The sequence below is a fragment of the Phocoena sinus genome, chromosome 15 (genome assembly GCF_008692025.1).
Source record: "Phocoena sinus isolate mPhoSin1 chromosome 15, mPhoSin1.pri, whole genome shotgun sequence".
Lineage (NCBI taxonomy): Eukaryota > Metazoa > Chordata > Mammalia > Artiodactyla > Phocoenidae > Phocoena > Phocoena sinus.
In genome coordinates, this window is record NC_045777.1 from 80,022,475 (window position 1) to 80,597,418 (window position 574,944).

The following is a 574,944-nucleotide window of genomic DNA, read 5'->3' on the forward strand; positions in this document are numbered from 1 at the left end:
CAGTGGCAGGAGGGCACGGGGACAAGGGCTCCTGTTCTGTTGCTTCACAATGGGAGGCACCGGGCTGCTTGCTGCCAGGAAGGGGCCAGGAGACCCGGGATGAAGTGCTTCTGTGAAACAGTTACCGCAGGGGGCGGGGAAAGGGAGACGCCTGGGGAGGGAGGACACGAAAAAATGCCTTTTAGAAAGTGGGAAAGTGACCCTACGAGGGTAGTACAAGATCTCAGGAGAGGAGGGGAGTGCTGGGTTCCTGTGCGACCCCCCGTGATCCCACATTCACCTGGGACTGGTCAGTCCAGCTGCCTGGTTGGGTGAGATAAAGGATTGCTAGCCCCAGGGACTGTAGCTCTAAAGTACAATTCCTTGCTTTAGGGAACATCTGTCCCTGTCACTGCAAGGCTGCACACCCACGTCCACTCATTCTCCAAACACACACACAATCAACTCTCATTCATGGTGGTTAGATTCCATAAAGTGGCCGCAGACACTGAACCAACCATTCCTGCCTGGGGAAACACAGGGTGAGGTTTCTGTGAGCCTCGGGCCACATCGACCAATCAACATACAGCCTTGTTTTGTGTGTGTTTTTTGTTTCAAGACACTTTCATTAGTATACATTACTGATTCACTAGTGTTGAACTCAGAGCGTAATGACTCAGGCCTGAGCGAAGATGCTTTAAGACACACCCCACCCTCCTTGTGCTGAGAAACACTAGCGGACGCTTCGGCATGGCACGGTGCCTGGGGGCCATTTTGTTTAAATGGCAAAATCTACAAGAAAAAGCAGAAAAATGCAAAAAAAGGCCTGCGATTAAGTAGGTTTGAGCTAAAACAAGAAGGCCGCGTGTTGCCTTGTTTGGCTTCAGCCGGGAACACGTGCATCGGGCAACTCAAAATGTCGCTACTTTGCGCGTGCAAACGGCAGCAAAAGCACCAGGAGTATTGATTTTGGGGTTACGAATAACACTGAGTGAGTAGGCCAATTCACAGACTAGAACCGGTGGGCCATGAGGAGCGACTATTAGATATTATGACACACATTATGCGAACACACACACACACACACACACACATACACGGGGCTCACTAAAGGCAGAGCCTTACGCCTGACGCCCTCCCTGCCAGGTTTGGGATCCGCCTGCCTCTCCCTGAAGCGGCACAGCCCTGTGGGGCTGGGACCGGGAGGATGGACCCTGCAGTCATACTGCCTGGGTTCATGTGGCAGCTCTAACACTTCCTTGCTGGGTGATCACTGGTCAAACCCATTTCACCTGCCGACAGTAATCAAGGTCATTTAAGACTTGCAGTCCTCCAAGCAGCACGGAGCCTACGCAATGTTTCCCCGAGTTGTCTTCCAGGAGCTTGGAGTCAGCTGTGTCTAGTTTGAGCTGAGCTGGTTAAGACTGGATAGGACCACTGACCCTCCACATGGGTGGCCTTTTGACGTCAGAGAGCCACCCTCAGCTTGTGCTAAGCGCCTCTTTTTTTTTTTCTGTGGCCACGCCACGCCGCTTGCAGGATCTTAGTTCTCCGACCAGGGATGGAACCCGTGCCCCCTGCAGTGGAAGCGCAGAGTCCTAACCGCTGGTCCGCCAGGGAATTCCCACCCCTCCAGTTTTGAAGGTGCAGAGGCCTGTAGCTGAGCCACACCTGCTCAGGATGACGATGACCACGCCTTTTCCCAATCACCTATCCCCACTCTCCCCACGCCTCGGACCACCCTGCTGCTTTATCGGTCATCCCATAATATACCCCGAGCATCTTGCCTTCCGGGAGGCAGGTCTGAGCCTTTCTCTTCCGTCTCCCCGCGTGGCTGCCTTGTGAGCGGAACCCTCTCTGCTGCAAACCTCGGCGTCTCAGCGATTTGGCCTGCTGCACGTCACGCAAAAGGTTCGGGGACAAATACGGTGAGCCGGCCGGGGGTGAGTCCAGACGGACCTTTCGCCCGTGGCTGGTCGGCCCCTTGCTGGTATTTTGAGTCCAAGCAGCTGCCTCGTCCTTTTGTTCCGGGGACTGGGCCCCGGGTTTCCTCAGTGAGACGCCGTGGGCCTTCGGCGCCTAGTTTTGTTTTGCAGCAAAGAAACGGTTTTGGGTTTGGAAGATGTCTTTTGGGCGAGTACCACACCTGTGCCTAGGTTGCTTGGCATTCCCGTCCGGATTGGGGGGTGGGGAGGGGGCGGAGGGTGGAGGCCCACCTGGCAGGATTTCGGTAGAAAATAGAAAAGGTTCCAGCTGCTCCATACCTGGGTTGGAGGCCCGAGGCGCCGGGTTCGGTCTTGTTTTTGGTCTGGTTTGTTTGTTCCACGATATCCTTTAGACTCTGGCGCATAATGGCCTAAAAATGGATCCTTAGGTTACAGTACAAGTTTACAACTAGATTTATTTTGTAAATGGGAAGAAAAATGGGGTGAAATACCTTATGTACAGGCTTTTATGTTATTGTATCAGAATAAACCATGTGCAGAGAAGATGAAGGCCCGACAGGAAGGGAAGGCAAAGAAACCTGTTTTGCTTGATTCAGGAGGAGGGGGACTTGCTGTGGGTTTAGTGGGACACCCCGACTGCTTTTCCCCCGCCCCCATATGATGGCGCCGCTGCTCCTTCGTTGCTGGTGCCTGAGCCCCAGTCTCTGGCTTGGGGTGGAGGGCGCCCTCGCAGTCTCTGAGGATGGAGAAATAGGCATGGTCTCCCCGCTCATACCTTCCAGGGCACTGGATTTGGCCAGGGAGCTACCCATTCTCAGGCAGGGCAGTATCCATTCAGGTAAGTCCCCGATGGGGTGTGGACACTGAGACTGGGCAGCTGAGGGGGTGGATCTGGGTCCATCCCCCCTTGGCAACTTCGGATTTATTTCCTTGGAAGAACAGTATGCCCCCTTCCGGAGATGACCCAAAGATAATGGAAAATATTTTTTCATCGGTATTATTATTTTTTTTTTTTGCGGTACGCGGGCCTCTCACTGTTGTGGCCTCTCCCGTTGCGGAGCACAGGCTCCAGACGCGCAGGCCCAGCGGCCATGGCTCACGGGCCCAGCCGCTCCACGGCATGTGGGGTCTTCCCGGACCGGGGCACAAACCCGTGTCCCCTGCATCGGCAGGCGGACTGTCAACCACTGCGCCACCAGGGAAGCCCTCATCGCCACCCACAGCCCAACGTGGGCAGGTGTTCAACACTGAATAAATACCCTCCTCACTTCAGAAGAATGTTGAGTGGTGCTGAGGAGGCAGACCGGCTTCATACAGAAAGCCCTGGCCGCCCCCTGTGGGCTGCTGCAAGCGGAGCTGGACCAACAGTGGATCCTAACTGGACTGTGAATGCTGGAGATGGGCTGAAACTTAAGCATCATGGAGACTGCGTTCCTGCAGGCTCACGTAGAAGGGCGCCGAGACAGTGACGCCTCGGTGAAGTACAGGAGGTAAGACAGAAACTGAGTGAGGATCCTTCAGAATTTCTAGAAAGGGTCTTTAAAGCTTATAGGCAATATACAGATAGAGACCCTGAGGCTGCAAAGAATCTAAGGATGGTTAACGTGACTTACCGGTCCGAGTGCTCCCAGCATACAGAAGAACCTGCAAAGGTGGGAGGGCCTTTAGGGATGTCTTTGTCTCAACTTGTTGAAATTGCCTTTGAAGTTTCTAACGGCAGGGAGCAGGCTCAGGAGAAAAGGGAACACTGGAGAATGAAACAGCGGACCGCTCGGCTGGCGGCTGCCTTAGCAGAGGGAAGAGCTGGACCAGATGGAGGACCCCCGCGAGGGACCCGGCCAGAGGTAGCAGGGCATCTGCTAGTGGGATCCCGCCAATGTGCATATTGCAAGCAGCAGGGACATCCTAAGTAAGACTCTTGAAGGAGGTAAACAGGTGGCACATTAGATGTCAGAGTGACCTGAGAAAGACAGTGACCAGGAAAGACAGGGCCCAGAGGCTCCTTTAAATCCCGACTGTCTCAGTAGCTCCCATATGGAGCCCTGGGTGATTACGGCAGGGGGCCACTTACTCGGTTTAAAATACAAGACTTACTAAGTTTTCTTCTGAGTCTTATGTTAGCAACTGGGGTGTCCGGAGAAACCTTGCAAAAGGCTTTTTTCTAGCTGCTAGACTCTCAGGTGGAGGAGGGCCCATCTGAAGCATAGCTTTCTGGACAAGCCTGAATGCCCCAGTCCCCTTCCGGGATGAGATTTACTAACCAAAGTAAATGCCAAGGTTACCTTTGCACCTGGAGGAGTGGACACCAAAGTTCCCCCAGAGCAGGCTTGTACATCGCAGGCTCTATTGCTCCGACGTCAAAGAGAACAGCCGGCAGCCATTCTGGAAGAGGTACTGCAGAAGGTGAGTCCAGAGGTATGGGCAGATGGGAGGCTGGGAAAAGCAAAGACAGCTACAACCGTCCAGCTGAGGCTGTGCCCTGGGGCAAAAATTCCAAACCTTATGGGGTACCCAGTAAAGGAGCAGGGAAAGCATGGAATTCATCCCCTCCTAACAGCCTTCCTCGAATGTGATTTAATGCGTCCCTGCGAGTCACCTTATACTCCAGTTTTACCAGTCTAGAACCAGGTAGAGATGAATATTGGTTTGTGCATTACTTAAAAGCAATTAATCGAATTGTGGAAGATACTCATCCAGTAGTCCCTAATCCATACACTCTCATCCCTACTGCTCACCAGAGATTTTTGTTGGTTTACTGAACTGGATTTGAAGGTGGTTTGGGGGTTGGTTTGTTTGTTTTGCATACCCTTGAGATTTGAACCGCAAGAATGGTTTGCTTTTAATGGGAAGATCTAGATACATGGGGAAAACAACAGTATTGCTGGACAGGAAGTCCTCGGGGCCTTAAAAATTCCCCCATGGGGCTTCCCTGGTGGCGCAGTGGTTGAGAGTCCGCCTGCCAATGCAGGGGACGCGGGTTCGTGCCCCGGTCCGGGAAGATCCCACATGCTGCGGAGCGGCTGGGCCCGTGAGTCATGGCCACTGAGCCCTCTTGTCCGGAGCCTGTGCTCCGCAACGGGAGAGGCCACAACAGTGAGAGGCCCGCGTACAGCAAAAAAAAAAAAAAAAAAATTCTCCCATGATGTTTGTAGAAATCCTGGCGAAATATTATGAGGCCGTTCAACTAAACGAGGGAGCCCTGTTCCAGTATGTGGATGGTATCGTTCTGATTGCCAGTAAAACAAAGGACACCTGAGGCCAGAATACAGTTTTGATTCTGAACTTTATGACTGAATGAAGCTATAAGGTGTCCAAGAAAAAGGCATCGTTCTCTGCCCTCTGTTAAATACTTGGGTTTTGAACTCTCATAAGGACAGAGACTTGCTCCCTGACAGAAGGGAAGCTCTAGCCGGGGTTGCAGTTTTCACTCTCAGGAGGCAATTGTGGGGATTCCGGGGAATAGCTGGGTTCTGCTGCATTTCGATACCCAACTTTGGATTCGTGGCAAAACCATGTTCGGAAGCTCTTAGAGGAGGAGGAGATGACCCTCTAGACTGAAATCTTGGAAGAGTAAACATCCGGAAGACCAGCTTCATTCTCCCTAGACTGGACCTCGTGTGGAACGTGATGGGAAATGGAAACCACACTGCAGAGGAGAACTGTCGACCGAGATCGTCCAAGCCCTGGCTGGCTCCAGACCCCGTACACCGACTTCTCCCGGTGGGCAAGTGAACCGCTAACAGATCTTGAGCGGCTTTTCAGAAAGAAGCCACAAGAAAGAAAGAAAGGCTTGCAAGGACAATTCAATGATTAGGACTTCTCATACTTGGACAAAAGCAGGTACTCTCTCTAGCTGTTGGGTATTTCATCCAAAATCTTTTTCCGTATTTGATCATGCTGACCCCTTGATCCTGCCTGTCATTTTTTTTTTTTTTTAATTTTTTGTTTTGGCCGCACCACGAGGCATGTGGGATCTTAGTTTCCCAACCAGGGATTGAAACTGAGCCCCCTGCATGGGAAGCATGAAGTCTTAACCACTGGAGCACCAGGGAAGTACCCGTCATTAATTTTTTGACTGTCCCTAACTTCACTGTAACATATCAGATTAGGCTAATCAACAGAATTTCCTGTCGTGTTTTTCCTTGTCTAGGGTGAAATTTGGTCCTTGGGACCTCAGATTTAAAAAAAAAGACTGTAGTCTACCCCTGTCGAGGTTATATTAGGTGAGGATAGAAAACATACTTATTTTTCCCCAGCCTGTGTTCCTTCCATATTTAAGTGTTTCAGCCACACTGATAATGATTGGGACTCTCCAATATGTAAAAAGGTAAGACACTGATCCCTGGCTTTGACCGTGACCTAGATAAAATCCCTAAAAGAAGCCTGAATTTTAACAGTGTGTGCCCCCTCAGGGTACGTATTTGTCCGCCGTTTCAGTGATCAATCTTGGGCCTATGACAGCTGGCACGTAGGTGATATGTTTCTTGGGATCAACTTGAAACTGGGAACAAGAGAATGTTTTCAAGTGAGCGCTAAACAGTAGCATTCCTGAAGCTTTTGTTAGCCCTGTGCTTTTGTTGTTTTTAATCGGAGTATAGTTGATTCACTGAATACACTGCTGTGTTAGCCCTATGCCTCTTATCCGCAGGAATTACAGTCCTCGCCCCCTCTTCCCTCGAGATTGAGGAATGATCTACACATGGGGGCGTGGGGGTAAAACTGGGTAATTATCAGTCAGACCCATTTCACCTGCCGTCACTAATCAAGGTAATTCATTTTGAGACTTGCATGTCCTCCAAGCAGCAGGTAGCCTAAACAGTGTTTGTCTCAGTTGTTTTCTAGGAGCTTGGAGTCAGCTGTGTCTAGTTTGAGCTGATCTTGTTAAGATTGGATAGGACCACTGACCCTCCAACTGGGCCTGCCCACGTGTCCACGTGGTGACCTTTTGACAGATCATGCTAAGCACGTCCGTTTTTGCATGTGCAGAGGCCTGTAGCTTAGTTACACCTGTGCAGAATGACAGTCACCGCAACTTTTTCCAGTTACCCATCCTCACTGCCCCCACACCTCAGACTGCCTTGCTTCTTTATTCCGTAAACACCTGGCGTCCCTTGCCTTCCAGGAGGTGAATCTGAGACTTGTGTCTCCTTGCTTGGCTGCCTTGTGAATAAACCCTCTCTTTGCTGCAAACCCTGACACCTCAGCGTTTTGGCTTGCTGCACGTTGGGCAAAATGATCCTGGTTTGGTAACAGTCACAGGGGCATTACTTAGGTTCTCCCGCAATCATTTTTTTTCCTTTTTTTTTTTAAGGGGTGAGTGTCTCTCCCTTCTCACTGACATTTAATTTTTCTCTTTTCCTAAACAAACAATACCCTGAAGAAATGAAACTGAGCAGGACCCTGGGGGGGGGGGTCTTCCTGGGGACAGCTCTAGTAGTTTTCTGGCATTTTAAGGATTCTCTATTTATAGTATCATGTCATCTGCAAACAATAACAGTTATACTTCTTCTTTTCCAATTTGTATTTCTTTTACTTCTCTGATTGCCATGGCTAGGACTTCCAAAACTATGTTGAATAATAGTGGTGAGAGTGGGCATCCTTGTCTCGTTCCTGATCTTAGAGGAAATGCTTTCAGTTTTTCACCATTGAGAATGATGTTTGCTGTGGGTTTGTCATATATGGCCTTTATTATGTTGAGGTAGTTTCCCTCTGTGCCCACTTTCTGGAGGGTTTTTATCATAAATGGGTGTTGAATTTTGTCAAAAGCTTTTTCTGCATCTATTGAGATGATCATATGGTTTTTTTTTTTTTTTTTTTTTCTCAGTACGCGGGCCTCTCCCGTTGCGGAGCACAGGCTCTGGACACGCAGGCTCAGCGGCCATGGCTCACGGGCCCAGCTGCTCCGTGGCATGTGGGATCCTCCCGGACCGGGTCATGAACCCGTGTCCCCTGCATCGGCAGGCGGACTCTCAACCACTGCGCCACCAGGGAAGCCCCAGATCATATGGTTTTTATTCTTCCATTTGTTTATATGGTGTATCACATTGATTGATTTACATATATTGAAGAATCCTTGCATCCCTGGGATAAATCCCACTTGATCATGGTGTGTGATCCTTTTAATGTGTTGTTGGATTCTGTTTGCTAGTATTTTGTTGAGGATTTTTGCATCTATATTTATCCGTGATATTGGTCTGTGATTTTCTTTTTCTGTAGTATCTCTGTTGGGTTTTGGTACCAGGGTGATGGTGGCCTCGTAGAATGAGTTTGGGAGTGTTCCTTCCTCTGCAATTCTTTGGAAGAGTTTGAGAAGGATGGGCGTTAGCTCGTCTCTAAATGTTTGATAGAATTCACCTGTGAAGCCATCTGGTCCTGGACTTTTGTTTGTTGGAAGATTTTTAATCACAGTTTCAATTTCATTACCTGTGATTGGTCTGTTCATATTTTCTATTTCTTCCTGGTTCACTCTTGGAAGGTTATACCTTTCTAAGAATTTGTCCATTTCTTCTAGGTTGTCCATTTTATTGGCACAGAGTTGCTTGTAGTAGTCTCTTAGGATGCTTTGTATTTCTGTGGTGTCTGTTGTAACTTCTCCGTTTTCTTTTCTAATTATATTGATTTGAGTCCTCTCCCTCTTTTTCTTGATGAGTCTGGCTAATGGTTAATCAATTTTGTTTATCTTCTCAAAGAACCAGCTTTTAGTTTTATTGATCTTTGTTATTGTTCTCTTTGTTTCTATTTCATTTATTTCTGCTCTGATCTTTATGATTTCTTTCCGTCTGCTAACTTTGGGTTATGTTTGTTCTTTTTTCTCTAGTTCCTTTAGGTGTAAGGTTAGTTTGTTTACTTGAGATTTTTCTTGTTTCTTGAGGTAGGCTTGTATAGCTATAAACTTCCCTCTTAGAACTGCTTTTGCTGCATCCCATAGGTTTTGGATCGTCGTGTTTTCATTGTCATTTGTCTCTAGGTGTTTTTTGATTTCCTCTTTGATTTCTTCAGTGATCTCTTGGTTATTTAGTAACATATTGTTTAGCCTCCATGTGTTTGTGTTTTTTACCTTTCTTCCCCCTGTAGTTCATTTCTAATCTCATAGCGTTGTGGTCAGAAAAGATGCTTGATATGATTTCAATTTTCTTAAATTTACTGAGGCTTGATTTGTGACCCAAGATGTGATCTATCCTGGAGAATGTTCCATGTGCACTTGAGAAGAAAGTGTAATCTGCTGTTTTTGGATGGAATGTCCTGTAAATGTCAATTAAATCTATCTGGTCTGTTGTGTCATTTAAAGCTTCTGTTTCCTTATTTATTTTCATTTTGAATGATCTGTCCATTGCTGTAAGTGAGGTGTTAAAGTCCCCTACTATTATTGTGTTACTGTCGATTTCCTGTTTTATAGCTGTTAGCAGTTTCCTTATGTATGGAGGTGCTCCTATGTTGGCTGCGTAAATATTTACAATTGTTATATTTTCTTCTTGGATTGATCCCTTGATCATTATGTAATGTCCTTCCTTGTCTCTTGTAACATTCTTTATTTTAAAGTCTATTTTATCTGATATGAGTATTGCTACTCCAGCTTTCTTTTGATTTCCATTTGCATGGAATATCTTTTTCCATCCCCTCACTTTCAGTCTGTATGTGTCCCAGGTCTGAAGTGGGTCTCTTGTAGACAGCATATATATGGGTCTTGTTTTTGTATCCATTCATGAAGCCTGTGTCTTTTGGTTGGAGCATTTAATCCATTCACGTTTAAGGTCATTATCTATATGTATGTTCCTATGACCATTTTCTTAATTGTTTTGGGTTTGTTTTTGTAGATCCTTTTCTTTTCTTGTGTTTCCCACTTAGAGAAGGTCCTTTAGCATTTGTTGTAGAGCTGGTTTGGTGGTGCTGAATTCTCTTTGCCTTTGCTTGTCTGTAAAGCTTTTGATTTCTCCATCGAATCTGAATGAGATCCTTGCCGGGTAGAGTAATCTTGGTTGTAGGTTCTTCCCTTTCATCACTTTAAGTATATCACGCCACTCCCTTCTGGCTTGTAGAGTTTCTGCTGAGAAATCAGCTGTTACCCTTATGGGAGTTCCCTTGTATGTTATTTGTCATTTTTTCCTTGCTGCTTTCAATAATTTTTCTTTTTCTTTAATTTTTGCCAGTTTGATTTACTATGTGTCTCAGTGTGTTTCTCCTTGGGTTTATCCTGTATGGGACTCGCTGTGCTTCCTGGACTTGGGTGGTGGCTATTTCCTTTCCCATGCTAGGGAAGTTTTCAACTGTAATCTCTTTATATATTTTCTCTGGTCCTTTCTCTCTCTTCGCCTTCGGGGACCCCCATGATGCGAATGTTGGTTGCGTTTAATGTTGTCCCAGAGGTCTCTTAGGCTGTTTTCATTTCATTCTTTTGTCTTTATTCTGTTCCATGGCAGTGAATTCCACCATTCTGTCTTCCAGGTCACTTGTCTGTTCTTCTGCCTCAGTTACTCTGCTATTGATTCCTTCTAGTGTATTTTTCATTTCAGTTATTTTATTGTTCATCTCTGTTTGTTCTTTAATTCTTCTAGGTGTTTGTTCTTTAATTCTTCTAGGTCTTTGTTAAACATTTCTTGCATCTCCTCGATGTTTGCCTCCATTCTTTTTCCGAGGTCCTGAATCATCTTTACTATCATTATTCTGAATTCTTTTTCTGGAAGGCTGCCTATCTCCACTTCATTTAGTTGTTTTTCTGGGGTTTTATCTTGTTCCTTCATCTGGTACATAGCCCCTCTGCCTTTTCATCTTGTCTGTCTTTCTGTGAATGTGGTTTTTGTTCCACAGGCTGCAGGATTGTAGTTCTTGCTTCTGCTGTCTGCCCTCTGGTGGATGAGGCTATCTAAGAGGCTTGTGTAAGGTTCCTGATGGGAGGAACTGGTGGTGGGTAGAGCTGGGTGTTGCTCTGGTGGGCAGAGCTCAGTAAAACTTTAATCTGCTTGTCTGCTGATGGGTGGGGCTGGGTTCCCTCCCTGTTGGTTGTTTGGCCTGAGGTGACCCAACACTGGAGCCTACCTGGGCTCTTTGGTAGGGCTAACGGCAGCCTCTGGGAGGGCTCACGCCATGGAGTACTTCCCAGAACTTCCGCTGCCAGTGTCCTTGTCCTCACGGTGAGCCACAGCCACCCCCAGCCTCTGCAGGAGACCCTCCAACACTAGCAGGTAGGTCTGGTTCAGTCTCCTATGGGGTCACTGCTCCTTCCCCTGGGTCCCAGTGCGCACACTACTTTGTGTGTGCCCTCCGAGAGTGGAGTCTCTGTTTCCCCCAGTCCTGTTGAAGTCCTGCAGTCAAATCCCACTAGCCTTCAAAGTCTGACTCTCTAGGAATTCCTCCTCCTGTTGCCGGACCCCCAGGTTGGGAAGCCTGACGTGGGGCTCAGAACCTTCACTCCAGTGGGTGGACTTCTGTGGTATAAGTGTTATCCAGTTTGTGAGTCACCAACCCAGCAGTTATGGGATTTGATTTTACTGTGATTTCGCCCCTCCTACCGTCTCATTGTGGCTTCTCCTTTGTCTTTGGATGTGGGTATCTTTTCTGGTGAGTTCCAGTGTCTTCCTGTTGATGACTGTCCAGCAGTTAGTTGTGATTCTGGTGTTCTCGCAAGAGGGAGTGAGAGCACGTCCTTCTACTCCACCATCTTGGTTCCTCCTCTCCATTATGGTTTGTCATAGGATATTGAATATAGTTCCTTGTGCTACACAGTAGGACCTTGGTGTTTATCCATCCTGTATATAATACATCCGCTAACCCCAACCTCCCACTCCATTCCTCCCCCAACACCCCACCTAGCCCAACCACCAATCTGTTTTCTATGTCCGTGATTCTGTTTCATAGATAGGTTCCTTTGTGTCATAGTTTAGATTCCAGATATAAGTGGTATCATATTGTATTTGGCTTTCTGACTTACTTCACTTAGTATGATAATCTCTAGGTCCATCCATGTTGCTGCAAATGGCATTATTTCATTCTTTTTCATGGCTGAATAGTATTCCATCGTCGTGTGTGTGTGTGTGTGTGTGTGTGTGTGTATATAACATCTTTATGCATTCATCTGTTGATGGACATTTAGGTTGTTTCATTGTCTTGGCTATTGTGAATAGTGCTGCTATGAACATAGGGGTGAATATATCTTTTAAAATTATAGTTTTGTGTGGATATATTTCCAGGATTAGGATTGCTGGATCATATGTAATTCCTTTTTTTTTTTTGGCTGCACCACATGGCATTTGGGATCTTAGTTCCCTGACCAGGGATTGAACCTGTGCCCCCTGCAGTGGAAGTGCAGAGTCTGAACCACTGGACTGCCAGGGAAGTCCCTCATATATATGGTAATTCTATTATTAGTTTTCTGAGGAACCTCCATACTGTTTTCCAAAGTGGCTGCACCAACTTACCTTCCCACCAACAGTGTAGGAGTGTTCGCTTTTCCAAAGAGCAAATTTAATGAGATTGAGAAAATGCAGAAACAAAGGAAACCAGTCAAGCAAGACAAAATAATAGTTTAGCCATAGAACAAAGTCGAGAACCTTGAGTTCCTCCTCCAGGGATACAGACAATATCCTGAGCCATACCCTTGAGTTCTTTTGCAGAAACTAAACCCCCACCAGGTGGAGGAAGTTAACTGCATGCTGACCACCAGCACAGAGACCCCAGACCAGTTGGAACCAGAAGGTTGATAACTGAGATTCTCGAAGCATCATGCTGTTATCTCATCATCAACCTGAGAATTGTACAGGAGCTGATTACCCACCTGTGACCCTTTCCCTCACACCGTTTTTTTTTTTTTGTGGTACGTGGGCCTCTCACCACTGTGGCATCTCCCGTTGTGGAGCACAGGCTCCGGACACGCAGGCTCAGCAGCTATGGCTCACGGGCCCAGCCGCTCCGTGGTACGTGGGATCCTCCCAGACCAGGGCACGAACCCGCGTCCTCCACATTGGCAGGCAGGCTCCCAACAACTGTGCCACCAGGAAAGCCCCATCACACTTTTTTTTGCAGTACGTGGGCCTCTCATGTGACCACACCAGGATATTCTTCCCTACTGGGTTGCCTTGAATGGAACTTTTCCTTTGGAGGGTGGGGTGGGAGAAAGCATAGGACTTGGTGGTCTGGTTTTGAGCAAAATGCTTTTTTAAAAAACTATATTTATTTTGGCTGCACCAGGTCTTTGTTGTGGCACGTGGGATCTTTTAGTTGTGGCACACGGACTCTTAGTTGCAGCATGCTTGTGGGACCCAGTTCCCTGACCAGGGATCGAACCCAGGGCCCCAGCACTGGGAGCACTGGAACCCAGGGCCCCAGCACTGGGAGCACTGAGTCTTACCCACTGGGCCACCAGAGGAGTCCCCAAAATGCTGCTTTAATTGGAGTGTTCTCTTCTGAGTTGAGGAGTGCTTCAGCCATCCCACACTGCCCTTGCGGTGACTGGGAAACTCCCTGTTAAACCAAGGTTCGTTGGTACCCCTATCTGGAACAACAGGTAGGAAATCTTCCATTCTTGTGCTAGGGAACTGTGATCCTGAGAGGCCTCTCAGCACTGGGTTGCCTGGTTCTGATCTGTTTCTGGTAATACCAGCTGTATGAAAAAAAGGGAAATCGGAGCTTTATCGCATCTTGTAGTCCTCTGGGGTGTATTTTACAAAATTGGGAAATCTTCAGCTATGTTTCTATGAAAAGAAAGATGACTTTTTTTTTTCTTCTTTAGAAAGATGACTTTGTTCTAATACCACATGGCCAGAATGTTTAAACTGGAGAAAAATGGCTTTGCATTGTGGTGGACTCTCTTGTTGGGAGCATGGGCTCTAGGCGCGTGGGCTTCAGTAGTTGTGGCACACGGGCTCAGTAGCTGTGGCTCGCGGGCTCCAGAACGCAGGCTCAGTAGTTGTGGCACACAGGCTTAGTTGTTCTGCGGTATGTGGGATCTTCCCAGACCAGGGCTCGAACCCGTATCTCCTGCGTTGGCAGGCGGATTCTTAAATCACTGCGCCACCAGGGAAGCTCTAAAAAAATTTTTTTTTTTTTTTGCATATGCAGTTAGAGACGTCTGGCTTGATTAAAAAAAATTCTTTTTTGGGGGGGGGATGGTGTTGGGATAAATTGGGAGATTGGGATTGACATATATACACTAATATATATACAATAGATAACTAATAACCTGCTGTATAAAGAAAGTAAAATTTTTTTTAAAATTCTTTTCAAAATTCTGGCCCTGAGAGAGCAAAAGTACTCCTAGGTAAAAGGTTAAGTTATAACTTATTTCCTTGAAATGCAAACACAGCTCACATTGTCTGAGACTGTGGTCTCAGCTTACCTGGTAGAACCTGAAACTGAGAGGAAATGGGAAAAGAAGCATTTTAAAACTCAAGTAAACTTATTCCAACTGTTATAAATTAATGTTTTAGATGTCTAATTTATGATTGTTTAAAAATGAAACTATGGGATCTCTAGTTCTGTCTTTAAAAATTAATTTGTAAATGAGCTCTAATTGATTGGCTCAAAGGGAATTAAGTGCTTATATAAATTCTCAGGAATACAACAAATTAACCCAAATGAATTTCAAGTTCATGTGATCTGGGGGAGTGGTCAGTATTAAACTAAGTTTAATACCAGATATTAAGTTTGGTTTAATACAGACCTGTCTTTAGAGTCATCAGTATTAAGTATGATACTTTTATTGTACTTAGGTTTACTGAAAATCAATAAATTCTCATTATCCCTGTTGTAAATTTTGTCAGCAAGAAAAGATTAACTTGGTATGATATTGTCATAAGTAATAGAGATAAATGGGATAAAAGCTTTTAGGTGAACTCTTTAGGAACAGTTGTTTTTCCAGATTTTTGGTAACTTGAGTTTTCCTAAATGAAGGTAAAATGATGAAAATTGAATGTCTAAGTCATTTTTAAATAAGATGAAATAGTGGAACACTTGCTAAACAAGTCTGTTTACAGCAAGTCTGTTTACCTAATTTAGTTTTTCTCTAACAAGAGGACAAAAGATATGTCTAATAAACCCAAACATGTCGTGTACCACATTTTCTATGAGAAAATGTTTTTAGGTTAGAGAAGATGTTCCTAAGTTTGCTAATCAGAAAATGCTGGTATGATAAACATTTCAGTTGCTTGCCTCTTGGTTTTTGCTAGAGATTAAAGTTTTTAAGGGTTAAAAATTGTGATAATTAAAAACTACTAAAAATAAGGGAAACATTTCAGTATGTAAAGGAAGTAGGATATATGTTGTTGGCAAGAAGGTATGAAAAATGGAGATATTTTTGTTAAAGAATAGATTTGTCCTAGAGCTGGTTGTTTCTGGATGGGAAAAGAATAAGGGACAAACTCCTATGGATGTAGGAAGTTGTGGAAGAGGAAACTTGAGAAAAGAGTTTTGTTCGTGGTCAGAACTGGGTAAGATTAGACTGAATTCAATCTAAGTAAATTAATTTTGTTATTAAAAGTAAGCTGATAGAGCTTCCCTGTTGGCGTGGTGGTTAACAATCTGCCTGCCAATGCAGGGGACACGGGTTCGAGCCCTGTTCCAGGAAGATCCCACATGCCGTGGAGCAACTAAGCCTGTGTGCCACAACTACTGAGCCTGTGCTCTAGAGCCTGTGCGCCACAACTACCGAAGCCCATGTGCCTAGAGCCTGGGCTCTGCAACGAGAAGCCACTGCAATGAGAAGCCCATGCACTGCATCGAAGAGTAGCCCCCCATCGCCGCAACTAGAGAAAGCCTGCACGCAGCAACGAAGACCCAATGCAGCCAAAAATAAATTTATTTTAAAAAGTATTTTATTTATTTAAGCTGATACAAGACTGGAGTTTTTGTTTTCTCCCGTTGCGGAGCACAGGCTCCAGATGTGCAGGCTCAGTGGCCATGGCTCACGGGCCTAGGCATTCCGCGGCATGTGGGATCTTCTGGGACCAGGGCGCAAACCCGTGTCCCCTGCATTGGCAGGTGGTCTCTGAACCAGTGTGCCAACAGGGAAGCCCTGGAGTTTGGTTTTTTGTTAAGAGACAGTTTTTTTGGAATATTGAGCTACTTTAAGTAATACTTTTATGATTTTTTAATATTTTGACCTCACCACGTGGCTTACGGGATCTCAGTTCCCTGACCCGGGATTGAGCCTGGACCACAGCACAGTGACAGTGCTGAATCCTAACCACTAGAACACCATGGCACTCCCAATAAGACTCTTTCTTACGTGATCTGTTGTAACCTTCTGTATCTGCCTTTGAAATCTTCACTGTCATTTAGTTAAGTGAATACTTTCACAATACTTACGATTCTACTTGACCAAGTGTTTTAAAACTTTATTTAAAAAAACTTTGAAATATAGTTGATTTACAGTGCTGTTAGTTTCAGGTGTACGGCAAAGTGATTCAGTTATATATGTGTGTGTATATATACAAATATATGTATGAATACGTGTATTTTTTAGATTCGTTTCCATTATAGTTATTACAAGGTATTTTTATGGTACGCGGGCCTCTCACTGTTGTGGCCTCTCTCGTTGTGGAGCACAGGCTCCGGACGCGCAGGCTCAGCGGCCATGGCTCATGGGCTCAGCTGCTCCGCGGCATGTGGGATCCTTCCAGACCGGGTTACGAACCCGCGTCCCCTGCATCGGCAGGCGGACTCCCAACCACTGCGCCACCAGGGAAGCCCTACAAGGTTTTTTTTTTTTTTTTTCCTACAAGGTATTTTTAAAAAATTAAATATTTTTGGCTGCATTGGTTCTTCTTTGTGGTGAGCGGGGGCTACTCTTCATTGTGGTGCACAGGCTTCTCATTGCAGTGGCTTCTCTTGTTGTGGAGCATTGGCTCTAGGTGCACGGATTTCAGTAGTTGTGGCTTGTGGGCTCTAGAGTGCAGGCTCAGTAGTTGTGGCGCATGGTCTTAGTTGCTCTGTGGCATGTGGGATCGTCCCGGACCAGGGCTTGAATCCCCGTCCCCTGCATTGGCAGGTGGATTCTTAACGACTGCACCACCAGAGAAGCCCCATTACAAGATATTGAGTATAGTTCCCTGTACTATACAGTAGGTCCTTGTTGGTTATCTATTTTATATTATAGATAGTAGTATATATATTTTAATCCCAAATTCCTAATGTATCCCCCCACTCCATTTCCCCTTTGGCAACCATAAGTTTGTTTTCTGTTTGTGAGTCTGTCTGTAAAATAAGTTCATTTGTAGGATTTTTTTTAGATTCCACATATAAGCAGTATCATATATTTGTCTTTCTCTGATTTCATTTAGTATAATCTCTAGGTCCATTCATGTTGCTGCAAATGGCATTGTCTCATTCTTTTTTATGGCTAATAGTCCACTGTGTATATATATATAGCATATCGTCTTTATCCATTCGTTTGTCCGTGGACACTTAGGTTATTTCCATGTCTTGGCTATTGTGAATAGCGCTCCTATGAACATGAGAGTGTGTGTATCTTTTTGAATTGATTTCTCCAGGTCACCAGATCATACAGTAACTCTATTTAGTCTCTTTTAAGGAATCTCCATACTGTTCTCCATAGTGGCTGCACGCATTTACATTCCTACCAACAGTGTAAGGGGGTTCCTTTTTCTCCACACCCCCTCCAGCATTTATTTGTAGACTTTTAAAAATTAATTATGGCTCTGCAGGCTCTTCATTGCGGTGCACTGGCTTCTCCAGTTGTGGCACGCAGGCTTTAGAGGGCATGGGCTCTAGAGCGTGTGGGCTCAGTAGTTGCAGCACAAGGGCTTAGTTGTGGTATGTGGGATTTTAGTGACCAGGGATGGAATCTGGGCCCCCTGCATTGGGCACATGGAGTCTTAACCCTGGACCACCAAGGAAATCCCTGTAGACTTCTTAATGATAGCCAATCTTGACTGGTGTGAGGTGATACCTCATTATAGTTTTGATTTGCATTTCTCTAATAATTAGTGATATTGAACATCTTTTTATGTACCTGTCGGCCACCTGTATGTCTTCTTTGGAGAAATGTCTATTTAAATCTTCTGCCCGTTTTTTGATTGGGTTTTTTTGGATATTGGGCTGTATGTATATTTTGGAAATTAAGCCCTTGACAGTCTCATCATTTGCAAATATTTTTTCCCATTCTGTAGGTTGTCTTTTCGTAAAGCTTTATTTTTTAAATATTTCCCTTATTTTTTGGCTGCATTGGGTCTTAGTTGTGGCACATGGGATCACTGTCGAGGAATATGGGATCTTTTTCGTTATGGCCCATGGTCTGCTTGGGTTTCTCTCTAGTTGTGGCACGTGGGCTCCAGAGTGCGTGGGCTCTGTAGTATGTGGCACGCGGGTTCTCTCATTGAGGCGCGCGAGCTCAATAGTTGCAGCATGTGGATCTTAGTTACCCAACCAGGGATGGAACCTGCATCCCTTGCATTGGAAGGCAGATTCTTTACCACTGGACCACCAGGGGAGTCCCAGTAAAACTTTATTTTTGACAAACTTCCTCAAATCAAATTCTAAATTGAAGTTCTTTTGCCCTCTAATTTGGGACCTTTCAAAGGCCCCTGAGGCATCTCAGAGAGAAAAATATTACACTAATTCAGATTATTTCGTATGTTAAATTACATGAGAAGCACCATCAAATGAGTGGTGATAAAACCTTCTTAGGTGGGCTTCCCCGGTGGCACAGTGGTTGAGAGTCCGCCTGCCGATGCGGGGGACTTGGGTTCGTGCCCGGGTCCGGGAAGATCCCACATGCCGCCGAGCGGCTGGGCCCGTGAGCCATGGCCGCTGAGCCTGTGCTCCGCAACGGGAGAGGCCACAACAGTGAGAGGCCCGCATAACGCAAAAAAACTAAACAAAACAAAAAACCTTCTTAGGTAATACTGTATGGGTAAACATCCATCAAGTGTTCTAAAAATTATATGAAGTTCCTAAAATTTGGAGATGTCCTGGTATTGTTATCAGTCTTAATTCTAGTTATCTTTAAAATATTATTTGTCACAGCAACTTGGTTAAGCTTCTTTGTCAATTGCATTGTAATCAGATCCTTAACTGTGCCTTTTCAAGTCTTGTCATTCACAGATATTTCACTCATGCTTTTGCAAAATCTTAAGATTCATAGAAAGGATTTTGGCAAGTGTAAGATTGATAGCTTCCAGATCATACTGCTGACCTAGTTAAATTCTGATGGAAACCCTGATTGTTTCATAAAACTGTTAACAAGATTTAGATCAAGGTTAGTTACATAGTACTGAGTGAACTAATGAATATGGTTGTTTTTGTCTGAAACACTGCTGGCGTTTAGTCTGTGTTTTCTAGACATAAGGAAACCTTTCCCTTTATAACAACTTGGTAAGTTTTACCTTTGTAAGTGGAATTGCTTTGTAAGTGGAATTGAAACATTTATCTTTTCTCTTGACCTGATCCCTCCAGGAGTTGGAAACTCAGAGTCCCAACAGCTTTATCAGCTGAATAAGGAAGGTCACCTCCTGGCAGGAGCAGGAATATTGAGATATTTTAGGAACCTTGAGAAGGGAGGAATTCTCTCATATCTACAGATACTGCAGGCAAAATCCGATGGCAAGTTGTTATGATTTTCCTGGCCTCAAGGTTTTTAAAAAGTTCTAGCACAGCTAATTGAAAAGAGCCTATACGACCAGTTACACTTAGGTAAATCAGGCTGTTTACTGAAACTAGACTTAATTTGGCCCAATTTGGTAGAAATGAGGATAAATTAGAGATTATGTTTTGATAATATACCTTTTGGATACTGAGGTTTTGTATATACTGAGGGTTTTTGTATTATCTACATCCAAGATGACCTTGTTGCTATAAAGTATTTTAATTAAGTTACTAAAGGAATAATTCTAAGCTTGTTTCTGAAACTGATCATGGAAATCTATTTTTGGATGAAGATCAGATGCCCCATGATCCACAACCAGGAGATTATACATACTGGAAAAGACATCACTTTTAAGACTCTCTCCAACCTAAATGAAAGACCCCTTCTCAGGTATTAAGTAGCTCATGCACAGTGAAACTGAAGGAAACTGACTCTTGAATTAATACTTTACACTCAAGGGCTTCTGTACTGGAAGACAGCTGACCCAAGAATCTGGACCAGGTCTGTTAAGATCCATCCTAATTCAATGGAACTGTTCACCAAATGTGTCTCCCTATCAAAATGGAAAGTTTTTGTTTTATTTCTAATATACTTCTGACTCCAATGTTCAGGATAGAAAGGAAATTCTCCAGTGAAGCTGAATAACTACTCACGATGTGTATCACTGCTTGCTACTGAAAGATCTGCAAACAAAAAAGGGAAAGTGATGGAGGAAACTTTCACGTATTGAGGTATGGAGAAGTCATTCTGGCTTATAAGGTAAGGCTGTTCTAGTTTATCAAACATACATTGTACATCTGCTTTAACCATTAAAGAATGCATTTAAAAAATCAAAATGAAGTAACTGGTTCAGGCATCCCAAATGGATCTGGGTGCCTATTATGGACGTGGTTTCAGACACATTCCTACATTACTGAGAACTTGAACGTTCTTAACTGTATCAGACTCAAGGACACTATCAGCTGCTATGAAACCTTTCTCTTTAGGAATGGTAACAAGCAAGACAGCTCAAGCTATAGCCTCCCAGCAGAAGGCACCAGATTCTTTAGGCAGAATAGTACTAGATACGAAAATTGCTTTAAATTATATTTTGACAACAAAAAAGACGTGTAGTGGCCAATAACTCCTGTTATGTATATGTTAATACCCTTACAGAGTTAATTGGTAATCCTACTTACAGAATTTACATAAAAAGGACCTGCTCTGAAACCTATTTTCCTGGCTGCCATCTGTAACAGGAAGACTTCTGAGGTATATACTACACGGGTGCATTTTGATCATTATGATACGTCTACTAATTTTCAAATGTTTGTTTGTCCAGGTGCTGTGACAAAGCAGTCAGAGAGAGAGGTAATGTTTTATCATACAAAACAACTTGAGAATTCTTTAAAAATGAGAAGTCAGGGACTCGGGACGTCCCTCGTGGTCCAGTGGCTAAGACTCCGTGCTCCCAAGGCAGGGAACTAGATCACACATGCTGTGACTAAGACCCGGTGCAGACAAATAAACATATTAAAAAAGTCAGGGACTCTCTCCTCTAATCCTGAAAAAGGTTGTTGCCTCTCTTCCCCTCAGGCTGGAGGTGTATCAAAGAAAAAGGCTGACTAAAACCAAGCAGGACCCTGTGGGCCTTCCTAGAGAAAGACCCCCATACACACAATGTCCCCTGTTTTAGCCTCCCAGGCCTTCCCTGGGTTCCAAAGAGCAAATTTAATTAGAAGAAAATGCAGAAACAAAGGAAAGCCGTCAACTAAGGCAAAATAATAATTTAGCCATAAAACAAAGTCAAGGACCTTTAGTGCCTCAAGGGCTAGAACTAGTATCCTGAGCCGGCCCCTGAGTTGTTTTGCAGAGATCAAGACCCCCACCAGGTGAGAGAAGTTACCTGCATGCTGACTACCAGCATGGAGACCCCAGACTGGTGGGAGCCAAAAGGCTGAGATTCCCAAAATGTCACCCAATTATTCACCATTAACCAATCAGAATTGTATGAGCTGACTGCTCATCCTGTGACCTCTCCCTCCGTCTTCAAAAGCCCTTCTCTGAAAGCCGCTGGGGAGTTTGGGTCTTTTGAGCACGAGCTGCCCATTCTCCTTGCTTGGCACCTGCAATAAACTGGGTTGTGATAACAGAAAGTACAATGTTAGTTGCTGAGTGTTGGGTGACCTGATCCAAGTTTCTGGTTGGTAACAGAAATACTAAGTCACTCAACCTAAGGTACCAATAACCCTCTAAATATCATCAGAAACCACTGGAGGACATTTTCTTCCTGAACATCATCTTCTGACATCTAGTAAAGGTAAAGACAACTACCCAGTCTGGCACCCTCCCATTTGTCTAGTCATTTGCCCACCTGTCCAGCACATATGTGCTTTGGTATCTCATTGAGCTCTTGGCCAGGGGCACTGGGCAGATGCAGGGAGTGCCTCCAGTGTGAGAGACTCACTGAAGTGTGTGTCATAACTCTTACTTTGAATCTGGGGAGAGATAAAGAAACCAAGAGTTCAAAGATAGATAGATAGGAGGGCTTCCCTGGTGGCGCAGTGGTTGGGAGTCCGCCTACTGATGCAGGGGACATGTGTTTGTGCCCCGGTCCGGGAGGATCCCACATGCCACAGAGCAGCTGGGCCCGTGAGCCATGGCTGCTGGGCCTGCGCGTCTGGAGCCTGTGCTCTGCAACGGGAGAGGCCACAACAGTGAGAGGCCTGCGTACTGCAAAAAAAAAAAAAACATAGATTGGAGGACACAAAACTAACCAGCCAGTCCCTGATGAAAGAGAAACACGGCTTTCAAGATGTACAGTTAGGGTGTGTGCTAATTTATTATGGCTGACTTGCCATTTCAGCTTCCTGGGAAAGAAAAATTCCTGTGACTTGAACTGCGGAAAGACAGAAGTTATCACAGATGTCACATGGCTCAGGGTGGAGCCAGAGAAATTGAGAAAAGTAAGATGTTTCTTAGTTTCCCTTCACTCAAAACCACTATTTCCCACTATTTCCCTACTTCTATCAAACTCCATAAAAGGCACAAAATAGAGCTAGAAGCTTGGAAATATCCAAAAAGTGAGCTAAGGCTCTAAAATTAGAGACCATCCCTGTTCCTCCTGTTGGCCTGAAAAGACACCCTCAGTCACCTCCCATTTTCTGTTTAGATCCCCTCTTAACTCCAGATGAAAATGCAGCTTTTGGCCAATGCATCTGCTTCCCCTGCAGTGCAGCTAGGATCCCCCAGGCCATCTCCTCTGCTCCAGCCCAGGCTGGATTCTCTACCTGCTTATTTTCTACTCACCAGTTGTTTTTCCAAAGCTCCTCTCACACGTTAAGGTCCTCTTTTCTGGCTCAGCCTCAGTTAAGTCCCACATCTCCCTCTGCACATGTGTGCTGGGAGGGAGCACGTGTTCTGGGGTGCAGTCTGCACTCTCCGTTGAAGGAAATGGAGGTCACGTGCCCTGCAGTGAGTTGGCTCCACGGCCAAGGCCATTTCCTTCAACGAGTCTGGGAACAGGCCCCATCTCTCTCATGTCGTTTCACAGCCTTCTCTACAGTTTCTGTAATTAACATTCACAGGTCAGAATAAAACCTGGAGTTTTTCTGTTCTTTACTAAATAAACATTCGCTTCACAGAAACCAGCCCCAAACTCATCAGTGTCCAATTATGTGAGAGCAGGCACCAGGGGGACCAGGTCATACATTTCCCCCCTTGCAGCGAGAACATTAACGAACCCTGCCTGGCAGTGCCCTCGAGTGTCCAGGAGACAGTCCTCTCTCCCACAGGCCCAGTCCTGCCAACACGGGGGCTCTGAGCCCTTAGGGTGGACTTCTACTTGCTTCTATCCAGTGAGGCGCTGGGAGGGAAACTGAGCTGAAACAGAGATTGCTCCCTTCCCCTTGAGGCCTGTGGAGGATTTTCTGGGGTCCCGGTCACAGAGCGGGCCAGGCTCCAGACAGCTGCCGTGGCCAACCTCGTCATCGCCCCATGATGAAACTGGGCTCGTCCTCCTCCTCTGTTCCAGATGCCGCCTCAGAACCACTGGATGACTGCTCCTGGGACTGACTGGATCCTGGAATCATACGACATTTGGATTAGAGAGGTACAAATCTTTGAGTATCCCCTGATTAGCAAATCAAGGGGTACTCCAAGGAAGGACTGCTGAGGAAAACCCAGGAACTAGCTGTTCCTGGACTGTACAGGGAGGAGTCAGAGAGGTCTTCATGTCCATCAGGCCCCATTGCCACTCCCGGGTATAAAGGGCCAGTCATAGAACTGACCTACCACTGCTGGAGGGTGGGCCTCATCCTTATGAAAAGGTCCAGCACACATGAGATCCTGATGCCCCGTAAATCAGGCCTCACTGCTTTTTATATGATCCCCCCTAAAGTCTGTCACCTTGGCAGGGCGACGTCCACAGCAGCCCTTTAACATTTAGTGCTAGGCTGACAAACTCCTGATGTCTCCAGCTCTCACCCCAGTCTGCAAAAGGAGTCTCAAAAACCTTGTAGCAGAGGGCTCTGCCTACAACAGATATGTCAGCTCCCTGGCTCTTCCCACAGACACAGAAAGCCTATCTGACACTCCCCGTGCAGCTCTGAATCCCAGTGCCTTCCCTGGCGGTCTGCCAGTCTACCCTCAGTGCAGCTGAGCTGGCTAAGAGCTGAGCACAAAGACTACTTGTTCCCAACTCCTCCTCCCCTCTTCTCGGGAGCAGGGCAGCAGGCGAGAGCTGGGACGAGCCAGAGCCCACACCAGTCCTCCAGCTCCCCATCCACGCCAGGAGGCCACTTGCAGGCACCGTGGGCCTCCTCCTGCAGACATGCAGAAACTCACTCCAGCACCCCAGGGCCCACAGGCACCCAGAGCTTTACTACTGCTGTTGTCACAGGGCCGAAGAGCTTCAAGGCCTGGGGGTGCCCAGGGCACCGCAGTCACCTGCGTACCCTAGAATGGGGCACTAAAGAGCACTCATGGCAAGGGGTTGACATCATCTCTATGATTTAATTATTTAGGGCTTTCCTCCATCTTAACCTCATGCCAAAAAGAATGAGAAATTTTGAAAGTACAAATGAGGAGCACATTTTAGTAGCTAAGATTTGTTGAACACCTATTATGTGCCAGGCACTGTGCTTATTGTCTTTGCATATACGTACCGTCTTAACTCTAAACAACAGTCTATGAGATAAGTAACACTCCTCTATAGCCATTTTACAGATGAGGAATAAAGCTCAGAGAGGTTAAGTAATTTGTTAACCAAGGTCTCATAATCAGTAAAACCAGGACCGAGGATTCAAACGTGGACTGACTTTCAAGCCTCTGGTACCTTGCCCGCAGAAATGCATGAGGAAACGGAGGCAAAAGAAAAATGGCATGACAGCCATAGAAAAAGAATGAAATAATGCCATCTACAGCAACATGGATGGACCTAGAGATTATCATACTAAGTGAAGTCAGACAGACAAATACTATATGATATTACTTATACGTGGAATCTAAAAAATATGATACAAATGAACTTATTTACAAAACAGAAACAGACTTCAAAAACAAACTTACGGTTACCAAAAGGGAAGGGGGGAGGGATAAATTAGGAGACTGGGATTAACGTATACACACTACTATATATAAAACAGATAACCAACAAGAACCTACTATATAGCACAGGGAACCTTACTCAATCCTCTGTAATAACCAATATGGGAAAAGAATCTGAAAAAGAATAGATACATGTATAACTGAATCACTTTGCTGTACACCTGAAAGTAACACACCGTTGTAAATCAACTATACTCCAATATAAAATAAAAAAGAAAAATGAGGTGAAAACAGGGATGAGGTGAGCCTACTGAGTGGATAAGGAAAATGTGGTCTATTCATACACTGCAATGATTCAGCCTTTAAAAGGAAAAAAATTCTGACACAGGCTACAACGTGGATGAACCCTGAGAACATTATGCTGAGTGAGACAGGCCAGTCACAGAATGACAAATACTATATGAGCTCTCTTATAGGAGGTACTTAGAGTACCCAAATTCAGAGACAAAGGAGAAGGGGTGGTTGCTGGTGCTGGGAGGAGCAGGAGATGGGGAGTTGTTGTTTAAAAGATATTGTTTTTGTTTTACAAGATGGAAGGAGCTACGGGAATAGATGACGATGATAACGGTGATGATGATGACGGCTGCACAATTTGTATTTAGTGCCACTGAACTGCACACTTAAAATGGTTAAGACGGTGAATTCCGTGTCATGTGTATTTTACCAAAATTAAAATAAAAGGAGGGGAAGAAAGAAAAGAGAAAAAGGAAGGGAGGGAGGAAATGCTATGCAGAGACTGAGTGAAAAACTATAGATGGATCAAAAACATAGGGCAGAACTCCCTAAGCGCTCTCACGTCATGGCACTCATGGAAAAGGACAGTATTTCTGTGGCATGTGGGGCAACGGTCCAAGGCCATGGGCACTCAGTCTCCACCCTGAAGGCAAGGGGAGCAGGGTCTCTGCCATGTTGTAGTCCATTCCCCATATACCAGCGGGGGAGCTCTGCTCTAGAACCTGGGCTCCAAGGCTGAAACTGCTGAGTACTTGTTTTGTTCCACAACTTAGTCATACTTGGTCAGCCTGAAGCCTCTCTAAGAACCACCCGCCATATCCATAGAGATCTGAACACAGCAGGACAAGAGCATGGGCTTTGATCTTTCATTCTGATCTTAAAGAGACAGTACAACAGGAGACATCTTTGAGCTCACCGAGTAGACATCAAGAGCAAGGCTCCCCCTCCTGAGTGGAAGAAATTTGTGGAGAAGTTATCACTAAAATTAAGTGGTGGCAGACACGTCCAAGGAATATTGTGGGGCTCTGATCCCTTTATGAATCTTGTGATAGACGAATGTGTGGAGATGGCAACTAGTGGGCAACAGAATACTGGAGTGGTGGTAATACGAGGAAACAGTATCATCGTGGAACCAGTATGAACAATGGCTGTGTTCACCAGAGAAATCAACTGCTTCCACATGGCCCCTCCACATTGTACTATGATAAAAACTGGCTTGCGTACATTTTATTATTAAATAAACTTTTGTAATAGTGGAAAAAAAAAACCCAGTAAAATACTCATTAACCTGGATGTTTATGGAATGGGGTGTTCCCGATGCCTGAAGTGCTGACTGACAGAGGACGACTCAAAGCACTCCTTGTGACTGAAAAGCTCCTGAAAATGTAATACCTCAATTAACAGTAAACACAATTGTTTCCCGTGTGTCGGAGACAGGGTGTTGGGGCCTGGAAGTATCTCTCTCAAAGAGGAGAAACCTAGGAATCTGCTTCACATTCAAGTCATTTGGTAATTCAACAAAATCATTTCATTCTCCAGTGAAAAGAAATAGGACTCAGAGAAAAGCTGATTCTAGGTTAGGGACAGGAAATACACAAGACAAGTCTGGACTATCTTGTAGTACCAGAAACTAAGGAAGTGCTGTTAAAAACAAAACAAAACCCCTCAAAACTCCACCAATAATGGGAGTATGTAAAAGGGACACGGGCCAGAAAGAGCTCCCAATGGCCAAAGCTGCAAGAGTTTGGGCAAGAAAATGAAGTAGTACTGGATTAAACCTAAAATATAAAATAAATAGCCCAGAGTCCATACTGATACAAAGAAATGAGGGAGAAGACAAATCCATGCAAAACAATAGCTTATGTAGCTACTCCGCCCTCATGGAGGGGCTGTATAACCTGCCACTCCTTAAGTATGGGCTACGCATAGTGAATTCTTTCTAGAGTACAGCGTGGTGAGGGGAAGAAAAGAGTCACTTTACACAGAGAACCCTGAAGAGCACTGCCTGAGCAGGTGATCAAGGGCAACATCAACTGTGACAAGCCATCCTGACAAGCACCCAGCTCTGACATAAGAATGGTACTTTATCTCTGTGGTCTTCCTCCCAAAAATAAATAACTCATGAGAAAAACGTCAGACAAATCCCAACTGAGGGACATTCTACAGAACATCTGACCCTCAAAACTCTCAAGGTCATCAAAACAAAGTCTGAGAAACTGTCAGAGCTAACAGGAGCCTAAGGCTACATGATGACTAAATGTAATGTGATATCCTACATGGGATTCTGCGGCAAGAAAAAGGCATTACTTAAAAATTAAGGAAATATAAATAAAGTATGGACTTTAGCTGCTCCATGTATCAACATTGGTTCATTAGTTGTGACAAATGAACCACATTAACTTAAAATGTTAACAACAGAGGAAACTGGGTATATGGGAATTCTTTGTACTATACTATCTTCGTAATATTTCTGTAAATCTAAAATCATTCTATAACACAGTTTATTTAAAAAAAAAAAGACACTGCCTACCCTCATGGAACTGAATAGATAAGCACGTTATGTGATCCAGCAGATTCTGTAACCAAATATGTGCAAAACCCTGTGGCGCAAGGTGGAGGCTGGGTGGGGAGGGAGGTTAGAAAAGGCTTTACAAAGAGAGGAGGGTGCAAGATGAGAAGTTTTCCAAGCAGATGGGGAGTCGGGTAGCATGAAAATGAAAAGAGCTCAGAGGCCTGAGCAGGAGGAGAGGTGGGAGAACAGAGGCGTTAAGCTTGGGGAGAGTAGAGGACACGTGGAAGGGAGTGGCCAGAACAAAATGGTGGAGAGACCAGAAGGGGCAGGAATGCAGGAGCTACTGGCTAGGTTTCAAGAAGGATCACCTCGCAGGTAAGCACAAGGCCCGTGGAGACACATTATCTGGGATCAAATCCCGGCCTGTCACTCACTCCCGCTAGCTCTACGGGTGCCATTACCACTTGGTCCCTAAGGTCAACTGTAAAATGGGGATAATGTCACTGCCTATCTCACAGGGCCGCTGTGAGGATTATGTTAGTTAATACGTGCAAAGCACCTTAGAACTGGGGCTACACAATACATGTTCAATAAATGCTAAGTATTGTTATTGTACAAGCAGAAGAACGAATGACAATCCAACCTCTGTTTTAAAAAGAGCTTTGGAGGCTGTTCAAGGTGGGCGGCGTCAGAGGTGGGGTGGGAAGAGAGTGGAGGCTGCTACCATAGTCCTGACACATCTGGAGATATAGACATATACTGACTGACTGGCTGTGCCGGGTCTTAGTTGCAACATGCGGACTTCTTAGCTGTGGCATGCATGTGGGATCTAGTTCCCCGACCAGGGATCGAACCTGGGTCCCCGCATTGGGAGCACGGAGTCTTACCCACTGGACCACCAGGAAGTCCCCTGGATCTATATTTTTGTAAGGTTTTTACTAAATCCTCAATGCGACCTTGACTTCCTCCTAAGTCATTCTTACCCATGTGGAGGAATACGGCAAGGATATGGTAAAAGTGTACACCATCGCACACTACTGATGGCAGTAAAAACTGCTACTACTCCTTTGGCAAGAATCTGCCACTACTCCTTTGGAAAGAAACTGGCAATACATTTCAAGGGCCATGAACTCTTTTTATACTCTGTGATCTAATTATTCCCACTGCTGGACATTTATCTCAAAGGAAATGACCCAGAAAGGGGGAAGGGAGACAGGTGCATAAATTCACTAAAATATCTTCTAAAGAGAAAAACTGGAATCAATCTAATGTCTAACAAAAGGGAAAATGTTAGGTGTATCATGGCATGTCAATTGCTGGATATTATCAGTCACTGAAAAAATTATGAAGGACCAGAAATGCTTATAATGTTAAATAAAAACAAGCAAAGGGGAAACTGTTCATACACAATTGTCATTACATACAAATCACATGTGCATATGGAGAGATTAAAAGACAATGGACAGAAAGAAAGGTGATCTATGAGGATGATAATATTTGAGCTTTTTCCATTACTCTTATGCTATTGTTTACATAAAATTGTAAAATCTAAGAATCTGAGATTTTATTTAGACTATAGGAATACTAGGTAAAATGCCACTGAGTGTAATTGAAACTGATGTTAACTTTAAAAAAAAAAAAAAACCAGATGAATGGGGACTTCCCTGGTGGTCCAGTGGTAAAGAAGCTGCCCTCCAATGCAGGGGATGTGGGTTCGATCCCTGGTCAGGAAACTAGGTTCCTATATGCCGTGGGGCAGTTAAGCCTGCACATCGCAACTATTGAGTTCACGTGTCTCAACTAGAGAGCCTGCGTGCCACAAACTACAGAGCCCATATGCTCTCGTGCCCACGCGCCACAACTGCAGAGTCCGTGCATCCTGGAGCCTGTGCACTACAACTACAGAAGAGAAGACCTACATGCCACAACTAGAGAAGCCTTCGCGCCACAATGAAGAGCCCACACCACAATGAAAGATCCCGCATGCTGCAAATGAGACTTAACTCAGACAAAAAAATAAAAAACAAACAAAGCAAAAACAAATAAACAAACAGATGAATGAATACACTAGGGAAAATAAATCCTTTTGTACTATGGAATTGCAAGGACATGGGAAAATATTTGTGATACAGTGTTATATGAAAAAGGACAACTGTAAATATGATAATTATATAAATAGGTTTATATAATAAATATTAAAATTGAAATAAAAACATGAAAATGTTAAAGTGATTAATTTTAGTAATAGTTATGGATAATTTTTATTTTTGACTTTATTTTCTGCATATTCTAAAAATTTCTAAAATGATCATATATTACCTTTATTCTCAAAAGACACAAAGGCTATGGATAGTTTTCCAACATAATATGTATAAGAGTTTTGGCACTGAAACAAATAGTTCAATCCAAAACATAAATTGAGGGGCTTCCCTGGTGGCACAGTGGTTAAGAATCCGCCTGCCAGTGCAGGGGACACGGGTTCGAGCCCTGGTCTGGGAAGATCCCATATGCCGCAGAGCAGCGGGGCACGTGCACCACAACTACTGAGCCTGTGCTCTAGAGCCCGCGAGCCACAGATACTGAGCCTGCATGCCACAACTACTGAAGCCCGCGTGCCTAGAGCCCGTGCTCCACAAGAGAAGCCACCACAAAAAGAAGCCTGTGCACCGCAATGAACAGTAGCCCCCACTCGCCGCAACTAGAGAAATCCTGAGTGCAGCAACAAAGACCCAGTGCAGCCATAAATAAATAAATAAATTAATTAATTAAAAAAACCCCACATAAATTGAGTGCCTTTCAAACACCAGATACCAGCTGAGATATGAATTTTATTAGCTAGGGACAATTTTGCCCCCCTCCCCCACGAGGGAACACTTGGCAATGTCTGGAGACATTTTTGATTGTCAATAACTGAGGGGAGGGTGGGTGCTGCTGGCATCTAGTGGGTAGAAGCCATGATGCCCTTAAACATCCTACAATGAACAGGACATAGTCCCTTACAATAAAGAATTATCTGGCCCAAAGTGTCAACAGTGCTGAGGCTGAGAAACTGCTTCCCCCCACCCACAGTTCTGAAATAATTGCAACAGGTTTAGTGAACATTCATCATCTCATATACATACAGCATTAAAGAAACAGAAAAAAAATTCTTGCTTTTGATGAGAAGCCTCTTAACTTTCATTCATGATGTACAGCAGTATTAATTATCTTTATCATGTTGTACATTACATCTCCGGTACTTATTTATCTTGTAACCAGAAGTTTGTACCTTTTGACTACCTTCATCTAATTCCCCTTCCTCCATTCACCCACCTCTGTAGCCACAAATCTGATCTCTTTTCCTATGAGTGTTTGTTTGCTTGTTTTTGAAGTATAATCGACCTACAACACTATATTAGTTCCTGGTACACAACACAGTGATTCAATATTTCTGTACATTTCAAAACGATCACCACGATAAATCTAGTTGTCATATGACACCATACAAAGATATTACACAGTTACTGACAATATTCCCCACACTTACACATTTCATAGCTGTGACTCATTTTTTATTTATTTTTTTATTTTTTGCGGTACGCGGGCCTCTCACCGTTGTGGCGTCTCCCGTTGCGGAGCACAGGCTCCGGACGCGCAAGCTCAGCGGCCATGGCTCACGGGCCCAGCCGCTCCGCGGTATGTGGGATCTTCCCGGACCGGGGCGCGAACCCACGTCCCCTGCATCGGCAGGCGGACTCTCAACCACTGCGCCACCAGGGAAGCCCTGACTCATTTATTTTGTAACTGAAAGTCTGTACCTCAATCTCCCTCACCTATTTCTCTCCTCCCCGCCACTGTCAAGAAACTGCCCTTGACGTACTTAGTAACAAATCACCTTAAGGTCACCCTGGGTTTCTCTGGAGGTGAGCCTGTGTCAGGATAAGTAACACTGGTATCAGAATACATCATTTTAGGAGTTCGAGGTGTCACAATAATCCAAACTGGCTTAACACCATCCTGTGGTATCATTCAGACAAGTCCCACACTGCAGGGCGTCTTCACTGAACTGCTGGACCAGCACGGACAGTAAGTGGGGCTATTTCCTCTCCAACAACAGAACGGAACTCCTAGCCAGCTGCCCCTTACCACCTTATAGGAGAAGAGCCAAAAAGCTCGAGTAATTTATCTCCAAGTCCCTCAAGAACCCAGAAGTGCACAGAAGCCACCTTGTGGCACAACTGATTATCACCACATTAAATTTCTGTTCACTTCAACCACCTAGAAAACCTACTTTCCCTTTCACCAAATGAAAAATAAGGAAGGAAACTGACAGGGTGAGGTAAAAGGCACACAAAGCATCCTTATGAAGTTATTCCTACAGCACTCTCTATCCAGCTCATTTGGTGCGAAGCATATACAACCATGTATTATTACTAATCATTTTTTTAATAGGTACAGGTGCTAACTTCACAAGTAGAAGAGCAGGGCTCATGAATCATAACAATGATTTTCAAATCTGTTTGACTGCAGCCCACAGCCCACATAGAAACTGAAAGAAAATTTCACAAAACAGTTATTCAGGGTGTGATGCATTCTGATATTTTCTAGTCTATTTTATTTTTGTTTGAAAAAACCATGAAAAAACCAACATCTGTAACCTCTAAGCTGATCTCATGACCCAGTGAATAAAGGATCACATCCCTCAGTTTGAAAAAACGCTGTGCCACTATGATGCAACATGGGCACAAACACCTATCTTTCTGATAGAACTGAAGCTCAGGATGGGGGAGACCCAGTGAGAGGACACAAGGCCGTTTTAAACAGGTTAGAGGTTCTGGATGAAATCTACCATCTCATATACTCTTCATAGCTTTGGGCAAATTAAAGAAAAGTGACCGAAAACTGCACGATCACATGCATCTAATGTGTAAAAGGGGCTAGAAAAGGGGGATTTAAGAAACCTCAGCTCTGGGGACTTCCCTGGTGGCGCAGTGGTTAAGACTCTGTGCTCCCAGTTGCAGGGGGCCTGGGTTTGATCCCTGGTCAGGGAACTAGATCCCACATGCATGCCGCAACTAAGGAGCCTGCCTGCCGCAACCAAAAGACCCAGCGCAACCAAAAGACCCAGCTCAACCAAATAAATAAATAAATATTAAAAGAAAAAAAAAAGAAACCTCAGCTCTGGGATGTTGCCTCCTGTCTCCTTCAATTCTAGAACTGATTACTAAAAAGTTATTAAGTGATTCCAAAGACCCACTACAGGTTCATTTAAGTACAAACTCAGAGCAAACTAACCTGTTTCTTGTTCTGAAAGGGTTCTTAGATTTACTGGTGAGGGAACCGCCCCTCTTGCTGCTCAAATATGCTATATCTTCATTACAGCAAGGCGTTTGGAAAAGTTATCAAGCTGTGGAATTTTAGATCTAGAAAGAGTTTATCATTTTACAGACTAAAATTTAAAAAAAAACATCTGCTCAAGCAGGAGGTGCTAAGGTCAGGGTGAGCCAGAGTGAGAGCTGAGCCCAGAATCTATGCCTACTGTACTTACTCCCTGACCTAAAATTATCTTAGTTTAGAATGACACCTCTGTGAAAGAGGAAAGAAGAGTGAGTCTAGCTGATTCTTAGCTGGAGAGTAACTCCACCCAGAGTTTTAGTGAACAGGTCCATGTTGGCCTAGATGGAGCTCGCTAGTGGATGCTGGAAGGCTCTGGCCCTGGCCCTGTCTGGCTCAGCATTTTTACCAATGACAAAAGGAGGTATGTTTATCAAACCTGCCCCTGACATGGTAACATGCTTAATTCGAGAATCAGAATTCAAAAGGATTTTGGAAACCTGAATCAACGGAGCCAATAACACCAAGCTGAAATGCACAAGAGCTAAATATCAAGTCCTGTAATTGGATTCAAAAAACCAAATAGAGGGTGGGTTCCAGGTAAGACAGAGCAAGCACGTTTGACCCCGTTTCTCCACTGAACACAGCTACAGAACCTGGACAGAATGCACGGACTCTGAAAAGCACACAGACTGGGGAAAAAGACCAGAATACAAAGTACCACTGGAACAATATTGTGTCTCCTGTTTTTTTCTTTCCTCCAGTATCCCCCAGCCTGGACTCAAGGCGATCCCATACGCAGAAGTGGAAAATGGGCACAGACACAGTTCCAAGAGAAACCTTCTACTTCTGATTCAAGGAGTAAGAAAGCGGACTCCTAATGCTCAGAGGAAGGGAAATTCTTGTGTTTCTTCTTTTCTCTCCATTCTCTCACACCGTAGCTCCAGGCAATCCTGCCAGTGTCAGGATGGCCACAGCGACTGCGGTGCAACAGGGGCTTGCATGTGCAAAAACTTTGAAGGAGGGGAACCTTCCTCTCTGATCAGAGGAGCTGTGGTCCTAAGATGGCTGGGCAAACTCTGTTGCTTTTCTTCTCTGTCCTCCCACCACTCAGCCCTGGATGCAGGGGCAGCTGTACAAAGTATGTGGCAGAGTAGGTAACTAAAGCCCCAACTTTCTTTTCTTTCTTAAATATTTATTTATTTATTTGGCTGCGCCAGGTCTTAGTTGTGGCATGTGGGATCTAGTTTCCTGACCAGGGATCAAACCCGGGCCCCCTGCATTGGGAGCTTGGAGTCTTAGCCACTGGACCACCAGGGAAGTCCCCATACAGGATCTTTTTTTTAAGTTGCGGCATGTGGGATCCAGTTTCCTGACGAGGGATTGAACCCAGGCCCCCTGCATTGGGAGCTTGGAGTCTTAACCACTGGACCGCCAGGAAAGTCCCAAGCCCCAGCTTTCTGGCTGGAGGTCTGAAAAGGGGAGCCCCAAGAAACCAGAACCTACAGGGGAGATCATGGAGAGAGGATTAGAAGAGACATCATAAAGTTGTTTGTAAACTCCTGGGCCCGCCCTGACAGCACATGCATGGATCTGGCCCTAATCGTCATGCTAAATACTTTGAGAACCGAACTCAAAGAACTAAACCCTGACTGGCCACTGGGTGGCACACACAGGACACAGCTGAGAGCACAGCAAAAGCGTTAAAAGCCAAACTGACACAGGAACCACAATCTACAGAAGGCTGGTCAGAACCTGTGCTCCGAACACAACCAGGCTGACTGTCTGCTAAAACAAATATCAGCAAGACCAGAGCCTCACGATATAATATTCAAAATGTCCCGGATCCACAGACAGTTACTCGGCATGCGACGAATCAGGGAAATCGCAGCTTGCGTGGGGAGAGACAATCAACAAATGCCAGTGTCAAGATGCCCCAGATCTGGAAGTACCAAATACTTGAAAGTAGCTATTTAAATATTTTTCCAGGAAGTAAGAGTGAAGACTCTTGAAACAAATGGAAAGATAGAAGACTGCAGCAAAGAAATAGAAGGTATAAAGAAGAATCGAATGGAAATTGAAAAACTTTTCTGAAAAACATAATTCACTGGATAGAATCGATAAGCAGAATGGAGATGACACAGGGAAGACACAGCTCAAAGTCAGATCAATAGGACTTATCCAATATGAACAACAGAGACAAAAAAAGATTGAAATAAATAAATAAATCCCCGGGGCTTCCCTGGTGGCGCCGTGGTTGAGAATCTGCCTGCCAATGCAGGGGACACGGGTTCGAGCCCTGGTCTGGGAAGATCCCACATGCCGCGGAGCAACTAGGCCCGTGAGCCACAACTGCTGAGCCTGCGCGTCTGGAGCCTGTGCTCCGCAACAAGAGAGGCCGTGATAGTGAGAGGCCCGTGCACCGTGATGAAGAGCGGCCTCCGCTTGCCACAACTAGAGAAAGCCTGCGCACAGCAACGAAGACCCAATACAGCAAAAATAAATAAATAAAATAAATTTGTTTAAAAAAACAATTTTGCCCTATTTCCTACTCCCTCTCCGCAGATCCAAGGTAGCCTCCCAATCAATAGCCTCCTACTCCCAGTAGCTGTGAAAACCAGCAGCCTAGCAGCCACTGGAGGAAGTAAACTGCCCTGGGAGTTCCTCAGAAGTCCCACACCCAGAGCACTGTCCCTATTTGACCTGTCTGGCAGCTCTCTGGAAACTTCCACTGGCAAGGCTTGTCTTGTCTTTATTCAACCTGACTCAGTGAGAACAGACTTTTCCTCAAGGTATTTGTCAAAAACAATCAGTGGCAACTGTTTAACATCACAGCTGCCTGAGGCAGTGATAACGGTGGAAGCAGACAAGAAACTGACCAACAGTTTAAGAGGAAAAGCTGGTAATCTAGAAGGCCACAGGCATGTGAAGAGCTGTGCACATGTCTAAGACAGACAAGTGATGGCCCTAATCTCACCTCTGGCTAACCTTGAGGCTCTGTGCAAGAAGGAAGTGAAGGCTAAGGCAAAACTGTAAACCGCCTGCCAGAATGGTGAAGGCATGCTCCACCACACACAGAAAGCCCCCTGGCAAAGATCAGGAGACTTACTGGTTCAAAGCATTTCAGGAAATCTCTGATCTTCGGCTGGCCACTAAGCTAACCAAGCAAAGACTTCAGCTGCCACACACAACAAAGAATATAAGCTGTACAGAGTTAGTTCAGGAAAGTCACCAAACACATAAACAGCAACAAAGACAACAAGCAGCAAAAACAACAAACCCTGGGCAGGGAGGGTCAAATTACCAACAGCCAAGGAGCCCTTTCTATTTCCCAATATAATGGGGTCCAAGCCACAGTACCTCCTTCAACAGAACATGAGACTGGTGGGGTGCCCAATCCTCCTGCCCTTGGACCAAGTACTTCCACATTCCTGTGCGGGGGCGGGGGGGGGGAAGGGCAGGGAATGTGATGAGGTGGCTTATTTGACGGATGATGTCCTAGCAATCACATTTTGGTACTGTAAAATAATTTCTTCTCGGAAATGGTAGGGAACAGGCTAAAACCATACCATATATAGTGTGTCACACAGTACATTTACAACTCATAAGCAAACTGGTCCTGGAAGGGGCCAATCATATTTCCGTATGTCAGTGCAGGTCTGATTTTATCTTAAGACCAAAAATCACAATTAGGAACCATGTCTAGTCAATCAGGGAACAGCCACCAATTCAGAGATGTGGTGACCAGTTGTCATTGTTCCAGGGGTTCCCAAAGGAGTGGCTGGCACCACTGGCCTTGTGATGGGTTCGGAAGTAGGCAGGACTGGCAGCACTGTGGGATGCTGACACATTACTCACCCCCTATTCCTCCTTCTAACAAATCTCAATTCTGTCTAGGGTGACAATGTACCCAGCATCCAGTGATGGATCACGATACGTTAAAGATAGTCATGACAATTCTGTCTTCTTTTCATCTAGCCTGATGACAGCAAGGGATGGCAAAGTGACCCAGTACTGACCAATGAGATACAAGGTAATACGTGATGGGGGATATTTTGCTCTTCAGTTTAAAAAAAAAAAAACCACAACAGACAAGTACCACTTCTTTCCCCTCTTCTTCCTGCTTTAAACGTAAGTATGATGCCAGGAGCTGCAGCAGCCATCTCATGCCCACAGGATAAAGGCCAAAAGAACCGCAGGGGTACTGGGCCTGACACTGCTGAGCTACTCAACCACACTGGGCTGCCACCTACCACCAGATTTCTTGTTATGTGAGAAAAATAATTCCTCTTTGCTTAACTACTGCTAGTTTTCTATTTCTTGTAGCCAAAAGCATTCTTAACTGATTTGCCAAGTGACTCAATAAGAGCCAAAGAGACACAAAAACTCTTTTGCTAGGGACACCCCCTCAGTCTTTCCTACTAGGCAAGAATGAGCCAGGGTGTGGCCCGGAGCAGCTACTGGTACCTCACCACCACAAGGAGGAAACAAGCCTCCCTGAGGACAGGGAGCCAGGGGACAGAAGGAGACAGTGAATGCCAACATCAGAGCTCCTTTACCTGCCAGGCCCAAGAGGAGGTCTGTCCTGGACTAAACGTGAGGCAGTATCTTTCTTTTTTGCTTAAACCAGCTTGGCTTCCTGACACTTGCAATTAAATGAGTCAAAACTAATAGAAACAAGCCTTCATTTCTTCAGAGGCCAGCCAACCTACTCCAAACTCTAAATCTCATTCTTGACAGGTCAACCACTATGATCAGCACTAAGAAAGGTCACGAAAGAAAACTGGGTACCACTCACCTTCTTTCTGTTTCTTCTGTTCAAGTTTCATCTTCTTTGCCAATAATTTCTTCTCTTTTAACTTCTGGCTGCAAATGCAAAATAATTAATTCCTTAACTACCTATTTTATATTTTAGAAAATAAACATCTACTTACAGAACATTTAGCAACTTAGTAATTACACGAATACTACGATAAAATGAAAGAAATACTTCCTCATGACTCTGCTACTCCAACACCATCAACATTATCAACCTGTTTCCTTCACGAATCAAGATCAGATTCTATGGAGTCCTGAGGTGATTAGCGTAATCCAGAAATACTGGAGATACTTTCTCATTCAGAGATATTTAGGGACTGTTTTTTTTTTCTTTCTTTTTTGCGGTACGCGGGCCTCTCACTGTTGCGGCCTCTCCCGTTGCGGAGCACAGGTTCCAGATGCGCAGGCTCAGCGGCCATGGCTCACGGGCTTAGTTGCTCTGCGGCATGTGGGATCTTCCCAGACCGGGGCACGAACCCGTGTCCCCTGCATCGGCAGGTGGACTCTCAACCACTGTGCCACCAGGAAAGCCCTAGGGACTGTTTTTAGAATCCTGCTCAGCTCTCTAAAAGTTGAAGGAGCATTTATTAAAACAACACACACACAAGCACGGGTGCAGTCTGTATACTCATGTAGTCACTTAGGGAGGTTACAGACCCTCCTTTAAGGGAGAAGCTAATCGGGAAGTTTGCTCATAGCAACTTATTAAACCTGATGTTAAAATACCGACATGGGGCTTCCCTGGTAGCTCAAGTGGTTGGGAGTCCGCCTGCCGATGCAGGGGGCACGGGTTCGTGCCCCGGTCCAGGAGGATCCCGCATGCCGCGGAGTGGCTGGGCCCGTGAGCCATGGCCACTGAGCCTGCGCGTCCGGAGCCTGTGCTCCACAATGGGAGAGGCCATTGCAGTGAGAGGCCTGCGTACCGCAAAAAAAAAAAAAAAAATATGGACATGAAGGAGACACAGAAATCCATGTGCTCACCACCAAAGTGCTGACCAGCAAGCTTTGGAGAATCTGTAGCAAGCTGGGGGCAGGGGCAGGGGGCAGTAAGTGAGTTGATCTCTCCCCAGGTACTGGAAGAAAAGCCATTCCTCTACGGGGGTGCTCCACTGTGGGATTTTTTTTTTTTAGCTGCGCTGCACAGCATATGGGATCTTAGCTCCCCGACCAGGGATCAAACCCGCGCCCCCTGCATTGGAAGCATGGAGTCTTAACCACTGGACCGCCAGGGAAGTCCCCACTGTGGATCTTTACACCCAAGACCTATACAGGCCATACAGGTAAACTTGACTACAAGAAGGACTCGTTCACCAACTATTTACTTTTGCATTTCCCGCCCTAAGTCTCAGTAGTTATGGGATGCCACAAAGCCCTCACCGCTTTTTCCGACGCTTTGCAGTCTGCTCCTCCGCAGCCATTTTATTCTTTTCCAGTCTTTTCTGAAATTCTGCATCCAATTTTTGCTGCAAAAAACCACATCAGTTAGACAAACTCTGGCCTGCCTGGGTATGAAAACTCTAGAAGTCTCACCACTGGGGGTGCTACAGGTACATCCAGGTCTCCAGGGCCACTTAAAGGAGTTGCCTCACAGGTGAGGCATCTCTGATGGTGATATGGATATGGATCTCTGATGGTGAAATAACTCAGTTCATTAAGATACCGTTCGTGCACAAGTAAATGTAAGAGAGAGAAAGTATGGGAGGAAGAACGCTGAGGATTCCCTGAAGGCAGAGGCAGCACTACTGGCTCTGTTTCGCCAGGGCCTTGGAAAACGTGATACTGTGACTTGTAATATATATACATATTTGGTCTTCATCTACTGTTTTTGGCACATTAAAACTCTTACAAATTTCCTATATGAGAGCCACAGGGGGATCTTTTATTATAATATTTAGTTTTGTTCCCGGTTCCTGAAATAACTCCAGAAATAAAGATGAAATGGGTATCTTTTGTTATTCATAACCAGCCCCTTTCAAGCACAGGAGTTTATGAGTGACTTTGGGAAAGCACCTAAGGAACGGGGCTGGTTGCCAAGGGAACTTTCTGCTCCACCTCCTTGACCTCCAGGGAGGGGAGAGGGGCTGAGGGTTGAACTAATCACCAACAGTCAGCGATTTAATCATGTCCACATAACGAAGCCTTCAAAAACCCCAAAAGTCTGCGTTTGGATAGCTCCTGGGTTGGTGAACACTGGAGATGCTGGGAGAAGGAACGGAAACTCTGCATCCCTTCTTCCATGCAGCTGTTCTGAGTTATATCCTTTTATACGACACCGGAAAACTAGTAAGCTGTTTTCCTGACTTCTGTGAGCCCCTCTAAGCCAATTACTTGAAACTGAGGAGGGGATCATGGGAAACCGCTGATTTATAGCCAGTGGGTCAGAAGCACAGGTGACAACGGGGACTTGTGGCTGGCCTCTGAAGTTGGGGGTGGGGCTCAGTCTTGCAGGACTGAGTCTTAACCTTCGAGATATGGCGCTATCTCCACGTAGACAGGGTCACAATTGAGTTGAATTGTAGGATACTCACCTGGTGTCACAGAACTGCTTGGCTTGGGGAAAATCCCCACACATCCTGTGCCCAGAAGTGTCAGAAATGCAGTAGAGTACTGACAGTAAGGAGACACACAGGAGTGTTGCTTCTTCAGAGACAGTGATGGGGGCTCACTGGGTGGAGTGGCCAGAGGGCTGCGGCCATGGAATTTTCAAGTCCTAACTCGCTACGGTTATCAAATGACCGATTCTAAGGCGGAATAACATGCATTGCCATCACCTGCTACTAAACACACCTACACGTGTACATCCGTATATGTGAGTACGCACTTACATACAAATAAATATATATATCCATCCCTTGTGTTATTTCTTCCTAGCAGCTCCCTGTTTCTAAGCCTCAGCTTCCTCATCTATAAAATGGGGGAAACAATAATTTCTCTTTCCCTGAGCCTTTAGGAAGACTAATGAACTGCAATAACCTACAGGAAAGATCTTGTAAACTAAAGACATCTACTGATGAAAAACAAGTGCCGTCCCTATTTCTTCTAGTTACAGCCATAAAGGCTGATGGAGCAAAAAAGGAGCCAGCAGAGGAGAAAGAGGTGGCTTCAACACCTCCGCTAGTCTGCACTGCCAGGCTCTGTGGATCTGCTCAGACGGATGCAGAAACTCTCTCTGAGAGCAGAATTATGAAATTAAAAAGAAGGGTCTCCTTCCAAGAAAGGAATCAGCTTTAATTAGAGTTCAGCTAGAAAGCAATGACTTCAAACTAAAAGCCCCTGATCTGTTTAGAAGCTGAGCTGGAAATGTCTGAAGCGCGACCAAGACGGAGCCCCCTGCTGGCTGCTGACCCCGGCAAGGGCTCAAGCAGGAGTCAGATGTGCTCTGTCAGTGGTGACAACCTATCAGTCGCTGTGGAAGGTAAGGATTCTCTTGCATTTTTTTTCTTCTAACCTCAGAGCCTCTCTTTCACCACGTGAAATAAAACCTTTGCATTTATGTGGTTTCAAGGTTTGTGAAACATTTTTCTGTATTTTCTCTGGGTCGTTAATCAATACATAAAAGCTTCAGACTAACTGATGGCATTTGAGACAACTGTCTGCTCTATTTCCTCCCCTCTAAAGTAGTTTAAGAATAAAAAAGTGCTTCTGTTAGTTTCTACATACAGAGTTCTGTTTATTCCTAACAGCGCAAATCCTTCAGTGATCTGGTATAGCTGTGTGACAAGTCACCTGAAACTCCTCACTGGAATTGAGAAGTAGCTGGAGAAGAACCACCGACACCTGGGGGCCGAGTAAGGGCTGCAGGACAAGCAAATACCAGGTGAAAACCACCATGGCAATGATCCCTTATGTTCAAAAATCATACAGGTATTTTTCAAACTCAATTTTGGCCATTCAAATAAATTTTTAAGGGACCACTCACCACCACTGCAAACAAAACACTTAAAATATCTTTGAAAAAACGTGGTGAGACATATGTAAAATCTCTATATATGATCACTGATACAAAAAGATTAGACAAATAAAGAAGACAAAGTTTTAGAGGGGATGACTAAACCCTATGACATCCATTCTCATTCAAGTTAAGTTATAGATTCAATTTAAATCTAGTAAAAAAATCAATCAAAACTTTTGGAGTGGATAAAATAACTCCAAAACTCAATTCCAGAAAGAAGACAAGTGAAATGTCCAAAAGACTATTTCTTAAGAGCAATAGGAGAGAGGTTTCTGGCCTTTCCCATCAAGCAATGGAGAGCTTAACAGTTCTTACAGTACAATTTCAAAATCAATTCTCAATTCTTTAAAAAATTTTTTTAAATTTTAATTTTTATCTTTATTTATTTATTTTTGCCACACCGCATGGCTTGCAAGACCTCAGTTCCCTGACCAGGGACTGAACCCAGGCCAAGCAGTGAAAGCACCGCTTCCTAACCACTAGACCAGAAGGAAGCTGCCAGCAATTCTCCATTCTTAATCAATAATTATTTGACACCTGTCATGAAGAAATGCCAGTCTCAAAGCTAGAAAACTCAAAGAGGCAAAAACACCGGAAAACACACCACTGCTAGCACCAAACACACAGCTAACTGGAATTACAGGCATTCAGCCAAAAACAGAAACTATAAAGAAATAATAACTCAAGTGGTGTGAGATCCTGCTTCTATTCCATGGCAAATGGCCTGGAGGAGAAGGGGGACTCTGCTGGGCTCTCCACCACCTGGAAGACTCCCTCCCCTCATTCATTTCCTAGTGTGAGCATCCTGCCATGCTGGATCTGACCTAGAAGTACCCTGGACTCTACCTGACATCTGTTTCTCCTGCTGACTTTACAAGGCAGCCCTCACACAAGCCACAACCAGGTGTATCTACTCTTCCACAAGTGTTTTCTTCTAAGGTTTAAGTGCACACTGCCTAAACCCAAGGGTTCAGACAGCGTCCTGGCTCACTAACCTTCTCAGCCATGGCATCCATGTAGTCCTGTCGCTGGTACTCTCTCCGGCGCAGATGCCTGTATACATGGAACTCTCCACTGCCAGCCCCAGCGCTTGAACCTAAAGCCAGGACAGTCCAGAGCTTTTGATGATATCCAATTACCAACACAGTCTACTCTTAATCACAGGGGACCAAAGAAAGGTACTAGAAGTGATGGAAGGGACCAAGCCTGCCCTATTCCCCACTGTACCCCAGAAGCTACCACACTGGCTGGTATATTGTAAATATCTGTTGTGTGAATGTTGAATGTGAAGTCACCAAAAATTCCACTCTAGCGCAGTATTAGGAAGACAAGCAGACTATCGTTCAGAGACCAGAAACCTAAAAGACAGCCTGTGACCTTTCCCTCCCCCACCAGATGATTTCACATTTGACGTGCTTTTCTACTTAGTTGAAAAGATGTCCATGATATATGAAGTGAAAAAAAGTAGGTTATCAAATAGTATGTGTAGAACAACCATATTTTTGTAAACATTTTTTCTTAAGCATGAGTGGTTTTGACTATTAAGAGGTTTGGAGGACTACATCAAAATGTTACAAATAGAACGACAGATAACAGGTGGTTCTAATTTTTTTACACCTGTTATTTATTCTCTTTATAGTTAGTTAACTTACAACCCAACAAAATAAAAACTGTTTCCATTTTGAAAAAACAAGGTATTAAAAACAATGCAGAAGAAAGTTCTCTAATGCCAAACCACAAGCAATACCCCTTCACTGTAAGAGCAAAATACTGGATAAGTGAACTTCTTTTTCTTCCTATCAGGGGTGTAATTAACAAATGCTAACTGCAGAGTTTTTAATACCTACACTTTAAAAACTGTATTTAAACACACACCCACATCCAAAAGACATTACCCATTACATCGCGGACAAATTCTGGGGGAGGTCGAGGTGCCCATTCACTCATTTTTTCTGGAATTGGAACTGCTTTGTCCTGCAACATTTAAACACGAAAGCATTTGTATGTATAAACCGGCTGACAAAGTGACATCTTTTTCAACCAAAAAACTTTAACTGAAGTAGTGAAGTAAGGCTGCTTTGTTTCCTGGACCCAAAGCTGAGTTTGTTTTCTTCCCTCTGCCTTTACTTCATCCTGTATACTCTGGGTCCTATCAGAGCCCACAGCCTTGCCAGGGCTACTCAACTTTTCAGGGCAGAACTCAGAAACGCGACTCATCGTTTATGGCTGGAAACCTCCAACCCCAGGTGTCTTGGCCAATGCCTCTCTAACAATTAGTGCTGTTTAGAAGAAGAAAAACCCTTGTGCTAACCCACGGATTATATCTTTCCAGTCTAAGGCTTCTGTTCACAAAGTTAAAGGGTTTTAGAGCACGAGAAGCCGCTTCGCAGCGCCCTCATCCAGGCTTGGCTCTAACATGAGAGCAGAAAATAGCTCACTATCTCCGGGGCCGCCTACTCCTTCCTAAGGTCTGACCCTGGGGTTCGGGTACTGAGTTCCAGAGTTCGGAAGCGCGGAAAGAGGGCCCGCTAGCGCCCACAGACGCCAGAAAGGAAGGGGGTAGGACTCGGAAGGGCCGTCAGCCCGCGCCTCGTCTCACCGGGTTCTTCATTAGCCGTTCCAGCTTGAGCTTCTGCTCCTCCGCCGCATTCTTGGGGATGACGAGCGCCTGCGGCTCTTTCTTGGGCCTCGGCGGTCGCACGGAGGAGGCGGCCGGGCTCGCCATGAGAGCTCCGCAGCTGTCCTGGCGAGTGGCTGCGCGCGTGCGTATGACGACAGAGCCGCGCGCCAGCGACGCAAGCGCAGTCTCCTAGCTGGGCGGGGCTGGAGCGGAGTTGCCAGCCGGAAGCAGGATGCTGTATATTCATGAGCTTGAAGCCCCGGTGGGTTATTTTGATTAAAGCTGCTTGATTTCTTTTCATGTTTCTGAGCAAATCAGCGCAGCGAATGCCCACGTCCCTGGGGGAGAGGTTGGCCCTGCGTGCCGGAGGGTCCGGCCCCAGGCGACCTCTCCGACCCCAGGCGACCTCTCCAGCTCTCGACCCCGACCTCTTAGCATCCCCCACCCCCGCCCCCGGGCCTTTGTCCTGGTGGTTCCTTGGATCTGGTCCACTCCCCTTGCCATTTCTGACAACGTGTTTAAGACGGCACAGACGTCACTGCGAGCTCCCTTAGGACTGGGGCCGAATCTCTTTTGTCCACCTCGAATGACTATGCACCTGGCTCCCAGCAAATATACCTCGGTCGAGTGAATGGGCCTTTCTTATGAGAAAGAGAACAGTTGCTCCTCGCATCTGGGAACTAGCCTGGCACTCACAGCTAGGCCTTGGTATTCTCCTGTTGGACACAAAACAATTTCCCAGAACACCACGGTAGTGCAAGGCCATTCCGAGACCATGATGGAGCAAGGCATAAACAAGACTGCTCTGTAATCATGTTCAAAGCCAGATGAAAACAAGAATATTGTTGGAACCAGAAAAAGACCAACCGTTTCCCCATTCTAAGTAACTGCTGCTTCCTTACAGCATTAGCCTTTCACTTTAAAGATTTAAGACTTCCAGTCGTAGAATTGTCCCCTCTTCCTGACATCTATTCCAGAGTAAAAGCCCACTTACTTGAACCCTCCCCCAAATCACCTAACGCGGGCCCAAATTCTATAAAAAGCCTTCCCCCCCCCGCCCCGATTTATTTATTTACTTATTTATTTTTGGCTGTGTTGGGTATTCGTTGATGCACACGGGCTTTCTCTAGTTGTGGCGAGCGGGCGCTACTCTTTGTTGCGGTGCGCAGGCTTCTTATTGCAGTGGCTTCTCGTTGCGGAGCATGGGCTCTAGGCACGTGGGCTCAGTAGTTGCGGCTCTCGGGCCCTAGAGTGTAGGGTCAGTAGTTGTGGCACACGGGCTTAGGTGCTCCGTGGCATGTGGGATCTTCCTGCACCAGGGCTCAAACCCGTGTCCTCTGCATTGGCAAGTCCCTATAATAAGCCTTTTAAAACACTTTTTGTTTTTTGGCCACGCAGTGGGACTTGCAGGATCTTCGTTCCCTGACCAGGGATCGAACCTGGACCCTAGGCAGTGAAAGCTCTGAGACCCAACCACTGGACTGCCAGGGAATCCCCTAAACACCCTCTTACTGAGGTACATGCTGTTTTCCTTCTCAAAAGAGGCAATAAACCCAATTCGTTCAACTACAGGTGTGTTCCTGGTGGTTTTCATAATTGCTTTTCTTGTTTATCATTTGTCAGCCCCTAGAGAGTGGGAGTTCTGTCCTGTTCATTGCTGCATTTCCAGTTATCTGGGGCAAGGCCTGGCCCACAGCAAGACACTCATGTTGCTGGATGAACATGGGATCTTGGGAGCCAGGCACCTCAGATACTACTGCTGCTGTTGCCTGCTCAGCCCGCCCAGCCTAGGACATCTCTCCCACTGAGTCCCCCGAGGATGGACAGGTGGACAAGTGGTGCTTGCTTGGAGGGTGCTCTATTAATGCCCTAAGGCCATTCCTGGCCACTTGATAGTGGATGGTTTTCCAGGGGCCAAGGTTGCTGAATTAGGGGAAGTCCTTGAGTGACCCACGTCTGTCACTGGAACCCAGGGAGGGCTTGGTCTGGGTTGGATCACGCACACATGACCCTACATCACAAACCCCAGGCACCTCACTTTTCCCCAAACACACCACGAGACAAAAACTAGGAGTGCCTTTTCCTCCCTGGAGAACTCCCATACACCCTCCTTTGCCTGGCTTAAATGCTACTTCCTCCATGAAGCCTTCTCTGATTGCCCCCACCCAGCCTCCTCCTCCAGGCAGTCAGTTGCTCCCGTCTTGGTGCTCCCCCTGCTCTGAGTCCCAGTGGCTGGCATGTGGTAGTCACAGGGTGTCTTCACCATCTGCCTACCCACACGTCTGGGAGAGGGTTGTGCCAGAATCCCAGCGTCTAATTCTGGCTTAAAGTGGTGCTTCCAGAATGTTTGCAGAACAGAGGATTGAGGGAGGGAGGAAGGAAGAGTCTGAAAAAATAAAGAATGAGTGAATGTGCAAATGAGATAACCTAGTGATGGATGCATGAGTGAATGAGGAAGTCAGTGCCTATGAGAAAGAATGAATGAACACTCAACAAAGAAATGGATACTCCATGAATGAAAGAGCACACAATACAGTGGATGAGCAGACAGTTACAGAGCTAGCAGGGCAACCATCTCGATGATACCCCCAGCTCAGGGTCTGGCCCAGAGCTGGTACTTGGCAGACAGCTGCTGGATGGAAGTTAAATGAATGAATGAAATGAATGTGTGCACCAAGATGGGGGAGAGTTAAGGCATGTAGTTGTGAAGGAGCTGATAATAGCAACCTCAATGTCTAAGCCTAGTATAAGAGTGTTGACATGCTTGTCGTCCTGTTAAGGAACTGAGAGCCCCAGAGGGGTGAGTGACTGGCTCAGGGTCACCCAGACTCCAACCCAGCAGGCTGGGGCTGTGAGGGCCTGAGTGATCACATGACTCACGGATAGATGGACCAAAGCCCTCAAGCAGACCATGGTGGGGCCATCCAGGTGGCACCCTCCTAGGGCTGAAGCCAGATTTGCGGTCCTGCTCCCTGGGAGGAAAGGGTGCCTACCCACCCCCACTCCTCACTAACTGTCCCACAAGAGTGGACTCAGACTCTGAGTGACATCCTGTCCGCCACCAGAGGGCAGCAAAGCTCCACCCAGGCCCACGTGCCAGCAGCTGGCGCCCCTGAGGCACCAGAACTGGGCACTTAGGGAATGACGTCTACTGACCTGAAAGACACCAATGCTGTGGAGTCTGGCAGATCTGATGGCAAAGTTTGGCTCCACCTGCTCTGAAGCGTGGGCTGGGCAAGCAACCTAACCTCTCAAAGTTTGTTTCCTTATGTGCAGGCTGGGGACAAGCAAACCTACCCTTGACACTGGCCAGCGGATAAGATGATGTGCCAGATGTGCAGTGCCCAGCACAGCGCCTGACACTCAGTAACAGGGTGATCACCTGTTCCAGTTTGGTTCCAAGACTGAGAGATTTCCCAGGATGCTGGACTTCCAGTGCTAAAATGGGGAGAGTCTCGGGCAAAGCAGCACAGTCGGTCACCCAGGGGTGGGAACTCCCACCTCAATCCTTTGAGTTGCGATTGATACTTAAAGAACTAAAACAGCAAAAATGTTCACAACTATTCCGTAGTTTCAGCTTCTCACTGAATTAGTGAGTCAACGGTCTTTCCACAATGGTCTCTGTCAGTGACTAGAGAACAGTTCCACCAATGGAGATAAAAACAAAGAATACACCCACTTCAGAAAAGAGTTTGTCAGTTTCCTATAAAGATAAGTACCACACAACCCAGCAATCTCATTCCTAGAGAAATAAAGATGTACGTCCACCAAGACCTGTATGTGAATACATACAGCAGCTTGATTCATAACTGCCCCAAAATTGGAGACAACCCAAGTGTCCATCAAACTGTGACGTATCCATTCAGTGACACACACCTCAGCAATAAAAAGGAAGGAACCGTTGGTACTTGCAGCAGCATGGATGGATTTCAAAAGCATTATGCTTAAGGACTTCCCTGGCAGTCCAGTGGTTAAAGACTTCGCCTTCCAGGGCAGGGGGTGCGGGTTCGATCCCTCGTTGGGGAGCTGAGATCCCACGTGCTTTGCGGCCAAAAAAACCAAAACATAAAACAGAAGCAATATTGTAACAAATTCAATAGAGACTTTAAAAATGGCCCACATTAAAAAAAAAATCTTAAAAAAAAAAAAAGCATTATGCTCAGTGAATAAAGCCTGATCCAAAAGGCTACAACCTGAATGATTCCGTTACTTGATATTCTGGAAAGGCCAAAATGATAGAACACAGATCAGCAGTCACCACAGACCAAGGATACGGGAAGGGGATAGACTGTAAAGGGCCCGAAGGAACTTTCTGGGGTGATGAACATGTTGTGTATCTGGATTGTGGTGGTAGGTACACAAACACACACATCTGTCCAACTCATTGAACTCTATACTTAAAAAGGGTGAATTTAATTGTATGAAAATGATACCTCAATAAACTAGATTTAGTTTATGTGCAATGATGACACTTGAAAGGCACGGGGGCAATGGAAAGTGTAAGTATTGTGCCGCTGGCTGCTTTTTGTTAACTGCTTTACAAGACTTGAAAGGGGAACACGCATGTTCAGGTTAACCAACCATCAACTCAAGGCATGAAGGTCAGAAGGCATCCAGATTGGCAATCCGCACAGAGGCGGCGCTCATCACCGGGTAGACGAGATGGCTTGTTTAGTGGAGGTCATCGAGCCCTGTCCTAAGCCACTCCAGTGATTGTGCAATTAGTCCATGAACAGAGTAGCCATATGAAGGGTATGCACGGGCACAACAGATGGGCTCCCTCTCACCACAGCTGATATATTGCCGCTGCTGCTGAAGGCCTGAGTTGAATGATCCTTCCTGTAGCATTATCCTTCAAGGAGCCCAGTCAGCCTCCTGATGGCAAGTCTGTTACACTGACCACCTTTCGCCCTAGAGGCATTTGTCTTACTGTAATTTATTCTGTGCCATAAGGGTTTGCCTCCCCTACCTGCAGGACCTCTGCCAGCACCATCGTTCAAGGGCTTGCAGAATGCATTGGATTTGCCAGCAAGGGATCCGGCACAATACCTCTTTAGACCAGGGGATCATTTTATGGTAAAGGAGATGCAACATGGTGACGGGATTGTACACACAACAATACCCGAAAGCAGCTGACCTAATAGAACATAGAGTGGACTGTTATATTCTTAGATGAGGTGTGAGAGGTTGGAGGGATATCCACCAGGACATGAAGTGTGCATGGAACCTACAGCTGATACATGGCCCGGCATGCCCTATAGTTAGAATTCATGGATTAGGGAACCAAAAGGTGGAAGAAGTAAGTGGTTCCTTTCACTACCACCCCTGAAATCTGCTTGCGAACCTGTACTTCTCATTTTTTCAAACTTAGTCTCGGCTGGATGAGAAATTCCGATTCCTACTAAATATTTGGTGGTGAGAACACTGTAGGGTACATAGAAGTAGAAACAGAATGTTGGGACTTCCCTGGTGGCACAGTGGTTGCGAATTGCCTGCCAATGCAGGGGATACGGGTTCGAGCCCTGGTCCAGGAAGATCCCACGTGCCACAGAGCAACTAAGCCTGTGCGACACAGCTACTGAGCCTGTGCTCTACAGCCCACAAGCCACAACTACTGAGCCTGTGTGCCACAACTACTGAAGCCCACATACCTAGAGCCTGTGCTCCGCAACAAAGAGAAGCCACCACAATGAGAAGCCTGTGCACTGCAATGAAGAGTAGCCCCTGCTCGCTGCAACTAGGGAAAGCCCACGTGCAGCAACGAAGACCCAATGCAGCCAAAAAGAAATAAATAAATAAACTAATTAAAAAAAAAGAAATAGAATGTTGTACACATGAAACATATAATGCTATAAACCAATGTTACCTCAATACAAAAGTAAATCTAAAAGAAAAAAGAAAAGAAATTCTGATTCCTGGGGGTCATGGAACACTGTGGGACACAGTAAGGGTTCCAGTGGATTTGAAGCTCTGATTACCACCTGTTCATTTGGGGCTTCTTGGGCCGGGGAAATAGCAGCAAAGGAAGGGGTGGGAATAAATGACCTTAATTATGAGGAGCTAGGCGGCTCCTGCATGATGGGGCTGTGGAGGAGTATGTCTAGAACTTGAGGGATTTATTAGGGACCATTTCTTTCTTTTTTTTGCACCCATGTTTCTTGAAGCTGCAGCAGAGTGGGAAGGGGCCACGACAGGGACCTGATAATTCTCCCTGCTGAATTTCCTTGTGGGGATACCTCTGTCTCACTGGTGGGCCCAGATCGTCCTGGAACCGGAATGTGACTCACTCCTCTTCAGCTCCTTGGCAGCCCCAGAATGATGAGTAGGGCCTGCACCCTTGTCCTTAAGTGCCTCCCACCCAGCTTCAAGGAGCAGAGGCCACCAGCCATCAGCCATAAGGCTGAATCTGCTTCTCCCTCTTTCCCCTCCAATGGCTGAAATGTCACCCCCCCCACCTTTCAGCTGTCTCACAGCTATAAAGACCAGAAGATCTGGAGTATAGAAACTTTGTTTTAAATCTTGGATCTGCTATTTACTGATTATTTGACCCTGAGTGAGTCATCAATCTTTATAAGCCTTAATTCCTCATCTCTAAAGTGGGAATAATTACACTCATTTCATGGCATAGTTGTAAGGGCCAATGAAGATGAAATTTGTGAACAGGACACAAGCTGGAATTCAGCTGATGGAGCCTGGAATATAATGTTACCCTTGACAAGGAAAAGCCTGCCACCTGGGTCCAGCATCCTATTTCCAAGGACCTTCCAGAACTGGCTCCATCAGTGATTTCATCTTTTCCCAGTGTTCTCACTCTCTCCTTCAGCATATAAACATGCTCCATCTCCCCAGACTCTACGTCCTTCTCTACATACTCTCCTTCCCTCTACCATCAAACCGCTTTTCAAAAATTTTAATTATGAAGATAAAATATAGCCCTAAGAAGAGCAAATACAAAGTAATTCCCATGCACCCATCACCTAACTTCAACAATTATCAACATTTTCCATTCTGCCCTTTCTCCCTTCCTGCTGGTAAAGCAAATTCCAGAGATCATATTATTTCATCTGTAAATGATTCTGGATGCATCCGTAACAAATAAAAACCTTAAAAAATCCAGTATATTACTATCACACCTAAAAATATTAACAATAATTCCTTAGTATCAACTAATAGCCAATTTAAAAAACTTCCCAATTGTCTCAAAAAGTTTTCTTTTACAGTCGGATTATCATCTTTAGTTCCCTTGTCTTATCTTACCCATATCATTTCCCCTCCTTCTTTCTTTTTCATGACAATTATTTGTTGAAGAAACAGAATATTTTTTCCTATAGAATTTCTCACTTTGGGATTTGGACAAATGCTTTTTTTGGCATCCTTTCATATGTCCTTCTATCCCCTATTATTTATTTATTTGCGGTACGTGGGCCTCTCACTGCTGTGGCCTCTCCTGTTGCAGAGCACAGGCTCCGGACGCGCAGGCTCAGCGGCCATGGCTTATGGGCCCAGACGCTCCGCGGCATGTGGGATCCTCCTGGACCAGGCACGAACCCATGTCCCCTGCATCGGCAGGTAGACTCTCAACCACTGCGCCACCAGGGAAGCCCCTATTATTATTTATTTTGGGGGTAAACTCATAATTAGATCTAGAGACTTGATTAAATTCAGGTTCAATTTTTGTTTGTTTGTGTGCTTCATAAGAGGTGCTGTGTTCTTTCCATCATCTGACCTCAGGATCCCCATTGTGACTGTTTGTCCTGCTTTTAGTCATGTTAGGATTGATTGGGGGTTAGACATTGGCAGTCTAATCTATCCATTAGAAAGCTCCAAAAATCTTACCTAATGGTTTTTGCAGCCTTTAATGGTTGTTCCTGGATCCATTATTTCATTGCGTGCTACAAAATGTTGAACTTCTAATTTCAGTATTCCTTATGCATTTTTAAGCTGGTATTTTTCTCTAAAGAACTTTCCTCATTGCCCATTATCCTGTATAGAAGATGCTATTTTTTTCTTTTTTTTGGCTGCATTGGGTCTTCATTGCTGCGCGCGGGCTTTCTCTAGTTGCTGTGAGCAGGGGCTACTCTTCCTTGCGGTGTGTGGTCTTCTCATTGCAGTGGTTTCTCTTGTTGCGGAGCATGGGCTCTAGGTGTGCGGGCTTCAGTAGTTGTGGCACGTGGGCTCAGTAGTTGTGGCTCTAGGGCTCTAGAGTGCAGGCTCAGTAGTTGTGGCACATAGGCTTAGTTGCTCCGCGGCATGTAGGATCTTCCTGGACTAGGGCTCAACCTGTGTCCCCAGCATTGGCAGGCGGATTCTTAACCATTGCGCCACCAGGGAAGTCCCTAGAAGATGCTATTGATGCCACAACCCACGTCTCTTTGGCTTCCCTTTGAGTTTACTATATACACGGACAGCTGCCCACCTCAAGTGCCCAAGTCTTTTTCTTCTCTGGATAGAGCATCACAGTTGCTAAGAATCTCATCTGAGGTGGATCACTTATGTTGTAGCCTTAGATCTTGAAGGATATGAAGGAAATGGCAATTATATGAGTTGTGGAGTTGCCTGGTTTTTCTTTACTGCCCTATAATATTTGAAAAAAGAGAATAACAGACTCAGGGCAGCCAACGAAACCCAGCACCAAAAGGCTGCCTACATAGCAACACCTAGAGAGACTCTCATCTCCAGTATCTGGAGGAAAGTCTATGCTGAAAATCAGACCCTGCAGGAGAGGACAGAAAGAAGGCAACAAAGTAATATTTGAAGAGATAATGGGACTTCCCTGGTGGCGCAGTGGTTAAGAATCCACTTGCCAATGCAGGGGACACAGGTTTGAGCCCTGGTCCCGGAAGATCCCACATTGCATGGAGCAGCTAAGCCCATGAGCCACAACTACTGAGCCTGTGCTCTAGAGCCTGTGAGCCACAACTACTGAGCCCATGTGCTGCAACTACTGAAGCCTGCTCACCTAGAGCCCGTGCTCCACAACAAGAGAAGCCACTGCAATGAGAAGCCTGCGCACTGCAATGAAGAGTAGCCCCCACTGGCTGCAACTAGAGAAAGCCCACATGCAGCAACAAAGACCCAACACAGCCAAAGATAAAAATAAATAAATAAATTTAAAAAAAGAGATAATGGCTGAGAAATTTCTAAAATTAATGAAAGACATGAATCCACATATTCAAGAAGCTCAGTAAACCCTAAGCAGGATAAATACCAAAAAACCATACTTAGGCATCCCAGAGTCAAACTTCTGAAAGCCAAAGACATAAAGAGAAAATTCTAAAATAGCCAGAGGGACTTCCCTAGTGGTCCACTGGCTAAGACTCTGTGCTCCCAATGCAGGGGGCCCAGATTCGATCCCTGGTCAAGGAACTAGATCCCACATGCTGCAACTAAGACCCGGAGCAGCCTAATAAATAAATACTTAAAAATAAATAAATAAATAAAATAAAATAGCCAGAGAAAAAAAGACACATTAAATTCAGGTGAACAATGACAACAATGGCTTACTCCTTAAGAGTCATTATAGAAATCAGAAGGAATGGAATGACATCTTTAAAGTGCTGAAAGGAGAAAACCCTGCTAACCTAGCCATCTATGCCCAGTGAAAACATTCTTCAAAAACTAAGGCAAAATTTTTTAGACAAACAAAAGCTGAGAGTCTTTGTTTCTAGCAGACCCACACTATGAGACCCCCAGCTAGCTTGGATCTTCAGGAAGGAAAGAAGAAACCTGGAATGGGTAAGTAAATGGAAAAAATTTTCAAGATATGGAAAATAGCATGACAGTTCCTCAAAAAATTAAACACAGAATTCCCATATGATCCAGCAATTCAACTTCTGGGTATATACTTAAAAGAACTGAAAGCAGGGACTTGGACAGATAACTTGAACCCCAATATTCATAGCAGGTATTATTCACAATAGCCAAAAGTTGGAAAGCATCTAAATGTCCAGCGACAGATGAATGGACAAACAAAGGTGGTATAAAAGCAGAAACTAACACACCATTGTAAAGCAATTATACCCCAATAAAGATGTTAAAAAAAAAAGAAGGTGGTATATACATACAGTGGAATATTATTCAGCCTTATAAAGGAAGGAAAGTCTGACACATACTACAACATGGATAAACCTCAAAGCCACTATGTAAATGAAATAAGGCAGACACAGAAGACAAATATTGCATGTTCCTCTTATCTGAGGTACTTAGAGTAGTCAAATTCCTAGAGACAGAAAGTAGAATGGTGGCTGCTAGGAGCTGGGGGAGTGGGGAATGGGGAGTTAGTGTTTAATGGGTACAGAGTTTTAGTTTGGGAAGATAGAAAGTTTTGGAAATTGATGGTCGTGTTGATTAAACAACAATGTCAATGTACTTAATGCCACTAAACTGTACACTTTAAAATGGTTAAAATACCTTATGTTTTGTATATTTTCCCACAGTAAAAAAAAGTAAAAAGACTGCCAGGTGTTTAGGGCAACAATGATTAGTGTATACTGAGGTTTCTAACACATGTAGAAGTAAACTATATGACAACACAGAAAGCTGGGGAAAGGAAGTGTAAATGGAATTGTACTATCAAGTTCTTACATCTTTCCTGAAGTTGCAAAATACGATTTTAAGGTAGATTGTAATAAGGTAAAAGGCATATTATAATCTCCAGATTAACCATTTGAAAAAATTATAAGAAGGTATAACTAAAATGCCATAGAAGAGATAAAATAGAAGAAGAAAAATAACGCTTGATTCATCCAAAAGATTAAATAAAGGAAAGGAAGAACAAAAAACCAGATGGAACAAATGGAAAACAAGTAGTAAGATGACAGACATTAAATTTAGTGCTGTAAATAATGCAGTCTCCAAAAGACAGAGATTGCCCGACTGGATTAAAAAAAATCAACAACAAACCAATTGTATGCTTTTTACAAGTGACATGCTTCAAGTATAAGGACACAGAGAGATTGAAAATATAAAGATACAAAAAGATATACTCGGGCTTCCCTGGTGGCGCAGTGGTTGAGAGTCCGCCTGCCGATGCAGGGGACACGGGTTTGTGCCCCGGTCCGGGAGGATCCCACATGCCGTGGAGCGGCTGGGCCCGTGGGCCATGGCCGCTGAGCCTGCGCGTCCGGAGCCTGTGCTCCGCAACGGGAGAGGCCACAACAGCGAGAGGCCCGCATACTGCAAAAAAAAAAAAAAGAAAAAAAGAAAAAAGATATACTCTACGAAAAGCAACTATAAGAAAGCTGGGGTGATTCTATTAATAACAAAGTAGACTGTAAGACAGAATACTATCAGAGATAAAGAGGGACATTTCTTAATGATAAAAGGGTCAATTCAACAGAATGACATAACAAACCTAAATGTGTATAGTCTAATAACAGAGCGTCAAAGTACGGGGAGAAAAAAAACTGGCAGAACTAAAAGGAGAAACAGGCAAACCCACAATCATATTTGGACATTTTAACGCTGCTCCCTTGGCAATTAGTTCAAAAAAAAGTAGACAAAAACATCAATGAGTATACAGAAGATTTGAACCGTACTCTCAATTAACTTGACCTAATTGACATTTATAGAACATTTCACCCACGAACAGCAGAATGCACATTCTTTTCAAGTGTACATGGAACAGCCACCAAGATAGACCAGGTACTTGGGTCATAAAACAAGTCTCACTATATTTCAAAAGAGTGAAATCATACCAAGCATATCTTCTGACCACAATGGAATTAAAGTAGAAATCAATAACAGAAGGATAACTGGAAAAATCCCTAAATGTTTGGAAATTAAGTAAAGCACCTTCTGGTAGGCTACTAAGTCTCTGGAAGAAATTGAGTCTGTCTGTGGGAATCATGGTCAATGCAACCAGAGTGGCTGTCATGAGCTGGATACTATTAGACCCACTACGTCATAAAGTTAGGTGGGCACAGTACAATCGTTGTATGATGGAAATGGTACCTTTGGGATCTGATTCAAGCAGGTCCGAAGGACACAAGTAAACAAAATGAATAGGCAGCTCACTTCTCTTCTGGTGCACTAAGCACCTCTGAGTGTTCACCTATGTAGGAAGGGGTGGGTAATACCAAGACCAGCTGATGGAGGACGAAAAGTCTGGGCCTAGTTCAAAGTAGGTTGTCTTGATACGCTGGTGTGAGCCAAAAATGGACTGCTGCTACACTACCTGCCCCACTCAGGGGCATCCCAAGTGGAGAATGGAATAGAGATTCTCCCAGTGGGCAGAACTTTGAGCACTACAGCTGCCATCAACTCTGTGTTCAGGGAGAAGAGGTCAGAGGCCAGGCTATACACAGACTCTTGGGTAGTGATGGATAGCTTGGCTGGGAAAAAGATTTGTAGACGATGTAGGGGAGTGGATACAAAAATGTATGGTTTCGGGCTTCCCTCGTGGCGCAGTGGTTAAGAATCCGCCTGCCAATGCAGGAGACACGGGTTTGAGCCCTGGTCCAGAAAGATCCCACATGCTGCAGAAAGCCCGTGTGCCACAACTACTGAGCCTGCGCTCTAGAGCCCGTGAGCCACAACTACTGAGCCCATGTGCCACAACTACTGAAGCCCACGCGCCCTAGAGCCCGTGCTCCGCAACAAGAGAAGCCACCGCAATGAGAAGCCTGTGCACTGCAACGAAGAGTAGCCCCCGCTCACTGCAACTAGAGAAGGCCTGCGTGCAGCAACGAAGACCCAATGCAGCCAAAAAAAAAAAGAAAAAAGTATGGTTTCTTGGGACTTCCCTGGTGGTCCAGTGGCTAAGACTCCATGCTCCCAATGCAGGGGGCCCGGGTTTGATCCCCAGTCAGGGAACTAGATCCCACATGCTGCAACTAAGAGTTCGCATGCCGCAACTAAAGGATCTCGCAGGCCGCAACAAAGATCGAAGATCCCAAGTGCTGCAACTAAGACCCGGTGCAGCCAAATAAATAAATAAATCTTTTCTAAAAGTATGGTTTCTTATGTCTCATGCCAATGCCCATCAGAATACATCTAGCACAGACAGCGCACCTAACAAGCAGAACAGGATGACTTGTCTGGTCGACATCAGCCAGCTTCTGTCCTTGGCCACCCCAGTGCTTGCACAGCAGAATAGCCGTGGTAGCAGAGATGTAGGCTATGCACGGACCCGATGGTGCAGGTTCCCTCTCACCAAGGCTGATCTAGATTCTGCAGCTACCGAGTGTTAAAACTATCAGTAGCAGAAACCAACACTGAGCCTTTGATATGGTACCTTATCTTGAGGAGACCAGGCCACTATTTTTAAAAAATTTTTTTTTGGCTGCGTTGGGTCTTTGTTGCTGCGCGCAGGCTCTCTCTAGTTGCGGCGAGCGGGGGCTACTCTTCGTTGCGGTGCGCGGGCTTCTCACTGCGGTGGCTTCTCTTGTTGTGGAGCACGGGCTCTAGGCCTGCAGGCTTCAGTAGTTATGGCTCGCGGGCTCTAGAGTGCAGGCTCGGTAGTTGTGGCGCACGGGCTTAGTTGCTCCGCAGCATGTGGGATCTTCCTGGACCAGGGCTCGAACCCGTGTCCCCTGCACTGGCAGGGGGATTCTTAACCCCTGCGCCACCAGGGAAGCCCCCAGGCCACTATTTGATGGCACCTGAGTTTGTCTACCTTAGAAGAGGTAGAAATTCATCTTTACTAGGACTGAAAATTATTCAGGATATTGGCTTGCCTTCCCTACCTACAGTACCTCTCCCAGCTTACAGGGTACCTCATTTAGGGAATTCACATAATATTGCCTTGGAAAAGGGGGAACGTTTTATTTTACTTTATCTTCTTTTTTGTCTTCTTTGGATTCACTGAATTTTTTTCAAGTTTAATGGAGATGTAATTGACATACATCACTGTTTAAGTTTAAGGTGTACAGCATAATGGTTTGAACTTACATATATTGTGAAATAATTACAGCAAAATTTAATTAGCATCCATCACCCCTTATGGATACAATAAAAAAAAAAGTCCTCTTGTTCCTCTAAGTCCAGGACACAGCCCAATTCAGTGTGAGTTATGACTCAACCTCAAACTCACTAAGGGGTATGGAGCAAGGCTGGCAGATTTGGCTGGTAAAGAAACAAACCTTTTCAGATTCAGACAGTTTATCATTTCCATCAGGAGCAAAAGCAAGGTCAGCCAAGGTGGCAGCTCCCTGGGACCCTTCTTCAACAGCATGACACCAAAACAAGAGAGGACAATGCAACACGAGGGGTGGGGCACCCCGATACTGAGGAGTCTGTTCTGTGTAGTTTGATAGCTAGCGGCTGGCTGTACCCTAAGACGGGGAACCTCATACCTCATTAGAACCCAGGAGGTCATGAGAAAATGTCTTCCTGGAAGATGGGGAGGCAGCTTCCTAAGTTCTCATGTTCTGGGAGGGCCACAGGGCGTCCTGCCAAGCTTCAGGTCAGCTGTGGTTAAGTCTTGCCTACATGGCCCATGTAGAGACGCGCATGGTCGCCAGGGCAACAGGGAGGAACCTTTTCCTTTTCAGAGTTAAGACTTCTCTTCCTTCCCCAGCTAAGGCTGGTGGCAGGAGAAAGCCTTCAGTACAGGAAGGTGACTGTGGGTGGATTCCGCCCCCTCTCCCTGCTTACATCCTCACTGACTAGTTACTGTTTTGATCCTGGTAGGGGCAAAAAGAGAGGAGGTAAGGGGATGAGATGGTTCCCCCCTGGCTGGATGCTTCCGCATTTCCTTAGCCTGGCCAAGGCCTAGAGCGGACTCCGCTTGCGGGCACCTTCTTGTATCCTTCAGAGGACTAAATATTGGGTCTTTCTGAGGCACTTCCTGTGATGTGATCTAAATGCTTTCCCGGAGAAACTCCAGATGTGCAGACTCCTCTATCCTGAAGCCGCAGGCTCCTTTAGCTTTTTCAGACATGAGATGGAGAACAGGTCAGGTTTTCTCAACCTCAAGGGAGCAAGTGGAAAGCACCTCTCTCCTTGGGAGGAACTCAGCACAGCTGTAGCTCCCATCCTCCTTTTTCCTTCTCTCAACTCTTCCATGTGCTTGAAATAGGGGAGCGGATTCGGAAGACCCAGGGTCAGCCCATGACCATTTCCTTTGTCAATTCTGCATTTGATGATTTGCCTCTGGAGTTTCACATCTATTGAAATGTTGAGCCTCAGTGGACATTTTTAACATCACGTTACTGACCTCCAAAAATATTTGTCTCTTTTGAGTATCACGGACTCATGGTCTGTCACAAACTCAGCTTACTCCCATTGACCATAATTTTATTTTTGCTTTTGGCCAGTGGATATCCCTTGAAGCTGGCTCTTTGTTCTTTGTAGTGATGGATCCCCAGTTAGCCTTGAAAGCCTTCTTGCTTTCTGACAGCACGACAAATTTAGGCCCAGTTCGAGGTTTTCTGCCTCAAACACGGAATCAGCTACTCTTTCCAAGGAGCCTTGGTCTTGTATATTCAAACATGGTATTAGAGACCAAAACTTGGGCCTTAGGAATGCAGACTTTATGGTGTCACAGGAGTACTGGGGGCGATGCAGGATGACAGAACAGAAAAATTATCTTTTATTTAAAAACAAAAATGATCATCAATTTATGTAAATATTTTAAACTTAATTACAATTTTACTAAGCCCTTTCTTATACTGATGTCAAAGTCTTTTAATTTTCTCCTCTTTTCTGAGATAGAATATTTTCTCCTCTGACATATAACATCTTTTTACCAAATTTTATGTACTTTGCTTTAATATATTATACCAAATCATGTGTTTAAATAATAATGCTATCTAAGACTTCAGAAGGTTTTACTTTTCTAAAACAAAATTGGATCTTATCCAAGAGAATTATAAAAGAATACCCGTCATCTCTTAGCTGTTTTGCTATTTCATTTTTTAACAGCTTTATTGAGGTAAAATTGATACACAATAAACTGCATGTTTATAGTGTATAATTTGATAAGTTGTGACATATGTATACACTGTGAAACCATTAGCACATTCCAGATAATGAACATGGGCATTACCCGCAATAGTTTGTTTATACCCTCTTGTAATCTCTCCTTTTTGTTCCCCTCCCTGCCCACCCCCCATCTCCAGGCAACCACTGGTCGGCTTTCTGTCATTATAGATGGCCTTTTCTAGAATTTTATAGAAATGAAGCCATACAGTATGTACTCTCCTTTTGTCTGGCTACTTTTTTTTTAATTAATTAATTTTATTTTTGGCTGCGTTGGGTCTTCGTTGCTGTACACGGGCTTTCTTTAGTTGCAGAGAGCGGGGGTTACGCTTCCTTTCGGTGTGCGGGCTTCTCACTGTGGTGGCTTCTCTTGTTGCCGAGCACGGGCTCTAGGTGCGTGGGCTCCAGTAGTTGTGGTGTGCGGGCTCAGGAGTTGTGGCTCGTGGGCTCTAGAGTGAAGGCTCAGTAGTTGTGGTGCATGGGTTAGTTGCTCCGTGGCATGTGGGATCTTCCCAGACCAGGGCTTGAAGCCGTGTCTCCTGCTTTGGCGGGAGGCTTCTTAACCACTGCGCCACCAGGGAAGTCCCTGGCTACTTCCATTTAGAATAATTATTATGAGATTCATCCAAGTTATCATGTATATTAATTGTTCATTCCCTTTCATTGATGAATAGCATTCCACTGTATAGTCACAGCATAATTTATTCATTTACTCAACTATTGATATACCTTTGAGCTGTTTCCAGTTTTTGGTCATGACAAATAAAGCTGCTATGGACATTCGTGTGCAAGTCTTTCTATGGACAAACGCTTTCATTTGTTTTGGTTGACTACTTTGGAGTGGAATGGCTGGGTCGTATGGTACTTGTATTTTTAACTTTTTGAGAAGCTACTGAACTGTTTTCCAACGCATTTTAAACATTTTACATTCCCACCAGCAGATGGTGAGAATTCCAGTTGTTCCAGTCCTCACCAACACTTAGTATGTCAGACTTTTTAATTTTAGACATTGCAATAGGTACTTCAATTTGCATTTCGCTAATGACTAATGATGTTGAGCATCCTTTCATGTGCTGATTTGCCATCCATACATCTTGGATGAAGTGTCATTAAATGTTTGGTAGAATTCAGGAGTAAAACCATCTGGGTCTGGAGTCTTCTCTGTGCGGAGGTTTTAAACCACATTTTCAAACTCTTTAATAGACATGAGGACTACTGGTCTCTGTTATCTAATTTTTCTCGAATGAGCTTTGGTAGTTTGCATCTTTCAAGGAATTTGTCCATTTCATTTAAGCTGTCGAATTTATTGGCATAAAGCTGTTCATAATATTCCTTTATTATCCTTTAGTTATCTGTAGAGCCTATAATAATGTCACCTCTCTCATTCCTGATGATGTTAATCTACTGTCTCTTTGCTTGCATTATTTCCAGTGAGAAAACTGTTGTCATCCTAATACGTAGTGTGTCTTTTTTCTCTGACTGCTTTTAAGATTTTCTCTTTATCACTGACTTTAAGCAATTTGAGTATGATATGTCTTGATATAATTTCTTCATGTTTCTCGCACTTAGGATTTGTTGAGTTTCTTGGATCTGTAGGTTTCCAGTTTGCATCACTTTTTGAAAAATTTTAGCCATTATTTCTTCATTTTGGGGGGTCCTCTTATCTCTTTCCTCTTCCCTCCTTTGGGGACTCCAATTACATGCACCAATATATTTAGCTGCTTGAAGTTGTCCCGCATTTCACTGATGCTCTGGTCATTTTAAAACAGCTTATCTTACTTAATTTTATTTATTTTTATTGTGAATACATATTTCTCATAAAAGTTGCCACTTTAAGCCATTTAAAAAATTGTATATGATACCATTCTTTATAGATTGGAAAAAGTAACCCTTTTTGTGAGTACATGATGAAAATTAATAAACTGTTCTCCTTATTAGGGCAAAATGAAAGCAATACATTGTTGCTATTGTGAGGTTAAAACATTTCAACTTTTTAAACAGTGGAGCAGCATCCCCTTCTAGATATAAGATCAATGTCTGATTATTGCTTTCTCTTTTTTTTTTTTTTTTGCGGTACGCGGGCCTCTCACTGTTGTGGCCTCTCCCGTTGCGGAGCACAGACTCCGGACGCGCAGGCTCAGTGGCCATGGCTCACGGGCCTAGCCGCTCCACGGCATGTGGGATCTTCCCGGACCGGGGCACGAACTTGTGTCCCCTGCATTGGCAGGCGGACTCTCAACCACTGCGCCACCAGGGAAGCCCTGCTTTCTCTTTTTTTGATGTTAGCAGTTGTTGAAGCTTAATGCCTAGGTTCATTTATTTACTGGGAGTTGCAAAATAATATTCAAGTTATATCCCTTTTTCTTATTTATTAGCTGGAATAGATTTATAAAGAGATGCTTCCTCTCACCCACTAAAAAATACGGAACACTTCACAAATTTGCATGTCATCCTTGCCCAGGGGCCACGCTACTCTTCTCTATATCGTTAAAATTTTAGTATATGTGCTGCCGAAGCGAGCACCATTTTAGCCTTTTTTAAATGTACAATTCAGTGGCATTAATTACATTCACAGTGTTGTGTAACCATCACCATAGCTATTTTCAGAACTTTTTCAACACCCCACACAGAAATTCTGTACCCATTAAGCAATAACTCTCTGCTTCCCTTTCCCCCAGACCCTGGTAACCTCTAATCTACTTTCTGTCTCTACGGATTGGATGGTGTTCTTTAAAGCTCCTGAGCACCAAGTATTAGTCTCAATTAGTTTCCAAAACATTTGTCCAACTTAAAAAGCTCCAAGTTGAAAATTATAATACATAAACTACATGGGCATAAAACCTTTAATTTGGGGACTTCCCTGGTGGTTCAGTGGGTAAGACTCCGTGCTCCCAAGGCAGGGGGACTGGGGTTCGATCGCTGGTCGGAGAACTAGATCCCACATGCATGCCGCAACTAAGAAGTCTGCATGTCACAACTAAAAGATCCCGCATGCCGCAACTAAAGAAAAAAAAAAGATCCCACATGCCATAACAAAGATCCTGCGTGCCACAACTAAGACCCGGCACAACCAAAATAAATAAATACATTTAAAAATAAAACCTTTACTTTTTTCCCCCTTTAATTAGCTTTCTCCATTCAGTCCCAAACAGGGAGAACAAGGTCAGTGCGAGATCACACACAAGCCTCCTCTCCCTTCTAAGACCGGCTCCTTGTCCAATTTGTTTTGTAAGATCAGGATTCTTGATCATGTTAAAGTAGGAACCAGGAGGTTAATTTATGCTACAAGCCAACTGTTAGATCAGGGACCAGCTGAGGGCTTTTTTGATTCCTCATCACACCGTTTTTTTCTCTGCTATTTCTGAACATTCTATTTCCAATACAGGCAATATATCTTCATTCTTTAGAGCAGGGCTGTTAACCTGTGGTCCTGGGATGGTCTGTGGATAAACCATTCAGTAAGTCCGTTTACTTCAAGGGGAATAAAATGACATCTTTATTTTAATTAACCTCTAGCTAAAAACTACGTTTCCTTCATTTAAGGAGAAACCACAGCAGTAGTAACAGCACCTGTCACTTTAGAAGCACTCATAGAAATCCGTGATATTTTCATCGTACATCTTGGTTGTTGCAGAAACTTTGAAGCATCATTTACACTAATCCTACTTTGAAATTACCTTAATCCATAGAGATGCTACTAGAACTTGCTATTTAAAGTGTTAATAAACAAACACATATATTATCACATCACAAGTTAAAAAATATGTATTTTGATTATGTTTAGTATTTTGACTGAATTTCAGGATAATTGGTTTTCTCTGCAAGCCTACTTCATGAGTTTTAAAAAATGCTTTAAAACTGTGCGGGGGTCTCTATGCTTCACCAGACTGCCAAGGGGTCTGAGGCACAAAAGAGGTTAAGAACCCCTGGCCTTTTGAGGGGGTCACTGTTGAAAACTTCCTACTTGTAGGATGGCAGTTTGGGCCAGATGCATCTTTTTTTTTTTTTTTTTTTTTTTTTTTTTGGCCGTATGCGGGCCACTCACTGTTGCGGCCTCTCCCATTGCGGAGCACAGGCTCCGGACGCGCAGGCTCAGCGGCCATGGCTCACGGGCCCAGCCCCTCCGCGGACCGGGGCACGAACCCGTGTCTCCTGCGTCGGCAGGCGGACTCTCAACCACTGCGCCACCAGGGAAGCCCCAGATGCGTCTTCTTAAAGGATTTTGGGGGAATGATTGAGATTCACTACTCAACATTTACATTAGTGTACTACTTTGCTGTCTCTTAACACGAGGCATATAAGAACACTTCTTGGTGCCAGGAATTTTACTTCTTCTACCCCAAAAGGGCTCACACTTGGCTGAGTTAGAAGCGCCCGCCAGAAAAAAATGATTTGAATCATCACTGGTACACCAGTTCCATTTCTGAAGGAAACTGACACCTTCAGGGCCATAAAATACCCAGCTTTCCATTTTGATGGGGCAGGCGCAAGTGTGGACCCTCGTCCTCCCCCAGCATACATACCTCAATTCTATGGCAGTGACCTCCTTGGAGCAAGGTCAGCCTTATGTCTGGAGGCAGGACACAGCATTTGCCACTTCTTGGTCTGGCTGGTGGGTGGCTGCAGAAGGGAAAACCCACCCCATGTGGTCAGGCCTGGGCGCCCTCCCAGGGAGACCCTGCACCCTTGGTTTACCCTGGAACCCTGTTTCCAGGTCACCCTTGGTCAAGTGCAAGGGCCCAGATCTAGCCTCAGTGTGGATCTGCCTCTGGGTCGAGGGCCCCGCTCCCAGAAGAGTGCATTGATGGTAGTGGCTTGCCTCTCCACGGCTCTGAGTGCTTTATCTTGGAGATTTTGGGGTAGCCGAAAGCATCCTTCTGTGGCTTATGTAGGGGGACATCTAACCCCACCTCTTACCGGAAGGAGAGCTGGGAGATGGACAGAAAAGGTTTCGATGGTGTAGTCCCGGGCTGGAGAGAGACCGACAGTCCTTTGGAGCTTCTTGGTGAAGACAGCAGACGTCTCTTCCTTCTCTTTAGGCATGGGGTTGGAGCTCGTGTTCTCCACAGCCCCCTTCAGGTGGAGCAATCCAAGTGGGTCCAGTAAGGGCTGTACTGTCCTCCAAAGCCTCAAGCCGGAGATTCCCTTGCACCTCCCCCATCCTCCCCCTTCCCCGCCTCCATCAGTCCGTGGATGATCTGCCCTCCGTCACTGGTCTCCTCCTCACTCTCTTCTATCCTGGTCCAGCTCATCACCCCTCACCCCTCACTGCAGACTCCCTGGCCTCATTTTTGCCCCTTCCAATCCATCCTCTCCTCATCCTTGGGTCCCAGGGTGATCTGTCTCAAACAGAAAACTGACCATCTCAGCCCCCATTTCAAACTGGCTCTGGTCCCCAAAAACCCTCCATTTCTGGCCTGGCACTCAAGGCCCTCTCAACCCAGCTGGTCTCATCTCCCACTCCCTGCCCCAGCCTCTGAAGCCTGCCATGTCCTCCCAGTCACCAGGGCACGTCCTCTGTGTGGTCCCAGCGCACGGCTCATCTCTCTGGCCACCCACCCACCTACCCCACGGGCCTGGCCACGCACCAAGCAGGCATCTGAAATGCTTGCTGAGGAGCAGAATCTTGAGAATGTCGCCACCATCTGTGCAATTGCTATGGCTTCCCCAGAGTCCCACCAAGTCTGGGCTTTCTGGAAGCACCACTTTGAGTGACAGGCCTGAGGGTCTCACCCTGGGGGCCACGCTGTGGAGACAGTGCCTCTTTTCCCTTGACCCCTTGCGGCCGGGCCTCCGTGCCACAGCCCTTGGAGAGCCCTCGGAGACGGCCATCATCTCTTCCACCATTCTCCCCTGAATCCACTTTACCCTGGAAACACCTTAGGGACAGTGCCTGACTGCCATCCTCGGAGTGGGTACAGCCCCTTTCCCACTTTCTCACGCTCTGGGTCCCTGGTTCAGCCTTCAGTGCCTTTTGCTTTTACTCCTGGGCCGATTCCTGCCTTGAGCTCTCAGCAGGTAAAGTGGCCTCCAAGGTGGCTGATGTCAGGAGGGAGAAGCAGGAGGGCTGAAGAATGGCAGACCCCGTGTTCGAGTCTCAACTCCACCCCTGAGGCCACTGAACCCTTCCACTGAGGGAGCAAGGATGAAGCCTCACGCTTGGGGGTGATGTCTGGGGCTCGGCCGTCTTGCCACTGGGGAGACTCCCGCTGCCGGAGAGGCAGAAGGCAGCCAAGCAGAGCTCTCACCAGCCCGCTGTCCTCTGCCCAGCCCGAGCCTCACCCCCACAACCCCCGAGGGGGATGGGGGCTTGCACTTGGCCTGGCATAGACCCCAAACCACCACGGCACACGGGCAACAGCACGGAGCAGCTCCAGCCGCAAGGATGGAGATACCGGAAGCTGAGGTACGGCCTGTTCTGAGCACCAGCCTTGTACTCCCTCACCGTGATGGCAACAGGAGTACTGCTCGGTCACTTCCTGGTCATTTGGTGAGTCGGGACTGGGTAACTCAAGCCGAAAGGCTCTGGGAGCCCCCCAGGGGCGCTGGCGCTCCTCATACAGGGAAGGGCTTGCAGGTGCTGCAGTAGCGGTCCCAGGAGGATTAACTGTCTGGGGCTCTGAAATGCACATCATGGATGCAAGCCCTACAAGGGCGCTCCTGGGCAGAGGGACCGTGGGTCCATGGCCCCAGGCGGCGAGACAGAGTTTGGACTTGGGGAGGGGAGGGCGCTTTGGTGCAGCAGGCACAAGATCCTTCTCAGATCGCCTGAGGGCTGGGGTGCTGGGACCTCGAGCAGGCTGTCTCCAGGCAGGAGCCACAGCTGGACCTCCACCTGCAGGGAGGCAAGGGGTTGGGGTGGAGGGTGGGAGGACCCTCTAGGCCACTTGCAAGTTTGAATCTAGGTCAAAGGTGAGAAGCCCAGCCTTTTCCACTGCCCAATCCCCAAGTGGGCTCATGTGGGAAAATCCTGTCCACACTGCCAGGACCTCAGTGACGAGCCCAAGGACACAGTTATTCTCTCCTCACCAGAGTCCAGCTCCTCACGCTGGCATTCAAGGCCCCCATACCTGGCCTCGCTCCCATCCTTAACTGTGTCCCAGGATGAGCCCTCCTTTCTCAGCTTTCTTCTACCCTCCCCCACCCCTCATTCTTGCCCCCAAAGCCTCTGCTCAGTTATCCCTCCCCCCCTCCCTCTCTCACAGCTCCGCCAAAGCCCCCTCCCCAATCCCTGTGGGCCTCTTGGGCCCAGCGCTTTAGCTCTGCACCTCCTTCAGGACTGCCGGTTGTCTCCCGGTTTCACTCGTCCAACGGGGTGCCGGGTCCCCTAAGACAGACCTGGGTGGGGGCTGGGCAGGCGCCAGGCCACGGTGGGCTCTACAGGGGTCTCGTGTGTGGCTCTCCCTCCTCCCTGGCAGGCCCAGGAGGAGCCGTGCCTGAGGCCAAGTCAGGAGAAAGGACGACGGAGAGCCAGGTGCAGTCCCTAAAACAGGCTCTTTAATAACATTATGTCTTCACTGAAGAGCTTCGCTTTTCCCACCCAGCGCCGGGCGGGGGCCGGCAGGGTCCGTGGGACGCACGGCCACGTGGGCCATCGCCCCGCGGCCGGGCGGGTCCGGGTGGCCACAGGGCCTTGGTGCCGCCCGCGCCGGCCTAGTAGAAGGAGTACTGGTTCTCGACGGCGCGCGTGCGGCCCCGGGCGCCCTCTCCCGGCCCGGTCTCTGGGGGCTCGTCGGCGCCCCCGCCCGCCGCCTCCAGCCGGCGCTCGGCGCTGTTGCTGCGGCTGCGCGCGCTCAGCGGGCCCTCGACCGGGCGCGAGGCGCCGGGCACAGACGCTGCCGAGGACGACGAGGCGGATGAGGACGAGGCGCCGCCGGCCTCCGAGGGCGAGGCGGGCGGGCAGGCGGCCGCGGCGAGGCTGGAGAAGTAGTGCTGGCCGGCCGGCTCGCTCCAGCAGGTCGGGGGCGCGGGCGCAGCGCTGGGCGAGGGCCCCGGCTCTGCAACGGGAGACCGCGGGCCGTCAGCGCCAAGCCTGGGCCCTGGCCACCCCCCGACCCCCAGTCCCGGCGTGCAGACAGGGGCCAGAGCCCCGGAGGAACGGGGTGGCCTGGCATCACACAGGGAGCCGGGAACCCGAATTCAGCGCGCCGGGTTCCAGCCCACCTCCCCGATAACTAAAGTCATGGGTATAGGCGGCACCCGCGTGCCAGGCACCCTCACTCACCCCTCCAAGGCTTCCTTCCTTCAACAGCTCAGCACTGAGCCCCACCTGTGCAGGGATCTAAGGGACTCCACCCCCTTCCACCTGCCGGGAATTACTCAGGACACGGATCCCTCAGGGCTGCCGCTCTCCCGCCAATCCTGATGCCCGGGTTGCTTACAACTTGCCCAAGACCGGGAGCTCATCCCACGGGTCTAGCAGGGTGGCAGCCTGAGGGTGATGCCCTCCCCCACTGCCCACCTGTCTGTTTGCACGGGCCAGGTAGGGGCATCTTACCAGGTGGGGGGCCCTGGGCCCGCACATAGCTGCGAAGGGTGATGTCTGCAGAGCCCCCGGACTCCAGCGGGATGGGGTGGGTGTGGAAGTGGCGGAGCATGTCGAGCACAGACTGGAACCACAGGTGCTGCACGTGGCACTGCCCGTGGCCGTTCAAGGACAGGCGCAGGTGCTGTGGGCATAGATGGGTGTGGTCAGTGTGGGGTGCGGGGGTCTTGGATTGGCCCCACGCTTGGCAAGTGCCTTGGAAGGTCACAGGGAGGACCAGGTCTCACAGAGGCCACAGGGGTGGTGTCAGAGTGGGGGCGCCTCACACATGAGCCCATCTTAGGGGGGCGGGGGTCATGCCTGTGGTGGGGATGGGGAATGAGGGCCACAGAGCCAGGCTGGGACTGGAGGGAGCATGCATCTGTCCCTATGCTGGGAACACCCACATCAGGCCCCTCGCACACCCCCTCCGTCCCTAGTCTCCAAAAGCCCTAGAAGGTAGAGATTACAGCCTCCATATTAGAGATAGGGAAACCCAGGCACAGGGAGGGGGAGACTCGCCAGCAGCCGCAGAGCACAGAGCTAGGAAGAGAACTCGTGTTTGGGTGACCCTCCCAGCCCAGCAGCTAGGGGTCTGCCCACTGTCCCCGTACAGGCAAAGCCCAGCAGGCTGCAAACAACCCCCAGGGAGGCTGGGGACGAATGGCTGCAGACACTGCTCAACTGTGCTGCAGCGGGAGAGAGAGCAGCATGGAGGAACAGCGCCCACGTGGGCCAGGCGCCTCAGGGAGAGAGGAGCCACAGGCCTGCGGTCTCTAGTGGTGAGCCACAGGTCTCTGGCTTCGGCCCTTGTTTGCTCCATGTGTATCTCGCAAGGGGAAGAGTGGCCGTCTCTGGGGTGTGTGTGGCAACAGGGGTGATGATAGGAGGGTACATGGGATGGGGGAGCTGGCCTCCTAGTACAGGAGAGAGAAACCCTGGGGAGGAGGGGAGTGTTCCCACGAGTGAGTTCTGCCATTCGGCAGGGCCAGAAGTTGCCAGAACAGTGTGGGCAAAGCCGGGGAGACATTCCTTTGGGCTCAGCCCAAAAGGAACAGCATAGTGGAGTCACATGACAGCTGCAAGTTGGGGTGGGGCCTTTGGGGACAGAGACCCAGGGCAGAGCTGGGCCCCAGGGAGCGTGTGCCTCTCAGTCTTTGGAAAAACATTCCAGACATTTCTTATCTGAAGGTGAAAAGTGAGGCCTCGGAAGGCAGAGGTCTTCCTTCCCTGGAGGTGTATGAGTGGGAAGCTGCTCTATCCCGCCACTAACGTCTCCAGCTCTGCACAGGACTCTGGACAGACACCGTGCTCTGAGAGGCACCAGCTGTGGTGAGTACAAAGTTCAGGGCTGGGCTTTGCCCTGGAAAGAGTGGAGCCTCCGGCTCTGTCTCCCCTCCAAACATCCTGACCCCACCCCCCGACCCCACCCGCCTGCCCCATGCCCCACGGTGGGCTGGGCACCATCCGAGCCTCAGGCTTGGGCATGCATCAGATCTGGGCCCTCCGAGGAGGCTGCCTTGGGGCCGTGCTGGCTGAGAAGTGAACTCCGGGTCAGCCTGCCGGGGACAGCGTAAAGCGCCTGGTTGTCAGAGGAGCTGGTGAGGGCAGCTGCTTTCCAAGGAGGAGTCCCCAGGGAAGCGCTGCCCATGGGGCCAGGGGAGGGCCTGAGCCGGGCCAGCCGGGGGCTGGGACACTGGCTGCCAGTGCAGGCCTGGAGCAGGAGTCCTAGGGTGCCCCCTCCTCCAGCAAGGACTGACGGGAACTGTGTCCTGGGTGGAGCCAGGGCTGGGTCTGTTTCCTTAGCGGAAACTCAGGATGGGGGGAGGGGAGTTTGAGGTTCCTGCCCACTCTGTCACACTGAAACCCCCCACGGTCACTGGACTTTCTGTCATGTTTTCCTTTGTGCCTTATGTCATTATTAGCACGCATGCCCCTCCTTGAGAGCCCGCCTTCTGGGTTCACAGCCGTGCCTTTGCCCTGCCCCGTCTGGACCACTCTTCCACTTGTCTTCACCTCAAGGATTCTCTGTCCATTGCACGTCTCAGGTCAAGGTCCTCTCCTACTCTGGCTGGTGGGGTCAAAAGCCTCTTCTGGCGCCCCCTGCTCTGTGGCCCTCCTGCCGGGCCCAGCTCCTCCCCTTCTGCCTGGTTCTCTAGGGCCCACCGTGTGTGGTTCCCTTCCACAACCCCTGGCCTGGTCTGAGCACAGGCCTGGCCCGCAGCGGGGGACCACGAGGGGCTGGTGAGCTGTGCCGAGCAGGGGACAAGAGGGGCTCTTGGGTGCTTGGAGCATTGGTGGACCCCAGCCCTGTACTGAGGTGGCTCTCAGTGGAGACCCTCAGGAGCCCTGGTGCTACGTGATCCCCAACGCACAGGGTCAAAGTCAAACCCTCAGAAGGGCCCCGCCTCCTGGGGGCTCGGCCACCAGCAGGTGATTTCCCCACCGGATAATGGCGAAGCCATGTCTGGGGCAGACTGCAGCCCCACGGAGAGGTGCAGGAGGGATGCGAGTGATTCGGAGCATGGCCGGGGGTAGGGCCACCTCAGCCCGCCTCCCCCTGGGCTGGATACTTCCCCCCTGTGCCCCCCGCCTTCCCTGACTTACCTTGGCCTTGCCCTGGAAGTTGAAGGTCAGCACGTACTCCCCAGGCCGAGTCTCACTCTGGCGGATCACGAAGAGGCCGTGGCTCCGGGGCCCGCCTGCCAGAACCAGCTGAGCTGCCTTGACCCGTGACAGTGTCCCGTGGAACCAGGGGTAGTCAGAGAGCTCCAGCTCGGGCTCAGCCTCGGGCTCCGGCTCTGCTCCGTCCTCCACTGCAGAGGGATGACAGTGTGAGAGGCGTGGGGGAGAGAGGGGGCACGTAAACGAGAAAAGGGGTGCATCACCTTGTTGCATGTAAGATGCTGCTCAATAATTCAGAACGAGGCAGGGAGCTGACCCGCCCACTAAACATATGAGGTAAACTGAGGCACGGAGAGGAGAAAATGATAGAATAAGAGAATGTAGATTTAAACTACAGACTGGTTTAGCCAATAGCTTCATGATAAGAATGTATCAAATGATGGGATGGGTGCCTTTTGTCTCAAGGAAAGACCATTAATAGCAATTGGTGGCACTTCCCTGGTGGCGCAGTGGTTAAGAATCCGCCTGCCAATGCAGGAGACACAGGTTCGAGCCCCGGTCCGGGAAGACCCCGTGTGCCGCGGAGCAACTAAGCCCGTGCGCCACAACTACTGAGGCTGCACTCTAGAGCCCGCAAACCACAACTACTGAGCCCACGTGCCACAACTACGGAAGCCCGCCTGTCTAGAGCCCATGCTCGGCAGCAAGAGAAGCCACCGCAACGAAGAGTAGCCCCCGCTCGCCGCAACTAGAGAAAGCCCGCGCGCAGCAACAAGGACCCAACGCAGCCAAAAATAAATAAATAATTAAAAAAAAAAAAAAACAATTGGCAAATGGTTTCTGTTCTCATGTAACACACATTAAATGTTCTTGCACCTCCTGAACCAGTAACAGAACTCCTCAATACCCCAGCTGTATCTGCTGGTATGTATAACATCAGAATATGCTTATTTCATAGTCATCGTCCAGTTTTCTCTGGTTTGGTGGGATCACTTAGTTTCCTGGGGTCACTCTCTAAGTCGGCAACAAACCTGGGAACAAATCAAGTGTCTGTGTCCCCGAACCCTCGTTACAACCCTTTGCACCCCTTTCTGTGAGCATTTTCTACTGAAACCAGGGCCCGTGGGAGGGGTCACATTCCCGGACTAGCCTGCAAAAGCCAGAACAACCGAGTAGCTGTGCAAAGGACCCAGTGGGATGAAATGTCTGAGGCTCAGGAAGGGCTTGGGAGAGGCCTGGGGGTGCCTGTGGCCTCGGGCGGGGGTGCAGGGAGGGGCAGCAGGAAGAGTGCAGCCCCACTGCACCTGTGTTATTGCTGTCACTGCCGCTGCCACCTGGGGACTCCAGGGTCTCCAGGAAGGTCTCCAGCGGGACATGGACCAGGGACTCCCCGACGGCATCTCGAGCTCGGCTGTGTGGGGCTGTCACCACGGCTGCCGTTGTCTCTAGGGGCCGGGGCAGGTCCGCTGCTGGAGAAATGGCAGGTGAGAAGCACGTCTGTCTGTCTGACCATCTTTGAGCGACCGTCCCCTCCGACCCTGCCTCCACTCCTCCAGCCAGCTCTGTCCCCACCTACCATCCGTCAGGAGCTCACAGCTGCAAGAGGCCACACGGCTGGCCAGACAGCTTCCCCGGGCACAGGGGAGATCGGCATCTTCCTCGCTGTCCCTGCGAAGGCAAGAAAGCGCAACCATGTCCTGCCATGGGACTCGGACCACAGGCTCATGGAGCCAGGCGGTGGCAGACAGTCCCAAGGCCGGCATCAGCCCTGTCCCTCTGCCACATCCTCAGCTTGCTCTGTGGCCACCATGTGAGTGACCGGGCCATATGGAGATGTCTCCTGGTGCGTGCAGCTCTCCTGGAGGTCACATGACCCCTGCCCCCTAACCCATGACAGGCTGCCCTCCTCCTAGGATCCCACGGAGGCCCTCATACAGGGGCAGGGCATGGTGGTAGGCGGGGCCGGGGCCAGCTCCCTTCCCTGCCCTGGGCCTTTGTCTCCCCATCTGTGCCACAAAGTGAGCTTCACCTTCACGAGGGCTGGGGAACGAGTGCGCGGAGCCGATGGCGGGGAGGGCGGCAGGGGAGGGATAACGACCACTTTGGGGATGGGGGTGGCGGGGTGGGGGGGCCCTGGGAGGCACTCAGGACTTTAATTGTGCTTCCTTAAATGAACCTGGTAATTCGGAGGCAGCAGCCCCTCCCCCGGGGCTTCGCTCACCCCAGTAGCCAGAGCTGCTGCCAAGCGCTCAGCCTGCTGGCCCGCCTGCCCCACCTCCTCCCGGCCTCGGGCCTCTCCCGCGTGGTGCCGCCAGCCTCCCTGCTGTTCCTCCCGCACACGGCTGACCACAGCTGCCCTTATTACCAGCCGTGGCTCCCCACTGCCCCGACCTACCAGCTTCCGGCGCTCTCACGGAAGTCTCCTCCTCATGGGCTCTAATTCCAGTCACCCGAGGGCCCCGACATTCCCCGCGAGTCCCGGGTCCTCGCACACCTCCACAGCCTTCGCTGGGCTGTTCTCTCTGCCCTCCTCCTTGCCGCCCCCAGCACCCTCTGCCAGGCTCAGGCCCACCCTTTGTTTAAGCCGCAGAGAAGGGGGGCACCTCTACCACTATAGCTTCTCGGAGCCCCAGGACTGGATTAGGGGCCTCCCGGCTGGTCCCCCACCCCTGGCACTTTGGGCTCACCCCATCACTACCCCTCTCCTAGTGGTTTCAGCCTCCCCTGGCGTGAGAACAAGACTTGATTTAACTTCCCTCCAAGTCCCCAGACCCTAAACCTACAGAGCCTGCTGGGAATGGGGGTGTGGGTGATCTGGCCAGCACCCACCTGGATTGGACTGCAATGAGAAAAGCCCATGTGTCAAGCTCAGCTCCTGCCCTCCCCGTGAAGGCTGGACCAAGGGCACAGCCGAGCTAGGCCCCCCCACCCCATCTTCCCATCCTAGGAGCACTTGGGCACTCACCCAGGGTCCACACAGCCCTGGATGTCAGCTACCCACGAGTGCTTCTGCAGGGAGTCGATGGTCTCCAGGATGTACTCTGCTCCGTTCTCCACCTGGGGAGGGGGTGGCGAGAGTCCAGATCACGGTCAGCAGCCTCAGCGGGGGCTCCCGAGCCCAGGACAAACGGCTCATCCCAGCCCTCCGCCTTGGGGGCTCACTGGTGAGGGCAGCAGGAAAGACAGTGGGGTCCCGGGGCGGAGCCCACACGCTCAGCAGCCCCTTCCTCCTGGGCCCACCGCTGGGGATCGTGGAGATGATGTCCAGCCCTGCTGAGCCCAGGTCCTCAGGCCCTGGAGATGGCCATGCTGGCTGGGTAAGGGATGGGGAGGTGGGGTGGAAGGGCATCACAACCCTCAAGTCTGTGAGGGGCCGGCTGGCCCAGCACTGAGTTGAGGGCCCACACGCCTTTGCGCCTGGAACTCCGCCTCTGTGGCCACACCCCTGGGATAAGAAGCCTCCAGAAGGGAAACAAGGAGGAGAAAGCCGGGCCCAGAGTGTGATCCTGCATATACATTGTCTGAAGAACTCTTCCCAACAGCCCCGTGAGGGAGGTGATGCTTTCCCCATTGTACAGATGAGAAGACTGAGGTTCAGAGAGCTCAGGTAACTCTCTCAAAGTCACACTAGCGCTCGGCGGAGGTGCTGGGACCCGAACCTAGGTCTCTAAGGCCAAGGCCTGGGCTCTGATCTTCTTGTCGCGTGTCTCAGTAGAAAGCAGTTGGACTCCCAGCATCTCAGAGCTGGGACGGTCCTCGGAACTTCCTTCATCCCCTCTCTGAATGGATGGGGAACCTGAGGCCCACAGCGGGCCGGCAGGTGAGCCCGTTGGCCTCAGGGCTTCTGAGCGTAATCAGAGACACAGAGGCCACCCAGCTGTCGGGGGCGAGGCTCTGACCTGTCTCATCCAGCAGATGAGAGCGCCAGGCAGGGAGGGGCCGTGTCCTCAGCCCCCGCCTGGGGTGACTCAGGGTATGGGGTTGGCAGATGTTTGCTAAATGAATAAGACAGTTCATGACTAAACAACCAGGGACAGTAGAAACATAAACCCAACCGGGAGCCTGGAGAGGAAGTGCGGGCGCCCTCCATGCAGCTTCGGGTGGGTAGAACCGGGCCTCCTTGGGGACTTGGCCCCACAAACACGCTCTAATGCTCCAAGGAGGCACAGGGCCACAGCCCTGGCAGCCCGGAGCCGTGTCCTCAGCAACCCAAGCAGGCCACCCCGGCGATGTGGAGCCTGGGAAAAAGAGGAGCTGCCCCCAGACTCACTGGGGTGCCTCCCTGCCCACCCTCAGGGCCTTTGTGCCCTCTGTGGGACCAGGCAGGTTCCCACACTCCAGTGCTGGTGACAGGAGCATTTGCATAACTGCTGCAGGCTGGCTACCAGTTCCTGTCTGTGGGGTGGGTGCTTGCTGACTCCAGTGGGGGAAGGGAGGGGAGGAAGTGAAACTCAGGACCTTCACCCAGGCGCGGGAGGAAATGGGAACGGGCCCGCACACGGTGGACTTGGACGACACCTGGGGCATTTGGCTTTGGAGCCCAGGCCAGGATTCACATCCTAGCCATGTGCTTGACATCTGCGTAGGATCCTGGGACCCCCAACCAGGGCTCCCTCCCCCTGCCCTGCTGCTGGTCCTTTACCCTCACCTCCCCCGACACTGCCCTCAAGCTCTGCCACCCATGAGGGATCTGTGGGGCCCGGGGTGGGGCTCACCTTGAGCACGAACGTGTTGTCCTTCTCCGGCATCTCCAGGGGCATGGTGGTGCGGACCTCAATGATGGCCGACAGAGGGATGCTGACTTTGGGCCTGGAGGCCTGGGAGGCCAGAGGAAAGGACAGTGAGACAGTGGCCCCAGGGCCTCCTGAAGCCCTCTCCCCCCTCCCCACTCCCAGAGGTCAGGGCAGCCCTCAGCTTAGGATGTCAGGCAGCCTTGGCACAGAGGTGTCCCAATCCCCATTTCACAGATGGGTAAGTTGAGGGAGTTCCTGGGAAACAGAGGGACCTCCCCATACAGTCACACAGCGAGTCAGGGACAGAGCTGGGACTGACATGAGTCTCCCACCTCTGAGCCCTGAGGGGGGGAACTCTGCCCCAGCTGCCCTTCCGCCCAGCGCACCTACCGGATCTGTGGTTTTCACATTTTTCACCTTGACCCATAGTAAGAAATACATTTGACGTTGTGACCCAGTACACACACACAGGTAAAAATATCTCTGAAACACATGTTTCACCAGACAATATTTACCCTGACTGTGTGATGGAGTGTGAGATTTTCTATTCTATTCTAGTTCATTTAAAAAAAAATGCTCATCTCCCCCTTCAGACTAGATTTTCCACAGCACAGGTCTGGAGCCTCAACTCAGAACAGGACTCCTGGAGCCAGGCAGGCCGTGTCTCTAGGTGGAGGCAAAGGGACCAGTGTGGGATTTAACCAAGGTGAGCCGGCAGGACTCCTGGGGACGGCCACTCCGTACCTGGACCCCCCACTCTGCCCCAAAGCTCCTGGCTCTGGCCTGAAGGCCCCCGGGGCTGCCTTGAGACTGAGATTCCTGGCAGGGCTTGGGCTTTGGGACAGGGGCTTTCTTAGGAGGAAAGGGAAGGGCCACACGTTGGGTGGGCAGGCAGATGGGAATTCCTGGCAGCACTGGCTGCCATCCAGCAGAGCAGGGCTGTGCTTGGGGCGGTGACTGCGAGGCTCAGCTGACCGTGGCAGGCCATCAAGCCAGCCAGCGGGGCAGGGGCTGCGGTCCTGGAGTGGGTGGAGCGGACAGGTCTGCAGTGAAGGCTAGTCTGGGAACTATCGCTGGGCTCCCGCTGGCCACAGGCGGTGATTCCTCTGCCTTGCACTTGAGGCCCGCCTGTCTTGGCCTAGCTGCCTCTCAGCCGGCTCCAGCTCACTGTTACCACTTCCCTGGACGGAGCCATCAGGGTGTTTCACGACCCCAGATCTTGGCTCACTCAGCCTGAGTCTCCAGAAATGCCTGTCCTGGGGCCCTGCCACCTGGTGAACACTTATGAAGCTTCTCCTCCTTGTGGCCCCCAGAGCACCCTGTGCTCACCCCACTGAGGTTTGTTTTACCATCCAGTCCAGCAAATATCACTTGGCTGGTGGTTCCCTAATGGCAGGGGGCCAGCATCATTGCTCCCTGGGTCCCAGGGCTGGCCGGCCTAGGGCTATGAGGGCACCTGGGGTCCAGGAGACTTTTCCTGCAGGGTGAGTGAGAGGGCAGGATGCTGGAAGCCTGACACACGGGGCTGTATGAAAGAGCAGGCTGAGGGTCCCCAAAACAGCCCCTAAGCCTGCAGACCCCAAGCCCCAGTCTGCTCCAAGGGTGCAGCTAGGCCTTCAGGGGCAAGAGGAGGAAGAAATCTGGACTGCGGGTGGGTGAACAGGACTCAAAGGCAGGAGGAGTGTCAGCAGGGGCTCCCCGTGGGGCTCATACACCCTGGAACCAAACATATTTGGGAAACCGGACCTGAGCCCTCACCAGGCATGCTTCCCACCTGGCTCACTCCTGAATTCACAAACATTTGCATGAGAAAAGGAGGGTCTGAGGCCAGATCTTGGATAGGAACCCACCTGCCTTTCGCAGAGGTTGGGAAAGTGACCCCTCAGGAAGCCTGCCCTCTGCCAGCGGTGAATGGTGGGCTGCAGAGGGCACCGGCTGCTGTGTCCCCTCCCTCGAGGGCAGCAAACGTGCTATCTACAGCTGAGCAGCTGTGGTTACCACTCAGGGCCCAGAGGCATTGAAGCCCTGCCCTGTGGGTGACCCTGGGCAAGCCCCACCCCACTTCCCACCCCTCACTGGGCCTCGCTCTCCCTGTCTGACAAACGGTGGAGTTGGGCTTAGTGGCCTATGACTCTCTCAGGGACCTAAAGGTGGGGGCCTGGGCAGCCAAAAAGTCCTTGGTGAGTCTGGGCATCCTGGGACTTGGGGAGAAAGCTCTTCAGAGAGTCAGTGTGTCCCTGGGAGATCACCTCTCATGCGGCTCATGGGCACCCCGCCTTGGGGAGCCCACACCCTGCACCTCCAGGGGAGAAAGGCAAGGGGGAGCATCCAGCGTCCCGACAGACAGGGAGATGGAGAAGGAGGCAAGACGCAGGGTGGCTAAAGACAGCGGGGAAAGAATGGGCCCAGAGGTGGGTGAGGGCCCTGGGCGGACAACCCTCCACCCTTCCAAACCTCCCAGTGTACCAGGAGCTCCCAGCTCCATGCTCCTTTCATTCCCGAGACCATCAGGGTGATGGGTATAATTAGCTCAGCTCTGCCTCCCGCGAGCTGCGTGACTTTGGGCAGCCCACACCCCCTCCCTTCGTTCTCTTCTCTTCTTCTGTGACCTGGGGACCATGCTGCCCGCCTTGCCGGGGCAACTGGGAGGATGAGGGCTCTCAGAAAGCGGGCTCTATTGTTAGAGTTATTCCCTCTTCCCAAACAAGGCAGATTTGCTCCCCTGGAGGAGACCCAAAGCTGCCCTCAGGGCTCTGACGTTGAGCCCCCAAGAGACGGGAGGGCACAGTGCACTCAGGTGAGCAGCCATGCTGCTGACAGCCAGGAGAAGCTTAGCTTTTGAAATCTGGGCCGGAAAGGGGCCACCTGGGCAGGGGCTGGGCTGGAGCGTGGCAGCTAAGCTGGGGGACAAGCAGATTTCCCCTGAGCCAGATGCAGACCTCCGGCAGGCCCTCTGTGAGTGTGCCAATGTCATTGCCTCCTTTCCTCTCTGGGGAGGCTCCAGCCACCCAGGGGCCCCAGGTGAGGAAGAGGAGTCCAGGCAGCCAGGCTCTCCAATACCTCCAAGAACAGTACCCAGAACCCCTTCTGTAGCCAGAGGGCCCTTCTGACACCTCACAGGCAGAAAGAGAGGGCCTGAGGGGTGACTCGTCCCAGAGGCAGAGGGGGGCCCCTGGCATCCCACGCTCCTGACCCTGAATACTCCATCCTGCCGATCAGCTCAGGCAGTGCGGTCCCCGAAGCCAGCCCCTCCATGGTCCCCCCAGGTGGGGGTGGGCACTCACCTTGGGCGGCACGAAGAACTCTAGGCGGAAGCGCTCGCCTGCCACGGCCCTGCGCAGGAGCAGGCGACACTTCTGCCACTGGGCGGCGCCCCCGGGGCCCGCGGCCGCGTCGTCGGCCACCATGAAGCGCAGCGCGCCCTCGCGCTGGATGTCCACCAGCTCCACCTTGGCCGCTAGCGTCCGCGACAGCCGCAGGCGCCGCGTCCACTTGTCGCGCGGCTCGGCTGGGGGCTCGGCGGCCCGCGGGGCGGCGTCGGGCTCGGGCGAGGAGCGCCGGTGCCACATGTCGCGCACGCCGTCCACCACGCACAGGCTCATATTGCGCAACGAGAAGCCCTTGCGGACGCGGGCCTTGGCCGCCGCGTGCGCCGACACGTCCTCGGAGCTCCGCGAGTAGCCGTAGGGCGCGGCTTTGAGCGCCGGGGGCCCCGAGGGCTCGGGCTCCATGGCGTCTGGGGGCTCGGGCGCTCCCCGGGGCGCCGGCCCGGCCACCAGCACGCGGCGCACCTCCTCGCTGAACACGTCCAGGAAGTTGGCGGCGAAGTGGCGGGAGAAGGAGGCCCCGGCGTCGGGCGTGTCGTAGGCCGGGTTGTCCCGCAGGAAACGGCAGAACTTGTGCGCGAAATCCACGGCAGCCGCCTGCGCGTGCAGTTCACAGAACTGCCGCCAGTCCGGGACCGGAACCGGGACCGGGGCGGCGGCGGCGGCGGCGGCGGAGCCGGGGGCGGCACCATTCATGGCTCCCGTCCCATCGCAGCCCCCGGAGGCTGCAGGTGAGAGGAGCGAGTGAGTGAATTCCTGACCCATGTCCAGAGGGCCCACCTGCCCCACTCCCCCAGGGCTGTGTGCAAGCTTCAATGTGTGAGGACAACCAGGCAGGGGGGACACGTGTCTGCAAGAGGGGCACTCTCCTTCAAGCGGCAGTCTCAGGGAACCCCAAGGTCATTCCTGGGCTTGGCGAGGGAGGCTGGGATGACAGACGCCTTCAAGTGGGGTCCCCAATGACCCTCCAAGTGACCTCGCTTCCCTGAGTACCCTCTTCTGAGGGTCCCCAAAGTTTGGTGGACAGGAAGCAGTCATGTGCAATCCTCTTGGCTCTACCTTTGAAATATACCAAGAACCCCACCCCTCCTTTGCTCTCCGCCATCCGTGCTGCTGGCCTGGGACCCACGCAACCCTTTCTCCTGTCTGCAGTATTTTAGCAGCCTCTTCATTGGTCCCCCGGAACCTGACCTCACTCCCTATAGCCTGTTCTCCACCCAGGAACCCAGTCATTTCTGAAACATAAGACAGATCAGGCCCTCCGCTGCTCAGAATCCTGCAATGGTTTCCCACCCCACTCAGAGTAGAAGCCAAAGTCCTACCCACGGCCCCCAAGGCCTCACGTGACCTGCCTCCATTTGACTGAGCTTACCTCCCGCCACTCTTCTTGCCCACTCTGCTCTGGTCACACCCGAGTCCCATCCCAGGGCCTTTGCACTTGCGATTTTCTCTTGTACTTGCCTGGAATGTCCTCTCCCCACAACCCCTCACGTTTTTCAGGTTTCTGTTCAAATACCATCTTGTCCGATAGCTCTCCTTGCCCACCGCTCTATTTAGAATAAGAAATTCTCCACCCAGCGCTGGTGTCTCCGTGCCCTCTGCCTGCTTACTTTTCTCCACAGTGCTTATCCTCATCTGACAGTCTGTTTATCCACTTGCTTGGTCTCGTTCCACCGCCACCCCCCACCAGCACCACATCCTCCCCGGAGAATACCAGCTCCACAAGGCAGCGGTTTTGACAGCCTCGTATGTGGCTGTGTCCCCAGTGCTGGGTACATGGCAGGCACTCAGTAAAGGCCGAATGAATGAATGAACAAATGAATGTGCTCAGCACACCAGGCATGCCACAGCTGTCCCTGCCCAAGCCGTCACATGGGGCCTGAGAACACACAGCTTGTTAGTGACAGAACAGGGATTCTCACGCTGACTCTGAGACTTTGGGGGTCACCTCCCAGTGTGGATCCAGTATGACCAGTTTTTCATACTGGCATTGAAGGTGCCGCTTCTTCAGACTTCTTTCCCTCACCGTGGACTGGCTGCCTGCTCTACTTGTGTTCCCACCTCCTGGAATCCTGTTCTCTCCAGAGCTCCCATCCAAACTGGACCTTCCTGAAGAGGCCCTGACCGGGGAATCCCACCTTTCTCCTCCTGTCCCCAGGTGCCCCCACGCTTCCTCACTCCGGATCGCCGAACTGCGTGGTGTGTGTCTAGTCATCTGGGGGCCTTGCCCCCTCATCCCCCATCACTCCTGGGGGCACAGGCCCAGCCATTCTGTTTATGCATCTCGTCCCCAACAGGCCAGGGTAAAAATTACTGGTGGAGAAGAAGCGGGGTGCTGCGGTCCTGCCCTGCCTTAGGGAGCCCCTGTCTGAGGGGGCCGGCCAGTGTTAGGGGAACTGAGACAGGGGGTCATGCCCTCGCCTGCTTTGCAGGATCCCCACAATTCCCAGCATGGCCCTTCCCTCACAGCTCCTGGGAGCACCATCTCCTCTCTCCTCTGGGATCCAAACTCTGTAACTAATCACCAGGTAAAAATAGCTGCCCCACTTCTGTGAGATCATCTGTGGGGCCTCTGGGCCATAGGGTACCGTGGGAATTCCCTCTCACCTTGGGGCAACCTGGGCCATCTATCTGCAGTCAATAACCACAGGACAGCCCCAGGGAGGAAACAGGCCACTTGATGAGGCCACTTAGCACTGAGGACAGTTTTCCTTCCAAACCAGAAGGTCTCCTCAGAGGCTCTCACCCCAGCACTGGGGGGAGAGTAGCAGGGAGTTCAGAGGGCTTCCTGGAGGAGGTGGGGCTTGCACTGGGCTTCATGCTGGCAAAGAGGATGAAGGGTGACTTCACTGCAGCCATGAGCAGTAACTCGGAGGCAGACTTTTCAGGACATGGGAGAGGGGCTGGGGGAGAACAGGGGCTGAGGCACCCATGAATATGGCTCATTCTGGGCCTTTCTCCTGCCCTGCACTTCCTTCTCATCTAGCTAACTCCTACTCATCCTTCAAGAATGAATCCAGGGGCCACTTCCTCCAGGAAGCCTTCCCTGACCTCCCCTGCCTCCCCAGCCCAGGAGACAGGTGTTTCCTCTGAGCTCCCACAGTCCCTGCCTGTGCATCCCTCTAACGAGGCGCCCACCGCAGGGTGCCCCAGGTATCTGTTTCCATGTCTGTCTCCCACCTGGCACAGGCACTCCTTGGGGGCAGAAGGCAGGCCTGAGTCATATGCCCGGAATGGGGGTGGAGGCAGGAATGCACCTGCCACCGTCACCAAGGCCTTGGCCTGACCTGTGGAGAGCGGGCGTTTCTGAGGGTGGGGCGGGGACGAGGCCCTGCAGCTGAGTTTGTGAAGCCCCGTCCCTGGGCTCCAAGCCCATCCATTTACCCAGCAGGGCAGTGCTCCCCACAGGGGCCATCTCTCTCCCTCCTGAGACCACCAGGAGGGTCAGACTAGGTGACAGGGCAGCCTGGGAAGGGCTAGCACTGGAGCCAGCAGCAACGTGTGGATGCCCCACTTGCCATAATTTTGCCCTCCATGGGGCAGGTGGGGGCAGGGAGGAAGTCGGTCCCAGTGCCACATCCTCAAGCATCAATCCCCGCCCCTCCCACTCTTCCTGCTGGTTGAGAATATTCTTGGCAAGAAGGGGTAGAGTGGAGGGACAGGACCCAGGGGAGAGGCTTTCACTGGGTGAGGGGGCAGGGGGAGGGTCCCATCTAGGCCTCACTGGAGGCATGGGTGGAACTCGGAGAGGAATCTGCCAAGGGTAGGGGGCACATGTCCTAGGCAGGCACTGGCCTGGGATGCACAGAGGTTGGGGCTGCCTTGACCTCCCCCCTCCCCTGCCCTGACCTCTTGCTGACTGGCCAGGAGCCTATGGGCCTGATGCCCAGCACAGCAGCCCTCACTGTCCCCTGGGTCCAGCTGGGGCTACACAGAAGTGGCAGGGGCTGTACAGACAGGGGTAGAAGTCACAAGCAGCCGGGCCAGCCCGGGAGCCCCAGCCCTAGTTACAGACCCAGGCCCAGGCATGGCTCTCTGAGAAGGGGAGGCCGCAAGCCAAGAGGAAGACGGCTCAGCCCCAGCAGGGCACGGGTGTGCTGTCCCCAACTGCCCGTGGGCCAGAACTGGGGAGGAGACCGAGTGCAGGGACTCTGCTGACCTGGGCTCCAGGCCTGACCCCACTGCTCTCTGGGTGAAGGATGCTGACCTCAACTCCAGCCTCTGGGCCTCAGTTTCCTCACTTTAAAAATGAGGATGAGGGAATTCCCTGGTGGTCCAGTGGTTAGGAGTCCGCGCTTCCACTGCAGGGAGCACAGGTTTGATCCCTGGTCAGGGAACTAAGATCCCGCAAGCTGCGTGGCATGGTGAAGAAAAAACAAAAAATGAGGATGAGGGGCCGCCCCTCCCTGGAAGGACAGTACAGGAAGTGGTCTCTGCTGTGTTATAATCCATGCGTACCTGTGGGTAGGACTAGGGCTCTCCAAACCTTTGGGTGGAGCCAGGAGGTCTTCAGGGACCAGTCAGTGTTACACCCAATCAATCATTCTGCAGGTGACCACAGACCCAGATGTGGGAAAAGCAGAGCCTCAGGGGGAGGGGAACCCAGAGGTACCAGAAGCAGGGTGGATGAACTCACCGGGCTCCTACTGTCTGGCCTGTCCGGGAAGGCTTATGGATTGACTCCAGCTGGCCCTGGGCTCTCCCTCCTCCAGTGGCTCCTTGGGAATTTCCGCCTGAGTCTCTGCCTGTGTTACTCTCCAGCCGGCTGGAACTTTCTTCCTCACTCCGCTGACTAGTCAAATTCTGCCCCACCTTTAGGCTATGTAAAACACTCTCCTCTTCCAGGAAGCCTTCCCCCTACACTGGCCCTTCCATCCTGAGCTCCCAAGGCCCCTGTGGTCCTTGGCCCTCTTGCTTCCATGGGCCGGGTCCCAGCTCCCCCTCCTCTGGACCCAGGGAGCCAGGAGAAACCTGCCGAGTCAGTGCGGGACAGCAATGGACTGGCCAGTGGGAGATGTGGGCTCTGTCTCGGGCCAGGCCCTATGTCTCCCGAGGCCTCGGCTCCCCATGGGGGGCTGGAGCAGTGGCCTCCAACGGCCCCTGTCATGGCCCTTGGACACTGAAGACTGGGGCCCTACAGTCCCTCCAGGAGTGGGACCAGAGGCAGGCAGGAGGTTGCCTCTCACCTTCACGGGCTTCTTCTATGAGGACTCCGGTGGAGACAAAGGGAGCCCCACCCCCATTCCGCCTGGCCTGGGGATCAGGTGGTGGCCCCCCAGTGGCCCTGGGTGGGCAGACTACCCTCCCCAATCCATCACCCTGGGGTTCTTCCAGGCTCAGCTGGGCTGTCTGGCTTCTCCTCCTGGAGCAATGTTTTTTGTTCCCATCTTGCCAGGGCCAGAGGGTGATGGGATGGGGCTTCAGGGAGGCAGGGCAGGGGGTGGGATGGGGAGGGAAAGCATAATCCAGTCCCTGCCTGTTGCCTTTCCAAGCCATGGACTCTCCTAACCCCTCTGCCAAGAACCAGACGGGAGAATCCCCCAACCCCCACCCGGTTAGGCTGGCCTTCCGGTGGTAAAAATAGCACTGACAATTGGAAAAGAGGAAAGAAAGCCAGCCATCAGCCCCCAGTGGCACGCAGTTCCGGACCCCATGGCCAGGTCATTCCTTAAAATATTAATGAGGCGGCCTAGCCACCCTGCTAATGGGCCGGTGACCAATCAATCCAGCGCACAGTGGGCAGCGGCCTGGAGGGGCGGGGAGGCACCGGCGCGGTCCAGGCCCACACCTGCGGGGGAGGGGGGAGTGTTCCAGGGAGCCCCAGCTGGAGCTGGCCTCCCCACCACAGGAGACAACCAGCCCGCAGGGAGGGAAGGAGGCCCTGCAGAGCACACCAGCCGCCCAGCAAGCTGAAAGGCTGCCCTCCGGGTGGGGGGCAAGGCCTGAGCGGCACCCGCCTCTGTGCTGTGTTCCGGGGTGGGCTGGACAGTGCTACCCGCCCTACCGCGAACCACTCCCGATGGGGAAACCGAGGCCTCTCCTTGGGGCCTCCCCAACACAAGGAGAGGAGAGAAGGCCTCCCCCGGCTGCCCCCTGCCCTCTGGGAAGCTGGCCCCTACCACGCTCACCGATGTCCTGTCCTCCAGGCTTCTCAGGACCACCGGCCTGGCCCGGCCCAGCCCAGCCGACCGCGCACTTTACCACCAAGCCTCCTCCCAGCTGCCCTCCCGGCCTCTGTGGGACCGTATCCCCCGGTCGCCCCTCTGCACCCCGCCCCCTGCAGCACACAGACAACCTTCAGGCCCGCGACGGAGGCAGAGTACCCAGGGCTCATTCTGTTTCACTGTTGGTGCTTGGACGTTGGTTCTTAAATCTACTCCCTCCCCCTTCCCCCCCCAGAAAGTGTCCTCACAGGGCAGGCCCTGAACCAAGGCCTCCTGCAAGAAGGACGTGCGGCTGGAATTCCCTGACCTTCCCCACCCAGAATATCTGTGCTCGACCCATGACCCTGGCTGGAGGCGGGAGTGGGCGTGGTTTCTGGAACTGGCCGGGTCTTCGCTGCAGAGTGGGTCTGGGGAGGAGCTGATTAGCGACAGGGACAGGTGTGGATTAAGAACGCTTGGGACTCTGCCCCTGCCTGTGGGGGTCGGGGTTGGGGGAGGGAGGGGCGGCGCGGGACTCAGCTGGCTCTGGCTTTTCTGAGTATCAGTTTCCGCAGCTGTAAAGTGGGACCATCCTGCCCGCCCACGCAGACCTGCCTGCTTCGTGGTCCAAGGCCTGTGCTGAGGAGCGTCGCCGGGAGGTGGCTGCTAAAAGCTGGCGGAGCAGCTCTGTGCCCTCACGCCTTCCACGCAACTGCTAGCCTTTGCCACCGTGGGAGCGGGGAAGCCCTTCTGCTGAGCCCCCGAGCTTGACAAGCCCCTCTGGCTCTGGGACCTGCAGACCCCTGGTCCAAGGGGGCCCCACAGCTGCATCCGACAGCTGCTTCCATCACGGGGGCCCCGTGGCCGGGGCGTCTCCCCTCCTCCACATCTGACCATCTGACACATGGGACAGTGGAGTGGTTAAAAGCCCGAGATCTGGAGCCAGACCGGCTGGCTTTGAATCCCAGCTCCTCTGCTTCCTAGCCGTGTGACTCAGCCTCCTGGGGCCTCAGTTTCCTCATCTGTTAAAACAGAGGGTAAAAGAGCAATGACCTCAAAGGGCTGCCATGAGGATTAAATAAGTGATTTGTTTAACAAGCAAAGCTCCTCTGCTTCTACTTCCTAAATGTCTTGTATTCATTCCCTCTTTTCCTCCCACTCCTCTGGGCAGAGGACTCCTCCCAAACCTCCTTGTTTCTCACGATCCCCCCGAACCCCTGACAAATCCAGGCTCCACAGTGTGGCCAAGGTCATCTTTCTAGGACTCACATCCAATTGGGCTATGCCCCTGTTTAAAACCCTTCTCCTCTCACATCTTCCCTGCCAGGAAGTGAGGATTCTCCTGTCATACCAATGAGGAAATGAGGTTCTGGTGAAGGAGGTGACTAGCCCATCATTCACTGGATTTGTACTGAACTCCCACCATGTGTCAGGAGCCATGCTGGTGGGTCCAGGGCCACAGACTGGTGAGGGGGGAGTGTGAGGCCAAGTTCACGTCTGTCCCTTTCTGTAGCACATGCTACTCCCAGCAGGGCTTTGTCACTGGGGAGCCCTCACTCTGAGGGCACAGTAGGGGGACCCAGGCCCTGCCTGGGGAAAGGAGATGGCCATTCTCAGAGGAGAGGGCTCTCTGACAGGCTGGAGGGCAGGGGAATCCAGGGCTGGGCCCTGCAGGAAGTCGACATCAGATGAGCAGGGAGCGGGGGCCCCAGGACAATAAGCTATGCTGGGGCCTGGGGGCTCAGGAGGGAAGCCTATCCTCCTTCAGGAGCACCTGGTGCTGGACAGCTCCTGGACAGGCTCTGTAGGTGGAGAGCAGGCTGGGATGGCTCTAGCCGCACTGGCCCTGCCATCCTGGCATTGCAGAGCAGACGCACCAACCCCTCTCCATCCTTGGCCTGAGCCTCGCAGTCCCTTCCTCTCTCCCGGTGTAATGGATCTCACCTAGGCCCTGATTCATAACCCTCCCAGACCTCTCTGGGCCATGGCCCAGCCCCGCAAATCTGCCGGACATCCCCGTCAACCCCTTAGCCCACCAGTCTGCCTTCCGGCTTTTTTCACGATACACGTACCAGCGACTCCTAACTGACACCTCCAGTGCCTCCCCTCGGTTCTGAGTATCCCAGAACTCGGTACTGTAGTAAAGCATCCCCAGGCCTTTTCCCAAACAACTGAACTCCCAGCCTGGCTGAGCTCAGCCACCTCAAACGCCCCACATCCAAGTTTTAATACATCCTCTTCCTCCAACCCCTGCTTGTCCACTGCTCGGGGTCTCAACGTGCAGCCCGGCACTGCCCCACCTGCTTCTCTGCCCCAGTAGCTGGCAGGCCCCTGAGCCCAAGGGGGCCCCGGGAACGCCCCCCCCCTTTGTCCTGTCCCGGCCTCCACTCTGCCCACCCTGCCCCTGGTCCCTCTACAACACCACATGGCTTGTGGCCTGTCTTCTCTACCAAACCGTGAGTCCCCAGCTGGGTGTTATACCCGCCCCCAGCTGGGCCCTAGACACAGAGGGTCGGAAGTATCTGGCGAATGGAGCCCAAACCCTGCTTCACCCAGAGGAGCCAAAAGATGCCGTACTCCCACATACTGCTCTGCCCAAACAGGCATGGGCCGTGACCTCCTCTAGACGTTGAAGAGTCACCCCTGCTCTCCCCGGGACAGAGCACAGCCATAAAAACAGACGCACCCGGGCTTCCCTGGTGGCGCAGTCGTTGAGAGTCCGCCTGCCGATGCAGGGCACGCGGGTTCGTGCCCCGGTCCGGGAAGATCCCACCTGCCGCGAAGCGGCTGGGCCCGTGGGCCATGGCCGCTGAGCCTGCGCGTCCGGAGCCTGTGCTCCGCAACGGGAGAGGCCACAGCAGTGAGAGCCCCGCGTACCGCAAAACAAAACAAAACAAAAAAACCCAAAAAACAGACCCACCCAGGTGAGTGGGGAAGAGAAACCTCCCCAGTTTCCAAAGCTGCCGCCGCCCCTCCAGCCCCACGTGGACAGTGAAAGAGCAGGAAGCGAGGCAGGCTCTAAGACTGGACCCGAATGGCATGGGGACAGCTGCCAGGAGGCCCAATATACCTAAACTCCCAATTCCCTACAACCCAGAATAGACAGGCAGTGCAGGAGGTAGAAGCCAGTTTCTTGTCAGACAGAAGCGGTTTGGAAGCCTGGCTTGTTGGTTGAGTGACTTTGGGCAAGTCATTTCACTTCCTTGAATCTGTTTCCTTCTCTGCAAAATGGGGATAATAATAGAACCAAACCCCCAGGGTTGTTGTGAAGTTTACATGAGAAACGCCACAGAGGCCCTCAGCCTGGCACGAGTCAGCTCGAAACCAAATGCTCAGCCCTGGGGGTCCAGGCTCCACCTGAGTGGGGGTCCCACCTCCTAGGGAAGCTCACCCTTGGGTGTGTGAGGGGGTTCTCCTTGGGAGACCCACAAAGTAGGGAGGAGGGGTCTAGAGATTTTAGACAGAGTTTTCACAGTAAGGGTAAGAAAAAAAGCATATGCATTTACTCTTGACTCCTCAGAACCATTCAATTATCCCGCATCAGGATCTCCTGCCCATCATCATTCACGCCTTCTAGAGGGGGAGAGGAGGCAGTCTGTGGGAAACTGTCTCTGAGAACCCCATAAACGCCCTGAACCTTGCCACTGCCCCCACGGCCAGACCTCCAAAGTTCTTAGAGCTGAAGGGTTCTAGGTCACTCCCAGCCGATGACCTTCTGGATGGGGCAGGGAGGCCAGGATGGAAGAGATTTGTTCAAAGTGGGGGGCAGGGTTGGGGGGTGGTTCAGCTCACACCCCCAACAGAGGCAGCCAAAGTCTCTTAGGGTAAGCATCCCCTGGCTCCTCCGTTCTCTTAGGGGTGCCCATTCACCCCATGCTCAGCGACCTGTGTTGGAGGGGGCAACTCTTGCCGGTCACCCAGCTAGGAGGTAGGCAGCACCATCCCCATTTTACAGGGTATTTAATGGAGGCTCAAAGGGCAAAGGTAGGGTTCAATCCAGGTTTGACTCCCAGCCCTGAGGCTCTCCCCTGCACCAGCTGGCCTATCCTTGTCCACGGTCACTCCTGGGGCTGTCCAGTCTGCCCCGCGCGGCTCCTGAGGGGTCCCAGTCATTGCAGACTCCTCCCCCTGAAGACCTCACTTCGTGGGCTGCTGGGGTCCCTGCCTCTGCCCGGTCCTGGCCCGCTGGTTTGGCGCGGTGCCGGGCCCCGCGCTGCCCGCAGGTTTATCAATGGCCGAGGCCGAAAGGACTGAATGGAGGGCATGAACCCGCCCCTTCTTAAAGGCGCCGGCCTCTCCGGCACCCTCAGCGATCCTCCCCCCTATCGAGGGCTGCAGGAGAGTTCCCAGGGTGGGCGGGTCGAGAATGGAGACCGTGAGAAAGAAGGCCTGGGCCAAATGGAGGGCGTGCCGGCCCAGCGACGGTGGTCTGGGTAGGGTCCCTCCCGTGGCCGGCACCCTCCTTCCAGGTTGGCCCTCCCCCAGCCCCCGCAGCCTAGGGAAGAGACCCCAGCGCTCCAGCCCCCCCAGCCCCCAGCCAGAGACCCCTCCTCCAGGGGGCCCGCTGCGCTCGCCCCACCAAGGGGCCTGGGCCCTGGGAAGGGGCCTGGGCGCAGCTGCTCCGGAGGCGGCTCGGCCCCTCCCGCCACTCCCGCCCGGCCCGGGATGGGGGTCGGAGAGCCGATCCCCGCCGGGGGGCGCGTCTCCTCCGTCGCGCTCCCTCCCACCCGCGCACACAAAGACAACACGCGCGGACCGGGGAGCGTGCGGCCGCGCTCCCCAGAGCAGCAGTGCGCACACACACGCGCGCCCTCAGGGACGGATGGAGTCCGGGGTGATGGACGGGGGGACGAGGGAACTGAGGACAAGCAGGCCATACCTACAGGCGCGCAGCTGTGGCCGGGAGGGCCGGGGCGCCGGAGGAGCGCTGCCCGGACCGCGGCCGGCCTCCCGGGGCCCGGCGGCTCATGGCCAGCGAGGGGTTCGGGGTCCCTCCGGGAGGGAGCTGGCGTTGGCGGCGGCTCCTCCCTCCGTCGTCCACAACCTCGAAGGCTCGTGCGCTCCTCACTGGCCCAGCGCGGCCCCGGTTCGGCTCTCTAGGCGGCCGAGCCCCGCGCGCTCCGAGCCCAGCCCCGCGCAGCGCGCGCCCCGCCCGCTCCCCCTCCTACCCTCTGCCCGTGCGGCGCGCGCCTTCCCGGCCCCGCCCCCGCCTCGGGCTCGGCCCCCTCGCCCCTCGCAGGTCCCGCCCCCGCCGCGCCCCCCGCCCTCAGCACGAGCCTGTTCGGCGCCCGCCGCTGCTGCTCGCGGCCTCCGGGTGGCGGCGGTGGCGGCGGCTGGACTGCCGAGCCTTGGGGCCCAGAGGGGTTAGGAGCTGGCTTGCAGCCGCTGCATTTGGGGCGAGAGTCCGCGGCTGCCGGGTCTCGCGGAGCAGGCTCCAAGCCAGGCTCCGGAATCCCCGCCGTGCAGAGGCGTCCCCCGGAGCCGGGGGTGGTGGCCCCGGGAGCGTGGCGGGTGGAGGCCGGGTGGGTGGCCTGAGTAGTAGGGTAGTGGGGTGTATGGGGCGTGGGCGCCCGGCGGGGGCCCCGGACCCTCCGGCGTGGGGACAGTGGGCGTCTCGAGAAAACCCAGATGTCCCAACGGGAGAAGTCAACGTCTGGTTCTCATAAATCCCAAGGTCGAGCACCACGCCCCCTCCCCCCAGCGCTCCGGTGCAGGAAATAGCCCCGGGGCTACAGGGCAGGGAAGACCCGAGCACAGGTCCCACCTCCCCACCTTCACAGTGATGGGGACACTGACGCCACCCGGGTAGGTCTTCAGAGGTCACACAGGGCTGATGGGGGGGAGGGGAACACAGCCCTGTCTTCCTCACTCCTGCTTGGTTCTGCAACCCCAAAACCCGGGGCATGGGTTAGGGCAGATCCCAGTCTGGCTGAAAGAACAAAGACTGCCGCTGGCCTTTGCGAAAGCTTGAGGACTAACCCCTGGGGAGCTGGGGGCCTCCAGGAGGCTTCCCAGAAGAGATGGAGGGGCTCCAGCAGGCCTGGAAGGCGCCCGAGAGGAGCAGAAGGGCATCAGTGTGAGCGGAAGTGTGGAAGGGCTGCTCAGAGATGAGACCTATTGCTTGCTCCTTGGGGGGTGCCGGACTCCTCCCCTCCTCTCCATTCTTGGAGGCCGGGTGGGTGGCCTGAGTAGTAGGGTAGTGGGGTAACTGCCCCAGGCCCTCAGTTCCCACAGGCAGTTAGATCTGCGGCTCCCTGCCTTTGCTAAACCCTCTGCAGCCCCACCTCTGGCCGTTCTGTGATCTACCATGGTCTTCCTGCTAGCTGGGAGTGCCTCCACATGTTGCCCTCCCCCACCCATAGTGACCTCTGACCTTTGTGACCTCTGACCTGTAGAGAGCTCTTTAACTTTTCCCAAAGCCATTTCGCATCTCTAATTTCCCAGGAAGCAGGACAGGCAAAGAAGGTTTTTTTCCCAGTCTTGTGGATGGAAAGGGTGGGGCCTAGAGAGAAGCGGTGGGCTGGTGAAGGTGGAGACTGCCCCGGAGTCCTCACCTCCGGCCTGCCAGCCCTGGGCTGCCCTCCACAGGGGCTCTAAAGCAAGGCAGGCCTGGTCTGAGGCCCTGGTACCCGGCCCCTACCCTTCCACACAGACCGGCTGCTCTCTCGCCAGGACCTGGCTAGCAAACACTTAGTGAAAGCTTAGGTGCGGACCAAACACCGTTTGGAGCTGCACAGAAGGCCTGGACATCTGGCTGGGAACCTGACCTATGAAGGGGGCTGGGAGGCGTGTGGGAGTGTAGGGGTGGGTGCGTGACCGCCTGCAGAGTGGGAGAGAGGGAGGCTCCACACTGCGCGGTCTGGCTGTGGACCCCACCCTCCTGGGAGATGGGAGAGCCTGGTCCCCCAGAGGACTAACCTGGTTCCGAGTAGTGGGCTGAGCTCCACTGGTGGGCTGTCATTGGCCAGGGAGGGTCGTGGGGTGTGGAGCCCCGGGCAGGACAAGAACGCTGATCGCCAGGGAGGAGGAAGTGAGGGGTACTCTGACCTACAAGGAGGAACTGGTGGGAGAAGTGGAAGTGGCTGGGGTGGGGAAAGGGCCGGGGGGAGTGATTAGCCAAGAGTAGCTCTGTCATGGGGACAGGAGTGAGGGTCAGGGAGGAGAGGTCTATCTGGTGTCCCCAAGGGCAGGAGGCTCTGTGGCCTTAGAGGACGTTCTGATGGGATAGATGATGAGGGACGCTGGGGTGGGACCCCAAAGGGGACCCCTGGAATCACAAACTCTAGAGCATTCAGGGCTAAAACTCAGACAGGGATAGCGTGGGGGACTCTGGCCTGGTGGACTGCAGGGTGGGAGCTGGGTGTGGAGCCAGTCTCATGGGCCACCTGGCCAGTGGGATAACGCCAACCACCACAGACCAAGAGGAAGCCCTGTGTCTGGGTGGGAGGGGACCCACACCAGTGGGGCTGGGCTGGAGGCCAGGTGGCCTAGAACCTGTGACTCAGGGGTGTCCCCATGCAAGCCTGGCACAGGGGGCTTGGTGGGCATGGGCTCTGCAGTGCGTGGCAGGCAGGGCCCGAGGGAAAGGGAGAGTACACGGCTCCAGGGTACACAGAAAGGGAAGCAGGTGTTCCCTAGGAGTTGATATCACACATCCAACCATAGCCTGACAGGCAGTTCTTAAAAAAGGAATGGATTTCTCTTTTTGATTGGGTTGTCTGCTCAAGAGAACTCAGACAAGGAATTCCCTGGCGGTCCCGCGGTTGCAGCTCCGCGCTTCCACTGCAGGGGGCACGGGTTTGATCCCTGGTTGGGGAACTAGGATCCCACATGCCGCGCAGTGTGGCCAAAAAAAAAGAGAACTCAGACACTGTGAGTATGGGTTTCTGCAAAGCTCTGGACCCACTCAGGGAATTCTTGGGGATGAGAAAAGGGGGAGAGGCCTCCCACGTGTGGGGGACCGTGCCCCATGTCAGCAGAGCAGCCGTGAGGTCTAGCCATAGCTCCTGGGGGTGTCGCTGCGGGAACCCGCCCACCAGCCTCCTGTACCCTCAGAGTCACAGAGGGCAGGACACCGGTGTGGCTGCAACAATGGGTTTATTCAAAATTTGCAAAGCTGAACACGCAAGTGCAAATCTAAATTAGGAAGATCTGCCAGTGGCCCCGGGGTGGCCAGGCTAGGATGGCCCACAGCCAGTTCTGCTTGGCCAAGAAGCACTTGGGCCCCTCAGGCCAGTCCTTGGGTCTGAAGAGCCTGGGGCGTGGGTGCTCTTCCTCACCTAAAAGCCAGAAGAATACCTTGCTAAAGAAGAAAGCAAAAATCATAGTGGGTCTAAGGGGCTGGGAGCGGGTAAGAGAAACTATCCTGCCCTCTGGGGCTCCCTCTCTTCTTGGGGTGGGGTGGGGCCGTGATAAAGGCAGGTGGCGGGGCTGGACTCAAAGCCTGCCGGCCTGCAAGGAAGGGCTTCCATGCCTTGGTGGGATGGTGATGGATCCTAGGGGAGCCCAAGGGGATCCCGGGGCCTGGCACAGAGAGGCCCAGGGGATCCCAACTGGATCAACCACAGCCAGAATCAGTGGGAAAGCAGTATCATGGCTGGGAGGTCTCTGCCACCAGGGCTAGTGGTCAGGCTGCGGGTGAGACCCAGGCTGGGTCACCAGCCTGAGATGGGCCTGAAGGGGTCCCTTTGGCTCAATCTGGCTTGGCCTTGGGAGCCTTCTGGATTTAGGGAGCCGGATGTGGCTGAGACCATCTTCTAAGGGAGTCCAAGGAGACCTGGGGACCTCTGGCACTGGTGGCTGGAGGGCAAGGGCAGTCTACGTTGGGGATTCTCCAGGGAAGCCTAAGTCATTAGAAGCAGCTGAACAAGCAGGGGTGGGGAGTGCAGCCATCACTGTCGTGTCGGGGAAGCCCCGGGACATCACTGCCACAGGTCACCGGCTGCCGCCCCGTTGTCATTCTCGTGAAACTTGTGCAGGTGATCGGCGAACCTGTGGGTCACAGAAACCTTTTGCTGAGGCCGAGTGTGAAAAAGAGAGAAATGTAGGGGGCGGTGGGGGCCATGGAGATCTCCAAGGGGCGTGCACCTTGTGCTGGTGTGGGGGCCGGGGACAGTGGGCTTGGCAGGGGCCGTGGGGTGGACCAGATGGGGGCAGTGATAGAAGGCTGGGGCAAGGCAGGGAACATAAGAACGCGGTGGTGCTGGGGGCCGAGGGTGGGTCCTCACTTCTTGGCACAGAAGGTGGCACAGTCCCGCTCCACGCTCTCGCTCCATGCCAGCTTGTAGAGCACCTGCCCAAGGAGAGACATGGTGAGCTGCCTGGGCTGCTCACGGCCACTCCTGCAGTCCACCTACGGCCCCTGGGCTTGGCTTCCTGACACGTGAAGCTTCTCGTGGCCCAGGCTCCAGGATGGGTGGGCCTTAGAGATGCTCTCGGGCCCACCGGTTTCACAGATGGTCAGACAGGCCTGGGGATGCAGCTGCCATCCCTAATGTTGCTGGGTGTACCACTGGCAGGGCCAGGACCTCCTGGGCCCTGGGGTCAGAGTTGAAGCCCAGGCTAGCCATGTAGGGGCCATCTTGACTACCCTCGCTGGGGGTGGGGATCCCTGAGGCTGGAGCCTTCCATAGGCATGCCCTACCCCCACCTCTGCCCACACGTGGTGGACGCGCAGGCATCGCTAGGCCCCTGTATGTGCTGTGTTCACTAACTGGAATGCCCCTCTGTACCCGAGGAGATTCAGCTGAAGATGTCCCTTCTCTGTGCAGCCCACCTGGCTGTCCCTCAGTAGAGTCAACTAGACCTGTTTTCCCACCTGTCAGCCTCCCACAGCGGCCCTTCCCTCTACCAAGCCCCTCCGGGACTGGGCCCTGGGTGGAGTCAGCCGGGCTGCTGCCCCAGCCAAAGAGCCTGATGGGTGGGCTTGTGGTCCCCAGGGTGGGATGAGGCCCCTGATGGGGAGAGAAGTAGCCAAGAGCAGACGCTGTGCCTGGGGGTAGATGGGGGGAGCGTGGTGAATGCATCCTTGGCCACGCCTGGACACTCACCAGGAAGACCAAGCAGTGCAGGAAGAGTGTGTAGAAGAAGCCGATGGTGCGGGCCATCTTGTTGGAGAGAACCAGCCTCCCCTGGGGAACAAGCGAGGCGTGAGTAGGGCTGGGGCAGGCCTCACCCACCCCTGCAGGGCTCACCCATCCCAGGGCAGCAAGGGGAGGGAAGGGCAGGCAGCTGGCCTTTCACTCCAGTGTTTAGGCTGGGAACTTGGGCCACAGGAATTCTAGGGAAGGGCGTCCCCTGCGGCACAGTTCCAGAACCTACCATGAGTTATGCTGCTTTCCCTGTTTCGGGTCGCATAGCTACTCCTTTTTTTTTTTTTTTCTTTTTGCGGTAGGTGGCCCTCTCACTATTGTGACCTCTCCCGCTGCGGAGCGCAGGCTCCGGACGCGCAGGCACAGCGACCATGGCTCACAGGCCCAGCCGCTCCGCGGCACGTGGGATCTTCCCGGACCAGGCACGAACCTGTGTCCCCTGCATCGGCAGGCGGACTCTCAACCACTGCGCCACCAGGGAAGCTCTCGCATAGCTACTCTTGATGGAGACTGTAAGGGGCAGCGGGGCCCCTGGGGCTTTCCAGACTGGGCTGGAGGGCAGGTGACAAGGTGCCCAGAGTCAGAGGCCCAGGCCTGACACGGCGGGGGCACGGGGGCGGGGGGGGGGGAACTCACCATGCTGAGTGTGGCCTTGTCCCAGGGGCTTAGGCTCAGGTATTTCCGCTGCCGCTCCTGAAGGAGGAGGAGGGATGAGGAGAGGACCCCAAAGGCTCCCCAATGCTCCAGCTCACTGCAGAGAGGGACCCTGCCCTGCTGTCCCTGCAGAATCCCAGGGGCCTGCCAGGGGCTACCTGGTGCCCAGCCCCACTCAGGGTGACATCCTAGGCTCCCCCAACCTCTGTGTGAGCAGGGCCAGTGATGGGAGCTGCTGCCCCCTCTGCAGTGGCCAATTCTGCCTACAGCAGGAAGGTCTTCAGGGCAGGGGGAGGGGGAGTTACAAGCTCCCCGCCCCCCCACCGTTAAGTCACCTGACACTGGGAGCTCTTTGCTTGTCTGCCTACCCCCAGAGTGTGCACCCAGGGCTAACCCGGTCGCTGTCACACACCCTCCCATAGCCCTCAGCACGTGTTCCTGGCGCTCTGGCCCCACCCGCGGTGGACCCCGGGCCTTCACGGTACCATCGCGAGCCTGGGGGCTGCCCTGATGGTCTGGTGTGTCAGGGTGCAGTGTGGGGGGCTGCAGGGTGAGACTGGGGCTGGCGGGGGGTGGTTCTGGAGGGAGGCTGGGGTCAGGTGAGCTGGTGGCGGCCGGGTCCACGCACCCGCTTGCTGAAGGACGAGAAGGGGTCCAGGCGCTCCTCGTATTGGGTTGAGTACCGCAGCTCTGTGTCGTCACTGCCGCCGCCCTGCGAACAAAGGAGGAGGAGACACCCCTGTCACAGTCAAGGGACCCAACAGGAAGGCCAGGGCTGAGGAGTGCAGGCCGACAGCATCATAGGGAACCCCAGTTTCCTCCTTAGCACGGTGGGGGCGGGGAGAAGGCCCCGGGTGACAGTGTGACATGGATGGTGCCACGTGTCCAGGGGCACTGCCCAGGGTCAGAGGTCTCCGCCTGGGGTCAGGGCCGCGGTGCCTCAGGGCAGGTAGGGGAACTAAGGCCCAGAGAGGGGCTGGAATGTATAAGGTGGACAGGGCGGGGTGCCGTACAGGGAGGTGGGTTTGGATGGGGCTTCGCTGGGAGTGTGCAGGGTGGCTGTGGAGCCCAGGCCAGCACCTGGGAGACGAGGGAGCCCCAGACCCCCAGCGGGCCACCCACGGTGTAGTTTGCACGGAGTCTGGGCGCCCTCTGGTGGCCTGAGAATGGCTCCAACCGGTGGTTTGGGGGCTGGTGGCTGAGAGTCTTGTCCCAGGGAGGCCCCCAGCCAGCGTGTCACCGCTCCCCATCCTTCTACTGCCCATTCTGCCTCCCCACAGTCTCAGAGGGGTTTTCTTGCACAAGGTGGTCCCCTGTGAGGCCCGGGGGCTGAGAGAAGCCAGGGAGGGCCCTCCGGCTCAGAACAGAGTGGGTAGCTTTCTGTTGCATTCTCTTGATAGGTTTTTGGAATGTTGGCCCAAATTCTGTTCTTTTGTTTTTTAATATAAGTTTAAAAGATAAGAATTCCCCCGTCCCAGGGACTTCCCTGGTGGCGCAGTGGTTAAGAATCCGCCTGCCAATGCAGGGGACACGGGTTCGAGCCCTGGTCCGGGCAGATCCCACATGCCACAGAGCAACTAAACCCATGTGCCACAACTACTGAGCCCGCGCTCTAGATCCCGTGAGCCACAACTACTGAGCCCGCGTGCCACAACTACTGAGCCTACGCTCTAGAGCCCATAAGTCACAACTACTGAAGCCCGCACGCCTAGAGCCCGTGCTCCGCAACAAGAGAAGCCACTGCAATGAGAAGCCCGCGCACCGCAACGAAGAGTAGCCCCTCCTCGCCGCAACTAGAGAAAGTCCGTGCGCAGCAACGAAGACCCAATGCAGCCAAAAATAAATAAATTAATTTATTTAAAAAAAAAAAAAGAATTCCCCAGGCCTGTCCTGTATGTTCAACATCCCTGGGGTTAAATTCCCACATCCTGGGGTCAACTAGTGGGTCACCCCCATTTCACAGAGGAGTCACCGTGACTCCTGTGGGCCTGAGTCCTGTGAACCCCTGCCTCTTGCTGGACCTCACCACCTCCTGGCTGGTTCTGAGGAACGAACCTCCATAAGGTCTCCACTGTGGGAGGCTCTCCCCAGCCTAGGGAGGACAGCTGGCAGGCACGGGGGGTGGGGGTGTCGGATGCCCTCTGAGGGCCCCAGGGCCAGTGCTGCCTAGCAGGTCACTGCCCCGAACCCTCCCGCCTGGATATGCCCGGACCACCTCTCTCCCTTGCCTGGTACACCTGGGGCTGAACTTGTGGAGGGCACTTACCCGGCCAGGGTAGCTCTGCAGGAACTTGATCTTCTCGAAGAGCTTGATGTTGTCGGCGCGCAGGCTGTCCAACTCGCTCTGCAGGGCTTGGATGGTGTGCTGCGCCAGGCGGCTCTCCTGGGGGCAGGCGGGTGGGCGGGTGGGCGGGTGGGCAGGTGGGCAGGGCCAGCAGTGGAAGGCGTGTGGGGAGAGGCCTCTGTGCTGGCACAGGTCCTGCTCTGTCTACCTGGAACCCCTGCTTGGCCTGGGGCCATGTCCTTGACCTGCCAGCCTCTGCTCAGAGCTCCCTGCTTCGGGGAGACCCCGCACCAGGCAGAAGTCGCAGTTCTTGGATCACTTTCTTCACGTTGTTTGTTTACGGTATTATCAGCTTAAAAATTATTATCGAGATATAATTCATATAACATAAACATCACCATTTTAATGTGTACAACTCAGTTGTTTTTCTTTTTTTTTGGTATATTCACAGTGTTATGTAACCATCCCCACTATTTAATTCCCGAATATCTCTATCACCCCAATAAGAAACCCCACACCCGTCATCAATCACTCCCCATCCCCTCCTGCCCCAGCCCCCGGCAGCCACTAATCTACTTCCTGCCTCTATGGATTTGCCACTTCTGGACATTTAGTATAAACGGAACCATACAATACGTGATTTTAATGTTTGCCAATCTAGGGGCCAAGTGAAATGTGAACTCATTTTCCAACTTATTAAAATGCTTAAATAGGTGTTTTCTTCACACTGCGAAAAATTCAAAAGGACAAGAGAAGTCCGTGGTAGTGTGGCAGTTCCTCAAAAAATTAAAAATAAAATTACCATATGATCCAGCAATTCCACTCTGGGCATATGCCCCAAAGAACTGAAAGCAGGGACTTTGAGATAATTTGCCTGCCCATGTTCATAGCAGCATTATTCACAATAGTGAAAAAGGTGGAAGCAGCCCAAGTGTCCATGGAAAGATGAAAGGATAAACAAAATGTGGTCCATCAATACAATGGAATATTATTCAGCCTGAAAAAGGAAGGAAGTTCTGACACACGCTCTGACATGGATGACCCTGGAGGACATTACGCTGGGTGAAATAAGCTAGTCACAAAAAGACAAATGTTCTATGATTCCACCTATATGAGATGCCTAGAATAGTCAAATTCATAGAGTCAGGGTAGAATGGTGGTTACAGGCGGACGGGTGGACGGCAATGGGGAGTGAGTGTTGAATTGGTACAGAGTTCCAGTTTGGAATGATGAAGAAGTTCTGGGAATGGATGGTGGTAATTGTTGCCTAACAATGTGAATGTACTTAATGCCACTGAGCTGTGCACTTAAAAAGGGTTAAGGTGGGGGCTTCCCTGGTGGCGCAGTGGTTGAGAGTCCGCCTGCCGATGCGGGGGACGTGGGTTTGTGCCCCGGTCTGGGAAGATCCCACATGCCGCGGAGCGGCTGGGCCCGTGAGCCATGGCCGCTGAGCCTGCGTGTCCGGAGCCAGTGCTCTGCAACGGGAGAGGCCACAGCAGTGAGAGGCCCGCGTACCGCAAAAAAAAAAAAAAGGTTAAGGTGGTAATTTTTTTTTTTTTTTGCGGTACGCGGGCCTCTCACTGCTGTGGCCTCTCCCGTTGCGGAGCACAGGCTCCGGACGCGCAGGCTCAGCTGCACGTGGGATCTTCCCAGACCGGGGCACGATCCCGCGTCCCCCGCATCGGCAGGCGGACTCTTAACCACTGCGCCACCAGGGAAGCCCTAAGATGGTAAATTTTAAGTGATGTGTCCTTTACCATGACTTAATACAAGTACATGGTAAAAAGTCTAGATTTTTAAAGCAAAAGGTAGACTATTATAAATACTCTTTCCTCCCTATTTGATCTAATTTGAAGACCTTCTTTGAAGGGCCGTCTAGCCTTCCACAGTGACTGTCCCCTGTCCCCCAGGTGCGTGTGGGTATTCCCTGTCCACCGTCCATGCAGGCAGCGGTGAGGGGAGCAGTCCTGACGGTCCTTCATTGAGGCCTCTTGCTCCAGAGCCCACATCACAGAGGGTCCCACTGGATCTGGTCCACCCTTGTCACCGGACCAGCACTGGGCCTGGCCCGCCGTGGGCGTTCAGTGAATGTCTCCCTCCCCAGAACCGCAGCCTGGAAACCCCGTGGGGGAAGCTGTGGGTGTGGAGAGCAAGGGTCTAGACATTCCGCCAACCGCTCAAGCCGTGACTCTTTGAGAAGACAGAAACCTTCTTGACTCCCCTTTCTACTGGGAGAGTGATCGGGGGACCTGGGCTGGCTCTGTGGGATGCAGGGGGTGTGGGGGGGTCTGCAGAGTCCCTAAGGAGGCACTGTGTGTGAAAGACTCACGTGCAGTCGGACGGTCACCCTTGCAGACTAGACTGCCCGTTTCCCTATGGGGCTCCTCCAGGAGGGCCACCAGCTGGGTGCTTGGCAGCCAGCAAGCTCTCTCAGACCCCACAGAGCTCCCGGCATCTGTACGCCGTTCCTCTTCATAGGGTTCAAAGACTCTCTTCCCGGGGGCCTGCCCCTGCTAACTCCCACCTGACTGAGATGTTTCTTCCTGGACGATGGTGACCACCCCCAACTCGTCTTCCTGGGCCAGGCTTCTGTCCTGAACTGGCTGCCTGAGTGACCTTCTTACCATCCATCCTGGCAGTGTTGGTCCCCTGCTTAAACCCTTCGGTGGCGCCCCAGCCTGGCACTAGGGACCTTGCCTGGTGACTCTCTGTTTTGTCCCTGCACTCCCTTCTGGCTCCTTGGCCCCATGTTTCCACTCACTCCTTTACCTTGAATGTCTGAATCTTCTTTCAAAGCCCAGCATGGCATCAGCTCCTCTAGGAAGCCCTCCCTGATTGCACAGAACAAATCTAATCCCACTGAGGTTTATGGTCTGTGACACATCTTTCTCCCCCAAGCTTGTGTGTCCTCTACGGTGTCCTCAGGTCCAAGGAGTGTAGGGGAGAGAAGGATGTGACTCACAGACTCCAGCTCCTGGTTCCGGGTCCGGAAGCGCTCCCTCTGGCTGGAGATGATGGAGAGCAGCGAGTCCACCTGGCCCTCGGGGAGGGTGCTGCTGGCTGGTGCTGAGGGTCCTAGGAGGGAGGGGACAGTGGCTTGGAGTAGCGGGAGGCACAGCTCAGCAGTGGGCCCTCAGGTCACCAGCCCCGAGGGAGCTCAGGCCAAGTGCCATGGGGTGGAAGCCACTAGATGCTGAGAGGTCGGGGAAGGGGGGGAGGGGCCAGGGGAGCAGCAAGGGGTGGGGCATGAGAATAGGGGCCTCGGGAGGGGGCTGTCCCTGAGGTGGGCCCCTCCTGCCTGCACTGTCCGAGGGCCAGGCGCCAGTGACCCTCCCTTTGTTCTATACTTGGATCTGAGACCCTTGTATCTGTCAGACTGGGCCCCCACTTCCTGGGGAAAGCAAAGGGACACGGAGGGGACTGGGTACCCCCTACCACTGCCACCGTGTCCTGGCCCAGCAGCCCCGGGTTCTGGCCTCGACACCCAAGGAGGCACCTCCCCTCCAGCCCTCTGGCTGCATCTCAGGGCTGAGGCCTCCCCAGGAAGCCAATGCCCACCAGCCTTCTATGGCCTCTGGCAGGGCCGAGGGCGTCAGGGTTTTTGGTTTTTTTTTAGGTTTCTACTGCATTGCTGGCGTCGAGGCCTGACCTTTGAGGGAGGAGAGCGCTCTTTAGGGCCCAGGGCCCAGGCCGTACCACCTCTTTTCCCTTCCCGCCCTGCCCATCACTGCCTAGGCCCCTCCTCACCATAGAACAGGGCGGTGGCCTCCTTGATGGGCTCAGGGATCTTCTCCAGGCCAAGCTCGGCTGCGCCCTGCAGGTGAGAGGAAGAGGTCAGAGGCGCCTCCACACTGGGCATTGAGCACAGCCTCCCAGGGGGCCAAGCAAATAGGGGTCAAGGAGCAGGAGGGGTGGTCTGGAGGCAGGGGTTGGGCAGAGCGGTGGCAGGACCTAAGAGGATGCCTCATGTGGGCCACTGAAGATAAGGCTGGGCCCCAGGTTCACCCCAAGGCCAGAGCTCAGCGGTGGGGTTCACACCGGGTCTTTTGGTCCTGACGGGCGTCAGAGGCCAGGCGAACCGGGCCCTGCCAGCCAGCCTGCTGTGTGGCCCTGGGCCAGCCCAGCTTCTCTCCCTGAGCCCCATTTCTTCATCTGTAAAATGAGGTGGGTGATTTGATGACCTCTAGGGGTCCTTAGGGCTCCAGCCTTCCCTGATCTCGGGGCCTCAGGTCCTCTAGCTGTGAGATGGGTGGATAATCCCGGCCTTGCTTCTGCCCAGAGCTCCCAGGGCAGAGGTCCAAGCCAGTGCCCGGACGCAGGGGGCTTTGGGCCCTGTGCCCTGTGGCTGGGCATCCCGAATTGGGCCTTTGTGGTGAAGTGAGCAGACAAAACCCAGAGGCTGTATGTAGGTGACAGTCCCTGTGGGGCGTGGGGCGGGGCAGGTGGACACCAGCTGCCTGAGGAACGGGCTGGCTTACTTGGAGAGCCCGTATTCCGTGAGGCTGAGAGAGCCCTGGGCAGGTGGTGAGGGGGCAGGGTGGGGGTTGGGCTCACCTCGGCGTCCGGCCGCTGGATGGACTGGATGGTGCTGAGGTCCTGCTCCAAGCGGGCGATCAGGTCCCTCTGCTCGGCTGCTGTGGCCATGACCTCAGTGACGTGGACCTGCAGCTCTGCACAGCGCCCTGTGCCAAAGGAAGACGTGGCCGTCAGAGGCAGCCTGGTGGGACCCGCGGTGCTCTCCCGGCTCTGTGCCTCCCAGCCCACAGCCTGTGCCCCTGCCCGAGGGACCAGCATTAGCCCAGCCGGCAGGGGTGGGGCACTCCTGGCATGAGCTGCTCATGGAGTTCTCTGAGTAGGGGAAGGGGCCCATGTCAAAGATTTAGGAGCAATGGGCAGCCCCCTCCCCGGCTCCGCTGTGACCAGCCCCTCTCCCTCTCCAGGCCTCACTGCTTCTGTCAAGCAGGGCAAGGAAGCTGAACCCAATGAGCCCCAAGTTTCTTCCAGGGCTCATGCCCTGGGATAGTGACCAGAGAGAGGCCGCGAGGGGGTAGGAGTGGGGAGAAAGGTAAGGGAGGTGCAGAGGGGCGCAGGCCGGCCTCCCTCAGACCGAGCAGGGGCCGGGGGAGTGAGGGCTCCCACTGACACCAGACTTGCACAGCCCCTTCAGCGCAGCGTTAGGGATGGAGCAGCTCCCCCAGGACTCCCCTGGCCCACAGCCCTGTCCCTCTCTCCCAGCCCGGTGCCAGGTGTCTTTACAACAAAGCGAATCCAAAATAATTCTGTGTGGGGACTTTCCTGCCTTTCTGGAGGGTGGGAGATGTCGCCGAGTCTCCCAGCACAGTCCCCGTGGGCGCCTTCAGCTGCTGTCGGCAGGGCGGACGGCAGTGGCCTGGCAGCTGGGCAGACCCGAGTTTGAGGTCTGGCCCTACTTCTGGTTGGCTGTGTGACGCTGGGCAGCGACTTGCCCTTTCTGGGCCTCATTTATAAAATGGCGACAGTAAAGCCTGCTCAGAGCCGCGGAGAGGGTAGCAGAGGCCTGAGGCCTGGAGTGCTGTGCTCTGGGGTAGACTGGGTGGCCACCAGGGGGCACTGTTGCCTCAGAAATGCCCCAAGGCCTCAGGCTGTGGGCAGCGCCAGGAGACTGGCCCTGAGCCCTCCTGGGCAGACTCACCCCTCACGGTGTGGCCTGCTCACTGGACAGCCTCACCCCCACCTGCTCCATCTCCTGGGTGCCTGCTGCACACCCAGCCCTTTACACACCTCACGACAGTCCCGTCAGTCAGATCAGATGATTTCCATTTTACAGATGGAGGAACCGAGGCTTCCCGGCCTGGGACCGTCCAGACCCCAGGGTGTGCACCGCCGACTATGTCTAAGCCCTCCCCACATCAGGGTCTCCATTGCTTCAGGCTCTGAGTGGATTTCTTCCATCAGACACCATTGAGCTCCTTCTGTACCTGGCGGGTAGGTGGTGTCGGCGAAGTGAGGGGTCCAGTGGGGCTGGGGAAAGAGGCTGGAGCCGAGGGCAGGGCTGGGGTATGGAGGAGGAGAGTGGCTGGCAGGGCCGGGGCCTGCAGGCCCTGGGTGGCCTCCAGGAGCTTTTAGCAGAGCCCAGAGGGGAGAGGCCCAGAGAGGCCCCCCAAGTGTCATCACCCGCCAGCCTGGGCGGTGGGGCCTTGGTGACCATCACACACGCACAGGAGGAAGGTGGATGGGCGTCATGGTGAGGTGTATGTAGGGAGAGGGCATCATGGTTAATTTTTAAAAATTAAAAAAAAATTTTTTTTTTTTTTCCACCGTGCCACACAGCATGTGGGATCTTGGTTCCCTGACTGGGGATCGAACCCACGCCCCCTGCAGTGGAAGCCTGGAGTCCTAACCACTGGACCGCTGGGGATGTCTGAGGGCATCATTATTAGAGGTGAAGGACCTGGACTGAGGGAGGCGACAGGTTCAGTTCTGGGCACCGGGCGTCCATAGGGACAGCCACAAACAGGACCACGTCCAAAAATGGCTCTGGGTGGACAGACCACCACCCCCTGCCCGGGGATGAGTAGCAGGTGTGGAGCCCAGAGAGGGCTCAGGTGGGCAGCCTCCCACCTTGAGGGATGAGGGCCCCGGGGACACAAGGGACGGGGTGGAGGTCGGGGAGCCCGTGGAGAGGTGGCCTGCTGGTCAGTCCCGGGAGGTGTGCACGCAGCGTGGTTCCGAGGGGACCCAAGCACGGCACAAACGTTGGCTAAAATGTCAGTGAGACCATTCCTCGGCAGGCCCCTGGGTAAGGAGCGGCTTGAAGCTCCAGGAGCCGTCCGTGGGCGGAGGGGAGATGAGGGGACGTCCAGGCCGGGTTCCCTGCATGTCTGTGCCTGTGTCTGGTGCTGGGGGTGGGTGGGTATCCAGGTCCCTGCCCGTGCACACGTGACACCCTGTGCACGTGTGGGGGCCCTGCCAGCAAGCCCTCTGTGCTAGGCTGCCCCAGCCAGTGGGTGCCAGGCCACTCGGTTAGGCTGGTCTAGAGGGCCGGCCTCAGCCACTGCTGTAGACGCTCCCAGGCAGCGGGTGAGCCGCTGAGGAGACCTCCGGGGGTGCACGGCTGGGTGATGGCGGTGGCTGCTCCCCAAGAGGCGGCTCTGGGTGAACCTGAGGGCTGGCTGGCGTGCCCTCACGGCGCGTGCGGGGGTAGCTGCCCGTGGGGCACCGGGAAGAAGCCGGGCAAAGGCGGGGCAGCGGAGGTGATGGGGCAAGGCTGCGGGAAGGCCCTGGGTGGGCCCTGCCACCCCTCACTTCCTTCCGTCTCCTCTGCTGGGGGCGGGAACGCGCAGACCGAGATTTGGGATCACGTCTCTGGGTGGCCACTTGGTGTCAAGGGAGGGTCCTGAGCTGGAGTCTGGCCGACCTGGGCTTGAATTCTGGCCCTGGGGCAAGGCAGTAGAAGGCCCTGGAAAGAGTCGTGACCCCCATTGTTGCGGAGAACCCAGGAGGGTAGGCCCGTGCTTGGAAGTGGCCGCCCAGATGGGGAAGGGGCGAGCCGCTGGGTGGTTGGGCTATGGCAAGTCTGAAGCGCTAGTGGAATGGCTAAGGGGACGTGTATGGCGGAGAGCGGGACCCACAGATGCAGGCTGCGGAGACCTCCGGGTCCTGGGGTGACTGAGCGCCCAGCAGCGGACGTAGATGCCCAGAGCGTGCTGGGTGAGAACGGCCAGAACTTCTGGCGATGCTGACCTTTTCAGGAATGTCCCGGAAAAGACCCGGAGAAGAGGTAGCAGGAAGCAGCGGGGAGATCAGGAGGAAGCGTGTTAAGACACCAAGTTGAATAGGGACCGTCAGTGAGTAAGGAGGGGTCACCGGGGTCTCAAGAAAGGCTGGAGCGTTCGGGCAGGGTCGTGGCGGAGCGGGGGAGCAGCAGGGGTGCAGAGGTGGGGACAAGCCCGCTCTGGACGGACGCCAGATGGGGGGGCGGCATGCTCAAGAGATGCTGCAGGATGGAGTGTCTGCAACCCGGGGAAAAGCCTGTGCAGAGAGACAGGCTGCGTCTTGGAGGGGGAGGGGCAACAGAGGGATGAGCGCGGGGCTTGGGGCTGGGGTGGTGGAGAGAGACCCCTCGCCTCTGAAAGGTGGCCCACGTCAGGTGGGTCTGAAGCTTTATGGGACCTCGTCCTTCTGGGAGAATCCGGGAAGGGCTTTCTAGGGGGTGCATTTCAATTTCACAGAGGGGAGAAAGAAAGCAAAGCGACGTCAAGGTCAAGACTTAAGAAGACAGGACTACGACTGCGGGTCAAGCCCTGATTTCTGAGTGCAGGGCGATCAAATGCACAAACGTACCCCAATCGCGATCGGGTGGTGTCATACCCAGGGCTCTCCCGAACGCGGGGGACCCCTTTATTAAATCAGCCACCTGTGAGCCAGGCGGGAGACGCGCACTGTCTCTCTGCCTGGAGGGATCTGAGGGGAGGTGAGCCGCTAGCACACCCGCCCCCTCCCCACCTCTGCGCCCGGGTATCCTCACGGGCGGCCAGAGATGCCTCCCTGTGCCCGCAGATGCCAGCGCCTCGCTCTGTGCGTCCTCAGCAAGTCTCCTCCGTGTCCTGCGGCCCTTGCTTCTTCCCACAAGCACACAAGCACATTATCCTCCCATGTGAAATGCACACCCTTCCATTCTCTTGACCCCACTGACCCCTCCAGCCAAACTCCCTGAAGAAGGTGCCTCGTCTCGAGTGTCCACTTCCGTAAACCCTCCCCGTCAGACTTGGACGCCCACTCCACCGACTGTCCTCGCCAAGGTCCCTGATGACCTCACACCTCACTCCGTCCTCATTTCTCAGCCCTCATCTTACTGACCCATCAGCACCTGTTTCCAGGGCACTATCCCGGGCCTCCTGCCCTGCTGGCCGCTCCTTCTCGGGTTCCTGTGCTGGCCCTTCTCCCCTCTCAGCTCTGAACGCTGCTGCACCCAGTGTGCCGCCCCTGCACGCTTTTCTCTCTCCTATCATTCACTCTGGCCACCTTGGGTGCCATTTATAAGCCGATGACCCTCCAATGCATGTACATCCCCAGTCTACTCCTTTTCCTGGGCTTATCCTCCACTTGGCTGTCTAAGTGACGTCTCAGACTTAACAGGTCTGAACTGAAGACTGATTCCGCCCCCCCACACCGCCCCACAGTCTGCTTCGCCCCAGTCCCATGGCCCCAAGAGGCGGCATCCTCTGGGCTGAGAGGAGCAGAAGCAAGGCCATTCTTCAATGGCTCAGACCAAACCCCTGCGGCCATCCTTGCCCTTCTCCAACACTCCTTACATCTCATCTGTCACATGTCCTGCTTTTGGCTTTCTCTTCCAGATAGATCCAGAATCCAATCAGTTTCACCACTGCCACCACCTGGTCTGGGTCGCAACCTCCCATCTGGATTGCGGCAACAGCCCCCGCACTGGCCTCCCTTCCTCCACCCTCACCCCTTCAATCTAGTCACGAAGCAACAGCCAGAGAGCCTTTTAAACAGTAAGATCAGACCACCCTCTGTTCAAATCCTACAGGCCCCCGCATCCCTCGGGGTAACAACAGCCAGAGCCCTACCAGGCCCCACCTGCCGCGCCTCCCCCTTGCCTCTCCGACCTCGTCGCCTCCCGCCCCTCCCCTTGGTCACTGTGCTCCAGCTGTACTGGTTTCCAGGCACGTTTGTACCACAGGACCTTTGCACTTGCTGTTCCCTCTGCCTGAAATGTTCTTCCCTTGGGCATCTGTATGGTTCATTCCCTCACCTCTGTCAAGACTCTGTCCACATGTTACCTTCTTAGTGAGGCCTACCCTGACCGCCTGTTTAAAACTTTAACCCCTCCACTTGCTCTTCCTGTCCCCTCGCCTTGTTTTTCTCCCATAACACTTAGCACCGTCTAAGTGGCCATGTGATTCACTTATTCATTTATTATGTCTATCATCTTCCTCCCCGCACTAGAAGGTCAGCTCCTTGTTTTTCTCCTGCTACAACCCCAGCGCCCAGAGCAGTGGTCCACGGTGAACCCTCAGTGTGCGATTCGCTGGTGGATTCCGCCCAGCGGGGAAGCACCATTTCTTCTAGGTGGGAGGTTGCACAGGGATCCCCAGGGCTGCAGGGTCTCCCAGGTTGGGGCAGAGGTGGCTGGGCACAGGCGGCAGGAGCCTGGCAGGGCCAGCTGGCCTCTGCTGGGCCCACCACCTGATAACTGCTCAGGCCTCACCTGGATCCCTCCAGGCTGTGCCCTGGCACTGGGCCTGCAGATCTGCCAGCGCAGAGCCCCAGGGTGACCCTGCACCCCAATCAGTGAGTGCATACTTGCTGGGGGGCTACAGGGGGTGGAGGGCACGTCCTCCCTGGCTGGGGCCCCCTCACTCCAAGTATGGTTGCAGACTCTCTCGGCCGCACCTGAATCTTTCCTGATATCAGAGAACAAGCATCACCTAGGGAAGCATCCCTCCAGACCTGGCTTTGTTCTTACGAACAGCGTGGTCATCCGCCTCCCACCTCGCACGCCCTACCCCAGCACCGCGGCTTCCTGCTCCACTGACCCGACAGGTGTCGCCCTTCTTCTGTGCACATGCTGCCCCTCGATTCGGGTGTCCTCCCTGCCTGTCCATCACAAATGCCACCTCCCACGTCAAGGCCACTCTGGTGAAATCTGCTAGCCTTTTCCCAAGTGCCCACCAACGTCACAACAGTTCTCCACAGCCCTCTGGCTTCTCACCCTGGCTCCCCGTACGTGGGCCTGCAAATTGCGTGCCCCCCAAATCCAGCATCTAGGGCCATGGAGGAGATAGCAACACACCCCAAGGCAGCCACTTGAAAGCCCTTTGAAACACCAGCAGACCGGATTGCCGTGGACGACTCACGCACTTTAACAATTACATCATCGTGTCGCCTTACCCTGTATAAACCTGCAGTTCCCCAGTGCATCAAAGAAGGCACATCATTTTGCTCAGATCCACTTAACCAGAGAGAAAGGAGAAAGGCCGTGCACAGGGAGGCTGAACGCTCTGCCTCCGTGGGGACAGCACCCGACGGCAGTCAGAGTGTGAAATCTTGCTTGTTTTTCTGCCTCTGGAGCTGCCCGTTTACAAAAACAAGAGTCAGCCCCGCAAAACCATGTGCAAGTGCAGTTCTGCTTAATTAAATCTCACGGCAAAAGCGCTTGCGGAGATCTTCTGGGTAAAAGGAGTTCGTGCTAAGTGCTTTTTTTTTTTTTTTTTACATTATATCTTTTAATTTAGTTAAAGGGTCTTTAAAAAGTGGGGGTGTACCTAAACTAGAAACAGAAAAGGTTCCCAGTGAGGTTTAAGTTTCTCAGCGCCAAACTGGAAGAGCCTTACTGGTTTATGCCAACTTCTCCCATGGAGGGTGGGTGGGCAGACATTCGGGGACAGCTCTACGCTTCCACACCCGAGTGACAGGTTGAGACAGGGGCTGCTGGGAGCCCCTAGCGCGGGTGGGAGACTCTCCCTGCTCTGGGGTCTCCTATGGAGGGGAAATTGAGTCTCGTTTAGCTCGCGGTTCCGTATCACGTGTGGGAGCTTCACATGCTGAAACCTACACATCAAGGCGCAACGGACTAACATACCCCCGCCACCCCCCGCACCAGTCATACATTGGTAAGGATGGCAATGCTTTTCCAATCCCGTAAATCTCGAGACGAGAAGCCTCCTCGGTCACAAGCACGTGGACCACATAGCAGCCAACTCTGCAGGGCTCTCCCACCTCCAGCCCCGAGCGCTGGCTGGAGAGGCCCTTTCTCGGGAGCCGATCATGCCGGAAGCCCACAAGACACGGTTCCCGCCTTCGTCTTCCCACCCATTCGCCTGTATTCACAGGTGCCCTGAGTTTGTCCAGAGACCCCACAGAGCAGGCTGAGGCCAGGCCGCCGGCGCCACACCCTACACGGTCGCCCGCCATTCCTGGTCCTGTGAGACTCGCGATGGTGCCCCCATTTCACAGACAAGGAGGCGGCTGCCAGGAGGGCCAGCACTTCAAAGGTACCCGAACGGTAAGGGCGACACAACAGCAAGCAGCGATGCAGGCCGTGACGGGGCACGTTACCGTGTGCCCAGACGGAGACCTGAGGACAGCAGGGCCTGCCGGCCCCCAGATCCCCACACATCCATCCCCCGGCCCAGGTTCCGGCCGACACCTGCCCCGACGCCACACGCCCCACGAAGCACAGGAAGGCGATTCTCGAGGTGCCCTCTGGACCCAAAATCAAAGTGTTTGCTGCTCCTCCTCGGGCCAGAGCCCTTTAAATAAAAACGACCCACACGTTCTTGTGTTTGTATAAAAGATATTTACTTCAATGATCACACCTACGGTGCTAGTGAATAATAACGATACAGGGTGTGAGTTTCATACAGCGATATTGCTTCTCCATATCGTATAGGGACCGTTGTACAGTGCCGGGAACGAACATCGTATGGCTAACCAACGACAGAGGGGACAACGCCCAGGGGCCGACGGGGGCCTCCCCCCACCCCCACGCCGGGCGGATCAACTTTTGACTTACCGTGTCGAAAACAAATAGAAATAAAATGTTACTAGAGATGGCTCACAGCAACACAACAGAGACCTTTCTCAAAGCTATTTGTACAAAAATGATGGTTTTTTTTGTTTGTTTGTTTTTTTGGTCAATTGGGTCATTGTGAGGATTAAAAAAAAAGTCTGTGATTGTGAGTATGAACAAATGAGCTCTAAAAACGTCTAAGACTTAGTGCATTACAGAAAATATAAAATACTGCTAAAATGTAAGACACCACGAGACACGGGGTGCGGGGGGGGAAGCTGAGCTTATTACGAGTCATCTGGGAGAGGCCCGCCGTGCGGCCGGCCGTCCTGTGCTGTTAGTAGTCTGGGCAGGAGCGTGGCCACCCGCTCTCATGGCAAGTAGTTCACTGCACAATCGCAAAGAGCTAGGTCTTACTCAGTGGAAAGGGACGTGGGGGACACCGCTCTTCCTTTTGCTTTTTCCCACTTTTATTTTATAACAAGCTATCCGCGAATGCTTTTGGAAGTTTGAACGAATCCTCATGCCTCCAAACGGCACAGCATTTTCTGAGGGGGTCTCAGAGAGTGGGACATGAGATGCCCGTTTTTCCAAGGAGGCAGAAAACGGTTTGAGAGTGAGTGAGAGAGAGAGAGAGAGAGAGAGAGAGAGAGAGAGAGAGAGAGAGAGAGAAATGCATAGACTACTTGGAGGGAAATGAAAACCCTTTGGCGGGGGAGGGATGGGGGCCGTTATTTCATCAGAGGGCTTTCTTTCAAAGAGACAAGGACAGAAGCAGGACCCCAAATGACGTCAGAGGAGGGAAATTCACGGCACGGAGAGTGAGTCGGCGGTCGGTGGGCCCTTTGGGAGCCCCACCTTGGCCTCCACCATCAGTCCCACTGCACCCCAACACCCGATGAGCAAGCAACTGGGTGTCTTGCTGGCTGTGCCTCTAGCCACAGAAAGCTGTGCCCCTGGTCCAAACTTCCTCCACACTTGACCACGTGAAAGGGGATAAGGGACTCCACCCCCCCCCCACCCCCCCCCGCCCCGGGGTGGGTCCTTAAGCCGCAGCCGGGCTAAGAAACACGGTTGCTCCTCAAGAAGGTTCTGACCAACTTTGCAGGCAAGGAAAACAACAACAACAGAAACAAAAGCCAACCGAAACCTGTCAGCCCACGTGAGCCTTGCCGGAAACCTCTCTCACCCGAAGTCAGGCTCGACCAGGCCGCCGCACCCGCTCTGCCGGGGGCTCCTGAAACGTCATGAACCCAGAAGTCTGACCAGAGGCTCTAGGAGGCTTTGGGGAACTGAGCTTTGCTTTTTCTAAGTCTCCTCTATAGCTCCTCACGCGAGCGTCCTTCAACCCGGCGTTTCCTTACATCGGTACATTTTGTTTTTTTGTTCATCAACTCTCTCATTTTGAAAAGTTAGACGTGTGGAGACCACCAGTGTTTGGGTGGCTGCCCTGGAGACAGACGTCTGATTCTGCTGGAGAAGCCCCCGCTGGCCCCCCCCCCTCCCCCCCCTCCGCATCTCCAGACCCTTGGGTTATTTGGGGCGGGGGAGGGCAGGGGGCAGAAGACGGTACCCACTCGTGCGATAGCAAAAAGCATTTATGACAACAACGACACAAAATAACAATATACTCCTGATAAGTACTTAAAGGACTAACCTAATAATAAATAGAAGAGGCTAGAAATAATTTTTTTTTTCCCTCAAGGAAACATCCTTTTATAATTATCCTCACGCACGCTGGCGGGTCAGTAGCAATCCATCTCAACAAGAAAAGGTTAAGTGCTGGAAGGGACAGCTGTGGTCTCACACCGGGGAAGGTTCTCAGCCGCTGAGCCACAGAGCCCCTCCGCCCGCCCTGCCCCCCAGCCAGTTCTGGTGGGTGCCCGTGGGCCCTACACGCCTAGCTTGGCGGTCAGCAAGAGGCAAGCTGAGATGGGGGTGGGGGGGATGCTGGGGAGGCCTGTTTTCCCTTCCGTTCACGAACACACGGAACCACAGTGGACAAACTCGTCCTACTCCTCCACAACCTGAATCGTCCTGGTCTAAAGCTCACTTTGAGTTCATTTGGTGCAATACGTTACCTCTTAAAAATGAAGAAAAATGATTTCTACTGCACAGAGCTTTTACACAGTCATCTATTTAAGTGCTTTCTGTTTAAAGCAAAGTAGGCAAAAAAAAAAAAAAAAAAAGAGAGAGAGAGAGAGAGAGAGAAGAGAACAAAAAAAGGAAAATGAAAAGGAGAAAAAAGGGAACCAGAAAACAAAAGCAGCCCCGTGCCACTTCAATGCATCTCGCTGACTGGTGTCTGGTTTCACCAACGGAAGTCCCAATGCTTCCGTACACACTGTGCTTCTGATTATTCTCCATAGGAATGTAGCCATGACATTGGGATATAAGGCACCTTTCCTTTCTGATCACAGAAAGCTTGATACATAGCATATAGCATATTTTGTGGTAGAGATGAAAGCCTAAACACTACAGAAATTACAGTAACACAGACTCTATACTATTGGATAAGCTAAAATGATCCATGAAAAGCAACTCAGAGCTATTTTAAATGTTGAATGGCGGGGATGGGAAGTGCACATTTATGCCTAGCCTAATGTCTTTCTCTCACTAGCCTTTTTTTTTTTTAAGGTCCTTCACCTACAATGCCCAACTTTTAAAATTAGCATTTTGGAGGAGACTAGGCGCTTTGGAAATGTCTTGTCAAAGCTAAATGTCACTTCATCCAAAAATGAAAACGGGGAGGATGCCACTGACAGCGTGGACACAGTCTCTTTGGAGGGAAGGTGGTGATGGAAGGGGTGGTAGCAGGGCCTGGGCTGGTGGGGGCAGTTCCTGCGATGGGACAGACGGTGGTGGTGGTGGTGGTGGTGGTGGTGAATTGCATGTCCTTCTTCCCAGGGATGAGGCTCCCAGGCTGCTAGGGCAGGGCAGACTCCAGGGCAGGGCTCATTTTATGCTCAGCTCGGCACTGCCCACGCCCCTTCCTTTGCCACCTCGATCAGCCCCGAGTGCTCTGGCCTCGGTTTTCTGCACATCTCTAAGGGTCTCAAAGCCTTGATCTTTTTGGAACTTTAACTGGCAACTCGCTTTCCCTTCGTTTCCCGGTAGTTTTCATCTACCAAAAGGCAGCGACGGATGGGAATGGGAATGAACATTGCCAAACTGGACCATCCTCTTAGCAAGCAGGTGTGCTGGCCGGACCGACATTCAGTGCACCGGGGAAACAGACGTACAGCATGTTGGGGTCCCAGGCCACCACCTTGACACTTAGGGCAGGAGCTCTGCCTCGGGGGTCACAAAGGCTACCCTAACGCCATCAAGGCCCAAACGAGACCGCAGCAGCAGCAGCAGCGGGGGGATTTCTAAACGTAAGCTCCTCCTGGTGAGCGCTTCCAAGTTCTTTCCATCAGAACACTCTGGCCACCACACCTAACCAGCAGCCCTGGGAGCTGGTTTTCTTCAGCACGGGGCGGAAACTGGCCTATTCTCTGGGGAAGAAAGGGTCACGTGACTGAAGACTGGGCATGAGGGCTGGAGAAGGCCGTATTCTCTCCTGTCCTTCAGAAGATTCCCACGGAGGTGCTGAAACGATAACCTCCCAGTGCCAGAGACAACAGAGCTCCCCGAGGCCAAGTGGGAATCCTGGGGAAGTGACCTCACGTGGCCATGGAGGGGCAGCCCAGGGCAAGGGAAATGGCCGTGACGGATCTTAACAGCTGACCGGGAATGGACAGAGTGCAGAGGCGGCCAAAGGCAAGGCCCTCTGAGGCCCGAGACGGCCCCTGCCTGCAGAGGAAACAGCTGTGAGAGCTTCAGGAACAGGTGGAAGCCACGAGGAGCGTCCCGGTGCCTCACAGAGAACAGCTGTCTGTCCGTGTTGTGCTCACAAGAGGGAAGCCGCCTGGACTCATGGACGCCACGCCTCTAGGTTTTCTCGTCCCGGATCCCACTTGCTACACGTTTCTGAGGGGTGAGGGGTGAGATCGAGTGGGAGCATGGTTAGTGAGGTAGAAGGGGACAAATGAGTGTGACAACAAAGGACATCCAGGGAGGGAGCCACACCTCCAGGCTGAAGGGGCGTGGCCACCAGCCCACCACGCTGGCCAGGACCTCGCCCTGCTCTACCCACTCCCTCCACGCAGCTGGCTTACTGGCCTCAGAGAGGAGCAGCTTGGGACGGCTAAGGACAGACTCTTGTTTTCACAGGCTCGTCGGGAGGTGCCTGCCACAGTGCATTTAAGGCAAAGGCTACTGTCCCCAAGTTCAAGACCCAGTAAATCACCGTCGCTCTTTCACTCTGTGCTCACCCCTGAAGGACGGGCCTTTATGCTCCCCCTGGCTCCTCTGCTGTTTTCAGGGAGGTTTGTTTTCCTACAATCAGAGGAATGAAAAACATTGCATAGAAAGTCAATAGAGTTCATTGATCACCCCTGCATGTAAGGACACGAATTCAGGGAGAACAAAGAAACCCAGGCCAACTTTAGCCGGAAAGGCACCTGCCTGCGGACAGAGCTGTCCGGTGACTCTCGTCCCAACCTCTTAGGGCACGACTGCTGGGTGATCTGAGGGTAGTTAGCTGATGCCAGAGCTTGCGTACAACCTGCCCTCTGCTTGGTCTGCTCAGGGCTGTGGGCTGACGTGGCCCCAGGCATGGAGGCGCTCGGGTGTTTCCTTCCTCCTGGAGCTGGCGGCTGGGCCTGGGGCTGGCTGGGGAGGGTCTCTCACAGCCAGAGGGAGCACAGACGCACACTTAACCCAAAGCTCTGTCGTACTGTGGGTCGGGACCACCAACCAGCATATCTGGCTTTTAAACCGGGGGGTGGGGGGGAACAAAGATGCCTACAGGAGGGAGGTGAGCAGGGAGGCATTTGTGCTTTGGAAGTTCAGGGAAACTGTCCCAGGGAGGCCATGAACTCATCTTTTCGCCTCGGTCACTTTCCCAGACGTAGTGGCCATGGCTTGAGAGTAGTCGTACAAGATCCTGGCATTTCCTGGAGACTTCTCCCCAGCCTGCTGACTGCAAGCCACCTTGTGTTGTGATGTTCTTTGGGAAGGTAGGCTCTGAGGAAAACCGAGTTAGAGCTAGATGGCTGTGGTAATCCTTCCTAAAGAAGGGCGGTCTGGTAGACAGAGATCACAGACAACCACAGGGCGGGGACAGAACCCACACCCCTTCCACCTCAGACACCACAGGAGAACGTGGGCAGGAGCCAAGGGTCGAGAGGCTGAACGTGAACACTGATTGTATGCGGAGCCTCCACTTAGCCAGCTAAGTAATGGCAAAAACCTTAACTTACGAACACTGCCTTCAATTAACAAAAAGAAGCCATTTAAAATGGTATAATGGAGCTTGTAATTAAGTGTTAGTGTTTTATATGAAACCGTTTTCCCCAGGGGAGAGGTACAAATCAGCTTTTTAAACTGATGGAGCGGAAAGAGGAAGAGGTCGGCTGCCTGTGGGAGCTACCGTTTGGAACGCCAGCCAGCTGAAGGTAAAGCCCGCGGAGAGGATGCTGTTCAAGGCACTTGAATATTGCTTCTCAAGATGAAAGATCAACCCTTGGACTCAGAATGAGGGGCGCAAAGAGGAGGAGGACACCCGCCCCCGCCAGGTTTCTGTTATTTAGTGGCAGCTCTTAAAAGTATTATAGTGACAGCTTAACACAAGAGATCATAGTGTTGGGATCGCAATCAAAAAAAATAAGAACAAAATAAATAGAGGAAAAAATACAAACATGGAACTGCAAGCAAAATTTAACCAACTGATTGTATCGAGCACCCAGATGTAAGCCTGGCAAAGAGGACAGAATGGAAATCAACAATAACCTAGTTTAAAAACAAAAAAACGACAACAAAAATGACTAAATTGCCCGAAAGAGCCAAAGCGGCTGTTCTAGACGGTACTATTTGGCCACTAGGATGGACAGATTTATACTTTTTCAATTTCCTCAGATTTCATACCTTAGTAAGTAACAGTCATGCCTTTAAAACGAAAATACTACCCTAGTATTCCCTGTTAACGCCCTGCTTTTCGTTCTAATGAAAATCAGGTATTTGGAGATTGAGCACACGTGATGACCAAATCCCTCCTCGAGGTTTTCGCGGAGAGGGCACCACAGTGCTGTCAGGGGCTCTGCTGCTTGCTGTCCTGAGGGTCACGAATGCAAACTCGCTCTTCTCACCGCACCTGGATTCAGCCAGATGTGAATCCGTTTTCCCCTTAAGCTCCTCCATGTTGAATTCTCTGCTCACCGAACCAGATTTCAAGTTCAGAGATGATATGCAACCATCAAAAGACAAACGGCCTGCCTCCCAGCCTCCTAGAGCCTTCTGCAAACTTCTTATTCATGAAAAGGCATTGTCTTTAGTGTAGTGACTCTTAAACTTGTGAAAACTTGAACTAAGTGCTGCAGTTGCAGGTTAAAAGACTGTAAATGAAATACATAATTTCTAAAACATCATGCAAGAAATGTGGTTTCACATCTTACAGTCGAAGTCCTACAAGTTAATTAATACAAGCACACTGAGGTGTAATAGCGGGAGCATACCTTTAAAATTAGAACTCCCTCCCACCCCCCCAAATCAAAAAAAGGTAATATTAATTAAACTTAAGAAATAATGAATGCACCATTAAAATGTCATCCAAAGATGTTGACCTAAGACAAAGGTTTCAATGATACACAATACGGTCAAAAAGGTTTCAATCAGTAATATACAGTATGACAACTACATCTTGTAAATTATACCCAATACTGCCGGCAGTCTATCCCTCTAAAGAATATTTGCCCCTCTCATCCCTTCCTAACAATCAGATAATAAAATACAGCACCTATAAATAAGCAAAAAAAAATATATATATATACCGAAATCATCTATTGTTAGTTTAAAGATATGGCAATAAAGGAGTCTAAATTAGCAAACTTGTAGAAGCCATAACTGATAAAACAGCTTATTGAAAAAAGGTGGCAGTAATGCACTCTATGTGTGCACAGGTACTTAAGAAAACACACAGACGTATAAAATCGCACACACGCACACACGCACACGCTCATCCACCTCTGTTCTCACGCATATACACATAGACGACAGGAGGAATCAGAGACAAGTTAGACTTCTGATTTGTACTTAGACTGCCCTAAACTGTGCATAAAAGAACGTTCCAAGAGGCAAAATGAATGGAGGGCCAACGGTCTGGTCTGGAAGTGAAGAGCATCAGCGTTTTGGTGTGAGTTTGGGCCATCTCTACGGGGGTGGGAGCCGAGCCCAGACTGCCACGTTCTCTCTTCTGCAGGGAAGGAAGGAGGCTTCCCACGACGTCAACAGTCATCAGTGCTTGTGGTGGGAAGAAAGGGAAGGAGGGAGGGAGGGAGGGAGGGGGAGAGAGAGAGAGAGAGAGAGAGAGAGAGAGAGAGAGAGAGAGAGAGAAAGGGAGGGAGAGGGAGAGAGAGAGCGAGAGAGCGCGTGTGCGCATGCGCCAGCCCTGCCCAGGCCCAGGGAGCGGCGTCCCCTGGTGGGGCTCAGTCCATCAGGTGCCCGGGAGAGTGGTGTGAGGTGCGGTGCCTTCTGTGTCGTGGAAAGACTGCTGCCTACGAGGGGCCCTGTGTGGCCCCAGATCTGCCTGCGGCGACCTTCGCGGCCTACTCTTTCCTCCTTTCTTTCAACGCTCGTATGTGTGCAAGACGCACTAACACAGACGTAAGACACCATAAATTAAACAAAATGAACGGGTACATGCTACAGTTCTAACTTGTCTCCTACACCTCCGAGATATGAGGTCTGGTCAGCGTGCTCTGCGGTTAGAGGTTAAAAAGCAGATTATAAAATACCTAGATTCGGATCTTTTCTTTTTGTCCTGATTTGGCCTAGAATGGAGTGTATTAAACAAACCCTGGTCAGCAAAAGCCCAGAGTCAGTTAAAGCTATGGATCAATGTGCACTACATGTCAGGATTCTATTCACGTACAAGAAAACACTACGTCAGCTACCACAAAATCAGATAGTTTCCTGATGTGACTTTTCTTTTTGTTAAAAAATATGTGAAGTAAATGTGTTTTACTTTAATTCAAAGTTTCAAAGGAGAAGATTCTTTGCTTGAAAATATTTAGGAATCCAAACTAGTGTGTTTAGAGTCGGTTTGACTGTGCAATCTCTTAGTGGCAACTGAACAGCTACAAAAACTTTCTTTTTAAATTTTTCTGAAAAATCCCCCCCCCCGTTTTTTTTCCTGGTTTAAGAAGATAATAGTGTATTATCGCTCTGAAGCCATTAGATGGCAGATAAAAAGCCCCCTTTTAATATGTGGGTTTGATTTTTTTTTTTTTTTTTTTAAAGCCCACACGAAAGAGGAGGGCGCAAGGCAAAGCTGTAAGAGTTATTCCAGAACCTGTGGAAATCACTTAGGGCAATTAAAAAAACACTTCAGGGTACAAAAAAGCTCGACTACACATTTCCGTTTTCTTCCTTGAAAACACGACATAGATTGGGCTTAATGCTCCTTTGTTTTCTATATGCACCTTGGCCTATGGCGATTTTGCCCTGTGGCCCGCAGGGCGGTAAGTGCGCAACAAGGTCCAGGCCGCGGAGTTGGCGCCCCCCCTCCTGCCCGGCCCGGTTCGGCCCGGCTTGGCCAGACTTGGCTCGACTAGGCCCAGCTCGGCCCGACTCTACCCTGCCCGGTCAGGCGCGGCCCGGCTCGGCCAGACTCGGCCCGGCTCGGCGGGACGGGCGGGCGGCGCCCTCTCAGAACTCCCATTCGATGGGCTCCTCCCGGCTGGCGGCCTTCTCCAGGCGGTGGATTATGCTGTTCAAGTTCGCGGCCTTCTTCTTCCTCAAGGGGTTGTCTCGCGAGTCCCTGGCGCCCGCCGCCTCCGGGAGGCCGAAGAGGCTCTGCAGCGAGCTGGGCCTGCGGGCGGCCGCGGGCGCGCTGGTGCTTGGCAAAGCGGAACTCCTGTCGGCGCCGTCCCGGGCCCTGCACGGGCCCTCCCCCGGCGGGGCGGCTGAGGTAGCGGCGTCCTCCCCGGCCGCGGGCGCGGCGGCGGCGGCGGCGGGGTTTGGCACGGGCCCCGGGCCTTCCGCGGGGCCCTCGGGCGGCGGCGGCGGCGGCGCCTGGGGCCGGCTCTCGTCGGTGGCGGCGTCCGGGGCCGGGGTCCCCGAGGGCGGCGGCTCCGCCTTCTCCGCCGGCCGCGGCGCCTCCTCCCGCTCCTCCGGGGCCGCGGCTGCGGCCGCCTCGGCCGGCCCTCCTCCCTGAGACTTGGCGGCGGCCGCGGGGCCGCCCGACTCTTCGGCATCCGCGGCGCCCGGGCCCTCGGCGGCCTCCACGCCGTCGCAGCTGTCGCCCTCCGAGCTGGGCGCTGCCCGGCCGCTCCGGGCCGACGGCGAGTCGCTGGCCCCGGCCTGGCCCTGGCTCCCGGCCTGAATCTCCTCAATAAACAGTTCTCTGCGGATCCGAGACCTATGAGACACAAGCAGGGGGGCGCCATGAGGGGGCCGCCGCGCACGGGCGCTCTGCGCCCCTTCCCTTGCGGCCTGAGCCTCCTGCCATCTCCGCCCCGACGCCCTCTCTCCATCCACCGCACCGCATCTCACACTCCCACCCGCCGAACAGCCATTGAGGCCCCTGTGGGCCCCAGAGCAGAGCAGGGCCCGCTCCTGGGCGGCCCCTCCTTGAAGCCGCCCCACCCTTCCCAGCCAGGAGCCAGCAAAGACCCCGCAGTTTCCTAGACTCGGTGCCTCTGCGTAACCTGGCCCTTGGCTGGCATGCCAGTCCCCTCTTCACAAGGATGGAGCGCCAGCGTTACTTATTTAATGGCCCGGTTCCTCCACCTCCATGCCAATCGACCTCCAACCAGGCTGTGAATGGCGAGGTCCCATTCTTAGCACACCCCAGGCCTAGCATGGTGCTTGGTGTACAGTGATCAAGGCCGACTGAATTCATACGTGGAAGGAGAGCATGAATGACCACTGCTTCCTCATCTGGACTTCGTGACGGAACCAATTACTAGACGGTGCCCAAAGTGAAAATCTTCAGTGTCCCACTCTGAGCCACGGGCCAGGCAGGGCCTCTGGTCAAGGCTGAGGCGGGATTCTGACAAATTATGTATTTCAACTAACTCCCTCCTCTAAAAGAAAACCAGGAAAGGTTCACTTCTGATCAAGCAGGAAGGAGACCAAGTAACGTGCTCCAACGCACCAAGCATGTTTTAATCAAGCTGAGTTCAGCCTACGGTGGAAAGTGTGTTTCACTGTTTTGTGGGGTCTGGAGGACAAAGCTACAGAAGGGCCCTGGCCTTCCCTGTTTTTTTTTCGTTTGTTTTTTGCGGTACGCGGGCCTCTCACTGTGTAGCCTCTCCGGCTGCGGAGCACAGGCTCCGGACGCGCAGGCTCAGAGGCCACGGCTCACGGGCCCAGCCGCTCCACGGCACGCGGGATCCTCCCGGACCAGGGCACGAACCCGCGTCCCCTGCATCGGCAGGCGGACTCTCAACCGCTGCGCCACCAGGGAAGCCCTGGCCTTCCCTGTTTTGGAGCCCTTTGTGATGTGATGAAAGGGCTGTCGTTAAGTCTGTTTTGTCTTGTGTTGGAATTCCTCTTCCCTTCACGCTCACAGTACCGGGCTCAATCAGAAGTCTCCCTAGGTGTTTCTTCCAAAGAGCTGAAAGAGCCTCTGATCATGAGCCAGCTGTCAGTGGAAAAGCATCTTCAGGGAAATGAGCACCAAGCCCAGTGTCCTGCAGAAACTGGGCCTGCAGAAAGCCCTGGGGTTAGGCACACACGGAGATATTTTATACGGTGCATATAACTCAGTAAAGGTAACATTTTTTGGGAACCCACGAGATGCCAGCTCCTGTGCTGGACGTAGGGAGGCTGGGGCCAGGGAGAATCCGGCTGTAGTTGAGTCCAGTATATCAGAACTCTGGTCATGGTTATCTGCTACATAGTTTTTTGCTCCACGCATAGGGTGAGCTCTGACCCTTGTCCTTAAGATGATTCCTGAGCCAGAGCCACCCGGGTGAGATCCTGAAGCCCCCCAGAAGTTCCCAGGGATAACGGAAGACTTTTCTCCTTCCCTTGGGCGACCTTGGGAACCCGTGAAATGGCAGCTCCCATAAACAGGTTCCTGGGCACTTTGCTGGGAGGGCGAACCTGCTCTTTACTGGCTTTTAAGCCCTTTGGCAGCCAGAAATGCCCGTTGGCATGAACACCCAATCCCATTTCACCCTGGTTACGGAGGTGGGAGGCTAGACGGGCAGCTGAGGGTTTGGTCCCATCCAGGCCACAGGCCCACCCTGGACTAACTCTGAGTCTCAGGGGCAGCCTGGCCCGGCTTGGAGAACAGGCTTTTCGGAACCAGGCAAAACCCGGGTTTGAAATCTGGCTTGTCACTCACTAGCTGGGCAACTTGGGCAAGTTCCTTAACCTTTATGAGCTTCAGTTTCCTTAGCAGAAATATATGGAGAAGAGTGTCTTCCTTGCAGAGATGTTACAATTAAATATTGATGTATACTACAGGACACAAAGGAGACCAAAAAAAAAAAAAAAAGTAGAAGAAAAAAAAAAAAAGGAACTCTTCTTCTGTTCTTACCATCTAGCTGCCTTTTCAACGACAAAGTCCCCGTTGTAAGCACTGAGGCTGAGACAGAAGGGCTGAGGGAGGAAAGGGACAACTTCATGCCCAGGGCCTGGGATCCAGGCTGCCACCCTCACTGGCTCGGCTAACGTGTATAATAGCCTTTCTCTGTAAAACGGGGCTGGCAGCAAGCACTGAATTCGACTGCTGATCAGAGGCGGTGATGAGATAACATCTACAAAGCTCTTGGCTCGGTGCCTGGTACATGTTATGTGCTCAGCAGATACGAGACGTCATCCTTCTCAGCCTAGATTTGTCTCCGTGTCCCTGAGGAGGATTATCTTCTGGTCTAGAAAGATCAGGTCCCAGAAACAAATCTGCTTTTCAGACACAAGGCATGCAAGGCTGACAGGACGCCATGGCTTTTAGGACTTGGAAGAGTTTCTTCTAATGGACCTGTTCTTCTGCAGGAGACCAGGTGTCCTGTGCTGTGTTGCTCTGAAATTCCTGGGTAAATGGTCACCCTGGAGTACTTCTAATTTCCTTAGGGTGAAAGGATAAGAGGAAGTAAAGTTTTATTTTATTTTTTTGATGGGGGCAAAAATCGACCCCGAACATTACGAAGGGTTCCAGTGGCGCAGTAAAAAATAAGTCAACTTCTGTTTAACTCCTGTGGAAAGAACCTAAGAAACTGCCCTCTCGCTTAGGAGTTAAAACGCGTTCAGCGCACGTGTGCTGAGCGCTACTGTGTGCTCGTCCTTGTGTGAAGCTCTGAGGGAGGTACCAGGTAAGCTGGTCTGGTCTAAGCATTTAAGCGGAAAAGCTAAAGCCACGGAGACAGTGCTCGCTCAGCTGGAATCTCTGCTCTGCACTCTTCCTTTGGGTGACCTTAGGCAAGGGACTGCAATTCTTTGGGCTTTATGCCAGTTCTGAATGACCTGGTGTCGCTTCTCATCCAGCCTATTTTGTGGCTTATAAAATTCTTCTCTAGTTGAGTTCTTCTTTCAAGACTCTGCCGTATCATACCTCTTCCAGGATATTCCATCCGGATCTCTGCAGGTGAGACTCACCTCTGCCCTCGGTTATGCCACTTGACTTACCAGCCTGCTTTGTCGTGGAGTATGCTTGACAGAAAGCATTCATTGCGCATCCATCTGCTCTAGGTCCGGACCTGAGCTCATGGCTAGCTTTTGAGGTTCTACTGCTATTCTTCCCATCTCCCCCTTCTCTCTTTATAGTTGAATTTGCTTAAATGCTCAAGTGGGGCATCTCCACAATGACCGGCTGGCATTACTGTGGTGGCCAGGAGGCCAGCTGGGAAACGTGGAGAGCGCGTGCCCTGGCCAGGAGGAGGCAGTGACTGCCACTCAACTGAGGCCTGTAGGGGGATCTGGAAAAAAAAAAAAAGGTGGCCCCAGCAGGGCCAGGGGAAATGGCTTTGGAGATGTTTTGTGCGACTGGTAGCACCTTTACCCAGATACTCGGCAATCTACAGCTCCCGGCACCCCTGTCCAGGGTTATGACTCTTGCATTAAAATGGACATAACTCGCAGAAGACTCAGAAGTACACATTCAAACGCACCTTTGTGTCTAGAAAGTGAAAGGACACCTGGCAAGGAGAGGCTCGGGTGAACTTCTGCCCACGTTTCCATTCACTAGCTGTCACTGCACTTTAGTTTACTTCTTTGGAGGTTTCCTTCCGTGCAGAGGGAGCTCTCCGTTATTATAACTGCTGACCTTACTCTGCCTCTGTTTTCATCTGATTGGTAAATTTAGGATGAATAAGCTAGCCGTGCTCAGCTCATGTACTTTGTCTTCTTGGGAGCCAGCCTACACATGGGGAGGCCTGCCGGGGCCAGTGGCGCCATGATGGATAAACTGGCCTGGTTTTCAGGGTCAGGGAGCAAGGCTGTTTGGCTCTCACGCTAAGCTACATCTGCTAACGTAGCCTTCATCAGCAATAAAGGTATTGTTTTGGCTCCCATCTAATAGTTAAAAATTTTCCAATTTGTTCAGAACCTGGGAACAATTGTGCCCTGTCAGAAGCTCCAGCAGAGCCTATCCGATGAGGCAGGCCCCAGTTTGAGACACAACTCCTCCCTCTAGCCCCTGACTGTCTGTGATCTTATGTTGCCTGCCACTTACTTCCGGTGAGGAACCGTGAGGGCTCCACCTGCACTGGTTATACACGTGTACTTGTCACCTTGGTATAACCAGGAGCACCTACCCCAGTTCTGCTGAGCCCTAGAGAAAATGATGTTTTGATGGGAACTAGCGATCGAGATGGCCGCATACAAGGCATTAAACAGGCAGGAATTTCCATCAGGCCACTGAGAATTCTTGGTTTCTAGCAGTAGGGAGTCTTGGTTTTAGCGGTGATCAACAATTCATTACCTGTCAGTGGATCTCCATTATCTAATCCAAACATTTTACCCCAGTCCTTTGTTCTAGAGGAGAGCACCGGGCCCTTCCCTCCTCGGGTAAGTTATTTAACCCCTCTGCGCTTTATGTTTTCATCTGTAAAACGTGGAGAAAACTGTATCTCTTACACAGTTGTGAGGATCAAGTGATACAGTGCTGGGTACAACACACAGCTCAGTGTCTGTAGACCTAGTAGATGCTCAATAAATCTTCATTAACTCATGACTTTCCCAGAAGAAAGGGACTTACACTATCTAATTGATTTAATTACAAAACTAACCAAACTAATTTGGAAAACAATACTGTAAAAGACCCTGAGAAAGCGTTAAAAAAATCACCAAATACACGGTCACTACTGTGGAACCATGAATGACTACACTCTCCCTTTTTAAATGACAGCCCTGAGAGATTTTTTTTCTGGTCTCTAACCATATGACCCTACGTCTTTGGGGTTTAAAACGCCAATACGAATAAGAAGGCAACTAACTGACCAAACACCAAGTTATCAGTCCCCAGCACGTCGTCCCTGTGCATGGTGATCGGCCAGTGTCTGCAGTACCCGTCGGCCTCTTCCCGAGGGCTGAACGCGCGTTCTCTAAGCTGTAGCTGACTTACTGGGCGAGAGCAGGGCCGTACCTGTAATTGTGGAACCAGTTGATGACAGTGCTGGTTTTCAAGTTGAGCTGGGTGGCGAGTTCTTCGATGGTTTTTGGTGACGGGTATGGCTTTTGCTGATATGCTCGTTTCAGAGCTTCCTTCTCTTCGGGAGCCAGCACCACTCGGGGTTTCTTCAGCTGGTGCTGGGGCTGGGGGCTGGCGCCTTGGCTGTAGTCGATGCCAGCGGAGGGGGGCTCGCAGGGCTGGCTGTCGCTGACCGAGCTGTGCCGCCGCTTCATGTAGGCTGAGGGAGGGAGAGGAGGCAGACTGAGGGGCACGCCCAGCGGGGAGACCCGCCCCGGCCCCGGCCCGCCGCTACGCGGTACGCCCTCCGCCCTCTGCCCTCCACTCCCAGACATTGCCGTGTGGACTGTGGCAGCTCCCTGCTCTTCTGAGAGCATCTCAAAACACCTGGGCTAGAACCATTCTGAAACCCAACACACACTCATCGAGGACCTGCTCTGTCGTGACGTGAGGTCCCCGTCTGTCCCTGCATGACCCACGGTTTAGTGGGGACACAGAGAAGTATACAGATAGGTGACCCCGGTAAGGTGTGATAAGGGAGGCAAGCGTGGGGCGCCACGGAGGTGGGCGCTGAGGGAGAGTACTCAGCTCAGCCTGGGGATGGGGCCGGGGGGGCTTCCTGGGAGACATGGTGATTATAAACTGAATCTTGAAGGACAAAGGGATTAACTAGAAAAACTAGGCAGCGAAGTAAAGAGGGTAGGAGGCTGCTCCAGGAAGCGGGAATAGTGTGTGCAAAGACACACACAGAGGCACGAAACAGCACGGTCAAAGCGTGTTGTGTGTGTGTGTGCGCGCACATGGGGTGTGGGGTGTGGTGGAGTTGTCAGACCTAAAGGTGGAGAGATGGGCGGCCAGGGTAGGCCACAAGTTTGGACATTACCTAGAAAGCAGTGGGAAGGGACGAAAAGATTTTAATGAGGGGAATGATGTGATCAGCTCTCTGTTTCTGAAAGGCTGCCTTGGCGACAGCTCAGAGGGTGGAGTGGGAAAGACTGGAAGGAAGAAGCCCAGTCGGGAGGAAAGAAGAATAAAGATTTGCACCGAGGCAGTGGTGATGGGGCCGGAGAAAAGCAGACGGATGGTGGAGCTGTGAGGGGTGGTGGCTGACTCGGCGAGGGACCAGAGTGAGCGGCGCTGAGGACGGCCCCCTGGTCTCAGGTGTGGGAGGTGAGGTGGGTGCTGGTGTCACTGGGCTGGGTATCACAGAAGGAGCAGATTAAAGGGAGAAGATGATGGTTAGTCTTGGAAATGTGGAGTTTGAGGGGTCTCTGGGTCACCCACGTCGAGATGTTCTGTAGGCAGTTGGAAAGACAGGTGTTAAGCTCAGAAGAATGGTCCGGGCTAGAGAGAGGAACTTGGAACCACTAGAACAGAACTTGTAGTTACGTCAGCGACCTTGATGAAAAAGGGCAAGGCCGAGAATGGAATCCTGGAAAAGCCCCCCATGCAGAGGGTACCCCAGGAAGCAGGAGCCGTGAAGGATACAGAGACGGGAGGCAAACCAGGAGACAGCGGTGTGAGGAAGGGATGAGTGAGCGGTGAGGGTCCCTGTGTCAGTGCTGCAGAAAGGAAGGTCCAACAAGCACCCAGGATGTCCTGGGTGCTGAGACATTAGGAGGTAACTGGAAGCCTCGGTGAGCAGATACAGCGGAGCTGTGGGAGCAGAAGCCAGACTGCAGTGGACTTAATAGTGAACAGGAGGTGAGAAAGTGGAGGTGGTGGGCAGGAGTTACTATTCTAAGAAGCCTATCTGTAAAAGAAAAGTGAGAGACAGGATGGCTTCTAGAAGGGAAGTCCCAGGTCGACGGTGGCCCTTTAACGACGAGAGAGAGCTGATGTTTCCAAAGCTGATGGGGGAGAAGACAGAGGGAGCTGGGGCTACAGGTGAGGGAGGAGACGGCCACCGGAGGTGCATGAGGTGGGTCCTGAATACAGGAGTAGGAGGGGGGGACATACAGACACATTTATAGGGACTGAGGTGGGGAGAGTCGACGGCCTTGGTTTTCTTTATGAAGTAGGAAGGCAGGAGGAGAGGTGATCTGAAGAGATGGAAATGGAGTCTTGAGACAGGTCGGTGAGAAATGGTGGTGGGGATGGAGGGGGTGATGGCGGGGGTGGGGAGAAGCACAGAGGACCCTACTGAAACCGGAGATACAAATCTGAGGCGGCACCGACCCGTGTAGGTCCCAGACGCCAAGGAGGTTGGATGAAGAAGACGGGCAGGGCGCTAACTCAAGGCTGGGATTTGCAGGGGGATGAGGAATGAAAAGGTGTGTGATAGAGTATCATGGCCAGAGAGTACCAAAGTGGGGATCAGGGCGGGGGGGGGGGGGCGGGCTGTGTTCTGGGGAAGGAGAGAAGGGCAGCAGAGGGCAAGCTGCTGGGGGAAAGCCTGGGAGGGGATATCCAGGCTCTGGAGGCCATCTGGGGTCAGGTGGGATGAACGGAGAAACGTGGAAAGGTGGACGGACAGTGGAATGTGGTCAGTGACGGGGCACCTGAACTCAGGCTTCGAGAGGTAGAGTAGTTGTGGGCGAGGATGCAGTTTGGGGAATCAGGGGTTGAGGAGGTCAAAGAACTTGAGGCCTGGGTGCTGCACAGGTCAGATGGGTCTTAAAATTCCCCTGGATGAGGCGGGACATGGGCGTGGAGGAAGGCGCTGATCCAGGGGCCACAGTCTTGAGAAAACGTAGACAGCGAGCAGGAGGTCGGCGGATGGAGGTGAGAAGGGCCTTCGAGAAAACCTGCTGGACCGAGCTTGGAGGAGGCTCCTAACCCAGGAGTGGAGGAGCGGCCAGAGCAGGGCTCAGGGGTCAGGAAATGAGTGGCCTGGAGGGCAGAGCAGCTGGCGCGAGGGGAGGACGTGTGCTGTTCACGTGTCTTTTTACTGCAGAATAAGGGTTAGGAGTGGTGGGCAGCGGGCTGAGACGAGGCTCAGGGACTCAGGGGCGACTGTCACCGGGGGATGTGCTGAGTGGGCTGCGAGGGGAATGGGGGGCGATTCCCGGGAGATATTTGCTCTACCAGTGCTACGTGTGCTTCGTCTGCTCCCTTCTGTTGTTACGTGTCATTAATCACCAGCTACGCTTCAACTTAAAAACCATTTGGACTTCTTGAGCAAACCAAGAATCCACAGAGGTCATTCTAGTGAGCTAATTGGGAACACGGTCTGAAAATTCCTTAAAACTCCCTACAACTGATGAAAGTTGAGAAACAGTGTTATTTAACTGCAACGGCACGGAGTAATCAGAGCAGTATGTGTCAGCAGCAGCAGACATCGGTCATCTAGTTCTCGCCGTTACCCTACGGGAGACAGACTGGTATCATTCCCACTCACAGGCGGAAACACTGAAGCCTAAGAGGCTCAGTGATTCACCTGAGGTCACACAGCTAGTGAGTGACAGAACTGAGGTCGACCTAAGTCTGCTCTGGGAAGCACTGCCTGCCCCGTGCAGCCAGATGGTGGCCAGCCCCGCTCCCCGCCTCCGCCCTGCCCCGCCACGGCACGGGAGCGGGGCCCGGGGCTGTGTCCATGGGAGCCGAGGGAAGTCAGGGAGACACACTTCAGCAGCACTGACATGTGGGTCTCAAATGTCACAGAAGACTATCAGGGTCCACCTGGAGCCTCCGGGGAGGCGAGCCCAGCCCCCGAGCTAGCTGAGGCTGCGTGTGTGTGTGTGTGTGTGTGTGTCTCCACGTGCTTGGAACTGTGTGAACACGTAGGCTCAGGGCTATCTCGTGAAGGGAACAGAAAGCAGAGGGCGGACTAGGGTAGAGAAAGAGATTTACAAGAACGAAAGAAAGGAGAACAATAAAAGATTTGCGCTAAAGGGAGAAGCAGCAAAAGCTTTACGGAAGAGGAGGAAGCGCAGCGTACGTGGGAATCCTACAGTCTGCATTGCCTGCTGCAGAATTTTTAACCTAGGCTAGACTGGGGGGCAAAGCTTATTTTCATCTATTTTAAAGGGATACAAATTATTTTAATAACTCTCATTTAGTGAGCGCTTATATGTGCTGGTGGTTATACTAGGTACATTCTAATCCTTACAACCAGAAAAAGCATTACGTCCATTTTACAGATGCAACAACTTAGGCTAGGGAGTTACTTAACATGCCATTTTATGATTAGAACTCAGACAGAATTGAGAAGATGATCTTCTCCCCCTAAAATGAATGTGGTGAAGAGTCAAGAGGCTACAAAGAAATGAGCCTGGTCCGTCCAGCCAGCCCCCTCGCGTTGGGCGGGTGACCGATCGTCTATGGAAATCACAGGAAGTGCTGTGCCCTGGGTCACCCGCTGTTGCGTCAGAGGGGTCAGATGCCTCGGCCTCCCGCTGGGGCTGGTTATGAGCATCCCTATCAGTGAGAGTTGACAGGGGGCCTGCAGCTGCTCAGGGACTTTGGGATGTGAGGAGGGGCCTGGGCCCCAGTGAGACAGTAACTCTTCTGTGACACAAGATGGCGCCCAGAGCCTGTGCAGGAGGGAGTGGAGGCCTAGGAAGCCCCCAGAGATCTATTTGTGGAGGCTGAGGTCCTTTCCTACTGGCCCAGGAGAAGCACACCAGGGAGTGGTCTGGCCAGGGCCCGTGCACAGGTGGCCTTCGGGAGGGACGCCTTCTGACAGAGTGTGCGCAGCTTTAGAGCTGCTTGGGGTGGGCTCTTGTTGAAAGTCTGTGATGGACGTACTGGGTTCACGATACCATTCTCTCTGCTTTTATGTCTGAAATTTCCCATGATAAAAAGTCAAAAAGTTTTGCGGGTGTGTGTGTGTGTGTGTGTGACGTGGCACCCCTCTGGAGCCTGCAGCACTGCCGGCAGCTGCCTGGAGCTGCCCACGGCTGCGGCCTGTGTCAGAGCCTTGGTCTGCAGCCTGAGGGCGGGCAGGGCAGGAGCCCCCCTGAGGGCCCCGGCTGGCGTGGCAGCCGCTGCCTGGGCACGCGGTCCCGGCGTGGCAGGCGCTCGGCCCAGGGCAGCAGAACACATGCCTATCCGAGAGCACTGGCTGTGAAGCCTAACAGCCCACGTTTGGATTCCTGCTTAGGCCAGCTTGAAGTCAGGTAAGTCTCGTGATGCCAGAGCCTCGTTTTCCCTGGATAATAGCATGTCTACCGGATGGCGTTATGTGGGCTGAGTGAAGTCTCAGCACGGTGTCTGCAGATAGGAGGCACTCTGAAACTAGAAGTCTCTAGAGCAGAGACTCTCCCTCCCCCTCAGAGCCCAGCCCGCTCCCCGGTTGGGTGAGGACAGTGGTGCCCGGCTGGAGGTGAGCAGCACATGCCCCTGGTGAGCTCAGAGGGTACGAGCCTGGGCTCCACCCGCCCCCGGCTCAGGCGCGCTGGCCGTGGGGCCGGGCGCAGTCACGCGGGTGGTTGTGATGCCCGCTCTTTGGTGAGGTCCCCTGCGGAAGCTGAGGAAGGGGGGCGGTCACAGCTTCCTACGGCCAGACCGGCAGCTGGTGCCCACTCTTCCACATCTAAGGGATTCAGCAGCCACCAGGTGAGCTCGCAGCGTTAAAGGTGACCCAGGACTGTCCCCTCCAAGGGGAGGACTCGCTGACGAGGGGCGGCACGTGCAGTGCAAACCAGGACACGGAGCAGGTGTCACCTCCTGCCACCAAGGAAATCCCTCAGGTTTCTCCTGTGCCGTAACCTGCTGCGGAAGGCTGCTCAGCATTTGGGAGGGCTCGGGATGTGTCTGGAGGGGAGAGCTGCTCTTAGCTCTCTAGGGGGTCGTATCCTCTACAGCCCCAGAGACTATAACGTAACAGCAAGAGAGAGGTCTGTCCCGGCAGGAATCTGCTCTGCTGTTCTCCGGGCTGGGTGGCCTCCAAGGAGGTGGCTAACTTCTCTGAACCAGAGACTTCTTATTTACAAATGCATTTTTTTAACCACCTCTTTGTGGAAGCCCTGCCATGTGGTACTCGTGCGATGAACTGTTTCAATACCCCACGCATCCGACAAAACAAAAGACAACAAAGGAGCCACCACCAAGTGGCCTTATTCCCCTGAAGAAGAAGAAGGTACACCGGTCGCCGGGGTGACTGAGCAATGATCACAGCGCCCCCCAGGGCTAAATGCCTTTGGGCTCAGGCTGCTGGGCAGAAAAGGCCACAAATCGTCCCAGTCCTCTTCGGTACTCATCGGTGGATGACCGTCAAAAGATCCTTCACCCTGCCTTACAGTCCCCTGGGCATGGATCAGTGTGCCTCCTCAGCTCGGTGTGAAGGCTTTAAAAGCAACAGCGAGTTTATAAATGAGAGAGCGATTGGCTGGGGCAGGCGGCAGGGAGTTACCTTTCTTTTCCATCCGTTTCATGTCCATCAGCTTCTCCACGTTGTTGGGGTCGTTCAGCCACAGCTGCATCCGGACAAAGGGCTCCCGCCCCTTCAGACTGAGCTTGTGCCAGGGCTTTGGGCGAGCCAGGAGGTCGGAGACGGAGCCTTGGGTGAGCCCTAGGATGGTCTCCCCAAACAAGCGCTGACCTAGAGAGAGAACACAACCGAGAGTGATGTCACTGCTGAGACCCAGGGATCTGGCGGAAGAAGCACGTGTCAGGTTAAAATCAGAAATGGGGGTTCAAGACCCACAGTCTGATCAGCTGGGTCCTGGCTTAGAGTGAGCGCTTTGTAGAAACACTTCCTCAACCAGACTGGTACCAGACTCCACTGGGGATGGAGTCAGTATTACTCTTGCGTTCTAGCTACACACAAGGTTTCTCTCAAAAAAGCCTCTGGGCTTCGGATGAACCGAGGCCTGGAGGACACCTGCGGCTTTTATCAGAGGTGGTTAATCCCAAATCCGAGCTCAGGAAGTTGAGCAGCTCATGGGGAGACCTTCCTTTTACAGCCTCAAACCACAGGGCCGTCTGCACTGGCTCCCTTCACGATTAGTGAGGTTACCAGGTCCTGCTGAGAAAACAGGCCACTTGACCCAAGGTCACAGCAGGAAAGAGAAGAAGAAAGAGCTCCTCAGCTTTATTTTCCTGAAAAGCAGGCCATTTCCAGCTCTAAAGTCTGTCCCCGCAGTTCAAGCGGCCCACTCCCCTGGCTGATCAGAGGCTATCGCGCTCTGGAGAGCACAGTGGCGTTAGGTCTACAATGTTCGTCGGAGGCTTAGAAAGAAAATTTCTCTTCTCTGAGAGCCATTCAGCTGCCAGTGAAGAGGGGCCACCACTTTTTTTTTTTTTTTTTTTTTGCGGTACGCGGGCCTCTCACTGTCGTGGCCTCTCCCGTTGCGGAGCACAGGCTCCGGACGCGCAGGCTCAGCGGCCATGGCTCACGGGCCCAGCCGCTCCGCGGCATGTGGGATCTTCATGGACCAGGTCACGAACCCGTGTCCCCCGCATCGGCAGGTGGACTCTCAACCACTGCGCCACCAGGGAAGCCCCCACCACTTTTAAAGGTACGCACGAGAACCAGGCACAACCTGAAGGCCTGGACGGGAGGACTTGAATGAACAGGACTGCTAGTGGAAGTGGAGACCGGGATCAGAGGCCAGTGTCTGGTACCGTAAAGCCTATGGATCACGACACCGGCTCTGCCTCTTAGTGCAGGGGGACCGTGGACGACCGGCTTGTTCCCCCTGCGGCTCACGTCCTCCATCTGTGAGAGGGAAACACCCCCAGCTGCGCTCACAGCAGTTACAAGAGCACTGCCTCATAAGAAGCGGGACTCTAAGCAAAAGTTTACTGTATGGAAAGCTTGGGATTTGAGAAATTGAGTTTTTCTGATATCAGTCATTTAAGCTGAGATATACATTTACTGATTTTGGTGAAACTGTGGTTTCTCTGCTTTTTAAACTCTCAGTTTAACCTATAAACACATCCTAGGTCCTTACCATTTTTTCGTTGTGGTAGTTTCCAACAAATTTTACCTAATTCTAATCTGGCAAGTGAATCTCATTTCATTCCAAGGAGCTTGTTATGTTCAGGAAAGCGATATATATGAACAGCTAGTTACTATTTGCTTGACCCACCCAGTTGCATGGGGCGGGGGGCGGAAATCAAGAGGTTATTCTTAGAAAATTATCTGTATTACTTTTAGAGGTTTCACAGCAGTGGCTCTCGATCATTTTTGAGTCCCAGACATATTTGAGAGCCTGAAGAAAGCTACTGGCCCTCACCCTTTAAAATGTGCCCACACACATCCTGCTATGATTTTAAGAGACTAACCCATGAACACCCCAAGATCCCAGGTCAAAGGTTAAGAGGATGACTGAGTCTTGACCAGGCTGCCTAATTCATCTGTAACTTGGCCCCCTTTGTGTCTATTACTCCTCTCACACACCCTGGGAGTGGAGGCAGCTTCTTTCCCGGAGAAGCCAAGACCAGCTGAAGCAACCATGAAGAGGCCTCTCATCTCTAAATCCAGGGTGATGCTGCGATGGAGCCTCTTCTGCTCAAAGAGGAGGAAGTCATCTCCCCGGTGTGAAAAGTTTCACCCCTCAGATCACAGATTTGCCTTCACAGCACATCTGAACCCTGCCTGCCGGGCTCTCCCGTGGCGCCACCCAGATGCTACTGGGCCCAGCCAATTCTGCCCTGCTCTGCACAATCCCCACCCCCTCCCCCAGGATTCAGAGCTCCACTGGGCATGCCCCCATCGGTGGCTGGAGTGTATGGCCTGAGTCGGCTCCGGCCGGCATGCTTGTCTTCCAAGAGGTCCTGGTTGGGGCGCAGGGGTGGGGCGGGGCTGGGCTGGGACTGACCTTAGACCTCCAACACCCTCATGAACCCTTATTGCTCACAACTGTAGGACGTTTCAGGTTCTTACAGGCAGCCTGTGAATGTTTAAACCCTCTGGCTGGCTCAGCCTGAGGCCCCCCTTCCACTCGCTCCTCCTGAGAACTCCCGGCAGGGGACGACCTGCCGCCTCCTGACCCAGCAGCTGGGGAGGGAACCTACCCAGGTTGTTGTCGGTCAGCACCTCCTTGACCCGCTTGGTTATGCCGTAGGTGTCCAGCTCTGGAGACATGGCCACCAGCTCTTGAATACTGAGAGCCGAGTGTCCGGAGAGAGGCAGTGGGGTGGTGGGCTGGGAGTCTGAAGCGGGCGGGTCGCTGGGTTCTGCCGGCTTGCCATCCTTACTTGTTTCAATGGGGGGACAGGGCTGCTGGACCAGTTCAGTCAAACTCTTCACTGATTCGCTAGAGCTCATCGGTGATTCGGGTGCAGGGCTGCAGCTGGCAGAGGTCTTTGGAGTGCTTTCTGTAATCAAAGCACACAGAAAACTGAGGCTGAAAACAGCTGTCTTCCGCCATGTGCATCTACGTTCCTTATCTAGGAATTCCTAATTAAATGTCTGTTTAAGAAGGAGACAGTATGGCAGTCTATGGATTTAAATGAATTGTTTCATAGTTTTTTGGCTGAGAATTAACCTTTCATTTTCTGTATTAAAAAATAAAAAACAGCAACAGAAGAAGAACTAGGGGTTTAAAGAGAAGGTCTGAAGGCTCAATAAAGGGCATTCTGTTAAAAAATACGTCCTATCAGTCACGTGCTCTCACTGTCATGATTTCTTCCGATGGAACCCCTTAATTCTATAATTCAGAAGTACCTTGGCTAGATTATAATTTGCATACTTATTTTGTCCATAATTTCCAGCACAGAACGAACAGACATAGTATTTTAAATGATAGCTGCCTACGATGCATGGTCACCCCAGCCATGAAGACCCTTGAAGATGAGACGTAAGTCCTCGGCCGCCTAGTGCTGAGCTGGGACCCCAGGTCGGTTCTCACTGTGATCCCGGAGGGCTCCATGGCGCCCTACCTGGAGGGAACCGATGGAAGAGGAGTGCCCACCCTGCTCTCTGCCAGAGCCCAGGATGTGCTTCTGAAAGCCTAGCTCTCTGTCTATGCCATGCTGTCACCAACACTGGAAGAGACGGGGCCAGCGTGGGCAGTCAGGTCTCTACGCTCTCCTTTCGTAAGAAGGAGCTGTCTTGTTGCAGGTGCCCGGCAGGGGGTGCCACCGTGCTCTGCTGCTGAGTGGTCCCTTCGGGCCTCTCTGTCAGCATTACCCGTAACACCTGACATCCGTTCTAGTTTTGGGATGCCCGGAATAAGGGCTTTTGCCATTTCCTAATTTCCAAATATAGAGAAAATGCAAAGTGACCTAGCACTGCGGTCCTACCTGCCTTTGGCCCAGAGTCTGGGTTCAGTCTCTGCCCCCACTCCCCGCTCCCACCAGGCACGGCACACGGGGAGATCCTACAGCACCCTGTGTGAGGGGCCAGGCCAGGCGCTGTCACAGGGCTCTACAGCCCCAGAGAGATGACAGCTCATGAGGCCGGGCCACGCAGTAAGTGTGAGCACACATGGGCGACCACCCCCACCCCCAATACCCGCGACCTGACTAAAGAAAATGTAAAACTATGGAGCAACTGAATTTTAACCGATCGTATAACTGGAGTGTCCTTCGATGGACATATGATATCCAGGAGGATGGAACATGTATTCCAGATACAAGGGATATTTTGTATAAATACCTAGAAAGAGAAAATCCCCAATAAAACAACTGCAATTCAACCGATAAACCCATCTGTCGTCCTAAACCAGGACAGAGTTCCACCATCACATAACGCTGTGTCCTCAACCTGGAAAATCAGGTTAAAAATAAAAAAACCCCAAAAAACACTGGTTTGTGAAGCTGTGAAAGAGACAGACGTGGACAGCAGAAATGGTCCATATAAATCCTTAAGGCAAGCTGAATCCTACAAATCGGATTTCTCCTCTCGGCTCGCCTCCAGGTCATCGTACAACTGGATATAAAACCCAGCAAACGTTATTTTTGAATCTGAAGCAGCAATGGAATTGCACTGTGAACTTGCCCTGAGTCACCCAGGCGAGGGACCCGTTTGGCAGATCATTCATCTTGCTCACTGCGTACTGTCAAGGATGGCGTGAATTCCCCACATGATAAACAGATTTCTTCTCAGGTTTGTGTCCTTTAACCCACAGCAAGGTCAGAATCCTGGCTGCCTGGAGAACAGACCGGCCGGCACTGCTGCCCGAGCACCACCCCTGTTTTGTTCTGGGCACCGGCGCAGGCGGGTGCCCTGAATAGCTCGAGTGGAGGCATGTTTCTTTCTTCCAGGCATCCTCAGCGAGACACTCGCACGCATTTTTGCCAGGAAAACCCTCTGAGAGAATCCACCAGGGGTGCTCGCCACACGTTACTCGTGTCCCTCTGTGCTCCCAGCCATGACTGCAGACAAAGGTAACCCCGCCCCCCCGCCGAGATCAACACCCCACTGGGCCTGGGAAGTACTGGGTGGCTGGTATCTGCACCTCCACCCTGAGTCTGTGTCTAAAGTGTACTGGCTGAGTGACAATTGTTCACCAACAGACACAGGTGCACACAGGTGCCACCGTGGTCTCAGGTCACCGAGAGCAGAACTGGGCCCACGTTTTTGGAGCGGCCTCGCTGGACACACCACGAATCCACAGGCTCAGAACATCATATTGGAAAGTAATTCAATTCTCTAGAAAGCTACTTCCAGTAAGCACCACAAAACCAGACCCATCAACCAGCTCCCATCGACCCCTGGTGAGGGGACCGGGCCCCTCGATGCCAGGAGGACAGGTGCCTGTATGATTCACCATCTTGACAGAGCAAGAAACACGGTCAACAGAGAAGAAGAAATATTTTCTTTTCCAAAAATTAGCAAATGGAGCCCTCTGATTAAAACAAGACTTTTTGAAACAACAAGGCTTTGTGCTCTTCTGTGTAACTAAAAATAATTTAAACAAGAAAAAAAGGAGGAGCCCTGGGCTTGGCACTAAGGCACTGAGCCTGGGGATGGGGGCTGCCTCTACCAGCTGGCAGTGCTAACTTGAATAGGATTCCTAACTTCCTGCAACAGCCCGGTTTCCTCATCTGAAAAATGCAGACAGGGTTGTAATGAGGAACAAACCTGCCACATGGTCAGCGCTAAGGAAACCTGATTTCGATGTTAAAAAAAAAAAAGAGTAGTTACTAAATTGAACATATTTGTCTATATAAGGGCCCCCTGGGACTTCCCTGGTGGCACAGTGGTTAAGAATCTGCCTGCCAATGCAGGGGACACGGGTTCAAGCCCTGGTTCCGGAAGACCCCACGTGCCGCGGAGCAACTAAGCCTGTGCGCCAAAACTACTGAGCCTGCGCTCTAGAGCCCGCGTACCACAACTACTGAAGCCCACGTGCCTAGAGCCCGTGCTCTGCGACAAAGAGAAGCCACGGCAATGAGAAGCCCACGCACCACAATGAAGAGTAGCCCCCACTCGCCACAAGTAGAGAAAGCCCGCGCGCAGCAACGAAGACCCAACGCGGCCAAAAAAAAAAAAAAAAAAAAAAGTCTCCCCTGCACGTAGTGTAAATCTCATGATTTATTGCTGTTTCTTCCATGGTTCCTGGCGCACGACTGAGATGCTGGTGATAGACTCAACAGCTACATCTTGTGTGATACCATTTAGATGACATTCTGGAAAAGGTAAAACTACAGGGACAGAAAACAGATCAGTGTTGCCAGGGATGAAGGGAAGGAGCTGCCTACAAAGGGGCACGAGGGAATTTTGGGAGGCTGGTGGAATTATTCTGTATCTTGATTACTGAGACGCACAGAACGCTTCTATGCGGGCAGAGTGAATTTTACCATATGTGAATGATACGTCGTTATCAACTTACTTAGGACAAAAGTACCAGCAGGAAGAATGAGTGAAGATGCTTACTCCATACTCCTTTCACCCACTCCCTAAGTGTGGAGTCAGGCCAGTGGGAATACGGCAGTGAACGCAGCACACAGCAGGGGGGCGGGGACGCTGCTGTGGCCTGGGGATCAGAGACCTCCTGGGAGGGTGACATTTCAGGGGGACTTCAGGCATGAACAGGAATTAGCCAGCTAAGTTGGGAGGAGTAGCAGTGACAAGGAGGGGAGATAGATTGTTCCAGACACCTGGTGGGTTTCAGTCATCAATAAAATTGAGTGTAGCAAGAATATGAGGCAAAGAGAGGTGGTCCCCAGGGGCTGGGTTGTGCAGGGCCTTTGAATTGGTTAAGGTGTCTGTTTTAATTTTGGGGCAGTCGGGAGCCAGGGCACGTTCATACGATATACCACGTGCTATAAACAGCGGCAAGAGGGTCAGGACTACAGCCACGTGGACCAGCATGAAAGCGTAATGGTGAGCCCACAAAGCAAGGCGCAGAACGAAACAGATGACAACACTGGTGCACAGGCCGAAAGCCTGCACGCGCTATGTGCTGTGTGTGGCAGTTAGACCCATAGTGCGGGTATAGAATCACGTCCAGGAAAGAAAAAGTGCACATTCAGGACGGACGGTAGCTGACTTCTAGGAGGAATGAGACTAGGGAGAGGCTGATGTTTTATTTCTTAAAAATACAGGATTGGGCTTCCCTGGTGGCGCAGTGGTTGAGAGTCCGCCTGCCGATGCAGGGGACGCGGGTTCATGCCCTGGTCCGGGAAGATCCCACATGCCGCAGAGGGGCTGGGCCCGTGAGCCGTGGCCGCTGAGCCTGTGCGTCCGGAGCCTGTGCTCCGCAACGGGAGAGGCCACGACAGTGAGAGGCCCGCGTACCGCAAAAAAAAAAAAAAAAACAGGATTGAATAATGACCAATTCAGTTTAGCCCTTTAGTTAGGGCTAAAGTTGGGTGATCAGCATTCGCTGGGTTATTCTGTAATTTCATGTGTGAAATATTATAGGTCTAACGTCAAAGAGTAAGAAAGTAAACAAGTTCACTGTTGCTTCAGTACAGAGAATGGACTTGCAGACAGCACGGCTGGGGCCAGGAGGTCGTCGGGGACAGCGGACGGTGGCTGAGGAGGGCAGGCAGTGGGGTGGGGAGAAGTATGTAGGTTCAGGAGGGATTTAGGAGATCGCGTCAACACGACTGGGGGCTGGGTGGATGTAGGGAGAGGGCTGAGCAAGAGGGGGTGTGTCCCACGTTGCGGCCTGGGCTATGGGGTGTGTGGGGTGCCGTTCTGAGAGGGGATGCCCTGCAGCAGGAGCATCCTGGGGTGAGGGGAAGACAATGTTCAGAAACCTTACTCTGGGGGCTTCCCTGGTGGCGCAGTGGTTAAGAATCCGCCTGCCAATGCAGGGGACACGGGTTCGATCCCTGGTCCAGGAAGATCCCACGTGCGAGAAGCAACTAAGCCCGTGCGCCACAACTACTGAGCCCGTGCACCTAGAGCCCATGCTCCGCAACAAGAGAAGCCACCGCAGTGAATGAGAGGCCCGCGCACCGCAATGAAGGGTAACACCCGCTCGCCACAACTAGAGAAAGCCCGCACTCAGCAATGAAGACCCAACACAGACAATAATAAATAAATAAGAGAAATAAATAAAAGAAACCCTATCCTATGACCTGTTGTAACAGCAGCTAGCGCTCAAGCAAAGGTTTCTTGCGCGCTCACTGTGCGCCAGGCACTGCTGAGGCACGTATCCACGTGCCCGGACCTCAAAAATGCGACGGTGAGGCCCTCGAAGCCAACCCACCTCTAGGATGAGGGAAGGGAACTGAAACACCTTTACAACCTCGCCTGAATGCAGCCGTGGGCTAAGGGCATTTACACACTGGTTCATTCGATCCTCATGATGGTCCTGTGGTGGAAATATAAACCCCGCGCTCCAGGCAAGGAAACCGAGGCTCTGACGGGCATTGTGACTTGGCCCAGGCCACTTGGGTGGAGCGAGGATCTGACCAGCTCAGGAGTGGAAAGCCCCCACCGGCCAGTCACTGCGGTATCACAACAGCCCGCCTCTGCCTTCATTCATTCATTCACTCGCCCAAGCAAACTTTTTCAGAGCGCCTGCTCTGTGTCGCACACCCTGCTCAGCAGTGGGGATAAGACAAAACTTTTTGTTTTGCTTTATTTTATCTTTGGCTGTGCCTTGTGGTTTGTGGGATCTTAGTTCCCCGACCAGGAACTGAACCAGGGGCCGCGTCCTAACCACTGGACCACCAGGGAAATCCCCAAGGATAAGAGAAATCAGAGACCTTGCTCTCAAAGAGTCTGCAGCCTGCGGGACTGGGGCAACTGAAAATGCACGATTCGCTTTAAGAGCCCAGCTACACAGACCATCTATCCAATTCTGATGGCAATAGTAAGGTGTTACAGTTAAAAAGTGATCTGTGTGGATGAATTTTGGGGGGGAAGGCTTCGAATCTTGCAGAAGAGTTGCCCGGTTAGTAAGACACAGATAGTGACTCAAGGCCCTCTGAAATACACAGAGCTTTCAGGAACTATAAAAGGATTATGAAAAATATTATATTCCAAAAACAGCAGGCAAACAACAGCTGCCTTAGGTCTTCATAGAAGCCAACTGAAAATCCACGCCCGCCGTAATTTCCAACTGAAAATCCACGCCCGCCATGATTTTCAGAGACAAATCTCTCTGCAGATTACCCAATCCTCTGTTTAAATCTCCATACCCAGCCCTCTGTCTGCAGTAATAATAACCCAAACTCCATTTAGTGTTCATTTGAGCAGTCAGGATAAAGTCATTTCTTATTATCTCCCCACTGTGTAAAAAACAGCTTGAAGGTAGGAAGTCAGTAAGCATTTTCACCAAAAAGTAATTATTGTAAGTGACATTTTTACTGCTGGCATGCCATAAGGCGCACCGCGCGTTCAGAAGGACAAGTTGCTGAAACAAAATGACAGGGTACTCTGTGACATTCTGACAAGAACCCAAACATTATTTAACTGGCGGCTGGTCTGATGCACCGCTTTTCATTATGTCCATAGTTCAGGCTTTGAGCCCGCGCCAAGCCAGGAAATTCCAAGCGACTCTACAGACTGTCAAGTATGGAAGATGGGAGAGAGAAGGAGAAGTCTGGGGGAGCAGTGGGGTCACGGCCTGGCGCATGGAAACATGACCGAGGGAGGGAGGAAGAGGGGTCCCGGGGAGGCAGAGGGCGGAGACGGAGCCCGAGGGGAGACGGGAGCCTCGGCGCTGTGAGCGGCACGGCCGTGCAAGGACCTACAGAAGGTTCTGGAGTGCCCGGTGCTGGCGTCCTCGGTCCAGCGGGAGCCCTGGTGGCCTGGAAGGACCCTGCCCAGCTTGAGGGGCCTCGGCAGTGAGGACGGCTTCAGAGGCCACCGCAGGATGACCGCCAGCCCGGGACGCTTCCCAGCCGAGTTCAGATGTGGAGATCATGGAGGGGACACAGAACCCGAGCCGAAACACAGGGACGTGCTCACGGCTCACGCGGTTCCTGTCTGAAGAGGCCCCCCCCCCACCCCCCCCACCTGAGGGTTCATGGCCGCCGGGCCTCTTTAGAAACAACGAGCTTCTCTGCGTCGAAAGTGAACGGCTGCCTAATTTGCCCGCCTGGGTTTTAGTGCCACACGGTGACGTCAGACCCTCTCTAACATCCCCGAGCACCAAACCTTTCCTGGGGGGCCGGGGGGGGCCCCCTGCCTCCGAGTCCCCGAGCAGATGCTCGTCGCCCATCGGGACCCCCATCCTACTGCTCCAGCCACATATCTCCATTAGGCACGGCCAACATAAAAACGTGGAGTTTTTGATTGGCATTGACATATACACACTGCTATATATAAAGTAGGTAACTAGTAAGGACTAGTGCTGTAGAGCACAGAGAACTCTACTCAATACTCTGTAACCGCCTATACGGGAAAAGAATCTAAAACAGAGTGGCTATATGTATACGTATAACTGCTTCAGTGTGCTGTACACCTGAAACTATCACAACGTTGTAATTCAACTACACTCCAATAAAAATCCAAAAAACCCCATAAAACACGGAGCATTTTTGCTTCTGCGCATGTGTGGTCTTTGGACTCATCGGCAGAGGCTTGAAAGAAAATACGTGGAGATGTTCACAGACGCCTCGGAGACACGCAGGACCTTTCACACCCCTCCCGCCATGCCACTGCATGCTTGCTATGGAGAAAGGAACAGAAGTAACCTAACAACACACTAAGGCACGTCGGAGCGCGTGATGTGGCCCCACTATAGGACAGCCTGCTTTCTAAGGGCCTGCGCCTGACGCCGGTGCGGGGGTAACGGGGGGCCTCGGGCCCCATCCCCAAGGGCCTGGGCGGGTCTCCCCCTAGCCTGGGGAAAGCCCGATCCCAAAGAGGTGGCATCACACACTGGGACCCACCCCTCCCGCGGCCAGGCCCTGCCTGCCCTCCTTGCTGGCCCCGGGCTGGCAATACTCTTTGGCCCTCAGTCAGCCTGGGCATCGCCTTAAGTCGCTGAAAATCCCAGCAAACCTACCAGATCACTCACTCTTTGTTTCAATAGTAAAAAGGAGACAGTAGGTGCTGGTGTATGTGTGTGAACATTTAAAAAGTCTGCCTAAGGAACTCTTATAGTGACTTAAAAGCCACAACAGTTTACTTAGCAACAACGAAAACCCGTTTAATAAAAGCAAGGTTTGCATTTAACTTGTGGCAGCTTACATCCCCGAGCTTGACTTCCAAGCCACTTGAAGAGACGGCCTGTGCCCTTCATTCACTAAGGGAAACTTCTAAGTGCCAGGCGGGGTGCTAGGAGGTGGGGCACAGTGGTGACCCAGGCGGACATCACTAAGCAGCTGGCTGTCCCAAAGACCTAGGAGGGGGATGTCCAGGGGGTGATGGCAGCTCACAGCACTGTAACACTGAAGCTGAGGCTGGGGAGGAGGGAACAAGAAAGAGACAGAGGTGGCGGCGGTGGGGGGGGGGGGGGCCCGCGGCGGGCAGGGTCACACACTGAGAAGGCGGGACTTTAACCCCAGGGAAGGGGCTGAAGGAGGGGAGGGCCCCAGCCCGATATGCGATCTGGAGGGATGGTTCTGGAGGTTTAGGAAACAGAAAGTGTGTGAGTGTGAGCGTGTGAGTGTGTGTGTGTGTGTGTGAGAGAGAGAGAGGGGGCAGGTGTAAGAGGGAGAGGGGGATCGAGGTGAGCTGCCTGGGCCCTGGCTCAGGTGACCACGGGGATGGCGGTGCTTTCACAGTTCTGGGGAGAAAAGGCTGAGCTCCATTTTGGTTGCGTTTCACCGGAGGGGACGACGAACCCGTGAGGGGAAGTCGGTGCTCGAGGTGGCAGGGGGTGAGGCTGTGATTCTCGAGTCTACAGGGCCCCTTCCATCAGGCACTGCCTAGTGCCACCTGCGCTTCCCTCACTCTTGGGATGCTTTCTCACCCTCCTCTTTTCTCCCTGAACCGAACCAGGAAAGCACATGGCGGGGAAGGATCTTAGCACCTGGGGAAGCTGCCCAGGTGACGTGGTCCTGAGGCCAGGAGCGCTCACCCGAGGGGTGGGCGCTGCCGGGCATTCGGGATTGTAAATTTGCTGCCCCTCAGGCTTCCATGATTTTTCTTGTGTATCTTTTACAGGCTCTCAAGGAAATACGCATGTCCAAAGCAGAGTTTGGGAATGTTAAAAATTAAAAACCTTCCTTAAGTTACAATTCAACTTTGGTAGTGAACTCCCAGGCTGGCGAGGCTGCGGGACCACCCTGGTGACACCGCTGGGCCGGCCTCTGGAGCACAGCGCTCCCCCTGTTCCTAGCTTTTCTACAGATCCATACTGCTTTAGAAATAACGCTTTCAAATTACCTTCAATAACCTTATTGCCGAACCAGCTGTGTGTATGAACACTTATCAATGCGTCCCTGTGCATTAAGAGAAAATGTATGTCATACAAACAGTCTAAATATATATTACTGAGATGAGTAAAAACAAACTCTCTAGTTAAATTGCTCTGCTGTAATCAAAGACTAAGCACTGTGTGTGCGTGCGCGCGCACCCGTGTGCGTGTTTTCTTCCTCCAGGGTTCCTTTCTGGCTTTGGGCAGGCCGGCCCATCCTTCACCGGCAGCGATTCTCTCTGGCAGGCAGCTCATACTGCCATTCTGACGGTGGCGTTCATTTCCCCAGATTTCTAAGGCTTGGAGGAGCTAAGAGGCGGTTTTCAATAGTGTTTTACTTCTGAGCCTTTGAGGCCTGCAGCTCAGCAACTTTCCTTCCCTCCAGGCACCTGGTGGACAGCAGGCTTGCAAGTGCCCATCTGCGCAGAGGCTCCAGCATTGGCCCCAAGAGCAGCCCGTCCCCTCTCGATAACCCTGCCAGGCAGCCCGGCACGTAGGTGACGTCGTGTTCCTTAGAGAATCCTTCGCTGATTGAATAGCTGGTGTGGTGGCTGCTGCTTTCCGGCTTCCCAACGACACGCAGGTTGAGTGCACTGATCTGGCCCTACACGGGCCCCAGGCCGTGCCGAGCAGAACCAAGTGACATTTTCGCTGTATGTGATGGTATTAGAAAAACCTATTAAGGGGACTTCCCCAGTGGCGCAGTGGTTAAGAATCCACCTGCCAATGCAGGGGACACGGGTTTGAGCCCTGGTCCGGGAAGACCCCACATGCCGCGGAGCAACTAAGCCCGTGCGCCGTGACTACCGAGCCTGCGCTTTAGAGCCCGCGAGCCACAACCACTGAGCCCGCGAGCCACAACTACTGAAGCCTGCGCACCTAGAGCCCGTGCTCTGCACCAAGAGAAGCCACCACAACGAGAAACCTGTGCACCGCGATGAAGAGTAGCCCCCGCTCGCCGCAACTAGAGAAAGCCCGCGCACAGCAACGAAGACCCAACGCAGCCAAAACAAAATAAATAAAATAAATTTATAAAAAAAAAAAAAAGAAAGAAAAGCTGTTAAGGTACATTATTTTACACATCCTCCTAATCTCTCCATACTGCTTTACTTAATTTGTGATGAAATTGTTGAGAAAGGGTACTTAATGTACGACAGTCAGTAAAAGTAATTTATCATCTTCCCGCTCCAGTGCTCACGTTATCAGCGAACTCATTTTCTGCATTCATCATGCAATCAGCCTATTATTTGCATATTAATCAGGCAGTGGACCATGAAAGAACTGCATCCCAGCCAAATGCTGCGCTATCTCAGGAGAAACACTCAGTAATTATCATACATCAGTGTTATGATGTGGTAATTGATTATAACATCTTTCTGCTGCCCCTGGGGAGCCCCTCTGCTCACCCAGCTCCAGGCACTCTGGACAGATTGCTCTTTTCCTCCCCAAATCAAAGTCACCACTGCTGTTCTCTCCAAGTGCTATTTCTGTGGGGTATTGATCCTCCTCTTCCAATCTCATGAGGTATTTAAACTACGTGGAACACACTGACTGTAACTCAGAGACGAGAGGGTCTAGCCGGGAGGAAGGCGCATCCCTCTGGACTCAGCCTCTTGGCTTCAGAGGTGCCGCTCCAGCTTCCGAGAAAGTTTCCTTGTCGAGAGAAATGCGGCAACTTCAGTCCCTCCTCATCGCAAAGTTGGTACAAAGGCAGTTTGGCTGCTTTATTTAGGTGCCAAATGACAGACTAATTTTGGCCCTCTTGTAAAGGACAAACCCAACATCTGCCAATTCAGACTCGGGCTATATTTAGGAATCCAGTTCCAAAGGGAAGAACAAAACACAAAATCAGGATGAAGCCGGTGACGGAAGCCGCCTGGCTTGCTTCGTTCTCTCTGGGACCCCCTTTCTCACTCCTGAGCATGACCCTGGCCCAGGGATCAGTCAGCAGGGGGCTGGGCCCCAGGTCCTGGGCTGGCTGAGGGCCACTAGCAGGGAGAGGGCATGAAGCTGAAGGGCGGGGCTGTCCTTGCACGGGAAAGAACCCTGGGCCCCTGCGCATACCTTCCTTGGATCTAGCCTGGAAGGGGTTTCAAAGCAGCATGGACCCCGCATCACGGGCCAGATGGGTCATACACTTTCTGTTGCAAAACTTCATAAACAGGGCTCTGACTATGCCACTGTTTTGTTGCTGGGTTCCCTTCCCTTCTGCCCAGCTCCCAGCCTGAACACAAGGGCATGCCTCTTGGGGTAACTGAGGCATCTGATTTCCTGTTAAGTGTTCATCTTGGATCTGATTTTATTTTATTATTATTTAATAAATTTATTTATAAATCATTTCCACTTTGATCCACTTAGGGATCAAAGGTATTAGTGCTGCACTTGGCACATAAAAGGTGCAAGTATATGAGTTTCTTCATTGTACTCTTACCGCCTTTTAAAAATTACCTGAGGATTTTTAAGCATTTAAGCTTCTTCATCCTTCCCCGGAAGCAAACCATTGAAAACTGAAGTCCTCATTTGCACCTGTGAGCTACTTTTGCCTCTTGGACTGAATGCCCAGTGTACTGCAAATTCCCTTCTTCGAAGGAAGTCTACGGGGAAGAGAAAGGACACGTGTCCAGAGGCCCGTGACAAAGGCCTGCCGGGGCCTTCTCCTAACGGGCAGTTAGGGCGCGCCAGCACCGAGGGTCCAGGCCACGCAACCAAGAGCAGCTGAGCGGGATGGCGCTGCCGCTCACCTGTGCCCACAGTCACCCCTGTATCCAGACGAGATGGCCTGGCTCTGCACTAGTTTGCCCCATATGGCCTGAGCGATGACCTGTAGTCTTACTCTTTTTTTTTTTTTTTTTATGGTACGCGGGCCTCTCACTGTTGTGGCCTCTCCCGCTGCGGAGCACAGGCTCCGGACGCGCAGGCTCAGCGGCCATGGCTCACGGGCCCAGCCGCTCCGCGGCATGTGGGATCTTCCCGGACCGGGGCACGAACCCGTGTCCCCTGCATCGGCAGGCGGACTCTCAACCACTGCGCCACCAGGGAAGCCCTGTAGTCTTACTCTTGAAGCTCAAGATTTTGGGTGAACTTCACGGAATGGCAGGTGGACAGACAATGTTCAAAGATGGACGGCATTTCAGGGAAGCCAGGAACCTGGAGAGCTGCATGCAGGTCACCTGCAGCTGACCCTTTGCGCCGGCTGCCACCCAGCCAGGCTCTCCCTTGACAGTCTCCGCCCAAGGAGTGAGTGCTGGACCCGCTTTCTGCTTTAAAGACAGGAGCCTGACCTTTCATGTGTGCACGTACGTTGTTCTATAGCTATCTGCGTGCGCACGAAATGACATAATGGCAGTGGTCTCAAGGGCAGCAGTAGGAAAGCAAACACTCAACTGGCACTTCCTCTGTGCGAGCCACTGCCCTGGAGGCTTTTATACATGAACTCATTTAAAACTCCTGAAGGTCTAGGAGATAGGTACTTTATTTTTCCTATTTTAAAGAAGAAACTGAGACACAGAGAGGTCGAGTCACTTGCCCAAGGCCACACAGGTGCTCAGTGGCTGAGATGAGACGAGCCCTCTGCAGTTGGCTCTGAGCCACCGTCCTGCTGCTGCTCACACGTGCTCGAGGCTGCTCGCCGCAGGATCGTTTCTTAGGTTCTGCCGTTAAAAATCAATCTAGGGGGCCTCCCTGGTGGCGCAGTGGTTGAGAGTCCGCCTGCCGATGCAGGGGACGCGGGTTCGTGCCCCGGTCCGGGAAGATCCCACATGCCGCGGAGCGGCTGGGCCCGTGAGCCATGGCCGCTGGGCCTGCGCGTCCGGAGCCTGTGCTCCGCGGCGGGAGAGGCCGCAGCATTGAGAGGCCCGCGTAACGCAAAAAAAAAAAAAAAAAAAAATCAATCTAGGGGGCTTCCCTGGTGGCGCAGTGGTTGAGAGTCCGCCTGCCGATGCAGGGGACGCGGGTTCGGGCCCCGGTCCGGGAGGATCCCACATGCCGCGGAGCAGCTGGGCCCGTGAGCCATGGCCGCTGAAGCTTTGCGTCCGGAGCCTGTGCTCCGCAATGGGAGAGGGCGCAACAGTGAGAGGCCCGCGTACCGCAAAAAAAAAAAAAAAAAAAAAAAAAAAAAAAAAAAATCAGTCTAAGTATCTCTCACTAGTGATTGGCTAAATAAAGTATGGCATGTCCAGATACAGGAATTCCCTACAGCAGTGAAAAGAGGAGGAAATTCTTTATGTCCCAGCCTAGGGCAGTCTCTACAGACAATCGCCAGGTAAGAAAAGCAAAGCACACCTTGAGCACTGCGTGCTCCCTTCTGTGTGCAACGAACATCTAGATGCAGAGACTCTCTGAAGGAAACGAACAGGAGGGCCTTGGGGGAGAGCACCTGGGGGCCTGGGGATGAGGGAGGAGGGCGACTTATTTTTGAAAAAGGGTGTAAGCTCTTTTAAATCCTGCATTTTGTAGCCATGATGCATTTTACTTATTCAAAGAAAAAAAAAAAAAACCCCAAACCCACAAACCGTAATTAAAAATAAAAGTTTCTTACTCTGGGTTACTCTGATTCTCTCGCCTTTTTTTGGAGAGACCCAGTGACAAATCAAGAAACAGAGACCCCTGGGGGCTGATTTGTGCAGAAGCAGCCTTTCCCAGGGAGCGTGGTGACAGCATTTGCTGCTTTGAGACGAAAACATCGAGTGGGCTGGCTGGCTCAGTGGCTGCTGCTCCAGGGATGCCTGCGCGGGGCCTGCGGGTGCAGTGTGCTCTAGGGGAGGGCAGGCTGTGCCGGCTCGGCTCCACCACCACCCTCACCGCCCCCCACCCCACCCCACGGCGTCCCAGGAGTGAAAGGGCCTCTCCGTGCTCCCTCTGCCTTCCTGGTTAATGCAGCAGCAAGGCAGTTTCAGGGTCGTGCTCAGGCGCCACAAGGAATCCCACAAATGCCCGGAACCGCTAGGAGAGCTGAAAAGGCAGCGCAGGCACGGAGGTAACGCAGGGAGGCGCAGCTTCCGGGGAGCTCATGAGAAGCCGTCCTACCTCCCCCTACGGCCTTGCCCCCCCGCCCTGCCCTCCGAGGCCGCTCTTGGGGGCGCTGAGCCCCAGCCTGCCTCTCCATGCTCTGGAAGCCCACCTCCTCTCAATAAAGAGCCGCCCACGGGGCAGCAGGCTGGGCATCCTGGGGCCCAGTGCCGCCACGGCGGCAGGTGACGGAGGTCACCTCAAAGGAGCAAGGAGCCCCCCTTCTGTCCTGATCTCCATACTTTGTTTCTTATCATAACGGGCCTTAAGGCGGCAACAGGAACCCTATTCTACATAAAGAAAAGACAAAATTCCTCCGTAATCCACTTTCCTCCTGTTAGTTTAAAAGAAAACCAGAAGGCCTCTAAAGTCGGGGCTTCTACTATTTTCGCTTTTTTTCAAAGGTTCCGCACATATCCTGTCCTCAGCCATCGATGAACGTTTGCACCCGCAGAGCTCTCCACCTGCAATGTTTTCCGCCCTGACCCCTTCGCCCTTCACGGCCCAGCCACCTCCTGGGGCACCCTCAGCACCACGGGCCTCCCCACTGGCCTGCGCCCACATGTACCAGATGACAGACAAACGTTAAGGTAGGTTGTGTCTGATTCCAGAAACCTGACCTTTCTGATCTTAGGACAGACAATTCCTTTATCGTGGCACTCTTGGTAACACTGAAATGGCGTCATGCAGGGCACAACCCAGAAAGAGAGAAATGAATGCGCACTCAGTTCTTCTGGCTGCCAAGTTCATGGCCGCTGAGTGGGGGGGCAGAGGCTGAGCCCCAGGACTAATGATGAGCACAGCGGTCACCTGCTCAGGAGGGGTCACTTCCTAGCTCACACGTGGCTTTCCAGAATTCTCTTTTGTTTTCGATCTGTTGCCTACGGCCATGTATAAATCAGTTATGTATATACAAATCTTTTCAGGTATTCAAAATAAACGACAGTTAGAAGAGTTCTTTTCAGAGAGCACCAACAGTTACTTTCACTGACGTATTTCCATGAAAGAGAAGAAAAAAAAAGAAAGGAAAAAAAAATCAACTCAGTTCTAGTCTAGGGCACGGAACAAAGCATTCTGCCTCCTTAGATGGTGCCACGGAATTCTCTGGGGGTTCGACCAGCCCTTCCTCTTCTTATTAATGTGCCATGCAAATGCCCCACCCTGACTTAGTCACCAAAACCGAGGAACTGATTGCTTATTCAAGGAAGCTGAGTTTAAAGCACTAAAACCGTGGACGTGTTCTCCTGGTCATTTCATGGGTACCAAGCAAGAGCCGCACATTAAAAAGGAAGGTCGGCCTGCCCCTAACTGGGAGCTGTGGCCCTGGGACTCTCCGGCTGCGTAAGGCCACGTGCAGCATACAGCCCTGCGGTGCTCATGTCAGGGAGGGGACACACGTGGGACCACCCACGTTAGAGAGGGACGCAGCTGCTATCTTCTCAAGAGGGAACTGGTGGTCGGCTGAGTGAGAACAGTGACGAGGAGCCATGGAATTCTCCACAGCTGGAGAAGATTCCGGAACCCGCAGTTCCTGCCTGACACGCTGGGAAAAAGCTGGGTATTTTATAATTAATCCGAGGAGACTGGGCCATCCTTTCGTCGGTATGGCTTGCAATAATCCATCTGGGCGTGGAAGCTTGTGAGCTACAGTAACGAAGTGCTCCCAGAGTAAAAAGTTACAAAGCTGAGCGCATGGGCGACTCCTGTCAATTCTCCATAAGGTGATGAGTGACTGAGTCACATTTAGAGAAATCTGTTCCTTCTCCTTCCTTTCTCCCCGTTTTGGAGTTGTCTCTTGTCTCCTTCTTTCCCTTGGGGCAAAAAGATTAATCACACCAAGGAACCATGAATATGAAATGAGCTTTAAGGAACGAAAAGGAAAAAAACAATCCAACTGTAGATCACATCTAACTAGGTACCTACGTACTACCTACACGGATACACACACGTATACCTTCATTAACATCTCAAGGCTTTCTTCTTTAAAAAAAAAAAACACCCTCCTAACTGATAAGCAATGACCACAGGCCACACTCAGAGAAAACAAGCCTTACTTGGTCCCTCCTTTCTCCTTCTCTGAGCGCTTCCTCTGCTTCTCCTGAGCACTGCTACTGCTACGCAGGGTGCATGATAGCTGGGATGGGAGACAAACAAACGGGAGACTCGGAGAACCAATCCCAAAGGACCACCTGCACCTCTGTCTTGCCATATTAGATTAACGACAACCCAAGACACTGGGGACTTTGAAAGAAGCCAACAGAAACATGTGTATAGAGGGACTTCCCTGGTGGTGCAGTGGTTAAGAATCTGCCTGCCAATGCAGGGGACACGGGTTTGAGCCCTGGTCCGGGAAGATCGCACATGCTGCGGAGCAAGTAAGCCCGCGAGCCTAGAGCCCGCGCCCCTCAACAAGAGAAGCCACCGCAATGAGAAGCCCGCGCTCCGCAACAAGAGAAGCCACCGCAATGAGAAGCCCTCGCACCGCAACAAAGAGCTCGCCGCAAGTAGAGAAAGCCCGCGCGCAGCAACGAAGAGCCAACGCAGCCAAAAAGAAATAAATTTATATTAAAAGAAATGTGAAACTAGACTACGAGGAAATATAGGAACAGGTAACTGATCTGAAGTTCTGTCCTTTAAAAACCGTTTTTGTTTTTTTTTAAGTTACTCATATGACTGGTATGGAACCCTCCGTTCTCCTCATCAAGGCCTCAACAGCGCAGGTCACTCACTGAAAGTGGCATCAATTCTCCTCAGTGTCCAAGGCCATCACCCCACGTCTCGAATCATCAAAGGAATGTTCAGAAATGGTTACAACCACCAGGAGGAAAAAGTGATGAGGCACTGGGAACTCCAGTTTCTCTCTCCTTTATCATGAACCTGATCGGCAAGTTTGACACAGAAATCATTAAGGAAAATGGAGATGCTGAGGGCAACAGGGCTGGGCAGAAAGGCAGACAGGAATTCTTAGCGAGGAAAACGGAGTCCCGTGTCAGCAGTTTGCTGTTTAGTTGAGTGAGGCCCTCCACCCCCGGGGCACCTCATCGCCATGGAAACTAAGCACAGAGCCCTGCATTAGACCCACACGATCTCTGCTCAGACCGTGGCTGTGGACAGAAGGTGGGTCTTCCAAAGTCCTTCCACACCTGGGAGGCTGAACCGATGGCCGGGCCAGTTCGGCAGCCTAGATTCTCAGACACTGAGTGTTTCTCACCAATATTCAGGAACAGACCAACCCAGGGTCAGAATTACCTTCCTGCGGCCATCTGCTGCCACCATGCTGAGCTGCCTTGGGCAGAGGCCTCATGGAGCCACCGCCAAGGACAGAGCATCTTTCTGAGTCTGGGGGCCTCTTGGAAGGATTCCGTGGTAGCCACGGCGAGAGCAGGGAATCAGAATCCTGGAGAAATCCTAGGCCAGAGGCGTTGCTCCCCTGCCTTTTGGGGGGCAATGCTGAATGCTTCCTCCGAGACACTGTTTTTTTTTTTTTTTGGGGGGGCCACACTGCGCGGCATGCGGGATCCTAGCTCCCCGCCTGCGTCCACTGCGTTGGAAGCGCGGAGTCTTAACCACTGAACCGCAGGGAAGTCCAGACACTGATTTTTTAGGCTGTCAAAGAGCCCGGCGTCTCCAGTAGTCATTCATCCCACTGATTTACCAACACTCATCATTATAAGAGAATTCTGTGTTTCAAATCTGAATTCCACATACCGAAAGGCACGGCTACTTTAATTTTTAGAAACACTCCTGAAAGGATAACGCTGATAGTAAAGAAATTTCAAACAAGGAAAACTGCCACCCACAGTCTTGCCGCTATGTGATCATCTGTCTTTTCATTCTGACAAGCACTTTCTAGTCTCTCCTGATCCAGAGAAACATTTTCGCTTAGCTACCATCGTGACTTAAAATAAAAAAATTTCTATTTTCCTAGAATGTAAGAAGTAAGTTTTCCACCTTTCTCCACAATCACCATAATTATTATTTCTACGGATGGCTTCCCAACTGCTGACTCACAACAGGCGCGTCGAGTGAGAGGTCGGCCATCCACCTTCCCTCTTGCGGAGATGACGCAGAGAGGCCTGCCCGGGCCTCTTCACAGAAAGCAGGGGAAAGTTCTACAGCACTCACTTGTACCCAGGGGTTCACTGCCTCCTGCCTCCCTCCCTCCTTCAATCTGCAGGCTCCCCAAGAGTTTAAATCTCCTTATTTTATGAAGTAATTTGATCTCTTACAAATATCACTTACAGCCCTCTGAGGAGCTGTGTGAGTTGTTCCCAGGTTGGAAACGTGGCGGTCATAGGAATGTTGCAGCACAGCAGGGAGCGCTCGTTACACAATAGAAAGTAAAGAGCCATTCTTTAAGGATTTGTTCCGACACGGGGAAGGCTTTGGCATCCATCACAGCCGACCTGGGACTGCAGGTGATTCTTATTTTATTTAGAAACAAGGGGTTTTGATCTAAAAACCGTTAGTCACATTCTGCCAAGTCGGGTCCTGACTCTGAAGGGGCAGCAGATACTCGGAGAGTTTAACAGGGGGCCAGCTCTCCATTAGAGCAAGAGGCAAGGAGAATCTGCCATGCAAACGTCCGCAAAACTCTAGCACAAACAACCGCGTCCATTATTTTCTCTAATGTGTTTTGAGTGGGTGCCAGTGCTGGGTAAGTTCTCCAGTACCTGCTAATGAAATTGGCCAATGCAGAAAGGCAGGGAGAAGGAAGTACACCTGATCCTTCTCAGAGGGCCAACCACTCCATTTAGAGGTCCAGCCAAGAAAACCAAGAGCTTGGGCTAGATACAGCCTTCCACCCCTCAAGGTGGAACACCCAAAACACAAGAGAACGTCAGCCGGGAGCTTAGCTGCCCCCAGCGCTGGCTGCATCTGTGTGCGGGTTTGGAGTTTCGAAGCGGTGGAGGCCGCTGCCGCCCAGCTGTTCCCCTCACGGCACGTGTTTTCCCTCGTCAAACTTCCAGCAGGCTGGCGGGCTCCACGCTCCTCACTTAGCTTTGTTTGTGTTTTCAATGCATCAATGGGATATGGAGACTAATCAACATGTTTAGAAAAATAAAGAAAGAAAAAAAGAGGAACAGCTCACGATACTGGCTGTTCCTGGGAGCTGGGTGGGAAAAGCCTGGCACAGGCAGGCACACAGGAAGGACAAGGAGGGGGTCCAGGAATCAGCGGTGTGGGCCAGCCCGGGCTGCCGTGTCCAGGAGTCCACGTGGCGGAGATGTGACCTCAAAGACCAGGCCTCGGGGCTCTCAGATGCCGCCCGGAAGCAGCCCCAGCTCCTGGGCCCGGGCTCTAGGCCCTCCACCACCTGATCCCAGGCTGGACCCCAACCTCAGTCCCACTCTCCTGAGTGTCACGCCCTGAACTGCAATGCCCGTTCCTTGTCCCCTGTCCCCTGCTATGAGACTGGAAGCCCCCTGAGCACAGAATCCGTCTCTGACTTGGACCCCAGTCCCCAGCCCCCAGCCCCGAACACAGGGCCTCACACCTAGGAGCCGACGGACTGATGAAAGCGCACGGTGAGGCACGAGAAAACGCTGGAGGGACCTGCACTCGGCCGCCGACTCTCTCCTTCTCCATTAGAAACTACGACCTCGACGAATCCAGTCTGACTGGAGGGTACCATGTTTTCAGCTCACCGGATCCAGAACGAGGGATCCTTCAAGTCTCCCCAGTACAGACCAGAGGAAAACACAAAAGGCAGGGAAATGTTTCATTCAAAACACCGGACATGGCTAGTTACCTGAGCTCACGCAGCCCTGCTGCAGGGGGTCCTGGAGTGACGTCATGGAGTGCAGGACTGAACGAGAGAAATGGGTACAGTTAAACGAGGAAACAAACTTGGGGGGCGGTTACAGCTTCCTAATACCCGGAGCACAGCAATAAGGGCCCCAAAGGCCCAAGGGAGGGCACCCACTCCTTACGGGGAGGGCCAGAACGGGGCGGGGGTTGGGCGTCCATGCCAGCAGGCAAAGCACTGCCGGTAGAAAGCTGGGCCACTGGCTGGCGAGCAAGCGGAAGCCGTCACCATGAGACCCTTCGTTCTGCTCCTCTGGCTGATTTCCTTTCCTGCTTCCCTGATTTAGCTACTTGACTCTTACCTATATTTATGTATAAACAGCATTTTCCTAATTGGTAACGCGTTTTCTGCTGCTTATAAAATTAGCTAGGCACAATCTTCTCTCTCCCCAAAACGGAGTCAGTCCCATGGCAACAGGTGGTGGAGGAAGGGGGCTGGTTCTCGGGCAGCAGCTGATGGCGTGGCTGGTGGTCTCCCCGCACAGGCTCCCCTCCCCCACCGCCTGCAGCAGCCCAGGGCGGGGCTGCCCTTACCTGGCCCTTGCTGCTGTCCTTGGACAGGCAGGACGCCCTGGCCCAGCTCGCCGTTCAGCCAGAGCTGCATCCGGATGAAGGGTTCGCGGCCTTTTTGTGTCAGCTTGCTCCATGGCTTCGGCCGGGACAGCATGTCACTGACGCTGCCCTGGGACAGGCCCAGCACCTGGAATGGCGACCAAAGACACACAGCATCAGCACCCCGGGTCTGGTGTGAGGCCGCAGAATGTGTCAGTGATTCGCGCGTGGCCATGCGGAGGCGTGGTCGGGATGGGTGGCACATGGGGAGCGCTCCTGGGGCCGAGCACGGAACCGACCCCTGGGGGCGGGTGCCAACAGCCTGGGGTGGGGGATAAGCTTTTCAAGGTCACCAGTGGGCTGATGCCCTGACACGGGGAGCCACGGTCACAGTCCCAGCTTTCAGCTCCCAGGGAGAGGAGGGTGGGTAAACGGAGGGGAGGGGCTCCCTCCAGGGTCTCGATCCTGCCAAGCCTGCAGGCTTGTCGTCCTGACAGCCCGAGGAGGAAGCACTGAAACTCTGTTGCTCTTTGCCTGGCGGCGCCAGCAAAGGCCGAGGTGCTGGGGGCCAAGGACCCCTTTAGAGCAGGAGCGACGGATGCTGGCGGGACGCGGGCGCCCGTCGCCTTTGCTGGCGCCGGGCCAGCCTGGCATTTAGAAAGGTCTGCTCTCTCTGATCACATCCTGCTCGATGGTAGGGGCCCAGAGGTGAGCTGGTGGCAACCAAGGAGCCAGCCTGGGAGTGAAGCTCACTGCAGACGATCGACAAGTTGCACGTACATACCCGACTTTGTTACGCTCACATATGGCCATACATATGTATGGGCACAAACACCCCCCACAGGACACAGATGCAGCCCAGAGATATTTAGGGGCCGCATCCGATCACTCTTTGAAAAGTTCTCAAGTTCCAGAATAAACTGCACTCATGGGCCAAACAAGTTCAATGCTATTAAGTCTCTGCTAAATTTAAGGCATGAGCACAAATGTCTATTTAAATGTTCTCAAATGATATTTTTACAACGCTGAACTAGAAATTTCAAGGGACTTTCAATTCTCATCCTCATTTCTATTCACCCCGTCACCTTTTGCAAAGTTGGGACAAAGAGCTCACAACCGTGTTTCGAGGATTCATAGCACAGCACATGGCAAACACTGAACTCAAGGCAGGACCTGGGAAGGCGGGTAGGAAGTTGCGGGGCAGGCCACTGCTGACCCAGCCACGTGGCCCTTGGGGAGGCTGTCTTTTGCTTCTTTTGCTGCATTGGGTCTTCGTTGCTGCACGAGGGCTTTCTCTAGTTGCGGCGAGCGGGGGCTACTCTTCGTGGCGGTGCGCTGGCTTCTCATTGCAGCGGCTTCTCTTGTTGTGGAGCGCGGGCTCTAGGCGCGGAGGCTTCAGTAGTTGTGTCTCGCGGGCTCTAGAGCGCAGGTTCAGCTGTTGTGGCGCACGGGCTTAGCTGCCCCGCGGCATGTGGGATCTTCCCGGACCAGGGCTCGAACCCGTGTCCCCTGCACTGGCAGGCGGACTCTCAACCACTGCGCCACCAGGGAAGTCCCGGGGAGGCTGTCTTTTAGGGGACTGACTTTTAGGAGCGCTTCTCATTATGCTCAGCAATTCATTGCTTAATCTAAGACTATCCCGGGGTATGATGTTTATCTTATATTTTGCAGGCCTGGTAAATTCCCATTATTCCAGAATCTCAGTGACCAGGAAGTGCCGAGAACAGAAAGGGTCTGGTAGCCCATCCACAAACCATGGCCTTTCATGAGCCAGGGAAGGCCGATGTGGAAACAAGGGTCCTCGAGGCCAGCCTGGGCTCTGTGCAGCTCTGCCCGTGCCACCTCTAGCTGCGCATCCCTGGGCAGGTTGCCTCACCCCTCTGGTGCCCCAAGCACGTTCTGAATTATGAGAGAGGTACAACTACGCTTTACGTTGCTGTTTCTATCGAGTGCCTTCTGGTTCTCTGCACGCTGGTCGTCTCTCTCTGTGATCAGATCAGATCCTTTTGGCCGAGACAGCCTGCAGAGGCGCCTCTGGGCTCCACTTGGCTGGGGGGACAGAACTCGATTCAGTCACCTGCTAGCTTGGGGCACATAGTTAACTTCCCTGAGCCTCGGTTTCCTCATCTGTCAAATGGCGACTCTGCCACCCCCTCACAGTGTGAGACAAGAGGTCTAAAGGACCGCGGAGGGTGAGAGGGCCTCACCCAGAACCTGGCCCCCAACGGGGATGCCGCAAATGGAGCGTTCACCGGCCAGCCTCCCCGGAAGTTTGGGAGTGGGCGGGCCATGATGCTCCTTGGTTAACTAAGTGGGTGATGGCCACACCCTCCAGACAGATACGCAGTCCTAAGCAGTGAAGGGAGATGGGAAGACCCAGGCTCCCACATCGAGTCCCTTACCTTCTCCCCGAAGATCCTCTGACAGATGCCGTTCTTGGCCAGCTTCTCCTTCACCTGCCGGGTGAGCTCGATGGTGTCCACCTCCTGGTACATGTAGATCTCGTACTGCTCAGGGGTCAGCGGAGGGACCGAGGGCTTGGTGGGCTTCGACAGGGGCACGATGGGGGAGGAGGGCAGAGGGCTGTTCTGGGGTGTCTCGCTGCGGCTGGCTCCGGTGAGGCTCAGCTCTGAGCTCTGGGAGTACGGCGACTCGGCGCTGGGCCAGTCCTTCCAGTACTCTGACGAGGAGGGGCCCTGGAGCTGGCCGCGCTCGGCCCGCGCCTGCCCGCCACTGCCGCCGCCGCCTTTTTCTTTCCCGCCACTGGCTTCTTCAGCCTTGGGGTCTTCGGGGGGAGCGCTGCTCTTCCTCTCGGGCTGGACGGCGCTCCACCAGTGGTCTTTCCACACGCCGCTGCGGCCCAGCTCGCTCTTCACGTGTCTGAGGACCCCCTGTGCGGAGTCGGCCGCCCCCGGGAGGTCTGGCCCGGGCACGTCCTGGGACTCCTTCTTCAGGACCGGGGGGTTGGGCAGAGCGGGGGCACTGGAGTCGGGAGCCGAGGGGGGCTTCTTCAGGGAGACGGCTAATGGAGAGTAACCGGACACCGACGACATGGGCGAGGGGGGCATTAGCTTGGGGGTCAGGATGGCGATGTCCGTCTGGGACAGCGGCGCTGGCTTTAAGGCGGGGTCGAGGGCGGCCTGCTGGGCCTCCATCTCACGGCGGGCCTGCTGCAGGATGGAGCGGATGGCGTCGTCGGAGTTCCCGCTGCTGGACGCCGAGGAAGGCTGGGCCGGCTCTGCTGCGGAGCAAACACAGAGGTGAGACGGTGGCGGCACCGCCCCGTGCTTTTTCACTCCACTTCATCCCGACCCGACCTGCCACCGCATGCAGGTTACTGGGAAGAACCTCACGGCTCTGTTTTTCCAACGTTTCCCCCGTCGTGAAACGTTCACGCACCCTGTCCGAGCAGTGATAGAGGGGCCAACGCGCCTGCTGTGCGACCACATGGCCTCCGCGACACACCAGCCGAAGGGGTAAGCTATGATCACGAGTGTGATGGGGGGCGGGGCGGGGGGCGTTACGTGTGCAAACGCTCTGTGACTCTCTTTCCGGGATCACTTTAAACTTAACGTGCTCATGTGCTATATCCCAAAATTCCAGTGGTTTTGTTAGCTCAGATCCCCTTCTGGGTGGGTGACTACGGTGTGGCCACCAAGGGGGAGGGGGAGGGGGAGGGGGAGGGGGAGGGCCAGTGTGTGTGTGGGGCAGTGGGCAGGCCCTAGGTCAGGAACCCAGGGCAGTGACCAGGTAGTGGCAGGTGCCAAGTGGTCACAGCTGCCTGCAGCCAGGCCTGGTGGGGCCTCGCGGCCACGTCTGTGGTGGAAGGACTCCACAGAGCAGGGGCTTCGTGGGCACAGGGCAGGGGTGTGTCTGTGTTGAACCCCGGGTAGAGCACTCAGGTTTCCTCTCCAGAGGAAGGTCTGAGCTGAATCTACAGCCTGGTGCGCCTCTCAAGCAAAGTTCAGCCGCAGAAAAGCTGAAATGTGGGTGTTCTCTTACACAAGGCAGCTCTCAGGGAGCTATGAGGGCCAATTCCTGAAGCTGACTGACTGCAGAGGTGGGGCCATCCACCCTTTAACACTTCCTGCTCCTCTCTGGCAACGTCTGTTCCATAAAGCAGCTGTGGTCAAGTATATACCCAAGTAGCAAAAGCCTGTGTTGCGTTTAAAGAAGGGAATCTGGGGGCTTCCCTGGTGGCGCAGTGGTTGAGAGTCCGCCTGCCGATGCAGGGGACGCAGGTTCGTGCCCGGGTCCGGGAAGATCCCACGTGCCGCGGAGCGGCTGGGCCCGTGAGCCATGGCCGCTGAGGCTGCGCGTCCGGAGCCTGTGCTCCGCCGCCAACGGGAGAGGCCACAACAGTGAGAGGCCCGCGTACCGCAAAAAAAAAAAAAAAAAAAAAAAAAGGGGAATCTGATACAAAGTACTTGCTCATTTAAGTCACGGAGATTCTAGGCCAGGGGTACATTCCTGAGTCAATGCTAGGCAATGACCTAGAATGGTAACCGTTAGCAAAATAGACATCACACAGACCTGCTCCCCTCTGTGCTTGCCTCAAGGCTTGAAAACATTCACTCTATTTTTTTTTTTTAACAAAGTTAATTACTGCCGACCAGCACGCTCATGACAATTCTTTCAACTAAGTGTGGAAGACAGCGGTCGAAGAAGACTTGGACTCCGTACCGGTTTTCTGTACTTGCAGCTCCCTTTTGGCTTGTTCCAGGATGGACTTGATTGCGTCATCGGACCCGGTCTCTGAGGCTCGGATCCGGGTGGTGATGTTACCTGCAGGGAGAAGCCACACCAATGACATCAAACCCACACCTGGAACAAAACTTAGGGCTGCACAAAGACGTCATTCTGCTAAATAGCTGCTGAGTCGAGGCCAGTGATGACACGGAGGCAGGCGCGGCCTCCCGTTTACCTGTACCTGCTGTGCGGGCAACTCCACAGCAGGTACCGCGGCCCCGGGGCAGGAAGGGCTTCCTACTGACTCCACCTGGCGTCAGACAGTATTCGGCCAGTGGGACAAGCTCTCACATTATCCAAGCTGGACGTCACCCGTGGGGTGGGGCCAGGGAGAGCGAGTCATTTAATCCGGTATAAGAAAAAAGATGAAGGATTAAAAGGCAACGCTTTTTCTGTGAGTCATTTAAAAACAACTCCAACAGCTGCTTTAGCTTGGGACTACGTTCAAGGCTTTGTACGTGTCCTTGAGGCCAGTATCCCAGAGCGGAAAAATGGGCAGAGAGGGCAAGGGGTGGAGGCTGATTCTCTCGCTATCGTTTGCTCGTTTGCTCGTACAAGGTGAAGAGGCTGAAGGCTTAAGTTAAAACTTTCGGGTCTCTTATCACATACTATCTTTTTAAAATTTATGAACAAGGAGAGAAGCCTGCGGACATGCCTAAAGGACAGGAATTCCGTCTTTCGGTCACATGGTGATGCTCTGCCAAGCAGCCACGTGCACAGGTGCACTGAAGCTACTACGGCCCGGGGGCTGGCCCCGGTTCTTCCCGGAAGCCGTCCACGTGTTTGAATTGGTCACTACCTCACTAAGTGTGAACCGCCACATTAAACCATTTAAAAACAAGCAGACCGCCGGGACAAAACCCCATCGAAGCTGCGACTCCGAGGAGTGCCACGGGGGCTGGCGAGCAGGTTCCATTTGGGATCTGTCCCCTCTGTCATGCCCTCGACACATTTCAGAGTTCAGGGAAGGTACGAGGAAGCAGCAGTATCTCATCTGACTCAGTCACCTGATTCTTCTCAGAGCAACAAATGTTACTCTTTCACCTGCTTCTGAGAAAATGGGGAAAGGCGTAATTTGAATCTAAAGGGGGGTGGGTGTGGGATTCGCATTTTGGGGCTCATCTTAGTGGTGCCGCCCCCTCCTGCGCTCGGTAGAGCGCGGGCAGCTCAGGGGGAAGGGGCCGTGCGTACTTGAACCCGTGCTTTGTTTTATACTTACTAGCTCTGTTTTTCCATCAGGTTCCAGGCCAGAATCACACTGTACAGTTTTAACCCGAATACACAGCTAAGGACATGCTGCTTCCTAGGTTACTAACTGCAAAGAAAAACACCTGCCTGCGACATACCTTCAGACCCATTTCTTCGTTTCGGTACTTCCTGAAATAGTCTGTTCAGGCTCTGGCCTGGATTCTCTGTTGAAAAACAAGTGTGGTAAGAACAAAACAATCAGGGGGATGGTGGTGTTGACGTTATGGGCTGCGTGATATGAAATCTGAGCCGCCTGTCACTACAGAGAGGGCGCAGGGCTGCCTGTGCCACTTGGGAGTCACTAGAAACTTTGGAGAGGCCCTTCCCTGGCTGACCGGCTCACAGAGGCCACGGCTCTGCCACCAAAGGGGATCAGATGGACCTAGGTGGCGGCCTGCGGCACCAGCGCCACGGGGGTCAAACGGAGGGAGCAGGGCCGCCAAGCGGATCGCCCACCAGCCCCGGAACAAAGCTTGCATAAATCATCCAGAGACAGTCAATTTCGGTTAACAACGCCGTGAAAGCCTCGGTGCCCTTTGTGCGAATGGACGCTGTTTGAAGCGTCTCCCTTCTCCGAGTCTAAATCTCAATGCGTCTGAGAAGAGTCCCTTTCTCTATCACTGCTCACTTAGCAGAAGGATCCCCTGTCGTTAAAGAGGGAAGGAGTTCTTGCAGTTGGGGACTGGACGGACTTTTTATCTTTTTATGGGCGGGGGGTAGGAAGCGTGTTTTAATACAACTTTCATGTATTTTACTCAAGGCAGGCATGTTTCGCCGGTAATGCTAAACAGATCGCTAGCGGGACGTAAACACGGGGAGTGTGACCGTGGGCCTCGCTCCCACTGGTGCGGAGGGAGGAGGGGGGCGCACGTGGTCGGCCTGTCCTCCGCGTGGACCCAGCGTTGCGTGAGGACCGCCCCCGGCCAATGCCGCTGCTCTAGGGCCGGGTGGTACCCACGGGCCGCCTCCCCATGTGAGGCCAGCACCTAAGGCCGGAAGGATCGCTGGACACGAAACGCATCAGAACGTCGAGCGTGAGGTAATTCCCTCCGACTCAGTACGTGGTATTGAAACAGCGAGTCTACTACGCGTGAGGTGCTGAAGGATTTTCAGAGGCCGGACCACCCCCCAGGTCTAACAGCCTTAGCTCCTGCCCCTCGGCCCTGAGCTCCGGCAGTGGCAGGACTGAGAGCTGTACCTGATGTGATGCACAACAGATGTCTCATCTCACAGACACACAGACACACACACACACACCTCTCCATGACGGGCTCACACATGGGCACCAACCCATGAGTCTCTCACCTCTTTGTCTGCCTTGGATGCTGCGAAGAGCCAGGATGTTCTGCTCGTCCGAGAGGAACTGCTTCATCTTGTGAAACGGCTCCTTGCCACGCACCGTCAGCTTATTCCACGGCTTGGGCCGGGCCAGAATCTCGCTCACGGACCCTTGGGACAGTCCCAGGACGTAGTGTCCGAAAATGCGCTGCCCGATGTTGTGCTTGATGAGCTGCTCTTTCACCTGCCGGGCGATTTCTGCAGTGTCCATCTCCTCGCCCTCGGAGACGCTCCCAGCACTTTCTGACTGGCTGGGAGACGGGGCCATGCCATTTACATCTGGGCTTTGTTGTAATGGACTTTGGGAAGATATGGAGTTTGTGCTGTATGGACCTGTTGAAAAAATCATGCTTGTGCTTCCTGCTTCCTGCATGGCCTTGGAGTAGAAGGACTGCATTAGCTGTCGTTGGAGGAGAGAGTTTAGTGCAAATTTTCCCGTAGAAGCCAGGGGCAGGCTGGGGCTTGCCAGGGATGAGCTGAAAAAGTCTTGCGTTAACCCCGCTGGTGAGAACTGGTGTGTACCATTAGTATTGGAAGCCTGCTCCCCCGTGTTGCGGGGCAACTGAGAAGGAGGGGAGGCCGGCAAAGGTCCAGGACGCCGACTCTCAGGCTGGTCTTTCCCTTTTCTCCTGGCTGACCCTACAAGGAAGGGCAAACATAATGCATTATGGGGGATTCAAAAGGGAAAAAAAACCAAGACCAGGATGCAAAGTTTGCCCCGCAAAAGGGAAAAAAAAAAAGTGCAGTTTTTTTTTTTTTTTTTTTTTTAAACAAGGGCCAATGAGGTGTGTTGGTTTGTTTTTCAATTGAATTTTTAAATTAGCCAAACGAGGCCCCCCGGAAACAAGCAACATGCATTTCATGTTTGCACCTTTCTTGTACGTTGCAGCCTGGAGAGTTCCCCTTGACATAGACTCAAACTCCTAACGTGACAAGGAGCCGGTACCACACACAGTAAAGAGTCGGCAGGTCGCGGGCCTCTCATCAGGCCTCTAGCATTTGAGCTATAACCAGAAGGGCCCCACCTGAGGAGCAGCAAACACTGACATTTTGGGACCAACGGATTCTCACACCACTTGCTCTGAGGCGAACGCACCGCACCGAGTCCACTCGATCGAAGGCACGCACATTTTAAGAATGAAATACCATCGGAGCCCGAGACACTCTTAAACGCTTTACCAGCTGCCAAACCCGAAGCAGTCAGTGACGCCACCACTTCGGGACGAGCAAGAAAGGCTAAGGATGGGGGAGGCGTTCCCAAGGAAAACCTGACAAAGGAAGAAAAGCTCCACTGAGCCGGGAAGGGCAGGGCCTGGCCCTGGAAGCAGCCCCGGAAACACCACGGGAGAGGCCGCACAACCGAGAAGAGACCAGAAAAGCCACCGTCCGCGAGCGAGCGCCCTCGTGGGCTCTCCCGCAGCACGGCCCTGCCTGCGCTCCGCAGACGCCCTGCGGCCTCGTGCCTCGCCTGGACCGTCTCGTCTCGGAGCGGGTGGGGGCGGGTGGGGGGGTGAGGAGGAGACGGACACTCGTTAGTCAAGGTTCTCATCGCCCGGTGACGCCCGCCATGCATCGGCCCAGACTCACGGTTCGTCTTCTTCTTCCTCGACCCCGGGAGGGGCCAAGCGGACGCGAGACCCTGTCAACCTACCACTCAGGTCGCTGTTGGAGATGCGCAGCGCGGCGTTCTCGGACTGCAGCGAGCGGTTCTTCTCCAGCAGCAGTACCTCCAGCGGCCTGGATGAGTCCTAGACGGGGCAGAGCGGGGCTCACCGCGGGGCCGCCGGAACCCCAGGATCCCCGCTCTGACCTGACCACCCCCCGCCCTCCCCCCGAGGACGCTCCACGCACGTGGAGAACACTCGAGTTCCTTTCTGAGGTAACTCATTCCGGCTGAAGTAATTTCTCTCTTTCTAGGCTCACACAGCTTCCAGACAGCTCATTTCTCCCTCTTCTGTACCCAAATCCGAGCATCTAGACCTACGCTTTGTTAGGCAAAGGGAGCCACAGACCTGTCAGAAAGGCCTGCAAAGGTGATCTCTTTTGGGTGCCAGCCACCAAGAGTCAGAGGCTGCCTTTTGGGCATCGGGAGCGGGCTTCCACGTGATGACTTAAAATTTTAATGGGCCACTGGGTTACGGTGCGCCATTGTCATCTTGCCCGTTTCTTGTCCACGTGAGGCAGTAGATAATAAAAATTCCTAAGTCAGTCAGTCCACTCGGGGCTGCTCTTTTAACACAACCTATAATCGTTTGTACCCACGTTCTCAGGACCTGCCCAAGTTAAATTGCAATTCCACGTGAACGCGGTTACCAGTTTCAAAGACACTAACTTTTCTCTTCTTGCCCCTTTTAAGTTAATTTGCTCTAAGTTGGCGGAATACCCTTGAGGAGAAACACCGCGACGGTGAAGCAGTGACGCGGATGCTCACGCACACGGAAAGCAAAGGGAGACCATGTACCTGCGTCCCAGCTCCCTCGGCCGGAGCAAACTCCATGGACTTCAGGATGCTGCGGAGAGCAAGACAGAGCCGTTAGCCCTGCTCGGACCTTTGGGGGCAGCCGCGCTAACGAGCGGCCACGTCACCGCTTCCTGCTCTCCAGGAACCGAGGAGCTGACAACTTTAACAACTTCCCTGGCAGCTTTATCATCTGATAGCGTCTCTGGAATAACTATTCGACTAGCAGTTGGCCAGCGAAAGTTTCTTGCCCAGCATGTAAATCATTCCATATGGAATCACACCAGGTCTGTTCAGAGTATAATTTTAAAGTTAAGTTGAACGCAGACGTAACACTGCCGCAAGTGGAATGTATTTGTAAAGCTGAGAAGGGCTGAAAAAGCTGTAATGAGGAAGCCGGGGAGAGGAACCGATGCCCCTGGCCGCTGCCCCTCAGGTACACTTGGCAGCTGCCGCCCGGGGATGGGCCAGGAGCGAGGTCCCACCGCTGGATGGCTCAAAGGCGGCAGCGGACTGTCTGCAGCCCAGGCTGGGGAAGGAGCCACTGCCAAGGTGTGGGCGCGAGGGCTTACGTCTCCTTTGTTCTCCTTACCACGGAAACTGCTCCGGTCTCGGCCTGTGTCAACAAGTCCGAGAGCTGAGTGAGCGCGGGTGCCCAGGACTGCTGTTCACAGCGTTCCGCACACGTGGACACTCCTTTCTTCCTGTGGGTCCCTGTGGCCCCAAGGAGCCCAGGCGCTCCCCTCACGCTCAAGGCGGGAAGGTGAGAAAGCGGGCAGCTTCCATCCCGGGCACCGGGCCTCCTGCACTCTCCCAGCTGGGACTCTAGCCTCGGCCCTTCTATAAGATCAATGGCAGTGCCATCCGGAGAGCACAGCGTACCCAGGGCCCAGGGGGCTCTCTGTGCCACGGCCCCCGGGAGGCTCAGTGAGGAGCCGACCGCTCTTAGCTCCCCCGTGGTTGTATCTTTGTGGTGGCCCCTGTCGTGTAAACTAACAAAACGGGAACGAGGAGCTCATAATTCTGTTTTATGATGAGCTGCTACCGAGAATCCTAAAAGCCTCGGGCCGCACTGCATCAGCCAGGAGAGAAGAGGCGAGCAGTCTGGACAAGCCTGTCTTTTCTTTGTGGCTGTCACACTGTTTGCAGCTATATTCTTGTCTGAGGGCCTCTTTAGGATCATGTAAGAAAAGACTAAGTGCGTCTGAATTTATACTGAAAACATCAGTGTCTCTTCATTTATTTATTTTTATTTATTTTTTTGCGGTAAGCTGGCCTCTCATTGCTGCGGCCCCTCCCGCTGTGGAGCACAGGCTCCGGACGCGCAGGCTCAGCGGCCATGGCTCACGGGCCCAGCCGCCCCGCGGCACGTGGGATCTTCCCGGACCAGGGCACGAACCCGTGTCCCCTGCATCGGCAGGCGGACTCTCAACCACTGCACCACCAGGGAAGCCCTCTCTTCATTTATTCACCAAGTTTACCGACAGCCTACTACGTGCCTGGCGCTGTGCAGACTCAGAACCACTTCTCATCCTCAGGGACCCTACGGTGATTCTGGGTGGAAGACAAAATCCAAACAGCACCAGCGGGAGAAAACCCGGGCAGGAGACGGGTGTGTCTCATGAGATGTCAGTGTCTGTGAAGGGCCTTGAAGGAGCAAAAGGCTTTACAGACTCCTGGGGTGGGGCACGGTGGGGACCTCAGGGGAAGAGATGGGACGGAACGGGCGCTGGTGCGCATCCAGAGGGCGTGTGGATCACCAGGAACTGGGAAGCCAGAGACACCTTCTAGCAGAAGAGCCACCTGAATGGGGCTGTGCTGGGGCCGTGTTGGGCAGATGTAGCAGAAGCGCTGGCAGGAATGTGGGAGGCTGTCCTGGGAGAGGGTGAGGGCCGGCGAGTGGCCGGGCAGGCGGACCTGGGAGGGAGCAGCCTGGGGCCAAGAAGCCTTGGTTCTCGGGGAGAGAGGTGAGCTCAGAGGAGTGGGTGTGGGCCTGGCCTCAGCCTGGGAAGGGCGGGGGCTCGGGAGAAGGCCTTCAAGTCAGTTTTTTTGCTTCAACGCTAGGGAGGGCACACATTGTTTTTGTTTTCGTTTTTTTTTTTGCGGTACGCGGGCCTCTCACTGTTGTGGCCTCTCCCGTTGCGGAGCAACAGGCTCCGGATGCGCAGGCCCAGCGGCCATGGCTCACGGGCCCAGCCGCTCCACGGCGTGTGGGATCTTCCCGGACCGGGGCACGAACCCGTGTCCCCTGCAGCGGCAGGCAGACTCTCAGCCACTGCGCCACCAGGGAAGCCCTTTTTTTTTTTTTTCTTTTGAGGCGGGAAGAGGGAAAGGGATGGGGAGGCGGGTAGAGAAGTAAAAAATATACCCCCCGGAAATGCGGTGAGGGAGAGGACAGAGCTCAAAGAAGCTGGACCTGCAGAGAGTTGAGGGGGTGTCCAAGGAGGCGTGCAGAGGCCCGCTGTGTCACGGGGGTGAGGATGCTCAGGGAGAGAAGTGAGTGGAGCCCCCGGGAGTCACCCCGCCAGGGAGGAGGCTGCTGACGCAGGGGGCGAGAAGGTCGAAGAGGCCTTCACGTGGGCTTTTTTAGCAAACCCGAGGAAATGGAATTAAGAATCTGAAGAACAGCATGGGGAGTGGGTGTAGGCTTATTTTAAAAGGAGAAATTAAAAATGTCAGCAAGAGCGAAACGAGCTGATGGGAAGAGTAGGAAGGAAGGGACCAGCGTGGCGGGGTCAGCCTGGAGAGACAGGAGGGAGAAGCCGAGACCAGAGGAGTCGTTTCGAGGCAGAGGCTCCGGGAGCCACGGGCGTCTGTCCCCTCCGTCAGGCAGAGCACTGGGGGGTCTGCTGAGGGGTCGGGGTGCAGCTGGGGGCAGAAGGGTATGCCGAGGGCGTGGCAAGGCCCCCGGGAAGCAGAGGCGGCCAGCAGCAGGGGAGAGGCCCGGAGGCTGCAGGGACCCAGGCCCAGGGACCCCTCTGCAGTGTTTGCCAACCTGGCTGGGGAGGAGGGGGCAGCTCGGGTGAGACTCTTCAAGGCGAGGGAGGGCAAGGGGCGGCCGGGTGCACTGCCGGGGCACTGCCCGTGAGCTCTAGGCAGGCCAAGGGCAGCTCAGGGGAAGGAGTTTGAGGCGGGAGGGTCAGACTGGGCGCCGGGGCCCGAGGAGGGAGCTTCTAAGCGTGGGAAAGTGAGCATCAGCTCCAAAGGGTGACAAGCTTTCAGCTGCTGCCTCTCGGGTGGAGGCCGGGGGATCAAAGTCCCATAGTTTAAGCCAGGGAGGCGTGAGGCCTCAACTGGAAAATGTTTCCTTGCTCTGTTCTCCTTCTGTGTGGGGGACTTACAGCTAAAAAGTAAGCTCGTATTTTATATTTCTACAAAGGGCAGTATCTCCCGATTCCGTGCAGATTGGTACCTTTTATGCACAGAGTTCCATAAAAAGTCCAAAGAATTCAGGCACAGGCCCGAGTGCAAACACCCGCCACGGTGAGTAGCCCCGGATGTGGCCCAGTGGTGGACCTCAGCCAGGGGCCCCGCAGCTGCCCCCTCGCTGACATGGTGTTTCCTTGAGCACATGTCCCCAACGAGCCCTGCTCGTGAATGGCCGAGCTGCATCTCCAAACTTACTTTAGCTCTTTCTTCACCTCTTCATAGTCAGCCTGTCCTTTGAGTTTTTCTTCCAGTTGCTGAAAACAGAGAGGGATTTTATTAGTGGTCGTGTCTGAAAAAGGCTTGCTGGGCTTTGCCATGGACTGAATGTGGTGTCCCCACAAATTCAAATGCTGAGATCCTAACCCCCAACATGGTGATGGCACCAGGAGGTGGCGCTATTGGGAGGTGTCGAGGTCATGACTGGAATTAGTGACTTAAAAGACACCCCCGAGAGGCCCCTCTCGGGGCCATGTGAGGACACAGCGGGAAGACGGCAGTCTGTGAACCAAGAAGGGAGCCCTCAACAGACACAGAAAATGCTGGAGCCTCATCTTGGACTTCCAGCTTCAGAACTGTGAGAAACAGAAGTGTCTGCTGTTTACATCACCTGGTCTCTGGTATCCCATCATGGCAGCCCCAACGGGCTAAGACCGTTCACTGACTACGTCCCCTGCAAAGCATCCAGCAGCCCCGAGGGAGCCCAGGCATGCACAGTGAAAGGTGACAACTGTGGAGTCGTCCCTTGTCCTTTGCTTGTTGCCTGATGTTGAGTGGGCACAGGCGTGCGCGCACACCACACACACACACACACGGCAACCATAAGGTTGTAACATAAACCCCAATGAAAGTAGAAGGAAAAAGCTTTACAGAAGTGGAAAACCGAACAACGAAAAGGCCATTTTCTATGAAATCCCACAAAATGGCCAACAGGATGAAGAGACGCTCTCCTGGTGTTTTAAAAGCAGCGTGTGGCTTTTCACAAACTACGTGAGGCCAGCTGACATGTACGGTTAGTTGTCAACACCTCTGGTGGGACCCTGCTGATAAGAGACACGGCCCTTTTGTCACTGAGGTCAGCATCAGATAGGCACCAGGGAAAATGCGTTTGTATTTCTGGAGGGGTCCCCCCAGACGCGGGGGATTTTAGCAGCGGAGGCCGGTCCGCTGGGGGGGGTCACTGCTTTCTCCGACAGAAGGTCCTGCAGGGAGGGCCCTGGCAGGGCACCCTGGCCAGCAGGGCCACGGCTGGGCATGGCTGACTCCCTGGCCCTAGAATGCCCTTCAGAGGGAAGGTCAGGGGCCCTTTGGCAAGCTTCCCAGATGCGGTGATGCTCTGCCGTGCTCCATTCACCTCTGTGAGCTTACTTGGTACCCACGTGGCTGTCTGCGCCCGGAGCCCCGCGGGGCCTTCTTGCTAGGAAGAGCCTTTGCTGTAGAGTGGTCAGCAGAGGGTGCTTCCTTCTCTGAAGGTGACTTTGGCCTAGTTTGTTTTTGCCCTTCCCCCCTCAACCAAAGGAGTTCTTTGGGGGAAGGAAGACAGCTTGACATAAAACGCAAAGACTCAGCCAGCAGGGGGTCCCGACCCTTTAGCATCTTTCCAAGCCTGGGGCGAACAAATTCCAATTCTTGAATCAACAGGCCCTTCCCATCCCCAGGGCTTCTAGTTACCTTTTTAGGCTCTACTTGACCAGCCACGTCTATGATCACAGTTTAAAGCCGGCTGAGAACATTCTAGAATGTGGGGAGAAGATTCCCACCTGGCCCACTAGCCTTGATGCTCACCTGAATCCCACGTGGCCCCATTTAGCCCGTCTTTTCCTTTTGCCTTTGCTGGCGGTTCCTTGTGTGTGTATTTTCCATGGTGTAGAATTGCTCTGCCCTAGTTCCTTTCTAAGACCTCTTGCCTGTATTACAATGGTTTCTCCTCATAATCAAACAGGGTAGCATGCACTCATTTTCCGACAAAAGATGCTGAGAAGGTGCTCATGAAGACACGATTCTTTCATTCTCCTCCCTGTGGTCGGAGAGTGGGAAGCCTGTCCTAACACAAGATTGCCCAGCGCTGCCGGGATGCAAAGCACCTTCGGAGGGTGGGACTCACTGACGCTGCACGCGGAGCACGCATAAAAAGTGGTCACGTTCAGAGAACAGGAGACGGGCAGGAAGAACGGCAGACATGAAGCTTCTGGACCTGGCACGGCCCAGAACCTGGAGTCAGCTCTGTCACTCACGAGCTGGGCCCTTTGGGCACGTCAATCAGCGGCTCATCTGTGAGACGGAAGACCGGTGACCTCCAAGTACTGAAGCGAAGGGGCACGAGACAAGGAGCCGGTGCAGATGCTGGCACGAGGGGCCTCGATGCGGGGACCACTGTCGCTGCCAGGTCCTGCTGCGGGTTTCCTGAGAGCACGGCTGCAGGCCTTCGATCAGCCCAGATCAGAAGGTTTTCGGGCTGGAATCTGTCTGGTTAAATATGAGTTTTCACTGAGAACCAAACAGCTTCCACTGAAATTTCTTGCCAACCTGCCTGGGGGGCAGCATAGTCAGGAAAGAACCCAAGATGGCGGCTGCAAACCTCTGTGGAGCAGACACCTGGACGGGGGCCTGGTGGGGGGACGCCTCACAAAGCCCGTCCCCCACCGAGCTCCCAGTGGAGCGCTCGTTCTCAGGGACCCTGCGTGTGGCGGCAGGCTGGGGGGTGGGCCGGGGCAGGAGGCAGGTGGCGTGGGCCCACACAGGCAAGAGCCCAAGTGCCCTCAGCTCTGTTCTTTGGCCAGAAACTCCTTGCTGGGCGCCCGTAACGTCTGGTTTCAGGGGGGTCCTGCCCAGAAAGGGCAGCAGGTGCTCCTAGGATTTTGCCGAGGCTCGTCAAGCAAGCGGGCCAGAGCCCAGGCCCGGCTCCGCACCTCACATGTCATCTTATCCAGTTATCGCGACACGTCTGCAGAGCATCTGTCTGTCCGTCCAGAGAAACAAAGAAAAAAAAAAAAACCCCACAGGGCGTCTGCACCAAAGGCCGTGGCAGAGCCCGAGGCTGCCCAGAGCAAGTGCAGGAAGCAGTGAGGCACCGGCGGGCTGGGGCCTGACAGCCCCGGGCCAAGTCCTGGCTCCACCACTTAGCTGCAGAGGGACCTTGGAAAAGACACTGAACTTCTCTAAGCCTCGGTTTCTCATCTATAAAATGGGGATAACGGTACACACGGGACAGTGCTTTCCTGAGGACTACATGAAACTGTCGTCCCCTTGGTACCCACGGCGGATTTGGCTCCAAGAAGCCCTGTGGTACCAAATCTGCAGATGCTCTAGTCCTTACCACAGAATGGCGTAGGCACTTGGCCCTCCGAATCCGTGGATGTGGAACGTGCAGAGACAAGAGCCCCAGCTGCAATACTGAGTGCTTAGCCTGTGGTAACGCACTCAGTAACGATGGTGACTGTTATTACTGTAGTTATGACTACTTTATCCCTGGTGGCTGGTACTGAATACGACTAAAGGGTTCTGAAGACACTCTGTGGTCCTCAATACAGGTGCTCCATTTACGAAGTTCTCCACAGCCCAGTCTGCCACCTCCGAGCGTCCCTGCGGCTCTTTGGCAGATCCACGGAGGAGGACGGAGGCCCAGAGCGGCTCTGGCTGTCTGATGCCGATGGCAGGAAAGGCAGCCCCACATCCTGCGCCCTGAATGCAGAATCCGGCAGGCGGGTCGCCTTCCTGAAAAGGGGCTCTTGTAAAGGAACCCACTCTGACCTTGTATAGAGAAGGGAGGAAAGGTCTAGGGCGGAGCTGGGCTTCGAGCTCAGTCCCACTTGGCTGTGACCCTGGGTGACGGGCTTAGGCTGTCGGGCCCCACGCTCCTCATGTGGGAAGGGGGGAAGAGTAAGAAGGAGGGTTTCCAGGGGACAGTGGTGAGGAAATGTCGGATGCACAAGTGCAGGCTGCAAGCACCCCTCAAACGCGGTGGTTTTATGAGACATTAATCGCACACGTTTAATACCATAGAGCACGTATGTGGTTCCAGAACTTAGGAGGAGCTCATCAAATGTTTCTTGAATTGCTAGAAGCATTATCTATCTGAAGTTCTTAAAATCCTGGCTAAGACTCAAATAACGAGGTAATTTAATTTAAAATGCAAAGCATTTTGGTGTGCGGCAAATTAGGTACTGAATTTATAAAGATATCTGTCTTAGTCAAGTTATCACATGGGGCCTAGGGCTACCAACTTAAGGGACCTCCGGCACAGAGACTAATGCAAAGACCCTCGAAAGACCTCGTCCTCCGGGTCGCACAGCAAGGGGTCAAGGTAGCAACACGCCTTTGTCGCACAACGGACGGGGCCGGAGAGGCGACTGTTGCGGTTACAGGCAGCTCTGTCTTCTTCCTCTGGGATAATCGGAGCCAGGCTTTCGGCAGTGCTGTCTGAAGACCCACAGCTCAGGTTAGGGGCGTCGGTGTGTGACCCCTCAACCCTGACGTGGACCCCGGGGCTGAGGGGCCACCAGTCAGAACCCAGCGGGGTGTGACTGGGCTCCCTGGTCCGGGCAGGGGTCTGAGGTTGACTCTGCCTCTCTGGGGTCTGGAACTAGGCAGCGTGCCCCTCCTTTTCACCTGAACGGGGACCCCCTCAGGTCTCCACTGTTCCTTGGTGAGAGGTGGCAGTTACGTAAATTTAGGATCTGCTGAGGCTAGCCTGGGGGAGAAGCCCAGGGACGCCCAAGGTGGGTGCTGTGCGTGCACTACAGGGAGGCTGAGAACGCAAGACAAAAAGGGGAGACCCCCCCCCGCCCCCAGGCCAGGGGGTGGGGAGAGTGACCATGACGTTGGAGGCCTTGCTGCCAGCTGGAGAAGTGCGGCTCTGGAGACAAAAGGGGGACCCCTGTGTGGCAACCCCATCACAAGTCACCTCCAACCTCCATGAACTGTGACCCAGGCACAGGGCGGACGGGAGCAACTCCTTCTCACGGAATGGTGCCACCATCGTCCAGGAGGGTCCTGGCTCAATATTTCAGCTACTTGGACATTGTATGGTTGGCTAAGTGGGCCACAAGCTGGGGATCATCTGCAGGTGAGTATCTAGATTTACTCACCCAGTGAGCAGGGGCTCGTGTGTCTAAGAGGATTCACCGTAGATCCCCACAATTAGCTCCCTGAAGCATTTCCAGTAATGCCCACCGGTTTGCAGTGATTTACTTACGACCTCAATGCAGATAACTGGTCTTGAGGCCTCTAGCACGATGCCCCAGAGGGAAGAGGCCCTCGGTTTCTTCCCTCTGGGGCGTCTCCGCTGCTGCCTCCCTTCCCGGGGCCCCCTTCACCCCCCTCCTCCCCGTGGAAGGCTCACTGCTTCCTTCAATCTGTGCTCACGGTGCCTTCAAGATGCAGCCAGGACGAGGCTCAGGGAGGCTCGGCTCCCGGGCTCTCTGATACTGGGATGTGTGACGTTAAAACTCACTCGTGCCGTCCAGGGAGGGCAGGGGCCACGGAGGGACACACACAGGCCTCCCCGCTACAGCCACGGGCTGGCTGGCACCTCCTCCCCGAGACAGCGATTATCATCACGCCCACCCGCGGCAAGCGACCAACGGAACGTGGATGTCGGAGCTTCACACACTGAGACGATGATGAGATGCTCGTTAAAACGCGGTCAAGGGCAGCCCCGGTGCAGAGGAAACACACGGCCGGTGAGGGAACTTATGTAACCAAAGAGGCAGCGTCCAGAATTAAAGGCACTGAACGAGTGCAGAGGAGTGGCTGTCGGTCTTTGGTCCTGTCCCCACCCCGCGAGGGACACACTGTGCCCCACAGTGGCTCAAAAGGACCCATCGGAACCTCGGGAGGTGGCGTGAGGGGTGCGGAGGGTTGGGGAGGCTTGTGCAGTTTGGAAAAAGGCCCCCAGGTGAATGGAGCACACCTGCCCACCCGCCCACCCGCCCAGTGAGAAGTACTGATCTTTAAAGCAACTGCAGAAAATATCATTTCTCCCTAGGGGAGATGGGCCCCAGTCAGTCTTTCTCACAAACGCCCATCTTAAACCTGAGCTATTGGTAGCATTGCCTCCTGTGCCCTAGCGAGTAGCATGCAGGTGACTGCCGCGTTACACTGCCTCTGTACTGAAGTGTTCCAACAGAAGACCCCAGAATAGTGTTATCAAAAACAGCAGGCTTGCAATGGCAGTCGGCTTATTTCACTAATTGTGAATGCGGAATTATCCTTGACAAGCGGCACAGTACTGCAGTACTTGTCAGATCAGGCAGGAGGAAACAGCTCCCACTTCTGAGTTGGTTTCGATGTCTCTTTGAAGGTTACTGTATGCGGCTAGTGATGGTGACCTTGGCTTGAAAAAGTAGAGTGCAGGGAGAGAGACTGGTAAACATCCAACTGGCAATTTATCCTCATAATTCTCAATCGGTTACGAAGGTGAAGGGAAGAAAGCATGAGTTGCAAAGAGGGGGAGTGTTTCAAGGTGCTCGGAAAAGCAAACCACTTAGTCCCCAAACGTGTTCCATTACAGAGTGCACCCCCAGGGGGTCCTGGTGGAGGAGACCCCCAGTCAGCTCAAGACTCCATAATCTCAAGACTTGTCCGTGGGACTTCCCTGGTGGTCCAGCGGTTGAGACGCCACTCTTCCACTGTGAGCGGGCGCGGGTTCGATCCCTGGCCGGGATCCTGCATGCCACACGGCATGGCCAAAAAAAAAGACTTGTCCGTTACGCCTCCTGCCCTTGTGAGACCAGTGCCCCTCATCCCTTCAGTGACCGTCATCAAGCACATTCGCATTTCTCTCCGAGGTCATGGTCAGCGTCCATGGTGAAACCACCCACCACGCCAGGATGCTGAGAGACAGCTGGAGGCTGGAGCATCTTCAGACGTAGATCCCAACCCGAGCCCACAAAGCTGGACAGCACTGTCCAAGATGGAAAAGACGGGGTGTCGGGGGGTTGGGGATGGTGGAAGCGGGAGGAGGAGGAAATGGGAAGCTCAGGGGCAGCTCCCGGCTGCTTCCAGCGGCCACCCCAGCTGGGCCCCAGACCCCCGCCACAAAAGCATCAGGTGGTCGATTTGACAGGTCTCATTCATAAAATATTTTTCTAGTAATTGTTTCGCTGCTTAGTTTAGATTTGAGACTATAAATTATACACGTTAGGAGAAAAAAAAAGCCCAGGGTAGTATCTCATTCAATTAACCTTATTCCCTTGGGCGAGGGAGGCTGACGGGCCCACTTGGGGAAGGCTGATACCTACTGCGTGTGGGTTCGATATCAGGGAGAGCTTCACTCCTGGCGACAAGGGGTTAAGATAATTAAAATCAGAAAAGTCTTGTTACTGGAGGACATGTTTTGATTATTAGATCAGATGAAGATAAGGGAGTAATAATTTTGGAAGAAGTATTGCCGAATTGTCTCATTAACTGCACAGTATTAAAGAATTCCCCCAAGATACAGATAAAGAACATTAATTTGTGAAACTGCGTTTCATTTTTGGTGAAGGCAAACATTAAAACCTTAACTGATTTAGAAGAAACTGCTCTATAATAAAAAACGTAAGGTCTACAGCCTCCCTCTCACGTAGTCAAACGCATCACGTACTTGAGTCGAAGCCTTTAACTGTTACAAAGGAGGGGAAGGCCAATTATCCAATAGCAGGGCCACTGCTGGGGTCAGAAACGGCTATAACACGAGGAAATGACACTGAATCTGGAAATAAAAAGTGAGCACTGGCACTCAGTGGGCAGGCCGATGAGAGCCTCAGCGTGACTGGGCCTCAACCATCTCCCCATCCCGGCAGGACCGTCTCCTCTGCGGGGCCCGGGCACCCGGCAGTTTCTCAGACAGTGGATGAAATCCACCCAAAGGGGCAGAGAAAGGATCTAGTGAGGATGAGCTGTGGGTGCCCCGGCGCCAGCGAGGTCAGGCCAGGGGGCTGCCGGGAGGACAAGACTTGCTGGAGACTGAGTTCTGCCTCAGAAACATGGTCATGCGTGGAGGAAAAAAAAAAAATCTCAATTAAAAAAAAAAATCAAAATGGGCCTAACCACATTCTGGAATTACTTTACATAAGAACAAGTTTTCCTGACATTTTTACAACCAACTCTGATCCACTTTCTTCAGAGCACAGAGACTATAATTGGCAGTCGGTCACTTATCCATTCACACCCGCCTCGAATGGGCGCTGAGCGGGGGCGGGGGGGGGGGGGGGTGCCCGGTGGAGCGGGGACGGCAGAGCGGATGCCGCGCCCTCGCCGGTCCTGTCTCTTCCCTGTCAAATAAGATACCACCGAGGAGTCCCTGCTGGCTCTGATGTGTGAATCTGGGGTGCCACGACTATCTCCACATTATGCTAACTTCAACAGATTGGGAATACCTTAAATAAAGTGTAATTAAAAAAACAGAACGTAAAAGGTTCTGGGTTGTGAATGTGGGACACCAATTTACGAGGAGCCCCAAGAGGATCTAGCTCTCGGCTAGACTGCTAAAGACGCCGGAGGGAGACCAGCGGCTGATGGTGGGAGCTCCCCGTGCTAAAGCAGCACCACGCTCCGGGCCCCGGCGCCTGGCACAGGCCTGAGCGTCAAAACCATCCCTGCGGGTGGGGAGCGGGGCCCACGGGGCTCGGTGCAGATGTGCCCTCCACGAACCCCTGGCTTTCACGTTGTTTGGGCACAGGGCGGGCTGGGGTCTCGGTGTGCTGGGTCCTCCTGCCGGCACCTTCTCCAGGAGCCAGGGAAGGCCGGCAGAGCTGCACTAACGTGTCTGCGGATGGCCTGCGCCCCGACGGCACTCCGGCCCATGCGGCGTGCTGTGGGCAGGTGGGCACCAAGGATCGGGGTTTCTGCAACGGGCTGCGTGCGAGGACAGCTGACCAGGAGGGACGTGACACCTGGGCAGGGGCTGATGGGAGGGGTCAAGGCCCATCCCACCTCGCTGCCTTGGGCTTCAGGGCTCTGCTTCCAGCTGCCTCACAGAGGTCAAGGCTGCCATGCCTGCTGTCAGGACAAGGTGTTCTCCAGACAAGAGCCCTGACGGAGCTTCTGAGTGACGTGTTCAGGGGAACCTCACGCCTCCTTATACTGGTCTCACTGGAGGGAAAGACTTGGCTGATGGCTGGAGCTCACCTGAGATAAAACCCCAACAGTCACTTCTGCTTTCAAAAGAGAAGGAATTTTAACCATGACCTTTGCAGACAACAAAAACGAGATACATGTGTGCAACGGCTACGGCGGGGGCAAATGAGTTAGTTGGCTTTGAGCGAGAACCCCCCCCCCGCCCCGGCCGTGGTCACTATACTGGGGGCCGAAGTGCCCCGCTGAAGAGCTCGGGGTGTCGGCGGGGAGCCGGACCCCCCGTGCCGAGCCCGGGCTCCTTCCGGGGCCACATGGGAGGGAGGTGGGGTGTGCGCGTACGGCCCTCCCCCGGCCCCTGGGGCCCCCGGCGCCCTTACTTTGAGGGTGCTGTTCTTGGCACTCAGCTGCTGCTCGAGCTGGGAGATCTGGCTGGCCGAGTTCTCGCGCAGCTTCGTGAGGCTGGCCTGGAGTCTCTGCACGTCCTCCACCAGCTGCGCGATCTCCCGCTCTTTGGCGGCCAACTCAACTTCCAGGCTGGAGCGGGTGAGGACCTCTATGGCCTGCTCCTGCGGAGGAGAAAGGAGATGACAAAACCGCGCTGGCCTCGGACGGGCGCTTGGGGTTACCGGTGCTGGCAACCGAGGCGAGAAGCAGGCAGTGGGAAGGATGTGGTTGGTGGTGTGGATGATACAGCATCACGTCCTGCCTCTGCTTGGACCGCACCTGCCCGTCGCCCTCCCCCCGACCTTCTCGTCTGCACGGGGAGCTGCCACCTGGATTCATCTGTTCGACAAGCATTTACCGAGTACCCACCATGTAGCAGGCACACAGCAGGGGACACAAGGACAGAAGTCCCTGTCCTCACAGGGCTTCTGGTCCAGTGGGATGGGGCAGGGATGAGACGCTTTAAATATGCTTATCAGAGAGTGTGCCAGGTGATGATAAATGCCACGGAAAAACTGAAGCAGGGAAGGGGCAGCTGGGGCTTTTAATAATGTGGTCGGGAAAAACCGCATTGAGATGGTGACATTTGAGCAGAGACCTGATGGAGGCGGTGGAAAGGGCCTTGCTGATGGCTGGGGACACCAGAGGGGAAGGCTCTGAGGACAGCTCCTGGAATGTTCCAAAGCATTCGGATTTTTTGCCACAAGATGAGATGCAATGTCCTTTTGATTCATTACTCTGTTATCTAGAAGCTGAGATACTGTTTGACAAACTGATTCTCAGAGTTAGCATTTTACAAAAAAGAGTTAAAAGACATGGAAGGTGCATATTTGGAGTTCCTTTGCGCAGGAATTCTTTTGATAATTGCTGTTTTAAAAAACTTACTCCCCACCCCTCAGATGTGCTCATTTTGGAAAATGCAAAACAGGGAAAAGGTATTTTTTTTTAAAGTCAAATTCATATTTCCACTTCCCAAGGATGAAAGCAGTACTTTTCTCAAGTTTTAGAAGTAATCATAGCTCCTGAATGGTTCTGGAAGCTTGTCTGGAAGTGTTCTGGAAGTGCCGGGCGGAGCACTTCTGGGCATGACTGAGGGGGACAGGAAGGGCAGGACTGCAAGGTCCCTGTGACGGCAGCGACCTGGGGACGCGGCTCACACTGCAGTGTAGAACGCCACCATCCTGGCTGTTATCCCCTTGCCCCCAGAAGTGCACCGCTGCACACCTTGATTTGGCCTATACTGGGGCAGAAACAGTGGCAGCTACAGCCCCAGTTGGCAGGGGCAGCCCCGCCATTCCATGCATGATGTGCCTGTCACAGGGTTTTCACCATCTGGGGACAGCCAGTCACCATGGAAATAATTTTTCGTATCTCCCTCCCAAGAAATTAAGGCCTTTACCATGTAAGAATGTGAAGTTTTGTGGGCGAAGAAGTGAGCCCCTTCTGTCTCTGGTTTGTATAATGTTATAAAGTAAGTCCTTCACTTCCCCTAACTTCTGGCAGATCTGCCCGTGGCCCTGGGGCCCCAGTGAGCATCTTCCCGCCAACTTATTAAAGAGGCACATGCTGTCCAGACCAGTTCTGTTCAGCGTGGGCTCCACGGACTGGTGCCAACTCACACACCGTGGCTGGTACACAGTGAGACAAGCACAGAAATTGAGAGTAAGTGTTTAGAAACTTTTATAGCAATCTGACTTTGCTGTGACATTTTTATTGTCTTTTGTAAAACTATCAGTCTGCAACAGATTGGAAATTCAAAACAAAACAAATAAAACCATCCTTCACCACAGAGAATTTAGGAAGCGCCGCCCTAGACAACTCTGGTCAGAACCCAGGTCAGGAGCCAAGGGACCGCAGGCAAGTCCTGCCAGCAGTGAGGACAGGGGAGGAGCGCGTGGGGGGGGGGGGGGGTCCTGAGGAGGGACGGGGGGGTGTAGGCGGGCTGGTGGATCTTGCTCCGTCTCAGGGCGGGGACCCCACAGGCGGGCACAGGGGTGGGAGGGGCAGGGAGCAGGACACGAGCAAGGGGTGATCAATACTGAGAGGCCGGCTCGAAGAGGACTGAGCATGTTGCCACCTGAAAGGGACTGCTCGGGAGGGTGGCAGGAGGGGCCTGGACTTAGCAGGGGAACACGATGAAAGTGATACCCAGGGAGGTTGGCCTCACGGTGCATTTAGGCTGTGGCATGATATCTAATTTAACTTATTTATCAATCGTCCAACCTGAGGGATGGGGCAGCCATAGCAACTGTTTACAGCGCTCTTAGGGAAAGAGCCTGTAAAACAAGCCCAAAGGTGATCTGGGGTTTTCAATGGGCGAGTGCAAATCACAGCAGGGATGAGGGTTCAGAGAACCTGTGTAAAAACAGGAGCTCTCAGTGTGGCCCTAGATCCAGGATGGGTACCGGGGGACGGGCAGTCCCAGGGTACAGTTGGCTGCTCAACTCTTGGGGCCCAGCCTGGTCTGGCCACAAGCTGACCTTGTGACCTCAGGCACATCAATTAACTCACGAACCCGGGCCACAGATTCCTCATTCATAACAGAGCAGACACCATTTGTGTCTCACATAAACTAAGTGGAGGTGAGACAACGTACCCCAAAGCAGCAAGACCTTGGAGTTAAGACAGAAAACACCATCCTACTCCGAGCGCAAACGCGCTCGCTCCCACCCGCAACACGAGGGCTCCTGTTGTCCCACCGCGAAGACGCAGCAGAAAATGGAGGAAGAAACAGACAAGGGCCCGGGAGTTGACCAGGGGCTGCGGGTGGAGGGAGAGGCCCGCACCTGGGTGATGGAGCTGGGCCTGTCGGTCCGTGGGCACCAGCTAAAAGGAGATGGTAGGACAGGGCGCACAAGGTGCTGGGTAAGGTGGGGCGGGGGGGTGAGGTGGGGCGTGGAAAACTGCAGGGGGGTCGGCGTCTGGCAGTTCAGGTGCCCTTGAGATCATTACTGAGAAGGGAAGCAAAGGTGGATTCCGGGACTCAGGACCACTGGCTCCCCTTGTGTCTGTCCAGGCCTCGACTCAGCCGCACCCAAACCCCTTGGGAGCTGGGCCCTGCCCTGGCAGCTGTGGTTCAGGGGGCTGGGGTAGGGCCCAAGGACTCCCTCGTCATTCTGATGGGGTCCAGGGTCAGGACCCTGGCTCGGACAAGCCTTGGAAGGAAGGAAGAGAAACTGACTTCCCTCAGTCTGACAACAGGTCCTGGTGGGCACCAGAATGGGGTCCCGAGAGTCTGTCCCAGGGGGACCTGCCCAGGCTCCAGGCTTCAGAGGTAAGGGCCTGCGTTCCTCACGGTGCCTGTGTTCCTCATGTTTCCCAAGGGGAGAATGAACCCAGAGACCGCAGTCGCTGAGGGAGTACCCCATTAAACTCTGTCCCTCGGAACCGTCCGCCCCCTTCTGCCAAACCGCTTGTGTGAACTATCACAGGTCACGTAAATCCTCCTGCAGAGACCAGAACACCGAGGCCGGAAGAAGCCAGATAACGATCTCTGTTACCCTGCAGCCATTTTCACACGAGATGTGAATGAGACGCAGGACACGAGGGAAACCTGATGTGCGGTGACGGTGGGCCGGGACCCCAGCCTACGAGGCAAACACTCGGAGTCTAGGCTAATCTCCCCGGGGAGGGTTGAGGGAACGAGAGGCTCAGTTTTCCTTCCTTCTCATCACCCCGCTGTTCCTGCCGACACTAAGTGGCCGACGTGTGCCGACTATGTCCAGTATATTCACCTGACGGACAGACAGGCATTTAGGTTTAAGGCGGCCTGGTGTGGTGCACCAGAGCCCCAAGCTAACATTTGCCTATAAATACTTGACAAAGGGCCTGCGTGCCTCCTGTCTCCTTGAATGCGCACGAAGCAGGGGTGGCTCGATGGAGGGGTAAAGAGTGGACTTGGGAGCAGGACAAACTTGGGATCACATTCCAGCTCGGTCATTTCCTAGCTGTGTGACCTCGGGCAGATTACTTAACTCCTCCGAGCCTGTTTGCTTACCTACAAAATGAAGGTAATAAAACCGTCCTCTAACGACTGTGGCATCACGACGCAGCAATGACATAACGGCACAGAATCCCGCCCGGCCCCTAACGCGGAGCAGGGGCTGGCTGAGTGGCGGCTCGCCTTCCAGAATTGGTGATTCCCATGGCCCAATGGCCCGGTTTTGGCTTTTGCTGGATCTACAGACTCCACCGTTTCTCTACCCAGTTCTGCCAGCCAAGCCCAACAGACATCGTGCCGCTGGCCTGGTTTCCTACGCTTGCTCGTTTGCTCCCCAACGGGCTGCGGCTGGGGCTGGGGCTGGAGCTGCCGGGCTACACGGGCAACGTGTCCCTGAGGGGAGCCCTGGCAGGGCCGGCTCGCGGGAGGCTGAAGCGGTGCCACGTAAACACTGCACTTAGCCGATGCTGAAGTGTTTAAGCACCCCGAGGATCCACAACTTGCTCTACCTGCGAAAACATTCATTTCCTTCTGAAATGTTTTGGTTGCTACAGTCCAGGATGGTGCCAGAAATCCTTTCAATCAAAACATTTAGCCCAGGAGCCCCGGGTAGACACAGGATGCACGGCTTTCTCTAGAGGACCCTGAGCGACCACAGAGGCCAGGAGAAGCCGCACCGATTCCATCCTCGAGGGCTTCCTCCCGCCTCGGCTCCGGTGCTGGGTCCAGTCCAGGTAAACTTGGACAAGGGGACCGTGACACAGCCAAGGGGACATTTCAGGCAAAATTAATACCAGAGTCCATGAAGTACAAAGGTTGTGATGGTTCCTTAAATGGAAAACTTTTCTCTGTAGCCTAAAACACTTAAGTCATGTTTTAGTTAAGGTGAACTTAAAGACAGAAAACAAAAATCCAGTCTTAAAAGGGGTCCTCACACTAAAACTTTGCTTTGGACCCATTCCTGGGGAATAATTTAAAAGCTCCGGTCTGGGGCGGCAGAGGCCCCTGCCGAGTCCTGGCTTGGCCGCTGGGGCCAAGCGTTCTGGGGCAAGGGGTTTACATCCAGGGAGCTTCCGTTTCCTCATCTATATAAAGAAATAACAATGCCCTGCTTCATGGGTCGGGTGGGGGTAGTGGTAGTCAAACTGATGTGTGACCTTATTACAGCAGCACATCTCCCACTGGACTGTCCTCTCTCCAGGAAGGGCCTGGCTCGTCCCTCCTGGCTCTCCCAGGATCCACTGCGGGTCCCGGCACACAGCAAGGGCTCTCCAACCCTTTATTAAATAAAAGGACAGATACAAGTGCAATTCACCCATCACAGGCCATCAGAGCTGCAGGGACCTCAGGATCACTTACTTCCTCCTTATTCTGCCTCGTAAGTGCCACCACCTGAGTTAATCACTGTACGTGAACTAGTGACGGAGTTGGCTCTGAAACCGGGGCTCCTGGACCAGAGTTTTGATGCCAACCACAGCCAGACTAACTGCTAAGGTTGGCCGAGGACGGATTATGTGGCAGGACGTGCTCTAAAGGCTTCGCTCAGAGTAATTTCCAGAACCCTCGTAAAAACCCATTTTATGGATGATGCAACTGAGACTCAGGGAGGTTAAGCCACTTGCCCCAAGTCACACAGCTGATAAGCTGCAGAGCTGGGTTCGGAACCCAGGGCTTTGGCTCCAGTGGCCACGGTCTTAATTACGCCGCCGCTCTGTACTGCCGGCACAGCATTGAAGGAAAGAGTCTGGAGTCCGATAGTTCAAAGCCGCCTTGATCGAGCTGGGAAAGTTCCAGCTAAGAGCAATTTTCATTAGTCTTAGAAAAATCAGAGGCAAAGGTCTGAGATGTGTGCCTGGCTCCTCTTGAATGCCCGCACGTCAGGCGAGATCCTGACTATCACGCGGACTCAGAGCGGGTTGTGTTATTACCTCCCCCGCTCCTCCCACGTCATGAACTGTTTTCCACTCCCGAAGGACACATCCAGAAGACCAAACCTCCAATTTTCCTGTGCAGTCCTGCAAGCCTCCAGCCTCGGATCGCCACCCATCTGCCAGCGGTCCACCCACCAGTCTAACTGGGAAGATGCTCTCTTGGTGATGGGCTCTCCACCGGGTGGGCGTCACGCTGACCACCGGGCACCGAGGCACCACCAGTAAAGCTCTTCCCTCTGACACTACTGGGTTCCATCCCCAGACTGTTACACGCACTCCCCACCGGGACAGCAGGACTGTTTCAAACGTTACCCCCGAAAAGGGACGCTCTAAAGCCAAAGAAGAAAGCGGCTGTTAACACACAGAGGTACAGATGCGAGGCGACGGGGTCCCCGCGGGGCTGGGCTACCCACCACGTCCGGCGCCTTCTGGATCTGGGAGGCCAGCTGGAGAGAGTGGTTGGCCGACAAGAGCTGCTCCCTCAAGGTCTCCGCCTCTCTCTGAGCCACCTCTGCCCTCTGAAGGAAGTGAAAAGGGTGGAAAGAGAAAGTACATTCAGTTTAACAACTGACAATTATTACAAGAAACATTCATCAATTCATGCCTGACTGACTATAATTGATTTTCCTAAACACTCAACCTAATAAATGCTAGAAGAAAACAGAGAATGTGATGGATTTTTATTTTAAACAGTACAAGGAAGAAATAATTGAGCGATTATGACAGTAATTTAACGCTAGGAGCAAGGAATCCCCCGCTGATACTAGCGCTCCGGCCCACTGAATTTCCCAGACTGAATAAATACAAGTGGAAATGGAGTCTTTTGATTCAATTTCTTTCTATTCTCATAGCCCAAGAAGATTTTATTGCAGGATTACTCCTGGGAGTAATTCTCACGGGTAAACAGTGAATTAAAGACACTCTGGCCATTCTCCTCCTAAAAACACGCACAATGTCGTGGCTGTTTTCCTCCAGCGAGTATTTCCATAAACGGACAGGGTGTAAATACCACTTCTTTTGTGAGGACCAGGCTTATTTCAACGTATTTAACCCTTCACCCGACCAAGTTTTCTAATGCTGAGGCTGGCATTTCCAGCTAGCCAGGCCAACGAGGGGCTGCTCAGGGGGTGAGGCCGAACAGAGCCGCCACAGGGAGGAGGCTGCAAGAGGAACGAGGGGACGCTTCTGTCATTTGCTGTCATTCCCGGACAAGGACACCAGCGCTCCGGAGAGCAAACCAGTATTTCCCACTGGTCAGCGAGAACAGTCACTCCAGTGCCCACCTCCCAAGAGGACACCGTGGTGCAGTGGGCAGGAGCCGGGCATTTGGGACCAGAGGGATGAGAGCAGGTCACCTAACTCAGCTCACCAAGCCTCCACCTTCCCATCTGTAAAGTGGGAACACCGTCTCCCTCCCAGGGACCTCGCGAGGATTAACACCCAGAAGCGCCCTCATTCATAAGTGCTTTGTTAATGGGCTCGTCCTGATTTTACAATGACTGAGACGAAATGCAAGGATGGGTGGGAAGCTGTAGCTAACTGACACTGGGCACGTGGACTGAGGAGTGATCGCTGCTTCTTTCTACCAGACGTACATTCTGCTCATAGAAAAGATGAACGAGAAAAGCCTGGCTGACTAAGGCTATTTCGTGTGTTTTCTTATTTTGTGGTGTGACAGTGCGTGCCTACTAATTGCTAAGAAAGAACTGCAAAGAGAAGCAAGAAGCTAGCCTGCCCGGTACTCGCCAATCCGCCTAGTTGTACGAGGACTGGGTTTGGCAGCCTTAAGTGGTTCTACGACGGCGGCGCGGCCCTATCTGCTCTGCATCCAGACATATTAGGGTATTTCTAACAGTAGCTACTCCTGCCCAGGGTGGTGCTGGTGGCCGCCCGCCCCGCCGCTCCAGGAGCTCCTGGAATTGCACTCAGTCTAATTCCCATGGCGCCTGGGCGGGCCTGTCTGTGCTCGAGCAACCACTTCCCACCCTCCGCTGCAAACCGTCTAGAGGCGCCCGTGTCAGGAAAGGCGGTGATGTGACCGGTATGGCCAAGGTGCCAGGGGTGACTTCTGGTTCACGATAACTGCAGGAAGCTCTCCCCTTCAGTGAAAAAGATTTCCCCTAGTTTGTTTCCAGATGAGCCACTCCACGTTTTTCTGATAATCGAGTCATATTACTGAAAAGTTTACTCTCGTCTTTCTCGTCAGTTACACTCTTGGGCATAAAACCTCCATGGCTCTGCCAGGAAGAAGGTGTATTTTGACATATTTCTAGCCTTTCTGACTAAGGAAAACAGTGCTTAGCCTAGTGGAGAAGCAGTTCTGGTGGCAGCCAACGAGGCAGCATCCCCCCGCCCCCGCCCGCTAACACTGGCTGTGAAATGTTCCAGAAGCACCAGAGCTGGGGCAGCCCGGGCAGGGGCTTCGCGGCCAGGATCTCACGTGGGCATTTCGCTGTTGGGAGCAGAGTGCTGTCCCATCAAAGGCTGGGGGCTCACAGAATAAGGGATCTTAGCTGTGGATGATTTCACCCTCGGTTTTCATAATTTCCCCAGAGCTTCTGCACTTTGTTCGGTTTCCAAGTTCACGTACAGTCATGAACCTGGGGCCTGTCCTCGGTGGTCACAGCCTCTTACCACGTTTACGCTGACTTGGCTGCTTCACTGTAACTCTTAAAAAAAAATCAATTAACTAATTAGTTAATTAGGTTGTGGCGGGTCTTAGTCGCGGCAGGCAGGCTCCTCAGTTGCGGCGTGCAAACTCTTCGTCGCGGCAGGTGGGATCTAGTTCCCTGGCCAGGGATCGAACCCCGGCCCCCTGCATTGGGAGCGCGGAGTCTTAACCACTGTGCCACCAGGGAAGTCCCACCCTGTAACTTTTTGATTGTTTAGGATTTTTATTATTTATTCAGGATTTATAGCCTGAGTACATCAAAAACAAAACAAAACGAGTTGAGGTGTTTGTGCCGCTAAACGTGCGCAAAGCAGAACAGCTGAAAGTCAAAGTGGGCCTAAGAGCTGCTGAAGGAGGGAGCGGGCACTGGACGCCGGGAGCTGCTGCGGTGAGTCTCTGGAGCTGTAAATGCAGCCCAGCCGCTGGCGGCTGAGGCGGAAGGAAAAGGGTGCTGTGCTGGGTTGGCTCCGCAGTCTCCCTTGTTGCCAGGGTTTCCTATCTTCCCCATGACCACAGTCCGGCCAGATGAAGTTGTGTTTCTAGAACTGGAATCAACGTGGGGAGGGGGCAAGCTCTGGTGCTGGTTTCTGATCTGGACACCCAGACACGGGGCCGTAGCTGCCACGGGACATCCAGCTCCCCGTTTCCACTGACGGGACTCCTCCTCCCCTGTCCCTGCAGAGGCAGAGCCTGGGGACCGCGGCCAGGGCCCCGGTGGGCAGCTGGCGGCATCGTGGGTGTGACTCAGTGGCCACCCCACGGTGAGAACAGAGCCTGGCCAAGCCTGAGCTGCCCTCCTGAGAGATTTGCTGGCTGTTTCTTACTTTCTGTCCTTTGCTGAGAAGTGAGGGTAAATGCTGGAAGCGTAAGGGAAAGGAGAGCGCACGTGAATGAATGAGGGCGCTGCTTTGCATTTTGGTGGTAAGTCCAAAGATAGAAAGGGCAGCCCTACAGGACAACTGGGGACCAGCGAGATAACACAAGCCCGGTGCCCAGCAGTGCCACCAAGCGGTGACAGGCGTCCAGTGAAGAATTATTATTATTATTTTGGACCCTGGTGTGTGCTGCCTCTGGTGGCCACGATTCTTCCCTTATCTTAAAATGAGGAAAACCTTTTTTTTTAGTTAATTTATTTTTGGCTGCATTGGGTCTTTGTTGCTGCGCGCGGGCTTTCTCTAGTTGCGGCGATCGGGGGCTACTCTTCGTTGTGGTGCACGGGCTTCTCGTTGCAGTGGCTTCTCTTGTTGCGGAGCACAGGCTTTACGTGCGTGGGCTTCAGTAGTTGCGGCACACGGGCTTAGCTGCTCCGTGGCATGTGCGATCTTCCCGGACCAGGGCTCGAACCCGTGTCTCCTGCATTGGCAGGCGGATTCTTAACCACTGTGCCACCAGGGGAGTCCCGAGGAAAAATTTTAAAATTTAAAATCTTAAAATTTTTAGGGGAAAATTACTAAAGACTGTAGCTGGTCTTCAGGTTAAACTCCAGCTTCCTTCAGCTGTCACCAGGAAGTCATAAAATGTGGAGAAGCACGGCCGGTGGGGCAGACAGAGGAGGCAAAGGCAGAGGCTCAGGCGGCTGCAGCCTGCAGGGGACGGCTGGTGAGGCCGGTCACAGCCCTGGGCCCAGGGCCCAGGGAAAGGGGGCTGTGCTCAGGGGTTCCCTTGCGGGGGGTGTTTCCTTCTCCCCCAGCACCAAGGCTGGGATGTGAGGGAATCCTCACCACCTTCCCTGTCGGGCAGGCTTTCCCCAGTTTACCCATTTAAGGTGTGGCTTTGAGTCCCCTGGTTTTATATGGTGGTGGTGGAGGCAGGCGGCGGGGGGGTGTCTCTGATCCAGCCTTCTGCCCAACCTGGCCCTAGGCTTTGTCTCTTGTCCCTTTTATATGTGTGGCCATGAAAGCCCACCTCTGGGGACACCAGAGGTGAGCAAGTCCCTTTAGTGACACAGCAGCCATGTGAGCTGGCCAAGGGCAGTGAGTGCCCCCAGGGAGACAGGCCGCGGCTGGGCACACAGGTCTGCTGGCAGGCTGTCCCTCCTGCAGTAACTTCCCAAGGCTGCTGGAGCAAACTACCACAGACTCAGTGGATTCAAACAAGACCAGCTTATTACGTCATAGTTCTGAGGTCCGGCGTCCGCTGTGGGTCTCACTGGGGTAAGATCAAGGCGCTGCAGGGCTGGTCCCTTCCTGAGGCTCCGGGGCAGGATCTGTTTTCAGCTCCTAGAGGCTGCCCGCATTCCTCGGCTTGTGACCCCTTCCTCAACCTTCAGAGCCCGCAGTGGCCACAGTCAAATCCTTCTCACACCCCACGGCTCTGACTCTTCCGTCTCCCTCTCTGCACCTACGGACCCTGGTGATTATGGAGGGCCCACCTGCACAACCCCAGGGACCCTCCCGTCTCAAGGCCAGCAGATTAACAGCCTCAACTGTGCTCTGCAGGGAAGTGGACCTATTCACAGGTTGTGGAGATTGGGCTGTGGACATCTCTGGGGGCCGTTCTTCTGGCCACCGCAGTCCTCAAGGACAAATAACACATTTGGACCATTTCCAGGAGAAGGCAAGCTCTCCTCGGGGATGACTCCACAACCTGCTCCTCTCAAGGCCCCGGACTCTGGAGGGAGAGAAAAGGGGAGCATGACTACGGAGACCAGCAAGCGACCTTCCCAGGGAACAGATGCCATCGCTGTGGAAAGTGCACAGCTAACTTCCGGTCACCCTTCCAGATCAACACCCACACTCCCCTGCGGAGGACAGCTAGGGCCCAGAGGTGGACCCGCTTCAGTGATGCTGCAGGAGAGAGGTCAGAAAGGTCCACCGAGAGAGTTACCGCCACACATCCCAAGCTGGCCCCGTGCTGGTGGCTGGAGTCCCATTTGGACCCCCTGCCTGTGTTTCTGGGGGACTCGATGGATACTGATTTGGATTTCTTTTCTTGGGTCGGCCAGGCTGAAAGCTGGACCTATCCCAGCGTCACACCACCTGCATAAACGCAGATTGTTACAGCCCACAGACTGCTGAGTCACGATTTCAGAAAAGCCGTAAGAGCAAATTTCCCTACCCGCTCCTCCCCCAAAAGCTCCGAACCTTTACTGTCACCAATTAAGACAGTATTGATACAAGCACCTCCAAGTCGGACAAAGAGGTGTTAAGTGAGACCCAGCCCTAACTGCCCGTCACCAGTCGGACTCTCTTCCACTTCTCCTCACTAGAAACACAAGTACTTCAGCGATAAGATAGAGCTTCAGGTCTCAGTAGAACATTCTGACTAAAAACCAGTGCAAAAATAATGTTATATGCCAATGAAGTAGTAAATTGCTCCTCCCGGGGCTCTCCCCTGATGGGCAAGGCACGGAACCAGACGTCTGGCTGCGCCCGGCCCCGGTACCCCTCCTCCGGCCCGGCCCGCCTCCGCCTCGTCGCCACGGGCCCCGCATCATCCCTGCCCTGACACATCACAACAGCTGCTTACTGCTCTCCCGGCTTCCAGTCTTTTCACTCCCCTCCGTTCTCTGGATGCTTAGCCAGAGCGATCCTTCTAGAACTCATATCTGTGTCTCACTCCCGCCCGTGATTCTCCACTCTTCTCAGGATGAGGCCCTCCCCACACCTGGCTAGACCCCCTCCTCTGGGCCCACCTCTCTGCAGGGGCTTTACGGAACAGTCTGGAGCCCCCAGAGCTCAAGGAGCCCTTCCGTACAGGCCCTTCCTTGCCTGCCTGGGCGCTGCCCTCCTCCTTGTCCCCCCGGGGAGTTTTTCTCCTCATTGAGTCATCCCTGTTGAGCCGCTGAGCCACCGAGTCAGCCCCTTTCTGTTTGCTCTGTGTCTGACCCTCCACCTCATACTCTCAGCGAGGGCTGGCCCACATCTGCCCGCACAGCTCTGGTGACGGGGAGCTCACTCCCTTCGGAGGCAGCTCCGGGCACCTCTGCATCGGGAGGGAGTTCCCTCCCATCAGCCTCTGCACTTGGTCGTGAAAAAGCCCGACCCCTTCCCTGGCCAGCTGCAAGGCCAGAATCCACAACCGCTGCCCTAGGCCTTCCCCTTTCTAATCTCTTAACATCCCAAGTTCCTGACGTGTCAAGTCTTTCTGTCTTCTTTCCCTGCTCCCCAAAGAACAGGGATGTCCCCAGACCTCCCTGTTTCTTTCGTGTGAGGGCCCCTTCCCCGTCCTGGCCATGGAGTGGAGCCTGGATGCACTGCATGTGCCTGGTTTCCTTCTAGTGTGTGTGGTTTTCCAGGACAAACGATAAGTCCCCGGGCATGAACTAGCTGCTACAGCCGGCTGCAGAATCACCATCCCCTCCACTCCAGAGACTATTTCTACTCATGTAGCCTGAGTGGCTGGTGAGACTCTCCTATACCTCTCCCCACCCCCACTGTGCTGGTATCTTCCTGGGCAGGACTTCAGAATTCTCCCTGCGAACCCAGGCTCCCTTAGCAACTACAGAGCACGAATTTAAGCACGCACTTACAGGTGTTCTACCTCTAACCCGCAAAACAATCTCGTGAAGGAAGTACGGGCAGATCTCGTTTTACTGCGCATCACTTTATCGTGCTTTTTACTAACTGAAGGTTTGTGGCAACCCTGTGTTGAGCAAGTCCACTGGCGCTATTTTTCCAACAGCATTATTTTAAAGTTAAGGTATGTGCATTGCCTGTTTAGACATAATGCTATCGCACACTTAAAGAGACTACAGTGTAGCATAAACTTAACTTTTATATGCACGGGGAAGCCAAAAAATCTGTGTGACTCCCATCCTGATACCCGCTCTGTTGTGGTGGTCTGGAACCTGAAATCTCTCCGAGGTCTGCCTGTACTAGTTACCACTCCCTCCCTCCCTTTCTCTCGTACATAAACAATTTTTTTAAATTAAAAAAAAAAAATGGAATTGTAAAATACAGTCACATAAAACATACCATCTTAACCATTTTTAAGTATACATTTTAGTGTTAAGTATGTTCGCATTGTCGGGCAACCATCTCTAGAAATTTTCATCTTGCAAAACTGAAACTCTGTCCCCATTAAACACTGTAATTCCCCATTCCCCGTTCCCCCAGCCGCTGACACCCACCTACCCTTCTTTTTTAAAAAAATTAATTAATTTTTGGCTGCGTTGGGTCTTTGTTGCTGTGCGCGGGCTTTCTCCAGCTGTGGCGAATGGGGGCCACCCACCACAGCTGTGGTGTGCGGGCCTCTCCCTGCAGTGGCCTCTCCCTGGGCTCCAGGCACGCAGGCTTCAGTAGTTGCGGTGTGTGGGCTCAGCAGTTGTGGCGCACGGGCTTAGTTGCTCCGCGGCATGTGGCATCCGCCCGGACCAGGGCTTGAACCCGCGTCCCCTGCATTGGCAGGCGGCCTCCCAACAACTGCGCCACCAGGGAAGGGAAGTCCCCCCCCCCCCACTACTCTCTGTCTCTATGAATTCGACGACCCTAGAGATTTCATGTAGGTGGAATCACAGTCTGTTTTTTTGTGACTGGCTTAATTTTCCTTAGCATAATGTCTGCAAAGTTCATCTCTTTGTTTTCCCTTTTTTTAAAAGAAATGTAAGCAGTGGAGAGACTTGTCCAAGGCCATCTATGGCCAGGAAGTACTGAGTGCGGACCTGAACCAACCGTCACCGTGGAGGCGGCACCTTTCTTCAGGGTCCTGTCTGGTGTCTCCGAGGACCCGGATCCACCCAGTGGCCTTCAGCACTTTGAGAAGCACATCAACTGTGCCAAACGTCCTAGTACCTGGGGCCTGACTGGATGGAGCCTGACCACTTGATATGCACAGAGTCAGCTCATCTGTCTAACAAGCCAGAGCTTACCCCAAAGCGCCGCCAAAAGGGGAAGCAGGCCTGCGATGGGCCTGGAGGGAGGGAGAGAGTGGGGGAGTGGAAACTGAGAAATGCAAGTGATAATCCCGTGACAGGGAAGGTTCACCAATAAGGTTTCTGCAAAGTTGAGCAGTGCTACTTGAGTAAGAACAAAGGGGCCAAACTAAATTAGTTTAGCAAATTAAGGTAAAGAAATGCTTCGGCACCTCTGTGAGGTGAAGCGGAAGTAGTGCTTTAGGGCAAGGAGCTGAATGGGTGTATTTGGGACATAAAGAAAGGCCAAGTGAGCCCCCAGGCTCTATCCTTGTTTCCGAGTGTGGTGAATGGCACAGGCGCCAGGCCTGGCTCTGCAACTGACCGGCCACTGGCCTCAGTTTCCTCATCTGTAAGATGGGAGTCATAACTACACTGACCTTGGTGGAAAACAGTGAGGTTTAAGTGACTTGGTTCGTGTGAAGTTCGGTACAATCGGTACAAAATAAGTTACTCGACAACGGTCAGCTCTTCTCACCGTGACCAGCACGGCTACTACACAAAGATGCTACCTCGGGTGATGCAGTCCACGCATCTCTACTGAGCAACCCCTATGGACCAAGCCCAGGATCCTCAGGGGTGAGTCTGAGTGTGCAACAACGGACACACAAAATCTTCCTTGAAGAAGAAAGGAATCCACACGCTCCATGAACATTCTCATGCATACACTGACTTTCATATTTTAATCGGATTTCAGGATATTTTCATGGGCCAAAGAATGGACAGGGCCGCTCTTTGCTGAGTGTCTGCCAAGGTCCGGGTTAGCAATGCCAGTCAGGGGGACAGGCACCCTGTGGGACCCTCACAAGGTGGAGAGCTGAGACCATGGATCCGAGAAAGATTTTCATCCCGTGGGGCCACTCGAGGCAAACCGCTAAGCTTCCAAGTGCCTGGAGCGACCCAGCTGTAAAACTGAGTGGGGAGAGGCCACCACTGCCCCTGGCCTTCTGCGGCTGAGACACATAACCCAGCTCTGGCTGCTTCTCCCTGCAAATAAATAAACTAAAACGAGAGACCCCTCCCTTTTCAAAGCAGTAGCGCCATATGCTGAAGCGAAATGTTCTCTCGCTCCGCAGTCCTCGGGGAAGGGCGGGGCTCTGCAGGGCGGCCAAATTTCCCAGGCAGCTGACTGTTGAGAGCCACTGGACACCGTGTGCCTACTTCATGCTGGACACAGTGCTGGGGGTACTTTGCGCAAAGCATCGTGACAACTAAGTATCAACCAGGAGGGGCTGTCAGCTGGCAGCCCTCTCCAGAGCAAGCGGCTTCATCCCGTCAGGAGGTGGAGAGGCAGACTTTGCTACGGGGTAACGCACTGGTATAAACTCTAAGGCATAACGGCTGTCACGGGAACAGAGCGGAGATTTAAGAGACGGATTAAGGAAAAGAAAAAGCATCACCACGGGATGCCGGGGATGCTGGGACCACGTCAGAGACTTTCCCAAGGAAATCACGCCTGGGACTTTTCACGTATTTCTCATGACATCAGAAAAAGCGTCAACGTCGACAGCGGTATGTGAAAGGTACAAGACTAACTGGCCTCCTAGCTTAGAGAAGCCTCTTGTGAGAGAACAGAAAGGGCTACGCTCTTGTGATTGCACGCCTGAAGCCATCAAACGTCCTACCTGGTTTGCTCTTTCAAGGTCCGTCATGATCATTTCAATTTCGTCGGCCCTGGGGAGGTGAGAGGGAGACAGCACATTAGTCAGCGGCGAGGGAGGCTCGGGGGCCACCGCGGTTCCAACTCGGCAGCGGGACCCACAGGCACGCAGGTCGGTGTCGGGGGAGAGGGGCCACGCAGAAGGGGACTCTGCCACCCATTGGGAGGAGGTGGGCTTGCATCGGCGGGAGAGCCCGCCTGCCCTTGAGGGGCGCCAGTCTCTTTGGGGAGACGGTGCCTCCTGCCAAGAGAGCAAAAAGAACTCTGAACAGAATGCTCTGGAAAAACAGAGGCGGCAGAGATGAATTCTCCTTGGGGGAGGGAATCAGGAAGGTTTCAGAGGAGGTGATGTGTGAACTGGGTTTTGAAGGATGCGTAGAAGTTTGCTAGGACCAAGAGAACCACAAGCAGGTGGGGGAGGCGGGAGGAGGCTGGGGACGCAGGCTGGGGGGCTCTGCAGTCTGTCTGTGCGATAAAACCACCTGGGTCTCCGTCATCCTCCCTCAGCCTGCTCACACACAGGGGGTTTCCAAGTGTTGTTTGTTCTTTCTCTTTTTTTCTGCTCTGAAAGTACTTTCTTGAGTAATCTGAAGGCACATACATGCTTCCAACACACAACAGCACGAGAGAGAGCGGAATGCTCAGAGTTCTACCGAGAAGGTCAGTTCCAAAAGTCTGTGGCAGGTTTGAACAGAACGCCCAGGGAAGTCACTGCCCCAGACGAGTCTCGATGACGGCCCCTGTGACGAGGAGGCCACGGCCGAGACTGCTGCCCGAGGAAGGTTCAGCCCACCCATGGAAGAGGGGGTGTGAATGTTACAGCTGCAGACCAGCAGTGGGCGTGTGCGCCCCCTCATTCCCCACCCCACGGGGACCTGAGCTGGCTCTGCCGCCTGCGGGACTGAGCTCCACCCCTCCCCGCCGGCCTCTCTGCCTGCTGAATCCCAATGGCTGCCCTTCTGGGCCGAGGCTCCTGCCCCCCTCCCACCCCCGCGGCCCTGTGCTCAGGCAGCTCCCACCACGTGGCGGGCCCTACATAGCCTGGACGTGTGCCGTCTGCCCCGTCACCCTCCACTCCTGGGAACCTCATCCCCTACTTCCACCCCCACCCCCCAGCCCTCCTCCAACCCTGCCAGGGGCTCCATCTCAGGAGGTAGCACAGCTCTCCCTCCCTGCCAGGGTGCGTCTCTTTCACCCTCACCCCTGCCGGCACAGGGCCTGGCATCAAGCTGGAGGCCAGGGTCCTGAATGTGGCCTGTCCTGCGACCAACGGGCCAGTGGGCCAGTCTACTCCCTGGGACAGGTTGGGGCACTCGGACGGGCCAACTCCAGGGTTCTTCTGCCCCCCCAAACCTACTTCTCTGGTCTTGGCCATCCACCCTTAATATAGAGAGTGGGACAAACTACCCAGGCCCTGGCCGGTCCGGTTTTGCCATTTGCTGCATCGTGTGTTCTCTCCTCTGGCCCCGAGGCTTTTCCAGCCTTCACGGCGCCCTGGGATTCAAGGCCATCGCATCAACTCCCAGCAGCCCACACGGGGTAACAGATGCCTTGTGATCAGGTTCACCGATCGTCGTATCTGTTTGAAATAGTATCCTGCTCGCAGACTCGTCCGGGAAAAGTCCGAAACAACTCATCCAATGGCCTAGTTAAACGAAGCTCTTTTTAGGACAACTTCGTGAAGCAGTGTCTCTAAGACAAACACCCAAACTGGGCCCCCGCAGAGAAATGCTGGGGGCCGGGGGCGGCTTCAATGACAAAACGTCTTAATGCACCATGGCAAACAGAAACCTCCAAGATCTCAGAGAGAAACTGCCTTGACTCCAGAGGGTAAAACCATCACTGAAAGTGTTTGGTCCTCAAGTGACAGAAAAGTGGACCTGACGGCGGCCGGGACAGAAAGCTTTCTTGACAACCTGCTGATGGAGTGCAAATCTCATTGCGTGTGAGAGGCAATCAAGTTAACAAACTTCTCTTTTAAGGCAAGTCACAACTTTTAAGTGAAGTTTTGAACTTTAATCAAACAGTTATGCACTATGTATTTACAAAGTCCAGATCTACACGGCCACCCGCCCAGCCCGCCGGCTGCTGGCGTCATCCGAGCACTCTCTCCCTCGGTCCGTGAATGTTTTCCGACACCTACAAGCTCCCTGGCCCCGGCAGGGGCCATGGGAAAGGCGCAGGCAGACGTGGCTCCTGCACAGCCCACCGGTGCCGCGTTTACAGAGGGGGACAGAAGCCCCCCCTCTTGGCTGCTGAACACCTGAAACGAGACCTCCAGGTGCCCCATCTTCCTTCTCTCTGGCGCACGTCAGGGAGCTGGTGGCCAGGGGAACGGCCTGGGCTGGGGGAGCGGAGATCCCAAGCATGGGGTCTCAGGGAGGGTTTTCCGAATCTCTCCTGTTGGGTCCTTCATGAGCCCTTTCGTCTTTAATTCTGGCTAATTTATCTTCGTCATTCAGATGTTTCTTCTGCTTGGTTTGGGTCTCCTACTATCTGGCTACTGTTGGCCCGTCTACTTCCGTCCTCCACGTCGTCCAACTTTTCCTTACATTTGCTATGTCCTGATCCTTTCCTGCTCCTTCTGGGCGGTTCTTCAACTTGACCCCCCTGTAGCTGTGCTCAACCTGTGATCTAGCTCTTCTCTCTGCTTCCTTAGTTTAGTTATTCTGTTCTTGATACCTGTCATTCCCACTCCGTTCGTTATTACAATTATTCCTTGGTTTTGCTTTATGTTTCCTCGAGTGATGCTTATTTTGTACGTGGGGCCCATCTGTCTGTCTTCAGATCACATACACTGATGGGTTTGGGGGTCTGTCTTCCAGAGAGGGGTGTTCTCCTCTGGGGCCTTGCTGTTTTCCCCGGGGGGTACCAGCTACTCTTCTTGGCAGTGTATATGGGGGGAGGAGGGAGGACAGAGAGGCAGCCCCACTGTGTGTCTCTCAGGATGAATTGAAGGCACACAGCAGTGTTCAATGTCTTCTGCTGAGTGAAGAACGAGAGGCAGGGGATGACCCCAGGCCCCCGGAGTAAACACTGACAGCTCCCCTCCACCAGAAAAATCCTATGGCCAGAGCTTCACCTTCAGTTCTCAGCATTAGGAGCAGGGGATCCCCCCGGTACAACTCCCCAACCTCTGCTCTGGAGATAAGGGGTAGAGATGTGGCTGCCTGGGGGCCCACCCTCCCCTGTTTTTATCCACTCCTCACTCCTTGCCTGGCCACTGCCATTGGCCATGGGGCCAGGACAAGGTCAGACACAGGCCTGGGCTAAAAAAGAGAGGGATTATTCCCAGGGGTCTGGCTTCACCTAGAGGCTAGATTGGCAAAGCTGGGACCTGCCGGGTCTGCGAAGTGGCATCCAGATCTGGCCAGGTTTAGGGGGCCTGGGTGGGCTTGAGCGCCTCCTCAGGTGAATGGTTTTGGATGGTCATAACGATGCTTAACATCCAGAAAACAATGTATCATCTCCAAAAGATGTCACGTCACTTATTAAAAATTAGTCACATTTAAACAGGAAGGTGTCTTCTTGGCAGTCTGAGGCAATCCCTGGAAATGAGTTTCAAGTTTTTCCATCTTCTCATCAGTTTAACTTTGGTTACTAAGCAACTGCTAAGCTGACCAAAATACTGAATGTGATAACGAGTGCGGCCCTTACCTTTCATCACGAGAGCAAGTCTCGTATTTCCAGAGCTTTCAGCCGATGATGCCCACACTGAGCCCTGCTGTTACAGAGTCGGGCAGTTCAAAACCAGGTACCCTGGCGACGGCGGGGCCCAGAGGGGCTGCAGCTCCCCTTCACGGATGGGACCAGAAGCCCCGGAAGGAGGCAGTGGAAGGAAGCAGGGATGCAGTGGGTGAGGAAAAGTTCAGATGATCCTTTTAGAAGTCTGTAGGTTCGTGATTCACTCTCCCAAGGGGCACGCTTTTTAAAAGGTGAGAGAAAAATACAACTGGCTGGGTACTGAAATGTGATCAGGGCTTCTGGAGACGGGCCGACCCGCCGGTGCTGGCTGCATTTTAGAACCCGTCTGCCACCGGGCCTGTACGACCCACGTCTCGCCAAACTGCTGCTCGCACCCGCCCCTCAGCAGCACGACTCCTACCAGACGGCTGCCCCCAATAAGTAACATGAAAGCGCGCAGAGGTTAATACGGCCGACTCTAAACGTTATCTGAAAAGTACAGCGATGAGTTAAACGGCGCGTGCTTTCACAGCAGGATCGTCAACAAGACTCCGAGGGGTTTTTCATTCTTTTCATTTCGCAGGCTCAACTACCACGTCAGGATCCGGAGCCTGACATTAGTCTAAATCATTTATTTTCCAAAGTCCGTAATAAGCACAGGTATTGTTTGCTCAGCAGAACTATTTATCATAAAGACTTAGTTCTCTCACCCCTTTATGAGCTGACAGAACAGTTTTCACTGATCTATTAACCTGTGCCGCAGTACGCAGTACGCTCTGCTCTGGCTTCAAACCGCGGATCATTTTGGCCTGGGCTGGAATATGCAGTTCATTCGGTCGGTTCCCCACAGATCATTCCAGGGTATTCTCTGGGCTGGCATGTGATTTTTATGAGGAACTTTTTTAAAAGGACACGGCCAAGGCCAGCGGCCGGGAAATCGTATCCGCGATGGAAACCCTGTATTTCCTTTCACACTAGCCTCCCGAGTGCTGAGGGATGGCACCAGGGCAAGGGTGGGGCATATTTCAACCCCAAACAATCTTACGACATCGGGAGCTGTTAAAACAAAGTACGTCTACAAGGCAGTTGAAAAAGCGTCCAGGGCGACCTTCAAAGGTCAGTGTACCTTCTTGGACCCAGGTCAAGAGCCAGTAGTCTCAGTACTAGATTGTAAAGTTCTTAGGTATCAAAAGAAGAAATATGTGGAATTCCCTGGTGGTCCAGTGGTTAGGACTCCACGCTTCCACTGCAGGGGGCACCGGGTTCGATCCCGGGTCGGGGAACTAAGATCCCGCAAGCTGCGAGGCACGGCCAAAAAAGGAAGAATATCTAAAGATTAATTCTCCCTGCTTTAAAAACAAACAAACAATTTCAGTATGTTTGGTAAAGCAAATGCTCCCCCCCCCCCCCCCACCACCGGATGCTGCGTCTGACGCCTGGGCCGTCAGGAAGGCGGGTCACTTTCCAGGTGGGACTCTGAGCCCCAGAAGCAGGGCTCACTGGACGGCGTGCAGAAAGAGCAGGTGGGAAAACGAAGAGAAGGAGGCAGAGGACCAGGGGTGAGGAAGGTCTCTTGGCTATGGGACTGGAATCCCCTTGATGGGGGGCGGGGTCCGAGCTCCCAGGTGCCAGGTTGGCAGTGCACTGGGCAATGGCATTCGCCCTATCGAGAGCACACGGGACAGAGGATGCACATCCCAGGAGCTCAAAGACACGAGACCCTGTAACTGCCTGCTCAGGGTGGGCGCAGGGAGGTGAAGGCGCCCAAGGAACTTTGGTCCAGTGACAGCCCAGACGAAGGGACAGCGGGCTTTGCAAACAGGAGGAGAGAGCCTCTTGGAGAAGTGGACATCTGGTCTGCATCCTGGAGGACGAGTTTGCTGGGTAGAGAACACCAGACCACAACGCTGTGGGGGCCCTTCAATCTTGTGTTTCCATGGCGTCGAGCCCCCCGCCCCCTCCCCGCCCATCATGACAGGGCAGCCTCTTTCTGCCCCTTCTATGCCTCCTATTTCTTTCTCTCGTGATGGCAGAAGCCATGCAGAGCCCTGTCACACAGCGAGGGTGACAGCGGAAACCCTGCCCGTTGTCCGACGTCACGGGCAATGCCTCCAATGGTTCACCGTCAAGCATCTTGCTCATTTTGGACTTTAGATACGTATGTTTGTATTTTGTTAATGTGACAGCCAACTGTTCCTATGTTATTGAGGCTTTTTAATAGAAGGCGGACATTGATTTGATTAAGTACCTTTTAAGCATTTATGGAGCTAATTAGCTGGTTTTCCTCCTCTGACTCGCTGAAAAGGCAAATTATACTGACAGTCACCTGCTTCCGTTTGGTCGTGGGTATTATGCATTTAACGTGCTCCTGAGTTCTATCTGCTAGTATTTTGTTGAGCACTTTTTCCCCATAAGTATTGATAGATGAGACCGGCCTCTCGTTTCTTTGGTCTCCTCTCTGTCAGCTAGTCACACGAAAAACTTGGAAGGCATTTCCTTCTTTCCATAGACAGAGTGACGCTGTCACAGACTGGATGCCGTTACTCTATAAAACCTGAACCCACATCCCACCTGTATGGTCTCAACACGTCGCCTGGCAGGCGAGGCGAGCCCCACGGAGTCTGCACCCAGGCCTGGCTCCCCTCGGCCACCTCCCGCCGTCGTCCCCAGGCCCGCGGTGCCTGGGCCCCCACCTCCCCTCCCGGTCTGCGGCCTCCTCTGCCTGCACTTGACTGTCCTGCTCTCTCCTGGGGCAGGGCTCACAGCCAGTCTGCCCTCGATGGCGCGGTGGGCTCCGTGAGCTGTTCCTTGGCCCCCTCCCTGCTGGTTAGACCCAAAGTGTCTTCTGGGCCAGGATCCCTGCAGGGAGTAGAACCCACTAGAGAACTACCTCCCATCAACACCTCACTCCTCTTCCAGCTTCGTTTCCCACTTTTCCAACCCTCCAGTCTTTCAGACAAAGAGGCCTAAGTGCAGAATTGCTTCTTCAGAGCTGCTGAGCTGGGGTTGAGCCTTCACCCTCTGTTAGTGACACACATTCTGTGCATATCTCCTCTGGTGGCTCAATCAGCACACACCCTTATGCGTTCTTCAGTCTTATTCTGTTCCTTGAAGCCACCACACTTGCCCGCACGTCTATCCCCTCTGCTGAGATCCCCATGGCGGGCTGCTGTCTACATCCGGTCCTCAGCTCCAGGGGCCGTCGTCCTCTGAGGGTCTCCCGGCAGCCCTGCCCCGCGTGGTCCGCTCATTTATTTATTTATATATTTTTTGTGGTACGCAGGCCTCTCACTGTTGTGGCCTCTCCCGTTGCGGAGCACAGGCTCCGGACGCGCAGGCTCAGCGGCCGTGGCTCACGGGCCCAGCCGCTCCGCGGCACGTGGGATCTTCCCGGACCGGGGCAAGAACCCGTGTCCCCTGCATCGGCAGGCAGACTCTCAACCACTGCGCCACCAGGGAAGCCCTGCTCATTTATTTTTACTGCCCTTATTCCTGCCTCTGAGTATCTTGTTCAGGTATTGATGACGTGTTTATTCACGGCTATGATCCCAGAGAACACAGCAGGCGCTCCCTAAATCCTGGCTGATGAACGATGCAGACCTGCGACGCCTTTGCTTCCTCAAGTCCACCCGGCATGTGACAGGCAACAACTCACTGGCTGGTATTTTATAAATTTATTTTATTTATTTTTGGCTGCGTTGGATCTTTGTTGCTGCGCATGGGTTTTCTCTAGTTGCGGCGAGCGGGGGCTACTCTTTGTTGTGGTGCGGGAGCCTCTCATTGCGGTGGCTTCTCTTGTTGTGGAGCACGGGCCCTAGGCATGCGGGCTTTAGTAGTTGTGGCTCGCAGGCTCTAGAGCACAGGCTCAATAGTTGAGGCTCTAGAGTGCAGGATCAGTAGTTGTGACGCAGGGGCTTAGTTGCTCCGTGGTATGTGGAATCTTCCCGGACCAGGGCTCGAACCTGTGTCCCCTGCATTGGCAGGCAGATTCTTAACCACTGCGTCACCAGGGAAGTCCCTGGCTGGTATCTTAAAGAGCAGAAAGTATAGGGCTCTTTTGCCAAATTGTAAATATGACTTTCAAGAAAAGAGTCTGTAAGCTGTTTTGGCAGAAGAAAAATAATTCGCTTTTCTTACCACTTTTTGTAGCCCTTGAAAAAGAGGCAACACTCTCCCTGGAAGAAAAAGTATATATAGACCCAGGTCCATGGGACTGTGAGCTCCTGGAGGGCAGGGCCATCGGCCTAGCTCCCCGATCCTCCCCGTGCCCACGGAGCTGGGTGCAAATCGGACTCAACACAGGTTGGCCGGGGAGGCAGGAGGAGAAAGCATCATTTGTGGAAGGGTTTTCTTGACAACCTCCAGCTGTATGATTCGTCCTCTCATTTTCCACCCACGTGAAGCCACCTCTGCTTGGGGGGGTGAAGCTAACCTGGCATCCTTCCAAGCCCCTGATCCAATGTGTCACCCAAGAGCCGACCTTCCCTCTCTGATCAAATCGAGGTCTAGGCAGAGACGGTTGTAGAGCTTGACTGCTACGTCAAACCCTCTGAAAACAGTGGTTTCTACTCTTCTTGGAAGTGAAACTGTATCGAGAGACAGTTAAATGGCCGGAAGGTCACCTCTGCCTGCTCAGAAATTAACCACAATTTATTCCTTTTTATGACCATCATATTTAAATGTAAATGATACAAGTAACAGTTAAAATCAATGTTTGTTAAGCCTCATCAACCCCGAATGGGAAGAAAATTTCCCTTCTCGCCCCACTATCTAACTGACTTGTTTACATGAAATAATTTAAATAAAATCCTACTTTGGTTTAATCTGAGTCTCTAGCTGACCAACGAAGTGGTCTGCTACTGCCCACATGGGGCAAATTTCCCACCTGTGCCAAACCAACAGGGCAGCTCCAGCAGGCTGGCCACTCCCTGAAGTACGACCCTGGTGTGATCAGAAACAGCCCGTGACCATCACTCAGGCTTCAGTCCTCTCCGGGCAGGGACCCAGGACGGCTGTGGCCGGAGAGTTAGTTTACAAGCTGCTGCTTCCGAGATCATGCAAGCCTCTTGGGATAAGCGTCTGGATTCCTCTTCGATGCTTTTCGCCATTTCTCTAACATTCTCTAAAACCGTCGCTCTAAAAGCAATGGGGAGCAGGCTGGATGTGAAAATCCTTCTCTTCCCTTAAATCAAGTGCCATGAGGTCCTAAGTAGGATGGAGTGACTGGAGGTAAAATCAGGGAAACCAAGGGCTAGAGCCACCAGAGTGTGGCTGGCACCGCAAACGGGCCGGACTCTCCCCCACTGCCTTCTGGTCCTTTGACCTTGGGCAGATCGGAGCGCGCGACAGCTATCTGTACGGGAGGAATAATGTGGCCTTTCTCAAAGAAACTGGCACGAGGCTAAAATAAGAGTACTGATGGAGAGTAAAAAAAAGAGCAAACTTCGTAAACCCACACACATATTCATTATTATTGTCGTGCATGAAAATCAGGATCTTTCTCTTCTGGTCAGAGCTAATTTTCAACACCCAAGACCATTAGGTGATAATCAAAACCACCTAGGAAGTCGCTTCTGCCCCCAATCTCCAGCCTCAATCTGATCAGACCTCTAGGTTCAACCACAAACTCGCAGGAATGAGAAGACAGAGGAATAAGCTAAACTACATCTGGGGATGCCAAGGGCAAGATCTAGACTGTGGGAAACTCTCCAGGACAAGTGAGCTGGTTTCTTTTACAAACAGATTGAAAGGAAAAGAAAAAGAGACGGAGGGAGATCTGTAAGATGAATGAGACTTAAAGATATACCAACCAATCGCAATGTGTGGGGCTTATTTGGATCCTGACTCCAAACAATGAAAAAAGTCCCATTTATGATGCTTAGGGGTAATGTGAAATTTCTGTATTGATGACATTAAGAAATCATTTTTTTAATGTGATAATAGTATGGTGGCTATATTAAAGAGTCCTTAATGTGAGGCTCTACACGCTAAACCATTTAGAGGTGAAAGGAAAGGATTCTTGAAGAAGCCTCAAGATAAAATGGGGGTAGGGGTGGGGACAGGCAGGCCAGGAATGGGATGACTGGGATCGCCCAGTAGGCACCTAGGGGCTCCGTCCTCTACTGTCTGTTGGAAATTTAACATAATGAAAAGTAAACAAACAAACAAAAGTATAAGGTGATAAAAAAGCATAGACCATCACAGTTTTGTGTCTCTCCATCAGCGCTTGTCAACTGTAAAGTCGGTATGTATGACGTGGACCACCGTTTGCACAGAAATGAGGTGACAGGCAGGCCTGTGCCTGGGAGGAGGCTGCAGAGGGCCCCCTTGGAAAGAACAGCGATTAGGAGTACTTTGCTAATCTTAGTCAAGTCAGCTAACCTCTCAGAATCTCAGTGTATTCATTAAAGGGGAGGAAAAACAACAGGCACGAAAAGCCCATCTCTGCAAAGAGAACGTGATTGAAAAATCATCCACGGATACTCTTCTTTGATACAGAAAATGTGGATCCTGGAGGGGACAGCCGAGTCCACCCTTCATCCCACTGCGAAAGGGGCTCTCAGGAGGAGCTGCTTCCATGAGGGCTCTGGAGGGAACCGAGGCTGCCACCCTGAGCGCCCGGACCCCAGGAGCTGGCTGATGGTTTTGGGAGTCTTGGGCACAGGACGTGGCCAGCAGGGCTGTGGACCCAGGTTGCTGCTTCTTTCCTCCAGATTTTGACGAAATGTTTCGGAAGGGCTGCTGGTGCGCCACCTACACGTACTTTTCAAGCTCTCCTTCACATATTTAGTGTAAAGTTTGTCAGCATGTCTTTCTGGCAGCTGGAGAACTGCCTGCCCCATTTGAGCTTCTGCTCTTTCAAAACTGCCTTTCAGATTCCGTTTCCCTTTCCCTGTCGACTTAACCTGTAAGCGCCCTGCCTCTGGCCGACAGGTGCCTCTGATCCTGGGCATCGAACCTGCTGCTCTTAACGCCTCCCGTGGGACAGGGGACGTGCCACCACCACAGGTGGACACTGCTCGGATTTCATAGGTGGGGAAACTGAGGCCGGGGCCGAGTGGTGACCAAGGAGCTCAAGGTTGCAGCGAGTAGCGGTCTAGGTTAAGAACGCTGCTTTTACGCCCGAATGTGAGGGATTCTAATTACCCCCTTTCTCCCCTAAGTACTACTTGATAGGGACTGTTAAGGTTGGGTGGCAGAGAAGCTAAAACTAAGAATAAGAAAAGCTCTCCAACTGCATTCTAGTTATTACAGTCTGGTCCCTTCCCCTCCAAGCCTAAGGCCGAGATGACTTCCTGGGCCTTCCTGGGCCCATCTAGAGGCTCGGGCTGTTCTCTGATCACACCTGCACCCCGGGGCCTTCTGACTACACATCTCCTGCTGGCCCTTCAAAGCTGCTTCCAGAGCCTCCCCTCCACCTGGTCTTTCCCCGGTCAATTCAGTGCTCAGCTCACCTGAGCTGAGCTTCGGAGGCCCTCGCAGCATCTGTCCACAGCCCCTGCCCCTTAACCGCCCTGCCCTTAAGGCAGCTGGTGGTTTGTCTCCTTCCCCCCGCAGGGCTGGGAAGTGAAACTGGAGAACCAGGCGGCCAAAGGCAGCAGCGCATCCCGAGGAAAGACGGCATCCTTCCTCTTCCTCTCATTGGCACCGAAAGTCTGCATTTCGGCAGCATAAGTGCCTTTTTTAGGGCAACTTGAGAATGAATAATTCAGCGGTTCCTCTTCTACTTGTGAAGTGTTAGACAAACAATTCAGACGGGGCCAGACTTGCTGGCCCCACAAAGACCGTCCCTTCCCTTTGGTCTGACATCATCGGATTTGGCCATGAATCTCTAAGAACACCCTCCATCCTGTCTAATCACTAAAATACCACAAAGGAAGTTCACAATACTTAGACATAGGGAAAAAAATAGCAAGGTTAACTGCAACATAAAGTTTTCCCTCGTTGCCAAGCAAACAGTACATCAGGGCGTCACAGGAACACTGAACTCTGAAAATCCTATGCGGGGAATGTCTTAGTCACATCAGGTTATTGAGTCGTTGAGCTTCTAATTCAAATCCAAGCCTTAAAGAAATATCTTCCCTGTGGAACTCTAAGCCCGAACTCCCAGGTTTTGCTCTGACAGCCTCATTGATTCTGTGTCTTGTATTAAAGGTACCTGGAATACTTTTTGGACGTAGGTGTGATGAAAATTTCAAGTTAAACAAACAAACAACCTTCCTGGTTTTATTAGAGAACTCATTTTGGAAGGATTCTTACTGGACCAGTCAAACCCTCTTCCATACATTCATGGTTGGTTGGAAACTTCAGTGGATAGAACCCCGAGGACCCTCGGTCGGGAAGACACAGTCCGCAAATAACTGTCTTACAGCTCAGCTAGCTGTGCTCGTGACCACTGAGGTACAATGCCGCTGGGATTCTGGGCAGGAAATCGGATCCAGTCACTTTCCAAATGACGAGGTAGGCCGCTCCCTGGCTTTAATCCTTATGGAAGGACCCAGGTGGTATATTTCTGAGTTTAGGAAAAGTCAAACAATGCGATGATAAGAACGAATCTCTGTTTGTGCTTTGGGGTCTGCCTGGCAAGCCTCAAGTTTGTGCAAAGTATTTACTGTATGCCAGGGGATAAACGATGCTTATCAGAATAGTTGACAATCCTGCTAAGCAGTAGCTGCTCTGTGAAGGCAACAGAAGATTCTTGGAAAATCCAAATAACTTTAAGGAATTCACCAGCAGGAATGTGTAGGTTCAGAGTATTCTATAAAGGATTGTGTCTCACTGCAGAGGGAGGTGGTGAGGTTAATGTAGTGAAATGTAACTCGCTGCTGTGCTTGACATATAATGCAATAAGGGTACAGTACGGTAAGAGACTTTAAAATAAATGTATGGATTTTAGAAGGTTTCAGAAGGGCTCAATCGTCCTGCATCTGACACTCAATTTCAGTAAAAAGAGGGGACCTGGAGCAGGGCTGGACTGGAAGGTTCCGGACATTCAGAGAGTCAGTTAAGCTCTGTGGTCCATCTTCCTTAAATAGATCAGAAAGTTTATGACAGAGATGCTGTGAATTAGAAAAAAAAAAAAAGAGGATTAAGAATAAAGAAAAATGTTAAGAGAAGAGTGATACTGGTAAATGTAACTAGGCCAAACTCACCTATAAAAATAAAATACGTATTTGAAGAAAATCCTAAACCTAACAAAATGTTGGAGAAACACACTTCAAGTAAAGAGGAAATGATTAACTAGATTTTTCCAAAAGGCTACGGTAAGGTTTTAAAGCCACACTAACCAAGGTTATATGTAGCAAAAAAACATTACAGAGAAAGAAGTCATACTAAGAGGCACAGTAGACAATAAAACACCACAAGCTGGAACTTGTCTTAAGTCACAAGGCGAGAAAATCTATAAAATACATAATATAAAAATGGAAAGAAATGCAATATATAGAAGTATCATCCTACTGGAAAACGAACTACACCATAGGATGTAGGTAAGGGGTTCCAGTCACATGGAACCCGAAACCCAGGTCACATCTGAATTTAAACGGGGATCACAAGAGTGCTGGGTCTCACATAGGACAGACACTTAAACCAAGAGCCTCCACTGCTCTCCACAGACAAATAAGAGAGATGCCCAGGAATGAAAGATGAAGATCAGATATCCTGGCTGTCACAAAAGCACAAAAATTCACGACTTGTAGGTACTATGGTCACATGCTCACCAAATCCAAGGGATTCACTTGAGCAAATGGGCACAGATGACCCAAGAATTCAGCAGAGTCCCACGTTTTTTGGTAAAGACAAAACACTAAGCTCCTATGTACCAGTAATAAATATCTAGAAAATGAAATGAAAGACTATCTCATCTACAACAGGGATACAAATATTAAACATGTGGGAATTAAGACAACATGGTATAAATTCCATCTATATAAAATCAAATTACAAAATGCTAGTGGCAAAGAAAGCTAACGATGACATTTACTATTTGCGGCTGCGTTAAAGATAAATAAATGTAAGTTTAGCTCCCAAGTTGATTTATAAAACTTGGTAAAATGACAAGATGCATATAGAAGAATTAGGCGACCCCAATAACAGTAAACTAATTGTAGGTATTAAGCTAGAAAACAAAGAAACATTATTAAAACAGTTTGGTACTTAACGAGAATGAAAAGTCAGATCAATGGAATGAAATTTCAGACAGAAATCCAGAGACACATGTAATTACTTACATCTGATTTGTCCAAAGTTAAATACTGAAGGAAGGAATCATCAACATTATTGGGCAAACTGAGAATTAGTATGAAGAATAATAGACAGACACATACCTTAACCTCACATACTATAAAAAATTCCAGGTTAAAGATACAATAAATCATAAAAAAAGCATAAGAAAATGGATTGGGAAGGAAAGACCATTTATTATTATTATTTTTTTTAATTTTTTTTTTTTTGGCGGTACGCGGGCCTCTCACTGCTGTGGCCTCTCCCGTTGCGGAGCATAGGCCCCGGACGCGCAGGCTCAGCGGCCATGGCTCACGGGCCCAGCCGCTCCGCGGCATGTGGGATCTTCCCGGACCAGGGCACGGACCCGTGTCCCCTGCATCGGCAGGCGGACTCTCAACCACTGCGCCACCAGGGAAGCCCCGATTTTCTATTATTGAAACCATATTAATAATGATTAACAACAAGGTCGATGGGACTTATCTCATATATTTATACTACTGAACAATGAAATCACTGAAACTCAAAAGAAAATCAATTGCTAGGTAAAAGTAATGATAAATGCGAGTGAGTAGTTAAAATACAGAATACATGTAGAATTACTACCCTGTTCCCACTGTACCCACGTTCATGGGTGATAAGGAAACACATGGAGAGTAAATACGCAGATGGGAGAATGTTGAGTCTTGTGCTAACGAGTATCAAGTTAAGCACCGACGAGCATCCACGTGGCACAGCAGAGGGACGGTGGGAATCACTGCAGCCCACTGCAGTCCATCTCCTGGACCTGGCGCAGAAGGTCTGAGACAAGCAGTGTAAGCGCCCCAGGCCAGGCCGAGCTCTGGGTACACCTTGGAAATTGGGGCTGTGGGAGGGGAGAGAGCCTGTAGCACCTGCTGCAGCTGTTCCAAATGGGTTCTTCCCCCTGCAAAGGACACGCTAAGGAGCCTTGAAACAGCACCCCTTTTGCCCCAATGATCTCTCTTCTTGAAAAATATATAAATATAGTTTTTGGCTGTGCCACACAGCATGCAGGATCTTAGCTCCCTGACTGGGGACTGAACCCGCGTCTCCTGCAGTGGTAAGCGTGGAGTCTTAAGCACTGGACCGCCAGGGAAGTCCCCTGAAAAGTATCTTAAAAAATTATTTTTCTAAACAAAAAATTCATTATGAAAAACCGAAAAAACCAAAATGCTGGCAAATCAAGAATGGTTACGTGAAGTCCAATTCATCAAGAGAGGAAAACAAAATCCTGCCGTCAAAGCGACAGATCAGCAGATCAGCAGGTGTGCTATGGTTACGTGAAGCCTAATTCATCGAGAGAGGAGAACAAAATCCTGCTGTCAAAGCGACAAATCAGCAGATCAGCCGGGGTGCTAAAAACTGTAGGAAAGGGACTTCTCTGGTGGTGCAGTGGTTAAGAATCTGCCTGCCGATGCAGGGAACACGAGTTTGAGCCCCCGTCTGGGAAGATCCCACATGCCCCGGAGCAGCTAAGCCCGTGCGCCACAACTACTGGGCCCACGTGCCACAACTACTGAAGCCCACGTGCCTAGATCCCGTGCTCCACAATGAGAGAAGCCACCGCAATGAGAAGCCTGCACACCGCAACGAGGAGTAGCCCCCGCTCGCCGCAACTAGAGAAAGCCCGCGTGCAGCAACGAAGACCCAACGCAGCCAAAAATTGAAAAACAAACAAATAAACAAACAAAAAACTGTAGGAAATAATATCAGGCTGAAAGGACAAAGGGGAGTGAGCAGAGTGGGACGTAGCCGCAGTGGCAAAGTGGGCACAGCCACGTGACACACGCGTGCAGAGCCATGCGCATCCGAGATGTGTACAAACGTGTGTGTTTCTGCTCACAGAACTGGTTAGGTAGTGACAGAGCACATCTCAGATTTTCTTTTCTGCTACAAGGATGGCTAATTATTTAACTGCAAACGACAGAGACAGGTCCAGTGGACGCGCACTTGGCATTCGTGGTCACTGCCAGCTTTCCAACAGGAGCCAGCCTGGAGGGTATCAGATATTAATAATGATAGTGGCAGCTAATATGGCCTGAACCCTGGCGAGGGGACCACAGAGCACTTTATTCACTCCTAGGAACTCATGGGGTGGCAGATGCCATTACAGGACGGAAACCCAGGCCAGGAGAGGTTAAGAGACCTGCCCGAGGGGCCGCTGTCGGAAGGGAGGTGGAAGCAGGTGCACCCCCAGATGTGGTTCCTGCACATTGTACCTCCTCTCTTGGGGTCTGGAGGCACGTTTAACTAAAAGTCCAGCACAAATTGCTTTAAAGATACGCGCGTTCACAAAGATGGTTCAAAAGTGCTTTCTTGTTTAATCCTGGTGATTCTGAGCTACAGAGAGGAGGGGCTCCTTATGGCTCCAGGGCTGGAGGGACTAAATAGGTTCTAATTTACTTATTTACTTATTTTTGGCCACGGGATCTTAGTTCACCAACCAGGGATGGAACCCGTGCCCCCTGCAGTGGAAGCGAGGAGTCCTAACCACTGGACCACCAGGGAAGTCCAATAGGTTCTAATTTAATCTGATATTCAAAATTCAGAAAAGGTTACAGTGAAAGAGCGTCTCTCTCCCTGTCCCCCAGATCTCCTTCTAGACATTCAAATTTTTTTTGTGTGTGTGTGAATGCACAAGCAGATGTAGCATACTAGACACACAGTTCTGAACCTGGCTTTTTTCACTGCATCACATATGTAAAAGATCTTTCCATAGCACTATATAAGAGCTTCTGCATTCATTTTTTAAAGAGTAATAAAAGACAGACTAACCTAGCAATTAAAACTCAGATGGATTCTAGAAGACCAGAGCAGAGGGCTTTAGTGGTCTTTACCCAGCCCTGCCCCAGCGAGCCCTTCACATCACTCTGGAGCTTCTCAGACCCTGGGGCTCCCGCAGGCCACCGAGTGAACTCTGCCAGCCTTGAACCAGCAACCTGGCTGCCTCCTGAGAATTATGAATCAGAAAACCCCATATCTGGTATTTTCACACTTGGCCCTGGGACTCCTCAAAGGTGTGTTGGAGACCACACAGCAGAGCCTCACAGAGCTGCCTGGGATGGGCAGGCGGTGGGGACAGGCGTGGTGGCCGCGCCGGCTGTAGCCGTCACCCACACCATGAGCGTGTACCTTCCATCTGTACCCTCACCTTTGCTGGCTCTTGAGACATGTTCTGGGTGGGAGGGAGGGAGACGCAAGAGGGAGGAGATATGGGAACATATGTATATGTATAACTGATTCACTTTGTTATAAAGCAGAAACTAACACACCATTGTACAGCAATCATACCCCAATAAAGATGTTAAAAAAAAAAAAAAAGCCACGTTCTAACAAATAATGTTCCAAGAACCTCGCTCTTTAGATTCTTGGGTAAGGGGTGGGACGCAGCGGCTGTGTGAGAGCCCTAAAGGCAATGACCGGAGACGATGTGGGGAAGGTGTCCGCACATCCCGGCACATCAACTCAAGGATGATTGAGATGCTTGCTGTGTGCCAGGCACAGCCCCAGACCCTTGGATCCCAGAGATGAGCCCCCGAGGAGCTCCCATTCTGGTGCGTCAGACGGGAAGATCAGACGCTGGGACTGACACACCTGATGGCCCGTAGAGGTAAGCACCTGAGCACTGGGACAGAGAGAAGGGGTCCCAGGGGGGCCATCAGAGCGCTGTCCTTTTGTCCGTATTTGGACAACTCTTTCCTTAAACCAAAAATCAACGATCAAACAAGAGCAACTGGATCGGAGTTTCCCACAGTGTGGTCAGCAGACCCCACGTGCGTGGAGGGCCGAAGAGTCCTGGGTTCCCTCCCAGACCTACTGAGTCAGACACCCTGGGGTGCGGCCCAGGGATCAGCATTCTAGACCAATGCTCTGAGGAATCCACTCAAGTCCAGGAGTCACTGATCTGTGTGACGCGGGGCGATTTACCGAATTCCAGTGCTTCCAAAGTAGGGGCTGGAGCTGCAGTGTCACAGGTCACAGATGTGCGGAACTTCCCCGGCGATACCCCGCCCTTCTAGAAGACGTCTGGAACTACCATCTATTTTCTCGTCTGACCGGACTGGGGGAGTTCTATGTTTCAGCACGAGCCTTCTCATGTCGGGGCCGGGCCCAAGGTTCCCGCTCATTTAAAATAATCTGAGTAGATGCCCATAATAAAGACAAATAGCAGAGCAAGCACACGTGGGTTCCATTTAAACACCGTACAGAGCAGAGCCCCTGCTACAGGCTGTGACATTTAATTCTCAACCAAGTGACTCTCCCTGACCACCCATCTCAGCCAGCCGCTCCCGTCCCCTTCATGCCACACCCCCTTCCTTTTACTTGCTTTAATTTTCTTGGCAGGACTGGACACTAACTCAACTTTTATTATTATGTGGCAGCCTGCTTTTTGCTCAGAGACTGCTTCCAGGAGAGCAGGCCCTTTGTTTTCATTCATCCAGGGAACATCTTTCAAGCGCCCGGCAGGCCCTATGCTAGGCACTGGGGACACAGTGGTGAACACGGTAACACGATTCATGGAACTTGGAGCCTGGTGAGCAGAGAGAGCTCAGCACACCGGGAAACACAGGGTGTGTCATAAGGAGAAAAATAAAGTGGGAAAGAGGACAGAGCCCGCCAGGAGGAGGCCATCAGGGATCCGAGAGCAGTGACGGGACCAGCTTACAATGTGGGAGGACCACTCTGGCCGCTCCTTTGCCAGGTGTTATGGGAAAGCTCAGGAGTTGGTCTTCGTCCGGGTGAAGCTGAGATGACGCCTAAGGGCAGCTGCTGAGCCTGGAGGTGAAGGGGGGAGGTTTGGGCTGGAAACGTGAACACAGGAGTCAGAGCCAGGGAGATGGAATTTAGTTACGGCGGTGAGTGAGCCTCCCAGGGAGAGGGTTAAGCAAGTGCAAAGACTGAGCCCTGACGCACTGCGGCCCCACCAGTGCCCGAACAGTGCCCTGTGCAAAGGAGGCCCTCAGGAGAGACTTACTGAATCGATGACATAGGTGGCACTGCCTCCATTTTTATGAAAGGAGAAATGTTCCTTAGCTTGGACTGAAAATACACTTAACGCCTCCTGTTCATTACCACTGCCGGCCGCAGGCTCTCTGATGCTTGCCCTTTTCCCGTGGCTGACTTAAAGTCACAGCCCATGTCATGCTAATGGCGTATGCCCTCCAGTGACCTAAATACCCACGTTGCCTCACACGGGTGTCGAGGTGTGTGAGGTGCAGACCCCGGGGGGCCAGCGGGCATCCTCGGTCCCTCAAGGAAGCATTCACCCCGCACAGCCAGCAGGGACCACCTGCTTCCGTGCATGTGCGGATCTGACCCAGGCCCATCTCAGCCCCAACCATTTCATACCCGGAAAAGGTAGGTTTTATGAAAACCACATGAACAAACTATTACTAGGAGCCTGTGTAATGTAGGAAGCACTGTGCAAAGTGCCAGGGCAAACAATTAGGAAGGTCCAGTTGCCACCCTCAAGATGCTGCCAATCTGACGTGGATGCTTAACCTTTCTGGTGCCGTGGTCCCTCTGGTGAAGAGAATGGACCTCCTTCCTGGAATAATGTTTTAAATACATCAGTTTACTAGGGAAAGTAAATATTTGGAAGTGCATTTACTACAATACTAGAAAACCCCCAAGTCTGTGATCTAGTAACAGATGTTTTTTTTTTTTTGCGGTACGTGGGCCTCTCACTGTCGTGGCCTCTCTCGTTGCGGAGCACAGGCTCCAGACGTGCAGGCTCAGCGGCCATGGCTCATAGGCCTAGCCGCTCCGCAGCATGTGGGATCTTCCCGGACCGGGGCACGAACCTGTGTCCCCTGCATCGGCAGGCGGACTCTCGACTGCTGTGCCACCAGGGAAGCCCACAGATGTTCTTTTTAAAAAAAAAAAAAAAAATTTATTTATTTATTTGGTTGCACCAGGTCTTAGTTGTGACAGGCAGGCTCCTTTTGCAGCTCCAGGGCTCCTTAGTTGTGGCATGCGAACTCTTAGTTGCGGCACGCATGTGGGATCTGGTTCCCTGACCAGGGATCGAACCCAGGCCCCCTGCATTGGGAGCGTGGAGTCTTACAGACACTGGACCACCAGGGAAGTCCCCGTAACAAACGTTCTTCTTTACTGATGCACCATATAACGAATCTCGTGGCAGGTCTAAGAACTACTGACATTTTGAAGCAGCGGTGGAGATAACCAGTCTTTGAGGTATCTGCAAGGACTGTGATGTGATGTGAAAATACTAGGATTTCCGCTTGCAGCAAAGTCACAGGTCTGTTCTTGTTCTGGTCTGTTGACTTGATTCGCAATGGAAAGAAATGCTACATTGCAGTCAGATTTAGTGAAAATCGAGACCCCTGAATTCTCCCCATGGAACGGGAGAGACCAGAGCCCCCCTCTCACAGGCACACAGAGGCTGTTAAGTGTGGGCGCAGGAACGGGGCGTGGAGGGAGAGGGATGTAGGAACAGGGGGTGGAGGGGCAGGGATGTGCTTGTGAAGAAAGGCTGGTAGCTATATATTGGGATGTGGGAGCATGGTGAGCTGGGGAAAGGCCCACGATTCTACAGAGGGGGTCAGAATCGGTAGGAAATGAGGTTACGAAGGCAGAGCTGTGTCATGAAGCATCTCGGGCGCTATGGCATCATTTTTTCAGTGGTGGCAAGAAAGAACCGTGGAGATTTTAAGGACTCATTTCAACAGAATCAAATTTATATTTTGGAAAGATACTTTTAGCAGATACTTGGAGGATGGCTTAGTCCAGGGAGAAATTGGCAGCAGGGAGATCCGATGTTAAGATATTGAAGGAGCGAAGCCAAGAGATGAAAAAAGCCCAGTTATTGCAGTGACAGTGGAGACAAAGACTTGAGGAATGAGAAGGTCTCAAGGAAGTGTAATTAATATGGATTAGACAGCAGGGACAAGGAGGACCTTCCGCCTCTGGAATAAAGGAAGACCACGTATGCTCGAGGGAGGGAAAAAAAACGGAAGGGAAGCTGCCTGCAGGTTAGAGGGAAGTCAGAAGGGATCATGAGTTTGCTTGAGTTTGAGATGCCTATGTCTAGCAAGGAGTTGGATTTGAAAATACAAAGCTTTCTTTGCTGTACAGTAGAAACTAACACAACATTTTAAAGCAACTATACTCTAAGAAAACTAAAAAAAAAAAAAGAAAATGGAGAGCTTTCTCTTTGAGTATTAAATTTTTTCTTATTGCTTTGTGAGGGCTCTTTATATATACAGGCATACCTCGGAGATACTGAGGGCTTGGTTTCAGACCACCGCCATAAAGTAAATACTGCAATAAAGTGAATCACACGAAGTTTTAGGCTTCCCAGTGCAAATAAAAATTATGTTTACACTAGACTGTGCTCTGTTACATGCACAACAACATTATGTCTAAAACACGTACATATTTTCATTAAAAAAATACTTGAACGCTAAAAAAATGCTAACCATCATCTGACCCTTCAGCGAGTCGTAATATTTTTGCAATGGTAACATCAAAGATCGCTGGCCACAGATCACCGTAAGAAATAAAATAACAATGAAAAAGTCTGAAATTTTGAGGTCTGAATTACCAACGTGTGACAAAGAGACACAAAGTAAAGCAAATACTTTTGGAAAATGGCACCAATAGATTTGCTCAATGCAGGGTTGCCACAAACCTTCAATTTGTGAAAATGCATTATCTCTGAAGCACAATAAAGCAAAGTGCAATAAGACGAGGTGTGCCTGCACACACACACGCGCACACACGCACATACACTCTCTGTCATACACAAGGCAAATATTTTTGCCAGTTTATCTACCAGTCGGTCATCAATCACCAGCAGGCTGTGAGTTTCCTGTGTGAGCTCTACCTTTGCCATGGTGCTTAGAAAGGGTTTCCCCACCCCCACATTATAAAAATATCCATCGACAATTTCTCCTCATGTTTTTATGGCTTTGTTTTTCATATGTAAATATTGAAAACACCTAGGCTTGACTTTGCACGGGGCTCTGCCCTGACTCTCGTCTTCTGGATGTTATCGAGCTATTCTGGCACCACCGCTGATCGAAGGCTTCATCCTTCCCTAACGCATTTAAACTCAAGCCATTTTTATAGACAACTTTTTCTAAAAATTTTCCCCCTTAATTTGGAAACTTTCAAAAATACAGAAAGCTACCAGAAGAAAGGGCCAATCAACCATATGCCTACACACAGAATTAACCACTTACATAACTGGTCCTTTTTCCATTATCGACGACAAATTCTAAATTTCTAATTACATTGGGGCTTTCCATGGAAAACGGAAGTATCTAATAATCTTTATGTTCTGTAAATCCTACAAACTGGCTTTTTTTCCAGGGTTGGAAAGATCACAGAAATGCATCAAAGTGAAAACAGTCCAACTTAAAAAAGATAAATGAAAAGCTAAAAATATACGCTATCCCATGAAATTTCAAGATTATGCTCTGTTTCTATGCCTAGGCTATGTTGATAACATTCCAAACACTACATCGTTTTAATTTTTTTCTCGCAACTCCTTTAGGTTTACCTTGAGGGACATCAGAGGGTACACGTGTGGTCACTTGGGGGTTAATGCCCCCAGTCTTTGCTCCGTTCAGCAGAGCATGAAATCTCAAAGCTCAGGAGAGCAATGCGGCCGGGCTGCCAGAGTGATGCCATAAAGCTCTGCATTAAAAATTCATACTGCAGGCTCGCCTCAGAGCTCGGCTCTAGCTGAAAGGAGAGCTGGTGGGGAAATATGAGACACCCCACTGTCTTTCTGGCAATTGGAGACATTCCTCAACAAACAGCGCCTCAGGAAGAGAATGAAAGGGCAAACAAGCCGTGAAGGAAATCAGTGAGTTCAATTATCTAGCTCCCTCGCGCTTTCCTATAGGAAACTTCTCATTCTGAAGGCTGGTTCCCAAAAGTTTTTTTTTTTTTTTTTAATACGATATCCCAGGACAAAAGCCCTAGACATCCTTGCCTGTGCCCAGATGTTGGGCACCCCTCTTAATTTGTTTTACACCAGCCCAGGGACCCCCAAATTCTCCAGGACGCGTGGAGTCAGGTCTCTGCTACGTAAGAGTTGCCCCGATGTGTGGCTGGAGGGGACCACGCTGTTCTCGCTTTAGAAAGTGGGTCCCACACACACATGGCACGTCGATTTCTGAAGGTGGTTATTTCGTGGTTAAGGCACTCACGGTCCTGCAATCATTTGAACTCAGAACGTTTTACGCCCAGTGTTAGCAGCACCCGGATGGTAACTGGTTAAGATTTTAAAATTCAGAGTCTCAGGATGATGATGTGACACGAAACAGTGCACTTCAGTCCACAGCTGCCGCATGCAAATACAGACAGAGGTCTTGTGATGCAGACAGACTGATCCTCCCAGGTCAAACATGGAAAATGACGGGGTTCTTTAGGGTCGGAAGAGACCTGATGGTGGGGGAAGTGAATGAGCGTTTTTCCAGTGGGCCAGGCAGGGGTCCTTGCAGCCGACAGCAGTGCCGCAGCCCTGTTTCCCGAGGGCATGCATTCAGATGCCGCGCCCAGCTGCTCGGGAGGAAACTAAGGCCAGAGTAAGGCAAGGGAGCGCCCTGCACGAGGTTTCTGCACTCACAGCACCAGGAATCGAACCCTGTAGTGACCCTGAGACCTGGGCTCTTCCCCTGAGGCTCACACCACCCCCACATGCTGGACAGCCCCTTCCCCGAAGGCCCCTCCGCGGGTGGCTGTGCAGGCCCTGCTGGGAGAGGATCGGAGATCCCAGCTTCTGGCAAGAACCTGGGTGATAAAGTTCAAGAGGCCGAGAAACGGTCAGGCTCTTCAAACCTGCCTGTGGGTTAGTCCAATCTTCCCGTTTTGCTAATGAGGACACTGCCGCTGCCCAGGCAGGGAGCTGTGCTGGCCACACGCGGAGACAGAGCTGGGATCCGACCCAGGGTCTCCCGACTCTAGGCCCAGCACCTTCCACCGCCCACCAACCAGGGGAGGCTGGGACATCTATTAGCATCACCGAACAGCAGTCTGCGAACGGGACCCTCAGTGAATTCTGGCGCCCCAAACTCCCTCGTCCGATGATACCATAGGGAAGCCACCGGAAGATGCCACGGCCACTGGCAGAATATAAAGGCACAAAAAGACAGGGCAAGTGTGAAGCTTCCTAGTTTAAACCTGTGCGGCAATGACGGCAGTGTGACAAAGCAGGCTCCCAAACGAGAGGGAACTCAAGGGGTAACCGTCTCATGGTACACCTACTGATGGAATATTGTGTAGCTCGCATCCCATTTCTGAAGAATAGGTAATGACAAGAAAGACGTATTTACACGGCAAGTAAAAAAAGGAAAAAAACAAACTAGAAGTGAAAACCGAGTATCAGTCTGATGCCATTGGTAAAAAGTTAAAAAAAAAAAAGAGAGCACCATATAGAAAAAAGACTGGAAGGAAATACGCCAAAATGTTAAGTTATCTGTGTGTTGTGGGATAATAAGTGATGATCTATTTTTAAAAATCTTCTAGAATTTTCTAAATTTCATATAATAAACACGTGTGGCTTTCGTAATTAAAAATAATACATGTCACATAAAAGGAATTAGTCTTCACTGATGTGGGGCGATTCCAAGCGAAAGATAGTTTCTCACTTCCGCCAGCTTTCCTGCCTCCCTTCAAAGGGCGCTTGACTGGTCAGGGTGCGTCAAATCCCCTTCTTCCCGACACTTTGGAAGCAAAATGTGCAGTGTCACAGTGACCAGTGAGGCCACGGCCCCCACTGCAGCCAGGGACTCCCGGGGGTTAGGGGTCAGAAATGCACGGCTTTGGGAGGAATCTCACCGAGGGCAGAAGGCAGCGTGAACATTCCAGCCTGGCCTCCATTACAATTCTGTCTTCATGAAGCACTTCAAAGGTTCAGGTGGCTCCTGCCTTCTTCCTAGATTCCAACAGCTTCCTTAGTTTGCCCTTCCAGAGAGCAAACAGACTTGCTGGTCGGGCTCTCGGCACTGCCGAGACTGGTCCCTCGGCTGCACCCCTGATCCACCGGTCTCCACAGCGGAGGCACCCGCAGAGTGATTCATTCAACAAAAGCCCCATGTGTCGATGATGCCAGTGGGCCCGTGGTGTGCAGGGACCGAGGTGACGGCCCTCCTCTGAGGCAGGTCAGGCGACGTTGCCAACTCTGGGCAGTCTGCAGGGACACGCCCATCCTGTTCCTCGAGCCCCACAAGCAGGAAAGCGCCCGTGACGATGCCCATTTTGCAGCTCATTTGCTGTGCTTTGATCTTCTACAAATTGACGTTTTCTCCAACAGTCCCTTACCCGTTTCCTTTAGCCTCAAACTGTGAGTTCTCCAAGACTCCTTCACAGTGGATCAGAAGAACTTCAAGGATCATTAAAAACCCAAAATTTGGGGTCTTCCCTGGTGGTGCAGTGGTTGAGACTCCGCCTGCTGATGCAGGGGACACGGGTTCGTGCCCCGGTCCGGGAAGATCCCACATGCCGTGGAGCGGCTGGGCCCGTGAGCCATGGCCACTGAGCCTGCGTGTCTGGAGCCTGTGCTCCGCAACGGGAGAGGCCACAACAGTGAGAGGCCCGCGTACCGCAAAAAAAAACCCCAAAAAACAACCCCCCCCCCCCAAATTCGTATAAAAGCACGCCAAACCCAGGTGACAGCCTGTGAATACTTTTCTCTACACTATCCCCTCCAAGGACGCTGGATGAATGTGATTGCTATCTCCATATTCATAAACACGTTTACACACACACGCATATAAGACAGCTGTATGTACACGTGTGTGGCACATGTTTTTGTGTGCAGAGCGTGTGAGCCATGTCTGTGTGCATATCACACCTGTTAACTCTCCCTGCCCTCTTTACTCTGTAGTTCTAGCACCTGACACAATGCCTGCATTTTTAACACAGAGTTTTAATATTAGCCGAAGGGGGACTTCCCTGGTGGCGCAGTGGTTAAGAATCCGCCTGCCAGTGCAGGGGACACGGGTTCGAGTCCTGGTCCGGGAAGATCCCATATGCTGCGGAGCAGCTAAGCCCGTGCGCCACAGCTACTGAGCCTGCGCTCTAGAGCCCGCGAGCCACAACTACTGAAGCCCACGCACCTACAGCCCGTGCTCCACAAGAGAAGCCACTGCAGTGAGAAGCCCGTGCACCGCAACAAAGAGTAGCCCCCGCTTGCCCCAACTAAAGAAAGCCCGTGCGCAGCAACGAAGACCCAATGCAGCCAAAAATAAATATATATATATGTGTATATATATATATATATATATATATATATAAAAAGATTAGCTGAAGGGAGGAAAGGTAAAGATTGCCAATTCTCACTGATGCCTTATAATTTCTAGACCACGGAGTCCATGGAACAGGTGAAGAATCCTTGGCACTCAGAGGTCTTTCTACTGGATTTGAAAATATGAAGCCACGCCCTTCTTTCTACGCAGTTCCCAGACTGGGGAAAACTCCAGATCAGGGCTGTACTGCTTGGAAAAGGCAAAACAGATTCAGTCAGTGCAAAAGCCAAGGAAAGCCCTTTAGGGCTCATGCAGGCACTGAATTTTAGGTGTGAAGAAAAATGCCTGGACAGAGAGGGAAAATCCCAGGAATTCTACAAAATGCACACACCCTTTTGCAGATAAGGTATGGGGAAAAAAAGGCATCATTTGTTCCCAGCAAGTTTGATTTCTCTCTCAGGTTTAAGGGACAGGGGTTTCTTTATTCAAGTCCATCCCCTCGAAACCATCAAAGTAGCTGCTTCTCTATTTTTAGGGAAATTAATCTAACCAGGATAATTACAGCAACCCATACTGGAAATTGATGACTCATCAAAAAGCCAGGAAACAGAAAATGTTACATTCTTAAAGGTACAGCAGGGAGACTCCATTTCCGGACACTGAGGTTGGTCTTTGCAAATTCAGCCGGGGGAAGCACAGTCTGTCTAACGTGCGTATTCCGCTTACTGAGCTCTACCTGGCCCAGTTTCCTGAGTCTTGCATGTGCAACTGTAATAAAAATAAATAAAAGAGAAATCGGCCCGCGAGGTACATACCGCGGGGCTCGTGGGGAGGGAGAGAAGACGCGAAGCCCTTCAAGAAGGCCGGTCACCCAGTGAGCCGGCACTCCCTAACTCAGCCCTTTGAAGATAGCACAGGAAGAGACTTTCTAGGCCACGGTGGGAGTGCAGAGAGCACTGGATTCTGAGTCCAAAGGACTGGATGTGAGGCCTGCCTCTGTGTTCCCAGCACTGTTTCCTTGTCTGTGCAATGAACACCACAAACACTTCCTCCACGACTGCTGGAAAGAGTAGACAAGGTATCATGCAAAAAGGTGCCATGACACAGTGCGGTGACCCGGATGCATGCACCGTCTTGGTCCCCGTCGAATCTTCAACTGTGGGCATCCTCACATTTTCAAATCTCGTTTGAGGTCCTCCACGCCCATTTCTGGGACACAGGCATCCCCTACCTCCAAAACACGGGGTGCAGGGTACAGGCTCCCTTAAACAATTTCAATAAAGCCCTAAGCCAAGCTCGCCTGGGAGTTTTCTGCCTTCTCAGAGCATAATGCATTTTGTGATTATACACTGGTTTATATACATGCTAGAGAGTAAATACTCTAAAATGCACCCAAGTGAAGTTCCTCATAAACGTCGCTTTTGTAACGTACTACGTAAGTATGCGTGCATACGATGTGGTTCTTTTTAAAAAGCATACAGGCAAGGAATACAACATGAGTAACCTGAAGAAACATGAATTTTACCGGCAGGAAAGGTTTGGGAGGTGCAAATTCTTCTAAGACTAACATTAGCTATAAAAAATGCAGCATTTCAGTGCAATTCAATATTTTCTTTCATCAGAGGCTCAGAGCCTCCGCCCACAAGTCAAGAGGAATGTAATAAGCTGACTGTGTGTGTTACAACTGAAGCTCCTTCTGCAACCAGGACTCCGGGGGACAGAGCAAAGAGGTGGTCGTGGACTTGAGCGAAAATGGGACTTCCTGCACCTTCCCCCAGAATGCTGGTATCTCGGCTGGGAGGGCAACATTGCTCCCACCGTGGGCAGCGGCCACCTAAGCGCAACCACAAGCGAACAGCTGCAGGAGACAGGCGTGGAGTCGGGGGGCAGGGGGAGCTTCCAGGCCTCTCTCCCGGGGCCCAAAAAGCTGTCTGCCCTCCTTCTCCAAGGCCATCCCGGGGAACCACTGAAATCTTAAAATCCAACCTGCTCGACGTTGCTAGAATCTCCAAGTTAATGTCAAGTGGGGTGCTAAATCTCTAATTGCTAAGAGAAGGCAGAAGATCTGTACACAGCCTGACCAGCTGAGGAGGACGTACGTTTTTAACTTAAAAAAAAAAAAAAAAAAGCTGAGAAATAATTCATTTATTTAACCCAGAAATGGCTATAATCTGAAACCCTGCAATCCTCTTCCACAGCAACTGTTTTGGCAAGCCCCCCAATGTTCCAACAAATAGTAAACTGTGCTTGCCATTTGTCTAAGGGACCTTGCATTAATAAACATGAAGAAGAGCACTTTACCTCCCACTCTCAATGACAGGACAAAACAAAGACCAGCTGTATTCATCAATGAGGCCTTGTTCTGCACATAAAGGCTAATTACATTTCGCTTCAAGCCTACACATGGAAAACTTTCCTGCTGCTGTACCCGCCACAGCCAGCCGGGCCGGTCCAGCTGACGCAGGCTGAGGGCTGCACCCAGTCAACGGGGGCTCCCGACGGCCTCGCTGCCTTTGACCTGCAGGCTTCGGTCCCAAGTGGGGGCGGGGATGGTCACCCCAGTGACATCTCCCAGGGACGGACAGGCGACGTGGGCTCTTCCAACCTCCTGTGGAGACGATGCCGTTCAGGCCCGTCTAATTTCAGAAAAGCACGCACCCGAGCCCAGGGCAAGCTTGTCGGGAACAGCTTCTACTCGTTGACAATAGAATAGCTTACAGCCATTAGTGACAGTGACCACAGCTGTCACCGTGCTGGGCGCTGCACACACACCTCCTCATTACTCTCCACAGCCACCCGGCGTCCTGACTACTATTATGCCCATTGTACAGGCGAGAAAAGAGAGTCACGGAGGTCAATTAGCTTATCCAGGGACACACAGAGGGTGAGCAGCGGACCCCGGCAATCCACTCAAAGCCCACCTTCCACAGTGCCTCCCCCATCCCCTTCCTGCATTTTCTGTCAACACATTTTTTTAAAAGCCCTCCTTTCGAAGGGAGAAGATAACACTGTTTTGAAATGTTTTAAGACCATTTGTGAGATTTGCCCCTGGGGGGCTTATATTCGTAGGTATTAATGAAAAGCTGTCTAGTCTAAGACAGTATACGTCAGTCGGGCCGGAAGCAGATGGTAAAGTGACAGACCTTTCCCAGAAAGTGAAAGGGGGGAGGAATGCGGAGGGGGCAGCTCCGTGTGGGATGTCCAAGATCGAAGCGATTGTCTCCGACGTTAAAAGAAAGTAGCGATTATTATCTCAGGCCATTCTCTACATTTTTTGTGGCTTACTTATTCTGGGAACCATTTACAGTAAGGGTTTGGCCCTAGGCTGCCCTGTGGTAGCCGTCCATCTATTTGGGAAATGCCGATCCCCATCCGAGCCTCAGTCCAGCCCCTGCGCCCACCATGCCCACCTGCCCTGGCAGATCCACCCGCCGGAACTTGGGGCTGGTCCTCCAGGAGATCGGCCTCACCGCCTGGTGTTTTCACAGATGGCTCTCCTCCTTTGCCTCTAGCAACGCCTCACCACGGCTCTTCCTTCGGCCTCAAACCCCTGGTCATCCCTTTCAGGAAGGCTTCCTCCAGTCCTTTCCTTTGGCTCCAGCGGGGTGGGGTCGTGTGCACTGGAGACCCGCCATCCCCGGCGCCAGCTCCCTCTCCCCCTGCCCCTCCCCTGGCCGGGGAGGGGAGGAGGGTAAGGTCAGGGGTTGCTGGCGCTGCCGGGATCCCCATCGCCTCCCAGAGGTCACAGCTCCTCTCCAGGTGGCCCCTCCAAACGGAGGTGGGGTGAGGCCCGGCCAGGGCTCGCTCAGGGTGCCCGGACCCCGCTGGTCTCCCTCGTCCCCGCTGTGTCCACGTTAAACTCTCTTCTGACCGACCTAGCTAGAGTGGGCTGTCTTCTGTGGACACCCTGACGGCACAGGTGCTGCGCTAACTAACGTCCCCTCCATCACAGCAGGGGTCACGCTGGCTCGCAACAGCTTTTCTCCCCCCCCACCCCGCCACCGAGCCTCCCCGAGGAGGCCTCCAGGAATGCTAGCGCCGCTGAGTGGCTCTGAGGTGTGCCCATGAGGCTCGCTCTCTCTCTGCGCCCACACGCACGCCACACCTCTGCCTCCCCGCCTGTCCGTGGGGACAAGGACCTCCTGCTATGATCACAGGAGGGGACACACCCCGAGAGCACCCGTGGCCCCGTCAGCAGTTGGCAACAAGAGCCACAGCCCAGAGGCAAAGCATTTTACGTGACAGAAAAACTGACCCCCATGCTTTTTTATTCCATTCTCCGTTTACTCCAGTTCAGTGAAAATGAGCAAGTAACGTGTGGGTTTTCACTCATCTGGATTTGGAGGAAAAAGAAGCTTTCTGGACTCAAGACACACTGATGTGACGGGAAGCAGTCTAGAGACATTTCTCCCCGAGCCCCGTCCACCACTACCGCTTCTCGTCAAAGGCCGGCGGGCTCAGAGTTCAAGGAGAGGTCTTGGGGCAGGAGGCCCGGCCTCTGGTGCTCCCCTGGGTAGCCCTGCTGACGCAGGTGACCCGAGATTTAATGATCTTACCTGTCAGATGACAGAGCCGGCGGCTTAGGAACAGCCCAGGGTCCCTGCGTCTATAGATGGTAACTTAGGACAAGACTGAAGACTGAAAATCAGCCCGACATCTCAAGGCACCTCTGACCCCTCCCAGGAAGCAGGATGACCTGGGAGCAGGTGACTGAGCTCTTTGCTGGCTGAGGGACGGGAATCATCCCCAAGCATCACCCTGGCCCCGAGCACAGTGAGGCAGGGAGAGGGTGGGCACAGGGACAAGATGTCCCCTCCTCCCTCCCTCTGTCTCCCAGGCACTCCTGGCCGCCACGTGCCCTCCCTAGAGAAGACCTACAGCCGTGAGCTGGGGAAGGTTAAGTCCTTCCTAGACGGCTGTTCTCGGTGCCGTTGCTGCCTCAACCCCCAAGGCAAACCAGTTACGTGGACACAAATTTTCTGTGTGGCTTTTTAGAAGGCCAAGAAGGAAGTAAGAAGTTGTGACTCTCAGCCAGGGCCCAGTACTTAGCCATCATGTGACAGGCGGCATTCCTGGCTGTCAACTCCCAATAGTCTCTGCAAATGCTTGGTGTCACCAGGCAGTAGGTACACCTCACCCCCCCACCCACCCCGTGCACGCAGGGAACACGGCGGGAGACACTGGCTTCTGGAAGTTGAGCTTTGGTGACAGTCTCTGAGCAGCGGCTTTTGAAATGGTTTTTGCCTGAGATCCACAGGAAGAACTACATTTTATGCTGTGGCTCAATAACTCTGTACTTTCAGATTTACACACGAGTTAAAAGTGTCACAAAACAATGCCTAACTTTACCGTGTGCCACGAGCCATGACATTTTCTATTCTATTCCATTATTTTGTTTTATATTCTATTTATTACCCAACTAGCCAGTCGCCACTCGCTAAAGTGACTTCGCGATTGTGACCCAGTTTGAAAACCATGGGCTTAGACGGGCTTAGAGGTTGGGTTCACAAAAGTTTTTTTTAAGTGTATAATAAAGCCAACTTTGGTCGACTGTAGATATGCAAGATGTATCTATGCCTTTTAGAAAGAGGTGTGGTTTAACAAAAAAAAATTAACAGAAACTAATGAAATAATCCAATTTACCACCCCCAAAGTCATCATGAATTTTGTCAGCAAGTAAGATGAGGTGGATAAGAGTGAATGAATCAGGGAACTAGCACAGCAACTTCAGATCAAAGTCTTTTAGAAAAGAAATGCTATAAACTTCAGGCTAGAGCTATGTATCAGACTAAAACATTATAATTTAAAAAAATCGAATTTACTGAGAAAAACAACCTACATAGTAGAATAAAGTCCAGGCGGAAATAGTAGAAAAACAAGGATGACACGCGGGCAGAAGAGGGAACCCGCACACGGACACCGAGGAACCCCAGGGTGACAGCAGCTGGCGTGGTGCCTCGGAGGGTACGTCTTGGGAGGTGATGAACTCTCAGGCTGTGGGCTCAGAGGGGAGGGCGGAGACGCGCGCCTGCCGGCCCACTGACAGTGATGCCCGGGCTCGGAAGCGTTAATACCAGAACCGCCAGTTTTCAAAGCGCGATGTTAACGGTCACGGGACCTTAGAACCGGCTCTTTCTGTACTACCTGAAGTCTCATTTCAGCACGCCGAGATGGGACAGTGATCTGGCGGGGTCCCCCGGGATTAGACATGCCAACAAGTCAGCTGGAGTCGCCAAGACGGACCAGGATGTTTTAGTCTTTGCGCAGAAGATCTCTGCTCGTGATCAAAACTGGTTCTGACCACCAGACCCGGGTAGCTGGGCTCTCAAGATCTCGAGCTGCTAAACAACCCAGAGCAAAGGTCAAGGGCCGCCCTACTGCCCCTCAACGTGCCCTGAGAGCAGCTGGCCCAGCAGCGACCTCGAAGGCCAAGGGCAAAGGTGATGGGACTGAGGGATGCCGAGTACCAGGGCCCCACCACATGGAGCAGGTGCCGGGGAGGAGGGCGACGCTGCTCAGAGCCGCCTCCCCACTCGCCAGCGCCCACTGAGGCCCGGTGTGAGCACAGCAGGAGGTGCTTCTCACTGGAGACACAGCTGTCAGGGCTGGGGTGGGGTGGGCGTTGGGGACGCATGGGTTTCTGGGGGAGGTGGGACAGGAAAAAGTTGCTTGGACTCTAGCCTGGTGTTGTCAGGGGATGATCTGTTGCTCCTTCATCTTTCTTGATTTAAGTCAACGTTATTTCGTGCTTCCTGGTGTTCCGCATGGAGGGTAGGCTAGCCACAGCGTACCCGCAGTGCATCACTGATTTCCTCCCCACAAGACCCTTGTGTGATACACCTGCCCAAAGATACACGCCCCCTCTGGGTGTGTCCGCACTCGGACGCCCAGCACCATAAGGTGGGATTTGAACAAATACACCTGTGTGGGAGTGAAGGCACAGGTAAAAGGTGATGCTACTGGCACAGACCAAGCTCCACAAAATGTCCCAAGTATCACATCTTCTCTACACTGACTCTCTTTCAAACTTTCTTAGACAAAGGCACAGTGGTGGCCAGGCTTCACAATAATTAAGGAAAAAAGTTTCCGTTGGAAGGCTTGTTCTGAGAGCACCAGATAGAGCTTACTGTCACGTCTTGGGTTTTAAACTGATGCAAGCAAGTCATGGGAACGACACCCTGCTCCTTACAGCAGCTCAGAGGCCGAACATCTTCGAAATCCCGTACCGCTTTGCAAAGTCAATAAACAGGAGGGTGAAGCAGGGGAATCTTTCATGGATTAGCCAAATCGGGTGACACCTGACCAAATGCATGCCAATGGAGGGAGCTGGGCAGAGACTTACTTGGCGGTAATTTCTTCATCATATTTGGTTTTCAGGTCAAATAATTCTGCTCGAGTTTTTTCCAGCGCTGAAAGGCAGAGGACATAAAACCATAACATACTAATTATTCACATTAAGTCAGAAAGAAAAAGTATACATGTAATACATTCTCATTTCAAAGGAGGCAAAGATTACAAAAGTATACACAGCATGGAACAGAAAAATCCCCTTCCACTGCCACCTCACCTCATCCCATGCGCCTCTTCTGAGATAACCACTGTTACTAGTTTATTGTGTAAGTTTCTTGCTTTTAAATAAACTTCACTATTTAAAAAATATTTCCACACCTAACTGCATATATATTTAAGTGTATGTGTGTGTGTATATATATATTTCACACCCCTCCCCCTTCATAAATAGGATGATACAAAAATCTTCTGAGATTTGCCCTTTGCCCTTAGCAGACATATGGAAATCTCTCCATGCTGGGACACTGGCAATGACAGTAACAACTTAGCTGTTGTACAGGGCTTGCCACATGCCCGGGGAGTCAGGACACCTAGAAAGGAAGGTGCTGGGTAAAGAGCATGGATGTTTCACCTTCAGATAAATCTCACTCAGCTGGCCTCCCAAGAGTCGATTTACATTCACGTCAATACTAAGAGTGTGACTATTTTCCTATACTTTCACCAACATTGTAAATTATCAATTAAAAAAAAATTCGGCAGTCTGACAGGCAAAACAATCTCTTACTGATTTCATTAGCATTTCCCTGCCTGTTCAAAATTAACACTTTTTCTTATGTGTATTGGCCGCGTGTATGTCTTCCGCAAACTGCCTGTTTTCATCCTCAGCCCATTGCTCTCCTGGACGGTTGATCTATTTTTTTTGATTTGTAGGTGAGCTTTATATTCTTTGGATATTATGTGACTGTGAATTTGTTATGATTAGTTTCTCCCACTCTGTCACTTGTGTTTTTTTAAAACTTGGACTCTGATGTCTTCTGATTTTTTCCCCACATTTAAATTAAATATATAGTGCCATTTCTCTTTCAGAACAAAAAGAAGAAAGGCAGGAAGAAGTTCAAAGAAGCGATAAAAACTTAAGCACAACCTTTTTTGGCATCTAAAGTTTTAAAGGTCTGCTATTACTGTTCTCCTTAACTTCACAGGGTAGAAATAAGGGTTTTTTTTGCCCTCATTATTGTTCCAAATGAGATGTCAGCCCTTGACAGTTTGGTGATTTAGACTTGTTTGTTGGAAAAAGAGCAGGAAGAAAGGATGGCTTGTGGCAGTGATGCAAATGGGATTCAGAGCCTCCCACCTCAACGACTCAGTGTGGGTGACTCATGCAGTCGAGGTGGGGAGCTGTGGAGGAGGGGGGTCTGAGGCACGCTGGGGCGAAGGCTCCCTCCCTCCTCCAGGCTCACCACGGCGGCGGCGGTGACAGGTGTCAGAGGGGACCTGGAGGGACTGGGAGGTGGCGCAAACCTGCCCTAGGTCAGCCCGGCCTGTAGCAGCTTGACCGGCAGGCAGAATAGCACACCTGTTTGCAGAGTCTGGACTTTATGTTCGGCTTCTTCCAGCTTTGAGGTGGTGGACATCTGGGTCTCCTGCAGTTTTCTGAAAAGGAAGAGGAAGAAGCCAGATTGGTCATCTTGTTTAGCAACTCACACATCTTGTGTGTTCTGGAGCCACGCCGATGAGCCATCTTCGCACGGCTGGTGAGAGGCTCACGGCCGGTTACAACTTGTAATGCCAGGAGCCCTGATGCCTTGCTCTTTAACACCCAGACTTTGTACCCGCACATCACACGAGGGGAGGTGTATTTCCTGTGGGACTTGACGTGAGGCAACTGATCTAGAAGGTTATCCTAAATGTAGCTTGTTCTTGAAATGCCAGATATTTTTAAAAAAAAAAAGGAAGAAAAATCATCACCATGCACTCATTGTTTCCTGAAGTTAGCCCAAGAAGAATGATACATTTACATTTTGCTGACACGATGAAGGAATTTGTTGGAATAAAGGATGTACTGAAGAGATTCGACAGCTGTTCCGTTTCTGTTGGAATGGAATGCAAATGCAACTCTAATACCTAATGGGGACATGCGGAATGTCTGCAGCCACATTCCACGTATTTATATTTCCCATGATCTCCAAATGAATTCCCTGGTCAATAAATAGCATTCCTTCCTCCTCGTCGGCAGAAAAATCTCTAAAAATAAGTTTATTATTTTTACATCATATGAATATAACACATGCTCTCATAAAGAAGAAACCTGGGAATACGGAAAAGTAGAAATGGCACAGTTAAAAAAGGCACCCAAATTTATGGAAATCTATGGAAAAGCACTGCTTGCGCTTGCACATATTTCAATTATAAAACTAATAAATGCTCTGCATTAAAAAAAAAAACCACCACCACAAATACTATAAGAGCACGGAAGGTAAAATGTCCTTTCCCTTGGGCTCCACCGGCACTCCTCAAAGTTCTTTTGTAGCTCTCTAGAATTTTTCTTTACTTTTTTTTTTAATACAATAAAGGGCTTCCTCGTTTTTTTTTTCTTTTTTTTAAATAAATTTATTTATTTATTTTATTTTTGGCTGCGTTGGGTCTTTGTTGGGGCGTGCGGGCTTTTTCTAGTTGTGGAGAGCTCTTTGTTGCGGTGTGCGGGCTTCTCACTGCAGTGGCTTCTTTTGTTGCGGAGCACAGGCTCCAGGTGCGTGGGCTTCAGTAGCTGTGGCTCGTGGGCTCAGTGGCTGTGGCTCGCGGGCTCTAGAGCGCAGGCTCAGTAGTTGTGGCGCACGGGCTTAGTTGCTCCGCGGCATGTGGGATCTTCCTGGATCAGGGCTCGAACCCGTGTCCCCTGCATTGGCAGGTGGATTCTTAACCACTGCGCCACCAGGGAAGTCCTAGAATTTTTCTATACGTATAGAAATACAATGTAATATGTAACATACTGTAGCATAATATAAACTCAGATGTGATGTATTATAGTGTAATAAACACTCCCCGCCCCTTTCTTTTAGTACTAAAGGGATCAGAGCACACATGGTATCCTGCAGCTAGCTTTTTCACTTATCTCCGTACTGTGGAAATGTTCTACCCCAGCATATATAGTTCGTCCTCATTCTTATTAAACAACTGACTTAACCAAGCCTCTATGGACATTTAGATGGTTTATCACCCCTTTCTACTAAACAATTCCACAATGATCATCACAGGTACTGGTGCATAATTCTGACAATGAATCTGCTGGATAAAATTCTAGCAGAGGAACTACAGTGGTGAAAGGGTATGTGCAACTGTTTTTGTTGTTTTGATAGATATTGAGAAACTTTCCAACAAAAAGCCTCACCAGTTTAAACTCTTGCCAACAGCATTCGAGAGTGTTCTGCTGTGCCAACACTGGATAAAATTAAACTTAGTTTCACTCTGGAGTAAAGCTGAGAATTTCTCTTTGTATGAACTGTCTGCTCAACTCCTTTACCCATTTTTTGCAGCGCTGGGTTTTTTTCTTATTAATTTGTAAGAGTTCTTTGTTTATAAAGAAAATTAGCCCTTTTTCTTATGTGGTGCAAGTATTTCTTCCCAGATTTTTGATGGTTTAAAAACGTTGTCCACTGTTACTTGTTTTCAAAAGTCTGCGTGAAATTTTAGGCAGCTGTATTTATATAACTTTTCTTTTATGTTTAGAAAGATCTCTCGATTCCAAAATTATTAAAAACAAAGTAAACGCGCACGTTTTCTTCCAATATGTACATGATTTAATTATTAATACTTAAATCCAAATCTGTTTCAATTTTTTGGTGTAAAGAATGAGATAAAGATCTAGCTTCATCCCCCACCCCCAGTGGTCAGTTATTTGCATCTTTTAATATAATCAATCCTTTTACCTAGTTTGAAAAATCAACTTAATAATATTAAATTCCTATAGAAATTTATTTCCCTACTTTTGTAACGCATGAGTTTGCTCTCTGCAGATGTAATCACGCTGCCTATAATTCAGTATCACGCGTTTTTCACTTCGCATTATGCTGGACACATTTCTGGTATAATTGCAAATTCAACAAAACTATTATTTTATAATGGCTGTATAACGTTCCCGTTAGGGGTGGACACTTCTATGCACCCATTTCCTGTTGGCAAGGCATTTCAATGGCTTGCATTCCCCCCTCCCCTCCGTTATCAGTGATGTGGTGAGAAATCTCTTTGGGCACAGAGTGCTTTCCTAGGAGACATAGTTAGTGCCAGTTCCACATCTGCTGGGTCAAGAACCCACATCTGCTGGGTCACAGAACCCCGACTCTGTGGGGCTCACTTTCTTCCCAGGGGCTGTACCCAGCCCCGCTCTCCCAGCAGCGTAGATGCGACATCCCCTGTAGATCTGGGCTTGGCCCCGAGGGACTGGCTTTGGTCCTGCAGTGAGGGCTTTGGGAGGCCAAGTCTGAGCGCAAAGGGAGGCCAGGGCCATAGCGGTGGGTCAGGCTCTGCCCCCACCTCGGGGTACCTCGCTGGGAGAGTGTGGGCAGGTTCCTCATCTGTAAAATGAGATGGTCTGCTCCGCAGGTCTATCCTGGGCACTTGCTGAGACAACATCTCGAGAGGGCCTGGCAGTGAGTGTAGCGGGCATTCTTCTTCTTTTCTAAATGAAGCCAGTTTAACGGTGGCCCAGAGAGGCCTTGGTGATGCCTGAGATCTCCACGGAGCCTGCCTCATGGAAGTCCGAGCAGCTGCATTCCAAGTCCACGGGAAACACCCACAAAACCCCACCGCGGGGCCTGCCTCTTAACTTGTAACCAGACTTTTAGCGCCTCTCATTAATGGACTCACGTTTCTTCATGACAGGCTTAGATTTTTAAACCTTAGCTTCACCAGAGTTCTGAGAGACCTGACTTAACGCAGTTTGAATTGGTAAGTTCGACACTCCTATGGTTTTTATAAGAAATCTAACTTTCATTAAGTCATCACACTAGTGAAAAAGCAACTCATTATTTGTGGCAAAGTTTTGGGGGAAGCAGGCCCGTGGAAACCTAACACTCACAGCCCTTGGATGGTGCATTAAGATATTTTACTGATACTAACTCCTTGGTGTATGAAGCACTGTGAGGTAATGAAACGAGGCAAGAGACAAAAAAAATTAAAAAAAAAAAAGATATTGTGTGTGTGTGTGTGTGTGTGTGTGTGTGTGTGTGTGTGTGAGAGAGAGAGAGAGAGAGAGAGAGAGAGAGAGAGAGAGAGAGAGAGAGAGCGATGTTAAATATCAAAATTCACTTAAGAAGGTATCAGGAGCTCAGCATTGCCCTGGGTTCCCAGAGAAGACACACAGCAGGGGACGGTCCCACCCCTCTCATCTTACCTCGGGTACCACCCCTATGTGCCAACCACACACATTTTGTGCTCAAGCCCCGGCACCATGTGGCCCCGACAGACACGCCCTTTGACATGCCTGACACCACCCACCAAAGGGAAAGACTGGTACATTTCACTCAAGGTCATCTCACAATCTCACAAATTACAGAACAAGGGACACCTTTGTTTTTCAAACAAAATTGTGCCTTAGAGCCCCTAGGATTTTGGTTTCCAGCCTGGGCTTATTTCACAGATCCATCTAAAAAAAACTGTCTTGTGATGTGAAGTGTACAAGTAAAACGTTACGTCAGCACGTCACTGCGTGCAGATCCCAACACGTGCTCACCTCTCCTTTTCTGCAAAATCATTTTGTAACTTTTGTTCCTTTTCGAGAGCTATGGTCTCGGCTTGGTTCTTCAGAGTCTGTTCATATTCTCGGATTTTCTCTTTAAGTGCTTTTATCGTTACCTCTGCAGAAGGGGGAAAAAACATACTCCAGTAAGAGAAGCATGGTTCCATGTGGCTATATATACTAGGCTTTCATAACCTAGGAGGATTGGTGTGTTTTAAACTTTAGCTCTTCAACCCTGACACAAAATCAATGGTTACGAGTCCCTTCGGAGACCTTTTTTTTACTCCCTAAATGTTAAATTGAACTTTAAACATTTAGGTTGAGGAGGATCAATGGATTTTGCTGGGAAGAAGAGCTATGTCTCTCTAATACAACGTAAGAAAAAGAGGGGGGAAAATCAACGGTAAAATACAGTATCATCTTATTGATGAGTCTTCAATTAGTCCTCTACTGAGGGAAGGTTAATAACGCTTTAGTGTGGGTTTAAGTACTTTCTTGCAAAGAAAACGGTTCATAATTGTGCGTACATTTTGGAAGAAGCCTATTGACCTCCCTGGCCACGGGCTGCAGCTTTGCTGTTTCACAAGTGATGAGACACACGGTGCGCTAAGTGGATGGGGTACCTGTCTCCTCGGCTGGAAGGGACCAGCCCCAGAGCTTGGGTGCTGAGAGCACCCTCCACCGAGGCCAGAGTCTGGCAGACCCAGGCTGCGTGTGCAGAACCGATGATGGGGCCCAGGGGAGCCGCAGCTGAGGGAGGGTGAGTGCCAGAGGCGTGGGAAGCAGTGCTGTGTGATGAAGCCCTGCAGTGCCCGGTGCTCAGGACGCAGGGTCCCTTGGGGGTCAGGGCCGCCCCTGGAAAGCCCAGGTTCCCCCACCACCAAGTGCGTGTTTACAGCAGTTGCTTCAATGACCCAAAATAGGAACACGAGAGCAGATGCAACGAACAGGGCAGGGTCCTAACTCAGACTCGTAAGTGGATCTAGGGTGGGACCACTCCACCTGCTCCTGCCCCATTCACCCCCACCCCCCTGGGCGGGCCAGCCAGCCCCAGGCAGAGCACTGAGGCCCCGGCTCCAAGGCTGGTGGAGCTCTTGGGGGACCGCACCTGCCTGGGCGTGGGTCCATCTCGTGGGAGGCAAGGCTGAGTTTCTTGGTCGTCCCAGCACCTGACACAGTGGGTGCTCGGAAAGTGGGTGAGGCATGAGGCTGGGCTGAGCAGGGTGAGGCCTCGACGGGGCTGTGACAACGGGGCTCCCGGCCCACGTGGCAATGTCGCCTGCCAGGTCTCTGCCCATGTAAGTGCTTGGACTGGTGGCCCTTGTTCCTTCGGGCTGTAACTCACGTCAGCTTCTGCTCCCTGAGCTGCACCGACACGCCGGGCCAAGCGGGAGCCAGGCAGCCAGGCATTTGGACCCACGTGGCTTGGTGCATAAAAGCTAGAGGCTCTTTCGTTAAGATAAGAAACTGGCCCTTTTTCATCCAATGGAACCAGAGGGTTCTCCTCAGAGGAGGAGAGAGGGAATTAAGACCAATGACCTTGGCAGGGCATTTGAGAGACGAACAGGGGGCTTCCCGCCTCTCGGGCTGGGTGTTTGGGGCCTGGAAGAAACGCTCTGTGAGCACAATGGTTAACATGGAGTGACGGGGCCCAGGCTGGGAGGGAGCGGAACACGTCCAAAGCGGACACGACAGGTCACCTCTGGAAACATCTGCACATTCTTTTGGTCGATGGTCAGTGCGGCTGTAAACACGCAGCATTTCTGCCTTGAGCAATGGGTTGGAAACATCTGGGCAGCCCCTGGGCCCTGGTGCTCAACCCAATGGGTTTCTCAGTGTGACCCATCTATGCTCCTTCCAGGGCAGTCTGGGGCACTAGCTTGGGGCTCCCACTCTGTCTGGTGGGGATCTGCCTTCAACGACAGATGCGCTGCCTGCGGGTGACACCTGTCAGAGAGCCAGCTCATGATCAGAGTAGGGTCACATCCAGCCCAGGTGGGCTGCTCAGTGAGCCAGGGGCGGATTTGTCCTGGAGCCTCGGTCCCTCCTCTGGCACCTGGGCCCGGGTCCAGGACCTTGCCCTGGGCGTGTCCCAGCTGGGTCCCCTCCGTGTGAGCAGGGGAGAAGGGAGAGCGGCGTGGAGGAGAGGACGCCAAAGAGCTCTGCTCCCACGGGCTGTGCCTGGGCCCCGTTCACTCACCTTTCCATGGAGTGGCGGAGAATTACAGCGTGTGATAAAGAAACTCCTGTCCTGCTCTAACATTTGATCCATCCACACTACAGCTGTGATGACTAAAACAAGTGATGTGCACCTCAACCTCTTCCAAATTCAAATCATTTTTATACTGGGGAGAAAAGAGAGGAAAGCAGCATTTTCCTGGCAGCGGGGAAAATCGGTAAAGATACCAATAAACAAAGAGAAGGACGGGGGGCGATTTCTGGAAAAAGCCACAGCGCTGAGTTAAGAGCAGCTGATATTAGCTGAGTGTTGGGAACAGCGCATCTCATTTGATCCTACAACAGCCCTTCAGGGTTAGTACGAGAATTCTGTACGAGAATTCCACCCAAGAAAACGAGGCTTCAACAATGTGAGACCACTTGCTCCAGGTTACACAGCGAAGTGGTGGCAACCAAGGGACCCCGGCCCAGTCTGCTGGCCTTTGGAGCCTTTGTTCTTGAGTCTTGGACTCTGCATTTCTTTCTCTCTCTCTCCCTTTTTTTTTTTTGCCACGCCACGTGGCTTGTGGGATCTTAGTTACCCAACCAGGGATTGAACCCGTGCCCCCTTACAGTGAAAGCGCCAAGTCCAGTCCTAACCACTGGACCGCCAGGGAAGTCCCTTAGCCTCTGCATTTCATTTAGAAATGTCCATCAGGTGAGGCATTTGGGGAGGCAATGACCCTGCACTGGGCAACTGGCCCTGGGGCGCTGACAAAACAGAGCGGGGAGGGCGACCGCGCCCTACAACAAAACCAAATCAAACTGAAGGAGACCCAAACGGTGGATCTGTCAACATAAGATGCCAGAGGTCACTGGAAGGAAATGTGCAGAACCAGAATTCACGGGTTCTCTCTCCCCTGGGTGCTGGGTGATTCTGACCAGAGCCAAGTCCTGCAGGGGGAAGGGAGCATTTCTCTCACTGGACCCCAAGCTCCTAAGTCCTCACCTCGCTCCCCAGCAGGACCAAACTGTCCCTTGTGTCCCACAGGCTCACAGCTCCCTGTGGGCCAGAACGAGGTGGCATCCCCGAGGAAGGGGCCCTTGGGCCTGCTGTCCTCACTGCCCAGGCCTGGACCTTCCTGCCTCTTCCCGGGTCCTTTCCGCGCACGACCCCTCCTTGCCAGCCGGTGTCCGAAGGTCTCAAAACCCAAGGATGCTTTTTTTTTTCTTTTTTTTTTTTTTTGCGGTACGCGGGCCTCTCACTGTTGTGGCCTCTCCCGTTGCAGAGCACAGTCTCCAGAGGTGCACGGCTTAGCGGCCATGGCTCACGGGCCCAGCCGCTCCGCGGCATGTGGGATCTTCCCGGACCGGGGCATGAACCCGTGCCCCCTGCATCGGCAGGCGGACTCTCAACGACTGCGCCACCAGGGAAGCCCCAAGGATGCTTTTAACAATCGTCATCAGGGACTTCCCCGGTGGCACAGTAGTTAAGAATCCACCTGCCAACGCAGGCGACACGGGTTCGATCCCTGGTCTTGGAAGATCCCACATACCTCGGGGCAACTAAGCCTGGGCGCCACAACTACTGAAGCCCATGTGCCATAGAGCCCGTGCACAACAACGAAGACCCAGCACAGCAAAAAAAAAAAAAAAAAAAAAAAAAATCGTCATCAGGTAATTCTTTCTCCAGCCCTCAGAAGTCGCCCAAGCCATTTGCTCTCTTTTCTGTCACCTTCCTCACCCACACCCCCAACAAAACCAAACAGGCCCACTTCTACTTGGACTTGGCTGAGAAACCTACAGCGGCTGTCAGATGGGGCAGTGATTTTCCTCAAGACGAGGAAGCCACGAGGTTCCCGATTGGGACACGTCTGGATTTTAGGTGTGGGAGAGATTTCTTTGTTCTTCCCTGACAGGAAAAGCCAGGCGACCTTTGCCCTCTTTCCTTGTTGCCAAAAAGCTGTTTTGTGTTCCTTCGTTAACTTCGTCATGAATAGGTGACAGTGACCAGGACACCACGGGGCTTACGCGTGGGGATGTGGAGGCTGCGTCTAAAGCCTTAATGTATCGGCCTCAATCATTAAATGACTTCCTGGATGTGACCCTCTGATCATAAGCTGGCTCTCTGACAGGTGTCACCCGCAGGCAACGCATCCATCTTTGAAAAGGCAGATCCTATCACATGATGATTCAGGAAGAACTTTAAAAGAATCCTGATCCGTCCGGAGGGAGGGCAATGAAATCATACGCAGTCGTTTCGCAGAGGTCAAGTTTTCCTTCTCAGTTGCTAAGCATTATTATTATCTCTTTAATGACTCTGATTCTTGCCCCACCCGGACTTTATGATGAAGGTGACAATCAGAGCTAGTTCCAACAGCATGGGGAAGGCAATTAAAAAAGAAAGAAAGAAAAGAAAAAAAAAAAAAAGAGAAGAAAAGAAAAAGAAAGAAAAAGGAAGGAATGAATACATTTTCCACCAACCTTGATTTTTCACTTCAGCAAATTCCTTGTTGTATTCTTCGAGAGTTTCCCTAAGTTTCTGGTTCTCTGTTTCAATGTCGTGTAGGCGCTGCACTTTGAGCTGGAGCTGCTGCCCGAGGTCCAGAGCCGGAACAGGATCTGCACGAGAGGGAAACACACGTCACCCCCCTCTGGACACATTCGAGCCACCTCCCTGGCCTCGAGGAGGCTTGGAGTAGGTCACCCAGCTCCCAGGGAGTCAGCTCCCCAAGGCCCCCCGCGGCTGGATGGACTGGGCGCTTCTCTGCGGCTGCTAAGGGATGTGCACGCAGACCGACCCAGTACATGAAAACGGGGTGGGAAAGGCCACGGGCTCCCTGGGATTTGCCCACTTCCCTGGCCTAATGTGACACTTCAAGGATTTTCCATTCCCTGATCTGATAGGAAGAAAGATACACGCGGCGGCAAGGGGAGGAGCCCGGGAAAATCACCTATCACCTAGCGCCCATGTGGAGGAAGCAGCGAGTGGGAAGGTGCCGAAGGCCTCAAGTTTCCAATAATTCTTATGAAGTTGGAAATAACACCTGATACCCGGAGAGCGTCTGGCCATCACAGAACACTTTTAAGGACATTTTCTCATTTGAGCCCCAGGACACTCCTGGGAGAGAGATGTGACACACAGATCATGTTCCTTTCACAGAAGAGGGAACTAAAGCTCATTGAGGCGGGGTGATGGGCCCAGGTTACCAGCTGGTTAGCTGGGCAGAGAGATCTCAAACCCAAGTCTGTGAGATCCAGGGACTGTCCTTCCAAAGAGGAAGGTCCCCTGAGGGGGCGGGCTCCCCTTTCTGTCACGGTCCTCCTTTACTGATGAAGGATGCTCAGGAAAGAGTCAGGGCTTACCAGCTAGTGATCTAAAGATGGGAGAACCCCGGGTTTCTGCTCTCGGTGGTTCTGTCTTTCCTCAGAGGCACAGCTGGTGACCCAGCTGCTGTGACCCGTCCTGCGCCAGCAGGCTAGCCAGCCAGGAGACCACCACACTCCTGGTTATAGTACAAACAGCAGGAGAAGGGCATCTGGGCCAGTTATGAGAGGTCCTGCAGCCAATTCAATGTGCTCTCCACCATCAGATCCACTTACAGAAAAACTGGATTTGTGAGGGGAACCACTGGCCGAAACCGCCCGCCCTGGCCGGGCACAGCAGTAGCCACTCGCACGAGTTCTCTTACAACGGGAGGTCCTGGTAAGGAATGCGGAAGTAACAAGCTACCACCAACCGGAAGAGTGTTCGGGCAAGGTCAAAAGGAGAGAGGAGACGCCAGTCCTTAAGTCCTACGAGCCTCCGAGAATCCTTGCTGGAATCCATCTTGGCTGAGCGACGGATGTGCCAGCAGGAAGGACCCTGAGTCAGAGTGATTGGCCAGGGACAACCCGGAAACTCACCCCATCACCATAAAACCCGAGACTGGGAGCCATGTGGCAGAGCACTTCTCCGGGGTTCCCTGACCTTGCTGCTCTCCGCCCGGGCACCCCTTCCCAATAAAGTCTCTTGCTTTGTCAGCACCTGTGTCTCCTCGGACAATTCATTTCCGAGTGTTAGACAAGAGCCCACTCTCGGGCCATGGAAGGGGTCCCCTTTCCTGCAACAGATTTGGACCTAAAATCGGACACTGCAGATGTGGAATTCGGGGTACAGGCGCGGACTTTGCCTTTACCATTCATTCAGCACAAAATGGAGAGACATTCAATATTCTTCTGGCATCATCTGGGTCTTTATTTTTATTTCTGCTGCACCTATAATCCACCTGCCGGGCCCCAGTGGGGCACTTCCTCTGGGACTCTGGGGCCCCGTCAGAGTAGAAGCATACCCGAGTCTGCTGGGCTTAGAAAAGATTACGGAAGATATTTCTGGTATGGACGCCAGCATCACTTGTGAGACGGCTGCAAAGATTTAGTCTCCGGTTGAGGAATGCTAAACACAGAGCCCAGTGGATCAACAAGGGTATATATCCAAGCGCTCACTGAATTTTCAAATACCAGAGCAGTTAATTTTTCAGACCACCCTTGGTTCCTGGAAACGAGGGCTCCGTCTACCACGCCTCCTCAGTCGGCGGGGCCACCAGGAGCCAGGAGCCAGGAGCGCTTTGAGGAGCCAGCGTCTTGGTGGGGTTTACAAAAGGCAGGCCCCGCGGCTCGTCCAGCACAGCATTTAGCACCGCCCATCACGCGAAACCCCGGCAGCCGGGCACTGATTCTGTGCGTATATACAGTTTATGACTACCTCATCGCCTTCTCATTTGTGGCCTCTCATTATTATTTTTATCAGCATTGAAATATTTATATTAAATTAGATTTCAAAAGCTATTTCGGGGAGATGGTTCCCTGTAAGTAGGAGCGGTAATAGCGCTACAGAATGAACATCCTCAGAACATTCCAGGTGCAGCTTTTTAAAAAAAATTTCAGTATCTTCCCCTGGACACCTTCCCACCCCCACTCCTCTTCCCACTCCCCACATGGCCTTATGCTGGGCAAATGACGTGAAGGAGATAAAAGAGAGTATTGCCTGTGGCCCCGTCCATGCAGAATGACAGCTTTAACTTGAAACAGGGGTCAGGGAAGAACTGAGGAGAAGGAGAGCCACTGTGCTTCTATAGAATTCTATGAATGTTCATTGCTGTAGGTTTCCCAGCACAACTGCCAGTACAAATTATATTTTAAAGAGCTAAGCTAGTATGCTGCCCTCCATCCCCCAAATTTCTCCTGACAACTTTTCCAGTCCATTCCTTTTAAGAGGCCAGGACCCACTGTGTCTGCTTCGAATAAAAAATAGTTTCCCTCGTTAGATTCAGCAAGGAATTCAGTAACATGTAAAAATAATACGCACATTATCAAGTGAATGGTAACTAGGACCTTTAGACAAATTTTCAAAGCATTATATTGTAAATGAAAATTCTGGCAATCTTGTAATTATTCATTACGGCATATATATTTAATTGAACATGATTAAAGGTTAATGCCTAAGTAGCAGAACTGGTCATAGAATAAAGAATGAACTGAATGTTCAAAAATCTCTATGTATTAAACTTCAAACTTTACTACAGTACAGTTGAATGACTCAACGCCTACAGCATTTGAATATCGTTTTGGATTATGTAAAAGGCATTGCTAAAGTACCTCTCAGGCTTAATATTTATTACTTGTATTAAAGGAACAGTTAATTACCACATGACAATATAATGACTCTAGCATGTTTGGGCTAGAGACCAAAACAGTGAATTTCGGCATGCCAAAACCCCAGCCTGCATGTTAATCTAGGGGAAATCATAGCTTTTTGTCTCATTAATGATTTCCAATGCCATTGAATCCCCACACAAGTATTGTTAGGTCTTATTCTGAACGTCACAAGCCTCTGATCTCAGCAGCTCAATTAGGGAATTGTCTGGGGGAGGCAAGAGCACACACCCGTACGGGGAACAGCATCACACGGAAACCTGCAGCCCATCTTCCCTGCCGCCTCCAATTCAACATGCCTTACTGCCAGTGCCATGCACCCGATGTGACAAACTTGCCAAGTGTTCTACAGTCACTTCATAGTTCATTCCTAAAACACTCTTTGAGGCATTCTACAGCTCACTGTGCAACACAGGACTCAAAGAACATAATTATAACAAACAACAAGTCACCTGCATTTATTCAGCACTTTCCCCTAAGTACATGGAACGTTATCTCGTTGATTCCAGCCATCACAGCCAGAGGCTGGGGGTGGGAGTGGGGGGAGGGGGCTCTGCCGTGAGTCAGGCGCTGGCATCTCACCCAGGGACAGGGGGAGGAGAGAAGTCGGCCAGGCAAACAGGTATGCAAAAGTCTAATTAAGATTTCTGCCTTCTGAGCTGGCAGCCGACGAAATTATACTGTCTCTTCGAGTACCAATGTAACAAGTAGGTCCTAAGCATCTGTCTGCCCTGCGCAAGGCACTGATTCACTGGGACGGACATTCAGCAGAGTCAGCTGGGCCCAACTTCACAGAGATAAACCATGTTCACAAATAACTAAGATAAAGCAAGAAGGGCCACATGGAAGACCATTCCCACATAGAGAAACTGGGAAAAGGAGATTTTTTTTTTTTTTCTAAAAAGAAGAGTCAGTGTTTAGACCCGTAGAGACTGTGGGGCAGTCGATCCCTGTGGAAGAAACAGCATGCAGGGGAGCAAGAAGCAGGGAAGGGTCAGGCACAGCCACAAAAATACTTCAGTCCAACTGCCGCTGCCCACGTACACATTCTATGACGTCAGGACTGTTCTAGGTGCTGGGGGGACACGGTGGCGAACAAGAGAAAATCCTTGTTCTCAGACACTTGACATTCCACTGAAGTGAGGGAGACAGACGAACAGTAAAACCAAACAAATCAGAATGCTCTCAGTACTGCCAAGCATGAAGAAGAGGGGAGACAGGGTGTGGAGAATGGGGAATGGGTCCTGGAGACAGAAGGACAGGGAGGGCCTCTGAGGAGGTGACCCTGGGATTGAGATCTGGATGTCGAAGAGGAGAGAACATAAAGACTCTTGGCAGAGGGAATGGCAGCGCAAACAAAGGTCCACAGCTGGGTGCCAGGATGGGCATATACAAGGCATAGAGAGAAGCCAGTGAAGTATGATGAAGGGAAGGGAAAGCGGCCAAGGACAAGTGGTCAGAGTGGGAGGCCTGTGCTCAAGGATTTAAAGAAAAATATGAACACAGTTAAGGAGAGAAAGAGATGATATAAAAAAGAATTGAACTGAATTCTAGAGCTGAAAATACAATGTCGGAGGTGTCCTGTTGCACAGTAGGTAGCAGGTCAGTCTCATGAAAATACAGTGTCTACAGTGAGCTAAGGGATCGAGTTTGGATTCAATTCTACTCCTGATGGGAAAAGCCACCAGAGAATAGGACTCTTGCAAAATGAGCCACTGTGGCGTGAGAAGAAAACTGCAGTACTCTGAACCACGAAAATGTTTGTTGGTTTTCTAGTTGCAAAGTATTTAAGAGTTTTAAGCTTAAAGATGAGTTATACAATTTTTCTTTTAAAAAGCTAAGTGTTCTAAATTAGCTGCCCTGTTCTGTGATGACAGATGGCTATCAGTAATATGCTGCCTGGCAGACATTTAAAAAATATAAACACATAATCTATGTCTTTGAAGTAAATGTGATGTTTTAATACTTAGTGGGAAAAAAAAACTACTTGAATGAAACTCATCTACAGTGACAGCACTCTAAAAGTGGATATTTGGAAATGTTCCCATCATCATATAAACTTATGGGCAAAGATAACATTGTGTACAAAAATGTCTCAATGCCTCATATCAGGCAAGAGGGAGTAGAGGGTAATTGTTTAGAGTGTGGGCCAGACTATATGCGATTGAATCCCAGCTCTGCCACTTACTGGTTGTGCAACCTTTGACAAGCTACTTAATATCTCTGTATCTTACTTTCTTCATCTATAAATTGGGCATAATAATTGTGCCAATATCATTAGGTTGTTGTAAGGATTAACTATGATAATATGTGATATACCACCAGGCACGGAGTTAACACTCGATAGATGTTACCTATTATCAACCGACTCAAACCTGATGAAATATTTGCCAAAAGGAGTTTTAAAACCATTTGTTAATATATAAAAAATACAGTATCTTCTGACTAGTTAGCAAGAAAAATTGATATACCATGATAAATAAAAATTTACTAGCTGAATTTCAACTAATACTTTCTTATAACTGGTATACAGGTTTCAAAAATATGAATCATATTTTTGTAAAGTTAGCTAATAATGCACGGCTTTGGTTTGGATCTATGTATCTTTGTGAGTTATCTTTTCCAGCCATTTATGACAGCCATTAAAATCAAGAACAACATTAACAAAACTTGGGAGATCTCTACTCCTGGCCATGACAGATTAACTGGCACTGGAGCTGCCCTCTGGCCATAAACAACTAGAATACTAGGCAATCTAAACGAAACAAAGAACCATTTACAGATGTTGTACAACCAGCAGAGCAGGAATGGTGATCCCCGAAAGAGGGAAACAAGTAAGGTGAGCTCTATGATCACCCTGACTTTCTGCCAGAAAACACTTTCTGGACTGCAGCACAGGGAAGGGGGAACCCAAGCAGAGGATGATGGTCTTCTTGGATTGAGAAGATAGAGATCAAAAGATCAGGAGATTTAGTTACCTGGAATTTATAGGGCAGAGCCCTGGAAAGGAGGGAGATATGCAGAGAAAGAACTAGAGAAATCTGCAGAGGAGTCATATAAAATCTGTTGCTAAAAGATAAGGTACATACATACACACAGGGTGAAAACTCCACAAGGCTGCGCAAAGAACTACAAGGAAGGTCTAAGTAAACAACTCCTAGAGTTCGCAGTGTTGGGAGGCTTTCAAATTGCAACCAGCCAGAGAAGAGAGGCTTGTTGAACAGGCAGGACATTCAGTAGAAGACATTAGAGGGCCACACCAGAGTGGAGGGCTAAGCTAATCCTAAAGTAAAGGCTAGTCTGGACCTGTCCCCAAAAGCTTAAAAACATGTCTCAGAATAATTGAGTTGATCTGCAAGTAATTTAACTGCCTGCCCCAAATACTTCAACGTTCTTAAGAAAGACAACAAAATCCAGTTAACTACAATGTCCAACATCCAATCAAAAATTACTAGACATGCAAAGAATCAGGAGAATAAGGGAAAAAAGCATCAGTTAATAAACACAGAACCAGAAATTACAAGACATAATGGGAGTAGCTGACAAAGACTAAAACAATTATAAGCATGCTCAAGCATTTAAAGAAAAACATGAACACAATAAGGAGAGAAACAGAAGCATTGCCAGACCCACATGGAATTGTAGAGCTTAAAATACAGTATCTGAAATGAAAAAACTTCCCTAGGTTGGCTTAAAAGCACATTAGACACTGCAAAATCAAGAAGATCAGAGAACTAACTCAAAGACATAGTCACAGAAACTGCCTAAATAGCAGCACAGAGAAGAGACTGAAAAAAAAAAAAGTTACTTAAACCTCAGCAGCCTGTAAAACACTATCAAGCAATCTAACATACATGTCCCAGAAAGGGGCAAGGGATGCATTTGAAAGAAGTGGCAAAATTTCCAAATTTGGTGAAAGCTATAAACCCCCAAATCCAAGAAACTCAACAAAATCCAAGCAGAATAAATGCAAAGAACACCAATAAACACAATCAAATTGCTGAAAAGAGGGATAAAAAGAAAATCTTAAAAGCCAGAAAAAAGGGACTTCACTGGTGGTGCAATGGTTAAGAATCCGTCTGCCAATGCAGGGGACACAGGTTTGAGCCCTGGTCCAGGAAGATCCCACACGTCGCGGAGCAACTAAGCCCGTGTGCCACAACTACCGAGCCTGCGCTCTAGAGGCTGCGAACCACAACTACTGAGCCCGTGCGCCACAACTACTGAAGCCCGCGTGCCCTAGAGCCCACACGCCTCAACTACTGAGCCTGCGTGCTTCTAGGGACCGTGCACCACAACTACTCAGCCCACATGCTCTAGGGCCCGTGTGCCACAACTACTGAGCCCGCATGCTGCAACTACTGAAGCCTGCACTCCTAGAGCCCATCCATGCTCTGCAACAAGAGAAGCCACCACAATGAGAAGCCCACACACCGCAACAAAGACTAGCCTCTGCTCGCCACAACTAGAGAAAGCCTGCACGCAGCAGTGAAGACCCAATGCAGCCAAAAAAAAAAAAAAAAAAAGCCAGAGAAAAGAAGACTCTTAGGGGAAGAAAGATAAGGGTGATGAAGATCTCCTGTCAGAAATGATGTCAGTCAGTCCAGAGCGAGAAAAACTGAAACAAAAACTGCCAATATATAGTTTTATACCCAACAAAAAATATCTTTCAAAAATGAGGGTGAGGGCTTCCCTGGTGGTGCAGTGGTTAAGAATCCGCCTGCCAATGCAGGGGACACGGGTTTGAGCCCTGGTCCTGAAAGATCCCACATGCTGTGGAGCAACTAAGCCCGTGCGTCACAACTACTGAGCCTGCGCTCTAGAGCCCATGAGCCACAACTACTGAAAGCCGCGTGCCTAGGGCCCATGCTCCGCAACAAGAGAAGCCACTGCAATGAGAAGCCCACACACTGCAACGAAGAGTAGCCCCCGCTCACCACAACTAGAGAAAGCCCACTTGCAGCAACGAAGACCTAACGCAGCCAAAAACTAAATAAATAAATAAAATTTTAAAAAATTAATTAAAAAAAACGAAGGTGAGATAGATATTTTGTTTGTGTGTTTCAAATGAAAAAGAGCTGGCAGAATTCATTGCCAGTGAACCTACACTATAAGATATGTTAAAGGAAATGCTACATACCAAAAGAAACTGATTGCAGACAGAAACCTGCATCTACACAAAGGAATAAACAACACTGGAAATGGTAAATATATGGGTAAAAATAAAGTACTACTTTTCTCATTTTTAATTTCTTTAAAAGATAATTGACCATTTAAAAGCAAAAATAGTACAATGTATTGTAGGGTTATAACATACGGAGAAGTAAAATAAATAACAATACACATTACATTGTATGTGAAGTAGTATAATATTATTTGAAAGTATAGTGTGATAAATTAAAGACACTTAATGTAAACCTTAAAGTAACCACTAAGAAAATAAAACGAAGAGCTATAGCTAATAAGACAATTGAGGAGATAAAATAAGATCACAAAAAATAATCAAAATAAAGCAAGAAAGACACAACAAAAAAATAGGAAAGACAAGAAGAAAGCGAATAGTAAGATGGTAGACTTATGCCTCTCTTTATCCATAATTACATGAAACATAAAATAGCTAACATTCCACTTAAAAGGCAGATTGTCAGACTGGATTAAAAAAAAACATGACAGAGCTGTTTACAAGAAATACAACTTAAATAAAACAAAAAGATAGGTTAATAGTAAAAGGATAGAAAATGATATAACATGAAAACACTAATCAAAAGAAAGCTGGAGTGCCTATATATATCAAAATGAAACAAAGCAAACTTTAGTACAAGGAATATTAACAAAAATAAAATCACTGTATAAACCTGAAAGTATCAAATCATTGAGAAGATATAACCATCCTAAAAGTAAATGTACTACAAAACAAAGCTTCAAAACCATGAATTAAAAACTAATATAAGTGAAACAAGAAAAAGAAAAATCCACAATAATAAAGATTTCAAAACGCTGTGCTTGCTAATTAATAGTACAACTAAATATAAAATCAGTAATGGATACAAAAGACTTGAACAACACTGTTGACCAACTTGACCTAATTGACATTTATAGAACACTCCACTCAGCAAACTACAGAAAAACACATTCCCTTCAAGTGCACATGGGACACTCACCAAGACAGAAATATACTGGACCATAAAACAAGTCTCAATAGACTTAAAAGAACAGAAATCATACCAAGCACATTCCCTGGCCACAGTGAAATAAATCAGTGACCTAAGCCTCCACTTTAAGAAACTCCAGAAAGCTCTAGCCAGACTGATGAAGAAAAGAAAAAAAGGAAGAAAGAAAGAAAGAAAAAAAGAAGTCACAAATTCCAAGATCAAGAATGAAAACAGGGACATGACTACCCATCCTACAGATATTTAATTAATTTATTTATTTTTTGTCTGTGTTGGGTCTTTGTTTCTGTGCTAGGGCATCCTCTAGTTGCGGCAAGCGGGGGCCACTCTTCATCGAGGTGCGTGGGCCTCTCACTGTTGCAGCCTCTCTTGTTGCGGAGCACAGGCTCCAGACGCGCAGGCTCAGTAGTTGTGGCTCACGGGCCTAGTTGTTCCATGGCATGTGGGATCTTCCCAGACCAGAGGTCTAACCCGTGTCCCCTGCATCGGCAGGCAGATTCTCAACCACTGCGCCACCAGGGAAGCCCAGATATTTAAAAGGTAATGAAATATCATCAACAACATTATGCTAATAAATTTACATGAAGTGGATCATTCCTTGAAAAATTACCAAAACTGACTCAAGAAGAAATAAAACATCTTAATAGACCTCTATCTGTTAAAGAAGTAAAATTTAAAATCCTTGCTATAAGTCAAAAAGATACACGTACCCCTATGTTCACAGCAGCACTATTCACAATAGCCAAGACACGGTAACAACCTAAATGTCCATCAACAGAGGAATAGATAAAGAAGATGTGGTACATATAGACAATGGAATACTACTTAGCCATACAAAAGAATGAAATAATGCCATTTGCAGCAACATGAATGGACCTAGAGATTATCACACTAAATGAAGTCAGAAAGAGAGAGACAAATACCATAGGATATCACTTATGTGTGGAATCTAAAACATAACACAAATGAAGTTATTACAAAACAGAAAGAGACTCAGAGACATAGAGAACAGAGTTGTGGTTCACAATGGGGAGAGGGGGTGTGGAAGCGATGGAAGAACAAACAAACCAACACCCTGCAACAAAGAAAATCCCAGGCCTGGATGGCTGCACTGGTGAACTAGAGATGTTTCAGGAAGAAGTAATGGCAATCCTACATAAACTCTTTCAGCACTTGACTCATTTGATAAGACCAGCACTACTACCTTGATACCAAAACTCATAAAAACATTAAAAGGAAAAAAAAAAACAGGCAAAAAACTACAGTGCTATATTCCTAATGAACTTCAGAAATCCTTAGTAAAATATCAGGAAATTAAATCCAGCAAATTCTAAAAATACATCATAACCAAGTAAGCCTTATCCTAGGAAGGCAAAGTTGGTTTAACACTAGAAAAGTATACTAGTTCACCATATTAAGAGAATAAAAGAGAAAAATCATATGATTAGCTCAATTGAGGCAGAAAAAAATCTGACAAAATTCAATACCCATTTGTGACAAAAACTCTCAGCAAACTAGGACTAAAAGGGACTTTTCTCAAACTTTTAAGGGTATCTACAAAAACCCACTACAGCTAACATCTTATTCAATGTTGAAAGAGCGAATGATTTCCCTAAGGTTGGGACCAACACAAGGATGTTTGCTTTTTCTACTTCTATTCAACATTGTACTGGAGGTCCTGGCCAGTGTGGGAAAAAAAGAAAAAGAAAAGGAAAAAGAAATACATGATATTACAGATTGGAAATCAATATGGACATAAAAAACTTGAGTAACACTATCAACCAAGTTGACCTGAAATTCACAGAACATTCCATCCAACAATTGTAAAGTGCATAATCTCTTCAAGGGCACAAGGGATATTCAAGATAGAATGGTCTAGGGAATCTCCAAAAAAACTTCCAGAACTAAGAAGTAAGTTTTAAAAGGTCACAAATATAATATTACTATATAAAAATTCATCACATTTCTATATAAAAGCATCAAAGAATTGGAAAAAATTACCCAAAAAAATACCACTTACTACAGCATCCAAAAACATGACCTATTTAGGGATTAAAATGAATACTATGGGCCAGGCCTGTATATTGAAAACCACAAAATACTGCTGAGGGAGATTAAAGACATAAAGAAATATACAACGCTTGGACTGGAAGACTCAATAGTGTTGTCAATTTTCCTCAAATTGATCTATAGATAAAGTGGAATCCAGATCAAAATCCTGGCAGGCTTGTTCGTAAAAACTGACGAGACGAGTCTAAGATTTACATAGAAACTCAATTAGCCAAAATGATTTTGAAAAAGAAGACCAAAGAAAAAGGACTTGTATTACCTGATTTCAAGACTGATTATAAAGCTACAAGAATCAAGACAGTACGATATTAACATAAGGATACACATACAGATCAGTGAAATAAATAGAGGGTCCAGAAAAAAAGACTCAAACATATACCATCCATTAATTTTCAAGGAAACTCAACCCTTATCTCGTATCATACATAAAAATTAACCCAAAATGTATCCTAGGCCTAAAGGTAAAAGCTAAAAGACTGTAACTTCACACACACACACACACACACACACACACACACACACACACACACACCACACACAAAGGAGAAAAGAATTTATGACTTTGGACTAGGCAATGATTTCTTAGAACATAAAAAGCAAGAACCAATAGAAGAAAAAATTAATAAACTGGACTTTATTAAAATGAAAACTTCTGCTCTTCAAAAGACAAGAAAATGGGAGAAAATATTTGCAGTGCATATATTTGACAAAGGACTTGTATCTAGACTATAGCAAAGCTACAGTTCAATAGTAAGCCAAACAACCCATAAAAAAAACGGGCAGAAGATTTAAACAGACACCTTATGAGTGAAGATCTATGAAGGTCCAAAAGCACATGAATAAAAATTTACCATCATTAGTCATCAAGAAAAATGCAAATTAAAGTCACAGTGAAATACGTTCTACACTCACTAGAATGTCTAATATCTAAAACACTGACAATACCAAATGGTGGAGAGGACACAGAGCAACTGGAACTCCCGCACATATTTGGGGTGGGGTGGGGGTAAAATGACACAACTGCTTGGAAAAACCGTTTGCGGTTTCTTATCAAGCTAAACATGCACCCACCCCATGCCTCAGGAAATCGAGTCCTAAGTATTTACCTAAAAGAAATGAAAACAAATGTCTATATACAAATGTCTATGAATGCTTATAGCAGGTTTATTCACGACAGCCACAAACTGGAAACAATCCAAACGTCCATGAACAGGTGGATGGGTAGGCAAATCGTTATACATCTACACAGTGGAATACCACTCCCCAGTGAACGTGGGTGAATAATCCCCAACACGCCACGCTGAGTGAAGGATGCCAGACGCATCAGAGAACCTCCCCAAGGACCCCATTTATGTGAAACTCCAGAAACAACGAACCTAAGCTAGATCAACAGAAAGCAGATAAGAGGTTGCCGGCGTCTGGGATCATAAGGGAACTTTCGAGAGGTTATGAATGTTCTATATCTTGATTGTGTGGTTGGCCACTGTATCAAATGGTACACAAAACAGGTGTATTTTATTGTATATACATTATGCCTCAATGAGGTGGATTTAAAAAATTTTTTTCTAGTGAGAGCAAAATGTTTTCTGCACTGCTAATAAAATGTAAATTTTAAGTCCTTTTTTACTCTTCATCACGTCCTTTTAATTCTGTTTTTAGTATATGATTTGCAATGTATTACACACTACTATAGTTACACATGTACATCATTTAAATAAATAAGTAGTATATATGGGGGGGGTACAAATTTGAAATTTTTTACAGTTGGGGGACACGAACAAAAGTAGCTCAAAGACCACTCAGACCCGTGGGCTGTGTGCAAAGGATAGGCAGAGGAAGTGGAATCAAGTGGTGAGAGGTAACGGAGGCTTGCACTAGGGGCGGCTGACAGGGTGAGTGGTCAAATTCGGGGTGCCTTCTGGAGAGAGGTCAGCAGGCCTTACTGACAGATCAGCTCTGAAGTGTGAGGGAGGGAAAGGAATGCAGGCTGACTCGCCTTTGTGGCCGAAGCAACTGCGTGAATGGTGATGCCATTTACCTTCTGGGGTAGGGGGTAGGGGAGGCTGGGGGGGATCAGCTGCTCTCCTGTGCTCATGTGGAGTTTGAGAGTCTAACAGACATCAGGAGAAGCAAGAAGAACTACAATCCTGCAGCCTGTGGAACAAAAACCACATGCACAGAAAGACAGACAACATGAAAAGGCAGAGGGCTATGTACCAGATGAAGGAACAAGATAAAACCCCAGAAAAACAACTAAATGAAGTGGAGATAGACAACGTTCCAGAAAAAGAACTCAGAATAATGATAGTGAAGATGATCCAGGACCTCGGAAAAAGAATGGAGGCAAAGATGGAGAAGATGCACGAAATGGTTAACAAAGACCTAGAAGAATTAAAGAACAAACAAACAGACATGAACAATACAATAACTGGAACGAAAAATACACTAGAAGGAATCAATAGCAGAATAATTGAGGCAGAAGAACGGATAAGTGACCTGGAAGACAGAATGGTGGAATTCACTGCTGCGGAACAGAATAAAGAAAAAAGAATGAAAAGAAATGAAGACAGACTAAGAGACCTCTGGGACAACATTAAGCGCAACAACATTCGCATTATAGGGGGTCCCCGAAGGCGAAGAGAGAGAGAAAGGACCCGAGAAAATATCTGAAGAGATTATAGTCGAAAACTTCCCTAACATGGGAAAGGAAATAGCCGCCCAAGTCCAGGAAGTGCAGAGAGTCCCATACAGGATAAACCCAAGGAGAAACAGGCAGAGACACATAGTAATCAAATTGGCAAAAATTAAAGACAAAGAAAAATAACTGAAAGCAGCAAGGGAAAAACAACAAATAACATACAAGGGAACTCCCATAAGGGTAACAGCTGATTTCTCAGCAGAAACTCTACAAGCCAGAAGGGAGTGGCATGATATACTTAAAGTGATGAAAGGGAAGAACCTACAACCAAGGCTACTCTACCCGGCAAGGATCTCATTCAGATTCGATGGAGAAATCAAAAGCTTTACAGACAAGCAAAAGCTAAGAGAATTCAGCACCACTAAACCAGCTCTACAACAAATGCTAAAGGGACTTCTCTAAGTGGGAAAGCAAGAGAAGAAAAGGACCTACAAAAACAAAGCCAAAACAATTAAGAAAATGGTCATAGGAACATACACATCGATAATTACCTTAAACGTGAATGGATTAAATGCTCCAACCAAAAGACACAGGCTTGCTGAATGGATACAAAAACAAGACCCACATATATCTGTCTACAAGAGACCCACTTCAGACCTAGGGACACATACAGACTGAAAGTGAGGGGAGGGAAAAAGATATTCCATGCAAATGGAAATCAAAAGAAAGCTGGAGTAGCAATACTCATATCAGATAAAATAGACTTTAAAATAATGTTACAAGAGACAAGGAAGGACACTACATAATGATCAAGGGATCAATCCAAGAAGAAGAGATAACAATTATAAATATATATGCACCCAACATAGGAGCACCTCCATATATAAGGCAACTGCTAACAGCTCTAAAAGAGGAAATCGACAGTAACACAATAATAGTGGGGGACTTTTAACACCTCACTAACACCAACGGACAGATCATCACAAATGAAAATAAATAAGGAAACAGAAGCTTTAAATGACACAACAGACCAGATAGATTTAATTGACATTTATAGGACATTCCATCCAAAAACAGCACATTACATTTTCTTCTCAAATGTGCATGGAACATTCTCCAGGATAGATCACATCTTGGGTCACACATCAAGCCTCGGTAAATTTAAGAAAATTGCAATCATATCAGGCATCTTTTCTGACCACAACGCTATGAGATTAGAAATGAACTACAGGGGGAAGAAAGGTAAAAAACACAAACACATGGAGGCTAAACAATATGTTACTAAATAACCAAGAGATCACTGAAGAAATCAAAGAGGAAATCAAAAAATACCTAGAGACAAATGACAATGAAAACATGACGATCCAAAACCTATGGGATGCAGCAAAAGCAGTTCTAAGAGGGAAGTTTATGGCTATACAAGCCTATCCCAAGAAACAAGAAAAATCTCAAATAAACAATCTAACCTTACACCTAAAGGAACTAGAGAAAGAAGAACAAACACAACCCAAAGTTAGCAGAAGGAAAGAAATCATAAAGATCGGAGCAGAAATAAGTGAAATAGAAACAAAGAAAACAATAGCAAAGATCAATAAAACTAAAAGTTGGTTCTTTGAGAAGATAAACAAAATTGATAAACCATTAGCCAGACTCATCAAGAAAAAGAGGGAGAGGACTCAAATCAATAAAATTAGAAATGAAAAAGGAGAAGTTACAACAGACACTGCAGAAAATACAAAGCATCCTAAGAGACTACTACAAGCAACTCTATCTATGCCAATAAAATGGACAACCTGGAAGAAATGGACAAATTCTTAGAAAGGTATAACCTTCCAAGACTGAACCAGGAAGAAATAGAAAATAGGAACAGACCAATCACAAGTAATGAAATTGAAACTGTGATTAAAAATCTTCCAACAAGATGTGGCACATATACACAATGGAATATTACTCAGCCTTAAAAAGAAATGAAATTGAGTTATTTGTAATGAGATGGATAGACCTAGAGTCTGTCATACAGAGTGAAGTAAGTCAGAAAGAAAAAGACAAATACCGTATGCTAACACATATATATGGAATTTAAGGAAAAAAAATGTGATGAAGAACCTAGGGATAAGACAGGAATAGAGGCGCAGACCTACTGGAGAACGGACTTGAGGATATGGGGAGGGAGAAGGGTGAGTTTTGACAGGGCGAGAGAGAGTCATGGACATATACACACTAACAAACGTAGTAAGGTAGATAGCTAGGGGGAAGCAGCCGCAAGGCACAGCGATATTAGCTCGGGGCTTTGGGACAGCCTGGAGGGGTGGGATGGGGAGAGTGGGAGGGAGGGAGATGCAAGAGGGAAGACACATGGGAGCATATGTATATGTATAGCTGATTCACTTTGTTATAAAGCAGAAACTAACACACCATTGTAAAGCAATTATACCCCAATAAAGATATTAAAAAAAAAAAAATCTTCCAACAAACAAAAGCCCAGGACCAGATGGCTTCACAGGTGAATTCTATCAAACATTTAGAGAAGAGCTAACACCCATCCTTCTCAAACTCTTCCAAAAAATTGCAGAGGAAGGAACACTCCCAAACTCATTCTATGAGGCCACCATCACCCTGATACCAAAACCAGACAAGGATACTACAAAACAAGAAAATTACAGACCAATATCACGGATGAATATAGATGCAAAAATCCTCAACAAAATACTAGCAAACAGAATCCAACAACACATTAAAAGAATCACACACCATGATGAAGTGGGATTATCCCGGGGATGCAAGGATTCTTCAATATACGCTAATCAATCAATGTGATACACCATATTAACAAATGGAGGGTTAAAAAGAAAAAACATATGATCATCTCAATAGATGCAGAAAACGCTTTTGCAAAATTCAACACCCATTTATGATAAAAACTCTCCAGAGAGTGGGCACAGAGGGAACCTACCTCAACATAATAAAGGCCATATAGGACAAACCCACAGCAAACATCATTCTCCATGGTGAAAAACTGAAAGGATTTCCTCTAAGATCAGGAACGAGACAAGGATGCCCACTCTCACCACTATTATTCAACATAGTTTTGGAAGTCCTAGCCAGGGCAATCAGAGAAGAAGAAGAAATAAAAGGAATACAAATTGGAAAAGAAGAAGTAAAACCGTCACTGTTTGCAGGTGACAGGATACTATACGTAGAGAATCCTAAAGATGCCACCAGAAAACTACTAGAGCTAATCAATGAATTTGGAAAAGTTGCAGGATACAAAATTAATGCACAGAAATCTCTTGCATTCCTATACACTAATGATGAAAAATCTGAAAGAGAAATTAAGGAAACACTCCCATTTACCATTGCAATAAAAAGAATAAAATACCTAGGAATAAACCTACCTAGGGAGACAAAAGACCTGTATGCAGAAAACTATAAGACACTGATGAAAGAAATTAAAGATGATACCAACAGATGGAGAGATATACCATGTTCTTGGATTGGAAGAATCAATATTGTGAAAATGACTATACTACCCAAAGCAATCTACAGATTCAATGCAATCCCTATCAAATTACCAATGGCATTTTTTACGGAACTAGAACAAAAAAATCTTAAAATTTGTATGGAGACACAAAAGACCCCAAATAGCCAAAGAGTCTTGAGGGAAAAAAATGGAGCTGGAGGAATCAGCCTCCCTGACTTCAGACTATACTACAAAGCTACAGCAATCAAGACAATATGGTACGGCCACAAAAACAGAAACACAGATCAAGGGGACAAGATAGGAAGCCCAGAGATAAACCCACGCACCTGTGGTCAACTAATCTATGACAAAGGAGGCAAGGATATACAATGGAGAAAAGACAGTCTCTTCAATAAGTGGTGCTGGGAAAACTGGACAGCTACATGTAAAAGAAGGAAATTAGAATACTCCCTAACACCACACACAAAAACAAACTCAAAATGGATTAGAGACCTAAATGTAAGACCGGATACTATAAAACTCTTAGAGGAAAACATAGGAAGAACACTCTTTTGACATAAATCACAGCACGATCTTTTTTGATCCACCTCCTAGAGTAATGGAAATGAAAACAAAAATAAACACATGGGACCTAATGAAACTTCAAAGCTTTTGCACAGCAAAGGAGACCGTAAACAAGTCGAAAAGACAACCCTCAGAGTGGGAGAAAATATTTGCAAACGAATCAACGGACAAAGGATTAATCTCCAAAATAAATAAACAGCTCGTGCAGCTCAATATCATAAAAACAAACAACCCATTCGAAAAATGGGCAGAAGACCTAAACAGACATTTCTCCAAAGAAGACATACAGATGGCCAAGAAGCACATGAAAAGCCGCTCAACATCACTAATTATTAGAGAAATGCAAATCAAAACTACAATGAGGTATCACCTCACACCAGTTAGAAGGGGCATGATGAGAAAATCTACAAACAAAAACAAATATCGTATATTAACGCATATATGTGGAACCTAGAAAAATGGCACAGATGAACGGTTCTGCAGGGCAGAAACTGAGACACAGATGTAGACAACAAACGTATGGACACCAAGGGGGGGAAGCGGCGGGGTGGTGGGGGTGGTGGTGTGATGAATTGGGCGATTGGGATTGACATGTATACACTGATGTGTATAGAATTGATGACTAATAAGAAACTGGTGTATAAAAAAATAAATAAAATTCAAAAAAAAAAAAAGAGACATCAGAGTCACCCGGGGGAGTCTAGGATACCCCACACTCAGAGACCTACAGAGGAAGAGAGGGTCTGAGGAGGAGCATAACCAGGGGGGAGGTGGGTTCTGCAGGCCCAGTGGACTCTCAGAGGAGACAGCTGGCCAGCGGAGAGAGACGTCATCCTCCGAGCACATGTATTTTCTCAGTGAAATACGAGGTGTGCAGAGATCAGGGAGGCAAGAAGGTGTGAAATACTGAGGGGGGTGGTGGCAATAAGGGTGGGGCCAGTCTGGGCTGTTCTGACTTTATGTAAACGAATGCAGTGTGGTCCTGCAGGGACTTTGGGACACTGGTGAGGATGCCCTGGATCACCGTCACGCCAACAGTCGCGGGGCAGGACATCCCGGGAGGAGGAAGAGGCGCTGCTGCACCGCACGGAAGGCAGCGGGGCTGAGGAGTGGGGCTCCGATTCCATCGGGCCGTGGGGTGCCTGGGCGTGTGTGTGCAGGGCGGGCAGGCGGTGGTGGCTGCTTCTGTCATGAGGACCGCAAGGACTGACCTCCCTGGACCCCTGCCCACGTGTGCACAGAGCCCCTGCCACCGGCCAGAGTTTGGACGGCACCGTGAGCGCCATCCCCGCAATGACATCAGAGCGTGGCAGACGCTCCCCTCCGCCAGGGCACTCTAGGCTAATGTAATCATACGATTACATAATTAACCCAGCTGTCTCATTAAGAAAATCAACTGGAATTCAGGGCATAATTAGTCCTACAGCAATTAGCATGCTGATGAGCAACTGACGAGAAGCTGTCTAGATAGCGCGTGTGCCAGGACCACCACAGTCACAGCAGAGGGGGGAAGACGCCACCCCCACACCCCACACCCCCCGCCGGGCCACACCGAAAGCCAAGTCACCGAGTCACCTCCAGTGAGTTCTCCAGATGGGTCGGGGGACCGGGACAGGAGGCCGGGGGAGAGCGCTGAAGGTGGGGCAGCAGGCAACTCAGACACCCATCTTGTCAGGTTGGCCTTCCTTTAACACGCGTGGAGCTGCTTCCTCAGCCTGCGAACGATCAGCTCCTTGGGCCCCAGGTTTTTTTCCAAGCTGATCAAGGAGGGTGGAGAGGCTGCCGGCTCATCTGGGTTGCAGTTACCCCAGCACGGGTCAGAGTGTGACTGTCCCTTGTCCCCTTCTCCCCCGAGGCTGCTCTGGACCAGCTCTGGTCCTGCAGCCCAGCAGAGGGGACGGGGGTGGGGGTGGGGGGCACCTGCAGCCCACAGCTTCATCCCATGGCCACGGCCCTGGTCCCTCTCTTGTCCGTTTTGGTGCTGGTGGTTGATTCTCACGGGTGAATGAAGATGTCTCAGGAAGGTCAACTGAAAACGTGCAAAGGGGGGCTCCAAGGTAAGAATTCTCTCTGGAGGGGCCTGGTCACCGGCAGCTGCCAACACCGGGCGACTAGAAGACACGGACTGGAGCAGCCTCACAGGAGCAGGCTGGGGCGGCCACATGGCACAGCCTTCAAAAACGCCACCAGGATGCATGTCCGTGAAAAGCTTGGTATGAGAAGCAAGGGCTATTTCTAACTAATCACAAGATTTTGTGCCTTTTTGTCAGGAGTGCTTACTACACAGCCTTGATCGGGGGACAGACGGGGAAGAAAGAAAAGGAATGGAGAGAACAGTGTTTTCTGGTTTTAACTGAGAGCGTGTCCTCACTTAAAACAGCTTGACAGGCACAAAGGACCGGCTCACTATTTCAGTCTTAGGCAGAAACGTTAAAAAGCAGCCCTCGGGACTTCCCTGGTGGTCCAGTGGTTAAGACTCCGTGCTTCCAGTGCAGGGGGCGCAGGTTCGATCCCTGGTCGGGGAACTGACACCCCACATGCCACGCGGTGCGGCCAAAAGGAAGAGCAGCTCTCAGAACTGATGATGTCCCTCTTCACTTCTGGATCCTCAGATGCAGGGCTGATGGCGATATTCTCCAGCAGAGAAGGTTTTCCTAAATCCCGACTGAAACTTCCGACCGCCCCTCAGCAGCACCCGGGAGCGGGGGCATCTTGGCGTGGGTGCTGAAAACGGAGCAGCCTACAAAACGGGCTCCCTTCTGCTGGTTCTCTTTCAAGGCTTCTGAAAACTAACACCTTCTACTTCTGATCGCAGGCCAGTTATCCGAGGGAAATGAAGTGAGCGGAGCCAGTCAGGGAACGCTGAGCACCAGCGGAGTTTCACGAGTCCATGAATATTTTATATCACTGGTCACGTGCTCCCTTAGATTTAAATCTTAAAATCAATCCTTCTGGGCACTGCCTTTGTGTTTGAAGGGTTTGTGTCTGTAGGACCTAAACTACACCTTAGCGAGGAGTGAAAGATGACTCTCTGTTGGGGGTGGGGGTGCCCAGAGAGAGGCCAGGAGGTGACGAGAACAAGCAGGGCCTCTTCCAACGGACTCGGCAGCCAGAGAACAGAAGTTCTGCAGCACCAACGCCCAGCTCACCAACCTTGTCTCCTTTCTAGGAACTTCCCCCAAAAATACCTTTGCCAAGATGCTTCTGGGACTGAAGAGGCACAGTTGTGTTTTATACCAATTATTAAGTGTGGACAAATACCCCACCGACTACGGCTTACGGTCCTATCTGGAATCCATCACTAAAGGCTCTTCAGAAACTGAGACTGCAAGTTGAATATTTTACAAATTTCTGCTTCCCCGCACCCCCCGATTGTAGAGATAAAGACATGCTCATTGTAAAACATCGGAAAAGTATCAAGAAGGAAGAGCAGGTCACCCACGCGAGGTGAATTCCTGGCGGATTACGCATACCGTGGTAATTCTGCTCAGAACACAGTGAAATTCCAGTTATGCAAGGGCCTTTAAGAGGAGGTCGTTCCAGAATTTTCCCAGCTATCCGAGAGGGTCACACTTTAAGACCCGAGACACCTATTTCTCCTTCCATTACAGTAAGGGAAGAAGGCTGCCTATTCCACCTGTTTAATTATGGGATATTCTCTCAAAGGTGCTGTACAGTCTCCCACCCACCCCCAAGCAGGAGCCACGTGAGGGAGGGCAGGGGCCACGCCTCAGCCGCATTTGCATCTTGGGTGCACGGTGCCGGGCCTGGCACTGGAAGTGCTGGCCGAGGGAATGTGTGAGTATGATTCCTGAACAGCACACCTTGAACTGTCTCTTGCACAGCCGGGGGTCACTGTGGCTAACAGCCACTGACCTCTGCTCTCACCCACAGATACAGATTCCAATGCAGAAGGACGCTGGTCTCCCGGTTAGGGAGTCCGTCGCAGAGGGCTCCCCAGGTGTCCCAGGGGGCCTCGCCCAGGGGGCCTCGCCCAGGTGTCCTCAACCAAGTCACGCTGTTAGCAGATGCCTATGATGCTTTTCCTCATGTGAGTAGCCATTAGCAAATTAATTCATATAAACCTTTATCAGAGGTTATTAAAATTTTAAAAATGTAAATATTTGCAAGCGTAAGGTATCGCTATGTTGATCATATAAATTACAATATAAAATCTGTGATAAGAATCACAGATGAAGCCATCTGGGTTAATGATGTAGAACTTTATGAATCGAACTGTAGAACTACTTTCCTACTGCCATGATGTCGACAATAAAGGCAAAGAACACTTTCAACTAGAACAACGAGGGATGATAATCGAATTAGGGACAGGAGGCTAATTTGGTAAACGTTTTATTGGCCTTCCTTTTAATTTTGTAAACCAGATGCAACCATGTAAACAATACTGCTACCAAAGATGGAGGAAGTACTGTTGTGTTAACTGGGTCCTGGGTTAGAGTCATCCAAGTCGCCTTCCTCAAGCGTCTGTTCCTCTCCAACTTCACCCCCACCAGCTGAAACCAGGCGACCTCATCTCTCCCGCCCCGCATCACCTTGGACCCCTTTCCGATCTGTTTCCAAACTGCAGTCAGGATGACTTTTTTTAAAAAAATTAATTAACTTATGATTTATTTTTAGTTGCACTGGGTCTTTGTTGCTGCGCGCGGGGCCTTCTCTAGTTGCGGCGAGTGGGGGGTGCTGTTCGTTGAGGTGTGCGGGCTTATTGCAGTGGCTTCGCTTGTTGCAGAGCACGGGCTCTAGGTGCGCGGGCTTCAGTAGTTGTGACACACGGGCTCAGTAGTTGTGGCTCACAGGCTCTAGAGCGCAGGCTCAGTAGTTGTGGCGCACGGGCTCAGTAGTTGTGGCGCACAGGCTTAGTTGCTTCGCAGCATGTGGAATCTTCCTGGACTAGGGCTCGAACCCGTGTCCCCTGCACTGGCAGGCGGATTCTTAACCACTGCGTCACCAGGGGAGTCCCTGGCTGGTATTTTAAAGAGCAGAAAGTATAGGGCTGTTTTTTGCCAAATTGTGCTGCGCGCGGCCTGCGGGAATCTTAGTTCCCCGACCAGGGATGGAACCCGTGCCCCCTGCATTGGAAGCACAAAGTCTTAACCACTGGACCGCCAGGGAAGTCCCTGTGTGAAGACTTTTGGATGCCCACATTCCCACCAGACTCTTGAGCCCACGAGAACAGGAAGCTCTCAGTGGATCTGCTCCCGGCTCCATCCCCAGCACTCAGCAGGTTTCCTGAGACACAGCGGCGGGGGCGGGGGGGGACACACAACAGTGTTTCTAGTGCTGGCCGGCAGGCCCGCAGAGCCGAGGGTCACAGCAGCGGGGAAGGAGCGGCAGGATATTTCTGATAAAAAGCATCTTAAAATACCCTCAAAACTGACGAGGGAATGAGGAGCATCTGCTGACAAGTGAGAAAGAGGTAAACGTGGGGTCTTAACTATGGCAACTGTTCAGAGGATGCATCAGGACAACTAGGTCTTTCAATGGCTACTCAGTGTCTTTAATCTGAAGGAGATTTTGGAAGGAGAAATAACACTACTTGGGATTTTTAGACGTGGAAGATGAGAAGAGGAAGGAGCCGGGTGACCCCACTGCTTCTTTTGCCTTGAACAATGGAGTCGCACCACCGGGGGAAGGAAAGGGCTGGGGTGGAGGGGGGCCCCCTGCTCCATGCTCAGGGCTGGGTGTGTAAAGCCTGGGATGCCAGCCGGACAGCTACTCAACCCAACACAGATTCTGGACGTCAGTACTGACCACCAAAACCCAAGGCCTCTGAAGCGCACATGCTGGTCTGATGAACCCCGAGTGCTAAGCGTCATATAAATGTCCCTGCAGGCAGGCAAATCTTTACAGAGTGACAGCAAGGCGAAGGGAGAGTTCCGAGAGCTAGTAAACTGCTCCACCTCCAGGAAAGATACACTTGGTTCTCTCGTAACTTAGGTGGTTAGGTGCGCCGGAGGGCTCTTCCCCAACGGCAAGTTGTCAATCTCAGGATAGGGTTCAATGCGAATAATTAACGGTACGATACCGATAAATCTCAGGAAGATCCTGAAGAAATAATTGGATCCATTAGTTTAGTCATTCATTCGACAAATATTTTTCGAGTTTCTGCTACGTGACAGGCGCCGGGGTAGAGACCAGGCACATAACCAGGGACGAGACCACGCTGCACCAGTGTCCGCCCAGCCAGGAAGGAAAAGGGCTGAGGAGCAAGTACGGTGAGTCCCCTACCTACGAGCCTTCGAGTTGCGAACGTTCAAAGATGCGAACGTGCCCCCGTGTGCCAGCTGTTGCACTATACTTGTGTACTTTTCAAGGTGCTGTAAGATTAAAAATGGTTGCTTTTATTTTTTGTGTTTGTTTTTTATGTATTATTTGTGGGAACAGTATTATAAACCGATTACAGTACAGTACTATATAGCCGATCGTGTTAGTTGGGTACCTAGGCCAACTTCGCTGGACTTGTGAACAAACTGGACTTATGAATGTGCTCTCAGAACAGAACTCGTTCGTATGTAGGGGACTTACTGTAGTTATAACAGAGGTAAACAGACACAGGGTGTGGGGAGCGGGGTGTGTGTGTGTGTGTGTGTGTGTGTGTGTGTGTGCGAAGGGCACACCTAGGCCAGACCTGGGAGGTCAAGAAGCAGCGTCTCAACAAGTCAATCTGGAGGAGCTGGAAGAGATCAGCTCAGAATGGGCTGAGCCTGCCCACGGCGAGGAGAAGGACCCATTCCCGTTGGCGGGAAGCCTGGCATCGCCACACTGTGGACACGGGAGAGGTGGCCTGAACCGCAGAGTGGAGGGCGGAGGTTGGGATGGAGAGAAGTGGATGGAATCGAGGACCTTCTGGGGGTAGGACGGCCAGGGCTTGTTGACCCAGTGCTCTGGCGTGAGCAGCTGGGTGGCAGGTGGTGTCGCTCGCCAAGAGAAGGAGACTGTTTCCTCTGGACACACTGGGCTGTTTCAGGTGCCCCTCAGTCAGCCCAGCGGGGATGTCCAGGAGGATATACAGGCTGACACTCAGGGGCGAGAACCGAACTGAAACAAAGCTCCAAGAGCCACCAGCGTGACCCCTGGTGCATTCCGCTGCCAAGGACCCTGGGTGGCTCTGGGTCAACAGCCTCATGTCACGTGTCAACAGCTGTGCTGTGCCAGGCCCTACCCCAGGTGCTACAGGCACAGAGCAATCAAGCAAAGCTGTCCTCAGACAGCTTTCATTCTGGTAGGACCAGCAGATAAGGAACAAGAAAACACACAGGTAAATAAAATGTCCGAAACTGTGGCAGGGGTGGTGGTGATGTGCTAGGGCTGACTGGTCACCTCCTCCCGGGCTCCTGGAGCTGGGCCACATGGCCAAAATACCCTTCCCATTATTTCCAAGAGCTTCCTCTATTTTCCTGAGATAGCATAAGTTGCTATTTCTTGAAACCAGAACTTGACACACCCCACCTACATTTCTGGATTCAGCTGGATTGGAGCCTGGAGCACACACACAGTTAAGGCCCCCCGAGTCTCCCCAGCTGTGTGGCTGACCGTCAGTAAACGCACTGCTATTGACCAGGCCCTTCCTGTAAGCCTCAGCCACAAGATTACTTCATCTGAGCGATAAGCGGACTCCAAAACACAGGTTGAGGGCTCCAAGCTCCATTCCTGCTTTTCAAGTAGCTGTTAGATGTGTCAGACCACAGTGTTTGTAAGAGAAATACCCGGGAGGCGGGTAAAAGTGATCTACGTGGTGTGCAAATGTACTCTGATTAACTCGTCATTACAGACAACGTCAAACATTATTCGCCCCCACCACCTGAAATTAAAACTGCCAGCCAAAAATGATAATTACAAAGAATATCACCAATATAAGGAAAACGCTGATGGGATAACATTAAGTGAAAAAAGCAGACTATAACGATATAGTCATGTTATGATCAGAGTTCCATAAAAATTATGTATGTATATGAATAAGGACTGCTCAGGCAAAGACGAGTGTTGATGAGAAAAGTGGTCTCGTTTTTGTCTGCAAGAAGTCAAGATGGAAAATAACTGCAGAAGAAGAAACCCAACGAGTCGTTCAAGTGGCTTCCCAGTGGAGAAACCTCACTAAGGGAAAACCCAGAGACAAATCAGACTTTTAAAAATAAGAGTGTAGGTTATTTAGAAAACAGTAGCTGCAGGCTCTCTGGGTCTCGGGCAAAGGCAAAATAAACCAGGCACCTTTCAACTAAGTCAGCAACACAAAACTAGCACTTGCACAAGAAAATGCAAGTGGGTCCACCAAACTGCCAATGCCTGAGAAAGAGAGCCCTGAATGGTCCATTCATTGTGAAGGAGGCGCCACATGAGCCTCAGCCAGAGTATTCAGGAAACCCCTAGGTGGATACAAAGTCCTGCAGAAAATCAAAGGGCTAGAATTTGGAACTAAGAGCAGGGTAAGCTCATAAGACAGCAAAAGGTTAGAACAAAGACAAACCCTCTCCATCACTGGGCTGTTCCCCTACCTTATTCCGTCTTACAGATGAGAAAACTGAGGTTCAGAGAGGGAAAAGGGATGTGACCAAGACCTCACAACAAGGCCCTGGCGGGAGAATCTGGATCTCCCTACCCCCTTGTCCGAAGTGCCTAAGGTACTTTCTGCTGTCCGTAGCTTCGTGTGGCCTCTGTTAACCCCGGCTCCCAGAGGGGACAGCAAAGCCCTCAGTGGACCTGAATTAGAATACAATACAGAAACAAAGGAGACTTGTTTCTGCTTTGCTTTGTTAAAGCAGTTCTAGTAATATCAGTGACGCACAGAGGATTCCTAATGAGGGCAAATGCGCAGCTCTGATGGGTGGGGAGGGGAGGGTGGTGGTAACTGGGTTTCCTTGGTCAGCAGAGGATGACATTCAAGTGGCTAATTTTCAGATCTGAGTCTTTTCAGGACTGAGCTGGGACCCATGTGATCGTGTCCATCACCTCCCCACGGATTAGGTGAGTGGACCACCGAGAACAGAGGATCGATGGGACCAGTGGGTGCTCTAAATTCCACCTCACTTTTCTAGAATAAGGAATGGGGAGCCATTATCTCTCTGAATGCGTAGCAAGCATTATTAAAATTTTAACTCTTTAGTTCCTTCAAAAGAAAAAACAACCCACATATACCGTAGTTAGATGGGCTACCGCTTGCCCTTGGATATTAAGTGAAAGACTTGGCCAGAGGCCACTGATTCCCTGGATGACCTGGGAGGGGAGCCAGGCATTCCAGGTGCCCTATCAGGGCCGTTCCTGAACGTGGGATTGGGAAGCCCAGAATCGTGACTATCCAGGCCGTCTGCATAGCGCACACACGGGTTCTCCTTCTCTGTGAAACGTGCAGCATTTTAAACCAAAGCTAAAGGTAGCCCCACAGGTCTGAGTTGCTGCAGTTCCAAAGGCATCCACTGGAGGCAACTCTATTACTTCAGCAAATACGCATCTGATTTCCATACTCATCCCAAGTCTGGGTTTTGGAGAATTCATATTCCCAGAACTCCCCAGTTTCCTGGGGAAGTTGCCTTAGGGAGGCTGAGAAGAATCAGCCAGAAGCCCACTGACTCACCAGACACAATGCCCACAGGTGGGCTACAAGCGCTGGGCTCACCTGGAACATCAATCAATCTCTTGTAGACATTCAAGAAGGCTGCCTCAGCTTCTTTGCTTCTTTTACTCAGTGCATCAATCTGAAAAGGAATGGGAGAAAGAAAAGAAAAACAAAGAGCTCAAAATTTGTCAAGAGGTAATTTCAAAATCATCACACATCAAATGCAAGTCTGACTGCTCCATGTAAATACCGGACGGCTGGGCCTTCAACCTCTTAAACGTCTGCAAACACGCGAGAGGGAGGCAACCCACGTGGGCCCGCCCGTGAGGGGGAGCGAGGCAGGAGCGGTCCCATGGCTTGACAGAGTGGAGACTCTCCACGGAGAATGTGGTCTCTTTCCTTCTTCCACCAGTGTAGACTACGAGCTGACCACATGCCAGACGCTGTGCCGGAGGCGGGACACAGAGGGACAGCCCTCAGCCCCAGGGGCTCGGCGTCTAGTAGGGGAACAGGTTATGTGAATGACTGGTGGAATCCCAGCTGGGAAAGTGCTCGGCAAGCAGAGCCGTGGGGACACCGAGAAGGGGACGTCAAGCAAGAAAGCAGGTGACATTTGAGCAGAGTCCTCAAGAGCAGCTCACCTGGTAAAGAGGTGACACGAAAGGGGAGGAACACATTCAAACACCAAAGTTCTGAAACTGGGGGCCCTTAGGTCCTCTTTAAGAATTTTATGAAAGCCGGGGCTTCCCTCGTGGCGCAGTGGTTAAGAATCCGCCTGCCAATGCAGGGGACACGGGTTCGAGCCCTGGTTCGGGAAGATCCCACATGCCGCGGAGGAACTAAGCCCGTGTGCCGCAACTACTGAGCCCACGTGGCACAACTACTGAAGCCCGCGTGCCTAGAGCCCGTGCTCCACAACAAGAGAAGCCACCGCAAGGAGAAGCCCTCGCACCGCAGCAAACATTGGTCCCCACAAACCGCAACTAGAGAAAGCCCGCGTGCAGCAACGGAGACCCAAAGCAGCCAAAAATTAAAGTAAAATAAATTAAAAAAAAAAAAAGAATTTTATGAAAGCTGAGGACCCTCTCCTAGAAACACACACACACAGGGTTACACACTCTACTTTAGGACACTCACGTGTCCACATGTGTTCTGTTCATAGAATCCAGATTAAGAACTGTGGATCGGGCTGTAACCCCAGGGAATGTGGGGCTGCTCGGGGGAGGGGGGGTGGACATGGATACATGGGTGTGAGACTGGACAGGTGAGGGGGTCGGTGCAGGTGGGGGAGGATGACCTTCACCGTCTGGGCCTGAGTCAGAGTGGAAGGAGGACAGGAGGGGCCAGGAAGGAGGTGACCATTCCTAGGTTGTTGCCGCTGCCCTGGTGAGAATGTGCAGGGCAGTGGCGCTGGGGACTGAGGGAAGGAGGCCAGGCAGAGAGATTAGGTCCAGCTGAGCTGATGTGAGACATGGAGGGTCCAGGTGAGTTAAGGACGGTGCCCAGGTTTCTACCTTCGGCAACGGCGAGTTCCTGTGACAGTGGCCAGGATCAGTGTGTCTCATAAACAAACCCAGCTGAGCTGGTTTCCCTCCAGTGAAAAGTCTCTTCGTCAAAGAAAGGTGACGCGTCCCAAGCAAGCTGGACACACATCCAAAGAGGCTTCTGTGGTTGGATGGACTCTACGTATTTTGCTCCCATAACATGCGTGCTGAGACAATGGATCACTTTTTACCCCTGAAGCATGCAAGATGCTACATGCACGGAGTTCACATTGGCTCAGGAAAAGGACACTAAATTATATATTCCTCTGTCCCCTCACAGAATTATACTCTGTCTCCAACGTTATTAAAGAGGCAAAAGGAAGTGGCGTAATTACAGGGCCTCTCACCTGAGCCAACCAACAATTTGTTAAGGGCTGAGACAGGTCACCTGATTAAGGATGGGAAGACCCTGTGGAGGGGGACACAAAGGCTGTGGGAAGGGGAGCAGGGCAGGTCTCAGGAAACCCAATACAGAGCAAAAAAGGGCAACGCATGCATTTCCAACTTCTACCAAGTTGTGCTGGAAAATTCCTACTTGAAGTCAGTCGCCGAGAACTCTGCCACGTTCCCCCCACCCCCCGATAAAATAAGCTTATGATTTAGGCATGTTTTCTGAATAATCCACGAGGACTACTTAAAAACGATAAGATGGCTCTCTATTTTTAAAATGTTTTTTTCTTTTCCCCTCTGATTCTTAGCAGTTCATTGTACAATTAGAAATATATCAAAAAATAAAGAGAAAATGAATACCATAATCCTGCCATTCACCAGTGGAAGTCATGCTTCTGTCTGTAGTTCCCTTTAATTCTGAATGAAATGTAGGCGGGTAGGCAAACTATAGAGACAGGAGATTAGTGGTTGTCTAGAGTTGGGGACTGGGAGGATGACGGCTAAGGGGTGTGGGTTTCTTTCTGGGGTGATGAAAAGCTCTACAATTGATCGGGACTGTAGTAAAAGTCAATGAACTGCTGAGTTCAAATGGGTGAATTACATGGTATGTGAGTTACATCTCAATAAAGCTGTCACAAATGTCTGCGTGTATATTTGAAATCAAACCATATGGAAAATTTTGTACTGTGCTTTCATGAACATATAAAGTCTTTCCAAATGTCTATTACAAAATTTGGAAAATGTCTTAATAGCATTATTTCAGCTGTACCTAACCACCACCTACATAGATGTTGTGAGTAAAACTGGATATTTGGAGTTGCCTTTCCAGACGTCCGGAGCTTTCCCTGCGCTCCGGGCCTTTCTGCCACCTCCTAAGAGAGGTGCCACGGGCAGCAGTCTGCCCAGGAAGCAGGACAGAGGCCCTGGTGGCTCTCTGCGCCTCTCAACACCCAGAGGGTTCTCTGCTCGGCTCCGGATCTGCCTAGGGAGGGCCTCCACTTCCTAGGGGTTCTGAGCCCACAAAGGCGGCCGCCTCTAGAGTGGGCAGAGGAGGGGATCTGGAAGGATCCTGAACACTGTCTTCTCTCTCCCTTATGGGTTGTCGAGGGGGGACGTGGGATCGGCAATCTACACAACACACTTGAGACCATTACAGATTGCACTGTGCCCCTGCCCTGAAAGTCCTAACCCTCAGTACTTGTGAATGTGGCTTTATTTGGAAATGGGGTCTTGGCAGATGACCAAGTTAAGATGAGGTCCTTAAGGGGAGCCCTAATCCAACAGGACCTGTCCTTCTATAAAGGGGAAATTTGGACACAGAGACAGTCACGCACACAGGAGAACCCCATGTGAACGTGAAGGCGGGGATTGGGGTGATGCACCCACAAACCAAGGAACGCCAGAGATGGCCAGCAAACCTTCAGAAGCCAGGGGAGGGGCCTGGAGGGGCCTCTAAGCCCCTCACACTCCTCAGAAGGAACCAGCCCTGCCGACGCCTTGACCCTGGCCTTCTGGTCTCCAGACTGTGAGAAGTAAACATCTGCCCTTTGAGCTGTTCAGTGTGTGGTACTTGGTTACGGCAGCTCTAGCAAATTAGCACGGAAACCATGAATCTGCGTCGTCTTCCCGTCCCCTTTCCACAGATGCAAGAACATTCAACCCAGTCCTGAGAGAACAAGGCCAGGTTGCTGAGATTAACTCATTAGGCAACTGGACTGAGGTTTCTTAAGAGAGCTGACGAGAACTCCACGCGTGGGTGAGCTGCTCCTTGGTGAAGTCTCCCGAGCCTCCTTCTAAGGTTTCCAAACCCGGAAGAATTTGTTGATTCTGAGGCTCTCTGCTCGCTCACTCTTTGACTCCCCCCACGGCCTCTGCCCTTGCCCAAGAACAGGCCTCGGGCTCTGAGTTTTGGTCTGTCCTCTCCCCTTCCCAGCCCCACCTTTGCTGGGGTGGGCCTTCCCTAGAAGGCCGAGCCATGTTTCCAGAGCCAGTGCAGGTCTCACTGGCCCCAGGATGCGTGTGCCGGGTTCCCCTGGGGCCAGGCTGGCCGGCCTCGCACGGTCCGGGGCTGGGCAGGTGAAGCACTGAGTGCCTGGCGCAGGGAAGTAGAGCCCTGTCTGTCCTCCTTATCCTTCAGTGAGGGAGGAGAGAGACGGGGTCATCTTCATCCTCACGCCCTCTGCACCCGCCTTGGAGCCAGAACTCGGCACGGCACCCCCTCACACGGGGGGAGAGGTTTGTGAATGAGAAGAGGTTTGGGGTGAGGTCTCAGGCACAGATGGTTGAAAGTCGGATCCTAGGTTAGAACATTCTGGCTGCTTAATGTGCAAAGATAACCCGAGGGAGAGATCCTTTCTACCATCCCCAGACCCGCAAGGCCACTGTGAGGGGCGGCAAAGGACAGAGGGGCTGCTGGCGGCGGAGATGGGACAGATCTGGAGAAGCTCTGACGGCGCTCAGGCCCTGGGTAAAACCTGTTCTGCTCCGGGGATCGGGAATCGACCTCACCTCCTGCCACACCTCACACTTCAGCCACGCCCGGCTACTCCCTGTTCCCTGAATACACGAGAGCGATTTCCCCGCAGCCTGGAAGGCGCCTCCTTGGAATGTTCTCTGATCCTCCAGGCTCAGTTGATCCATCTCTGGGCTGCCGGCCACTCCCGTCACCATATGGGATTGCCCGGAAGGTCCAGGACTGCAGACAAGGCTCCGTTGGGAGATCTTAGATTCCTTGAGAGCCCACCCTAGGCTTTCCTCCCGACAACCAGTACGACCAGTACGTAGTAGGTGTTTAATACATCTTTGTTGTGTGAATGAAAATTTACCTAAATTGGTCAACTGTTTTACCTGCAGAAGTGATCGAATGGTTAAGGGATGCAGTTTTAAGTCTTTATGAAAATGCTCAACACGTAGAGTTCTTTGATTTTCGGCGTGTGTTTCACGTGCTCCTATGATGATGGCGGCTTGGCTGAAGCCAGCGCACGGGAGGCCTCCTTCCCCACCATGCATGCCTGGCGAGCCCTGGCCAGCCTCCTGCGGGGAGCTCCGTGTCCCCACTCTACAGAGAGGCCCAGTGCTTCTGTCGTGAGTTTCCTGGATCCAACAGTAACCCTTTCAACAGCATCACTTTTATAATGCGGAGTTTGGTTCTTCTGTAATAAGGATGAAAATTCAAGAGAAAGGTCTACCGAAAGGTTATCTTATTCCAAATCTCAATCAATATTTGCTTCCAACAGGATGAAAAGTCAGAGACCAGGGTTAGAGGCCAAGTTCATGGAAATCGACTGCAAGACCCCCGAGATTTAGAAGGGGTGAGGGAGCACCCGACCACCTGAGCCAGCAGAACTGTGCTGTGGGGCTTGGGGCGTTGTGTGCAGTGCGAGTCACCGCCCTCCTCACTGTCCACCCTCCCTGTGGGGGCATCGCACGTCTCTGCCCACTGCCACGTGACCTGTGGGGGGCTTCCCGGCCCACGGGTGGCAGACTTGACCACGGGGAATGTAAGTGGTGGTGCCACACACTTTGAGCGTAGATTTGAGTGTGTGTGTGTGGTTCAGCTCCGGTGCGCTCTCCTTCTCTGCCGTGAGAACAGCGTGACCTTAGAGGAGCCGCTTCTTCCCCTGGGATCTCTGAGTAAAGACAACACATGGTTCCAGAGCCATCCCGCCAACCCACAGCCCACATGTAGCATGAATGAGAAATCGTCTCTTGTTGCCATTAGCCGCTGAGATCTAGGGTTGCTTGTTACTGCAGAGCGATCCAGCAAAGCGGCCTATTCCAAGTCCTAACAGGTGATCACGTCTCTAAGATGACAGCACAAAGTAAAAATAAGGAATAAACGACCAATATCGTGAGGGCCAAAGGATTTCTCTTTGTCTGCTGTGAAGCTTGACTGTTTATCTTTGCCAGGGGCAGGGCAGGGGTGAAGATGGTATGTGATCAAGGGAGAAAGAGCACAGGATTTAAAATCAGGACAATGGATTTAAGACATGGCTCTATCATGCAGTTTGGAATAAATACTGGGCCAGCTACATACCCTATGCCTCTATGAATTTCATTTTCTATGTGTCTAGGAAAAGGTACTGATGAGAATACCTGCCTTGTAGGAACCCTAAGAGAATCGAATGAGACAGAAGATGTGACAACAGTGCAGAGCTAGTCACAAGCTGGTTTGCAGTGTTGGTGATAATTACTGACCCATGCTGTATATAGGAGGAGAAACAGCATACAAATATCAACTAAATTAAGCATCAAAATTTCAGGGGGTTAAAGGAGAATTCACAAAGCATTCGTTTTGGTATGAAAGAAATCACCACTTTTAAAAGAATTAGCCTGTTAACACCGCCTCTTACACAGCATTTCCAGAGGGTTGCTGCAACGTTTCAGGGGCTTACCTATGTCTTAAAGGACATTCCCTGCAGAAACTCCCCCACCCACCTATAATTCAGAACATGAATGGGTTTGAGGCTCTGGGGTTTGTTACTTGAATATTCAGTAGGAGTCTCCAGTTCTCTGCAGAGGAAGGAAATGTGGGGAGATCAAAGACAAGCCTGAATTTTTTTTTTTTTCTTTGCGGTACGCAGGCCTCTCACTGTTGTGGCCTCTCCCGCTGCGGAGCACAGGCTCCGGACGCGCAGGCTCAGCGGCCATGGCTCACGGGCCCAGCCGCTCCGCGGCATGTGGGATCTTCCCGGACCGGGGCACGAACCTGAGTCCCCTGCATCGGCAGGCGGACTCTCAACCACTGCGCCACCAGGGAAGCCCTACAAGCCTGAATTTTAACTGGAAGATGTTTTGTTTAGAACTGAGAAAAGGATCAAATAGTGTAATACTGACAGACGTGTAGATCTTCCTCTTCCAGCCTCGACCACTGATCGGTCAAGAAGTCCTGCTCACCTGGCCTCAGAAATCAATTTCAGAATTAAAGTCTCTTTCCCTCCTTTGATGGAGGGAAAGCCTTAACTGAAGTCCCCACTCCGTGACTTCCAGTTTGGACACTGCAGACCAGTACTCAGAGGATCTCCCCGACGGCGGCCTCTCCTTGCCATGGAGCGTGAGGCGTCCTCCGCGGCGGCCTCGGGTCATCGTCCCAGAGCCCAGAAGGAACACGCAGCCACCCTGCCCTAACGGCTTCTCCTGGCTCCCCGACTACAATCCGCACTCCTTGGGCTGAGCTTCCAGAACCCTTCCCAACACGGCCCTTGTTTACGTTGCCAACTTCACCTCCCACCAAATCCCACCACTGCCCATGCTTCTCCACACCAGGCCTCGCCCGCCCGCCAATGCCCTGCTCCTTAACCCTCCAGTCTTCATACACTAGGTCCTCCACCTGGAACGGTCTTCACCCCAGGCACGGGGGACCCAGTTCTCCCTTCATGGGTTGGCCTACGTGACACCTCCTCTGGGGGGTCCTCCCGACTTCCCCAGACACTGCTGGTCGCCTGGCTCTTGTGCCACCCGAGCTTGTCGTGAATCCCCCTCTGCCCACTTCCCGCACCGAGCGACGATGCCTCCCATCTGGAAGCTTCCTTTCCACCACCCTGTGGTCTGTCCCAGGCCAGGCCAGCGTCACCTTCGTCTCTTGACTCCTTGCACCCAGGTCCTGACTAACACAGGAGACCGCCTGGGGGCGTGTCTGTGAATGAACGAGGGTAGATTCCAGGCTGCCCAGGCCAGGGGATTCCTCGAAACTCACTGGTGACTCCTGCAGCATCGATGACTGTGGAAGCTCAGGGTGGAGAAGGTAGTTTCCTACCATCGAGAGCTTCAAGAAGGCTGTTATTATCCACCGCACTTTAGTCCAAGAAGAGGGGAGTCATGAGAGTCCAGCTCTGATCTGGTTTAGGGGAGCCAACTGCCCTTGTCAGAACTAGAGGACCCTAGGCAGGCAGCGTCAGTGGAGGGGAGGGCAGGTAGGGGCTTTGCGGGTGGAGAGGAATCAGCCAGGGGATGTCGTCTCTAAAACGGAGAAAATTAGACCTCCTCATGGGCTTTTTGTAAGTGTTAAAGAAACGCGTGCAGAGTGCCTGCAAGTGGGCCCAGCTCTTGGGAGGGACGGAGCCCTGCGGCGGCGGCTGTTAACGCAGAGGCTCTGCTTGCGGGCCGGTGACTCTAGCATCTCCCCGGGGGTGGCCTGAGTCTGGGGGTCACGCCTGTTGCTCACCCAGCTCGTGGTGAAAGGGACGCTATTCACCGGGTACCCTGAGCGGAGCGCTGTGGACGCCGGGCACAGCCCAGCTGGTCCACACACCCACCCCCCACCGCCCCGGCCACACACAGAGAGCCCTGTCATACCAGCTGTGCAGCACAGACGGACAACGGCGTGGACTTGGTGCAAGGGCCCAGGGATCACCAAAAGGATACCAAACAGAATGACGGGTCTTGATGTCTGCCCAGTGCAGCGTATTTTGAAATGGAAATGGCTCATTCTTTCAGGGCGTCGTCTGGCCTTGCCATGCAGGTGGCAGGCAGGGCAGAGGCACCTGGGCCAGGACCTGGATACGGCGCCGGAAGGGCAAGGCCGAGCCCCAGCTCCAGCGCTAACAGAGGTATGCTACCTCAACCCAAGTCAACCTCTTGGTGCCTCCGTTTGTCTGCAAGATAGGGAGAACCCTTGTGCTGTGCAATGGTGATGGGGCCGCTGTGCTGGCAGCACCACTTCTCAGATGCAGAAACCGACCAAGTCACTCAGAACCAGGTCCCCAAGCAACCCCTCCTCCCCATATGATGACACCCCAGCACAGCGCTGAGGCTGGGGGCTACACAGCCGGGGGAAAGAATGCGTGCTTTGAAGGAACGCAGACTTGGGTTTGAATCCAGCCCTGGTGCTGGTTACTGGAGGATCTGGAGGCAGGTTACTTAAACTATTTATGCCTCTGTCTCTTCATCTGTTTAGTGAATTGCTGAGTTATGAAATAAAATGTGAGTGTCTGGTATGGTCGGGAGCTTGCAGCAGGTGAGTAAACATCTTTGCCTTCCTGAATAAATCCAAATCAGCACTCTTCCCACTACACCACAGCCCATCCCCCGCTCAAACCGAGCAGGAAGCCAAAATGCTTAAGGTCTTGGAGGACAGAGACACTTAAACAACATTTAAGATGCCACGGTAGCAATGGCACACTCAGGAACAATCCGTAAGCCTACACCCTGGGAACTTACGAGCTCATGATTTAGAAATAAACACAGACCATTAACGGAATTTTCAAATCGATGTGCAATGCTGGACGATGGGCCAGTGAGGAGCAGCGAGAGCTGCAAGGAAAAGAGAAGACAGTTTTGTCTCTACGTCTGGCTGCAGAATTCCTTCCAGAGCAAGACATGATGTGAAGAGCCACGTGGAATTCCAGAAGGCATGAGGCTGACCAAGGTCCTGTCCAAAGCAGAAGCGGACGCAGCCACAGCTTCCGAGTTCTAATTTTAACTGAACCCGGCCACCTAAGAGAGGAACATATTTTCTGAAAGAAGATCGCAGTAGCCGAGAGCCCAGTAATTCTTCTCTAAGTGCACATCTACTTAATGCTTGGCAAGTACCGGTCGTGCTACTGCCGTGAGAGCTCTATGGGGAGACGAGAGAGGACGCCAGAGGGGAGGGGACCCTCTTCCGGCCCCCTGGCCACCTCTGGAGTGATGTGTAGAGAAGAGAGATTGGAAACGGGAGAGGGAGCCCGGCTGCCACCACCAGCTTTGGTTCGCAAGGTCACGTTCCCTCATGACTTCCAACCCGCACACAGAGTGCAGGGAGGAAGAATCACGCTGGAGATACTCCCTATCGCAGAGAACTGAACTTGTTGCAAATCCCTACACTGCTCAGAGCAGGGGGCACAAAGCCCAGAGGACAGTTTTGGTTGTAAAGGCAGTGCAGTGTAGACCTGGGTAATGACACAAAATCACGTCTTATATAAACTGACGACATATTCCTTAACTATGCCCCCGACCCCAAAGCTCCTAAGAGAATAAGCCTGGAGAATTCCAGAAGAGAGTGCCACGAAGAGTGAGTGGGGAGAGTGTGGCCAGGCGGCTCGGACCGAGCAGGGTTTTCCTTGCTAGTGGATTGTGTAGAATACACCGCCAGTCTCTTGTCTTCTGTTCACCATGGCTTCTTCTGATATCCAGGTGAAGGAACTGGAGAAGCGTGCCTCAGGCCAGGCTTTTGAGCTGATTCTCAGCCCTCGATCAAAAGAATCTGTCCCAGAATTCCCCCTTTCCCCTCCAAAGAAGAAGGATCTTTCCCTGGAGGAAATTCAGAAGAAACTAGAAGCTGCAGAAGAAAGACGCAAGTCCCATGAAGCTGAGGTCTTGAAGCAACTTGCTGAGAAACGAGAGCATGAGAAGGAAGTGCTTCAAAAAGCAATAGAGGAGAACAACAACTTCAGTAAAATGGCAGAAGAGAAGCTGACCCACAAAATGGAAGCCAACAAAGAGAACCGAGAGGCGCAAATGGCTGCCAAACTGGAGCGTTTGCGAGAGAAGGACAAGCACATTGAAGAAGTGCAGAAGAACAAAGAATCCAAAGATCCTGCTGATGAGACTGAAGCTGACTAATTTGTTCTGAGAACTGACTTTCTCCCCCTCCCCTTCCTAAATATCCAAAGACTGTACTGGCCAGTGTCATTTTATTTTTGCCCTCCTGACAAATATTCTAGAAGCTGATGTAGGACTGTATAGGTAGATCCAGACTGTATGATGTTGTTTTAGGGGCTAAAGGGGAGAAACTAAAAGTGTTTTACTCTTTTTCTAAAGTGTTGAAGTCTTTCTAATGTAGCTATTTTTCTTGTTGCATCTTTTCTACTTCAGTACACTTGGTGTGCTGGGTTAATGGCTAGTACTGTATTGGCTCTGTGAAAACATGTTTGTGAAAAGAGTATGTAGTGGCTTCTTTCAAACTGTTAGATGCTGAATATCTGTTCACTTTTAAATCCCAATTCTGTCCCGATCTTAACAGATGCTACTGTACTTGAATGGTTAATAAAACTGCACAGTGCTGTTAAAAAAAAAAAAAAAGAGTGAGTGGGGACGCGGGACCACAGAGAAGACCTGTGGCAGAGGCGACAGCAAGGGAGTAGTAAAGACAATAAAACAGCTGCAAGCATGTCATTCTTCCTTCACAGTTTACCACGTCCTTTCACGTACGTCTGACATCCTGGCTGTCGACATATACCTGAAGGGCTGTTGTGGGGAAGAAGGATTAGCCGGCTCCTCTCCACCTGGAGCACAAACCAGAATCAACAGGTAGAAGTTACAGGAAGGCAGATCACAGCTTAACACAGCAGGAAAACCTCTGCAAACAGCACAGCGCTTCAGAGGAGGACTGTGGCCCACTAGTCTGTGCATCCCTTCACTCTGTCGACACAATCGTTCAAGGAGTGGCTAAACCGTGCCAGGAGGTGTGCCAGCCTAGCCCCCGGGGCCACAGCCTCCACTTCTGCCCCCAGAGGACACAGGGTGGAGGGTGCTGCCCCCCCCCACCCCCCATAGGCAAATCGCAGCAGGGCTGTGGAGAGGCTTCCCAGAGGACGAGTGCCTACCCGAGATTTTAAAAACACTATTTTGTGAACAGATGATATGTATATAGTAAAAAAAAAAAGTTTAGGTATAAAAACATATATAGTGTTCAGCAAGGCTGCACAAGACAAAATCAATATACGAAAGCCAACTGTCTTTCTATCTACACTAGCCAAAGACAAGCTGGGAGTGAGATTAAGAAGCGTTCGTGGATTGGAAGGCTTAATATCGTTAAGATGGCAAAAGCCCCAAATCGGTCCACAGGTACAATGCAATGCCTATCAAAACCCCAGCTGGCTTCACTGAAGAAGAAGACAAGCCAATCCTAAGGTTCATATGGAAAAGCCAAAACAATCTTGAAAAAGAGAAACAAAGTTGGAAGACTTACACCAATCTCAAAACATACTACAAAGCTACATTAACCAAGACTGTGTGGCACTGGCTTAAGGACAGACGCACAGAACAATGGAATAGAGTAGAGAGTCAAGAAGTAAACCCTGACGTTATGGCCAACTGATTTTTGACAAGGGAGAAAGAACAGTGGGGAAAGAAGAGTCTTTGAACAGACGAACAAAAGAACAAAGTTGGACCCCAATCTCACACTGTAGACAAAAATGAACTCAAGATGAATCAAAGACCAAAATGTAAAAGCTAAAACTACAAAACTCTAAAAGGGAAACACAGGTGTAAATCTTCATGACCTTAGCTATGACACCAAAAGCACAAACGACAAGTGAAAAATGGATAAATTGGGTTTTACCAAATTTAAAACTATTGTGCTTCAAAGGACACTATCAAGAAAATGAAAAGACAACCCACAGAATGGGAGAAACTTTTTGCAAATCATATACCCGATAAGGGATTAGTATCCAAATACAAAAAGACTTCTTACAACTCAACAATAAAAAGACAAGCTGAATTTAAAAATGGACAAAGGTTCTGAATACATATTTCTCCAAAGATACACAAATGTCCAATAAGCACATGAAAAGATAGTCAATATCACTAGTCATTAGGGACACGTAAATTAAAACCACCGTGAGATACCACTGCACACCCACTAGGATGGCTATAATAAAAAAGACAGTTAATAAGCATTAGAGAGGATGTAGAGAAACTGGCACCCTCACACACTGCTGATGGAAATGTAAAATGACCCACACTGGAAAACAGTCTGGCAGTTCCTCAAAACGTTAAACCTATTCCATTCCTAGGTACATACCCCCCCCAGAATGAAAATGTGTACCTATGAAAAAGCTCGTATATGAATTTCTTAGCAGCATTATTCAAAAGAGCCAAAGGGCAGAAAAAGCCCAACTGGCCGTCAACTGGTAATGGATAAATAAAATGTGTTATAGCCACACAATGGAATATTACTCAGCCATAAAAAGGAATAAAAGTACTGAAACATGCTACAGCATGGATGAATCTTGACAACATGCTAAGTGAAAGAAGCCAGTCACAAAAGACCACATGTTGAATGATCTCATTTCCGTGCAATGTCGAGAACGGTAATCAGTGGTTGCCAGGGGCTGGGGGTGGAGTGAATGGGGAGTGACAGCTAATGGGCATGGGCTTTCTTTTTGAGGTGATGAAAATGTTCTGGAATTGGATTGTGGTGACGGCTGCACAATTGTGTGAATATAATAAAACCCATTTAACTGCAAAAAAGAAGAGAGACAAAAACAAAAGTATAAATATACAGTGAAAAGTAGGTCTCCTTCACATCCACGTCCACCTGTCACTCAGCTGCCTGGTCGGGAGGCAAAGACTCACTTGAGTATCTTTCCAGAAATATTTTATGCGTTTACAAGCATCTTTATACACACATTGTCTCCCTTAAAACACACACACACACACACGCACACAGTAGGATATTATAGATACTGTTCTGCATCTCGTGTTTTTGCACACTTTAGGTCAGCTTCCTTCGTGGTGGGAGGGGCAGGGCTTTGGGGCAAGGGGAGCCTGTGCAAACACAGAGTGGCCTGTTTGAAGTGCAGGATCTGCTGTGCCTGGTGCCTAGCTGGGGGTTGGGGTGGAGTGGGAGGGCCTGGGGGCTAAGCAGGGGGTGGGGGTGGGGGTGGGAACTTTATCCAGAAAGGTACCGGAGTCCCAGAGGCTGTCAACTGGGAAGTGATGAGCTTGCTCTGGACTGGAAGGCCACGCCCCAGGAGGCAAGGAGAACTTGGCAGGTGGCAGCACACCCCAGGAAAGAGGGTAACCTCACCAGGGACGGGGCAGGCGTGCGGTGAGAGGCCCCGAGAGCTGGGGCTGATTCCCGGGGGAATTTAAGAGGGCAAAGGAACTGGAAGATTCTGTGATCAATAGCTAGAATTTCCACTTTTCCAGCCCTGCTTTATGCCATGATCTTTAAATACATACACATATACACACCGTCTCTGCTGTGCAGGGTGGATTTTCCGTTCTAAGGATGAGACACGGAGAAGCTAAAATGACTCATTCAAGGTCACCCTGGTAAAAGGTGATGTCAGAACTCACATCCAGATCTGTCTAATTTCAAAATCTGGGACGTGTCTGTTTGGTTTTCTCTGCTACTCCAAGCTGTCTCCCTGGAGAGGAGGTGCCAGAGGGGCGGGTGGTCACACAGGAGAGAAGCCAGGGGGAGCAGGAAGGAGCAGTGCGTGTGTCCAGTACCCCGAGTAGGCTGCCACACCCCTAGAGGTGTCAGCCCACAGTGCAGCCCTGGATGGGGACGCCAGGAGGTGCTCCCAGCTGGGCCTCTGAGCCCTGCGTGTCCCGCGGGGCACGACTGCTCCCAGAGCAGTGATGCTCGTCTGCTGCTTCTCAAGAGAACACTCACTCAGAGGTCTGCCCTGGGACAATGCCTGGCCCTGCGTCCCACACTTGCCCTCCCAAGTCCCCAGACAGCCCCGGTCTCAGGCCTGAGGATGAATGGGGCTTGAGGGCCCCAGGGTAGTAGGGGGCAGGGTGGGATCTGAACCAGTAGCTGCAGGGGCTCCCTGAGGATCACAGGCACGAGGGAGCCACAGATCCCAGGATGGGACCAGGAGGCGGCAAGAGGCGAGGAGAGCCGAGAGCCTGGAGCTGGGAGCGCAGACCTCCCCCCAGGAACCCACTCCACTCCTCGCACTACTGCCCTCCCACCCACTCACTCTGGGTGGCGATAATGTCCCCTGAACAGGGTGGGGTGGGGGGAAGGCTTCGTGAGATCATGGAGATGGTGATTTGTAGAAGCAAAATGCTACGCAAATAATTACTGGCAAAGAGAGCGGGGGCACAGTCTGAAGATTTGGGAGAAGTGGAACGTGGAATGACCCACGTTCAAGCAACAGAACTTCCCTGGGCTATTATCGGTGTCCCCGTGCTCCCCCGCCCCAAGTCACGCACATAGGTTCACAGTCCTTCTTTCGACCATCTGGTCCTTGGTGTCATTTAAGGAATTACTGCATTAAATTGATGGAGCATTAGTAAAACCTAATTAACATCCAGACTGAGTTTTTCCAAGGGGAGGGAGATCTGCAGAAAATAAAATACCCTAATAATTTAAATTCCACGGTATTCAAATAAATATTATATGACCAAATGTTACAAGCTGGATAATTTTAGTCCAGGAAAAAAACTATTAGAGTCAGTCTACTCTCACAGACAAATACTACTTCTAATCCTCACTCGAATCTATTGCCCCCAATTCTTCACATTTATTATATGAGGAAACAGGCACTGAGAGAGATCAGCTGACTTGGTGAAGGTCAAGGTCACTGGCAAGTCAGGCCTCAAACCTAGGCCTTCTAACTCTAGGTCCAGTGCTTTTAACCTTCATATCACAACTGCCTCCTGGTGTCACATGATTTCCTGAATGGGGCTGGGAATGTAAACACACAGAATTGAGCCATTTTTTAATCAATAGAGGTTGCTTTTGATTTATACACCAGGGGTGTTAACTCTCCATCTATCCATCCATTCAACCAGCCATTCATCCATCCTCATCCATCCACCAATCCACCTCCCTGCCCATCCATCTACTTGTCCAGTCGTCCATCCATCCATCCATCCATCCATCCATCCATCTATGCATCCAACCAGCCATTCACCCCGATCCATCCACCTACCCCTACCCAACCATCTACATGCCCATCCATTCATCCATCCATCCATCTACCCACACACCCATCTACATGCCTGCCCATCCCTCCATCCAGCCATTCATCCATCCATCCCCATCCATCCATTGTTTCCGGAGGGCCTACTATGTGCCAAGCACTGTGCCATGTGGGGATACAGATCCTGCTCAACTGTTAAGCTCCATGAAAGCCGCATCTGAGTTAATTACCTAAAACCACATACTAGGGTCTAGTTCGGGTCTAGTCTGGCACACAGTAGATGTTCAGTAAACACTCACTGAATGAAAGAATGAATGAGTAGACCCTGTCCTCCAGAAGCTCATGGTCTGGGAGAATGACATAATTCAGCATGAACAGTGTCACAGCTTGGCCACAAACAGAGCAGTGGAGCGGTCCAGGAGCGTGTGGTGGCCCTTGCCGAAGTGACCCCCACCCAGCTGGCTACAAGATCACTTTGGTGGCTCCATCAGTGTGGGTTCTCTGATACAGACCTTCTTTCCCGAGCTGTCAGGGAATGTAAGTACAATTGGGCAAGTCCTGGGGCTCCTCTGGGCACTGGCACCAGTTCTTCTGTCACGTGGGACCTCGAATTAATTACCTGTGACCCTCTGATCTCTAGAGCCTCAGGTTCTGAGTCAGCGTTGCCAGCGTATCTGCTTACTAATTTATTCTAGAGCTCTTTGAGCTCCCTTTTCTGCATTTCAACTCAGTTCATTTCAACAAACATTTCCCAGGCAACTACTGGGCGCCAGGCCCTGGGAGAGCAGCCCGGAGCCCTCCATGGCCTTGTTCCGGAGCAGGGTCTGCTGTTGGACCCTCAGGGAGCACCGCGTCCAAGGGCACTTGACGCGGGTCCTCCGGCAGAGAAGCCAAGGAAGGCCGGGGAGGGCCTGCCGCGCGCAGCTGTGCACTGTAAACATCCACGAACTCTGCCGACGGTTACCGAGAAGATGTTAAAAATAATTATCTGCTGAAAATATTAGATTTGCTCTGGATTGTTCATTACATACAATGGCTTAATAGGACTTTTATTGAAGAGCTGCAGAGCTCTGGGCCGAAATCAATTTGCCGTACCCTCGGAATCTTCATGTATGCTGTTGGCTTCCCCGGCGCGGAGCAATTTGTAATAGCTTTGGCGGGCTGTTGTTTTCAAAGCTCCGGCTCCATCACAAGCATTTATTTCTGACCACAAAATTACATTTATTCAACAGAAAGCAGCTCCAGGTCTTTAAGAGGTTAACTTCTGGAGTGCTTGGCTGCGGTCCAGCCACGGCCCAGGCGCGGCGGGCGCGGTGGCGCAGGCGGAGGCGGCGGCGGAGGCAGCACCGGGCGGGCGGCCGTGATGAATGGGCTGCCGAGCGCACCCCCTCCACGTGCGCCCGGCTCGCTCACCGGCTTCCATAGATCACGGGCTTAGCCTCAACGTATCTGACTGAAATTGAATTTGGCTTCTCTCTCAACCGTTCATTTCCTATGTTATGCAAGGTTATATCCTTTTCTGCATGAGCAGAACCAAACCAGCTGCAGCTTTGCAGGAGAAAATGTGTTTTCAATTAGGAAGCTGGCCTGAATATTGAACCACAGTCCTACTGCTCCCCTAATTGAGCCATCATGGAGAGGGCCTACAGGAAGACGCTGCAGCCACCAGGCCGCTGGGTTTCGGAGGAAGAGAATTAAAACACACGGTCGTCGTCACTGCCACGACCGTCACCACTGCCACCACAGTCACCCTGACTACCAGGCGCGTAAAAAGGCCCAAGAGTCTGAAGATGGTCGTGTTGGCTGAGAAGGAAGTTCCCCTGGAAATGGGTCAGGACGGCAGCCTCCCCTGACCTCCAGCCAGAGCCTGCCGTGTCCTCAGGGTGCCTGGCCCGCCCTGTGCTCACCTGTCAAATGAACTTATTTACAAAACAGGAACAGACTCACCGACTCGGAGAACAAACTTACAGTTACCAGGGGGGAAGGACAGATTGGGAGTTTGGGATTGACATGTACACACTGCTATATTTAAAATAGATAACCAACAAGGACCTACTGTAGAGCACGGAGAACTCTGCTCAATATTCTGTAGTAGCTTAAATGGGAAAAGAATTTGAAAAAGAATAGATACATGTATATGTATAACTGAATCACTTTGCTGTACATCTGAAACTAAGACAACATTGTTTTGTTTTGTGAATAAATTTTATCTATTTTATTTTTGGCTGCATTGGGTCTTCGTTGGTACGCGCAGGTTTTCTCTAGTTGTGGTGAGCAGGGGCTACTCTTCGTTGTGGTGCATGGGCTTCTCATTCTGGTGGCTTCTCTTGTCACGGAGCACGGGCTCTAGGTGTGCAGGCTTCAGTAGTTGTGGCGCACGGGCTTAGCTGCTCCGTGGCACGTGGGATCTTCCCAGACCAGGGCTCGGACCCATGTCCCCTGCATTGGCAGGTGGATTCCTAGCCACTGCACCACCAGGGAAGTCCTAAGACAACACTGCTAATCAACTATACTCCAATATAAAATAAAAATTTTTTAAAAAAGGGGAGGGACACTGGGCTCAAAGTGGCAGATGCCTTTGAGGCCCCAGGGAGGGGAGGCCACCTTATTTTTCTTGTGGGTCACTAGGAACCTGGTGCAAAGCCTCAAACACAGGACTCGGTGAGTCTTTGCTAACGAGGAGAAGGTAAGAGGGAGGAAACTTCAGCTGAGAATACCTCCCTCAACCAGCTCGGTCAGGCAAAGAGGGAGATACACAGTCGGGGAGAAGATGCAGGCCCTTGAAAGGAAAAAGTTAGCAGCAGGCTGAGATGGTCTGCAAAAGGAACGAAGGAGGCAGACTTGTAGCTCGGTCTTAAAGGATGGAAGTGATTTTTATAGGTGAGGAAGAGCAAAAGGTTATAATAACGGAGGCCGTGACTTTAGGAAAAGGGCAGAGGCAGGAAACCACAAGGCATGTTCGGTGACGGTAAATAGACCAGCCTGGCCGGAGCAGAAGCCAAGGACATGACGCCTGGAAATACATTTTAAAGCGAAATCACAGAGCTCCTGACACACAGATCAAGGGTGCTTGAGCGGGCGCTCAGAACCAGAACTTGACCTAGAGGAACTGCCCTTGGGGGGAGCCTAGCCCATGGGTCCTACAATCAGCCACGCGTGAGAACCAGTGGGGACTTTGTAAAAGGATAGATTCTTAGGTCCCCTCCCCAGTCTGCTGAATCAGAACCTTGGAGGGAGGAGCCCAGGGAGCTGTATTTCTGGAAACGTGTGGGTGATTCTCAGGCAGCCGGTTGGGCTATCCGGGGACCAGTTTTGGGACCCACCTGTCTGGCCCAATTTTCTCGACTACCAGCCTGCCCACAACGCTTAATGTGGTACTTGCTGAGTACAGGTATGATGGGACATAAGTACGCGTGTGTGTGCGTGTGTAACACACACAGTCCCTATCATCTAGATTTCAGAAGCGTAAGGCTTAGCATAGCGCTCGTTAAACTGTGTTCCGGTAACTAGAAAATAAAGACAATGTCTCCAGGCTCAAAAATCACAAGACAGATACAAACGAAGCCCCACCAGAGATGAGGAGGGAAGGGTTTGTTTCTGGCGAGGGTATCCTGAGATGACTCGGAGGCTCCAAAGTTTGGGATGGGCCTTGAAGACTGGGTAGGAGCTGAAAATCCCTGACAGGGGGTCCCCCGGCCTTTGTCTGAACACTCCCAGTGACGGGAAACTCGCTACCTTGAATGACCGTTCCTTCAAGGAACAGATGTAATTGCTGGAAAATGTCCTCTCTTCTGTTCCGCTGATAGTCAACCCACGTACCCGGCCACTGAGTCACACGGGACTTCAGAGCCACGGGGCCCCCTGCCGACTCCCTCGCTCACCCACTCGCTTTACAGATGCGCGGAGTCAGACAGAAAGAGGCCCAGGAGCCGCCCGAGTTCACAGCAGACGAGCCGCAGCGCCTGGGCCGGCGCGCAGCACCTCTAACCCCCTGCGAACTGTCCTTGGGAGTAAAGCACTCGGACTTCCTGGCTTTATTTAGCCATGGCCTTTAGATCTGAACGCATAAATGTGTGACAGGACAACAGACCCAGGCCACAGGGCACCCTGGAAACTCAGTCACTTTTTACTAATTCATGGACTATTTACCCAACTCAATCCATTTCGTCTATTTTTTTTATTAAATCTATCAGACGGACCTGCAAGTGTGCACGGTCCTTTGCTTTACACCGCACTCAGACGTCTTTGGACGAGAGCCTTTCAAGGCAGTTTCCCATCTCGTGGCCCGTGAGACCCCTGCCCACCCACCGCCTGCTGGCTGCTCTGGCCTGGCTTCCTCGCTCCCTCGGCCCAGCCCCCCCACCCCCGCACACGGGCCTCCTTTCCGGTCCCCACTCATCCCTAGCACTGTCCCTCCTCGGGGCCTTGGCACCTCCCCGCTCTGCCCAACACTCCCAGCTCCGTGCTTGGCTGGCCCTTCTCATCATGCAGGTCTTCCCCCAACGTCACCTCCCATGAGGACCGTCTCTGGAGGAGTCTGCGCTTCTCCGTTCCTATCACTTCCCCCACAGCACTGTCACCATCTGACATCACTCTTGGGTCCCTTCACTAGGACACAGGCGCCTGTCAACTGTATCCACGGCTGCGTCCTCAGCTCCTACTTGGCCCAGAGCTGCACACAGTCGGCTCTCGGGGGTTTTACTGAATGAAGAAATGAACAGAGAGAGTAAAACCCAGCATCAGAGCCATGTGGGGTCTCACACGGCCAGACTGAGGCTCTGAGTACCATTGGTGCTATGTATACGGTGGACCTTCAGTATAAAGGAAAGTTCCAAATGATGGCTCGGTCCCTCCCATGGGCCATGTCAGCAGGTGACACTGCGACATCAGTTAACACGCACCCCACTCCTCCAAGGGGCACAGGTTGGGTTGCACCGAAGGATCTGCACACAGCTATGGATATTTATGTCTACGGGGACCAGGCATGCAGCACCAGATCTGATACAGGAGCGGCTGGTTGGAAGGGGAGGGAGCCTGAAGTTGTGTTTGCCAAGCGCTTTACACTAAATGAACATCAACCGTCCTTATCAAAGACCAGGGAGTTGACTGAGAGGATGGAGGGGCAGAGGGCGCCACCTCCCCACTCCCCAAGCACCGTCACTGGAGAACACGGTCTGGGAGGCCAGACAGCCCAGGCCCGCCGTTATCAGCCACGCGACGATGGGTGCCTTACTTACCTGCTCTGCGCTTAGTCTCCTCATCTGTGAAGTGAGGGTGCTGCTTCTACCCACCCATCCAACGGGCACCTACTGCATGCTCAACGGGGCCAGGTCTAGGTATAGAGAGGAGGCCAACACAGATGGAAAATCGAGAGAGTGGCGGACGTGAAAACTCACACGCACAGAGGAAGGCACTCTGAACGGAACAACTTGCTACAAGAGAAATAAAGGGGCCTCAGTTTGGACTGACCATCAGAGGACACCTCTGTGAGGGGTGACACCTGAGGCGAGCCCTACAGGATGAGTAGGAGAGGGCCAGTTGGGGGGTTGGGGGAACAGCTCAGGCTGGGAGGCAGGCAGCGGCCAGGCCAGGGCGCCCCGAAGGCCCAGGGCACTGGGGAGGCCCTGGAAGCAAGGAAGGACCCAATCCTTGCTGATGCACAGAGGAGAGGAGGGGGTAGGGTGGGTAAGAGGGGGAACAGAGACCAGTTAGGGAACCTCTGGTCTCGGTGACACACGACGCGGCACTGGACAAGCATGTGGGAGACGGCGACGGTGCGCTCTGGAGATGGGATGGAGGAGGTGGGGGCATGGGAGAGAGGACGCCTGGATTTCCACCTGAGGCGGCCAGGCCCCCTGGGGCGTTATGCCCAAGAAGGTGAAGGTCGGAGGAGGAGGGAATTTCAGCAGGCACGGAAGCCAGAGAAGGGGAGGTGGGTTGTGGGTTAAGAAGTCTTTCCTGCGGAAAACGGCGAGGTCGTGTCACACAGGCATTCTCGAAGGAGCTGGGACTCCAAAGAGAAGACCAAGTTAGAGAGAGGAACCTGAGTTTTCCGCAGGCAGATCCTGAGAGATGATACAGCAAAGAAGGCTGTGCTTCAGAGGTCTGAAGGGAAAAGGAGGAACAGCCCAAGGAGACTAAAAATCAATAGGCAGAGAAGTGAACAGAAAACTCAGCGGGCACAGCATCACGGGATATCAAAAGAAGAGGTTATCACGAGAGGGTCAGGTGGGCTGAATGTCACTGGAGTAAGAGAGCTGAGGACTTAAAGGGTCAAGGAAGAGCAGTGTGGACGCCAGACAGTGGTGGGTATACGCACAGGATGGACGGACGGCTCTCTGGAGAAGCTTGGCCGAGCGCCTGGGGGAGAAAGGAGTCTGTCTCCCTCCCTACCTCCACCTGTAGGAATGCTGCCGAGAACACTCCAGGAACTAGCAGAGACTGAAGACACAGGAGGGGGGTCCCTGCGGGACTGTGGTTCCTGAGAAAGCAGGAGCTGGGCTCCAAGCCCCGGGGTGGTGGGGGAACCAGTGTCTGAGGAAGGGGCACGTCCCCCCACAGTGGGAGCCAACAGGAGAGACGGATACAGCTTTGGAGATCCGCTGGCAGGAAGGTCAAAGCAACGGCTCCTTTCCGGGATGGCGAAGACCGGGCAGCACATGCCTGAGAAGCACTGAGCACAGCGCTTGCTAACTGTCCCACAAATGCCATTTTGAACAGCTTCACAAACGTGCTTTATCACAGAAGAAAAATGCAAAGAGATGGGAGAAAATAATACTCAGCTTCTGACATGCAAAAATAGAATTATGTAGCTACTGCCTTGTAAGCACGATTCTCTCTTTTGGAAAGAAGTAGTTCATACTTACAAAAGAGTACGTAAATTACAAATCACAAAATGGACACCTGTGAGTGACAACATTCCCATCACCTCTGAAACCACCTTTGTGCCTGTATGCGGCAACCTCTGTTCTGGATTTCCTGTTTAACCTGTTCGTTACGGTTCTATTATGTAACAATACAAATGTATCTTAAACAGTGTCAGCTCAGTATTGCACCATTTTGCATTTCATTCACTTTCCCCTGCTGTGTTGTATTCCACCGTATGACTACATCATTCTTTACTTATTCTTCCAACTGCTGATGGAAGGCGGGTTGTTTCCACTTGTTTATCATTTGCAAACATCCCTGACCTTGTTTCCTGGGGTCCATGTTTAAGTTCATTTAGGGTGTATGTCTGGGAGTGGAAATGCTCTGTCAAAGTATACGTACTTCTTCAGCTGGAGAATCTGATGCCAGATAGGTTTCCGAAAAGGTTGCACCCGTTTATGCACTTATCTTGACTTTTGAATTTTGGCCAGCCTGGTAGATATGCATAAGGTGCATTTAGATTATTTTAATTTGCGTTTCCTTGATTATATGGTTGAGCATCTCTTCATATGTGTACTGACCATTCTGATTTTCTCTTCTGAGAACGCTGTTCATGGTTTTGCCCATTTTCCTATTGGGATGTATGTTTTTTTTCTTATTAATAGGTAAAAGTTAAAAAAAAAAATTCCTGAATACTAATCCTTTGTCGGCTATGTGTATGGCAACTACCCCATGTATGATGGGTTCACAGTATGGTCCAAGGGGGCAACATTCACATCAGGGGCATTTGATCTTTATTATGAAAAAACGTTCAGATAGGTTTGAATCTTTATTATGATAAGTTTCCAACAGATAAGGAAAATGTCTTGAGGGAGGTGGCGCCCTTTCCTAGTTCATAAAGGTGAAACTGAGCTAGCAGCACTGGGCTGGCCTTTCACTTCATTTAGGCTGTCTTTCCATGAGAAAAAGAAAGCTATTACTTTAAAATTTTAATGTAGTTGAATGCAACAATGTCTTCCTTTATGGTTTCCTGTTTAAGAAATCCTACCCAACCCAAAGTCATCATATTCTATATTTTCTTCTGAAAGGTTGAAAGTTTTACCTTAAGTCTTTACTGTAATTTGTGTTTGCATATGGTGTGAGGTAGGGATCTAATTTCATTTAATTCCATAAGGATAACCAATGGTCAGGAGACCATTTATTGAAAAGTCCACGCTTTCCTCACTGATCTGCAATGCCATGTTTGCAATATATCTGGCTTCTGTATATGCACAGGTCAGTTCCTGATTTCTTTACTACGTCCCACTGGTGTATTTATCTGTCCCTGTGCCAATTACTGTAGCTTTGATAATCTGGTTGGGCAAATTCTCTGTCTTATTTACTATTACCTTTGTCATTATTGACCATTTGCTCTTGCATATAAATTCTGGAATCAGCTTTTCAAGTTTCATGAAAAATACTGTTAGAATTTTGATTGAAACTACAATGACTCACTCTATCATCAATTTGGGGAAAATTGATGTCTTTAATAATACAGTAGTGGGAATTTCTTTCCTTGAACACCTTGAGTTTCTCCATTTAACTCTTCTTTAATATTGTTCAATAAGAATGTTATACTTTTCTCCAGAATGAGTTCCTGTGTGTTGTCATATTTACTTCTAGGTATCCTTTATTTTTTGTTGCTATCTGCAGTGGTATCCTTTTTTCAGTTTGCTACTGACGTAGAGATATGCAATTACTTTTTTATATTGATTTTGTATCTAGTAACCTTGTTAAATAATCGAGGCTCACTTGAAAAAATGACAGTTTTATTTCTTCTGCTCTAATACTTGTACTTCTATTTCTTTTTCTAGTCTTCCATGAAGACTAGTCTTCCAAGACTTCCAGTACAATGTTAAATAAAAGTTGGCAACAGTAGCATTTTTGTCTTGTTCCTGATTTCATAGGGAATGTGTTTTTTTTTGTTTTTTTTAATTTATTATTTATTTATGGCTGTGCTGGGTCCTCGTTTCTGTGCGAGGGCTCCCTCCAGTTGCGGCAAGCGGGGCCACTCTTCATCGTGGTGCGCGGGCCTCTCACTGTCGCCTCTCTTGTTGCGGAGCACAGGCTCCAGACGTGCAGGCCCAGCAATTGTGGCCCACGGGGCTAGCTGCTCCGCTGGCATGTGGGATCCTCCCAGACCAGAGCTCGAACCCGTGTCCCCTGCACCGGCAGGCAGACTCTCAACCACTGCGCCACGAGGGAAGCCCGGGAATGTTTTTAAACATCACTGAATATGACGACTGATGTAGGTTTTTGATAAATGCCTTTTCCCCAGGTTAACAAATTTCCCCTCTATTCCTGGTTTGCTGGTAGTTTTTTTTTTAAATCGTGAATGAATGTTGAAATTTACAAATTCTTTTTCCTGTAACTTTTGAGATTTTTCCTTTTTAATCTGAGAATGATTATTACTAACTGCATTAACTAATTCTTTCTGTTAAACCACACAACATTCTTGGGATACATGGAGCTTGATGGAGTCAAATTTATTGATACCTTTTTAAGACTTTTGCATATCTATTCATAAACAAGACAGATTTTAATTTTCTTTTCTTATACTGTTCTTGTCTGGTTTTGGTATGAAGGTTACATAGCTTCATAAAATGAGTTAGGAAGTGTTCTCTTTTTCTGTTTTCTGAAAGAAAAGAAATTTCCCCAATTTGCAAAAGAAGAGAACTATCTGTTTCATGAATGACTGATTGGACTCTCCCATAAAACCGTCTAGACCTTGTGGAAATATTTCTGCAACAGTTATAAGGCTATTCAGGTTTTTCTACTTCTTTAATCAGCTTTGGTACATCACAGCATACCAGAAATTTGTCCATTTTGCCTAGGTGTTAACATTTATTGGCATAAAATTGTTTATAATATTCCCCTTACTATCTTTTAATCTCTACTGCAGCTGCAAAGTTATCATGTTTTCCTTCCTAACCTTTTTTTCCCCCTTGATTTAGGAAGGTGGTTGTCTACTGTAGTAGTTGTTTCCAAGAACCAGCTTTTGGGCTATTTCTTTCTTGGGTCTTCCTTTTCTTTTTCATTCAGTTTAACTTATATACTATTAACTGCACTTTTTATTTACTTCCTCCTCTTTTCTTTGAAACTTATTCTATCACACTTTTATAACTTTTTAAGCTGGATGCTAAGCCTCACGGTATTTTTAGTCTTTTATTTCCCCTCTAATATAAGCAACCAAGTTATTTCTTAAGAGGATTTTCCTCCCCGAGGACACTTGGGTTAAATATGCAGCTCCCCTACAGCCAAGAGAAGTAGGGCCTAAGCCAACTCCTCACCCCCTCAAACCTCTGTACGAGGACCCTTCTCAGGGAGAGGAGCTAGGAGCGGGGGAGGCAATGTTGGAAGACTTAGCGTTTTCCTAGACTGTCACTTCACTGAAGGGACTGCCTGATTACTGGACTAAAATAAACCTTAAATTGGACGGACCCTCCCCACCTCTGCCCTCGCCAATCAGCTGGCTGGGTGTAGGAGTTAAACTTGATGACTTTGCAATAACCATTATGATTAACCATTATGACTGTATGATCCCAAACCTTTCAATCAAGGACAACAAATCGTTATTTACTAGTTTCTTCTAAAGGTATTTCCCGAGCATACCTTCCAGGGTCCCTCTCACCTTATGAACAGCAACAGATCCTGAAGAAAGGGAGAGAGGCAAAGTGTTTTTAAAACTGCCCCCGGGGGAACCTGGCTGTTCCATCATTTATAATAACCACTTTGAGAGCCCAAATACTTTTTGCTTCTCACTTGCTGCGTCGGGTGCTGGGAACACAAGGGCCAACAGAACAACATACAGTGGCTGCCTTCACACATTTTACAGACAAAAGGAGAACCGAGAAAAAGGTGACAGGTGGCTCTCGGGTATGATGACAAATGTATCACAAATAGCTCGGAGCACATGATGGGGGGGGGGGTACCTGGCCCATCCTTTGGGGCTCAGGAAGACCTTCCTTGAGGAAGTGAGCCGGTTTAAAGGAGGAAGGAAGAGGAATGTTTCAGGAAGCAGGTCAGCCGCGCAAAGGCCTGGGGGCCAGTGAGGACGCCCAGTGCACAAGGACCTGGCAGAGACTCAGGATGGCCATGTATGCTGGCACAGGAGGAAGGAAGTGAGCGGACCCTAGAGAGGTGAGCAGTTAGTGAACCACGTGGGCCCCACAAACCACAGGCAGGAGGGCGTCTGGATTTACACCGAGGACCATGAGAAAACACCTAAGGGCGTAAACGGCACCCTGGCCCGGCTAGCGTTTCCCTGTGACGTTATGACACACAACAAAGAAGTCTTCACGCAGGAACTCTAAAGGCCTCTGCCTGTGAATTTCTCGCTGTCCGAAAACTTTCTTTTTATTTTGTTTTGTTTTTTTCTTTTGGGGATCTCAAGTAAGGAAGAAATCTGCACAAATTCTGAGGCGAAGATTACCTTTTCACTAACACGGTACTTTCTACTCGGGGAACTCAAGCACATTGGGATGAACTCAACGAATATATCTGATAAATAAAACTGCAGCAGCACACACTCGAGTGATGGGTACGAGAATGAGCCTCTGGTTACTAGAGAAGGTGGCTTTTTAGAAAAACAATGGGTCCCGCCCCACCTAAGCATCAGGACACGCTGCCCCTGGTCATCCCTGCACTCATGGTCCCTACGTGCAGTTACCCGCTGCTATGCAAGCTCAGTCTTCAGAAACGAGCAGGATTAGCCCCCTCTGCTCAAATCAGCTTATGGAAAGCACACATTATTTAACATAAATATAGCAATTAGCAGCAGCTTGGTAGATATTAACGGTGCTATAAAAATATTTACTTTTCAAATAGCCTTAAAAAAAAAATCAGGCAAATAGGAAGCCTAGATGTCTCACAGGCATTTTAAATTTAATATATATTGCCAGAAGTAAACCCATCGCCCCAACAGAATGTGGGATGATCTACACAACTGGCTTAGATTCTTTAAAAAAAAAAAAAATCAGTAACAATAACAAGGTGAGGGGGTGGAGAGAGTGTCTATATTAAAAGAGAATATATATATATCCCTCAAATGCAATGTAGAGCAGTTATAAAAGACATTTTAGGGTAACAGGAAATTTGATTTTGGATAGAATATCAGATATTATGAAATTTGTGTTATCTTCCCAGGTGTGCTACTCGGGGTTACTGTGGAAATGCCCTTAATTTTAGGAGACGCCCATGCCGCTGAGGGTGTGGGGTGGCCGGCTGGCTGCAACTCACTTCCAAATGTTGAGCAAAGGGGTGGGAGGAGGGGAGCAAACGTGGCACAACACTGACAGGTGAGGAGTCCGGGGTAAAGGGCACTCGGCCCTTCGTTACACAAGTCTTTCTACTTTTAGGTAGGTTGGAAAATTTTCAGAAAGAATGAAAAACAAGCAACCAACAGAAAGAGCACCCTGAGCTATTTCAACCAGAGAACACGAAGCTGATGGGTCTCACAAAAGCGGCTGAACAGGTAGTAGAAGAGCTTAGATCACACGTGGGCAGGTGTAAGGTGACGGCTTTACTCAGAAAATGAGGGTTTGGACATGTAATTCTGAGGAAAGGGCAATTCAAGTCCTTCCGAGACCTGGGCTACTGATGTCCTTCTGTGCCTTAGGGAGCCAGGCACGGGGGACGACTTCCTGCGGCAGGAAATTATAAACGGAGAGAGGAGCCCCACCTGCACTGCTCTCAAATCTGCAGCCATCACCAGCCTCACTGCGGCTGCTGCCCTCACATGCAACCCTCGCCGTCTGGGGATCGCCTCTCCGCCCTCCACCGCCTCCTTGGATCCCGCACCTTCTGCTGTCACCCGCGCGCTGAAGAGTTGGCCAAATGGCAGCCCCTCACTTCCCCGCATCCAGCCCCTCCTCCCGGGCTCTCTGTGAGTTGGGAAGCTGCAGGAACACGGAATGTCTAAGGCCCCACCGGCGTGGGTTCCTTAGAGGGCTTGAAAACAGCCTTGCTCCCCCTCGCTGCTGTTACTAGGTCATCGTTCCTACAGGAGAAGCGGGAGAGCGAATAATCCCCCGACACTAGCATCATTTCTGGTTTTCTGAAGTTCACCGAGTGTCTACACAAACGGCAGAGAAGGAGCAGGCGTGTCACCCACCCAGACTGCCCGCATAACCTGTGACGAACAGCATTCAGGGCACACAGGTCTCAGATGACTGGCCGCCTGCCTGCCACCTTGCCTGGCCCTTCTCTGGAAGGATCCACGAGAAAACGTTCCTTATACTGAGCCCAAACCTACTCCCCGTGGCTTCTGCCTGTGAAGTTCCTCTTTCCCCCACGGCTGTGCAGGAAGGCACCAGACTGACGGAGCACATCCTTTCTGCGTGGGAGACTTCGTGGCTGCAGCCCCTATCCAGCTCAGGGGACCAGTGAGCTCGGGGAGGTCTGTGGGCTCCGAGGCTGGGGTCTGAGCAAGCCCAATCCACCGTGGGAAGTGCGATACGCCGGCCACTGCTCCCCGGATTCCTCTGCTGCTTCTGACATCCCGAATCCCCGCCTCCCCTCCCACGTGGGCTTTAATCGAGGAATCGGTGGAAACCTCACTTTGAGGAGCCCGTCACCTGCACGTGGATGGGTCGGTGCAGCTGGGGAGGCTCCCTCCGAGCAAGCACCTTCCGCCAGTGGCACTTACTTTATGAGAACAGAAAGCAAGCGTGATGAACAGGAAGGCGGCTCAGGATGCAAGAGAAACATAAACGCTTACCTCCCCCTGGAAGCTCTTCAGCAGCGGCGCTACCTGCTTGCGCAAATCCTGGGGTGAGAAGGTGGGTCAGGAAGCAGCCATGGGAGAAGAAAAGAGAAGGAAACATTCGTTAAGGTCTCCTAAAAACAGCTTTGAATGCGGTGCTGGTTACCATTACATAAAGCAATCCCGGTGCCTCTCCTGTCCCATTCCCTCCCTCATACATGTAAATAATGCCAACTGTGCCCCGTTGTTTAAGTGAACTCACTTAAGAACACCACTAAGCTTTATTTTCCCTGAGTCCTGGTTACATACACCTCATCTTGAATGTGCTGTGGACTAAAGTTTTTGCTGGTGTTAGTCTAAGACAATTTGCTTAGAATACCATCAAATATTATAAGGTAGGTTTGATCTGCTTGTATCTGAAGTGGATTTCGGTCACCATCCTGCATTTTAGCTGCTACTTTTGGGCACGATTCATGGGAGATACATGGATTTTGAATCCATGTCTGATACAGTCACTGGAAATTTTATCCTAAGCCACCAGTACCCGTTTCAGAACCTGCGAACATTTTATCTTATTTAAAATGAAGTAATTGACTAACGCACAACATAGTGATTATAGTCAACAATACTGTAGTATAACTTCAAAGCTGCTAAGAGATTAGACCTTAACTGTTCTCAGCATAAAAGGAACACTAACGATGTGACGTGATAAAGGTGTGAGCTAATGCTACTATGGCCATTATTCTGTAATACGTAAATGGTTGTACAAACCACCATGTTGTACACCTCAAAACTTGCACAATCTTACATGTCAACTCTATCTCAACTTTTAAAAAGTAGGAAAAAAATGAAGTAACGGAGAAAATACTTCAAACGCTTTGAAAGGACTCGTATAAGGCAACATCTCCCTTACTGAGAGCTGGGGCATGTAAGGTATTTACTGAGCCCGATCTACTGAACCGGGTCTGGCACAAGGCCTAAGCATCTACGTTTTTTGAAGCTCCGAGGCTGATGCAGACGCCCAAGTAAAACCGACTAGTATTGGTAAAGGTGTACCAATCCAACCATCACATGGGGAGAAAGTAAAACATTGTTTCAGAGAAGAACCCCCGTGCTGTGGGAGAACAAAAGAGGAAGAATAAATTCAGGTTAAAGAGATGAAGAGCAGTGTCGCAGAGGAGGCAGCATCTGAGCTGGGAAGACAGGTAGGATTTTTGTAGGGGCCAAGGAGAGGGCTCGGGGACACGAATCCTTGGCCTCTCTGCCTCTGGAACGCTGCAGCTCTCTACGTAGCTCCGGCCCTGGGCCTACTCAGGCCCTGAGCTGAGCTGTGCGTACACACGGGCTCGCTGGCGTCTGCTCTTTTGGTAACTGCCTTTTGTGTTCCTCTGGCCAAGCACCCAAACGAAAGGGGCCTCCAGCCCACGCTCTGGATCCTGCTTGAGACCACAGCGCATAGCTCTGCAGCGTTAGGAAGAACGACGGCTCCACTGTTCTTCGTGGTTTCCCTCTGGACAGGGGCCCTTCTGAGAATCTGAGGACAGCTACTGACCTTCGCCTCTGGGAGAAAAACTCTGCAAATTACTTCACTGAGGGCTTCCTAGCGCCTACCTACACACCCAGGTGAGGCTCCCTTGTTCCAGCCCATGCGGTTGTATACAGTTGTCACCAGCTCTTTATGTTCAAATGTAACTTGATTAAAATATTCAGCTTCTCAGTTGCAGGAGCCACATTTCAAGTACTCAGTAGACATGTGAGGCTGGTGGCCACGGCACTGGACCGCAAAGACACAGGACGTCTCCACCGCTGCAGAGTGACCTAACAGACAGGGCTGTACCATAAGCTCTTTGCCAAACATAATTAACCCACATTGATTTGTATTGTAACCTGTGAAAGTATTTGCTCAAGAGGAATTATAGTTTCCCCTTTGATTATACATTTTCCTATAGGTTGCGTCCTTAAAGGTGACTTCCTTGGAGAAGTCCTTTTGTTCCTCCATTGGGTCATTTTCTCTATTTTTACACCAAACTCCATGGCAAAAAAATAATCAAACTCTTTGCCAGCCTCTTCTTAAATAAATATGGCTATGTGCGGTGAGCACGGTAACGGCCCCCAAAGATGTCCATGTTCTCATCCCCAGACCCTGTGACTCTGTTAGGTTACGTGGTAAAAGGAACTTGACAGATGTGATTAGGTTAGGGACCCTGAGTTGGGGAGATGACCCTGGAGTATCCAGGTGGGCCTGATGTAATCACAACGGTCCTGATGAGAGGGAGGAGGGGGGTGAGAGTCAGAGGGGATGTGAGATGGAAGCGGAGGTCAGAACAACGGGGGGCACAAGCCAAGGCTTGCGGGCGGCCTGAGAAGCTGGAGCCTCCCCTGGAGCCTCTACAGGAACGCAGCTCTGCCCAGTAAAACCCATCCTGGACTCTGACCTCTGGCGCTGTCAGATGACAAGCTTCTATTGTTCTCGGCCACCCAAGTCTGGTAGCTTGTTACAGCGGCAATAGGAAACGAATACACTATCTCATTTAGCCCACTGTGCTTTTCGGCAACATAAAGGATAAGATAGAACACCGAAAGGGAGAGTGAGGGGCGAGAGGCCTGCCAAGGGTGAAGAGTGACGGAGGAAGATTACGGGCTGGCCCCAGGCAGGGTCAGTAAAGCCTACTTTCCATCACGAGGAATAAGCCTGGCTTCTTTGGGAGAAACTCGGCCACTGCAGGTAACTACTCGGGAGGTCTACGCACAGGGAGCTCACTGTGTCCCCGGGAGGGGGTCACGTGGCCTGTGTGTGGGGCGGGGGGGACGTGAAGGTGGAAACAGCCCTCAGGACTCTGAGGGGGGTGGACCAGTCTCCTTGCCTCCCTCAGGAGGGGACAGGCAGGCAGCATGACTGCACTGAGGTACTTTGGTCACAAACTGCAAACACAAGACGATGGATGGAGTTTGCTGTTTGATTTCCCAAAAGGCTGACTGTGAGGAAGGCGACTCGTGAATGAGGTGTCAGGTATCCCCGGGGTCCACACTGACCACAGGTGGGGGGTACAGAGCGTTAACGGTGCGCGCCCTCGCTCGCACGGGGCTGTGGCGAATCTTCCCCTCAAAAGGCCACAGACTGGGCTTCCCTGGTGGCGCAGTGGTTGAGAGTCCGCCTGCCGATGCAGGGGACACGGGTTCGTGCCCCGGTGTGGGAGGATCCCACATGCCGCGGAGCGGCTGGGTCCGTGAGCCATGGCCACTGAGCCTGCGCGTCCGGAGCCTGTTGCTCCGCAACGGGAGAGGCCACAACAGTGAGAGGCCCGCGTACCGCAAAAAAAAAAAAAAAAAAAAAAGGCCACAGACTAATATTAATCGAATTTAAAAATAAGACATGGACAGGTCAAGGATGAGAACCTCTACGCACTGCTTGCCTCCCAACTGCTGGTGGGAAGCCATGGGCTTCGGGTGGTCTTTGACTTACCAGGGAGGCCTCAGATGGTCTGGGAGCCCTGGGCGTGGGCTGAGGGCCTGTCTTGCTCCACCTGACAGCTGGTGGCACCTGATGGCCCTCGGGCTCTTGGAAGGGGGACCCCTAAGGCCTCCGACACACCTGAAGTGGCTACTGCAGAACCGGAAGCAGCCAGGCTCCGATGTCAGGCATGGGATACGCTTCCCGCCCCCTCTCGCCCCGCCCGAGTCTGTGAAGGGGGCTGTGATCAGAGTGAGGAACGTGCCCTCCTCCTTCCAGACTGGGGCTCGCGTGAGGGCAGGAGATGGGTCTTGGTCACGCCCCCCCTCAAACTCCAGCATCCAACGCGGGGCCGGGGGATACTTTGCTGAGGAAACCTAGGCCCGAGGGGCCTGAAATCCAGAAGGGTGGGGACTGCGGAAGCTGGCTGTAGTCACGCCAGGGCCCTTGTCCCGGAGAGGCCCCCCACACAGTCTGCTCCCCACAGCGCACAGCAGGGAGGGCTGCAGGGCGGCCCTGGGCTTGGTGCACAAGGCACCCTCTGAGGCCATGGGCCGGTCAGCAGAAAGACCTCTGTTGCCTCTGCCTAGAACGGGCTGGTCACACCGAGGGGGAAGTCCCAGGGCATGGAATGGGTGCGTGAGCAAATAAATTAAAGAGCAAACAATCTCTCAAAGTGTGTTAAGAACCGGGCAAATGAGAGACTGCCCCGCCTGGATGTGAGCCCTCAAGGCTGGGGTCCATCTCCCAGGCCAGCGCTGCCAGCACAGAGTGCGAGCCACCTGCGTGACTGACAACGTTCCACAGCTCCGTCCGAAATGCAGAAAGAAACAGAGGAAATCAATTTTAGTTTCACTTCACCCAATATACCCAAAATATTGTCACCTCCTACGTAACCAGTATAAAAATTATTAACGAGATAGCGTACGTTCTTTGTTGGCGTTAAGTCTTGAAACCGGGGGCGCATCCCCCCACCTCTCCGTTTGCACTGGCTGCATGTCAAGTGGCCCCTCGTAGCTGCACATGGCCGGTGGCCGCCACGTCGGGCAGCTCGGGGCCAAGCCGTGTGCTCACGGATCAGGGGTCTCCTGGGGGAGACGGTTAAGGCCGGCGAGCCCCCACCCCCCGACGGCCAGAGGCAGCGAGCGGTGAAAGAGCCGGAATCCGGAGAAGGAGAGTCGGGGGAACACAAGGGCAAAGAGGCAGTTTCAGGAGGGAAAAGGTACTGGTGTCAAATGTCGCCACAGACACCTGGCCTGGGAACACCGTCGGGTCGAACATCCAGACAGCGCTGGAAACCAACGTGTGAGGGGCTGGGGAAGAGGCTGCAGTGAGTGTGAGGTGGAGGAAGAAGCGAGACAGGGTTGGGGAGCCCCAAGGGGAAGGGGGTCACGGGCGGAAGTTAATGACAGCTCCCATTTGGAGAGTGTCTGAGTGAGGGGCTTCAGATATAGGACGTTCATTTGCTTTTCACTATAACTCTGCCAACCAAAGGGACTGGTACCCACACATCACAGACAGGGATGCCTGAGGCTCTGAAAGGGAAGGAGATTTGTCCGAGGTCGCACAGCGGGAAGAGTCAGGCTGTGAACCCAGAGCTCTCCCCAAGGCCCACGCCACACGGACATTTTGTAAAGGAATCCATCAGCTTGGATACCAGCACTGTGGGGGGCACACACGGACCACTCAAAAGGCTTGTAATGGGCCCAAACTCGGAGGAGAAACGGCGAAGCTGGATGGGGTCATGGAATGTGAGAGCTGGTAGGGGGCCAAGGCATTTGAGACCCTGCGAAGACAAGAGGAGGGAGAGCCGGAGTGGAGGTGCAGCCTTGGGGGCAAGCACCCGGGAGCCCTGGCGCTCAGCCCACAGAAGAGTGCCTCTTACTCGGCTCGCTCCGGGTCCACCCCAAGCCCCGCCAGACTGCACAGGGCCAGCCTCATGAGAGCACCAGCTTTGAGAAGTTCAGCAGATGGCAAAAGTATTTCTAGACCACTCCAGGATGGTGGAAGAGCCACGCCTCTCATAATGGTAGTAAATAAAGTAAACTGGTCTCCAATGCCCCGGTCTTAACCAGCCCAGTATAAAAAATCGTGTCTTTGGGCATAATCGCGTCTCACGGCAGACCTGCTAAAATAACCTCTTAAGATGTTAAAGCTGGATGTGTGTGTTTGTACTCAAGCACACACATCTATCTGAAGACAGCTGGAGAGAAAAAAGGCCCTAAATATTCACACCCATACACACACCAAGTGATGTACTTGGAGTCACCAGCTAAAAAAAAATCACTCATTCCCATTTTATTTTGGGCACTCTGAGAAATTCCTTATCTTATGCTGCTACCTCCAAATATTACCTGGTTTAGTACCAAACTAAGAACCCAGAACCAAGGATGCTGACTTCTGACCCGTGGACCGCTCCGTCATTGGTTAGTGAGGACATGACAGGCTGCACCGTCCTTTTTTATTAATTAACTAATTAATTAATTAATTAATTAATTAATGGCTGCACTGGGTCTTTGTTGCTGCGCGCGGGCTTTCTCTAGTTGCGGCAAGCGGGGGCTACTCTTCGTGGCGGTGCGCGGGCTTCTCATTGTGGTGGCTTCTCTTGTTGCAGAGCACAGGCTCTAGGCGTGCAGGCTTCGGTAGTTGTGGCTCACGGGCTCAGGAGTTGTGGGGCATGGGCTTAGTTGCTCCGCAGCATGTGGGATCTTCCCGGACCAGGGCTCGAACCCATGGTCCCCTGCATTGGCAGGTGGATTCTTAACCACTGTGCCTCCAGAGACGTCCCTGCACTGTCCTTTTAGAACAGGGTGCTCTTTTGCTCTCTGAACAGCACCAAAAGCTACGGCTGTTACCACTCCCAGTCATTGCAGGGGACCACGTTCCCTCCTGTGCAACAGCAAACTGAAGAAAACGGGGTCCACGCCAATCAAAACCTCACTGGCGGGACTTCCCTGGTGGCGCAGTGGTTAAGAATCCGCCAGCCATTGCAGGGGACATGGGTTCGAGCCCTGGTCTGGGAAGATCCCACACGCCGCAGAGCAACTAAGCCCCTGAGCCACAACTACGCAGCCTGTGCTCTAGAGCCCGCGAGCCACAACTACTGAAGCCCGCGTGCCTAGAGCCCATGCTTCCACAGTAAGAGAAGCCATCGCAATGGAAGCCCGCGTACCACAACAAAGAGAAGCCCCCAGTTGCCGCAACTAGAGAAAGCCCGTGCACAGCAACAAAGACCCAACGCAGCCAAAAATAAATAAATTTAAACAAACAAAAAACCCACTGGCGTGAATGAGAATTAGGAAATTAACACAAGGCCAAGAAACTTAAATATAGGATTACCGCACTTAATTCAGCAACAGGTTTTTCAGTGCTGTTTCAAATTTTCTTCAATTCTGTATCATTTACTGAGCAGAAAGCAGCAAACATCTTAACACGTAGACAGCGATGCCCTTGAGATTATTAATATCGGATGTCTGTTGGCAAAACCAGAGTACTGCACTGCTCCCTTCTCTCCCTGGAGCACGTGGCAAATAAGCGATGTTTATCGAGAGGTGCTTCTAGTGAAAAGCATTTTCATTAGTCTCCAAACCACTGATTCACAACTCATTTTTTAGGTCAGAAAACTGAACAGTAAAATGCTATTGAGGAATTTTCTGTCTAATGACTACTGCTGGAGAAACCATTCTGATTTAAAAGCAAAACAGAAATGAAATTATGAAATCACCACGCAGTATTCAGTCACACCTGTGAGGTGCCAGCGAGTAACACAAGACACACAGTCTCTGAACCCAGATGGTCTGAATCTTTGACTCTCTGCCCATTTTGAGCACTTGGGTGGTCTCTGGAAGGCTCTGTTCCCTCTTCGGGACCTGGCACTCCCAATACCCATGACACTTCTCCCATCCACACTGACACGTGATGCCAGGGCCGGCATCACAGAATCTCATACCGTGGATTCAAATCTGGTGGCCACCCGGGCCCACCTCTGAGTCTTGGAAAGAACGGTGCCCAGGACATGGCTGTTTAGGTTTGGAAGGACAAGCAGATGAAGGGGAATAGCCAGGCCTCACGTGTAAACAAAAAGAGGCTATGAATTACAAATGCATCTTCCAGGAACTCCCTGGCGGTCCCCAGTGGTTAGGACTTGGCACTCTCACTGCCGGGGCCCAGGTTCAATTCCTGGTGGGGGACAAGCCACATGGCTCGCGGGGTGTGGGGGGGATGCGTCTTCCAAGCCATAAAATGATCTCTATTTCCAGAAGATTCTAAAGTCCAGATTTCCCGACATGTTCTACTTAGTTTTACAATGCCCTTTTCCCTTTCCCTTCTGCTTCTCCGTAACTCAGGTGTGTTTCTCTGGAACGACTCTGCCTACATTGAAGACTCCGACCGTCTGACTGCATCTCGGTGGCACCTTGTCCTCTGTGGCAGACCAGGAGTGGGGCCCTGTTTTCTTCGGTGACAACAGGGTTTCCCCGAGAGCACTGGGGGCAGCGTGGAGGGTACCTGTTAAAGGCTCTCCTTTGTGGCTCCCGCAGGGCTGCCAGCATCCATCCCTGCCCCGGTGCGGGTACAGCCGTCGTTAGGGACCCAGCCCTGCGGCATCCGCAGAAGTGGCTTCATTCCTCCGCTCCGGCTTCTGTTTCAGAACCACCTTGGCCCAGGGTAACTCTTAGCCTCCCCCCTCTCCTGGTCTTAGCTCACATTTCCTTCACTGTGTTCAGGTGGGCAAGGAGTTTAACCGTGGACAGGGGCCAGGCAAAAACATAAGCCTGTCCAGCATTTAAAACCCTAGGAAATGCTTATGCATGAGGAGGTCCCATGCTACAAACCCGCCCAGAGCTGAAAATATCTCCAAATGAATTCACTAATCCCTCCTCGTTACTCAGGCCTCAAAACAAGGACATTCTGACTGGAAAATGTTTTAGGTGTTTATTCAAAGAAAATCATTCCATAACATAGCCTATTTCACTGAGTTTGATGCCGTCGAGTGTAAGAGGTACTGTTATTTCACGCCACCCCAAGGGGAAAAAATGCTGCTGATTCAACTATGATGTCATTGATTTTCATCCTCGCTCTAATGTTGAAGACGGTGAAATGTGTCAAAGTGTATGTATTATAATTGATAAAATATGGCCACACAATGAACTACAGTTAAAACAGATCCCAAGTTGTTTTCGTTTCTAAATGACGTGGCCTGTACTTTAGGTAGCGCAGCCGCGTTTTTTAAAAAGGGCTCGTCTTTTAGAGACGCCTACTAAAATATTTATGGATGAAATATGGTCTCCGTTTCAGAATAATTTAATGGGGAGGGGTAATGGGTGAGAATAAGGACGACACAAGTGTGTGCTGATCGGCGGATGATTATTATAGATGGAGGATGGGACATGCGGTTCATTGTATTCTTCACCTTGGCCTGTGTATGTCTGAAATACAAAAGGTTTCCAGAACACTATATTTCACTCTGAGACCCGCGAAGCCTTCCGCTGACCGATCACATAGGACAGGCCCGGAGAGAATTACGAGACTGGGGTGAGGGACTGCTGCTCTTAAATTACAGCCAAGCAACTAGTTAACTGTCTCCTTCATCAGGTTAACCTGGAAATCTAGGGTCGTCTGGTCCAATCTCCTGCCCGAGGTAGGGGACCCGTGGTGTCCTGGCCACACGGCTCACCCTCCCAAGGCCACTCTGTCCCTCCTGGGACAGTCCTGGTGCGAGACTGTGCCTCACTGTGGAATCGGGAGTTTTCAGATACCGGCTCCAGGCACCACCTACCAAAGGCTGACGCTCAGAGGGAAGCTCTCCTGAGCACAAACGATGTTATTGCTAGTAGCAATTTGTTGGTAAATAAATCACTTCAAAAAAAAGAAAAGAAAAGAAAAAAGATCAGATTCGAAGTGATTGCACTGTCACTGACTTGCTTACTAATGCATTTTCTTAGGGAGATCAGAGAAGCGGTTCCCCACACCCCCGGGTTGAGCAGGGGACCGAGAATGGCTGAGCCTTCCTCTTCTGCGCCTGGTGACGGAGCCCTGCAGGTATCTGAGGGCCCAGCTCACGTCTTTCCAACACCTTCCTCTGCGCCCCGAATCTTCTCTCTGGACCAAGTGCCACTCTCCCCGCTCCTGTGTGACAAATCTCGGCACAGCCCGCGCTGGGGTCCTCGCTCCAGGGTCTCATGCTCCCCATTCTGGACACATTGTACGAGCAGCACCTAAAAAGCCCTCAGTCGTGTTGGAACAAAGTTCTAGAGAAGAAGAAAGCAATGGGGTCCTCAAAATGGCCACGGACAATACCCACTGCATCTCCCAGAGACCTTGGCTACCCCAGAATAAAGGTTCTAGGCGCTAGATATAGAGATTATACAGATGCCAGATAGGAGCATCTGAATGGAATAATTTCTTTTTAAATCAAGAAATTTCCATAGAGAGTGTTTTCATAAAGAGAAGTGCAAAAGAGTTTAATTTCAGAAACGGCGTCCATCATTTATAAATACGTTAAAACACAGTAAATACAACAGTGGATGTAAGTACTGCAGTTTAACAGCTGCAGCTCTGCTAAAAAGTAAGAATAGCAAATTGGTGACTTTGTTTTCAACCAAGATATTTAATCAAACTGAAACCAGAAAACGACCCCCTTTCTACAACTTAGAGCCCAAACGCTGAAAGACATATTGTTCAAAAGCATCTAGCTACTGATTCTTCCTTCTGATGTCCTTGGGATTCTAAAATATCCTGCTGATGGCCGAATCAGCCTTGTGAATAAAGAAAAACCTACCAGTGTGTCATGTCTAGGGCCAGTCTTATTGACTGTAGTATACCAATCTGCTTTCTTATTGATAAGCCATCTCTTCCAAAAATAACCTCTCTGCATATCTGTCAAGAGTATTTTTGTAAGGTCCTAGTGGCATCAATGAGAGAATCATAATTATCCAGAAAAGAAAGATAGTTCTTGGTACTTATGTCACTGAAGATGGCTGGAATTCTCCCTTTATCGTGTCTACAAGAGCACAGACCGGGTATGAAGTTTTTCAGGCAAGACAATATATGTTGTATAATGCACATATCGTAGAACTCAACTTAAAATGCAGTTCAGTGAAAAGTGAAGTTTCTCTTTGTTCCAGGATCCTGAAACCTTCGCTTCCCACCCTCATCATCTGGAGATGAGTCATGCAGCTATCAATGGAGCACCCTACTTCTGGTTACTTTTAGAGATGAACACATACTCCTTCCAGTCTTTGTGATAGAAAAGAGTAATTTTAAATGGCATTTAAGCTGAAGTGTTAAATAAAAAATATCTTTCTATACAACAGCAGACAGTATGTCCTGGCAATTTCTCAAAGACTGTAGTTCACAGATTTGAGAAAATTCCATTAGCTTTAATTATTTATCAGCAGTCAATTTAGATTATGGTTCTTGACCTATTTTTACAGTGTATGGGCCACCCGGCAATGAAATAAATGAATAGTCCTTTTTCTACAATGGTTGATTTTTCTGAGATAATAGAAATCGAGTTGAAAGAAGGAATGAAACCCCAAACATGTAATTACCACAATATATAACCTGCCACGCCGCCTTTGCAGCTGGATAAAATGCACATCTTTGTGAGTTTTTTGGTTATTAAATAAGATTACCTTGAAAGGGATAAACTCACTCATGCTATAATTTCTTCCCATTTAAATTTCTTTGCTCCATTTAAAACATGTTCTGTATCTCGGCAGAAAGGCTCTAATACTGATGGATGTGTCTTCAGCCCTGTGCCTAGTAAAACTGTGTAATGGGAAGGCCTGGCTCTGTGGAGCTGAGCGGAGGGGAGCTCGTGCAGGGCTTGGACGGAGGGTTCCTGGGGCTGAGTGGCAAGGACCCGATAAGGGCATCCGCGGGCAGAGGATGGACACCCAAGGAGCCAGGCAGCGCAGAGGACCGCTGAGCTCCTGGGTGACAGCCAGTGGCGGTCTTCTTTAGTGAGACTCGTTTGACGATGAAAAGTGGCAGGTTTATCAGATGGGTGATGCCCAAACCTGGCCCTAAGGTGATGAAGGCTGAGGGTGGTGCCTGGGACACAGGTTCCAGACGCACAGAGGCTCTGGTTTGAAGGTAGCACGTGACGGCAGCTCAGTGGTACGGGAGAGCCCGAACGCCCCTAACGGTGGGGTCTGGGACCACTGGATGCCTCAGACCCTTCCAGGGGTCCATGAGGTCAGAACTATTTTTGCTGTTTTCCTTTTCCACTCTCATTCTCATAGACATGCCCAGTGGAGTTTTCCAGACACTGTGTCACGTGTGATGATGTCATCACCCTGAAGTGCTGGCACGTGTGCTTGTGATTTCTTGTGCTTTAAACACATCTCTAACATGGTCACCACTGATAGATATCCACACGGACACAAACGCTCTCTGGAACCCTCAATATTAAGAGATCAAAATGTCTGAGAAATAGCAGCTTTAAGGTTTTAGTCTCGGAGCGGAGAACTGGTGGCTGTCCAGAGGTCAGGCCTGTGGGTCCACTGATGACTTGCGGGCCTCCCTTGAAGCAGCTGGGCCAGCCAGCCACCTCTGGGCCCTGGAACCCTCCCCTGCGTCTCGTGGCACCTGGCTCTCCTGGCCTGAGATGGCATCACGCCTGCCTGTGGCGCAGAGACTTCCTGCAGGACTCTTTTTGGCCAGGAGTTCAGTGGTGGGGCCGGGAAGGAGGCCACCTCAGGTTCCTCTAATTCTCTAATTATGTCTGATTTGCCTTTAGGTCTGATTTCAAAATATTCTTCCAGGTCCCTTTCTGAAAAAAATGCTCGTGTCTAAACCTTGAGTTTTATTTCAGAACTATGAAAATACTGCTGTGATTAGTTTATGTATCTACACATCAATAGGTTTTGAGTTTGTCAAAGAGAAGAAGCACGTATTATACACGTAATCTATTATAAAACCATTTGAGCATTCACTCCGTGCAGTGAATGAGCTCACTGCAGTCCCTGCCCTCCTGGGGCTTACCTCCTAGTGCGAATGATGAACCAAGTCTAGACAGATGCCCAGCAGACTGCTGAGGGGCCTACACACCCCGACTCCAGTCCTGGGACCATTGATGGTGCCAGGCCCAGAGGAGATACTCGTGAATACTTGTGGATCGAATGAGTGAACAAAAGATGCTCTTCCCAGAATCACAGCCAAGCTGACCCTTCACGGGACCTGCTGCAAAGGGGATCCACGTGCTAGACGGGACGTGCCTGAAGTGCCTTTTTACCCTGGGACCCTCCGGAAGGAACCAGGAAGCGTGACTCTCACTTCCCCGCGCACCCGCACCGTGTCGTTTACTCTGGACCTTCGGCCCTGCTGACATTTAGACAAACGAGCTATTTTGGATTAGAACGCAGATTAAGCCTTCGGTTTAGTGCTTCTACTTCTAGGAATTTATCCATCAGGAAGATCAGAGATGTAGGCAGAGATCTATGTATAAGAATGCTTAGCATGTGTTTGGAAGAGAGAAAAACCAGAAATAATGTAGATGCCAACAGTAGGGGGTTACTTATTAAATAAACGTTCGTAAAGCAATACAGTGGCACATTAGGTAGTCAGTACAATTATTTTTCAAAGGACGGCTGATACCACAGACTAAGGCACACGACTGCCACCTGTTCAACAAATATTTGTCAAGTAGATGTTATAGGCCCCCAGGCACCGCTACAGGTGCTCCTTCAGTCATGAGCGAAACCAATCGGTCCCTGCACCTCGTGGGGCGCCTGTTTAGCACAGGAGTGCACTCCACGCGGTCAGCCCTGTAAAGAGGAGGGTCGTGGCGCTGGGGGTACGTTTATGAAGCCGACCTGGCTGGGGCAGCAGGCACTTCCTGCAGGACGGAGGAAGGGGCGCCTGAGCCCAGATCTGGAGGATGATCAGGGGTTAAATGGGGAGAAAGAGGGGAAAAGAAGCCATAAACTGCAAGATGGGTTTACAGTATGACCCCCACGTTGTAAAAATGGATAAACACACATCTGTACGTGTTTGGAAAAGGACGGTGAGAACTACGAGAGGGTTAAACAGTAGATGAATGGGATTATGGCTTATTTTCCACTTCTTCGGCTTAAAATAAATTATATCCTTTTAACCTCAAAAGCATTCTTTTAAAAATTAAGGATGAGGGTTGAGTGATAGTTCAAAAAAGTAAGATGACTTTAAGGTTTACAGAGCAACGGGGTTACCCCCCGCTGTGGCTCCCCAGCGGCAGAATCCCCAGACACGGTGCTGTCCACAGGGCCAAGCAAACAGCCAGGCATTATTTCAGCCTGTGCTCAGCCCACAAAGAAAATAAATACGGTACCTGCTAATGCATAGCTCAACTAGACATAGTTCTCCAAAGGAGAATTATTTTATAAGTACAATAAATATTAGCAGGAAACCGACTGGTCCACCACATGCTTTACATTTTTTTCATTATATAGATACTATGGTTGCGGGAAAACCATGCTACCAACGATATGCACAGCATAATCTCTATTGTTTTAACGTATGTAATATTTATGAACCAAAAAAGATGAGAAAGATCTAAAGCATCAGCGCTAACATCTATGTCTTGGATTACGGGTGATTGATTACTATCTTCTTTAAATGCGAATCTCTGTAATGAACATTCATACTTTTTGTAAATCAGAAGATTAAAGTCTCAGATCTCAGACAATAATGGGGACACTTTAAAACATCACGCACCAATAAAGATGTTAAAAATATATATATATATGTTACCAAACTTACTCAAAAAGGAATAAAAGTCAGAACCGTGAAAAACAAACAAAACAAAACATCATCTCAAACCAGCACCAAAGGGGCAGAGATAGACCCCACACAAGATCCTGGGACCCAGCAGGCAAATCATAAAACAAGGACAGATTTCACCAGGGAGACAGAGAAAGAAAAGGTTTTAAAGTCAGATCTCATACAGAATGGATAAACCAATAAGGTCCTACTGTAAGCACAAGGGATTATATTCAATATTCTGTGATAAACCATAATGGAAAAGGATTTTAAAAAAAGAATGTGTATATACACACACACACACACACACACACCCCTGAATCACTTTGCTGTACAACAGAAATTAACAACAACATTGTAAATCAACTATATTTCAATTAAAAAAAAATCAGATCTCAGTTGCGGCGTGCGGGACCTTCGTTTCCGCCTGAGGGATCTTTAGTAGCGGCATGTGGGATCTAGTTCCCTGACCAGCGGTCGAACCTGGGCCCCCTGCATTGGGAACACAGAGTCTTAGCCACTGGAACCCCAGGAGAGTCCCTCTTTCCCGGATCTGATCTCAGTTTTCTTTGTTTTCCCACCCGAAGGCCTTACTTCAAGTTTATTCATCACCTGTGTGCAACTAGCTTACCTAAAATTAAGCAGCATGGAAAGACATACCTTTGTCTTGGCTTATATACCAGTACATATTGTTTACTAATATTTACTCGCTTCATAGAGCTGCTCAGAGGAGTAATTAATAATGCACGATGGGAAAATCTCCTAGCAGATGCAGAGCACACTGTAAATGCTTTTTCAGACACCCACTCAAACGTACACATGGAAACAAAGGCAGGATCCTTCAGCCACAGGGGTCCTGAGCTTTCGCAGCAGAACGAGGGTCCTAGCGACCCACAGGCAACCAGAAAGCCCCACAGACAAGGGATCCAAACAGGGATAGTATAATTTTTTCATGTATTTTCTTTTTTGGAAAATACTACTGCATATGGAATGCAGGCCGTAATTCTTAATTTCTAATGGAATTATTTATATCATATGGCTGAAAACCAAGCCTAAGAAAACGTGTGACTCAGTGGCAACTAGGGAATTTAAACCTTTGGAATCAGACTTTGTTTAAAGATGCCCAGAGGCTTCCCAAGGGATTACCCCAACCTAGCAATTGAGGAGAAACAAAAGTTTCCAGAGCAAAGAGACTCCCTGGGGGCTTCCCGGCCTGGGTACACTTCGGCATCCCGGATGGCCGGCTAGCACGCTCCGGGGAGGGGACCCGACTTCACTCCAGCAAAGGAAGTCCATTCGAGGGCACCAAGGAAGCACCTCCTTAGTTTCACCCAGGCTTCTCTAGCAGGCCCTCAGAGACCCCAGAGGTCAGGGATGAGGGCTATGACGCCTGGCAAGAGCAGGGAGGAAAGGTGAGTTACCCATCCCGCTGATCGAGCTGTGGCCTCGAGGCCCGAAGACGATTCCATCCAGTGACTCTCCCGTCTGGTTAGTCTGCCCGGCTCAAGGACCTTGTTTAAAACGACATCTTCTTGGTACTGATTTGTTCCGAAGCACGTGTGTCATTCAAAATTAGCACATTTCACAGGAAATCCTGGGGGGATGCGGCTGCCGTGTCGTGGGGGATACCCAAGTGTCCCTCACGCTTGCTCTCTGGGATGCTGTAATGTAGCTTCTACAGGTGCGGGGAGCAGCAACCCACTGAGAAGTGCAGCGAGGTCGGGCTCGTGCAGGTCTGCTGCTCGGAGCAGTGCTGCAGGCCTGGATGGCAGGAACCAGGCACAGCTCGGAAGCCGCTGGGCTCGAAGGAGGTACACGCCTAGGTGCTCATCTGTAACCCTGTCCCTGGAAATGGAGCCCTGAATTACACCTACCTACCTACACACCTCAGCAAGAAGGGTGTGTCCGTGAGCAGTCCAGCCGAAAAAGCTCAGACCCCTCTGTTTCTGGCATGAGAGGAAGAGTTGCTGCTGCGGGAACCTACAGAGAACCTACAGAAAGTTGCTAACGCTTAGAGGGTGATTCTGCTTTGGTAAACAAATGGCTTCCAATACCTTTGGAATTCCTCTTTCTCAGGCCTGTTACCCAAATACTTTTACACAGTCGTGGAATTTTCTTCTGAATTCGCAGCATGGCCTCGTTGTAGTGAGACCATTCAGGAGAGAGATACAGTTTAACAAATTCTATGTCTCTTGGCTGAAGCCTTTAGTCCTGCAGATGAATCACTGAGAAGTCCATAAATGCCAAGAGCATCTGCTTGGACTTCTTTTATTACCATATATGGCAAATATACATCTATTTATCTCCCAGCATCTCCAATTGAGCTTTGGTGTTTTTCCTACCTTATTATTGTTCTTAAAACTTTCTCTGATCTACAGCTTGGCCACACAAGACAGTACTGCCGCTGGCAGTCCTGACGTAACCCGGGGCTGGGGTGGTTGTGCTTTTTTCTGGTTTTTTCTGGTACGAGGACAGGAGTCTCACAGCGGCGAATACTTGAGGTAGGTCAAAGTACCTGGCTGTTTATAGTCTTGCTACATCTTAGCTGAACCAATACGAGGCTGTAAGAATTTAACCTGAACCGGTTTTTCTCCCCCAAGGAATCGTGCTTCTTATCACACGTTCAGGAATCAGTTTGAGAAACAGTGGTTGGCGCTTTTTTTTTTTTTTAACATATTCGTTTAAAGAGATAAATATCAAAAATATTTTCAGGCTTCTAAAAGCTGGCTGTGGGGAAATTCCACGACGGGCTAAGAGTTTAAGAATTCTCTGGTGGAACGCTTCCTGCATGCATTCGTTCATTCATTCACTCACCCAATAAGCGTGTACTGAGAATCAAGCTTACAGAGATGTGAAGATGAGCGGCCCCAGGCCTACCCACCCCGAGGACAGAGTGGGAGCAGGACACATGGGCGGTGGGGGACGACAGAGTGCATCAGGTTTCAGAGAGAGATAGCTTTGCAAGTGCCAAGTCTTTTTTTTTTTTTTTTTGCGGTACGCGGGCCTCTCACTGTTGTGGCCTCTCCCGTTGCGGAGCACAGGCTCAGCGGCCATGGCTCACGGGCCCAGCCGCTCCGCGGCATGTGGGATCTTCCCGGACCGGAGCACAAACCCGTGTCCCCTGCATCGGCAGGCGGACTCTCAACCACTGCGCCACCAGGGAAGCCCAAGTCTTTTTTTTTTTTTTTTTTTTTTAATTAATTTTATTTATTTATTTTTGGCTGCGCTGGGTCTTCGTTGCTGCGCGCGGGCTTTCTCTAGTTGCAGTGAGCAGGGGCTGCTCTTCGTTGCGGTGCACGGGCTTCTTGTTGCGGTGCACGGGCTCTAGGCATGCAGGCTTCAGCAGTTGTGGCACGTGGGCTCAGTAGTTGTGGCTCGTGGGCTCCAGAGCACAGGCTCCGTAGTTGTGGCTCAAGGGCTCTAGAACGCAGGCTCAGTAGTTGTGGCACGCGGGCTCAGTAGTTGTGGCTCGAGGGCTCTAGAGCACAGGCTCAGTAGTTGCGGCGTGCGGGCTTAGTTGCTCTGTGGCATGTGGGATCTTCTCGGACCAGGACTCAAACTCGAGTCCCCTGCCTTGGCAGGTGGATTCTTAACCACTGCACCACCAGGGAAGCTCCAAAGCGCAAAGTCTTCAGACATAACCTTTAAAAGATGCTGAAGGCCCACAAAAGAGAAGTGAAGAAAACTGGCTGTAGAGCACGGTGTTCAAACATTTAGGTGCCCAACCTGAGGCTGGAAAGATTCGCCTGCAGATGTGCACGGGAGCCTAAGACATGTGACTCCATTTCATCAGGTGGCTCCTTGAGATGCTACATAAACAAAAGGTGTCTGATGGGAATGTTCATATACCTGGAGGACCACTGGAAGGTCCATTTATAAAAACAAATCATACAAAACCAACAAGATGGTAACCTAAGCTTAAAACTTAATGTGGTGAAATTATTTTGAAAGACCCCTTAGAGGAGTCTTTTCTGGAGTCGTCCAAAATTACCTATAACAAAGTATGTATTTCAAATTCAAGTGTCTGGGCAAAATCATAAAAACTCTCCCCTCGAGTGAGGGGGCGTAACTCAGTCTCCTGCCCTGATCGCGTACCAGCTCCACACGACAGTTCCCTCCCAGACGGGGTTAACAGAAGAGGTCGCCTCTGACTCCCAAATACCAGTGCCATCCTCAGGAAGCGTCAGGTCAGACCTTTCGAGAAAGGCATTTCTTTCTGGTGGTCCTAGAGGAATGAATGGTTTCTGCAGGACAGGGGATCATGGGATCACACATGCCCTCGTCCGAATGTCCTCCCACGTCACGCCTGGGCTCGCAGCGCTCTGATGCACCTGCTCTGATGGATATCTTAGGATTCTTTCTTTGTAACACGAGGCTCTTACCCAGCTCCCCCGACGTGGTAGCAATGCCATGAGAATAGGTGGCACTGTGGATCTACTATAAGATGATATATTCAGAGAGGGCTTCTAGACAAAACATCCTTCTGAAGAGTTATAGAAATAAATTTCAATAAATTGAAATGTAATACATGCCTTGGGCCAAGCAATGTAACTGACAGTGTCCGAACGGTACCTTCTGGAAGAGTCCTCAGGTTAGCAAGTCACTGGGGTCCACACACACGATCCCCCCCTCCCCCCCCCCCAGAGCTCCATCAGTGCTTAACCGGGGCCTCTTTCGGACACTCTTTTCATGTAGCGATGCACACACACACAGACACACAGGGACACGTGCCAACAAACCAACTACCCCATCACTACATGTCTCCTTCCTCTTCCCTCCAGACTACACACTCCCCTGGGTGTGGCCTTGTAAACAACAGACGCCCAACACCCTACTGCCTGAACGCAGATCTGATTCCCGAAATGCTGTGCACGGTTCAGTCACTCCGTGAAATCTCCCTTTCTTATGTAAGTACATCTGCAAAGTCATCCTCACAGAAAAATTCAACTTGACCTGGGCTGGAATCTCAGCTCTGCCCTTGAATAGCTGAGTGAGTTAGGCTGCTTACCTAAACTTCCACCTCTCTCTGCACCTCAGTCTTCCCTCCTGTTAGGTAGGAAGGATGTCGCGAGCCTTATGAGAAAACTGTCTGGCACACAGTAGGCAGCCTGGAAACATTTCTGAATGAATGAACACAGTAGGTCCCGAATGTGGCTGTTACCATGACGATGGCAACAAAGATCGTGACCTTGTCCCCGTCCACAGACGCCAACGCTCAGAGCCCCTGAACCTCTACATGGTCTGCAAAGTGTACCTTGTTCCAGGTGGGCACTCAGGTAGTCTCGCCTGATTGACAACAAGGCTGTCATTTCTTCCCCAGCACTTAGTCGAGGGACTGGCATTTACGGGGCGTTTCCCTCCAGGCTGCTGACGTTCGGGGTGGCCGGCGCGCTCTCTCAAACCCCCGGGCTCTCAAGTTTCTACCCTAGCCGCTCCCTCAGCCGCCAAGTGCGGCTCACGGCATCTTCCGCAGGGCTTGGCACACAGGGCTTTCCCCAGACAGAGATTTCCAAAGGTGATGCCTGCCTGCTAACCTGTGGCCAGGGAAGGCCAGTTTCCTCCACTGTTACCCCAAACTCGGTGCCTTGCCCTCTTCCCCCAGAGGAAATGGAATGACTTCCCATGCCCGTCCCGAGGGCACCCGGCATTTCTATGTCAGGGAAGCCGGCGCTGACCATGGCTGGGAGGCCATTCACCATGTTTTTTTTTTCTTTTTTTAAGAGGCCCACCATTCTGAAAGTTTGGATCAGAGGGATCTTTCGTTTTCAAGCTCCCCATGTGTGCTGGAGACACTCTCTTTATATGTTGTAACATGTACCGAAGAGAAATTAAGCTAAGTGAGGCACGCCATTCACGAAGGCGCACTGAAATCGCGCCTGCTAATCTTTTAAATGGCAAGAACGTTATGCAAGGCAAAAGGAATCTTAGTCATCCTAAAGCCTTTACCCAACGCACACACTAGAGATACAGAGGTTGGGAAAGGCTGGGCGAGCCGTGCTCCCCACCCCGGTGTGGGGAAGCATAACGGCCCTGTGGTAAGAGAGAAGGGGCAGAGGGCAGAGGGTAGAGGGCAGAGGCCAAGGCCTAGCCTGGGTCCTAGCTCGCCTGAATCATTTCACTTATGGAAAGAGCCTCGGCTCCCTGGTCTGGACTGAGTGGCCCTGCTGCCCCCGCACCGCCTTTCTGTCGCAGGTCCTTTAGAGTGATGGGGACACCTGGCCACATTCCCCGAGGCGTGCTCGGGGCACCGCTCCTGTGGCCAGCCTGGTGGCAGGCACTGTACGGTACCATCTCCTGTCTGCGTCGGGACAGCCCTGCAGGTGCCTGCGATTATGCTCACCGTGTAAAGAGGAAAGCTGGGGCTTGGAGAGGCTGTGTTTCACCCGAGGCCATTTGGCTATAATGCAGACTCGGGACCCGGCTGGCGCCAAAGCCGCTGCGCCGTGCTGTCTCCAAAGCTATATTTCACCCAAAGCTGCCACCCGCAGCAGGCCCCGCCTGGCTGCTACGACTCGGGACATCCCTGGACCTGCTGGAGCACGCAGCCCAGGGGTTCCCGAGCTGCGTCCGCTGCCGGCTCTCTGGAACCCTGACCTCTGCCCTGGGGAACAGGAAGTCTGCTCCTCTGGAAGGTCAGTAGCAGAGGTGCAGAGCGTGGCTCCGAGGTGGCTCCCTGGGGGCCACTGCCACGAGGAGGATGACAACAAAATGGAAAAGAGATATACTTCCCGGTGGAAAAGCTGGAAAAGCGAAGGTTCCCCTGCGGCCTCGTCTCCCTGCTGCTCGGTGCCTCGTGCCCCCAGCGCACAGCGGCCCCTTGCTGTGGTCGAGGCAGTGATGCTGAATCTGATGCATCGAATGGCTGCCGCTTTCTTTCTGAAAGGCGGCAGCTCCTCCCGGGAACGTTACTGCTTCCCTAGATCTGAGACTTTGACTCCGGGGCCTTATCTTCCGGAGCTAGTCTTCCATCATCTCTCCACTCTTCATGAAAAAGATTGCTCTGGTAACACCCATCCACACGTCCACCCCCATTTCCGCCCGTCCTCACTCCCTTTCTCTCCGGGGCCTCTGGAGATGATCTTTCTTCTGGGAAAGGGCCTAACAGGAGCAGGTTCCAGAAGCAGCATGATCTTTCCAGAAGGCAAAATGATCCATGTGCTTCCCACAGCCTGTGCTATCTCCTCAAGAGCCCCCAGGCTCAGTCAGGAGGTGGCCCGGCGTCCACAGTGGAGGGAGCGGAGACGGACCCTGAATGGGTGGGGCAGGGCTTTGGGAACCACATGGGCAGGAAAACTGCACACAAGGAAAGAGGCCAGCAGTCCAGACCTGGGACTTAAATGAGCCCCGGCTGGATGCAAAGGTGGCTCCACCCAGGGGTCGAAAGCTGCCAAATCCAGCTGACTGCCCTGCCAGTATTTTTATGGCCCTTGAGCTAGGAATGGTTTGTTTTTTTTTGTTTTTTTTTTTGTTTTTTTTTTTTTTTTGCCGTATGCGGGCCTCTCACTGTTGTGGCCTCTCCCGTTGCGGAGCACAGGCTCCGGACGCGCAGGCTCAACGGCCATGGCTCACGGGCCCAACCGCTCCGCGGCATGTGGGATCTTCCCACACCGGGGCACGAACCCGTGTCCCCTGCATCGGCAGGCGGACTCTCAACCACTGCGCCACCAGGGAAGCCCTAGGAATGGTTTTTTACACTTTTAAATCGTTGCGTTTAAAATGAACAGATAAGTACGTACATAATATCCTGATTTTGCCTCTTGGATGGCCAGGCCTAAAATATTTAGTAACCGGCCCTTTAAGAGAAAGTCTGGGGCCTCCATCCATTCTGTCATTCTCTTCCTTTCCTCTGGCCTCACCATGCCCCCCATCACAGGTGGGTGCACCTGTGACAAGGATGAGCGCTGCTTCACATCCGGGAACTCAGGCCACGTGGACAGAGCCAGGAGACCAGAGCCCATGCCAGCCTCATCACTCTCTCCCTGTGGAACCCGGGTAGGCCTTGTGCCCGGCCCCAGCCTCAGTCCCACCCCCGACCCAATGACTCCAGCTAAAAGGGCGCTGTGAACATCATATGAGCTGTGGGATATGAATGCATTTTTTTTAAAAAGCTCAGAAGACTCTGGGGATAAAAGCCTATTGTCATCTGAGGTTATACATGAGCTGGTTTATTAGCCAAATTTCTTTTCCTTTCTCGTAAACGTGGAAGCCTGACGTCCTCTCCCAGTCCACACAAATACAGAGCGCGCGGGGGCCTCGCTCAGCTGACCCGAGCTGTCTATCCTGCGGCTCCCTGATCCAATTTCACCAGCAGGTCAGGCTGACCTCCCCGCTCCACCCTGGCTGAGCCCACCTCCCCGGGGACAGCCTGCTGGCCCGCACCCTGCCGTTTGGAAAATCTTTCTGACTCTGCATCCAGACGTGTGCGAAGGGAGACACAGGACTGAGCCGTATTTTTTAGGAAACGCAGACTATCTAGACGTCGTATCCATAAAGCACTGGATAGCAACTCAGGGAGCAATTCAGGGAGAAGGGTGATTTTTACATCCGAGATCATTCTGAAATCGGGGGTCGCGATTTAGGTTTAATTTAAGTGACACCGTGGTGACCTTACTACCTCATGAATCGCGGTCACTTAATGGAATGGCCTATGATGGACAAGCATGCCACCCTGAGAGTGAGAAATCTGCGGCTTAAAAAGCCTCGGGCGGCCTGGCAGAGAGTGGGGCTGGCACGGAGCCCAAGCCCCTGACCCCGGGGACGCCCAGCCCTGACCATGAGCTCCCCCTCCCTCCCATCCCAGGCCCCTTTTGATACGGAGGATGGACTCTACTATTCGCAAATACAAGGCAGGCGGTCAGCCCCTCCAGGTCCCTTTCTGGGCAGCTGAGAAGTAACCTCCTTTATTAGGACAGCTCCCCCCAGACCCAGTCACGGAGTGTGACGGGAGGTGGGGCAGAGACACACACACACACACCCCTGGGATCTGGAGAGTCGCTCATAGGTGGCAGCATGGAAGACCTCCCCATCCAGGAGGGAAGAACTGCAGCCCGAGGTGGGTGGGGGCCGGGGGGGCCGGGCAGGCTGTTAACAACTCAGATGCTGCGGGTGGGAGAGGCTGGGTGGCCCACAGCTGTGCTCAGATCCACAGTGCACCCCCCTTTCCCTGGAGGCCCGCAAAGACGCTGTGATTCTTAGACAACGGGGAGCCCCATCCCAAACAACCAAGTAGACCTTGCGTCAGCCTCAAACGAGGAAGGAGCTGAGCTCACGGAGGACTGTGACCCAACCTCCAGGCGTCCTTGGGCTGGGACAGCGGGGGAGGCCACCACCTGGAATTCTACCCGATCTGCTAAGAGCCAGATGACACCCCACGGGGCAAGATCTGCGAGGAAACGTGAGCGGGGGTGAGCCACGGAGCAACAGAATCAACCCAAACCCCAGGGCTGTGGGAGCCGGAGGGAAGCCAGCAACCCAAACTCTACCCACGCCCCCGCCCCGAGCTCAAGGCCGCGTGCAGAGGTCAACACCACATGCCGTCTTACCTCATTTTATACGATGGTTCTCAAACCACCTTTTTTAGTCAAATTTTTGTAAAGTAATCCCACTTTTCCTTTGACACAACGAAAGAATGAACAGTGATGTCTCAAACTGGAGGAGATTCAGTAAAAGCAGTTAAGCCCCTTCTGAGCAGGGGCGAGGTAGCCGGCGACAACTCTCTCCAAAAGGAAGGGGTGGATTTTACTCAGCACACACTCACTGTCTGCTGTGTGCCCTGCGTGCGCACGGCCAGGAAGGTAGCCTACCTCTACAGCCGGAGCTCCACAAGGAGGATAAATGTGCAAATCACAGCAACATAGTGTGAAAAAGGCAAAACAAGAGCAGGTCTAACACAGTTAGGGGGAGGGCGGGCCTTACCACACAGCCGGGCTGCCCTAGAGCTCCACCAGCTGGGTAACCTCCTGTACGAAAGGCTGCCCAACCGCCCCCCACGGAGGACTGAGGGCTGGTCCTGGGCCCCAAACACCCAAGGCACCCTGTTTCCAGGCCCGAGGCCCCCCTGAGAGGCCCCTGCGGGCTGGGCCACGCCTTGCTGATGTTTCTACTCTCAGCGCAGGGCCTGGCAAATAGGACGCATTTAATACAGATGTTTATTAAAGACCGTAACGGTGGAGAAAGGGGATTTCCACTCCCCGTGCTTCCTCCTCCCACCATCACAGCTTAATAAACAAGGGCTTTTCAGTTAAAAGACAAGGAACCCAAAACTTAAACATCATTTTGTTCAAGAGGGAGAGGTCAGCTGGAGCTATAGGGAGTATCTGAGATAAATGCTCACGGAGGCCCTTCCAGCCTGAGGCTGGCAGGTGGGTGGGCTCTGTCATTTTTTTTTTGGTGGGGGGGGGGCTCTGTCATTTTTAAAAGACCTCGAGCTATCCTGTGAATTTTGCAACTGAAGGTTGCAGGACATTGGCCGAAAGTAAATCATGTTTAAAAACACCTTTCACGGGCTTCCCTGGTGGCACAGTGGTTGAGAGTCCGCCTGCCGATGTAGGGGACACGGGTTCGTACCCCGGTCCGGGAAGATCCCACATGCCGCGGAGCGGCTGGGCCCGTGGGCCATGGCCGCTGAGCCTGCGCGTCCGGAGCCTGTGCTCCGCAACGGGAGAGGCCACAACAGTGAGAGGCCCGCGTTCTGCAAAAAAACAAAAAAAAAACAAAAAAAAAACAAAAAAAAAAAACCAACACCTTTCCCTGAACACTGGCAAACCCTCACCCAGCCCGTCAGCGTTCCGGGGAACTGCACGGACCCAATCCAATAAACAGTCTGCTAAAGTGCAAACGAACGTTTGCAGGAGGAAGCCAGGTGCACACAGAGCAACGGTGCACGCGCTGCCGTGACCTCGAGGGGCCCACAACCCGGTGGTTTCTGGAGGATTCTAATGCAGGATGGGGGTGACTGATTCTACCAGGAATTTTTCTAAGTTCACTGTATATGGAATAGATGTTGCTCTCCAGAGAAGAAAGTGTTGAAAACTCTTTAGAACCAAAAATGTTACCTTCCACACAAGGCGGATGAGACAGAAGCCGGTGGAACCAACATGCTTAGGGAAAACATTTGGAAGCGGTTTCATTGATGAGTTGCCTGCGAGAGAGGCTGCAGACAGAGACCGATTTCTATTTTAGTGCTAACGTCGGGAAGCGAGCTGGAGACACATGTGTCTCGAATCAGGGCAGCTGCTTTTCCAAACAGCTCAAAATAGAGACGCTTGAAAACACGCTGCACGCACGTGACGCTGACAAGACCAACGGGCCCCGGTTTGGGCCAAAGGGTTTCATTTCCTTACCAAACCTAAAAACTTCAAAACCTAGACGGTTTTAAACCAGATCCGACTCCATACGTTCATCAGTAATCCCACAGCCCAACGGCTCACGGGGCAGCGCAGACCCCACGGGATGGTTAACCTTGGAAGCGTTCGGGCCGCAGTGGCCCCACCGCAATGAACACGACACTGTCAGGAGGTCCTCTCGGGCGATCTGTCGCAGGCCTCAGGGGAGCAGAAACCACACTCAAACGCTCTAACTGTGGGGTTTGCCCTGGGAAGGGTGGCAATCCCGCCGTCTGGATGCGGCCGACGTAAATCAGAGGAGAGCCGGCCCCCGAGTTGGTGTCTTTGCTGGAGAATTGAGATTTCAAAGTAATCTTCTAACACACTTGTCATCAGTAAAGTTCAAAGGGGTGTGTGGAGGCGCAGCCAATGGGGGTGGGCGGGGGGGGGGGGCCCCAGGGGCGGGGAGGAGTCACCTCTCAGGCGAACACAGCCAGGGGGCACCCTAGGAACTGGCCCTTCCCTCCCCGGCAATCAGCTCTCCCCACCTCCAGCTGGCATGGGACAGCAGATGCTCCAAGGTGCAGGATTTGGTGGCGCAGCGGAGCCATCAGCCATCGCGTCCTTCCTGCCTGTCTGCAGGGCCTGGAGGAAGCTGGCCGGGGGCGTGCCAGGCTCTCAGGAGGGAAGCACCACAGGAGGCCATGCAGAGGTGTGGCCCAAGGGCCAAGAGGAAACACACTTCAAAGCCCTGCCATAAACCTGGGAGGGTCAGGGGCCTTTATCTGTCTTCCCTCGACATAACAGCTTCCCTGGACTTCAGAAAAGGAGGAAGAAAGAGCTGGACACAGGCATTCAGACCAGGAAGCAGCTCCCTGCCCACCGGGGCTACGGAGCCCCGTGAAGCTCCTGGGCTTGCTTGGGGACCAGATGCCGAGGCCGCCTCGTGGCTCCAAAAGGACAATTTTTTTCACCAGGGATGGGTTCACCTTCAGGAAGACCGAAGTGGGGAAAGCCAACCCCTCCCTTTCTCTCCTTCCTGAAACCCCACAGACCTCCTTCTCCCACGACAGGGACAGGGATGGACGGGGCTGGCGGCAGATGAAACGACGATGCCTTTCAGGTAGTCCTGGGTGACCCTCGGCCAGGGGTACGTCCTAGGCTGGGACACCACCCCCCAGCCCCCCCGGGGCAGGAGCAGCTGCCTCGTCTCTACAGGCCAGGCTCGGCTCTGCAGTGGGCACCGTGGGTGCCCAGGAAACGGGATGAAGCGGAGGGGAACACACAGCCCCAAGCCTGAGCCCGGCGATTTAAGACAACGGTGACTGGGCAGCATGTGCTCCCGTGGCCTGGAATCCCTGAGCTGGGGGCGGAGGCCTGGCCGGTGAGAACTGCTGCGTGGGTGCCAGCAGCGCCAGCAGAGCTGGGTGTGGGAGGGCGAGGGGGAGGGGTGGGACTTAAGACCAGGCATTCTGACCCGGAGTGAGCCTCCCTGACATCCTCGTCCTGGGAAGGGAGAAGCCTGGCCCCCAAGCTGGGCTCTGAGCTACGCTCATCAGCCTCCTCCACTCATGGGCTGGTGCTTCCAGCAGCTTCCTCATCACAAGTCTGTTCTCTCGCCTGTAAGAGGGGGAGGAAATAAGACAAGTGCCCAGATAGGGACAACCCAGGGCAGGGCTGAAGCACACTCAGTGCTGAGGAGAGGTCCCAGGAAGAGCGGCCCCATCTAGATGAGTGAGTCGGGGAAGTTTCTACAGGAGGCTGCTTTGGGCAGGCACACGAAGGGGGTGCACGGTGTTTCTGGGTGGACGGCGGAGGGCAAGGTCAGGACAGGGCCACAGTAAAGGAGAAAGAGAAGACAGCAAGGAGGCTGTGTCGACAAGAGGGAGGGACGGAGGGAGTCATAATGAAAGCTGTGCATTTGGGGATCGTCATTTCATTTTCTCTCTTGCTGTGTTCGCTGTGGTACTGCCACCTCCAGACCAGCTCGGGGCCCCCAGGCTTGGTCACACCCGGTGAGGCAGAGACAAACCAGAAAGAATGACTCATCACAAAATGCCTGAGCAGCTGGGCCCGGCTGCCGAGAGGCGGGGGCCACTGTCCACTCAAAAGGCCTGCAGGAGGATTCCGGGGGTCAGCTGGGACCCGATTCGGGATCCGATTCAGAGCAGCCTTCCTCCCGGCCCCCTGCCCGCAGTCACCGTCCAGCCACCCTCACGTGCACGATCTCCCTGGGAACTCTCCTCCACGAGAAGGTCAGACATCTCCACCAAAATGTAAACGAGGCAGATGGCCCCGCAGCTCTTGGATAAATACGAATGAGCACTGCCAAGCTTACTGCAAACTACCCACCAATCTGCTAAGTCCCCGTAAACACAACTCGCTCTGTGTTCACCAGGATGTCGGCCTGCCTGTGGGACCAGGGCCAGACCCATGTGCTTTTCAACATCAACCAGAGTTCTGTACATGTAAACTGAGCCTCTTACAAGTACCATCTAAGACATTTTATAATAGTCTGTGGGGTTCTTTCTTGCACTTTTGAATCCTGTGACCAAAATTACTTCCCAAGTAAACCATGATCTGACATTCTGACAGCATTGATCTTAAATGACCCTTACCTCAGAGATATTTAAGGTCATTTAATCAAAAGGCATAAGGCCACAATTTAACACAAGCAGGTTCAGCTGGTTGTCTTATAAGAAGAAGGGACCCAAGGGCTTCGCTGGTGGCACAGTGGTTGAGAGTCCGCCTGCCGACGCAGGGGACACGGGTTCGTGCCCCGGTCCGGGAGGATCCCACATGCCGCGGAGCGGCTGGGCCCGTGAGCCATGGCCGCTGAGCCTGCGCGTCCGGAGCCTGTGCTCCGCAACGAGAGAGGCCACGACAGTGAGAGGCCCGCGTACCGCAAAAAAAAAAAAAAAAAAAAAAAAAAAGAAGGGACCCAGACTCATTCATTTTTAAAAGAACGACAGAAAGACCAGGAAGAGCCTGACGCAGTGGGCAACATGTTCATCACTGTGCAGGGGGTCTGCCTTCTAGAGTCTACAGGGCGGGAATAAGCAAGTCGGGGTGGCTCTAAGGGGTCTTGAGGCGGGGTCCCACGAAATCCAAGCAAAACGGCAGGAGCTGGTGGGGGCAGTGTGCCTGGAGACCCCAAACCGCAACAGCTCCCAACAACGGCCCTCAGCCAGGTGCTAAAAGCACCACGTTTCTCTTCTGCACAAACCAGACAGCACCCTGAGGTCTTGAATGCCCTCCAGAAACCAAACCAAGGTCTTCTGCAACAGCCCTGGAAGGCAGGTAACAAGTGTCCTCAAGGCAACGACAGAGAAAGCCGAAGCCTTCAGCGCACGTCCAAGGGCAAGTCTCTGGGCAGAAAAAGCTGATTCAAGGTGTGCAGGCGGCCAGGCTGTCCCAGGGAGATTACTGCCAAGGTCAGACTAGCAGATCTAGGAGTTCTACATAAAATAATAATAAAAAATAAAACGTTGGTGACTCCTAAGGTACGATGGAGAGAAAATGAAACGAACCGAGGCCCTTAGGAGCTAGAATCGGCAAGTCCTGGTACCACGCTGATAAGGGAGGAGCTGTCCCGAGGCCACTCCCAGGCTTCAGGCGGGCACAGCTCTGTGGGCCACGGGGCTGCCAGCAGGGCGGCGGAAAGCTCGAGCAAGCAGAGAGGACTCCACCAGCCGCGGCCACGCTGGCTGTGATGCACACGAGGCAGCTGGGTAGGTGGACCCAGAGCTGGGCGGGTTAGGAGCTGAGAGGACAGAGATAACTAGAGGTCTGCGAAGGGCCCGGCCTCCTGCAGGGAAGGAAGGTGCCAAGGGCTGCGTGATGCTCCCAGGAGCATCAGGGAGACGGAGACTGGGGACCCCAGGAAGCCGGGGAGGGTGTGATGAGGTGGGGGAGAAGCCAGGCAGGGGCGGTCCCAGAGGGAGGAGCGCATCTTCCAGGTGAAGGGGCCGGAGACGAGGCCTGAGAGTGTCCTCTGGGCTTGGAGACAGGGTTTGAGGACAGTGGCCGAGGCCGGAGGGAAGGGGTTGGGGAAAGAGTGGGCGGCGAGGAGGGGATGACAGCCAGGAGGACCAACCCCACCCAAACTGCTCAGAGAGGTTCAGAAGCCTGTGCAGGCCACACAGCAAGGAAGTGTGCAGCTGCTCCTACTCCGCCCTGGGTGTGCGGAGGGATGGAGGGATGGATGGATGGATGAATGAATGAATGAATGAGTGAACAAACCAGCGGCCCAGTCTCGCTGAGTGGCAATTTGCTTCTTTCCTGCGTCAGCAGTTCTCGGACAAACTGTGAAATGGAAAAGTATGTGCTCCCTGGGGAGGCCTCTCTCCCCTCATCAGAGCAGCTGCAGCTCTCAGCCCCCACCTCCCATTTCCGAGCTGGGCCCCTGTCTTCCGAGTTCCCTGAAACCTGCCCTGGACCGGCCAGGTGTATTCTCCACATCTGATGGCCTTCGTGTGACCTACCACCACGCACAGAAGCTGGCGAACGTCAGAAAGGGTGAGGACTTGAGGCCAAGCCCTTCTGTCGTACAGGGAAAAGCTGAGGCCCGGGGAGACGGATCCTGAACTGGATGTGGCTGGCATGGAGCCCGGGCCTCCTCGGGGTGCTCAGAGGACCCCCAGACCCGAAGACTGGAGGGATGACATACCTGTGCATTTTTTATCATTCTCTATTGAAACTGGAACTTTTCTCTTCTAACAGTATGTAGCTGCCGTAAACAAAAAACCCCTCGACGCAAGAAAAGACCGAAGACTGAAGCCTGGGCAGCCCACGCCCCAGCCCGGTGCTCCTCCTGCAGAGCAAGCACCGAGGTCAGACTTCTGCTCTTTTGTATCTGAGTTTCCTTCTCTGAAGACAGAAGACCTAAATCGCTGTCACCCTGTGGTCCACACGGCCCCCCAGGAGACACCTATTTACTTCATTTACCAACATGGACGGACCCCTTGCTGGGCACTGGGCACACAGGACGCTGCCCTGCCCTCGGGGACCCAGCAGCCACGGGCGGCATCTGAGATGAGGTGACAGCCTAGACCCAGCTCACGAGCTGGTCGCCTCCCTTCTGTGGGCTCAAGTTTCCCAAATCAAAAAACAAAGAGGCTGGAGCCTAAGTTAGCGATTTTCAAACTGTTTTGTGTCTTCGGTTGTAGAAGACCGTTTTCAAGCAAAACTTTACAGGGCTGCACAAAACTGCAGAACAGGTGAGAACAGAGCGGCTCTGCTGGGAGACAGATAGGGGTGGGCTTTAGGCCGGCCCCCTCCCCACTCGCCCTTGAGGGTCAAGGAACTTAGCGTGAAATCCCCAGGCCCTTTTCCGCCCTGAGCGCCAGTGACCCTGGCCACGAGGCCCACGTGCCTGGCATCTCTCGGGTACAACATTTAGCTGGCATTTCGATATTCTGCTTGCGGTGCTGGTGGGGAGCCCAGTGTTTCAGCCTTTTTCTTTGTAATGACGTGAGACTAGAGGTGCTGGGTCTCAGGAGACCCCCCACTGCCCCGCCCCGGGAAAGTGCTTCCCCTCTGACCCCAGGGTGGGGATGGAGATGGCCTGCCGCACCACCTGTGTCTCCGTGCACTAGTTCACATCCGGCGGGGGGTGTAAAAAACGTTGAATGGGCTCAGTCGCGAGGAAAAAACTACATACTGAAGGGAAAAGGGAATTTTGGAAATCCTCCTGTGGCCTTTATCCTGAGGCTGCAACTGGCCCCCCGCCCCCGCGAGTCCCGGGTGCAAAGGCTAAGAGCTGGGGATGATGGCAGAGGAGAGGCAGCCAAGAGGTTCCCCCCCAGCGCCCTGACCGCACGCGGGGAAATCCCCGTTCCTGTGACTCCCGTGCAGCAGCTCTTGTACTTACCTGGTCTTGTTTCGAGTTCATTTCCTCCATTTACCGCCCCCATCCCCCGAGTCTTATTTGCATGCGGGTGCTATTCTAACACACAACCGTGTTTTGCATTTATCTACAGCAGACGCACCCAGAAACACGCACGAAAAGGGAAGAACAAGGGGCCAAAGAGGCTGCCTCTCCAACCAACTATCGGGCCCTGGGCCCGACGAAGCCTCAGGGTTCCTCATCTGTCAAAGGGGGACATGAGGATCCGTGCTCGGACAAGTTACGGGGCAGATGAGCGCGGACATATGCAGACTGGAGCTTACATAACTGCCACGTGTACTGCTCTTCCTGGCAGGGCCGAGGCTGTAGGAACCCATGGTGTGGAGAGACACGTTCCGCCTCACCAGCCTCCCTCATCACGTCCCGTCTCCACTGTGGTGAGGCTGTCATTTCACTGAGAGTTGATCCCAGAGCATAAGACCCCACACGCAAATGACAGCCACAGAAAGTGCGTGCAAACAGACGTTACATTCCAGTGTCTACCCCGGTCTACTCATGTAGCTGCCCTCCTGCTCTCCACGCCCCTGGAACCAGCGTAGCAGGGATGACAGAGGACCGGGGCAGGAGCTGAGAATGTGGAGGAAACTGTGCTGGGGGTCAGGACATGGCACCTGCCCTCTGGGTGCGCCCCATCTCTTCGGGAACCCAGGGAATCACCGCGCCAGCCTCAGCCTCCATCAAACCACAGTGCTGCGGCCATCACCTCCAAAGTGCCTGTAACTCTTAAAACACCCAGGGCCTTCAGCTGAAATCAACACTGAGCATGGGCCAGTGGTGGAAAGCTCGGGTTTGGGTTTGCGCTCTGCCCCTTAGCAGTTCTGTGACCTTCTGTAGAAGCCTGGAAACTTTCCTAGGGCTTCTGAGCCTGGCGGGTTATCGTGTCTTGATTCCCACCTGAAATCAAGAGACGATGACCCACCCCACCGGGAGCTGCCGAGGGTTTCATGAAATAATGGCTGTAGAGGGCTGAGCACCGCACCTGAGCGTAACGCTTAGCCATGCTGGCTATTAACATCACCGTTACCGTGCTCAGTGCACGCAAAGTCCTAGGCAAAGGGGCCACTCGGGACAACGCTGGGATCAAACACCATTTGGGGTCTCTGGTTCCACGTCTGGGGAAAAGAGCGGGGGCCCACAACTGCAGGGAGGCAGGACGGAGCGAGGAAGGAGCTACAGGAGGAGAGAGGGTCTGGGAAGGCTCACAGAGGGGCCTTGGAGGATGAATGAGCAGTATTCTGACGGGCAGGAACAGAAGGAGGAGGAAAGCCCAAAGGCCTCGGCCAATACGGGAGCCCTTGCTTCCAGAGGGGATCCCAGCGTCCTGAGCCCGGGATGCCTGAGCTCTCGGCCAGAGGCTGTGTCTGTCTGGTCCGGCGTGCGGGATGCATCTCAGAGAGGCTCGGAGTGTCAGGCAGAGTGTGGAGGTCCTCATTCCAAAGGCCCTGGTAAGCGGGAGGATCCTGGGGACAGTGGTGATGGAGAGGGTTGGCCAGGCCACATCCAGAGACCGGGAGGCTGTTTTGCAAGCTGCAGGGTAGACTGAGCAGCGCTGGTGGACTTGGGAATGGAAAGGAAACAGCAGCCGAGAGCCCCGGGACTTTGGGGAGATGTGGGGCGGGAGGGGTGGGGGAGAGAGGCGCTGACTCATCTGAGAGGAGCGCCCGGGGCTTGGACACCACAAATAGAGCTTCGAGCTTTCACAGCCAGGAGAGGCTGACCCTTTTTTTCGCGGCTCACCGAGAACTTCAGGGTTCAGCCTCCCACCCCAGCCCCCTAACGGGATGATGCGAGCTGTGAGGAATGAGCTGGGGACACTTAGCAGACACCCGGGGTGACTCACGCGGAGCAGCTTCTGCCACTAAGACCTTCCCCGTTCCTGACCTTGGCTTTTCCCTGTCAACAGCTAAGACTTCTTTCCAAGGCAAAGTACACTGTATGTTTGTTTTTAATCTGCGTAAGGAATGACACCAGGGCCAGAGCGATTCTGTTAACTTGCCCTTTCCTGTCTGACAAGTGCTCCCAAGTCCCTCCAATCACCAGGACAACGCAGTGACCCAGAGACGGCTGTCCCTGCCCTTGCTTCTTGCAGGGGAGCCCGAGGGTCTCCACCGTCATATGGAGCGACCAGGATAACGGCCCCTAATGCTCGACCCATAAAACAAAATTCTCTTTAATTCAAAAAAAATGCAGATCTACAACGGACTTCAAAACAAGCAGTGGTCCTGGATGCATCATTTCGTCCATGAAAATCTATTAGGAACTATCACCGGTAAACTACTGTGCTCTCAAAGTATCTGAGGCTGTAACTGATCGGCAGGCCCTACGCACCCCCTCCCCACGAAGAAAATCTCATGGTTGGGATAAAAGCAGCACCGCTCAGGCCACGAGGGCCTCACGCACCACATCCGCAGGCCGCCTCCACTCCCCGCGTGCGGTGCCTGCTGGGCGCTGGGTGCTGTCGCAGGAGGAGAGGAGTTGACCTGAAGGTAAATAGGATCACAGCCCCCTGTGTTCCACAGGCTCCTGGGTGGCAGCGTCTCAGCTGAGCTGTTGGCGAAGCAAAGTGGGGTGCAGGGGCGGAGGGCGGGTGGACCGGGGCGCAGGAAGTGCCCAGAGAAATGGACTTGGGATTCCACGGAGGCCAGCAAGGCTGGAGACACGCTGGGGCCAAGTCACCATGGCTCCCAGGGAAGGAGTCGGACTTGGCCTCAGGCTGCAGGGAGATGCCGAAAGATCTGGAGCAGGGCCCTGAGGGGATGAGCTTAGTGCTGGAGAAAGAACATTCTAGCTCACTAAACGGGGAAGAGATCTAGAAAGATACCTGCTCTGGAGCAGTATGGTCCAGCGTCTGGCCCTGGTCTCCATATGCCAACCCAGTACTACTTCTTATCTCCAAACCACCACGGGTTGACAAGAACTTGTAGCGTAACGACCACTCAACCAGTTCTGTGCTAGAGCCTGAACCCAAGCTGCAGGCAATGGTGCCCACGGGGCCGGCCTCCAGAGCTCATCCCTGGGATCCTCCACGGAGGCAGATAAGCAGAGACCGCGCCTGATCCAGGCTCCGTCACTCAACGGCACAGTGACGGGGCCTCGGGAAGGGCCCCGCCTCTCACCCTCCATGGGACGACGGAGTAAAAGGATAAAGTGCAGCACATAATAGGTGTTTGGGAAACACTGCTGGTTCTCTCTTAAATGAGTCACGAGATGCAGTTTTTTTTATCCAATCAATCGAGAGCTCAAACACTTGTATATTTTCTTTCCTTGTGGAAGGAGCTTCGTATTCTGAGTAATAAATAAATGCCTTGAAAACAAGCTCTTGGATCACAACCTAAACAAGGAAATACACGAAATTCAACATTTTTCTTGGAGAACATAGAACCACCGCTCTCAACTGATGAAATTTTACAAAAAGCTTACGATCAGACCCTAAGTACATCATTACCAATTCCAATTACCAAGCGTTATTATCGCTTGTGCAAAATTACACATAAAACCAGCCACCATTTCCTAACTGTAAGGGTTCCCGAATTGTCTAGCTGGGGCTCTGGTTCACACGTCAACAGTTTAACAAGCTCCAGGCTTCTGTCGGAGATGCACTGGCCTCAGTGGCCATCGGGCCAGAGACAGCCGTGGTCCTCCTCCCGGGTGGGCGCCTCTGAGGCCAACACCACAGAGACACTTGGCAGTGTTACTGCGTCAGGTGCCTAGCTCCACGGAAGCCACGTTCCTTTAAAAGGTTCTGGAAAGTAAATTTCTGCAGCCCTAACGCGCAGCCCGTTTAAAGAACCCCTGTGGGAACCTGCCCTAAAGAACAAAAAAGCTTTTGTAACACTAAGAATCACCCCACGTCGATCTGCTTTGTAATCTCTGCTGCTTACGCTCAGCGGCACCACCATTGCTGGGCACTGTGCTTTGTGCCCTGCGCTGCGCTAAGTGCTGTTGTACGGGATCGTTTCATTCAATCCCCATAACGGGGGTGTGTGTGTGTCGGGGAGTGTGGGTGGGCGGTTTCTGCTGTCATTCACACTCTACAGATGAGGAAATTGAGATCAGGGATCTCAGGGTCTCTCCCAAGGTCACCCAGCCGGTCAAGGGCAGTCAGGCCAGGGCCTCGAGCCACCTGGCTCCAGAACCCCAGCTCTTGATCTCTCTCCTGCAGGGCGCACACAACTTGTCTCCACTGCATCTCTCTGCCTGTTCTAGAGGGACCGTGAGGTCCGCAGTGCGCGTGGTCTCGGGCTGTCACGCTCAGCAAGGCTGCGGGTGCTGCCTCGGAGCCGCCACCGTGACCTTGGATGAGCTGCTTCCAAAGGCAGCTGGCTCCCAACGCCCCGCCTGAACTGCAGGTACCGGCCGAGTCTGGGGCACAGCACTTCCCTGTGATCTGATTCTGAACCACAGCCGAAACCCTGGGGGGCCTGGCTGGGTCTCCCCCGGAGCAGGAAGCCCCTTCCCAGAGACGCTGTGTCTCCCCCCAACTCCCCCGCACCGGCTGCCAGTGGCAGGGCAGCTCGGAACCAAAGGTGAAAGTGTCTGAAAGCCAAGACTGCAGACTGTATACACATAGCAATTTGTTTCTGTGAAAAACCATCTGTTTCTCGGTATTACAATCCTCAGAGGGCAAATTATAGCTAGCGTTCAACATAAAACATCAATTTAAACCATCAACTATTCATAATTTCAATTCTTTATTGGAAACCAAGGACATAAATGTCAGGGAATAAAGCAATATTTCTTTTATTAACTGTTCCATTCATCTGGCTATTAAATAAAACCAGGGCCCCAATAAATGACATGAGTCCTTGCCTGACAGCCACACCAAATAGCTCTATAATTCTCAGCCATTTTGAAACGACGAAAACGGCATTATTTGAAAAGTTGCAAACTTTAATATGTAATAAAATTAATGTGCTCTTAATACCTTGCGAAACTGCAGTGCCCTTGTATTCAAATATACTGCTTCTTGTACATTTTATTTTTAATAGTGCTCATTCTGTACTGAGAACGCACTGGGTTTATGACCAGGTGTGGTGGATGCCAACCACCTCTGGCATTTTTCACTGACATCTACTTTTCTCAGACTGCAGCCGCCTCCCCCTGCTGGGTCTGGGCTGCGCAGGGCACCGAGTTGAAAGTGCAGCTCAGGGAGTGCGTGGTCTGTGGGACACTCACAAAACAGTTAAGTAAAAGCCTGATTGGGCTTCCCTGGTGGCGCAGTGGTTGAGAGTCCGCCTGCCGATGCAGGGGACACGGGTTCGTGCCCCGGTCCAGGAGGATCCCACATGCCACGGAGCAGCTGGGTCCATGAGCCATGGCCGCTGAACCTGCGCGTCCGGAGCCTGTGCTCCGCAACGGGAGAGGCCACAGCAGTGAGAGGCAAGCGTACCACAAAAAAAAAAAAAAAAAAAAAAGCCTGATTGAGTACAGGGTAGGTTCTGGTTACAGGCCTTTTTTTTTTTTAAGAGAATAATCTGAGCACTCGAAAATGAAAGCCACAGAAGATGGAAGAGGATATTTACTGATGGATTGATTTCTTTTTTGGCCACACTGTACTGCATGTGGGATCTTAGTTCCCCAACCAGGGATCGAACCCATGCCCCCTGCAGTGAAAGCTCGGAGTCTTAACCACTGGACCTCCAGGGAAGCCCCAAAGAGGCTATTTCTTGAGTGTCCTTTGTGGACTAGGACCTACACTGAGATTTTCATATGTGTTGTCTTGCAACCATCCTGCAGGGTGGGTACACTTTACAGATTAGGAAACAGGTTTAGAAGGGTGGCTCACGCACTTATCTTATCCCTGGGAGGTACACCTACATGTTAACCAACGAGGAAATAAAGAGAAATAAGACACAGGGTCCATACCCAGCATCTTACAGTCTCCTGGCTGTGATCCACACAGAAGTTAACTGTTGAGTGCGGTCAGCAGCAGCAGGGGCAGGAGGACAAGGGCTCAAGCCCACACCCCTTGGAGGGAGGAGCACCAGGTGATGCGGGGGAGGCGGGGCGCGTAGGGGGAGCTCCCGGGGGAGAGACTGCACTCGGGCTGAGTCTTCTGCAAATCCTTGCTTTTCCCTTTCTTTTCAAGATTTAATTTCTACAAGAGATGTTGCCACCCTAAGAATAATTATTTTAAGGAAAACACAAACGACAGCATTAATGAAAAATTTTGTATTTGAAACACCCACAACGCATCCCGCGTGAACATATTCACGACTCTAGGTTTTCGTGGCTGTGTGATACTCCTTCCTGTTCAGGTCCATAACTACTGGTTGGTCCATAACTACTGGTTGAATGAATGACTTGGGTAAACGACAGGGGCTTCGCTTGGGCACGGCACACCGCCACCCACAGCATCCTCTGTGGCTGCCCTGTCACCGCGCAGGGAGGGGATTAACCATCCTTGTTTTGCAGATGAGGAAACTCAAGAGGCCCTGTGACCTTTCCTTCCTTCTCCTGACACCAGTCCCTCCTGCACTGTCTATGGAGCATGTTCGGGGATTTTGGTGGTGGTGGTGGTGGTGGTGGTGGTGGTGGAGGAGGGCAAGGCCCACAGCTCCGGGCTCCCGCACCCACGAGCGCGCGCAGAGCAGGCCAAGGGGGGGGTGTGACCACCGCCCGGCACCAGCTCTGGGCCTCCCCCTCCAGCCCACAAGACCTCGGCGAGGAAGAGGCCCTCAGAGCCAACCAGGGCTCCCAACTACAGGAGGGAAAGTTCGAAGGGTAAACGACTTTTTATCGGTGTGTTATTGGCCATAGCCGAGTCATAGCTTTTAGCCTGAAATGCAGGTAAAGAGAAGATCCAGCAGTCAACAAGGCAAGAAGATACCTGCAAATATATACTAGCACGACCTCCCAGGGCTTGGTTTTCTTCCTTGCGTTTGCTACTTTCTTACTTCAGGTCATCTTGGTGAATACAGAAAACAACAGTTGACTTTCCCTCCTGCTTATGTGACTAAGAGAAACCTCCCTGGATTCACTAGAGTCAAGACTTGAAACTTCAGAGTTCCCGACTTTGCCTTCACAATTTAAACACCATTCGGAACCCTTTAGACGCAAGAAACACGTATCTGTCAAAGAGAATAACTGAGAGCCCCTCGTGGGAATGGCTTACCAGCCACTTATCAACGGGTGGTTCCAGGAAGCCCAGGCCAGACCACCTTCTATGCTCTGACCTGAGAGTCATCATTCATGAAATGGAGGTTTCAGTGCCAGCCACTCTGGTGGCTGCAGAAATGCAACCAGTTTTGGTATTCATGGAACTTACATCCTAACGGGGAGAGACAGGTGACAAAAAGATAGATAATGGATCAGGAGATGGTAAGGGCAGTGAAGAAAAGACAGCAAAGTAAAGAGAATGGGGGTGTGTATGGGGGGGTGGGGGGAGTAAGAGATAGTGCTGGGTCAGGATTCACGAAAGGGAGGGGAGGAGTGTCCATGCCACACACCTACCCCTGCTCAGCTCTGTGGCAAGGGAGGGGCATCTGTAGCGCTCCGGGGACAAGCCTGATGGGCACACGTTAATTTTCCGTTTATTTTCAAAATTCCGAAAGACACAGCATGTAACTTGGTGGCTTTGAAACAACACCAACAAAATCAGCAAGACTTCCCTGGCAGTCCAGTGTTTTTAGACTCTGCGCTGCCAAGGCAGGGTGCGTGGGTTCGATCCCTGGTCAGGGAACGAAGACCCCACATGACGCGACGCGCGGCCAAAAAAAAATTAAAAAGAAAAAAATTAACAACAACAACTCTGGAGTCAAGAACCTAGGAGACCGATGCATAGGCTGGATTCAGACAGAGGAGAGGAAGGGCATGTGGGCTCCTCTTGGGGAGAGAGAGAGCCCTGCATGGTGCAGGGAGCCACGGCTTCTGGGACCACAAGGACCAGGGCGTTGCCCATCTGGCTGGGGAAGCAAACAGTAAAGGGCTGAGTAAGAGCAGGAGGGGGCTGCCAACATCACAGCAGCTGTCCCTTGGGTGAGAGGAGAGGAAAAGCCGAAGTCTCAGGGCCCCTGGGAAGCAACCCGCCGCTTCCTTTGTACTGGCATTTGCTGCTCCAGCACCAGATAGGGAACGGTCGGATATGTTCACATGAAAGTTCTTAGGCTGTAAGATCTTGTTCTCGAGAGGCAGCAACACCGCCCTGGGCGGTCCTCTTTTTATCACAATATTAATCACGACTCCGCGGCCCAGTTACCCCACTGGTCTCTGCTTCGTTAGCATGGCGCTGTCTGGAAGACCCTTGTTCACCAGCTCACTAAAGAGACCCTGCTCACCGTGCTCCGGCACCTGCCCCTGGGCCTGGCATCCACAGGTGCTCAAATCACAGTTCCTGATTGAACAAATGCATGAAGACGAAAGAAACCCGAACCCAGTGAGGGGGCGCTGCCTCGCCCAAACTCACAGGCTTATTAAGGCCCACCAGGTCTCTTTTACTTCCAGCTGTTTCTGAGTTACTGTTACGTGCGTAAGACTGTAGAAGTGATCCTTTTAACCCAGTATTTGATTTACCATAGTACACTGATAATTAATTACATGGTTTCTCTAACTGCAATTCAAGATCTAATAACATCAATTTTCTGTGCTTGGGCTTTTCATTAACTTGGGCTTTTGCCAAAGACTCAAACTTTCGAGCCTTACCAAATTTTAACTTGGTTCCACTTCTGTGTGTGATGACCCGCTCCGGGGTGACAGCCCCAAAGGCCTCTCCTTCGAAGCCTATCTTCTGCCAGGGAGCCCGTGTACCAGCCTGCTTCATGGGGAGCCCAGAACCCACTTCCAGCCTGGAACCCATTCCCCAGCCTTGCAGGCTGGGGCATGTTAGTGTCTCTCTAGTCGCCTGCTGGAACATTTTCTGAGCAGTAAAAATGTTCCTCTGAGAGCTTACATCCCTACGTACAGCTTGCCCAGGAGTTAAGTTCCTCGCAGATTAAACGGACCCTCCCGGCTTTGTGGGAAAGGGTGGGTAGCCCCCCTGTAACTTGTGATCCCTGGTCATTATCCCCCCCACAAGAATATCCAGCCAGTCAGCCAATGGATATTTAGTGAGCACCTACTATTATGTCCCAGGTTCTGTGCCAGGGGCTGGAGGTACAGCGTGAAATGACCACGGAGGGTTCCTGCTTTTGTGGGACTAACGTTCAAGCTGGGGTAGACGGGAGAGACAGCTTGTGGCCAGCACAAGACAACGACCTTAGATTGGGGTGTCAGTGGTGGGATTCCCGGGAGTACCGGGGAGAAGGAACCGCAGGGCGCAGACAGGCAAGGTCAGGTGATGCCAACGGGGCTGGAGCGGCTGTGATGGTGCAGGCGCTCCACAGCCCAGGGAAGGGAGGGCAGGAAGGCATCAGAGGGTCCAAGCCGGGCGGCTGTACGAGCTGAACTCCATTATTAATGGGAAGTGAAAAGGAGAAAAGGAAAAGGATATTCAAATTCTAGTTTCAGTGCCGACTAAATGGAACAAAGCCTAATTTCAATAATTCTCGGTAACGTGAGTTCTAGTTACTTTTGTTTCCCCTGAACCGTGATACAACCAGACGGTTGTACAAAAGAGGCCCATGAAATTTTTACGCCTGCAGTATAATGAGACACAGTAGACCAAGCGATGTAAATTTAGAGTTTTTCGATATGTGTGATTACGCCACCATCCTGAATGCCAAAATGCTGTCATGTTCACCGCCGTCATCAGATCTTTAATGGCTGCTCGAAAAAGGGAAAGAGGAGGGAAGACCGATGGTAGAAACCTTTCAGTTACAGCTTTCTGGAAAGCCCTCGGGCAACCACTTCTACGAGCTTCGGCTTTTAGGGAATATTCATTAAAATGAACTCAACGACCAGCTCCTGCTGCCGGCCTGGATTTCTAAGTAAAAACTGCTATGCATGTTTTTGGGTTCACAATCCCCATCTCTCAAAGACAAACTTTTATTCTTTTATTTAGGCTATTTAAAAGAATACTGCATGGGGAGAATCACCTATCCACTTGGGGGGGGAAAAGTCGTTAGATCCTACACCTCAAACCACATACACAAAACTGCTGTCAGATGAAAAAAAAAAAATCAAATGAAAAACCAGAATTCCTTAATTACTATAAGAGGATGTAGAAAAACATGTTTATATTTACAAGACAGATGACAGGCTTGGGGAAAATATCTGCAATATGTAAGATATGAGAAGATATTAATACCACGCTCTCTAAACACCTAAGTGGACCAAGAAGATGGGGCAAACAGCCCACTAAAAAAATTAGCAAAGTACGTTGAGACAGTTTACACAAGAGATACTACTGGCCTCACTGTTGATTGAGGAAGTATGAGCTTAAAGGAATATACATACATTTTTTACCAGTGGAAGATGCAGTAACTGACTTAGCCAGTGCTAGTGAGGTCATGAGGAAAAGGACAGTCCCACTGTCCTGTCTGTCACCTGGTGAAGAGTGAGTGACAACTGAGGACACCGTTTTGGATGCCAAATCGGCAGAACCAGAAAAGGAAAACACATACATACCCTTTGGCCCAGCAATGTCACACCCAAGAATCTGTCCTGCAGGAATACTTGCACAAATGTTCGAGGACTCATGTACAAAGACATCTGCTGCAGTGTCCACGCACCCCGCAGACACTGACACACCACCTACTTCGCATACACTTCTCTACGCCTGAGACACATCACTGAACAAGACATAGGGAAAAAAAATGTTCTCATGGGGAGGAAACAATAATCAAAACAAATAATTACATACTATGTAACTGACAGTGGTGACCTCTGAAACTGGGGGGTGGGGGTAGGGGGAAGGGGGGACGACTTTAAATTTGTTATGTCTTGCACGTCTGGAATGGTTTAACTTTTATAAGCATGTTAATTTTGTAATCAAACATGTTTAAAATAAAAGAGCCCTTGCCACGCAAAGGCCAATGAGCTAGTCAACTCCAGGGGGGGCTCTGTGTCCCTGGGACAGGCGACAGCAGCTGACACCTTCACCCTCCATCGTCACTAATGTGGGAAAGGCAAACGCTACCCGCAAACCTCCTGTCCACACTGAAAACACTCTGCTGAGAGTCTTCCCTCTGGCCCTCTAAATTCGTGTATTACACATGTAACGCACAAATACATTCTTACTATGAAATTTAAGAAAATAAAGACTAAGGTATAAAAAAGTCAAAGCCCCTCCTTGCCTTTCTGGGCTGTCACCCTGGCCAGCCGCTCTTCTCTATGACACAAAGGGCACTTTTTAGAGTGAACGATCCTCTCCCAAGCTGAAAAGGCCAACCTGTAATATATCTACATCTATATTTAGATTATAGAATTAGATCCCAATTTAGCTGACTTTCATCTCAGAGCGGTGTGATGTTTCCCAGGACTGCCTGAATTAGATTTCCTACTAGTTAGAATTTCCTGTAAGCTGGGATTAAAAGCTCTCATTTCCTAGTTCCTAGTTGCCATCTTAATCATTACACAACACTTCAAAATTTCATAAGAAGTTTTGGAAATATCAGTATGCTATCTCACTTCCCAACAATCTATAAAAGACAGGGAGAGAATGAAAGTCAGGAGCAGGGTTTAGATGAAATGCATTGTGTTGGGATTTGAGGAGACCTGGTTCTGCGGCCGTGGCTTTGGTCAGGTCACCCGTCCCTTCCTGGGTCTGATTCCTCATCTTTCAAATGAGGATTTGGGGCAATGTGGAGAGTATGCACAGAGCCTGTTCCATAAAAGCTAATTAGTAAATGTTGTTTTCCTTTCCCTCTTTCTTTAAAACTTTTTCCGATCCTGGGGCCCCAAAGAGGGGCTTCTGCGGGTGCTGGTAACGCTCTTGATCCGGCTGAGATCATGGACGAGCTCGGTTTGGGGAGGGTGACTGGGGTGTGTACCTAATGAAGCATGCATCTTTCTGTAGGTATATCAACCCTAATTGAAATGGCCAAAGCAAAAAAGGACTTAGTCCCTTCAGTCCCCAACTCTCCCATCAGCGGGCTGCATCCTGGCGTTGGCTTGATGGGGAGGGGCTGAGAGAGACTCTGGTGGAAAACGCGTGCCTCCTAGGGGCTGTGACCTGAGTGCGAGCCGAGTCCCGCTGAGGTCACAGAGCCACCGGGAGGGGGTCGTGTCATCTAGAGGCCTTGTGTGTCCAGTGGGGAAGGACACACAAGGCCCCTGGTGAGTTCAGACTCACCTCCCAGGGGAGTTCAGACTACAGGGAAAATCCAAAGGTGCCCAGCCTCTGCCTGAGGAAGCCAGCCCGGCTTTCCACTCTGCCTGGACCAGGACAAAAGGAAGCCACCTGATTCTTCCCTCCTGAAATGTACCAGAATGTGGGAGCAGTGATTTCAGCTGCCTGAGAAGCAATCCTCTAAAACCCAGGTATCATTTTTAGAGTCAAACAAAGGAAGGCAGAAGCTGGCTAGACTTGTCGGTAATCAGAGCTTCTCACCTTAAGGTCACTGGTTGGAAGCCTGCTGGGGTCAGAGGTGACGGGAAGGTGTGGCTCCTTGCAGGCATCAGACATCTGAGTGTGGAAAAGGGGCAGCATCTGTTGGTCACCACGCAACGGGGCTCCTGGGCCCCTCCTGACACCCCCTCTGACACCCACCGATGCCTCTACAGACAGTGCCTGGGAGGGGTCCTGGGTCACCGGGGGCCGCCTCATCTGGGACACGCCCCTTCTCCCTCCCATCATGTCAGCACGCGACCTGCCTGCTGCCCACCGCACACCGGTCTAAATGAGACATGGGCCCTGCACTGGGCCAGGGTTCCTCCCAGGAGTTTTGGAAATGGAACTAAGGGTTGTGAGGAGGGAGGAAGCTCTCTCTCTCGTTCAGTGGCTGAACCCAAACCCCTACAAAGAATGTGCTGAGAGTAAGTTCCACCACGAATGAGGCAGAACAGGCCACTGGTGAGCTAACGTCAGGGGAGAGTCAGAGAGAGCAGATGTGCCCCCGGGTCGGAGCCTCCCTGGGCCCCCTTGCACTCTGGGCCCCTCCCAGTCTGTCAGTAGTGTGGGCTCCGGAAGACCACCCAAGCCCCACTCAGAACCAAGCCGATTCAAGCGAGGTAGGTTGGGGGTTCTTTTCTACTTCTGATGATCAGTATTTTTACACACCACATTTGCCCTGTATCTGAAATCAAAGCATCACCCACACCTCATAAATCCAGACAGAAATGTCTCTACCTCTAGAAATGTGTCCACTCCAAATAATGGGCCTGCAATTTTCTTTCCTTCATCTTTCAGATAAATGCAACGCTACCTCTATTAATCCAGAAGATACATGCCAATGGCACTTGGTTGCCAGAAATATGTAAGCAATAAAACCGAGCAAAGGGCTTCCCTGGTGGCGCAGTGGTTGAGAGTCCGCCTGCCGATGCAGGGGACACGGGTTCGTGCCCTGCTCCGGGAAGATCCCACATGCCGCGGAGCGGCTGGGCCCGTGAGCCATGGCCGCTGAGCCTGCGCGTCCGGAGCCTGTGCTCCGCAATGGGAGAGGCCACAACAGTGAGAGGCCCGCGTACCACAAAAAAAAAAAAAAACCGAGCAAAAAATACTCCTTATGAGGATCCTGGGAAGACAGTTTACCAACACTAGAGGCTCTGTGCTTTTCCTAAAGGAACGCTTTGTTTTTCTGTGAGTCATGTGACTCATCTGGTTGCCCTCTTTACACTGGATGCTAGGAAGCTCACAATCAAGTCTGTGTCTCATCACTATGAAGCATACAGTGTCTGGGGAACATAACTTTGGATGGTCACCCCACTTTTTTTCCTCCCTTTATTTCTTTTCCTTCCCCCCTTTCTTTCTTTTCCTTCCCACTAGCTCCCAGCCTCACTGCCTTGCTTGTTACACCTTTGCAAGCCACCTGAAATCTTTTTGGAAGTAGGCAGAACACAACCAGCCAACAGGGCAGGGATGGCACAGTGGCAAGAACATGGTTTTAGGGTCAGACGAACCTGGACGCAGTATCAGCTCCACCACTTACCGGCCGCACCACCCTGGGCAGGCCTGGAACCTCTCTGAGCCTCACAGTCTCCTCAGATGCAAAATGGGGAAAGTGTATTTTCAGGGATGTTGTGACGATTTAATTAGCTGATGCGCGTGAATATGCTCAGCCTGGTGCCTGGCACAAAGTAGGTGCTTAAGAAAAGTCACTTCCCCTTCTTTGCCCTGTACTGTTCCCTTGTCCCCTCTCCTCTTAACAAGGCAAAACTGGCAGAGATCCCACCCAAAGTCCCTGGACAGCCCTGGGCACCTCGGCACTCCCAGGAAAGGCCTGGGGGACCGTGGCCCACTCCTGGAGGTTAGGGTCTGCAATCCTGGGTGTGTGGCCCACTGTCCATTCCCCTGTACCCCATCTGGCCTGTCTACATGAAGCCTGTATCAGAGATGGTGTTTCCCTCAACGACCACAGTGGGAGAGCCGCCTCCCCCGTGCGCCCCGCGGCCAGCTAGGTATGGCAAGGAGCTCTGTCTCTGAAACATCTGTAATGGAAGCACTGAAAGTCAAGGCTAGCTACTCCGAATGGTCTGTCCTACCCCAGGCCGGCCCGGCCCCCCATTCACCAGGATTCTGGGCCATTTTCTGTGACTGTCAGTCAACATTTGTTAGGAAAGCTAAAACTAATTTAAATTTTAACAAGCACGGCAATTAGAAAGGCCAATCTGCTACAGAGAGCATCATATAACACATTTGCAACCCAAATACAAATATTTCAGATTACGCCCTAAGTAGGAGTATCCATTTTAATTTCTGACATGGAAACTGAAGGCTCAATCCCGTGTCTGTTCATCTTGGTTTTCAAGAATATAACTTGGACCACAGCAAACTCCCTGCAAGACAGGGCTGAACTCAAGAAAGGGAAAGGGAGGAGGTCTTGGTCTACCCTGTGGAATCCTGACACCGGGGGAGGGGAAAGTCAACGTCAGAGAAAGTGACTTTATTGGCGCAGGTCAAACGCCTCATTTTTCAGGGTAAATGCTAATATCAATGGATACATTTAAGGAGGCTCCAGGAGCCCACACTGCACACATTTTTCAACTAAAGATAGAAACTATGCTTAAAAAGCTAATTTGGTATTTTTAGAAGTTTGGGTTTCTTTGATCCCGCCAAAAGAGGCTTAAAAATTCAGCTTCAGACTATTTTAGTCTCTGCTTCACAACTTTGAAATAACTGGTACATCTTAAGTTCCTTTCAACCACTGAAAAGCAAATGATTCTACGAACCTGCATGCTGGAAAAGCTGAAAATTTAGGACTTAAAAAAAAGTAAGTGAAATTTACAAAAGTATGATTTGGTCACTTTGGTTTGTAACAGAATTGGGCCTTCCCAATCTAGTCTCAAGCTTTCTTTAAGGCTGGGGGAAATCTGGGGGTCTATTCATTTAAGTTGGCTTCAGTAGCCTGACTTTCTTAGGGTGATGAGAGCCGTCAGCTGCTGGGTCCTCCCCATAACACCCCAGGCTCCAGCTCCAGGAGTTGTCAGGCCCACGAGGGGGCCTGGCCAGCCCTCTCTCCCCATGAGGGAGGGGGCGGGGAAAGGACACACAGGGAGGCCCAAGGCCACACAGCTGACGGGCTGCAGAGCCCGACCAGCCTCCGGGTTCCTCCTCCACAGCCTTGCCTCCCATCCGGCAGCAGGGACATCCCGGAAAGGCCTGAAGGATTCTCAAGACTTTTCTGGTGCCCTCGCCACCCACATATCCAGGGTTCTGAGCCACTTTAAAAGCAAAGGCCAAGCCTGGACAGGGTTGACCAGGAGAACCACTTGGGCCATCATCTTGGTCCCTTAATTCTCATATTTTGAACCTGCATTCGATAAGGGAATCTCCTACTGTTTTATTTTCAAGGGAAGATAGAGGGGGAGAAATGGATAAAACCCTAAGGCATTACAATTATTCCAAGTAACAGCGAATCTTCACACTGCATCACCCCAAGGATTCTGTGGGTGTCCCAGGCCTGCGACCTCATTTTACAGATGAGGAAACAGGTCCAGAGAGAGGAAATGACTTGTCTAGGATAAATTCTGATTATTTGTTTCTGGGGACCCTTGACATATCTTTTCAGAAAGTGTGGTACCCATACTGTCCCTTCACGTGGCTCGGATCATTTCAAGGATGTGGCTTAATTAAACAATTCATCTAACAGAACGTGTGTTTGTGGTTCTACCACTGACAGATACACGCCCCGGCCAAGCAAGCGGAGTTTATTTCTTTAAAGCACTTGCAGGCCATTGTTTGCAAAAGAATCTGTGTCCAATGAACATTACACAAACAAGAAGCTTTTCAAAGCTCCTAAAACCTGCAGTGTCGAATCTTTCCCACTGGAGACGGAATCCAAATTGTCAGCCTATCTCAGGTCTAGTGCGGTGTCTTAGAAGCTGTTAAGGCTTTATTAGCGTTCGAAAAAGACACTTAGCTAAGTTGCAAATGTGTTAAATGGGAAAAGATTCCAAACAGGCCCTTTCAAAGGCAGCTGCGACCCAAGTCCTGGGACTGGGTGCAGGCACTGGGACAGATGTGTCAAGTCCCTCTCTCATGGTGGGGACGGCCTGGCATGAGGCCAGCTCAGGGTAGATGCTCAGGAAAAGCTCCACGTCACGGCCTTCTGTAAAGGTCCCTCTACTCATCCATCCAGCCCGCCCTTAGGCATTATCCCAGCAGATCTCAGCCAGAATCATGCTGATGGCGTGCTGTTACCTGTTCAGAGGGAAGCCCTGTAGGATCACGGATTAAAACAGGTAGAGAGCAGCGGTGGGTAATGAGCCCTGGGAGACACAGGGGGCAGCCACCAAGGCCACCCGTGCCCTCCCTTCTCAACTGTGTCTCAGAGGGGACTTTGGAATATCGAAGCCGGGCACATGGCAGCACCGAGGGGCCCCAAGCGCGACTGGGGAGTCGGCCAGCCAGGCCCTGCCAGTTACCAGCTGTGTGACAAAAGGCAAGCCCCTCGCTGCTCATTGCCACCTGCCCCAGAGTGGCCTTTCCGGGGCACAGATCGGATCAGGTCACCACCGCGCGTGAGAGAGAAACCGGGTCCTGACCACCTCGCACAGTCTCCGGTCACCGTGAATGCTCGGGACATTGGGGCACAAAAAGGCTCGCCTGAGGAAAGACACTCACAGACACAGGACAGTCACCTCAAAAACCGTGAGGACAGCTGTTGGGGGAAAAGCATCTATAAACCCAGGCACGGCAGCCCCCCCCTCGCATTACTTCTCCCTCTCACTCCAGCTCCTGCCAAGGACACAGACTGCCTGCTGGCAAGTGCCGTCTGAGGGGAGCCCTGGTACCCACTGGGGGAGGGCACAGCCGTCCCACCAACATCCTTCCCTCCCTCGACAGCCCTCCACGGGGACACCCCCCACGCACCGGCCTTCTCTCTCTCCTCCTCCCTCTCTTGCTCCATAAGCAATAAAGAGCTTTTCGATCACATCACACACATTACCCCATGTCTTCCCCGTGCCCGAGAGTCCAGCGATACAGGACGGCTCACCACTCCCTGCAGACTATACTTCCCTTCCTCTAGAATGTTCCCCACTTTAAATGCTAGTAGCCAGTGAAAAACACAGGGTCAAGGGTCAAGACAGCCCCAAACTACGGAAGGTAAGCTTTTACCCTCTGGGAATAAAACCGTGGAAAAAATAAGAGTGAGATGAGCCACCCATTAAAGGGACTCACGCTAGACCAGGATCTAAAAATGGGTGGCTGAGAAGTCTCCGTCAGTCCAGCTGCGGCGAACTGGGCGTGGCCTCTGGGGCCCGATGGGAAGTGAGGTGACCACGCCGGGCTCCGGGAGCAGGTGGCAGCAGGTGGGAGGCGCAGTGGGGCTCTGGTACTGGCGTGGGCACTGGTGGGAGACGCTCTTGCTGCTAGTGGTCTAGCCCAGGCCCCCAGCCACAAAGGTCCTCGGGCCCCCACGAAGCCTGCTGACCTGGATGGATTTCCATCAGGGACCCGCCTGAAAGGTGGGAGAGCCAGCCTGGAGGAGGTGAGGGAAGGAACCCGCTGACAATGGCACTGGGTCACTGGGCTGCCAGCGAGGCTCCTGTCTGAGTCTGGATGCCTGAATCTACCCTCCAGGGACCTGCTGGCTCGAGATCAACTGGGGGTGGGGTGGGGGGATGGACACGCTTCCTGGTCAATATCTCCAGATAACACCCCCTGACGCCCTCTAACTGGAGCAACGCCCACTGGGGCAGCTCACCCTGACGGGTGGAACTCAAATATTATCTTCTCAGACCCCTTAGTTGAAATTAACCTCTCATTTGGGGGTTTCAAAACCATTCTGCCCCTCACTGCCTTTTATCGGCTTACACTGGTACTATACCATATCGTATCTTTAAAAACCACATGTCTGTTCTCAGGTCTGCCCCCTGCCTGGCACTGGGAGGTGCCAAGAGCGGGGACCGATTTGGGACCCGGAGTGCTGGTGTCCAGCGCAGACAACCACCAGTGTCCACGAGAGAGACGCACCCAGAGATGCTTCCTGGGCTCCGGGATTCTCCCTAAATCTCAGCAGCAAGTGGTGCATCTTCTCTGCACATCGTCACCTCCTCTGATCACTGGGAGTTGCGTGGATGTCAAGCCTCTGCCACATCAGTAACCGATGCTTACGTGCCCTTACTCCGGGCCACACTCTGCTCTAAACGCTCATCTGCACGGACTCATTAAAAGTGCGCGACATGGGCTTCCCTGGTGGTGCAGTGGTTGGGAGTCCGCCTGCCGATGCAGGGGACGCGGGTTCGTGCCCCGGTCCAGGAGGATCCCACGTGCCGCGGAGCAGCCGGGCCCGTGAGCCATGGCCGCTGAGCCTGCGCGTCCGGAGCCTGTGCTCCGCAACGGGAGAGGCCACAACAGTGAGAGGCCCGCGTACCGCAAAAAAAAAAAAAGCGCGTGACAATGTCTTGGTCACCCCCGTTTTTTCAGTTCAGGACACGGAGGCATGGCGTCCTCAAGCCACTGTGCAGTGAAAGTGCTGGAGCCGGGTGCAAACCAGGGAGCTGGCCCCTCATTCCACACCGGACGGCACCAAGCGCCCTCTTCAATGCTCAGAATGTCCCAATAAAACCAGGTGCCGCAAATTCTTCCTCTCTCAACTCTCACAGTGAAGGTCATGGCCAGGGCACCATTCACGGCCTGACGAGGACGCTTTTGAAAAGGATGATCCCGATTTTGTAAGCACATTAAAAACTGGAAGAACTACCTTGTATCTTCACTGCATAAAGACGGCAGAGGCCTTCTCTTCCCAGGGATTTGAGACTGCTAAGACCTCAAAACTCGAAGACAGCCCCCAACATGATTAAATATCTAATTTTTATTATGTCCCAACAGACCTGTTTTAGATAGGTCACATTTGTGATGCATTAAAGCTGTATTCTTTGTGGATTCCACTTATAATTGATAGCTCATCAGGGCCCTCCATGGAATCACTGTGGACACAACACTGATGCCCATTCCCATGAACCTGAACATGAGCTGATTACCTCAGGCGGCTGTGGGGGGCTGGCGGACGTCGCAGCTCTTGTGGGATCCACAAAGCTGAGGCAGGAAGGCAACCCTAGCTACACGCTGCTGCGTGAGGAGGACACGATTCCTCACACACAGACCTGCCGTCCCCCAGGACGTGCAGAGGCAAAGCGTGGGAACGACTCTCCTCCTCGGCTGGAAATAGGTTCATCGTCGTGCTCTCTGGGGTGGGCCTGACATAGAACAAAAGGTGTGACAGTGGGCTACCCTGGTGGCACAGTGGTTGAGAGTCCACCTGCCGATGCAGGGGACACGGGTTCGTGCCCCGGTCCGGGAAGATCCCACATGCCGCGGAGCGGCTGGGCCCGTGAGCCATGGCGGCTGAGCCTGCGCGTCCGGAGCCCGTGCTCCACAACGGGAGAGGCCGCAGCAGTGAGAGGCCCACGTACCGCAAACAAACAAACAAACAAAAAAAAGGTGTGAGGGCCCTGACAAAGGGCAAAGGTGGGGAGGGCCCTGACGAAATCCACCGTCACCGTGAAACCTTACACACGCCCACACTCACACCCACACACCGTGAAACCACAACATGACAGCACCATTAAAGTTCACATACACAAAAACACACACACGCACACTCAAATACCATGAAACCACACACACCCCACCACCGTTAAACTCTACATACACCCACACGTACACCTAATTACCATCAAACCACACACACACACCCCATCACCATTAAACCACACACACACACCCCATCACCATTAAACCACACACACACACCCCATCACCATTAAACCCTACACACACACACACACCTAAATACATGAAACCACAGACACACACGCACCCCATAATCACTAAACCCTACACACACACACCATCACCATTAAACCCTACACACACCCACACATACACCTAAATACCATGAAACCACACACGCACGCACCCCATAACCATCAAACCACACGCACCCCATCATCACTAAACCCTACACACGCACGCACACACACACACACACACACCATTAAACCCTACACACCCACATGTACACCTAAATACCATTAAAGCACACACACACCCCACATCACCATCAAACTTATACACACACCCAAATACCACTAACCCCCCCCCCCCACACACACACACGTGTTGGGAAGGGAAAGGACCCCTCTCCTCCTGTTTCACAAGCCCTTCTATTTCTTTAGTAGGCTGTAGGAAAGAGATCGCTCTTCTGCTGTGGTCCAAATAAAACTGTCCTCCATGGGAGGCCTGCAACCAAACAGGTGGGCTGGTAGACGGCTGTGGCCCTTCCAACTCTGACACAACGACAGTCCACTGCCTGGGGACGGTGTGAAGGCACTGAGGTCGGCTTGCTGGATCCGGAGCCTGTGCAAAGTCGTCACAACCACCTGTGCCAGCACTTAAACAGCGTGTCCCGTGGAGCTGAGGCTTCTACGTGCAGGTGGGTGTTTTTGTGATCAAACGAGTATGATGGCAAAAGAGAAGGCGAAACTTTGGAGAAAACAAAGCCAGCGTTCTCTGCTTTGACTTCTCAGAAGCCGGGTGCGTTTTGAGCCATTCTATGCCCTGAGCCAATACCAGCCATGACAATGACAGCAATAATAATAGCCAACAGGCACCAGGCACCTACCAGGTGCCAGCTACTATGCTGAGTACTTTATTTGTATCAACCCATCTAATTCTCATAACAACCCAAAGAGGGAAATTATTCACAGCCGAGATGGCTGAGACACAGAGGGGGTTAAGGGCTTGCCCAGGGTCACACAGTAACTGGCAGGACCAGAATCCCCACTTTGCAGCCTTTAACCACAACTATGCGCTGCTTCCTGGGCATCTGGGGAGCCTGTGTTAAATCCACGGACAAAGCCCCATCGTGGACCGGGCCCTGGTCCTCGGCGCCCAGTGCTTCCTAAAGTCACCTGGTCACTAAGCCTTTCTCCCAGGAACGCCTTTTGCAACTCGGCCTCTTTGGAACACGCTTTGGGAAACGATCATTCGAGCCAGTCTGCTGTTGAAGAGTGCAGGCCTTGGTCACCAAGACTGGATCCAAATTCCTGCTCTACCATTTTGTGATTTATCTTTGAGCTTTGGGTTCTCTGAAGGTGATATAGGGACAAAATAAGCCAACCTATATCGCAGGGCTGCAGAGAAGGTAAAGGGAAATTACATGAGTGGAGGGCCGGTTAAGATACTGGCCTGTGCTGACGGGCAATAAGCAACTGGTAGCCTTACCATGGTTACTGTTCCATTTCAGACAGGGAAACTGACAAGTCAGTGGACCAAATCAGGACTGGACCCGGTCTGCCACTCCAGCCCTGACCCTCAGCTTTTCCTTTCTTCCACATAATGTCCACCTGCCTCTGCTCTCCACCCCATAAGCAGCAGCAATGACCTCTGAAGAGTGAGAAGAGGCGAGAGGAATGCCAGGCCCTGGACCCAGGGGTGAAGTACCAGGCCCCAAAATGGGGGGCAGGATCTGCATCCGCCTTGTTGGCCATTCCCACCGCACACTGCCCCCGCCCCAGCACCCAGTATGAAGAGATGAAGAAATGAGTGCAGGGATGAGCAATTAACCAACGTGATTTCCCCCCCACCCGATCAGCAGCCAGTACCACCTGAAAGGAGAGGACTGGCTGTCCAAGTACAGTGAGGCCAGCACACTTCCTGGCACTAAAATTGGTGGCAGGGGTAACGGCTACAGGGAGAATTTTCCTGCGGGGTGAGACAAGGGGGTGGTTTTGGAGAAAGTGACAGGTGACAGCACAGCAGGCACTGGGGAGAACCGCAGGATGTAGAGGGCAACAGTCAAGGTAGGAGCAAGAGCCCTAGAGGGGGGTGAAGAGGGAGACCCCAAAGGCAGAAAAGAGGCACACGTTACAGCCACACCTAAACAGGAAGTGCCTCAGGCCAAATATGAAATCTGAAATTGATGACTAATCCTTGTAATGAAAGGGAGGGGTCAAGAATTATGAAAGAGCTGGAGAAACCCACTTCTCCTAGCAAAGAATACTCAGCACACTTCTCCCATCCTCTTATGCGTGCCAGGGGGACACATAAACGTATCCACTTCCACATGCCTGCAAACCGGATTCCATGGCTCACAAGGGCAAAACAGAAGATACGTAACAATTCGTTATCTCTGGTCTCTACAGGCTGCCGAATACATTCTACACTAAATAGACACTCTAGACATCTTACGCTACATAGAAACGCGAGATTAATACACAATAGCTTCAGCTGAAGTCAGGATCAAATTTCATTACCAAAAAATGTAGGCAGGAGGTCCCAAGAGGGCAGAGCAATTCGAGACTCTGCTCGGGGATATTTCGCTTTGGTCGCTACCGTTTCTGTGCAGAGTCCCGTTCTCTCTGCCAGATGAAAACAGTGTTGAAGGGAAGACGAACCAGGAAAATATTAAAAAGATGAAATCAATACGTTTGTCCTTTTAGTTCTTCAAGCATCTAATTCTCACCTGTACCGGGTGGGGAAGCGGGGGTGGTGAGGGGCTGTTGTTTTGTTCATGAATTTATCTTTTCGATTACAGAAGCAATGTAAGGGCATGGCAATGTATGCTTAAAGCACAGAAAAGTATAACAAAGACGAAAAATTACTCCAAGTCCCACGCCCTGAGGTACCCAATTACTATTTTGGCATAGATCCTTCAAGTATTTTTTTCTGTGCGTTTCTTTTATAATTGTAATAATATACCCTATATACTCCCTAAGCTGCTTGCTTTGTTGAAGCCTGCCCAGACACTTCACTCTCTCTGCAAACATAATTTTTAATGCTTGTATAACACTTCCGAGAATGGCTACTCCTGGCTGCTTTCTGAAATATACTGCTTTAGTTCTGATATTAATCAGTATGGTGAGCAAGCCACTGAACAGACAGACAATAATACGCATCCTACAAGTCTCCAAGTGGGGCTAGTGTGCAATGCTTCCCAAATGGTCTGGGCAGATTACATTTTAATGTAAGAATGATAATAACAATATAACTAATACTTCTAGCTGGCTTAGAGTTTCTAAAGCACTTTCACCTGCATTTAGCTCATTCGAGCCTCACAGCAACCCTGTACAGGAGCTCTTTTTCTGTCTACTTCACGGACAGAGAAAACCAAAGATTAGGGGTTAAACGATGTTCCCATGCTCACACTGCCAGAAGTGACACGGGACACAGAGGTGGGACCTGTCACCACTCTCCCGATCTCTCTCTCTCTCTCTCTCTCCCTCCAGGTCTCTATGTATATGTCTCTATCTACTATCCCACTGGTATTTCAAACTCTCTAAATTCCAAGCTCATTCTACATCTATGCCTCCAAATAATCCCTTTTGGATTCTCATTAATGGTGCCACCTACAACAGCCCCAGCCAGGAAGCTCCCTCCTCCCTCACCCCTACGTCCAACCACCCCCAAAGCCTAGGCCCCACTACACAGAAAGGCCTTCGCTGAGCTCATCTTCCGTCACAGGGCACGGTGACGGGCAAGTAAGGGGCCTTTAATACATCAGGAGGGAGGGATGGATCTTCATACACTACACACTCTGTCACCACGACACACTGCCTTACAATGGAAGTAAAGTTGTAGTAAATGCACAGGGAGAAAAAAAATCTTCTGTCGCACTGAATTCTCTTTACGTGACCAGGCGCTTTAAAAATAACAAATTAAAAAAAAAAAAGTATTAAGGGCTCATTACGAATTTTATCTGAAGCCACGAGTTCCATAGCTTTCCTTGATAAGAATAAGAATCTCGCAATTAATCATCCAATTAATTTCCAACTCTCCTTTACAAAATGAATCTCATTAGTGAAAACTGGAGTGGGGCAAGACAAACACAGTGAACCTCACTCTAAGCTGAAAAGATAGTGAGCGATGCGATTGACAAGCACATTAGGGTAAACACAGTCAGTGACCACGGTCCAGAGCGGAACTGGCGTCTAGCCGAGGCCGGCTTCAACAACCGGGCAGCCATAAAGTGCTCTCTCAAGTTCATTTCAAGGGGCCAAGCTATTACACAGCCACTGTGCCAATTTAAGGCGTCTCGATGGCATTCGAGTCTTATTAAAACAGCAAACCTATTCTTTTGAAAAGAAAAATGGTATTCAAAAAGCACTACTAAATTAATCTAGTTATTGCCCTATAAAGAGTCAAGGATGTAACTATGTGTTAAAGGGGTGGGCTTCCCTGATGGCGCAGTGGTTGAGAGTCCGCCTGCCGATTCAGGGGACGCAGGTTCGTGTCCCGGCCCGGGAGGATCCCACATGCCGCGGAGTGGCTGGGCCCGTGAGCCATGGCTGCTGAGCCTGCGCGTCTGGAGCCTGTGCTCCGCAACGGGAGAGGCCACGACAGTGAGAGGCCCGCGTACCGCAAAAAAAAAATAATAATAATAAATAAAGGAGCCACAGGTTGTACCATGTTCAAACAGAGAATCCCTCCACAACGAAATCCTCCACAGAGAGTCTCCCCATTAATTAGGCAATGAAAACAGCAGCCTCCCCGAATGAAGCAGGAACAAACAGGAAAGAAAAGAATATACCTCTTGTGAGGGGGAAAAAAAAAATACGTGCACACAAAGAAATGAAAGGCAATGCGCTCCACCCTCAGTATCACCAGTTTCAACAGAAATAATTAGAGATCTTACTTGGGCTTCCATGGTTTCTGCTCCCTGCTCTAAGGGACGCCGTGGGGGGGGAAGGGCAGGGCACCCGGCCTCCTCTGCGCCCGTCCCGGGGCAGGAGCGCCCTCTGCTCTGGAAAAGCCAGGTGCTCGGGGGAACACGAAGCTTCTCCTTCGATGGGGTGGGGTGACAAGGAATAGCAAACAGCACTGGGGGGTGGGTTAAAGAAAGCGGGGGGGGTGGCAGAAAAAGGGGGCGACTCAGAAATGGTGACGCCAGGCGAATGGCCCTGTCACAACAACACTCCCTCTCCTGTTACACACACACACACGTACACACACACGTACACACACACTCAGGAGCAGTGAACATTCTGAAAGAGAGTCTGGTTTTCCTTAAAATAAAGGTATCATCTCCTTCTGATATAAAAAGAACGCTCTCTAGCATAGATGCCCCAGCGAAAGCCTCAGTGTCACCACAGGCTCCCTTTTGGTCGCCCCTCCCACCGAGTCAAGTTTGTCTCCTCAATGCTCTGGACTCTCGCTGCGGCCTCGGCCGGCCCTGAGCTGGCTGGCAGGGGCGACCTTCACCCCTCTCAGTTCCTCCTGGGTTCCCATGACACCCCGTTTCCACCCTCCCGGAGACGCCCGCATTGGCAGGCACGCCCTCCCTGACTCCAGCGCTGCGTTTCTCGGCCCCGTGTGCCCCCTCCCACCGCCAGGTCCCAGGCTCCCGGGAGCAGGACTGTTTTTACCCACTTTCACGTCGGTCGCACTTCACACGGAGTCTGGCACACGGCTGGGGCTTCAACCACAACGACAAGAGTAGGAGCGATAACCGCAGATGGTCTGGACACGTGTTCCCGCCAGGGGCTGGAGGAGTACCTTGTCTCATTTCATCACCCCAACAACTCTAAGAGGTGGACACCCCCATTTTACAGATGGGGACACTGAGACTTAGAGGCTGGTATTCTCGCCCAGGGACCACAGTGAGTAAATGGCAGGCTGAGATTCCAGTCTTAACCTCTGCTTCCCACTTAAGGATGCCTGGTGAATGGATCACCACATACCAGAGCCTTCCAAAAAGATTCTTTTCTCTTTTGCAAAAAGTTGAACATTTTTTAGTTATTGCGTTCAAATTAAAGAGTAATAACATTCTCACTACAGAAAATCTGGAGAATATAGAAAGGCATGACAAAGAATTTTTTTTTAAAAAAATCAGTCTCACACCGTCCAGAAATAATCCCTGCTAAGACTCTGAATTGTCTTCTTCCAGTCTTCCTTCTACGTACCTATGTACACGAGGCCTTCTGTATACATAATAGGTATGTTTATATACTATGCTGAATGTGTATGTATTCATGTCGTTTATTATTTTTGTTTATTTCTCTTTCATAAAACTAGGGTGATAGAGGATCTTAGTTTATACCATGATCATTTTCCATGTTATTAAATATTCTTGGAGAAGAATATCAGTTACATAATCATTTCATTGAACGAATTTAACATAAATTAACGATTCCCATCTATTGGACATTAGGCTGCTCCCATGTTTTGTACTATAAACAACTCTATAGTGAGCATTCTTGCTCCCAAAGCTTTGAGCACGTTTCTAATTTTTTTCCCTGAGGGGGGAAAAGAAAACCGGATTGTTGAGTCAATGGAGTATGTTTAAGGTCACTGTTTCCAGAAAGGTCTGAACTAACATTCCTATTAGACCATTTCACAAAGTTTTCTGGGGGAAAAGCTGGATTCCACAATCCATTTGATTTCTTAAAGCTGATCTACTTTACCATCAAGTCATGAACTATCTATTCTTTGATGAGTCAGGTTACAATTTTGTGTATCTGGTGTTGTAAGCTGATAAGTTAGCTGGTGATAAATATAACCGGTATCTGCAAAAGGCCATTCCCAACCCAGAAATGGAAATGACCTAAGCCTGGCACGGTCGAGGGTGCGGCGTAACGGGGGCCCTGCGATGCTCCTGTCGGACGTGGCTGTGTGCGCAGCATCCCTCCTGTGAGGTGTCGGGAGACGCCCTCGCTTTCCTTTCTGACTTTTAGAAACAAGGCTTGCTTGGCAAGTCCCGGCTGCTTTAGGGTGGAGGGTAGGTCGTGACTCTCAGCTCTGCCACACGTTGGCCCCCCGTGGGCAGCTTCAAATCCCAGGTCCCAGCCTGGGCCCCCAACCTCTGCTGCTCCCTCACGTGACTGCCCTTAGCGGGTCCGGCTCCTCGGCCCCTTCCCAGGCCAACCCAGCTCTGAGCCCTGGGGCCGGGGTGCCTGGTGATGGGGCCAGCAGTTGGCTGCAGCCTGGGACTCCTAAGCTGGAGTCCTGGGCCGAGCCGGCTGTTGGGGACGGCGGAGGGAGGCCCAGCTCTGCCGATCACCAGCTCAGGGGCCTGGGTGAGTCTCTCGGTTTCCTCACCTGTGAAATAGTCAGGAAACTATGCCCGCCTTACAGGGAGTTGTCGAGACTAAGTAAGAGAAGGAATGTAAAGGGCTCAGCACGGGTTTACTGCCTTCATTACTGACAAGCGAGAGGCTCCTCCTCCTTTACCCCTTCCGGGTGGCAGCAGAGCCGGGAGCAGGGGACCCAGCAGGGAGAAGGGACAAAGTGGGTCCCACGTTGTCTTCTCCCTTCCAGGATTCTGCACTTAAACAGCTCCCCGGTTAAAATACTCACGTGTGATCCAGTTTTTACTTGGTGAGACTCCTGGCATCAGCACCAGGGAAGCCAGAGCGCCGTGGAGCCGGGTCCTGCCCAGCAGAGAGCGCGGCACACAGGCCCAGGTGTGCATCCTGGCTTCACCTGCGGATGCCGTGCAACCAGAAGCAAGTCCCTGTCCGTCTAAGCCTCAGCCTCCTCTCCCTACGGGGAGAGCACGGCACCTGCCTTGCAAGTCCATTTTGCACGTGAAATTAAATAAGACAGCAAGGTACCTGCCTAGACGCCAGGCATTATGCCTGGCAGATAAGAAGGATTGCAGTAATAAAATAATTACAACTAACATTTGTTGAGCCCTTACTTAGAGTCACATTCTGAAAAGATGCTCATTTCACCGGTTAAGTTTTCCAGAACCAAGAGCCTAACGCATTTAGGACGTGCTGATCGTGAAGAGAATAAAAGGTCAACGAGAGATGCCAAGCTTTAATTCCAATACTACAGTGATAAGTGAACTAACGCCTTTTTTTTTTTTTTTTTTTTTGTATTTTCCAGGAGGAGACTCTTAAAAGTCAAGGCCATGCGTCCACTTCAATCGTCAGTGTCATGAGACAAAACAGGCATCATCAGGTTCAACTGTGTTCTGGCGCTGGCCTGAGCCGGGGCCTCGAGTCCAGCTGATCCAGGCTTTATCTATATTTGGTACATGATGTCAACCCAGAACATCTTATTCCTTCACGTTTAATAAACCAGCTTAAGACATCATTACTCACCACCCCGGTGGATTCATTTTGAAACTCTGAAGGCGGAGAGGGTACACCTCACATTTCTTACTAAAAGAGAAGTAGCTTAACCATCCACTGCTAAAACGTGAACTGCCACAAATATCTTTTTAAGGGGGGGGGGGGGCGGTTGTGCAATTCCCACACTAGCTCACTTTATGATTTTTACAGACAAGAAGGTTGAAAACAGATACACAAGAAAAGTTTTTTTTCTTCTAATAAGCACCTTTCTACAAGAAGCTACCAATTATGAAAACCAGAAATGCATTTAAACGCTTCTTATTGCACCAAGCAGAATGTCAGCCGCTTTTATTTATTGCTTTTATGAAAGGGAGGGAGGGAGAGCAGAGTAAAATTTCCTTTTTCTTCTGTAACGAGGTGAGTCACAATTTCCAAACATCAATCAATCAGTGAGTCAGAGGCGGGGAGAGGAGGAAATGACCCAGAGGCTCCCACCGTGAGCCTCTCCAGAACCCGGCCGAGCCAGGAACTCCCGGTGGGGACTCGACTTCCCTGTCCTCGCACCTGGGGACCAGGCGCCTCCATCAGACTCCAAGAGCCACGCCCCAAGCCTAGGGTTCCTTTGCTCATTGAGCAAACTCAACAAATATTTCAGGGTGCCCACTGTGTGCTGGGAATACAGAGAAGAATAAAATGGCGCCATCTGAGGAGTCCCCATCCAAGCCATTAACTGCATCATGACACACACGAGAAGCACGGGCAGGTACAGAAGCGCAGAGGAGGAAAACCCTGCAGGTGGGGCAGTGGTGGGGCTGGGACCAAACATGCTTCCGAGACAGGGAACACCTGGCTTGAGTCACGAATGATTAGAAGTTTGGGACGAGGCCGGCGGCAGCAAGAGAAGGGAGCTGCTCCAAACGGAAAGGCTCCTGCGCAGACACATGGGTTGGGGAAAGGATGCCACGTTCCAGAACCTACAGGTAGTTCACCTGGAGCACAGAATGTGCTAGCGAGGGAGGGACATTGGACAGAGACCAGCTCTCGAAGGGCCTTCCATCCCTGCTAATGTTGGCTTTGTTCCTGGGGTGTTCCTGAAGTGTGTTCTGTGCTTCTGCATCAGGGGTGTCTCACACCTTAGCTGGCAGGTAGGGCTGGTTAAGATGCAGACTGTGGGGCCACCCCCAGAGCTCCCAATTCATCAGGTCTGGAGCGGGCACAGGTGATGTGATGCTGCGGGTCTGGGACCACACTGAGGACCACTGTTGTGTAAGGGCAGGGCTCAGCATACCCAATCTAGCCCACGGTCTGTTTTACTTTTTTCTACATGAAATATTGCTGGACCATGGCCATCAATTCACGTATTATCTATGGCGACTTCCCAGCAGAGTTGAGTAGTTGCAGAGAGACCGGATTGCCCACAAAGCCTATGGTATTTTACCACCTGGCCCTTCACAGTGCAAGTCTGCCAACCAACCCCTGCTGTTGGTTGTTCTAGGTGATTAGGAAAAAACCATGATAATTTTGCGCCGGTTCATTTTGGATGATACTGGATTAATCAACGCTCGGCACGCTTCTTTTCTGCAGGACTTTTCAGAGCCTTTAATAACTTACTTTTCTGGGTGTACCCAGCAACACAACATTAGTCTGTGAGATGCCACTACAGGATTTTAACGGAGGTTCATCGATAGACTTGTCTCTTAGGAAAACCGCCCAAGGGCAGACAGACTGGAAAGGAATGAAAGTGGAAGTCAGGAGACCAGTTAGATGGTTGCTACGGTAACTACACAGGACGTGACAAGAATATGCACTAGGGCAGGGGTCAGCAAACTTCTTCTGGAAAGGGCCGGAGAGTAAATATTTCTGGCTTTGCAGGCCATGATGTCTCTGTTGCAACCAGTCAACTCTGCCCTGGCAGCACAAAAGCAGGCAGACACAACAGGCAAACAAGCGCGTGTGGCCGCGTTCCAATAAAACTTTATTTACAGAGTCTCAGTCTGGGATGATGGATGGTGGCGATGGTTGCACAACCACCTGAATGTTCTTAACACCCCCGGACTGTACGCTCAAAATGGTTAAAATGGTAAATTTTACGTTAGGTATCTTTTATCACAATTAACAAAAACAAAAAACTTTATGGACACAGAAATTTCAATTTCTTTTTTTAATTAATTGATTGATGGATTATTTATTTATTTTTGGCTGCATTGGGTCTTCGTTGCTGCGCACGGGCTTTCTCTAGTTGCGGCGAGCGGGGGCTACTCTTTGTTGCAGTGTGCTGGCTTATCACTGCAGTGGCTTCTCTTGTTGCAGAGCACGGGCTCTAGGCGCATGGGCTTCAGCAGTCGTGGCACTCGGGCTCAGCAGTTGTGGCTCGCAGGCTCTAGAGCGCAGGCTCAGTAGCTGTGGTGCACAGGCTTAGTTGCTCCACGGCACATGGGATCTTCCCGGACCAGGGCTCTAACCCGTGTCCCCTGCATTGGCAGGCGGATTCTTAAGCACTGCACCACCAGGGTAGTCCCGAGAAATGTAAATTTCTTAGTTTCCATATATCATAACATACTCTTGTTTTCTTTTAACCATTAAAAAACGTAGACACCATTCTTGGCTCGTGGGGCACGCAAACGCAGGCGGTGGGCTGGACGTGGTTTGCCGGCCCCGGTACGGGGCAGTGGGCACAGAGGAGGCAGCAGATGTGAGAGCCGGTCAGGAACTCCCATCAGGAACTGGTGACTGACTAGCTGAGGGGGAGGGAGGAATCCGGGGCCCCCGTCTCTGGGCTGCTGCGCCCCATCCTCCCCATTAGGGTCTGGGAATTGTGAAAGCAGGCAGGTGGGGTCCAGATGCCCAGCCAGCACGTGAAAGGAAAGGTCTGGGGGCTCAAGAGAGAAGCCGGGTCCTGATGGACACGCACGGGGGACACCAGCACGCCCGGACAGGCCCGCACCTCGGCTGCCAGCCCCTGAGGTCATCCGTCTCCTCCAAGGGTCCCTGTCTGCACCTGGGGACGCCTGCCTTCTCCTTTCAGAAGCCCCTCCCCTCAGTGACTGTGCCCTGCGGTCCCCGGCCTAGCAGAAAAAGAAAATAGTCTGTCTTATCCAAAATAAACCATTACCACGCAACCCAGTCAGGGGTTGGGGGTTGAATAATGATCAATGCCTCTCAAACCATCTGTAGGGAAGGACGCGCCACAGATTTCTAAATTTCCAATCTGCTGTGGACTGGTATTTTTATAAAATACAATAAACACGCCACATGGATGTCACTGCAATATCGAGAGGCTGCGAACGTTTCTCAACGCCTGCTCTGAACCCCTGTGCTTATCTAGTTGCAGGCCAATAACGGCTGTTCCCTGGTCCTCGGGCCGCACTCTGACACACTTTGAGTGGCACACTGGCCTAGATCATGCCTCCTGAAGTTTCTCTGCTGAAAAGAGCAAAATGTACAACCCAACCAGGCCAGCCGGCCCAATCCCCCGGGGACAAGCCTCTCTGGAACGCTGGGGACCTCGCTGTGTGCCAGCAGGAAAACCAACTGCCACCGCCACCTCACAGACTGGAGGCCGGAGGAGAAGCTGTGGCCGCCCGTCTGGGGCACAGACCAGACCCTCGGCGGTTGCGCTGGCCGGCAAAGCCACCAGAGCGCCCGCCCCAGGGGGCCTCAGGGAGACAGAAGGCTGGGGCCACTCCCTGCTCTCATTAGGAGATCGGACAACGCACGCGCACGGGCGTGCCGAAAATCTACAGAACGGGCAACCTTCGCAGGCTGCTCCTTATCTTAAACCCTCACCTTTATTACACAGTCCCAGGGCATTTCGGTCTCCTACGAGACGCTGATCCCTGCAGTGAATCTAGGGCACAGAGGGAATCCACTGCTCACTCCATCGGGGCGGACATGAGTGTTGCATTTAAGAGACGTAATTGCAAATCATCTCAGAAACTGCTCGGCAACTAATTGTCGTTATAATACCAAGTTTACATTGCCAAAATAATGGACAAATATCGCCATGTAATAGAACAGCACAAAAATGGTAATTTTACTATGGAAAGTTGGAAGTTGCCATTTCAAATTAGCAGAAGCTGTGAAGTGGGCATTACTGACAATGTGAATATAGTAATTGGGGCTGATTTCTTGGCACCTGGCCGAATCCGGCTGCCTGGTCCTGTGAGTTAATTATAGCTCTGCTAACGGAGCGGGAACACTTAGCAAAGAGACGCAGAGATAAAACTCTGCTCAGGTCTCTCTACAGATGAGGCAAAATGTGAATGTTTTGGCTAGCGATCTGGTGCAACAGACGTTATTCCCAATTAATATCTTGAGCAGCGGCCCTAAGAAAATACAGACATTTTCCTGCTAGGGGTCAAAAATCTGCAGAGGCCAAACTTTGTGAGGGTGTCCTCGCTCACCCCAAACCCGTCTTCACACTTTCCGTGCTGTTGATGGAATGGCTGAGTCGGTCATCTTAGCCTACGTCCAAAAATATTTAATTTACGGCTTGAAAAGCTGCCTTTAAAACAAATTCCAGAAATCAAAATACGGGAGTCTTCCCAAATTAGCTCTATCCGCAGACTGAGTTATTTCACTGTAGACTTAAAAAAATAATAATACATCGTTCTTTCAATGTCAGAGATTTTACGGTGTCCTTTCAAATTCAGGACTGGATTCTTTCCTTCCCTCTGCCCGAGGCACTGCCTATCGGGTCCATCAGCACATCCCACACCGATCAGCTCCTTTCTTCAGGAAACGGGTGGACTCAGGCACAGCACTAACTAATGGATTTGCAGGGAAAATGTTCAAGCCCGGGGTCATTCCTGGGAGAGTGAGATCATTTGGAGTGAAGTTAGTCACGTTTAGGTCTGTCACCAAAGCATCTGAAATAAAGGCTGGTCACCGAGTGCTTGGTCTTCAGACCTGCTTCCATCCTCCTCACCCACCGGCACCGTCCCCCCCCAACCCGCCCCGCTGCAAACAGGGCCTATGAGCTGACGCTTTCGCGCTTGCCTTCGCTCTGCGCCTTCTGCTTACCGCCGAGCCCGCAGGGAGACTGGTCCAGGAGCGCTGCCTCTTCGGGCTGACTTGACACGCGCCCCAGCCGTCCCTGGCCGCAGCCTAGGGTTAGGGGAACCGGTCTGGACTCCAGCTGAAGGCCCGGGGCAAGCTCTCTCTGTACAGCTAAGACTCCAAGGCCCGCCTCGTATGACCACAGGGGATGCATGCGACGGCCCAGCACCGCCCTTGGCTTTGGGGCTCAGCAAACGAGACCCTTCCTTTCTCCTGCCCCTTTGCATTACCGTCTGGCCCACTCCCCACCCGCCTCAAAACTCCAAATCTAACATTCGCTCTGCAGCGTTGGCCACCACCGCAAACCCTCCTGAAACCCTCCTCCTTCCTAAGCAGCCCCGACTCGGTCCTCAAGAGCTTCTGCCCGACTCGCCGGCCACTTCACCACTGCTCTCGGGTCTGTGTCTCATGCTAGAAAAGGCCAGCACCTCCCCGGTCCCCAACCACTGGCTTCATCTGGGGCCTCCCTTGCCATCCCCTTCCAAACCCACAACTCTACTTTGCCTCCCTCCAAGTCCCAGCCCTCTGGCCCAGTGGGGAAAGATCTAGAACTCACTCTTTGTGAAAGCAAATGTGTCAGCTTGACTCCCAGGCCACTCCTTTCACCTCTGGTGTTCCCAGCCTCAGGAGACACAGCCAACACTGTCACCCAGACCCAAGGGAAGGAAGCAAAGAAGACACACGCCCCAGACGTGACCTCCGGTGTCAGAACGGTGCCCCTGTGCGCAGCGGGTCAGGACCACAGACACGCCGACCTACCTGAGCCTGGCCCAGGCCAGCCCCTGCAGCCCCTCCTTCAGGCCCGCAGCCCAGGGGTTCAGAATCATGTGGATTCTACCCATTTCTTCCACTGTCCAGTTCCTCCCCTCGGTACCCGCAACCCCAGCCAGAATCAGGCTCTCAGGATGCTCCCAGGAGACCCCACTCCCAGGCAGAAGAACATCAGCCCCTGGTACCCCAGCCCCGAGCACAGCGCCTGGCACAGAGAGGGCACTCATTAGAGACACGGTTCCCATGAGTTCTCGTGCAATTTTAAATAGCAATAAATTAACTCTTGGATATAATTTACAAAATGCAACAAACAGAGAGGGAATTTACTCACAATTTAAAGCGAATTATTAATGACTGTTTTGATGTATTCTATTTTCCTGGCATGAACTCTAAATTCCATTGAGTAGCTTCAGCCGTGTTATGCTTTGTATCTCAATGATAGTGGATGTGTCGAAAGCAAACAGATCCTGGAGCTAAACCCTCAGAACTGGGGCCCGGCTCGGGTTGGAGCGGGCTGTGGTCCAAGTCCTTGGGTGGCTCCGCCCCGCGTGCTCGGGAGGGCCCATGCCGACCCCCTTCCTGGCACGCACCCAGCACCTGCCCCAGGGCTCGGTAGTTTCTGGGCGGGCGGCTGTGAGCTGAATGGGAAGTTCCAAAGCTGGCTCGGGGGTGGGGACGGCACCCAGGAGTGACAGCACTTTGCAAAAGCGCGCTGCTTTTTGCAGCCACGCGGCATTCGGCTTTAACCCTGGGTAATGGAAGGAGCGGGGCTGACCTTGACCCACATGCTCTTCGCCAGGCCAGCCTGCAGTGCCTCGCTCCAGAAAAGAGGCCCCCCCATCTTGCAGCTGGCAGGCACAAGCGTGGGGGGCTCCGGCTCTCCCAGGAGCAACCCGGCCACAGCTGCCTGCTCTCTGGGGAGACCGGGGTGTCCGCTGGAGGCCGCTGGGACCCTGGAAGAGTCAGAGCACCAACCAACAGGCACAGGGTTTTATTAAAAACAGAAGCAGAATCACCAACAGACAGACACACCGAGGCAGACGACGATGAGGCGGGGATGTGCACACAGCACGCTCGCTCAGTGGGAAGATTCTGGCCCAGCTGCAGGGCTCGATTTAATAACTCACTGAAGTCCACCCATGAGCAGCTCCCCCATTTCCCTCACCTGTGGAGGAAGAGGGGCGGACCAGGTCACTGGGCTCAAGTGGGGGTTCAGTGGGCACCACTGGAAAGCAGAGGTGAGGCTGGGCAGAACAGAGAGCTCCTAACAGTGACGGGTCACTCTCCTTGGCTGCCGTGGGTCCGTCTGCCCGGAGCACCCATCTCCCTGGGGCCCTAGGCCAGTGAGCTGGACTGTGACACCAAGTGTTTTCCAGCCTCGTTCCCCAGCTCCCAGCGGGGGGGTTTAGGTAACTGCTACCACTAAGACGGCTGGGGGGCATCACTTACGGCTAATGCCATCCTATCACTGATCAACACCCTCCTCGGGAAAAGCAGGAGTTTCCCACCATTCTGGGGCCGCGGGAGCTGCAGACCAGCAGGCTCCGAGGGCCCCTCCCGCTCTAACACGGAGGCCCCTCTCACTCAGCCAGCCCCGCTGCCTACCGCCCCCTTTCTGGAAAGAGCCACCGGGAGGGGCTGGCGCCATCCCTCCCTGCGGGGACAGGGCCCCCTCCCATGCCTCTGGCAGTCAATTACTTGCTCTCGGGGCCTGGGTCACTCACACCTGGGAATGGCCGAGCCCAGTAACCGAAGGAAAAAGCAAGCATTCTTTCCTGAGTCAGGGCACTAATGGAGGTTTTGGCAAGAACCCGCGGGTGGCTCACGCTGTCATGTTGTGTGATTAGACACGGTTTACTTAAAATAACAAGCAACCTGAACTTCCACCCAGAGGAGACTGGCTAAATGCACGTGGGGGGAGCCAAGCACTGGCGCACTACACAGCCGTGAAAAGTGCAGGCCGGCCAGGCCAGGGCAGACCCACCGGACAGACGTCCCCAACACACGAGCTCGCAGAAGAGCACGTAAGCGGCAGGACCCCGGGGTCCCTGGCACACAGTCGGCGCCTTTTAATATCACTGAGCAGAACTGAGCCTGGATGTGCATGTAAGCACAGAGACGTCTGAAACGCTGTTTGCAAAATGCTAACAGTGGCTAGCTCGGGATGGCAGAATTTAGGGTGACTCCGTTTCTTCATTAATTGAATGTTTTACAACTGGCCCCTAATGATGAGGAAAAAACGAAACTCCCTCCCCCCGCTGCCCCACCCCCCCGCATTCTGAAAAGGCAAAGGTGTGCTCTATAGGTGGTGCTCTATACAGATTTTCACGCACCACTGCAGGACAGCACAAAGATACAATCAACAAAAAGGTGCAATCAGGTGTCTGTGTAAAAGGCAAGAGCATTAGCCATATTTTCACAAGTTACTTATTCATTTCTTTTAATGGTATTTATTGAATGCCTATGTGGCAGGCACTGCGCTGTGTTTACGGCAGTGACCAAAATTACATTCTGAACCTCCAAAGGCCAACAGGTGCCCACAAACCTATCACTGCCTGTTTTTAAAAAACGAAAATTCAAACTGTTAGAGGACATTGCTCCCACCGACATCTGGCCCCGCTACTCCTTTCACCCCCAATATCTCTGAGCCTGGCTCTCAATTAGCATCCTGCCTATGACGCGTAATACTGAAAAGAGCCCACCAGAGAGAAAGCACCAAAACTGGGCCAGAAGATGCCCCAAGAATGGCTGAGCTCAGCCACATGCGTGCCGGGAAGCATCACTTAACTTGCCCAGAGTTAGATGAATTGTTCATTTTCCTGCAGCTCAGTATATAAGTAAGCATTTACCAGGTTGGGAAGGAAAGCAAATGTTCCCCAGACACCTGCGCACAGGGTGCTAAGCGACATTGAGCAGGGAAGCGACCTTGATTATTAAATCACAGCCACCGTAAGGAGGACAGATTCCCATCCAGGTTGAACTGAGTTGCAGAGACGTTAAGTGATAGACCAGCAGCTGGTGGAGGCAACATTTGGACCCAGGACTGTGTTGCTCCAAAGCCACACACACACACACACACACACACACACACACACACACACACAATACACAATGTCCACCGCACGCTGGCTCTCAGAGGGCCAGGGGTGCATCGCCAGCCGCCAGCTGCTAACCAGAAGAGGAGAACGACAGCAGGGGAGGGAAAGAGCAGGGTCCTGGGGTGGCCGGTGGAGGGGGGCAAAGATGCTGCTCACTTTCTGCCCTAAGACAGGTGGTTGGCAGAGCGATCGGGCAACACTCCCCTTTTCAGCCAGCCAGCTGTTTGGTTTGGAGCAGACACGGCATGAAGTGTAAATTGTTTGATATAATACCGGATACAAAAGTTGGGACCGAAAGACACACCTGCAGAAACTGGGCCTTTGGGAATGAGAACTCAGAAAACTTTGTTCCATTTCACTTATTCTGTGAAAGCAAATCTATGACCCAGCGTGTCTGCATTACAGACAAGACGGTTTCCCTGCTGGGAAATTTTCCTATCCCGGCTGCAACGCTCCACCCTGTTAGCTCTGGGAGTAGCCCTTTTCTCCCTTAGTCATACTTTTTTGGAAGCCCTCCAGCCCTCAAGCTAAACCTGCAATACCCTAAAAAGGTAGGTGAGTGGTGCTTCTAGGATTGAAGCATCTTTCTCCACCTACTGGAACAGAGGTTGGGTACGTTTAATGCAAAAACAGACCTGGGAAACAATGTGTGCTGGCACGTCTGATAAAAGTGCACTTAACACCACCGACCGAAAGGCATGAAAAACAGGATTAGGGGAGGGGCAGGAAGGGGGAGGAAGCGGGGAACCTCTCCCGGGTCTGTGACTTTACAAGTTGCTCCTAGCATTTTCTAGTCTTTTAAGGTTTGCAATCAACTCTGGAATTTAGCAATGCAAAAATGCCCCTTAGAACCCGTGTGTCCAAAGGCTTAAGCGGGGTAATTAAAAACTCAGGATTCTTCAAAGAATGTTATCTGTTGACGAGTGAATATAATAAAGGCTTCATTACTGAGCCGTGATCCCAGCATGAGACGAAGCAGACCCGGCTCAGGAATGCCAAAACATTAAAACTGCCGGACAGGAGAGAAGGCAAATCTGCTCTCACGATCGGGTTATCACACCACAACCGCTGAACGGCAATCTCAGCGAGAAAGAAAAGCCAGTAGCTTGATGAAATTAACTTCAAGAACTAGATTCCACTGTGAGTTCGCTTGCAGCACAAAATAAACGTACTGGATAGTTCTTTTTCCGTCTTGGAGATTCTCCAGGAATGATGGGAGGGCCATATAGTCTACAGAGGGAGCCCACCTCTAAGCAGGGCTCCCAAAGGAGGTCTCCCCAGAGCAGTGACAAAGTCTACCCCGTGCGAGTCCTGGGGAAAGCGCAGGCTGGGGCTAGCGATGCACTAACTTTCCCTTCACGCCGCCGAGCTCCTGCAGCAAAAAGCAAGGTGGAAAGAGCCTCTGGCGGGGCTCCTGGGTCCCCTCCTCCAAGGGAGCAAGCCGGCGAGCCGTCAGGCGCTGAGGCTCCACCAGACCTCAGGGGGACAGGAACAAGCTGCCCCCGCTGGCTGCTTCCATGGAAACGAGGTCAGATTGGCAACAAGCCCCAGCTTTAAAAGAGCCACCTGCCTCAAGGAAGCCCAGCACGCTGCCCTTTTCCTTCAGACTTTTCGAATTCACAGCGTGGAGATGAGCTGTGTGGGGCAGTGGACTGCGGGTCGGGGAAGCGGGGAAGCAGACCCTTCCGCCATGTCCCGGCCCCTCTGCTGACCTGGCGTGTGACTCTGGGCAAGTTGGTGTCCCTCTCTGGCCTCAGTTTTCTCCAGAAGAACAGGACAAGGTGGGCTAGTGATTGCTAAGCCCCTCTCCCTCCGCCACCCCGTCCGCAGCTGTGACGACAGCATTCTTGGTGGGGGGGCGCGGGCTGGATCACTCTGCACATCTGCATTACGGCATGTAATCAATCAACCGACCCCAGATCCAACCAAGGCTGGAGGAGGATCTGAGGTATTGTTCTTACCTTCCCAGAGCGTACAAGTAGGAGAAAGCACATCACAGAGGGATGAAATAACAACATAAGGAGATACTAGAAGAGCAACTACAATTCAGAGCACAAAGGGGGCGAGATGCCTGGTTTACTGAAGTGCTACACCTGTCCCTCAGCGCAGGTGCAGCCTCCGTCAACAGGGGGCTGGCATCCTCTGTGTGAGCTTGTTTCCAGCAACTCTCAAATCCTTTTCCCCTTTGGGGCACAGGACCAGAAAACGGTCAGCTTTGCCAACTTAGTACTAACCCCGCCTCCTTCGAGGAAGACCCCTCGCACTCAGAAGGAGGGCGGGTTTGCAAGCAGAAACGGCAGAGCGCTGACGTGACCATTCTTGGCAGGGATCAAAGTGCACTTGCCCAGCCTCCCTATCAAACCAATCAGGGTATCAGGCAGCACTGGGTGTGAGGCCGTGTGCAGCTTTAAACACCCCGGGGGGGCCCGGATGTTGGGGATCCTGAGATAAAGTGCAGCACAAACCGCACCCCACTGTGGTACATCCATACAAAGAAACTCTACTCAGCACTAAAGAGGGAGGAGCTACAGGTACTTTCAACCACGGCTGGGTTTCAAACGCATTACAGTGAAGGAAAGAAGCCAGACTCAGGGGCTGACTATCAAGAGGCACAGAAGAATGTGGGGGACGAGGGTGCTGTCCTACGCAATAATTGTGGCGGTGGTTCGTAAAGGTACACATCTGCCAAAATTCACAGAAGCGGACCCCTAAAAAGGGGTGAATGAGTATAAACCTGACTTAAAAAGCCCTCTCCCCAAGCGGAGGACTGACTTCCCACTAACCTCTCCACGCCAGTACTACAAAAGGAATTAGAGCGCAGCCAGAAAGATGGAAACCATTCTCACTGACCGGTATCTTTAAAGCCTCGTGAGTGGCTAGACCAGGATACTCACTATGATAATTATTATGCGTCCTTCTCCCAGCTTCTGTGGGAGGTGGGGATGGGTAGGTGGTAAAAGTGTGGGTAGAAGAGAGAAAGAATTTTCTCAAGACGGTCTCCCATGATTTATAAAAATCTATGGTGCCCGGGGCTTCCCTGGTGGCGCAGTGGTTGAGAGTCCGCCTGCCGATGCAGGGGACACGGGTTCATGTCCCGGTCCGGGAAGATCCCACATGCCGCGGAGCGGCTGGGCCCGTGAGCCATGGCCACTGAGCCTGCGCGTCCGGAGCCTGTGCCCCGCAACAGGAGAGCCCACAACAGCGAGAGGCCCGTGTACCGCAAAAAAAAAACAACAAAAAAAACTATGGTGCCCGTTAAACTCAAATCCGCTAGAAAGTGTCGTGAGGATAAAATAAATAAGCAGAAAGCCACTAACATCATTAATGGAAAAGACAGGAGACTTGCTCGGCCTGAGCGCTTAGCGGCGTAGGGTCCCGTACTCCAGGGGTGGAGAGCAGAGCGCACAGAGTGGGGGGGCTCTGGGGCCGGGCTGGCCGGCTCCGACGTCCTGATTCTGCCACGTCCTGGCCGGGCGACCCCAGGCAACTTCAACCTCGGGCTCCTCCTCTGCAGGACGGGGGTGAGACAGCTGGCCTCCGGGGCCTGTTGTGAGGAATGCGTGGAAGACACGTGCAGAGCATGTGAGCACAGTGTCTGGTGGGCCGTGAGCTCTGAGCACTAGCGCCCACGATCAGTATTAAAACCGTACTTTCTGCTTGTGAAACTGCTTTAAGTCACCCAAAGAATACACACACGCACGTGCACCCACAAGCACGCTCGTACTTGGAGGTGTTGTCAAGGGAGCACTACAGAGACCATCACCACCGAGTCCTCTTCTGGGCGGGGCCTTGCAGACCTGGTTTCTACCCTTCACCATACTCCAAAGCAGAGTCATCTCTACAGGATGCCCGCCCACTCTCCCGCTGAGGCCGGGGGACTTCCCTCCGGGGCACCGCCTACCAGGGGCTCGGACACGTGAACAACCCTGGCCTAAGCCAAAGCTTGGTGATCTCTGGTCAAAAACAATCCTACAGACGCCCGGCACCGCCCCTGCACGGAGCGGAACGTCGGCCGGCCACAGACCTCAGCTTCCTCATGTGTGTGATAAGGAAACTGGAGCAGACAACCCGGAGAACACTTCCAGGTCTGCCCGTTCGTGACGATGCTCATTTCCAGAGGCCTTCCGGAACCCTGAGATCATTCCCAGCCTCCCCCAGGAGTGACAGCACTAGCATCGTCCACAGGCTGCTTTTCCACGCTCACGACTGAGGCTGACCCTGTCCGCACGCCCTGACCACCCAAGGTCTCAGGCGGTCACTGGACACACGCTCCCCGAGCATCACTGTGGGGAGATGGAGAAATGCCAACCACAGCCTTGGCTTTCTACATCCTACATCCTCATGGAGGAAGAAATCATCCAAGTTGTGGGCAGATCAAGGGAGGCTGGGTGCCCCAACAGGCTCCTGAGTAAGAATTCGAGGCGCTGATTCTAAGTGCAGGTCCCCAGGCCCTTACTGGGAGATTATGTCTCGCTCCGTGTAGGGTGAGGCCCAGGGATGGTAGTTTTATTTAACAAGCACACACCCAGGAGACTTTTATAATTAGCTAACTTAGGAAAATACTGACATAGGGTGGCTCCTGCGTGGCTAGAAGTGAAGCTGATTTCTTAACCTTTAAAATCTGGAGACACGAGAACCTTGGCTTTGCGACCTGTAAGTAACTGGTCTGGCGTGATTTCAAAAGCATCCAGACTGAAGCAAGTCAATGAAGAGACAGGAAGCCCGAATGCAACCAGCAGGGTTGGCCACCTGTCCTTCACCATCCTCAGCAGGACACCCACGGTCTCCTTCTGCACACCTGGTGGCCAGGTGCCATCACACATCCGAGACCTCCCACTGCCCCATCCTCCTGGCTGCGCTTTGCCAAATCCCTACCCCACCGTCTTCACGACCACAGTAAGCCTGTCCACTCTCCCCTAGCACGCAGCCCCCTGCTCACCCTTCAAGGACAACTTCTCCTACTTCTCTGGGAGAGCGGATGCCGCTCCCTGGAACGTAGAGTCCCTCTCCTCCCACCTCTGTGACCTTGACCTTGCTCTGGAATTATACCCCACCACACATGAATTCTCCTTTTCCCTCACCCTACCTCCACCTAGAACAAGCTCCGGCCCCCTCGGGGTGGGGAAAACCACCCCCTTAAAACTTGTCCTTCCCTAGTTACCCGCCCCGCGCCTCGTTCCTGCCCTTCTCAGCCAAGCATTTTCAAAATCCACCGTCTCTCCTCCCCCGATCCCACGATAAGCATCCCCGGAACTCAGTCCTATCTACTCCCTGGTGGCCTGTCTCCTCCCTTTGAAGGCGGCACTGCGAGGGCAGGGGCCTGGCACTCTGTTCACTGCTGCAACCTCAGCGCCCGGCCCGGAGAAGGTGCACGACAGGTATTTGTTGAATGGATATGACATCGCCTGCTTGTGGAGAGAGCAGCCGTTTCCCACTGAGCCCCCCAGAGCAGGGGCCTGGCGGTTCCGGTCCCACCTCTGCTCCCGGGGCATCCATGCTCCACACCACAGCGTGGGCACCAACTCTGAGACGTGCAGGCCAGGCCGGGTCACTCCTGGGCACGCACCCTGTGGTCCACTGGCAGGGCCTTAGGCAGAGCAAGGTCCTTGTTCCTCAGCCTCGCTCTGGAACCTCTCCAGCAGCGGCCAGAGCCCCACCATGTGCCACCCCCTCCCACCCCCATGGACTGATCACTCCTGGTGACCGCCCCACGCTGGCCCCAGCCCGGGTCAGGACTCCTGCATCTCCCCCGGAGCCCCTTCTCTTTGCTCCAAGTGTCCTCTGGGCACTGCCCTCACCATTTGGTCACTTATTACTCTCTACCCAAACAGTCTAACTCCACACCGATCTCTGGCCGGGCCAGGGGTGCCCGCGGGGAGCTCCGGATACCCCAGTGCCTTTCAGGGGCCCAGCCCGCAGCCGACTCTCGATCTCAACTGTCCCCACCCCCGCCCCCAGCTGTCACTCGGATCCCCTCCCTTCCCTAAGCGAACAGGCCGCCACCTCGTCCTCGCCCAGGGTGATGCTGTTTTCACCTCTCCCCCTAGAGGACACAGCAAACCCAACTGTACTTTGGCCAGGAGTGACTTGAAACAAACCCGAAAGTTTACTTTGGAAAGGAGTTAATAATAAAAGTTGGAAGGCGTCTTCGGGACGATAAACACCTCCTTTTTCCTTTCTCCCGACTTCTGGCTCAGCACCCTTGCCTGGTGGAAACGCTTTCTGGGACACGACCACAGGGTTCAGGACGACGGGGCCACCAACTCCAGGGAGGATGGGGCGGGGGAGGAAAACCTCACAAAAAGCCAGAAAGTGTGTTTCTTGTCTCCTGAAAGCTGCAATACCATTTCTGTAATCTACGTTCATTGTTCTTGTAAGGAAAGGCTCTGGTCTGAGAGCTGGGTTTTTAGAAGTCGGACAGATTCTCGAAACCCTGCACCTTGCCAGGAGGAGCGAATAAGAGCCCAAAGTTTCCAGAAATAAATGCAGAAATGGAAGAGGCACCTCTGGAACCCGAAAGAAATTATTCCGTAAGTGTAGAAGGTTGTCAGAGCAATACCACCAGAATAAACGTCTCTGATAAGGAGCTAAAACTGTAATGAAAATAAGGCACTTTAAAAATGTCACATTAGCTATGTTTAACATAAACAAAAACAAAAGAAAGCTGTCATTTCTTTTAGTGCCTAACTTAAGTAGGAGGAAGACAGAGAGACTTTCAAACTTCTACAGCACGAGTGGACTTTTAGAAGAGAGTTTGAACAGGTTAAACTCTGAATTTTTAAACATATCCTTTGAACAATAACCTGTATTCTGTTTCACAAAGAGACTGAGGGGGCTACAGACTTCCTGGTAAATATATTAAGGCTCCCCGGCAGGAGAAACAATTCCTCTTCTGAGTGGCCACAGAGATTTCAATGCACTGAAATACATATTTTATACTGAAAACGTTTTATTAACCAGTTGATGGGAGTTGGGGAAAGAGAAGGGAAGAATGATCGAATAAAACAAACTTTTTCCAAAAACCGTAAGTGGCCCTTCCGGCTTTCTAACTACCATAAAGATCACGTAAAAAAAAAAAAAAAAAAATTATTATTATTTTTTTTTTTACAATACAAAACAGAAATAACTTGTTTTCATCGTTTCAGAGTAAGGCCCTAAAAGTTTCCCTAACCTAGGGCTAGAAGACATAATGATTATTTTTAAATGTCTGCTTAAAAATCAGAAAGTCTCAACGGTAAGCCACAAGTATGAGAACTAACCCTGAACGTTGCTATTTCTGTTCAAGCACCAAACAGTGTAAATGAATGAATACATTCATCTTCACTTTATAGCTAAGATAGTCAATGGCATTTAAGAAACGTAAAAATTAGGGAAACAAATTTTTATTTTCTGTGCAACATGAAACCTATGGAAAATTGTCTAGAAATTAGTATGATCTTAACATCACTTTCTTCTGTCGATTTTAACTTTAAGAAGAAAGAGGGCTTCCCTGGTGGCGCAGTGGTTGAGAATCCGCCTGCCAATGCAGGGGACACGGGTTCGAGCCCTGGTCTGGGAAGATCCCACATGCCACGGAGCAACTGGGCCCGTGAGCCACAACTACTGAGCCTGCGCGTCTGGAGCCTGTGCTCCGCAACAAGAGAGGCCGCGACAGTGAGAGGCCGCGACAGTGAGAGGCCCGCGCACCGCGATGAAGAATGGCCCCCACTCACCGCAACTACAGAAAGCCCTTGCACAGAAACAAAGACCCAACAAAGCCAAAAAATAAAAATAAATTTTAAAATAAAAATGAAAAAAAATAGTGCGGTTCCATAACATTTAAAAAAAAAGAAAGAAAGAAAAACAATAAGGTCTGTTAAGAAATCCACGACTATCGATAACGCGGCTTAAGAAAAAGGTAAATAACCAGCTCCAGGTTCTTTTTTTTTTTTAATCCAATTCTTTCCCCGCCCCCCCCAAGTGTCCACTTACATATAAATACTAACAAAGGCTCTGTAGTTTTTGTTTTGTTTTTTTTAAGATCCTCAGAATCCCTGGAATAATGCCTGCCAACTAAAACACCTACTATGAATTTAGTAATGGGTTATGCAAACATAAATTACAAGGCCAGACATTTTAAAAGGAAAAAAAAAGGGTGATTTATTGATGTACTGGAGACACAGCAGGATAGAAGCACTATTTCAATTTTCCATATATTCCTCAACATTGCAGATGTGTTAATGCAAAAAGAATTTTAAAATAAAAATTACTCTCAACTCTTTTGGTTCTAACATGAGTTCATTTACTTAAGAAGGGTTACCATGGAACTCCTTTCCCACACTTATAATCCAGAAAATTAACACAGTCCAACATTTTATCTAGTTTCAACTACAAATGGATCTGAAAGGAAAAGACAAAGAGAGAAAGAAAGATAAACATTTCCCTTATACCAGCAAAAAGAATTAAACCCCAAGTTCTACTCTTCACTTTATTAGCCCAACCTGCCCTGGTCGTATTTTTCACTTTAATTTCTTCATCCCTATTCACAGGTCATTTTTTCCTTTTCTGGTCTCCTGTCACTGTTGGAACCAGCATTTTCTTTTTTCCTTTACTGTGTTAAAGTAATCATCTGAATATACATGGAATACTTTTCATGGGTTGTTTATATGTAAACAAAATAAATAAAAATATTCTCATCATCAACTTTTAATGAAAGGAAACAGAAGCTTTCACCCTTCCCCGAACAGGTCATGGGAACTGCATTGGACTAATGAAAACCCCTGAACACACATCAACAGAAAAGCCATCTTCATTTTTCTTCAGTTTGCATGTGGTTGACAGCATCACAAACGGTCATTTTCCAAAGCACATGTGACTGTCGCTGAACAAGCCTGTCTCAAAAGTAAGCTCGAAAACACTCTACGAATACAGAACGCACATTTTAAAATGCAAAGGCACAAAAGGGCATCTCTGTGTCCTGGCGCTGTGCATTCCTCCCCAGAGAAGGCTACTTTGTGTACGTACACACACACACGCATACGATATGGGGTCCTGGCACTTTGATTATGTGAACACACCTGACCCCAGGGAAATAGGCTGAGACCAGCCCCATATTTCAGACAAACCAAACAGCCAATAGACAGTAATGGCTTTAAGCTACTGATGACCTGGGCCAAAAATGAAGAACCACTTAATCTTCTGAAGGAAACTGTCAATGTGAGGAGGCCCACAGCTGACCTTTGGCCTGATCTTAATCACAGCCACCTATGATAACAGAGTGGGGTTTATTTTTATGCCTGGCTCCAGACTACATGATCAATCCTTCAATGTTGACTGTTTTGTATCCACACAACGAACCAGAGTGAGTTAAGCGTGTGTCATTTTCATGGATCCCTGGAGTCAGGCATGGAATGAAATCCACCTAAGAATAAGGTCTAGAGTAGTTCCACCCAGACTCTAAACACCTTATGAAGTCTCCCCGGATTCATCTACAAATTCAACACTTTTCCAATAAAAATCCCGAGAGAATTTTTCAAATGGCACCGAATAAATGATTCTCAAAGTCATACGGAAGCACAGTCTAGATGGTTTTGAAGAACCATGAGGATGGGCCTTCCTCTACTAGATATCAAGACTTAGTAATAGTATGGAAATAATTATGGCAATAATATAGTAATAATCATCCAGACAGTGTCGGGTTGGACAGACTGGGGGCCTAGGGGCGGGCGTGGTGCCTGGCAGAGGTGCAGAAGTTAACCCTCGGGAAAGGGGAACTCCACGGTAAATGGTTCTGCGTCAAGGGGCCCTCAATGGACAAAGATAAAATTATAGCCTCACCCAGTCGCCATCCACACAATACTTCACAGGCCTGATGTAAAAAGCAAAACCAAAAAACTGTTGAAGGAAAACACCAGAGACTGTTTTTATGACATCAGCATAGGGAGAATTTCTGAAGTAAGATTAAAAAACCCACACTTTACATCAAAAATTGGAAAAATAAAAGCCACCTGCATTAAAATTAAAATCTTCCATGTGACCAAGGACAACATAAACACAGTGAAAAGACAGGCCACGGCCTAGCAGGAGAGAGCAGCCGTGTACACACGCAACAAAGGATCCAGATTCTGGGTATTAAAATTTCCTACAAGTCGGTAAGAAAACAGCCAACAGCCCGATAGGAAAATGGGCAAAAGATACAAGCAGTTACGACACAAAAGAGGAAACTGTATAGGCCAGTCATTGTACAAAAGGATGTCCTCCCACGTTAGAAATAAGGAAATATAGCAAAACCCAATGAGGATGTGGCCGGAACAGGTACTGGGAGACGGGGGGGGCATGACAGCATGTAGCCACTGAGGGCAGCTAACTGGCAACACCCACCTGGCCAAGCTGTGACCGGGGACCACACTTCTGGGGGGTTCACCTCGGTAAATTCCTGAACCCACTCCCCAGGACGGGTATAATAATAAAGAAAGAGTGTCAACAACAACCAAAAATCCACGTGCCATCTCAGGAGGGCAACGGATACATCATCCGTGGTCCATGCACACAGTGGAATGAATTTTTAAAAGACCAGGTGGCAGAGGATATATACAGATATCACAAGATACCATTTGCCTACCATGTGTGTAAATAGTAAAATAGATAGATATATATATAAAACAATATCTATTGTTTATGAGTGCATAAACATTGCTATGAATGCAAAAAGCATACAGCGATGAAACACCAGTTTCAGGATGGATTTTTATCTAAGGAAGAAAGGAGGGGAAGGCAGGGAGGTGGAATTTTAGCTGCAAATATAACAGTTTATTTCTGTTTGAAAAAGAGGCATCAGAAGCAAATGGACGAAACGTTAACATCTTTCCAGTCGTCATGAAGGGCACAGAAACCTGTGTTTTGTTTTCATACTTTTCGGTATGCTAGAAATACTTCATATGAAAAATAATAATAATAAACCCGGTCACACGGCTTTGCATATAAAAGAACTATGTCATGCAGGTAAGATCCTGTGTGAGGCCTGTGAGTGGGACCCAGGGGAGGCAAAGGCAGCCGTACCTTCTGGGTCTTTCTACCCAAGGGCCACTCCCTCGCACAAGAAGTTCTTGGAAGATGTGTGTGCCGGGGTCTGTTTGACTCAAAACGTTTGCAGGTTAAAATTTACCCAGTACCTTACAAATGCAAGAGCTTCTTGTGACACAACGTTGAAGGCGGAGTAGGAGGTGTTAGGAGCTGAGGTTGCCCCGCCTCCCCAAGGCTGGGGGGCGGGGGGGTCCCCCAGGAAGACAACTGTCACTAACTGTCCAATCTCAGGATACCTGACGGCAGACGCTCTTGGCAACGGTGCGGAGACAGTGAACGGATGAATAAATACGGGGTGAAATTGGGGCCCCAACTGGACTTCGGAACTACAACAGTGACCTTTTAAATGTGAAGTAGGGAACCGCCAAGGGGGGGCCCTGCAGCTGAAGTGGCCCAGGATGCAAGTTACCCATGTGAGAAGTAATCCAGCCTCCGTGCCCTCCCCGGACTGTGCTGGGGAGTCTGGCTGCCAGGGAGGCAGTTGCCGGGGGCTGCGGGGGGCTGCGGGGGGCAGGGAAGGCGGCTCCGGGGACCCATCCCACCCCAGGGGCCTCAGACCTGCCGCCAGCGGGCCTGCATTCCCAACCTCCAGGCAGCTTCTCCGCTTCTGAGCTGTGACGCCCTAGTGGACCTCCGCCCTCCTCTAAGGGGCTCAGTTTTCCTCTCGTTGAAATGGAGAGAAATATCGTACCTATTTCACAGGGATCCTGTGTGTTAAATCAGCCAATACAGTTAAAGTCTTTAGAACAGTGTTTGGTACACAGTAAGCGCTCAGTAAGTGTCAGCTGTTGTTATGAGCTCTTCCCGCTGCGTCCCTGCAGTGACCAGAACCCTCAAAACAGAGCTGCCCGGGTACACCCCAACCCACATACAATGGGATCGCCATAACGTTTTGCTGTGCGCAGAATGAATTCTGAATAGAAAAACCCCAAGTGGTAAAGTAGGTGAGGCCTGTTGAGAAGAAAGGGCGGCCCAGAAGTCTTGGGCCCACGGAGGGTGAACAGGAGTGAGCCGGACGGGGAGGGAGTGGGCCCAGCTCCGCGCCTTCGGATCTCGGCCACGCTGCACGGCCATCAAACAACAGAGGGGACCTGGCCTGCTCAGCCTTCAAATCCAGTCAGTGGCAGAACCAGAATCAGGATCCAAGTGTCCTGGTTCCCGATACAACTGTCCTTTTAACTGTATCAACAATACCATAATGTCTTCCTGCTAAAATACTGGACCACAAAGAAAATTATTACACTCTGCACGGTGTGTAGGCGCGTAATGCAAGTTTTCTGCAACTTACATTTTCAAGTTAAAACCAAGACCCGACAATAGTTAATAATCAGTGTTCAGGACTTCCCTGGCGATCCAGTGGTTGAGACTCCACGCTGCCACTGCCGTGGCCCCAGGTTCAATCCCTGGTCGGGGAACTGGGATCCCGCATGCCGTACAACGTGGCAAAAAAACAAAAAACAAAAACCAGTGTTCAATGATTAGCCCCAACTATTCCCACCCGTAGCCCCCTTGGGCAAAGAAAGAAAAACTTAAGACAACAGATCTCAGGGTCAGCAGGACCTGTCATCTGTCTCGTCCTTGACTGACAAAAATCTCAAAACAGAAGGGGAGATTTTCCTGTGCTTTGGGTTATGAAAATTCCCGTAAGGTAACCAGTGTTTTCAAGTAAACGTCAGATTTTAGCCTAACCGCTCTTCCCTGGGTATAATCCCGCAAAACGCACACCCGGCACGTACAACACCCTTTAAGTGGGTGTGTCACTTCAGAGCGATACTCAAAATATATATATATATTTTTTTTTTGGTTGTTTTTTTAACCAGCAGAAGAGAAACCGCTTACAATTAACTGACTAAAAATCGACTTTTGGAAGCTAAAAGGGGGCAGTCTGACACAATGGTTACGGCCTCGTTCTTGGGAGTCTGTCTGCCTGGGAGGCAGCTGGCTTGCACTCTGTAAAGTGGCACTAAGGACACCCACCTCCTTGGGTGACCGTGATGCACTTACATAATGCTTGGCTCTTGGTAAGTACTCGATAAATATGAATAAATAACACTTCACCACAATTTCAACCAAATGTTACGGCTTTCCCATTTAACCATCATACCTGACAAATTGCACACAACAAGGATGTTTACTGAGAGGAGCTGTGAGCTCCAGTCTATACCCGGGTTATTACTACATCCTATGTAGAATGACATTCTCTACCCAAAATGTACTTCGGTTGAGGTTACTGACCAAAAAGACAAGCTACGGGCTGCTCCCAAAGAACAGCTTCCAAAGAGAGAGTTTAGGCAAATATTTCCACTCCACGAACAGCAGCACCAATGCAAAGGGAGAGAAAATGACCATCTAGACACATATGGAAGGAATGTATTTTAATTTAACTGAATCTATTCAAGTCTGCCCTAGAAACTAGGTCTATAGCTTATAGACCTATACATCTACTTAACGCTTTAAGAGTATCTTTGTGTGGGGGACTTCCCTGGCGGTCCAGTGGTTAGGACCCCGTGTTTTCCACTGCAGGGGGCACAGGTTTGAGCCCTGGTCGGAACTAAGATCCCACGTGCCGAGCGGCGAGGCCCCCCTGCCCCCCCCAAAAAGTTTTGTTTTGTTTTTTTAAATTTTAGTGCTCATTTATAGCTTTCAAATTCACTCGTGAACACAATTTCCCCTTTTAAAAGATTCGATTCCTGTAACATACACTCAACAGACCATTTATTGAGCTCCCGCCATTTGCCAAGGTTACTCTGGTCCGTCTACAGCGTTCTGTCTGACTCATAATTACCCTGCAAGAGTTGTCATCACTCCCATTTTCTGGATAAGAAAATGGAGGCTTGGAGGTTATACAACTCAGAGTGGTCTCGACTAAACTTCCACGCCACACGCATCTAATTACAGCCTTTTCCTTCTGACAGTTATTAAACTCTCAGAGAATCTGTCTGTTATACTTAAAATGGCCCTTTGAAAACTGCTAGATGCATAGAGGAAGTGGCACACGGGCTCAGGAAGGAAAGGGAACGGCAGCCCTGCGACATTTCAGTGAGTGAGTCGGGACAGGCCGCTCCCGGGAAGCAAGCGGGTCCTAAGGGCTCTGCAGATGCCACGCGCGGCCCCCAGGTCAGGGCTCCTGGAGCAGTTCTGCCTGCTTCCTGTATAACCAACACAGAACAAGAGATTAACTCTTCATTGATTACCTTCGAATTCACTTTTCTGGGCCAAAGGCAGTCAAACAAAACAAGGCCTCCCTCCAACGCAAATGTTTACCGACCGAACTTTCTGACATCCGAATGGAAAAGCTCCCGGTCTTAGGAAGCAGAGGGACCGAATCTGGTGGCTCAAAGTCACTAAGTGATAAGAGCAAACACAGGCCATCAGGCTTTTAGCTGAAAGAAATTACAGGGACCCCGCAGCTAAGCAATCTGCCGGAATTCAGCAAGGGTAGCAGCAGGGAGCTGTGCAAAAGGTCATTTTCCGATTCAAGAAACTGTCCTAACTTCCTGAAGATCCTTCCACCTGTCCATACTCACTGCCGTACTGTCCTGTTTTCATTCTCATCACCACCTGAAATTATCCTGTGTGTCACTTGTTTACGTGGTCACTGTCTGCCTACTCCCACATGAGCCAGAACCTTCTCTCGGTGTCTTGCTGTATCTCAGAACCTCAGACGGCCCCTGGCCCAGGAAAGGGCTCAGAAGGAAGGAAGGAAGGAAGGAAGGAAGGGAGGGAGGGAGGGAGGGAGGAAAGAATGCAGGAAGAAAAGTGTTTATTGAGCACCTACTATATGTTCCTTACAACTGAATTCATTTCACCTGCCCAGCAGCTGGGATATTGTCAGTTCCATTTATACACATGGGGTCTGCGTCCCAGAATGCCTGGTGATCTTGGTCAAGGTAACTTAGCCCAAAGATCCTGGTCACCACTTACTGGCTTGTCCACTCCACTCCAGCCCAGGACTGGCCATTTACTTCCCAGGAATCTCACATGTTCCTCAACATGGTCTCTTGAAGTAAGCAGAATATACTTTTGCAGATGGAGGAACTGAGGTTAAGTTTCTGTCCCAATGCCACTGAGCCATGGAGCTAGACTCACTCCCTGCGTCCAAGCCTGAGCTAAGTCCTCTTCTGCTCTAGAGGCCTCCTTGGTGCCTTGGGAGCGTACTGCAGGGTCTCTCTGGAACGAGGGGGAATAACGTGGCCACCAGCCATTACCGACCGGGGGCTGAATGACATTTGTGTTGCATTCATTACTCTCTCTATCTACCACCCTCAAGGCAGGTTTTCTCTCCTAGGGACCCAGAAGAAACCAGAAAATAACCTCTTGGGTTGATAAACTGGCTTAAAGAGTTTAATTGGTAACAGTTAAAAGTTCACTTTTAATTTTTAAACTTTTTCTAGTTAAAGTCTTCTTATAACTTAACAGTGAGTGATTCTGGAATGATTAAACACCCAAGTTGATTATTTGGGCTTTATAATCTGGCCAAATATTGGAGCAGCCTTTTCCAAACCGAGCTGGCCACTGCCCAAATGAAATCCACAAGACCCTTTTATGTAGGGAATCTCTTCAGAGGATAAGAGAGAACAAGTGTGGGCTTCCCTGGTGGCACAGTGGTTGAGAGTCCGCCTGCCGATGCAGGGGACACGGGTTCGTGCCCCGGTCCGGGAAGATCCCACATGCCGCGGAGCCGCTGGGCCCGTGAGCCATGGCTGCTGGGCCTGCGCGTCCGGAGCCTGTGCTCCCCAACGGGAGAGGCCACAACAGTGAGAGGCAAGCGTACCGCAAAAGGAAAAAAAAAAAAAGAGAGAGAGAGAGAGAGAACAAGTGAACAGACCACCTGTGCAGGGATCTCCCACACCCCACAAAGAAAGGCATTATAAAAAAAAAAACCTTAATTGAGATATAATTCACATACCATAAAGTTTATCTTGTTAAAGTGTACAGTTGAGGGCTTCCTTGGTGGTGCAGTGGTTGAAGAGTCTGCCTGCCGATGCAGGGGACACGGGTTCGTGCCCCGGTCAAGGAAGGTCCCACATGCCGCAGAGTGGCTAGGCCCGTGAGCCATGGCCGCTGAGCCTGCGCGTCCGGAGCCTGTGCTCCGCAACGGGAGAGGCCACAACAGTGAGAGGCCCGCGTATCGCAAGAAAAGAAAAGAATCTGCCTGCCAATGCAGGGGACACGGGTTCGAGCCCTGGTCCGGGAAGATCCGACATGCCATGCAGCAACTAAGCCCGTGCACCGCGACTACTGAGCCTGCGCCCTAGAGCCCGCGAGCCACAACTACTGAAGCCCGTGTGCCTAGAGCCCATGCTCCGTAACAAGAGGAGTCACTGCAATGAGAAGCCCACGCACTGCAACAAAGAGTAGCCCCCGCTCACCACAACTAGAGAAAGCCCGTGTGCAGCAATGAAGGCCCAACACAGCCAAAATAAAAATAAAAACAAAGAAAGTGTACAGTTCAGTGGTGTCTGGCATATACACAAAGTTGTGCAAGCATCACTACTATCTAATTCCAAAACGTTTCCATCATCCCCCCAAAAAACCCCATAAGCATTAGCAGTCACTCCCCATCCCCCTGGCCACTCCTAATCTACTTCTATGGATTTGCCTATTATGGACATTTCATATAAATGCAGTCATGTGGCATTTTGTGTCTAGCTTCCTTTACTGAGCAAAATGACTCAAAGTTCATCTATATTATAACATGTTATTCCTTTTTATAGCTGAATAATATTCCATTGTATGGCTATATCACATTTTGTTTGTTGATTCATCTCTTGATGGACGCTTGGGTTGTTTCTACTTTTTGACTATTTCGAATAGCACTGCTATAAACATTCACATACAAGTCTTTGCGTGGACATGTCTTCAATTCTTTTGGATATATACCTAGGAGTGGAAGTGCTGGGTCATAGGGTAATTCTGTGTTTAACATTTTGAGGAACTGCCAAAGAAAGGCAGTTCTTGAAATTTTTTAAAAATTCTGTACAGAAAATAAAATTAAAGTGTTAAGTAAAATTTTATCTGCCTGTTTGAGAAATGAATCTTGTAGAGCAGTAGAGTTAACATTTTTTGAAACTGGAGTATAGTTGCTTTACAATGTCGTGTCAGTTTCTGCTGTACAACGAAGCGAATCAGCTATACCTATACATATATCCCCTCCCTCTTGGACCTCCCTCCCATCCCGCCCCACATCCCACCCCTCTAGGTCATCACAGAGTACTGAGCTGAGCTCCCTGTGCTATACAGCAGGTTCCCACTAACTATCTACTTTACATATGGTAGTGCGTTTATGTCAGTCCTAATCTCCCAGTTCATCCCACCCTCTCCTTCCCTCACTGTGTCTACATGTCCGTTCTCTACGTCTGTGTCTCTATTCCTGCCCTGCAAATACGTCCATCTGAACCATTTTTCTAGATTCCACACATATGCGTTCATATATATTTTAAAGATTCTATTTTGTAAAGAAAAGAGTCCTAAACGAATGCTATAAGTATGATCACCCGGCGTCCATGGTGCTCAAGGTGCACAGCTAAGTACGCATGATGGATGGAGCCGCAGCTCCGGCCTACAGGCCTTTCCCCTTCCGAAGTGGGAGGAAGTAATTGTACCAGAGCTGCAGACTCAGCAGAGGGGCTGCGTCTAGATTCCTGGGTCCCCGATGTGAGTGGTCTGCGGGGCACTGGGGGTGTCCGTGTTCCTGGATGGTGTCCGCCTTCATCCCCCGGTCTTCAAGCTTACAGGCCTCCTCCCCACCACTACCCTTCCTGAAAGGCCAGTGTCCCTAGGGGCACGTCTGGTCTGCCCTTCTCTTTAAAAGTCACAATTTGTTAGGACTTCCCTGGTGGTCCGACAGTTAAGACTCCGCACTCCCAACGCAGGGGGCCTGGGTTTGATCCCTGGTCTGGGAACTAAGATCCTACGTACTGCAATTAAGCCCGCGCACCGCAACGAAGACCCAGCACAGCCTAAATAAATACATAAAACTTAAAAAACAAGAAACCATGACTGTATTCCAATAAAACTTAAAAAAAAAAAGTCCTAGTTATGGTTTAAAAAAAAAGTCACAATTTGTTGACAGTATAGAAGAACAGAAAGAAGACAATGAATGTCACCTGTACCCCTCCCCTACTCCCTACAGAAATGATATACGGTTAGCATTTTGGTGATTAACCCTCCAGGCTTTGGGCTCTGTATGATTATGTGTATTTAATAAAGTGGGATTAAACTAGTAAAAAAAAAGGTCGCAATTGTCAAATCAGTGCAGTGGGTCGTCAATGAACGTATTCCCATGTCCAGTGAGGCACCAGGAAAACCAAGCTCGCATTTCTAGTCTCCCATGTGCCTGAAGCCACACAGGCCTCCATAGTCTATCAATTTCTTGAAAACAAGAGAAGAGCGAAGAATTCAGTCACTGCTCAACACGCAAGCATGTCCAGTTGTAGCGAAGAACGTCTGAACATTGTTTGATAGTTTAAAAAGCTTGGGGAGTCATTCGTGAGCTCGTTTAATCCTCATGCCAATTCCACGATGCAGCTGTAAAGACCATCCTCACCTTGGCCACCTGACCGGCCTGGGACCCCTGCAGGGCCATGTGGGGCAAAGACACCCACCCCCACCCCAGGTTTCTCACCAATCCCCCAGCCACGCCGTCTGGAGGCAGCCTGTGCAGGACGTGTCCATCTGAGTTGCAACTTTATTTTTAAGTGACGCTCTTTTTCCAGGCTGAGTCACTCCCTGCAGTGTCTATATAAAGGCCGTAGAGGCAGTGACTAAATGCATTTGGGCCCGGGCCACAACTATATTACTGCCCCCTCCTTCCCTCCCCCAGCCTGCTGACTCCTTTCTCACAGGCAGCGCAAAAGGAGCCACAAGGTTTGCAGCATCTTTCCGTCCTTCTGTCCCCCTCACCTCCGCAGAAGGGGAGCAGCTGGCTCACGCGTGCTGGAGACGGGCTGGTGGCACGTGACTTTTTATCTCACTCAGAAGGAGTCCATCCTGATCAATAAGAAAGTGACTGGGGACTTAAAGAAGGCGCCCTCGCTCTGCCCCCACCTGCCAGAGTTGGGAAGAAATCTACAAATCTAGTTCATTTCAGCCGTGGTGCTAGATTGCTTCCCGAGTTGTATGTCAAGACGACTCCTGACTATTCTATAACGGTTTCCTAAGAATGTAAAAATCAGAAAAGCACTCCAGCCAGAGACAGAGAGGGCAAATTAAGATTCTGGCGCTCAGGAAATGAACGCCCGTGAACAGGCGCTTATGTCAGCAGGAAAGAGAACGTTCCCTTCACGGAGCCAGGCCTGCTGACCCGGGAGGCGCCAGGCCCAGGGCCACCTTCCCCATCGGGGATCGAGGGTGGTCAGGGAGCCGAGCCCCGGTCAGGGCGGGCACTGAGCTCTGTCTGTCACGACGGGAGCGAGAGCTGGTGACGGGAGAAAGAGGCCACGTGCGTTTGCACAGGAGAAATGTGGGAAACAGACCCAGGATGTGAGCCTGGTGGACCAGGTGTCACGAGGATTAACACTCCAGAGAGCAAGAAATGCTGAGGCAAAAATACATCAGGGGAAAAAAATGACCAAGGAGAGCTCCCGAATTGCAGCTGCGTTTTAAACCTCACGGAAGAGATGTGACCCCTTTCCTAAGAAGCATAGATTAATCCAGCAAAGTCTGACAGTCAGGTGCCTAAGACACATTCTGGGTTAGGAGGTGGACACTCTGCCAGCACAAAAATGAGGCCCAAAGATGGTTCTATGATAAAACTGCAGCATCTCCAGTCGGAGGTTTTCCTTTCCTCCTCCCCATAAAGGATGGTTCTTCTGTTGTTGAAAAGAAAGGCAACAAAACAAAAACCATCCCTTGTGCTCCATCTGGAAGCAAGTCTAATCTAACACTGAAGACCCTTCTTCTGAGAGTTGAGCATCACATTCAAATAGCTGGAGCCGCCGAGCTGGGACGGCACCCCCTGCAAACCTCCCGTGACCTGACTGTGGGCCTGCACCACTCCAGATGCTCAGCCCATCGAGGAGGCAGCTAAAAGCACCAACTCAGGAGCCAGGCCGGCTGGTTTCAAGTCCCAGCCTGGCGAGTAGCAGCTGTGAGATGGTGGTCAAGACAAACGTTGGTCCCAGGAGCAAACTTCAAAGTTAATCAAACAGAAAACCAAGAAACAAAACAACTCCTAGGTAGAATCATGAAACCCTAGCGTTGCTGTCCCTATCTCCGTCCCCACCCGCCATGGGAAGTAACTCAGTTTCCAGGAGTAAGGAGCCGCGTGTGCCCTAGGAGGGTTCTGGGCAGGGCCCTCCACATCCCTGGTCCTCTAATCTGCCATTAGGTTTATCAACACTGAGGCATCAAAGGTAATCCCGCCCACACCCTGGCTCTCTGATCAAAGCAACAAGAAAAGCGAAAGGCACAGGGTTTTGGCCTGCACTGAATCCACAGTTCTGGCTTCAAGAGCTTCAAGAAAGCTGCCGCCAGCCGAGCCACGCTCTTCACCAGCCTCGGGCAGGAAGAATGTACCACCCAGCACGGAGGCACCTGCCCCTGCCGCCAGCCTGCAGGGCCCCTCGTCCGCGGGGGTGGCCCAGTTCCTCTACCCACCTCCCGGTCCCCAAAATCCAGCCCGGAGGCCGAAGTGCAGTGGCCTCTGCCCAGAGGTCAAGGCCTCAGCATTCATCTGTCACGCAGCCCCTTTCCCCCATCTTTCATCCCCCCACCCCCCAGTCTGGGCAGAACTAGGAGGGAGGTGAAGGGGGAGACACATACAGAGCTCCCAGGGTGGTGCGCCGAGACCACTGAGACCACCAAAGTGTGCCTTGCAGCTGTGCATTAAGCCAGGGGCTCCTGGATGAGTTTCAGGGGGTCCAGGAGAAACTAAACTATGTGCAAACGTGTGCATTTCTCAGGGGGCAGGTCCTTCCCCCATGCTTCAAAGGTTGAGAACCAAGGCTCAAAAAGCAGCCCTGCTCACCTACAGTAAGAATCACTGTGACACACGTGGCTTGGAATTTATCAGCACTGATCTAAGAGTGCTTCTGGGGGAAAGTCTGCATTCAGAAGATTCCAGAGACACTGTCCTATACTTAACATGCCTTATCAGGATGGCGTACTTGCTTGGTAAGAATATAAGGAAATTTTTAAGAACGGGGATAGGATTTTATCCCCAGGGCCAAACCATCCGGCACGTGGAAGGTGCTCAAAAATACTTGTAAAATGATTAACTGTTATTACACACCAACTTTTGGAACACTTTGGGTGAAAACAACCTATATTTGTTGTGGTTTGTTTTTTTTTTTTAAGTTCCTTGAACTGGCTTTGAGGAGCAGAAGACAACTGTATCTCATGTGTTTTGTAGTATGTTTTCCAAGTTAATGCTCGTGAACAAACACGTACTAGACTCTCAGTGCTGGGCCTGTGTGGAGCTCTCCCCCCACCCCACCCCCACATACTACTTACTACACACACATTACATACTACACACACTACATACCACACACACACACACACACACAAACACTACACACACATAGCAACCCTGTGAGCTGGGCCCTGCCAATTACACTTTTTACAGATGATGAAACTGAGACTTTGGGAGGTTAAGTCATTTGCCCAACGACACCAGCCAGTAAGTCACCTGCAGCAATAAATACAAAAAGTGAAACAACCTAGAAATACCGCCCCCCAGTCTTTTACGTTCAATTATCAATCATAAACTCAATAGGGAATGGATGTTTAGTCACAAAATTCAAATTTAGAACGTTTTCCTTCGAAAGGGACTCTTTTCTGAGTCAAAGAAAGGCATGAAACTTCATATGCAGAGTAACTGCATCTCCTTCAGATTAACTACAATTTTGAGTTGAAAAGGACAGAAGCAAGACTATCAATTGACTAGGAATGTATTCATTAATGACACAAAACTGAAACTGAAAGAACTGCATTCTAAACAAAAAGTCTTCAAGGCTCCGGCCTCCGCGGTGCCTCTTGTGCTCCTCCTGGCTGGTGGGGTGGGCACTGACCCGCCCATGTCCACACACACACACACTCCCACCCCTGGACCCGGGCTTTCCCAGCTGCCCTTGGGCAGCACCAGTCCAGGAAAACACAAACTCCCTGTCGGCAGACGGCTTCACTCACCTCTGACTGCCCCCTGAAGCCTGAACCTGCCTAACAGACTTAGTAGACACTCAACAGACTCCTTTCCCAGAACAAAGAGGGACATCAGGGTTTTCATCCAGAATCAACGCACTTGGTGTGACGCCAGCAAGACCAATGGCACTGGCTCTGCCCTGCCAGCCCGGTCCTCACTCGGTTGACTGTGTGAGGCGTGAGGACGCTAGTCTGTGTCCACACCCAGAGATGCACCCCCGTCAACAAGCCAACTTTTTTTTTTTTTTTTACCCCTGAGAACAAAGTTCTAAGCAACCTTCATCTTCACACGTCCAATTTCCAGAAGTGTTCCCTCGACAGTAAGTGTTAATCTGTCCTCAGTTGTTTAATAATCAGAAGAAGTGACTGATGTCACAGACGGGTCAGGCTCCTCTGGACTGAAGCTCCAAACAAGGTGATGACCCGATACCTAACCTGGGTCCCAGGCCCCACACTCGTCAGAGCCCCCCAGACACCCCCATACCATAGGACCCCTAAGTACCGCCATCATGCACCCCGGAGGACCTCGCTGAAGCTACCCACCCCCACCTCCACTGCAGCCTTAAGAGGTTTCCAAATCTACAGAAGACCAGATCTGGATGGCTGGCAGCATAGGTGAACCTGTCTTCTCTACAGGGTCTTGCCTCAAGTTCCCATGGGAACCCCATACCAAATTCAAGGATGGGTCCGGGACTGGGAAACGCAGGGGAGCCATCAGGGCAACAGCCGGTGAGCGGCTTCCCCCTTCCACGCGTCTTGGAAATGTGTGCCGCAGCGAGGCCTCCTGACTGTGACAAGAGGAGCCCGAGACGGCACCAGCCCCGACCAGCTGGCAGAGCCAGGGACAAACAGGATGGCAACGTCCATTCCTTCCAGGCGGGGTTCTGCGTCCCCTTCTCTGTGGAAGACGGTGTCTAAAAACGTGCTCTGGCAAAACCTGCAGAGATATTTCCCAACCCACATCCTATAGCCCCGCCCCTCCAAAAAAATCAAGAACACCATATCCTACACCCCCCCGCAAAAAAAAGAAAAATCAAGAACAAACAAACAAACAAAACGCGCCCCGGAAAGCAATGCCCCAAATGGCTCTTCCTCACCAGGCTGCTCCTCCCCAAGCCTCTTCCACTTACTGGGATTAGGAGATAAAATGCAAAGTTTGAGGCTAGGTTTCATCAAGTAACTGGCTTGGGATTCAACATAGGCCATGGATGGGGGCCAGCGGCCAGTTCCTGCCCGACGAGCCCTGTTTAGATGTCAGTGGAGGGACGGGGCCCGGTCGCTGAGCCCGAGGGGGCTGGAGGGGACACGCCCTTCCTCGGCACCACCTTTAGCTGACAGGACCTTGGGACCCAAGAGGAACACCCAGGAATCCAGTTCTCTTCACTGCACTTCCTCACAGGACGAATTATATCTACCTACTGTTGTCTGACGCCTCAGAAGCATGACCTTGCCCTTCTCTTTTAGATTTTTCTACGGCCACCCCTGGACATATGGTCACCAAGGGAAGGACAGTGAGAACAGAGGACAGCGGTGACAGCTAGCTGCTAGATCAGTGCTGAAGGTGGCTCGAGAGACACACCTGACCCGGGCTGGTCTAGTGAAACAAAGTCAAAGACAAGAGTGCAAGAAACCCCGCAGCGAGACCCTCTGGGAAGGTCTGCTCTGAGCAGCCCAAGAGGAGGAAGGTGGCCTGTCGCTCGACTGCCTTCTCTGATCCCGCCTTTGCTCATGACATGACGAGGTGGAATGTGGAGACCAGCAGTCCACCCCCCAACCCCCAGCGGCATGGAGGACAGCAACCCCCAAGCCTGAATCACTCTGACCTGCGTGTCTGGTCCTGATACAACAAGGAAGATCCACGTTTCAGGGCAGGGTCGGGTGGAGAGGGTAAGCAGTGAATCTAAAATTTAAAACTCAGGTGGGTCTGCCCCTAGAGCCTTATTTCTTTCCACTGGACTACCACGATTTTTTCTCCTAGAATACTTATTCTGAAAATAGAGGCTTAATTACTTGTTTCCCCCAACGATTCACAATAACACTCCCTTAAGCAGCAAGATCTTCTGGAGCACTTCAAATGGGTCCACTTTTAAGCAAATTCAATTCACACATCATTTTCCGGGACTATTATAAAAGTTCGAAGCATCCCTCCCAGAAAGCAGCTTTTCTTCCAGGACCTGTTCCTTTGTTCTCCATGGAAGAATCTGGAGGCCTGGCAGCCAGGGCTGAAGCTCTGAACACCCGCCACGCACTCACACCTGAGCGGAGGGTGCAGGAGGCTGGGTGCAAGCCCTTGGCACAAGCACCACTGTGGGTCCAACTGGCAGAAGCTCACAGAAAGCAATCCTCACGTCTGCTCAACTGTCTGTAAAACTCTCCTGTCTTTTTATTTCTTCTGAAGCCTTTGATAAGGACTCAGGGAACAAGGGACCAAGAAAATAGGGCAGGAAAAGGCTGCCCCAGCCACTCTAAACACTGTCCTCTGAACACATACTTCCGAAAAAGAAAAATTAGGAGCTCACGAAGTGCACATTTCCAGTGCCCTTTAAAGCATATTTCAGGAAACACAGAGGCAAGTAAAAGGCCAGACCAGACTAAATGTCTGTTTCGCAAGAAGCGTCGGCATACTGCATCCTTGGATGCGTGCAGCCTGCAGGTGCCCCTCTGAGGCCCTGCCACCCGGCTCTGTCCCTGTACTCACGCTCCCTAAGGACCCGGGGTGAGGTCCTGCCCACAGACATGAGCACACGGGCACGGAGGGGCTGGGGTCCCGCCCCTGGCTCCCCAGCTGGCTCAGCACCTGCATCTGGAATTCACTCGGGCTTTCATCTGGTCCCCAGACCACACAGGGGCTCGCTGTTGGGGCCAAGGGCAGCCGAAAGGAAGGAGCAGACGGCCCGTCTGCTAGCTAGGAATGAAGTGCTCACGACACAGCCTCCGAACGCGCGCTGGGACGGTAAGACGCCCCCTCTCCTGAGAGCCGGGGAGGGAGACGCCGCCGCTCACCTCTGGGGTGTTCTTCTTGAACTCTCGGCTCTGCTCGATGAGCCGCTTTCTCGACTGCTCGCTTTCATCCTGCCGGTTCGCCAATACTGTTGCGGTGGCATCGAGTTCCCTCTGCGGAGAGAAACAAGAAGGGAAGGCGAGATTGTAATTGCACTTTGTACGGGAGGAGAGCACATTTGCACCTGACCAGGGCACCGGGTGGCGGGGCGGTGGGGGAGCCCGTGGCTCCAGGGATCACCACCTCGTGGCCCAGGAGGGGCTGGGGGCCAGCGGAAAGGGACCGGGGCACCACCAGGAGGCTCCCATCCGCCCCCGTGCACTGACTGGCTTGAAAAAAACCAAACCCACTCGGCTTGACATGCTGTGTATCGACAGGCACATCACAGGTGACTGCTCCTATGACAGGACACGCAGATGCATTTTTCTTGGCTAACACCAGAGTCAGGCCAGTGCCCAAGCACCAGCCCTCCCCGGAGTCACTCGCTCCTGCTCTTCACGAGCGTCTTTCCTGCCACGTCTCTGGGCCCCAGTCCTGCTGCTTGACTCCAGGCTGCTCCCCGGGGCATCCCGTCTGACTCTCTGGGCCTGGCATCTTCTGTAGTCACATTTGATTTGCTTTTGTTCAACAGATACTTATTGTGGGCTTACTAGAGGCCAGACATCATGTTCAGGACCTGTTAGTTGTTTTCAAAAGGGACCTTAAGAGGCAAGTCCCAAGAATAAGGATCTCCAGCGCCGTGTCAACTTGGGAAGTGAGGCACCTGGAAACAGTGTTATCCCCCAACCCTTCGACTTGCCCCTGAGCCTCTGAGAACCAACAGGAGTGGGTGGGCCCCTGTCGCACACAACAAACCGGCACGCAGAGAGTCAGAGAACCTGGGTCCTAGCGTTGGAAGCTCTGGGAGGAGAAGCCAAGAGGCTCCGTTTGAAACAAGCCTGCGGCAGATGGGCCCAGGAGGGTGGTGTCCTGGGCGGACAGCAGGAGTGCAAGGACACGTTCCCGAAGCCACCGAGAGTCGCATTTTCGTGCTGGGTGGCTTTGGCCACTGAAGACACACACGGGCACTTTCTGCTTAGGATGCGGGCGGCGGCTCCAAGTGGCTTCTCAGTGGTACAGCCCGTCGCCCCGAGGCCCGGCAGAGCTAAGGGAGGCGAGGAAACTCCAAGCTGAAGATCCATGCACAGACATCCAGGAAGCCAAGAGGCCTTCTACGCCCACCCTCCACCCACCCTGCTTCCTTTCTGGCGGAAGTAACCAAAGGCGTCTGCGAACCCTGCTGCTGAGCACTTCGTTCGTTCCGCTACAGGGTGGGCCGCTGCCAGACGGGGCGGCGGAGTGCTGGAACACACATCTAGGGTGCTGTCAACTTGGAAATGGCAGAGAGTTTTTAAAGGGGTGGGGGGTTGGGGGGAGGAACAAGGGGGTGGGGGAGATGCCACCACACCGCACTCTCTCCCTCCTTCCGCGCTTCTGGCATTGCGGCAATTCTTGGGCAAGCAAGTCCAAAAGAATAACGTGGGCTCGGATTCAAGAACAGATGTCAAAGCTACTGCAGAAAAGAGGGAAACACTGCACATTTTGATAGACCACATTTGAAACACATCCCAGTCAAGTGAAGGCAGGGGGGGAAAAAAAGAGCAACTGAAACCAATGTGGCAGCGTGGGGATGGAGACAGAGGAGAGAGCAATCGCAGAGAAGCAGAAGGCTTCTCAAAAATATAAACAATCTGGTGAGGAGGAGGACTTAGACATCTATATTTAAGCAGCAGCAGCAGAAGTTATAACAGGAGATTTCAAGAAAGGGGGTAAAAAGCCAATATTGAAATACGACAAAAAAAGTAAAGTTGATGTTTGGTTCCAATCACACACAGATGCAGAAAACTTAGAGAAAAACAAAGAGCTTTCAGTGAAGACCCTACTTCCTGGGGCGGGGTGGGGCGGCGGGGGAGGGGTCACTTAATCAGAGGGTGTCTGGTGACTTCTGCCGACAGGTGCTGGATGCTGGAGGCACACGGCTGACTGCGGGGTCCCAGACCTAGTGGGAAGAACTCGGGGACCATGGGGGCAGCACTGCAGGAGATGTCGAAGGGCACACGGTCTGTGGGCCTCCCTGGGCCCCTCGGTCCCCCCACCTCTCACTCTGAGGTCTGTCCCAGCCCGGCATCAAGGGGCTCCGTGGGCAGATCCATCAGAAAGCCTGACTGCGGAGGGCTGAACCTGGCACAGGTCGCTTGACGGAAGGGAAACTGACCCACCCCTATCGCGGGGTAGCAGGGCCAGGGCGCCCGAGGTGACCTGCTACTGGCAGGCAGGGACCCAGGTGGCGGGGGGCCGCGGGGGGCATGCCGCACCCCCCTCTCCATGTGTGCAGACATACGCAGGCCCGAGTGAGAAACCAACAGGGCTCTCCGAAGTGCACCGGGTGCCGCCACCCACCGAGCATGAGCCTCTGCCACGCTGGGTCCGGCTGCCCGGGTTCAAGGCTCACAGTCTCGGTCCTGGAGGACATCAAGGCTTTCTAAGGCTCTGGGACAACACAAAGGCAGGAGATGGCTATTAAACATAGCCAAATACTGTTTTATTATCTACCCAGCCAGTCTATCCTCCAAATGTCACATATAATGATCCATTAACAAGGGAATTGAATGTTTCAGGGGAGTGGCAGTGGGGGTCTAAAATACAGAACCCTCAGCCCCTGAGTCACTGGTCACAGGTAACAAGGAGCACAGAGAGGCCCCACATCCGAAAGGCATTAAAAATTCACAAAGGGGATGTCCCTGGTAGTGCAGTGGTTAAGAATCCGCCTGCCACGGGTTCGAGCCCTGGTCCGGGAAGATCCCACATGCCGCGGAGCAACTAAGCCCGTGCGCCACAACTACTGAGCCTGCGCTCTAGAGCCCTCGAGCAACAACTACTGAGCCCACGCACCTGGAGCCCGTGCTCTGCAACAAGAGAAGCCACCGCACCGCAACGAAGAGTAGCCCCCGCTCACCACAACTAGAGAAAGCCCGCTTGCAGCAACAAAGACCCAACGCGGCCTAAATAAACAAATAAATAAATGAAATGTATTTAAAAACAAAGAACAAAAAAAAACCAACCAAACAAAAAAAAAGCGTAGAACCAACCTCAATGTCCAGCAATAGCACATAGTGTATCGGCATATCCACTCAAGAATTATTTTGCAAAAATTCAATCCTACATACACACAATATGAGATGGAATGATATTCAAGATATATTTAAGCAAAAAAAAAAAGCAAAGTGCAAAACAATGCTACATTGTTTAAAAGAGTATCTATACACATGTTTGCATATGCTTTGCTTGTCTCTAGAAAGATGGAGAAACTTGAAACTGTGCTTGGCTGAGGAGGCCCAGGGGAGGAGGGGACTTGCTCTCCATGTATCTTCTGGCTATTCTGCTATGTATATGAATTACCCGATTGGAAAAGTCACAATATATATTAATTTTATACATATTTTAAAACTGCTAATGTGAACAAAACGCACACGCATATAGTTACACAAACATATTTTACATGCTGCGTCCCCCGATATGCGTGTGCGTGGTCTCCGTGTCCACCTGCCCAGGGACAGAGGCCTGAGATAGATGACCCCTGACTCACTCTGGTGATTCAAAAAGTGAGGCAAGTGCGTCCTTTGTCAAAACAACAGCTGTTTCTTGCACAACGTCCTGCACGCTGGCCAGTCTCAGGGCTTACAGACGAGTAGGAGGTGGCCGGTCCCCGAAAACACCACTCAAGTCAAGCCCCAACCTTCCCAGGGAAGGGCAGAGGAGGGCGTCCTCTCTGAACTGTTCACAACTGTCCACCTGCCGGAAACACCTGGCGACCAGGTCCCAGGTGATGGACACTGGTAGCAAACCCATGGGCTCTGAACAGGGGGCATTTCCAACTTGGCCGAAAGAGCTAGAAATGGTAATGACAAAGCATCTTGCAAGGACGGCACCTGGCTGCAGAAACTCTGGGGTTTTCTTTCAAAGTCGTCATGGGATGACTGATGTCGGGGTGACCAGGTTCAGGGAAAGACCTCTGGCTTTGGACACCTCACCCCATGAAACTGGGGAGCTGCTCCCAAGAGCTGTGGACGCTGCAATCCTGTTTTCCTCACTGGCTTTGATTTCTGCGATGCTTTTTCTCCATTTCTGACAGATCCTCAAAGGGCAGAGCTCCCAACACTGGAAGTTTCTCTCTGCCTGAACTCCAGCCTCTCAGCCAAGTATTAAAGGCTTACTAAACACACACACACATAAAAAGCGACCATGTAGCTGCCTATTTAAAAGAAACTTTGGGGGAAGTGTCTGCCAAAGAAAACAACACATCTCTTAATAAGGTCAACGATCAGTTTGGAACCCCTCGCCTTTAAAGTGAACGGTTAGCTGTTGGTTTTAAACGGGTGTGTGTGTGGGGGGGGGGGGGGTGTGTGTCTGCAATGCTGCCACAATCTCTGTGAGATGCTCTGGGCAGATGCACACAGGCCCTCTTTGCCCCCGGGGCCCCCGGGCTGGTGGGGAAAACACACCAGCCAACTGCATCAGAGATGCGAGTAAAGTATTGTCTTTTCACTGTCGCTAACTTTGACTCAAAGAGTTGGTTCATCTGAGGCTTCTTCAGGGCTTATCTGTCAACAAATTAACAGCAAATCCTATGTAAGAATTTAAAGTGGCTTTATTAGGGAAAATGCAGAGAGAACACCTGTGCAGAAAGGGGAAGGCCAGCCATGGTTTCTGCATGAAGAAGACCTTGGAACATTTTCTTTTTCGTTTCCTGCAATGGAATCGCTGGACAAATGGAAGCTACTCTGACTAGAAAGGGGTGAAAGGCCCAACCAAGCCCACCCACCTGCCTCCTTCCATCACCCCCTCCCTGGCCTCCTACACGGAACATCTGGAGACCCTTCAGACAGTGGCCTTAGAGAACCCTGGTTTGGATTCCAGGCCCCACCCCTTTTATAACCTGTGTGGTTTTGGGAGATAACTAAGGCAATGCATGTCCACCTTGAGGCATGGTGAGCACTCCATCGAGGGGAGTTTTTCTGTACCATGAGAGCCACACGCTTGACCTCAGGCTAGAATGCATTCTGCCACCAGTATCCCCAACTCAGCCAGGGGCTCCAGGGATGCACAGGTGAATTGGAAGTTGACCCTGACCGCCAGGTACCCACAGTCCAGCCGAGGAAACTAGGCAGGCATGGAAGAGCGACAAGACAGAGGGGACCAGGCCGGTGGAACGAAAACAGGCAGAGGTTAGATAAGGCAGGACACACTGCCAGCAAGAAAGGGCTCCAGGTTTTCGTGAAAGACGCCCATCTCGGCTGGGGCCTGTGTACGGGTCGGCCTGAGTCCGCCGGTCACCCTCCACCTCTTCCTCCTCGTCTGGGATCACCGAATCCCCAGTACAACTTCTGGTTGTGACTGGTGCTGTCAGAGACCATGAAAGGGGGCTTAGATGGAGCAGGACCCAGGTCAGGTCCCCCCGGGAAGGCTGGCTTGGGCACAGAAGTGGTGAAAGGGCTGCTGAGAGGGGGCTGGGGCTAGAATGGACACACTGTGTTCAGTTAGAAGTCACAGACACTGACCAGGACATCCACTGTGAGCGTGCGTGCACGCGCGCGCACACACACACACACACACACACACACACACACACACACACTGCTCATACACGAGATCGCTCTGGAAGGCTCCCCAGGTTCAAGATCCTGGTGCCATTCCTCATACTGGGGAGGAAAATGAATGGGTGGGGGGCCCAGGGTGGGGGGTGGTTGGGAGGTCCTTTCACTGTCTACCCTTTTGTATCTTGTGGAGTTTGTACACGTAAATGTAATGACCACTCCTAAAAAGTAAACATTTATCTTTTAAAATCTCATTTTTTCCCCTATAATGAGACGTGGGCTTTGAAGGACTGATAAGAGCCTATGAATGCCTCACTCCCAGCAGAGCCCTCACGTGGTCCTGCAGGAAGTGCGTTTTGTCCTGCTCCCGGGTGTGTGGACGGATGATGGTCTCTGTTTCAAGGAGAACCTTGCAGAATTCCCTAGGGAAACGTTAATGTTCTCACTTACTTAATAAGTTTAGGCAGGGAACCAAGTCTGACCCCATATCTCCCAAGTGTTCCTTCAGACACTTAATTCTTACCCATCACTTTCCCACTCACAGTCTTTGATTCACCACCGAGCGATACAAGGATCTGAATTCCGGCTACAGGGTTCTGTCACGTGATGTCAGGCTGCGGGCCAGCAGTCAGCATCCCCACCCAGGAAGCCATAGTCCTACAGAATCAGATGGACCTGGACGCGGCCCAGGAGAATCTCAACAGAAGGCAGGCGGTGCAGGAAAAGGGGAACAAACGGAGAAAAGCAGAGCAACCGAAGGCGGGATGGCAGGAGGTACCGGCGTGTGTACAGGGGGGCTGCAACGAGGGTCCCTCGATGCCAGACCAAGGCGCCCTTGCCCCCTCATGGGTGTGAATCGCCACACAGCTATAAGGTCACCAGGACACACACACACACCTTGCAGGAAAGGGGACCTGTCGTCCCTGCTCAAAAGCCTTCAGGGGCTTCCCAGGGGGTCTGGGTGAGACCACCAGGGCCCACCAGGCCCCTCACTCACCTCAGGCCCTCAGCACAGGCTCTTCCCTCTGCTTGGAAGACTTTCCCTTCCCTCTCCCATGGAACCTGTCGGATCTCTGCTCAAACTCCGCTTCCCCTGCCCCTCATGCCCCTCCCACCCCAGAAGGTGTGCACCCGACTCCCTAAACTGTGCCTGTCTGCGATTCCGTACTGGCCTGGGTGCTTGTTTAACTCTGGGCGCCCCACAGGCTGTAAGCTCTGGGAAGAAGTGTTTTTGCCCACTTCACCTGGTGCTGGCTGGGGCACATGGTGGTCGGCCCTCCGTACCTGTGGGCACTGCATCCAGGGATCCAATCCACCAGGGGTTGAAAATATTCGAGGAAAAAAATTTCCAGAAAGTTCCCAAAAGCAAAACTGGAATTCACCACAATCCCGCAACCATTTACACAGCATTTACATTGTGTAAGGTAGTATAAATAATCTAGAGAGGGTTTAAAGTATACGGGAGGGCGTACTTAGATTATATGCAAATACTATGCAATATTATTTAAGGGACTTGAGCAAATCCCCATGGATACCGAGGGACTACTGTAGTCAGAATTTGCCAAAAGAAAGAGTAAGCTAAAACAAACAAACAAACAAACAAGGAAAAATTAAAAGAATCACAAAATAAACTAAATGCTCCAACAGAAGTTCAGAGTAAGTGCAAAAGGGTTCAAAGGAAGAGAGGTGACTTCTGCTTGGCGAAAAAAAATCAGAAACAGCTTCATGAAAATAACAGCACCTTTGAGAGAATTCTGGGGTGGGCAAGGATGCACACCGGACAGAGGGACCAACAGAGGGGGAGGGCACAAATTTAAGAACTGCAGACAGCAAGGCTTCCGGAAAGTCGGAAAGAGAGAGGCTGCCAGAAAAAGGCCGGCCCAAGCACTGACCCTTGAATGAAAGAGAACAGTCTAGAACAGTTCAAGAGGCTGTGGAGGAAGGGGACAAGTTGACAGGGGCACCTTCTTGAAGGCAAGAACGGACGAGGAGGGAGGGCAGGGGCGCCTGGAGGAGACCCACACCCTCCCCTCCGGCTCAGCTTCAAAGGACCGTGGGTGGTTCCTTGGATGGTACCATTTTTCTAAGAATTAGGATCTTCTGGCTACGAGGGGCTCATCTCTGCTGAAGGCGCCGGGGAAAGGTCTCCCTGCAGCCGAGGAAGCCACTGTCATCACAGCTCCACCGTGAGAACAGGAAACAGGAAAAACAGGGACAGGAAAAGTCCGTGCCAACAGTGCTTTGGGTAAAATAGGGAGCAGCAAAGCAGACGTGGAGGGCTCGCTGTTGAGGCTCCTCCCGGGCCCTGCAGGGCCCGTGTCTGCTTCCCCAAGAGGGAGATCCCAGGAGGAGGCCCTCAGGCAGGGAAAGCACAGCTCCTGGGGGCACCCAGCACAGAGCCCAGCACGCAGCTGGTATTTAATCAAAAACACCGTTTCAACCCTTGCGGAAACCTGCATGGTTCAGTTAGCTATCTTCTCCCGTCTTGGAGTTTAGAGTCGAATGAACAGAAGGCAACCTCTTGGCGGGGTCTCACAGAGCACAGTGGGGTTCCCTGTGCCCAGGGAAAGCAGAGAGAACGGCCAGGGACTAGGAACTGGGTGGGAGGGTGGGGAAGCCGGCAGGGCGGCCGGCGCAGAGGCCAGTCTGCATACAGACTCCCACCACCTTTTAGCTCTGGACCAAGCCAGCCCTCTAACCTGAAAGGGGAACGCTGATACACACGGAGCTGCTGTGAGGATTTAATAAGATGAAATGCCTGGTACGAGTGAGAATGTTAGAGCCCACCTCAAATAAAGATCGTTTTCTCATGTTCCTTTAACTCTGAAGAAAAGGTTATCATGTGTCAAGTATGTATCATACATCTAGTATGTACTCAATATTTCTTGATTCTGGGAGATGACTTGATATTAATTCCCAATCTAAGAAATTCAAGTGAAACAATTCACTCCAACATACACTTACTGCCTGAGGTCTTTCCATCTAAAGGTGGGCTGGCACAGAGGTGGGGGGCAGATTTCTTACATTTTTAAATAGAACTCTGATTTTGGATCCAGTGAATGCCTTACCTATTCAGAAACTAAAATTGAACAAAAATAAATAAATCATCCTAACAAAAGCCGCGAGCCTTTCTGTGAATTCCTCGGCACAGAGAAATTTCAAGAGAGAACAAGATTTTGTGTCTTATTGTTTTTCACCCCGTCGGAAACCCACTACGCAGAGACAAAAATGCCAGATGTATCTAACCAGCATTGCACTACATGTAATACTTGCCGGACTCTCATTTAAAGAGTGAGATGTGAGAGACGGCATCTCGGTGATGCCTAATGAAACACAGGCGATCAGAGGCCTGGGTCGCTGTGGCCCGGGACCGGTGCAGGGAGAGGGAAGGACGCCTTTTAAACCTAACTAACAGGATTCTGTTAGTAATCGAAACGAGTGAAACTGCTGCGGTCTGCCCGGTTCTGAGCTACAACAGTGTCTGTTTCGTAAGTTGCATTCTTTACTGTTCTTTGGCCACATGGCAAAGCAAAACGAAATTCTGCCTTGGCAGCCTCAGCCTTTCAGGCACACACAGCTCCAAATGGCAGGAGTGCTCTCTCCCTCTCTGATCTTAAACTTCTCCGAGGAGCCCAAAAGCCTTTCATGCCCCACCCCAAGGTGCCACTAGGGTTGGTCCTTGCTGTCTGGTTGTCTCCTTTTCCTGGGCTATCACCTTCTCCCCTGGCCGTCTTGTTCCTGGGTGAGTCTCTTTTCTTCTGCTTGTCCCCCAGGTCACAGCCTCTGCCATCCCCTCCTGAGGTGGCCGCTGTCACTCCCCGTCCCGTGGGCCTCAGCCCACTTGGGGAAGAGGCAGCCACAGGAGCTTGGCTAATCCCATGTCACAGATGAGGAGACCAAGGCCGGGCGCAGACGCGACGTACTTGCTAGCAAATGCCCAGGGAAGAGGCCCTTGACTCCGTGTCTTTTTCTCAATCTTCTTATGCTTACTATACATTATGAGACAAATTCCAAAACGAAGTGGAATCTTGTTAAAATGTGAAATGTCCATGAAGGCTGATCTGGTTGGGGGGTGGGGGAGATCTTTGGCTAAAGTGTTCATTTCCCTGCCGAGCTCAGTGCAACTGGCCCACTGGTCTGGCTGCAGGACAGGAGGTGGACGTCAGAGAGAACAGATCCGCCTAAACTCCCGGATTCACAATGGAGAGAGAGAGACTCGAGAGATCTCCAGTGGGCTGAGCGGCCAACCAATGAATTTGGAACCAGGGGCCAATTAGTGGAGTGAAGCGGACGAATGGGAAAGGCACTCTCCAAAACAGTGGCCACTAGCCACGTGTGAATCAAAATTAAATTACAAACTCCCCAGTCGCAGTAGCCGCCCGTTGAGGGCTACTGGCAACTGTATTCGATGGCACAGACACAGACCATTCCATCAACGTGGGAAGTTCTGCTGGACAGCGACAGTCTAGAAGGACTGCCCAGGCTCTGAGGGTAATATCATTAACTGCTACACAGCAGAGACTGCTGCCCCACTTCACAAACTGAGTAAACTGACGATCCGATGACCGGGCTTTGCCCAAATCACACCACGAAGTGGTTGGAAATGAGATCTGAATCCAGCTCTGGGTAACTAACTCCATGGAAGCCGAAGCTCCTTGAGGTAAACCCCAGCAATGCCTCTTTCCCAAGCTCCGGCTTAACGCGCTTGACTTTCTCTAGGAAACAGGAGGCAAGGCCATGGGCTAAAAATGAGGCAGGAGCAGGAAAAACGTGTTTTAATCTCAAAAATAATTATGCCACTGCCAAAAGGAGTGATTCCAATCTCATCTACGCTGGTAAATGTTTTCCTCCTAAAGTATTTGTTTCAGAAATAAGCCTTTAATTTGAATACTTTAAGAGCCAAAATTTCTGTCTGTTGAAAATATTTATTTCTATTGTTTGGCAGGAATCAATTTGTTAGGGCACCAGCCACTCTGGCAAAGGTTCCCTTCCACTTCTCTGGGAAAACACTTGGCGGCAAAGCCATCCACCACCCTGCAGCTCACTCGCTCTCTGCCGGGGCTGCCCCGGCCCCAAAGATCTGCCGGCGCAGACGCAGGCTGGGAATCAAACCCAGTGTGTGTGCGAGAAAAGACGCGCTTTGGCGGGGGGGGGGGGGGGGGGGGGTACTAGGTATACACAGCTGGGCTCGGTGGGCAATCAGCTGAAAGTGACTTCCAGGAGCAGAGGACATTTTCTTTAATTATTCCGAAGGTGGTAGAAGACCTGGGACCCGATATCAGGTGATTTTTCACATAGCCCTGTCTCTCCCACCATTAGTGCAGTCTAGGAAGCAAGCAGCAGAGTTTCAGGAAGAGCCAGCTGCATCCTGCCTACAAGAATCTGGACAGGTCATCAAGATGCCCTGAGCCTTGGTTTCCTCATCTGTAAAATATGCCACCTACCCTGGCTCGAAGGGTTGTTGGAAAACTGCATGACATAAAGAATAAGAAAAACTCTCGCAAGTTAAAGAACTTCCACAGAAATGGTAGTTCTTCTTATCTCCTGCGAGGATAAAGTATCCTACAATTTCCTCACTTAGCTCCCTTTTTTATACACTACGGGGGTGGAGGGGGGCTTAAGAGACAGAGCATGAAAGTTAAGAGCTATCACAGTTACAGGTGAAGTGCTAATAACTTCATTTTGGAACTGTCAGGCTTGGTTTTTTTTAAATCACAGCTGTGGCCTTGCACTAGCACTCCACCTGTAGCTGTGTTCCCTTCTCACATTTTAATTGGCAAATAAGAACTCCAGAAAGCTCTCAAAATGTTTCTGCCTGGAATTTGTAAGCAGAAGTTGAAAGCCGCCAAGTGGCTCCTGGGGGAAACCAAACCCCTAACAGACATCTACCAACGATGCTGAGCAGGTTCATCTGAATAGCTCATTTCAGGCCAAGAGATGCCACCTCTGAGCCAGCTTTGATTTTATTTTTGCAGCTGATTTTCAAGCGAGCAAGGTTTACAACATCCTGCCACTGGCTGGATGGCAATGGAGAACTGCTGCCCACCAGGTAGCCTGGCACAGTGACACTAGTGTGGCAAAGTGAATGTCGCATGTGATTCCTTCACTCTCTCCTGGCACCAGGGCTGCTGGCCGCTATCAGGGAACCGGGGTGCTGGGCAGCAACAGGTGACATCACATGAGGGCTCCCAGTGCCGAGAGCAGGGGTGTGATCTTAAAGGGGCCGTTTCAATCCTCAAAGAGTTTCACCTCTGGCTATGCTAGAGGGACACCCGGGAAGAAAAAAAGGGCTGCTCCGGGAGCTGCCCTGGAAGTGCTGCTGCCAGTCTGCCCACTCCACCCTGTCCGGGAAGCTTTCTAAGAAAAAGCTGGAGGGGCACTTTATTTATTTTAATATTTATTTATGTGGTTGCGTCAGTCTTAGTTGCGGCTTGCCAGCTCCTTAGTTGCTGCACATGGGCTCCTTAGTTGTGGCATGCATGTGGGATCTAGTTCCCTGACCAGGGATCGAACCTGGGCCCCCTGCACTGGGAGCGCAGAGTCCTATCCACTGCGCCACCAGGGAAGTCCCTGGAGGGGCACTTTAACTCAGACTTTATGGAGCCAGCTACAGAGCTATTGTTAACTCTCTAAGCTCACGTGAAAGGATGAGGACACACAAGTGACCAGCACAATTACGGCAAACTACTACTGACTCTGGAATGGGTTCAGATACTCGCATCCAGAGCCCTCAGCCAGTGCAAACTCTTGCCCGGTGTGGACAGGTGACTCCACGGCCTCCTGAGTGCCCCACGAGGGCTGGGGGTGGGGGAGGGGGAGGGGGGAGGTTGTGTGTGTGCACATAGAAGGGGGGGCTATTTCTTGAGGCAGAAAATCAATGCCAGTTACAAAGCGTTCCCAACCTCTCTGTGACCCCTCCAAGTTCAGGGTCTCATCGCCTGTTTTCCCCTAACTCTGGGTGTTATTTCTTAACTACACAGACACCCAGAAGATTTCTGAGCTCAGTAAAATGACGCCACTTGTTTTGGCCCAGGAATGACATTTCCCTATACCCTCTGTTCTTGGTTCTCTGTGTGATTTCTTGAGGAGCAGCGGGGAGGAGGGTGGTCCCGATCTGCTTTGGGGTCAAAAGGCAGCTCCCAGTAGAGTGTGATTTATAAAAGGACACCTCTCACCCCGTGGCCTCCTCGGCAGTATCAGTCAGAGGCGGGGACCCCAGGGCGCTGCCCGTGCAGCATCCGAAGCAATGCTGGCCAAGTGGCCTTCGTCACACTCTCTGGCCCTTCCTCTGACCACATCATCCCATCACAGGCAGGAAGCCACAGGCAGTACTGCACAAGCAGCAGCCACTGTCTTCTATGCCGGCAAACATTTGATCCTGCCAGGCTAACGTAAACATAAAGGAAATACTGCCATAGATCCGAAATGATCATCAAGCTCGTCAATCATCAAAGACAAAAGCAATCAATCGTGTCCCGCATACTCTACTTCCTAATCCTGGAAAGCACACCCATGTATTTATCCTAGCAAGATTTTCAGCAAGAACTGAGACAAAAGAGGATTTTCTGCTTTACTCCTAGCTATAAAACTCCATCCCTAAGTGTCCGCTTAACGGGTCTCACTGGATTTCTAGACACCTGTATTATGCTAAAGAAACTGCACATAATCGCCACTAGCAAAGGCTTGCTATGCACGGCTGCAGCAGGAACCCCTGAACTGGGGAGGTCCAATGAGTCATGGACTAACCATGAAGACTCCGCTTGCATCCCAAAGACTCTCAGAAGAAAGGATGTGACTGGTTTCAGAGACGGTGGGATCAAGCGTGCACACCTGTGTGAAACGAGGGCCAAAGGAAACCAAAGGCTTCCCTCCCCTAGAACAGCCATTCGGCCCAAGTGCCCCAGGACGCTGCTCCCCTCCCACCCGGCCCCTTAGTCAACTCATCCGTCCAGCAGGGGCATTCCCGAGCTCCTCCTGGAAGGACAAGACAGGGCACAAAAGGGCAACAAACCACACCAGTGCTCAGAGCTTACAACCAAGGAAGACAGCCAGACGCTGTGAGGCGGGACATGCCAGGAGTGGTTCTGAGACAGCTGGGAGTTGATAGAGAGAAGATCGGGGAAGACCTGGGACTTCCCTGGCGGTCCAGTGGTTAACACTCCACGCTTCCAACTGCAGGGGGCACGGGTTCAATCCCTGCTCGCGGAACTAAGATCCCACACGCCCTGCAGCGCGGCCAAAAAATTTTTAAAAGACAAACAAAAACAAATACGAAAACAAAAGATCGTGGAAGACTTCACAGGAAAGGTAGCAGGGGACGGCCCCAAAGGATGGGTGTGATTTCACTGAGGGGGGGAGGTGGGAGGATTCCAGAAGGCAAAGAATGGGCAGAGAGACATGATAAAAACCGCTGCAGCTACAGTTTATCAACTCATGTTCTACGCCCCTTGTCATTTTTCATGACCAGGGTGATCCTACAACAGCCATCACTCCTGTTCCACCAATGAGCGAGGATACCGAGGTTCAGAGGTGAAGGGGACCTGACCGAGATCACACATTTACGGAGGGGGACGTAAAAGGCCACGTTTTCTGCACCTAACGCTGCTCCCTCCGCTACAGAAGGACGCTCTTGGAAGCGCACCAGGCTTGGGGCTGACGTGGGGACGGTGGGCTCTGGGGGCACAAAGGGGGACACCCTGGGGTTCCTGCCTCTTCTAAAGCTCTGTGATGACGTCCTAACGGTGGAACTGGTGACGCGGTTCTTCAAATCCCCCAGCCTCCCTTTTCTGTCGTCCGCCCCCCTCCCCTACCCCGGGGATGGGGGCAGTTCCCTCAGCTTACTGGTGAAAGAAACAAGACAGTGGGGTCTCGAGACCAGAGCTACTTGTTATTTCCTGGGTCACTAAGGAAGGCAGGAAGTGGATCTAGGGACAGCGCGGGGGCGCCTCATCGGAGCCCTGAACGTGCATCTGACTCCGTGTTGAACCCACGTGTGGCCGACTCCAGGCTATTGAGGATCACTGCCGTGCTTTAGAAAGATCACGCTGGCGGCGACGGGGAGAATGGATTTGAGCGAGGAGAGGCTGAGAGCTGGTCACGCGGTTCAGAAAAGAAGCCACGGGGCGAGGGATTTTGCCGCCCCGTAAAATCTGCTGTGAGATCAAGAAAAAGGAAAGGAACCAGAAACGTCTCTAGAAGAATCCTGAATTGGCTTCAGTCAATAAAGTAATACAGGAAGCCGCCGCAAGAAGGGAAAATAGGATATACTAAAATGGAATTACAAGCCTGGCACTGAAAGGCGGTGGGGACTTTCTCCACCCCGGCTGCTGCCAGCTTCTGCCCCCCGTCCCCCCTGATTTACATGCTCATGGGGGTCCCAGAGCCAATCGGCAGCGGACCTGTCAAATCTGACTGCTGGAATAAAAATGGAAAGGCCGAGTGGCAGCCGTAACATGGAATTTCCTTGTTTTTATTAGTTTAAGGCTCTTAAAGAGTAACTTTTACATTGGGGAAAACTTTTCAAATATGTACTACTTGCAACGTAGATCCAGTTACCTCTCACATGTTTTCAATCATTCTGCTTGCCAATTCTACTAGTTATCAAAAGACATTTGTGGTTTAAAGCAGGGGAACGGGCTTCCCCCCTCCCGGCACATCTGCCCTTCCCGCGGTGACCTCACCCTGCTGGATCCCGAGCCCGGCCGGCTGCCAGAGGCCTGATGGGGCAGACAGGGGCGCGCTACTGGGTCCCACAGCTGGAGGATGGTGCGACGGATTACTCGGCAGCTCTGGCACTACAGGGACACCTGGGTGTGGACTTTTTTTTTTTAGACAAAAACTATTGATAAAATCCAGCTTTTCTGCATTACCGTTCCTACTTAAATGAATCCGGGAACGCAAGTTTCTCTTGAACCGCACACACACCCAAAAAAAACATGGTTCCTCGGTTTTCGATTCTTACAGCTAAACCTATTGAGATCTGGGGATGGAAAGGGGCCGGTCGTGCTGCGTTCTGGGTGTTACTCAACACTGAAGGCGGGCATGAAAAGAGCCAAGTGTTTACGATGCCCCCACGTGCGATGCTTAAACCAGCAAAACTAAGGAAGCCTAGCTCGTTCTTCGCTGTTAGAAGTCTCCTCGTTAACTGAGAGCAGAATCCCCCGACTCCAAATAAAGAGCCTCTTGTTCTCTCCTTGCTGTGTTAACCCAACACACCCAGGAGTGGCTGAGCCTTCAAGGTGTCAAACCACAGATGTCTAATATCCAACGATGTGAAGCTCCGTGCTGTTACTCAGAGGGCAGAGATGGGCGGCGGAAGTCTGACACCCCACTGAAAACAAAATGAAACACACACCGTGTCCTGAATGGTTTACTTGACGTACATTCAGAGGAAGACCTAGGAAGATGAGAGGAAATCGGGTGGGTGTGCTGGCTGGAAGGAGGCTGCCCTCCCGGTACCAAGTGCTCCACACGTGGCAGCACGTGCATGACCTGCTATGTACCAGGGTCAGAGTCCCCCTTGGAGCCAGGTGGCATCTTATTCTTCACGTGGACCGAAAGCAGGCCTTAGGCATAAAGGACTGACAGCTCGTGAGAGGCCGCTGCCGGTGGGTCATGGCTAGTGGTCTGTGCATTTCTGGTGTGAATATGTACTTTCCCCCCCGTAAAAACAAAGAGGCAAACAGACCCTCTGAGATGAGAAAGAACCACACATTCGGTTTGTTACGGACGGGCTCCAAACTTCCGGCACAAACATTTATTTTTTAATCAAGCCAATTTTTTTTTTCCATTTGAAACCTGTTAATTCCATGACTGAGAATTCATCAAGTTTCAGACTGGAATTAATTTTAACAAGGCTTTGTATCAGAAATATTAGTCGATGGAGCTGTGGAAGTGGCCTCACTTCACACACCGTCACTGGAAAGTCTGTGCGTTCGAGTTCCCTTCAGATGGTGGGGTTCACGGCGATGGAGTGGGGGGGCCGCTGTGAAGCTGAGGTGTGTGAGCTCCCCGACTTGCTCCTGGGGGCTCGCGGAGCTGGGGGAAGCCACGCTGGCAGCCTGGTCGCTGGCCCTTCGCACACAAAGCTGACTGTGGTTACTGCCCTGGGCGGGGAGGGGACTGTCACCGCACACACCCTCTTACTTTTCACCTACTCTGGGTGAGGACCATCCCCCCCTCCCCCGACCCCCACCCCCACCCCCGTGCTTGGTGGTTCTTTGTCCTATAGCCGCTTCCCCACCAACGCCCTTTCTGAGACTTCACTGCTGTCACAAACATCTCTGCCCCGCCCTGGAAAGCAGCTGCGCTGCTTCAGGCAAGCTGGAAATCGGGAGGCTGTCGATGGGGTCCGCTCTCCGGGGGCGTGGATCCTGCTTCATCCTGTTGGTGATACAGGAACTGTGGCCCCTGAATCCTCAGGAATCCGTCCTCTTACTCACTGCCACCACTACAATAATTAGGCAACAGTTGTCACCTCTTCACTGATTCTTCCTGAAAGATCACTGCGACATCTTTTGGAGGCAGGCTTGGCCGGGCACATCACTGCAGGGAGCCACGCGAGTTCCATCCTGAGGGCTTCAGAATTTCCGTCGCTCTCCCTGTCCGCCTTCCCTAGATTCTTTAAGAATTTGGGTTCCCCTTGCCCTTGCCCTGCTATGGGGCAGCGGCTCAGCAAATCTCACTGACAGGCCTGCACCCGTGGACAAACATTCTGACCCAAGTCTCCACACCTCGTCCCTTCTCCCTGCGACTCCGGGCCTCAGAGAGCAGCCAGCACCCCAGGGCAGGCTCCGTGTTCCTATGGCCGTGCCCTTGCGAGTCCCACCGTAGCTATACTGGGGTGGCCTCGCTGATGAGTTCCACCTTTTCCTGCAAATCTCCAGGAAAAGCATTTCCCACGTCATTTCTAAAATTTCTAAAATGCCCAGCCTCTAAGGAGCCTGGAAAGCCGCCCAGGGCTCAGTCTGGGGCGTAAGGCTCAGCGAGGCCACCGTCCCTGCACTTAGGCAGCAGCCACTGCCCACGCACAGAGAGCATCGGGGGTGGGGACGAGAGGCCAGCGGAGCACATGCCAGGCCTACAGAGACTATGCTTCGGCTCACAATCAAAGCAGCTCCTCGTCTCCAGGGCTGTCTGCTCAAAAGACGTCCTTCGGGAGCCCCCCCGCGAGATGCTCACACGGTTCCCCCTTCGCAGCAGCTGCACCTCCCACCGTATGATTTACTCTCTCGGAGTTTTATGCAAGGCCGGTGCTAAAGCACGCCATGACCTGGGAATCCGAGGGGCTGCAAAGGTCCAAAAACCGCTCTGCACTTGATACTGCATTGCCAGAGCACTTCCGCTCTTTAAAAGCTGGGCCATGATTCACGTACCTCTGCAGGCTGGCATGACATTCTGGTCACACCTTGCCCAAGTTTCTGAGGAATGGGGATACTTCCGGACTTGTTAGCGGATTTAAATTTTTTAAAGAAATCAACACCGTCCCCACAGAAGACATCTTCCTACCTGGCAACCTGACCGCAGTGATGACACACCGAACCCGTGCAACCTCGTAAGCGTGCCACACGGAGACATGGGCCCAACGTTGGTGGAGCCAACTCCAGAGCAGAGAATTTGCCGCTCATTTACATCCCCAAAGCGGTTCGGATTCTAACTTGAATATATATTTCACACAGTACCCAAACTTTTAAATATCCACAAGAAGATTTCATTTTTATAGGCAATAAACATTAAATCTAAAGGACTGGGACATAAAACGTGTTTTAATACCATATAAATCACCTTTCCCTAGAACAGACTACATCTCTGAAGGCTTTAAGGACTGCGATATAAATTTTTATGGCAAATTACCTACATAGAAATTATCTGCACGAGATGCACTTTCCCTTTCCTTCCATTTACATACTGCTGACAATCTTTTCCATCACAACAGCCAATCCACTTTGGGGGATCCAACGGAGGGGAAAAATACTGGAGCTCTGGTGGGTGGAGGTCTCCCTTCCTTCCTTCTGCCCCTCATCTTGGTTTGATGCAACTAGGTCTGACCATCTTTCTACAGAAGAGTCTTTGGCTGACCCGCAGCCCAAGTGGGGTATCGCTGGTCAAACGATGAGAGGAACATTCTGGGGCTGGGCCCCCAGACGTGCTTTCCTCCAAGCTTTTCTCGAGCCAGAAGCCAGCCAGCCTGGTTCCACAGCCCCGGAACTGGTGTTTTTAGAACTTTCCGTGGACAAGGCAAGTCTGTCACATGCACATGGTTTTGTTTTCTGGATTAAAACTGCAAAAGGAATCCCAATAAAAGGAGAGACTAGGATTCTTCTACCCAAGAGCAAAACTGGATAATGTGACCAACAAACATTTTATTATATTAGTGAGTTATAAAGTTTACAACCTGACCCCCAAATACAAGGAGACTGAGTGTCTGTTCCTTGGAGAGTTATTTTCTAGTAACAGAACGAGGAAAAGTAGCAAATGTGCCTGCTTTCTGGCCTGCTATTAATCGGAGCCAGCTGTCTGAACAAGGAAAAAGAGAAAGGGTTTCTGGAAGTATTCTCCCTCTTGGTTTTATTCATATAATAAATAGTAAAGTTAATTTTTTGAGCTTTTCATCTAGGATAGTTTGAGGCTCTTCAATGGTCTAAAAATTTAAATACAGCTCTCCCTTATTTCCTTGCAGGGCCTAATTAAACAAAAATAGATCTAGCAACACAAAATCCTGCACCAAAAATAAAAAGAAGCGTTCTGGCAAAGGGGCACCAATTTTAACTGCCTCTAGCTTGGATATATGAGCGCTAACAACAGACTGATGGGAAGGGAAAAGGACGCTTCAACGACATTTGTCAATTAAAGTCACATTCTCATGAAAGAAAAATCCACGTAGATTTTTAGGCTGCATGTATATAACAGGGTAATGACCAGCCCAGTTCCTCTGGCTCATTACAAAATTTTCTTGCTGAAGTGGCAATTTCTGCCCTGGACGTCTAAATAAGGGTGATCAGAAGCCCACAGTAAGTTTTGAAAAACGGGACAACTAGAAGATACTCTGGGATATGGTGACAGAAACATGCTGTTTCGCAAACGAAGGAAGTAACATTTTCTCTCCAGGTTAAAAGACACTTGAAGCCAGCTAACAGCAGCTTGCGTAATCCTATTTAAAATGTGCTAAAGCATCACACCACTTCACCAAATGGGAGAAAGCGGAGCATCCCTAGCCCTAAAATTAAAAGAATCTGACCAACGATCTGCTTCTAGATTCAGCTTTCTTAAGAAGTCCAACTGCCCTCGGCTTGCCGGCGGCCAGCTCAGAGCAAGGAGAGGGACAGAAAGAACGGGGACAAACTCTCCACTGAAACCCAAAAAAGATGCTCTGGGCTCCGACTCATTCAATGAGCCCTGAGTGAGTCCCCCACCTGTGACAAGTCAATTTGTAGGAAGAAAAAGCTAAAACGTGCACTGCCCTACCCAGCTGGGACTTCCAGTCTACAGTGCGCCAAACAAAAGGTACAGCCCAGATCATTCATAGTGACTACCACAAGAAAGCCTTCGAAATAATTCAACATTTATTGACACTCTGCAGTGGAGGAGACAGGGAAAAAATGAGCAGACGCTCTCCGTACAGAAATCCAGCACCCACACCAACTAGTTGAAAAACCAAAACGCCACCACTTCTTCGAATTTAGGGGGGAACTAAATATAAAGGACTATTGCCCCAAGATTACCATGGAACCCAACAACCCCAAATATGGAATTCGAATGCCACCGGTTCCATGAACCCTGTTCTATCCTACCACTGGTCGGAACCACTTCCCCCGCGCCTGTACTTTGCAGCGTGTGTCACATTCCACGTGCTTTCCGGTCATTAGTGGGTCTTCTTGACGCCACTGACACAGCTGCTAGAAGATGGGAGCTGTCCTGCTCATCTCTGGATTCCCCACAGCACCTAGTGCAGGTCAGATGTACACCCCGGTCACGAAGTGAGTCTGAACGTCCGCTCTGCACTCAAAGGAGATCCGGTCCGAGACTCTGGGGCACATTCCAGACAGTCTTCCTGGACTGCAGTTCTAAATGAAATGATTGAAGAAAGTGTTTTTGGTGTTTACATCTAACAGTTAAATGTCTCTGAGAAGAGAATTACAGGATCTATAGTAATTCTAAAACATGCCTCCTTAAGAAAGTATTCAATATGCAACACAAAACCATATTTAAAAAGAGGAAAAAAGCAAAAAAAAAAACCCTGCTAAATAATCTAACACGAAATAAGAAGTAAGACACCCTACTTAAGTGACAAAAGAAGAGTCGAAAATAAGAAGCAAACAACAGCTTAAACAATGTCAAGCCACACTTCCGAATAAAAAAGATCTCATGTTCACGTGTAAAATGAGAAGGGGTAGATGGTAAAAACCACAGCTATGGAAAGGTTCAAGGTTAACCTGTCCAATTCATTAAGTAAATAACGATTAAATTACAATTTAATCAGATAATTACAATTCAGAAAGGAGGAAGACAGATTTGTGTTCTAAGCAATGAGCAAAAACGCACAAATAGAATTGAGCTGCTACTTTTCCAACCAACCTTTAGATAAATGTTTCATAAAAGAGATCCACCATTTTGCTCCATGCTGACCCACAAAAGCAGGAGCTTAAAAACGTTAAGGGGTGCGTTTCACTCTGACCCCAAGAATCAATCTAGTGTAGGGCTCTGCCAGGCACTTTGCACCCTCCAGCCCTGACTCCTGTCCAGGACAGACAGCGGGGTCCAGGGTCGGGTTGGTTGCCCAGCCAGCTCTGACCCAAGGCAGGGGAAGACAGGGGGAGGGGGAAGATGGAGAAGAGGCAGAGCAGAGGAGCCCTCCTGCAGGTCTGCTCTGACTCCTAAGCTCTCATGTCCCCATTTTGGTCACCAGCTGGGATTTCGGTTCCCCTGGAACCGCCGCCCTGCTCTGTCCAACCAGGGCCCTCTTACCTCACGTGCCAGGGTGGGGTTCCTGCTCTGAGCAGACAGACTCTGGACCTCTGAACACTCACCTGTCTCCTATCCCACATTAGGCCTCCCTGATACTAAAACCCGGTCCATCCGTGACCCCACGTTTTTCCTAGCACTCTCCTTCTTCCAGTCCGTTCCTACCACTGGCTTCTCCTCTCCCCAGATCCTTGGGGACACCCCACCATGTGCCAGTAGGAATGGTTCTATTGTCAGGGCAGCTGTGTCTCTGCTGCAAAGACCCTGGAACCCTGTCTAAGCGAAGCAGGGGTGGGAAAGCTTGGATTTCCAGAAAACAGAGCATCTCCAATCGTCTGGATTAACGGAGAGTTTCAGTGCCCTGCATGCAACCAGTAAAAATATTGTATTTGCGATTGCAGGGTTCCTTCTTCTAAGAAATTATTTCCTGAACACTTCGCAAGCACCGGATGCTTTAGAAGAAAATTCTGGTTTACTCCTCTCAAGTCTATTTTATGAATCCTTTAGAGCTTAAAGTGAAGAACCAAAGTAAGGGGAAAAAAAAAACAACCCCCCCCCCAAAAAAAAACCCCAACCGCTATATGTGCACATGGAGACAGGCTGTGTGGTACAGGGGAGAAGGCATCAGACAGGGGAAAGGGGGTGGCTCTTCCACAAACCACCCTGGGGGAAAGATTCTTGCTCTCTGAGCATCAATCTTCTAATCTGCAAAATAAGAGTGATAGCAACTTGGTAGGGTTTTGTGAGGACTGATTAAACTCAGCAGTCTTTAATGACCATCTCCTGTGTGCCAGATCCTGGGGCAAAAGGAAAAAATGGGCCTCATTCATTCATTCAAACATGCGTCCAGGCATGCAGTTTGGGGACTGAAATGATCACAGTGAACTAGATAGTCAAGCTGACAGTACAGACAGGGAGAAGGACAATAAACCAACGTGTTCAATACATTTATTTATAAGTAGATACGAGCATACAGATGTCTGCGAGTCTAGAGACAAATATGAATTTCATTCATTATCCAGTGGAATTGAAAGAGACCAAGCACAGTGGCAGGCACAAGGCAAACACTGAAAAGTGTTTACTGAACTTATCGACCTAACCCTCAATGAGCTTTGTCCTCTAAGTCCCTAAATTCAACTTCACACGTCGGTGTCTTGGCACTGGATGTGTTCTCCTGGGGTGAGCATGCATAGGGCCCCATAATCGCTGGGGGGCACACACATCTGAAGACACCTGAGAATTGTAAGCTTCAAGGCAAAATAAAGCTCATTTTCAGCACCAGATACACTGGTAGGATTTGGCTTTTCAATCCCCAGATACTAAGAGCAAGGAATGCCACAGAGGAGGACACTTGTTTTACTGGCTTGTACACATGGCAGTTGTGGATTCTGTCCTGCCCACTGGCTCCTCCTGGAGGCCCTCATCCAGGTCAGGAGACATCTCGGCCTTGGGTTCACAAGGGTGGTCCTGACACTGATCCTGGTGTCCTGGATGGCTCCTACCCGCTTCGTGCACACACGATTCAGAAGGAGAGGGGACGAGGAGTGGTTAAAAAGAGAGGTGAGATTGTGTCCGCGTCTCGAAGAGGGGAGGAAGGGCAGCAGCATGTCTGCTGCCCGGCCAGGGGTGCCTCCTAGAAACTTCCAGCAGCAGAGCCCCTTGAAAGCTTCACCAGCTGCGCTCAGCAGCCCAGAGGCGACTCCCAAATAGTGTTCCTCACCGACCCCATTTGCAAGAACACACGTTCCTGGGCAAACTGCTTTCCCTGATCTGCAGTTGGGATGGGGTGGGGGAAGCCTGTGGCCGAGTCCCGAGGGCTCCTTTGTCACCGCAGAGCAGCATTAGACCTGGGAGGGCCAGAAAACGCGCCTGAGCTGTCTCCACATCACAACAGGAGAAAGTGACCCAGGGCCAGTGGGAGGAAAGAGGGGCAGGAGGGGCCGGGCGGGCCTCCTCCAAAAGCCAGGCCCACCTGACCTCCGAGCACTGCAGCATCTCAAGGATGGTAAGTCCCTGCAGGGTCCCCAAGGCTGGGACTGGCGTTCAGGAAGGTAACACACGGCAGGCTCATGACAGCGTGGGCACTTGGGTCATCTGGGAGCCGGGAGAGGCTCAGAAACTCTTCAACTGCATCTCCCAGCATGTCCTCCTGAGGGGCGAGGGGACCCCAGGGCCAGCTGAGCACTGGTCCCCAGCCTCGCTTTCCTCCGCTGTGGACGAAGCTTATGAGGACCGACAGAGCTAGAACGTGTGAGGCACTCGGAACAGCCCAAACACAGAGGAAACGTTCTCCAAGTGTGAGCTGTGGTGATGACTCCTTGAAGCCCAAAGCCTCATCAGAAAACGCCAGGCGACATACCCTTGGAAAACATGGGTATTTCTTAAATGAGTCACGAAATACGAAGAGGAAATCTCAACAGCACTGAGCTGGGCCTTTAAGGACAAGGGGCCTCTGGGCAGATTCCTCCTCTCTCCCCTCCTCCCCTCTGGGCCGCAGGAGGAACCTGCTCTTTGGAGCAGCATCACTGCGAGGGCCTCCTAGACTCCCCCAACACTGCAGCGGGGACCATGGGAGGATGTGGGCACCCGTCCCGGCCCCCTCTCCTGGCTGGAGATCCTCCTGGCGAGATGGGGCGCACCCAGCCCCGCGCAGCGCACCCCTGGACCTGAAGCCATCATCACTCCTCGGTGTGGAAGGTTTCTCCCAGCCTCCGGCCAAAGGAAACAGACCTCAGAACACTGGCCATATGAAAGGCCCGTGTGTAAAAATAATTCGGTTCAACAAATATTTCCGCTACATGCAAATCACAGAAATAGGCACAGCGGCAGAGGGCACGCAGAGAGAGGGGAGGAGGCCCGGGCTTCAGAGAGCCTGGAACCCAGTGAGGACGTGAGGGGAGCGTTCTGGCTGCTACGGCACCACCAGAACAAGGCAGAAGAGGAGCCCCGGATTCCACAAGGCAAGGGGGGAAACGGCTCTGAATCGCTGAAGGTCTCATTTGAACAGATGCCCTGTTCATCCCACATTTGTGGTGTCACTATATAAATATCCATTTAAGTGCCAAATCAAGTTTTAAGCGCTTCTGTGCTCAAGCCGATATTCTATAACGCACAGGACTTGGCAAAAAGGGAGGGGAAAAAGGACATCAAACAGAATTAACTGTAATCCACGAAGCTGACAATCGCATGTCGTTTTGTCTCAAAACCCCACCCATTAGCTGTTCTCTCTGGGAGAAGTCTGTTTTCCCAGGTGCTCTGCACAGCCAACGCGCAGGGTGAGCTGGGACACCGGAGCTGGGAGTTTAACGCACACCCACCCTGCAGGGGGGCTTAAACAATGACCTGCCCGAAACACAGGAGGCCCCCACGGGGGTACACTGCCTTCCCACCCCATCTACAAACCAGGCCTGCAGCAATTATGGATCCAGACATGGGAGTTCTGGAATCAGAAATTCCTGGGACGCCGCCGCCAGGACGACGCTACAGATAAGACGGGAGATCTCGAGGTCCACAGCTAGGTGCTCCAATCCCCCGTATTTCCCAACAGCACCTGGCCCGCTCTGCAACAGGAGCTAATAAAAGCACAACAGAAAGAAAGAGCCTTCTGAACTAAAGCCAACTTTGCCTGCGTGTACGTATTATAAAAATCGCACGCAAGCCAACAATTTCTATACTGTGCTAGTTTCACCCCAATATAATTTTCAATAGCTCTATTGTAAACAGAAACTACTGGCAGGATTCTGATTAAGAGGATGGCAACATTCCGCATTCAGACCATGTGACAGACTCTCCCCATAATATAAATAACTTGATTTAAAAAAAAAACAAAACAGGGTGAAGAGCACCACTCCCACGTATGAAAAAATCGGTGAAATATGAAGATTAAATGAACAGCCGTCCCTTTCACAGCCTAGAACTTATAAACTGAGCCAGCCAGGCTGAGGTTTGGAATAAGTTGCTGATATAGATTCTCTAGTCGTGGTTTCCACTGACTCAGGGCCATGCATAAGTTAAACGACAAAGGTGGCACACCACCACGCAGAGGTGCTGTTACTTGCATTACGCAGAATCAACGGGGACTTTGAGGTCTGCAAAGCCTTTATCCCTGACTTTCAAATCCCGGGACAACCTGAGAGCTGGGGAGGCAGGGGCCAGCCTGTCCACTGCCACCAGGGGGTCCAGGCCTCCAGTGACTCTGGAGGCCACCAGGTCGTCAGGAAAGCCAGATTCCGACCAAGGAGCCCCGCTCAGAGAAGGGACCCCCACAGATCCTTCTTCTGGGTCCTCCTGAACCCGTGCATGAAGGGCTGCGTGGTGTCGTGGGTAGCACACTGCTCAAGGCCCTGAGTCTCAAAGTCAAAAGGTAACAAGAGAAAGAGAGAGGCCACCAAACACAGGTTCTGAATGGAGAGCAAAAGGCGCACCCTGGCTTTATTTCCACGCACTGCTTCCTTTATGACTTCTTTTTCCCCTACAACTAAGTCACACTGAAGGTATTTGATAATCATCACAGATTTTCACTTTATTTTAATTTCAGGAAAATAGGTCTCTGGTAAGAGCCATCTTCGCTAACTAGGCTAACCCTGAAGCTCGGCGTGGGGCGGCTCCAGGCGCTCCTGTGGACCAGGCATCGCCCTCCAGCAGGGAACACCCGAGGACCAGTCACTGCCACTTCACCAAGTCAGCGGACTGAATGGCTTTCTGTGTTCTGCTCATCTATTTGCCAGCCTTATCGGCCTCTCTCCGCAGGAAGTAAGTTCCTGTCTCAGCAACTGACTGTGCTCCTAACGTGTGCAACTCGCGGTGCTGGGCAACGTGAACCCCCATCTAATTCCCCAACCCTGGAGGGTGACAACAGTGGACACACACCGCCTCGCTCTAATTCCCCAACCCTGGAGGGTGACAACAGTGGACACACACCGCCTCGCTCTAATTCCCCAACCCTGGAGGGTGACAACAGTGGACACACACACACCGCCTCGCTCTAATTCCCCAACCCTGGAGGGTGACAACAGTGGACACACACCGCCTTGCCCTAATTCCCCAACCCTGGAGGGTGACAACAGTGGACACACACCGCCTCGCTCTAATTCCCCAACCCTGGAGGGTGAGAACAGTGGACACACACCGCCTTGCTCTAATTCCCCAACCCTGGAGGGTGACAACAGTGGACACACACACACCGCCTCGCTCTAATTCCCCAACCCTGGAGGGTGACAACAGTGGACACACACCGCCTCGCCCTAATTCCCCAACCCTGGAGGGTGACAACAGTGGACACACACACACCGCCTTGCTCTAATTCCCCAACCCTGGAGGGTGACAACAGTGGACACACACACACCGCCTTGCTCTAATTCCCCAACCCTGGAGGGTGACAACAGTGGACACACACACACCGCCTTGCTCTAATTCCCCAACCCTGGAGGGTGACAACAGTGGACACACACACACCGCCTTGCTCTAATTCCCCGACCCTGGAGGGTGACAACAGTGGACACACACACACCGCCTTGCTCTAATTCCCCAACCCTGGAGGGTGACAACAGTGGACACACACCGCCTCGCTCTAATTCCCCAACCCTGGAGGGTGACAACAGTGGACACACACACACCGCCTCGCCCCATACGTGTCCGGCATTGTGCTCGGGCAGCGTTACGCCGAGCGGCCCCTCGTTCAGACCTCACCGCGGCCCCGCGAGGTCCCTTCTCAGACGAGGACCCGGGCTCAGAGATGTCGAAGGCCCGGCCCTAGGCCCCACAGCCAGAGCTCAGCCCTGCCAGCCTTCGAGGCCAACCTCTCCATTCCGCACTGGCCTGCCTCTCGGGAGGGCAGGGACAGGGCAGTCACGGCAGATGCTGGCCTGATCTGGGCCCGGTGTGCCATGCTGCAGTGTTTTCCTGCAGAGGTTCACCCAACCGGGTGAGGGCAGGTGATGGACCCATCTCCCTCCCCGTTACAGGGAGCCTCCCCCCAGCACAGGACCTGGCGCCAGGGGACCAAGGCCTGCGGGTGTGAGAGGACGCGCGGTAGGTGGCCAGGGACAGCCAGGGCGCTGTTACCGCTGTGGCCCCTTCTCCCCAGCGCACTGCCCTGGTGTAGAGGCGCTCGGCCTGTTGGAAGGAACTGAGCTTCACTAGATTCAGACTGTCACTAGGCTCTGGTATGACGGGATGACTCAGCCATCCTATAGAAGTGTAGGGATGAGCCAGTATCATTATTCTCCCCTCCTTCCTCAAAATTCACCCCCTGCAGGGAGGTTTCTGGATGCCCAAGCGACAAGGCCCCGGTTCCCCTTTCTTGGCCGGCAGAGGACCCCATCACAAGATGCGGTGGCCCAACAGGTTCTGTCAAATCGCTGAAAAAGCACGCGGAATTCTTGACAAGTTGGCGGCGTCAGAAAATCAATTCCCAGATGCCATGTAATGCAGTGACAAGCCCACCGGGGCATTCGGATTGAATAGGAACGGATTTCTTTCCTTAAAAAGGACCAAGATAAGCGCAAGAAGCGCATTTCCGTTTTGTCTGCAGACCCGGGCTCTCGAGCCGGCAAGCAGGAGTGATGAGAAGACTGTGCCACGAACAACTCGGGCCTGCCAGCGATGGAAACTAATGGGAAGGTGAAGAGCTTCTTTTGATACTGGAAAGGCTCCAGTAAAAACTGGTCTGTACACGGAACACAGCGTCAGACTAAGACAGAATCAGCTTGTCTGACTTGCGGTTTTCTCAACAACATTCATCTTCTCTTGGCCTGATACGGAGCAATTAGTGCTTGTCAGCTGAATCATGTGTTATTAGCATCGTTCAGGCATTTTTTAATTACGGTGAGCTAGACAGACAGTAATGAGATCTCCAGCAACTTTAACTTCCCACTTCCTTTTCAGATAAATCTGAAGCTGCTTTTTTTTCCCCCCCTCGTGATGTGTCAAAAGAATTATTTATTCCTGCAGGTAGATACGTGTAACCCGGCCCCAGCTTCCCCCACCTCCACATAAAACATCAACTGCTGGGGGCCTCCCCCCAAATCAATCAGACAAAGACACCTTTCTTAAACATCCGCTCCCTCTGGTCGGACACGGGACGGGCATTTTTTTGCTCGAGAAAATGCTCGTAACAGAGGATTCCGTTCCAGAGGCTTCTTTGGATCCGTGGGGCTCTCCATCCTGGGCCCTTGCTGGCCGGCTTCTTCCTTCTGTTCCTCAAGGATCACAGCCTGTGCTTGATCTCACGTGAGCCCCGCCGTCCTCCATCCAAAACCCGCTCTTCTCTCCGTTAGCTCTTCCATCCACGTGACACCAAAAGCCCAGGAAGCATAAAAATGATTTAATTTGCTTTTGTGGTCTGTATTTCATTCTGTTTGCTTTTAAATCCACAATTCTCAGAAAGGTTACAGTGCAGTATCTGGTTCGACTTGAATCTGGCTTCATAATTTTTGTCGTTTTAAATGCTCCCCTTCCATCGATAATTCATTGAGGAAATAATTGTCTTTCCTGGGACATTTCAAATTTTGATGGTCCCCGTCCTTGCTCTTTACACAGCCAGGAGCCAACGTGAGTTCGGAGCTATTCCCGGGGCGCCATCTGCTTCTTTACAAGGCCAGTGAGAGGGGTCTGGGGGATGTGCGATAAGGAGGAAAGGCCCCCCAAAGCCCACGCCTGCACACCCTCCTCCCGACACTCTGTACACAGTCATCCGTAACAAGGCCACTCCTAACGAATACGGGCTTCTGAACATTTCACAACAGGATTCCATCAACAATCTCCATGCCAGACTAGGGCCTTCTGAAGGCAAGCTCTCCAAACCCTCGGACCCATTCCTCGGAGTATTTCTAGGAAAGCCATTTTAAAAGATCCTTTTCCTAAGCTGGTTCACGATGTTCCTTTCAATGGAGCACATTATATAATGCATTCTGTATATGCTTTGAGTCTTGTGAGCCTTTAGCTGTTGTTTTTCAAGCAAGCCTCTTCCTATAGGTGCTCCGACCGTTCCGGACCAGGTGTGCACTGCATCCACAAGCACATCCCTTTCTCCCCCACCGCCAGCAAAGCCACCTTTCCCTTCTGTCCCAGTTGATTCCTGTTTGTCCCCACCCATCACTAGTGTCCACAGGTGGGGCATGATCCTACAGTCCCGCCAGCTCGAGCCCACGTGTGCTAGGTGACCATGGAACACCCACCAGGATGCCGTCCATGGAGCCGCTGTGCTGCCTTCTGGGCTGGAGCAGACCCTACGGGCAGATCAATGCTACATCTGCAACTCCACCAGGGGCCCCGCAGGCAGCCCACCAAGCACCTGGCGAGACCACGTCATCTCCTGGCAGGGCTAGGCTACGGGAGAAGAGAACCACGCTGGGTCTCAGAAGAAAGCAGACCAGCCCTCGGGTGGGCCAGACGAGCCAACTGTGGGGTCCACTGCCTGAGGAGACTGCTAGCTGGCTGGGCCTCCAGAGTGGGTGGCAGCAAGCCCAAGAAAAACGCTGAACACCACTGAAGCCATGCGAGACCACCAGCCTCATCCAACACCACCAGCCTCACCCAGGAAGGGGCTAAATGTCCCCGAGAACGAAACTTTGAAATGCCAATGGTTAGAATGTGTTTATCTAGAAGAACAGAGCAGAAAGTTACATTATGCTAAATGGCTCCAACCTAGAAATAAAATAGGGAGAAGGGAGGGAGGGATTCACCCTAATTTCAAAGTGTATTTCAGAGGAGACCACTCTTGGACAGGGTAGATGATTTACAAATATTTGTATGTTAAAGCCATCAGAAAGGGACACGGGGAGGGGCAGGGAGAGAGTCAAGGTCACCCTAAGCTACCAGGTGGTGCCCTGCGTTCCGACGGACGCCCCTGAACTCCTCCTGGACTCAGCTCCACTGCACCAGTCAGCCCCGGGGACACTGTCTCCCAGGGGAGTTTGGAAAGGCCCTGAAATCCAACAATCCCAGATACTCAAGCATGTAGGTTTGTATCATTTACAAAGAACAGATAGGGCAAGTACCCCCTTATCACAATGCAAACAGGCTTCTGACCCTAACAGTATTTTGAAGAAAAGAGTTTCTTCTACTTAAAAGCTTGTAAGTCATCATTTCATCTTTCTCCTCTTCATTCATAAAATTTTTTAAAACCACATGGTGTTAAAAAGTATCAGTTTGCTTTTGTGGTTTGGACTCTGCACTGTTTTGATCAAAACTGCGTGAAGGTGGGCTTGTCTGCGCCACCCAAATCCTGGCTGGAGTTTGACTGCTGACTCTTGCTACCAGTGGGGCTACGTCCAACAGGGACACGGCCACCACCTGCCTTCACTGGGCCCTGCCTGCATTTTGTCACAGTCTCAGCTGTGATCATTTCGGCTCCTCAAGCTCTGCGCTGTCAGACCGTTTACCTCAAACCCCAGTTTGCTACGCTACAGTCCATGGCTGGCTCCTTGTGAGGTCAGGCTCTAAAAGAACTCATTGCTTTCCTGGTGGCACATGGAGAGCCACTGCCTGCCCGTAAAAGGAAGTGGCATTGTTTCAGTGGGGAGGGGAGGAGGGCTCTCACAGTAACCGATGCACGGCTAGAGGGATCATAAAAGAACTAGAGCCCAGTGTGGACTCTGTGGCGGGGCAGCAGAGAGCGGAGCTGCGCTGGGGGGAGTCTAAAGGGACACATGAGGGGAAGGTGGCAGCACCGATCACATCACAGATGCTTGTGTGCAGGGACCCCGCAACTCTCCTTGCAGGTACACGTGCACCAGTGTCAGACGGTGTACGCACAGGGCCCTTCAAGGCAGCGTTGCTGTCAGAGCACAGACTAGAAGCAACACAAATATCTATCCATGGGAAACCTGGTATGGCCATCCGTATCAGGGAATATCACGGAGCTCTGAGAGACAGAGAGAGAGAAATAGAATTTTCAGCTTTCATGTACTGATTTGGAAAGCCTAAGGAACGCTGATAATTTTTAAAAAGTAAAAAGCAAGATGCAGAAGAGTATGTACAGCACGCCAGACTAAGGGTATATAAGGGGAAAACAACATGTATTCGTATTTGTTTCTGTGTATAAAGAAACTCAGGAAGATACACAAAGAAATCAGCGATGTTGCGGGGAGGAGTGGGCAGTGCAGGGCAGGTAGGAGACTTCTCTCTGTCTTTTCTTTTTTTCCCCCCCCACGGGGGGAACCATGAGATGTTACTCAGAAAAAAAGTATTACAGGGAATTTAGTGCAACTGCTGCTATAAATTGGTCCAACTTTTCTGGGAAGTTTGGGTAACATGTACCCAAAGTCTTAAAAATATACACACACTGTTCACTCAGCACTTCTACTCTTAGAAATTTAACCTAAGGAAATAATCAAACATTAAAAGTACTATAATTAAAAAAGCAGGGCTTCCCTGGTGGCGCAGTGGTTGAGAGTCCGCCTGCCGATGCAGGGGACACAGGTTCGTGCCCCGGTCCGGGAGGATCCCACATCCCGCGTAGCGGCTGGGCCCGTGAGCCATGGCCGCTGAGCCTGCGCGTCCGGAGCCTGTGCTCCGCAACGGGAGAGGCCGCAACAGTGAGAGGCCTGCATACCGCAAAAAAAAAAAAAAAGCAAAACCATGCATAGATGCACAAAGATGTTCATCCCAGTGTAGTCTAAGGTAGTACAAATTGAAAAAGAGAAGAACAATTTAATGAAACATGGGAAATCAGTGGAATACCACGTAACGTGTAAGTTCAACAAGGAGCATGTTAATTTTTCTAAACTAACATTGAAAGATATTCTTAGGAGCACAGTGAACTCTAGGCTGGGGAGAGACTGTTACCAAACAGTATCCAAAGTGTTTATTGCACTCACCTAGTTTTGTAAACCCACAGCCAGGGAAACGTCTGGAAGAATGTATACCAAAATGTTAACGGGAATAAGATTAGTGGTGAATTTTATCTCCTTCGTCATATGTTTCCATAGTTTCTTCATTTTTACTAGCATTTCTTACTTTTTCAAATCACAAAGTCACTTCCACTTTGCAAAACAAACAAACAAACAAAAACCAAGGCCAAGTTCAGTAGCTGATTTTCCTCTATCAGTGCTGTAACGTTAGAAGGCCTACACAACCAAGGATGAAAGGCCAGGAAGACATGAGCACTGGCTCAGGAAGGGAGGGAGATGCACCTGAGCCCCCCGGGGAGGGTCTCCCCCATCACAGGTCCTGATCAGCCTCCAGACCAGGTGCAGTAAACAGGAACTAGACCCGACACAGCAAACACAAGACCGCGGGCTCCAACGGGGAGCTGGACGAGCAGAAGGGTTGTCATCCCCGCTTCACTTTCCTTCTGTGTCTGGCACAAAACGTTCTCTGGCTTATCGCAGGGCAGTGTGACAAAAATATATTCAACAGCAATTAAACACCACATCTAAGAGCCAAGTGTTTTCGGTTAATGAAGAGCCCTGCTTATAACAAGAGCAATACTTGTCCAATTCTAAGTGGCTGAAATCGAAGCCTTCATCCTCATTTCTCATGAATGATTAGCAATATTTGGAAAAAAAAAAAAAAACATCAGCTGGCCAAAGCCATGGCCGCAGGTTTATCGTACCCGAAAGACGGTGAGCTCTGGAATCCAAGAGGTCTGGGTCTGGACCCCAGCTCTGCCACTGAATAACACGCGGCCCCGGGCAAGTTCATCATCCTGACCGCCTCTTCCTCACCTGTAAATCAGCCTGGCTCGAAGGACGGGTCAGGACACGGAGACACAGCAGCGACAACTACAGGCCCCCCGTCAGCCTTGTTTCCTTTTCTTGACCCTCCCCACAACTTCTAACCAGAATCGTTCAAGATTGATCTGGCCCCGGCAAATGGTTTAAGTGACAGAATAAAGTCTATCAGCAGATGCCACGCGAGTCACATCTGTTCTTGACGCTCGGGGGTGGCAGCCCTGCCCGGGGTCGAGAAGTGGGAGGTGGGATGCCCTAAACTCTCTCTGCTCCACGATCCCAAGTTACTTTCAAGTGAAGCTGTGTTCAGTGGTCTTAACCACGTGACAGCCAGCACAATGGAGTCGCCGACTTTGCTTCAAGTATGCTGAAGCTTCGTTTTCTCAGAGGACAGATCCTGATGGACCCCCACCGCTCCCCCTACCCCCGCCCCGGCCCGGGGCTAGACGCAAGGCCTGGTGACCAGGCGGGAACCTAGGGTCTGGCGGGGCAGAGCCAAGCCTGCCGCTGACCAGCGTGGGGACTCGGGCCAGGGACTTGGACGTCCCGAGGAGAAGCCGGGATGACCCCACCGACGGCCTCACAGGACCGTCCTCAGGATCAAATGTGATCGTGACCCTGAGAATCCCCAGCAGGGCCGGGCTCAGAGGCGACACATCCTGAGTGCTTCCTTCCTCCCCCGTGAGCTGCGTTGACCATGACCCTGGCCAGAGCTCGGAGAAGAGGGTGGAGGCTCCTGGGGAGCTCAGGCTCGTCATGTTTCAGCCCCTTTTTGAGTAAAAAAAGGGAGATAATACTACCTGCCTTCTATTCACCTTTTCAAGGATGTTGTCAGGATTAATTGCATGGGGCACATTAAGCCCCTGTTTCCTCAGAGCAAGACAGCAAGTGAGTAAAGGATACTATTCCATCAACGGCCGGCTTTAATATCATCCCCCACAACAACTGGCACGACAGGAATGTACCATCTCACTCCCGTCCTGACTGCAAGGATGTTAAGTCAATTAAGCCAGAAATCTCATTCTGAGAAGCATCTCTTGTTCCAGTGACAATATGAAACCATCCCAGACTCACGGCCTGGATAATATTAGGTATAATGTATAGTTTACTTTTGCCAAGGATCCCGAGTATCCTAAGGGCTATACGTAAGGAGATGCTGGCATCATGGGTCTCTTCCCTTCAGTTCTCCTGTCCTTGTTTTTCTAGAAAATTCATTGTGATGACACAGAGAGGCAAGGACCTATTTTTCTATCAAAAGGCATAATCCAAAGGAGAAAATACACCTTAAAATTGTCTTCTTAAAATGTACAGAGACCTAAAAAGTTTCACCAACCTTCCGATATTCAAAACAAGGGACCATAAAAGTTCTTCAACAAATAAAAGTAAAGCCACCATAATTTTAGAATTCTCTAAGAGAACAGGAAAAAGAGAGATATAAAAGGGTCCCACGTAAGACGCCGCAAACTTGAGAACTTTAGGCTATAAATACAATAGATTACTAAAGCCTGTTCACATACGTTCAGACAGCTAGTATACATTGCTTTTTTAAATAATAATATATTTCAACCGTACAGAAAAGCATAAATTCCTACGTACCTATACCCAGCGTCATCAAATTTCAACATTCTGCCGTGTTTGCTGCTTTTAAAGGGATAAGATGTTATAGTTGGCACTCCCCCCATACCCTCTTCAGTCCCATTTTCTCCCTTCCTTCCCCCTCACATAATCACATCTCCAGAACCTGGCATTCATCTTTCTCCCCAAAAATCTTTCTGCGTTCACTAGCTCTTCATGGGGGCATGAACAACACGAGGTATGGCTCCACATATGTAACTCCATAGGAACAGGACCACGCTGTGTGCGCCCTCCGGCTGGCCCCTTCCACTCTCCGCTGTGCCTGTGAGGTCCCCCAGCACGTGAAGCCTGCCTTCTACAACCCCCCTGGGCAACACCACTCTCCCCCAACGACCTCTACGTTCTCCCCAGGTGCTTACTCCTGTCCTTGTACACGTCTCCCGGTACACACGCCCGAGAACACCTCTAAGAGTACATTTCACCTCGGAGGGAGACTGCTCCCCCGTACCTGCGCACCTTCAAAATCCCTCTCCGAAGTGGGTGTTCTGGCTCACACGCCCACCGAAAGGACACAGAGATCACATTGCGAACCCTCCGCAGCTTCAGGCTTAAAATCCTGCCACTCTGATGGGTGTGTTTTCTGTTTTGTTTTGTTTAAGGCTTTTAGTTTTAAAAAGCTTTCATGTAGGGCTTCCCTGGTGGCGCAGTGGTTGGGAGTCCACCTTCCGATGTAGGGGACACGGGTTTGTGCCCCGGTTCGGGAAGATCCCACGTGCTGCGGAGCGGCTGGTCCCGTGAGCCATGGCTGCTGAGCCTGGGCGTCCGGAGCCTGTGCTCCGCAACGGGAGAGGTCACAACAGTAAGAGGCCTGCGTACCGCAAAAAAAAAAAAAAAAAAAAAAAAAAAAAAAAAAGCTTTCATGTAACTGAATCCATCCCCTATTAGTCCTCATGATGGGACCAAATTAAATGGAGCTGAGGCCTATGCTCTGCTGATCAAACTGCAGGAGGATTAACTTCACAATCTCCCCCACCTTGGGTGCTATGATCACAGACTAAAATCAACCTTCTCTTTCCGAGCAGAAAACGTCAGAGACAACATCGGCGTCCACCCACTCTGAGTCACTTCCACACACCCTGGGGACCCGCTCGGCCCCTCCGAGGCAGACAGGTGAGTCCAGCGACGTAAATATTTGTTAAAACTGACATGAGAGCCAGGATGGGAGGTGAGTTTGGGGGAGAATGGATACATGTATGTGTACAGCCGAGTCCCTTTGCCATGCACCTGAAACTAACCTTGTTAATTGGCTATACTCCAATATAAAATAAAAAGTTAAAAAAAACTGGTATGAGCACGGCACTAGGCAAGGGCTTCTAAATGATTATTTACAGACCTCATAAGCATCTGTCCTAAAATTACTAGTTACCAACTTAAAAAAGAAAAACTCTCTACCACCCTCACAGCTTTATGTGAACACCTTTAAGAGGGGAAAAATGAAAACTCCACCACAAAGAGAAACATCCTGTTAAGCCAGCTCTGCCACTTAAGGTTAAGGAATTTACCGTCCCGCAGTCTCAACGAGACAGCTATGTTTCCCCTTTAAGTTCGTATTTTCGAGATTTCTTCAAGGTATCGTCGGACAAGGTTCCCTCGATCCTCTCGTCCCTTAATTTCTAGACAAGAGTTTTACGAAGGGCAGTGAAGGAGCTCTGACTTCCTCTCTGCTCCCTGGGACACCCCACTGTGGGCCGGGGGGGGCGAATGGACAACACGGTCCGGCTGTAAAACAAGACATGGGGACCAAGCAGCTGCTCGGGCCGGCCGATGTGACCTCGTCCAGGCTCCAGGCGGTGGTGGCTCGTGGCTCCTGGCTCTGGGAGGTGGGGGGCGTGAGGCTGGTGGGTGCACGTGGCGGGTGGACACTGCAGCCCATGAAGCAGCGTCCCGGAAGAGAAGTGGGAAATGAGGCTCTGGGGGGAGCAGGACGAGAGCGGGTGTCGGCAACAGTGTTTGGGTTCGGCAGAGGCGGCCGGGGGGAGGCGCTGGAAAGCCAAGCCCTTCCTCTACCCTCTCTGCGGCCCACTCGCTCGTCCGCCTTCTCCATGGTGAGGACACAGGCTTCCTGTACCCACGTCACCACCGTCTCCCAGGAGCCTCCTGACCTCGGCTGACCCTGCACCCTCCCGCCTCCACTGCACCCCTAACTGCAGGCTCCCCGCACCAGCACTCAGCTCTTGGCCCCTCTTCCCTTTAATCCTATCCCTTGGGAAACTCATTCACTGCCACGGAGTCAACAAACGCTCAGGTGGAGGGAGGACCTGCGGCCAGTTCTGACTCCGCTCAACCTCGTGTGTTTGATCCACGGGTTTATTAAGCACCTACTGTGTCCCAGGCACTGGGAATCGGGCAGAGACAGGACAGACCCACCCTTGTCTCTCAAGCAGTTCTCTTTACTCAGGACGTCTGAAAGGCAGCATGTCCTCCCCACATACCTCCCATCTGGGTCTCTGACTGAAACCCTTCGTGCCCAAGTGCACTTCTGGGTTCACCCAGGCGTCCTCCCTCCCTGCCTCCTAACAAGTTACCACGACCTGGGTGGGGTTCCTCTGACTCCTCCTCGCCCCTGCCACCATCACAGGCCCTCTGCCTATTCATCTGCGAAGCCGGGTGGGCTCCCTGACGCGTCCCTGCAGCCGAACCACCTCCCGGCGGGTCAGGCCTAAAGCACCGTTCCCGGCACTCAAGGCCCTTTACTCTCCAGCTCCCACTAACGCTTCGCCCCCTCCCCATCGCGCTTTCAGATCAGCCCAGCATCCTCGCTTGCACAGGGACCTTTCTCCCGTCGATGCCTCAAGCACTTGTTATCTGTCTGCTCTGAGATCTTTGCTGCTCATGGTGTTTCCTGCACAGTTAGCTCAGACCAAGTTCTCCACGGTGAGCTCATCCCGTAAACAGCTGGCGCCCCGGGCAGTGAGGGGCTCCCTGAGGGCAGCCCAGCCTGCGGTTGTTGAGGGTCACAGTGCTGTGTGTCCGGTCGGCAGTCCACACGCCAGGAGTGCAGGCAGCTCGCACGTCCCCAGTGCAAGACAGACTGAGGGGGGGAGTGCCTCCCAACACCCCGACACTGCCTGCAACTGGGAGAGCCTCAGGGACCAGAGGGGGGCAAGTTCAAGACCCTCTGCCGGTCAGAGGAGGTGCCGGGCCACAACAAGGCCAGGGCTCGGCGGCCCGCGGGAAGACCTCAGAAGCCAGCTCTGCAGAGGGGGATGGAAATGGATGAGACCGGTCCCAATCGACCGAAGGGAGGGTGGGCCACCCAGGGACCAAGTCGGACTTCTGACACCTGGACATCGAGGTGACAGTTAAAGCTACAAGTGAGTGATTCTACAAAGAAGTTGGCTTAAAACGAGAGCAAATTATCTGAAGTCTGAGCTTCTGGGGACACCCAGAGATGAAGGTCCAGAGGAAAAGAACCCAGCAGGTGAAGTGTTGGTCAGCTGACACACTCACTGGTTCCTGTGAGGTGCCCCCCAGCCCAGGTGTCAGGGGAGGACGCACAGAGAATTTCGCCAGTGTCCTACATGCCCGTCCTCAACAGCCTCCCTCCCCCTCTCTCCCCTGCAGTAGAGCCTCAGGTCTGTGACAGCCATGCACTCGACACTCTGGGCGTGACCTCATCCTGGTGGCTGCCGGCACCCCAGGACAAGGAGGGCTTCTGTGAGGCTCTGGCTGTGAGACTCACCACTTGGAGGCCAGACTTAATAAATAATCTGCCGTTAAAACTGAACATCCGAAGAGCCCCCTGAATGACTTGGATGCTGCCATCTGAGCTGGCTCCATCACACACATCTGTGCAAGGAACCACCATCATTTCACCCACTGCTGTGTGACTCTTCTCCACTTTGGAAAATTCAGCATACACCAGAAAACAGAAAGTAAAATGCTTGTAGTGATACACGGCATATTAATTATCCCCATGGACAATCAAATCACACTGAAACTTCAAATCAACTTTTAGGAAACTTTTTGAACTTTCTTACATGGCACTTTTCCCAAAGGCCCCAGTGGTGCCTTCTTTATAAGCTTTGAAATCAATCAGATGCTTCGAGGACAAAGGAGAATCACCTTTAACTCAACGTTTCACGGTTTGTGTTGTTCAGAGTGTCTCAGGGTTGAAATTCTCATGACTACATTTGTTACCAACAATTTAACGAGTCGCTCATGGTGTCAGCCGTGAACGATCAGCAAACTAGGCCTGCTCATTTATCTCCTCTAGTTTAATTTGAGTCCTTAAAATAAATGTTCATGTCTGCAATAGAGGGTCTGATATGATTCTTTTGTCTGGAGACTGTAAAATAAGCATGCCAACTACTGCTGCCTTTGGTAGATTTCAAGGTCACGTGCTTTGCCAAGGTCCCTTAAAAACAAGTGCTGCTTTCCCTTGAAACCACCAAAACGTCAGTCCCGTGAGGGCAGGTGCTGTCATTTTCTCAGTGCTAATCCCAGATACCTAGCATTGTGCCTGGTCCTTTCTAACCAAACAATAAAGATCAGCGTAACTACTGCATGAGTGAATTTTCCATCACGGCCATCATACATGTAGGTGTAGGTATCTACCTCCCACTTTCATAAATATCTGTGTTCAGAGACTACACAGAAACATGTAAATGGATGTGCTGCCCCCAGAGGGACATGCTACCTGGCTGCTCGCAGTTGGACTGTCAGACCACCCTTCCACCCCATCCTGCCCACGTGCATCGGGCACCGGGCACTGTCTGTCCCCCACCACGATAAGCAGGGTAAGATTTAACCAACATCAGACTCGAACACCGCGTAAGTAAGGTTTAACTAACATGAGACTTTAACACCGGCTCTACCGAGGGGTCCTACTGTCATCTGAAAGTAATAACCTAATTTATATGGGGCTACTAAAAAACGTCTAACAGCAAGACGAGGAAACACAGTGCCTCCGCAGAGTGGAATTCTTAAAGGGACAGAGGCAGTTTTCAGCTGAAAGAAAGATTTAACTTAGCTAATCTGCATGAACATCGGTGCCTCTGCGGCATCCAGAAGTATGTTCTCCAAAGGTCATGTGCATAAGCATCCACTGTGAAGAACAGAAACAGTTGCTCTGAGTTTCTCGACAAATGAGAGTAACTGCTCTGTAACGAGAGCAGCTGCTGGTGGGCACGTGCAGCCAAACAAACAGGGCTTCGTGCACCTGGCCCTCCCCCTCCCCACCGAAGGGCCACAGCCGGGCCTAGAAGTGGGGAGGAAGGACAGGAGGCCAGGGCCAGCGGGAGATTTGGACGTCGGACCCAGCCTCGTCTTCCCTCTCCCACGGCTGAGGCCACGGACAAAGACCCAGCCCAGGTGGGTCTCGGTTTCTTTGTGGTTAACTGAGAGGATTGGTCTAATTTGAGTAATTCTACAAAACATTTCAAACAACTGGTATGTATTGTGAATACTGTTGGGGAAATAGTATTTCCCCCATTTATTTTATAAAGAAATAATTAAGGTGGCTCACCAAATATATGCCCCACCTTGAAGTGCCCCCAGATGAAATATAAAGTTTAAATATGTTATTAAAAATAAGTGCCATCATTACGGAAATGCAAATCCAAACTACCATGAAATACTACCTCACACCCATTAGGATGGCTTCTATCAAAAAACCAGAAAATAGGGCTTCCCTTGTGGCACAGTGGTTAAGAATCCGCCTGCCAATGCAAGGGACACGGGTTCGAGCCCTGGTCCGGGAAGATCCCACATGCTGCGGAGCAACTAAGCCCATGCGCCACAACTACTGAGCCTGCGCTCCAGAGCCCACGAGCCACAACTACTGAATCCTGTGCGCCTAGAGCCCGTTCTCTGCAACAAGAGAAGCCACTGCAATGAGAAGCCCGCACACCGCAACGAAGAGTAGCCCCTGCTCACCGCAACTGGTGAAAGCCCATGCACAGCAACAAAGACCCAACGCAGCCAAAAATAAATAAATTAAATAAATAAATTTTTTAAAAAGGAAAGAAACCTGGTACCCTGTTGATGGGAACATAAAATGGTGCAGCCACTGCGGAAAAGAGCATGGCGGTTCGTCAAGTTGTTAAAAATAGAATACCATACGATTCAGCAAATCCACTCCCAGGTGTGGATATATTCAAAAGAAGTGAAAGCAAGGTCTCAAAGAGTTATTTGTCCACCCTTGTTCAGAGCAGCATTATTCACAATAGCTACAACGTGGAAGCAACCCAAGTGTCCACCCATGCATGAAAGGATAAACAAAATGTGGCCCATCCATACAATGGAACATTATGCAGCCCTAAAAAGGAAGGACATTCTGGCACCTGCTACAACACGGATGAGCCTTGAGGACAACATGCTGAGTGAAATAAGTGAGTCACGAAAAGACAAATACTGCAAGATTCCACTTCTATGAGGTCCCTACGGTAGTCAAACTCACAGATACACAAAGCAGAATGGTGGGTGCCAGGGGCCGGGGGGGATGGGGACTCAGTGTGTAATGGGTAGTTTCTGCTTCGCAAGGTGAGAAGAGTGCTGTGAACGGAAGCTGCGGATGGTTACGCAATATGAATGTACTTAATGCCACTGAACCGCACACCTAAGAACAGTTAAGATGGTACATTTTACACGTGTTGTCATTTAAAACGTTAGAAAGGAAAAAGCCCTGTATTCCACATACACAGCGTACCCCCCACCTCCTGAAACACATACCATCACCTAGGAAGGAACCTAGCCAAAAAAATGAAAAACAAACAAAAAATGCAAATCTGATCTTCAGATTCAGAAATAGATTACGGGGGCGGGGGGCGGGGTTGGGAACTGGCTGATTAAGAGACTCAAAAGACTAAAAGATGTACGAACCAATCACAACATGGGGATCTTACTTGGATTCTGATTCAAACAGATTTTTTTTAAATGACATGTATGAGAAAACAGAAATTTGAGTACGGACTGGATAGCTGATATAACCGATTTTTTGCCATCTGCGGGGTAGATATGATAACGGTACTGTGGGGTAAAGTCCTTATCTTTTAAAGATACACACTGAAATATTTATGGATGAAGGAAGAATATGGGGCCCGGGATTCGTTTCAAAATTAAGTTGGGTAGAGAAGGAGAAAGTCCAGCTAAAACAAAGTTGGCCATAAGTGAAAAATTACTGAAGCTGGGTAATGGGTACAAAGGGCTTCATTCTGCTCCTCTGTTTGGGTATGTATTCGAATTTGGAGCCACATTTTCCAGGTACACTGAACACTAAAGGCTCTTATCCTTTCTGGGCATTAAACTTCAGATGTGACATTTTCGAGCACATAAACTGTAAACTGTAAGAAAACCAACACAACACTTGCCCCCATACCAACTCTGGTAATGAAATGATTTAAGGGCACGCTTGGGTTGCAAATTATACCCGGATTTTGAATATGTTCCTCGACGCATACAGAGTCGGTATAATTACTCAAAAAGAGGAAAACCCCACCCTTTTACAGGCAACTTAAAGGGAAAGGGGGCAGGTCCGGAGCCCACCAGCTGAAAGCCTTCCCTGAACACCTTCTGAGCCTGGGTTGGGGGATGGGGGCGGGGAGCGGGCTGGCCTGTCAGGGTCACATTTCACAGACAGCTGTTCTCTGTCAAGCTGAAGGGCAACAGCAGGCTGGAAGGGCAGGCGAGTAATCCATGCACGGCCTAGTGTAATCTGTAAAGCGAACTAAACAGAATACAAATGGCATCTACTACATGGTACGATTCACCATGTAAACCTTCCAGAGTGTAAGCTCCTTGAGGGCAGGAATCGCCTCGACCTCTCCCTACCACCCCAGAACCGAGAAGAGAGTCTGGCATGTAGATGCTCAAGACGTGTTTCTTGAGTTGCTGACTGCATGAGTGGATAGCAGAAATCCATGTATCCATGCAGAAATATCCAAATGAATCACATCGTTAACGGTGATCCTAACCCTGGTAGTGGGATTACGGGTGTCAGACACATGACTACCCACCACCGCCCAACAGCCTGGATGTACAGAAATCCCACTCATGCTTCAAGGCCCAGCAGCACCGTTACCACCAAATCGGGACCTGCTGCCCACCCCGCCCCAGCCCTGCACCCAAGCCCTACACCTGGTGAAGCCTCCCCCCGTAGCAGTTAAGGCACTGGGCACCCGTCCTCTCCCCGCAGACGGGGCTCCCGGAGGTCCAGCCAGCACCAAACGAGCTTTGTAGCCCCAGCATCTGCGGCAGTGCCAGGCAGTCTGTTCGATTCAAATAACTAAAACGTTTCAGTTCCAAAAGACTGGGGTGAAAATGGGTTGCAAATGTGACACCTGTTCCTGACCCTTAACCGCTAACCACTAAATATGGAAAACAGCCTCCACTTTGAGAAGCAACTATTACGCAGAGTTTCGGATGATCAGCACCGGCAACAAAGGAGAATCCGTGGCCCGTGAAACACTGCCAGGATAAAAGAGATGACCGGGAGCACCCGTCCAACTACCAGATGGAAGCAGCTGGAGTCAGACATTCAAACCCCCACAGCTGGCAGGAAGGAGGCAGAACCCGACACAGTAAAGCGCCTGCCCATCCCCTCCTTCCCCGGGGCTGAGGGACTGATTCTGAAGCAAGGCAGCACCTCACACGTTCAGAGACTCAAGATTTTCAGAGACGAGTCAACTATACACAGTAAGAAATAAACTAAAAAATATATACATACGTGTGAAATATTTTTTTAAAAAAGGAAGATTTAGGGGCTTCCCTGGTGGCGCAGTGGTTGAGAGTCCACCTGACGATGCAGGGGACACGGGTTCGTGCCCCGGTCCGGGAAGATCCCACATGCCACGGAGCGGCTGGGCCCGTGAGCCGTGGCCGCTGAGCCTGTGCGTCCGGAGCCTGTGCTCCGCAGCGGGAGAGGCCACAACAGCGAGAGGCCCGCATACCGCAAAAAAAACATAAAGAAATAAAAAAGGAAGATTTTCAGAGACAGACAGAAGAACTAGTGCATCTGGTTTTCTGGATGAAGCAACTAAGTCTCGAGGAAGAGCAGTAACCAGCCCCAGGCCCTGGAGCAGGTGAGGGCAGAGTCCTGGGCCAGGCCACCTCTCCCCCGAGACGCCCACGGACTGTCTCACTTCTGTGCCACTCGGGTGAAACGCCTTTTTCACAGCGTTATCTTTTAGGTGTGGTCATGGTATTACGGGGTTTTCAAAAAAAGACAGACGCATCATCTTGCAGAGATACATACTGAAATGTTTCTGGATAAAATAATACGATAGCCTTTTCAAAATTCTAGAAACAGGTGAGGGTAGGGATGAAATCAGGCCGTAAGCCGTTAACTGGTAAAGCCGGTGATGGTACATGGGGGTTCACTAGAGCTGCCTCTGCTCTGGTGTATATTTGAAAGGTTTCACCAGGAAAAATTGTCTTAAGTACTCTCCAAAATACCAGGCAGCAGCAATGCCAGCTTCTTCAAGGAGAGTTTTGTTACCATCTAGGTCTTCTCCAAAAAAAGAAAGAGGAGGAAGGAAAGGGAGGGGGTGGGGGAAGAAGAAGAAGGAAGAAAAAAAAAAACCTTTCTATGACTGTCTTTAAGACACTGCCCCCTGGGAATTCCCTGGCGGTCCAGTGGTTAGGACTCCGCGCTTCCACTGCAGGGGGCACGGGTTTGATCCCTGGTCAGGGAACTAAGATCCCACAAGCCAAAAGAAAAATAAAAAAGACACTTGCCCCATAAAGCTTATGGCAAGAAAAAAAAAGAGGGCAGCTTATTGAACAAGTTATCAAGTCAGCAGAGAAAACAAGCCGTGTCAGTATTAGATCATTAAATCAGCGTTCTGGCAAAAAACAGTATTTCCAAACATTCTGATGACAGCTGGATCAAACCCGCCAATACTTGACAGTAATAAATATAGTTATTTGGGAAGAAAAATAGGGAGTGACCTTACAGTTCCACTGAAATATGCCAAATAAGGAAAGCTTGAAGCTGTAGGAAATGGAAAAGAACGGCTAATATTTGGCAAGCTTCCTTTATGATCAACAAATTAAAATGTTAAGGAAGCAATCTGTAGAGAAAAGATATTTTTAAAAGGAGCTGAATCCTGCAGGTCCGGCCCCGGATACGGGCAATTGGTAATTCTAAATCATTTTTAAAAGTTAATGTTTTCAGCCCCCAGAAACTGCATTTAAGACAGCGCTGAGTTAATCATAAGCCCGCCTCCCTCGCAGCTCAGGTGGAGGGAGGGAAGCCTTAACTTAGTTTCCCTGCAGCTCTGCCCTTAACCCCAGGTCAGCAGCCACTGCAAACTCAGCCTCCGCCCAGTCACTTGAATGATAAGGGGATAAACAAAAACACAGCCTCAAAGACTTTAGCTTCCCATTTCCAAAGACAGGCTGGATGCCGATCCATTTTCAATCGCTAGCCATCTGACCTACTTTGAATCTATAAAGCCTAACGTTACTGGATTTCTTCAACAAAGAAAAGGTACAAGTGTTTTCACAATCCATGGATAAATAAGAGGACATTCTTGCGATTAAAAGCCGTTGCAGTTCTAAGGGCCAATGTGTACCATCATTAAGGCACCACAGTTCACACAGGGGGGAGGGGGCAGCTTTTATAAATAGTGGCTCACGTGACAAGAAGTCACTGCAGAAGAAAAGGTCGGGGGGCGGGGTGAGGGGCCAAGAGGGGGTACTAGTTTATAAGGGGCAGGAAGGGGACATCTGAGACCTGAAGGAAGTAAAACCCATCGAGGCAAACCAAAGCCGGCCCTGCAGTGGAACCCCCGTCACCACCCCCAAAACAGAAACCAAAACGCTGTGGGCGAGACTTCTGTCCATTTGCCTGCTTACAAGCTGCCGCAGCTTTGCCACAGCCTTCGGGAATCTAGATACTGTATTTTTTTTTTTTTCATCAGTTCCCTGGTAATGAGCCCTCCTCCTCCTCCTCGGTAACAACTGAAATACAGTGTCGGGTTTTAAAATCCTCTTGGTTCCAGCATTAGCCCTGTACTGAGCGGAGCCGATCTCGGCACTCAGTTAAGGATTTCCCTGGGGTCCAGTGGTTAAGACGCCGAGCTTCCAATGCAGGGGACGTGGGATCGAGAAAAAAAACTTAAAAAGCCTTCAGTTAAAACGTCACACCCAGGGTCGTCGATGCAAACACTGATCCACACCAGACTCCACTCCTGAAACAGCCCCAGGTGACCCTCTAGACGGCACCGCGGGAACAGCTGGCTGTATGGGGGCCACTCAGCTCCCGTGAGAACTGCCAGTGTCCGGCGCCCACCTGCCCACAGGGGACAGGCCTGACGGGAGGGACCACATGGGAGCAAAGTCAGCGGCAGCGCTGTCCACACGATCCGTGGCAAGTCGGCCAACCTGGAGGCCCAAGAATCTTCCAGGGTCAGATCTATCAGCTGACCAACGCCAAGGCCTTGGCTCGTCCCCAGCCAGAATGGAGACAAGAGGCCCCACTCACCTGTCGGTGAAGTTTATGAAACAGCCTGCCTCAGGCAGGGGAGAGTCTCCTCCACCACTTTCACAGTCAGGCTGGGGCTGCCTGGCCTCACTGAGACAGAGGTCAGTTCAGCATGTCTTGAAAGGCCTGAGTAGGCTGGCTTCATATTTAGTGATTTGATTTTATTTTGTTTCTCTATTCATTCATTCATTTACTTTTTGGCTGCACCGTGCGGCTTGCGGGATCTTAGTTCCCAGATGAGGGACTGAACCCGCTCCCTCAGCAGTGAAAGCACCAAGTCCTAACCACTGGACCACCAGGGAATTCCCATCGTATTTAGTGTCGCTAGTCTGTTTTCACACGGACAACTAAACATGCAGACTCTGCAAAGTTGGCTACGGGACGCAGAGCATCCAAGCCCCCGTGCTCAGGTGGAGCAGGCAGGGAAACTGAGAGCACGGGACATGGACGCACAGTCCATCCAGTGCCTGGGGCCTCCTCGCTCCCTGGCCCCAGCATCCTTACTGATGAAGCTGATCTCCGAAAATCACCAGGAAGAACAGCTAAGGGAAAAAACCCTGACCCCCCCATCCCCCCAAAAAAACCCAAAAGAAATAGGAAAAAAACAATCCTAGAAACTTCCTTGCGATTCTGCGAAGCCGCAGGAGGGCTAAGTCGTTCTGACCTAAGTCCAGGTAAGGGGGTAACAGGCTGGTTGGGGGAGGAGTGGGGCCAGCCCAGCCCTGTCCGTCCCTTCCCATCTCATGTGTGGGAAGACAGGCCCTCAGAGCTCCAAGGTACCCAGCACATTAATCCTCCTCTGGTTAAATCCCATCCTCTCACTTCACCTGATTCCATCCTCACTCTGCTTTATTTAATTCAAAACAGCTGATTTCAGAGGGGCTCATCCTCATCTTTCACTCTAGTCCACATCATTCCAGAAGCTGACTATTAAGAGCAGTGAAAGGCCTTTCTGTGTTGAAAACATCTTTTATGTGTTGAAAGTGGATGAAAGCCATGCATTTTGACTCCTGGAAAAAAAAAAAGCATTTCTTTTTATTTCAACAGATATTTCAAAACTATGACATTTATTGAATGCTATGCCTATTCTATGCGAGGCACCGTGGGAGGTGCTGAGTCCCCAGTGAAGCACAGCTCGCGCTGATAAGCTGACCCGGCATAAAACAAGGACCCAGAGGACCGTAATCCTAGGTGCGGTGAGGGCAGAAATATAGGGCAGGCCAGGAGCGCCCCTGGGGGTCAGAGGAGGACAGATTCCATCTGCTGGAGGGGATCGGAAGGGCTTCATTCAAACAGAAACAGGAACTTGATCCGGGCAGCAGGACTTCAGAGGCCGAGGGGAGAAGGATGCGGAGGGAGGGAGGGAGGGGGCAGCACGAGCAGAGGCCTGACCGGGGAGGGTGGGTTCTGACACCCGGGGCCGGGTCGTCTGCACACGTGGGAGCCCGAGGAGGCGGGGGTCACAGAGGACGAGGCCGGAGGAAGGACTGCAGCATTCACCCAGCTGCAAGAAAGCAGTTTCGGTTTAATGATGAAGAGGGATCCAGAGAGAAGAGGGGTAAGAAGGAGGCTTCTCCTCAAAGCGCGACAGGCTGCCCCAACGTCCCCAAAATTGGAGAAACAGTTGAACTTTGTGTGACTGGGGCTGCTTTTGAAGTCACTAACCGCAAGGAGGAAGCATTCCCTCAGGCCTGCAGGAAACAGATTGCGTGGCTGCGTCTGTCCGGCTGAGAGAGGCCCAGCCCTCAGAAGGATTTCCATCCAGAGGGAATGGAGTATGCTGGCACCATCTTTCTGTGGCGTCCCCGTTACTTTCCAGACCCACCAGACTCCTGGCTGGGCCGGCCTGCAGAGCCTTCAGTTAGGGAATGGGGAACACTGGCTCCGATAAACCATCAAGGATAGGGCAGAGAAAGGATGAAGATGCGATGCCAGTGAAAGAAACAAACTGCAACTGAGGAATAACATTCTGGTCATTATGTATCATTGACAACTTAAAACTTCCGGTTAGCACAAAGTACCAGACTGAATGTTGTGACTTAAATGGCAAAATTCCTGCAAACCCACTGGTGACTCTCCCATTGTGCCACCTGTAAATTCAGGTAAAACCCTACACCTCTCCCCAAGCCTTGTTTTCTTGGTCAATTGAGGAGAAATGACCAGACTCTACAGAGAGAGCCATGCCCCTCACGGTGGCCCCTGGCAGGCAAGGCCACCAAGACAGATGAATGGGGCTCACTATCACCACAGAGGAAGGAGGGGTTTCCGAGGAGATGGAGCTCCTGGGGCTGGGAAGGCAGAAAGGCCTTCACAGGGAGGCAGGGTCTGAGCTGGGGGCTCCAAGGGATGGGGTCCACCCCCAGCAAAAGGGGGGAAGAGTGAGCTCTGAGGCAGGAAGTGGAGCATCAATGTGCTGGGGAAGATTACAGGCGAGAGGCAAGACGACGAAATAACAGGGAGGGAGGGACGTGACCCGTGCAGCTGGGCATTACAATCCAAGCCAAGTCCGTTTTGAGTTCTTCTGAGTGTGTGTGAATAACCACTACTGAGAATGAGGTGTCACCTACATGCAAGACGGGGGTGCACTGCTTAGTCCGGTAAGGATGTTCCGGTTAATAATAGCTCCCATTTCCAGAGCAGCTACCGGCAGACACTTCACATATATTCCCTTTTTGTTTTCATAACAACCCAGTTAGGAAGGTGGAGGATTTGAACCCAGGCCTTGGGTTCCAAAGCCCACACGGCTTCTTTCTTCCCATCACTATCAAGGCTCTTAACGCTAGTGAGCCCACGGTTCGAGGCATTTCCCAAAGTCCCTCTGAAGATGATCCCCAGCGTGTGTTAATCACGATGTCACTCAGGGCAGCCTGGCTGGAAGGAGCTCCCAGAAGAGTTCTGTGATGTGTCTCCTAGAAAACCGGTGTCGTCACAGACATAACAGCTTTACCCCATACATTAAGTGAGGCATCTTGAAAACGTGTGACTTCCAGCTTAAAAACGGCAGCTTGACACCCAAGCTCTCTGCTCCCTCCGGAACAGTAAGGTCTAGTCTCACAGGAGAGAAGTCCACCGAATCCTAGAAGCTTTCCAGCTGCTGAACCCGCCACAGCTGACTTCACAGACCAGAGGAAGCTCACAGCTCAGCCTCAAGAGACAGGCCGTCAGACTTCCAGGCTCAACGACCCCACCAGGCAGGGAACCCAGGACATTCAAGGGAGAAACTGTCAAGCCCAAGAGAAAAGAGCACAGACACGGACACTTGGGGGACTCCCCCCAGCAAAGCACCGGGTCTGATCACTTACAGCGAAGGCCACCAGTCGACTGCCCCCCAAAACCACCCCCTCAAGACACACATACACGAGCTTCCATCATAAGCATGCTAGTGCCTTGCTCTTATATAGAGACAGATGATGAAATGTCACCAGACATTTCAGGAAATTTCTAACTGGGACCAAAACAAGAGAAAAAAGGAGCAGAGACGAACCAACAGGAGACTTCCTGGACTTCCTTGGCAGACCAGTGGTTAGGACTCCGTGCTTCCACTGCAGAGGGCAAGGGTTCGATCCCTGGCCGGGGGAACTTAGATCCCGCAAGCTATGAGGCATGGCCCAAAAAATAAAAAATTTAAAAAAAAAAAATTTTTTTAATAATTAAGAAAAAAATACTGAGCCTTAGAGAACTTTGAGGAAAAAATGAAAATTAAGTGTTTTGAAAGAAAGAAAATATACAAAAACAATGATTACCTTTCGATAATTTTTTATTTTAAGATTAAATACATTCAAGATGTACAACTTCCTTTTTTGGAACCTTGAACGATTCTAAACTGTGATAACCATAGGGGCCACGTGAAAAAGTATTAATTCTGCCTTATAACTGTTTCCACTCCCAAACCTCTCTCATCCGTGACCTATTTGCAAATGGCTGAACCTGGGAGCTCTGCCCCTACCTGGGTTGGAAATGTCAGGTTGAGGAGGCTGCCCAGGGCTGCCAGGCCTGAAACCGCAGCCCAGGAGGCCTGCACATGTGAGCCAACCTTGGCCTCCACTTCCTGGAGTTCTGGGCCTGCCAGACACCTCAGGGCACCCGTGCAGCAGGAAACCATGGAGGCTTGAGCGTTGCATTCTTTTCTCCTTGTCACCCAAGATTTCTTACCAGATTTTTCTGACTTTGCTTCTGAAACCCTTGCTGATCGCACATTCTGTACAACTACCTGACCACCTTCTCCAAATTTCAGTTCTATCATCTATCTAAAAGTCAGATCAAAGTGTGCTTTACATGAACTTCCTACATTCAAAATTCAGCCAGTGGCGCCGCTCCATTCAAAACTACTTGAGAGAGGACAGAGCACTCCCATTAGCCACTCTGCCCACTCTCCCAAACCCCCAACTCAGCTCCCCTGCAGACAAGGACAGGGCTGACCACCCAAGAGCCCAAGTCTCCTGCCAAGGAAGAAAAACCTACTTGGAAACAGTCTTCAAGATCTTTGCCAAGAAAACAAAACTCCAAGCCCGACAGGTAAGTCACAAGGCACAGTACCTTTTCCTGCTCATGGCTGGAGGAAGAGCCAGAAAAAAAAGAAAAGAAGAAGAAGTTGTACATCTTGAATGTATTTAATCTTAAATACACCAGAGAGAGCAAACCCAAGCTCTCTACACGGGCAGAGAGATGCCCTGCAAGTATTCTATTGGTCTACACACTCTCCGTCTTCTATTTGCTGTGCATTTCAGAAGGTACCAGAAATGGTTCTCATCCTTAGGGGTAAGCCCATCCGGGGAGCACAGAGCCTCAGTCTGCACAGAAGTGGTAAAATCGGGATGAATTTGGCCCCCATGTAGGCCAAGCAGGCTGAGAAAACAGGAGGAGGAAAAATATTCAAATAATCACTCGTCCCAGTCAGTGCTGAGAATCAAGCAGCTTCTTTGGAAGGATCCTTTCACCGTCTGGATCTGAGAGCATTTCCACTCAGCAATTCCTCCTCTCTGTCGGAAGTCTGCCACCAAATGCCAGAAGCCAAAGGTGACAAGTACTGCATGACTCACATTTTTCATTTGCCTGCTGAACACCCAATGTGCGAGCTACTCACACCCAGAGGCACACTTTTGCCTTAATGCGTTATTCAAACTGAGGTGGGTTTAACGTGGAAGCAGGTATTTTTCACCGTATAAGGGGAAAACGATCTCTGGGGAAAAGCATAAAAGAAATAAAAGTAGTAAACAACACACCGACACGTAGCCGGTGACCCAGACGGCGGTACTGACACTGTGACATAGGACACTGCCATCTGGGTCACCGGCATTACGCTTTTACTAGAAGGCGGTGGTGTCTCTTGGTGAGCTGCCAACACTACATCCTTTCCTTGACTTCGTCATTTTGAGGCTAAAAGACACTTAGGATAGTGTATTGGGTTCTGTCCTAAACTGAGTCTCAGCAAGTCCCCTAGAGAGAAAGCAGCTTTATTATCACCTCTGTATCATTGTACAGAGGAAGCAGGTTAAGTGCCCAAGGTCACACAGCCAGTAAATGGAGATGCCAAGTCAGATGGGCCAGTGGGTCTGGGCCACCCAAAGGCAGGCCACCTAGGAACCCCACGTTCTCACGCTGAGAGCTGCCACCACCAGGGGACAGTGTGCCAGGGACCCAGCACAATGAGCGGTGGAGACGCTCCCCAAAGTTCATTCTCCAAACAAGCGTTTGTCTCCGGTCTTGGCCCTGACACGTGCTATGTCACTGGTGACAATACTACCTTCCCCATGCGATGGCTGTGGTAGGTATACTCATCACAACGTCAGCTAGTCCCTTCCTAGTGGCTCAGACAAATCATACTGACGGTCAATCCTGAAATCTGCAGTGAATCCCTGTGTGCCTCAACAACCTCCACAGGGGAGGAGCTGCCTCTCCAGCAAACAGCCCCAGCCTGCAATCTTGTCTTCTGGTCTCCTACTCCCAAGCGGACCTCTGGTACTGCCACTGGGACTTCCCTTGTCTTCTTCCAATTTGTTGTTTTAATATGTTAGGACCTTGAATATCAGATAATCGATGCTATCAGAACTGTGAGTCAAAAAGGAGAGAGGTTTACAGAGTAATGAGAGTAAAGATGATGCAAAATCTCGGAAACAGAATGGAGCAAATACAAGAGACATTTAAGAAGGATCTAGAAGAACTAAAGAGCAAACAAACAGTGATGAACAACACAATTACTGAAATTAAAAATACTCTGGGGGCTTCCCTGGTGGCGCGGTGGTTGGGAGTCCACCTGCCGATGCAGGGGACGTGGGTTTGGGCCCCGGTCTGGGAGGATCCCATGGCCATGGGCCATGGCCGCTGGGCCTGCGCGTCCGGAGCCTGTGCTCCGCGGCGGGAGAGGCCGCAGCGGTGAGAGACGCACGTACGGCAAAAAAAAAAAAAAATTTACAAAAAATACTCTAGAAGGAATCAATAACAGGATAACTGAGGCAGAAGAAGAGATGAGTGAGCTGGAAGTTAAAATGGTGGAAATAACCGCCAGGGAGCAGAATAAAGGAAAAAGAATGAAAAGAATTGAGGACAGTCTGAGAGCCTCTGGGACAACACTAATCACAACAACCTTCGAATTACAGGGGTCCCAGAAGAAGGAGAGAAAAAGAAGGGTCTGAGAAAATATTTGAAGAGATGATAGTCAAAAACTCCCCTAACATGGGAAAGGAAATAGTCAATCAAGTCCAGGAAGCACAGAGAGTCCCATACAGGATAAACCCAAACAGAAACACGCTGAGACATATATTAATCAAACTATTAAAAATTAAATACAAAGAAAAAGTATTACAAGCAGCAAGGGAAAAGCAACAGATAACATACAAGGGAATCCCCATAAGGTTAACAGCTGATTTTTCAGCAGAAACTCTGCAAGCCAGAAGGGAGTGGCAGGACATATTTAAAGTGTTGAAAGGGAAAAACCTACAACCAAGATTCCTCTACCCAGCAAGGATCTCATTCAGATTCAATTGAGAAATTAAAATCTTTACAGATCAGCGAAAGTTAAGAGAATTCAACACCACCAAACCAGCTTTACAACAAATGCTAAAAGAACTCTGCTAGGCAGGAAACATAAGAGAAGGAAAAGACCTACAAAAACAAACCCAAAACAATTAAGAAAATGGTAATAGGAACATACGTATCGATAACTACCTTAAGTGTAAATGGATCAAATGTTCCAACCAAAAGACATAGCCTGGCTGAATGGATACAAAAACAAGACCTGTACATATGCTGTCTACAAGAGACCCACTTCAGACCTACGGACACATACAGACTGAAAGTGAGGGGATGGAAAAAGATATTCTATGCAAATGGAAATCAAAAGAAAGCTGGAGTAGCAATTCTCATATCAGACAAAACAGACTTTAAAATAAAGACTATTACAAGAGACAAAGAAGGACACTACATAACGATCAATGGATCAATCCAAGAAGAAGATATAACAATTGTAAATACTTATGCACCCAACATAGGAGCACCTCAATACATAAGGCAAATGCAAACAGCTATAAAAGGGGAAATCGACAGTAACACAATAATAGTGGGGGACGTTAACATCCCACTTTCACCAAAGGACAGATCATCCAAAATGAAAATACATAAGGAAAACAAGCTTTAAATGACACATTGAACAAGAAGGACTTGACTGATATTTATAGGACATTCCATCCAAAAACAACAGAATACACTTTCTTCTCAAGTGCTCACAGAACATTCTCCAGGATAGACCATATCTTGGGTCACAAATCAAGCCTCAGTAAATTTAAGAAAACTGAAATCGTATCAAGTATCTTTTCCAACCACAATGCTATGAGACTAGATATCAATTACAGGAAAAAATCTGTAAAAAATACAAACACATGGAGGCTAAACAATACACTACTAAATAACCAAGAGATCACTGAAGAAATCAAAGAGGAAATCCGAAAATATCTAGAAGCAAATCACAATGAAAACACGACGACCCAAAGCCTATGGGATGCAGCAAAAGCAGTTCTAAGAGGGAAGTTTATAGCCATACAATCCTACCACAGGAAACAAGAAAAATCTCAAATAAACACCCTAACCTCACACCTAAAGCAATTAGGGAAGGAAGAACCGAAAAACCCAAAGTTAGCAGAAGGAAAGAAATCATAAAGATCAGATGAGAAATAAATGAAAAAGAAATGAAGCACACAATAGCAAAGATCAATAAAACTAAGTTGGTTCTTTGAGAAGACAAACAAAATGGATAAACCATTAGCCAGACTCATCAAGAAAAAAAGGGAGAAGACTCAAATCAATAGAATTAGAAATGAAAAAGGAGAAGTAACAACTGACACTGCAGAAATACAAAGGATCATGAGAGATTACTACAAGCAACTCTATGCCAATAAAAAGGACAACCTGGAAGAAATGGACAAATTCTTAGAAAAGCACAACATTCCGAGACTGAACCAGGAAGAAAAAGAAAATATAAACAGACCAGTCACAAGCACTGAAATTGAAACTGTGATTAAAAATCTTCCAACAAACAAAAGCCCAGGACCAGATGGCTTCACAGGCGAATTCCATCAAATATTTAGAGAAGACCTAACACCTATCCTTCTCAAACTCTTCCAAAATATAGCAGAGGGAGGAACACTCTCCAACTCACTCTATGAGGCCACCATCACCCTGATACCGAAACCAGACAAAGACGTCACATAAAAAAGAAAATTACAGGCCAGTATCTCTGATGAACACAGATGCAAAAATCCTCAACAAAATACTACCAAACAAAATCCAACAGCACATTAAAAGGATCATACACCATGATCAAGTGGGGTTTATCCCATGAATGCAAGGATTCTTCAATATTCGCAAATCAGGCAATGTGATACACCATATTAACAAACTGAAGGATAAAAACCATATGATAATCTCAATAGATGCAGAAAAAGCTTTTGACAAAATTCAATACCCACTTATGATAAAAACTCTCCAGAAAGTAGGCACAGAGGGAACCTACCTCAACATAATAAAGGCCATATATGACAAACCCACAGCCAACATCATTCTCAATGGTGAAAAACTGAAACCATTTCCTCTAAGATCAGGAACAAGACAAGGTTGCCCACTCTCACCATTATTATTCAACATAGTTTTGGAAGTTTTAGCCACAGCAAACAGAGAAGAAAAAGAAATAAAAGGAATCCAAATCAGAAAAGAAGAAGTAAAAACTGTCACCGCAGATGACATGATACTATACATAGAGAATCCTAAAGATGCCACCAGAAAACTACTAGAGCTAATCAATAAATTTGGTAAAGTTGCTGGATACAAAATTAATGCACAGATATCTCTTGCACTCCTGTATACTCTGAAAGAGAAATTAAGGAAACACCCCCATTTACCATTGCAACAAAAAGAATAAAATACCTAGGAATAAACCTACCTAAGGAGACAAAAGACCTGTATTCAGAAAACTATAAGACACTGATGAAAGAAATTAAAGATGATAAAACAGATGGAGAGATATACTATGTTCTTGGATTGGAAGAATCAACACTGTGAAAATGACTATACTACCCAAAGCAATCTATAGATTTAAAGAAATCCCTATCAAACTACCAATGGCATTTTTCACAGAACTAGAACAAAAAAATTGCACAATTTGTATGGAAACACAAAAGACCCCAAATAGCCAAAACAATCTTAACAAAGAAAAATGGAGCTGGAGGAATCAGGCTCCCAGACTTCGGACTATACTGTAAAGCTACAGTAATCGAGACAGTATGGTACTGGCACTAAAACAGAAATATACATCAATGGAACAGGATAGAAAGCCCAGAGATAAACCCATGCACATATGGTCACCTTATCTTTGATAAAGGAGGCAAGAATATACAAGGGAGAAAAGACAGCCTCTTCAATAAGCGGTGCTGGGAAAACTGGACAGCTACATGTAAAAGAATGAAATTAGAACACTCCCTAACACCATACACAAAAATAAACTCAAAATGGATTAAAGACCGAAATGTAAGGCCAGACAGCATAAAACTCTTAGAGGAAAACATAGGCAGAACACTCTATGACATCAATCACAGCAAGATCCTTTTTGACCCACCTCCTAGAGAAATGGAAATAAAAATAAACAAATGGTACCTAATGAAACCTAAAAGCTTTTGCACAGCAAAGGAAACCATAAACAAGACGAAAAGACAACCCTCAGAATGGGAGAAAATATTTGCAATCGAAGCAACGGACAAAGGATTAATCTCCAAAATATACAAGCAGCCCATACAGCTCAGTATCAAAAAAACAAACAACCCAATCCAAAAATGGGCAGAAGACCTAAACAGGTATTTCTCCAAAGATATACAGATTGCCAACAAACACATGAAAAGACGCTCAACATCACTAATCATTAGAGAAATGCAAATCAAAACTACAATGAGGTATCACCTCACATAGGTCAGAATGGCCATCACCAAAAAAATCTACGAACAATAAATGCTGGAGAGGGTGTGGAAAAAAGGGAACCCTCCTGCAATGTTGGTGGGAATGTAAATTGATACAGCCACTACAGAGAACAGTATGGAGCTTCTTTAAAGAACTAAGAATAGAACTACCATATGACCCAGCAATCCCACTACTGGGCATATACCCGGAGAAAACCGTAATTCAAAAAGAGTCATGTACCAAAATGTTCACTGCAGCACTATTGACAATAGGCAGGACATGGAAGCAACCTAAGTGTCCATCAACAGATGAATGGATAAAGAAGATGTGGTACATATACACAATGGAATATTAGCCATAAAAAGAAATGAAACTGAGTAATCTGTAGTGAGGTGGATGGGCCTAGAGTCTGTCATACAGAGTGAAGTAAGTCAGAAAGAGAAAAACAAATACTATATGCTAACACATATATATGGAATCTAAAAAAAAAAAAAAGGTCATGAAGAACCTAGGGGCAAGATGGGAATAAAGACAACAGACCTACTAGAGAATGGACTTGAGGACATGGGGAGGGGGAAGGGTAAGCTGGGACGAAGTAAGAGAGTGGCATGGACATGTATACACTACCAAATGTAAAACCGATAGCTAGTGGGAAGCAGCCGCATAGCACAGGGAGACCAGCTCCGTGCTTTGTGACCTAGAGGGGTGGGATAAGGAGGGTAGGAGGGAGACACAAGAGGGAGGGGATACGGGGATATACGCATCTGTATAGCTGATTCACTTCCTTATACAGCAGAAACTAACACAACACTGTCAAACAATTATACTCCAATAAAGATGTTAAAAAAGAAAGAAAAAAAAAGGAGGTTGATTTAAAACAGGCTTAGGAGAGGGCCTGAGGGCCTCCCTTGCATAACCGCATAGACGGTGTGCACCTTTCCTAGCTGCTCAGAGCACTGGCTGAGCAGTTCTGAGCAGTTCTCTGTTCTGGAACGCTCCACTGGGATGATAAGGGAGGAATCACTCTATTAAAATAGGAATTAAATGAAACCAACCATCCCTTTAAAAAGACCTAGACCAGTGCTTCTCAAACTTTAATGTGCATATGAATCACCTCGGATTTCATAAAAACGTGGATTCTGACTCAGTCCGTCTGGGGTGGGGCCTGAGGCTCTGCATTCCTCACAAGTTCCCCGCTGCTGCTGCTGCTGCTGCTGGTTCATGGACCACTGGAGAACCAGGGTCTAGATGAAACAGCGCTTTCCAAGAGAAATAGAATACATGCCACATAAGTCATCGTCAATGTCTGGCAGCCCCAGCTAGCCTCTTCTATTCCTGACGTGGAAAACCCGGTCTCTGTGAACTAGTGCCAAATCGAATCTCGGAGACAAAGTTCTGGGTGAAGTAGAAAAGAATAGCTTTATTGCTCTGCCAGGCAAAGGGGCACACAGAAGGCTCGTGCCCCTCAAAACCGTGTGTCCCGGGCTTCCCTGGTGGCACAGTGGTTGAGAGTCCGCCTGCCGATGCAGGGGACGCGGGTTCGTGCCCCGGTCCAGGAAGGTCCCACATACCGCGGAGCAGCCGGGCCCGTGAGCCATGGCCGCTGAGCCTGCGCGTCCGGAGCCTGTGCTCCGCAACGGGAGAGGCCACAACAGTGAGAGGCCCGCATACCGCAAAGAAAAAAAAAACCCGTGTCCCTAAACCCTAAACCGGGAGGATTTGGTGAGTTTTATAGCAATGGTTCAAGGGCAGGTTGCTGAAAAAGATTACGGTATGTGCAGGGCCTGCAGCTCATTTAATCTGGTCCCAGGTGGTCTCCTGATGAGTTGCTCGAGATTATCAAACTGTGACCTTCTCTGGAACGAAGAATGCTAACATCTTCCATTTGTTGGGGGTTTTAGTTCTGTAAAGAGCTCAAAGATATTGTTATGTGTATCTCCTGAGGGGGAACCAGGACCTGCCCCAAGGCTGCACTATTGTTTCTTGGCCGCTCCTGCCTAGTCTCTGCATCCCCTCCCTTCCCTGATTAGCAACTGTTTGAAAGGCTTCCTGCCCAGGAGCCCCACAGGTTCTCGTTAGGTTTCATTCCCCACCCCTCACCTCTATCCAGTACCAAGGGTCAGTGTCAAGTCAGTCTCGGCCAGGAGGTGATCAGACTTGTAGCTGTACACAGACAGTACCTCAAACGTAAACAAAGAGTATAATGAAACCCTAAGCACCCATCTCCCAGCTTCAACACTGATCAACCATAGCCAGTCTATATCACAGCCCACTCCTGTCTTGAGAAGCTTTGAAAAAAAATACCAGTGCCCACCCCAGACTAGCAGGATCAGAATCTCTGCGGGTGACCCCTCCCCCAGGGGATCCCGAAACACAGTGAAGGTTGCACAATAACACCAGAGGGAGGCAGCCCCAGGAGAACAGGTGTGGCTGGAGCAAGGCACCAAGAGCTCGCCCCAGGGGCTGACTGCACCCAGCCTAAAGCCCTCCACCCTGGGCACACCCTTTCCACCAAACTCCTCCCCCACCCAGGGCAAGGAATCAGCTGATACCCTGGGGCCTAGGCAACAACAGGTCACAGGGAAAAACAGCCAGCACTAGAAGAGACGGACCAACTAGTCCAACAGCCTGAGGAGTGACGGCAGAGTTCAAGAACAAGAACATGAAATGAGCATAGGGTCAAAACCAGAAGAGAGAGAAGGGAGGCTGGTGAAACAGGAAACAGGACAGAGGTACTGACAAACTTTAGAAACTGATAGGAAATAATAAACACATGGATGGGTCTTAATCATTCAGGAATAATCCAGATTCTGAATTTCAGAAGAATAAAACAGACCTGCACAATTTTAAAATCCAGCAGAGGAAGATACCCCCATAAATGTATAACTAAATCATTCTGCTGTATACCTGAAACTAACAAAACATTGTAAATCAAACTATACTCCAATATAAAATTTTTTTAAAAGAAGAACTCCCTCCCAAAAAAGGAATGGTAAAAAGAAAACATAAAATTGCATTAGCCCTAATATAATCACAACTTTCATAATGTACATGAGTTAAATTCACTAATCAGACTCTCATCCTGGGTTTAAAAAACAAGATCCTGCATCATATATCTATAATAGACATATTTAAAGCAAAAGGACATGGAAAGATTGGAAACAATGAGAGAGAAGGAGCTTTATCGGGCAAACAGAAACTAAAAACAAAGGAAAAAACAAACAAAAAGAATAATTTTAACAACAAAACAAATAGAATTAAGGTGAAAAACATCATAAAGGATGAAGAGTCTACATATACGCCAGAAAAGGGAACAATTAATCAGGAAGATATAAAGATAATAATCATATGTGCACCTAACAATATAGCCTTAACATAATATAACATGACAGCTGTCAAAACTGTAAGAAAAAAAACTAAGATACAGAAGAATTAAGTAACATGAAAAAAGCTTAAAATAATATAGGGAAAAATGTATCCCCAAACAAAAAACACATTATTTTGAGCACATGTGGAACATGCACAAAAACACACTCTGTGTATATGCACCAAAAGTTCTCTTACATGTTCCAAGGGAGTCAGTGTCACGTTAACTATATTCTCTGACCATATGCAATAAAAACAGACATCAACAGCATAAGAAAAGTTATTAAAGAAAAATGTCAAAACTCTAAAAGATGTACGCTATTAAATAACCTTTCGGTTAAAAAGGAAATTATAATGGAAATTACAAAATAAATACAAAATTACAAAGTGAAAAATGAAAGCACTACAGGTCAAAATTTGTTGACCACCACTAAAGTAATACTTAGAAGAAATGTTACAGCTTTGAATATATTTATCAGAAAATGAGAAAGAAGTCAAATTAAAAGGCTGAGCCTTCAAAAAAAGAAGTTAGGAAAAGAGCGTGACCTCAAGAGACAACAGTGAAATAAAGGTGAGAAGTCAGCCACGTAAACAAAAAATAGAGACAAAGAGGTTAAAAAGAGCAAAAGCTGGGTTTTCTCTAAAGATTAGTAAGACGAACAAAACTCTACATGAGCCTGAAAATAGACAAGTTTTAGACAAATTCAGAAATACAGATGCAGAAAGAAAAATGAAGTAGCAAGAGCCAAAAAACAGATTTACAAAATAATGGAAATACTATGAACAATCACACGAGAATAAAACTTAAAGCCTAGAAATGGATACACGTCCAGAAAATTATAAAATGCCAAAATCAGTCCATGGACAGAAAACTCAGACGGACTAATAACAAGGAAACTAAAATGATAAATGTCTCCCAGCACACGCTCAGGCTCAGGTCCCACAGTTTTACAGGTGAGCCCTATCAAATTTCAGATACAGATAATCTTCATCTTATACAAATGGTTCCAAAACCATTTTAACCCATTTTATGAGACCAGCATAACCTCAATTCCAACCAGATAAGACTAAGAAAATTGTAGGCTAATCTTATTTAATAACACAGATGTGACAACTATACATCTAATCCAAACAATATTTTAAAATACAAGACAAAGAAGGGTTGATCAAACAACGCAATGGATGCTTCAACATCAGAGCATCAATCACTGTAATTTACCACGTTCGTGGACTGAGGGATGAAAATCACCCAGACATGAATAGATTTAAAGGAAAAGGTCAACACCTATTATGATGAAAGCTCTCAGAAAAGTGGAGACAATGGAGTCCTGTAGTTCCTTAACCCGATTAAAGCTGCTATCAAAAATCTCCATTACACACATTCTCAGACTAGGAAAGAAGAGGCAAAGCCCATCACCACTCTGCAACAGAGTCCTTGGGGTTCCAGCTGAAAATACACGTCACTCTGGTATAAGGAGTCGAAGGAATGGGACAAACAGAAGTGTCATTCTTTTGCATATGATATCCTCCCCAGAGAAATGCAACAGATTCAAGTGAACTAGGTAAAACCAGTGAGAGATTCAGCAAGCTGGCCAGTTTCAAAATCAGTGAACAAAAAACAGATGTTTTCCTCCACACCACAATAACTAATCAGAAAAAAATTTAGGAATAAAAAAAGTCACTGTTCGCAATACTACAGAAACTGTACAGAACTAAGAATTAACCTAATGACAAAGGCTCAAAACCTTTCGGAGAAAGACCTAAGCAGATGGAGAAATATTCTTGGACACGGGACAACTTGAAAGTTCTCAATTCTCTCCCAGATTAATCTGTATATCTGATCCAAATCCAATATAACTCCAGCAGAACTTAAGGGGAACTTGATAGAAATGGGCACAAAAGAATAACAGACCTTGAGGAGCCAAGATATTTTGAAAGAGAAAAGCAAAGATCAAATTCACCTGATCAGAAAGTAAAACATGTATAAAGCCACGAAAAAAAAACAGTGTGGCACCAGTGCAAGAAGAAACACATAGGGTTTTGGAACAAAAGAACACCCAGAAACATACCCAACGTGTATATGGGGACTTGGCATACAGTGGAGGTAACTTCCCAAATCACCGGGTAGGAGACTGGACCACTTGGCAGACCACTGACTATCTCACATTCTACACAAAAAAAAGTCTCCAACCTAAAAATCTAACGAATCTCTACGGCCGTCCAAGTATGAGTATCTTTGCGATCTTGACTGGGAAAGATTTTCTCAAACAAGACTGAAATGAAAAATTGATAGATTTGACTTCATCAAAATTAGGTTTTTCTGTTTATTGAAGGACACTACAGACAAATCAACAAAACGAGTGAAAGACGGGGAGAATATACTTACAAACATGAAAACCAACACAGGGTTAGCACGCAAACATACAAGAAACTCTTGCAAATCAACAAAAGGACAGTAAACCATTTTAAAAAAGAAAAAAGGGATAAAATATATGACGAGAACAATTTACAAAAAACGTAAAATCTGAAAACCTAAACAAGTATAAAACGAGGTTTATGAAAGTGGAAAACTTACCGGTGATCAGAGAAAAATCACAACACTGAAGTGCCACTTTAAAAACCATCAGGATGGCAAAAGTCTCTAGGAAGCGCTAATGAGGCTGTGGGAGAGAAGCGTGGTTGCAGCGCTCTGGGGAGCCATCTGGTAGTGCTCAGGGAAATTAAGAACACTTTTCACCCTGGGACCTCAGCAATCCTACTCCTGGGCATCTGTTAGGAGACACGTGTAATGATGCCCGAGGCCACCAAAGGGGGCCATCCCCAGGGAAGTGGACATGTGAGCTAGAGTGGTGCTAGGGACTGAATGGTGTGTCCCCCAAATTCATATGTTGAAGCCCTAGTCCTCGATGTGATGGTGTTTGGAGGTGGGGCCTTTGGGAGGTTCAGATGAGGTCATGAGGGCGGAATCCCCATGATGGGGTTAGTGTCCTTATGAAAAGACTCACTCTCTCTCAAGACCCTTCATCAGGTTGAGGACAGAGCAAGATGGCTGTCTGCAAGCTAGGGAGAGGGCTGTCCCCAGGAACTGAATCTGCAGGCACCTTGACCTTGGGCTTCCCAGCCTCCAGAACTGTGAGCAATAAATGTCTGCTATTTAACCCACCCCCACTCCTGTGCGTGGATTTTGTTATAGCAGCCTGAGCTGACTAAGACAAGTGGATTCTTAAGGTGGAATCCGATGTCGCTCTCACGAACGATGAAATTTATGGGGGGTAACACGGACAGATCTCAAAACAGTGAGAAGTGAAAGGGAAGGAGAGAAAGAGTTATAGCACGATGCCACGCTTATGAATTATAACTACTTATACATACAACACAGGCCACATACTTTACAAGAATACATCCATATAGAGGCATATTAAAACACGTTAGAAAGAGGAGAGGAGGAGACTAGAAATGGGGATAGAGCAGAAAGGAGAAAAAATTTAGTAAGATGAATCATAATGTGCTGTGAACTGAGAAGTGATTACTGCAACTCGTGTGGGGGGAGACACGTGTGTGTACACATGCACACAACAAGACACATACCACACACACACACACATGCCCTGAAGGCAGGCAGAAAATAGGGGTTTGATCTTTCCTGCCCATAGTATAGAAATGAGAGCGTTGGGGCTTCCTGGTGGCGCAGTGGTTGAGAGTCCGCCTGCCGATGCAGGGGACACGGGTTCGTACCCCGGTCCTGGGAAGATCCCACATGCCACGGAGCGGCTGGGCCCACGAGCCATGGCCGCTGAGCCTGCGCGTCGGAGCCTGTGCTCCGCAAACGGGAGAGGCCACGGCAGTGAGAGGCCCGCGTAACACAAAGAAAAAAAAAAAAAAAAAAGAAATGAGAGCGTTAAAGTTCTTACAACTTGACTTAAGGATTTCAATCTTTGACATAAAACAACTGGCAAGATGTCCCTAAAACTTTCAGAAATTATAGTGAACTGGGTTGATAGCAGCCCCTCATTTCTATTCCAAGGAGGTAAGATGATATAACCTGTCTGGGTTGACAGACCCACAGAGATACACATACATCTTCTACTTGAAGAAGATTTGGTATTTTGCTATAACTTATGGAACCTGTCAATTTCATTCACAATTTACACCAGCTTCTAACTGTACTTAACTTATATGAACCATTCTAAATGCTCAGTGCTTTATCGGCTGGATCTGAAGTACTGAAGGACATCTGGCTTGGCAAATGGGATTCTGCTTGCTATCAGAAAAGAGAGCTTCAGCGCTCCCTTTCTTCTCACAACACCCTCAGGTCTGCCTTCAGCCAGGACCAGGCGCATCTCAGAAAACATGACTTGCATGTCCACACCCAGACAAAGCAGTCAGGAGAAGCTTCCTGTGGTCTGGACTTCAGCTACAATGCTCGTTTGGCATCACAGAGAGCTGGGGGAGGGCGGCTGCAGGAGCCAGGGCCCAGGTTCCCGCCACCTCCCTGCTCCACGTCCTCCGTGGTTGCCGTCATCCTGGGCTTCTCCCTTTGGTGCTAAGATGATGGCAGCAGGCCTGGGCAGCCTCTTCTCCCGCAGGCGTGTTCACAGGCAGAAAATGGCAGTCTGTCCTGGCTCATCGCCTTAAGCAAATCTGCCTGACAGTCCCCATCTCTCTGGCCAAAATGAAGTGAAATACCCAGCACACTTGGCCACGGGAGAGGCCCCTTGCTGGTGAGTAAGGAGGGAAGGCGGGGAGGGGAGAGATGAGGGGAGGGGGGCGGCCAACAGTGTGTGCTCTCATTCAAACTGCTCCCAGCCTCTCCACAATCCATCTGCACGTAACAGTGGTCCCGGGGTGGGGGTGGGGGCGATCCCCATCAGTAAGGCACCCGAGAAAGAGTCAAGAGGGAGACCAGAGCAGAACAGAACAGAGTTAAGATGGAACAACAGTCTGGGCCTTAAAATAAGCACCCCCAGAGAAAACAGGAGTTACAGGGAAGAAGCCACAAAGTAACAGACTCAAAACGTTAAACAGAGTCACCACCTACCACCCAGCAATTCCACTCTTAAGTATATACCTAAGAAAACTGAAAACCTATGGTCACATAAACACTCACACAGAGTTGTTCACAGCAGCCTTCTTCATACTAGCCCCAAAGTGGAAACAATCCAAATGCCCGTCAATTTATGAAAGCATAAACAAGAAGTTGTATATCCACACCATGGGATATTATTGAGCCATGAAAAGGAACGAAGTGGTGCCTACCTGCTACAACATGGATGAACCGGCAGAACATCACAGTGAGTGAAAAGCCAGACGCGAAAGGCCACATACATACTGTATGATTCCGTTTATACGTGAAACACCCAGAATAGACAAACCCACAGAGACAGGAAGTAGATTAAAGGTTACACAGAGCTTGGGGGGCATGGGGCAGGCGGGGAGTGACTGCTGACAGGCATGGGGTTCTCGATGGGGTGTCGGAAACGTTCTGGAATTAGACTGTGGTGACGGTTGCACCACATTGTGAATATACCAAAAAATAATGAATCGTATACTTTAAAAAGGTTAAAATGGTGAGTTTTATATAAATTTTATCTTAAAAAGTAACAGAGCAGAGGTATCAGGCATCATGCCCAGGGAGCTGCCCTATGCACCAGGACAGCAAGCAGCATGTTCAACGGGGAAAAGTTTTCCAAGCACGTGCTGCGCCATCACGCTCCCTCTCCGAAGTGTAAAACTAATTCTCCCTTAAAGAACAGAAATCCGTAAGACACTTAGGGGCCCTCATGGCCTAACTCAAAACTCCGCCTCAGCATGCGCTTCTGACACAGCCCCTTGGCCAGCACGGTCCCAACAGGAAATGCTGGAAAACTCACAGATGAGCATCAGGAAAACCTCCCTAGTCTCAGATATAAGAATCTGCTTTTAAAAAAATGCCCTGAGCCTCTCAAATTAACAGGCCACCGGACACTGGATGCCACCCACGGGCACCACTGCTGAAAGTCCGTTCCAAGAAGCTTCCCTGGAGGACAGCAGGATGGCAGGAGCGTCTGGAGACTGAGGCTGTGCGGGTAGGGGCGAGAGGCCCACCATGGCGCCCTCGAGCGAACATGCACCCCCCCAGCCCAGTTCTGGGAAGGGCTGCCATTCCCCATCAGCAGGAGATGGGAGTGCCCAGCTTCAGGGGCAACGGTCGATCGGGGTACAGATTTCTCAGCAAGACCCCCTCCTCCTAACACAAAATAAAACCACCACCACATGTAAAGAGGAAGCCCACAAACACAAAGCTCCATCGTGAGGTCTGAGGCAGTTTACTGGTCCCAGAGCCCTGCACATTGGCCACCTGGGAATAGTTCCCACAGTGACATTTTTAAACCTGGCTTCCACCCCACCCCCTTCTTTCACCCCAAGGTGGTTCTTGCACCTTTTCCTTTCTCCCTACACCATCCTGCCCGTTCTTCAGGCCGTGTTCACACTGACTTAAGTGCGACCTCCCTCCAATATCCCAGAGTAAGTAGAGGAATCCCGCAGTAGTGCCCTGCTCCCCCTGTGCGGCCTCCCCCAGACTTGCTTTCCTAGCTCTCTGACCTGAAAACAAGTTTGAGCCTTTGCGTCCTAAAACAGGCCTCCCCGCCCACCACCCTCATCCCTGCACCTCCCCCATGCTGCACACCTCACAGGTCCTGGAGCTGCCCCTGGTGGGGTGGGACAGAGGCACCGGGCAGCCCCAAAGGCAGCCGCAACCCTGGTGACAGAGAGTGGCCATCCTAATAGCTGACAGACAGGAACCGGCCAGCAGGACGTACCTGACTTGCCACCAGGTATCACGTTATAATTAGTCATTGTAATTGAAGCCGAACGTAATTAATTACAAATTGAAGTGTTCAAGTTTAATTCCATTAAAATTACACCATGAAACTAGGGAATTACAAAGGATTACCGACAAAAAGCAAATAGGGATGAATAAAGGAAACGAAGGGCTGACTCCATGCATGTCTGGGTCACACCCAATGCTCAAGTAGGGCGGACGGCACCCCACCTGCTTTTAATCAACCTCTGGGGTCCAGCCCAGCGGCTGTGTGCATGGGCCACCTCTGGAAGGGCCAGCACCAGGCACCAGATGACACAGGCCTGCTGGCCGCTCAGCATCTACCGGAACCTGAAGACCACTCCTTCCTCCAGGCACTGCTCCCAGCCCCTCCCCCAGCCCCAGTCTCCTCAGCTGACGCCTCTCCCCCAGAAGGCCTGTCCAAATGCCACTCACTGGGCCCATCTCTGCCACGGCCACCACGACCCCAGCAGCCTCCCTGGACACGCCAGGACCCGGGCACCGCCTCCTCCCTCGGCCACCAGCACTCAACCTGGCATCTTTTCTCCTGGCCCAGTCCCTCTCCACCCCTTACTGGACTAGGACGTCCTACCCTCCCGGCTCCATCCCTCCCCACCCCTCCCCCTCACACTCTGATCAGCCTGTCCTAAGGAGCTTCTGGAAGAATCCTCCTAAACACAAATCTGAGTGCTGAATTGGCCCTCTCGCATTTAAAAGCAGCATCTCTCAGGGCCCTCAGAACACAGAACTGACTCAGCAGGGCTTTGCACAGAGGCTGTCTGGGCCCAGGCCCTGGGCACGCACTTGCACTCGGTAACGGTAACGTACTTATTCCTTCTGTGTTTACTTTCCATCTCCCCTGCTAGATCCTAAGTTCCCTGAGGGCAGGGACGTCCTGCTGCTCTGGTCACTGGAAGGCTGTGCTGGAGCAGCGCCTGGCTCACAGGGGAGGTCAGTGCAGCACAATGTCCCAGGCCCATCTTTCCAGGCCCCTGTCCTGCCCTCTGCACACATCAGACACGCCCAGCCCCGAATCTGACGCCTGCGGATGCCCTGTGTCCTGCAGTTCTGACCAGTGGGGCCGCGGGCTCAGTCCTCTTGGTACCCCAGGGGCTCGAACAGGATCCAGTGTGGACACTGGGCACCACGGAGACCCGCTCAATAAATGAATGGATGAGAGGCCCCAACAGTCTACGAAAAAGAATGAGTCATTCAAAAAACAAACAAAATTGCAAACCCCCTCACTCAAACATGCTGCGTTATTTCTGAGACCAGCGCACCTTTGCGCATATTTTCTTACTAAATGTACAACGTCACCACAAAACAAGCCGCATCGTCTCCAAAAAACCAGGCCTGCAGGAAAATCACGTGAATTCAGAGGAGCCTGAACACTCAGCTTTCCCAAGAGGACTCCTTGAGGAAAGTAAGGCGTGTCAGCCGATCCGGCTTCTCATCAAGGGATGGATGTCCACCTGAAGACCCCTTACGGAGCCGGCCTCTTGCTGAACACACCCCGGCACCACCTTCACCTGCACCTGGGAACAAAACCCTGCGTGGTTGATGCTTTTCTGGTGATATGAGTGGATTTGAATCCAGTATCACTACGGTGGCTAAAGCAACTAGATTCCCAGGGGCTGAGGGGGGCAGTTTCGTCTTGGCCAAATATTAGCATCTCACAGCGAATTGCTCCCCAGCACCAGCATCAGGCCAGGTGTGTCAGAGAACAGTCTTGGTTAGAGACCCATGCTCCACAGCCCAGTGCTCAGGGCAGTTCCGCTGGACAGTGCCTGGCCTCCCCTGAGCCAGCTCCCTCCCTCCCGCCCAGGCCCCACCACCAGCCTCTCTCCTGCCTTCCATTTCCCCAAAACTCTTCCCACAAATTTGCTCTGTGCACAGATGGGGCGTTGAGGGCAGCGGGTGACACAAGGAGGGTTATGTTCAGCCCAACGCTGGAACTCTACCCCTACTATCAAGATAAAGTTTGCTAACGGGAGTACTCACTGCCTGGGGAAGGACTCTCTCTCAGATAATTCTCTTTGGAGCTCTATTGCTGGGAGCTGACTCTGAAGTCTCAGGGCAGGGGAGGCTCTAGAAAATGTCTCGGATCCAGCAAGGCCTTGGCCAGAAGGTGTCTGTCCACTGGTCACCCAAGTACCTTCATGTGCACCTCAGAAACTCTACTCAATCCCCAGCTGCTCACATTAAGTGACTCACCCACCCCCAAGCTCATCCCGGGCAGCTTGTGGACAGGGGACCCCTTCTGCTCCCCCTGTCGCCTCATCACGACGACCCCGCTTCAAGGGAGAGCTCCTCTCAGGGACAGCAGGGGTGGCAGGGAAAGTGTGGACGGGACAGAGGCAGCCCCAGGCATCCACCTTCTCCTCGCAGCTTCTCACCTTCCAGTCCGGATCGTAGCTCCTCCACTGGACTGTGGTGTGGACGACAGGAAAGAAATCAACAGCCTAAACTAGATCCTGCCCAGAGTCAATACTCAGGAAATGAGAGCTGATACCATATATATATATATATATATATATATATATATATATATATATATATATATATGGCATAAAAAAAAATTTTTTTTAAGCATCTGTCTTGTCACTAGTGGACATAAAACCAGCTACAATAAGAGGAATCCAATGCTTTCCTTCTCTTCTCTGCCTTTTCCTGAAGCAACACTGCAATCCCAGCTCCGGAAATGGGGAAGTTAAGACACAAGGTGGGAGCGGGGGGACCAGATTAATTCTTCAGCCCTCCCCACCGCAAATGATGCCAAACTCTCAAGCACCAACCAAAACGCAAACAAATCCTCCACAGGCTTCAACCCATCTTGGAGACTTCAACATCAAAACCTCTCCACTGCACTTCACCCCTCCTTTTTCCCAGGGCTCAGCCCCTGAATTCCCGCCACTCCCCCCAAAACCCACAAAGCCCAACAAAGGAGCGTGTCTTCTTCCACTGCCTCCTCCCCGTCCCTCTGGACACCAGGCCGTGCCCCCCTCATCAGCCACCCAGGCTGGACCCCAGGGACAGTGGCTCATCTCAGCGCCCCCCTTGGTGAGGTCCTGGCAGCCCTCACTTCCCCAAATCCATGCACATGCTGACGCAGCCAGACACTGACGTCACCCCTACAAAAATACCCTAGGTACTTTCTTTGTAAATGAAGAAGCAGAGAAAGCATGCAGGCTATGAAGGCCACTGCTGTGAAACGAGCTGCTCGGGAGCCTTTGCCCAGGCCCACGGGACAGCTTCTGGGGGCCGAGCACACCTGAGACGTTTCTCCAGCGCTGACCCCCAAGCCTTCGTGTTTCTTGCTACTCGCTTTCTCTTGCATTGGTGGAGTCCTGACCGTTGCAGTACCAACTTTCCCCATTCATATGGGGAAGTTTCCTCCCATTCAGGTTGTGAGCAGAGTCAGAGAATAAATCTCTGTCAAAGAACTGTTCTGCCCGATTCTATTTTTAAAAACGTGAATTTTTTGTGTTATGTGCCACAAATACAATTATGTGTATTTTAACCAACATATATGTCACTTTGCAAAGAAGGAGTTTAATAAACGGGAATAAAAAAAGAAATACATGTTCTATCAGTGTGTATCTATCAGTAGCTTTCAAAACACAGCCATTTTAATATACCCTGCCTACCTTTCACAATCCTAAGAAGAATTCCGTTTGCTTTCTTAAACTAACTAGCTGAGTGAGTCCCAAATCAGAAATACACAGGACTGCTCCCTAAAAGACGCCCTCAGTTCTCGTGCAGCAGGACTCGCTGGGTGCCAAGAATTGTGGTGGGTGCCACAGCAGAGGGCAGAGTGAATAGCAGGTGCGTGCCTGGGAAGCTCAGTGGGTGCTATGTGGGGGCCATCAGAAACAGCAAAGGAGACAGCCAGAGCTCAGCGACCACCGGCCACCCCCCAACTGCTCTGCTGGCACACCCTCTCCCACGCTTCCCCAGGTGCACAGAACTCACTGGCCTCTGGGCGCTTTCCCTGCCCACCCCACCCGGCTCTGGACGCCCATCCTCTGCAGCCCTCCACCGATCCACACGCATGCTCCGTGACGGCTGCCTCCCAGCCACGCGGCACACCTCTGCCCATAGCAGGCTGCCCGCTCTTCCAGCGGGGATCCATGGCTCTCTCAACCTGCATCACAGTGCCTGGCACACAGGGGCTCCCTTGGCGTTGGTGAAAATGAAGAAGTGCATAAACTAGGCTGCAGACTCAGATGTGCAGAGGGAGGAGTTTCCCCAGTGAAGCGGGGATCTGGGATCCTCCTAAGTGGGGGGGGGGGGGGGGGAAGGGTTAGGCGGGGTGGAGACAGCCGTCAGGAACTCTGCCTCCTAAGGAATGTGGCCGCCATTCTGTGCCAACGTGAGCCACTGTGGGTCTTTAAGGAGAGGAATGACATGATGAAATCAATGATTTGGGAAGATTCATCTGGCAGCCACATACATAATGGATCGCGACCTGTTTCAGACAGTTTTCAAACAAGTAAAGGCTACACTCAGCTCTTGAAGTTAGGAAGCTTTGGCTCTCACATACAAGCAGCCTTCAAAACTAACTGCGCGCGCACACGCACACACAAGATTTATTAAAGTATCAGTGTGTCTTAAAATGACAGCCTAATTACATACCAACACAGAGCAACGTAAAACAATCACCACAAACCACTTCTTACTCCTCCTGACGATGACATTCAACCATAGCTGGCAATATCCTTCCTCTTCCAATGCCATATCAATGCTGACAAATTGGGGTGCCAGGGTTGAGGAACCATGGGGGGAAGAGCATGTGTCCCTCCCCCTCCCCCAACCCCCAGGGATGGTCGGCTCCAGGTGACGACTTCCTGCCTGCGTCACGCTGCTCTCCAAGGTAAGTGCTCGCCAGGCCCTGGCCACCTCACTGGTCCTCTGCGCTTGCCCCTGAGGTCCCTGGCAGACCACGTCACCTGGACAGGGCGCTTTGGCAGCAGCCTGGGCTTCCCGTCTGGCTCCTGGGTCCCACACATGCCTGTGGAGCAGAAGCATGACTCTGAACCTGACCTGTCTCCGACTTGGCTGAACGGTGTGACAGCACACTGTGTTATGTAAACGAGTCGAGGCACAAATGAAATGAAGCAATTCCAGTAAACTGAGGTTTCTACACTGGTTTACATGGCTCCTCTGTCTTCTCACAGCTTTCTGTTTCAAAAACGTACAACTTACAACACCTCTTCCTGTGTGAACGGTAAGGGAAGGTGGAATTTTATTTGCAGGTCTACGTATTTTAGCTGTAACTTCTGCATGGTGATGACCCAAAATTTTTTCCCCTTTAAAAGGTTTGTGTCCTATGGGCAGCTGGGCACAGAACAATGTGAAACAAAGAATTCACTGTACACAGAACTGCATGGGTTCAAGTTCTAGGGCAACTATCATGGTGAAAAACAGAAAATAAAGGATGCGTTTCACCATTATCTGCCACACCTTTCAGAATGAAGCAAAAACGGTGACAGGAGCAACAGAATGTTCTTATTTTCAGGGTAAGGAGGAAAAAAATCTTTTCCAAACCTAATCAAAAAATTGAACGTACAATCCCCTCCAGCCAGAATTTTATTTTTAATTTTCATTTACATAGTATCTTTCTTCCAAGAATCTCAAAATAATGGAGCTCCACAAATACTTTTAAAAAAACAACAACAACAGTTGTCACACAAAGGAGGGGACAGGCTTGGCAGGGCGGGAGCTCAGAGAGGGACAAGAAGTGGCAAGCAGGGTGGCAGCAGGCACTCGGCTGGCAGCACCCAGGCTGAGCGCGGCTCCGAAGCGGCCCTTCCTTTGCCAGCAGCTCACCGGCCTTGCTTCTATTTGCATCTTCCAGCTCTTCAAGACAAGGATTTACCCTTGGTGTCACTTACTAGCTTTACATCAAATTATTTTGATCTAAACAGCAATTTCTCCTCTAAAAATCCAAGGGAAGGTGGCAATAAACCAAAGACCCCTGCAGGTCCAAAATAACAACTGAACCAAGATGCCTAAAATGAGTTCATATTCTTTTGGGCCTTAAAAATATAAAACTATGTTAGAAAATAAAATGTCAACAATTTATTAGGGGAAGAGACCTGGTGATTAAGAAAGACCATCTTGCTTTTTGGGGGAAATTGGAAAATTGGAAAGAAGCTTTTGAGCTGGTTGGGTTTTTTGTTTTTTACAGCTGGGTGGACAGGATCTGAACGCCTTACATTTGGCAAAAAGCTGTCAACACCCAAATAAAATTTTAATGACAGTAAGAATGGCATTCTATTTCTCACAATTTCGCAATGTTCACTTAAGAAAGAGCTAATTTGTCAATCTGTTTTTCCCTTAACCAAACTCAAGACACCGCACAACCATGCCTAACTTTTTAAAGAAACGTTAACTGCCTTAACCTATTTGATAAACACAGTCAAAAAGAAAGATGTCTAAGAAAACGGCCGCGTGCTGGTATACCCCGGGTAACGCTAAGAGAGCACAAGCTTCAGAGAGAGCTCTGGTAATTTCTCCCGACATTCACTTCACAAATCACAGTCAAAAGCATCCAGGATTTCAACTGTCAGCTGAGTGAGTCGGCCACAAGCAAGACTGGGTAGGCCCTGCTGTGGCCTCTTGTGTCTTATAAAAGGTGTGGACCACATAGTTGGTGTTCACAAGTGCCTCAAAGCAGGAAGCAGAATCTAGTCAGTTTCGTGTGCACCTCCTACCTATTCTTCCAGTGGCTCTGCAGTGTTGGATAAATTCTTGGAAGGACTGAACACTCCCAACCCCGCTCCTTTCCGCTCACCTGTCCCACGGTGTTCCTGAGGATGGGGTGGGGGGAAACCTCTGCGTAGGGATCCCACCAATCATACATTTGAAGAACTTCCCAGGCTGCCCCAGGCCCAGGGCTCTAATAAACACAAAAATTCTGCTGCCTGCCCAAGGCCTCCTGCATAAGGAAAGGCCTTCAGATTCAAATGAAGAAACTGACAACATTTATTTTGCATACTAACATCATCATATCAGAATTTAATTACAGCAAGAATTAGAATTATTTTTATTAGAGAGTTGTTTACTTTTCAAAGGAAAGGTTCTTGATGGGGTTTGCAACAAATCAGACGTCTTTCCGAAGAGCTGTTTGCCTTCAAACTATGTCACATTATATGAACAGGGTAGCGCACAGACTTTTTAAGTCACAGGTACATTATCCCAGGTGCTTAGCCCGGGTGCTTCAAAGCAGCTTCAAGCCATGGTACAAATGAAGGCTATGCCACAGGTACCCCGTCAATCCCAGGTAAGTCCCTGCAGGAACACCTCCTGCCCAGCCAAAGACCGTTCTCCTCTACCAGCGTTCTCAGAGAGCTGAAAAGCAGGACTGATTACAGCTCAGCAAATCCAAGACTGTGAGAACCGACAGCTCGACACAAATCAGCACCTAAACACCAACCGAAACTTGGTTCTTAAACATAAAGCAAAACCAAGGCTATTAGCTGGCTTTGAAAAGTAGAATAGGAAAAATGACTGAGATAATTGCTATTTAAGGTTACATCTCTAAATGTACTTAGGGAAAGTAATTTCTTTCTGAATTTGAAATGTTTATCAGGGTATAAGAAAAGGTACCCAAATGCTCATGTCAACAAATGCTTATTAAATCAGAAATCACAAATTTCTTTGCTCTATTAGTTATATAATACAGATATTAAATCGCTCGTCTAATTATGCCATTAAAGTTCCCCTTTCATTCCGTGATCCACACATGCACAGTTCTCTTGGGTGTCCAAGCACACACAGGTATCCCGTCCCTAAAACGCCCAGCACAGCTGAACATCCAGGTAAACAGCAGTGGGGCACACGGAGAGGTCAAAGAGCCCCATTTTAAACAGCTTCAACAAAATGAATGGCCATAAGTAAGGAGTGTCTCTGTGCTCTGCTATAATAAGATTCAAACACAGGATTCCAAGAATTCCACCTGTTTCCAATTAGATACCAGAACTGCTTGAGTGTTTAAACCACATTCACTTGCTACTTATACAAAACAATTCTTCCGGGTTTTCTGAACATTTTAAGTATGTTAAAATAAGATTAAGGCTCTGGTTTAGACAATCAGAGGCAGGGGAATTTCAGCTGAAACCAAAACTATCTCTCTGCAGCCATAATGCAGAGCTTCAGACAAAACAACAGGATGAAATACACGAATTTCTATCTTTGACAATTACTTGTAAAAATCAGAACTTTCATAGGGAAAGCTACTATATATATATAATGTATGTATAATGCATTAAATAGGTTTTTAAATAATCTCTAAAAATATATGATCCTGTATATTTCATGTTTATAGTAACTTTTAGTCAGCATTTATGTTACAGTCCATCAGATATACCTGTCTTTTAAATATGTGACACTTACATGAAGCCAAACGTGTGACCTGAAAAAGACGGAAGCACAGGCGGGAATCTGGCTTAGCTCTACAGGAGTTTTCACACGATGAATTTCTCTTTTTAAAAATGTACAACTTTTCCTCTAACAAATCTGTCCTTCCTTCCTTTCACTGAGGATGTTCCTTGTGCTTTTATAAAGGAGCTGAAAGGCACATGGATTTTCTACTTGGAGCCCTGTTTTCTCTCCTAAGACGCAGAATGTGAGCACAGCCTCAGGAGCAGTTTAGGCTGCTGACTGCTCCAGGCAGACTCGGAGTGGAGGGTCTCCAAGCACAGCCTGGTGCTTCTGCACAGGGACACCCGCCCCCCTCCACACCGCCCCCCTCCACACCGCCCCCCCGGCCCCGCATGAACCCGAGTGGGTTCGTCTGAATTGTACACAACAGGGCAGAGAACTTCTTCAACGGCCACTAAAGGTCTTGGGCTCCATCAGCTCACCAGACAGTATTTTTAATTTTAAGGTTAGCTCAGTGGATTAGGAGAGAGTCATTCCTGAGGGGACTAGCAATCTGTCCGTTTCATGTCACTAACTACTGGCAGGAGATGGGTGAAATTGGGGAAGCAGAAGAGGGCCTCTATGGACCCAACTGCCCAGGAGGTGCTGCATAACTCAGCCCCTTCACTGACTTACACCGTTAAAAAAAAAAAAAAAAGGCAAAACAAAAACCCAAAAAAAACCCTACACGTAGTTTTGTGTAGAAGAAAAAGAAAAAAGGAAAAAAAAACTTTAATCAACTGATAATGACCCCCTTCCCACACTCAATGTCAAAGACAATGATATTAAGAGAACCAAGAAAACAAAAACAGCAGTTGTGTGGAACCCCTCCATTTGTTTACTCATTATTTTATAAAGGGTCCTAGATGAGATACATATTTTAATCAAAATAATATACTTCCTAGAGGGAAGAGTTCTGGAGGGCTGGTAACATACACACTTCCTTAACAGGAGAAAACAAAATAAAAGCAACCAGAAAATGGACTTGCAGCAAAAATGAAATTGTTTTCTTATTTTGAAAAAGAGGAAAACACTTAAAGGTTACTTTTGCAGAGGTTCCTTAAAGGGAAAGGCTAGTCACCACGTAGGAATAACGAACGCCCTAGCCAGGCACTGGCAAAAAGCTACCCTAACATACAGAGTTACATGAGCTCATTTTAGAAAGTGTCCTCTTTCCAAACGTGTATTTAAAAGGCAAATTTATACAATAGTGGTTTTCTTATTAAAAAAAAAAAATCCTGGTTTTTACAAGTCTGGGATAGGATAAAAACTTGTCCAACTAGTCTTAACAAGGCCAGATCACTGAAATTCCCATACCAACAAGACTTTGGGACTAAAAAGGAAACAAAATAGAGCTCAGTCTTCAGAAACTCTCTTCCTGGGCACTCACTGCACAGCCCAAGGCAGCTTCAAGTCAGACCGAGCAGAGGGCCCGGAGCTCAGCCCCGGCTCCCCGCACTGTGGCCAGGGGCACAATTGCCTCAACTCACCTGGACCCTCCGAGACCCAGCCTCTTTACCACAACCCTCGCTGGGCTCTGCAGGCAACCCGATCTCGGTGTAAGGGGCTCTGGAAAGATGAGAAGAGTCTGAAACTAATGAATTCTCTCTTCTCAAACTGCAGTCCCACTGGCTCACTTACTGTCTGAGAATAGAGGTGACGCTAAACTAGATATCAATTCAAAAGGCCTCTTCAGGGCCCAGAGAAAGAACTAGTTTAGCCTTCTCCTGGAACTTGGGCGTTCCACAGGCAACTGAAGGTTTTCAAACAGGCGATGAAGCGGCAATAGGAAATCATCGAAGGCCAAATCCTTATCTATCACCAAAAGCCAATGGCTGCTCAGTAAAAAAAACGATGCTCAGACAAAGAATTTTTAAGGTTCAAGATGAACATCCGAAAGTGCATTCACATGAACTGACAGGGAAACTTTTCAGTAAAGTTACACAGTTAACCATGCTACCCTGAAGAACTAGCTAATCACCAAGGTGGGGGGGAACAGGGTCAAAGAGTTCATATAATAACTCCCTAGAAACCAAATCCACCTCCCAGGCAGTTTTGCCAGGATGCTTAAAGAAGAAACCGCAATGGTGTTAAGCTAGAATGTCACATTTAGGAAGACAAGAAAAAAAAAAAATTAAGGTTTGTCTCCTAAAACTCCACAACGGGTTTTACAGTAAGCTCAAGAATTAAATTATGGTAAAAGGGAGCTATTTTTACTAAAACAGGGTAGACCAATTTATCAAAAATGCCATTCAGCTGTGTTCATTACATTCAGGAATCTAATTTACACAATAGACACTTTGGAGTAATCTATTTTAGTCAATAAACACGAACTCCTTTAAGTTTTAATCTTATCGGAAATACATATTTCACATAGTCTTCTTGCTAGTTAAGTGAGAAATCTGAAGAAATTTCATAACGACTATGAGTCTGCTTTACCGCTCTTACGTAGGCAAGAGCAGAAAACAAGCACACACAATTAAAGTTGTCATACTCCGTTTATATAATTTTAATCCACTCCGCTTCACTTCATACAAGCCCGCATCTGGAGTTCATTTGCTTTCCTCCTAAAAGTACTGTAGGTCACTATCACCAGTCCTCCAGGTTAGGAAAGTTAGGCCAAATTTACCTTCAAGCACACCTTTGAGTTGGGAGCAACAGCCGTCCCCCGCGGGACGCCGAGGGCCCACACCCCCGCCCCCGAGCGCCAGGCCGCCCAGGGTCTCTAAGACGCAGACACCACCCCCCCCAACCCCACCGCCAGCGCTCGCGGAGTTTCTGGCCCACACGCCGCTCACCTTCAACTTGGCTCCGGCTACGCACAACATCCACCTGGCAGAGTCCCGGGGCCGTCCCGGAGCCGCGAGCGCGGAGCTGGCAGGTCCCGGGCGGACCCCGAGGGCGCGCCGCTCCCCTGGGTGGGGGTTGGCAGGCAGGAACGCGCCCCCTGGGCACGCCTGCGGCTCGGGCGCCGGATGTGGAGCCCCAGCACGATGCCCCCTCGGCGCCCGGGGCTCGGCGCGTGGACCACGGCCCGGTACACCACAGTCCAGCGAGGCCCCGGGGGCTTTGGTTTTGACAACCCGATCGGAGTAGACATTTCGAAGCGGACCCGCCGCGCGGTCCATTGCCCCCGCGGGCCCTGCTGGGAGGACAGGGCCTCGGAGGAGAGGATCAGAGAGAAGCGGGGGGGGGGGGGGGGGGTATTTACTGGGGTCCGCGGGAGCCCCGGGGCGCGGGGAGAGTACCGCCCGGACAGGCGCCGGGGAGCAAGCGCCCCCGGCCCGGACAGACCGCGCAACCGGGCACAGAGCCGGGCCTGCGTTCGGAGAAAGTTGCAGCCCTCCTCCGGCGCCCGTACCCGCGCCCCCGGGACACCCGACACCCGGGCTCCGCGTGCGCGGCGCCCGCCGCCCCCAGCAAGTTTCCCCAAGCGCCCCTACCGGGGTCCCCGGCCGCGGAGGGGCCGGCTCCGCGCCGCTCCTGCAGGCACACAAAAGAGCGGGGCGGCTGCGGGGTCTGCGGGTGGCCCCCGGGCACCCGCCCGGACGTAAACAAACCCCGGGGTCCGCGCTGGGCGCCCCACGCCTGGCGGGGGAGCGGCGGCGCGGTCCCTGCCCGCTGACAGCCGGGGGCCGCGGCCAGGGGCCGCGGCCGGGGACCGGGCCGGCCGGGTAGCGCGGACGCCCGCCCGGCCACCCGCCCGCCTGGCCGGAGCCCGGCCGCGCCGCCGCCGCCGCCGGTGGCCGCTCTGACCCTCCCCCGAGCCGGCGGCACCACAGCGCCACCAGCCCCAGCTCCGCCGCGCCGGCGGCAGTGGCGGCGGCTGCTCCTCCTGGAGAGGCAGGCGCTTCACCCCCACAGCAACTCCCCACAAACTTTCCCCGGGAATACGGCGGGCAGGGGGCGCGGGGCGCGCGGCAGGGCGCCGCCGCCGGGCCGCAGCCCCCTCCCGGCGCAGCGCCCGCCGCCGCCGCCCGCCGCCCGCTCCCCGCTCGCGCGCGCACCCGGCGGACCGCCGGGGCCGCCCCCTCCCCGGTCCCGCGGCGGCGGCGCAGGGCCGGGGGGGCGCCCGGGGTGGGGGCCGACACCGGGGGCAGCGGTGGCGGCGGCGGCTCCCGGCGCCATCTTGGGCTGATCGATGAATTGAACAAAGAGGATCAATTTCTGATCAAGCGAGTTATCAATGGGGGCCGGGGAGCGAGAGGGACTTATCCCCGACTCGGCCCCGCTTTCCCCGGCACCCCCCTCCTCCCCTCCGCCGCGGCCCCCCGGCGGCCGGGCAGCCCGGGGCCCCGGGGGAGGCCGCGACCGCCCGCAGCCCCCACCCCCGGGCGAGAGGCCGAGCGAGGAGAAGCCTGACCTGCAGCTGCTGTAAATCAAAGCGCTTCCAATATTGAAACATCGATCCCACATTGGCCGCCATCTTGAGACATATTGAGACGGAGTGAGAGGCTGATAGAGAGGGGGCTGGAGTTCAGGAGCCGCCAGGAGGCAGCAGGCGGGCGGCGCCAAAACCCGGCCTGGAGCCGGCCGCCGCCGCCGCCACGGAGGACGCGGACTCCTCCTCACGGCGCCGCCGCAGCCATGGCGAGCCCGAGCCGGAGCCGGAGTCGGAGCCCGAGGGCGCGGCGGCGGCCGCCGGGCCTCGCGTGCGCGGCCCCTGCCCCCTCCCCCCCGCGCCCGCCGCCAGGCCCGCGACCCCCGCCCCTCCCGAGCCCCCGGCCCCTGCGGGCGGCGGCCGCCTCCCCGGCCCCGAGGGGGCGCTGGAGGGCGACGGGAGGGGCGCCCCGGGCCCCCGCAGGAGGACCCGGGCCCGGCTCACCTGGGGCGGTTTTCGGGCGCCGGGGGTCGCGGTCTCGGGCGGCGACGCAGCGCAGCCCCTTCTGGGCCCTCTGTTGGGAGCGGGCGGCCGTTTGGGAAGGGCACCGGCCCCGCGCCGCTTTCACTCGCCCTCCGGCAGGGCGCCGAGCGCGCGGAGCCGCCGCGACCACCTGCCCGAGCCCCGACCCCGCGTGGACCCGGCCCACGGCTGCGGCGCTGGTGCGAGGCGCTCTGGCGGTCGGCTGCCGCACACCCTCTCCCTGCGACCCAGCCGGATTCAGAGACCGAGCCAGACACGAACGGCGTTTCATGTTGGGGGCACTGGAGCCGGGGGAAAGCAGCCCTGACCCCCGTGTCTCTGCACACGTTAATGTCCCGCACAGTGGCCGCGCGGTCCCCGCGCCGCACCGCGCCCCTGGTGGCCGGGGGTCCCGATGGCCCCTGTCCGCCGGAGCTGCGCAAGCTTAGGCCACGACAGGAAAAGTCTTGGAGCCCAGTTCTGTATCCCCCCGCACCGCTTAAGCGGAACAGCCTTAGAAACTTCCTGTAGTTCAGACACATCGGTTTGGGTGCAAAAACTTGGAAAGTGTGGGTACGCTCATAACAAAAAGCATGGTCCCTAGTTTATAGGAATGCTAAAATATAAACCCCAAAGTCAATTCTCTTTTGATTTCTTTCTTCGAAGAAACCTGGCAAGAAGTACGCGTTTTATGGTCGTCATCTTTAATTGATTATAACACACGTGTGAGTTTGAGTTTCCAGTAGGAATACTGTACTTTTACTCTCCCGCCCTTCTTTTAACGTGTAATTAGTTAAAACAAATAGCCACATTCCTCAATCTCGAAAATTATATGTAAAAATCTGTAAGGAACACAAAACATGTAAGTGGGATATAATTGCATTTCAACTGAGTTCGAGGGTTTAGCGTTGATCGTTGGAGTGAACTCAACATTTTTGAATGAAGGGACTGGAAGTGGAAGTCCCCGAGATTTGGAGAACACACTTGCCCCCAGGTCGGCCACTGGCGACCAGGAGCCTCAGTTTCGACAACGCGCGACTCCCGAGGTCTTTAGGGGGGTTCCCTGGGCGTCCCGGCGGCAGCTTTGAGCAGCAGCAAGGGCAGGAAGCAGGTGGGTGGGAGCGGGCGGGAGCCGGGAGCCTTGGCCCCAGATGCAGTGACGCCGCGCCAGGAAGGGCACTCCCGACCTCGGGACGCCTAGGGCCGGCTCGGCGTGGGGCGCCCGAGCCCGCGCGCGCAGTCGGCTAGCGACCGCGCTGCAGCTCCGACCGCGCCGCCCGGTAGAGGGCAGCGGCGCCCCGACACTCGCGTCCTCTGGTCCCTGCACACGTGCCCACCCGCGCGCCCCGCGCTTGGCCACGCCCTGTCCCAAAGCCAGGCCCCTAGCGGGAAACAGCAGTGCCACCTCTAGCGATTCCCGTCCCGACGAAATGCCACATGTAAAGATTCCTCCCGCTCCCACACTTGAGGGTACGTCTGCCTTCCCCTCCTATTTGTGCAGTGGCAGGCAGGTGAGACCTCGGAATTGCCCGAAAGGTACCTAGACAAATAAAATGTGCAAGGGCTTAAAAAAAAAAAAAAATCCCTCCCGTGGGGAAGGCTCAAGGAAGGATCAGGGAAATGGTTTGGATTTGGTGCAGATGTTCTCAATCTAATTATCGTGTCGATCCCCAGGGTTTGAACCAAAAAAAAGTGAAATATATATGACCTGTGTAATACTCCAGAAATACATCTGGTTGGAATTCAGGATTCTGAATCCACGGCAATATTTCAGAAATAAATTTGGATGAGTATTAAATACCCTTGTTACATTTCAGGTTATACTTACGTTATTTACATGCTAACTGGACTTAGTCGAAAAAGCACTACATTGAATGGCCCAAATGTTTAGCTCTATTTAAATAAAGTTTAGATTTCTTCTACCAAAGTTTTGAGTTATACAAGGCTAATTGCTCTCTACAGGGGGAAAAAGGTTTAGAATAACTTTACCAGCACCACAAAATGTTACCATTTTAAAGGAAAAGCACTCCAGATAAATCACTGATCAAAAATTCCCTTAGCTGCCTGAAAGAATCAGCAGAGACCTAAAAAAACTTGTTAAAGTACATTATCTTTTTCTTGAGTATAAATATAGAATAAGAACAAGTTATATCTATTTCAAAAGGCTATTTTCTTTCTTTCTTTCTTTTTATATTGACTTTCAGCCTCCCCTTGGTAGATCAGGAGGACCTGCTGACATCCAAATACAGTGGATCTATACAAGCTGTGTACTGTATAAAATATTCAGAAAATGGAAAGGTTTTAGGACCTAGATCTCTATTAGCATCTACAAAGACAATGGAATAATGGCTGTAAGAACCCAGAGCGAAGTGTGAGACAGAGGCAGGTTAGTAAGATAACTGGCCCAGGAAATGAGAAGTGTCTTGACTTGAAAACAATATTACTTAGAATGAAGCACAAGAAAAACAACCCGGAGACACTGATGTTCTGGCTCTCCCTTTAGGGAAAGAAAGCTCACAGTTCTCAAGTATATGGCTAATTCACCATCCCAATCTTTCAAAAATCAAGCCCCAAGTAATCAGATGGGAAGACTGACCAAAATGATGTTTGTTCCTGAACCCTTTAAATAATTACAGTTTCGCACCAGATCAGACAAATAAATATGCGTCCAGAATGCCTAAATTTCTTTTCTGACCCTTTTTATTTTGCCTATAATGGGGATGTGATAATACTAATGAATGTAACTTACAGAATGTAAAGCACTTTCAGAAGTTCACACTTTCCTACCCTCCTGGTGTTGGTGGACCCTCCTTTCTCCCAACAGCTACATAGAGTTGATTAAATCAATTAAGGTGAAAATTGGCAAATTCTCTAAAATGCCATATGGGTTGATTATTACTAAATTGGTCCTCCTTTGATAGCCCCAAGAAAGGAAAATATATTACCCTGTTTCCTAAAGATTCTAATTTAGTAATCGTTCTGATATAGTTAACCTAATTCCTTGAAGGAATTAACCATCAAGAATTTCTTCCAAACTGAAAAATGTCTTACAATTAGGGCATTATAAAAAAAGCCATCCTCTTTATCCCTCACAAAAGAGTCTCTATGTTCTAAGATCTTATTTATAATGAACTCATAAAATTAAGTTTCACTTAGAAACTTTATCTCCAGAAAAAGTTGGAGAATAGAGTTTTTAAGCCAACGCCAAGAATAATGAAAAAATTCAGAAATCTTCTGTCCTATGTGATATGCTTAAAAAGAAAACTCAAAAGAGATTCAGCTCTAAAACCTTAATTCACTTTCTGAATATTTTTGCATCCAAATTAGAACTGGTTTTGAATTGTTTCCAACAAGAAATATGTCAGATAACCAGAGACAATATATAATGCTAAATGTTTCCTTCATAACTTATTCACAGATAAACATAAAGACATGGCTACTTTTTGATGCACGGTAAAAAAATTATTCATACTCTTAATGAGTCGTATGAGAGTCTCAGTTTTACAAATATAGAAGCTGAAAATTTATATCTAGGTATTCATTCAAGCTGACTGAATTTGAAAATGTTTTAAATTTAGGAATATCTAAGGCCAGACAGAAGTATTGAGACACCTTAAATTTGAAAAGGCCTTTTCCTTAAATCAAAAGATGATGAACAACAGAGGGAAATTACAGTGTATTCCTTTTGTCTTTGGCGATGGACTTCCAGAACAATTTGGCATGGACTATTGGAATAAATGAAAGGAAGATTCCAGATTCTTTTTTTTCTGAAGCTCGAGAAAACCAAACAACTTTTGTTTTTTAAATAATAATTTATGCTAATTATTTCTGAGTACACGATTCCCTGTACTATGTAAATACCCACCAAATAAAAGTACACATTTTGCTACATGTAATTACATGCAGAATACATAATTCATCTCTATATGCCAAATGTATGTGTAGTTATATAATTGTACCAAGAACCTGCCAAACTTGTAAGAACAAACTATAATGATTTCTAAACAATAGACTCTCCTATTCACCAACCCCCTCAGCCTCTCTCTGGTGACAGCATCGCTCAGTTCCAAGACCCTTTTTGGAATCTTCAAAGACTTAATTTCTGGCCCACCATTTAAGTCTGCTTTCCACTTCTGGACAGCATATGTCAGTGCCACTAGCTCTAGGTGTCTTTCCACACCTCTAACGATTACGTTCTGTTCTCTGCGTGTCTTAAACAAAAAAGCTTGCAGTTGGATCTTTCAGACAGAGCTCTGTCTTACGCTTGGAAAATACATCTAGCTTAATGGACTCAAGGGCTCACTACCTTGGGACTTCCAAACCCCTAAGAGGGACCCAGGGCTTCTCATCACCCCACAAGCGCCCATACCCCATCTCACTGGCCACACAGCCCCCTGCCCCAGTCTCTTTGTTACCAAACTTATATTCTAATATAAACTTTCTTGAAATTTAGAGTTTATTAGAATATCACATCTCATTTTCCCCTTTTTACTTCTTCCTCCTCATGAGAGGCCCACATACGTGTCATATTACACATTTCCTGTATGCTATTGAAATAAATGCCATCCTATATGACTCTCACTGATGACATTGCTGAAATCACTAGGAATTAAGAGTGTACATCATCATAGCGTGAAAGGCTTGAAGTATGTAAAGGACTATGTAAATATTATTATTATCTTGTTTAATGCAAGTTCAAGTTCTGTGCTAAGACCATATATTAGTTCCTTTTCTTTCCTCCTGGGAGATATGACCCCTATGCATTCTATTTATATTGACCTTTCATTATTAATATTATTCTTATGATATCAGTTTGCCATCCAATATTTTAAACACACAGCTATGTCCCTGGTGCCAGGACATATAGGGCAGGGACACCAGAGTTTTGGTTTTTTTTTAATTGTATTCATGACATGAAGCAAAATATTGTTCTGTTTCTCCCCAAGATCCTTGATGACACATCTCTGCAGTTGTACAGTTGGAGTTGAATGAAGACTTGTTTTCATGAAATGTAATTAGATTTTCTTTTGTCATAAGCACTGCCAGACTGTATATTATATTTTTCCTGGGTAAGTGTGGTTTGTAAGATTTTGAAAGCTTGTTCCAATGGAAAAGAGGGAAGCTGATCTATCTAGCGGGGAGTACAAAACTTTTTTCATTCCCTCAAGCTTCATTCACAGTAAATATTTGATCTAGTGTCAGCTTTGAGAATCTGTATTAGGATATCTTTAGGGGTTTAAGTAGCTAGCAGAATCTCCTAGGATGTCAAAATTTTGTTTGTGTGTGAGATAGAAGGGAGAAGCCAGGAAAGTGGGCCTCTAATCTAGCAATAATTTTTTCTTATTAAAATGCTCTCTCGGGCTTCCCTGGTGGCGCAGTGGTTGAGAGTCCGCCTGCCGATGCAGGGGACACGGGTTCGTGCCCTGGTCTGGGAAGATCCCACATGCCGTGGAGCGGCTGGGCCCGTGAGCCATGGCCGCTGAGCCTGCGCGTCCGGAGCCTGTGCTCCGCAACGGGAGAGGCCGCAGCAGTGAGAGGCCTGTGTACAGCAAAAAAAAAAAAAAAAAAAAAAAAAAATGCTCTCTCACTCACACATACACACACACAATCTGGAAAGCATATATGTTAAAGAAAAGAATAAAATGCAAATACTTTCATCCCAGAAGTATTTCTGGTAACAAAACAAACAAACCAAAAACAACGAAATGGAACAACATAAAAGTCCAACAGTACCGAAATGATTAAATAAATGATGAAAGTGTGTAGCCATTAAAAATTATGTTTAGTAAAATACATAGTGACATGGAGAAATGTTTAGTACTTAAGAGGAAAACAGGATGTATGGTGAGCTCAGTCACAAAGAATAACGTGTTCCACAGACACGTAGGATACCAAAAGAAGAGTAGGTGTCTCTGGACAATGAATTTATGGGTAAGTGTTATCTTCTTTAATATTTCTGTATTTTATATAATTTCTACATGAGCATATGCTACTTTTATAATGCAGGAAAAGAGCAAATATTATTTAAAGTAAGGCTGGTGAAAAGCTTGGTGTGTCGTGTCTTTCAACAGTAATTTAACTCTAACCTAGAAGGGATAGCATGATCTAATGATTACGTAGACAATTGAAAACAAAGAGAAAAATCATGTCCTAATTTTGCCACTGAGCCACTGTCTGATTTTGCCTCGGGTTTCCTGCCTGTGAAATGGGAATCATTAATATTTCCTTGTAAAATACTTTTGAGTTCTCTAAGGAAAGATCCTATAAAGGTGCGAAGTGTTATTCTATTAATGCTAATTGAAGTCCACAATTTTGGATGATGAGCAAGTGGTAATGCCAAGCGACCTGCGGTTCCTGCAAATGACCCATTCCCACTGAGCTCCCATTCCCAATTCACCAAGTCAAAAAAGACCCTAGCCCTATCTGTCCAGGCAGCATCTAAACGGCAGAGCTAAGGTGAAGCGGTTTTATTGACGCATATAACCACAGGGTCGGACGTGGGCTGAAATTCTGGTGAAAAGCGCTTTGACCTTGAGCACGATGTCTAACCTTGCGAAGTCTGTTTCCACAGCAGGGAAGACAAAAGGTGTTTGAGAGAAACTGAAGTCAGCTAGGAGGCCAGATGCCAAAAAGACAAAGGTGTTTGAGAGAAATTGAAGTCAGATATGAGGCCACATGCCAAACTGGCTGTGCAGGATTCTGTGTTCTTTAAAAAGGTTTGGGGGTTGGGGAGCAGATAAGGATGTAACCAGGAATGCTGGGATGTCTGCTGTCCAATCACCAATCACTATCTCTTGAGCAAAGCACTCTGTCAGACACTATAAAGAAACACAGAAACAGTGGGAAAGGTCTCTGCCCTTAGAAGCTTACAGTTTTGGGGAAATAGAGCAATAACGTGTGGGTGGGGTGAGGAACAATGATTCACCTTAAGCAGAAGACAAACAATATCCAGGAAAGGAACTGATAAAAGGCTGATACATGCCATAGCATTAGCTTGGATGTGAGCAATGAACTGAGATTCATTCTCAGTTTAGATGAGCGAAAGATTTCGGAAATGATGGGGTGCTGGACAGGGCAGGATGTAAGAGGTGGAAAGAAGGATGGAAGGTATTTGGGGTCAGGAAAAGCAAGCACAATGCAGCACAGACTAAACTCATACAAAGAAGGGAAACGGTGCGTGGGCTCTTCAGCTGGGAGCCCAGGAGGTGGAGAGCAGGCTGGGATCTTAAAGGCTGGCCAAATGGGAAGATGCTGGTGGCATCTTGGAAGAGGCATGTGGGAGTCCTCCACTGTGGATGACGAGCTGCGGTGATGCCAAGTGACATGCAGTTGCTGCGAATGACCCATTCCTACTGAGCTCCCATTTCCAACTCACCACGTCAAAAAAGACCCTTGTCCTATCAGTCGAGCCAGCATCTCAACAGCAGAGCTAAGGAGAAGCAGTTTGCATTGAAGCACATAACCACAGGGTCAGACATGCACTGAAATTCTGGTGAAAAGCGCTTTGACTTTGAGCATGATGTCTGACCTTGCGTAGTCTCAGTTTCCACAGCAGAAGCGCATGCTTCATTATGTGCAGGAGACTTCAACGAGAAAATCCACAGAAAATGCTTCGAGCTCTACCTGCATACACTAAGCGCCCAATAAAAGTCAGCTGTTATTATTTAATCTCATTCAACTGCATTATATCCACCTACCCTAACTTTCTTTCTCTGCACTCCCGCTTATATCTTAATACCATTTTACAGAAAAGCAAACTGAGGTTCAGAGCACCAAAAAGTTGTTTGACGGAGAGGTTGAATTTCTCAATCAGGCTGCCAAGCACCTGTTCAATTTTCTGATCACCTCTTAATGTCATGATCTCAGCTGCACCCTCCCAAATGCCTTTCTGAAGCAATTGATGTGTTTATTTATTTATTCCTCCAGCAAATATTTATTGAGGGCCTACTGTGTGCCGGGTCTGGAGCCTGAGGGAGTTCCCTACTCCTTCTCCGTTGGACAGCTTAGCACCGCGAGAAGAAATCTCAGAGTGAGAGGGGAACTCTCCTCATGGCCTTCCCATCCTGTGCCATGGCATTGCTGGTTATTAAACCCCTTTCACTTTCTTGACTTACATTCTTCATGCCACAGAGCACTGTAATCCCTCAGCCTTCTTTGTTTTGGCGATGTAAGCCCTCATTACCAGAATAAAATCTTTCATAGGTCTGACCTTGGGGAGGGCTCTCCTAATATTCTGCGTCCAGGCCTGTTTACCTGGGATGTTTCATTTCAGAAATCAGGGCTGAGACCACAACCACCAACAGAGAAGCCAAGTTTCCTGCTTTCCCAAATGCAACGTGAAATAAAGTCAATTCAAATCTGCAGTTGCTCCTGAAGTCTGTATCAGGCTGGTATGGTGTGTGTGTGTGTGTGCGTGTGTGTGTGTGTGTTTGTGTACACGGGCATGTGCACTAGGGGACCAGGTGGGATGGCAAGGTGGTGGGGGTGGGTTGTACATAAAACCACATGAAGTGCAGTAGCTCCTGCCCTGGTGAGAGTCTAAAATCTGGCTGAAAAGACTTTAGAAACATGTAACTGGTTCCATCTTATAGGTTATTTGATGGGATAAGAAAATAATATCTGATGGAGGTAAAGGCCCTGAAAACCCCAAACACGCAGGTGTGTTGCCATAGCTCATAGATACGGCTCCTGAGACACCTAGATCCGAGGCACCCAGCCCCGTTCTGCCTTAGCCATGCACCTCCCTTGGACATCTTTCCCCTCTGGGGACTTCTCGGGTCTGACCTCCCCCAAATAAAACATATTTATGGAAACTCTTGGAAGGGGGCTGGGGATAGAGCCAATACAGGACATCTTATTATCTGCTGATGTCCTGAGGGTGGAAAGGCCAGATTGAAAGGCACATGCCTGGAAGAGTTATCTTTACTTGTAAAACCACCTGATAACAATTATTATCCATCCAGCATCTGCCCTCTGTCCTGCGCTTTACACACCTTTATCTCTGATCCTCGAAGCAGGTTTGCAAGGCAGGAAGCCTTATTCCCCTTTTACATATAAGAAGACTGAGGCTCGAGAGATGAAGAGACTTCTCCAATGTGACTTGCTCATTGGTGAGTCAAATCTGGGCTTTCTGCACCGCCATAGGCTTACCTGCAGCTGCTCCGTCACACCTGAGCCCCAACCTGGTCAGAGCTTACCTGGGTCGTCGGACAGGTCGCCTCTCTTTCACGCCTTCAGGAAGTCCAGAGTATTACCTGCCCAGGAGGGATCCCTCCATCTTACCTTGCAGCAGCCTGCTGGCGAGTAATCCTTCTCGGCGGAGCTGTCGTCTCCAGACATTTCTCTGCCGCAGTGGAGGCTCCAGACACCCTGGTCCAGGGCATCTATAATAAAGATTGATCACCTGACCTTGGTCTTGAATGAGACATCGATTGCAAATGAGAGACAATGGCAGAGTCAAAAGTCCCTCTTAAGTCCAGGAAGACAGGATGTTTGGCAATCTAAGCGGCTGTCGACGGGTGTGTTTCCCTAGTCATCGCTGGGAATCTCTTTGCTAACTGCCCGGGGTTCTGACTTCTTCACCTTAGGGGAGTCTGGTCTAATGGACTGTCGGGGGAAGTATCTGATTAACAATCCCTTTCTGGCTACGAGTCTGGCTGGGGGGGTGGGTCGTGGATACACTATCAGAGTTGAAGGCATGCAGTTTAGTAAAGTGATTGCAAGTAATCCCAAGTTCGTTATCTTCCCCTCTCTCGTTCCAAAATTTAATGCTGACTTGTGAGTGGGAGGTGGGATTCGTTTACACAAGCTCCGTTCATCCGATAGCATTTTATTACCAACCGAGTCGGACCAGGCGGCGGGTTTGGTTTTGTTTTCTGTTGCAACCGCTCTGCGTTTTACTGTTGAGCCGGTCGCCTCCTATCCCCACATTTGGATGCTATGTTTTCCTTCAAAAACGGGCTCCCGTAGGAAAATAAAGAATGATCCTGGCCCCCTGCTTCTGTCCTCTGTAGCCTGATCTATTTAAGACGTTCCCTTCAAACAAATCCTGCCCCAGTTTCTCCGAGGGCCGCCTCTTCCCCTCCTGCCCTCCGCCGTGCGCATTTGACACCAGCTCAGGAATCTTGTAGCTTCTCGCCTTTCCATTCCCAGCAGAATTTGGTATTCAGCACTTCAAAGAGGAGACTTGTTTGCACCTCTTGTTTCAAACAATAGACCAAATTTCCTGTCGCTGCTTCTCTTAAAAACTGCCTCCCTCGAGCTCCCTGGAACAATTGCATCGACCACTATTCAGAGAAGCAGAAGAGCGAAATCCTCACCCACCCTCCTTCTCAGAGGAGACCGGGCCAAGGGTCAGAGAAGGTCACGGGCGTGGATTTCAGACGGGACAGACCTGTGTGCAAACCTTAGGCTCTGTAGCTTTGTAGCTGGGCCGCTTCGAGCTGCTTACCTAACCTCTCTGAGCCTCTCTGACCTCACCTGGAATATCTGAATCATAACTGACCCATCCCATAGGGCTGGGGTGAAGTTGAGAGGAAGTGATGTAGCAAACTTCCGCCTAACGATGGAGGTTAAGAGCACATTCCCTGATACCCCGGGCCGCCTGAATTCAAATCCTAGTTCCTAAACAGGAAAATCTCTGTTTCCTTGGACTTACACTGCTTAAACTCCCTGCCTGTACCTCCTTATCTGTGAAAGAGAATAATTATGGCACCTACCTTGTAAGATTAAAGAGTTAATGCACCGGAAGCATTAGAGGTGGGCATGGACATCCCTCAGTGAAGTTTTATGCTTCCTCCACCTTATTCCTCACTCCAGAAGGGATTTTTGGCCTCACTATCCCTCAATAACCGTTTTTTACTTTTCTGTCTCTAACTCTTTCCATAGCTATCACAGTGTTTGTTCACCAGCCCAGCTCCACGTCACAGAATGTTCACAGCCCATTGGAGTATAACACTTGTCCCTACTTTCTTGTTCCAGGAGTATGGTTTCTGCTTAATTTCAGGATGATCAAATTGCCTGAGGAATGGGTCCACAACACTGCAGTTTTAGGGTGGGGAAAGTATTCTGTATGAATGCTGCAATGGTGGATACATACCCTTATGCATTTCTCAAAACCCAAAGAATATATAACAAAGAGTGAAACCCTAGGGTGGGGGAGGGAGTCCTAATCCCTAATTAGGAGTTTGGGATTAAAATATACACACTACTATATATAAAATAGATAACCAACAAAGACCTACTGTATAGCACAGGGAGCTGTACTCAATATCTTTTAATAGCCTATAAGGGAAGAGAAAGTGAAAAAATAATATATTGTATATATATATACACACACATAACTGAATCACTTTGCTGTACACCTAAAACTAACACACACTGTAAATCAACTATATTTCAATAAAAATTTTTAAATAAATAAATAAATAATGAATTTTTAAAAAAGAGTGAACCCTAATGTAAACTGTGGACTTTAGTTAATAATAGCACACCAATACGGGTCATTAATTGTAAACGAATGTACCGTACTAACACGAGATGTTGATGGGGATCCTAATATGGAAATTCTCTGCGTTATCTGCTCAATATTTCTGCACATCTAAACCGTTCTAGGGAGTTCCCTGGCAGTCCAGAGGTTAGGACTCGGCGCTTTCACTGCTGTGGGCCCGGGTTCAATCCCTGGTCAGGGAACTGAGATCCCGCAAGCCGTGTCACACGGCCAAAAAATTTAAAAATAAAATAAAACTGTTCTAAAAAATAAAGTATATATATATATTTTTTTGTTTTGTTTTTGTTTTGTTTTGTTTTTTGGCGGTACGCTGGCCTCTCACTGCTGTGGCCTCCTCCCGTTGTGGCGCACAGGCTCTGGACGCGCAGGCCCAGCAGCCACGGCCCATGGCCCCAGCCGCTCCGCGGCATGTGGGATCTTCCCGGACCCGGGCACGAACCCGCGCCCCCTGAATCGGCAGGCGGACTCCCAAACCACTGTGCCACCAGGGAAACCAATAAAGTATATTTTTTAAAAAAGGAAAAGCAGGTGCTCTTATGTGCCCTGGTCCTCCTAAATACTCACAAATAATGACCCGCAGCTGGAAGTGACAGGCACCGCTTCTTGGAGGACCGAAATTAACAGTTGTTATTTTGTCCTCAAGTCATATAGTAAGGGCCACGGTGAGTCAGCTTTGTCCCTGGAGGTAGTGAATGAGACCCCTGGCCAGGGGTCTGTGGATCAAGGTTCCTTCAATGTCTTGTAAGTTCTGGAAGAGTAATAGTACTGGGAGTGGAAGCCCCTGTCTCCTTGTCCCCCAGTTCACAAAGCAGGAGGGACCATATGTCATTTCCCACCATCCCCTCCCCCACCCCCACGCCCCTGTGGCCACACGCACACATACAACCTTTCAAATTCTGGGCTCTGCTGTAACCATGGGTAATGGTCTTGCTTTCTCAGACTCTGGGCCTCTACTCTTGAGCCACTGGCCTCATCACCCTGACTTGCCAGCACGGTGCTGAGGTTGAGCGAAGCCCTGAAGCTTCTCCCTGAGTCCAAAGGCTCTGAAGCCCAAACTCAATGAAAGAAGCAATGGATTCTGTGGAATAACACAGCCTTCCCACCCAACATAGATCCCATCGAGGAACTGAGGTCTGATTGTTTAGTGCCCCCGAGGCCGAGATTACAATAACCATCAAGTAGAAAGCAACCACAAAAGGACAGGAGAAACTTCAAAAACATATTTTAAACAATAGACAGAAACTTCCCCCAGCACATCCTGTCTGGTTGCCAGGTCCCCAAACTCTTACCCTGTGAGACTGAATTTCCATGGCGTGTCACTGGTTAATAAAACCATCAATTTAGAGACACTCAGACAGCATCTCATGGAAGGGGGTCGGCCCCACTGCTGTTATCAGGTGTTAAGGTTGCTACTGATCCAACAAAAGCCAGATCAATGGAATATGGCAATGGAATTTGATGTGAACAACGATGCTGAGAATTATAGTAGGTAATTATTACAAGTTGCCCTAGCAGTGTGTTTTCATGGAGAAAGCAGAAGATGGTGAGGCGGGACATGTGGGGTCAGATCAGGCTGCTTACTGGCTGTGACATCCTCAAGCCTCTCTTTTCCCGTCTATAAAATGGGGGCAATAATACTTGCCTCAGGGACTTGTTGCAAAGAGTAATAACGGATGTCCACTCCCTGGGAAAGTATCTAGCACGTGTACCAGCACAAGCTAGCTGTAGACCATTGTGAATGATGTTTCTTTAAAACTGGCCTGAGCCCAAGAAGATATAGTAGGTGAAAAATAAACTTAAAGTGACGCATCCATGACAACTGCCCTATTTTGCTTTGTGCTTCCAAGATTCCGATGTAAATAATTTACAGTGTTAAAAAATGAGTTCTCAGCAGGTCTTTGAGGGACCGAAGAGAATCTTTCTAAAATGAGGGATAGTCTTCATAATGAGGGACTGCTGAATGGAGGGGAAATTTAGAATTTAGACGAGCATCTTTTACATAGTTATTAATCTGGGTGATAGGATTTTAATAATTAAATGGTATTACTGCAATCTAAGTGATATTTTATTAAACTTAAATGAAATGTACATTTAGGAACTTAATTTGAAACATTGCCTACTTTGTTATTCTCTTTTTCATAATTGCATATACTTGGAAATTATCTTTGCCTTTCTGCATTGCATTCTCTCTGTCCGTGCTGAGCCTTGTGCTTTATTTATAGCAGTGATGTTTCTTGTGTTTTACAGGAAATTGACATGAAAGCTCTCAACGACAAACTCCAAAGCTAAGCTTCAAAAGTTTCTGACTAATTGCTAATGAACTATCCATAATAGAGGAGGAAGAGAGCCGAATCGCAATGAAACGCCACTTCATTTCACAAATGTCTCGTGTTTGACAGCTCTGGAAATTTTCTTTGTCATTCTGGAAATCAATACAAAATATAGCTAAATACCAGACTTAGCTGCTCAGCCCGAGACAGAAAAAAAGACTGAAAGCCCCTCTATCACCAACTGTCGATTGCTGGGGATCATATTGCCACACGGTCAGTCTTTTTTTTTTTTTTTTTCCTCCTTCCAGACGTTACTCAGCCTCCATGAACTCTCGTGGAAGGGCCAGATGCACACACATTATGGCTGTGGAATTCACTGCACAAAGGGATGGAGACAGCTGGCGGTTATCGGTTTAGTTGATCAATACAGACAGGCCAGGAGGAACCACCACAGTCGCCTACCCCGCCCTCCCATTTCTCCCATCTTGAGACTAAATCACGCACCCGAGCCCGGATTAACCGACTAGCCTAACTTTCCTTTTCCTTCTGTGCTAAGACTCTTCCTTTATCAACAAATCCGCCATCGCAGCAACATTCTCCCGTGGAATGCTATCGCCCTGGACACCTTCGCCTCTTTCCCCGAGGAGCCCCCTCCCAGTGCTTGCAAAGCTTACAGTTATTCTCGTGAACCTCCTCCACCCCTGCAGCCACTGTCTGTCCTTGAATCCCATACCTGAAGCCCCGGGGAGGACACTCTTGTAGTTTCCCTTCCACTCTGGTTTCCCATTGGGTTGGGCTAATGGAGGTGCCTGCTTTGTAGGAGGTTGGAGGGTGGAGACTGGAGGAAGGAGTGGCTGGGACTTTGCTTCCCCACTCCCGCTCTGCCTCTGGAATTTGAGCATCCTCCCACAACTCTGGCTTCCATCAGGCCCCCATGGCCACGTCCCCTTGCCCAGGCCTCGGGGTAGTAACCGCTTCCTGCTTTTACTGTTACTGCTGATGGCGGGGGAAGCAGGGGAGGGCCTCAACACCCTTAGTTGGCTCCCTTAATTTTGCCCACACCTCATACCTAGTTCCTTCTTCACTTCCCTTGAATCATCTACGTTTGATTCTGTTTCCCCGCTAGGCCCCTGACTGATACGGCAGGAATTTCAAAATAATTTTAATTTAGATTTAAGTGAATGAAAATGAATAAAGAAAACAAATTCGACTCAGCAATGTGGAATTCAATTAGGATTGGGTTCATTTTTACCCCCTGTTCTCAGTATGCATAATACCAACCTTTTAAAGCATCCCTGATTTGCTTATCTTTTCTGTTAACCTCAGGTGAGGCAGGGACAAGGTCTGTCTTCCTTCCTCTCCCTGTTTTGTCCCCAGGGCCTGGCTCTGTCAATAATGATGTGTCAAATGAGAGAAGGCGTCAGTGGCCATCTTATTCAACAACACTTTCTCTTGCTGGGGCTGAGAAATGCAATGGTCCTTTGCAGTTCTGATCTGAAGGCATTTAGGATTAAGAGAGGAGATACTCAGAAAATGTACTCAAAGGGTGGGATGGTCTGATTCCTGTTTCTGGTAGCACACAAAGTGGAAAGGACAGCTAAGAATTATAGACTCTTAGAAATGCCGGGACTTTCCTGGTGGTCCAGTGGTTAAGAATCCGCCTTCCAATGCAGGGGACGCGGGTTTTTTCCGGGAACTAGGATCCCACATGCTGTGGGGCAACTAAGCCCACGCGCCACAACTACAGAGCTCGTGTATTGCAACAAAGTGCCCACTCACTGCAACGAAAGATCCCACGTGCCGCAACTAAGACCTGACACGTGTGACACATGGCTTAGTTGCTCCACGGCATGTGGGATCTTCCGGACCAGGGCTCGAACCCATGTGCCCTGCACTGGCAGGTGGATTCTTAACCAATGCGCCACCAGGGAAGTCCTGGGAAGTCTTATAGGAGACGTCCCGCTCTCCAGGAAGACTTGCGGTCTCTGAGCCTGGGTGGCAATTGGAATAGATTCTACTACAAGTAAGGCTTCCTCATCTATAACGTGATGATAATTCCATAGACCCTCAGCACAGGTGAACTTAACGTTTGTGGGTTCCAGGATTTGGGAGCAACTCTGAAGGTCTGTGATCTGGGCTAATTTGCAGTTTTACTGGAGGCCAGCAGGCAAGTGCACGGGAGCTGGTCACACTGCCAAAGACTTATCTAGCGTATGGCCTGGCATCCTTGCTGGGCTCCACCCATCACTGTGCACCCATTTTGAGGAGTATATTCCGTGACTTTGTGATTTGGAGGAAGGCCTACTTAAAACATAAGTAATGCATGGAAGATACCTGGTATGGTGTCTGGTGCATAGTAGAAGTTCAAGTTCTTGCTTGGGGCTAAGACTTATGGCTGTGGTTCCACCTTGATATCAGTGCGCTCACGGTGCACTGGGGCTGTCTCAGGTCCTCTGGCCCAAACTCTTAAAGGAGGCCAGGTGGAGGCAGCGCCCCCGAGGGCATGGTAAGTGTGGACTTCTCCTCCAGGCCCGGCTGGGCTGCATCAGGTCTTAGGGAGAGCTGAAAAAAAGGGGATTAGAAGATGATGTGGCAATCGGGTCTGCACAGGCTTGTTCTTGCTTTCGGCTTCTAGGTCACGGACAAGGGTGACGTGAGGGAAGTGGACATCAAGTAACTGGATGCTGGGAATTCCCTTGTGGTCCAGTGGTTAGGACTCCGCGCTTTCACTGCCGAGGGCCCCGGTTCTATGCCTGGTCAGGGAACTAAGTAAGATCCTGCAAGCCGCACCAACGCGGCCAAGAACAAAAATAGTAGCTGGATGCTGGCTTTGCATTTACAAAGAGTGGAAGATGGAGACCGATGGCCCAGGCCCCTCTGCTTTTCACATCCCTTCATTCCCTCAAATCTGGCTTCTGTATTCTCAAGTACACAGGACATAGGGACCGATTCACCCACTTGGCACTCCATGGGGCCACGCAGGTGAGCATCGTGAAATGCTCTCATCTGGTCTCTCTCCTGCTAATCTTTCAGGCTCTCCTCCTATTGTCCTCGCCCCCCATCTCAGCCTCCATGCTGCCTCTCCCCGTTCTGCAGTCAACGTTCCAAGCCACACTAGACTCTTCACTACTTCTCATACATTCACACCAGTGTAGCCTGGCCGGTCCTCTGATGGTCAGTATGCACTCTGATTGGTCAGTGCCCATCTATTCTGCTTGAGTTTTTAAAGTTTTCTAACATGAGGGCACCAGATTTGTTACTGACTTCTTTTTTTTTCTTTCTTTCTTTTCTTTTCTTTTCTTTTTCTTCCTTTTCTTTCCCTGCAGCTTGCGGGATCTTAGTTCCCCAACCAGGGACTGAACCCGCACCCTCGGCAATTCCTGGGGCAGGCAGGTGGTCTTGACTCCTGAGGTCAAGGCCATCCTTTGGCCCCCAGTGCACGTCACAGATTCCATCCCAGAATCTAACGTTACCCCGCAATCCCTTTGACCACGTTTTGGTAATTTTTTAGTTTCTCCCACCAGACTAAGCTATCTGAGGAGATGACCTAGTCTTATTTCTCTTTGCATTCCCATCCACCTACAGGCCTGGCACATAGTAGCGGTTTAAAGAATGTTTGATGAGGGAAGGAAGGAACGAGCCTGGTTCGCTCCTCAGTTAAGAGTCAAAGGTCACGGGTCATGAGGTCTATGTCTGTCTTGCCATACCCTTCATTTCCAGGGTTTCTCTTTCTCCATATTTAAGAGCGGGAGAGTGATACCAGCCACAACCCACTGTGGTCACTGGTGACCAGCCTGGTTCTCCACAGTTCCTTGAGCCTGTGAAAGGAGCCAGCTGAGGCTTGGAGCCAGCATTAGGCCATCAGCAAGCACTGAACCTGATAAAATCCTGACAGTCCCAGAAGCCAAGCTGGACTGGGACGTGAGATCACCAGATGCCTAAGATACTTGAATCAACTTGTTCACAGCTCGCCCTAGTCGCGTTTCCCATAATTCACGATTCACATGAGATTTTTAATAACAAAAACACTCAGATGAAATGTATATGAGATGTTTTTCACTCCTCATACAAGCGTTATCAACCATTTCAATCGCAGAAAAGCTCTGCCCACTTCCATAATTATTTAAGGATTTTTTTCTTTAGCTTGTTTTTCTACTTAATTTTATTTGGCGGTGGGAACTCTGGGTATTGGAAGGTGGCTTCTCAGATGACTCAGGCAACCTGATGACCCAGTTTGGTTTCATGTGTGGGACACAGCATTGTATATATTCTTTTTTAAAGCTGTTGCAATACCGTAAATTCAGTACGGAAAAAACCCTCCTTTTTCGCTGAAAGAATATTCAGAGGAAGAGTCCATTCTTTAAATTTCACATGAATGTTTTTCAGTGGTTTATATACATAACCAAGAAGGGACATATTATAACTTTGCTGAGAATCCCATCTCTCTGAATAAGGAGTGACTTCTTATTTCTCCAATAAGTAGCAAGTCAGCTCATGACTGTCATTATTACTGCCATTTGTAAATGCTCCACTGATTTTATTTCTCTACTGTCAGAGGTGTTGCTGCTTCAAGGGTGAGCCTTGTACCCAAACGCCTTCAAACAGTAGAAGGCGAGAAAAGAAGATTTAAAAACAAGGAGGAATGAATTCTATGTTATGTGAATTTTATCTCAGTTAAAAAAAAAACAAAACAAAGAAGACATGGAAGAGATGTTAAGAATTGGGTTCCAGAAACGTTCTATAATGCAGCTGTTTTTAAAGAATATCCTATAACAGTCCTTTCAAACCAAGTTTGCCTTCTCTCTCTTTTTTTTTTTTTTTTTTTTGCGGTACGCGGGCCTCTCACTGTTGTGGCCTCTCCCGTTGCGGAGCACAGGCTCTGGACGCACAGGCTCAGCGGCCATGGCTCACGGGCCCAGCTGCTCCGCGGCATGTGGGATCTTCCCGGACCGGGGCATGAACCTGCATCCCCTGCATCGGCAGGCGGACTCGCAACCACTGCACCACCAGGGAAGCCTGCCTTCTCTCATTTTATTTGTGCTGTGAGGCCAAGGGGACAGGTCCAATTATTGGAGATGAAGCTCCTCTTTACCAGGTGAAGGGTGGATCGGCCAGCCCTTTGGAAGAACCACATAGTGAATAATGGGAGCACTGCCTAGGTCCTCCCTTCAGGACTGACAGTCTCTGTCCCACCTGCTGCTGGGAGAGCTCAGCTGAATTCTTTCCCAAGGACGCCCCTTTCCCAAAGACATCCACCTTGTTCAAGGTCACACCCCTCCCCAGGAGCAGCCCTCATCCTATGCCTGGTTACCGTAGAGGGTATAGAGGCCCAGCCCCCTTGCCTCAAAATGAGACAATTCCCACGAGGGCTTCCCTGGTGGCGCAGTGGTTGAGAGTCCGCCTGCCGATGCAGGGGACACGGGTTCGTGCCCTGGTCTAGGAAGATCCCACATGCCGCAGAGCGGCTGAGCCCGTGAGCCATGGCCACTGAGCCTGCGCGTCCGGAGCCTGTGCTCCGCAACAGGAGAGGCCACAACAGTGAGAGGCCCGCGTACCGCAAAAAAAAAAAAAAAAAAAAAAAGTGAGACAATTCCGATGGGTCATCCCAGTTTCAGTGGACCCCATGGGATTGGCTGAGGTCTTTTTTGTGACTGCATTGCAGCTCAATCCTTCCCCCTGCTCAAACCTGCTTCCCTTAAAAATCTTGATCCACTCGCAGTAGACTTCCTGGGCCCAAATTTCTGCCTCAGATTCCGCTTCCTGGGGAACATGACCTAATACAAGCAGGAAGGTAGGAAGGGATGAGACTGAAAATTGGCTGCTGAGGGGACCAGAGCTGCATTTCAAGGGTAAAGCTCTAAGAACATGACTGATGACTCTTAGACCAAGAACTACCCTTGTGCTTCCTCTTCTTTTCTTTTTAGCAGCTTTTGGGGACGCAATTCACATGCCATACAATCCACCCATTTAGATCGTACCATTCAATGGTTTGTTTGCAATTCACCAAGTTGTATAACCATCACCTCAATCATATTTGGAACATTTTCATCACCCCAGAAAGAAACCCCGTACCAATTAACAGTCACCCCCCCTATTCCTCCCCAACTCCAGCCCCCTCCCCAGCTCCTGGCAACCACTAACCTGCGTTCTGTCTCCATAGATTTCCCTGTTCTGGAAATTTCATATAAATGGTATAAAACAATATGTGGGCCTTTGTGTCTGGCTTCTTTCACTTGACATGATGTTTTCAAGGTTCATTCACCTTGTAGCCTGTGTCAGTGCTTCATTCTTTTTTATGGCTGAATAATATTCCATTGCATGGTTACATCACCTTTTGTTTATCCATTCATTAGGTGACAGACATTTGGATTGTTTCCAGTATTTGGCTATTGTGAATAATGCTGCTATTAACATTTGTGTACAAGTTTCCATGGGACGATTTGATTTCTTCTTTCTTGGGTACATACCTAGGAACGGAATTGCTGGGTCAAAGGTTAACTCTATGTTTAACCTTTGGAGGAACTTCAGACTATTTTCCAAAGCACGAGGGGCTTCTTGAACAGGCTTTTCCTGTGGGGGTCTTTCTGGGACGTGCATTCTTCACCCCCTCCCCATCCTCACCTCTGATCCACTTCCGTGATCTTTAGCTTTATCATCCTCGAGGCCTATCTGAAATCTCGCCTCCTCTAGGAAGCCTTCATTGATTAACCCAGTCCACAGGGGTCTTCCTCTGTTTCTCTGTGTACTGGTGGCTTTGTCTTCATGGTACAACGTGAGGCGAAGCCCTGTGCTTTGTCCACCTCTGTGCTCCCTTCCACCAGTCCTGCTACCTGGCCAGAGGAGGGAAACCTTTGGAAAATACGTGCTGGATCCAAAGTGACGGAGTTCAGGGTCGACGCGGAGTGAACAGGAGTGCGCTGGGCTTGGACAGGGAGGGAGCCTCAGGCAACAAAAACAGCATTGCAGAAACAAGGTCGTGTTCACTATGTCCCTCAGCCCGACCAGCCAGTTACCTGTGGGCACAATGACCTTCTTCTCACTTGCTCTCTTTTGTTCACCTTGACTGTGGAAAGGACCCTTGTCTCTGAAACCGACTGACCACACCAGCCCCAGCCTCTGTGGATGCCTTTTGGGGCCGAGCTTTCCAAAGCAGCCCAACTCCAAGAGTCCCAAATGTCCACAGTGAGGAGGGTCAGAAGCAACTGGTGTCCCTCTTATTAATCACAAAACAGAAAACCACTGGTCTAAGAGGATGCAGGTGGGAGGCACTAGAAAGAATACCCCCTGGAGGGAGGTCCTTGAACTCCCCTTAGGTGCTTTCCCTTGCCCAAGCCGACCAGGACCCCTGGGGAATTAACTCAGTGGTCATCTGATCACAGTATTACAGAAGTGCAGGAACTTGGGGCTGGAAGAGACGTCAAAGATCAGCTGGTCCTAAGTGTGGTCCTGGGACCAGCAGCCTCAGCCTCAGAGCTGCGTAGAAATACAGAGTCTCAGCCCCACCTTGGACCTGCTAAGTCAAATGTGCCTTTTAACAGGGTGACTCATGTACACACTGAAGGGTAATAGTAGTGTTTCCCTAGAGCAGTCTGATCAACTGGCCATCTTTCCAGAGAGGCATGGCCCATCTCTTAGGGCACCATCAGAAAACTCCACCTTCCAAAGAGCTGAATCTGGGTTCACTACAGCTTCCACCATGGGTTCTAGCACCATACCTTGTATCCGTTCACAATAGGTTTGATATCTCTCCACATGACACCCATCAAAGAGAGAGGGACCCTCCTGCCATTTTTGAGCTGAGCTGGTAAGATTGTTACTAGAGTACAGCGTGCTCTTCAGAAACATAGTGTAAATACTATTTCTGAAGCTCCCAGGAGTAGAGAAAATGGGGTAGAAGACAGCTCCCAAGCAGTAAGTATCTATTTGGACCTAATCAGGATGGAATGCTGGCTGACAAGTTTCACCTCGTGCAGGTATTTATAAGAAGACCGTTAACGTACTTGGCCTCCCCATCCAAAGGCTGCTGGAAGGTAGTTCACAAATCCCTAATTATCATGCAAGTGTTCTGTGAAAGAGAGCGACATCACATACCCATTTTACAGCAGTAAAAAGAAACACATAGAGACTGACACCCCGCTCAGAAGCGATGGAGGTGGAATTGGTACCTGGGAACCTGGCCTGCAAGCCTCTCGCTCTGGACGGGAGGATCGGGGAACGATAGCTTTTGTCATCAATTAACCAGGAAGGATTCTGAAACTGAGCAGTTGCCTGGAGAATGCAGTTTAGATAAACCCCAAGATGCACACAAGATGGAAATAGAGACGGAGCTGGAGCATACACCACACTTTGCCCACAAGAGATGCAACACATTTTCATAGTTGAAATTTACATAGTTCTTTATTCATGAAAATTATGAACAGCTGCTATTTCGCTGCATTCCCAAGAAGAGTTGAAAAGGCAGCAAAGAAGAGAACAGACACATTAGGCAAACTCCATCTGCCCCTCGTGTCTAACACTTTCTTCCCTGCAGATAGCAGACAATGGGGTTACCAGATGTCATTGCCTGCTTGGGAAGGACCCAGAAATTTCGTGTGACCATGAGCCAGCCAGCGCAGACAATGCCTCTTTTTTTTTTTTTTAGATGATAAATGTACCAACTCCTGTCCACTCCTCAGTGACTGTTCTAAGACACAGGCTCTTCCCTGAGGAATGCGGGTGGTGGTGGATTCTCAGGGGAACTTCAGAAATGTCACTCCAGTCTGGACCAATGTCTACTCACCCTGGCGTCCTCCTGACTTTTGAAGAGGGTTTGACAGAGTGCAAGGCTCCTGCATGCCCATCACACTTGACCTTCTAGGAACTCTGGGAGGTCAGTTATCACCTCTTATTACAGAGCGGGACTCCGAGGCCAGAGACCAGAAGTAACAGCATGAGGTCATCCAGCCAGTGGCATCAGGTTCTCCATGTGACATTTTCCCCATCACTCTATGTCCATGGAGTGGGCCCATGTGGGCTAAATGTTCTGAGTGGGTCTCCGGCTGTCTTAGCCACTGTGAAGCACTCCTTTTCCAGCGCCTTTATCCCAGGTCCTGCCTCTTGGCAAATACCCGTTGGACACCTGCAAGCCTGCTTCCAATGGGGTCACTCAAAGTTCTCCTGGGAAATCAGGAAGGGCCTCTTCCTCCCATCACAGGGGATATCGAATGCCAGAGACATAGCAATGTCGACCCCCACTTCACAGTCGTCTTTCTGTTTCCATGCATTTTGTCTCTGGACCTTTATTCCAGAGGCCACAGCCTGGCTTCCATGGCTACTCGGGACAGAAGACTCTGGAATTTCATCTAGCAGGAAGAAGCTGGGACAGATCCGGTCGAAAAGGTCCCTGGACAACACTGGGACCCTCAGGGGCCCTCTCTGTTTGCAAGCATGGAAAAGGCCTGTAGCCATTTTGCACACTGATTAACAGGAGGATGTGTTTTTCTTGCTTCTTCTCCACACCTTGAGGCTGAAATTAAAGCAGGGAGGAGCCCATTCTGAAAGATGTCAAGGGAGGTCAATGACCCCACTTTCTTTGCCAATGCAAGCACTGGGCTGCCATCTCTGGACATCAAAATACCAGGAGGGTGACAAGAGGGTATCATCTTATCTCCTTACAACTTGTTTGTGCCTCAGGCTTGCTTGTTTCTCTCTCTCTCTCTCTCTCTCTCTTTTTTAGAGGAACAGAAAAGAAAAGAGGAGTGAGCTGGGAAGCCCCATGTCTCTTCTGCCTGGGCAGAAACCTCATAGGGCTGGGGTAAGCCCCAAATCCAGGATGCTGGCTTAAGGTGAGGGTTGATGACCTTTGACATTACCTTTGGGGCTTTGATCTTTACCAAAGCAAGGAAGGAAAGCTAGATATTATTTTGTCTCAATGTCAGGTTCGGATGGTTAAAGAGATGGCGGGCCAGGCAGTTAGGTTAACTAGGGGAGGCCACTTTCTAGTAAGGAGTTAGCAAGCACCCAGCTAGTACCCATGGTGCAAGGAAGGGGGTGGGATCCACACTCTGGAGATAAACTTTCAATATATGCATCAAGATTTCCCGACTGGGGGTCATCTGGGGGAAGAAGGGCCCGCAGATCAAGGACTGGGCACGATGTTCGCAGTTCTGAAGGCTGCCCCTGCTGCCCATCAGCCATGTGGCCTTGGGCTGGTCACCTCAGTTCTCATCTCTGCTTCTTAGTTTCCTCGTTTGTAAGAAAGAGAAGACACTCAGGACGCCTTCCCCACGGGTGGTTGCACATCTCAACCATGACAATGTGTATGAAAGCACTCTGCAACCTGCATCTCTGGAAGCAGCTAGGAGCTTTCTACGGGTAGGAGGGCAGTGGGTTAATGTTCTCATTTCCCTGTAAGGCTGAGCCTCCGTACTCTTCGAAAGGTACTGGGGGGATCTTGCCAGCAATCCTCAGTCTATCCCATCAGTTGACAAACAGGACACCGGCACAGAGCACGTCACCAGGGTTGACCCAGAAAGCTGCCATTGGGAATAATCCATGGAGGTTCCCAGTTCCAGATGGGAACTGCCTGTCTTAGGCTGTGATCTTGTTGCCTGAGAGAGAGACAGACTTGCTCAGCTCTGGACAAGAAAACCCAAGGGCCCATTGGCGTCCACGTCAGAGGGTCCCCTCTTAGCGGCTAGCATGATTGTGAGATGGTGATGATGATCTAACTTGCTCCCAGGAACACAGCTTTTCATTCCCCCCTCCCAGCCCCCAATTAGAAGAGACCCCAATCAGATGGCAAAGGGCCAGCCCCAGGCCCAACCTGCAAGGCGTTGCCGTGTTGAGGTTCCAGTAACTCCACGCTTGACGGTCACGGAATTAGAAGAATGAATCAGTTGCAAAGCCCTCACCACGCGTGCTCTCGGCAGCACCCTTTGGGATGCTCTCTCACTTAGAAGGAAGTTGAAAGCCCATCTGTCCTCTTTTCAAAGTCACATAGTAACAAAATAAATCAAAGCACATAGGAAAATGGTCTCCTCTAAACCATAACCCACCCTGGGCTAGTAGCTATTTACAAGGCTGGCTTATTCTTCCAAAGCAGTTCATGGGACCAGCACATTCCTGGACCATGGCATCCCTGCCCATGTGCTGACCTGAGGAATCAGGTCAGAGCTCCATCTGCCAGCCCGGGGGTACTCCCAGTTGCCAGGTTGAGGCTGAAGCTGGTGTTAAGATCAAGGACCCACCGGCCACCCAGATGTTCAGTGTTATAAAGCCCTTGACATTCTCACCTGGATCTGCCATACCTGGAAATGGAGGCTGACGTGAGGATTTGGGCTCTGGTGAGCAGGACCTCTTGTACCCTAGAGCCCCAAACACTCCTTTGAGAGAGAAGAGGAATGCACCTGACTGGCCTTTGAGATGGGATAACCAGGGAGGCTGCAGTGACCTAGGAGAGCCTAGGAGGGGCCTAGGGGACCCTTAGCTGTTGGTTCAAGGTAGGAGTTGACACAAGCCCTGCTCCAGGACCCCATCAGATTTGGTTGTGGGGAATTGGAAGACTCAACTCTCTCCTGCCAGGAGCCGAGGTGGGAAAAAAGAACCAGGAAAGCATCTCTCTCCTGTTCTCAACCCTGACCACCTCTCCCCTGAGACCCATCTGCTCTTTGAGATAGGAGGAGAGAAAAATGAGGGAAGAGGAAGAGGGAGAGGGGAGCGGGAGAGAGGGGAGCCTGCCCTGGAAGGTCTGGGGTGAATGAACTGTGCCGCACGTGCGCCCTGGCGGGCTGACCCCTGCCTCTCCGCCAAAGCCCCCAGCCCTCACCAGGGACCCATCCTTGAGCTTCCCTGCAGCCCTGCCAGCAGCCCAATCTTTGCGACAGCCTTTTTCTAGTTCTGCTCTTTTCTGAAGCTTCCATTCAAACACTTTTAGCACAGATGCCTCATGCATCAGTCCGATGCTAAAACGATGCAGTAAGTGAAAATTTTGCCATATGTTAATACACATGTTTTAGTTTCCATAAATGCTCAGCGTGGTTTTTATGATACTCAGGATGGTGGTGTTTATACTGGTTTGAGGGGCTTTGAATTCAAATGTGCAAATGATTCTTTACAAGATGTGGTTCAAGGACGAGCCTCAGCCGGGGTCGCCTGCTCTCCAGACAGAGGAGGCGCTTGGCTGCCTACAGCTTGCCACTTGTGACTCTGGGCAAAGCTCTGGTGCCCCCTCCCGCCACTTCTCACTCCTGGTGGATGGGCTTGGGGACTGGTTCCAGAAGCCGGGCAGGACCTGGCTGTTCTCAGATCAGGTTAGAGAACCACCCCGACTTCACACACCAGCTGTGACCAGACCTTCTGGTTGGACCTCGAGGAGGGGGTATCGCAGAGAAGGGGTCCCTGAGCTGGAGCCTGAAGGGGACCCAGGCCTGGGCGGGCAGGAGGAGGAAGAGAGAAGGACCCGTGGAATGTACAGGGAGCTGAGGGGACGCCGAGGGTTCTGGTGGGTCGAGTGGAGGTTTGCACGAGGAAGAACAGGCGGTGAGGCGGGATGGGATGGGACTGGTCCCATCCAGGTAGGAGGCAGCCTCCCCTCCCCCCACTGCCCTGCTAGACCCGTGTGTCCTGCAGGAATTCCCTCCATGCCTGAACATACCAGACTGTCTCATCCATCCCTTTATGCCTTTATGGGCGGGGGTGGTGGGGAGTCTCTCTGTTCAAAATCTCCTCTGCCCACCTGGAAAATCCCTACCCATCTCTCGAACCCCTGCTTCTGCCTTCTCGACCCGTCCCACCCCATGTCCCCCTGTTCTGCCCCAGAGTCCTGTCCAGGTATCACATTTATCACAGGGTAAGGACTCCTTGGGCCATGAGCTCCCTAAGGACCGGCCTGTGCCCTTTTCATGGCTACTTCCCAGAGCCTGGCTCGGAGCTGCAAAGGAGGCCCACGGAAGGAAAGGAGGTAGGAAGGGAGGAGTGGACCGCAGGCTCCTGCACCCAGTGGGGAGCTGAGGGTGCAACCTAGAGGAGCACTGCTTGTCATGTTCCCACCTCCAGCTTGCCACCTCCCTGGGCTCAGCACCTCCCAGCTCCCTGTCATCAGCCGAGAGGCCAGAGGGTCCATGGCCCACCTCAGCCAGGTCCAGCCCAGGGGTCCAGGGCCCCCTGTGGGGATATGGGTATTGCCAGACCACTGCCAGGACCTGGGTATTGCCCCCGTGGAGTGAGGGCATCTCAGAGGGCACCCATGCTCAGCTAGTCCTGGGAGGCAGAGATGTCCTTGAGTGTGTTTTCCAAGGCCCGAGGGAGCCGCAGGGCTTTTGTTCCACCGAGTTGCAGTGTCCCAGGGTCTCTTCCTTCTGTCCCTTCCCCCTAGAGCTCCCCCTGCCAGGGCCCTTCTGCTCTCAGTCTCCCCCGGAGAGTTTGCCCTCACATGTCCGGATTTGTCCATGCCAACGTCTCAGGCTGTCTGCACTCTGTGGAGAGAGCTGATCCATTCTTGGGGAGCCCGGGGGTGCGTGCATGAAGATGGGAGGGGGCATCTCTGTTTGTTTGAACCAAGCGTCTCTGATATTTGGAAGAAGGTAACCTCTCCTCTTGGCAACCAGGCTTTTTCCCCAAGGGACCGAGGGGCGGGGGGCGGGGGGGGTACTTGGAGGTCTTGGAGGTCTTGGAGCCTCAGTCTCCTTCAGGGGGACTCATATAGATGTTGCCTGTAATTACAGGTTGATAATGATATAATTTATAGTATGTATATCATCATTTGTGAGTGACTGGACAAGCTGGCAGGCGAGGAGGGTGAAACCACGTTGTAAGCTCGTAAAAAGGTAATTATATTTCCTTCTGATCTCCCTTTCACCTACCTGGTCAAGTCGGGGTATTGTGAAATAGTGACGATGGTGATCGTGGAATTGTCGGAGATTCAATAACACGGGGGAGCTTGACATCGGAGGCCAGCGGCCCTTTCTTCATTCTTTTTTTTTTTTTTGCGGTACGTGGGCCTCTAACTGTTGTGGCCTCTCCCGTTGCGGAGCACAGGCTCCGGACGCGCAGGCTCAGCGGCCATGGCTCACGGGCCCAGCCGCTCTGCGGCACGTGGGATCTTCCCGGACCGGGGCACGAACCCATGTCCCCTGCATCGGCAGGCGGACTCTCAACCACTGCACCACCAGGGAAGCCTCCCTTTCTTTGTTTTTTTTTTTTTTTGGTCTCAAGTTGGGGCCAGGGGCATTGTGGGAAGGGACCCCACCAGGACTCCAATTTAACACAAAGAGGGCACCCCCGAAAGAGAAAGCTTGGCCAGATGACCCAGGGTCAGACTGGCCTATAGGGTCTAGCCTCTGGATGAATTCAGAATAGCCCCCGATCTCCTAAGACCCCCCCAGAACTGCTGCTCTCAGGAGGAGACACTGTGTCTCCCTGCCCCTGGTGAATTCTGGGCTGGAAACGCTTGTCATGTCTTCCAAGCCTGATGAAATCTCCAGGAGTTTAGATCTGGATGGAGTTTGGTTGGAGTTTGGAACAATGGTTGGAGGAGATTGGGTTTTATCTACACCCCATCTCCCGTTCTCGGTAATAAGCGAAGCTGCAGAAAGCCCTTGGCCTGAGATATAATAGTGTAATGTAATTACAGTAACGATACTTTGTAGTTCTATAGCACCTTTCATCTGTGGAACTCCAGGTCCTTTATAAACATTAATTAATTCTCATAACTCGGCGATGAGGTAGGTAAGTATCATCATCCCCATTTTACAGATGAGGAAAACCAAGACACAAAGGGGGTGAGTGATGAGCTCAAGGTCACCCGGAGAGCCCACTGGTTCAGCTGACCCTGTGGAGTCTGTTCTCCCGTGCTGGGTCCCCCACCTTGGAGGGAGGTTGGAGGAGCATCCCTGGGGCGCCCCCTCCACAGGCCTTGCAGGGATTTTTGTGTATTGCCTCTCTCCAGAGGTCAGGAGGATCATTCCCTGGTGTCCCCACACCCTGGCCTTGTGGACCAGGGAGGTCTCTGAAGCCATTTGGATCCCTAGGGGCCCTCAGCAGCCTGACCCCTGGAGGAGATGCTCTGGAATAACTCCCCCTTACATCGGACAGGTGGAACCCTGCCCCGACTTCTTCTCCTTACTGCCTATTCTGAAATACCTCCTTATCACCACCAACCTAGGCCAGGAAGCACATCGAACCAAGTTTACATTTAATTTTTGAACAACTATTAGATGCCAACGTCTGAGTTGCCCCCTGGGAAGGCCCATGAAAGAGAAAGACATCTGGGCTGATTTTTTTTTTTTTTGGCTGAGCTGTGTGGCTTGTGGGATCTTGGTTCCCTGACCAGGGATTGAACCCAGGCTCTCATCAGTGAAAGTGCAGAGTCCTAACCACTGGACTGCCAGGGAATTCCTTGGGCTGAAAATTAAAAAAAAAAAAAAAAAATCATGTCTGGTCCAGGCTCTGTTCCTTGATAGCTGTGTGACCCTGGACAAGTCACTTTCCCTCTCTGGGCCCTGATTTTCTCACCATGGATGATGGGAGATGTAGATCATTCGTTATCTTCCCAGGGGGATGTTTTATAATTCCTCATTTCCCGCTTGGATGGCAGGGCAAACTCCTAATGTGGTCTCCCTTCCCCCCGCACACACCCCAACAGCCCATCCCATAAACTTTCTGAATCAAGGGCCATCGTGTCACCTTGCTAACAAACCTTCAGTCACATCTCTTGACCTGCAAGGAGTCCAAACCCCCGAACCTGTCATTCAAGGCTTTGCACAATCTGTCCCAACTTGCCTGTTCATGAACACTTGGCTTGGCCAGATCTACTTTTCCTCCAAGTAGGCCGTGGTCATTCCCGACTTCACAGCTTTGGCCAAACTAATCTCTCTGCTTATTTTATATGTACTTTTGAGACCAAAAACCTGCTCATCACTGTGTTAGATGCTGGATTAAAATCCTGTCATTCTTCAAAGCTCAGCTCCTAAATTCCACGCTCTAGGAGATGGCCGCCCAGAGAGCAAATGTGAATATAGGCTACATTACTAGAGGCCTAGTATCTATAAAAAGGGAGGTGACAGTCCTGTTCTCTAGAATATGTGTTTTTAGAGAAGGAACAGGGTGATGCGGGAGCTCTGTCATGTGTGGAACAGTTAGGGGACCCACAATCATTTCACTGGGAGGAAACTCAGTGGGACAGGAGAGCCTCCCTCCCCTGAAGAAAGATTGTTCTTTCAGGCCATAAAGCTTCCAGGAAGAAGGGTTTCAGTTCAACATAAAGAAGAACATTCTTTCCCTTTCCCACCAGAGCTGTCAGGAAATGTGATGGACTAATGAGTTGTCTGTCACTGCTTACTTGCCGAGGCTGAGAACAGGCTTGTCATGGAGGTAGGGCCGGACCTATTCTTTGCAGCATCAGGACCCAGGGAGAGAGGCTGCTCAGGATGGTGGCTGGGACCCTGCTTGGGTTGCCTGGTTACTCACCCAGCCCCTCTGCTCCTGACCGTTGAGTCATCTACAGAACCGGAGGAGCAGTACCCAGCGTGGTGTGACCTCATAGCCTCTTACCTCCTGTTTCCCTGAGTCCCACATGTTCCTGGTGGGTGTTCTAAAAGTAGGGACCAAAGAGGGTTGCCTGACCTGTCAGACAACATTCCAGGAGAGCAGACTCCATGAGCGGAGCCCTGTCTGTGTTCTCAGGCCCTCGCCCAGACCCCAGAACTGACATCCACTGGGACAGATAGACGACAGAACTCAGGGAACTTAGGTTTGAGTCTCCGCTCTGCTTCTTTAATAGCTGTGTGGCCTCAGGGAAGTTACTTAACCTTTCTGAACCTTGATTCTGTGTGTAATCGTGTCTGCCTTCTCGGGTGATTGTGAGGATTAAAGGGGCAATGAGGCTGAATTACAAGCTCTCTGGCACTTCGTCTGGGACGTGGGAGAGAACATTCTCAGATGAGGAAAGAAGGACCCAGGGGATGGAGGTACTGCCGGTGGTTAGGGCGACATGAGGAAGGGAAAGATCAGCCAGCCAAGGTCAAGAGGAAGATGAGGTTCCTCTCTCCGTGGGAACAGTGACGTGTGACAGGCTGAATCTGCAAACCACAGAGGAGATAGAGGGTGGAAATAAGGATGCGTTCACCAAAATCCAGACACACTGATGAGGGAATTCCTCACTACCCTCAAAACCTGACAGCCGGGTTGAATTCGTTCAGTCATTTAACAAATGTTTAGTGAGTGCTTCTTCCATGTCAAGTACTGTTGGGCCCTGGAGAACACAGCAATTAACAAAACGAAACAAAGTCCCTACCATTCTGGCTTTTCTATTCAGGTCAGGGCAGACAGAAAGTCTACAAAATAAAACAATTAATATAAATATAATATTAGGGGATGTTCAGAGCTGTGAACACCGTTGAGGGGAGCTGTTTTACAAAGGGGGCTCACAGAGGACCTTTCCGACGAGCTCATTTGTGAGCAGAGACCAGCGTGTCCTGAGAAAATAAGCCCAGGCTGCCACCTAAGGGCTGGGGCGCCCCATGTAGGCCCACCACCCCGTCCGTCCCTTTTGCTTTTCTTGTGGGCTTAAGTGTTCACAGCTGTGGGCGTTTCATGGGCGCTATTCCAGGCCCCTTAAATCAGCACTTCTCAAACTTTGACATGTGTAGGGATCACCTGGGGATCTCATTGATGTGAGCGCTCTGGGCAATAGGTCTGGGGTGGAACCTGAGATCTAGCAGTTTCTAACAAGCCCCTGGTATTAAAGAAAAATTATTCAGTGACTCTTGTTAAAGGTAGTTAAGGAAGATTTTATTCAAGGGAGGACTGTTGTGCTAGGTAGAGGGACCACCGCAGTGGGGTCTTGCAGGAGGAGAGAGAGATTGGGCTCAAGTCTGAATACCCCAAGGAAAAGTGGGAATTTGTAGCCAGGGAGCAGGGTGGCGGGGCGAGTGTATGGAAAACTACTAAAGGGGAACATCAGGGGTCAGGGGGCTCTGGTTAAACCACCCTCACGGGATACTTGCAGAAGGCAGGCCAGGGGGATAAGCCATCACCTGGGGGATGATGGAAGGGGATGAGGAATTTGGTCAAATATCGAGGGTGATCAGATACAGAGAATGTGGGATTCTGGTTAAACTGACTTAGCAGGAGTCTTCCTAAAATTCAACCACGTAGAAACGAACACGGAAGTCCAAAATCAGGGCCGAGTTGAAAAAGTTCCGGGGAGCCCGAGCAGACTTTGGTCAAGCACACAGTCTTTGTTACCAGGTGACACTGATGCTGCAGGTTCAAGGTGGTGCTTTTAGTGGAAGACCACAAACACCTGCAACTCAGCATATTCGAAATGGAGCTCAGAATCTTCCCTTCCACACCCCTCCGGCCCTTAGGCGATATTCCCCACGGCACTCATAAGCAAGCACAGACGTTTTCTTCCGCTCCAGGGCTTTTTAAAAAAAGTCAACTTCATGGGCTTCCCTGGTGGCGCAGTGGTTGAGAGTCCGCCTGCCGATGTAGGGGATGTGGGTTCGTGCCCCGGTCCGGGAAGATCCCACATGCTGCGGAGAGGCTGGGCCCGTGAGCCGTGGCCGTTGAGCCTGCGCGTCTGGAGCCTGCGCTCCGCAACGGGAGAGGCCACAGCAGTGAGAGGCCCGCGTACTGCAAAAAAAAAAAAAAAAAAAAAAAAAAATCAACTTTATTGAGATAAAATTTATATCCAATAAAATATACCCATCTTTAAGTGTATTTTGACAATTGTATACACTCTTGTAACCATCACTCCATCAAGTTCTAGAATTTTCCCTCATCGAGTTCTAGAACTTTACGTGATCCCAAGAAGTTCCCTTTTGATGTTGGTGGCCCCCACCCAATCTCCTCAAGGTTGTTGCCCCTGCATTTCTCTCCCACCTGGTCCACCTCATCTCCGTTACTGCTAAGTCTTTGCCTGTTGCCTGTTAACCTGCGGCGCCCTTGAAGGCAGGGATTGAGTTTTGATTTCTCATCATATCATTCAAGACCAAGAAGCACTTGTTGAAGGGAGGAAGCTTGTTTTTCCAAGCTCCAGCTTTTGTGTTGATTACTCATTGTTCGACAGAGAGATGATTGTCTATTTTCAGCGTGAACATCCAGTTGTTTCCATAGATACCTGATCATAATGACTAATTAAACAAAAAAGGTTTAAAAAAAGATTTTCTATTTGATTATCTCTCTAATATTAAAAAAAAGTCCAACATTTTCTCGAGTTGTTCACATTTTTCTTCTTTTTGGAAACATTAGTGAGTCTTTTACAACTTGAAGAGAGATGGCAGAAGTAGAAATCAGGTTTCTCCTTTATGTGCTCTTGAGAGTTTATTCTCAAAGACGATACCGGCTAAAAATCTACTATCACCGTTTCTGAAATTTTACTCATTCATTCAACCAGCCGGCCCTGTGGGCATCAGGGAAGGGTGAGTAGGACTCAGTCTAGTCAAGGAGGTGGATAAGTAAGTGGACTCAGGGCTCCATATGACATATGTTGGCATGGAGGTGGACAGAGCACAGAAGGGAGTATACAGCCCAAAGCAGTCACAGAGGGCTTCGCAGCTGGACTTTGCATATTTCTTTTGAGGAAACTCTGTTTCTTTTCTGTTCTTTATTTTAAAGATTCTTTTTCTTTGACATGGACCACTTTTTTTTTTTTTTTTTTTTTAAAACATGTATTTATTTATTTATTTTGGGCTGCGTTGGGTCTTCGCTGCTGCGCGCAGGCTTCTTCTAGTTGTGCTGAGCGGGGGCTGCTCTTCGCTGAGGTGTGCGGGCTTCTCATTGCGGTGGCTTCTCGTGTTGCCGAGCACGGGCTCTAGGCGCGAGGGCCTCAGTAGTTGTGGCACGTGGGCTTCAGTAGTTGTGGCTCGTTAGGTCTAGAGCGCAGGCTCAGTAGCTGTGGCGCACGGGCTTAGTTGCTCCGCGGCATGTGGGATCTTCCCTCACCAGGGCTTGAACCCCTGTCCCCTGCATTGGCAGGCGGATTCTCAACCACTGCACCACTAGAGAAGTCCCGACATGGACCACTTTTAAAGTCTTTATTGAATTTGTTACAATATTGCTTCTGTTTTATGTTTCGGCCTTTTGGCAGCAAGGCATGTGGGATCTTTTTTGCAGTACGCGGCCTCTGTCTGTTGTGGCCTCTCCCGCTGCGGAGCACAGGCTCCGGACGCGCAGGCTCAGCAGTCATGGCTCACGGGCCCAGCCACTCCGCGGCGTGTGGGATCTTCCCGGACCGGGGCACGAACCCGTGTCCCCTGCATCGGCAGGCGGACTCTCAACCACTGCACCACCAGGGAAGCAAGCCCAAGGCATGTGGGATCTTAGCTCTCCCACCAGGGATCAAACCTGAACTCCCCCGCATCGGAAGGCGAAGTCTCAGCAACTGGACCACCAGGGAGGTCCCTGCGTTTTGTTTTGAAGGATGAATTGGAGTTCACAAAGTAACAGGAGTGGAAGGGCATGCGGGTGGAAGGAGAAGGGTGAGCAAAGACACAATCACAATAGCAAATATTTGTTGGATGCTTACTTTGCGCCAGGCATGCTTCCAGAGGCTCTATACGTGTTGAATCTTTTAGTCCTAACACAATCCCATGACACAGGAATCTTTACCATCCTCATTTTACAGATGTGGTAATTGAGGCACATTCGCCAACAAAATGCACCTGTAGAGGAGAATCATTCACAAGGAGTATCTGTTTGAGGGGGAGAAAATCTCTGTAAAAATTCTGAAAACACAGGAGACGTGAAATGCACCTGAAATCGTTGCAGCTGGGAGGGAGAGAATATTGATTTTCTGGTGAAACCGTCACTAACGGATTATTATCTGTTCACTCACAACAGCTTGAGGAAACTAGAACATACCTGCAATTCAGAGTTAAACGTGTTTTATTCTTTGGAAAACAGTGTTTATTGTTAAGAAGTCATGACGAATCTATTTCATCTGTGAATAAAGGCAATTTGGAGGGAGTTGCCAAAAGAGATAAAGTGAGGTAGTCTAACTTATAAATCAGGTGATGCCTACAGAAGTTAGCAAATTCAAAATGAAATCAGCAGAAAAAGAAAACCTGCAACGTTAGAAGACACAGCAGGTGAAATCATTAGTTCCTGATCCAATAACCTGCGGCAAGGCCACCGGCTGGGTAGTGAAAGAATCACCGTAGTTTATGCAAGAAAAATCTCCAGCACTTTCCCAATTATAGAGATGCATGGATTTTGGTAGTATTGAGAAGACGACGGAGATCTACTTAGATGTGGTCATACAGAGTGATCTGCAGTGAATCAAAGTGGGGTTCAAAACAAAGTAGGGGTCAGATCCACCACTGAAGGCTTGACATCGTGGGGAAAATTTGGCCACCCTGCAGCATGGCGTGAGAAGGAATCACACCTATTGGTTGGATGGTGCAATGCTGAGGACTTTATAGAAACAGGAAAAAACTTCGACGTGCTTTCACAGCGTTCAACTCTTTGATCTACGCTATACATTCATCTGTGAAAAGATTGGCCATTACCCAAAACACATGTAACAGGAGTGGCAAAGCAACACGAAGGTAGTTTGCTGAAGTTACACCGGGTCATCCATCACCAGGCTTTGTCTGCTGTGATTGAGCGGCTTCCAAAGATTATTGAAACTTTGGAAGCATCATTAAATGACTATCAGACACACAGGTGGCCCATGAGTCGAGAATTCCTATACACGTGCTAAATGTTATAGGAGGGTTTTAGTTGTTTTCCTGATGAGCTTTAAAGTGAAACCATAGACATATTTTCATTGCCTTCAAAAGTAAAAGCAATCTTTTAGTGTTTGTCATCTAGAGAAATGATGACTATTTCAAAACCATTTGGTAGAGAGTAAAGGAAACTTGCCAAAGACTAATCGCAGGGGTTCAAAGTAAAAACAAAACAAAAGGAAAAAACCCTTTACTTCAGAGAAGAAAAATTCTGGCGTGCGGCAGTGTGTGCGTGGCAGGGGGAAATCTTGGAAATTCAGATGGTGAATATTTCTCTGTTTTGTCAGAACAGTATCCGACAATAGTCAACTCATAAAGGTTTGGTTACTGTATTACTAAATCCAAAGGCGTACTTTTCAGCCAGTGATTACAGCAAAACCAATTATGTTTTTAAATAACTGTTTAAATGCAATGAACAGGTATGTGAAACAATGGCCAGACATATGGGATACATTTGCAGACCCCACGTAAGAAAGATCCTAGAACCTGAGTCTCACCATAGCTCAGCCTCCGTCACGATGGCTTGTCCCAACTGGGGGTCAACACCATCACCCACTAAGCGCCTACATCTTAGCCCTGCACTTGACTCCGGCTTGGCCAAGCCATGCAGCAGGTGAGGAGATCCGGTTTTGTTTGTTTGTTTTTGTAAATAAAGTTTTATTGGAACAAAGTCACACTCGTTTGTTTACATATTGTCTATGGCCATTTTTGTGCTACAACCAGAGTTGAGTAGTCACAATCAAAACCCTGAAACTTGCACAGTCTGAAATGTTTACTATCTGGGCCTTCATAGGAGACGAGATTCATTTTTGACCCTGTGTTAGACCTGGCGGCTGATACTAAGAGCATCTGGGCAGGTGCTGGCATCAAAACTGCGGAAACAAGGAGCTTGGTGGTGCCTCAGAGAACCGTGTGGCCCCGTCTAAGAGGTGGGTGGGCTTTGCGAGTTCTGTCTCACGTCTGAGAAGCTGGCCCTGGGATGGGCCCAATTTCCATAATTTACCCTGGAAACCTTAACTCACAGGTCCCCACACTGGCTGCCCCAGTTCAGTTGAATGAGCTGTGGTTGAGGGAATCGCCTCATAATAGGAATCACCGTGTTATTTTGTGAAACCGTTCACAGCTTCTTTAAAAAAAAAAAAAAAAGAACCGGAGACACCTCATCCACCTTCTGCTCAGGTCCACTGCTGGAGAGGGAGTTATCACTGCATGCCAGTAAGTTGTCATCATTCAAACATTCGATCAAATTCTACTGAATGAATGAATGAATGGATGGGTGACAGGGCAAGTCTCCAGGGTGGCTGAAGGCAGGCAGACAGGAAGGTCTGGTGGGCTAGAGGCAAAGAGCCTGCGCCCAGGAGGAGTGTCAGGGTGGCAGGGCGACTGGCCGGCCTCCTTCCCACAGACTCAAGATTTGGGGTCTGACTCCTTTGAGGATGCGGCACTGGGCTCCAGGTGGCGGCTGCCACTGGGTGAGACAGAGCAGGTTTGCGGAGCTGGAGGGCTGGGCAGGGTTTACCAGCTCAGGGATGCCTACCCTCCTGTTCGCAGTGCCTTGGCAGCCAGCTCTTGTTGCGCCATGCCGTGCTGCTACCACCTGCAGCTGTGTCCTCCCCAAGAAGCCACGTGTCGCACCTGAGGGTGCGCTGACCTGCCACTTCTTTCTTCCTCTGCCTTTTTGTTCTATTCAGGCCCTTGATGGAGTGGATGGTTCCCACCTACCTTGGGGAGGGCAATTTGCTTTACTCAGGCTACTGATTCAAACGCTAAACTCATCCAAAAACACCCTCACAGACACACCCAGGAATCAAATATCTGGGCACCTCATATCCTGGTCCAACTGATGCGTAAAATGAACCGTCACAGAGATAGATGATGGACCCCGAGCACTGGAGCTGCGGGCTGGTAGGCCCTGTCCTGGAGACCCATTTGTGGGTCTCAGGGCCAACATCTGTGGTCTGTTGGGGTCTCAAAGAGAGGAACTAAGGTCGGGGAGAGCCTCCCCTGAAGCCCAGACACTGAGACTGAGTTCTGACTCTGTGCCTTGTCAGCTGGGTGGGGGCCCTGGATCTCTCTGAGACTCTGTTTCTCCAACACTGAAATGGGTCATTGTGTTTTCACGGGTTTTTCACTGTTGGTGAGAATGTAAACTGGTACAGCCACTATGGAGAACAGAATGGAGGTTCCTTAAAAAACTAAAAATAGAGTTACCATATGATCCTGCAATCCCACTCCTGGGCATATATCCAGAGAAAACTATAATTCGAAAAGATACATGCAGTCCAATGTTCACTGCAGCACTATTTACAATAGCCAAGACGTGGAAGTGACCTAAATATTCATTGACAGATGAATGGATAAAGAAGTTGTGGTACATGTACACAATGGATTACTACTCAGCCGTAAAAAAGAATGCAGTAATGCCATTTGCAGCAACATGGATGGATGTGGAGATTGTCATACTAAGTGAAGTAAGCCAGACAGAGAAAGACAAATACCATATGATATCACTTTTAAGTGGAATCCTAAAAAAAAAAAGATACAAGTGAACTTATTTACAAAACAGAAATAGACCCACAGACATAGAAAACAAACTTATGGCCACCAAAGGGGAAAGGGGGTGGGGAGGGATAAATTAGGAGGGTGGGATTAACATATATACACTACTATATATAAAATAGATAACCAACAAGGACCTACTGTGTAGCACAGGGAACTATACTCAATATTTTGTAATAGCCTATGAGGGAAAAGAATCTGAAAAAAACTGAATTACTGTGCTGTACACCTGAAACTAACATGACATTGTAAATCAACTATACTTCAATGAATGACTGAATAAATAAAATGAGAATAAAATACTACTCTTCTGGAGGGTGACAGAGAGTCTTAAGTGAGATGACGGACAGAAGAACACTTTGTGAAATCCAGAGAACAGCACAAACATGAGACTTTACTATCAAAAATCCCAACTTGGTTCTGAACTTCTGGCGTGAGTCCCTTCCTAGGGCTCTGTTTCCCCACCTTGCCAGGTAAACTACAGACTGAATAATGTTTTTAGCATAAGCGTGTCCCAAATACTGCACGAGACATACTTAGACTGAAAACTGGGTTTATCCCAAGTTCAAATTTAACGGGGTGTCTTGTAGTTTTACTTGCTACATCTGACAACGTTATCCCTGCAGGAAAGCCGAGGTGAGTGCAGGCCTAATCGCGGGGGATCCGCACTACACCCTCGGATGACTGGGAGAGCAGAGGTATTTTTGCTTCTCATTATCCCTGCCTCAGGTGCGGAGAAAGCTCAGGGCTCTAGGGACTGACCGGGTCACCCAGAGAGGAAGGCAGAAGGGCTGGGCCTCACCCCAACTCAGCCCCAGTTCCTCCTGACCTGACTTCTGCAAGGAGGGTGGGGCTGCGGGCTGCTTTTCTCAGGGGTAAGGGCAGCCTCTGGCTTCTTGAAGACTATTAAAAACAATTTTTTGGGCTTCCCTGGTGGCGCAGTGGTTGAGAGTCTGCCTGCTGATGCAGGGGACACAGGTTCGTGCCCCAGTCTGGGAAGATCCCACACGCCGCGGAGCGGCTGGGCCCGTGAGCCATGGCCGCTGAGCCTGCGCATCCGGAGCCTGTGCTCCGCGCCGGGAGAGGCCACGGCAGTGAGAGGCCCGCGTACCGGAAAAATAAACAAGTTTTCCTGACACGCACGTTGAAGTATTTAGGGGGAAGTGTACTGTTGTCTGCATAAGAAAAAAAATAAGGTGGATTTATGGGTGGCTAGAGGGAGGGATAGATGGATGGATACAGAATAAAGTCTTATTAAAAAGATTCAGTGGTAGAACCTAGGAAGAGGTATGGGTACTTCACTGTGACATTATTTCAACTTTGCTATAGGTTTAAAATCTTTCATCATAAAATGTTGGAAAAAAATTTAACTAATGAAAAAGAACTTAAAACACAACCACTCATTGTCGAAAATTTGGCAAATATGGAAAAATGAACCCCCCAATCTCCAGTCTCACAGCTCAGCAATATTCTGTTGCATTTCCTTCCTGCCTTTTTCTGTGCATTTGTGAGGTGGTTGTTTTACAAGATCGGGATTGTTCTGTGTATGCTTTTTTCATTCCTGCTTTTATCACACCCCACCTGGGGTCACCAGTCTGTGAGTGTTCGTGACATGCAGGCACTGCGATGGGTCCTTTAAGAAAATTAGCATATACACACTACTGTATATAAAGTAAGTAAACAACAAGGACCTACTGTATAGCACAGGGAACTATACTCAATATCTTGCAATAATCTACAATGGAAAGGAATCTGAAAAAGAATATATAGATGTATAACTGAATCACTTTGCTGTACACTTGAAACTAACACAACATTGCAAGTTAACTATACTTCAATTTTTGAAAAACAACAAAAAAAGAGAAAATTAGCTTATCTAACCCTTAAGTCTTATTGACAGCATTTCCTCCACATCGATAAACCAAATCCGCGAGCATAATTTGTAATGGCTACATGGTATTCCACCACATGAAATTATTTAACTGTTATTGGAAGTTTAGGTTGTTTCCCGTTTTTTTTTTTTTGCGGTACGCGGGCCTCTCACTGTTGTGGCCTCTCCCGTTGCGGAGCACAGGCTCCGGACGCGCAGGCTCAGCGGCCACGGCTCACGGGCCCAGCCGCTCCGTGGCACGTGGGATCTTCCCGGACCGGGGCACGAACCCATGTCCCCGGCATCGGCAGGCGGACTCTCAACCACTGCGCCACCAGGGAAGCCCTGTTTCCCATTTTTCACCATTATAGTACACGCATACCTTGGAGATATTGCAGGTTCGGTTCCAGACCACCCCAATCAAGCGAACACCCCAGTAAAGCAAGCCACACAAATGTGTTGGTTTCCAGCGCATATAAAAGTTATGTTTACACCATAGTCTGTTCAGTGTGCAGTAGTATTGTGTCTAAGAAGACAATGTACATACCCTAATGTAGAAAATATTTTAGGGAAGTCCTGGTGGTCCAGTGGTTAGGACTCAGCACGCTCACTGCCAGGGGTCCGGTTCGATCCCTGGTTGGGGAACTAAGATCCTGCAAGCTATGCTGCGCTGCTACAAAAAAAAAATTTTTTTTTATTGCTAAAAATTGCTAACCGTCATCTGAGGCTTCAGGGAATTGTCAACTTTTGGTGATGTTTATTTCGAGAAATATCAAGATGGGATCAGAAACCCAAAGCGAGCAAATGCTGTTGGAAAAAGGGTGACAACAGACTTGCTTGACGCAGGGTCGACATAAACCTTCAATTTGTAAGAAACGCAGTATCTGCGAAGTGCCATAAAGTGAAGTGTGATAAAATGAGGTCTGTCTGGAAAGCTTCTGGAACACCCTTGGGCAGAAGTCTGGTCACTCATTCCTGTCTCCCTTCCCTCAGGGCGGCTTCCTAGCCTGAGCATTTATCTGGCATTTTTGTGTCCCATGAAAGAATCACCACCCCCCCTCCCCCCTTGCAGACATTTTAATGTCCTTCCTGGGCTCCCTCTAGGGGCCCCATGGGGGCTGGAGGCAGGGGGTCGCTAAGGCAGAGCCCCTCCCTCCCTTGTCAAGCACTGAAGCCCAGGGAGGGGCAGGACCACACCTAGGTGGCCCCCAGCGAGTTAGTCCAGGGACTGTGGCTCCAGCTCCACTCTGTCCCCTAGAGAGAGGGGCTAGTGGGAGAGCATGGGCATCAGATGCCACCTTTGGGGGTGCAGGACATCTCTGGAATTGGGGGGGTGCATATTGAAAGAACGTGGTCATCAGTGAAAAGCAGCAGGATGGGAAAGATCTTTCAGCTTTATTTTTCGAGTTGAAGGTGTCATTTACATCCCATTCCTGTCCGCTCGTACCTCCACTTCCCAATACTTAGAAGATGGTTCTTCGTTGTTTCTCTACTTCTGTGTTTAACCTGGAGTTAATAATCAGACCACCGCCTCGGTGCTGTCCGCCAACGGGGAGATATGAGGATGGAGAACTTGGGGAGCCCAATATTCATTTCGCTCTGCCTTTTCAGGGATGTGCTGAAGCTCTGGGGATCGGGGCACCTGGCCTTGAACCCCAGCTCTGATTTGCGCTTCTGTGGCTGGTGAGACAGGGCCCAGGCAGGTGTGCGGCATGGGGGCCAGACACACAGTAGGCCCTCACCTCGTGGGCGGGATTGCTTCCTCCCCACCCCAGCCTCCTCCCGCCTCCCTGGGGAGGGCGAGCTGACTTGCAGACTTGGCCGAGCTCCATCTCCTGCGGCTCTCTTCCCTGGAGCCCGAGTGGAATGTTTTCTCTTCCTTCCCCCTCCTCTTCCTGTGCACTGTCTGTGGGATTCCTCCAGTGTCCTGGGCTCCCCCCCAGGGCGGCCCGAGCCCTCTCCCCGCCCGGCTCCTACCCCGTAGCCCACCAGGCTGTTTCCAATTTGGACACGATGCATCTTGCCCCCTCAGATCATAGCCGCCTCTTTGATGGAACTAATGATGATCTAGGGGCTCTGGGGCCCCAACCTCCCCAAACCGAGATAAATCCTGCCTCTGCACAGACAAGGGGCCTCCATCCCCGCATCTGATCCCCCTCCTTCAGGCTGCACTGGAAGGGGAGGCAGCTCTGGGAGATGCTGCGAAGGCTGCGGCTGACCCAAGGAGACAGGAAGACAGGGATTTCTCCAAGTCTCCAAAGAGGGTCCTAACACCCATTGGGGTGCAGGGAGGGAGGTTGGCAGGCTTGCGAAGAGCCACCTGGGCACGCCTCATCTCAGCAAGACTCAGGGCCACAAGTTGAGGCAGGAGGGAAATCCCTCAGGCTGGCTCTTGGTTCCCCAAACGGTCACTGACAGCTTCTTTGCACTGCTGGGGACACAGGGAAGAATGGGACCCCACTTCCTGCTACCATGGGCTCACGGTGAGGGAGAGGGGTCAGCAAACAGACTGTGCTGGGGTGGCAACAGTGGAAGTCCGGGGGCTGTGGGAGCATGACAGAGGGAACCTGACCCAGCCTGGGGAGCCCAGAAGGCTTCCTGGAGGGGGCAGCCCTGATCTGGGCCTTGTGCAAGCCCCATACTGGGCAGATGATGTGCCTCCCACCCGTAGAGAACTGAAAATAGAAAAAGCTGTTAAACCCTAAACCATAAAACTTATACATATGTGAAAAATGAAAGAGATCTTTCTAAAGATTTTCTGATTTGAAAATTTGGGATGAGTTTTTCTTTAAGACCTGCAAAGTAAATTTATTAAGTGGCTGCTAGTTAAATTGCCAAATGATGAATTTCATATACGATTTACAGAATCACAAATTTCAACAGAATTTACATTGAAACTTAGCAGTGGTGGACATATACAAATAGGAGAGTTGATCATCTCAGAATATTTCAGGGCAAGGAAAAACTTTTTTTCTGTCTTTGTTTTTTTCATTCTGCTGGTGCCATATGCAAACGCTTGGGTATTGTCTGGCGCTGGCTGAGTGGAGACTGGGCAGAAAAGGTGGATGAGTACGGTATGGGTTGGGGGATTCCACAGAAGGGCGTGAGAAAATGCAACACAGAAGGTGTTAGGGCTGGCAATGGCTCTGAGTTCTGGGTGCCTGGTGGTGGATGTGTGCCCGGGCAGGAGGTGCCACTCGGGGGGTAGTCTGCTCTAATAACCCTCTGGCTTTCCCTGAACCCAGAGTGACTCTGGGGCAGGGAATGTGTCACCTCTACTGCACCAATCAGGCCAAGGCAGGAGCTGGTACAAGTCCGTCTAAGGGACAGATAGAAGAGGGGGCTCATGAGGCCCCACTGAGAGACTGGTTTTATCTAGTGAAGGATGAGGAACCACTGTCGGTTAACAAGTTGGGGCCCCCCAGGCCGCCCGGAAATCCTCTCTGGGCACTGGGGCTGTTGCCACACCTCCCACCCTGCTCCCTGATGTTGCTCAAGAACACTCCTTTCTGGAGAGGCAGCCCCCCAGCCGGCACCCCTTTCTTCCCAGCACCCCCAGCCCTGCTCCTCTGCGTTCCCATCCTTTCACTTCCTCCTCTTTCACCCCCTGCGGCTGGCTGCCCAAATTCCACCTCAAATGTATTAATTTTAAAACTTAATCTTAATTCAGGGTAACAAAAGCATTTTGGGCTCTCTGGGGATGTAACTGAGCTGAGCGTGGACTCAGGAACCCAGCGAAGGGCTCCGTTCAAACCACTGCGGCTTAGCGCCAAAAAACACATGTGATCCTCAGGTGGGGAAGCAGGTGCTCAGCTCCCCAGACAACTTCTCCCTTTGGGGGGCAAACTCCAAACAGATTTAGTGCTTCTGTTGGGGACCTGCCTCTCAGCCATCCGCTTGGGTGGCTTCAGAGAACCTGGGCCCTGCCCCTACGTACCCGCACCTGGGGGGTAGGTATTTTCTGAGCCCTGTGGCTTCTTAGAAGAGGCTCTGAGAGGCCTTCATCCAGGCTGGCGGCGGCCCTTTGCAGGGGTCAGAGGAAGGGATGAAGGCGATGGGCGCTGGGGGAGCTCTGTCGTCGTGGAGCTCTCCTTGTGAAGCCCTGCCACTTTGAGCTGCTTCTGTCCACAATTCCACCCTGGAAGCCCCTCTCATCTTTCCAGATGAGGGGTGTGTGGCCCCAGACTCCTCTGGGCCGGGAACCCTGAGGGCAGAGGCTGTTCTTGCTTGTGTTTGAGGCCAGCGCTTTGCTCAGGGCCTGTGAATATAGTAAGTGCCTAATAACTGTTTGCAGCGTGGAAGTCTGGACCCAGCACACCCTCTCTGTTCAGTTATCCATCAGACAGCCACGACCCCTGGAGAGTGGACTTTGGGAGAAGTGACCTTGGGTAGTGGGTCATACAGAGGCCTCATGGGGGGCAGTTGGGGGTCGTCCTGCTGGGTTGGCCTGGGCCAGACCCGGACCTCGACCCTGGCTTTGCAGAAGGCGCCTGGGCAGTGGCTTCTTGCCTGGGTCGGCAGCCCTGCATCCGGAGGAGGAGGCGTCTGCAGTCTGTGCCCATCACCTGAGCTGCACCGGGCGGGGAGGATAACAATTATTTGGAGAGTTAAAAAAAAAAAAAAAAATCATTATCAAATAACTACAGCTTGAGAAAGTTGGCGGGCGGGACGCAAAACGCGGCCTGGATCGCGCTGTGGCCGCCTCCGCTCCAGGCGCGCCGCGCGGTAGCCAAAAATGGGAGGAAGAACATCTGTAACGCATTTAAGTGATGTTCACCTTTGAGACCGCGCGGCTGGATGGAGGCGGTAAGTTCACGCGAAAGGAAAAACTCTTTAAGAGGGTTTCCCATAGGGGACCTGCCTGGCGCGGGCAGAACGGGGTGGGGGGGCAGAGCACGGGGGGGGGGGCGGGGGGAGGGGCGGCTGGGACCACCTCTTTGAGCCTCAGTTTCCCAGTCGGTACAACAGGTGGCTGCATTTTTAAGGGCCCTTCCAGTGGGGACATTCGAAGAGTCCGTTCTGGTCACTTGTGATTCTGTAAAGTGTGCCTGAGGAAGGGAGAAGGACCAGCCTTTGGGCGGGGATGGGCGGGCCCTCCTCCTGTCCTGCGGGGTGCCAGGCCCCTGTCATTGCATTCCCAGCCCTCTCTCCACATTCCAGAGCCCATGACGTCTTCTGGGTGAGCGTTTGTCTCCTGAGTGAGGCCAAACCCACCTTCCTGAACAGTCACTGCTCTGTCCATGCAGAGGAGAGCAAGGGACCCTCCCTTCTCAGGGGGGAGGGAGGTGACCCTCCCCCTCCAACATTCTCATTTCTGGTCATTCTCACCTCTTGGGTCTTCAACACACCCCTTTCTCCCTCAGGCCCTGTCTCCCCTAAAGCACCTTTGCCCAGATCCCCACCAACCATCCACCTTCCCCATGGGGATTTCCATGCCAGAGTGGGCAGCATGGGGTCCAGCCCTGCCCCGCTCCCTCCCCCAGTCACTTTGAAGGTGGCCCAAGCTTCCCCACCCTCACATCTCAGGGGCTGGTCCTGCCTCTGGAGCAAAAGCAGACTGCAGGCTGACTCAGGCTTCCAGAAGGGCCTCTGAGCTTTTCAAAGTTAGAGGAAAGGCTGGGGAGGTGCAGAAGTTAAGTGCAGGGACTCTTCCCCAGGGACGCCCCCTACACACACACACACACACACACACCCCACTTGCCCAAGAGAGGCACAGCTGGAACAATCCCAAGGCCCAGGATTTCTATCCATAATATTACGTCCCTCCCAGCCTTTGCCCACCAGGAGACAGAAAGCACTGGAAAGATATTGTTAGGTGGAGCCAGAAGCACAGACATTCCCTTTGCACAGACTGTGGTCAAGCGCTCACTGAAAAAGAGTTAAGACGGTAAATTTTATGTTACATGTATTTTGCAACAATAAACAAAAATTGCAGGGCCGGGGGTGGCGGGGGTGGGGGGAGCAAACCAAGTTTGGCCCCAGGGTCTATGCTCTTATCTCTGCACTGGACTATAAACCTAGAAGACGTTCGATAAATATTTGTTGAAGGAATGAATGGGAAAGTGAATGAGTGACTTCAGAAACTGTCAAACAAGTCAGTTTCCTTCTACTCCCTGGGGCCTCGGTGTCCCCATCTTACCCACCGTCCCGGGGCACGTGAGGTCCCCACATGTGTCTTCACGGTGTGTTTTGTGAGCAGTAGCCTGCATTCTCAGCTGTCTCTCTCCTTCCTTTGGCTTTCTCTGTCCTCCCTCAAGCACCTTCTGGGCAGCGCTGCACTGCCTGGCTGTGCGTGTGCGTGTGTGTGTGTGTGTGTGTGTGTGTGTGTGTGTGTGTGTGTGTGTATTGGGGGGTGAGGTGGGGTGCCAGGCTGCAGAGGCACTGACTGAGGACTGCCACCTGGGGCTCTCATGCCTTCTCCTCCCTCCTTAGGTGTCACTTTTTCACTTACCTTCTACATGGCCCTCTTCGGCACTGACTTCTTTCCCGAATCTCAGAGTTCTAGAGCGGTGGGTTAGTAAGGCTGTTGGGATTCCATCTGGGCCATTTCCCTGAGTTTTGGTTGCACCTGAACTAAAATCAGGACTCCGAGAGTCTAGCTCCCCCTCCTGGCTGTGGGAATCTGTTTCTACGTAACAGGTGAGAAATTTTCCTTTTCCATCCCTGGTTAGAGTTTGGCCAACTCGGCCTGAGACCATGCCTCCGACTCTGGTTACTGTACGAGAATTTCTTCCAATGAACCCAACTCAGCTCTACCTCTCTGTTCATCCATTGCACCTGTTCCTTGCATGGCGGGAGGACTGGACGGAGGTTAAGGATTAGTGAGATCTGGGTCAGCCTTGAACATGGACCCTGGACAGGCCCAGAGGGCTACTCAGGGTGCTTGGGAGCTGGCTGGCTTACAGGTGATTGGTGACCAGGAATCCGGACCCTAACTCTCCCAGGGTGGGAGGCAGAGTAATGTTTGGTTAGGATGTGTCACGGGTGAATGGGCGTCTGGGGACAGGAGCTGATAGGAGGAGGCGGGAGAAGCGTGGCAATGCTGAGTGAGGCTGAGGAAGGGCTCCAGTGTCTGGAGGGTTGAGGATGGCCAGGTGTGGATGTGGCCCCAGAATGCCAAGGGTTCTGAGCAGATTGATGAGGACAAGATGGGGTCCAGTGTGCTGTGGAGCCCAGGGCTAGGGGCTGGGCTATACCCTGGAGACACCATGAGCATGGAAGACACTCATTAGAACTGGGCCGCAGGGTCAGACAGAGCTCACACTGCTGGGCATCAGGAAGTCTTTTTTTTTTTTTAGTTGATGTGCTTTATTTTATTTATCTATCTATCTGTCTATTTATTTATGGCTGCGTTGGGTCTTCGTTGCTGCACGCGGGCTTTCTCTAGTTGCGGCGAGTGGGGGCTACTCTTTGTTGCAGTGCGTGGGCTTCTCATTGCAGTGGCTTCTCTTGTTGTGGAGCACGGGCTCTAGGTACTTGGGCTTCAGTAGTCATGGCTCGCGGGCCCTAGAGTGCGGGCTCAGTAGTTGTGGCACACAGGCTCAGTTGCTCCACAGCATGTGGGATCTTCCCAGACCAGGGATCGAACCCGTGTCCCCTGCATTGGCAGGTGGATTCTTAACCACTGCACCACCAGGGAAGTCCCCATCAGGAAGTCTTGACCCAAGGAGTTCTAGGAAGCGGGAGGCTGAGGAAGGGCCAGTTTCTGGAGCTGATTCTCTCACTTCACATGGTCACGAAGAACCCAGAGCTCCTAATTCACAGACCAAAGCAAGCCCCTGGGCCCAGCAGACCCAGCCGCCTCTCACTCATCTATCTGGTGGATTCTTTTATTTGCAGCTCCCTGCCTGCTGCCCGCAGCTGGAGGAGCTCAGGGCAGACCAACTCACTTCTACTCGCCTAAGTCAACCCCATGCAGAAGATAGAGCCTGACACAGCAGGGCAGCCGGACGGGGCTTTGGTCCTTGACCGCATGGGGCCCGCTTGTCCCATTCAGCGTGGACCCCGCAGCCGTGCAGGTGACTGAGGGGGCTTGCTTTGCTCCGCCTTGCTTGTCCCAAGAGGCTGGTTCTGGCACCAACTGTCACCAAATGGTAAACAGCTGGCACAAACCCCCTAAGAAGTTTAAGATAAGAGACACCCCTGCGGGGAAGGAAGAAAAAACCTAACAGGAAGCCAAGTGGGTAAACCGTTGCTGGTGTCGATGTGAGGGTTGCACCTCTCTGGCCCAGGCTGGAGACACCATGCCTCTGGCTTTCAGGCTAGCCTGGGGGGAGTCACAGAGGGGAGATTGCGGTGCACCTGCCGGGGTGCGGGGCTGGGGAGAGGAGTCACTGTCGTGTGATTTCCTCCCGTGATTCTCTGGGTGCTACTCAGGTCCCTCCACGTGGCAAGTGGAGGCAAAGTGACCAGGAACAGGGACCCTGAGGCCAGACAAGTCACTCCAAGGTTGCTGAGTATCCTTGGGAAGTCACTGACCTTCTTGATCCTCTGACCCTTCTGAAGGCATCCCCTAAACCACGGCATGGGGAGATGAGTGCCCACGTCATGGGGGTGTTGACAGGATCACCAAGATAAGGCAGGTGCCATACAGGAGCGCCATGGCTCAGCAAGGCTTGGGGGCTGGAGATAGGCTGGGTGGTGCATTTTGCAGACCTGGCACCTGGTGAGGAAACAAGTGCCTTACGCATCCAGAGCTGGGGCAAGTCTCCTGGAGAAGAAGCCCTCCACCCCAGTCCTGGACAGTATCATCTCAGAGAGAGAGAGGAGGGAGAGAGAGAGAGAGAGAGAGAGGAGGGAGAGAGAGAGAGATCTTAATCATAGCTCGAGAAATACGAACCAAGCGCTTTTAGTTGAACACACCAAACACTGATTCAGCACCTAGTGTGTGTGGGGTGAGAGGTTGAAAAGATGCCAAGGCTGCCCAGGATGTGTCCTCAGCCGCTCACCATCTGGTGGAGGGACTGGAAATGGGTGCTCTCATATAGGCTGTGGTGAGGGGGCATGGAGAATGGAGGAGGGCCTCGCATACAGGTGGGAAGCCAAAGAAAGGAGGGGAAAGGACTCTGGGCCTGGGGAGGCAGCTGGGAGGGAGCAGGGAGGAGAGGGCGTTCTAGGTGCAGGGGGGCTGTTCGAGGGGCTCAGAGAAGCAGGGGAGGACGGAGAGAGGAGGGGAGTCCCCAGGGCCAGAACTTGGTCACCGAGTTCCCTACCTTACAGCAAGTCGCCCTCCCCTGGAGGTGGAGGGAGAGAAGGGCAGCCAGTGAGTCACTCTGCCCAGCTTGGCCTGGACAGCTGTGCAAACAGACTGAGGAAGGGGCTTCCAGGCCACACCTCTGGGCCCCTCTCTTCTCCTCCCCCTCCTAGCTGGAGGCTGCCTCCATCCTCTTTCCTTGCAGGATGCTTCTGCTCTCCTTGAAGCTGCAGGAATATTTTCAGCGCCCCTGAGCTGTTGACCTTGGAGGACTGAGGAACCGGAGGTGGGAGAAGGGGCTGCGCCATCCAGGTCCCCCTGCACGGAGAGTCTCCCCTCCTAGGTCCTCTGAAGAGTGACTCCAGGGCTCAGACCCCTAGCAACAGTGCCCACTTGCCCATCCATCCCCCAGCTGACCCCTTCGGTCATTCGGTCATTCATTCATCCTCTCGCCCACTGGCACTCACCCCTGAGCCAGAGCCACACACCTTGTGGCCCCAACACCTCCTCCTGGCTGTCTCCAGGGTTTCCCAACTCCCCATGTCCCAAACTCACCTCTTACTCTTTCCCCTCTCAGGAAATATCACCACTGAGAGTTCCCTGGTGGTTCAGTGGTTAGGTTAGGACTCCACGCTTTCAGTGCCCTGGCCTGGGTTCAATTCCTGGTCGGGGAACTACGATCCCGCAATCTGCACAGCAGGGCCAAAAAAAAAAAAAAAAAAAAGGAAATATCACCATCCTCCACCGAGTTGCTCAGGCCAGAAACTTGAGAATCGTTCTGACACCTCCATGTAGGTTCCAGCTCCAAAATGTACCCCGTCCGCTAGTCACCGTCTCCATGGCCACCACCCCGGTCTCCTCTGCCCTCGTCCATTGCCTACACATTGTACGGCCACAGCCCCTCCACCAGCCATCCGTTCTTTACACAGCAGTCTGAGTAATTAAAACATGTCAATCAGATCCTTTCTCCCTGCTGAGAACATTGCGGGTGGGAGGGCTTGTGTAGGGAGCCAGTGAGGGGAGTGGGGGTGGGCTGGGAAGGTTAGAGTTCGTGTTTCCTTGAAAACAGCCCTGGGCTAAAAAGCAGAGAGCCTGGCTTCCTTATATAAGTTACCGCCTTTCTCTGAGACTCAGTTCCCTCATCTGTAAAATGGGCATAATTAGTCCTCCCCCCCAAGGGTTGGAGTGAGGACAGAATGAATCAAACTGTGGGTGCTAATGCCTGGGCCAATGGTGCGCCCCTCACGGGGGCTGGATGTGAGCAGACGAATCTGTCTTGAATTCCCCCCGCGGAAACTGGAACTGAAGTCTGTTTTCCTGGCCACTGTTTCCTTCCCTGGTGTTTCTGCTGAAGTTTGACAGTTCGCAAGGCCTTCCACCGCCCGACTAATGATTGAGCAGGTACTTGTTTGATCCTTTCCGAGAGCAGGGCCCCGATCCCGCTGCTTCTTGCTGCCATGTATCCCCTCTCTACTGTCGGGGAACTTAGGAAAACCCAGAGGAGTCGACAAGGGAAACAGCACAGACACCCCCTCCCCCTGCAGTCTGACCAGTCGGCTCCCCATTGGCTATAACTTTGCTCCAGTTTACTCATCCAGAAAGTGCAGAGAACTCGGCCTCCCTGTTACGAGGGTGAGAAGTGTAGAGGTCAGGGACGAGGGGAGTGCGTGGCAGAGGGAACAGCCAGGAAGAATGTTCAGAGGCTCTTCCTGTTTTGCTCTTATCCCCCCTCCTCCTCCAACAGCACCATCTCCCAGCATCCTCCCAGCCTCTACAGAGGCTCAGAAGGATCCAGGATGCCCATGCTTGAACTCCTGCAGTTGGACCACGTCACTGAGTCCCCCTCCCCTCCCTGGCAGGGAATGACTGTCCTGCCCAGCCATGTGGGGTGACATGAAATTCATGCCTGTGTCTGCCTTCTCCCGTATCAGGTAGCGCCAAAGGGGTGAACACGAGATTGCAGCCTCCCTCTTCCTACACTTGACTGAGAGGGGAATGAACAGTGGGCACATCGTCCCGCAGAGCAGTGTCGTGTTAAGTGGGGGGCACCGGGTGCAGGCGGTAAGGGGGAGCATCACCTGTCGAGAATTTAGTAACAATAACAAAATAGACTCAGAGTTGGCCTGCTCTGTGTCACCACCGTATGCGGGCAATTCTAAACCATGTCAGGGATAAAACGTGCCTTTGCACGGGGGCGGCCAGTGCCCACCCTCCACCTCTTGCTGTCCCACGGGGGTGCTGGCCCCGCACAGGTGACTCTTGAGATTGTCCTCAGTGCTGGCCCTCCTTTCTGATTGATTTGGCGTGAGGTTGAGATGGAAATGAACTTGGAGAGGTCAAAGGGCACAAAGAGGTCAAAGTGGCAGGTCAGAAGGCAAAGCCGTTCTCGGCTTATCACCCTCCAGGGCCTTCCCCCCATGACATAAGAGAGAGGTACGGGGCCCAGGCCCTGCACGGCCCTGTCCATCGAGGCAGGGAGTTTGGATTTATGGTGAGATGCCCTTGGAGGGTTCTAGACATGGAAAGGATGTGATCTGGTCTATGTTTGGGAGGAATGGGAAAATTCAGGAAGCTGAACACGAGAATGGGCTTCATGGAGACTTCAGAACAACATTCTTTTGTTCTATCTACAAGGCTTTTTGAACGGCTGCTGGGTGCCAGGCTCTGGGCCAGCTGTGGTGGGTGTCAGTGTGGGTAAAGCAGACAGAACCCTGCCCTCAGGGGGTGCACAGCCTGAAGGGGGAGCAGACATTAATTCAATAATCTCAGCGACGCTGACACGCTGACCAGTGCTGGAAATAGACGTGCAAGAGTCCTGGGGCATCAGGGAAGGCTTCCTTGAAGGGTGAGTTTTAGCAGGGGTCTCAAGACAGAGTGAACTAACTAACCAGGTGGTCCACGGGCTGGAGGTGAGAGGGGACAGAGGGACTTGGAGGAGCTGAAGTGAGGCCAGTGTTGTCGGGAGTGTGACGGCCGTGAGCTGACAAGTCCTCGGGTGGGCGGTGCTCCGAGAAGACACATGAGGCCAGGTGCAGTAGCCCTGTCTTTATCTTGGGAAGGGTTTCAGCCAAAGGAAGTGGCCCTGAATTGAGTTGTGTTTTTTGTTTATTTTAGATATAATTGACCTATAACATCGGATTAGTTTCAGATGTACAACATATTAATTCGATATTTGTATATATTGCAAAATGATCACCACGATAAGACTAGTTAACATCGGTCACCACACAGTTATAAAAAATTTTTTTTCTTGTGATGTGATGAAAACTTTTAAGATCTATTCTCTTAGCAACTTTCAAATAGACAATATAGTCTGATTAACTATAGTCCCCACACTGTACATCCCATCCCCAGGACTTACTTATTTTATGGCTGAGAGTCTGTACTTTTTTTTTTTTGTGGTACGCGGGCCTCTCACTGCCGTGGCCTCTCCCGTTGCAGAGCACAGGCTCCGGACGCGCAGGCTCAGCGGCCATGGCTCACGGGCCCAGCCGCTCCGCGGCATGTGGGATCTTCCCGGACCGGGGCACGAGCCTGTGTCCCCTGCATCGGCAGGCGGACTCTCAACCACTGCGCCACCAGGGAAGCCCGGAGTCTGTACTTTTTAACCCCCTTCTCCTAGTTCATCCACCCCTCATGGTATTGTGTTTTACAATATCACGTAAACAAGAGCAAGAAAGCCAAAGCCAGAGAACCCAGCGCCGGCCTGGCCCGGCCTAGGTCGCTCACCAGGGGTCACTGAACCGGCAAGTGGGGAATCAGACTGCCAGGCTCCGAGTGGCACAGCCGTGACGGCTATGGGAAAGGTATGGTCCGGACCAGTGTGTGGCTAGTCCAGCAGGTTCATGGGCACCAGGGTGCGGCCCAGCACCCAGTGGGCACCAGGGTGCGGCCCAGCACTCTGGCATGAAGGCACCGAGAAATATGAGTTGCTCCTCCTGCAGGCACGGTGACCTCCTGCAGGCACGGTGACCGCAGCCTTTGGTCTTGATAAGTAGCTGATGTTGATTCATGACCTTGGACTTCAAGTCACAAAACCACAGTCTGGCTCAGGATATTTCACTGGGGAGTACAGAGATAGCTGCTCAAGACGCAGCTGTGCATCTCCCTGATCTGAATCACGAGAAACACTGTCCAGTGGCTGCCGGGTTTGCCCGGCCTGAGACGACGATGCCGCTTTTCTGCTTGGCTTGTTGGGAGCAAGTAACCTTTGTAAGCAAACAGTGGCTGCTGCAGACAGGAACTAGGGGGGCTGGGCGGGGCGGGGCTGTGGAGGCTTCCTCTTCCCAGGAGGCTCCCGGAGGGGCTGTCGCTGGTGTGTGAGTGTGTGTGTATGTGTGTGTGTGTGTGTGTGTGTGTTTTAAATAACAGCCTTACTGAGATATAATTCACATACCATGCATTGCATATTCATGGAATTGTGCAACCATCACCACCATTTTTAAGCATTTTCATCACCCCCAAAAGAAACCCCGTACCTATTAGCAGTCACGCCCCGTTCCTTCCCTGGCCTCAGCCCCCGGTAACTACGAATCTACTTTCTGTCTCTATAAATGTGCTTATTCTGGACATCTCATGAATGGAATCATACAGTATGTGGTCCTTTGTGGCTGGCTTCTTTCACTTAGCGTCATGTTTTCAAGATTTATCCACGTTGTAGCGTGTATCAGTACATTCTTTCTTTCTATTGCTAAAAATATTCCGTTGTATGGATAGACCACATCTTATTTATTCAGTTATCATTTGATGGGCGTTGGATTGTTTCCACCTTTTGGAATTAATAACGCTGCCGTGAACATTGTTGCTGTGAACATTTGGGTACAAAACATGGACGTATGTTTTTATTTCTCTTGGGTGTATACCTAGGAGTGGAATTGCTGGGTCATGTGGTAATTCTGTATTTAACCTTTGAGGAAAGGCTAGACTGTTTCCCAAAGCAGCTGCATCATTTTACATTCCTATCAGCAGCATATGAGGGTTCCAATTTCTCCAACACTTGTTATCTGCTTATTTTATTATTTTTGTATTATAGCCATCCAAGGGGATAGGAAGTGACGTCTCACTGTGGCTTTGATTTTCATTTCCCTAATGACTAATGACGTTGAACATCTTTTCATGTGCTTATTGTTCATTTGTAAAAAAAAAAATTTTGGAGGAATGTCTATTCAGCTCCTTTGCCCTTTTAAAAACTGGGTTATATGTCTTTTTGTTATTGAGTTGTAAGGATTTTTTATATATTCTAGATACAAGTCCCTTATCAGGTATACGATTTGTAATATACCGGGCAGGCTGTTTTGATGCCTGCAGACCATCTTCTACTGGGTAGATATCCTGCTTTTCTTTTCCTTACAGTGGAATTGCAACTAATAAACGTAGAAGGAATGATGGACTTGAGAACTATCATTTGGCAAATGCCACAGTAAGAACTGTTTCCGGCAAGAATCATTAATGGATGTTAAAACTGGTGGGCAAAATGTATATGAGAAACAGGGTAGAGTCTTAAAGTATTCGCCCCACAGGATACTTATTCATAACAAAGGGAAAAAATAGCAACTTTACACTGGAGAAACTTGGCAGACAACATCTAGATCAAATAGGCAAAATTAATATCAACAGTATTGGGGGCAAACTCACATCACTTTCCTCCTGGCCTGATGCACTGACAAAGACACAACCTCGCTTTTGCGGCATCTTTACGAAAAATGCCTACCCTAAAACTAATGGTGAAGAAACACCAGAAAAAACCAAATAGAGAGGCATTCTAGAAAACAAGTGGCCAGTACTGTTTCCACGTGTCAAGGTCATGAGAGACAAAGATGAGAAACTGTTTCTGTTTGAAGGAGATAAGACTCATGGCAACTAAAAGCAAGGTGATTCTACATTGAATCCTGGGCCAGAAAAAGACAAGGGTGGGACCGCCTGGGAAATTCAAATAAGGTTTTTGATTAGGTCGTAGCATTTCCCGATTTTGATCATTATACTGTGTAAGATGTTAATATTTAGAGAATCTGGATAGAGATCACATGGGAATTCTTTATACTATGCAACTTTTTGGGAAGTCTGAAATATCTCAAAATGAAAAGTTAACAAGAACAACAACAAAATCCTGCTTTCAGAACTCCTGTACTGTCCCATTGCCTAAGGAGGGAGGCCCAATTCCTTAGCCAGACTGTCAACCAACCTTGAGATCTGGCTCCAACTCTCCTGGAGCAGGTACGGACCTCGGGAGCTCACAGGGTAAGGCTGCCTGTTATCCTGAAGGCATGGGGGGCCTGGTAGGGTTTCCGCTGGGAAGGGCCATCCATGGTCAAGCCCAACTGCATCTTGGCGGGTGGATTTGACTGCACACAGAGAAGCCAGTTGAGAAATCAGTTGCAATAGTCCAGAGGAGAGAAAATGAAGACAGGGAAGGGGATGGACTCCAGAAATGTTTGGAAGGTGACTTGGTGATGGACTACGGGAGAAGAACAAGAGTGAAGAGTAAGCATGGCTTTTTTGGCCACTCGGCTTGTGGGATCTTAGTTCCCCGACCAGGGATGGAACCGGGGGCCGGGCAGTGAGAGCGCCGAGTCCTACCCACTGGACCGCCAGGGAACTCCCAAGGATGACTTTAAAGTTACTGCCCCTGGGTGAAGGCAGCTGAGACGCTAGATTCCTTGGCTGGATGCCCAATGCACAGGATTCACATTTGTTCCTTCGGACGTATTTTCCGTGCTTCTCCACCTGTTCTGGGTCTGGAAGCCTGACCGCTATGGATTGCATCACTTGGGCTCTCTCTGGCTTCCAGATATGCTCAGCCAGTGAGGGGTTAGAGGACCAGGCCAAGAGATCGGTGGATGTATCCCTCCAGTGCCTACTCTTTCAAGATTGGCAGTGGCTGCATTCATCCAACTAAGGCAGCCATGAGATGGGCAACCCTCTCCCATGCTGCCACTTTTGCTGGCCTCCCGTGCCCTTTCATGCCTGGAGAGGCGGGTGTAACAGTTAATCTTTGGTGCCTCACCATCCCTGCTGATCCTCTTCGCTGTCACCTTTGTAATTAGTCTCGTTATTAAGTTTCTTCAATTACCCCTTCAGTGCAAGATCTGTTTCTTACTAGGTCTCTAACTAATACACCCAGTTAACAAAAATACCTTCTCCTTCAGACAGAGAAAGACAAATATCATAGGATATCACTATATGTGGAATCTAAAAAAATGATACAAATGAACTTATTTACAAGACAGAAATAGGGGCTTCCCTGGTGGCGCAGTGGTTAACAATCCGCCTGCCAATGCAGGGGACACGGGTTCAAGCCCTGGTCCGGGAAGATCCCACATGCTGTGGAGCAACTAAGCCCTCATGCCACAACTACTGAAGCCCGCGCTCCTAGAGCCCGTGCTCGGCAACAAGAGAAGCCACTGCAATGAGAAGCCCATGCACCACAACGAAGAGTAGCCCCTTGGGGCTTCCCTGGTGGCGCAGTGGTTGAGAGTCTGCCTGCCGATGCAGGGGACACGGGTTCGTGCCCCGGTCCGGGAGGATCCCATATGCCGCGGAGCGGCTGGGTCCATGAGCCATGGCCGCAGAGCCTGCGCGTCCGGAGCCTGTGCTCCGCAACGGGAGAGGCCACAACGGTGAGAGGCCCGCCTACAGAAAAAAAAAAAAAAAAAAAAAAAAAGAGTAGCCCCTGCTCGCTGCAACTAGAGAAAGCCAGTGTGTGTAGCAACGAAGACCCAACACAGCCAAAAATAAATAAATTCATTACATAAATTAAAAAAAAGAAATAGACTCACAGACGTAGAAGACAAACTTATGGTTACCGAAGGAGATAGCGGGGGTGGGGTAGGAGGATAAATTAGAAGTTTGGGTTTCACACATACACACTACTATATATAAAATAGATAAACAACAAGGACCTACTGTATAGCGCAGGGAACTCTACTCGGTATCTTGTAATAACCTATAATGGAAAAGAATCTGAAAAAGAATAGATATATGTGTAACTGAATCACTTTGCTGTACACTTGAAACTAACACAACGTTGTAAATTTAAAAAATGCCCTCTCTGGATTTTGCTGTTATTGTCATTATTTATCTAACTCTATAAATGGTCAGTCTTTGGGGGAAAAAATATTGTTAAAGATACGGCGGCTTTACTCCGCCATCTTAAATGGAGTCCCTTTGTCTCTATATGAGAATGGGCCCTAGCAGCCCTTTCTGTGCTACATGACCCCATACCCCTGGCCTCAGCCCATTGGTGTCGGGCAGACACTTGACCAGGCCGATCAGAGTCCTTCCCTAGCGTATTTCAGCATGAAGAGATGTGGTCCTTAGTGATGTTAGTGAGCCTTAGAGCCAAATGCCCCTTGGACCCAACTGTATCCTATGCCCCATAGCTACAGATGATAGGCCAGATCCTTCCATTGCCTGGACTAGTTCCAGTTGGTTTCCCATCATGGATAGCCTAAAGCACGTGACTGATATCGCTGTTCAATACGGTGGTGGTGCCATTCACCAAGGTCCTGGTACAGATGGAGCTCTGTACTGTGTGCGTCTGTCCCTGTGGGGTTATGTTCTGGAGACTAAAGTCTCTCTGGGCTGGATGTTGAGATTTAAGAACCATCTGATACAGTGGAGAATGGAGGCTTTTGGGGTGGATGAGATCAGAAAAGGAACAAAACTTAGTACCAAGAGCCGGGCTCCCAGGGACATATTTCCCAGGAGCACTTGCTGCCTTTGTGGCAGGAGATGCTACGCAGACGTTCTCAGCCCTTGCCGCACCTAGAATGGTCATTTTAGGTTAATAGAATGCTGATGCCCGGGCCCTACCTCAGACCAGTTAAATCCGTCTCCTTGGAGGGGGAGCCCAGGCGTCAATATTTTAGCAGACCTCCCAGATGAGTCTCATGAGTAGCCAGTGTGCAGAGGAAGCGGCTGACCCCGCTGGGTTTGAAGGTGCGCTGTGGACCTGCTTCGGGGCTGGCACTGAGGGGGGTGGGGGACGGGGCGGTGGTGGGCCCAGAGAAGATGCAGGAAGTACCTCCTCTGCCCTCGAGGATCCAGTACAGATGAGGAACCTCCCAATCCTGAAAGGGTCGTTAGAGAGCAAGGCAGGGCAGCCTGTAGTTAACTGCCACGCTGCCCACTCTCACTGCTTTGCAAGTTCCAGGAACAGGGGAACAGCAGGGACCCGGGACCCTCCTGACTAATCATCTCACAAAGTGCGGAGCCTAGAGCTCACCTTGTGTTTCACGGCCATCCTCTCCCTCAGTTCTGTAGGGTCCGCACCTCGATTCCACCGAGCTCATGGGCGTTAAAGCATCGTCCTACCATAAAGTGCTGGAGAGATGTGAGCCCATGGCTCCTGTCAGCGCAGAGGGCTTGTGACGGGATTGTTGGCGGGTCACGAGTGCTTGATGTAGAAACCTTTCATAGGCGTGGCCCAAGGACCTGCCGGCCCCCTGCCCTGTTTACTTTCAGTGAAGTGATCACATCCACTGCCACGTGGAGGATGCAGACCCAGCCAGTTCCGCCTCTTGTCTCTGCCCAGCATCAGGGGTCCTCTGGCCTTGGGCGCCCGGGGACTCTATGCAGCTCCCGCCCCTACTTGTCTTCTTCCCTTTCTTCCTCCTGGGGCTGAGATTGATTGAACTTGGACCTGGAAGGGAGGGAAGGGAGCTCCCAGTCTGATGGAGAAGGCAGACACAAAATCTGACTCTGACAGTGCAGAGTGAGCAGTTCCTCTTAGACAGGGATTGATGGCAGATTCTGTCCCAGCTGCTTCCTCTCCTCGTGAAGCCCGTTCAAGGCTGTCGTTCCCATCACCTCGTCGGTGAAGCCCTTTCTGGCTCCTCCAAGTAGAGGGAGCTGCCCCTCATCCGTCTTCCCTGGCTCTGTGTCCTGGGTTCCTCCTCCCAGCATCACCTGTCTGCTCTGCCCGGGTGGTCTCCTGAGGGCTTCTCCACCCCAGGGCCCCATGAGGTCTGGATCTGTGTTCCATTCAGTTCTGGGTCCCCGTGATGCAAGAGGTGCTGGGAACTGCATCCTCTGTGAAGATGAGTCTGGTACCAGGGCAGTGAGATAAAAACCCATCGTTTTGAAAACTGGTACAAAATTCCCCTTGGAAGTGAACCCTCCTGTTTCAGAAAATTGATTAGACCCTCTAGAAAACGGGACCCCAGGGACCTTGGGCTGTTGTGCTTTGACAGGAGGCAGGATTTTAGGGGCAGGAGGAAGAAGGAGAAGGGGGTGTCAGGCAGAGATAGCAGAGACACATCTAGGGGGAAGGACTTCAGTAGGTTCCTGTAATTGCACAGCACATGCCTCTGCCTCTCCAACCATCAGTGAACCTTCTATCCACACAAATGCCTGGTGTGAGTGGGTTTGGGGATGGAAAGTAAGGAAAAGGATTTCTACATCTGGATGGCGGTGGTGGAGGACTGAGCCATCTTGAGCCGAGACCATCCCCAACCTGATGTTCAGTAGAAGCAGGGTTCCAGGTCAAGGGCAACCGAGATGTGACCGGTCTTGCCCCCACCAAGACTCTGAAGACCTCTTGGGAAATGAGTTCACGTTCCTCGACCATCCAGGGGCCGGGGTGGCTGCGAATCACCCTGGTGCAGCCTTGCAGGGTTGCATGACCCTGCTGACCCCAGCTTGCAACACTGGGGCGTGAATCTCTGGTGGCCGCCGCCTGAGGAGCAGAGACCCCTCACACTTTGACTCTTGCAGCCCGGTTGGTGGGGTACAGTGGCCTGATTCCCTCCAAGGAACTTCCGGGGAACCTCCCCTGCCTGCATGTCGGGGGAGGAAGAGTGATTCCAAAGGGATGCACTTGACTTCTACTCAATGCTGCTCAGGGAACCACTACTGCTGCCTTGTGCCTGGACATCTGCTTGACAAGTATCCCTGGCAAACCAACGGAGAGGTTGAAATGACCGAGATTCAGATCAGTGTGGGAGAACGGGGGCCTTGAAGCCAGCCAGTGGCTCCAGATTTATTTCCTGGGAAATTTTTTCCCATTGGATTTGCTGAGAAACCCATGGGAGATGGAACAGCAGGTGTTACCCCACCCTATACACCCGCTTTGCACGGACACAGCCGAGCCTGGCCTAGGCGGGTTCTGGCAGGGGTGGGCTTGGCCGCCAAGCCCCAGGGCCACCCTGTAACTGCTCTTCTCTCTCCTGCTCTCACGGAGCCTGGAGACCGCCAGCTTCTCCCAAGGGCGAGCACATTCACTAACACTCACTCAGTCATTCAGCAAACACTCCCTGATTGCATTCACTAACACTCACTCAGTCATTCAGCAAACACTCCCTGATTGTCTCCTAAGTGCCAGGACTGTGCTTGGTGCAACTGCTCAGGGTGGACCAGACATGACCCCCGTCCCCAGGGAGTCACCATCTAGCAGGGAGACAGATAGACGTGGCGATGGGCAGTTACCACGCAGTGTGGAAGGGTGCTGGCCGATGTGACCTGGCAGCGGCGTGGAGGCACCTAGCTCCAAAGGGATGGGCCTGGAAGCTTCCTGAGAGAGATCATGAGAAGCTGGGTCTTAAAGGATGAGAGAAAGAGTTAGTGGAGGTTGTGGGGGGAGAGCCTCGTCCCGTAGCCATGGGGTGGCCTCGGGATCTCAAGGCAGCCGCTGCTCAGACCCTTGTCTTGGTCCCGCTTTAGTGGGCGGGCATCTCACAGGCCAGGGAGGACCCGGCCTGCTGACCTCTGCCCCCTCCTGCCCCAGCCTGCTGCCCCACACAGAGCCCAGCCTACATGAGGCTTCCTGGGGCATTTGCTCCATCACTGGGAGATGAACGCCCCAGAGTCTAGAATTTCAGACACAGAAACCAACTCCAGCTGGGTAAGGCACACAAGGAATTTATTCAAGGATACCCCATAGCCCAGACTCCCCAGAAAGCCAGAGTAGCAGAACCGGGATCCCACTACAGATGAGCATATCCAGGGCAAGCCCCCTGATGGGCTCCCACACCAGTCACAGCACTGTCCCCGGAAACTGGACACGGGAGTCCACCTCTCCCCAGGTAGAATGGATTCCACAGGGAATCTGCTTCCTGGGTCACCCCCTCCCATCTGAGTCCGGTGGGTGTGTGACTGGTAGAGCCCGGGTCACACGATTAAACCTCAGCTGCAAGGGAGGCTGGAAGGTGGCAGGCTGGCTTTTGTGAAAGAAGTTAGAAACTCATAAGGTGGGGTATTCCGCAAACACAGGAGACACATTTAGCGGCATTGGGCAGGCAAAGGAATGATGAATAGGTCCCATTTGACATATCGGGTGAGGCTCTGGCTGGTGAGGGAGCCCCGCTGTCTGGCATGACCTGACCTTAAGGCCCAACCCAAAGGCCTGTCGTGGGCCATCTCTTTCCTCTTCTTTCATGTGTCCTTTTGCTCCTTCATCCATTTGGCCAATCATTGATGACAGCTCTTGTGTCCCACCTCCATCAACCTTTCTTTTTCTTTTTCTTTGTTGTCATGGTGACAGCTGTTGACCTGCCTTGGCAATCCAGGGAACATGTGTGCACCAGAAATCACAAATTGCGTGGAGGAAGGGATCAGGGCCACAGAGGAAGGGAGGGTGGGAGAGGCATCCTATACGGGACCACGGTGAGCATTTTGTGGACCCTTCTGCTGTCACCCAGTACCTCTTTTTCTCCTGCCTGGGAAGGCAGGTGCATTGGGCGTAGGGAACCCGCCTCTTGTTATTTCTTGGAGGGATGGCTTGTTTCCTTCTACCCCTTCTGGCCTTTGGGGTTCCCATCTGGAAAACAGCAGCTTCCCTCTGGAGAAGCACCTCTGTTGTTGAACTCGATTATTCCCGCTCACGCTTTGTTCGCTGTTTCTGGAGCCTGGAATGAAATGTTTGCCATGGCTATTTACAGAAATGGCTATGACCACGGAGTCCCACCCGACTCCCCCCCCATTCCATAGGTGCGTCTTTCCCCATCCCAGGGCGGCACGGTGGGGAACGGACACAAGGTCTGGAGTCAAGCCCCTGGGTATCTCTAGCTTTGTGATGTTGGAGAGGCCACTTCATCTCTGGGAGCCTCAGTTTCTCATCTGTATAATGGGGATACTATTACTCACCCGGCAGGGAGAGGAGAAGGACATGGTTTATGAGCCCAGGGCGGGTGGGGTGCACTGAGGGTATGGTGTCCTGAGTCACCGGCTCGTGGGGACCGCCGTCTTCCTGCTGCCGGGTGAGACCTGTCTGACTTGTGTGGGCCATTTGTCCTTTTCCTAGAGACCTCGTGGGAGGAGACAGCCCTGTGCCCTGTCCCCTGTCCTGGGTCTCCACCTGAGGGAGCCTGAGGCACCTTCCCCAAGGAGGAGGAGATGAGCTCCGTCACCCTCTCAGCTCCCCAAGGGAGCAGCAACCACTCTGCCTGCGAGCTGGAGGAGTGGAGAGAGAAAATGTGGAACTAAAATAGCTCTTTTCCATAAACAAAGCTGCTTTTCGTTGGGGGAATGTAAACAGGCAGATGCATTAGGAGATGGTGCCATCCGGCAGAGCAGTGGGGGAGGCGACAATGGGAGGCCCGGGGCCTGGGCTGCCAGCGTCTTTGCTGCCCCTCTGCCAGCAGGAGGCTAGGCAGCCAGGCCGCTCCGGCGCCCCGGGGATCAGGGCAGACTGGGCGCCCTTCTGGGTCTCACACCACACCACGGCCGCCCTGCTGGCCCCATTTGGACAGGACTGGGGGCCTCTCCTTCCCCCGGGTGCTGCCCCTCATGGGCTGAGAGTGTCTCCTGGAGGGTGGGGAGCAGGGACCTCTGACCCCAGAGGCTGGCACTGAGCCAGGAGGAGGGGATGTAGCCGTTCCTCTCCGCCACTGTCCCAGCCCTGGTGCGGGGCAGGTTCCCCCTTCTCTGTTCCCCATCTAGTGCATTTACCTCCTTTTGTATTTGGTTATGTGTGGGTCAGTCTCAAATCCCTTGAATGTGCTTACACTGGGGGGGACGTGTCAAGTGCAAAGAAGAGCTCCCCGGGTGCGGCATCCACGGGAGTGGGGGTATCCGGAGAGGATGAGCGAGCGAGGAGAGAGACTCGGCTGCTCTGCCCGCCCGGGTGGGCAGGGGCTTGTGGTGCCTCCTGAGTTGTTGCCCAGCCTCAGGGGTGTCGAGCCCCCCTCCCCCAGAGACCCCTGGGTTTGCCTCTAGTAGCTCTGTGGAGGGCTCCTGGGGAAAGGGCTCATTTCTGGTTTTGCCACTGTGGCTTTACTGAGATCACGGGCCTGTTTTTTGGCGAGGGGTTGGTGGTTCAGCCTCAGAGGTGCTGAGCTGTCCCTGGGGAGATGGTCTGTTAAGGAACAATAGATGGTTCTAGAACCAGATGGAGCCTTGACCATCCCACTGAAAACATCACACAGTACCCCCGGTGTACCCGCCCTGGGCTATGTATGAGAGAGATGTTGTTATACCCCATTTACAGATGAGAAAGCAAGGCCCAGAACAGCGAAGGAGCCCCGCTTTAAGAGACAGAGCTGAAACCCCAGCGGCCAGCCTGTACGCAGAGGCCTTCCTCCACCATGCCCTGATGCCATGTCCTGACCAGAGAAATGGAGGCCACTACATCGTTTTGCATGGGAGGAAGCAGAAACCCCGTGATGGTAAATAACTCTCCAAGATGATGGCCCAAAACTCAAGGGCAGAGCCGGGACTGCCACCCCCAAGGCCGGGTCACATCCACTTCGAGGATACTTCATCGTGGTCAAGGGTATCCCAGGCATTGGAGGCCAGGGTTGACTGGACAGGGCCCTGCCACATGGGAGAGGCGCGTCCATCATCTGTAAAATGGGATGATGACAGCCCCTGCCACACAGGACAGGTGTGAGTATCAACTTGACCCAGGCACCAGTCAGAGGAAACCGTCCCCCTACGCAGTCTTTGCCTATCTGGAGGTGGTGATACAACACCACCATTGTAAAGACAGTACTTGGAAAACAGCCTCTGGCAGAGGCATGTGACAGTTCTGCTGACAGGTCCCTGCCCCAGGACAGCCAGTGGCTGGTTGAGGGCAAGGTGGCAACACTTCCTATGGACTTGGCCCCGAGGAGGCTGCAGTGGGAGCCCGGGTAGCAGGCAGGGGCCGAGGTGCGGGCTGAGTAGTGGAGGGGCAGGCGTGGGCTGCGTGGAGGTCTCTGTAGAGCCAGCTGAGGGGGCTGGCAGGCTGGGGAAGGCTGCTCTGGTGACCCTACGGGGGACCTTGAACGAAGCCCTTGAGAGGCCAATGGAGGGGAATCCGCAGGAAGAGGAGATGGGCCAGGAGATGGGATCCGGGGAGAGAAGACTTTGGGGGGAGGAAGGGGTTTGGGTCCTGGAGTAGCAGCTAAGAACCTTATAGAACCGTTTCCTTGGTTGATGTGTCCCTCGGAGAGTGTCTGACTGTCTCCAAATTCTGATCGAAGCGGAGGGTCAGCATCACTGCTGGTGGAGGGGCGCGGCACCAGCTGGGGTCCTCCGGGGGCCGATTTCCACAAAGAGCCCCGAAGTCCCCTGTGAACCCCTCCCCGCCTCTGCGGCCCATTTCTGGGGAGGGCCCCCTCCTGGTCCCAGCCCTCCCAGCGTGGAACCTGATCCAGGGGGTCCACTCCCTAATGTCTTCCGGCCCACACCCCCTCTGCTTCTCCTCCACCCCCTCATTCTGGCCCTTGTCCCCACCTGGCTGTTGTCCGGCTTCCTGGGCACGCTCTCTGCCTTCCTCTAACTTTCCCCGGAACCCGTCACCCTCTTTTTTGCTGCCAGATGGAGCCTAAGAAAGGGCTCAAAGCACCTCGGTGCACTTGGAACCCCCGTGGTCTCTGCCCACTCATCTCTCCCCTTTGCCAGCTGGGGGCAGTGCCTCTGATTCGCCCCGTGAGAGCTGGGAAGCTGGGGTTGAGGACTCAGCATTGCCCCCCATACAGGTGTCTCTGTGTTGGCTGGCGTTCCCCTCCCCTGGGCCTCACGTCCCTGCTGCAGCTGACGCTACCCCTCCTCCATCCTCTACTTGGCTTCCTAAAGGCGGAGGGGTTGGGGTTCCGATGAAATCTTGGATGGGGGCTGAGCCAGGTCAAGGATTCCGCGTTGTGACTCTGATCTGCTGCAGAGGCCGGCGGGGTCCGGGAGCCTCCCCGCGGCTCTTCGGAGACGCCGCCGTCGTGGCCAGGGGGTCAGCTGCGGGCGTTGAGCCGTACCTCTGAGGACCCACATGCCCCCCCACCCCCAGGGAAGTGAGAACGTGGTCAGAGCGGTGATTCACAGCTGCTGCTTCCACGAGGTCATCTGCGGCCTCCTCCCCGCAGGGGGCTGGGGGAAGTGGGGGAGGCCCGGTGGGATGGGACAGGCTGGCCCTCCCTCTCCCTGGCAGGCAGGAGGGCAGGCGGGAAGGCAGGAAGGTGCACGATCTATCTCTGCCACCATCTCATTACCCCGAGAGGTAATTGCTCTGCGTTTTCTCTGACACCTTGAGATTTCTCTGCGGGGCCTTGTGTGGTGGAGCCAGAATAACCCAAAGGAGGCTGCGGGCCCCAAGACAGCGCCTATCTCGAAATCCCAACAAACGCCCGGCAGCCCCGCCGCGACGTGCCCGAGCTTTGAGACGGCGTGAGTTTATGACAGGTCCCATTATGTCTCTTGCACAAGCACTGAGTGTTGAAATACCCAACGGATGATGACAGTGTTGAAATAACCTGTCTTCTCAGCACTTTCCCCATCATTAGCCAGATGTCCCAGCCCTCAGAAGCGTTTGCAGCCTTTTGCAGGGAGGGAGGGGGCCTGGATGGAGGCAGCCGGCGAGGCCTAGGTGGGTGGGAGGATGGGGGAGGATGGGGCTGGGGCCTGCAGTGCCCCGGAGAACAGGGTGAGGGTGGGTCAGCCTTGGAGGAATGTGGGTACAGATCTACGGGGAGGTGGGGGTCCCCTGGAGGAGGAGGAGAGGCTGGCCTCTCTTGGCCCTTTAAAATTTTTTTTTCTTAATTTACTTTATTTTATTTTATTATTTACTTATTTTTGCCACACCTGTGGGATCTTAACTGCCGACCAGGGATCGAACCCGTGCCCCCTGCAGTGGAAGCGCAGAGTCTTAACCACTGGACCACCAGGGAAGTCCCTAAATTTTAAAAAAATTTTATTTATTTATTTTAAAAAATTGTAGTGGAGTATAGTTGATTTGCAATGTTGTGTTAGTTTCAGAGGTCTAGCAGAGTGATTCCGTTACACATATACATGTACTCATTTCTTTTCAGATTCTTTTCTCAGACCGTTTATCACAGAGGATTGAGTACGGTTCCCCATGCCATCCAGTAGGTCCTTGTTGGTTATCTAGCTCATACATAGTAGCGTGTATATGTTAACCCCATGTACACACTTTGGTAACCATAAGTTTGTTTTTGGTGTCTGTAAGTCTGTTTCTGTTTTGTAAGTAAGTTCATTTGTATCATTTCTAAATTAGATTCCACATATGAATGGTATCCTATGATATTGGTCTTTCTGTGCCTGACTTACTTCTCTTAGTATGATCATCTCTAGGTCCATCTGTGTTGCTGCAAATGGCATTATTTCATTCTTTTTTATGGCTGAGTAATATTCCATTGTAGATATGTACCACATCCTCTTTTGCATCATTTTTTTAAAAATTGGATTCCACATATGAGTGATATCATATGGTATTTGGCTTTCTCTGACTTACTTCGCCCTTTATCCCGGAGTCCCACAGTCACTGCGGGGGGTGTGGGGGGGAACCCGTGTGTGCTCTGCATGGGGAGCGGTCCTCGGAGGACCCACACGAGCCAGTCATAGGAGCTCTGCTTCACTCAGAGTGCGGCTCCGAGAGGCGACATCCCGAGGCCTCGTCCTGAATCTGACTCTGGTCTCTGAGGCCGGTGTCCCTGTTACACAGTGTCCCACACCTTCACCCCGCAGTGGCCTTCGGGAGACCATACTTTAACCAAAAGGACTGCTAATGAGGGAGCAAGTGGTCCAGGATCCAACCTCTCAAAGGAACTTTCTGGTAGCTGTTGTCAAATAACATGAACTCCCCTGATACGCATAAGGCCCTGTCACTGGTGGCGTCCAGGCCAGGGGAGGGACAGCCACCAACGGTGAAGGGGACCCCAGCAGTAGCGAGGGGTGGACAAGAGGCTGAGTTCCTACATTTGTTGTTGATTTGGGGAATTAAGTGGAAGAGTTTGCAGCTAATAACTGAGCCCCAAGGGGTTACAGCTGCCTAGAGCATACAACTGGGGATGGAGGAAGGTTCAAAGTTTCTATCTTTAGTGCCTTCTCATTTCTCCTGCTTCTGGAACCCAATGTATGACCTGGTGTGCTCTCTGCCTTTCAGGAAAGGGCTAGAGCTGTCAGTCATTCACACCTTGGTGAGAATGGCTATCCCGGGAGCCTGGTCTCCCTGGGCTGAGGTCCCGGCGCTCTGGGGGTGAAGGTGCTGCCATCTTCAGGCTATGTGGACCCAGCCTGGCTCGGGCTGTCGGTCCTGCCCCTGTTTGTCAAGAGCACCAGGGTAGCTTTCTGCCAGCACCTCCCTTCGGCCTCCTGGCTCAGAGGAAGAGGTGGGCTCCAGTTAGGGACCCAGCCTGGAGCAGTGGGCCAGTCCATCCTGGGTTCCACTTGCTGTGTGATGTTGAGTGAATGCCTTCTCCTCTCTGAACTTTGGTTTCCCCATTGGTATTAGGGACTCCAAGGGCACATAACTCACAGGGTTAATGTGGACACGGTATGTTAAGACCTGTGGCTGCCTCCGCAGGAGGGGACCTCGTGGCCAAGAGGATGCTAGGCTGGGCGACAGGAGGGCTCTCACAGCAGGCTCTGGCTGAATGTGAAATGGCACTTTGGCCCTGCTGCCCAGCAAAGGGACTGGCGGTGAGAGCGGGGCTGCCGGGGGCTGCTGACCCCAGACCTCGGCTCAACACAGAGGCCTGTCTCAACGCGTCGACACGTCGTCTCCTCTGTTGCCGCCTCTCTGGTCCAGGCCACCATCATCTGCCTCCCAGACAGAGCTAGGAGCCTCCTAGGAGCTCCCCAGTGATCAATGTCCACTTAGCCACAGTGATCTTTTTGTTTCCCAGAGATCTTTGAAAATCCAAAGTTAGATCAAAGATCATCCCCCTAACCCCTCTCTGCCTCAACTCCTGTTGAAGTCTTCCCACTGCGCACAAAATGAAATCCCAACTCCTCATCGTGGCCCTTCTCCCATGCTCCATCCCTCCCTGTGGCTGCAGGGCTGCCTCAGGGCTCTGGCACATGCCGTTCTCTCTGTATCATGTCCTCCTGTCCACGCTGCAGCTGTTCCCAGACCTCCTCCAGCTGTGTCTCACCTCTGGACCTTTGCACAGGTTGTTCTCCTGCCTGAGACACGGCTCTTCTCCTTTCCCCGCTTCCTGCCACTCTTCCTCCAGGACACAGAGTCAGGCACGCATCACCCTTTCTGCACCATCAAACTGGTCCTATGCCTGCTCTGGAAAGGGAGGGGCACCCCTCGGGCTTCCCTTGTTGGTGGTACTTGCCACCTGCCTTGTGTCACCTGTTACTGCTCTGGGTCTCCTCTCTGGCTGGACCGTGAACCCCTTGAGGGCAGGGATTTTGTCTCCAGATCTCTGGCCCGTAGCACATCGAGGTGTTTGGTTAGTATTTATGGAATGGATGAAAAATGGACTCCAAAGTCCCTGGCTCTTTCTGCTGCTCTGTGCACCTACGGTGTGCACAGGGTGAAGAAACACGTCTGTAAAACTGCACTAAGTGTAGCAGGGCCTGAGGAGGACTCAGCGTTGGTGGAACGTCTACTAAGTAGCAGGCATTTCACTCCATTGGCAGCACGGTCTCCCCCCAACAATGTCATTATACAGAAAAGGAGATGGAAGCTCAGAGAGGTGAAGTGACTTGTCTGGGGTCACACAGCGGGTTCGTACCAGAGCCTGCGGGATGCCAGAGCACACGCACTAGCCACTACCCCACACAACCTCTTCACACCCAACTAGATGGACAGTGCCTTGTCCAGACGCAGAGCTCCCTATGGGCCCCAAATCTGGTGGCTTTATGTGGCCTTTTTCGTGTCATTAATTGCCCTCCAGACCCTGCCTCTGTGGGTGTTTCTGTCATAGTTAAAAGAGCAGTAAAAACAACATAATTAGAAGAAAAAGGCGACTGCCCAGACAGCTCGCCCTAAGGAGCAGGGTGCCAGTAAACTGGGTGTGAACCTACCTGTGATTCATGCAGAAAAATTACAGCCTTCCATGTACAGGTGTGTACAAGCCGCCGGGTGGGGTGCAAGCAAACATGGCATTTAGTGTGGGCAGTAAAACCCAGGCCCATGGTCGGGAACCAAGTCAGACCACCTCCTGCTCTCCTTCCCCCTCCACCCCAGGGAGACGTTACGGGTGCACAGCCCTTTAAAGTTTGCACAGTGTTCCTGCTGGTGTGTTTATATGGACAGCAGAGCCCCACCCATGCTGGGGCTGGGATGGTGAGGGCTGGGTGCTCCAGGTCGGGGGACCGAGAGGCCGGTGCTGACGGGGAGGCTCCTGGGATGTGCCATCAGGATCAAGGGTCCCAGCCCTGGGCAGGTTGCAGCACGCCCAGCAGAAGGGGTCCAAAGAGGTGTCCCACCATTCTGATGGACCCAGGAAGGCTTCCTGAAGGAGGGGGGTGTGGAGAGCCATCTAGGAATCCCTTCTTCCCCACCTATCCCTTGTCTGAGGCGAGAAGGAAATCTTCATTTTGAAAGAGAGGAAGAAGAGAGACCCATCAGGTCCCCACTGAGCGCCAGGGCTTCTTCCCTGGCCACCTGCTCTCATATTGGCTGAGGGCCCTGGGTCCTGCCAGCCAAGTCCCTGGACCCTGGGCTCAGAACCTGGCTCTCATGGGCTTATTTGAGCCACTGAGGTGGCTGCTCTCTCCCCAAATCAGGGAATCCTCCTTAGTAGAAAGAAGCCTGCAGAGAAGCCAGGAGCTGTGTGCTAAGCTGCCTCCAGGGAAATTGGACATTGAGATTGAGGGGTGTGGCGTCTTGGGCCGGTGGAGGTCCCGCTTTGATCCGGAGCTGCCCGCAGTGCTCCAGCCACAGGTGCCCTTGCCCTGCAGATGTCCATTGGCTCTGAGCCCTGGTCGAGGGGCTGTGAGGTTTCTTGCCCACGTGCGTCTACCCTGCTCTGAACCCTCAGCGGCTCCCCACTGCCTACAGCCCTTTACCCAAATTGAGGGACAGGTTCCTATGCACCTAGGTCTTAGGGACAAACAAATACCTGTAAACATCGATGTTTACTTACCTGGTAAGTTATTTACTTTAACATCATTGTCAAAGTTTGAATGTGTAATACAGTCACATGGTTTGAAATCCACATGAGAAAGCATCCATCAGAAGAAGCTGCCTTTCCACCCATGTCCCCGCCCACCCATCCTGCTGCTCCCTAGAGAAACACTCACTTTCTTGCGTGTGCTTCAGTATTTCTTTACGTAAATGCATCAAGCAGTATGTATTTGCTTCCATATATGCTGTTCTACTCCAACAATATATCCTGGAGGTTGCATATGAGAACATACAGAGCTGGCTTCTCCTCCCCCTTCTTCCTCCCCTCCCCCTCCTTCTCCCATAGTATTCCACTATGTGGATGTACCATTGTTTATCTCCCTAGTCCTTTTCCATAGACACTTGGGTTGTTGCCAGCTTTTTGCTGCTACACACGGCCGCGACCGGTATGCTTGTACCTACCTCCTTTCTCACGTGTTCACGGTGTCCATCGAGCAAATTCCCAGAAGTGGGATTGTTGGGTCACAGGGTAAGAGCATCTGTAACATTGACAAGAAATGACTAAATCATCTCTCATCGGGGTTGTATCATTTTGCATTCCTACCAGCAACACACGACAGTGTCTGTTTCCCAACATGACAGCTTTACCAACAGGCTGTGTTGTCCTATTTTTGGATTTTTGCCTATCTGATAGGTAAGAAATGGCATCCTCGTGTAATTTTAATCCATATTTCTTTTCACGTGAATGAGGCGGGGTATCTTTTCATATGTTTAAGGGCCACTTAAATTTCTTTTCCTCTGAACGCTCTGTTCAAATCTGCCCACTTGTCTATCTGATTGTTGGTCTTTTCCTTCTTGTTTTCCGGATTACATATTTGGGAGATTAGCCCCTTGGCTATGATGTGAGTTGCAAATATTTTCTCCCTGTTTGTCTTTGACTTTGCTTATGGTGTTCTTTATCATGGAGAATTTGTTATCATTATTATTATTTAACTCATCATATTTTCTTTTCTGGCTTTTGGGTTTCCAGTCGTTAGAAGTCTTTCCCCATGCCACAGTTATAAAGGGATTCACTCATGTTTTCCTCTGATTCTCTTATGGTTTTAATTTCTACATCAAAATCTTGGATCCTCTTGGAGTTTCTCCTGGTGTTCTAGTGAGGAACAGATCCAACTTTATTGCTCTCCAGATGGTTTCCCGGCTGTGCTGACACCATTTATTAAAACTCTCATCTTTACCGTCCTGATTTAAGAGGCCACCTCTATTGTACGCTAAACTCCAATGTGTTTTAGCGTGTGTTTCTGGGCTTGCCTTTCTGTCCCATGTGTCTGTCTACTCAGGAGTGTGGTAAGTAATCTGTAAACGTATTTTCAAGATAAAACCCTAAGCTTTGAGGCAATTTGGAGCTTGCCCCCCAGCCCTGTATCCACCCCCCCACCTCCACTGCCCCAGCCCCTCTCTCCTCCACACAGCTGACCCACCCCAGGGTGTAAATCACCATCTTCCATCAGGAGAATCGCAGTCCAAGTGCCCCCAATGGTTATTAGCTGAGTTGTCCTCTCTTCCAGGAAGTCTTCCAGGCTGTCTCCTTGCCTCTGGGCAGAGCTAGTAACTTGCTCAGCAAGCCCTCTGAGCTTCTTTTTCTCTCACAGCACCTATTAGAGTTACCGGGCTGCATTGTAATCGCCTGTTAACTTGTCTCTGGCTGGATTCCTCCTGGTCGTGAATCAGTCAACGTGCTTCTTACTCATTTATAAGGCAATAATCTGGCTGCAACCCAGAGCGCCACGAGCAAAGTGTTTGATTCTTGTAAAGTGTCAATCAATCCTTGGACATTTTCTAGTTCCCCCTGGGGGCTTGGCGCTGGATGGGTCTCCTCTTCCCCGTTGCCCCCACTCTTCAGCCTTGGGGAGAAGGCTTTGCAGAGTGGCTGGGGCCCGGACCTCCGCTTGTCCTGGAGAGCTGAAGGGCTGCCGTCATTTCTTCTCGGACGCCTCGCTACGACACACGGGCCCAGCTGACACATCCCCAGCCCCAATCACAGGTCCTGGCAGCTTCATGGGCTACAAGTCACAAAGGGTGATACACTGGCTGCGACTGAGACATAGAGGATGGAGGAGTGGGGTCTCACCTTGTTGCAGAAGCCCCTTCCTTCATCTTTCAGAGCAGGAAGCTGAGGCTGTGTCGGGGAGGGATCGAAGGGGACCAGAATCAGGGCCCCCTGCTTCTCAGGCTGGGCGGACTGGGGGCAGGTTTTGGCAGTGCACCCCCGTCCCGCAACAGGCCTCCTCGGGTAACCCTGATTTCCCAGCTAGTGCCCTGGGGCCTGGGAGAACGGGTCCAGAGGGCTCAGCATGGTCAGGGCTGGACCCACAGCAGGGCTAGAGACCAGCTGGTGCTGGTTCTGAGCAGGTGACGTGAAGCTGGGGAGAGAAGAGGGTGGCGGGAACTGGGCACGGCTACCCAGTGCCAGGGACAAAGCCTTGCTCTTCCAGGCCCCTCCCCCCACCACCTCCATATGAGGCCCCAATGTCCTCATCTGAGAAATGGGACGGTAACCCTGACCTGGGTTTCCTAACTCACAGGACTGTGTGTTGAGTAGACAGTGGACGAGAGGGTACTCTGGGAGCCATGGAGCTGCCTCTGATATTTGGCGGGATTGCGTTGCTGGATGACCACTGTCTTAAGAGTCCCCAGAAGAATGGCTCAATGAAGAGGCCGGACTTACAGAGGGGCTGAGTCCACTTCATCTACAGTCAGAGCCGTAAGGTAGACTGAGTGGGCTTGGGAGGGGGTGAGCTCCCCATCACTGGCAGGGTGAAAAAAAATGCCAGAGGTTCCCCCGAATGGGAGGCTCTGCATCTGATGCTGGTCTGTCCTCTCCAGCCCCAGAAAGCTCTGGTGTCTGCTTTTAAGATGTATTTCCTTTGCTCTACCTTGCAGTGTACCCCACCTCCAGGCCCTCTCCTCTCCCGCCTGCAGTGGGGGGAGCAGAGGCGGAAACCAGGAGCCTCATACTTACCCAATGCCTGTGGTTCTGCTACTTTATTTTATTTTTATTTTTAAAAATATTTATTTATTTGGCTGCGCTGGGTCTTCGTTGCGGCGTGCAGGATCTTTAGTTGCAGCATGTGGGATCTAGTTCCCCGACCAGAGATGGAACCCGGGGCCCCTGCATAGGGAGCGACGAGCCGTAGCCACTGGACCACCAGGGAAGTCCCGGTTCTGCTACTTTAATAAGCTTTGTGACCTTGGGCAAGTTACTTAGTCTCTCTGAGTTCCAGCCCACGTGCCCACCTCCCTCGCCAGCTTGTTGTCGGCTGAGATGCGTTAGTAGGAGGAAAGTCCTTGGCTCTGGTCAGCCAGACAGTAGCTGCTCAACAAAGAGAGCTGAAACCCCAGCCTCTGCGCCCCACTCTCCGTCCCCCCCGACCCCCTACATTCAGAGTCCCCTTTCCGGCTCCAGGACACAGACATTCCCTTCTCTCCGTGCTCCCCACCCCCACCCCATTAGAGCCAGATCATAAAATCGCCAGGGGAGGGAGGCTGGTGACATCTTTAGTGGCGACATTTGGGTGAAAAATTCATGACCATCAGTTACTCAAGGAAGGGTGAGGGAAATGAGCTATTTCCGCGGCTCAGGAACGTGGCTCTCCCTGGCTGCGAGTCCACAAATCTATTTTATGTGACGAGATCTATAGTCTAATAGAAGGAGCTTATCACAGACTTAAGAAAAAGTGCACAATAATGCACCACTCTTTCTCCACCTGTCAGCCCCACGAGGCGCCCTTTTGGAAAATGAGGGCAATGGCACCTCCGGGAGCCGCGGACAGTTCCCGAACCAGCAGAGTCCTGAGGGGTCCTTGACCCTCACATTGAGTCAAGCTCCTCCCGTGTGCCCCCAAAGGCTCCCCTCCTGCCCTCATGAGTGCACATATGGCTCCAGGCTGGGGTTGCCTACATCCTTCCCATCACCCACTCACACCGCACGGAGGAAGCAGCTTTGCCTCACCCGGGCCCCATCATGTCCCTGGTACCCAGCACAGGGCCTGGCCCATAGGTGATGTTGAGTGAATGAACCACTGAGTGGCTGGCTGTCACTTGCGCAGTCATGGGAGGTGGTCCCCGGTCCAGTCTGTCCCAGGTGCAGGCAGGGGCAGTGGGGGGCAGGTCTCAACAACCCAGCATCCCGTTGATTTGGTAGAGGCTGTACCAGAAACATCATTGCTACAGAGATGCCCTGGAGCAGTAGAGGGGAGAAAGCCGCCAGCAGCCCGAAAACAAGAACATTCTGTCTGGAGGTTTCTGGAAGTATCCACAGAGTCAACAGGGGCCAAGTGGCTAAAGGTGGAGCCCAGGAAGATGAGGAACCCCAGTTCTGGGGATTGCTATTGGAACCTCCAGCTTCCGTTTCTTGTATTATTATTTTTTTTAACAACCGCATGTTAGAGTGACCTGTAAACCTGGGCTCCCGGATGAAGGGAAGAATCAGGCCTCAGTGGAAATCAAAGTTATTAAATCTGGAAGACTCCGAGAAGGTCCAGGAAGAGGGGCAGCTGCAACACGCACGTCACCTGGAACTGCTCTGTTCTCATCCGTTTACATCCCAGGGTCCTGCCTATGAGTTCACGTGTAAAGCAAGTTCGATGGCTGAAACAGAAGGAAAAGCCAGTGATCTCGTCATGCATTGTGGGGCGAGTGAGACCGAGGCGGGAAGTCAGCCATGGCGCCTGTGTACCTGGAGGTCTAATGGCCTGTGGTCTAATGCGCTCAGATCCCACCACAGGGGTGGCAGGGCCAACGTGACACAGAAAGTGTCCGAGTGTGTGGACTCATCAGGGCTTACCCACAGCTGTCATTTAAGAAATGTTGCTAAATGGAAAAGAGCAAAGCTGGCTGGCCGAACGCTTGGCTGGATGTTCTTAAGAGGGAGTTTTATTAGCGTTCAGCAGGAACAGCAATTCTGCCTTCTGGGTAGAGCTAAGGAGGCTGTCAGTCTCTAGGAACGAAGGGCAGTCATAATCAGGCTATCAGTTTGGGGAGTGCTCAAATGCATGCCTTCAAAGTGTTTGAGGGGCCTTCCCTGGTGGCGCAGTGGTTGAGAGTCTGCCTGCTAGTGCAGGGGACGCGGGTTCGAGCCCTGGTCTGGGAAGATCCCACATGCCGCGGAGCAACTAGGCCCGTGAACCACAACTGCTGGGCCTGCGCGTCTGGAGCCTGTGTTCTGGAGCCTGTGTTCTGCAACAGGAGAGGCCGCGATAGCGGGTAGGCCCGCGCACCGCGATGAAGATCGGCCCCCGCTTGCCACAACTAGAGAAAGCCCTCGCACAGAGGCGAGGACCCAACACAGCCAAAACAAAAAAGTGTTTGAAAGTGATCATTTTCCTTAAGCAGGTTAAGCATGTCCATCGCCATCCTGCTTATAGTTTAGCAAACCTTTTTTTTTTCTTCTTTTTCCCTTAGAGTACTCAAAGGCCAGGTTTAGCTGAGCCCGTGTCCAAATTAGGCCAGCTCCGCACTGGGGCTGCACAAATTCACGAGAGCCCTGCCTTCCAAGCTCACTGATTGATCAGTTTGCAATCCCTCGGGGAGGAGTGAACAGGCGCTCTGTGGCTCGGGTTTACGGCTGCGTGCCCCCTCGCCCCCAAGATGAACCTTACAAGCCCTCTCCCCTTGTTTTTGATGGTCCGTGTGAGGCCTGGCAGTGACTCTGTTAAAAGTATTTTCTCTTCCAGGGACACTCTGGGACCAGACAAGCTTGGGGCACATGGCAAATAGGGTGGGGGGATCAGCTTGGTTTCTCGCGCTCGTGCAAGAGAAAGAAGAAAGCAAGCAAGTGGCAAGACAGATGGTGCCTTGTTCCGTGCGCCCTGGCAGGTCCAGGGGCACCAGAGGGCCCAGGCCCACTGCTGGGAGGTGCCGGCTGGCTTCCTGGGCCCACCTGTCCTGTCGATGGAGGAGGAATGTGTCTCTCTCCCAGGCCCTGAAGATAAATGATTGACAACCGGCTCTAAAAAAAAGAGAGAGACAGAGGCAGAGATGGAGAGAAAGAAGGAAAGAAAGAGAGGAAAAAGCAGTAGTGCTTGCTGCTTTCCGTGGTGTAAAATTTCCCGCCATGGCGGGGGGCACAGCATCTCTCTATAGTGGGGGATGAGCTGCCTCCAGCACATTGCTACTCAGAGCCCACCCACCCCCAGCCTGTTGTTGTATTGATGAAACTCAAACAAGGGCCCAGGGCTACCCAGGGGCAGGGGCAGAGCAGGGCCAGAACCTAACTCCAACCCCCAGCCCGGGGCTGGCTCCATGATGCCATCTTTTTTTTTTTTGGGCTGTGCCACGCAGCATGTGGGATCTTAGTTCCCCCACCAGCGATCAGACCTGTGCCCCTGCAACGGAAGTGTTGAGTTCTAACCACTGGACCGCCGGGGAAGTCCCACGTGATGCTGTATTGGGGGCAATTTCAAGAATGCCCGACGAATCTCAGCCTGAGATGCTAAGATGATGACGTTAGTGGGTTTCTGCTGTCCTCGGGACAGCAGGGGCTGGCCGGCCTGCACCAGCCCAGCATACCTATAGGTGGTCACAGGCATCCGTCCTGGTGACTGGATGGCAGAGCTTTCTCGGTTACACAAACTGGGTGAAGGTGTGCGATGGGGGAACAGAGGCCTGGGGCCCGGTGCAGGGCACCCCCAGCACAGTTACCCCCTCTCCCAGCTGTATTCTACCACTTCACTTTGCCCTGCCCCTTGAGTGAGTGTGGTTTTTTTTTTTTTTTTGGCCTCACCTCGTGGCATGCAGAACTTCCCTGACCAGGGATCGAACTCACTCCCCCTGCAGTGGAAGTGCAGAGTCTTAACCACTGCACCACCAGGGAAGCCTATTTTTTTTTAAAAATTAATATTTATTTATTTGGCTGTGTGGGGTCTTAGCTGAGGCACTCGGGATCTTTGTTGCGGCATGCAGGCTCTTTGTTGTGGCATGTGGGCTCAGTAGACGTGTGGGCTTAGTTGCCTCATGGCACGTGGGATATTAGTTCCCCGACCAGGGATCCAACCCGCATCCCTTGAATCGGAAGGTGGATTCTTAACCAGTGGACCACCAGGGAAGTCCCTTTTCTTTTTTTTTTTTAACCCTGGTTTGTGTCTAGTCTCTGCTCTGGTTTGCTATGTGACTGTGTTGGTCACTTGGCCCCTCTAAGCCATGGTTTCGTCATCTACCCTGTCTTGGTCACCTTGGGCTACTGTAACAAAATACCATAGGCTGGGGGGCTTAAACAACAGACATTTTTTTTCTCACAGTTTTGGAGGCTGGGAAGTCCAAGATCAAGGTGCTGGCAGACTTGGTTCATGGTGAGGGCCCTCTTCCTGCCTTGCAGACAGCCGCCTTCTTGCTGTGTCTTCCGCAGGGCAGAGAGAAAGAGAGCTCTGGTTTCTCTTCCTCTTCTCTATGGACACTAATCCTATTGTGTGGGCTTCACCCTCATGACCTCATCTAAACCTAATTACCTCTCAAAAGCCTGCCCACCCTCCTAATACCATCACATTGGGGGTTAGGGCTTCAGCATATGAATTTGGGGGGGGGGGCACAAAACTTCAGTCCATGGGATACCCTAAATGCCCTTCTAAAATCTTCTTCGTAAACTGGGTTTGGGATGTGGTGTAGGCTCCCCCATGGAACACATCATTGTGGTGATGTGTTCTCAGCTGGTCCCTAATAGCTGCTTGAGTCCACAGTGTGTCTGAGCCAGGGACCAAGTGAGGCTCTGAGGCTGGGGACCCCTGTAGTCATGGAAGTCTTCCTGCAGGAGGTGATGCTAGGGTGGCCCCTATGGAATGAAGCTGGGAAGACATCTTTCCTGGCAGGATGGTCAGCCCCTGCAAAGGCTAGGAGGTGACTGAGGACAGTGGGAGCCTCAGGGTCAGAAGTGGACCACAGAGTCAGAAAGTCTGAGAGTGGCCTGGTCACCACACCTCGGGGTTTAGTCTCAGGCAGGGAAGGAAGGGCTCATGGCATAGAGGGTCTGGGGCACCCTGGAGCAAGGCAAGTCCAGCTGTCACTGACCCCCTGTGTGACAGCTCTGAGCCCCAGCTTCCCTCTCTGAGCCCCAGCTTTGTCGTGGGAAAAACACTCAGTTGTTGGAAGCATATATTAAAGAAGCCGCTGGCACAGGGCCTGATGCAGAGCGGGGTCAATGTGTGCTGTTAGTGCCCTCCTTCTTACATGAAGCAAATTAACAAGCATTTATTGGGCATTTATTGCTTCCCCCTCCCTGTGCCAGGCCACACTGAGCGGATGGGATATCTCTGTCCCAGGGGGTCCACAGCCTGGCAATGGGGGTGGGACTACCCTCAGGACAGACTCAGAGGCCAGGAGGAGTCTGATGAATGGGAGCATCGTAGAGGCCTCTCCTGTCTCTCTGGATGCTGAAAGGGGGACGGGGACTGGGCCAATTTTGCCAAGGGGTGGAGAATATGACCTTCCTGTTCTGGGGGTGGCGGGGTGAGATGCAGGTAGCTGTTCATTAGACGCTTCTGAGTTGCAGTCTGTACTACAGTGAGGCACGAGGCCCCTGGAACCAGGAGGGCAAAGGCAGAGGTAAGGTACGATCCCTGGGAGGTGTAAGGGGAAACCGAGGCACTGTTGCTTACTGAGTACCAAGTCTGTGCCATGCCCGGTGCCAGGAGTCATCCATGCTGACCTCATTTACTCTGTGGGTTGGGATCAATCCCACTTGATAGATAAAGAAATTCAGAGAGAGGAAAGGACCCATCTAGGGGGCTGGCCCCAACCCAGACACTCAGGCTCTTCTTCCTCACAAGTTTCCTATCTATCCAGCTCTGCACTGTGCCCCAGAATCAGGGTCACCTCCTCCAGAGAAGGTATGGCCTTGGGGAAGCTGGCCAAGCCAGTGGGACCAGGTGAGCTACGCGGGGACCAAGTGCAGAGGTGGTGAAGAGGGCCCCAGGGTGCGTGCTCTGAGCCCCAGGGCGAGCCTGGAGCCTTGAGAAGAGCTTGGGCCGGGGTCGGGGGCATGGGGACCCGAGGCGCGAGGACCCTGATGGTTGCAGCCGCGTGGGAGGAGTGGGCGCGGCACCCGGGTCTCGCGGCGCAGACCTTCCCGTCCATCCCGATCCTCGTTGGCGCGTCGCCACCTAGCGGCGCCTGGGGGAAGCGACGGCGCGACCTCTTCCCCAGCCCCCACCAGAACTCTGCCTGGGTCCTGAGTTCCTCTGGCCTCTGCCCCACCAGAGACAGGGCGGCCAGGAGGGAGGGGCCGCCCCTGGACCTCGCCCAGAGGAGCGGAAGGTGACACCTGATGCCTAAGGGTCTGTATGGGTGGAGGCAGGGGCTGGAGGGAAGCAGATTGGCACACACTAAGCTTTGACCTTGACCCCCGGTTCCTGTGGTTTAACTCTGCCCAGCCTCTGGGCAAAAAGGGGAGGCAAGAGAAGGGAGGAAACTCTGAGACTGGGTGGGGAGGAAGAAAGGTCCCAAGAGTTCAGCAGGGGTGGGGGAGGTCTGGGTACAAGTCTGGGGCTCAGGGTAGGGCTGAAATAAGGAGGGAGGGGCAGGCTTTGGGGTGGGGGCCTGAGCCAGAAGATTCGGGGATGGGAGGGTCAAGGACCTGCCAGGGGCTGCCAGAGGCCACAGGCCAGAGGCCGGTGGGATATGCTGTGGGCACCTGTGTGCTCTGGCTCCCAAGCCGAGGGGGAAGTGGTCCTGGCTTTGCTCTGAATTTGCCAGTGGTCTTGGACGAGCCACGATTTTCTCACCAGCACAAGGCCCCGTGGCGCTAAGTAATTCCTGCTTGTGAAGCTGGAGGTGTCCGTGGTCCAAGGGCTTAGGAGTGACTGGGAGCCCATTGCTACTGGAACCTCAGGGAAGGCAGGCGTGCACACCTGCTTTGGGATGTTGGGGGCATTAGCGTGGTGGTGGTATTGGTGTGTGTGTGTGTATGTGAAAGTGTGTAAATGCACTTCTGTGTGGACGTGAATGCATATCCGTGTGTGACAGCGTGAGTGCAGCAGTGGGCAGAGCTGCCCCGTTGGCTGTGCATTTGGGGACAACCTACCCTCTAGGCCTTGCATCCCTTCCTGGGGCATCTGGGTGCCCTCCTGTGTCCCCAGAGGGACCTTCAAACTCCTTGCAGTGGGGCCCCCTCCCCAGGCCTCAGCTCCCGTCCCCGCCGACTCTCAGCAGACGCTCACTTGGGCCATGACCGCTCAGGGAAATTCCTCTGTAAAGCTGGACTTTGGGGCCACCCAGCTTTACTTCAGTCTGAGAATCCCATATAAGGATATTCAGGTGGAAAATATGAGGACATTCATATAGTCACAAATAAAAGAGCCATTTTGTATGTGCTTTAAAAAGCCAGGTGCCCAAGGACTCACGTGTTTCTTCTGCTATGTCTGGGGCTTGGAAAAGTCCAGAACCTACTGCTCCAGACCCCCGAGTGAGGAGGGACGGAGACCCAGATGCTCAGTGGGCCCGTCTCTGTTTTCTGGAGAAGAAGGGACGTGTCAGCACATGTTTTATTTCTTGAAACGACAATTGTTGTGGAAATTGGAGGATGCCGACCACAAATTCGACCAGCGTTGTTTGTCCTTTTATCATGCCCTTCCCAGGAGCCACGGGGCCAAGATGTCCACGGTGGAGGGAGAGGGGGCTCGTGTTGGCCGAGGGCCATGTGCTCGTTTAGCCCCCCGTGTGGGTACCTCCTTACAGAGGCAGGGGCTAAACCTCAGGGAGGTTATAAAACCTCCTTGCCCGGGGTCCCTCTGTTTGTAAGTGACAGAGGGAGGATTTCAGCAGGGCTCAACCGACCTCAGGGCTGTACAGAGGAGTACTGGCTAGTATCAAGGTCATGGCTGGGCCTGGGTGAGCCTCAGAGTGGGCACAGCTGGTGCCAGCCGCCAGAAACATGGCCATTGCTCGCCCGGGCTGTGATGTCATGGGCCCTGGGCCCCGAGTTTAGGCAGGAGTCTGGGATGGGGTCCTGTCTCTCCGAGCACTGCCAGCGGGGTGTCAAGCCACAGGAGAGATTTCTTAGCGCTTATCCTGGGATAGGCATCTCTGTCCTTCATTCTGATAACTACTCCTGGGTTCCCAAAGAAGCAAGATGCCCTCCAGGGAGACCAGCCAACATTTTCTCCCACCTCTCCCCCTTCCCACCAATTCCCTATCTCTCGACTCCCTCCCCCCATCCCCGCCCCAAGTGCTGGGACTGGCCGCTGGGGTCCTTGCTGTCTTCCTCTAGGAGATTGGCTGCCCCCCTACCCCCACGGTAGCCCGGGGAGACCCACAGAGTGAGCTGGCACAGTAGGGGCGGGGAGACCACACAGAGCCCTGAGCTCCGAGAGCTTCTGACCCCATTTTCTCATCTGGGAGTGAGGGCGTCGGCTCCGGAAAACTCTGCCCACCGGTACCTGAGTGGTGAGGCCTCCTGCTTCTCCCACTCTTCATGGCTCTCCCTGGCTCTGGGAGCCTCACAGGCCTCTTTGCTCGTCCCCAGCTTCCTGTAAGATGGGCTTACCAAGAGGACCAAGGGCTGGGTGCTGCAGGCTCCCTCTGCCCTGCTGCTCTGGCCCTCTGTCAGATCCACCTGGACGCCGGCCTTGCTCTTGTCCACTCCTCCAAGTGATTTTGCTGCGTGGACCTCTCATGAAACCAGATTTGGAAAACTGAGGCTGACAGTATTAGTGTCCGAAGACAGGGAAAACTGGGGGCAATGAGGTTGCACAGATGTTGGTGGGTGAGTTGGACCAGAACCCAGAATCCTGGGTCATGTGTCCTCACTGGGGATGACTGGGTGAGGAATCTTAGGGAGTATCTCTTATCCTTGTCCCAATGAATGAACCCCTTTGAATGGTTTTAGTTTTCTCCATGTTTGAGCATGAATATTTTTTTAAAAACATATAAGTTTACTTCTCTCACATATGACAGTCCGAACACAAGCAATCCAGGACTTATACGGCAACTCTACAATGTCACAGGAGCCGCTGTCCTTTGCTGTTCTGCCAGGCTCAACAGGTGACTTCCATATTTGAATCCAAAAAGGCTGCCCCAGCTCCTGCTATCATTTCTACATCCCAACCAGTGGCAAGGGGGGAAGAGGAAGGGAAAGCTTACGCCTTTTTTCCCCCCAATTTAAAAAATTGTGTTAAAATACATACAACATAAAATCGTTTTAAGTGTACCATCCAGTGGTATTAAGTACATTCATATTATTGTACAACCAGATGAGGAAAATATTTTATAGAAAAAAAAAAATTGAGGCTCAGCGAGGTTAAGTGCCTTGCTCAAAGTCACACAGCATGTAAATGACAAGATTGGGCCTGGGGGCCTTCTAACTCCAGGGCCTGCCTTGGGGGCTTCTGCCCGAGCTGGGAGCTGCTTTCATTCGAAATGTGGCCAAGTGAGGAGTATGGGTGGTAGTAGTGGGGTCTCAACATTCCCTTCACCCTAAGTAGTCGGGAAAGCCCATCTGGGGCCTCTACCCATGGGACGCTGGGCCAGGAATATTCACCCAAAGCTCAGCAGAGCTCACATTAGTGCCCTGGCGAGCCTCTTGTCCCTCTAGGATATTTAAGGTGCTGAGAAAATAGGAATGACTGAGAAAGGAGTTACTTTAATTGGATTTTGCCCCAGTATTGGTATGCAGAGGTTATCGCTGGGTGATTTACTGAGTGGCCCATCTCCGTGTATTGTGACATCCCAAGCGCGTGTGTGTGTACGTGCGGTGAGCATATATGGATGCGTGTATGCTTGTCTGCCAAGTGTGATGTAGACACACATGCTTCTGTATGGACTTATGTGTGTGCGTGTGCGTGTGCCCCGCAGTTTCAGAAGTGCCACAAACAGCTCTCTATCCGGTGGGCACTCTGCTCCCCCGAGAAACATAGGCGGGAGCTGGTGCCTGTAGCAGTGAGCGGGGAGGGCTGCTGCCAGCTGGGCCCAACGAGGAGTCGTGTCTGGGATGCTGTGTTGGAACTGGCAGTCTGGCATATGAGTCACCAGCCAAATTAACTCAAGTTTCCTTTGGGGAAAAATGTAATCAGTTATTGCACTCCATTTCATTTTAGCAAATTAACTCGTCCAGTTTTTTATTTCTATTTCTTTAATTTGGGGGGTGGGTGGTTCCAGATGGGGGGGAGATTGGCGGGGCCCGAGGCGGAGCTGAGGCCGCTTCTCTGAGAGGCCCCCGAGGGCTGCTGAGGAGAGACTTTGAGGGAAGGTGGGTCCACGCTGAAGCTGGGGACAGGGGCCACTGTCCCTGACATGGCCTCGGGTCCTGCCAAGACCTGGGGGTGGAAACACACATTTGAGGCAGCACGTGTGCACGTAGCAGGTTTCCTGGATGGTTTTCCACGCCCACCAACTAGAAGAACATAGTAGCCCTGGTATGAGCAAGTGGGGGAGGTTCCTGGGGCCAGAGCAGGCCTCCCGGGACGTGCTGTCCCACTGACAGAAGCCATCGGTCTGGAAGATTCCATCAGGCCTTCCTGTGCAAGAATGATGGCCCCACTGCACACGGGCCCAGCCTGCGGTTCTAGGGCTTTTACGTCCACTTCTGCCTTTCCTTCTCACATCTACCCCTGAGACAGGTATTGCAAACACAGGGGAGGAGTCTTTGCCCTCTGGGAAGTGACACAGTGACACCAGACATTGTTCCCTCCCATTTCAGTAGGGCCATGTGCTCTTTTCCCCCCTCAAATGCTGGGGAGGAGAAAAAGGTATTGGATCTTAAAAAGTCTGAGAGTGCCGGCGGCTTCAGTCCCTGGAGGTGGGTCTCCCTGGGGGATGCTGTGACCTTATGGGCTCCCAGCCGGCTGGGTGATATCTGTCTCTGGTTGGGGCCTGGGTGCACATCCTTCCTCTCCTGGGAGGTCCACCCCCTCTCTTGGTATCAAGCCCCATCATGGATCAGGCCTCACCAGCTCAGCTTCTGCTCTCCTTCCAGGCTATTCCCAGCCCGTGTACCACACCACCATGCCCCATATCCCATTGCTCTGCCCCTTGATATACTGATCTTGGAAGGCAGATTTGTGTCCACTGTGGGCATGGAAAAATGTCCCAGTATGCTGAATGTAGGGTGGGATGGGTCATCCACTCGGAGCCATCAGTCTGAGCAGGGGGTGAAGGTGAAGTGGGACCCAGCCTGGTCCCTGGCCTGGGGTCTGGTCTATGCAGAGGTGGCTGCTGGCCAGAGCTGGGGCACTGGGGCTGGGCAACTGTAGGATCCCGAGGTACCAGGCCCTCTGCCCAGAGCCTGGGTGATAGAGGGGGATATCTCAGAATGGGGACTGCAAATGGGGGTGCCCTGGAAGGCAGAGAGGAAGGGTCTCCTATGCAGGCAGGTGGTCTTGGCCGGGAGGGAGAAAGCATCACGGCGGTCCCGTGGGTAGCAGGGAAAACCATGAGCTCACATGCAGCACACCCAGGGCACTTCCAGCTGCTGAGTGAGGTTTTGGGTGGGAGGTCCTACATGGGCAGGGGGGTGAGAGTCAGAGAAATAGGGCTTATTGTAAGAACGTGTCTGGCAAGGCCTGAGGAAATTCTGGATATAATAATTATAAGGTGACCATTTATGGAGCAGTTTACATGCGTTATCTCATTGGGTTCTCCCAATAAACTGATATTGTGGGTACAGTCTTTATACCCATTTTAAAGGTGAACAAACTGAGGCTTAAAGGGCAACTGGTGAGTGGCAGATCAGTGTGTCAGCAAGGCCACCCTTAAGCCCTGCACAGGCTGCCCCGTGGTGGCACGTGGCTGTGTGCTCTCATTCCGTGGCTTCGTGGGTGAGTCTGCCCCCCTGAAGAAGCTGTGAGTCCAGGGCCGGGCACCGCCCTCAGAACTTTGGGATCCTCTTGGTTCCTGGCACAGGCCAGGCAGCTACGAAGTGCCTCCCAAAGACCCGGATCTTCTCTGATGGGACACTCATGTCCCGGAATGTTTGCTGACTGCCAGCAGAGGGCAGGATATTCAGGGCAGCCTCTCTGGCTGGGGAGCTGAGAATGGTGCTACATTCACATTGAACAGGTCGCCCCCAGGAAGAAGCCCCATCGGATCCCAGTTCTTCCTCATCAGCCCCCAAGTTTTGTGCAGCCCTGGAGCAGCGTACTTGGCCTTGATGCCCGGAGTAACTTCTGGGTCTCCTGAGCCCTCTTCCTTCCGCCAGGAGGTGCACGTTTCTGCTCATTGACTCCACGGGGCTGCCCTGGGTGACCGTCACTCTCCAAATGGGAGCTGGGAATCCCACTCCTTAGGTGGGAGAAAAAATAGGGAAGTTTAAGTTAATTAAAGTTCATTCTTACTATCCTATAGCATATCTATGTATATGTATATGTATATATATGTGTGTGCATGTTTGTTCGTATATGTGTATACATATATGCATAGACATGTAAACACGTGCACACACACACCCCCCCAAATGCTAACTGGAGCTACCACTGGTCATGGAATTACCAGTGACATTTATTTCTATCCTCATGCTTTTCTGTGTTTTCTAAATTTCCCATAGCGATCACATAATAGAAAGAAAACCAAACCCAGCTCACCAGCCATCCGAGGCAGTTGTAATGGGAACCCTCTCTTGCGCCTGAATGATGGCCCCCTTAAGGCTCTGCATATCTGGTCTTGTCCGGAGGAGGGTGGGCTGCAGACAGCTGTGGATGGGATGTGACGGTTGACGGGTTGTAGGGGAGATGTTTATTCACAGGAAGGACCCAGGAGCTTCCCTAGACTTTCTGGAGCACAGCTATTGTCTTCAAGATGTCTTGACTCTTACAGTTAATTACAGCTAATCTCCAACCCTCCCGCTTGCTTCCCAGTTGGGGTACAAGAAAGAGTTAAGATTCATATATATATTCAATCAAGCAACAGGCCCTCACCATTGTCAGCGCTCAGGGGCAAAATCCACGTTCCCTTTGTCACCTCTTTGTGGCAGCTGTCCCCCTTCTGCTCCTTTCCCACTGGCTGGATGCTGACAGTAAGGACGCCACGAGGGGTGTTCACCGCCCCAGGAGCCCGGCTCAGCCCCCTCATCTCCTCTAGGGCACTCATGGCACTGCTGTTTGGATGGCTTGGAGTCCCCGCTTGGGGGGGTGCCCATCAGACACCCGACTTCCCAAATGGGCAGAGTGTGGGAGGGGAAGGACCGGGGAAGGATCAGGCATCTCTTCCGCATACCCTGGTTCCAGCCTCCATTCAAGCAGTGGTGGGTGTGTCTGGAAAGTCCAGTCACCGCTGCCACCAGAATGTGATAGCAGGGCAGGAACCGGAGGGGTCAGCTTGTGGCTGGCCTTAAGGGTAGTGTTTGTCATTGAGCCACACATGGGAGGCATCAGACGCCCAGAGCAGTGCGGAAGCGCTGTGGCAACAGCTTGTCTGGTGGCTCTGTGGACTCACTCCATCCTGGGGGTGTTTTGGACGTGAGTGGGGGCATTTAATTGGTCATCACGATGCTGGGAGGGGGGTGCCTAGGATTCTGTACTGTGCCCGATGGCCCCGCTCCGTGAAGAATGCTTACTGCATCCCACACAAATTGCAAATGTCCGGCCAGACGTTCCTATGGGTGAGAAACCTATTGAAAATGATCCGAGCCAAGAACTGAACTCTGTTTTACATCCTAACACACAGTGGTTTGTTTGTTTTTTGCACAGTTTTTACCTACACCGACTCTCCCAGGCATGCTACTAGAGTGAAAATTGAGGAAGAAGGTCCTTTGTTTTGTCGCAGGATTTCACCAGGAGTGCTTATTGTTAGACGCTCACATCCCCAAATGCAAGGCTGCTCGTGGTATTTGAGTGGCCAGTATAAGAGCACAGTGTCAGCTTGTGTTTGGAAATGCCATACTCATGGTGAATATATGAACAGGTACATGTCACTGGGTTGAGGCTTTACTACGTTGATTTTTAAAATTGTGTATGCAGATAGGTTATATTATTGAACTTTATTTCTAGAGAGAATAAGAGATGTTACCAAGGACTTCCCTGGTGGTACAGTGGTTAAGAATCCGCCTGCCAATGCAGGGGACATGGGTTCAAGCCCTCGTCCGGCAAGATCCCACATGCCGCGGAGCAACTAAGCCCGTGTGCCACAACTACTGAGCCTGTGCTCTAGAGCCCACAAGGCACAACTACTGAGCCCATGAGCCACAACTACTGAAGCCCACGTGCCTAGAGACCGTGCTCCGCAACAAGAGAAGCCACCGCAATGAGAAGGCCGCTCACCACAATGAAGAGTAACCCCAACTCGCCACAACCAGAGAAAAGCCCGTGCACAGCAACAAAGACCAAATGCAGCCAAAAAATAAAAACTAAATTAAAAAAAATTTTTTAAATTTAAAAAATAGAGATGTTACCAAGCATTTGCTGCAGGACAGGGATGCTGGGTCTGATGGACTGAGGACCACTGAGCCCCCTATTTCATAGGTGGGAAAATCGAGTCCAGGGAGGCACAGTGACCTGCTGGACGTCACACCATGGAAAAGCAGAACCAGAATTAGAACCCAGGTCTGCCAATTCCTGGCCCAGCGTTCTTTCTGCTCATCCAATAGCTTTTGGCAGCCCTTCCCAGCCTCTCCTCTCATGATGAGCTCCGTTCCCTATTATAAAGGTGGAGGAAGATTTTTTTTTAACTAGTGGACTTCTGTTTGTAATTTAATGGAGACTTCCTGTAAATCCAGTGAGGGCTGGGGCAGTGGAAACCCAGCAGTTTGCTGGTTTCCAGTGCTTGTCCCTGCCAGACCATCCTGTCCCTCTTGCCAGACTCCCTCTGGGCGGGGCTGGAGCCAGGGGGCGGGGCCGGATGACCTCCTGTGACATCATAGCCCAGACACCATTTTCTCTCCTTCTAGATTGTTTTTCCAATCACCAAGTGGATCTGAGTGAGACTGTCTATTGTTTTGATGACTACCTTTCAACTCAAGTTATGGTTTTATAAATAATATATATGGCAAGTCGGTGCTGTGGGAATGACGTTCATTCCGCTCTGAAATATTTATGGCCTGGAGTGTCTGCTTACTTTTCTTTGGAGTCATTTTTTAGCACAGCATGCAGGAGAGTGTGACAGCCCAGAGCATCTTTGGAGGCAGCGGCATGGATAGCCCTTCCAGCTGGGCTAGGGACCTATCCATCCTGTGGCCGACAGGGGAGATGGCAGATCTGCCCGGGGAGCACTCCCAAACCCAGACCTCTTAAATTATCTCAGGGAAGGCTCTGAGCCAGTGACGAGAATCAGCGCCACTGCCTTCAAAACAGACGTCGCTTTCCAGCATGCAGTTTGAAGAATAACAGACGCTACATCAAGGCTTCTCAGATATGATCTTGAATCCTTAGGCTTTTCCCGGGAGGTGCGCATGAGGACCCTCATTTTACAGATGGGGAAACTGAGGCACAGAAAGGTTAAGGAATTTCTCAAGGTCATGCCATAACCAAGTAGAAGCTGAGATTTTTACCCAGCCTGGCTGACCTCTCATCTCAACCTTTTCTCCTACACAAAGCTGCCACCCAGCCTGGCCCATCGCTCAACTGGGAGCCAGTGAATGGATTCCAGATCAGTTTCCACGGCAGTGTCTGCCTGTCTCCAATGGTTTGACTGCAGGGGGACTTGGACCTGGGAATAACAATGTGCACCAAACAGCTGGGCTTGAATCCCGGTCCTAAGGCAATGGATGCATTCTTGCATGTGCTGAAGTGAGTCCAGATGGGAGTCTGAATTAAACGATGACGGTGCTCAAAGGACCCTAGAGTCATCTTGTCTGACTTCCCATGTCACAGGTGGGAAGTTAAGAGCCTGACAGGGGTAGGGACTTGCCCAAGGCCACAGAAGTAGTCGGAGCCCACTGGTCATGATGGTGTCTCTTGGAGTCCAGTCATCTGGTCAACCTCATCTCCCTCCCTTCTCTTACAGGAGAAAACCAAGACTTGGAAAGGGGAGAGCTTGATTAGAATCACATGGGTGGATAGATCTAGAGCTGTGTAGTTCCTTGGACTGGCTATCAATCTGCTAGTGAGTTAGATAATTTTGAGATTGTGCTTGAGAAAAAAGTTCTGGGGCATTTCTAAACTAGCTGGATCATGGAGTAGGCTGTAGTTAATTAAAAATATAGATAATCAGCGATTTGGATTGAATAGTGAGGACTATCAATCCAAAAACAGTGTGAATATCTCACACTGTTTTTTCCACCTTGAAGGACAATTTCCTGTAGGAAAAACACACTTGTATTCCTGAGAGTAGGTGACTCTGGGCACCCTGAGGGCAGGACTGGTGCTGAGTCCTGGCAGGAGGCAGGAGCCAGAGAACAATCGTGAAATCAATGAATGACAACGTTTCTGAAAAAGTCCCGCTCCATTCTGAGCTGGAGGGAACAGTCAGACTGTCCTTCCCTGGCTGCTTTTGTCCTTTTCTCCCCCTACCTTTGCCCCTGCTGTAGGAAGACCCCCTTGTGGTAGATAGTCTCCAAAGATGGCACCCACAATGAACCATGCCTCCTGGTATTCCTGCCCTTGTATAGCCCCCTCCCCTTAAATATGGGCTGGACTTGTGTGCACCAATAGAATGCAGTGAACTTGACCATGTGAATTCTGAGGCCACATCAAAGAAGGCTGTGCAGCTCCCACTTGGACCTCTGGTAAGGCTTGCCCTGGGGGAAGTCAGTTACGATGCTAGAAGTCTGACTACTCTGAGACTGCCATGTTGTAAGGAAGCCCAAGCTAACCACATGGAGAAGTCTGGTGTCGGGAGAGAGAGAGATCTGGGCAGGCCCCAGGTGAGGCCCCAGACATGTGAATAAAGAAACCAGCCTGGATTTCTAGCCCAGCTGAGTCTTCAGCTGACTCCTATTTCCTGCTGACACCTAACTGCAACTACACGAGCAGGCCAGTGCCACTCATCCAGCTGAACCTGGTCAGCTCTACAGAACTATAAGTAAGATAACAATAACATTTTAAAAGCCATCATGTTTGGGGAAGGGGGAGGCTAGTTACGTAGCAGTAGATAACCAGAACACCTTGTGCTGGCCACGCCACCAGGACCTGGCCTAGGATTCTGGGGTGATGTGGAGCCTTCTCACAAACAGGACACAAGCCAGGCAGCCTCTCAGAGCCCAGAGAGTCATCTTTCCCCAGAGATGGCCTGTCCACACCAGCTGAGAAGCCTCTGAGAGCATGTGCAGGTATAGTGAAAAGGGGGCCTCAATGCCCTTCCCCTCTGGACAGCACTCCTAGACCTCAAGTCACTCTCAGACCTCGCCTCTGCCCTTGCTTTCTGACCCTCTCCCAAAAAGTGAGGTCAGGAGGTTCCAGGGTGTCCTGGGGGGGACTCCTGAAGGGTGGGGGCAGGGCTGCCTCCAGGCCCAGTGCCATGTGAATGGTTAACTGGTTGAGACGAAATAGCACCAAAATTGAGCCTAAGTGTCTTGGATGGAAAATTTGACATTGCAAAGACCGCTAAATTTTCATCCATGGATTTATCTCCTCAAACAGGAAATACACATTATGCAATTGGTTATTGTCAGCTTGTGACAATACAATTGTGAAATGTGTCACATTTGGCCTGAGCAGTGTCCTGATCACGTACAGAGGCACTGCATGCTATCCCTGATGGATTTCTAGTTTGAGAAGCTGAGTTTGAGCCTGTACCGTGCCTCAGTGCCTCACGCTCTGGAGGAGCCAACTGGAGGGCATACAGGCCATTGGTGAGTGCAGTGTGGGCTGGATCTCAGCCCGCATGGATCTCCCATGCTCACTCTTCCCACACCCCAGCTGGGTACATTTGCGCAGTGCACAGACTGCACAACGGTCCGTAGTAGCCAGGAGTGGAAACTTGTCCCGGCAGTAAGGACTTGAGCAGCCTAAACCTGGCCTTCCTTCCTAGACTTTTGAAGACTCAGGGCTTACCTCACAAGAGAAATCTGACTTCCTGTCTCTCAAGAAAAACGGCTGAAGGATTCTAGGACTTTGCATGTTTTTGTAAAAAGCCAGTGAGTGACATGAGACTCTGGAATCAATGGCTTGAATTTCGCTTAAATGCACTAGACGTCAAATAGTGAATTCACTTAGGCCGGGGTTCTTTGAAATATCTGAAGAAAAGTCAGAAAACTCAGTGCACAGCCAGTACTAGCACTTCCAGAGGCCAGGAGCCAGCTGGCTTTGGCTGGCTGGGAGGTGGCCCCCCAGCCCGTTGTACCTGGGGTTGTTTTGGGAAATGCCAGATCTGGGGTGGGTCATTCCCAGCAGCTCCAGAGTTTGGCTTTGGAGTTCTGGTTGTGCCAGGGTTAGTTAAATCCTGGCATACGACTCAGGCCAGCTCGCCTCCCAGGAAGACATCCTAACAGTGGGGTGAGAGCCTCCAGCTGGGGGGAGAACTTCCCCTAGGGACCCCCTCACTGTCAGGCCTGTAGCTGACCAGGGGTGGGCTTGGGGATGCAGGGAGGACCTGCCCATGGATCCTTTAATGACCCCTTTAGTGAGGAAATCATATTCTATCCTTTTTTTTAAAAACAGATTTTCAGCTTTATTGAAGTATTATTGACCAATAAAATTATAAGAAGCATCATGGTGATTGGATGTACATATACATTGTGAAAGGATTCTCCCCATCTAGTTAATTAACACATCCAACACCTACACATTTATCCCTTTACATGTGTGTGTATGTGAGAACACAAGTTTGACTCTCAGCAAATTTCAATTATATAATACAGTGTTATCAACTCTGGTCACTTTGTTATACAGTAGCTCCTCAGACCCTATGCAGCTTATAGCTGAAAGTTTGTGCCCTTTTACCAACCTCTCCCTATTTCCCCCAGCCCCCAGCCCTCAGCACCACTTTTCTATTCTCTGTTTCTATGAGTTGGACTTTATAAAATTTGTGTTTTGTTTTTAAGATTCCACATATAAGTGACACCTTGAGTTTCTCTGGCTTATCTCACTTAGCACAATGCCCTCAAGGTCCATCCATGTTGTCACAAATGGCAGGGTCTCCTCCTTTCTCGTGGCTGAATAATATTCCATATTATGTATATACCACTTCTTTACCCGTTCATCCACTGATGGACACTTAGGTTGTTTCCAAATCTTGACTATTATGAATAAAGCTGCAATGAACATGGGAGTACAGGTACCTCTTTATCCTGCTTTCATCTCCTTTGAATAAATACCCCAAAGTAGGATCGCTGGATCATCTAGAAGCTCTATTTTTAATTCTTTGAGGAACCTCCATACTGTTCTCCATAGGGGCTGCACCAATTTGCATTTCCACCAACAGTGCACAAGGTCTCCCTTTTCTCCACATCCCACCAGCACTTGTTTTCTCATCTTTTTTTTTTAGATGTTTAATAACTTTTTTAAAACTTTTTTATTGGAGCATAATTGCTTTATAATGGTGTGTTAGTTTCTGCTTTATAACAAAATGAATCAGTTATACATATACATATATCCCCATATCTCTTCCCTCTTGCATCTCCCTCCCTCCCACCCTTCTAGCTGGTCACGAAGAAGCAGAAGCGCCGAGCTGATCTCCCTGTGCGATGATAGGCATCTAACAGGTGTGAGGTGCTGTCTCCTTGTGGTTTCGATTTGCGTTTCCCCGATGCATTTGCATTTCCCCGATGCATTTGCATTTCCCCGATGCATTTGCATTTCCCCGATGCATTTGCATTTCCCTTGAAACGGTTTCTTAGTTAAATAATTTAGTATAAGAAACACATACTCGGAGCACTTATTAAACATCTACTTCTGATAGCCACTGTGCTTGGGGCTCTTATCACACAAACTCATCTTTTCTTTCTTTTTTTTTTTGGTCCACACCACAGGGCTTGTGGGATCTTAGTTCCCCGAGGAGGGATTGAACCCGGGCCTAGGCAGTGAAAGCTCTGAGTCCTAATCACTGGACCGCCAGGGAATCCCCCAAACTCATTTTATTTCATAACCACTCAGTAAGGAAAGCGGGTGTGGTGGGCAGAATAATGCTGCTTCCCCTGCGCTCTCCGATAAAGACGTCTGTGTACTATTCCCGGGAACCTGTGAATATGTTGCCTTAAGTGGCAAGGGAGAATTAAGATCTCTAATCAGCTGATGTTAAGATGAGAGATTATCTGGGTGGGCCCAATGTAATCACAGGGTCCTTTATTTGTTTTTGGAAATATTTATTTATTTGGCTGCACTGGGTCTTAGTTGCTGCACGCAGGATCTAGTTTCCTGACCGGGGATCAAACCTGTACCCCCTGCGCTGGGGGTGTGGAGTCTTAACCACCGGACCACCAGGGAATTCCCAATGTGTGTTGTTTTAAGCCACTAACTTTGCGGTAACTTGTTACAGCAGCGACGGGAAACTAATACAACGGGGTTCAGAGAGGCTTAGTAACTTGCCCAAGATGGCACAGCATTGAGATCCAATCCCAGGTCAGTCTGGTTCCAGTGACCCTGCTCTTCTCCTCTGCTCCACACTGCCTCCTGCTGGCACTCAAGGTGGCCTTGGAGTGAGGGGTGGGAGAGGGGCGGGCTCTGGGGCACTGGATGGCCGAGGGAATGGGGCAGAGAAACCCAAGGAGTGGGGAGGAATCGGTGACCCTCTTGGCCAGAGCTCTAAACAAAACAGTTCCTTGGGTCTTCAGGCAGCTCACCCCCAGCACCAAATGAGGAAGGTTCCCTGCAGGTCCAGTGTCAGAGACCAGGGCCCACCTGGGGAGGGGTGCGGTAGGTACAGATCCTGGGGGTTGGACTGTCTCTTGGAAGGAAGACGACCCTGGTTTGACTCCCCACTGTACCCCCTGGGAAAGGTGCTTACTTTCTCTGAGCCTCAGCTTCCTTACCAATAAAAAGGAGGTGACGATGTGTACTTTATATCGGGGTCCTGGGTCTGCCCAACCCACGGCATTTCCCTTGCCTTTGAATTTGTAACTGTTGCTCACTGCTACTTAATCTCTTCCCAATCATCCTGGCCTTGAGCAGAGTACTTCTTCTTTTTTTTTTTTTTTCCTGCGGTACACGGGCCTCTCACTGCTGTGGCCTCTCCTGTTGCGGAGCACAGGCTCCGGATGCGCAGGCTCAGTGGCCATGGCTCATGGGCCCAGCCTCTCCGCGGCATGTGGGATCTTCCTGGACCGGGGCACGAACCTGTGTCCCCTGCATCGGCAGGCGGACTCTCAACCACTGCGCCCCCAGGGAAGCCCCCAGGGTACTTCTTTTTGACTCCCACGAACCTTGTGAATTCAAGGTTCAGCTCCGTTCCGAAGGACCCTGAGCAGTTTGTCTTGTATTTGCCATGCTTTCACCCCTCCATCTGGCACCTTCCTCAGCCAGGTGGTCCTTTCCTCCACACATAAGAGCCAAAGAGAGATGTTTTGGTCACATACTGGGGAGAGCATGGCGTTTGTCCCTGATTCCTCAGAGAGGGTGGCCAGAACAGATTCACCGAAGGTCTCTAGTGGTATGTCACAGAGCTCTAGCCCGGGACTGGGCCTTGTCCCTGGCTGGGTGCCAGAGAAAGACGTGGAAGCCAGCTAATCAGATCTGTAGGATGTGCTCATGCTTGGGTGTTCCTAGGAACTGTGCCCAGGAGGACGTTACCAGGTACACCTCCCATGGGAGCTTGGGGCCCTGGTTGAAGCTAGTAGGCGGGACCCACTGGACTCTGCTCCGGGGAACATATGATACCTCTGGGCAAGTGATGCCCTTTATCTGCGATCTCTGGTGCTCTGCCAACATCCAGTCATCTTTGCAAGGAACGCGCAGGTATTTCTTCACTAGGATGCACCTGAGGTCTTGGGTGTTAGGAAGGGCCTCCAGAGTGAGGCACTGGGCTTGGGCAGGGGTCAGAGCTGTCCGCAGGGACAAGGGGACCTTCCGCCTTCTCATAAGCTGCCTCCCCTGGGTGGGTGGTCCGAGCCCTGCCGGCTGCACCATGAGGACCCCCAGACAAGGCAAGCAGGGCTGGTACAGACCCTGCTGGGAGGAGTGTCCCCATCCCCACCAAGAGCCCAGGAAAAGGGCTCCAGGTGCCCCCTCCTTCACAAATGGGCCTTGCTCCCTGTAGCCCCAAGTCCCCTTCCCCGTGGGGCCTCCCCTGGCCACGCTGTCCTAACTGTCACCCTTTAGGCCCCACCCCAAGCCTTTCATGTCCCCTTTCTCTCCTTGGCACTTAGCACCATCTTACCTAGTGTATATTTATTTTACTTATTTACCGTGTTTATTGTATGTCTCCCTCCATAGAATATCAGCTCTGTGAGGACGAGGACTTCGTCCGTCTTCTTCACCAAGGTGTCCCCAGCACCAAACACAGTGTCGGGTGAAAAATAGGTGCTCAAGGGCTTCCTTGGTGGCGCAGTGGTTGAGAGTCCGCCTGCCGATGCAGGGGACATGGGTTCGTGCCCCGGTCCGGGAAGATCCCACATGCCGCGGAGTGGCTGGGCCCGCGAGCCATGGCCGCTGAGCCTGCGCGTCCGGAGCCTGTGTTCCGCAACGGGAGAGGCCACAACAGTGAGAGGCCCGTGTACCGCAAAAAATAAAAAATAAAAAAAATAAAAAAAAAGGTGCTCAAAACATATTTGTTGAATGAATGAATGAGTCGGTGGGTGAGTGAATGAAAGCAGTTCTTTGTAAACATGATTCTCCATCTGAGGCACCAGTGAGGGCGGGGGAGTTAAGAGGTTGATTTTCTCCCAAAGCTGGCAGTGAGGGAAGGGTTGTTTTAGGAGGTTGGCTGAGGCACCTGTGAGCTGGGTGCTGGATGGGAACCAGCTGTGGTACGAGCTCTGACATTTCCCAGCTGTGCAGACTGGGGCAGGCGACAGCTTTCCCAGTTCCTTCATCGGTAAAATGGGGATGACACAGCCGACCTCGGAGCCCTAAAGGGCCCTGAAGGGGTCCTTGGCCTCCAGAGACTCTCAGCTGGGGTGCCGGGGGTATTTATAGCTTGACTGCCTAGCCCTTCCTTCTGAAGCAGTAGAGGAGCCAGGAGCATGAGCTGGGTTTGGGTAACGGGCAGTGGTGTTGGGGGTCTGGGGTCCTGGGTGGAGGGGGTAGTGGGGGTGGGCAGAGTGAAGGGAGAAGGACCTGGAATCCCACCTGGAAGGATGGTTCTAAAAGCTCCGGTCCCCTGAAAGTGGACTCTAGGTCGAGTATGTGTGCGGGAAGTTTAAGGGGGATGTTCCAGTGATCATCACCCGGGTGGAGGGACAGCAGCGGGGGGCACAGAGGGAGAGGCGGGAGTTATAGGTAGACCTCAGCCAACCCTGCAGGACCTCATCGCTGGGGCTGGAACTTCGCAGCCCTGTACCCGTCACTCTTGGGCACAGGCTGCCCCAGGAAAGGGCCTGGCCTCGGGTGCGGTGACCCTCCTCAGCAGAGAGTAATGGATCAATTTCCCAGCCACTGGGGGTGATGCTTCAGACCTTAAGGAGACGTGGGGTGGGCAGTAGAGCATCCACTCCCATGGATCATCGGGGCAGGGCCAAATTCAGCTGTCCTGGCTCCACTGTGGCCACAGGGGTCCCCCAGCCTTGGACCTTCGGGACCTCTAGCCATGGTCCTCTGGTCTCCCTCCCATTCCCCCATCCTGGCCTGCCTCTGCACACTTGCAGGACCCTAGGTCCACCCCCTGAATGACCGAGGAAGAGAAGCAAGGGCTGTGGGGAGTGGGAGGGAGTTGGGAGCGAGGAGAAAGATGTGGAGGTGGAGAGCCAGAGAGTGAAAACGTTCATGAGAGTCAGTGTGGAACGTGTGGCAGGAGGAAACCCAGCTCTGCTGCCTGCCTGCTGTGTGGCCTTGGGAAATTCTCCTCCCTCTCTGATCTGCAGCTTCCTCACTTGCACATGGGGACTCGGGGCAGTGGGGAGGCTCAGAGGAGATGGAGATGAGAATAAGCACGGCCACAGGGGGCCGAGGTCAGCGGGATACCTTCACAGGCCCACTGTGTGAGCGGGAGCCGCTCTACACCCAGCCTGTGTTGCTGGGGGTTTTACCTGGAGCCCTGTCTCTTGCAGGGTGGAGAGACTGCCTCCCTCTTTAACCTCTCCCCCTAGGAGATATCAAGGGTGTTCTGGGGTGGCCCCCAGGGTGGGGGACACTGGTCCCCCCTCGTCCCACTATTGAAGCCATGGGGAGTCTTGGCTGAATACAAGTGAATATACAGCTGGAGAGCATTGCCGAAGTCAGGCTCAGGAAACAAAACTCCAGGTCCCCCCAAGGCCTGCACAGCCAATCCAGGGTTGGTGAAAACAGCAATTATGAGCTGTGGTATTAAAGGCTGCAGGATTTTAATTAACAGTGGAATTACCTGGTGGTGGGCCCGGGCGAGGGAAGGGATAACGATGGATTGCAGAAAGGCGGTCTCTCAGCTCCTGCGAGGTCTGGGGAGGCGGTGGGGCCAGCTTCCCAGTCGCTAATAAGGTCCCTTTGCAGAGACATCAGGGGCAGGCCGGCCAGAGGGGAGGGGCTGCGTGCACTCCAAGCCCACCCAGCCCCCTACTTCTGCCTTGCTCCCCTTCCCCCAACCCTACCCCCAATTTCCAGGTAGGAGAAGTGAATGGTGGTAATCAACAGACTTTTTTAGGGGGCACCCTCCTCCCCAGGGCTGGCAAGGCCTGAGTGGGCCCAGATCATGGGCCCAGTTGTTTGCAGGTGGGGCCAGAAGGGGAGCCCAGCAGAACCCGGGGACCCCCAGCTACAAGGCCCATAGGGAGGAGTCTGTACTTCCTACTTGGGTCTACCATAAGCACCCCAGAATCTCCCAGGGCCTCTTGACTTTCCAACAGCAGCAATGGAAGTCAGAAGGCAGTGAAAAACAGTATTTTCAATGTGCTGAAATAAAATTACTTTAAAAAAAAATTGAAGTATAGTTGATTTACAATGTTGTGTTAATTACCGCTGTACAGCAAAGTGATTGAGTTCTACATATATATACATTCTTTTTATGTATATTCTTTTCTGTTATGGTTTATCATGGGATATTGAATATAGTTCTCTGTGCTCTACAGTAGGACCTTGTTGTTTATCCATCCTGTATATGAAAGCTTCCATCTGCTAACCGCAACCTCCCACTCCATCCCTCCCCCGACCTCCTCCCCCTTGGCAACCACCAGTCTGTTCTCTGTTTGTGATTCTGTTTCTGTTTCATAGATAGGTTCATTTGTGTCATATTTTAGATTCCACATGTAAGTGGTATCATATGGTATTTGTCTTTCTCTTTCTGACTTACTTCACTTGGTATGATAATCTCTAGTTGCATCCATGTTGCTGCAAATGGCATTATTTTGTTCTTTGTTATGGCTGAGTAGTATTCCATTGTATACATATGTACCACATCTTCTTTATCCATTCATCTGTCAAGGAATATTTAGGTTGTTTCCATGTCTTGGCTATTGTGAATAGTGCTGCTATGACCATAGGGGTGCGTGTATCTTTTTGAATTATACTTTTGTCCAGATATATGCCCAGGAGTGGGATTGCTGGATCATACAGTAATTCTATTTTTAGTTTTCTGAGGAACCTCCATACTGCTTTCCATAGTGGCTATACCATCTTACATTCCCACCAGCAGTGTAGGAGAGTTCCCTTTTCTCCACACCCTCTCCAGAATTTGTTATAAAATAAGTTTTATCTATCAACACAGAAAGTAGAATGATCATTACAAAAACTCAGATAAATGTCCTGTTGCTTGAACTGCTCCAGTAGCTGCTGTCTTTGCTCACAGCCTTTACAATGGCTACAAGCCCCTCTGTTAAGCTCTGACTGCCTCTCACACCCTTTCCCTCACACACTCTGTTCCATCCACTCTGTTCCTTACTGTTCCTTGAATGTGCCAACCACACTCTCATCTTAGGGCTTTTGCACCAGCCCTTCACTCCATCTGGAATGCTCGTCTTTCACAAGTCATCTTCTCAGAGGTCTACCCCGACCACCGGCTCTTCTGCAGGCATTTCTGACTTCCCTTATCCTGCTCTACTTTTCTTTTTGATGTGGGTTTTCACTTTGTAACATACAAGACACTTGGTTTGTCCATTTTGCTGATTATCCCTACCTTGTCTTCTAAAATGTAAGATCCTCAAAGGCAGGAAGTTTTGGGGTTTTGTTCATTGAAGTGTCCCAAATGTCTGGGATGTGTCCTGGCACATAGTAGGTCCACAATAAATATATGCTGAAGGACTCAATTCTGTATTCGTCATGCGTGTGAGATAAAGACATTTTCAGGTAAACAAACATTCAGCCAGACTTTTATAAAATGAAATTTCGTTGTGCTTGAGGAATGCAAAGGATCTCTGGTGAAAAGACTGAGATGCAAAAAGGAAGGAGGAGCAAAAAGTAATGGTACATGTGGGGACAAAAAATAAACATCGCCTGTAGAAAACATAATAATGCCTAATGTGTGTGCGGGGAGACAGCGGAGCGCTAAAATGCTGATCGAAGAAAGCATGGCGATTGGAAGGAGAGGTGATTTCACTTAAAGAGTTCTAGGGTTTTCATATTTGTCAGGAGGGGGAAATAAGTTAACTGTAGAATTTATTAAGTATGAATGTTAAAATAGCTATCAGGGCTAAAAGAATAGACATGCAATATATTACTCAAACAAATGGGGACAAGGTGGGAAAATAAAATGGAAAAAAAAAGAGAGAGGAAACCCCCTCTAAAATCTTCGGTCACTCATGGTGGGATATATTATCGTTCAGCAAGCATTCACCCTGCCTACGTCCCACTCCACGAGAGGAAGAGATAGCCCCACTACACCGAGCTTGAGCCTGAACACGTGACTTGGTTTAGCCAATGGAATGTGAGTAGATGTGGCACAGACAGGGGTTTGAGATGTCCTTGCACGATTTGGCTTTGTCTCTTGTGTTCTTGCCACTGTTACCCGCCCTAGACAGCCTTTGTTGCTTCAGCCCAGTCCCAGTGAGCATAGTTTTGGAACCGACCCACAACATGGAATAATAGGAAGACCAGGCAGAGCTGCAGCCAACCTCAGACCGAGAGTGAGAAATACCTTTTTGTCGTCGTGAGCCCCTGAGATTTTGGAGTTGTCTGTTGCAATATTGCTGCAGTCATATCAGATTAATACACAGGTCAAAAGATGACAGGAAGAGCAGGAGGAAAGAAGCAGAAAATGCAGGTCAAGTTAGAAAATGTAATGAGATGGTAGAAATAAACCCAATTGATCACCAATTACTAAAACATAAATGGGCTAAAACTCTCTAGTTAAAAGACAAGAACTGTCAGGAATTCCCTGGCGGTCCTGTGGTTAGGACTCAGTGCTTTGCCACGCGGTACAGCCAAAAAAAAAAAAAAAGACAAGGACTGTCAAACAGCGTTAAAATAAAATTCAACCACATGCTATTTACACGGGATGCACACAAAACATAAGGACACAAAGATTGAAAAGAAAAGGATGGGAAAATATGTGGTAGGCATATGCAAAAAGAAAAGAAAAGTGGAAAGGCTGTATTAATGTCAGAAAAAAAATTGCCTTTAAGGCTAAAAGTTTTACTAAAGATAAAGAAGATCAATGAAGAATTAAAAAGAGTTAATTCACCAGGAAGGTAGAAAAATTCTTATTTTTTTATACATTAATAACATAGCCTAAAATATTTAAGGCAAGAATGGACAGACAGGGACTTCCCTGGTGGCGCAGTGGTTAAGAATTCACCTCCCAATGCAGGGGACGTGGGTTCGATCCCCTGGTCAGGGAACTAGATCCCACGTGCATGCTGCAACTAAGAGTTCGCCTGCCACAACTAAGGAGTCTGCCGGCCACAACTAAGACCCGGCACAAGCAAAAATAAATAAATAAAAATTAAAAAAAAAAGAATGGGCAGACATGAAAGGAAATACAGAAGTCCAAAATGATATGGGACCGTTAAAATTATTGCTTATAATAGTTAATAAATCAAGTACATAAAAATCAGAAAGTATTTAATAGTATATATCACAGACTCGATCAAGTGGATACGTAGAGAACATTGTACCCAACCAGAGAATAGTTATGTTTTTCAAGTGCACATGAATATTTATGAAAAAGACCACACGTTAGTTCATAAAGCTAGCTTCAACACATTTCAAAGGATGTGTCTCTAGTCTTATTCTAAGACTAGAATTAATTTTTAAATTAATTTACAAATCAATGATAAATAGATAACCAGAAAACCAGTATACATTTAGAAATTTTAAAAAAATGTCTCAGTTCACAAGTCAATCAAAAAATACCCATATTCATGGGGTAGGATGTTATGGAGAATAAAAACAAAGGAAATATAGCTACGTGCTACAATGTAAATAAATCTCAAAGCAATATTTATCGAAAGAAGAAAGTCATAGAAAAATATATGCAGTATGAGTCCATTTAGTTTAAGGTCACAGAGAAGCAAAGTGAAAAACATACATTTAGGGATACATGTAGGTGGTTTTAAAGAAAAACAAGGGAGTAATTAACCTGAAATTTGGAACAGTGGTTACCCCCGAGGGCACACAGGGGGCTTCTAAGGTTCTAGTAATACTCTAGTTCTTAAGCCAGGGAATGGGTTCTTGGGTATCAAGTTCATGTTTATCATATAAAGTGTACCTATACATTTACTCCATTCTGTGTAGAGCTGATCTATTTCACAAGAAACATCGTTTTACCAAAAAGCCTCAGACGTGGAACTTCTCTGCGGTCAGGAGCCCTCATCTGGCCAGAAGGATGGTCCAGCTCCTGGAAATAAAGAGCTTCTTTCTAAACAGATAAGTCAGGATGGGCACAAAACTTGGCTTAGTTCATTAGTGGGGGGAAAAAATGAATCCTGTTGAATTGGTATTTTTTTCCAGATGGTATTAATTTTAGGAGACAGCCCAGGCATCATCACTGTCTCTCATTTGCTGAAACAAATTCCCCACAAATAAGGGCGTGTTTCCATCTTGGGCTGCTGTTCCAGCAGCTGCTGTTGTGGCATCTCCTTTCTTGCCTTGGGCCCTGTTTTGCTGTCCTTCCCTTTGCTCCTTTTCCTCATCTCCTTTTCTTAAAATTTCAGGGTCGGGGGATTCTCATCCCATGCAGGAATCCTGCCAACACCATCCCAGCTGGGTGGAGGTGCAGCCTCTGCTTACACACCTCCCCTGATGGGGAACTCACTCCTACAGCCCTGCCCCTCCCCGCCCACGTTCCCCTCTTTGGCCACAACCATTTATAATTACAGTTCCTTAATAAGCCCTTAATAAGGGCTTCCTTATTTGAACCCAACTCTAACTGCCTATAGCATCTACCCATGGCTGATGGCTCAGCCATCTGAGGTCCCAGATGGGGGACCACTCAGAAGGGTCTACCTCTCTTCCTTGGATATTCTGCAGATGTGGGCCAACAGCAGCCTGGTCCTCCCTTCTGCCCCACCCCCATCTTCTCCTTCTGGGAAAACTTCTTTAGTTTCTCAGTTCGCTCCAAACATCACTGCTGATCTGTCTGAAAATCCAATCCACTCCCTCCTGTGCACATACCAGTGTGGGGCTTTATGAGGGCCTGGGAGATGTTTCTTAAGGCTTTTTCAGGTTTTGGGTGGACTTGGCCATGGAGTGGGAGGGGAACCTGTGGGAGGGCAGGGAGATGAGCCTGGGGGCCTGGAGGGAGCTTGGGGCAACGGACCAAGTACGGAGCTTGTCTCCCAGGGCTGCAGGGCGCCAGCCTGGCTTGGCAGTAGAAACTGCTCTGAGGATCCGTGGACCCCCGGTTCACCCATCCCCATCAGCCCCCCATTCAGTGAAGACCTTAGCCCCCCAACCCCCCCACACACTTTCTCTCACACCCCTGATGGCCTCCCGCCTTGTGGGTCACACATGCCACACCCTGGCCGGCAACTTCCTCCCCACATCACTCAGACACTTCCCCCCACCGTCATACCTCAGCCTTATCATCAACTAGAACTTGATCCCTGAAATTAAAAAATACATATATTAAATTTTAATCAAATTAATAAATGCACATGGGTTAAAAAGAGATCATACAGGGCTTCCCTGGTGACGCCGTGGTTGAGAATCTGCCTGCCAGTGCAAGGGACACGGGTTCGAGCCCTGGTCTGGGAAGATCCCACATGCCACGGAGCAACTAGGCCCGTGAGCCACAACTACTGAGCCTGCGCGTCTGGAGCCTGTGCTCTGCAACAAGAGAGGCCGCGATAGTGAGAGGCCCACGCACCGCGATAAAGAGTGGCCCCCGCTTGCCACAACTAGAGAAAGCCCTCACACAGAAACGAAGACACAGCACAGCCAAAAATAAATAAATTAATTTAAAAAAAAAAAGAGATCATACAGAGAGGCTTATATAATGAAAAGCACTGGAGCCCTGCCCCTCCCTGCCCACGTCCCCCTCTTTGGCGACAACCACTTATAATTACAGTTAGCTCTTGAACAACATGGGTTTGCGCTGCTCAGGTCCGCTTATACTGATTTTTTTCCCAATAAATATGTATACAGTCTGCCCTCCATATCCTTGGATTCCACATCCGCAGATTCACCCAACAGCAACAATCTGCGGTTTGTTGAATCATCCATGGATTCGGAGGGTCAACTGTGGGACTTAAGCATCCTCGGATTACGGTGTCTGTGGCAGGTCCTGGAGCCAACCCCTTGAGGGTACCGAAGAACAACTGCATTTTTTTTTTCACTTCTCCCTGGAGATTACCTTCTTGTCTCTAAGAACAAGCCGGTATTGCTTGTTTTGTCAGTAATGTGAGTGGTAGGCAATAGAAACCAACTCCGGGAAATTGAAGTAGAAAAGGCATTTATTAGAAGTATATATATCGAGAGATTTACAACATCAGTGGGAGGCTGGAGAGCTAGGGGGTAGAGGTTCGCATAGGAATGACACCCCAATTCGCGTTCCAGCATCGGTGTGGTGCAGCCTCTTGTTCCAGAGCCCTCAATGCTGGACACTGCTCTGTGGTCCCTGCCACTTCTAGAATCTGAGTGTTGTCTCCCCAAGCAGCCTCCAACCTCACCAGAATGGAACCTGTGTGACGTCTGCTTCTCCACCTCATGGCTTTAGTATCAGAGTCTGAGTGGGTGCGTTTGATTGGCTGAGCAGGGGCATGAACTTGACTCTGGCTGCGGGGGAGGCTGGGAAAGAGTGTTTGGCATTTTCCCTTTTTTTTGGATGGGAGGAAGATTCCCCAAATAATGGAGAGGGGCCCAGACTCAGAGTAGTTGACAAGGATGACATATGTCTACTATGTTGGTATTTCTTGAGTTATCAATTTTAAATATCTGACGACTTCTTCCTCCAAGACCTGAAGACTTAGCTTATTTATCCTTGCTCCAACCCCACTTCTTCCAGCATAGTTACTCCCCATTTATAATTATTATTTATCTCCAGAATTCCAGTTCTCTGAGGAGAAATATACGACCACACAAAAACTTATACACACGGGCTTCCCTGGTGGCGCAGTGGTTAAGAATCCACCTGCCAATGCAGGGAACACAGGTTCGAGACCTGGTCTGGGAAGATCCCACATGCCGCGGAGCAGCTAAGCCCGTGCGCCACAAACTACTGAGCCTGCGCTTTAGAGCCCACGAACCACAACTACTGAGCCCTCGTGCCACAACTACTGAAGCCCACGTGCCTAGAACCCATGCTCTGCAACAAGAGAAGCCACCGCATCGAGGAGCCCGCGCACCACAATGAAGAGCAGCCCCTGCTCACCGCAACTAGAGAAAAGCACGCGCGCAGTGACGAAGACCCAATGCAGCCAAAAATTAATCAATTAATTAATTAACAAAAGAAGCCTTATATACACACGTTCATAACAGGGCTATTCATTATAGCCCCAAAGTAGAAACAACCCAAATGTCCATCAGTGGGTGAACGGATAAACAAAATATGGTGTATCCATACAACGGGATATTATTCAGCCATAAAAAGGAATGAAGTACTA

At 50.9% G+C, this 574,944-nt stretch overlaps 4 protein-coding genes, 1 long non-coding RNA gene and 1 other non-coding gene across 20 annotated transcripts; 2 read left to right on the plus strand and 4 right to left on the minus strand.

Annotated features, from left to right (window-relative positions):
* Positions 1 to 16,965: 16,965 nt before the first annotated feature.
* LOC116740123 lies at positions 16,966 to 29,763 on the plus strand. Of its 3 annotated transcripts, XR_004345816.1 has the most exons (5): positions 16,966 to 20,249; positions 20,840 to 20,868; positions 22,364 to 22,463; positions 23,531 to 23,608; positions 25,635 to 29,763. It is a non-coding gene; the product is annotated as an uncharacterized LOC116740123 (long non-coding RNA). The 3 variants fall into 3 exon arrangements; XR_004345815.1 differs by having other exon boundaries at positions 18,292 to 20,868; XR_004345817.1 differs by having other exon boundaries at positions 18,292 to 20,019; positions 20,130 to 22,463.
* Positions 23,099 to 44,695, minus strand: PRKRIP1 (PRKR interacting protein 1). Its single transcript, XM_032605373.1, has 6 exons — positions 44,533 to 44,695; positions 43,829 to 43,907; positions 42,929 to 43,029; positions 39,359 to 39,444; positions 37,962 to 38,029; positions 23,099 to 23,578 (listed from the first exon to the last, which is right to left on the minus strand). The coding sequence occupies exons 1-6, from the start codon at positions 44,656 to 44,658 to the stop codon at positions 23,484 to 23,486; spliced, it is 555 nt and encodes a 184-aa protein (XP_032461264.1). The 5' UTR covers positions 44,659 to 44,695; the 3' UTR covers positions 23,099 to 23,483.
* An 18,195-nt stretch (positions 44,696 to 62,890) lies between these two features.
* Positions 62,891 to 62,997, minus strand: LOC116741070. The gene has a single exon (XR_004346044.1). It is a non-coding gene; the product is annotated as a U6 spliceosomal RNA (small nuclear RNA).
* Positions 62,998 to 67,816: 4,819 nt separating this feature from the next.
* Positions 67,817 to 92,854, minus strand: SH2B2 (SH2B adaptor protein 2). Of its 3 annotated transcripts, none has more exons than XM_032606711.1 (9): positions 92,744 to 92,854; positions 79,641 to 80,407; positions 76,339 to 76,440; positions 74,589 to 74,680; positions 73,200 to 73,291; positions 72,928 to 73,089; positions 71,606 to 71,814; positions 68,972 to 69,143; positions 67,817 to 68,471 (listed from the first exon to the last, which is right to left on the minus strand). In XM_032606711.1, the coding sequence occupies exons 1-9, from the start codon at positions 92,784 to 92,786 to the stop codon at positions 68,128 to 68,130; spliced, it is 1,983 nt and encodes a 660-aa protein (XP_032462602.1). In that variant the 5' UTR covers positions 92,787 to 92,854; the 3' UTR covers positions 67,817 to 68,127. The 3 variants fall into 3 exon arrangements, with proteins under 3 accessions (XP_032462602.1, XP_032462600.1, XP_032462603.1); XM_032606709.1 differs by having other exon boundaries at positions 67,818 to 68,471; positions 72,928 to 73,092; XM_032606712.1 differs by lacking the exon at positions 92,744 to 92,854 and adding an exon at positions 90,705 to 90,951 and having other exon boundaries at positions 67,818 to 68,471; positions 72,928 to 73,092.
* Positions 92,855 to 93,903: 1,049 nt separating this feature from the next.
* Positions 93,904 to 469,496, minus strand: CUX1 (cut like homeobox 1). Of its 11 annotated transcripts, none has more exons than XR_004345751.1 (25): positions 467,669 to 468,296; positions 389,495 to 389,605; positions 295,451 to 295,498; positions 266,367 to 266,445; positions 238,606 to 238,743; positions 233,959 to 234,082; positions 229,807 to 229,883; positions 228,283 to 228,349; positions 194,759 to 194,807; positions 185,025 to 185,129; positions 178,674 to 178,862; positions 169,435 to 169,493; positions 165,814 to 165,862; positions 165,004 to 165,100; positions 163,320 to 163,991; positions 162,113 to 162,178; positions 160,701 to 160,802; positions 158,420 to 159,258; positions 156,000 to 156,165; positions 155,410 to 155,466; positions 134,950 to 135,252; positions 132,341 to 132,529; positions 126,001 to 126,265; positions 115,685 to 120,828; positions 111,249 to 115,340 (listed from the first exon to the last, which is right to left on the minus strand). XR_004345751.1 is itself a non-coding variant. In XM_032604934.1 (25 exons), the coding sequence occupies exons 2-25, from the start codon at positions 467,996 to 467,998 to the stop codon at positions 120,117 to 120,119; spliced, it is 4,893 nt and encodes a 1,630-aa protein (XP_032460825.1). In that variant the 5' UTR covers positions 467,999 to 468,012; positions 468,314 to 468,420; the 3' UTR covers positions 111,249 to 120,116. The 11 variants fall into 11 exon arrangements, 10 of the variants coding, with proteins under 10 accessions (XP_032460835.1, XP_032460834.1, XP_032460833.1 ...); XM_032604934.1 differs by adding an exon at positions 468,314 to 468,420 and having other exon boundaries at positions 111,249 to 120,828; positions 467,669 to 468,012; XM_032604935.1 differs by adding an exon at positions 468,314 to 468,419 and having other exon boundaries at positions 111,249 to 120,828; positions 467,669 to 468,015.
* On the plus strand, positions 276,247 to 277,100 carry LOC116739960 (stathmin-like). The gene has a single exon (XM_032604945.1). The coding sequence runs from the start codon at positions 276,332 to 276,334 to the stop codon at positions 276,779 to 276,781; it is 450 nt and encodes a 149-aa protein (XP_032460836.1). The 5' UTR covers positions 276,247 to 276,331; the 3' UTR covers positions 276,782 to 277,100.
* Positions 469,497 to 574,944: the final 105,448 nt, after the last annotated feature.

What these genes read in the sequence shown, in the direction of transcription:
- LOC116739960 (XM_032604945.1), top strand. Translation starts at nt 276,332, where the DNA reads ATGGCTTCTTCTGATATCCAGGTGAAGGAACTGGAGAAGCGTGCCTCA.
- SH2B2 (XM_032606709.1), bottom strand. Translation starts at nt 92,786, where the DNA reads ATGACAGCCCACCAGTGGAGCTCAGCCCACTACTCGGAACCAG. An exon ending in CAGGGCTGTGTGGACCCTGG is followed by an intron (nt 73,292 to 74,588) that starts GTGAGTGCCCAA and finishes TTGCCTTCGCAG; the next exon opens with GGACAGCGAGGAAGATGCCG. An exon ending in CTGTGAGCTCCTGACGGATG is followed by an intron (nt 73,093 to 73,199) that starts GTAGGTGGGGAC and finishes CCATTTCTCCAG; the next exon opens with CAGCGGACCTGCCCCGGCCC.
- PRKRIP1 (XM_032605373.1), bottom strand. Translation starts at nt 44,658, where the DNA reads ATGGCGAGCCCGGCCGCCTCCTCCGTGCGACCGCCGAGGCCCAAGAAA. An exon ending in AACGGCTAATGAAGAACCCG is followed by an intron (nt 43,908 to 44,532) that starts GTGAGACGAGGC and finishes TAAATGTTGCAG; the next exon opens with GACAAAGCAGTTCCAATTCC. An exon ending in ATTTGTCCGCGATGTAATGG is followed by an intron (nt 43,030 to 43,828) that starts GTAATGTCTTTT and finishes TCCTGGCTTTAG; the next exon opens with GTTCAAGCGCTGGGGCTGGC.
- CUX1 (XM_032604934.1), bottom strand. Translation starts at nt 467,998, where the DNA reads ATGGACCGCGCGGCGGGTCCGCTTCGAAATGTCTACTCCGATCGGGTT. An exon ending in GAGGTGAAGAAAGAGCTAAA is followed by an intron (nt 165,863 to 169,434) that starts GTAAGTTTGGAG and finishes TGCTCTCCGCAG; the next exon opens with CATCCTGAAGTCCATGGAGT. An exon ending in CATCCAAGGCAGACAAAGAG is followed by an intron (nt 162,179 to 163,319) that starts GTGAGAGACTCA and finishes GTTTTTCAACAG; the next exon opens with AGAATCCAGGCCAGAGCCTG.